The sequence below is a fragment of the Melospiza melodia genome, chromosome 1 (genome assembly GCF_035770615.1).
Source record: "Melospiza melodia melodia isolate bMelMel2 chromosome 1, bMelMel2.pri, whole genome shotgun sequence".
Classification (NCBI taxonomy): Eukaryota; Metazoa; Chordata; class Aves; order Passeriformes; family Passerellidae; genus Melospiza; species Melospiza melodia.
The window spans coordinates 84,331,441-84,908,156 of NC_086194.1; the positions used below are offsets into that span (position 1 = coordinate 84,331,441).

A 576,716-nucleotide genomic window follows, 5' to 3' on the forward strand; every position below is an offset into this window, starting at 1 on the left:
CCAAAAGCAGAAAGCCATTGTTGTTTCAAGGGCTGGGGTTTTTTCCTATTGTGAGCATGGTAAATTTTTATATACGGATCTCCCTTTCAAAAATGCCAGCCCTTTCCTAGCCCTGCACTTTGAGGTGATTGTTGCTATTTGTGAATGACTTGGGAATTAATTAATGTAAAGCCAACTGGCTTATAAATGGTTGGCATTGTGAACAGCCCCAGAATCATGGGGAGTTCAGTTTATGTGGTCAGAGCCACATTCAGTGCTGTATGTCAAGGGAGAAGATTTATTATCACAGTAGGTCCATTTTCCAAAAGTTTGCAAGGGCTGTTTCATAATGAAGGGGCACTGTTCACAGCAGAGTCAGCACCTATTTTTTTCTGGAGTGTATTATAAATCCCAGCTAGGAAAAAAAGGTGGGGGAAGGTTATTTAGCACTGAGGGCATGAAATCCTAGCATAGATAATATATTTACTATGGAAAGAAAGACAGAAAAAAAAAAACCCGGGAAAACATACCTTTTTAAAGAAAAATCCAAAAGAATACAAAGCAGTAAACTTATTTCTAATCTGATGACAAGAGTTAAACTCCCACATTATAGCTAATTAAACTAAATTAGTCTACCAAGCTGAATTAAAATGTATAAATATTTTTGGTCACTTGCCTCCCTCAGAAACCATCTCAGATATAAAAATATCACAGAAAAATAACAAACGGTTCCTAATAATTTAATAATTAGAATAATTATTAAATAACTTACTAATTACAAGTAGAAGGAATGAAAGGCATATGTACTTTCATACAGAAAGCCAGCTGAGTATTTTTAAGTAAAAGGCAATCCTGAATAGACTGAGGTAAAATGGACAGTAACAGCACCCAGCAGAAGCCTCCTCACTGATCGCCAAGGGAAGGGGCACAAGAAGCCCCTGCAGCTGTGATCAGCTTTACCATCTCTGCTCCCCCACAAAGAGGCTGGTGGCAAGGGGGAGCTCTCCTGTGTGCCACAAACCCACTGAAGCCAACACAGCTGGAACCCAAATTACCCCTTTTCCCAGTCATCTATTCCCTTCTCCAACCAGTGTTGCATCCTCCCTGCAACTGGGATGCTGTAAGGCCTATGGACATCTGTCATGGGGTTTTACCCTGGGATTATAATCTTGAGTGATACACGGATCAAACAGCTCTTGATGACTGGGTATGCACAAAGGTATTTATAAGAAACATTCTGTGATTTGTCTGACAAATATTAGAACAGGAAAATATCTATAATTCATTCTCCCAGCTAAACTGCACGTGTTATGACCTTCCCCATCTCCCTATTGTCATACTTTCTTGAAAAGACAATCAGAAACTATGATGACAGCAATAAAAAATTATGATGCTGCTTGTTCTCTTGCCTCTTACAGCAAAATTCCTAAAGCCATTTAATAATCACCCTGTATTTCTACATAGCTGGGAAGAAAATGAAAGGTAAAGTGAAAGAAGCCAGGGAAGTCCCATGAGGGAAACTTGAAAATTCATGCTTTTACCAAACCACAAGTGAGGAACCAGATAGCGTAATGTATATAAATGAGAGCAGCAGCTCTATTTCATGCTAGTTAGACCATCAGATGTAGAGACCATCATTGCCAAGAACTCCCATGTAGTTAGTTTTAAAAAGAAATCTCATATATGATGAAGTAATTTTCTGAAAAGATGTTTTTTGAATCACTTGTCTAGTGGGATTCCATAGAAGCCATCCCGTTCTCAGAGCAGCTTAAGAGTCATGTTAAGATCCTGACACCATTCATGATTGCCAGAAAATTCAGAAATTGAAGATACTGCTCGCTCCCTCGGTCACACCATGTGCTCATAGTTGTTTACATTCAAATACTATCTCTCTTTAAAGGAGAATTCTGACAAAAGCTTTCCACCTCTCTCTGATAATGATAAGAAAATAGAAGGGGAAAGGCATAAACACTGTAGAGCTGAGCAGCATGAAGGGCTTATCTCCTTCTTCAGACACTCTGAATTTTGTGAAATTTTCCTCACATTTCTAACAGGATTAGATGCAGCACTTAAAAAGAAGAAAAGCCAAACAAAAAACAAACAAACAAAAAATCCCACCACGCAAAACATAAAATCAAAACAACTAAACAAAACCCCAAAAGGTCCCTGCATTACTGCCATACATATTTGCTTTCATTGAGCTTTGTGACCAACTATAAAACTGCACATACAATGTCAATTATCTTTACCAGTGAAAGCCATGGGTGACTCTTCTCTCCATCAGTGCAGAAGAGAGGCAAAGGGGAGTGCAATGACAGCCTTCAAAAAACATCAGATCCTCTGCTGCAAAGTCACCTCACACTAGTGAGAGGAGATGAAATTTTAGCTTCAGTCTGCTCCTAAAGAGCAAGTTCAACCAGCTGCTCTCTTATTAAAAAAAAAAAAAAAAAAAGAAAGAAAAAAAAAGCAAGAAAGAGGGGTTTAACTGGAGTATTATCAGAGATTTAAAGTATTAAGAGCCTGTTCAGCTGTGTGCTTGCTAACAGGTGTCTCCAGCAGTGAAATGCAATTAATATGGAGAGGATTTCTGGGAACATGGGGATGGATAGGTCAGCCAAATAATCCCACATTAAAATTAGTGGGTTGTTTATAGCAAGTAGCACAAAAAAAATCATGATAAAAAATACAACACTCAGGTATCATTGGGCTTGCTGAAAGGTTTTATAAAAAATTATTAAGCCTTTCACACCATAGTGGTACTGACACCTCTGTAAAACCCTGGAAAGGTTCCAACAAAGCCAAAAATGCCCTGCTTCACAGCATTACATGCTAAAACCCTCTCTTTTCCTGCCTTATCCCCACTCTCCATCACCTTCCTGGGCATCCTGGTCTTTACCCTCTCTCATTTTCTTTGATGTAGTTCTCAAGAGAAGAACATCTGATCCCAGTAATCTCAAAAGAGCAACAACAGTGGGAGGCCTATTAAATCTCATTTTCAGCTTGTTCTGAGAAATTGAGAGGAGGGAGAGGACAAACAAGAGAATCCCAAGCATGGCAGTTGCTGTAAATAAGAGAAAACAGAGGGCACATCAAAAAGAGAAAAGGTTGTTGAAGGATCAGTGGTCCCAAACTAGAGATTATTAAAGGGGAAAGAGAGAGAGACACCCCAGCTGGTTTTCCACAAGCGGCAAATGTTTGTGGTGAGGGAAGCATGAAATAAAACACGGGGCAAAGTCGGCACTAATACGACATGAGGATTGCAAGTGTGAATGCAAAGGGGCCTTTGAGGGCCATCATTACACATCCTGTGCGTTAACACTGAAGTTGGACTAAAGCAGGAATTGGAAACCTGAGCCCTTTCAATTATATTCGGCTCTGGAGGCTCAGAGACACACCTCCATCCCAGGGGCTTGGATGCCCTTAGTTCTTAACAGAGAAGCTGCAGATTAAACACATTTCCACTTTGGATTCAAACATGAACAGATACAAGGGAATACCTTTGGCAAACTAGCTTTATTTTAAAACATTTTTTTGGGAAATAACCTTGCTGAGCTAACTAGGTGCATGGGAGACACTATATAAGATTCCTGGGAGTGGAAAGGAGGCTGAAGTAAATTAATCCCTTTATACTGCAGTACTGAATACACTTATTTACTGAATATCACAAAACCAAGCCATTGCTACCAAATTCAGTAAATTCTGCTCTTGAAGTGCTGATTTAGAGAAAGGGTTTTGTAGATTAGAAGGGACCACACAGATTACTTCTGATCTTCAAAGTAAGTTTGGAGCTTGGATGACCTACACATTTGTGGATGAGCAATCCTGGGAGGAACACGACCCCGTGCGCGGTCTTGGTGCGAGCTTGAAAAGCCGCACGCCTGGGACCCCATCAGCACTTCCTCTCCTCCCGGGGCTGTGGAGGCAGCTGATGAGGCTCAGCAACTTCTAGTAATTAAAGAAACAGGTGGAATAACATCACACTATCAACCAGGAACTTAGCACGCTTCTTTTTCTGTTGCACTCACACTCAGACGCTTTGCTTTTATTTCTCTCGTGTCCTCCCTCCAGCATCCATCATGAAAAGTTAATTTCCCTTTACTGGAGTTCACAGGCAGGAGGCGAAGTTAAAAATAAACAATTTACATGCATTCATTTGTACCAGGGAGAAAAAATCCAATAATTTCAGGCCTTAGTGCATCTGAAATTACGTAATCATGTCCACTAGTGGTGTGGAAACATTTTAGCTGGCAAACAGGGGGGCAGAGCAGGCATACCACTGGAAGCTTGAAATAGCAAGTGGCAGACACTCAAATAAAATAACCATAGTGAAATGTGTAAGATTAGAAGGGAAAAGGACACAAACCAGCTATGACTTGACCTTGGTTTCAGTTTACTCCAGATGAAATGACTGAGATACTTATAGCCCTAAGCCTCATCATTTACTCAGGAATTGCCTGTGATGAAAGCAGTTGGAGGGAAACATTTTTATACACATTTGTCTGCTTTAATTTTTCTCCAGCTGCTGCCTTTCCAAATTTGATCTCCAGACAAAGAGCATTAAGACAGGTGATTTAACAGACCAAGCTAAACTGAAGATATTCTGGCAGCTAGCACACAAAAATTATATCCAGCTACCTGGGATGAGGAGACCACTCTGTGTCAGAGAACCGGGAAGGGAGATGATCCTTGGTTCAGGAGACACCTTGGATGCTCTACATCAGTCAGAAACACCATGAGGTGTTTCCTCATGGAAAACCACGGTTTCTCTCTCAGCCTTAGCTGCTGCTCACCACCCACTCTGGTCCCCATGTCCACCTTGCAGATTTGGGGCCCCCAGGAAGTTCCCAAATGCCAGGATGCAGTGTTACAACCTGTCATGATTTATGTCCATCCCATGTAGACCTGCTGAAAAACAAGATGGTCCTGCACCCCCTTCTCCCTATTCCCTTCACCTGGTCTGCTTCTCTCCCCCATCACCTTCTCCTCATCACAGCTCCTTAGAGCGCCCTACAGACACTGTGTCAGGGAGCCCAGGGCATGGAAAACTGCCCCTACAAGGACAGAATAAGTGACTTGGCCAACACAGCCCCCTAAACAAAAGACACAGCAGGAGAGCTGCATAGCAATGGAGGTGGGAGGAGACAAAATCCCCCTCAGATTAAGGCATCTGCAGTGTTAAGCAGAGCCCTTAACTTTCCATAGGAGATGTCCTCTGTTTGCCATGCAGCCCTTGTGGTTAGTGCAGAGGCCATGGCAGGAATATGAACGCTGCTTTCATCTGCGAGTGTTTTCACCTTCATCTTTTTTGTATAAGTAAGTGCTGAATCTGAGCCAGAAAACAGACAAATCCCTGGCCTGAGATGTGAGAGCAAAGCCTACTCAGCCTGAGGGTTGCCAGGCTGGTGGTTCCCACTCAAGCGAGCCAACGGTGTTACACACACACACCAGACCATGAGCAGCCACAGAGGCTCTGGGCAGGAGCAAGGGGCAGCCTCCATTACTTTCTTAAACCCAGCATAAGCTCAGGTTTCCCTCCCTGTTCCTCCTGCCCCTCTGTAGCATCCCCTACTCTCCAGCAAAACTGTCTCCACACCTTGAAGCATTTGGGTAGAAGCAAAGCCATGCTGGCTGGCAAGCAAACCCTTCCCGTAGAGAGTCCCTTGGCTCTGGCAAAGGCACATTTCTGTTTTGCTGAAAGGTACAAGCCGTGCTGTTTATCCCACGCTTGGTGGGAGCATGTTTGCATTCTTAAGAGCAGTGGTGCAAGTCACTTTCCCTGGGTATTACCATAAAAAGCTAGGTTCCCCCCAATTGCTTTTCTGTGCTTCACAAGATTGCCACTTTGGGTTTTGTGCTAGGGCAGCAGGGGTGAGATTAGCTTCCCAAAGAGAATTAAATCCATAAAAGACGTAGAGGAGAGCCTGCTGATGCTATTCAGGGGCAGTGGGAAGATACACTCTTCTGCAGATGGAGCTTCAGAGCACAGCCCCTCTAACCTTTATTATTATTCTTTCACTGCCAGGGAATTTAATTGATCAAAGCAACCCAATTTTTGGCACAAGTGCTTGAAGCTGCAAATCTGTTCAGACCTTAAGCTTACAGCCAGAAACACCCTGAAGTTGCTAGAAGGTTTTGCACTCGGCTTCTTCAGGGAGCATGTCCCAGCAGTACAGTAAAGAGGTAGTGATAGAAAATGCTGAGAAAGAAGCAGGGGAAAGGGCTGATTAGACAAGCTCATAAGGATTTGATCTTAAATGGGCCTGCTAGGCTCAGAAAGTTTGGACAACTGGGATTTTCTCAGCCCTGCAAAGCAGGAAGCCAGAGATGGCATGGAGCACTGCTGTTTCCTCAGTGGCACGTCCTGCCTACTACCATCATTTTGTCACATTTGTTCCAGCACATGATGGATGAGTCCCCATCTGGGATACAAAGTCAGAACCACAAACATGGAGAGGATGGCTGCTTTGGCCTTTCACCTGCTTTGAAGACGCTTCTTGCAAACAACACAAAACCTTGGAAACAGGCACAAAATGAATAAACTGAGAAAAATAAATCCAATCTGGAGAAACACCGAGGACATAGGTCTGTACAGCAGCATTGCCAGGCAGGAAAACAGATCCCAGGCAGTGCAGCCACTACAAGGGTTTGATGTGGAGCACTGGCCACCAAACAGGGCTTGTTGCCAGTGGGGACAGATGGCAGCAGCAGCCACTGGTGGCTGGGGCACTGCCACCAACCCGCGCTTGTTTCTGTTTGTGTGTCACCAGCACCCACAGCCCTGCCAGGACATCCTGACTGGGCTGCTTTGATTGCTGCTTGGCTGTTGCTGGTATCTATAAAAACCACCCAAATTACAGCTCCCCTTAAAACACCAAGCTAGTTACTAAAACAGCCTGAGATCAAGAGCACAGACCTGGCACTGACCTAGAAGCAATTGGCAAGGGCAGGCTTTTAAAATTGTCTACCTAAATATGGATTCCTAAGAGAGAAACCAGAAATTAAAAGAGTCTAAACTGCTGTCATAAATATTTGAGTGAGAAGCAGCCTGGAACAAGAGTCTTTTGGTCTGTTAGCTGTAAAGATGCCTTTTACATTACCAAAACATCCTCTGTCACTCCCTTTCCCTGCCCGTTCATTGCTTCTGTGGCTTTTTCCAGCCTGACTTTATATAGAGTCGATGGCATCAGAAAGGAAAGCTGCCTGTGTTTTATGCTCTTCCTAATTTGCAAGAAAAACAAATGTAAATCGCAGCTCACATTTGCAGCACTGCAAAAGAAAATGTTAGATTTAAGGCTCTGATATGTACAACAGCAGAATCAGAAACTATAGTCAGAGTGATTGGATAGCAGACAAATTATTTTATATTTCTTTTAAGGTCTGCTAGGGAAAGAGAAAAGCTTGAATATGAAATAGCATTTCCCCTTGACTCACTTAGTATTGTTTTGCATTAAAAAGGGGAAAGCCGCATGGTACAAAGCATGCAGCAAGCTGTGTGAGCGGAGCATGCGTGTTGCAGCAACGCACTCAGCAACAGCGCTTATTTATTAAAATTCTGATACGAGGTGAAACTCAATTTAGTTGATGTCAGCAAGCCTCCTAATGAGGCCTCTTTTTATTTTTTTAATACTTTTATTATGAAAGGGCAGCTTTGTGCCTCCTCTAATCAGCTTGACAAAGGACATATAAAAATGCAAAGAGACATAAATATTACTGTAATTACCAGTGAGAAACACTACGGAAAAATGCAGGAAGTAGCTGCAGATCTGTCTGCAGATGTAATGGGTGAATTTTGTGGGTTACTTGTTCTGCTCTGGAAAGGAGGGGCATTTTGCAAACCATAAGCCACTTTGATCAAAATCTAAAACCAGCCCCAAATCTTCAGCTTTTTCCCCAGACTCAGACATATTCAGAAAGTACCTCTGACTAAGCATGATCTACTTTCGTGTTCACTAGTTTTGCAAACACTGATGTGTCTCAGTTTATGAGCTTTCTGCTAGGCCCACACAGGGGCTTTCTCCTGATGTAGCAGATGAGTAAAACTGCCCTTTGGTCCCAAGCCCAGAGCTCAAAGTGTCAACTCTACAAAGAGCTTAGAGGTGGCAGCAGCAACATCAAAGGTAGATGCAAGGGAAGGTATCACTGCAAACCTAGGGGTTGTTATGCAAATTAAATGATGCAATGTAAGGGTATGTTAATGCCTGCATTAAGCCTCTGAACATGCCCAGTGTGAACCGTTTCCAGGAGCCTAAGCAGATTCATTCTCAGCTGGAGGCTTGTATAATTAATAAAGGCACCGTGCCTTCTCTCCCTGACCCAAGTGGCTAGGTACCAAACCATTTATAGCTTTATAGGTTAACATCAACATCCAAAAACGTATTGGCAGCTTGTGCAGATCCTGGCACATTAGTGTGATGTGTTCCCAGCATGAAACACTCCTTAATAAGCGGGTCACTGCATTCTGCATTAGCTTCAGTTTCTGAGTGGGCTCAACGTTTTCTGAGTATAGCCCCATGTAGAGTGTACTATGGCAATCATATCTCAAAGGGACAAAGCTATGGATAACTGCAGCAAAGTCCATTTGAAAAAGAAGTAGTAACCCTGTTCTCAGGCATTTTGAAAAGGGCACTGTCACTATTCAGGCATTCTGGAGCATTCTTCAACCTAACACACTGAAGAACTTCATGTGTTAGAGGGAAAGGTGGTTGTCCTTCATGTAACAGAACACATATGGATTCAACCCACTCCTGCCATGGCCCCACTAGCCACAGTTCCAGTTTCACCCACATGAACGAGGAGCCCTGCTCCTCCTCCGTGCCAGTCCCAAAACAAGCTAGCCCGTAGGCTGCTTCTGCACTGGGATAAAGGATTTGTAAGAGTAGAAGTGATTTATGGCCCTGCTAGCCCTTCTTCCAACTGGAGATTGCTTACTGGACAAGAAAACTTTGTCTTGCATGAGCGTCCACAGTTGAGTGCAGAGTCAGCCCAGTTTTTTGTTAAGATGATCCAGTAGGAACCAAGCTGACTTTGCAGTGTGATGCATCAAAAAGCTCAAAGAATTAATTACTCAGCTAATTCTGTGCAGAAACCACTGCAGAATGTGCACAATATTCAATGCTCGTATTTATGCAGTGACACATTGGCAAATGGAAATGGTACTCACCAGCACAGCCCAGTGTGCTTGAGTTCCCTGGGCCAGATAAAGTCATAAAGTAAAGAAATGATCTATTGCACATGTAGTGCATTAGAACTCTTCATTAACAGAGGGACTAATCAATTTATGGAACTCATGAATCAGTAAAGCTATTACTTATAATGATTATTGGCAAATTAACATATCACAGTGTGCTGACCCCGATTCATCTCCAGTGCACGCCTACCCATCCACAGCCAGCGAAGGGCCCAGCACTGTTCCCTGCCTTCCACTGCACTCAGCCTGGCTGGGTCCACTCAACCCAGGAGATAAAAAACCACAGCAGGGTCAGCCTCCAAGGTTTCCACTTTGGTAAGCATACATGTGTATTGTGGTAAAGTAAATAAAATATTAAATGTATGGAAGAGAACAACCCTTAGCCTCTGGACACGAGTTCAAAATCCACTCAAGGGTTACGTACTAGAAGACCCAGTGTTGGAGTTCAACTCATGACAAAGAGGTTCCCTGCTAAATTCTGATGCTGATCTCATTGCCCATTTAATGCTTGCTCCTATTTTGCAGGTAACATAATCCAATACATTAATTTGGATTGAGATTTTGCCCAACAAGTATCCCAAACAGAGGAAGATCACAAAACTCACAGAGCCAGGCTGCCCGCACCCCTGTAGTCCAGCAGCCCTATAGACAAAATCAGCCAGAGTGGGACATATGGAAAACCTCAATGCAAGATGAAAGAAAAAGAGAGGGAAAGAATGGGAGAAATGGCATTATTCAACTTACACTCAGTCAGAGAGCTCAGTAGGCCACATGTGTGAAATGATCCTTTATTAGCGATCCTGTGGCTTTAAACAAGAGGAGACATGGGCTTTGAAATCCTACAGACAGGAGATCATTCCCTATTTAATTCTACTAGGCTTTTTCACAGAAGCTTTTTACAGTCTAAACTGACATTCTTCTCTCTATTCATTACTGCATTCCTGGCCTAAAAACTGTATGACAAGGGAAAGGAAGTGGAAAATTAGGTTACAGTGCAAACAAACATACTGAAAACATTGCACATTTGAAAATAAATTAAGTTTAACTATACTTCCCAAAGGTTAACTTCATAGGTTTTATTATTAGAAAATATCAAAACACTGTTCATTTACTGCAGGGCTCTTCTGCCTGCTGCTTTGTTTCTGGGTCACGCAAGTGTCACAAAGGGTCAGCTCCACATTACTTACAAGCCACGCTTGCTTAACAAAGTAATCCACAATCTTTCCAACACTCATCCACTGTTAAGCACTTGTGCACAGAGTGTCGTGGACATCAACAAAGCACTCGTAGGTTTACCAAAAGAAGGAAGCTCCTACCAGCTGAATCATTGGCTTTCTGAACATACAAAGGGCAGGACACTCCAGCCTGCCCTAAACCAACATTTCCTTGCTGAAGTCAAAGGAAGCATGCTGCTCTAGGTCACTGAAAAGTCCATCCTTGACATCGCTCATATTGCTGTTTGCTGAATTAAGGTTTAATCAGAGGTTATCATTGTCTTTGTTAATTCATTATGGCTTATTTTTGTTGTCAAAACAACAGCCTCACCAATACAAACAACCAAAACAACACGATATTAGTTCAGGGCTCTGTAGACTTTTCTGGTCTACAAAGGTGAGTTTGGGGTTTTGGCTATGCCCGGATGCACCCTCAAGCTCTGCACTGATGCTGCAGCACTGTGCAGGTGTAGCCATTCTCCCTTGCTCTTCTTCAGTTTCCATGAGAAAGGAGTACAGGAGCCAGCAACACTTGCATGATTCAGCCAGGTCCCCACTCAGGAAGGTCAGGAGATGACAAACTTATCTCCACAGGACATTTTAGAATCTTTCTGTCTCCACTTCCTACACATTAAATTTGCACACAAATACTTGAGACTGTGCGTGCCTTAATGTGATGTGGGAAAAGCCCATTTTAGCAGTCTGGTTTGAGGCAATGCACCAGACAAGATTACATAATTGGAAAAAAAAAGCTCAGTGTTTAGAGCTGTGCTGGGTCTTAATGGGTTTCATCTTTGTATGCGAGTTAATTGTCAGTCCCCTGTCCTGCTGCCATCACTCCACAGCTTCCTCTTGCTGAAAGCTGTCCAGTCCCTTGACTAGCACGACAAACAAGCACATCTTAATCATCACCATCTTAAATGGACTCTCCAGAGTAAAATGACAGAAGCACAGCTGCAATATTTACTTTTCTACAATGAAAGTCCCCTAGGGAAAAAAAAGGTGGGGATGGGGATGGGGAAGGGACACTTGCTTTCTTTCTTCTGAGCACTCAGTTTAATTACATTCCTAATGGTGAGTTTGTGATATCTTATCTTGTGCACAATGAATACTCTATGTGAGTCACCAGTTTTGATATGACACTAAAAAGAGTGGCACACAGTTCAGCAAAGCTGGAGAACTGGATGGCCAAGTTTTTGTTCTGTCGAGCACCAACGTTTCATCACCTTGAGGGCATTATTAAACTTGCCAACCCTTTTGCTCCTCTTAGTGATAAGACATTTCCTGGAGAACAGGAAAGGAGGAGGGGAAGAGGCACTAAAACACTTTCTAAAGGCTTGAAGGCATTTGTCCATTTTATGACTCTTATTTGTTCTTGCTCTGTCTGTTCTTCCCATTGTGCTTCTCCCCATTTAGATCTTGTTAACATCACTCCTTTGTTATCATCCTAAATTAGCTGTAATGAAGTCCTTTGAGTTACATGTGCACGCCTTGTTTCTTCAGTTTTTGCTTCTCTGAACTGTCCCTATTCACTTTCCTTCACACTAGAGCTTCCCTTTTCTCAGTCCACAACATGCTTTCTAATCTGCTTTTCATTTGCTTCTTTTCACCTTTAGTTTCCCACTGGCCAATAACCAGCGTGCTTTACAAAATAAATTACTTTATAACTGATTTTCACTGAAAAGTGATGGGCACATAGATGGATAAAGTTGAGCACCTAGAGCAGGAGACATTTGAAATTTCAGTGCCCCAAAACACAAGGACAAAGAGAGGAATCAAAAAGAGATACCACAAAGAAGCCCTGAAGGAGCACTTGTAATTTCTGGCATGTGCAAACAAGTCTAAGGGATGTTTGTAGCCATAAAACCTGGACTGCAGATCATGTAGCTGTACCATAGCAGCCTGTCTGGCCACCTGACCATTACCCAGCTAGAGTGGGAGCTGTTCTTATGTAGCCTCTTTCGTAATCATGGTATTTCACAGCACTTTACAGAATAATGAGTTGGCATACTACAGCTATTATGCACTTAGCAGTAGTGTACAGACAACCTTGCACATCTAGAATCAATTTTATTGAAAAGCTGATGGGCAGGGCAGACAGGTTATTCTCTCTCTTTTTGTTATAAGAAGTGTCATGGATCTTGAGCTAGCCTCTTGCAAGGCAGTATAAAAAATGGCCTTTTATATATATGTTGAGGGGTTTTTTCAAAGGAAAAAAGAAAAGGTGTTTTTACTGAGTGATAGCTTGCTTAAAGTGGGTTACAAGGACACTATATCCCAAGAACTGCCTTCTAGTCCCTATTAGGATGATAGGAATATTCTCATGATTAGCTACTATGCTAAACAACATGATTTTCATCATCCTGGATCTGCTTAAGAATTTTCTTCAAAAAGACACAAAGACAAAAAGTGGATTCAAGTGGAAGATGAAGATGGCAAGTCCCAGAGGCAACAGCAGTTCCCCACACAGTCCATGATTTGTCTCACCCTATTAGCCACCCTGATGAATATTTACATATCATTCTTTTATGCATGGATGCACAATTGCACCCACAGGTAATGGCACATTGTGTGGCATGCACTATGAGCTTGTGACACCGGACTCATCCCCCCTTCTCCACTCTATGCTCAGTGTAGGAGCAAAGCACACCACCATCCAGGATCCCTTTGCAAAGTGGCTTAGTGGTAAATCCCTCTCTTTTTCCCTTCCTACGCAAGGTACCCGACACACTGTCTTTGAGGATGGGCACAAATTCATCTCCTGAAATTGGTCTATCTCCACTATCTGAAAAATTAGATGAATCACCAGCAACTACACCTTCCTGGCCACTGTCCTGTCCTGGTAAATCTATGCAGGACCCAACCAGCTGAAACATTTGTTTTGGTTGAAAGTTAACTCACAAAAAACAAATTAAAACAGAAAACACAGCTTTCAGCATAGGCTCATAGTAGGACCCAGAACCTTTTTTTTTTCTGAAGTTCTTCAATGTCTTTCTTGCTTAAATGAAAGAGGAGATCAGTACTAACAGCATGCTACTTTTGAATTTATTTTTTTTTCCCCAAATGTAGGCTGTACTCAGAATTTTTCTTATCACACTGTTCCACAGTGGCTTTGTAATTCTCCTTGGTGTTTCCCAGGAGAGTCATAAATACCTTGCAAGACCCCAGCAATGTTTGTAACAGTGATTACTGGGAGGGGACCACAACTGCTAACATTAGATATCCTTTAATTTAGAAACAATAGACACAAGAAAGGCAACGTGGCCCAGCAAGAGGGAGTTTGAGGGACTTACTCCTGTGTCTGTCCCTCTTCCTCTCGCACTTTGTTTAGCTCATCCATTTAAATGCTGACCTCAACACAACAGTTGTCCTCTGTGTCTATGGAGACATAGAGGATGGAGCATGTGGGGGCCCTCCTACAAAACATCAGAAGCCTTTAGCCTGGTATGGTTGTGCAGCCAGATTGATGACAAATTTCCAGCCACACTGATTGTCCATTTTTAAAGGATGCATACTTCTTCCTATCTATCTTGGATTTCATGTGAGAAAGGTAACTCTCCAGCTTACACGCTTACAGTGAAACCTTCAAAACAAATCCAGCACAGGAAGATGTTGTGACAAGTTACCTACAAACCTGGAAGATAATAGCTCTCAGAGGTCAAACTACTCTGTTTACCCAAAAGAAGCATTAAATCTTACATCTGATAAGAATATCAATGTCACTATTCAATATGCGACACGTTCTCTTTGCAGAAGTACAAAGACAATCCGTTTATCCATTAGTGCAGGGTGTCACATCAATTACTGGGATAGATGCATCAGGGAAACTCAATTGCTCTCATAGATTTTTCCAAGCATTAAAGTTGTGCTTCCCTTAACTGCAAGGGAAGGAAGAGCATCCTTTTCTCATTATTTAAAATCTCCTACGCTGTACAAATTAGAAATCACAGCCAACTTTCACAACTCCACGTGTGCAAAATCCCTCAGTAATGCTAAGTATGTCCTTAAGGGACCTGCAATCCTTGATGCCCAACACTACAAATGTGAAGTCTTTCCACCACCCACCATGGTCAGATATTTTCAGAGCAGCACCCTCAAAGTCTGTGCTGTTCCCGCAGGTCTGCAGTCATTGCAAAAGCTGATCTCTCTTCAGGTCAGGTTGTTTCTCAGTCCATGCATGGAACTACTAGCCCAAGTGAGAGGTGCATACATAGAACAGTAAAATGTACTGGGGGCACTGGAGCTGCATTAACTGTTTCTAATCCTGTCAGCCCCATTTTAAGGTTTGGGAGTCATACTGAAACACCCCCAAGGGCCAAGGACTTTAACCAAACCTGCACTCCCCTACTGCCTCTTATGCAGCATCCTGGATCCATTAAATAAACATTCTTTATTAGCCTCTGGAGGCACAGATGATGGAATGCTGCAAGCAAGGCTAACACTGCTTTTCCAGGATTGGCAGACATCAGAAACACTTGAAATCTGGTGAGAAACTTCCATCTCATGACATTTCTTCAAACCTGGGAGCTCTGCATAACTTGTTCAACTTCTTCAAGCACCACTCAGCTTTCAGGCCCTGACCTTGTGTGGAAAAAGGTACCACAAAGGCAAATACAAGACGTAGAATTTGAGAAGCAGCCAAAATTTTTCAGAGTACGGAAATACTTTGCTCATTCTGAGTTTGCAGCTCGGGCCTATGTTTTGCTCTATTTAAAACAGTTCACTAAATAAGGGAGGTCATATTTTACGGAAATAATGCAAAATGACAGAAGGCAAGCTGGACATGTCAATCTTTTCCATCCTGTGTCCTCATAGGAGGACCACTCTCTGGAGAGCTTATTCCTATTTCAAAGGACAAGCTGTGATTGCTGGGCTGATTTCAGTCTGTATCATTTCGGTCCCAAGAGTGTTGGCACAGTTAACAAAAACACTCCCAGCAGCAGAGCAGCTCTGTTGCTAACACAGCACCGTGTGTATGTGAGGCATGCACATTAGTCACAGTGCTACACCCCACCCTGGGCCCTTGCGTGCTTTGCTGGTACCTGACAAACTCCTTTTGATTTTTGATGCTACTAAAATGATCTAAAAGATGCAGTTTCAGCTCACTTGTGAGCTCCTCTGCTCAAGGAACAGCTCCTGCCCCGTTCCCCACCCCACACACCCCCAACCTTCTTTTTGAGGATCAGGAGGGGTGGAAAACACATCAGAGACACTGGAATGATATCGTGCCTCTCATCCCACAGTCCAGTGACTCAAGCAATCTCTCAGGAGGCAGGAAGCCCACCTCCAGTTCCCTCCTCTGCCTCAGAGCTTGGACCACCTTAGATGATCCCATCCCAGAGTACTCAGTGAGGCAGTGGGTACTTGGGGATGCAGATTTGGTGTGAACCACTCAAATTAGTCCCCAGCTTTAGCAGGGCAGCTGAACAGGGAACAACCATACAAGGTTCTGCAGAGCCCTGCTACTTGTACGTCACCTCGTCAAATACATTCTCCTAACTCTGAACTTAATTTTACCACCCGTTTATTAATTACTGACTTCCTAATCAAGCGCCAGCAAACAAGGCATTAAATAAACTGAGCAGCAGTACCAAGGCATTTGATAAACTAGAAATAACACATCAAAGGCTACAGTCTCATGGTAATACAAGTTCTAGTTAAAGGCCTCCCCATGCATATATGCCTTGATCTGTTAAGGTTATTAAAACGGCAAGCACAGCTGTATTTTTATTAAAATAATTAGCTCCTTCAGTCTGTTTTGAGTGATGTCCCTCATTTTAGATTCAATTTAAGCTCCATCCTATCCAAAGCAGCATATGATTGCAAATTATCACTATCACAAATGAAAGTTACAGTGGTATTTAAAACCTAATTATTAACTCAATATTGTAATGGCTTGAGCCTGTAAGGCGCAGAGTTCTTGAAGGCCCCTGTAATTCACAGGCATCAAGGTGTCACACAACCTCCTACAAAAACCCACAACCACATCCCATTGCAGAAATGCTCCCAGAAAGTCCCTATTTGAAAGCGCTTGACACTTCCTATAGACAGCAGGCAGCCATCTAGCACAAGTTTGTGAACTTCTCTGCAGCAGGGTTAGTTTAAGTAATAATAATATTTATATTCTAAAGAACACTGTTTAAATACACCTCCCACACAATGAGATTTACTATTTTTAGATAGAAGACGTCTGTGTATCAGAAAAAAGATCAGAGCAGGGAGTTTGAAGTCAAACCTCCAATTTTATGATTTTACTGGGGCTCAAGAAGGGTATGTTAGATTATTTTTTTTTAGCCACCTCTATTTCTTAATGATCTTTTACACAGTCAGCAGAAATACTGAAACTCCAAGAAAACTTCCTGAGGTTTGCCACAAGCACTCACCACTGTTGGGCCTGGACTAAACTCTCTAAATACCACATACTGAAAATTAACCCATCTGTAATACACATACAACTCTTTGCATAATGGAAAGGGACCAAATTTAAGTTCCTCCCAGCCACAGTGCCTGAAGGGCAATGCTGCATCTTGCTCCCCCAACATGAGTGTGGTGCTACCCTTGGCTCCCCACTCTGCCCCATGCAGAGCTAGCAGGGCCTGGGCCATCACTACTTGGAAGCAGCTCCTGCCTCCTCCAGCCCTGCCATCCCACCTTTGGGGCAGGCCCTGTTCCCTCCGGTCAGTGCTGAAGCCATGGCCTTGCACAGCAGGGGCCAGATGGAGGAAGGAGGAGCACGGCTGTGAGAGCTTCATGCAGGAGAGCTTGTGGTGCTGCCCTGCCCAGAGGTACCTGCCCACGCCAGACCCCATCCTCCCTGCACTGGGAAATGCTATTTCTCACTGGTAGCACCATGCCCTGCTCTGGGCAAGCTGCCTCCCAGCCTACAGGGACTGGCCTTCATGCTGGGAGGGAGAAAAAGAACATTCTGGACGTCCTACTAAGCCCACTTTCTGAATCTGGGACAAGTCATTAGTTATTTTAAGATAATAATGCCTGAGCATCAAAGATGACTAAAAAGCCTGCTGAAATCAGAGGGGTTTATCACAGCAGCAAAATGGAGGGGTATTTAGGATGTAATTGCAGTTAGATGTCTTTGCTGCTCTTCTCCTTGATAGAGCTTTTTCCTGGCTTGTAGGTCACTGACCTTCCCTCATTCTTTGCAGGGACATATGGCCATCACTCTCATCTCTGTAATAAAACTCTGCACACGGGGCCTTAAACAAAAACAAACTTTCCACCTTGAGCACAGCAAGTAATCACTGCTGTTTGAGTACTTTTCACAACTGGCAATTTTTGCACTTTGGCAGTTTTACTCTGAGTCCAGAAGAAAGTCATATCTTGGCCTGGATAATATATTGAGAAGGGTAAGGTGATTATAAAAATTGCTAAAACAGAAAAAGTGGCAGATAATGGCATCAAAATGAAGGCACAAATTTTCTGCAGGTAGGACTTCAATAAAGAAAGGAAAATAGGCTTTGCAATGAATGTAAGCAATGAGAGAGACAAAGACGCAAAAAAAAGTACTCTTAAAAAATCTGAACCAGACTTCCAGAATTTCTGAGATACTGTTTATATTTACATGCTCATCTAAATTCACCTCAAAAGTGCTCTATACTGTGAGCAGCCTGCCAAGAAATAATAAAAGAATACATATATTTTTCTCTATTTACTCTTTTCTGCCAGTATTTCACATCAACAGACCATAGGAGGGGGAACAGGGGGGAAACACACACATGCACAAATAAAGTGCTTGAATACTCAGCAATCCTTTAAGGTTTTTGGCTTCAAGATTTTTTGTAGCTGCCAAAAAAAAAAAAAAGGCAAAATGTTTTCACTCAAGCAATCAAGCAGCACTTAAATCCTATTTAAACTGCAGTGACGGACTGCCAGTGAATGCTCTGTGCTAACACCAAAAGATAGAAGACACACATAGACCTTTTTATTACCCCACTAATCAGCAGTTTTACTCCACTGGTTAGTGTTTTCTCTTATCTGGTCGTTTCTCACAGTTCCCTATGCACCAAAGGAGGTTATATTGCTCCTTCACATGCTAACTGTGCTCAACTTTTACAGATTTCTGCACCCATGGAAACATGCACTGGCATTCAACTGCTTCCCTGTTAGTTATCCCAAGTGAGCCTGCACTGGAACTGATTTATTCCATCCCCTTTTATGCCATTTCCCTGCAGACAGGCTGCACACAGCCATGATGAGAACTCCCATTTTCCCTTGCACAACAGGTCATCAAAACAGCTTCTCAGTTTGTCAGTGGGCACCACACATGTATCATATGCAATGGACTGGACCTGTCAAATAAGGGAAAATGCAGAAAAGATCAGCTTTCCCTCTATAATACAGCCCTGTCATAGAAAACTATTGCTGTGATTAGCCTAGAAGCTTGAGACCATGACACATGGGTTCTCCTCTGTATTTAACCACTTGAATCTTGTTGTCGTTATTTTTTTTCATATCTCAACAAATGTAAATCTCCAGAAATGAAAAATACTAAGGGACTCATCCCTCTTAAGTTCATGAATGTTTCAGAAATAAAAAGACAACTCTGGTGTACAACTTCATCAGAAAAAAACACGCCTTCCTTTTGAAGGTTTCTGCATAGAACATGTTAGCAGAAGTACATTGAGGTAGGCAGGAAACATCACTTCTGTGATGTGAGACTTCAAAACAGAGAAATATAGTCTATTTTTGAAGTTCTGCTCTGTGTGTGTGTGTTTCCTCCCTCCTCCCAACTAAGCTGTTGCAGTTCAGTGCTGTCAGCTTTGTTTCATTCATGGGTCCTGGCCCAGCTCTAGAGAACAGGGCTCTTTCTGATAGCGCTGGATACTTTTTTAGGAGACATTAAAAAGCTCCATCAGGAACACAGTGGTCTAAAAGCTTGCCAAAAATCTGACTGACTTTATAAGCTCTATTAGTGGTCAGCCTCACTAGCAGAGTTTGTAAGCACTGCCAAACTGCTCTGGCTGCAGTTTGACATGCTGTGCTGGCTGCAGCTGATGCAGGCTAAAAAGTGAATCGCGATTACCCCCCTCCCCCCAGGCTCTCCCCTAGGTTGTAACTACCTTCCTATCAAAATTTACCCTGCCTCATATCTGACAGAGCAGCTGCACAGGCAATCAGCCTCTCGGCCAGCTGTGTTCATACAGGCCAGGTTGAGAAATACCATGGTCAGAAATGCTTCAGCTAACCAAGGTCATATGGCCAGGATGGGGCAAGAGCACCTGCAAAGCTGGCAGGCTGATGAGGCTGCAACCTGGAGCAAGCTGGGGATCAGGCAAGGTTTGGGAACAGCAAGGAGCTCATCAGTGTCCTGTTTCAGGAAGACCCAAAAGGAGAGGGCTTCTCCGCTTGCAGCTTTCCAGCAGCTCCATCCACCACAGCAAGTCTTCAACCTCTGCAAGGGACCCTGCTCTGCTGTTTCCAATCCAATGGCCAAAAACACACAGCCAAAAAGCTTCACACACAAAGGCAAAACCTCTTGTCATGTCCAGGCAATTTTGGACACTAGGAAGCCTGCATAAGTTTCTATTAATAGCAGTAACAGATTATCTAAAAGGAATGAAAGGCAGCTAATACTAAACTTGGTGCATGGGTCAGTCTGTAGACAAAACATGTTGCTTGCTTTGTGGTAACAGTTCTAGCATAAACACAAGATATTTAAAGAACAAACCCTAACTGTCAGTGCATTTGGGTGGGATTTTTTATTTCCCTTTCCCCCTCTAAACATGTAGAGCTTCTCCACAAATTTCAGTCCTGCTGCTTCCCGAGAAACACAATTTGAGAGGAGAGGCTCTATATCACCCCACTGGCATGGTCGCAGGTAGCACGTGTGCCCTGAGGCACACAGCGCAGACCCCACACCTCTGTTTCAACTACAGGATGCACTAAGAGTGACCAAAGTCATCCAAAGGCCCCAAGGACATGGATCTACCTCTGAGAGATGCCTTCTGTCCCATTCTTCCTGTAGGGATTGTTTTACAGATTTGGCTCTCATTCTTCACTGTGACGGTGTTTTAATGGAAAAATATTGCCCAGGTTGGCCATCTGTCTCAACTATTGGATCCTTAACACATTAAAAAAAAAACCCAACCAACCATAAAACACAAGGAAAACCCTAAATCTAGTAGAAGTTTTCTCCAGGATGTCTTCCAGTGCCTTCCTCAACACTTTAAAACTTAAAAATAATAAAAATCCAGCAATCTCTTGCCACTATGGCTCCCCAGAAGAGGGACTGATACCTGTCATTGTCAGAAAAAGGCAAAGCTATTTTACAGCAATAAAGATGACTGCTGCATGGAGAAACTCTTCCCCTGAAAGACCCCCCTGGGACCTGATCTGGCAGTGAGGCACAACCTGTTTCCATAGGACTTCTTACTGTAGAGCAGCAGCACCAGGTATCACTGGGCATGACGGCCCCAAGGGTACAGCACCCTACCAGCCAACCCACTCACTCTTCCAGGATCAGCAGCCTCCCTGATGGCCCAGTTTTGAGTGGAACACCTCTCCACAGCAGGGAGATCAACCAGCCATTAACCCCCCAGTTCTTCACCACCAGAACAAGGACAACACCTTCCTGGCACATAGAAGAAAGGAGGGAGGCATGTGATTTAAGGAGGTGAAACCATGGCAGTGCTGAGCCCTGTGGTGGCAGAAATCCCACAAATTTGTGGTTCTGGTGCTAGTGATGGTGCCCAGTGTTGGTATGGCATGTATCAGCACATCCAGCTGCGTCTGGGACACACTCAAAAACCAAACCTCCATGAGCTGTGAACTGCTGTCCTCATCTCAAGATGATTCACTCAGATGCTAGAACTTTAAATGTCACTGTTGTTAACTCACAGCTCAGCAGAACATGCAAGAAAGACTGGGCAGAGAAGGATTAAGAAAGTCTGCATGAGTCACAGCTCATTTTAGCACCACCAGCAAATAGGCCATGCACCCAGGACTTCATTGCCTTCAAGAATCTGAACCTCAAGGCAGACAGTCTGAACTCACCCACAAAGGACTTAGGCTTCAAAACAAAGCCAAACCAAAGGAGCCAAGCAGAGCTCATGGATCTATTCCAAGCCCACAGAAGGAGAGCTCAAAGTGCCTGAAAACACTTGCACAAGACAGTTTATCGTAAGAGAAACATATGATTTTCCAGCTGTAGCCATCTTCATGGAGGTTTAAGGAGCCCTTGTTCACAAAAGGCTTCACTTCTGCTCCCCTGCAAGTCAGATACTTTTTAGTCCTCTTTTTCCTGAGCTGATTTCTAACTGCAGTGTATACCCAGCTTCAGTCTTCCTTGAATCAAATTTGCATCCTACATGAAAAAAAGAAGGTACAAGCTCAATACCCTCAAAACTGGATGGAAGCTGAGTTGGCTAAGCTGACAGTGTGCCAGGCATGCATGGTTTTGCTGGGGAGCAGGCAACACAATGCCTGTTACTTTTTGTTGAGTGTGGGTGAAAATGCAGGGTGGAATCTCTATCAAGTACAATAGAAACTGAGATTTTGTGGCAATGAACAAGGAGATTATTGCTGCAGGCCAGAGAGCAAAAATTCATACCAGGCAGTGGATGCAGAGCAGAGCAAAGTGCATGGTTTGGAGAATATGAACAAAAGAAAAAATTTATGTTAACTGCAAGGCATGTCTTAGATGGGAGCACTTGGACAGGAAAAGTCCTTTTTCAATTCTAGGACTGCTGCAACAACAATACAATTTTGCTTAACGCCATAGCTATATTACCAGAGGGGCTGAGAACTTGGAAAGCTTAGAAGTAGCACAGCCATTCTCACATTTTGGAGGAGTCTTACCATGACCATAGGAGACAGTCAGTAAATAATTTGGAATGTTATCAGTAGGCATGTCAAGGATGGAAGAAAACGGGGCAGGAGACAAATGAATGCATTTACCTCTGATTTTGAATCTAAGTTATCAAGGGTTCCAAAGGGAAAAGAACCAGCTTTTCAACTTCCTCCCTATCTCTTTGTTCAGATGTCATGGCACTGTTGTTGGAAGTGCTCATGAAGGCATTTTATTTATAGACTGTATTTTCACAAGTCCAGAGGCAAATCAGTCTCATGTCCTTCCCAATGCTTCATTATCATTTGCTTTGGTTGCCTTTTATTCCAACTCCAGCTTCACAGCTAGAACATCTAGTCCATTCCACTTGCCCTGCAATGGTGTGCAGCATTCCTGAAATGCAACACAATGATGGGACTGAGTCTGCATGTCCGTGGAGACCTGAATCAGTCCAAGACAAGTTTATGGCATGCTGGTGCTCATCCCACTCATGCATTCCCCCTTGCTCCTTCACCAGTGCTGGGGGTTATCCACTTCAGAGCCAATCTGGCCTGCTACCAGCAGCAGCAAACTCTGCTCCCTGAAGCAGCCTACCCTGCAACTACAGAAGCAACAGTATGGATGCTAAGATGGAAGTTAGCTGGTCAATGCTTCAGCTGTGGTTCCAGAAGGAGGTGGCTCTGGAGTGGAGTCAACACTGTGTATAACTCCAAAAAGATACTTCCTAATGAAAAATAATTCTCATGTAATAAATTAATAAATGAACCAAAGCATCCACTCAGAAATATATTCCCCCAAAGCCTTTCCCCATCACTGAAGCATGATGTTCCGTATTGCCCTTTGCTTTTTGATATGCTGGGAAGAAAGAATAAGGAGAAGAACATTTCAAATCTGTTTCCTGTACAAAGTCATGCAAGCACTGTTGATATCTCTTGCAGATGTGCAAGTTATGTTTGGATACAGATTCCAGTGCCTCACAGCTTTCAGTCATAGAGGCATTGACAAAGCCAGAGTCAAAATAGCTCATTTTAGTTTCCCACAGCTCCGATGTCATTCACCCTAACACAGATGATCAGCATTTCTCTGATTCCCAGGCATCAGCAACACTCTCACAGAGCTGAACACTCTGTGCGACAACACAACTTGGGAAGAGAGGATTTCCCAAAATCCTGCATGACATTTGGGGGCTGCACAGTCTCCATGTGTACCTATCATCAATTTCTTTATCTTTAGGACAGCATAAACAATCAGCAAAAAGTTGCTGCTATCACTCTTTGCAAAGGGATGTCTTTTGTTGTCTGCTATGCAGAGCATCAGCATGAGAGAGCAAGCCCCTGAGCAGGTGTAGACCAATGTTCCTTGTAAAGAAGACACCACCATCCCCCAGCATCTCCAAAGTTTGTGCACACAATAAGGAGCTGCTGTGCATTGGTAGGGGGTGGGGAAAGACAGGAGGACATTTATTCTATGTTGTTAAGACCTATAAAGGCATTGGTTAGGTTTATCAGCAATGGATGGATTTGGGGTAAGCATCATCAGGATAGGAGGATTTAGAGAGTCCTTATTTCCAGTGTCCTTTCCCTTTTTTGTGGTGCCCTTTTCTTTTTTTTCTACAAGTAAATTAAAAATGTTGCTGCAGTATTTCTGACCTCTTTCACACAGGGCATCAAATCTCCAAAGAATCCCTTAAAGCCCAGTCCTTTCCCAGTGCAGTATCCTATTAGTGCATTGACCCTTTGTGCATCCAGCAGAGCTGCTAACCAAAAATGCCTTTGGAATCTAAAAGCTGTGGCACAAAGGCAGCCCTTAGGTTTGAATAGGGCAGAGTGGAGGATTTATTCCTCCTTGGAGTGAGCTCTTCATGGCATGGAGGTTACGGCAGGGTAAGCAAGGAGAGAGTGAGGGCTCTTCAGCTGACATAATTCTCTTATTAAAAAGGAAACAAATTAGAGTCCATACCAAGGACTTCCTAAAACAGAGCTCTTACCAGCTGACTTCAGTTGCATAAGCAGCCTCAGATGTAGCCAACTTCCCAAGCCTAGGTCACCATGGGAAAAAAACTCAGGGAAAGAAAAAAATCTGGGTTTGAATATGGATCAGAAGAACAGCAGTCCAGTTGTGTGTCACAGAAGGGCATCCCATTCAGAATTCAATAAAGGGAGTACTTGAAAAACAAAGTGCCTTTCAGGTATCAGAGCTGCAAAAGCTTTTCTGAAATATTCCTTGAACTTAAAAGATGGGAGCAAAGTGCCTAGCAGCTCCATCAAGCTAACTTTTTAATAAGTTGGTGTGAATTGATATAGAAAACAGCTCCTTCCTTCATGCCTCCAAAAGTTTTGTAAAGAAGGAGGAGATATCTACATGCAGAGGGCAAATAGATATGGTAAATTATTTGGGACAGTCTCAAAATATAGTGACTACTCTCATGAGCATAGCTGACTCTCAGGAAGAGAAGTCCAGGATGAAATAGCATCCCTCAGTAATGAATTTGGTCTCACACCCCATCACAAGTCAAAGGCCCTAAGCTGACTTATTTCCACTGTTACAGGGGAAGACTGACAAGACAGAGGCACTGAACACACTACCACATCCCAAATGCTTGTTTTTCTTTCCCTTCACCCACCCAACCAATGAATTCTTTGTGCAAGATTTTTTTTCTCAGGAAGAAATTTGGGATTGCCATATGGTCATGAACAAGGGATCACGAGAACACAGCTGTATTTAGCATTTCACTTGAAAGTTTTTGTATCTATAGTTTTGCCACAATTACTCTTCCCCTTTGATCCCCACCAACCATACTTTGTTCACAGATCATTTAAGACTTTTAATTTCTCTTATCCTTCAATTCAGATACTTAAGATAAAAAATAAAGACTTAAAGATTGGATGCACACACATATTACAACACCTTTCATAATCTGCCTTTCCCATTGTTATCATCACCTTCTTTCAGCAGGTAAGCTGAGAAACTCTGCCAAGTCTTCAGCCGAGTTACCAAGAGGCTTACAATGATACAGCCATCACTACCACTGGAGTCAAAACAGAAGCCTGTTTTTCTTCCTTTCTCCACCCCAACACTTATTTATGTATTTGACTGACCTACCTAGTTGACTGACTACTTGTGCCTCAGAAAACAGAGGTTTCTGTGTCTGGTCCCTTCCCTTGGTGAAGCCCAGAGGAACCCTGGCTCACCAAATTCCTGAATCACCTTAGGACAAATATCATGAAGCTAATACTAAAACACAGCACTCAGAAGGGCACTTGGGCACTTCAGGTACAGAGGCCTTGAATTTTCTGTAAAATATGTTTTAAATACTAAAAAAAAACCAAAGGAAAAATTAAAGAAAGGATTCTTTAATATTTAATCAATTTCAGCAACAGTGCTTCATCTTCAAAATAAAACTTAAACATGAATGTTTGTGGATATTTGCAGCTATTTGCTCCCATGTGTGCAGGGGAAATGAAGCAAAAATACATACTGTGGCCCCTATGTAATCTAAAAATTTTACTTATTATTGGAAAGTTAACTGCTTTAAGTGGAGACAGGAGAGGTATGGATAAAATAATATTGAAGGTAATAAAATGAAAATAATTGATGCTTTCCCTCCCTTCTAAGTATTTCTACTATCACCAAAAAGGGTAAACTTAAAAAACATACAGAAGGAGAATTAGATATGCCACTACTATTGCAAGCATAATATCTTCAGAAATCAACACAAAAATCTCTCCTTCCTGCTTACTTATTTATCTCAGCAGCAGACCTGCCTTTACAGGAAAGGCCTGTCTTATCCACAGCTCTGTGCTCAAGTAAACCTTCTCTTACACAGAAGGGCTGTGCTCCCTTAACTATTCTGGAGTGTTTCAAGCATCAAAAAGAAAGCATTTGGACATTAAGAGGAAGCAATGCATTTTCAGTCTCCCTTTCTTTTGGATTTCTATTGCCTACATTAGTCAGCCTACATGCAGCATGCAACATTTATATCATTAATAAAATAGTTTGCCCACATCCTTGGAGGCAGGAAAATAAACCTGGAGCATTGATTTCGAGCTTCAGCAGGAACAGGCACCCAACATCAACTGCACAAAATGAAAGATGAAAGTCAAAGCCTTTGGCAACATGCACACAGCAGTGTCTCTAGCAGACAGCTCCCACCTGGCTACGCTTGTAACCCCAGAACCACAGGACATCTCCTCTGCTCTGGATTTACAGCTCCAGTTCAACAAAATCAGTACCATATCCATAGCTGACTTTGCCTACAAGCAGTGGCCCATCCCTCCCTTCCAGCCTCCCTACTGCAAACAATACAACTTCACAACCACTCTGAGGGACCTAAAAGGCTGTAATCACATTCAGCTTGGAGCATAAACATAAGAACTACAGCTAACAAAATTCTCATGGATATGTTTCACCCAGGACCGGTACAGGTGGAATATAACCCTCAAAAGTAATTTTTCTTCCATTCTGTCTTCTTATTAGGCATTTAAATAATTGATGACCTAGACAAAATAAAGAGCAAGCCCATCTCAAATTTACCTGCTCCTGCACCCTCTTCTCTCTAGCAACTTTTCCACTGCAGCTCACCTGCTAGCAGTTAGGTATTTCCTCCATTGCTAGAAAACAGCATTTCTGTTGTCTCCAGGTAAGCAGTATCCTGGTACTTAACCTGATCTGAACACGAAAAGCAGAAAAGCAAAGTGAGGCCTTCACCAACATCCCCACTGGCCCTATCAGAGGGCTCCCACCTGACTGTATTTGTTACCCCAGAACCACAGGACCCCTTTTGCTTCATTTTCAGTGCAATCAGTTCATTTAGGTCAGCTGCAGAGAGGCAGCACTGACCTCAGGGTAAAACCAGAGAGCTTTGTTGTTGTTTTCACTGTATTGCAGGACAGGTCATATGCACTAGTTACCTTGGGATTTAACAGAAAAAAAAATATATATATATGTTCTATGTGTCCTGATTAAGAGCAAAGAGCCTACCTCAGAGCACTCTCTCCTTCCTAGGCTATAAAAAAAATAAAGGAAGGAAAAAAGCAGAAGCAGAAGCCATAGCAAGTCTGCGAGCAGAGCACCTCAGGGATCAATGCAAGTGAAAAGGATGAGGCAGTTTTCATCACCTCATGGCAGAGCTGGCTGCTGCAATCAGCAGAGCGCTCCTCCGCCCGGCACTGTGAGAGGCCTCGTCTTTGACCCCCTTCCTGCTAATTATCCCCTCAAACAGCTCACATCAAATGAGACTTATCAGGTGCTCCAGTTGCACTCAGTCACCATCCTGGTGTACACATCTTATGAATTCTTCTGAGGACAAGCAGGCAGAAGCCAAAAATAGCTTCCTCATCTTATTTACACAACAATCATGAACACTGTAATAAACAATTAAGCTCTGATGATGCTGCTTTATAAAATTACTTCAAATTTAAATATTTTATCTTCCACCAAGAAGGATAAGCAGAAGTGCTAGCACTAATCTTTAAAACAACAACCAAAAGAAAATCATAACTGCTCAATTTTTTTTATTTCTAATGCGTGTGTGAATTTTGACGATAATCAGAAGCATAGAAAAATAATTTTTTTTTAGCTTATCCCCCACCCCCCCCCCTTCCCCCTTCAGTTCACACTAAGAAGTCTCAATTTTTCATTCTTCCCCTGGCTGGCAAAACATATGCTTAAGTTCTACTGACATTACTAAAACCTTGGCAAACACTTGCTTTATCTTTTAATTGAGTGTTACCCTCAAATCAGCGTGCATAACCAAATGCAAAATTAAAGTGCAAAGAAGGCAAATTGCAACAGAAGTGTGATCCTGAGAGGGAAGGAGTTCACTCTTGAGGGATTTGCTTTCTGGTTTGTCCAGTAAGTCAGATCAATGAGCTAAAGGTCTGCAAGAGAGTGTATGCTGAAAAGCTTCAGTTTGGTTCCTCTGCTTGGTGCAACTCTATCAAGCTACCATTTCAAGAAGTTGATAGGCTTTATGACCAAGATTTTGGAAATAAGGGATAGAAGTTCTGAGCCACCTGTCTGTTCTCATGGGCACCCTGAATTCAGATGTCTGACTATGCATGGCAAAGATGACTGGCCTTACTCCATTGGCTAAATCTCTGCCGATGTTGATGTCTTTGGTACCACGACTGTGGTGAGCAAGTTTCTGTAAAAGACAGGGACATTCCTGTAGCTGGAGAAACCTCATGCTGCACAGACACAGTGGAAATATCACACCAGCTTGGAAGGAGTATCAATACCTGATTGTTTGCAAAAGGTGAGCAGTCATTAAAGCCATACAACCTCTAAAAGTAGCAGACAAACTTGTGGAAAGATCCTCATTTTATTTGTTCGTGGCACTATGAATGTCTTGGTGGCACCAACACTGAGGCCCTGACATACAGGAGAACAACCTGTTTCCTCTCCATGATGTACTCTAAAAATGCAAGTGGACTGGCAGGAGATTGTGGAGACTGTTTACAGCAGCTTTGAGCTTTATGGCAGGGGGCAGACATGAAAGACTTCTTTTGGTGGAGCTTGCATGGAAATCTTCTACGAGAATCAGGTCCTAACAGAGGACTTAAGTTTCACGAATCACAGAACCATTCATTTCCACTTCAAGTATTTCCTAAAATCTGAAAGACTCAGAAACTGAGCATTGCATTTGCACATTTCTGTGCCAGCACAACACAACATATGCTTGACACATCTAGAAACATTATGGTGCTGCTTCCATTTCCTGCCAACCACTACAACTCTCTTTTCTTTCCTGATTGTTGGTTTTGGGAATTGTTTCAATGAAGGAAGAGGAGGAATAGAAGAGCATTTCAATACCTGGGAAAAGGAAGTGTTTAGAGGAAAGAGGCAAAGCATGTATTCTCAGGATCAGTTGGAGGCAGAAAATACCACAGTGCGTGACACAAACTGAGAAAAGATTTTGTACTTGCTTTTCATTTGTTCCCACAACAGATGGGTGCTGGCCTGACTCAAATTCTCCATGAAGTAGCAGTCATTGCATATGCTTCCAGATCCGTGTCAGCCTAGCTGAAAGCAAACGCACCCCTAGCCAAGCACAAGTTGAAGAATCAGTGTAATGGCTACAGCCCTGATGGTTACATGTCCTCAGAACCCCAAAAGGTCTTCTCCCACTCTTAAAGGCTCAAATCGCTTTTGGTTGTCTCGCCTACAAGAAGCACTGGGGTTTAGGTACACAGCAGTGTTGATAAACACTTGGTATGCAGTTTTAGGAAGACCACAAATAGAGGATCCACCCTTCAAACATGTTCAGATTTGGGAGACAGTCAAACATCTGAGATTTGATCCTTATCTAGACAATTTGAAACATCTCAGCACCACCCAAGTCTGTACAAATGGACTGAAGCCCCCTAGGGAAAGCCCTTTCTCATGAAATTTTGAGTATTTCCAAGCCTGGCTTGGCAAGAAATTAACATGAAAGCAGATTCCCCTGTGGTATTTTGGTATTTCTGATTTCAAACACAGACAAAAAAGCAGAGCAAGAAAATTATGTTCATGTATCATCTGAATTTTGAGACATGTAACTTAATTCTTTTTCTGATGACAAACTCTCTAATACTCTTGAGCACAGGCCCCTTAATCTTGACCTATGTAATGGGTCAGCTTTACTATTGGCTTTAAAGCCTCACTTCTAGGCATTTGAGTTCTGGCTTATTTTAAAAATAAGGCCATCACATCACAAAGCAGCATCTCTTCCCTTCTCACAGAGTTAGCCCAGAACACTGGCAGACCGCTGCTCAGTGGGAGGTAACGCTAAGAATCTGCTACATTTTCACAAGACATCCTCTGCCTCTTGCCCTATTGGCAAAATAGATCTAGCAAGGGTTGGTGGAAAACCGTGTACTCTGGAAGGCCAAAGAGGGACTGTCATCCATAAATCTCAGAGCCAGTTTAAACAAAGTAATAAAGAGCATAGTGTCGCCTGCTGAGGAAGTAAAAACAGTGTGATATTTCTCCCCAAAATATAACAAAGGTGCAAGAAACACCAGAGATTACCACAGTACTGTTGACTGCCTATAAGGGAAAAGCCACATTTTGGAAAAGAATGAGGGAGGGTGTGTATTTATAACCAGCAGCTACAGGAAGAAAAAATGGTATTTTACCCAGAGTCTGATCCCTAAAGAGGCCCAAAGTGGCAAAAATAGGATAATTGTAAAATAATAGCTCACGGTGTTCTCACACTTTTTTTTTCCATGCTGCTAAAAGCAATTCACTCAATCAGCAGTTGGCTATCATCAAAATTCCCTCCTTCATCTCTGTATTCCACTTAGGGAGTAGCAAATATAGGGCACTCGGCTCATAACTTTTGTTTTTTTCAAGCAAGGAAATTCTTATAAAAATGAAATAAGCCTCTGGTTTAATGGCCATCGACTGAGCACAATAGCTATGCTGGGAACAAGAGATCTTGAAGAAATTCCCTCCATGACTATAGGGCTGATTCTCTCATATTAAATGATCATGGCGTGATTCCAGATGCAGAAAAGCCAACTCCTTCAGGATGGTTTGTTCTTGATTTTAGCTAATCTTCCCAGACTACAGAGTATTCTGTAATAAACCAATCAGCAAAGGGGCTCCTGGGGTGCAACACCCCACTTCTTAAAACTTGGATCTGTACCCAGTCACGCAAACTAGTCTAATCCTACACGAAGGCACACGTCTGTGCACCCACTGGTAATTTCCAGAAAGCCTTTACCAAGGATGTTCTGGGAAAGCAGTTATCTTCCATCTGCAGTTTCTTTTTTCAGCTGGTCTTCATAATCAGTTGGCTTTCCCTGTACCCCTGTTGATCACAGCCACTATTTCTGCACAGTATATAAGACTGCTTTAACCTGGCATGAGTCTGGACATTTTCTACTTTTTCCACAGACTCCTTGACAAAAGGTCATTCTTCCCAAAATATACTAGGGTGACCCAGCCTCAATATAATTCAGGACACAACCATCTCATTAAAAACAAACAAGACTAGTTAAAAATAGAATGAAAAAGTAATTTTTTTGTTGGTTTTTTTGGGGTTTTTTTTGTTATAAACACACCCAGAAGACACATCTGCTAAACTGAAGTTAGAGAGATTCAGTTTGGGTCTATACAGCAAAAAACTTCCTGCAATTACCAGACCAGGTCTGGTATAGAAGTAGCCATCTTTTCAGATACCCTATCAATAGGCAGTTTCACCTTTCTGAAGCTTTATTTTGTCTTAATGAAATAACTGTACTTCTACTATGTTCTCCTGCAGTTTCCATCGATCAGATATTCCTCCCCTCCTCTCAAAACATTCTGTGACTTTATTATGCACAATCAGCCTGTTGTGCTCCATCTCAGAGTTAGCTGAGGTCTTTGAGGATTAAGAAAAGGTGCAAGGTAAATGTTAGGTATGTTATTATTACTTTAATTTCATATCCATCTGCTAACAGCTCCTCACTGAAAGAATGAATTTAAAACTGGATCCTACCAACTTCCTGCTCCGAGCTACCCATCGCCTTCCAGGCATATGAGGAAATTAACTGAAGTCTGGGGAAATGGGGGACAGAGGAAGAATCTTTGACCACACAGCAAATACTAATGCAAGGAAGAAAGGACTCTTTCCAGAAGCAGCACCCTGGTTTTCTGGATCCCACACATTTCATCTCTTAATCTACTCCCTCATTCTTTAAAAGCCCCAACAGCTGAAACATGTCTGAAACAAGAGATTCCTGGAATCAAGTCACTCTTCCCCCAATAGCTCCAAATACTGCCAGCACAACACCAGAGCTGTCAACATTCTACCTTTTCTTTCCTATTCCCTCCATGACAGCCCACCAAAATAGAGCTGTTTCTGAAAAGCCACTGAAAAAGACCATGCCAATGGAGCAAAAGCCCTAACATGAGCACCAGCCAACAGTCTCAGAATTACCACCTGACCAAGCTGACGTGAATTTCATTTGAGCTAGCTAAGTTTACCCATAATTTGCAAACATTCTCAATTCATAAATCAGTAATGATTCAGAAGTGATTATTGCAGCATTACATCATTTTCTAAAAACAGCATCACCACGCAGCTGCTTGCTACATCTGTGATGTATTTTATGGATACTATCCACAAGTCAGGGAAAATATTTGCTGCCAGGACACACCAATTATTAACATGCTGAGAGAGTAAAGGTAAGCTAAACTGAGGTCTGCTTTACCCTTTACCTCTTATGAGTTACATTTCTCTCTTTTACAGCTCTGAGTGAAAGGAGCCTGGCACAACCTTTGAAACAGTTCATTTGAATTTCCATCCCCAAATCCATCCTTTCCAACTTGGCAGAGTGGGAAGAGTCTCTGTAGAGGTGCAATGCAAGTTGCTGCAAATCAGGACTCAGGTGCTTGGCAGGTATCTGCGTCCAAAGTTCAGATAACACCTGGCTGTATGGTCCTGCCTGTAGATAGAACAATTATTCTCTATCATAAGTTTAAGAGGAGAAAAATGCAGATACCTAGATAAGAAGCAAACAGCAGATTTACAGATGCCACTGGGTCTTGAAACCTTATAGGAGGAAGAGAAGCAAGAAAGTCTCATGGTGTGGTGAGGAGGCAATGAGCTAATGTAGCGTGCACTATCTCCCTTTTCTTGCTTTGGATAATTTGGTTTTCCTATCAAATTTCTTAGTAGTCTTTGCTGAATGAAACATATGAGGTTTTAAGGATTTTGCTCTAAACCATCATGTGATTTGTATGTCTTTTTGAGGTTTATCTATGTAATTCCCCTTGGCAATTTTTGAACGAAAATTTTTCTTTCTAATACTTCTGGAGACGATATAAAAATTATGCTTGTACTTATGATTACGTACAAAGCTGGCATTACACAACTGCAAGTCTGTAGCCAAGAGAATGGAAACTCCCTAAACCAGATGATTTTAAAAAGTAATTCCTTTCAATCACACAAGATCCACTGCATTTCAGGCTGCCATTTTCCCCCCTGGTCCTTCTGCTTTACATCTATTCCCTGTGGGCTGACACCCACTGTCCACTGCTTGATCCTTGTACCTCTGCCCATATATTTAGGTTGCCATTAACATCACGTAGGAGACTAGCTGGAAGAGACACACTCTGAGGAAAGCAGAGCCAGAGCATGCCCCTTCTCTGCAGCCAAGTGCACCATGCTGCCAGCACATCTGCTCCCCACCCAGCCAGAGAGCGTCAAGGTTATTTTGGGACCTGCACCGACATGAGATGGTGGCACAGAGCACCAGGAGTATGAAATGCAAGGAGGGCCATGTAGCTGAAATCTGCAACTCAGGGATCAGCTAGCACCAAGACAACTAACCCCTGCAGAAACAGAAAGCAGAATTGTAGTGAAGAACATGAGCCCCCATGAGATATTAGTCTCTGATACACTGAGGTGGATGGAGAAAGCAGGCACAAAAAAACACCATAAGAAGGATGAGGGGTGACACTACCAGGTCCTTCTGTCAATTTTTCCTGTGCCTTAATTGAGGCAAAGCTTCCAACAAGAAAATATGATTTGAAGGACTTCAGGCCATCGAAGACCAGCTATGGAGGGAGTTTGGGCTGCCAGGCTTTGTTCTTCTCCCCAGCAGAGAGGTTGCAGGCACCTTGAAAGTTGCCTTTTCCTTGGGAGAACAACAAAGCCTGCCACCAGGAGCTCATTTGACCCTCCATGAGGGGCCTGGAAAGGGGGAGAGGAGCATGTGATGCTGGGGATCAGCTAAAAGGCTTTGCACAAGGGGGGACAAGGAGAGTTCAGTACAGAGCAGCCCTCCCCCAGGTGTGGGAGGACATCCAGGCTGAGTCGATGTCTGTTGCCTTCTGGCAGGCAGAAGGCCTGCTTCAAAACACCCACACTTTTCTTTTGTTACTCTTTCTAACATTTATTTGCCATGGGGGTAGGGAAGGCTGTGGTCAGGCGCAGCTTTTGGGGAGGAGCCCATCCCTGGTGGGCACTCAGGGAATGATTTACACCCCGTGGTGAGGAGGGGCTGCTGACTGAGCCCCTGTGGCAGCAAGGACTGTGGGTCCCAGGCACACACACCCTTCTGCCACACTCCCAATTCCCCACCTGAGCACAGAGGTGTCTAGGGGTAGTAGATGGCCCCATGTTCTCAAGTGCCACAAACTCATCCCAGCATCACAGTACCTGGCAGGTACATTTTGAGCTCTGTCTGCCAGCAGGGTCACCACCTAGTAAAACAGAATGAAATATGCCTTTGGAGGTGGGAAGGGAATTGCAGGGAGACGTCAGAATACCATGTCTGACAACACTTAATCACCTCTCCAAAGAGAAAAATGGGAATTCCAGGGAAAGTTTAGACTGGCTTCTAGGGATTGCTTCACCAACAGGGTTATCAAGCACTGGAACAGGTTACCCAGAATGACCATCCCTGCAGGTATTTAAGAGATGTGTAGATGTGGTGGGTTAGGGACATGGTTCAGTGGTGGACACTGCTGGGTTAACATTTGGACTCAATGATCTTTGAAGTCTTTTCTGATCAACTGATTCTATGATTCTATGAGTTGTGGTAGCTAAAGCTGCAGGAGTCTTTGCCCTCTTCCTTCTAGAATTTTCTCTTTTCCATGCCCAGAGAAGTGCCCATGGTCTCCAGGGCACACCTGGATATCTGCACAGGGACATAACCTTCAGCTGCAAGAACACAGCACTCCCTTGATGGAAACCTTGCTCATTTATGGTCTAACATCCATCCCAGCAAAAATGCTATGACTAGAATTATTTATTTCATGGTGAAATCAGTAGAGACTACACTTAGGGAAACAAAAATAATGCAAACCCTGAAACATGAGTATCTTAAACTTTTACTAAAGTTCAAGTCTCAGGCCCTTCTGCAAAACTTCACCAGCACATCAAGACATATGACTACCAAGAAAAGTAAAAAGAGAAGATACCTAAGGAATAAAAATGCTCCTTTAGGATCCATCATCAACAGCTTTTCACATCCCTCAAATTTCCCTAAGGGCTACATCCCCAGCCAAGACCCTCTCTGCTGTGGGTGTCTGGAGTGAACAGTGGAGGCAGCACCTGGCCAGGACCCAACCTTTGGACAAGACTTGGGGCATGCCGGTCTCCAGCCACAGCCTGACTCCTCCAGGGAAAGCCCTGATTTTCTAGCAGGTGATATTTTAACAGCACATTGAAACTGTATGAAGAAAGCAAGTGTTCTGCTTGTTACTTACCCAGATACTGAAAACACAGGTTCCCATATGCCTCCCAAAAACACGTCAACAACAAAATAGTCCTGTGAAACCAACAAAACTAGCACTCCCCATGAAAACATGAACTGCTTTGGAAATTATTTAAAACTGTAGTTTATATAATTACATAATATTATTGGAGCCATTCTGTACATTAAGATCAGATCACAGTACCTATCTGCTGCTGGTAGTCTGTGATTTATAGGTTACTGTTCAGTGGGCACATAAAAATAAACACTAAGAAAATTACTCAAATTAGCTCTGGATTCTAGGTATTTAAAGTTTAGATGACAACCTAAATAAAACCTTGATCTACCATGGATTTATCTCCAGTCTATTGTCTGAATGGTCTTTCTGTTCATCATCGGAGCAGAAGTAGGGCTCACTTTTTTTTTGGAGGCACAGTCCAAAAACATACAAGTCACAGTTCTACCACTGCATCTTGGACAATAACAGTATATAACATAAAAGAGTTGCCAATTTTTTCCACTGGAGAAAGCATCCTTTCTTCTTTTTTTACAGTCTTCACACTCAGATATCAAGTGGCTTATATAAGCATTACAGGAGCTGATTGACTAAGAATTATATGCTAGTTTCCTAAAATATCCTGTCTCACTCAGTTGTCTACCACAGACTTACTTTTGTGGCAAGGAACACCTTTTATATCTGTTTAGAACCAAGACAAACTGAGGCTCAAGGTGGGTGGCTCCAGTAAGTGCTACTGCAATATGAACAGCTAACAGCATAAACCTCTACCAGCTGGTGTGTACAAAAAGCAGGTATGTCACATTAACAAGTGTCAACTAGGGTCTTCATCCAGGGAAGCATGCCAGCTATTCACTTTTTTATTAAAAAAAAAAAAAGTGTTTTATCAGAAAGTTATTTATTAAGAAAACCTCCAAATCTATGTTATCCAAGAAGTAACTGAAAGAGAAGCTTTGAGGAATGGTGCTTAATTCTCACAGAATAAGCCTGTAACAAAAAAAACAGTTAAACCCTGGAAAGTCTCCTAGTAAGGACAGGGGTACAGCAAAACCACTGCACTTGACACAAGAGGAAACAAGCAGACAAAATTACTAAGACTGCTCCTGCACTCAGCTCTGATGAACTGTCACAGGGGAGGTCAGGTCATCCTGTAGCCAACAGCGTGCCAATAATTTCAGTTAAATTCCGGTGGAAAAACTTAACATCCAGGCAAAAAACCCCAGTTTCCTTCAGCTATTGTTTCCTTTCCAAAGATCACTCCTTCAGCTAGGGAAGAGGAAAGAAAGGACTGAGTGAATAATGCTCCATGACTAATAGCCGTGATCTGACCAGTCTGAAACAGCTTCAAGCACCCATGACCTTTCGAAGAGCCACAAGTCAGATGCCAACAAAAACACATAACACAAACCCTCACACCCCCTTCCTTCTATCAAATGGGTGTTGGGCAGAATAAGCTGACAAAAACAACGTGGAAGTAATCTGCTGAGTAATTCCCCTAATATTCCACTGTGGGCTGGCTCTGAGAGTTGGAGGCACACAGCTATGAAGGCACTGTGCTGACTGTATTTCAGATGACAAATTCTCATTCATCACACACAAATACTACGCAGTGTTCCACAGCTTACACAAATGTTCTCCTGAAGCAGCACTCGAGTCATTAACAAATCACTGAGCCCTCCCATATATCTCATTACACAATCGCTCCAAGAGGACGTGAAGGCTCTCACCCAACTACTCCACGCATCCCACTCCCTGTTGTCATCCCATGGGACTTCACTCAGTGCATGCACTCCCCATGCCATTTAAAGGTCTTCAGGATAATTCTGATTTCAGGGGTTTGCACACCAGTTAACTGTTGAGGAACTGTTTTGTGTGTCTCTCCTGTTGAGCAACACAAATCCACCCCCAGCTGCAGCATCATTAGATCAAGCTTGGCAAAAGCAGAAAATTGCAATAACATCCAACCCTTAAGAGGGTATTTTAGCGCTTTTCATCAGCAGACTTAAAAGAAGGTCACCTAAACTGTACAGAGGGATGCAGTATCTTCTGTGGCTCTTCCCTTCAGATTCCCAGCCACATGGGAAGTCCTTCATTTCTTTTATATTGCTGTTCCATGGAGACATATTCCACTAAAGCAATACATTCCAGTTCTGTGTAAATGGAAATGTAATCATTCCAGTCAACATAATTTTTCAGTGAACAATAGACAAAAATCCATCATAAAATCATAATTGAAAAGGAAGAAATAATTCTTAGGAGAGATCTTGACTATTTTTCGACTCACAGAATATATAGCAATCCTAGTTACTATTCCAAGATTTAGTTTAGCATTTAAAGTTTCATCTGTTTTTATTCCAAAATCACATTTATGACATTGAGCTTGACCTATTAATACCTATATTAAATGATCACAATTACACAACACATTGCCTTATTTCTTGAGTTGACAAGTACACAATTCTTGTACAAATACTGAATTTCACCGAAACATTTCTTGAAACAATAAACATCAGAAAGCAATACAATGCATTCTATAAAGAAAAAACTACTATGCTGATTGCATTTTGAACACACACTTCCAAATTCTCAAATAACTGCACAATTAGGAAAATAATGCACACAATTAACTACAACTAGTTATCAAATGTAACTCAGTAAAACTTAGTAGAAATTGCCCAAAACTCCCACATATATAATTTGCTAGCTATAACAACTTACATATGAATAGATTCATGAATATTATTTAACCAGCACTGAAGTTGAGGACATGGTCTGTCTTGGAGAAAAGCAGCCTGGGCTAAAGCTAGAACTGTGATGTGATATGATTGCCACTCAAACCTTCCAGGAAAGTCTGGCAGTGTGTCCAAAGTTCACACCTAGCATGTACTTATGTAAGTCAGAATCTTATCATCTGGATGTAACAATTAAAACATAAGGAAAATTTAGATTTCAGGGCATCCCTATCTAGAGACAAACTTGTTTATAATTGTGAGCAAAACTCTTTATCCTAAAACGATGGAGAGGCTCTATGTGAAATTCATGCAGCTGCAGAACTGATTATAAAGCAACAAAGCAGATTTTGGAGATACAGCCTGAGCAGTGAATACCAGAAGCCAAGACCACTCCTGTCCTGGGGAAAGCTGAAGCAACAAGCCTACCTAAAATAACAGGATGGCAGCACACAAACTGTGGGGACCCTCTCAATTGCAAACTTATAAGAAGCCACAGATGAGAACAAAAGAGGGGCAATGAAATGAATGTCTTATGCACTGACAATTCTGAAGATGAGAGGTGACAGAGAAGATTTTGAAGAGAGAAGTAAACAGAGTGGAAGTCACAAACAGGAGAGCTGACAGCCAGAAACTGTTTGGATTTTAAATGAGCTCAGTGGACAGAGAAGGGGAAAGATCATTGAACTGTTACCCATGAATGACAAGGATGGAAGTGGAGCACTGTGAGGAAGAAGACATCCAGCATATTTGGCAGCAATAGCTTTAGGAGGGTCTTGGATGGGGACACAGTGGCAACTGATCCTGCTTAGTCTCTGACATGTATCAAAGAAGAGGGAGATGGGAATAAGTGGAAAATTGTCCATCCTAGCAGGAGAGTTGAAGAAGAAAGAAGCACCAGAAAATTCAGCAAAGAAAAGAGAGGAAAAACCCTTGGGCATGTGCAGAATTGCTGATGAGTTTACTGATGAGTGGTGAAAGAATCTCATCATGTCAGCTCAGTGAGCTGGGAAAAGCACCTCAAGACTGAAAAGGGGCCGAAACAGTCCCTAGCACAAAGGCAACAAAAATGAAAAAGGAGCTCAATGCATTCTTCAGACAGCATTTTTAGTACAGTATGGGGAAACTGGCTGAGGGGGGATGCTGCAGAGTCCATAGGGGATTCAGAACCAATTGCTTTTCTCCTGGTCAGCAAAAGATGTTTCCTTTGCCACCCAGACCAAAGATCACCTTCTAAATTTAAGATTAAGCCTCTGATCATTTTGGTAGGACATCAGGGATCTAAGGAATAAGAGAACCTAAGAAAACTTGTGCAGTGTGGCCAAAAGCCTTTCTAACTCCATGGGAAATGTCTTGGCAAACATCAGCTAACAAAAGCCAGCAATGGCCAGAAGCACAAGCAGTGCTCCAGCTGACCCACTACGCAGTGTTTGCTGAAGTAATTTTTTTCACACACATTTCTCAGATAACATTTGCCAACAGGTTTCACACTCCCTGTTTGTCCCCTCAGAGTAATTTCAAGGTGGTCCCCAGAGGATGGATCTCAAACAGGAGGGCTGACACCACTAGTCTCAACTTTCACCATAGGTACCCTGACATTTTGCAGAGGAAGATCCAGGAGGAGCCTCCTTCAGCTGCCACCACGTCATTAGCTACAGCATGACCACACCAACCCTTTGGATTTTTTGAAGTGCATAAAGACTGCCCTGCTCTGGTGCTGCTTATTCAGTAGAGAATGCTACTGCTACTGGAGTTTGTTAATTCTGAACCTTGCTTACCTTGGGTAGCACAGGAGGTTTTAGGCAGTCAGTGAGACAGGAAGGGTAGGGCTGGAAGGAAGAAAAGGGCTCTGGTTTCTCTAACAAGAATGCCTAGGTGTTAGCTGCTGCACGTGAAAACTTGGCTCACATCAGTTCACTGGGAGGGTCCAATGGCATCAAACAGGATAAGGCATCTGTAACCACAGCCATACTAAAAGGTCTGTGCTGAGGCACCTGAACGTGCCACACCAGCTGCACTGACCTGTTCCAGTTAAGTTTTCTTTTATTCTGACCAAGCCTCTCATGGCACCCTGTGTTCAGCATTGGGCAGGAGCCACCTCCACTGCAAGCCAGCAGACCCCACTCCTGAGCACCCCAGAGGGCTTGCCAGACACCGTGGCACACACAAGGTGCTCCATCCTCCTCCCCGTCTCAGGGGTTCCACACTTTGCTGAGCTAGGGAGAGCAGAACCTTGCCCATATATAATGAAGCCTCTCAGCCTTATATGCATTAGGGACCCCGTAAAAGGAGCACTGGAAAATGCAAGGTGGTATTGTATTGTATTAATGTCACTTAATGGTAACTGTCAATGATCGTGATGGAATAAATATGGAAAAGGAAATTACTGTAATTGATTGACAGTCTGGAAGCTTCCACATATGATCTAATGAGAGAGACCTGTGAGAAGCTGCTGCAGTAGAGGCTATTAATGCAAATCATATGCACCATGCCTGCTCTCTGAATTATGCAATGCCATGTGAATGTCTAATCCATTTCACCAGGCTTGTCTCTATCCAGAAGGAATATTCTACTGACATGCTGATTAGTATATTAGGGGAGGTTTAGAAGTTCAGTACTAGAGTGGGGCCATCACACTGCTATTAATTTAGTTCAGAACAAAACAAACAGGTCTGTAAAGCCATCAAAATCACTACATAGGTCTACAAGATAAGTTTGTCACGGCTGATGGGAATTTGCAGGAATTCTTTGCAATACATGGTAGGAATTAACAAATCAATAAGGAGAATATCACTTTTCTAGGAAACTACTGTTGAGAACGCAAGAGTTGAAGACAAGGCAAAAGGCTTAACATAACTTCATGATATTTTGCATCTGGATTTCAAGAAAGAACATTGTGATAACAGAAACTGGTGGGAAATTTGGAATAGGTAGTTGGCATATTCACATTGCATTAGAGCTGTAGACACACAAGCTGGCATGAAAACGTGTTTGAAGATGGAGTCTGTCCCCAGGTCTCTGGGCTAACGCCATTGTATTTTCCCTCTAAAAAGTATACTTATATCAAATGCCATTTAGATCAATTCTGGAAATTATTTTGATGGAGTCATCTTGGTCCCTGGGGGCCACTTGTCCTTCATGCAAAGCAATAACACAATTAGCACTATGGCGTCTATTAGAGGGAAGCACAGGTCTGGACCACCAGAGACTTCACACAGTTTCAGATTAAGCTTGGGGATGTGAAGAACGGTTGCACACAGCCTCCAATGTCTGTGTGGCTGTCTTTCTTGCATTTCTACCGAAGTAAAAATCATTCAACTTTAACAAGAAATTGAGAGAAGGCCCTGTGATCTGTATAGAATTCCTCACTACTTACTTTCTAAAAATAGCCATTTTACAAGACTGTAACCTAAATAATAGAGCCAAAAATTAGCCCTGAGTCATTTACTCTAGCTAAAATTCATTCTAGCATTCACTTAGAGCAACCATTTTGCAACAATATTCTTTGCATCAAGGATTCTAAAACAGAGGTGGAGAGCCCATAAATCCAGTGACAAAAGTTTAAAAAAAAAAAACAAAAAAACCAAAAAAAACTGAAGAACAACTTTGTCTGAAGACAAGTGTTGTTCTCTTATTATGCCAACAACGTCCTGACCCTGTGAGACACCTTGGCCCATAGTACCCACATAACACCCACCAGGAGACAGGAAGGATTCATTCAGGACAATTGCAAGGACAAGGAAGGCCCAGGACAAAGTCAGGCTTTCCAATGTTGAAGTCACTTGCCTCAACTCATGTACAGTCAAGAAGAGCCTGGTTATGAGAGGCCTCAAGTCACCTCTGAACTTCTTACATGAAAACAGGATAGACACCAGGCAAGTGATCCTCAGGATCCTCTACACCTCCTCAGAGGTCCATACTGGATCACTGGTTTCCACCAGTTTGCCTGCAAAGCACAATGACAATAAACCTCCTCTTTCATGTGAGCGCTAAGATTTCATGGAGTTATTACTTGTGCAGGGACATTACAAAACACTCTAATTACTGTCTAGGCATTATGGCACCTGGATATGCCTAGCTGAGAGCAAAGAGACCTCGAAAAAAAATAGAAGGAACAAGGCAGGGTTTCATCTTTGGCAAGTCAGCACTGGGGCAGCAGGGATCCATCCCTGGGTCACTGTAACTTTCCATACTCCTGTAGGGGAAAGCTGTCTGCAGCCCTCCTGGATCCAGACATTGCTACTTCATTAGTGTTTTTACAGTTCCACATGACAGCAAAGTCTCAGCCACATAAGCTGTGCAAGCACAGCAAAAGGCAAGCAAGACCTTGACCCAAAGACCTGCAAATACCCCAACAGCCCCTCAGCAGAGGACACTCATTTTCTGAGCTGGGTGCAGTGCTCAGCTCTGAGGATTGCATTTGGGCAATACTTTTGCAAGGAGATGAAAAGCTGCCTTCACCCACACATGGAGCCCACAGGCAAGGAAAGTTCAGAGCCAAACACCAAGTATTTGGGCTCAGCGAGGCCCTGGGAGTGGGGATCCCTGCTTGCAGCCTGGGACTCAGCAGCATCATGGGTGGCTTCACTCCCAACCCTAATGGACTGCAAGATGTGCCTTTGCAGGGAAATCTCAAATCTTCTCCCTTGGGATAAATGCATTTGGCAGCCAGTGGTTTAAAATCCCTTCACAGTGATTTCAGAGAAGAGATAATGTAAGTTTGTAAGCTCTCAAGAAATCACTGCAGTTTCCTGGCAGCTACACCACTCCCCAGGAGGATGCAGGCACCCTGGGACCTGCAGAGCCCCAGCTGGGACAGGAGCATCTACACTGGCACAAAGCATTTCCCTGGCTTTCCCCCTTTTTCCTTACTGCCTCACCTCATAGGTTGCTTTGATAAGGCAAAGATTAAGGACATTTTGATCAGACTTGCCTTACTAACAAAAAGGATTAACTGTCCATGACATTTTGAAGTTTTAAATTCACACCACAGAAATTTGTTAATTTCTCTTGGGAGGTTGAATTTGGCTGGGAGGGATGCACAAGGAAAGAATGGGGAGGGCATTTGCAGGAAACAGACGACTTCTCTAGTTTTGGGGGAATTATTTTGCCACCCAGGGGCCAGCACTCAGATTTGTGCAAAGATTTATATTTTCAACCTGTAGAAACACCTGAGAGAGAAATTGTCTGTGTGCATTTTCAGCATTTAGGATTTCACTATTTCACTAATTTACTTGCAGAACACACTGATCGTCTCTGAGCTCATTCAATGCAAAACGTTTGCTTTTGGGCAGGAAAGGCAAAACCTGTGTCCGGATTTCAATTGCTCCCAAAAGTGCAGGCACACGAGGTCTCAGACTGCTGTGCAGCAAGTAGCCAGCTGTGAATTAACACTTCTGACATTGCAGCATGCTAAGTTTCCATGGGAAAACCAATCCTATACCTTAAACCACGTGGCACACCACTGCACAGAGCCTGGTAATGAAGGAGGACGGTATTAACATTCCAATCAAAACATCCAGGAGGAGGAAAAGGAGAACTGGTACTTCCAGTGTCAACTCCAATTAGGAGGAAATAGAAGCCACAGATGAGAAATAGGAAGCATCTGTATGTGAAAACATATTTAGCTTTGAAGCTGGTGTGGGAATATTGGCTTAGTCCTTACTTTCCCCAAGTGTTATGTCATCTCATGTGTAATGTTGACACTTACAAGGATTACTTATTAAATAATTCCTTTACAAACAACAGGGAATAATTCTGGCCTTTGATATAGACAGATTATGATCTCAGATGCTACTATAAAGATCTTATATTCGTCTTAACAGGCTAAGCACATTAAGAATCTGGGAAGAAAATACGTGAATGCAAAATATGGAAAGCAAACCAAAGCACAGGAAAATCAGAAAAGCCATGCTGAGCCACAGGTTTTAGTACCTGAGAAAGGGAAATTATTAAGAGATTAAATCAGTTCACACCAGTCTTCAATTAAGTAAAAATAGTGTTCTATGCCAATCTGGGGAAAAGGCCTTTTTTTTTTTCTTTTCTATTAAACAGACCTCCATTTTGGGACTGCAAAGGAAAAAGCTTTAAGAACAGCCTGCAGATGTCTAATTAACCTGACTCTGCCCTCGGGTCAGGCACAGCCAGCTCCCAGTTACCTGCAGGTGCTCTGTCCAGGTTGTGCATGAAGTCTGGCAGGATGCAGAGACTCCCAGGCCAGCTCTGTAGGGGTGCAATGCTCCACGTACACTGCTATCCTGCCCCTCCCAGTCCTGGAGCACTCTACGCTGTTTCAAGCAGCACAGAGCCAGAGTTAATAAGCTTTTTTGGGCCTGAACTGGCTCTCTGAGAAGCTGGCCTGGATACTGCATAACCAGGAGCACCAGAGGAATACAGCACTGGGCACCCATCACAACCTCAGGCTCCCAAGTGCTGTGAGCAGATCAGGGGTCCAGACCAGTGATTTCCCCAGGGCTTTTTGTCCCAGGAGAGCTCCTTATCCAGGCAGAGGGATGGAGGAGCACAATCCCACCAGGCTCAGACCCCAACATCCCACCCAGGCTGCTGAGTCCACCTGCATGTTGCAGGGTGCTCAGTAACTTCCCCACCATCTGGGGCTTCCAAAACAGAAAACCAAGAGCTGGCCATTACCTGTGCCCTGAGTGCTGCAGTCTGTGTCACAATCAACTGAGTGCCACAAGTCAGATTGCCACTGAAAGAAAGTCTGAATTCCATGCTCAAATCAGGCCTGAAACAGAGCTGTATTTGCTATGTCAGGAGAATCTGGACCCAGTATCATGGTCTTTCTCTGGAAATCTTTCTGGCTGGTGCCCTGAATGGGCAGAATGAAGGGATCAAATGATCCTGTTAACAACACACCTTGGCTTCAGGGCAACTGTACTCAGAGTCACTTTGGCACCAACTGTTTCTTTTTTATTTTTTTAAACAAAAAAAGCCCAGAAAACAACCTAACCTTTCACTAGAACATTTTTTCAAGCTGTCCCCATTTGAGCATCTGCTGTAACATGCATGGGAGGACTGAATCCTTTATAAAAAAAGGTGAAATGAAAAAAAAAAAAAAGCACTAATTTAATTTGTTTTCTCAAATTGCAAATCCTTGTACTTGTATATGCTTGAAGCAAATGAGCCATTAAAGCTGTGAAAATGCATGCAGGCCCTTCAGTGGCACTTCCTTCTGAGGAATGAGAATAGGATTCATACTGTCCCATTGTCCCAGACAGCCCTAGGTGTTCAGCCTCAAGCTCCAACTAGCAGCATAGTGTGGGGTTACCCAGGGCAATGAACAACAAAAAATTTAAAACTTTTCCATAAATCTGAAAAACAAAGAGGCTTTTTATCTCTGCACTGAGAAGAGTAAAGGAGCAGAGCCTCCATCCCTAGAGCCCAGTGCACTGGTGTGATCAGAGCAATCAGGCTGATGGTGTGACAGCAGACCTGCTGCAGGCAGCCCTGTTCTTACAGCAGAGTAATCACTCAAGAAATCCTTCCCAGTCGCCTGCTACTAAAGGGGAGGCTCTTCCCTCTGAATCCCAGTATCCTTCCAGCTGGCAAAAGCATGCTGTTTCTTCTCCTGCTAGTCACACCTTGGAGAGGCACAGGTCCCTCAAACCCTAAAGATCACAGCAACATGACAAAGGCAGAAGAGGGCCCACTATTGGCCTCTTCCTGAGTGTTAAGGAGCAGCTCTTGCTCTATAATAAAAGAAATCAAGCCAAAATCACTTTTTAAAGCAGTTAGTGGAACAGCAAAGTAAGAACTTTTTTCAAACCTAGAGAGTGGCACAGAGGAGAGAATAGAGACTGAAATGACTGAAAGCCTGCAGAACATTTTATAAAACAGTTATTTTTCCCCCCAACAATAGTACTCTGTCCCTGACATGAATCAAAAATGTCACAAGGCAGTTTGGTGAGGCGGCATGTGAATGCTGGGTATTGAGCTGCAGCAGCTGCAGGCAGACTTTGTGGTTAACCCTGTGAGACTTTCACTGCTACAGCTGGCTCCCATTCTGTCACCGCATCCAGCGGCCGCTCCTTCCCACTGCTCTGCTGCTCACAATAATCACAGCCTTATCAGGAGCTGCATTTCATTCCACCACAGGCACCACAGGAGCAGCCCAATGGTGAAGATGTCAAATCAGGAGATATGTCTGTATATACATACTGCATAGAGGCCTTCTGTCTTTTAAAATCTTACATTTGGGCTGTTAGGTTTCTGAAATACACAAAGCATAAAGTGGCCTGAACTCAGACCTGTGCTTCCTCAGGAAGCATCAGTTCAGTCTACAAAATCTTCAAGAGGAGAATAAATAATCTTTGCCTAAGGAACACCTCTTCCTGTGCCACTGGGAAGCCTTCTTTCTGACACCAGTACTAAGAGATCTGTTGCCATTCCTTCACAATCCAAAGTGCTAAGATGGGCTACACACTAACATTTTATCCCCATGGTATCCAGCTCTACAATAGGACACCTTTCCTAAAACTTTCAGCATAAAAGATGAAAACTCTCTGCTAATGCCAACAGTAGAGACCAAACAATGCAATGCACTGAAGATCAGTAAGTGAAAACCAAATATTTTATGGCTTGAGTGTCATGGAAATTTCTACAATATTTTTCAAGTCTTTGTTAGAAGCCTAGATTATTTTCAGCTCACCTTATATAAATGTCTCTTCCTTATAACATGCCTTCCCTGCAGACAAACAGTAAGGAAAACAGAGTTGACAGGAGAGGTGCCATTATCAAGAAAGAGAAGCCTAATTGGTATTGAAAGTTTCAGTTCAAAAAGAAATAATCTTTTAAAAGGTTACTGTTTAGCAATCTGTAACCAGCTTCAATCACCAGAGCTTCCCCAAGAAATCAGTTTGAATAGGATTCAAATAGAGGATTCAAATAGGATTCAAATTTGAATAGAGGTCTTGACTAGTATCTTTAAATACATTCAGAATTGCTCTAATGACTCTGAAGTAAGCATCTCGTGATAAAAAACAAAATAGAGTTTTAATTGGTTTTAAAGTCTAATCAAAACAACTCAGCCTAATGCAGTAAGTTGCATGCACTTCTATGCACCAGTACAAGTCTCTGCATAGTGATTATAGTCACAGGCTACTGCAAAGGCAGTGTATTGGACCAGAGAATCCTGTATTTGATTGCTGTGGGGGGAAAAAATCTTGCATTTCATTGTGGATTTACATGCACACAGGGATTTACTCACTGGGTCAACCTTTATGCACTTGTCTCAGCAACAGCCCACAGCCAGTGCACACATCTTCCATTTAGTTAACCTACCACCAAAGTGTTTTAAAACAAAGGCCTTATAATCCCCAGACTGAGATGTTTGCAGGAAGTTCTGCTGCAGTCCTACTTTCTGGTTGTGTGAATTTTCCTTTATAGAGCAGGCTTGGCCTTCCATGGAAGGAAGGTTGCAGACCTAATAAATACTCAGTGGCTTTTTGCCACTGTATGCATCACAATCCTCTCCCAGCTCTATCAACCTGCTGACACCTCTCCTCCTACTAAACCCCCTAAAGCACATCCCTGTTCCCTGCAATCCAGCCCTTCAGCAAGAGCTCTTTCCAGTACAATCATGCAACAGATATCTTTAGGAGCAAGGCAATAGAAGGCACACATCAACTTAAAGCAGAAGGCCTCTCAGATATAGCCTCCCAAAAACCGCCAAGGCACAAGTAACAGCAGTCATCCCTACTGTCTCTCAGTGTGTCTAACAACAGAGGCAAGAAAAACCAAAAAGGCAAATTCCAATGCAATCAAACTGCTTGTAAGCACACCCTGTGTGTGCAGGATGGCAAGGCAGGCAGGAGAGACCCTGCTTCCCTCCATCACCTGCTGCTCCACCTGACAGTGCCTTAGCCTGGAGCATACCTAAGGGCCACAGCACAAACTGCCCACAAGGAAAACAGCAACATGAAACACTTCATTGCATCATTAGGTCACAATTTGTGCTAATCCCCCAGATTCTGTGGGCAAATGCAAGCACCTAGAAAATAGCCTGCTTTTGAAGAGGAGAAGTCATGGCTGAATATAGACTACCTGTCATCCTCTTCCTTTACTTAATCCCTACCCTATCCCTCAGCCCCATTTTCTTTACACTAGGAAAGAAAATTACAGCCATCTTTCCCTAATACTAATGCAAGCCCCCTGATAGCAAGCAGCATTGTTTTAATAACCCATGTCTATTTTTAATCACACAGTTTATCAATAAAAAGAGACAGAGAGAGGAAGAACAGGAGAAAAAGGTACTCAGGGCTGCACAAAAGCAATCAAGTGGAATACAGTGCCATTGTAAAATGTGGGGATCTGCCCATGCCAAAAACAACCTGTGGTGTCCACCAGGAGGTCCCAGGCTGGAGTGAATAAATAGAATGAAGAAGAGAGGGATGGGCAGAAGTTGCAGGTACAGGATGGAGCTCCCCAGCAGCTCACTGTCTCCCCTAAACCCTCACCCCTCCATCACCTGCCAGGCATGGACTATGCTTTCAGCTCAAGCTGTGAGCACTACCAGAGGGTTTATGGTGGATGTAAGTAACCCCTTCTTTTTCCCTTACTGATTTTGGCTTGGTGAACAATGCTTCACCATCCAGGAGTGGCGGTTTGTGCTGCAGGGGCCCTGCCTTTCATAGGAAAGGCAGAGCAGAGAGGTTGACTTTCTGTGGGCTGGAAGCCTCCCACAGCATGTGCTGAAGAGGAGGAAAGGTGTTTACCCTTTTGCCCTGGCCAAAATCTGCTCTGATTAATACTATCTAGCAGAATAAGCGCTCCTCCACAACTGCAGACAGGCCTCTACTCCCTGCCTTTAGCAGGAGATGCCACCCACCACTGCCTGGCCAGGGAACAGAGGTGACCAGCATCACCTCCCCAGCACCTTGGGTGTGCCCCAGAAGCAAAGAAAACATCCTGAATTGCCCAAAAGTTTTGTGGCTATTCTTGAAATTATCAATTCACCCACAAGTCATCAGGAAGGGAAGGGAAGGATCCCAAGAGTGAAAAGCAATTGGGTAACACCTGAACAGTACTGATGAAATAAAGTACCAGCATTCCCTGCAGCCTCCCCTTTCCTTAGGCACTGGCTCAGAGCCTTCTGCCTATATCTAAATTTTTCAATTCTGATTTACCCTGTGAAATCAATGAAGCCACTCGTGCAAGTGAGTGGCTAAGCATTCACAGGTCCACAAAAGTCAGCTGTGCAGTATCACTGGAGGAATGCAAGATAAGCATCATCTTTGCAGAAGTGTTTGTGCTCTGGGTTCACACCCTCCACAAGGGCAAGAGGTGCATATTGCATTAATTGACCACCAAGTTACCTTAGTAGATGCAGAGAGACTTATATGTTCTGTACAAAATTCTACAATTTTGTTCTCACCATGACATGCACATCAGGGATACTTCAAAACGCTATTAAATAGAAACTTACAAACATTTAATGTAGGTACAACTATTTATCAAATTGCACAGTCTCTGATTTTAAAATCAATTTTCTGCTGTAATGTAACATTTTACAAGAGCCCAAGCCTCATAAAGGTTCTCCCAAAATCTATCTTGTTCAACTGGACACTGCCCAAAATGAAAGCTACATCTCAGGGGAGAGAGGTTATCCCATGACAGAGCTGTGCCAAATCTCTGAAGAGTTAAGACTCTGCTTTTTGAAAAATCATTTTGACACACAAGATTTTAGTCACCACTACATTTTAACCCTTTTTGATTGTATAGATAATGAACAATCCTGGGGTTTTTTTCCAAATCTGTTCTGAAATTTCCCATATTTAGCATGCTCTGCACAAAAAATAAGTTATTGGACTCAGAAACAGTCTAGACCAATTATGTTCCAAAGGTTTCCTGCTAAAAGTTACAAGAAAAATACATTAGCCAGTCACACATAAGGACTGTGCCTGAGAAGCAAGAAGTTACTCAACTTCAAGTTGTGCAAGGGAAAAAAGAGGAAAAAGTAAGTTGTTCAAATTCACACCATTGCAAAGTTCTACTTAAGTTTCTTTATAGTAACAGGAATTACCCAAATCCATTCATGCAGCCCAGCAGTATCTGCAGAGATACCAATGCAAGTAAAGATGAACCCTTGGACCTACTTCAGTTTTTTTGACATACTTTTTGAGGAAAAGTTGCACAGCCCACATTCAGACCTCAACTGGTAAGCAGTGTTTCTCCTTGGCTATTAGTAAAAACACCCAACTGGGAAGTCTAAATGTGAATATCCATCAATGTATGCTCATTCTTTTGTCCTGTAGGTGCCAAGTGCCTGGCATCACAGAGTTATGTTGACAGCCAGGCCTCCTGGACATCACTGCAAGATGGGTAAGGAGCAATTAAGAAAGACCAGAAAGCCACAGAAATAAAGTTTTGCTATTGAATCAAAACAACAAAAGAAAAAAAGTAAAATCTCCATTTCAAAGGATTTGAGATTCCATAGGAAATATTTTCTTGAGACTTGCTATATTATTTCTCTTTCAATTAAGTTTACCAAACTCCAGAGACAGTATGACGAAGAAAAATACCCTCATACAATGAAAAACAACAAGGAACATTTTCCTTGTTTAAATAATGCTTGAAAGGCAGGAGAGGACAAGTAATCTTTTTGTTTCTTGCTACTTCAGATCAGAAGCAGCATACATTTGCTTTCTGGCAGTAGTCACACTCCTTGGACCCTCTTACAGTCAGTAAGGAAAACAGATCTCTGCATCTCTGCTCTGTTTCCTAAAGCATCACCCACATCAGCAACTGTAGGAAAAACAAGGAGGGGGGGGGAAAAAGGACTTATTTCTTTGCAGAGTTCTCACCCCACAGCCCCAGCTGCTCCCCTGGCACAAGCTCTGCCAGATCATCCTCAATCCTTCCCCATGGCTGATACCTCACCCACCCAAGAAGGTCTTTCCCAATTCTCAGCTTCTTACAGCCAAGAGGCCTCAGTAGTCCAGGTGCTCCCAAAGGATCATAGCTGGTTCTGTAGCTCCAGCACACTCTCCCACCTGGGACACCTTAATCAAGTATTTCTTATTGGAATTACCTGGTAACTGAATGAGCAAGAAAGCCAGAATGAAATCCCTAATCTGTTGCCACATCCTTCCTACTGCCTGGCCACTGTTGAGAGTGTTTGTTTCTCATTGGAACGAGCACATCCTGCCATCCACCCTCCAACCTGCCCTGCCCAGGGCTGACTGAAAGGCAGATGTGGGCAATGCCCAGCCTGCAATCCCACTGCTGCTCGTTTCCAAACTGCTCAGCCACAACTTTTCCCCAAAGACCACCGTGTTTATGGTGGCAGCCCAACCACCCAGTGTCCCTCTCTAACAGCCACCACACATCCTACTCATTGTCCCACTGCCATTGTCCCAGTTCTCCTTCCGCAGAACAGCCACAACAGCACTTTTCATCCCTGAAATGCACCGCACAAATGGGGAGCACAAGTCAAACAAAAGCTACAGCCGCTCTGTTTACTACCGAGAAAGATCAATGGCCTTCAATGAAAGGACAGGAAGCTGATGTTCTCACTGTAACTTGTTGGTAAAACAGTGAATAGTGCTATCGAGACTGACAAAGGCTCTTTTCTTCCTCCTCTTACTTTTTTTTTTTAAATGAAGAATCCAATGGAGAGTGTTATCGTGTAGTTATCAACAGGCTATGAAATGGGGAACATCAGCAAGTGTATTCAACTCCTTTGTTTGCTCTTTGAAAGCGTTAAACAGAAGCCTCAAAGTGCACACAGGAAAAAAATCAACCCACGATAGAAAAACACAAGAAAAATCACACAAGCAAAAAAGACAAACTGCTAATATTCTTATAATCCCCCCCCCAAAACCCACCAAACCACAAACGTGAACACAGATCGCAGGCGTTTGCAACCACATTTCCCTTGCTCAGGGTGTATAGAGCCCACCAGTGGATTAGCAAGGAAGAACATGGCTGACCTAAGGAAACATGCAACCTTTCCTTATATCCCTACAAGGCCACTGCTATGGCAAGCCAGCCCCTAGAGTTTACAGAAGCTCTACATCCAGTGTTGACACGATAGACCCTTCTTTCAGGTACATCTCAAGCACTCCTGGATGCTGCAAGCTCAGTCACCACCCAGATCTCAGCACTCACTGGATACCACTAGCTCCAAAGCCTAGTCATAAGTAAGGAGTGTTTTGTCCTTCTACAGATAAGGCCCCTCCTCTCTTACCAAGATTACTCCAGCACAGTGTAACAACATTCTGTAGCTACTCATAGGGGTATTCTTAAACCTCTGGATGATTTAAAAGGGAGTTAATATGACTGGCATCAAAAAGCACACTGCTGGAAGATGGGCAAATGTGTGTGCAAATACCATATTTCTCAGCACCTTTGAACTATGGGAATCTGTCATACAGCCTAGATGCTTTCTGCTTGGGCACTAAAAATGATACACCTGAATATTTGGTTACATCCCACACGCTGTGCCCATGACATACATCACACATGTGCATAAATCTGCTATTGAATACTGGTGAACAGTTAAAATGCTATCTATACAACTAATGACAAGTGTTTTGCAAATATTTTTTGGTCTCCCAGGACTCCCTCACATTATCCTAAATACAAAATTTCAGACTCCAAATTCAAAGCGAAGCTTTGCACAGGGGAAATTGTGATTTTCCTTGAAGGCTCAAAGGAAAATTTAGGATTATATGAAAGGCATGAGGTTAGTTATTAGCAATGCTGTTCTTCAAAGGACTATAGAAACTGAGAGGACTGATGTCATGGGAAAGCCAAGTAATTGGTGAAAATGTTTTCAAAGGTTAACCTTTTCTTTTACTCCTTCTGAAGATCTGTAAAGAGACTCGATAAGATTTTCTTCCCACTTGCTTTGTGCTAGAAGTATGATCCCCTGGACCTATTGCTTGCAGTGAACCTGTTTCCCTACCTAAAGGTTTTCATCTCCATTTTATACATGGATATAAAGCTGTCTGTCCAGCACCCTGAACACAGCAGCACATCAGCCAGAGCTGTCCTCCTCACTGAGCGCCCACTGTCTGTTGCAAAGCCTTCCAGTTCACACTAACCCAGGGGTCCTTAACAGCCAGGGCTACTGGCACGCATGGGGCATGGCCGCTCTTGTTCATGCCATGGGAGCCCTTCTTGCTGTCCTGAAGCTGGACTGAACCAGAAACATGTAGATCGTGTGCTGTGTGACCCTAACATGAAAAGCAGATGGGACAAGCGCTGGCCTGGCAAGCACTTTCCACCAGGCTATACCCTCTGATGCTGCTTGCAGCCCCTTTGTCTTGCACAAGACTTACACAGAGGAAGGGATGCAAAGGGAGGTGTCCACATTTGTCTTTGCCCAGCTCTGCTTCCTGTGTCAGACCAAAATGGAGCCAAAAGGAAAGGGAAACCATGCTGCTCCCTCAGAATTTGCAGCGTGTGTCCATGCAAATAGGTAGCCAGAACTTGGGCCTCTTTCCATTCCTTCTTCTAATGAAAATTGACAGACTGGTGGCACCATTACAGTGACTTGCATCAGGGATAGTGCATAGCAGAAACTCACTCTAAATAAAATATAATCATTTTATTTTACTTGATAAAAGCATTGCTTCTGCTAGCCTTAAATTTCAAATTCCTTAGTGTCATCCCAGTTACATATCATTTCAATTTTTTCACTAAATAATGACACAAATCCAAATATTATCTTCCACATATAGTTAAGATGCATTTTATATCCATACAGAGATAGAATCAAAAATAGCTATCCCTTAATGTCTCTGAATGTGAATACTCCTTCTAGAATAGGAGTTTACAAGATCTTCAGCAACATATATTACACTTGAAGTATATATCCTGTCTTAATCCAACAGAACTTTCGGCTTCCTAGTGGAGGCATAACAGTTGAATTGATTTGATACAGGGGGACAAATTTAATTTTCCGGCTCCAATTTGGATAAGAATGCCTATTCAGGACAACACTTCAGCCTCACAGAAGTGGCACTTGGTGCCATGATCTAGTTGAGGTGTTAGAACATGGGTTGGACTCGATGATCTTAAAGGTCTCTTCCAACCTAGAATTTCTGTGATTCTGTGAAGTCAATAGGACCTAAACACATGTTCACTATTAACCATTTGCTTAAGTGGTGGTCCAAACTGGGTGAAAAAATGTGAAGTCAGTAGGTCTCCTTGCGTAAGAAAGAATTACCAGTCTGGAAGAGAATTACAGAATTTGGCTATAAGAGGCTGGTGGATTAATAACAAACGTGTCATTCCTGTAAGTAATTTACTTAAACCAAAGTCATGGCAGAACTGTTTAAAGTATGCACTCAGATTAATCTGAGGGACAGACTTAAAACATAATTATCAACCAGGGACAGCTGTAAATTTGTAATAATATATGAGAATCACCAACCGATTTTCAAATGAAATCTACGGAACTGAACATCCTGCTCAGATTTAATGAGTTCCAGCCCATTCCAGAGCTAGGTTGTAACTTCATACAGAAAACTGAGTAAGTAGCAGTGCAGGCCAAAGTAGTAATTATGGCTCCAAAAAATGAAACCAAAGAGCATGTGTAAGAGTCTCCAAACCCTTCCAAAATTATTTTTGCAGTAGCAGTTTATGAGAAACATATGAGAAGCCATCAAGACATCTTAAGGTATTTAAGTTCCCAGGTCTCATTTACTGATAAGGCTCCTGTAGACTGTCAGACCTTTCTCTGGGTACACTTAAGATACTTAACAGTGAGGATAAATCCTTTTATTGACCATATTTTAAGAAAAATATTATGATTTCCAGGCAAACTTAACATGTACATCACTTACTCTCTTTCTTCCCAGGCTTTCTCAGTATTTCTGACACATGAATAGCTGGTGCATCCACATTTGATGAAGCTGACACACTCCTACATTACATTGGAGAGGAAAGGGAATCATCCCCAGATGTCACTCCAGTCCTGCCAAATCAATCATATTTTTAACAAGTAAGAATACCTGGACCAAATAACCCTTACTGGCATGGGGTTTGTTTGTTTTTAAATCAGTGTTCCTATTGCACTTTTAATGCATTACAGTCATAGCTGGCTATGGAATATGACTTTGCAAAGTAGACTGGTACCACTTTTGCAGTACCAGCAGCTAAAATCAACAACAAGAACTTGAAGAGCACACAATGAATGTAGCCCTCCATGGCAATGCAGGGCTTCAGCAGCTCCAGCTCAGCTCACTCCAGGGCAGCTGCATCCCACTGCCCCCATGCCAGAAGCCTGCAAGTCCTCACAGAACCCCAGGGCAGCAGTGAGAGCCAGTGCATCAGGGTATTTCCCTCCTCTTCATCTTCAAGAGCTGCAGAAACAACAGGCCAGGCATCTGTGCCAGCTTTCCCTTTGCAACAGATGACATTGGTCTGCTTGTGCTCACTCTAAGGCTTTGCAGGTAATAACCCAGCTCTGCAAGTTACCAATTAATTCACTACAGCTGCTCTGCCCTCTTCACTTACTAGTAACTAGGTCTGGTAAATGTGTGGGTTGTTGGGCTGAGTGCAAGACTCTGAGGTGTGAGGAGGGATATGCTATTTCCTCAATTTTTCCTCTACTCAGCTCAAGGTACAACTCGCCAGAGAGTCAGCACATAAAAAAATAAATATTCCTTCAGAAGCATGCCAAGAGCCTATTATATAAAGAACAACACACATGTGAGCAGGGATGACATTACTGCCACTGAAGTGATTTACATGTTCCAGAGCTCTGGTAGGGCTGCTGCTGCTGCATTCACCATGTCCCCGTGTCTCTGGCTTCCCTGGACAGCCTCCAGCACAGCCTCATGCCTGGGACCCTCTGGAACACACTGCTGTCTGCCTGCAGACCCTAGCATGAAAAGGGGCCTGCCCAGATGTCCTGGGCTCACAGGACAAGACCTCCAGTTCCTTTAAAAGGTTTTTACCCTGAGAATTTCAGATTTCAGTCTTACGTACAGGAGGGATTACCACTCGTCTCAGAAATACAAGAAAACTGAAGCAATTATTAGTCTTAGCTTTCAGCAGATCAAGAAATTCACCTATCTAAATAGCAACAATATACCAATACCTGGTTATGATCTGCATTCCTTCATGAGACTGAGATGCTTCTGAGGCATTGAAGATGTTTTTCCCACCACAGAAGTCCACCCTTCTGTTAAATGACTCAACATCATGCCCACCTCTGCAATCACTACATTCCCTTTCCTGAAAGGGGTCCTAAGGAGCCTTTTTAAAAACATTTCAGCTTGTGTTCCAGCTGACCCACATGATTGTCATTAATGGGTGATCAAAGCCTGAGGCACATTATCTGTTGCTTAATTACCAGCAGCTCAGTCTAGGAAAACAGGTCAGAACATCCCTTTGCCCCCAGCATGCTCTGCCCAGTGTGTGATCATGGAAATGTCATGACCATCACTGTGGGCTTTGGGACAGGTGCAGGAATTTCTCTGGCAGTTTGCAACAGAGTTTAGATCAGCACAGAGTCAAAAAGCAAAGACAGAAGGCAAAGAAGGCCTGTGCTCAACCCTGGCTTTGTAATCTGACATGGATATACCCAATTCAGTATCAACCTCTCCAGACAATTCCCCAGTTTGCCACACTACATTCAGGGCAAAACAGAAGCCTGCAAAGAAGGCTCTACATATACCCTCCCATTTTAGGGAGCCTTTGCTGTGCCAGGACTGGACAGAGAGCTGTGTATACCCCTCAGTTTAAGGGCTGATCCCTACATCAGGGTTGGTTCTCTCACTGGGCATGGGATGCAAGCATGCAGTAGGATGTGAGCATGGAGCAGGACTCTGCCCTGCACCAGCCCAACCTGCATGCTGCGACAGGCAGCTGTCACAGAGAAGCATACGCTCCAAAGCCTCTGGCTGCCTTTGGATACAGCAGATGTAACTGGTCAGCAGGCTGATCAGCAGTATTTGGCACATGGTTCCCCAAAGCTGGAGAGAAACCACAGAGCAATGCTGGGAATATATGAGTTGTCAGCACCGCAGCAGGAGAGAAAGAGACAGCGATGAATGGAGGCCTCTGAGCTGGTTAAGTCTGTGTCTGCAAGCACAACTCCTGCCAGAGGACAGACCAATATGGGCATGGAGAATGGGGCATGAGGGGCTGGGCAGCTCGGCCAAGGACATGCAGTGAGTTGGTGGCAGAGCTGGCCCAGGAATAACATGATGGAAGGCATGTAAATATCCTGGGTTCAAGTCCCATCTCCTTGTCCTCACAAAAAACAGTGCCTGTGGCCATAGCATGTCTTTTCTCAGTTTGCTTTCTCTGATCTTCATTGTAAGACAGGGCCCTGGCTTCCAAAATGCAATATCTCTGCTCAGCTGATCCCATGCCCTCGTTGCCTGCTGCCTCACAAAACTCCACGTGCCAGAACGCCGTGCTCGGCTCACCCTGCTGCCGCAGAAGTTGCTGCCGTCAGTGCTGTCTGTCACTCGGCATGAGAGCAAGCACTGGTAGGCCTGTGGCAAGCAAGGGAAGGGAAAACAAAGCAGGCTGAAGTGGCAGAGCAAGCCCCTCCTGGAAGAGGACTCTTTCTTTCATTGGGATCTGACATGTGGCACTGGCTGCAGCATGTTTTGGAAGAGCAAAGGCCGTGCCAACATTGGAGGGCCACTCATCACCCCAGAGTGGATTCTTGCAACTAATATTCTCATTATTCTTGCCTTTTCCCCCATTTTTCTTCATTTCTTTGGGGAAGCAGACATAATGACACATGGCATAAAGTGAGCCAAGTCACTCCTGGCATGACCTGACACCTCCTAGAGCTCTCCTGTCTGAGATGCTGTCACATCTTCTGAACAGAAATGCAGCCCATGGACTGTCCCACATTCTGCTCTTGTGTTATGTAACTCTTCCGTACCCAGAATCTATCTATAGGTTCTCCTGCAGGTACACAGTACCAAGATATTTTGTGTCTCCTTTGCCTACCCCACAGCATCATTTTAGATGCGTGGGTCCTTCTCCAGAAGATGATGAAGCACTAACACACATTGGACATTAATGCTGGAGCAGGGAAAGTCCTTGTCAGGGGATGCTGTGGGCACCAGGACCTGGAAGGGGTTCAAGAGGCAACCAGGGAAATCCATAGCCAAGACATGCATGGCAAGCTAAGAGTTATAATTGTGTTGGTCCTTGGTCAGAAACTCCTGCCACTGACTCCTGGTCAGTCCTTGAGTCACAAACTCCTGCCACTGAACTAAAGCTGTGCACAAGTGACACGATCTGCTGGCCAAGTCCTCCAGCTGCATCCGTGCAAGCCGTGCAGGTGGACTGTCTCTCAGTGAGGAAGAAGGGACTGGGGCCAGCATTTTTCCAGCCTCTTCTTGTTCCAGACAGGTGTCTTATCCTCTGGGGGCCCTGGGAAGCAGGGGAACTTTGTAGTGCTGCCAAGGGCCCAGTCTTGCCAGCACGAGACAGGGGAGAGCGTGCCCCTGCACACGTGTTCCTGCTGCACTGTGCATCCCGGGGCAGCCAGGGATGCAGCTCCTGCAGCCCACTGCCTGCTGGCAGGAGGATAATGTGGATGTGGAACACTAATGACTGGCTGGGGCAATTTATCAAAGCTCTTTTGAGGCAGCTCATGTCCTGTGAAGACAAAAGAGAGACTCAAGACATTAGATCACCAAAGCTAGGCCCTGGCCCAAATTTTGAAATTAGATTTCATCCAAGTGAGAAAAGTAAGGCAAAACACAACTCTGTGCATGCACACACATGTGTGATCCAGACAACCTCCCTTTGCTTCAAACCACCATCTCTCACAGGGCATCTTGCTGTTCAGCAGGGTTAGGCACATTTGGGAGCTTCAGGATTTGCCTCAGCCATTGGGATGTTTTATGAAGCAGAATCAGTCAAATTTAAGATGCAGCCCTGAGCTATTGGCCTGGTCCTTCCCCTGTTGACACAGGGGGCTGGCAGGCTGAGCAGAGAGGCCAGGGATGGAAAGGACCATGCAGAATGTACCTGCCAGACAGCTTTCTTCTGAGTCACTGCTGAGCACATTTAACATTGCAGCATTTAGAAAGAGCCCATGTGGCACATCCAGGCTGTTAAGAGAGGTATAGAGCAGTTTTCTGACCTAGTTGCAGGCACAATGCCAGTGCTTTATATAAAGTTAGTTAGTTAGTTAGTTAGTTAGTTAGTTAGTTAGTTAGTTAGTTAGTTAGTTAGTTAGTTAGTTAGTTAGTTAGTTAGTTAGTTAGTTAGGCTACTTACTTACTATCCTGTCACGCTTCTGAACAGGATCTTCTTCCAACTAGCCATTTGCAATAACCCTGAAAGTCAGGAAATGGCGTGTTCCCACGCTGCAGCCTGACCATGACATCACACCAACTGATAGGAAACACTCCTGCCCTACCAGCACACACACACCAGCCCACTCAGGCTCATCTGGACACCAAGGACCTTCCCGGGTCACACACTCACGGCAGCCCTGACCAAGGAGACCCGGCAGTGTTTTGTACAGATGTGCATTTCTATGCCATGGACAAAAGCAATCACAGGCTGCATGGCCTCAGCATCACCAGCAAAGGCTCCTGCTTCCCCTCCTGCCCCCAAGGGAAAAGACACAGAGGTAGAGAATTTCATTTATCGGTCAACTTGTGCTGAAAAATCCCATATCCTCCCTGGTGGGGGAGCAGGGGCAAAGACAGCACAAGATGAGGCAGAAACCAGTTAATTATGGGTGATGGAAATAGTCTGAAGAGCCTTTCACTGGTGAGCTTATTGTTCTGAAGCTGGACCTTATCAAGCATAGTCACCACATAGCACTTACTTCATGGCCACAAGTTGGTTGTTAGGTTTTTTAGGTAGCAGCTATTTGCACTATTAAAAATACCACTGGTAACCCAGGCCATCTTAGCAGAGACACCAAGGACTTAATTGGAAAGGGCACCATAAATTTTCTCCTTTTGTCAGCGTAGATGATCTGCCTCCACCAGGCCTAAGGCATATTGCTGGAAAAGCTGCAGCCACCCTACCCTGCACCTAAGAGTTGCTGGAGTGATGAAAGCAATGCATCAGTGATCAGTCTCAGGGAAGTATTTGTTCAAATGGTAAAGGATCCCCAGAAAATTATTAGCTAACATCTGCTGAACTGCTGGCAGTTTGATTTATCTCCCTGTTTAGAAAACTGTCTATTTAGAAAAGAAATGTATATTTTAAAAAATTAAATTAGGGCTGCTATGTCAAAATATTGGAACTGAGGGTTTTGAGCAGCAAATTCTTCCTAGCGCTTTTTTATAACTACAAATTATGGCCATTCTTTTCTACAGCTCCTTCCCTAGCAGACCTGGAAGACTACTCCTCAAAGAAGCCTTGCTCTGGTAACAGTGAGAGTTAATATGTTTTTTCACTAGAGATTCATGTGAAGCGAGCTTCAGACTCACATCACCTTATCTTTTGCAGTGTGCCTGAATCAGATGTCTGTCTGGTCTTCCAGCTCTGGGGCAAGCCTTCACCTTTGGAAAATAAACTGAAAATAGAGAATTGGGAGGTTAGTTTCGGAAGATTTTCTGAAGTTTTTGCCTCCCCTTCTTTCCTCACCTACCAGACAGAAACTTTCATATTAATCCCAAAATGGCAATATGCCTCTGAGTCTTGATCAAGTCTCAAGCCAATAAGGAAGTGGCTAGGATTTCATTTCAGCGAGTAAAGTTTTGAATTAATAAAATTTTCATACTTTATTGCCATAACAAGGGAGCCTGGACCTAAAAAGCACTCAGTGCTCTCTACTGTTTGACTTCAGAAGTCAAAATATGAACATAAATATCACACCTATAACAGACATTTTCCTCTACTAGAAGCTTCTCATCTTTACCCAGAATTTTAGAGAGTCATCCTGCAGTTCTGTCCCAGTTAATTATGCTTTCAGTACTTTTCCCCATATAAATATATTACAATCATATATATTTATATACATAATAATGAAGCAAATGTATGTACTCTGTCTATATCAGACCATGTATATATTTAGTACCTATATTCACATACTGTACATAAATATTGTTTTGTTTAGAAATGTAATATATAAATACACTACATTGCGTTGCTCTTTCAGTCATGAGTACACAGACTGCAGCTGTAGAAATAAGGGGAATAAAAGTCAATATTATGATGTGTCATCACTTTTTTTTTTTTTCCTGTTTATCCAATAACTCACAGTGTCAGAAAGGTTAGAAGGCATCCTCAGCTGGTAGCGTGAATTCACAGAGTTCCTGCTGTACACATAGACTTCACTTACACTTGTTCTTGCCTTGAGTTCTCAGAAATGTAGTGGTCAAGGATCTGAGCAAGATGGCTGGGAATTTTCTCTCTACAGAAGTAATCCAGGGCACTGCCTGGACCCAGGGCTTGCCTTAGAAATCAACGGAATTAGTAGAATCCTCACCTGGCACCCCTCATTTTCTGGCAAGGCTTCCCCAGCCACCTCAGCCCCCAGCCCTTGTCACCTACCTCTTCCACCAGCACCCATCAATCACCTCAGGACATCCCCCTGCTGCAAAGTACCTCCTGGGGCACCAGCACTACCACAATCCCTCCTTTTCAAGGCCAAAACTGGGGCAGACCCAGGGAAGTTGCATTGTTACCACACATGGCATGGGCAAGGGTCACTCTGGGCATCAGGTGCAGACCAGGGCCAGGGTGGAAAGCTTCCCCCTCTGGAACATTTGCGCCTTTAGCCCAAAGGCGCAGCCTGCATCCCACGTGTTTATCGTTGCTCTGCACAGTGATGGTGGAAAAGGATGTCTGTGAATATTGCTTCTGACTTAGACAGATCACTCCAGCTACGGAGGCTGTTTCTGGGCTGGTCTGCCTACGTGTGATGTGGAGAAGCTGAGCCTGGGTACATGTTCTGTGTTCCCCTGCTACAGGGGCAAGCCCCAAAGTAACGTTTAGAGAGCGTCTATCTCTGGCACTGAGTTGAGGCTAGTTATTAACCCTCAGTCCAGGCTTAGAGGTGTGTTGTACCTTGGGGCAATTAATGGGCTCAACACACCCTAAGGGAAGAAAACATTAAAGAAAAGGCCTCGATCTGACTGTAAAACTCAGCCAGACAAAGCCAACACTGTACTTCTGAAGGAGGAACACGCCCTTGTGGATGATATAACCATTGAGACAGCACTCTTAGGAAGATGACAACTTTGTGCCAATTCTATTTTTCTGGGTTCTTTTGGGTTTTTTTCCTTCAGTCACGTCTTGCCTCTCCAAATGCCAAGGACTGAGCTGAGCAGATCCCAGCAGTAATTAACACACAGCATTGAGCTCTGCTTTTGAGATGAAGGTGAGGAAACAGGCTGGCTATTATGCAGAGAGCACAGAGACAAGAGTCACACTAATGAAGACAGGGAGGATGAAGAGCTCAGAAAAGTGAATAAAAAGCATCAGGCTGAAACTCAGCAACAATTTTATTCTTGTTTATTCTGAAACCAAAATTGGGATTAAAACCATGTTTACAATGAATACCACCCCTGCTGCAGCCCAGCGGTGCTCATGTGGAGAACAGACAGCAGGGCTAGGATTAGTCACCAGCAAAATAAGAAGCTGCTATGGATGGTAGAGCCTCACAGACCCTGCTCAAAGCAAACCCTCTCAAGAAAGGGCAGAGGCATCAAGTCCCAAACTGAGAGCTCTCCTTGAGCCTTATCATCAATAAAATGTAAGAACAATGAAAGTCAGGACCGCAATTCATGTGTTCAGCTTTTCATTCTGGACAGCAATATCACAGTGGCCAGCAATCCCAGCCATAAAATACAACCCAAAAGGGAACTTTTTTCCTTTCTACTTTTTTCTCAGCTGAGACACCTACACAGAGAAATCACTTATCTCCCAAGCTCCCTCTGCTCCAGCGAGCAAGACCTGGCAATTTTTCTGTTAGGCATTGAGGTCCTGATCTTGCTCCCAGCAAAGTCAAAGGCAAAATTCTCATTGTAGAAAGGATCACAACTAATTTCCTGCAAGCTCAGTGAAGTTGTTCGAGTCAGTTCCCAAAACAAGCCAATGCATTTTTAAAACCACAGTTGGGGTTCTACTGTATTACAACGTGACCCCAGAGAGGGTAGAAATTGCTGCGAGGTGAGTGCTCACAGCTATTGTTTTAGGCTGCTGACTCAGGCACACAAGGCTGCTTTGTTTCGCATCTGAAAGGACTTTTTTATTTGTTTCAGGACCACACAGGCTAGCAATGGCTTGGAGTTGTTGGTTTGTGGGTGGAAGGAGGAGTGGGAGGTTTCCTCCATCAACACAAACAGTGATGAAAATCAGAGTACATGAGAAGTAGTTTTCCAGTGCCTCAGGAAGGTGGAAGGCCATCAGGGTGTATTGCCAGGGCTCCACATGGACAACAAGGCTGGAAACCAGGGTTCCAGGGTGGCAGGCACAGCTGGCAAACTGTCCCTAGGGCAGCTGGATAATGGGAGTGACCTTCTGGAGAAGGTGGGAGCCAGATCAGAGGGCACTGCACTGGAAAATGCTGGAGACAGCCAAGCTTGGAGAGGAAGCTGGGGCTGCAGTAGGTGTCGTGCAATTCCTCTGAGCCACTAATAAATGCCAAAGAGGAAGGGAGTTGAGTCAGGATGCTGATTAAGGGCCCCCCTGCTCCATGGAGGGAAGAGTACTAATGATGTACCCTTGGTCTGTGAGAGTCTAGAAAGCTGGTGGCTGGTGAGGTCAAAGCCATGGTGTCCCACTGGCACAGCCCGTGCCGTGCTTTCTCCAGGTCCCCTTGGCACATGGCCACCAGCAGTTCCCATGGAAGCAGGGAATGGTCAGTTTACTGCAGGCACAACTGCAAACATTGAGGGAGCTGCTGCCCCAGCCAGTATGACCCGCCCTGAATTAGCCCCCTCTTAAACACATGCAGAAATAAAATAAGCCTATCACTTTCCTATCAGCAATTTATGGAACATTAGAGTCTGGATTGGCAAAAGTCCCACGTTGCTGAGAGCAAGATCGGGCGCTCGCACGGCACTTTGTGTACAATTACTTTTAATTCGGCTCAGTTACCAGTGAACTATAATATCTGCGAGAATTTTTAAATTGATCATTTTGTCAGTTTTTCTCCTTACACTTGCTCTGCCTTAGACACTTGTCACCAATTTTATTTAATTAGCAGCACAATTGTATTAACACTACTTTTTTTTTTTTTTTTTAATTTAATTATGCTCCTGCAGTACCCCAGCTTGTTTTGTGCAATTAGCGCTCTACTTTCATACAAATTAATCTCCCTGGAGAACAGCATCGAAAATAGAGAAAAGAAGAGACCTCATTTAATGAAAATAACAACATCAACTGACTATATATATATATAGCCCTCCTATGTTGCCAAACACACAATTTGAGATTAGTACCTCCCATACACATGAAATGATCAAGCAGTTTTCTCTGCAGTGAATTGAGTAATTTAATTTTGTCAAGAGCTTTCTGTCCTGGTCATAGCACAGAGAGTTAACTCTGTCTTCTGCTCTATCAGACAATTTAATCTGAAGAGGACAAGAGGAAGACTGGTTCCTGTGTCTGGTAAACATTTGCTTTATCAGGGAATCTAAGAGTGTCTTGTTAGAGACAGCCCTTTCTCACTTTAACTTGCAGCCACAGAGAATTTGAGCCAAATTTAGGGTATTTAAAGTCACTGACTGCTCAGTCTCCATGATGGTCTTTCCATGCTGAGGTTTCTTTAGTGTTTTGACTGCCCTCCACATAAATGGGCATGAACCTGAACCACTAATTTGTATTCCATCTTGCTTATACAGGGAACAGCAAAACCGCTAATTCCTGAGGAGTGGAAGAAGTGAAACAGACCAGCTTCACTCATTATCTGTCTCTGTACCATGGTACCAGAAGTGAGCAAGAAATATGGCTCAGGAGACAGTGAGCCCAGCTATTTGCTTCAAACTTGTTAAATGACTTTTATATTCATTTGCCATTCCCTGCACTTGAAAGTGTTTCATGAGACAGAAAAACTTGTGGAAAGCCCATGTGAGAGAAGAGTACAGGGCCAAAGGGGTGTTCACACACATACACAGACAAGTGGGTGGAATGAGAATGGGATGGGATAATTTATCTGGACTACCACAGCTGAGAGACCAGCAGAGTTTGTGGGAACAGTCTGCAATGCCAGTGTAATGAAATGGCTAACATGATGGCATGGGGACCAGCCAGGTAGCACCCATTCAGCACAACTCAAAAGCTATTTCTGAGTTTTATGAAAAAAATCAGTGAAATTGGACCTAGGGTGAACACTTGAGACCATGACCAAAATCACCAGTAAAACCAAGATATGATGCATTTTTGCATGTTTTCACCAGCTGGGTTTCACAGGAGTTGATGCCCTTGCCACTGCCCTCAAGGACAGAGCACAGCAGCAAACCCTTCCAGCCCCCACAAATCTGGCAGGGTGGCAGAGTCACCTCATTTTCAGGCATCCCTCTTAGAGATGCCTATTCCTGGAGCTCCAGCTTGTTGCACGAGGGCCCATAGAGCAATCCAAGCAGGGTTTCTTGGCTGAAAGCTTTGTGGTGAAAAAGAGAGGGAGGAATTTGTGCCTGAAGCATGTTCCCCCACACACCTTTCAGCCCTGAAGCCATGGTGCTTTTGTGCCAGCCTTCAGATGAGTTTGAGGAATCCCATATTGAGTAGCTGTAAGAGGCTTCTTCTGCAAATGTTATCTGAAGTCACAGAGGAGTGGAAATAACTGCAGAGATGCGGACTTTGGGCTGCTCAGATATTATCCCAAAACCTTTTTGTCCTGTGGAATGGTACTAGAAATTTTGCACAGACATGTATATACCATTTGATCAGAAATACTACAAAAATACCCTTGCTATTATGGCTTTTTTGCTTGCTCAGGCTGTGATGGAGAACAGATACATTGAGAAAAAAAGGCACAAATGAAAAGCTGTTAAAAAATGGTGGGGATGAGTCAATCAGCTACACAGAACTGAGAAGAGATCAAAGACTGTATCAATGATTAACAGGAGTATATCAGGGGTTTTGGGTTTTCAAATCTTACTCTCAGCCAGCTTAAAGTGAAATGTGATGTGCTACAACCTTCTGTTGTCTTTTAGGCAAAAGAAGGTCCTGCTGAACATACATTAGCAAACTATAGGCTCAGTGTTTCTTTTCACATCTGCCCTCTTGTAACTTTACACTTTAGACAGTCAAACAGGCCATTTTGAGCATCTGATAAGCCTGCCCTAACCAAATCGAATTAACCGTCAAAGAAATGAAAGCCCAGGGCTTGCCTGGACATCTTCTGTGCTGTGAGACAGCTGGACATTAAAACTCTGCCAGAGTGACACTTCATTCCATTGCCACTAGCCTGTTTTTTGTTGGTTTGATATTTTTCGGTTTTAGGTATACAAGACAGAAGGAAATAGTTTACTTGGTGACAGAGGAGTTTTAAAAGGTAGGGGGACTTAGAGTCTTGTGGAAAAGGAACCAGAAGTTCAGCAAAAGTCTCCCTCACCATCCCACGATACTCACCGGAGGAGACAGAAGCTGTGAAGAGCTTGGAAAGAGCAAGCTTTGAGATATACCAGCACTGTTCGTGCATGGATGAGCTGTGGGCTCTCCAGCACAGTCCTTACGTGGAAGTTGCCTTGTGCCCGTGGTGGAGGCAGAGGCACTGTTGGCTGCCCACCTTGGGCAGAGACCTGCATTTCTGAGCTGTTCCTATGGGTTGCAGAAGCAGGACACATCTTGATGTGGGAAATCAGGAATGCTTTAAATCCACTTTTTCCTTTGTGTTCCTCACTGGCTATGCTGCAATTTGACCTTAAATCAGTCACCAGTCCTTCTGTCTCTGTGACATCCACAATATCTGACATGGGCAGCTTCTCCCCCTGTTTCACCTTCCTCTCCCAGCCTGCAGCAGGTTTGCCATCATGTGTGTGTTGAGAAGGTTTGTGCAGGGCTCTTCTGCTCCTGGCCAAGGTACAAACAAAGAACCCGTTTTGTGGGGCCAGTGTGAAATTCTTCCCGTGTTTCCTACTGCAGCAGTGTTGTCTTTCTAAACCTTGTTACCTGGTATGTGTGAGTGGTCCAGTGAAGGGCAGAATGTCTGCGTGATACTGGCAGAGCTGGCGTTCCTAGGAAAACCTGGCACCTTCAGAGGTTCCTCAGTAATGACTCTACACCTTCTCCTATTTATGCCCTCGAAAGGATGACTGGTGCCAGCGCTGCCCTCCCTCGGGATGCTTGGTGGAGGAGAGGTGGGATTTCATCCCTCTTCTCTGCTTTGCCAAGCTGAGGAGGAGCACATCACCCCTGCATTCCAGGCAGCTTGCTTCCCAGGCCTTCCTGAGGGCACCATGAGCACAAAAGGCTCTAGCTAAGCGTCATCGCAGTTAAACTGTAATTATTCCCATGGGACAATCCATAAGGGCCTCATCTATCCTGGCCATCTGCCTTGGTCACAGCCAGCAATGCTCTCAGCAGCAGTAGAGGACTTCAGCGCACAGACACAGCTGTGCCAGGGCACCATCCACACCTCGGTGGTTCCTCTGGCCAGGACAAGCTGTCAGGTTTGGAATCCCGTGTCAGGGATCCCGGTGTTTGTTACACGTTATCACAGCCCCTTCTTCCCCGACCCCAACCCTGGCAGGCATTTGTGCTTCTGATTTCTGGGGAAGATGTTTTGGATCAAAACTCTGTGAGCAGGAGGCTTCTGCCCCCCTCACAGGGCTGGCATTCCAGGCCTTGGGCACACGCCTGGGTGACACCTCCAGCTACAGCGTTCTCCTTAGCACATTAAAGCCCCACTGGCTAAAACCCCCTTGTTAGCACTTGCTGCACGGAGCAGTTGATCACTTCAGCAGCAGAACAAGTTACTTTGGAAATTAATGACACGCTCGTTCAGCTTCGTCCTTTCTATTTGTTAACTAGTTCCTTCTGCAAATAATAAATACAGAGGGGGGAGAAAAAACCCCAACTCTATTCTCCAGAACACCACTGTGAGGAGACAGGATTAGAATGACATCAAGTGGCTTTCAGCGTGACTTTGTGCAGTGTCAGGGTAGACATTCATGCTGCAACACAATTATTCAGTCAATCCCACTCCCTGTGAAGTCAATGGATACTGTGCCAGGGACTTCAAAGGAAGAAGGATCACGCCCTCCTGTGCATTTTAGGGCTTTAACAGAGGTTGCTAAAAGCAGTTTTTAAACAAAGTAATCCCATTTACTTTTCAGAGAAGCATACAGAAACACTAGACTTGATAGCTGCTAAGGGAATTCCATTTTTTTCCACTTAATTGTGCTCCTAAGCAAAACAAGAAAGAAAACTAAGATCTTTTTTTTAATCTTCTGCAAAAAGAAAATTTAAAAAACCGCAAAGCTCAGTTTGGATCAATGAAAACGTTGTTTTCCAGTAACATCAAAACATACTTTTTTGGTTTGGATATCTGCTTTGTGAGAGATTATGCTTTGTCACAGAGCATGAAAAATGAGAATTTCAGTGATATTTTAGTTAAATGGGGCACCAGAATGATTGCATCTGACAAGGTCTGTAAGGAATGTCAGGACCACATTGCAAACTTTTCATTCTGATGTGTTTTATTTGTAACTGAAATCCAGAATTAATTGTTTTTTCATTCCCTGATAGAGAAAAAAAAATTAATCTTTTGAGTAATTCTAACCATCATCTACAAACTCACAACTTGCCTTAAGGGAATGTTTATAAAGAACTAATAAATGACCAACAGATACTACAGGCTTGCTACAGATATGAATATTAGATATTATAAATGCTCATATGCACACAGGTGTTACAGAAATTGAGAGAAACCCATTGACCTCCTGTCCTCTATAGTAATTGATTAACCATATACCAGCCCATCTGTTTATTCTGTACTGAGCATGGGCCCAGCTCACTCTATTGATAAAACCTACCCCTCACATAAAGAGAGGCTATTTATATGAGAATTACTTTGCATCAGCACCCAGCGTGACATTTTAGATGTGCAGGCCAGCCTCCACAAAGGCTTTCATAGGATCACTGAAAGGTTTGGATCAGAAGGGACCTTAAAATCCATCTATTTCCAACACCCCACGGCCATGGGGCCATCCAGGGTAAAATGCCCTATGTGAGATGCCAAGTGCAGTGCCAGGAGGTGTTTGTACCCCTGCTCACCTCAGGCTGAGCATGGCGCTGGAGGAGATGACAAATGCAAAAGGGATGGGAGCAGTGGAGAGATTTATGCACCGCCAGGTCAGGAGGCTGGTAGTTCTCACATTGTCTAACTTAATGTACTGTTTAAAGGCCACTGCGTGAGCTTCATCTGTGAGATGCAGAGCTCTGATGAGAACCTGGGACATTGTAATTTATGTACTTCCAATACAAAGAGCCAGCTCCTCTCAAACCCCCTTTCAGATACTTCTCTCACAAAAATGGAAACAAAAGATGATTGCAAAGCCTGGGAAGCTGTCAGGGCTCCGCTGTTCAGAACAGTCATTTCCTACCCAGCAAGAAAAAGAGAGCCAGAGAGGGAGGGCAGCAGAGATAACACACAGCACAATTTACTGCCCCAAAACAACCTCCTTGACTAAAGGCACAACTGTAATCATTGGTGTGAAAATACACTCCCTGCTAACATGTGAGTGTGATTTACAGCATGGTTTCCTTCCCAGCAAAAGGGCTTTTGGCAGTCAGGAACGCTGGGCACGTCAGCTCCGGGCTGTGTGCAGGTTAGAGGGGCATCTCACACAAACAGGGGTGCCTTTCCTGTGCAGCCACAGCATTTCAAAAATGCATCCCAGTAAAACACAAAGGCAATTATGACAACAGCAATGATGGACAGTGTGCTGAAATAGTTTTCATATTTGAGATGTCCCAATGAATGCTTCTGATTTACAGAAATCTTAAGAAGCTTATTGTATTAGTTTTGTTTCCTCAGTTAAGCAAAATCAGCTTTAAATCACTCTTCCCCAAGAGAGGAAAATGGAAATCATAGGTGGTGTATATTAGAGAAATTCAGATTTTACCAAAATCAGTTTAAATTAACACTTAAATTTTACCAAAAATATCTGCTATCTGGTTTTAAATGGGGCACATATCAGTTTAAATTGAGCTCTCATAGAGGCTTCCTTCAGTTAGAACAAACTAGTCAAATAGGCTGCCATCTATTCTAACAATTGCTAATGTTATCATTACCTCCCAACAGAACAAGAGATGCCAGGCTCAGAGTTCGATCTGCTGCTGAAGATGTGAGATGTCTAATGTCATCTTGCAAATTTAAATACCAAAGGCATAAAGGTGAGTGTCTTAAGAAGGGATTGCAACACATGCAAAGCTTAAAAAAGAGTCCCTGGCCAGATCTAATTCTACCAGACTTTAGCTTTCCTAACCCCGTTTCTGGCTGCTTTGACAATTTCTCTGGAATACCTTTTTGCTGATTTTCAGGTGCTCTTCTGCTGAGCTGCGATCCCTCTCCAGGCTCTGTGCATCCATTGCTGGTGCTGGCATCACACTAGTAGAGATGGGATGGATTGAGGTTCCCCTACCCAAGAATTTAAAGCCCTCCTCACCAGCTTGGCAAGCCTGTGGCCAAAGTTGTCCCTCCCCTTCCCTGACAGATGGACCCCATCAGCCCCCTGGTCTAAGAGGCAAACCCCTGGCACCTTTCCTGTAAGCATTAGTTGTTTCAACAGATTCAGCTGGCCCTTTCAAACCCTTTACCCTTTGACTGCGAGGACCAGAGAAAAATCTATCTGTGCTTCAGAGTCCTTCATGTCTCAGTACCATGGGCTGTCAGAGCTCTTAATGACATTTCATAGGCAGGTGTCCATACTTTTGCAAAAGCAACATGGCTCAGGTCAGTAAAAACGAAGCCACTACTCATAGCTTCATTTAATGATACGTTGGTGTTTTAACAGAGCGAGGAAAAATTTGCACAGAATAAAACAGGAAGTAAAGGGCAAGGTGGAGCTCCATATCTTAATTCTCAGTAGTCCATACACAAGTCTGCATATATTCCCCTACAAAGATCTGTTGTATCCAAATCAGCCCCTACTCTGGCTAGTTGTCTAACTCAGATTTTCCTGCAAAATATTTCTCATTTTTTTGTGAAAGGGGAAACTGAAATTCAGAAAAACAAAGAAAGGGAAAAAGAGCCCTGCCCAAATTACAAGGTTGCACTCCAAAGAATAGATGGCATGCTTCCAAGTCCTAGTGGACACAAACCTTATAAAAATTATCCATACAAGCTATTTCAGAATTTTAATGACAGGCTGCTACTGTTATTATTAGTATGGAAACTATTTTAGTGCCACAGGTAAGTAACAGCAGTGGCCCTGAAGTGCAGCATTAAGAGGCATCAAGACAAATTTGCTAAGAGTGTGCAAGAAGTAGAGCCACAGGTCCATACCATACCAGATTCTGGTCCAGTGTTCCCCATTCAGCTTGTTGCCTCTCTCTAGCTGTTTCCTGCACAAATACAGTCATGTGTTATTTACCCTGAAAGTACTTTTCTTCTATTGATCCATTTATCATTTGTCTTTCTTCATGAAAATATAAGGTGATTTGGCAATTCACAACTACTATTATAAACAGGTAATCATACTGAATGAGCAAATTAATGGTTTACTTGATGTTAATAAATCATCTGCTACTTCCTCATAGATGTCATGGGAAAAGCTTCAGAGATGCCTAGAGGGTTAAAGTCCCTCATCAGTGACAAAGATCACAAAAAAGCTACTTATGTTGGAAGGTCTGGGATGTAGAGGAGGAAATGGTAAAGTTGGGTCACCATCCAGGGTCAGCTGCACTTAAAATGTGGAGAGCTCAGACAGATGCATGCCATGTTGGTTCTGCAGGAGCTGGCGGGTGAGGGAGGGAGAAGACACCTGTATGGCATGGCTGGGCTCCAAGAAGATCCTGGTGCTTTCCTGCATAATTGGGAAGGACCACAAGAATCAAAGAGCCAAACCCCAAAGTGAGCACATGTAGTAGGAGTCCCATAGTAAAATCTATGTACTGCATTAGTGGCCTTGCCCCAGTCCTAGTTATTCTAAATGAGCTACAGCTGTGAAGTCCTTAGTTGGGCAGCAGCTGTGGCTCGTGAAGGCTACTAGGATAAAAGGGGGTGGGTTGAGGGCCTGAGAGGAGCCCTGATGAAGCTACAAGGAATTGCACTGCTGAGAAGAGCCGCATGTGAGAAAACCAGCCAGAAGGTACGGACTCTGGAAATATAATAACAACAATATGATTACAATAGTATGGGACTCTAGAAATAATATAACAACAGTGTGATTGCAATAAGCACATGCTGACTAGAGGTTAACCGTGGCCATCAGGGATGAGTGCTTACATGGACATGCCTGTTTCAAATCAAAGAGGCATTTGTTAGCTTCTACAGTTCTTTAAAGAAAAGGTTGCAGAAAATGATGGAATTGCTTTAAAAAAAACCCAAAAAAAATCAAAGCAGTGTTTTGTCTTCTGAATGAGACCATGTAAAGCAGGGAAGAATAGGCAGATACCTGCTCATGAACAGGAAACTTTGCTGAAAGTCCCAATGGACTCAAGAAAAAAGTGCTGACAAGAGCCCACTGTTGTATAAAATGTGTGCTATTCAAGACACCCAGATTGCTCTTCTTTCAGAGAACATATAGCTCTTCTAAGGAGCCTAAGTGGAAAGCAGAAAAAAACACCCTGCTACCATGGCTCCTTAAAAGCATCCCTTGCATGATGCCAGCTAACTATGGTGGGCATGGCAGCAGTTGGAAACCATCTTAACCATGCTGATCTCCCATGCAGCCAGGGAAACCAAATCCTCCTGGTGCTGCTCACAGAAGGAACAGGGCCTCTTCTTCCTGCTCACCAGTAAATTGATGCCTGCTGTTGGGAAGGCAGTGGGTGACTTACTAGAGGGTGAACCAGTCGTTTACTCAATCCTGCTGTGCTGCATAGGAGAGCAATGCTTATGTGTTTATACAAATGAAAGCAGCACTGCCTTGGATTGCTGCCGAAAATGAGGAAGATATTTCCACTCAACCTTTTAGACTAACTTTCTTTTAATGTTTTAATTCTCTTTGATGACTTAGTCCAGCCTGCAATTTCGTGTTCCTGGAGGTACTGTAAAAGTATAAAATAAAAAGACAGGCCCTATCTCAAGGAGTTTACAGTCTAAACACAAGTCAAAATGAGAACAGATGAACAGACTAAGTAGGGAGCACGGCTGAGATTAACCAGGGATAAGATACAATAGAGGAAGAAGTGGGGATAAAAGACTCAGCCCGATGAAACCCATACATAAGTTGGAGGAAGATAAGAAGGTCCTCCAAAGGACGTGCTGAAGGAGATTAAAGAGGTAGGAGGAGAGGCAGGAAATGATAGCACCATGCAAGCCAAAGCAGAAGAAGTTTTCCAGAGGAGCAGCACTGACTGTCTTGACTGGGGCACAATTTTCAGTGAAAGTTCAGGGGTATCTTTTGCTGCAAGCCATCAACGGGAAAGGGATTGTTGGTTTTGGGGTTTGGTTTTATTTTACTTTAACAGGGATAGGGCTTGAGAGATTCCCTACAGCATATTCTCTTTATAATCCTTTTGGGATTAAATAACTCCAGACACATTTCCCCAAGGGCTGGATCCCCTTTCAGTTTGGCAGGCTGGATAGGCAGCTGCAACCTCTCCCTGAAGAGGGAGAGGATGTTAACTATCTCCCTGCCACAGATTCCATGGCATGCCTGACTTCCCTTAGCCTGGGATCAACCTGAATTTTACTTCTAGGCCATCTTTGTCATGCAGAACAGCAGAGGGGTGTGCCATCATCCTATGAGAGGACAAGGAGCCAGAGGACTTTGGCGTATCCAGGTAGGAAGTAGGGGGACAAATGGCCAATGGAACCTGATTTCCAAAAGGCCAAGCTGAATCCTGCAACCATGGCTGCTCCATAGAGAGTCGGGAAGGGAAAAGAGAGAAAGCAAAATATGTGCGTGGATGAACATTTCTGTCTGTAATACAGGTATATTTAGGACACTTAGACTGTACTAAATCTCTGGGAAAATGAGGCCTGTTTTCCTGGGATGTGGAAGAGAACAGAGGAATCTTCTCTCCTGCCCTGACAAGACAAAGCAATCATGAAAATGTAAAGCCTTACCATCTAATCAGATACAGAAGCTTATCAATTTGCCCCAAATTGCCAAGTGTCCTGTTTGGGATGCTCTGCCGCATGGCATGAGTGCAGTCCAATCCCATGAATTTCACAGTATAGCTCACGATGAGTCAGTCTGGAGGAAGTGCATTGAAAGCTGAACTTCCATAGCTCAGAGATCATCAGATTTATTTCTCTGTTAAAAAAGAAAGATTCTACCTGCTTCAGTGAAGAGAATTCCAGTCTAACCCAAGTTAAAATCTGCTCTGTATTATTTTAGTCTTTCTGTTTGCAGCTTTGTTTTAAGTCTCCTTTCAAGAAGCTCCATTCTTACAACAAGCCAGTTGTTGTTACTCAGTTTCACTATTAAGTGTGTAGCCAGCAATGTACCTGTCCAGTGCCTGCTAGGAGAAGGCAAACCTGACGAACCAGCAGTGGTGATACATTTCATTTTGCAGGGATGTGATGGGTAGTGGAGCAAGAAATCACCTACCAAGGCAGCAAGGAGGAATTAGAAAATGAGCCTTGTGCTCCCTCAACATGACACCTTGAGGGGAGTAGCTAGGATAATAATTTACACAAGTCACTAAACTAACTTCGTTAGTTGAAGAATAAGTAAGCACGGGTAGAATCTGACCAGACCCTGCTCTTTGTTGGTTTCACTGGGAGAGCTCAAAGTACTAAAAAACAATGGAGCAGAAGGCATGTTTTTCTGATCTGAACTGGAATGTCTCTACATGGGGACTCACATCTTTCTCCATTCTCAAGCCAAGCTCCCATGCAGTGTGTGTGGGAACTCAGCTATCGCTGCTTCCCCTTTACTGCCAAGATGGGGGGAACCATCTGCAAGTTTACAAAAAACTTAATTTAAGGAAATAAATGTTTCAGCAATACCATCCATGCTGCCTGAGGTGTCACGTGCACATGGCCCAGCACATCAGGCATTTGACTGATGTTCCCGTTATGGAATGCATGGAAAGTCAGCATGAGCCTCACGCATCTGAAGCCATGGGGCTGTAGCTTCCTCCTGGTCCAGCCATGCTGACCAAAAAGGCTGGGATTCCTTTCCAGGTTTTCACCAGCCCAGCTGATTCTGTCTGATGTGCATTTTGGGAGTCAGCACCCTGAGCCAAGAGGGGGAAAAGTTCTGCATGGGAGAAGGGACAGGCTGCACAGGGTGGTGCAGGTGGACAGTGCAGTCTCTGTGGCACCCGAAGAGGACAGGTTTGATGTGTCACCCCCAGCTCAGGACATCTGGTTTGATGTGTCACAGTGTGAGTGCTCAAGGCCACAGTGCAGCCTTACTGCAACAGGGCATGCTTGGCCCTGCTCCATGTTACTGAATCTCTGCAAATAGCACAGTCTTGATGGAAATGGCAGATAGATCTGTTTATCCTCTGTGGGCACAGAGTAAATCTAATTAAACCTGGAGGCTTCCAAAGTGCCATTAAGGCAAATTGGTGAAATATATTAAGTTACACTCCCCCCATTTTCCTGTGGTTTTGGCCTCCCCATCTGAGGGACAGGATTTTAGAGCACATAAACTGATGGAAAGTTCCTCAATCTCCAAGGAAAGATGGGAGAACGAGTGGTCTGTTCACATTTTCCCATAAGTATCACAGTAGCAGTCTGTGAGGAAAGAGTTTATTTTAGGAAGAGCTATTTTGAAAACTAAAGTGTCACATCCTGGCTGGCTCTTCTCATGGTGTTACTATAATCATCCAGTTATGACAAGCTTAATGCAGAAAAAGCAACCTTTTTTTTCTTTCTTTCTTTTTTTAGGGAAAAGAAACAATGTAGCTAGCATATTTTTGGACAAAAGCTGTCATTTTATTTCTTTTTTGGTACTCTCTTTCCTTTTCCCTGTCATCTAAACCTATTTATAAAGCACCAGACACTAGATCTAGGAACTCTCTGTCCTTTTTGATGCAGAAGTCCATGCTGGCAGCTCTGCTTAGCCCTGCACACTTGAGAGGATTTTCTGAGTCTAGCACAGCAAGAGCTTTTCTGGCTGGCACGTGCTCTCCTGAATTCCCCTGCTTTCACCCAGCTGTGGTTGGGAGTAGGAAACCACGGCTGATGAGAGCTCAACATCTCCACTGTACAAGTTAGCGTTTTTCAACGTTGAACGGATGCATCCAAAGATCAAAATCACCCCACAGGTAGCTGTCACCCTGCCCAGGGCAGTGCAGCTAGGTGGGAAGCTGTCTTGCTGTGCACTCTGAGCTGGAGGAGCCGCGTCTCGGCTTAGCAGGCACTGGAGCTGGGATGTGACCAGGCTGGATGCTCCTGCCAGTGCCACACATAGCAGCAGCAGCCAGGTCTTACACCTCCCTCCTCTGCTCTAGCTGAAGGCCAGAGCAGCTCAGAGCACAGCTTAAAGACTGAGTGCTTTCATAAAATAAAATTATTTTCGCAGCTGGAGTTGAAGCACAGTGGTTCATTCTGACATAAACTGTATTTTCTATGGAGCAGACAGACAAACAAGGCAAACACAGACCATGTCTCTTCTTGCACTTAAGTAGCCCCTGCTTTGAATTCAAAGGGCATAAGTAGGAAATTGATATACTTTCTAATTTATTGGAGAGAAGATAACTCTCGGAAAACCAAGGAGACTGCTCTCAATTTATGGGAAGCAGGTGCTTTTAAACACTGAATGAGAGAATGTTAAAAGAGTCCTGCCTATAGAGCTTCATGCATTTAATATTCAGAAGACTCACAGGAGATGCTAAAGTGCCCTCAGCTCAGAAAATTAATAAAATATTATCTCATGAGTGAACTTCAAAAGCTTTGGCAGTTCCATTCATTCCACTTCAGATAAGCAGCCAAAATATTGCAATATCCTGCTAACCTGATGTGAAACATCCAGCTTTCCTTGGCCTGTAACATTTATCTGGAAATGTGTGAACAATCTTTATTATTAAATATTTAGCTATTTCATCTGCTGTGTTTTGTCTCCCCATGCATGGATCCAGTAATTCCTGTTTCTCAAGGTGGATCTAGGGCCAGATACTCAGCAGGGCTTTGATGAAACAGCAGGAGTCTGAAGACACAGGATTTAAAGATTGCTTTTGTCAAAACTTGGGTCTCTGTATTTAAGAGGTGGCCTATCCAGAGATATATTTCTCTTGGGCCAGAGAACCACACTTGGCTGGTGGATAAAATGACCAATTCTGCAAAAGAGGTGGCAAGAGGACACTATCTGAGCAGAGGACACTTTGGAGAGAGCCTACACTCTGGTGGCTCTGTGTTCCCAGAAGCAGCTTGGACAGTCTTGAAGCTGGGCTCTCAGTTACTTTATTCTCCCTTTGCAGTTTTGGGTTGGTGGGTTTTTTTTGTTTGTTTGTTTTCCTCAGACTCCTCTTGCCATAATAAATTATGAGTGATGCTAGAATGTAAGTTATTGGTACAGGCTGAACCTTTTGATTTGAGCCATCAGATGCCCTCAGGCCAATACATGCCAACAAGTTGGGTTCTTGTTCCACAGCACTGAGGCCTGATGCTTGCTGAAGATGCAGGGAGGGGGGACTAACACTGAGATCCCAAATTCACCTGATGCCTGTGGGAGTCAAAATGTACTGAAGTTTCTCTCTTCCTTGCTGCAGAAGCAAGTCACTCAACCAGCAGTGGGATGACACATCTCAACAGCCTACATGAAGGGTGTGTAGCAAGAATAGTGTGGCCAGCAGGACCAGGGCAGTGATTGTACTCTGTACTCAGCACTGGTGAGGCCACACCTCAAATCCTGTGTTCAGTTTTGGGCCACTCCAAGAAAGCCACTGAGGTGCTGGAGTGGGTCCAGAGGATGGAAAGGGAGAAGGGTGAAGGGTCAGGAGCACAAGTCTGGTGAGGAATGGCTGAGGGAACTGGGGTTGTTCAGCCTGGAGAAAAGGAGGCTCAGGGGGGACATTATCACTCTCTACAACTGCCTGAAAGGAGGCTGTAGCCAGGTGGGGATAATCTCTTCTCCCAGGCAACCTGCGACAGGACAAGAGGACATGGCCTCATGCTGTGCCAGGGGAAGTTCAGGCTGGACATCAGGAGGACTTTCTTCATGGAAAGGGTAGCTAAACATTGGGAGGGACTGCCCAGGGAGGTGGTGGAGTCACCATCCCTGGAGGTGTTTAAAAAAACCTGTCGCTTAGTGGTCTATTTGGCAAGGCAGCAATCAAAGTTTGGTCTTGATGACCTCAGAGGTCTTTTCCAACATGATTCTACGATCCTGTCACCACCATTGAATGACAGTGTTACTCTGGTACCATAATCCTGGATAGAGAGAGCCTGTGTCCTTCACCTCCCCTATGGCCTGGATGCCACTGTCACAGACATATTTTATGAAAAATCCTTTTGCTCAGATCTTTTCTCCTGAGAAGCTGAGAGGCCTCAGAAACAAAATGTAAATAATAATTATCCACTGCTGTGGAGTGCATCATTGGTTGGTCTCATGTGGTGGATTTTAATTAATGGCCAATCACAGTCCAGCTGTCTCAGACTCTCTGGTCAGTCACAAGATTTTGTTATCATTCCATTCCTTTCTATTCTTTGCTAGCCTTCTGATGAAATCCTTTCTTCTATTCTTGTAGTATAGTTTTCGTATATAATTTTCTTTTAACATAATATATATCATAAAATAATAAATCAGCCTTCTGAAACATGGAGTCAAGATTCTCGTCTCTTCCCTCATCCTGGGACCCCTGTGAACACCACCACATGCCACTTCCCAGCAAACATAAGGGATGGCTACTTCCCTCCAATTTCTGCTGGAAAAGAATACAGGCTCAACAATGGTGAACACATTTACAGAAATTCCACTGTCCATGACTGGATGCTGCTTGGAAACAGAGATCCATTTCTACGCCACCAGTTCAACAAGAGGCAATAACAGCTGAGAACCAGCATAATCACAGGGCTGTCTGGTTATCCACATGGCATCAGTTGTCTCTGTTAGCCCAGATATTCACTTCACCTCAGCCCAGACTGACACTCTCATCATGTAGTCTACAGACAGAACAAAAATTTAATCCCTCCAGGATCTGACTCTGCTCTCATCTCTGCTGCCGGTCCCTCCACAGGAGGAAGGGAGCCCAGGGGAAGCTTTATTAGTCTGTCGATGAACTTAAAATGATAGCACTTGCAGTACTGTCAATCCAGCTCAAGTAATGAGTTAAATATATATAGATATATATATTTATATATATATTTATATTTAATTGCCAATTCATCAGTAATTCCTGACAGATGGAATTCTTGCATTTCAGGTCAACTTGACATCACCAGCACTCAAAGGTCCAAGTGAGCATTGCCAAATTTAATGAGCTGCAGTAACAATGTCTGCACATTATTGGACTAATTACTAGCTTCTGAAAAGAAAAGAAAAGAGGAGAGGGGGAGGAAGAAGAAGAAAATCCTCTAAACAGATGAAACTTTAATTAACAGCATTTTGAGACATTACTTATTATGGAGAAAATGCCACTTCAAAGTGAAAATAGCCTCTAGGTGGATAATAGATCTAATGAGAGGTACACTAGTCAATTTAGCACTAACTTGCTTCATATATACTTTGAGTCTTCAGAATAACCAGACTTCGTGGCAACAGCCAGTGCACACCGCTCCTCATGATGCAAAGTCTCCAAGTCTCTGTTTTCACCAACCATGGACCATCCAGATAGGTTTGGCATGAGGGCAGCCTGCTGCAGGTAGATCCCATCTATCAAATCCAACTGGAGCACATGGTCACTTCAGCTGGTGGCCAGTGAGGCACAGGCCTGGCAACTAGAGCAGTGTGTCTTGAATTTCCAATGCAAGATTGTTACAAAAAAAAAAAATTGTTTTCATTAAAAGTAGTGGCTACAGCCTTAGACTTCCAGGTTGAACGTACATGTTTCAATGAAGCCAGTGCAAAAGTTTCATGTTAAATTTGTGAAATAAATAACAGAATTCAGCTTCAAATGAAGGAAATGCAAAACTAATTTCTTCAAATCAACTTTCAGCTACTTCTGTTCCTCTCTCTCTCTCTCTCTCTCTCTCATACACACACACACACACACACACACACACACACACACACACACACTCACTCACTCATTCACTTATATAAACAGACATGGAAGAAAAACCTAAAAATCCCAGCCTTCAAACCAGTCAAAATATTTTTCCTGTGAACTGAGCAGGAAAAAAAAGGAAGAGGTTTATTGCTATTTCTATTTCCAAATGCTGAGCATTGCTCAGATCTGCTGTGATGAAGGGCCATGTCAAATTGGCTAGATCAGGTAACAACAGGCTGGAAAAACCTTTCCTTATTCCATAGAGACCTTAATGAATCTATTCATACCTTGCCCACTTCACTCGCCACGGTAACCCCCTTTATAAAGCCCACTGATAGGAACTGCAACCACAGCAGCTCAGGGCAGGCTGTCACCTCCCTGCCATAAATTCTGATGATTTGGGAAGTGTAAATCACACCGTTTTGTGCTGGGAGAGCTCAGCTGATGGAACCATATTTGCATGCATTTAGGTGCATTTCCCAGACCGGGACCTACAGAGTGGAATTCAGTGCTCGCTCGCTGCCATCCTGTGCAATCTTGCAGGATTCAACCAGCCTACTGCTGCCTCCCAGGCAGGAGGCAGGGGATGATAAAACTTGGCATTGTCTGCCTGTACAGAATGCAGGCTTGCTGCAAATTGAGCTTGAATATTGCTGGGAGGCAGGGAAGGGGGAAAGGGGGGGAGGAGAGGCATCAGATTTGTTTAGGCATAAGGACATATCTCAATTTACTCCTTGGTTTTCTTCCCACCCCTACCCTGGTAGGCCCATTATTTCCCACATCAGAATTAGCACATTTGCCAGCAGAACATAAAGGCAATGACTAAGGAAAGCTGCAGTCTCTGCCCTTGGAGCATTTTCTGCCCTTAGGAAGGGACCTTAGTTGAAGCCATTTGGAAACAAAGCAGCAAGTGCTCTGCTGACAGCATGTGGAAACACGGGGGGCTCTCTGAATCCATGTTTCCCAGGATGCTGCCAAGGCACAGGCTGGCAGGATGAGTGAGTTCCCCATCCCCAGACCGTGCTCTCCTGCTCACTTTCAGTGTTGCCTCTGGTAGCACTGCTCTTATTGCCTTAGAGTAGCTCTAGTCATGCATCACAAGCTCTTATCTTGTTTTTTTCCTTGCACAGACCTCTGTCCTTCCGAAACCACATGTATTGTGTCCCAGCAAGCACCAAATCAGCAAAATTTCTGCACTTTGGTAAAGAGCCAAGACCACACCTACAAAGAGGCTAGTCAGAATCCAGAAATTTAATAGCCTAATAAGAGACTTCACTTTCGCCTCTCCCACCTCCTCCCTCCAACCAAAACTTTTTAGAAAAAGAGGCAACAGCTAATAATGAGGCTGGTGGCTACATTTAGCTGGAGCAGGATTTGAGATTTTGAGGGAAAACCCCTGGCTGTGAAGCACTTGGCTGATGCAATCTGAGGAAGAAATAGGCTCCTACCTATCAGAAGAGGGATGCTGACATCAGTGGGTCTGCAGCAGCTTAGTTTCTGAGAGGAGGAGGATCACAGGACCCACAGACAAGGTGTACAGTAGGAGAATACACCACAAGGCCTGACTCTGTGGCAGGAGGTGCCTTGTTGAGCCTTGTTCATGGCTTCCATGCTACTGAGCTGCACTCACCTCACAAGGTACTGTGGCCCTCATGGTCATCCTCTGCCTCAGCCTCCAAAATAGTTATTGAGCAGGTCCTAGTCCTTAAGCTGTGATTTTCTATGTAACAACATAATGATGACAGCCACCATTTGGCGATGTGTGACTTGACTCCAGGCTCAGCCCAAGCCTCTCTCCCATGCCATGCCAGCCCAGAACTGACATATGAACCCCAGGTTTCCTTCGCTGCTGGACTGGAGGGTTTTGTGAGTGTTCTTGCCAGTGCTCTTGTGTACATGGGAGCTGGTTCCTCTTCCAGCCATGACAGCCTCTTCCAACACTCTCTACTTAATTTTGCCCATGACTTTTAGGACACCAGAATGGAAGCCTGCATGGCAACCAGTGGGGTCCAAGAAGCTGGCGGGTTTCCAGGCTTGCGGTTGCCATCCTGTGTTACTGGAAACACTCTAATTATTTAGTAATGCACTGCACTCATCTGACAACCACCTATCTTCAGGTCTATTGGCTTTTTCAAGGCTTTTTTTAAAAAAACCCACAGACTGCAGACTGCAAACACCTTTCCCAGTGCAGCACTCCTTGCTCTGCTCACAGCTGAGGGAAGTGCATGAAGATTCCACACAAGCAGTGGGTTTGAGTGCAGAGCAGGGCGCAGGGCTGGTATCTCCTACAGCTGCTCAACCAGGCCAGGCAGTTGTACCTACAGTGGCCACCACCTTTCCCTGACCAAGAGCTGCTAGGAAGTAGGGGACTCTGGATGGGGAGATCTGTGGGGTGTCCTGGCAGTCCCTCAAAACACCCGTGCAAAATCTCCACTACTGAGGCACCTCTTCTGCAAAGAGAGGAGGTCAGAACTCACCTGGGAGGAGGACTGAGCCAAGCAGGCAGATTATGTGTCTTAGCAGGTATAAGCAGAGGCACTGCCAAATAACCAGGCAGACTAATCCTGGGATAATTAATAGTCCTGTACTATTACCCTAACTTGCAGCTTTCTTGTACTTTTTTCTCCCCTGGCTACACTCAGATACAAACTTTTCACAGCACAGAAAAACAACACATGAACAGCCTTCTCTTATTCTCCCTCTTGATCCTTTAAAGCAAAACTAAAATTCAAATTACTCTCCCTCGCCAAAGAGTGAATGAGAGAGATCTCCTGGAGTACAAAGCTTTCTCCCAGTCCTCGGGTGTCTGTGAGGCACAGTCCTGCCACCGGGGTGTGAGGCTTAGCAGCTGTTTGCAAAGTTTCCCCCTGGACTAAGGTTCATATTTCAAGCACCTCTCAGAGACCACGGGTCTGAGACATGGTTTTGAGTCTCGCCTAGTTAGCTTTTAAGTCTGACTTGCTATGAAGAGGGGTGACAGAAAAGATGGATCAAACAGATGACCTTGACAAAGGAGGTGGCTGCTCCTTGGTTTACTTCAAATCCTTGAAAGACTGTTATTGAATGTTTAAAAACTGACAAAAAAACCCAAAAAAACCCAGTAATAAAAAGCAGCTAATGTATCCAATTTTTCTGGCCAAAAATTAAGGCACTGGAAGGCAGGCTTTTTAATGGCTATCATTCCTCCTGTGTTATTTGAAGATCCCCTTGTAAACGGGAATCCTGGGTCTGTTTTGCCATCTGTTCCCTCCACTCCTGCCTAGGAATCCTGAAAGGGTATTTATTGTATATGCAGGTTCAGTGAGGCCCACTTACTATAAACAAATACTGCATGAAATATGGTGGGGCCAGCTTTTTCTACAGTGCCTGTATTTATGAGGAAACAGTATAAAAACAAATATGTAATCTGGAAATAAACCTGTTAAATGAATAAAAAGTCCTATGGAGCAAAACATAATGATTAGCAGAGCCATTGAGGGAAAGACCCTGTTAAGGGAACACATCTGCTGTCATCCACTTTGCTTTTCCCCCCTGATAAAAATCCATTTAGAAGCCATCAGAAAATCATGGGGGAAGGGACAGCAAGAAGGAGGAGATGATCCAACCTAAAAGCTACAAAGCCAACCATGGCACTTTTGCTGGTTCTTGAAACGCCTCTTGAGTTCTGCACCCTGCTGTCCACCAAATATAATCTATGTTATTTACAGCATGTACTTGGTACAGATTACAGTCACTCAGCTGAAGGGGGAGAAAAAGGGAACTAGAAGTAATAATAAAATGGAAAAAAAAAGAGCAGGAAAGCAATTGAAGGCCAGCATGGTGTGCTGAACAAAGATTCAAATAAGGAACTTGCAGTGCAACACGTTTGTGCACACATGCATAGAAAATCGGATTTTGTTTTTGACCAATTGTACAGAGCAAAAATACGGAAGTTATGCAGAAGAGCAGTACAAAATAAACTTGCTATGGAAATGTAACTCAATCATGACCTCTGATTGCCAGCTTCTCCCTTGTGCAGCATTGCTGACTCAGAGGCAGGAAGTGCTATTCTAGCTACCTGTTCCTACCCACTCTGTATTTACAGACCTCAAATAAAATCACAACCTGCTCCACACCCACTTCACCCCACCCACATAGCCAAAGCCAGCTACAGATTGGCACCGACCCGCACTTGTTGTCACGCTCCCTCCCCATGGATCACATTTGCTCCAAGATGTTCTGGGTATTTCCCATCTCAGTTTCTGCTTTCCACTGTGGGTTGCCTCCCCCTGGAATGAGTTGTTAACACTCCAGTCTCTACGGACACCGCAAACAAAGCAGGTACGAGCTGATGCAACCCTGGGAAGTGGTGCAGCAAGCACTGATGCAACCCCTCGGAGAGCTGCGATTACTCCTCCGGAGCGTGTGGGATGAGGATGCCCTGCTTGCTCTCGTCTTGACTCTTGCTTTCACCTTTGCCTGCCAGTGCAAAACCTGGCGTCACTCTGTAGCTCACATCTTCCTCCCTAGTCTGTGGTTCTGGTTGTGCCCTCTCACCAAATGTTGCCAGGTAGAGTCGTTACTGACAATGTGCTTTTCCTTCATCACGCCTGTGACTTCACTGCCAAACTGAAGTGCCTCGCCTTGCTCCTATTTTTAGCATGGGGTCCTTTTGCCTCTCACCCATAGATCAAAGAAAAGCAATAAAACCTTCACTCTCGTAGCAAGGAAGACAATGCCCGAGCATTGACTAAAGAGATGAGTAGCAGATGATGGGCCTGTGGCTTCCCTTCCCCATCCAAAGCATGGAGTAAGGTGTCACATAATGGTGTAGCATAATTTGAGTACTAATTGGCAGAACAGGCATAATAATTTGCTTGAACATGCACTATGATGCTGATGTACTGTTTGCAAATTATTAACCAGCATTGACTTGCTGTCTTCAGTGTATGTGAGCTGTGCCTAAAAGCTTAATGCATTTATATCATACAGTTACTACCACTGCTCACTGACACACTTTAGTATTTTTATTGCTTTTTCATAGCTGACATGATTCTGATGGTATGTAATTAAATATTTTACAAAGATAGGGTCTGATCCGACAACCTTTATGCACATGAATAACCTCATTATATTCAGTGCCTCTACACATGTACCCAAAGCAGTCAAGGCTGGGTTCCTACTGCTACAAAAATAATTTTTCCCCTTCTGTATTCCTCTTCTAGGATTTTGATGGAATTAATAACTGTAAGGGGAAAAAGACCTTTAAAACTCCTTCACATTTATTTTGTGCATTGAAAGCTTCACCTAGGATTTAAAGAAACTACAAGAACACCATTGTGGCAGTTATGCTTGGCCAGGGATGGAAAGCAGTAAGAATTTTTGTTTTGTCAGAGACTGAAAGATATATTGCTTTTTTGCCAGCCTATATCTCAGTGGGGTTTCTTGAGAATGATTAGGAGTTTGTAGGGGAGTTTTTTTTTCAAGAATTCATGACTCGCTATAAAATGTGGTAGATTTCAGGCATGAGGGGGTTTGCCCAAATGTTTTATTCTTTATATTACCTGCAAAACATGTTACAGTCATATGCTCCCTTCAAATTGATACACATGTAAAATGCTGATGCGCCAATATCTTACAGGCTGGGAATGTCCTGTTCCCCACTGATACATTTACATGTTCACAGGGACATTTTGCTTGGCTCCAGCAAGAGGCAAATCTGACCCAAAGCTAGACTGAGAGCTGAAGACCTTACTTTGTTGTAAAACCAGCTTTTCAAGTTTGGAAGCAGATCTGCAGCCTACAGGCAGACTTGTCCCAGCTGCAATGTCATCCTGGCACCTGGTGCAACACATTGCTACTCATCCAGAACAGCCAAAACAGTCAGACAGGAGGAAAAAGGCAATGGTGGATCTTGGGATTTGAAGGCTTGGATTCATTTAAGAGAGACATAAATAAAATATTGCAGCCATAACCAAAGCACAAGGAAAAAGAGAATGCATCTGGGCCACTGTGAATCCTAGGTAAAACACAACCCTTAACAAAACTTGGCACTTTGCAATAACCTCTGCAGCTGAATGAAGGTATTTTTCTGGTTTTCCCACAGCAGGGAATGTGGGAAGGCTCTGAACTCAGCCAGCAAGATTCTCTGGTCATTTTATGCACACACCCTTACTTTACTACCTCATGGACCCCTGAAAAAGCCTCTCTCCCATCTTTGGGCAAAAACTAAACTAAGTACAAGTTTCTGAAAACAAACAGGCCCCTTAAATTAAAGTCTACAAAATTATTAGCCTTGTATGGAAGCCAATATCTTGCATAGTTACACCTATATGTAACTATGCAATATATTGGCTAGTCACCTAATCTGTGCCTGGGAAAGATTAACCCTGTCCACAGCCCAGCCCAGCCAGGACAAGCCAGCCAACCTGGCTTTTGGGGAGCTCTGGTGGATGGGTAACTTTGAGCATCACTGAAACGCAAGCCATGACAGGAGGCGAAACCTTTCTGGCACATGAACTCCAGGAGACTTTGGTGTCTGGACAGGAGTACAAAGGCCATTACTGGTCCTGTCCCACAGGGAACAGGGTCACACCACAGGCAAATTCCATCACCAGTCCAACCTAAAGTTAAACTCCACTCATGGCAACAATCACAAATGTGTTTTGAGACTAAAACTGAAAGGAAAAGAACAAAAAGTTGCTTATAAATGATCTGATGCAGCAGTTCCAGCCTGCCAGCTCTGCAGTAAGGGAGCATTTCCCTGCCAATCAGTTAAGCCCAGGAAGGTGATGCTCCTTTTGAAATTCCTCATCCTGGAAGAGTTGGGCTCTCTTCCTCCACCATCAACTGTTTTTCCAGGGTCTGTTTAGAAAAACCACTCCCCTTCCATCTTCCCCATCTCTATATTTTGCTTGGTGTGGGAAGACAAGGCTGTCAGACCTGCACCTCCTCTTCTTCTCTCCCTTCTGGATAGAGTGCAGGTTTGGGTTTCAAGTCTGCTTCTCTTGGACTGACATGCTCTGCCAAGTTGCCATCAGGGACAAAATCAAGCGCATTGAAATGGGAGGAAAAAGCTGATCCCACATGACACATGGGGGAAAGGCAGCACACATCAAGGGCTCTGGAAAACAGACTCCTTCCTGGCTTTCCAGCTATGTGCACATTTATGAGGTTTGAATAAAATTCAGCTGAAGCATGCAGGCCAACGACTGCTTGTCCAAAATGAACTCAATTGCTGGACTTTTGTCCATTTAAGAGTCACCTGATCCCTCTCTGTGCTGCCTAGGTTAAGCCTTGTCAGCATCTCTGAAATGCCTCAAGTAGCATTAACCCTTTTGATGGCACTGCAATGCTGGATGAACTTTTCAAAGAACTTTTTAAAGCCTGATAAAACACACAGATCAAGACAATCCAGTGACCTCAGCACATGGAAGGGTTACAGCCCTTTGACTAGTCAGGAATGGCACTTAAGAGAAACAGAAGTGGGCAGTTAATGAGACACAAGGTCTACTTGTCCATGTGCACCTATGAATATGAACATATGGATTTCTTTATGTCTTGACCCCAGAGAAGGGGCATGAGACTAGAAAGCTGCCACCTGGTTTCTGTGATTTCTCCATTTAGGGATTAAACAACATCCAAACCTCTGTGCACGTGTTTTTATGTTGCAAATAGGGAGCACAGACAGTTGCAAAGCAAAGAGAGGGGTGTGAGAAAGAGGATTTCTAGTGACCTAGGGGAAAAGAAATAAAGGGATGAGTTTGGGCCTGCCAAACAGCTGGTTAAATTTCAGAGCTCCATTTAAGACTGTTTTGAGGCTTTTCTACCCGCAGCAGAAAAAGCACTTTCTCCTCTGCCTGCCTTTGTTTTTGCACAGTTCCCCCAATACCACAGGCCATTTTGCTCCCAGCAGCAAAATCAAGACTTGTCTCCTCACCTGAGTGAAAAACCAATGTGTTTATAAACACTGGCTTTGGAGAGAGATACAGGCACCTGGTCAGACAAGTGCTCAAATGCTTTTAATGTGTTACCACTCCTTTTTTTCAGCTGCTGCTGGCTACTCCCATCGCCCTGGGCCTGTACACACTGCTAACCCATTGCGGTGCAACCTGCGGTGGGGTTGTTGAGCCCATCTTGGCACGGCGCCAACCCACCACTGCCTTCACCTTGGCTGCGATCCTGAGAAGAGGCTGCAGGACCTATTAATCATAAACCCTGTTGATTAAATCCATCTAGCTATTTCACTCAGCTACAAGCAGAGGCAAGGGCTGACCTGGAAGCAGCTTTGTCCTGCCATCCAGCTGCCTGGCCATGCACACTAAGTCAAGGAAAGAACTGGGTCTTCATCTCTGTTTAATTTGTTGCTGGTCATGGGATTTCCACCTGCATGTCGCTGTGGTATAACACTGCCACGTGTGGGATTTTTCAAAATGACAGAAGCTAAAAACTTCCACCAAGCCCTGAGCAAGCCTGTTAAAACCTCCACTGAACATAGGCAGGGATGAGTGAAGAAAGATGGACCCTGTTCCTGTGCTGAAGACACCCTGCTTCATGCCCTGGGAAAAGGGTATGTCAGGATCTCAAGCACAAGTCCAGAGCTGTTTAGAAAATGAAAACCAAAGCTCCCTTGAACATCTTTGTTTCTATTCTTAACCACAATTTCATTTGCATTGATGTTTCCTGACCAATTCTCTCCTCAAAATAATTGATGGGAAAAAGATCAAGAGGTGTAATTAAAAGAGAAACAAACAGAAAACAAAGGGAAGAGGGTAAATGGGCATGTGACTTTGGGTCAGGGAAGGAAGAGGAGCAGGTGGTAGAACTGATGAGGGAGATTTAATGAACTGCAATTGACTTCAAATAACAAAGGAGGAGGAACCTAATCCTACCAGTTGGATCTGTACACATATGGACTTATCATAACAAATGGTAATCAATCCATCAGCCTTAAATTAAAGATAAGGTGGGCAGGAAGGAAGGGATGGAATTTATTCTCTCCTTCCCATCCCTCCCCCCACCAAACTAAATCTGTTTGCATGTGTCCATGTCTTTGTTGGCAGAATTAGCATCTGTCACCTCTCCATTCTCAATGAAAGCAGTCACCTTCCCATGCTTCACTATACCACTGAGGACAGGCCCCTTTAGAAGCTTCCCCAGGAATTCAGGCTCCTGGTTACCCTGATTCTGCAGTGTGTTTCACTTGACACTGATCAAGGCTCAGCGGCCTCAGAAATGTGCTTGTAGGACTCTGCGTGTAAATGCTCGCTGAGCTTTAATCAAATGCACATCACAGAGAGTCCTGCGTGACAGAAAGCAGAGCCACCAGTGCTCAGACCTGCCAAGAAGAGCCTCATCTGCAATACATGCATTTTTCCTCTTTTGTATCATTTTGGCCCTGGCTTTCTCATTCTTGCACAAGCTGCAGAAATATTCTAGGGTTTATATGTTATCTCCTTGTTTCAAGCTGAAGACAAGTTCACTATGCTTTCTAAATATATACCCAGGTTTTATGAATCCTCATTAAGTTTTCAAGGATAAACTTTCTATTTTAAGGTCTGGATCATCCAAAGAGAGCTGCACAGTTGGACACCCCTTTCCTATATATTCAGGCAAGCATGTCTGTGTACATGTTTTCTTTTGCAGGATTTGCCCCACATTTGGCCTGGCAGGAAGTTTCTCCTGAATAAAATGTTTCTAACGTGGTGTTTCCATGGTCAGCAACTAGTACTTATTTCTCCTTGAGCCATAGCCAGCAAATGCATGAGCAATCCATGAAGGTCATCATTGACACATGTTTAAAACAGTGAAAATTTGTTATTTACAGAGTAATATCAGGAGCTAGGAAACATAATTTTCTGTTCTTGCTATAACCTTACTATGTAATTTCCCGGCATGTTTCCTACTTCAGTATATTCCAGTTATTCCAGAAGGACACTGCCAGTTGAGCTGAGAGGTGGCAGGAAGGAGGTGCTCAGACATGCAGAGTGGGACAAGGGCTGGATGCCCAGGAGACTCTGGAGCTGGTAGAAGGAACACGTGGAGCACTTCATTTCCAGCGGCCTTTACACCACAGCTACTATTTGAGCAAAGCGTTTGTCAATTCAAAAATTTCAATCACATCTCCCAAGGAAAAGAAGGGCAGTCACAGATGGACAAGCACTTAATGTTGAGCCCTGACAAATCAAATCAGGAAAGGGGGAAGAAGCAAGAAAACAAAAATTTGTTAAACAAACAGCCCCCAAACTTCAATTCTTCTCCCAATTTACAGCTCTGTCAGAGGAGTGGGAGGGACACAACTCAAGCACCACTTCAACTATCTTTCCCATTTCCCTGCTGGCTCAGGTCCTCTTGACCCATCCACTGATGCCCTGATGGTCCAGCTTCACAGCGGCTGAGGAGGTGTTGCCAGAGAGGAACATCCCTCACCCACTGCATGACAGCAAGCACTCAGCTCTCTCAGTGGGGACCTCCCAGCCTGAGCAGTCCCCATGCTGAGCTGTTCCTACCTGGCTATCAGGAGAGAGACTCGGCCTGTTGGGTGGGAGTCACAGGAATTTGGGATACTGCAGGCACATGCCAAGGAAGCACAGTCAAACACTCAGCACAACACACTTGTATCTGGATGACCTAGCTGTTGCAGGGCTGTCTGTCATTGTTTTTGTTGTCTCAGACTTGGGGACAGGGAACACCAGAGACAGAGAGCACTTGCCACCTTCACAGAATCAGCTGAGTTGGAAGGGACCCACAAGGATCATTGAGCTGAGCTCCCAGCCTTGCACAGCACCATCCCCAAGAATCACACCATGTGCCTGAGAATATTGTCCATAAATATTGAATAGTTAATAGTTAAATATTGAATATTTAACTCTATCAGGCATCTTGTCTTTGTGTTGGGAATAACCTGAGCATGTCACTGCCAAGCAGCAGGATCATCTGCCATCTTGTTTTTGTTTTAGCAGCCACGGGGGACTGAGTTGAACAACTTTTGCGTGTAAACCACCTTCTCTTTTTGTGTACTTCTGTTGCTAATATTGTTTCTGTGTGTTTCTTATTCTATTGCTGTTTGCTTTCATAAATTCATACCTCAACCCTGCCTTTGTCCCTCTCTTACCAGAGGGAGGCAGGAGGAAATGGGCAGTGATTGATTTGGGGTTTAATTCCCAGCTGTCATTTTAAACCACCACACGTGTCCTAAATGGCACTGCACCTGGAGCAGGGATTTGCACTGCATGGGTGTGTTCACTGCTCTTCAGGTACCCTGTGGGCTGATGGAGAGCTGATATGGCACACCCCATGACCCCCGCCAGCAGAGCATATCTGCCAGAGGGCTGTGTGCCTGTGCTGCAGCCTGCCATGTTCCAATCTCATTTTGCCTCCACCAGAGGGGATTGATCCCCTCAGCCCGCTGAAATGTGGCCACAGAGCATCCCAAGAAGTATCACTTATCACCAGCAGCTCTTAAGAAGACAGACATTTTCCAACAATGCCTCACTCCCCTGCTCCCACAGCAGCAAACACCAGGGTTCCTGGAGGAGCCATCAGACACATGTCCCCACACACACATTAGTAAGTCACCACCTCACCACCCTCTGCTTTCTTCTGTTGGCAACTACAATTTCACTCAGACTTTTTGCTAAAGGGCTTCTTCTCTTGCTTATTGTTCCTTGTGAGGCTGAAGCAAAGTGTGTCAATGGCAAAGGAGGAGGGAGGAGGCTGAAGTGAAGCTTGGTGGTACACAATTCCCCTCTCAGTCTGGCAGTTTTGGGATCTCTCTCGTCTTCTTTTCACCTACGAAAATCTGGCTGCTGGCCACAGCATAATATAGCAACGGGGGAAAGAGAGGAAGAAGGCTTAACTTTTATTTATTTTAGTGCAATCATTAGGATTATGTCAGGGGGAAAAAGCATTAATACATAATCTTTTCCCTGTGCTATACAACACTGGCTGCTTTTAATTTAGAATTAAATTGAAACACTCACTCAGAACAGCTTTGAACAGCAGCCAAAGCCTTCTCTTGTATTGTGTGAGCAGTTGGGTAGCCTTTCCACTCTCTTTTTTGGTCCATGGTGCCCTTTTTTGAGACCTGTGCTGAGGGTTGGTCACTGAAGATATTTGTCACCCTTCCTCAAGTGTCAAGGGTCCCCCCGGCTTGGGGGTGGCACCCCAGCCACAGGCAGAGGGGGAGGCCAAAAGCATGTGAGTGAAGGCCCCAGGAGACCAAACTTCAGCAAATAAAGCCGCACAGCTACAAGTATTTCACAAATTAAAGCAAGAAGGGACATATCAGAAAGAACACCAAGAAGCAGATTTTAAAAAAATGCTAACTAGCAGTGATTTATGTTTTTTTCTCAACGGCACACATTGTTTTGTATGCTTTGTCGCACACGATGGGGCAAGTTCACACAAGGAGGTTTGGAGGTATAAACAGGACAGACAAGGCTGGGTGGGGTAAAGCCAAATTTAGTTAAGTGAACTGGTCATCCTGTTTTGCTCGTACAATAAGCCTGCTCCAGAGGGTTCTCACCAAGCTGATGAGAAATGTGCCCTGGTTCATTCCCTGTTCATTTTAATCTATATAAATACAAGGTTTTGTCAGGCTAAAGAATCCAGTGCAGACTCAAGCGCTTTCCTTAATTATTGGTATTCACAGAAAGAAAGAGTAAGTTTAAAGGAGGGGGAGAAAAGAGATTGCCACCCTTTCAGTGCTGCTGTGAAGGGAGCTCTGCTTATCACAACAGGTGCAAAGGCCACTCACAAAAACAGAAGCAGTTCAACACTGAAAGGCTAAGAAATTACTTATTCTCTTTGTCAGCTGCTCATACAAGCAGGGTAAAGGCTACTTGGAAGGAAAGAAAGAGAGTAAAAAGAAGGGTTAATGTTTGTGAAAAAAACGAAAGAAAGAGAGAAAGGAAGAAAGAAAAAATATTAAGCACAGGAGCCCACAGGTTTTCAGGAGACTATGAAAGACATATTGACCTTAAAAAATATACATTAAAAAAAAAAAAGCAGAAAGAAAACTACATCCCCTGATAGAGTAGGAATGAGCAGCACCAGCAGGCTGGGGACAGGGAAATTTTAACAGTCTACCACTCCATCTGAATGGTGAGGGGAACAATGCCGGCTGAAAGCACAGCATTCCTGCCCTTGCACCCCTGCAGAAAGGGGCTGTGCAGGTCTTTCTGATGGCTCTCTCTAATTACACGTTCCTGTGTATAGCAATTCATGGCCAGTTCTGAGAACATCCTCATTCCTTGTCAGAAGGGTGATTAGTATACCACACCTAGAGAGTCAACATATTGGGGAAAAAGTTATGTTAAAAAAAAAAAAAAGGCAAGCAAGCTCCTCTGATGAGAAGCCCACAGTTTTTAGGGTTACTGTTATCCCTTGGGTTCTCAACTAGGTTTTATTTGTTCCACCCTTTCCCTTTCAAAATAAGGCATCAGACGCAAAGGAAACCGGGATTTCATTTTGTAACACCCCTCCATTAATCCCTAGATCTCTCTCAAGTGCTGCATAAATTTCATCCTGCCTTCCTGGAGCTCACAGAGGTTGTTCAACACCTGGTGCATCTTATTTTCCAAGAATGATTGTTGTGTTTATTTTAACCCAGCCTGGGATGGTGTGCAAACCAGCCACGACTATTAGATGCTGAGTGTTCCCAGAAACAGATGGTCAAGCCTTCCTCTTTTAAGACAGCTGACTCAAAACCATAAAAGAAAACACCAAAAATGAAAACAATCATCAATGACAACATCAAAAAAACACCCTGAAAATATTTCAATGCTGGCACTGTGAGACAGAAAGAAAGAGCAGAGTATGTGATTTTCAGACCCTGAAAGTTAAGCATGCAAAATAGAGAACTCACTCATCAGGAAGTTTCCACCAGTGGAAGGTAACAGGAGGAATTCCCTAGCTTAAATATGACAGATGTTCATACCTCTGCTACCCAGAAGCAGTAAAAACCCCCTGTGGCTATTCTGACTGCCCTGCTAAATGAATAGCAAGTTAAGAGTACTAATAAAGCACAGCAATGCAAGCTGCCACTGCCTGCACCTGCAGGTTCTCTGGCTTCACAATTTACAGCCCAATGCAAAGCACTTCATTTTAGCACCATGAAGAGTCACTTGCCCTCCTCGTGGTTCTCCTCTCCTTCCCAGGCCTCTTCCATTAACAACCAATCATCATTTAATTGGGCTGCTTGCTCTAAGCCACTGAGGGAACATTGCTGGCACACACTGCACCTCTTGCACAACCAAACTTGCCTGTGGCAGGTTTGAGGCAGTGCAGGACTTCTGTTCATAAAGCTGCTTCAGCCTAACTCAGCTGAGAAATTCTACATTGAATGTTAAATCAGTCCAACACCAGGTTTCAAGCAATCCTGTTTATATAAAGCCAACAGGTTTGTTCAAGTTTAATAGAATCAGTTCCTGCCCTCCTTGACTGGAAAAAAAATAAAAATCAATGTACATTTTCACACCACTGTAACTAAAATGAAAAATAATAATAATAAAAATAATCCACATCTGGTTATGGGCAGAAATAAACATGGCGACAAGATGCCATGAAACAGCTCATGAAATTCACACACGAAGGTGTAAATGTAGAGCACAGAGACTCATAGAATGTCAAGGAATTAGAAGGGACCTTAAAGATCATCTAGTCCCACTTCCTCTGCCATGGGCAGGAACACCTCCCACTTGACCAGGATGCTTCTTATCCAACCTGGCATTGAACACTGTCAGGGTTAAGGCATCCACAGCCTCCTGGGCAACCTGTTCCAGTGTCTCACCATCCTCACAGTAGGGAATTTCTGTCTAGCCTCTAACTTAAATTTCCCCTCTTTCAATTTGTACCCATTAGTCCTTGCCCTGTCACTACAGTTCCTGACAAAGGGTCCCTCTTCAGCTTCCCTGTAGACCCACTTCAAACACTGGAAGGTTGTTACAGGGCCTCCACAAAACCTTATCTTCTCCAGGCTGCACAGCCCCAACATCTCAGCCTCTCTCTGTAGGGCCATGGCTGGCATGCAGGCCTTCATCCTGGTAGACATGAAGTAGCTTTTCCTTCTTCCACTGTCTCTCACCTCTCCAGAGGAGAACAGACACACAAACCGCCTAAGGACTCTGAAAAACCAATCATTCCTTGTTAGCCATCATAAGAAACAGAGAGTCATGCAAAAATAAGAAATGCCTGTATGCTTTTCACCAACTACTTATCCTTAATTTTACTACTAAGATTCTGTAAGAAGCATGTGATCCTGACATGAAAAGACTTTGTGAGCATTTCAAAAAAGACAGAAAGCCCATTTCAAACATTACAAGGAGAGGGGGGCTTCAGCCTTTTCCAGAGTTTCTCATGCAATTTTCTACAGTTCTGAAAAATGGTAAAGTCACAGTTAAAGGATATGTGCTCTGTAAAATTATATAATCATTTAGGTTGGAAAAGACTTCTAAGATCAAATCCAACAATTAACCCAGAACTGCCAAGTCCACCAATAAACCATGTCCTTAAGAACAACATCAACGTGTCTTTTAAATTTCTCCAGGGATGGTGGCTCCACTACATCTCTGGACAGCCTGTTCTTCCACTCCTGTGTCTGGACTATTGCAAACTTAATCTAAACATACGACTAGATTTAACAGAAAAGATCACTTACAAGGCTGTTTGTACTTGAGCTAAAATCAGGGTTTGAACTGCAGGGTTTGAACTAAGTTAAACTGCCAAGACTAAAAGCACAACCAAGGCCTCAGTCCCTTATGGCACTAAGTTGTAGGAGACTTTCCAGTCACATCAAAGAGTAAGGCTGTTGAGACTCACTGCTGCTCACAGTTATGGAGCACTACAGGTAGGAAACCTGATTTCTGCACCTCCTTCTGCAAGTAAGCATTGACAGATGGTCACAGCAGAAATAAATAATTTCATACCCTCATGATGTATCTCAAGGTGCATCGTCATTTAAAAACAAGTCCCACAGTGCACATCAGGAAAATAACACAAAAAATTTAGTAGACCATGCTGCTGAAGATGTAATGTCTGCTCTGAACTGGGGATGTTCTTGAGGCTGGCAAATTCCCGTGGACCACAGGACTATAAGATTCTTACCACCTCAAGACACTGGCACAACGTAGATGTTTAATGCCACGTGCCTAGCGTGCACAGCACTCATTCACCAATGTCTCATATGCTGAAAAATATTTTCTGTGCTAATTCACAATGATGGCTGTTAATCCACCATCCTTTACAAACGTTAGCAAAATCCACTTAGCTTGGATTCAGGCATGTTTCAGAAAATATTTGTCCTCTGCATTGGGATTGAGAGAGACATACAAGGGAAGGGGTGACAGAAATACTGAAAGTCTAGCAGGGCTGGGGTAAAACCTCAGAAATCCTGTCAGGACGTGAAAGAAGCCACAAGCTTCTAAGGAGAGGACTGGTAATTAAAACCTTGATGCAGCAAGTCATTTGAGTTTATTTAAATAGGTACTTAAAGATAAACGCAAAGCATTTTGCTCAAACATTTTGAGGAATATGATCCTTAAGGAAGATTAACAAGTCTTTAATAACACTTGTGTTATGAAATGTCATTATAATCAAGCAGTAAATCAATAGTACAGTAGCACATGCTGCAGATCACAAGGGCTGTGTTTTGCAGAAAAAAAGAGAGGGCAACCTCCACATCTTCTGTGACAGTGGTACATGTTATATATACCTACACCTTTCAAACAGTGACATTTTTGGTACCCCTAGTCACCCATGAGGCCATCTGTCTACATGGGAAGGGGTAGCAATTTTTTGCTTTGAATTACACAACCTTCCAAGCAGGTTAAATGCAGGACTCATCTCTGCCAAAGGCTGCCTACACCAGTGCACTCTTGCTTCACATTCCAGCTCCCCTGGCCTCCTCCCCGTGCAGCAGCAGGACCAGACCTGGCTCAAGGCTGCCTGGAGTGCTCAGGGGGCAGATGAGTCACAGATGCTCCCCCAGCTCAGAGCTGCAAGGGGCCAGCTGTGCCCATGCCAAAGGGCCAGAGGGAGGATGCCCAGCCAGAACCAGGGGAGGGGGATGAGGGCAGAAATACAGGAGCAGAGATTTAGCCTAAACTGGAGCTGTCAGAGCTACATCCTGGTGAGTGAGATAATGCATGCATTTCCCCTGCCTGGCCCAGACTGAATTAGCACATCTGGGGCCCACATTTACTGTGGCTTTGGAGCACCTCTGCCATTAACACTAAAAACACATCCTGGAGGACATCAGGGCTTGAGATGAAGGAGGTGAGAGGGGAAATAAGACACCTTGCCTCCCCCTTCACCTTGTTCCTCCCTCCTCCCACATGGCTTCGAAACACTTTGCAACTTGAATGCTGTCAATCTCCGTATGGAAGAAATGTATTTATAGAAACCCCATTGCTGGGCTCAACACTTTTATGGGACCAGATGTTGAAGAACATGAAGTTGATAAAATAAAGCACAGACCAAGAAAAAGGGTCAAAATTATCTGCTGCTAGCAGTGAGAATTACTGCTTCTCCAACCTCCATGGAGCAGTGCCAGTTTACCTCAGTGAGAAGGGGGGCTGGCAAGCAGGTACAGATGTAAATAATTAGGCTGAGTAAGCTGTTCAACCAAGAAGACATCTGCCCTTCACAGGAGAGATTTTTCTAGAAAGGGTTAATGCTTTTTCCTTTGAAATACCACATGGCAGCTGCAGATGACATCAGATTTTCTGCCATACTGTTTTATATCAGCATACACGAAGCAACCAGAGAAGACTAAGCACTGCTTGAGACTGTAATCAGAGCAATGGTCAAATAATGATGTTATTTATTATTATCACAATAAATAACATAATAAATATGCAGATGGAGCAAAAGTACCAAGAGTTCAGACACCTTTCTGGTAATCAACCCACAAGCAACACACAGACCTTAGGTACACATGTGAAACCACCTGCCTTCAACTAAAGCCAGCAGCACATGAAGATGCCAGGGTATGTGCCCAAAGGATCCATATAGCTATATTTTGGCACCACACAGCAAAACTGAGGAGAAGTAGGTTAATTGAAATTTGTGTGTCATTTCCATTTCCTCTGCATGTCTACAAGACTGTTTATTCTCACCATCTGAAAGAGATTCTCACCATCTGAAAGAGATATTAATTGCTGCTCTTGGTTTGTGAGAATAAACACTACAAGAGATCAAGTTCCCTAGTGAAGCCTTCTCAGTTTTGCTTTTAAACCCCAATGTAACAGCTTGAATGGGCTGCTTTTATCTGCACAGCAATTGGCTTAGGATGCAAGCCAAGGGTGAAGTCCATTACCAGTTGTCCACCAAAATTTTGTTGACAAAGACTACATCAGCATTTGCTGCCCATTTCTATCAGTCACAGCTCAGTGTAGTAAGAAGATTTTGTCCACAGATTAGGCTTAGGCTATTTGCTTCAAATAATCCCCTTTCTTCACCACTTGCGCCAGCATTGTGGTAGCTGAAGTGATCAGGAGCAGGTAGGATCCCAAAACAAGATCTTGCACACAACCAGAAGAGACACAGAATGGAGAGAACGCATATGTTAGCTCATCAGTATTTCAGCATTAATGCAACATCAATGCTGACATAGGGCCTAACAGACTCTGCTGCTGCACAGCTCATGGTGCATCCGGGGGATTGCTTACCTCCTGCCAGGTTAACACCTTGTAGTAAGAGAGAGCACACAGTTTGGTGGCAATTTCCACCCCCGTGCCAGAGATCACTGGGTGGTGCAGCCAGTGCCAGCCCAAAGCTACCATAGCACGGTACCCATGACTGTTTTGACATCAGCATCACTTCCATTATGTCTGTAGGGGTGGTTTTTTAAGTCCTGGGTGCTTAGACTTGTAGAGCCTGACAGTATCTGTGATGTGAATGCTTCTCCTTTGCCAACATCGCTTCTTTCCGGGCCTTCAAAGCAACTATAGCAAAAAGCATTAACGTGTTTCAGCTGGATGGGCAATGTCAGTCCCTCAGCTCTGGGAACATGAGGCCAACAAAACTGGACAAAACACAAAACAAGGTGCAAGCTGCCCACTCTCAGACCCCAATCCACCTTACAATGATGCTGAAGTTCATTGGAGTCTGGATGGAAATGGTAGGGCTGGGGTATGGAATAATACACCCACAGATTTCACTGATCCTGGCAGAGGGCTGATCTGCAGCCCTGTGATATGCTACTGAAAAAAATACAATAGGAAAAATTAGTGTCCATGGCAAAGTGAGATGCTGTAGTGAAATACAACTCCTGTAAGTTTTAACCAGCCCAAGGAAGTACTGTGTGTGTGCTAACGAATCATACAGCAGACAGCAGCACAGAGAGGCCAAAAACGTTAGGTTACACTATTCATAGACCATTGCATTTCACTGAGATTTAACAAGGAACACCCATATTATGGAACGTGTAGCAGCAGGTGATGAGGGAGACTAGATAGTCCTTCAGCAACAGAATGCAGGTTAGACAAAAGAAACTGGACTGTGCTGCTCATGCAGGAGAGTAAGGAAGTGCCAGCATGTGTACATCTTCAACAGGTCTTTCACCTCCTAGAAGAGTTTTGGCAAGGCTGTAGATCAGGCTTATATTGTTTTCAAAAATGAAACATCACTATCAAATAGTTGGCCAAAGTGCATAAAAACCAAACAAAATATATTTTAAAAATTCCACTGACACTTGCCTGTGATTGTAAAAATTCAAAAGTTGGTTGTGCAGTACCTATTGTTGTGCAGTTAGCCATTTCAGTTACATGTGGTGTGGATGAAATGGATTTCAACTAAGCGTAAAGAAGAGGAAATACTGTGGTATACTTTCAGCCAAAATTTCTAGAAAAGTGACAAGGACTAAATAATGAATTTCTCAGAAAAGACAGTGTGAGAATACTTCTCAGTTAACGGTATTTCTTTTGTCTCTCAACCAGTTATTCACCTGAACACTTCAGTTCTCAAGAGACTTAGAGTGATGCAAAAAACCTACCTCTCTTGCAGCATCTGTTTACAAAATCTGTACCTGCTGCAGAGACATCACAACAAAACAAATTTGGCTTCAGTGCTAATTTGCTCACAGTAAGTGTCACTTGAGACAAAAGCTAGCTAGACCTGGAGTAATAGATGGCAATCTCCATAAATGTCTCCAAACAAAATACTTCAGCAACACTGAAAGGCTGTGAAAACTGATGAAAAAACACAGAAGTTAGGGTATCATCTTTTGGGCATTTCTGGGTGAGTCAAGGTATATTCAGGATCTTTTGTCTTCCTATTCTTTGGGGTACCTAGACTACATTGATTTTATGCACAGCCCAAATGTTAGACTGTCCTGCCTATTTTCTTGCATATATTGCCTTTCTACTACTGCAAAAATACTAGGCTGACTTGATGGGCACAAACAGCACTTTGTACCCACCTCTGACCCACAAGAAATGAACAAGATTTTTACCACTGACTTGAGACAGTGGGAAGACACTCTTACTGAGAAATAAAGACATACATTATATTTAGGCACATGTACCTACCTCTGGTACACTGGCAGCATAAATTGTTGCAAGTCTCCTGGGTCTATTTCTAATACAAACACCTAAGCCAGAACTATCAAGTGCAAACAATGACAATTTAAAAACCCTAATAAATCCTTAGGCTTTTGAGTAAAAGAGACACATCAGTGATTTGCCAATTAATGTATGGAGCCCCTAGTGAAATGCTAGGGTGTCTCCAGAAACTCATCATGTATAGTTCAATTTTCCCGAAAACATTTTGGCTATATGACACATTGAGAATACACAACATATTTATCCCTACACCTTACAACAGTGCAACTGCCATTATTGGCAGCACAGTAATCAGATACTAAATCCTATCCATCACTTTCGAAATGTCACTCTAACACCAGCACCACAGCTCCAATGCACAGCCTCCCCTGGAGATACTCTAGCCCTTGTACAAACAGGTATTTCGAAAACCCACTTCAGAAAATTCCACTTCACCTCAAGGCAAACTGGTGTTTATTTAATATTATCTTTTGAGTATTACAGATAGTAATAATTTTATCTTTTTTTTCTATTTTAACCATGACACCTTTGTGCCCTAGAAATTATCATGCTCAGAGTTATCCCAGTCCACAGAGAGGGTGGTCCCTGGAAGCCAAAAGAGACAGGATATTTCTAGAGTCCCTTCCCCTGAAATTCCTGGTTGATGAGCACAGTTACTTACAGGACTGCAAGGCATGCTGCAACAAAACATACTTTCCCCCTTGACCAGTGAAACACCTGGGCTTGTCCCCAGGTGTCTGTAGACACCAGTCCTACACCCATCAGAGCAATATTGTATGCATGGCAAAACTCCAACAAAAAGCACCAAGAACAAGGTTAAATATCAGTCAGGGAGGTGCAACACCGAATAAAAGGTGAGATCCAGTGGGAGGAGAAAGATTACAGCAGTGCAGGATCCTGGGGTGCTCCTGTTACACTCACATCCTGAGAGCTCGTCTGTGCTTTTGGTTTTAATTAGCATTTGTTAACATATGGAGATATTTACCCAGAAGGAAGGTCGGTGGAGCAGTTAGCAGAAACAGCCTCTCTCCCTTTCCCCCATCCCCTTCCCACTGGGGCACAGAGGCCAGCGCTCCAGCTGGTATAAATCTGTGGTACTCTGCTGATTTACACCAGCTGAGCATCTGGCATCAAGACATTTCCGATTGTTTATAAAAAGAAGAGCAATGTGGTGTGCTACTTATAAATCTCTCTCCTGAGCCAAGGTTGTGGTCCTCACCTGTGTCCTGCTTGGCCATGTTGCCCCATCCCATCACACCAACACAGCCAGGCCCGTTTCTAGCCACTGTCACCTGGAGAAAACAGGTACAGGATCCTATCTCACATCAAATCTGTACAAAATGGAGGTGGGAGAGAAGAGACGAAAAGCAGGAGTGATTGGTGTCAGCTTCTCAGCACTACATTTAACAGTCCACCAAAGGTTACTTTTAATTTCTCTAAATAACTGAACAAAAGGGACCAGGTGTCCAGCCTTCAGCTTGCAAGGGCAAGGCTTGGCCCCTGTGCTGCCATCCCCTATGGCGCAGGAGGCATCACCTAGGCAGGTGACAGCAAGAGGCAGCACAGCCCCAGCAGAGAACACCCACTTCCAGCTTAGCCCCATTGTACCCCACCTCACCCTGTGCTTGCTCAGCTTTCTGGCCCCTTATTTAATGCAGGGGGATGACTTTCCCCCTGAGCCCGGTGGGACTGGTGTGCACAGGGGAAGGAGCATTTGGGCTTGCTTTCCCCAGTCGTCACCACCTCCCATGGCTCAAGCCATGTTCCCACCACAGCAATTCCATTCTTTCCTACCTGTAGTTCTTGTTAGCATTTTCTCCAGGGACAAGTGGCAGGAAGGTGGGCCATCGCCCTTGCTTTCTTGCAGACCACATTTGTGCCTTTGCACTTAATGTTGTTCCCAATCTTTACCTTGTTTTATTGAAGAAAAAGTTATTCCCTTTATAGCAGCTAAGAAATGTTCTTCAAAATTGTCCAGCAGTCATATCTTCAGTCTAATTGGGCTTCTAAACTGATTTGAATTCCTTTTCCTGTCCATCTTTTATAAGGAAAATCTGAAATTTATACTATACATGTTTCATTTATATTTAAAACTGCATAAGTTTCAAATAAAATTTCAGCAGGAAGGAAATTAAAATAAAATTTGATACCATAGAAATATTTTTGCATTGTGAAAATATTTTGCTGATCCATCTGCACTCTTGTGACAAAAATTCCTAAGCCAGGATAACATAATATCACCCATGTGGCAGCTACTGCTGCCTCAGGAGACAAAAGAAGAGGAATTGTCTTAGGTGAGAGCAATGAAAGAACAATTTACTCAGCCACAGCAGAAATGGTCAGTCTGGATGGTGCCACAGCTGACCACGGGGCCAGGAGATAGTCCCTTTCACAGTGAGGGGCAGATCTTGCCATGGGTAACTCTGGGAAAGCATGAGAACCTGAACTGCAGCCACCCCATCTTCTCCAAGCCCACCAGAGCAACTTTGTGCAGCTCTCTTGTGGACAGAAATCCAAAGTATCACCTTCTCTCTGGATCCCACAATACTGGGGCAGCTACATTGCCAAAGGTGGCATCACAATGCTCACCACATCACTTTATCGGTCTTTCTTCCTCAGAGAGGCAGCAAGGTATTTTGCTTTAAAGCACATAACGGTGCAGCCTCAGCCCTGTGTCTCCTGATGTCCTTGGGAGTTTTGCTGCTGGCTTTAACAACCAGGCAGTCAGGGGGGTCACTTTGTGGTGCTTAAGCAGCCCCTCTGGAATCACAGCCCCAGACTTCAATTAGTGCCGATTTATTCTGGGTGACTACAGTTCAACACAGACCAGCACTGGTCTGGCTGCCACAACTCATCCTTGAGATTTGCCAGTAAAGGCAGCAATTCTTTTGATCTTCCTAATAGAGAAAATTGGAGAGCATACAATCAGCCTCTCTTTCTTCCCCACTGCCATTTGGATATGACTGTAAGCAGTCTGAGGGGAAGTCCTGCTTGGAGCAGTCTGCTCCTACAGTCCTGCTGGCCACAAAGTCAGAAGATTTAAATGCTCTCAACTCCACCCCTGAACATGTCAGACATGTAAGGAAAAAGATCTTGAAATAAAAATGAGTGTATTGCCTGGGGCAAGAAGGAGGGAGCGATAGAGAAACTCATAGAGAATAGAGAACTCATAGCAATAGAGAAACTTGTATCATTTGACTGTAAAGCAAATTGTTTTACATAGGTAACACAGCTGGGTCAAGCAGGAATCAAGGTGTGACCGAAATTATTGATCAGGCACACAGCAGGGCGAGCAAAGAGCCCAAATCTGTCTTTCCAGCTCCATTAACTAGGAGCTGCTTGTTGGCTGCTTCTCCAGTGCAGATCAGAGGGGGCCCTGGCTGGGCTGTACTGCACCAGCTCTGGGCAAACACAGCAGCAAGTACTCAGCAGGACACAAAGAACATTGTCTCCAGGAAAGCAGGGGTATGCAGGACATGTGTCCTGTAAAAAGGATCCACTGACATCGTGGTCATTTATTTAGGCTCTCCATTGTCCTTGTCCTTTGAGGTGTTTTCTGTGTGCCCCTAAGCACTCATTCAATCTGCAGACAAGATGTGACCACATGACCACAGTCGCTGTAATGACAACTCTTCTGGACTGACAGTGAGGGATCACAAGGCCCTTCTGAGGAGGGACAGGTGCAAAGAGAAGCCACCATGCCAAAGAGGGTTTGGGCAGTGAGGCTCGAACAGAAGCACAGCCACAGAAGCAGGGTGTGAGCAAACTCACAGCAAATCAGTCCTGTCCTCCCGCCCCCCAATATGGTCGTGATTATTGAAAAGCAGGGGAATACCAGCCATGACATCTGTACAAACACGCCACAGGAAACCAAATTGCAAAGACATCAGCAATCAAGACCAGATTCTTGGTTTGTTTGTGCAGATATCAATATCCACTAAAGACAGCCCTAATCACAGCTGTAATTGGCACAGCAGCAAAGGCTCCCAGGGCAGTAGGGAAGGTGAATAGGCCAAGGTGGGTAAAGAGCAAACCTGGTCCCTCTGGGATCCTCTACTGTTTCAAGAACAACTTGAGAACTGTTGTGCAACGGGGCATAATTAAATTAGTCTGGGGAAGAGAAGTGTCACACAAACATGTCCTGATCAGTGTCATTCACTGGCATTTTCACTTGACATTCATCCTGAAGTTCAAGCTGCCAGAGAAACCATTCAGCTACAAGCTCTTCTTTCTCCTCCTGAAAACATCAAATAACCAAAAAATCACTTGCAACCAGAACTGTGCCAGCTGTTCCTTGTGAGTCGTGCGAAGTATAATGTACACTTTTCCCACCAACAATGATAAAAGGTTATTATGTTTGTCCATTTGCCTCAACGTTTAAACATTTATCCTATAGGGGATTTCTTCTTTGGAGGTTAAAATAATGAAAGAGACCAGAATTTTTTTAACAGTTCACCTAACGTACATCAAATGCTCTGTTCTTGGATCTTGGATGGCAGTTAAATGTAATATTTACTATAAGACACCCAGTTATAATGCAAGCATTAGCATTTAGCACACATTTACTCAGAAAAAACAAGCCCACACAAACTACAATTATCTTCAAAAAATGCAGGAATCCTTTTTTAAAAACCTCCAGGAGGAGACTTCCTTTAATGCTCTGAGTGCCTTAAAGTCATTCACAAATTAACAAGCACATAGTATGAATAAACTGAGTAGCTTAAGAGGTGCATGTGGCTCACCCTCAGGGGGCAGGGGGGGAAGAACCCTGACTTTCTGCTTTAGAAGACTATGCCAAAAACCCCAAACAACAGCCAAAAGGCTGAAGCACACTTTCCTTCAGGGGTCTTCCACTTTACCAGAAGTCCTAAAAATAAGGGGAAAAATTCTGTTTTTTCTTTTTTCATCCACACAGAAGAAAATCCCTCTCTTCTGTATACGGTATGTCTCTATAATGCATCAAGAATTAGCACATACAGGCATGAAATACATGATAAGATTAATAATAACAATACATATTTGCTGCTAGAATGCATCCTTTTGCATCAAAACCTCAAGTAAGTTAATCTCTTCAGCAAATATTTAAGAACATCCTGGAAACAATGGAACTTGTGTGCTTTGCCTCACTGGGCCCTCAAGACGTAAATATGAGATTTTATTTTATTAGCTCCCAAAATCAAGAAAATAGTGAGCAAATGCAGAATTCACCAGATTTCACCAGATTCCACTACACTAGAAACAGGGGTAGTCATTGAAACCAGCAACTGTTTAAAACAGAGAAGAAAAACTAGGTTTTTTACACAGCAGGTAATGAATTTCTGGAATATGTCCCTGCCTTGTCTTCTTTCCTGCCTCTCACAGGATAGAAGCAGCACTGCTTATCTGTTAATCTTTCCCAAACCTCAGCTATCATCATTCACCAAAGTAAGGAAACTTGCACAGCCAGGGAATGAAATCTGCCTTCTGCAGAGAGAAATGTGGAAAGCTGAGTCACTTCAAGAACTAAATAAAAATAGTGAAAAATAGATACAATAATATTTCTCTCCTGTTTTGGATGCTGGGGAAGGAACCTAAAAATAACAACAACAACACCACCTAAAACCAGTTTGCTCTAGTTATGATAATCCAGGCATAACATTTATATGAGAACATAAAATACAGCACACAGCTGTAAGTAAAACAATATGTGTGTTCCTGAATAATGGGAAAATAGCTTGCCAATAAGGATATATTGTAAGCAAATGAAAGATGACCTGGAATTGACTCTAGAGTAACAACTTGATTACTTATAAAAATAGGAGGTAGGGGAAGAGAAAAAAGTAGAGGAAGCAGTGGTTGGGAAGAGCTTATGTTATGTGGTATTTGATGTATTTACTTTGAAAAGTTTCCTTTTGATGAATAATAAAAACAATGCTGTAACAGCCATCTTCATGCCAAAAAATAAGATTGGCTAGGAATTTTACAGATAATGTGGCTCTACTCACCCAGATTCTTCATGTCAGAAGGCCACATTTAAGCTCAGATGGTGAAACTGAAGCAAAAGAGACTGAATAAGGAATTCCTCTGGAGGTGAAGGGAGAGAAGAGCATGTGGCACAGTTCCTTGAGAGAGAGATTACTGGCTCTCCAGCCTGCAAATTGTTTCCATGCTGGTGTGCACAGCAACATACTAGTGTGCCTTGGAAGAAACCCAACACGCTTCCAGCTAATGCATTTTTTTTCTTTCAATATCCAAGGTGAGTGTAGTGTTCATAAAAGCAGAAGATTGCCAGGATTGTTGGCTGAAGCAAACCACCCGTGAGGCATTCACCCTTCAGGCTCTAGGTCCTGGAGGAGCTGCCGGATATGTGGAAGGGGAAGAGGGGGGACAGTGCAACCCCACACCAGGTTACTGCTGGGAAAGCTTGGTCTGTACACTTGCAAAACATGTGGGATGAGTGCTGTGGTGCAGGGCCCTGGAAAAAGTTGTAGGTGAATGGTAGCACATTCCTCTGTCTCTACCCAAGTGATTAATGGCAAGACTCCCCCTACCTTGTTTGAGTTCCTCAGCCCTCATCCCTAAGAGACTTCAGGGCTAAGAATGTCTTTGTGACTCCCTGGATTCTTGTCTTTCCACTGGTGCCAAATGCAATGGTAATTTCTGGAATAAAACTGGTATAAAGCAAGAGAAAAAAGTAGAATCAATGCACTTTACACTAGGTTTGAGCACTTTTAAATTTAAAGAAACCTTTTTGTTGGCTTCTTTCAAGCTGTACTTGCACATTGTGATTGTACCACTGTGAAATAAACACCACTCTTATTCTTGTCCCTCTTCTCCTTTCCCACATGTGTGACCTTTTCCATTTGCTGGTTCCCTCCACTTCTGGGTCTTTGCCCACATCTCTCTCTCTCTCTCTATCCTTCTGGAACATTTCCTAAAATTTAAATATCAACCTAAAAGTCTTCCTCTTTAGTTGCTGAAGAACACAGTGTTGAGGTCAAATATAATGTATTTCTGCCTAGCTCAAAAGCTGAGGGATTTTCTTGAAGAATACCACTCACAATTGCTTTCATGGCAATGAGGGAGAAAACTTCAGGTCTTGTCCTCATTTCCAGCTAATCTAAGCTTACATAAAAGCTCCTTGTGATGCATAAATAAATATTTACTATATGAATTTGAGCAACATTTCCTGCTATGCAAAAACAAAGTTAGTGTTTGAGCTGGGCTTTCTGTCTAGTAGGTTTCTGATATACAGTGCTTGTTATGGCATCCTGACAGGTTTCTTCTTCACCTTCTCAGCAGCACCTGTTCACAGGAAACAGGAGGACCCAGATTTATATGCTTAAAGCAGCATTTTATTGTTTTATGTGAGTAATTCAACAAGGGTCAAGCAGTGAGAAGCAAAGGATGTAAGAGCGAGTATAGAGGCAACACGAAGAAGTGAATCAGATTAATTTTTCCTGTGGAAACACTAGAGAGAGGATTGCTTTCCTTGGAGAACATGAGTTTGTTAACAGAGATGTTGCCATCATTACTGGTATGACTAAAATGTGGAGTGCAACTACTTCATCTTTTATACAGCTCTATGTCCACAGAGGGGAAAGCTTTTAGAAAGCAATAAGGCAGCTGAAAGTCATAGTTATTAATCTGAGGTATTTTATCTCTTTTCTCCAGCTACATCTATTAGCTGTGCATGCGAGTCTTTAAACAAAAGCCTTTCTTGTGTCCTCTTCTTATGCACCTCTCCTTTGTTCTTTTATTGGTTTAAGCTGAAACTTACGGGGTCAAGAAAATCATTCCCATTTTTACTACAAGTCTCTATAAATAATAAGTCATGCATATGTGAGGAGTAAGAACGAGAAGTAATTATTTGCCAAGGTCTGTCTTTCCTAGCAAAGAAAAAACAGCCATCAATTGTGTAGTTTTTTTAATAAAATGGGTATCATCAAGTGCACTGAGGAGACAAAGGCATCATCATAAAGAAAACAAATGGGAAGGAACCTGTTGATACCTTGGCTTTGGAAAAGCTGTATTTCAGGGGGTTTTTCACCAGTAATTACCGTGGTGTGGGGAAAAGGCTCCAAGTTCCACTTGTTCTCAAATCACCAAAGATCCCTTATCATTCCCCTTGACGTCAGGCTTTTTTGTTGTTTTATAGGAGGATATGGGATTTCCTCATAATTCATTCCAGAGTCTACTGCACTCCCCTTGAAGGAGGGTAGTTGATGAGAAAAAAAACCCTGAAAGAGAAATACAACTCACATTAAAACACAGATTTTCTTTCCAGTCCCTGCACACACAGGGAAGAGCTTGGTACCAGTAGCATTCACAAAAGAACTGTCCCTGGGGGCAGCGTGCATTGATCTCCTCAGTGGAGCCTGCTCTCTTTGCTGCTATCATCTTCCTTTTTCCCACCAACAAGACTGAAAGGGAACCACCCAGTTTCATGCACTACTCCAATCTTCAGGATCTCAGGTAGCACTCTTCCTTTCCTGAGTCGGAACATATTTAAGCCTTCTACTCTAATATGGTTCACCATTTAGCCTATGAGCTTTTCTCTTTATTCTGCCCATTGGCCACCTTGGGGGGGATGAGGACCAATGGGAACTGCAAAGTTATGTCAAAGCAGATCTTTGTCTTTCCAAATGTAAGTTTCTTTGGTCTCCTTCCAGCTGCCATTTCCTATGCTTCCATGGAATACACAGGTCAGAGAGTTTCTGTACAGAAACTCAGCATGTCTCTCCAGCATTGCACCATTGCCTTTTTATTTTTGATTTCTCTTTTTGTTAAATTTTACATCATTTTACAACACATACATTGCTGCTACGCTGCGGCAAGCTTTCAACTAGTAAGGAAGAAGCTTTTACAACTGTGTTTCTGAAAAGGCTCCAATTTATTCCTCATAAAGATCCTTGGGATAAAAAGCAGATTAACATTCAGAAGTAAGTTAAATGAAAAATTGAGGCTGCTCAGAGGGAGATATTAAAGGCTGATTGGCACAAAAGGGTACTTTCTGGCAAACTTCTTGAAGCACTAAAAGGAAAGGGTCAAGAGTCATCTGCTTAAGTAATGATCTCCAAGGCAAAAATATTGGCTGGCCCATCCCATAACTACAATGGACTATTATATGTATGTTCTATAGGCTGAATGCATCAATTATACTCATCATGTAGCTTCTTGAACATGCTTAACTTGCTATTTCCTTTTATTCAATGTGATAGCACATAAATTAATACAAAGGCATACATGATAGTATTTTATATCTTTTCTCCTCTGTTTTAAATTTTGAGAATCAGCGGTTCCATTATTAATAATTTAAAGGGAAGAACTGGGGGGGGGGGGGGGGGCGCTGGTAGGGCATGTCTGTGTCTGTGAGTTAAATTCTGTCCACTAACCACACTTATGCAGGATGGGAAACAGCTTTGCCAATCAATAGAGCATCATAATTCGCCTCATAACAGGAAATGAGGACTCTGCAATAATGCAGTTTTAATTTTAATGCAATTTAAAAGAAAAAAACACCCAGTACCAGATGCTCATCAGAAGACCATTAAATGTTATTACTCTATGCTATTTCCCTTAGGAACTCTCATGGTTAAAAATCAACAATAAGAAACAGCCTATATCCTTTTACAGTGAATCTCTTCGGCTGCAGTTCAGCTGAGAGCTCTGACAGGTCACAAGGTTCATCACAAGTTTGATATTTCTCAAAAGGTAAGATGAGATGAGGGTAATGGCTGTGTTTTTACAGATCTTCTCACCACAAAGCTACTCATGCTCTCCTTCCCTCAGCCTGATGAGAAGAGGCTCAGACACAGCTTTGTGTCCTCTCTGCTTTTTTCACTGTCCTTTCCTAGGTACATGTGCTGTTTCATTTCTCACCAAGGACCAAGCACTGGCCCATCCACAGACAGGTGTCTTCCTGCAGGAAAGCAACAGTATGCCTCAGAGGATGGATGGATGGATGGATGGATGGATGGATGGATGGATGGATGGATGGATGGATGGATGGATGGATGGATGGATGGATGGATGGATGGATGGATGGATGGATGGATGGATGGATCTCCAAGCAGGGCTCCTGCACCACAACCCTACTTAGTTGACACCACTCTCCTCCTTCTCCCTTAGATGACAGCAGGAGCATTCCCTTCCGTCACACACCACTCTGCTCTCCTGGCATGGAGTCAGTGCTGGAAAACTGGTTGTGTTGATGCTCTAAAATTTAATACAGCAATATACTCCTAGAGTTTCTTTCACTGGTAGTTCAATAGTTTTCTGGAAGAAGGAACCAAGGAGATAATTATGTGTGAAAAGTTGTTGCTAAGTAAAATAATGGGCAAATTTGGTGCTGGTTTCTCAGAGAGTTAAGTCAATGGTTTACCAAGAGTTAGGAACTTGAGAAATAAGGAAGGGTGGTAAGGACACAAAGCAGCCAAATCCTCAGAAGGTTCAGGTAACATTTCCTGCTCTACTGCAGCTGTTTAGGACCCATCACTCAACTGCAGCAATCCTAGGGACTAACAGTGTTTCATGAAAAAAGGACATAGGTACCTCTCCATGTCACAGGGATGTAAGGATGGATACACTAAATTTTGTGTGGAGTTCAAAACACAGTGATCTCCCAAAAAAATCCTTATACTGACATAAAATTATCAGTATATATTTTAGCTCCACATACTCAAGAAAAAGGCAATATGGAAGACCAACACCTCAACTCTGAGTTTAGAGAGATCCTTAATTCACAAATGCAGATCTTCTCAAGTTTCTGTAAGGTTTGGGGGACTTAAAAGCAATCATGAAAACAAAAACAAAAACACACAAGAAAACCAACAAAAAAAAAAAAACAAAAAACAAAAAAAAAAAAACCAAAAGACCCAAACAAACCAACAAAAAAACCCTCCCAATTTATTTTCTTCAGCCTTCAAATAAACATGAAACTCATGGACCCAACAGTCAGCCATAACTTTCTTCCCACAATTCCTGAGAAATGGAAGGGGAGTATACTGCAGGGAAAGGGAATGATGAAACCTCTCGATATGCAGGAAAAAAAAAAAAGGAGGCAGGATTCTTAGCATAAAGGCACAGATACACAGACAAGGACTCTCTTCTTAGGAACTGGCAGCAGCACAGTACACCCATCTCAGAAACTGGATAGACAGAATTGGTTTGCAGTGCTGAGGAATCATCTGGCACTGCTTTCTATGAGGAGGCTGATGTTCAAGTAGTAGCAGCTTCATTTTCACAGCAGACATCTTTAAGTAGTCAGGTAAGTAACCCCAGTGCTGCAGTAAGAATGCTGAGAATCTTCTAGGAAATTAGACCAAATAGCTACAGCACCTCTGCACTGAGGAGTAATTGAACACTTTGATATGATAATTGATTATAGTGCGTTGATTAAAGATGACAAGAAAGCATACATTCTCCAGATGACTTTCAAATTACAAAGCCACAAACTTCAAAGCTTATTTGGACTCACACAACAAAATAGATTTTGTTATTTACAATGTAAAAAAAAAGTACCCTCTTAAATGAGGCAAGAATTTTAAATCAGTAAATGGTGAAATGGCGCAACCTGAAATAAGGAAGTAATCAATGCTATCAAATGGTTTCAATCTGTCCTGAGAACTCTAATCATATCCAGATGATAGCATGGGACTGATTGGGTGTCTCTGGCAGCAATTCTTATCAAGGCCTGATTATAACGGCAATAGGAAAAAGGAAAAATTGGTTGTTAGAGGGTGGTTAAGAAGGCCTGAAGAAATGTGCAAACAGTTGCTTAGTTTGCTGTAAATCTTATGTGGTTTGGTAGATGCAAGTAAAGGCAGCAACCACTGTTGGTCATTTCCAGCCATGATGAGATGCTTTTCATAAATTCAGCTAAACACACACTGGAGGAGAGTTTTACTTCGTGGTAAAAGCAAACCAATTTGCAACCACTTGCAATTTCTACAAACTAGCAAATCATCAGCAAAGCATCTTGACTTGCTTCCTGGATTTAAAAGCTTTTTCAAGCTCTCCTTAATTGCACATTACTTTAATTGCCATGATTCTACCTCTAGAGCTGTAAGGGAATTGTGCAGTTGTTGCTATTGATTTATATTATTATTCCAGACAGGAATCAGCACCGTGTTTTCCTTGCCATAATAAAAAACTTTGCAAAGATATGACCCTGTACAGAGAGCTTTATCTAAATCTGCATGACCAGAGGCAACAGGTGGCTACAAGAAAGCAATGACAGCAGAAAAATGTTACAGTGCTTAAAGGAAAGCAGTGGGCTCAGTACAAAATTAAGGCTTCAGTAGTATCACTGATGCAGCACTACATTTCTGGGCTGAAACCTGATACCAGAGCATGCAGTTCACATCCAAAATTCAGAGACTACCCAGCATCCTCTGAAATTTCTTTAAGGTTAATCAAATTTTCCTAGGCAGACCCTGCTTTGCTCAGTAGTTTCACATTGTGTCTGAATAAGCAGTCCCTGCAACTGAGCTTTCATGCAACCAGGTGAGAACAGGTGTCTACAGAGAAGCTGGGATTAATTTGTACTGGAAAATCAAAACAAAGCTCAAGATACACAAAGTCATTCAATTCAAGTACAACTGAGAACCTGGAGTTATGCCAGTGCCAAAACTGCCCTTTTAATTTTTAACAAAAAGTTACTTTCAGGATGACCACAGAGGAGACCAGCCACAAACCATGGAACGCTGCTTAGCAAAGGTGCAAAACACCCATGTAGGAAGAAATGTGGGTGCAGACAACTGGACCCAACTCACCAAGCTGTCCTGGAGAGAGGGAGTGCAAGCATTGCTCTTTCCTTGGGGGAGAAAGTACAGATATTTTGCCACATGTTTACACCAACTGTGTGAGCTTCAGTTTCTTCACTACGTGGTGTGGGTGTGCTGCTTCTAAACTAGGTGATGGGTTAAAGGTTTGATTAGGGACAAGAGCTGAGACAAGAAGACAAAAAGACAAGTGTTTAGGAAAGGAAAGTCCCACTCATCCCACTGATAACAAACACTATCTCATCTAATGGGAGTGTACTAGCTGGTCTATCATGTCCCCAGCTGGTTACATTTTTGTTTCAGAGGTTTGACCTGTGGAGTGCCATTCCTCAGACAAGGACGCAGCGACCTTCACAATGTCTGATGAATCAGAGGTGTTTGGCTGTGAGGGGAAGCTTGTTCAAGATTAAAGGAAAAGTTGAAGCTCATAATCAAAAAAGACAATACAATTTTTAAATGCTTCCCACCACACATGTGTGAGAAAAACACCAGGACTTTATTTAAATTCACATTTCTGGCTTCATGGCTACAATTGCTGGAACTTACTTTATAAAATTACCTGATGTGAATGTTGTTGAAGAGAAAGAGACAGAGTAAGTGTTGACGCTGCATGGGGGCAGCACTGGCAGCTGAAATAGCAGGCAACAGAGCAGCCATGGGATAACAGAAGCTAACCACATCAGGTGGTATTCTCCACAGGCCTCAGCTCTCCACTGGAGTGCAGCAACATGAGGGTGAATCCATACTGGAACAATTTGTCCTCTTCAACTACAGAAAGAACACCTTTTGCAATGGAGACCTACTTCTAACTAATCCTTTTTCCCTTTATCCCTGTTTCAATCATACCTTGTGCAACCCAGACTGAAATATTAAGTCAGGAAAGATCTGCACATCAACAAAATACCTAAGAAGCAGCCAGACTGCCCATCAGTCACTGCCATTCTCCAGTCTCAGGGAAAGCATTGGTCTCTTCCCTGACATGAGTACAAGGATTTACATGGCATGATTATTGGCAGCTTTAAAGCTTATTGTAGCAATTAAAGGCATGACTCACAGAAAGGTTTCCACTTTGCTCACCAAGACCATAAAAGGCACATTGTAAGGAGGGAATCTGTCCCAGGTGCCTTAGGACAGATTTCTAATCCAGGTTAGTTACAAATATACCTGAGTTCCTCCTGTGACATCACCCAGGCCCCTCTCTGCCTCCTCATATAAATTGACTGCCAGATTCCCAGTGCAGGCGATGCTGCTGTGCATCCTCTTCCCTAGGAGTCCTATCAGGACTGCAAAGGAATCTAGTTGCCTCTCTCACCTCTGCTTTTACAGCCCCATCGTGCTGTGGGAGGACCTATGAAGGAATAAAGGGATGACCTGCCCACCCCCAGGGCCTGGTGAGCCAGTTTTGTTGCTGGGAAGAGAGGCAGAACTGCCTCCTCCTGTCCTGTGCCTCCCTGTGCCGAAAGGCCATTATGGCTATGAGGCTGTAAGTCTGTACTGCTTTGCAAGCTGAAGGGGAATTAATGCAGCTGGATTTGGAAGGACAAAGGAAACCAGTGTTGTACTATGATCGATGGTCATTGATCTGACACTAATTAGCAAAAAAACCCCCAACCTTTTAGAATATTGGAATTACATATAATCACTTGATTATTCATTCTAGTTGGTTTCTTGATGTATTTGGCTCCAACTACTAGAAAATATTTTTTACTAAGCACAATGAAAGGTAAGCAACTGAACAAAATTGCCACCTCCTTCTACCTTTGTTCAGCTTAGCACTGCACTTTGCATGAGGAGATGCTTTGCATGAGAAGCTTTGCATGAGCTTTGGGATTTAGATCCCTAATGTCATCTTGTCTAATGTAAACATATAAAACCCTCTAATCTTTTCTTTAATAAAGCTTCTTACAGACATCTCAGAACTCATTGTGTCTTGTGAAAGTGAGTCAGTTTCCTGTGTGAAACAAAATTTTAACAGGTAGCAATGCCCTGTTTTCTATTCTCTGAAAGTTTCTGTATGAATGAGTCGTTAAAATGCCTTCTTAACCTGGCCCCTGGTGTCCTTTCTTAGCTCTCTTTCTTAAACATTTCTTTTGTACCAGCCCCAACCTTTACAATTATCAATTGAAATGGATAGTTCTTGGAAATTATATACCTCAGGACAGGTGCCCAGTGGTATTCACAACCCTTTCAGGAAGCCAATGATCATTGTCACATGTAGTCACTGTCTCAGACAGGTATCAGGACCTGAATGATCCTAGTGTTCCCATTTTTAGTCCCAGCTCTCTTAGCTCCCCACTGCCCCACTCAAACCTCACAACTTCAAGATGAAAGAGTGAGATAGGAAAAGAGGTGAAACCAGCAACAAGGGTGCTCCAATAATTGGACCTGCCCCCATTTTCCACACTCCACTCAGGTAAAAGAAGCTTTGCAAGCTCTGTACCAGGCGTCTGCTCCAATTCTCGAGGGTCTGTAGGTTTTGAACTTCGGCAGGAACAGAATCTCTTATGATGGCCATCAACTGATAAGCTAGATTTCACTGAATATTCTCAGTAGGAAGGGACCCACAAGGATCACTGAGTCCAGCTCCTGAATGAATGGTTCATAGAGAAGTGACGCTGGTCACAGCACCACAGCTGTAACAACCATCTGAAATCAGACAAGGAAAATAGACTAAATTTCTCACAGGGTATAGAGTGGTTGGAAGGGGATGTTCTACAAAGGTGTAAATTCTGGAAAAAAGTGAAAGACGAAACTAAAAACAAACCTCAAAAAGCTTTCCTTTGAGCCAGAGTTGAACCAGCAACCTAAGGATTACTGGACAGAGACAGCCTACACTCCTCCACTCTACCAGCTGAGCAATGAAAGGAAGGTATAGGAGTGCCAAGAATGAGTCAAGACTGCATCAACAATAGCCTTAGGCTCTAATGGGTCTCCATATGTATTGCTTTTCACAACAGCAAAACAGTATCCAATAAAGGCACAAAGCTAACTCTCCTGCAAAATTGGATTTTGGTTACAAAACTGCCAGTTTCCTTTGCCAAATAGTTCACAGCTCTTGTGAGACTGTTGGTGGTGGTAGCATTAAGGTTGGAGTTCTTCTCATGACCCATATGAAATATGTCTACAGCTTGACAAAGAAATTTGCCCACTCTTTGGTGACCTTGCCACATTTCCTAAGTTGAACTAGGAATAGAGGGAGATTTCCCCTCCGCACTATTCTCCACAACAGTTCTCCAGCCAAATCAAATAATAAAATAGCAAATGAAACAGTTAACACCTCCCTGGCAGCCTCCATAGCGAATGCAGAGGAACAGAAAAGAAGGACAGAAAGGAATAATCACTGTGGTTTCAATTCAAATCCCACCAACTCCCTCAGTGCATCTAAGACCCCTCAAACGCAGATGAAGTTGCAATGTCTGGCATTGCAACCAGTGGCCTCCCCAGCCCCTGGGCCTGGAAGGCTGAACCCTCTGTGAATCATCTGAGTGCTGCAGCTCACAGCTGTGGCAATTGAAAGCAAACTAGACTCTTCTGAATTATAGTGATTCACCAGCATTTGTCTGTCTGAGCAGCAGGGTGGGGCACAAAGCTGTGAGCAGACACCCTGCTTGCCGAAACCATGCCATCCTACTTGTGATGGGAGTGTGTGCAGCAGTGTTACCTCAGTGCCCTACATGCTTACCTCCACCTCTTCCTCGTGACTCAGCCCCAAACACGGGGCTGTTGCAGAAAGCACATTGCCAGCAGGTTGAGAGAAGTGATTATTCCTACATATTCAGTGCTTATGAGCTTGAATTGGGAACACTGTGGCCCACTTGGCTCCTCAGTATGAAGCAGGCATGGACATCATGGAGTGAGTCCAGTGGAGGGGCACCAAGATGGTGAGGGGGCTGGAGCACAGGGTGGAGGAGGGAAGGCAGAGAGAGCTGGGCCCGTTCAGGCTGCAGAAGAGATGGGTGAAGGGAGATCATCTTGCAGCCTGCACCTCCCAAATGGGAGAGGGTGGGGAAGGCAGGGCCAGGCTCTGCTTGGAGGCGCACAGGGAGAGGTGATAGGCACAAGCTGCCACCAAAGAAATCTTGTTGAGATACAAAGGGAGAAAAATACCATGAAAGTAAAATTTTTTACCATTGCAAAGTCTTTGCAGAAGATGGAATTTCCAAAGCTTGACTGGCACAGCCTCAAGCAATGTGACCTAATTTTAAAGTCTACCCTGTCTGGAGCAAGAGGTCGGACCAGCTGCTCTTCAGAGGTCTTTAGCAAATGAACACAACAGTGATGTCCATGTCAGGAGGTTGATTCCACAGAGCAAAAACTATCACCGCATGCATCTCTGTTTGGAAAATACAGCTCTTTGTCCTAACAACCAAACACGCACACACATTGTATTTGTTTTCATACTAACAGACTTCTCAATGTTCCTCACTGCTAAAACCAACACACTTCTCAAAACAAATGCAGTAGGATGTCTTCCCCGTTTTGTTCCTGGGAATATAGGAAGGTCAGGAAATATTTGATTTATCTACAAGGTACTGTTGCAGTTTCTCAGAGGCCTGATCCTGGGACCTGTGATGTGTCATGACAGTCACTCACCCACCAGCAAAGTATCAGCTGATGCTGTAAAGAAAAGCATATGGCAGAGAGAAAGAGAAAAGAGAACTGCTCTTTGCCTGAAGGGGCAACATCTGCACACCCTGGGGTCAGATGGCCTAGGTGGAAAGAGGACCCCTATGCAAGAATGTGGGGTTAATCTTGCACTGGAGAAAGAATGGCACAACAGATAACAAGGACCCGAGCTCCTAAATCAGGGCAGATAGCATAGCCCCAGGGATCTAATCTTTTCCAGTTTGCAATCCCCACAGCATTTTCAAGAGGCACTTCGAGCTCCTTTAAAGCTAATTTAAATCCATTGTCATGAGTCTGCCTTATCTGAGTTACCTTTCACAGACCCCTTAAATATAATCCACTAGTTCTCACCCACATATTCAAGGACCCCAAAGCTGAAAATTAAAGCTCTACCCACTTTAAGTCTTTGGCATTGACATCAAATCCAAGGTAACAAACACAGACATTTTAGGGCTAGTATCCCCATCTCTTTGCTGTCAGAAGTTGTTACTGGTGAAGATAACCCTAAACAATTTGCACTCTCCTGTAAGAAATCAGTAGTGGTTAAAGTCAAGATAAAAATTCAAACTGATCAGATAAAAAGTAGATGCTGTTACTATCTATGCATGAACAAATGGGATGCAAAAACCACAGTGTTGCCTTGACAATAAAAAGCATCGGAGATGTCTTTTTGTGCAACTTGCTAGCAGTGATATATGGGTGATTTTTGAAAGATATTCTAAACTACAAATGTACCCTCCAGGGTAGCTTAGCTTTTCAAAGTAGATATTCCTAGGAAAAATTAATTAATTTTTTCTTGATTTTTTTTTAACTTGGTAAGCTTTGAATGCTTAACAGAATTAAAATTTGGCATGGAGTCCATGAAAGATCTCTGATTATTTCGATTCTTTTAACTGATTAAATGAGGATACCAAGCTTTGAGAGCCATGTGACTGGAGCCCTGAGCTATATAAAGGGAACAGCTCACCTGTTTCATGTGGTGTAGAATAAGATGAAAGGAAAGGATGTAGCTTGAAAGCAGGATGGAGAACAGCCAGAGGTAAAGCTACTAATAGCTGGACTGTATAATTACACTTGGTAATGCTATGTGTTTTGTTAAGCTCAGATTAGCATATGATGGTCTCCAGTGTTTTGTATACTTACAGAGTGACTTTCTAAGGTGGCCTTAAATGGTTTAAAGGTTTTTAGTTTGGTTTTAGTTTTTTTGGGTTTTTTTTTTCCCAGTGAAAAGATTTTTAAAATCTGATTTATTCTGAAGGACTTGCAGGAATTGTTTTCTTTTGAGGTGGAAATACACACATGCTCTGAATAGGAGCATAAGGCTGGACTCACAATAAATTTGTGAAATCTCTGCATTTACTTTATTCCTGTCTGGTGTGTGTTACATGCCACTGGTTGACTGCTGTGGTTTCCACAGCACCAGCTAGGGATGGTGTCAGGGTACCTCAATTTGGCAGCTTTGTGCTGTCACTCCTACAAGAGAAGAGGAGGTTTCCCTAAAGATTGCTTCACAGCAACTTGAATTTAGAGTCTGAAGCATCGGGGAAACAATCATCTCCCTCTGGTCTACCTGTTAAAATTCAAGATAGAAATCTCTTTGGGCCGGGGACTACCTTGGTACTTAAAGGCTGAATAGCAGCTGGCACAACAGACCAACCCCCTGTCTGATGCCCCCAGGCTCTGTTGTGATGTAAATAATATGTAGGACTTCTTGGGCCAGCTTCAGAGGGGACTCTAATAATGCCAGTGTGAATGAATGCCAAGGGGCAGGAAGGTGGGAATGAAGAAAGAGAAGAACTGGGACAGTACATGAAGGTTTTATAGAAAGGAAGTTTGATTGCATCCCCACAGTGTGAACTGCATTTCAGAAACGCAGAGTTTATAGGACTTGCTTACAGCTACCAGTTTTTGTTGTGCTCAGAGAATCCATTTAATACTTCTGATGCTGTTCTGTAACAGCAAGACATCCAGAGGGAAGTATCCTTTGGGTATTCAACACCTGAGCTGTGTATGCTGAATTTTGCTACCTAACAACCTTATAGGTCTGGGGTTGTTCTTAAGAAAAAGAAAATACTCTCTTATCAGACAGATTTTTAATTCCATTTTCTTCCTATGAATGGCCAGTTCTATAAGCAATTAACACACAAAAGTTGAAGTCCCAGGGCAGTCCCCAGATAACAGATCCAGATTGCACAACCCAGTAGGGATGATACAAGTGCCTGACAGCTCACCCCATCAGCAGAAGTACCCTCCATGTAGTTATCAAACTGCTCTTCAACACTAAATGTTCAGCCACATTAAGTCAAGTTACAAAATGCAGCGAGCAGCATTCCTGTCCTCTCTCCCACAAGGGGTTCCAAGTCTTGCTCTTCTCCTGGTGAAAGACAAGACTAATAATGAGCGAGCTTTTCTTTGATGATGATCAGCTCAGAAAGTTTTGATTTTTGGGTGGCAATTAACCACAGCTGGGACGCTGGGACATGACATTACACAGATGCAATGTACTAGCTCCTAGCTGCTCCAAATTGTAAACCAGAGAGCCTCACCCCTATGTAGGTTAGCTTAGTTTCCATCCAACAAGTACCACGGTGCCCTTTTTGTTTGCTTGTTTAAGCAGTTTTTCCCTCTGTGTGTCCTCACTGCTTTGCCCTAACAGTTGTAAAGGCTGTGGCCTCACCAGAAACTTCAGTGGCAGCAAAATCCTGCATCACCTGAGGGAGGGCAGTAGTGCAGAGTACGAAAGTAGCACTGTTTGGGACACAGCAGAGCTCCCCCACCTCCTGTGACTGCTTCCCTTCAGGTGGCAGCGCTTCCATCCAGGCACTTCCCTTCCCCTACTCATCAGGCCTCTCCAAGTATAAAAGCCCTAATGAAAATGAAACATGCCTGTCATACACAATGAGGAAAGGCTCAACTGCTGGCAAAAAAAATAGTGTGAAATTACAGTATCAGTGTGAGAGGGAGAGATATGAGCCCTCAGTCCCCAGGAGAGAATTTGAAAGTGCATAATTTTCTCCATTCATAAGTGGCATTTAAGGGGCAGATTTTGGAAGCTGAGAGGAAAACCCAGAAGAAAAAGAGCACTTACAAGTGGAGTGAATATTTCTGTCCTAAATATTTGGGTCCCTTTTTTGATACACAGGCTTGGTTTAGCACTAGGAGATGTCCATGCACAGCCCTGATGAACTGGTGTGGTTCCTAATGTGTTTTTCTACCCACAGCTAATGCTTTATCTAGCCTTTCTGAAGACTAGACACCAAATACTTTAGAGGTTACAAAAAGAACAAACCAAAACAAAAACAAGCAAAAAAGAAAAAGACTAGGATACAACTCTTTGGCTGGTTTTTCTCTTTATGGAAGAATTTAGCAGTTCTGGGTAAGGAGACTTGCTTGTGTCAGGTCTGGTTGTGGTAGGGAATATGTGCTTCTCACACTCATGAAAATTATTTTTAAAGAGCACTTTAATATAGCATAACAATATTACCACACATCTTGCTAAAGCAAAGAATTTTTCCAATCTATATTCAGTGCCAGACAGAGTGGCTATAAAATGAGTTACTGTACCTTAAATTTCTGGCTTGGCTATAGTGACAGGAAGTTAATTAGACAAACTCTGACCATGTCTTCTTGATCCAAATCCGCATTACTTGGACATATAAGAATTACCAGCTGCGTGAGAGCTCATGTTTCTGGAGGGAACTGGACTTAAAGGATTAACAACAGGTAAAGGAGAAAGATGGCCACTGTGGGGCCCAAACCAGTGAAGCAGCAGCATTTAAGCTCTTTTCCAGCTAAACTTTAACACCTCACAATGCAGCCAGAATATGTTAGATGCATTCTGAGGCATGATTGCTGGCTCAGACCACATGTAAAACTAAGCTCTAAACACAGTTTGACTTTTTCAAGTTATTCTTAATTTTGGAGAACAGCGAATTGTGGCTAACTGCACACACTGATCTGAGGGAGCAGACCACACAACTCATAGCCCATGAGGTTACTGACCTCCTTGACCCTGGCAAATTCTGCTGGGCCATAGCAGACCGGGACCGACTAGGATTCAGCAGTCCAGGCAGCAGCAATTTCAAACCTGGGCTTCACCTCAGCCATCAGAAGCAAAACCTTTAGTCAGTGTTTTCTGATGCCTCCTTTGCAAGGATCAGAGTTTCTGAGAAATTATTCTTGAGACCTACCATGATCTTAAAAAAAACAAATCTGTTGTGTTCCCACTTCCTTGTCAGGACTTGGGTTACAAACTATGCCCAGATAATATATGGTCTACTTTTCTGGTATTCCTACTTTTACATAGTCAGAGCCAAACATTCCAGATATCACTAAGCATCAAACAAGGAGTAGGGTTATTATCTAATTTAATTTCAAAGGATCAGAACATCCTTTCTGAAAGGGATGAGCAAACTTCAAAAAGTAAGAACAAACACCTAAAGCAATGGTTACATCCCTACAAGCTGTATAATCTTTCCCTTTTCTTAGGTTAGGCTTGGACACAGCACTGAGAAAGGCACTGGGCCAAGGGATCTTACTGCTACTACTTTGTGGATGTTTGTATTGCCACAGGACTCTGGGTCCCCAAATGGGGATGAGGGTCCCATTGAGTTAGGCACTATAAAAACAAATACCACATAGACAGTTCTCTGCCCCTGGGAGCTAATATTTGGCCATTTCTCTGCAGCATCTGGGGATAGAGCAGGGCACAAGGAAGTGTATTAGGGTATACAGCATGGACTGCAAGTAATCTTATTTCTGTAACCCTTGTCCTTTCTTACCCTACTGTCTCTCTTCTGTTTGTTAATCTGTCTTACCATCTTACTTTATATTTAATTTGTAAGCTTCTTGGGCAAAAGTCTTTGTGTCTTTTCATTTGTTATATTTATTGTGGGGTGTTTTTTTCCCTTTTGCATGGTCTTGAGACACAAGAATAATATATGTTATTGAAAACATGAAAGAGAACTTCCTTCCCTTCCTAAGAAAATAAATGGATATGATCTATTTAAATGTGCCTCTCTGAAGTGTTATGATTTTGAACCTCTACAGAGCCTAATGTAAGCCTGTGGAACAATGAGCAACACAACTGATATGGCAATACAAATAAAGAAATCTGGTCTACATGTATATACACACACCAAGTACTTATCCAGATGATATTCAGACAAAGGAGGTAGAGCAGCAAAATAATTCCTACTGGTTAAATACAAAAAAACCTGCTGATATACTGCACTGTAATTGATAAATTTGCAGGACCCCCCAAAGACAAAGCAATGTGACAGTCAAGGGAATTCAATCTCAGCATCTCCAGGACCTGGAATTAAATTTGGGCATTTTCCTACCTCTATGACCATTCCTTCCAAGCCAGCCTCATGCCTGCAGCATCTTCTTCCCCTGCCTACAGCCACAGCAGCTTCATTTGTACCAAGGGACTATTTCTTGGGAAAGGGATGCATTGGGACATTGTCAGTTTTTAACATTCCCTAAGGAAGAGATTGCCTGGCCAGTAGAGGCCGTGAGGCAATGGCTACAGCAGCGCAGTAGGCCCAACAGCTCTGCCACCATCCTTACATAACTCCTGCATGCCCTAGAACAGGACAAGAAAGAGGTGTTTGTTAAAGGCTTGTTTAAAAGGCTGTGCTGAAGACCTATAAACAATAAGGTGTGTTAGTTTACACAGGCAGAGTAAGGAAGAGGGTACAGACAGTTTAATGGTACAATTCACTCCTGCCTCCCCTCCAGGCCACACGTATCCCCCGACTGCCATCGCTAAACACACTTGGCTTGCAAACCTCAAATTTACTCTGTCCAAGGCAGCAGAGTGTGTGATAGAGTCTCCAAAGGGACAAAGGCTTCCCTCAGACTTCACTCTACTTCTTCTCACAAGCAGCAGAGAAAGCTTAGGAGCAGGGCACACCTTGTGAGCGCGGCCTGTCCCGGCCCGAGCCCCACACGGCAGCCGGCAAAGCAGGGGGTCAGGGGAGCCCCTTCACAGTTCCATAGACAAGGCCGGGAACTATTTGGATTAGATGAGGAATTTCAAGTGGAAACCATCAGAATGTGTGTGAGCGCCTGTGCAAAGCTGAGCTATGTTTAAGGAAAACAAATGGCTTCTTAGAGTACCTCTGCAAGGTCCCGTTCTAAAAGGGGGCAGAAGTAACTCTCAATTTTCCTGACACTGCAAACTTAAATGGGATTATGGGGCGGGAGGAGGTCCTGAAAGCAGAGAATCAGGAAAAACCCACAACAGCAACTGTATGAATAAATTGGCAAGATACGCTGTAAATAGCTCTGATGCTGAACAAAAATAAAACAAAAAAAAATCGTATTGCAGCCATTTTAAGATTTCTGCTTCCTTCTTCACCCCTGCCACTAAGCAGACTTCTCCAACATGTGACAAGAAGAATTCAGAGGGATGCTTGCCAAGTGTTTTCTGACCCAAATCCTAGAGGTATCCTCCATCTGCAGCAACAGACAGCTTGCTGTGGTCTGTCATTACCTTCTGTTTGGTTTTCAACACCAGCTACCCTAGTTAATGAAAGAAGATGCAACCACCAAAGAAATCGAACAGACAAACTTTAGCAGCATTTCTGGAAAGCTTAGAGGAAGACTTCTCTAATCTTGAATAGGCCAGAATGTGGGACAATAATGACTGAGACATGCATTTGTGAGTGCATTGCTAATAGCAAACTCACATATTAGGAAAACAAGCTACATAATGCCAGGTGAAAAGGATTTAAGGATAAGAAATGAAAGGCAGAGCCAACCATTCAATTTCTGTCACACCATCACACCTACCTAACTCGGCCTCTATCTGGAGGCAATAAATGTCATAGCTTGAAAGAGTCAGGCTGTCAGAAATATTTTTTCCTGCAAGACTGAGACCCAGCTACACATCCATAAAGTTCTTCTATGTAAATGTTTGCATGTGGCCCTTCACATCTAAGGTTTGTAGCAATGCATGGTATTTAGCAAAATGCCATTCCCCTAAAGGGCAGCATATTTTTATTCTTATAATTTTGCATGGAAATTAAAACGAACATATTTTAACATGGGAAAAGAAAACACTTTTCCCCCCAGCTAGGCACTGCTGCCTCACTGAAATGTGGCTGCTGATGGTGGCCTGATATTTTTCTCTGCATATTCAGAAACAATTCAAATGTAACAAACGCCCATTTACCTACCACATAAACACCAGGTACTTAAAATGCTTGTCTTTGATAAACCATTCTCCCCTTTGAGGATCCATTAGGCCCAACATGAATGAAGCCTAAAAAGGTACTTAAAGCTTTTGGAGAATTCTCTGGATTTTCAGCTTCACATTTCAGTTACTGCGATGTTTGCATTAAGATGCTTGTCTGAGTTCTGCCCTGCAGGATTCAGAGAAAGAAAAATGTACCATTTTTATTGAACACAACCGGTAGGTATTTAGCTATTTTTTGTGTATTATGACAGTACCATCTGGCATTCATCTGCTGTATACCTCAGGAGAATGTCCCCTTCCTACTTGCCTGTATGATGCTGGACAAAATGACAGAGTACACCAAAGGTTAACTTCCTGTAATGCAGTCTCATGGCTTATCTTGAGTAAGACAGTAGCTCCTTTATATTCCTAACTTTGCATTTCACATGTTCTCCTGCCTGCCTGGAAAACAGGGTCACAGGAGATTCTTATGGGTCAGACACCTCCTAATGTGAAGCCAGGGGTAATCCTAACAAACTTAGTAACAACAATCCATAAGGCCAGTTGGCGCTGCACACGCAGAAGGAAATGTGCAATTGAAATGGAAACTTGCCCAGTTAGGTTTGCTCTGTTCCACTGGAAAGCTTTGTACAGTGGGAGCACAAACAAACCACTGGTCTTAGAAGTCATGGTTCACCTGCTACTCAAACGCTCATGTCTGTCAGCCAGCATGAGAGAGGCCAAGGGGACTATCTGTTTGGGGTTCTCTTTTGGTCTCAGCCTAATTTATCTTGTCAGTTCCAAGATCTCTGTTCCTTTCTTATAAGGACTATAAAGGAAGTTTGGCTTTGCCCTGGCCTCCAGCTATTTGATTATTTTTAAGCAAACAAAGAAGAACTTCTCCTGGACCAGTTCAGATTGCCTAGTTCAGCTCCCGGGTAACTCTTAAAGCTATTTTCATCCTAGCCCCTTCCTCAAACGGCAGTTCCTTCATCCCTTTGAGGATATATACTTTAATACTCCCAACCTGCTTCTTGCAAACAGCCTTTTCAAGAGAAACAAGCCAGTCTTGAGCAATTAAGACCTATAGATCTCCCTTCACTTCCTTCAAAGCCATTGTGGAGGTGCAGCTGAAACCCATTAAATTCAATTGAGCCCAAATGGCCCATAAGTCATATGGAAACTTCCTCTGGGCTTTTAACAAAGAGCCTTGCTTTAAATTCCAAATTACAAACAAATTCAGTGTGTTCAGCCTTCACATAAAGCATAAAAATTAAAGAAAACATACAGAGGAAAAGTTGCATCAAATCACAGGGAGCATTATAAGAAAGCACAAGCAGCTATTCTTGTTCTGAAGTTACATTCTTCAATAAGAAATGTCATATTAATTAATGGCAATATTTTCTTTAGTCTGGACTGGGACCATGCTTACTCAGTGTGTGACTGAGAAAAACTGGTGGAATTCTTGACCCTATTCCCTCCTCTGACTTTTCCTAAGAATGGTTAAAAATAATATATGCTCACATCTATACACATAATTTGATGTGTATATATGTATAATTATACTTTATGGCATATAGCTACCAGACTAATCTCAGGTTCCTCTATAATAAGTAGATAATAAACATTTATAGACTATATATACTCAACATTAAGTATTGCTTTATTGTGGGTCAGTTTTTTATCAAGTTGACAAATTTATTAATGTGGCTTTATATTAGAACCTTCAATCTGTCCAAGACTAGGGATCAGTATATGTACTGCAGGATCATAAGTCAGCTAAACACTGAAAAGATACAGGCAGACACTAAAGTTGAAAATTATACAGCAAAATTGTTCCATAATACATCTTTATGCAGATCCCCCCATGGGACTGGCATGCTGTAAAAGCCTTAAAAGAGCCTCTACTTGAGGGTTAATTTCACCCTAAGGGCTCTAGGAATAACTGGAGGCCCAGATCTTTATGGCTTTGTATCAATTAATGTTTTTTACATTCTTTTTAACAAGAACTTGATGAAAAATATCCTGCTCTACCTATTCCATTTGGCACCCAAGTTACAAGTCATTAGAAGTATCTGAATCGGTTTTAAAAGTGCTGTTTTATAAGTGGAGTGATATTTTCTGAAGGTAATGGCTCTGAGAACACAGACACGCACATGTTCCCGAGGCACATGAAATTGAAACGAATGCTAATCAGGACCGTGCCAAGCACTGCTCCAAAATGTGAGGGCTTGGCTGCCGATTCCCTGCGGACCCAAGGCTTTGTCATGGTGGGGCAGCATCCCCACGGAGGTGCAGCAGGGCTCCACTGCCTGGTGAGGACTCTGCACCACCAAGGTAGGGGGGTCAGGGCACTGACACACAGGCTTGGCCTCCTCCCCATATCCCTGGGCAAATCCTTTCAGGCGGCTTTGCACAGACCCACTGGCAAGGGCAGGTAAGACTATGACAATTAAACAGCCAGTTCTGTTTCTCCCAGCCCTCCTCCTGCTCCTCTCCTTCCCCTCTAGCCCCCTCTCCCAACCTCGTCATGCCGCTCCCTCTGTGACAGCCCAGCACCACTTCAACTCACTGAGCTCAGCAAAAGCAAACACTTCAACAGAGCCTCCTACGACAAGCAAGAGGGATGACAGTGCAAGGAAGGTACGACTGAGAGGCCAGGAGAGGAGAAAGGAGAAGCAGGACTGAATTGTGGCAAAAATCTGCTTCACGGACCCACATCTGAAAGGCATCAAGTTTGTTAAATTAACAAGAGAAAAGGACAGCTGAAGTGTGTCAGCCTGCATCTAAGAAAAAAATGTAGAAAATAGGTCAGCATAGTATATTTTTATACATATAATGTACTATGTATAGTGTATTATATATATTTTATATGCATAACAGCTTTACTCTCACCCCACTCCTTTCTCAACATCCCCCAAAATTCATTGGTAGTTAAATCTCACTCCTGACACAGTGATAACAGAAACCACAGAACTTCTAAGATGGCTACTGAGGTCTGGGAATATTAAACAGACAACCCATTTCACAACAATGAATTAAGTAACACTTATTAGGAAAGTTTTAGGGGTGGCAGAAGGTGGGAAGGAGAGGAACGACCGAAAACCTAGAAAGGAAAAACAATGCTGAAAGCTGATACCTGCTTGAAAGAAGTATGTTTTCTGGTTTATGTTTTTTCAATTGTCCTGAATTGCACACTCCACAGGGACACTGTAAATCGGAAGAATTGTGGACAGGACATGTTGAATTTTGAGTAAGTGGGAGAAGGAGAGGGGATTCATTTACTCTCTGCTGATTCCCCCCTGCCAAGCAATAGCAAATTAGGACTGCCTGAGAAACCAAGTGTGCTGAAATCTCCTCTTCTGGTGGATAAAAGTTATCTGAGGGCAAATTCATCCCCATAGCTATAATGGGGTTACCCTAAGCTTCACAACCCTGAAAAAGGCAAAAATTAAAGTAATAATAAAATCCCCCCCAAAAATACAAGCCAATATTCTAGGCATGTGGAAGGAAACAGTCCAATCTGATTCAAGTGATGTTTGAGGGAAAAGACGGGAAATCTTGGGATGGGTCTGCAGCATTAAACAAACCAACAACACCAAATGCAGAGATGCCTCTAGAGCCAACACATCCCCATCTCAAGCCCAGCTCTGACCCAATTTGTCTTGGGCTGGCCCAAATACAGAAAAACACAGGCACTTGACAGTCACTGTCAGGATACTTTTGTTTACAAGCTAATTCATAAGTGCTTTCCAAAACAGTAAATTATATTTTTTCCTCTGAACAAAACCCATGACTTCTAATTTGAAAGGGGATTTTAAAATGGCTGTGATTCACGGGGATTTATGGATGTTTCCCAGGGAGTTTCAAAAGCCTGGACTTTCTTCCCACAACTCCCAGGAAATGCAGTTAAAAGTCTCCCATGGGTCGTTAGTTCAGCGTGTTTGGACTGGTAGTGCGGGACAATCACCTGGCAACCTCTATCCCAAGGAACAATCACCTGGCAGCCTCCATCCCAACACCTGCGTGGGGCAGAACCTTTACAGAGGCTCTGCAAGGCTGTGCCCAAAACTATTCCCCAGTGTGGTTGGGACCAGCATTAACTTGGACAACAGCTACATGTCATTTCCATTTCTGCATGTTGCTAATTTATAGAGAAACAGGATATGACTGGGGGCCAGTGGAACAAATTGGGAAAGGGCAGGGGGGATGCTCACTTAGGGAAATGAACCTTAGGAGATTTCTTAAGCCAAAAGCACTTTGAGGACACCATTCTTTGTAACCTAAGCACTATTTTGCATTAATCCCAATTTAGCCACTGAGATTTTCAGCTCCAACTGGTTACAGCAAATAATGCCCTGGAAAGCCCTGGGTGAGGCTTTCTCACCCACCCGCCTCACACAGGACTCACTTCCAAGGGATCTCTAAATGTCAGCCCTTGAGTGATGGGTTTCATACACCACAGCCTGTTGCCTTGCACAATTTGAAGGGAAACCTTCCGTGTTTTGCTTTCCAGCTTTTCTATTCACCCTGAACGTTGCCTTCAGTGATAAAGCTGAAAAACCCCACCCTTGCTTGTTATCCTGACAATATTTAATTCTGACAGCACATTCAGTATGCTTCATGAAATATGCAACCCTGTGACTAATGAGGTATTTGCACGTAAGGGCCATATACAGTAAATTGCAGGGCAATAAAAGTAAAGGAAAACCATGAACTGATCAGCCAGCTGTTAAAATGATGCAAAGTGTGCCTTATTAAAAGCGTTATGCTATACCCAGATGCTGACTAGAACTCAGCCCTGGCTCCCTCAGTAAAGCTTCACCTTAAAAAAACTATAGGTCTCCATTTCTATTACCACACATTAGCTTTCTGCTTTTCAAATACTGATGGAAGTTCACCTCTCTGCTGTCTCCTTCCTTTTGACTCATCATGTAAAGGAAGCACTATTTTGATTTTATGCATGAGATTGAGTCTACTCCAGTGCTAAGCATCCTATCAGCATATGACCAACTAGCAAAGCTGACATTTTTGCCATGATTATCCACGAAAAGTGTTTCCTACCTCTGATTTACAAGAGCCCTATTCATGAGAAACGATTAATAGCTCACTAGTGCTGCCAAAAAGCACATAAATCTAGACATCCTCTATGCTCCTGACATGCCACTCATCTTGTAGATATGTTCAGATCTCTCTCTTCCTCTCTCCCGCTTATCTGTGTCTGATCCCCAATGGGCACACGCTCATGCTGATTAGGCAATACAGTTGCTGACTGGCACAATTTTAGGCTTATATTACTGATGGCACCCAATTAGAGGGTGCAGAAAGTGGTGTCCTTCCTGGCTTGTACTAGACAACCATGATTAAGTGTTAAATGCCTTCTAAATTAACAGGCAGTATCACCCATGTGTCTGTTACAACTTATCAGGGTAAGAAACCAGCTCCACTGCCAAGTTTTCTCTGTTCTCAGATAAGTCTCCCGGGCTGTAGAGTAACAGAGCTGGGAAGAGGGCAAGCTGCACACAAGCATACACCTGACTCAGCTGATGCTTAACTTACTCAACAAGGTTTCACACTCTTGGCATGAAACACGCCTCCAAGCGCCCCACTCAGATGTGATAGATTTAAACAAGCACTGTCTGCACCAGGGCCCATGGTATCATTCTCCATCCCCTCACTACCCCACCCCCCTGGCCTAATAAAAGCTGTTTCACAGCTCTTGAGCATCCTTCTTCTGAAGATCCTAGAGTGTTTTGCAATAACTAAAAAACGTGCCTATCCATTTTATTCCATAATTTCAGCAGGGCTCCTAGCACAACAAGACACACACACACACACACAACACACACAGAAAGTAGCTCACTGTGCCTAGTGTATGAAGAGACTATCAAGGCTGCAGTGTCTTCCCTACGTGTATCCACTGTGACACAAGCCTTTAATTGTTCAATCATGTTCTACTTTACAAATAATACAGAGTACAGCATGCCTTTTCCTCACTGACTTTGGTGCAGGCAGGTTACAGCTTGCTGCTGGGTTTTATTTCTGTATTCACAATGTTCACTGTTGCTGCAACCCAGTGCATTTTTAATTGAAGATATTAGCATCACACCTCAGAATCATGCACAGCTCCCACTGACATCTATGGAAAACCCAGCTATGTTCCCAGCTGTAACAGTAATAAATATCAATGTTATTATTAAAAAATAATTATAAAATAGCACATTTCTTCCTAGGTGTGTTTAAATAGGATTACTGGCAGCCATGTTCTGCTCAGTTTTTTCCTTCTGAACTTCCTCATGTGTAATTTCTGGTCCAACCTTACAAGCAGATATCATCTTTTGAGTGCACCCACCCTGAATTTTGCTGGATCACACATTTTCAACAGATCCTCTTTGCAGTCATCAGGCTTTAGTACTGCAAAAACTACTTCTCAAGTGAATACCTGGAAAGAATTGCAGCAATGCAAAGGGATGTCTTGTTGAGTTGGGCAATCTTTACAAGTGTAAGTGCTGCTCCATTCTCCATACACCTGATCTCCAAGCTGTCTGGTCCTTTTCCTACATAACAAATGAACTTTCATCAAAGTTTCTCAACTGCTTCTTTAAAGAGAGAGGAGAGGCCTCTGTTATTTTCATACCTGTGCCAAGGATAATAAAGTTATTCGTGTTGCTTCTCTGGCCATTGCATCTCAAATCTTTCTAAAGCAGAAACAGAACATTTTGTCCCTCAAAATGATTTGCCATGACCTGGTGGCAGACCTGTATCCTGCTAGGCTGTTTGTGCAGCTCTAGCCACAGGCTACATCCCTGAGAAGGAAGCAGATGATGACATGAACAGGTGTTCATGACAGCTGTATTTTGTGTAATGCTGTTTGCAAAGTATATAACCACACAAAGTAACAACAAAAAACAAACAACAGCAGCCATTTTTGCTGATCAGCATGCCCAAGCCTCCCTGGCCAGTGAATTATAAGAGCCAAAGGGCCTTGACTCCCCCCTTGCTCCTAAGCCATGCTCACAGCTTCTTACCTGACATTTTTTCTGCTGCATTTGGAATGGTGTCTCAGACTGAGTAGCTGAATTCTGCTCAGCTTTTGCTTTGCTTTATTATTGCCTTCCTACAAGCAGCTAAAGACGTGTTTAAATATTCCTATCATTTAGCCTGAAGGAAAACTGTTTAGCACATTTAACATCTCTACCCAGAACTCAGACTTTCCATAGATGTAAGAACCATCTGATGGCAGCCACTAACACTTTAAAAAAATAATCTTCGAAAAGAACAGCTACATGTAAAGTAAATAGAGAATTTGTCTATACAACAACATAACTTGCTGCCCCAAGTGCAAAAGGAGATGTTTAAAACTGTAAGTTACAAATAGTGAAGATTATTTTTCACTCTCATTTCTGTGATGTGTACAAAGCAGAGCAGTAAGGACAAGGTGTTAATATTATCATCATCTTCCAAAAGGCACAATCAAGGCAAATGGAAACTGTGATGGAAAGCCCATCTACTGGGTATATACCCACCTCTCAGCTTTCCACATAGCACAAAACCTTTTTTCTTTACAACCTTTTTTATGAATAACCTAGAATTGAATATAACACACACAAACAGACTGATCCCAAAAGCTTTCCATGTGTTTTTTTTTATCTGTCCATATATTTTCTTGGCTATTTCACTGGGAGAGCAACACCAGCTTCTCTAAGGTAACACCCCTTGGTAGTGCACGTAGGAAATGTTCTCTGTTGGGGTTGGCTGCACTATCTAATTAAAGATCTCCCGACAGCTCATCTTCACTGAGTTTCATAATTATGTGAGTGAGCATCAGCGATCCTCACTCAGCAGTTCCATGGAAGCTTTCTCAGTAGACACCATTTATTCTATTTCTTTTACTGTCATCCTTATTTCACCATTTGCAGTACTCAGAATAGTTTCCAGATACGCTTTTTCCACAAAAGATGTTGTTTGTTGCTGTGGGGACTCATACTGAAAGCAGAGCAGAGAGGAATAAATGACACTTGGGGTTTTTCATTACAGCCATAGCCTCAAAGGGAGGAGGAAAAAAGGAGAGGTGTTTAAAATAACTTTGTTCCTCTCATTCACAAAAACATACTGACAAATTACATATTTGTATTCTGGCAGTAGACAACATATTTACAAGAGCTCTTCTGCCTGTCTCCTTTTGTATAATAAAATGCTCTTGCTCAAGGTTCAGGCTATTTCAAGGATTGTTCAATGCAGACTTATTCTATGGCCAACAAATGCATGATTTAACCAGGGAATGCCAGGAGTAAAGGTAGGAATCAACACTCAGCTTGATCTTATCCTTCTTTGGCAGGTGCTGTACTTTCATAGACACAAATACAGCTAGAACAACTCTCAGGGAAAGGAAAAAAAAAAGAGAAGAAAATTATTTTCATGGATCATTTACCCTAACTTTTCAAACTCATTTCCTATGCATTTATGAAAATAAGTATAACAGAGTATTTAAATTCAAATTAGTGACATAAAGAACCATGATATACTGAAGTTTCTTATGGCACTGTGCATGTTCTGGATGCTGTTTTGGTCCTTCTTAAATCAAAAGAGCAATCTGTCTAGCTGAAGTTCATGATGCCATTTTGTGAGTAAAGAAATTAATGGATATCAGCACCCAGTAAGACTTGAAGTGTAGGAAGCAACTTTCTCTACTGCTCATTTTTCAAGAGCATGTGTTTAAACATCAAACACTTAATGGGAGCAGTGAGTACTCTCATCTGCTTGGCACAGCGAAATGATACCAATAAATCGTGACATGTTTTGGGAGAATTTTATCACTAAATATTATGCACACACAGTCTTGATCCTTACACAGTTTGATGAAGAAAAGCTCAAATGGGTAACATGAAAGGGTTTTTTTTTCCCGAAGCTAAGAGAATCTTGCATGACCTAAGCTCCATTTTCTTTACTTAAATAAAGAAACTGAAAATCCAAATCATGATCTTTCTGAATAAATTAATGCTAATTAAGTAAGGAAAGTAGAAGTCGTGTGGTTCTAGCACCAGCAGAATCAAAGCACATCCCATTATTTAGCTAATACAAGCAATTTTGTTAAACAAACTATACCTTTGTTCTGTAAATACTGGAAGTTAGGCTTTGGACAGATGTTCCCTGCTGTATACAGACGTGCTGGGGAAAGGTTAGAGCCCCAGCTGTTGATCATCACTTCTTTGCAGAGGTTACTGCCCCCTCACATTTGTTGGCAGAGCTTGCTTACAGAAACGCTCCCGCAGCCACTTGAAGTTAAAGTGAGTGGCACTGCTATTTAGCTTGAGCTGACTAGCACGGCTGCTGAAAGAGTTCGTGCCTGACTGTACCTTTAAACTTCCAGTGTTCGCAAGACTGCAAGTTCTCACAACTTCTTGTCAGGGCAGAAGCTTTTCTCACCTTTTTGTGTAGCACCAGAGATCAAATCCCCAGCGCCACGCTTGTATATTTAACCTTAAGCGCCTCCTAATTAAACACTGACAATTGTGTTAAATGTGCTAGCCTGCTACAGTCCTGTTTCTCCTCCATCCTTTTGCTTTGATTAGCTTTCAAATCACTTTTGCAATTCTGTGCTCTTCCAAACAACAAGCAAAATCCGTGTTATTTCACTGTGCGAGAGCATGCTGCAGACCTGTTTGACACCTGTAAGGATACACCGCCTCAGGATACACAAAAGGCAGCTCTGATGCAGTGATATTGGGACCCACCAGGCTATGGGCAGAATTCAGTATGTTAGACACCTGCCTCACCTTTCTCCACTGCTTTTCTCACCTATAAAAGAGTGAAACTTTTGCAGTGTTCTTTGAAATTACTGAAAAGTGCTATGTGTTGGTGTATGATAACTGTTGTTAAGAATATAGATCCAATATTCTTTGGCTAGTTAAAAAAAGAAAATGCATCATTCAAGAATTTCATCAACAAAAAAATATTAATGTTATGTGAATAGTTATGATGTTAGTACAAAGCAAGGTTTATTTTCTCACTCTTATAAAAGTAATATGTATTTATGAGTAAATTCCAACATATCACCAATTAAGTGATGCATTGAATGTACAATTGGTTTTTGAGGGATTTTTTTCTGTTTTTTATTCCTGGCATGCTAGGATATTGATTAAGCTGCAGAAAGTATCATTCACAGCATGCTATTTATGTGATGGTGTCCCTATCCAAGTGAAATTGCTATGTTAGAATTTTTCCAAGAAAAAAAAAATATTTTGCAGACGAAACAGAAGTTACCCAAGGCTTTAAAAACAGAATTTTCTGATTCTTTCCTCAAGTGTGGAGTTACTTTATTTCATGCATTTTTCTACCTCCTCTACTGCTTGAGTCACAGATAATACCAAGTATGCCAATAATCATATTAAAAGAACATTACAGATACAAAGTCAATCACTCAAAACTTACAACCTTACAAGATTTCCCAGACAATTGCATTTCAGACCCCTTGGCGTACACATTACATACAGGACTATGGATGACATGACTATTTTTTCCCAAAGCCATTTCCGCATTCAGTGAACAGACTAGATGCTAATTATTACATACAAGAATGTTCAGGTTGTTGTGGGTTTTTTTGGGTTTTTTTATTCTTACTATTCTCCATTAAACACAAGAAATACAGATATTTACTGAGCTGTACTCAAGACTTGCTACGAAGGCAGACTTCTGAACATCTGTTGACTTTTCTGTCATGCACTACTCGAGTGTTTTGCAGCAAGAAATCACCCAAATATGATCCTGTGATGAGCTCCCCTTCATTTTCACAGGTGAAAAGATTTTATCATGACAACCTGGAAAACATATATGTATTAAGTAGTTTCCCTTAAATCTCCACAAGCGAAAAACTTTCCACACATCCCTTCTATGTTTTAACAGTTCTCAAATTCTTCTTGCATGTGCGCTAGGAGATTTGGAAAGCCAGGACCCTGACAACATTGAGACACATTGCTTCTACCTCCCAAGTACTGAATTCTTTCTCCAAATCATTGGTTATATGTTTATTTTTAAGAAAAGCAAAAAAGCAACACATTTCTCTTAAACTTGTTCTCAGGAAAAAAAAAACCATACATTTTTTGGAAACTTTAGATATTCCTCCAGGTGCAATCTCCAGTCTGTACATTTTCAGTCCAAATAATATACATTTGACAAATCTATAACCAACTGAAAACTGGGTCTTGTGATGAAAAATGTCAAGCAAGCTCAACTATAGGTGGCATTCACAGTTTCATCTATAATTGATATGTCCTAAAATGAGCCTTCTGGTAATCCAGATGAGGCCCAGCACAACAGCTCTCTGCATACCTACACAAAAGACTGAGGCTGTGCTAAAAGGTCTCATTCATTCCTCTGATGATCTGAAACAGGCATCAAATTATTTTTATCATGCAATCACTGTTCATACCCTCAGCAGAGTACCTGAATACAGCACAGAGGCACAAATGAGCATCTAAAGCAGAAATGAGTATCTAAACCCCCTTCTTGACATTCCTACATAGGAACCAGCAGGCTGGTGAGTTACTACCGCATAAGGAAGGCAGAAAGGAAAACTTCACTTCCAAAGAAACCACTTCTAGAAATAGGTGACTGTGATCCAGCCAGTTCTTACCCTGGTGAGTCATGGCTACATCTATCCTGATACAGCCAGCAGTCATTACCCAACGTGCCTTCTCGTGGTCGACACTATTCCATAAAGGAAAAGACAAGAATAAACCTGGCTCTATGTCATTGTAAGGAGCACCTTCAATGTGACTGACACCTGCATTCCCCTTTGCTAGTGTTTCTAGAGCCAGCTTTTCTCAAGCTCAGTTTTTATGTGTGTCTGCGGACTACAGGAGTAAATCATTGCTCTATCACAGCTCATTTACTCAACACACTACAACATATTGTAGTCCCATAAAGGGCGAAGAAATCCTTGATGATTTGAAACTCTGTAGTATACTACTCCACTTAGCAGAATCACTAAATAATAGTAAAATACAATCTGTCATTAACTGAATAATTGTTTTATTTCCCCCCCGTGGAAGCTGAAGGAAGCATATAAACAGTTCATGTCTTTTTATGGAAATTAAAACTAACACATTCAACTAACTAGGGGGTGGTTTCCCCCTTTTTTAAATCAGAAAAATATTTTTCAGCATGTATTTATGTTTTCAATATTGTCTTGACATCTGTTCTTAAAAAGCACAATGAAAGGCTTTTAACTACAAACACTGATAAAATATGGTAATGCTCTGTTTTTCCCTGCTGCAGAACTGCCAAGTAATAAGGATTTGCATGACTAAGCATCTATTATGCTGACATATGCAAAAGTGAGGAACAATCATTCTTTCTGGTTTGACAACATTTAGAAGGCAAACACTCCTTTTACTCTCCTCTAGGACATGTTGGGCCCCAGACAAGATGAACAGCATTATTCAACCAAATCAATTTTTAAATGGACATTTAAATGCTGAGTTCTCTTAAGCAGAGACACTTGGATAGCAACTTTATTATGTGAGCCAAAGGGCACTATGGGTTTGACTGACACTTGCAAACATACAGAATTTCATTTTACATGCCTCTACATATGTCTCTGCCACACCATCCAGAATCTGCTTCCTAGACCTAAAAGAAATGTTCAGTTAAGCTCCTTGAAACAGCTTTGCAAAACTCCTGAATCTGTATTCAATATATTGGAAAAAAAATCCAGCTAAAGGATAAAAATGTTAATAAACATTTCCAAACTAAGGTGTCTAAGGTTATTTTCACACCAGTAACTTTCATTGGCCAGCTTTCCTTTGGAAGCAGCCTCTGCAGATCCAATTGACTGAAGTGACTGTCAGGTGCTTGGTTGCCAAGAAGAATATGATTTATCAGTCTAATTTAAAAAGGTTGCCCTCTTTCAGAATTAAATTTCTCCCTATTTACTCACTACCTTCCATTGTACCGTACAGTATATCAAAACTTAGATTTCAACAAAAACCACAACAAATTGCAAATAAAATGTAATTCTGGGCTAAGGTACTCAGGGGTAATGAGGTACCATTTATTTTCTAGACACTTAATCCCTATTACAAATTTCAGCATACATCTCCTTGAATGGCAATGTATCAGTGTGTATCTCCAACCTACCTAGAGCATCTAGGTACCACATACAAAATAAGACATATCCTTACCATTTCTACTAAAAAAAGAGATGGTGTATTTCTGAAGATAAAACTGTCAGCTGCAGCATGTCCAGAAGCTGGCTGATGGAGTACAACTATGATGCCAATTCTTACTATCCCCAAGACAGGGTGAATAGCCTGTGGAAGCCTGAGAAAGAAGCATTTCCATGCTTCCATAGGATGCCCACATTTGTAAAGATGCAGAAAGAGAGTTAGGATTCAACACACATCAATCTCAGCCTCCTGCAAGGAATTCAGTGGATTTTGAATGGTCAGTCCAGCTTGGCCAGCAATTACAATTTTTAACAAATAGATACTGAAAATTATTAGAATTGCAATTAACTGGGGAAGTGGGAGGAAGAGATCACTGCCACAGATCCTGAATGCATCACTGTTGTCACTGCACCTTTCACATCTCATTGTTGTATTCTGGATAAAGTTTCATTAATGGTAATCACCAGCAGTCATCATCTTCAGCTTAGTTTTGTACATAACGAAGCTTAAATCATTGTGTTATCTGCCTCTTTCCATCTGTTTACCTCTTCCCACTCCCTCCCCTTCCCCCAGCCTCCCTCACAGAAAACTTCCTGAGCTGTTGGCCAATCCAAATCGGTGATTGCATTTTGTACACACCCACTGACAGCACTGATACTGTCAGAGCAGAACAGGTGGAAATGCCCTGATGAAAAGACACCATCTCCCAGTGACCTGCTGATGGTCACCTGGGACAAAAGAAAGATTGAGATGACTGACATGAGGAATAGAAAACAAATTTAATAATTATACAGTAAGGAAGTAAGCCTAAGTGTCTTTGTTACATAACTATACATGTATGTACATACAAAATCAGGATACTTTTCTGCTTACTGTTTTTTCAGCAACTCACCAAGTATTATCACATGCCAAGAATAATAATTTCCATTAAAACTTATCAGTAGGCAGCAAGTGTCCTGAAGAAGATGTACATTTCCTTCCTTTCCCTTTTTTCCCTTCCAGAACGATTCTCCTCAAGCAGGGAGTCTTTTTTGTTAGGATTTAAGCTGAGAAATGCCACACTGACAATCACAGGAAAATCAGATAAATAAGTATCTGGAATTAACACCTGATATAATTATTTGGAAATGCTGTCCTCTTGATTAATGCCTCCTTTGGATTATCTGATGAATGCTGCAGTTAACTAACTTTCTTTTGATCCTCCTACTGGGAAATATAGAAAGGATGAGATGGTGGGGGTGGATAATTATGCTCAAGAAGATGAGAGTATCTGATCCATACTAGGAATGCTAAACTCAAGTAGTTCCCTCTCAAGACTCCTACTACAAACTAGAGATGCCAGTGTGAAGCTGTTTAGCCAGTTTCAAATTGGTAAATGTTCTCATGTTCTTGCGACACCTGGCATATGGTGAATGCATTGAGACCTGTAAAAAAAAAAAAAAAAAACAACCCAGTGATTCATTGTTAATCATTCAGAAAACAGCCAGAGATTCATGGTAACCCTGTATTTCTGGAAAAGTGCAACTACACCCCAATTTTTAATCTGTTTTATGAGACAGAAACTGCAGGCGGGGTTGGGAACAGAATCTGAATCCTGATCTGTTTTACAGAATTTTGGGGAGTGGATTACGAGTGGTGAGCTGTACACATTCAAGGAGTGACCTCACAGTTGGGAGATTGGTATGAACTGTGCACTTTTCAGTGATGGGCTCAGCCTTGCACAGGCAGCTTCATTCATGGGTTGAGTCAGATCTCTTGTAAAGGCTGAATTCTAATCTGGTCTGACACAATTACTTTTCACAAAACATGCACACTCCACATGAGCCTACTCCAGGAAAATATTGATTTGTCTTTGCATAAGGAATATTTTAAGTAACTTTTTAATCAAAAACTTGCCATTTCACTCTCCTGCCTGTGATTTTCCATAGTTAAATCTCAGGGTCTGAATCCTCACTTTGATCTCCAACAGAAAGGCATGTTAATTACTTGTCTTCTTTAAAATCACTGCAGTTGCTGCCAAAGCTTAGCAGGAGAGATGTTCAGATTCAGCAGTGCGTCTTTCTTTCTTTCTTTCTTTCTTTCTTTCTTTCTTTCTTTCTTTCTTTCTTTCTTTCTTTCTTTCTTTCTTTCTTTCTTTCTTTCTTTCTTTCTTTCTTTCTTTCTTTCTTTCTTTCTTTCTTTCTTTCTTTCTTTCTTTCTTTCTTTCTTTCTTTCTTTCTTTCCTTTTCCTTTTCTTTTCTTTTCCTTTTCTTTTCCTTCCTTCCTTCCTTCCTTCCTTCCTTCCTTCCTTCCTTCCTTCCTTCCTTCCTTCCTTCCTTCCTTCCTTCCTTCCTTCCTTCCTTCCTTCCTTCCTTCCTTCCTTCCTTCCTTCCTTCCTTCCTTCCTCCGCTTAGCACCAGAAGCCATACAAAGTGAAGGCTGACCCTGTGGAAGAAGTGGACCACACAGAAGGGACAAGCACAGCAGTAGAGGACAGGTGGATTGAGGAGTTGAGCAGGTCTTTGCTTGGGACAGTTGGCAGAGAACGTGCAGAGGCCAGTATGGGGTGAAGAGCAAGGATGTAAAGCATGCACAGCTGTCTAGTAGGAGGCCAAAGTAGCTGAAGGATGAGCTGAAATGTCCATTCTTGGATCTCTGAAGCAGAAAACTTGCCCTGTGCTGAGTAACACAGAGCAGTCCTCCAGGCCCTGGGCTGTTCCCTCTGTCCTGCAAAAGCAGAACATTTCAGCATCCAATTACCAGTGCAGCCAAGGAACAGCTGCCAGGCTGCCCTTGGGAGCGAATGCAAGAGCACCTGGGACTCTCCTCACCAGGAGCTATCCCTGCCATGGGAACCAAATTAATTCCTGAGAGACTGAATGTCCATGTGTGGCAGATAGAAAGTGTACAGCCAAGCATTATAAAGTCTTGGATCAAGCTGGGTAAACTCTTGTGAATTCCGGGCAGGCTGTGGATTTGAAACCATACCTCACTGGGCCCAGACTCAGTTCTGCTGTAAATCAAAATTGGGGAAACATCACCAATGGATAAACAACATCATAAATCCTGTTGTTCAGCTCCTCTTTGCATTGCAGCACAAGGCATGTGGTGTCCCAGTCACTGAATAAAATGTACCCAAAAAAAGGGTAATAACCTTTAAAATTGTACTTCTCTCTGTTCATCAATTACATTAATAACACACTCAGTATGCCAGCAGACAGAGCTTTCTTGAAGTAGATAAGACCTAAGTCTGTTTTCAACAAATTAAACCATGCCAATAAATTAAGGTATCCTATTGGGGCCAGCTGTAAACTTCATCCAGGCCAGCAAAAGTGCTAGTAACCAGGGGAAAATTCAGCCTCTATGTGAGGAGCATTGCCTGCATTTTTTGTACTTTGTTAACTACGCAAAATATTGATTTTTTTTTATTTAAACATATTTTCCAAAGAATATGGGAACCAATGAAAAATCAATAGATAAATTATGTGATAGGGAAGAAGTTTACACTTAGATCTGTTAGTTACACTGCACCTCCAGATTCCCTGGAAAATGTAAAAAGCAGGCAAGTGAGTTCCATGAGGCAAGACAGCTAGGAGCAAATAAGCCTGTTCAAAAGTGCTTCCACAAAAGAAACAACTATATAGCTATCCAATCCAACTTTACATCTGCTTCCAATTTCCTAGTCTTCTGTGTCTTTGATGAAAACCCAATTTTTCCCAAAAGGAATTGCAGCACAGTTGAGTAAAGAAAGGCCTATTGATAAATCTAATGCATCTTTTACAGAGTGTGATGCTTCAGGGGTTTGGTGGTGGGGAGGAGAAGGGTTTTGTCTCATAATGTTTTGCTGCATCTCTAAAGCTCCCTTTACATGTCACCACCTTCTAACCTAAGAGGCAGTCTATTTCAAGCAAGACTGAACTACCTCCTTTTTTTATCAGGCTCCCTAGGCATCTTAGACGCTCGCCTCCATCTAAGCAGACAGTCTGAGATTATTTTTTAGCTCACATTTTTAAGCAATGTGCAGCAGCACAGTATCAAATCCACTTGACACTAGCTTGTCCTTCTGACACCCTCTCCAAAGAGAGGAGTAAAAAAAAAAAAAATAAAACATCAACAATAAATAATGCTTATTTTATTCTGTTTCTTTCATAGAAGCACAAGAAAATTATTTATCCTTCTAAGAGCACTGCTCAGATAGTTCTTACAGTAATGCTAGCCCTAGCTACGGGCTAGTTCACATTCCAGCTACTTATACTAAACTCTTGGCCCTTTCAAAATTAACAGAAATCAACAGGGACAAGACACATTGCTCATGTTTCAAGGCACACTAAAACTTTGGGGTCTTGTCTGTCATCAGCCCACTATTTTCTGCTCTGCAGCCTTGTTGTCAGAAACAATCCCCCGGCTACACAGGACACATAGCTTTTCAGGGGGACATGAAAGGTACTGTAAACTGCTATCCGACACAATTGAGCCTGAAATCTGACTTGTATAAGGATGCAAAATTCCACTGAAGTCAGGGAGCCTGTGCTTATTAATGTCAAGGCTTCATTTCACCCATTAAAAAGTGAACTGTCAGCTAAGCTATGCTCTGTGAACTCTTGTGGGATTTCCTGCCTTCTTAAGTTACGTGTTTCCAGTTGCTTGGAGTCCCGTTAAATGTACGAATTTAAAATAAATGCATTTCTGCGGACACAGGACAGCAGTCTGCCTACATTACATGAGGCTTCCAATGTAAAAAAAAACCAACCAACCAACCAACCAAAAAAAAAAAAAAAAAACACACACAGAAATATGATACATTTCGTGTAAAAGCACACCTATCTCCCTAACAAATGTGTTCCCGTGAAAGGTGGACTATTCCTACATGAGACAGGAAGGTCAGGTCAACTACAGGACAAAGGCAGAGTCAGTACCAGTTAACCTGATGCTTAAGACAGACCAAAAAAAACCCCCAAACACCCAAACCAAATAACCACCCCCCCCCCAAAAAAAAAAAACAACCAACCAAAAAAACCAACAAAAACAAGCAAACAACCCTCCCTCGCCAAAAAAAACCCAAACCAAACCGAAATAAACCAGCCCAATAACTTTTTCCTTTCTTACAGCTAAGATGCAATAGGAGTGCTAATTTACTTAACATCCTTTCTTAGTTCAGCACCTGTCTGGGGGTCTGTGGAAGCATTGGGACTGGCTAATCCACCGAATGATCTTTAATCAGACAGTAATATTAGGTGCTAATAGCTCTGATAAAGGGGCTGTTTAACCCAACTGTTAACACAAAGGCGTGCCTGCCACAACGACTATTTCAACAATGCATTTGCCATTCATATTAATTAAAACTAATTCCTTGCAGGCCACAGAACGCACAGACTAAACCCGCACGAAAAAATGTCTAGATTCTACCATGACAAATCACATTAAAGGAAAAAAAAAAAAAAAAGAAAATTATCCTAAGGCAATGAAATTTGTCTCAGGAAATATACTCACTTGGAAATACTCGAATTGTAAATTCATGGCAAAGCTGAAAAGGCCTTTAATAGAGTCTTCTGAATGTATAACTATACATCTTTGCCTCTGTCCTGTGACTTCATAGAAGTCATTAAAAGCTTCTTGTAACTCAAATACAAAGCACTGAGCCTTGCTAGAGGTCAGCAGGAGACATTTATGTGTCATTTAGACGACTGTCCAAGGCTAGAGTGGTTTAAGTGAAGCAGCAGAGTTGTCTCCTAGATAGGTTAACTGTATTTTATCTTTTTCTATTTTTAGAGAGCTAAAATAAATTTTAAGAATACATTTATCAGGCTGTGAAAGGGTAAATCCTACACCCTCTGCATACAAATTTCACACATAAAATTTATAACTACTTAATCTGGGAAATTTTAGGATTATATAAATGATGGCTTATTCTTTAGAAGTATTTAGTCTGCAGAAAAGTGTTTATCTCTCGAAAAGCCACACAATACTAACAGGAATACGCAATTCAAGGGCTTCAGAATTCAAATGAATACCCAAGGATATTTTGGTTAAGAGGTAAAATGCTTCCAAGTTAACTCCCCCACTCGTTTTCTTCTGCTGTCTGTGAGTGGAGAGACAATCAGTGAGCAAAATGAGAAGCTGTTATCAATGTGAATGTACAGCCCCGAAGCTGCACTCAGCTGTGATAACATCTGCCAGGACCTGTAGGAGCCAGAACCTGGGAGGACAGAAGAGTGTTATGAAAACCACACTCCAGAAACCTGTGCAATGCTCAAGCATCCTTTATTAAAATGGGAGCGGTGGACATAAGCCTCCAATATTGATGTGTTAAAGTTTTCTTGCTAGCAGATCAGTGCCAAGTTATGTGTATCTATCTCCGGGGCAAAGAAGATTAAAAGCCATCTGGACATAATCCTGGGCAATCTGCTCTAGATGACCCTTCCTGAACAGGTAGTTTAGACAAGATGACTATCAGAGACCACTTCCAGCCTCAATCTGCCAGTCATGAAACTAAAAGGAAAAAAAAAATCCATTAACACCTACTCAACTACCTCACTGAGAAGTTAACAGGAAAGGAGTGCTAGCTTTTTTTTAAAGATGATGCTGCAGTGTTTTTGGAACTGCCTTCACTTTCAGCAGTTAGTAAGGAATGTGAGAAAGCTTTCCTTTACAGGATTTTTGCAAGCCTTTAGCATTATCTTAATGCAGTTTTGTTAAGTGAATTATTTATTAACTTGACGCTCTCATTGATTCACATAGGGAACTCCCATAAAGCCAATCAATTTGGCTTCTGAATGCAAATCAATAGCAAGCATTTAAAGGGATATTCTTCCTTTGATGCACATAGGAAACTCCCATGAAACAATAAGAGGAGGTGTTCAAAGGCTTTTCTTGCTAAAAATTGTGCAAGATAAAGACAATTTCTGACTATGTCTGTTTTGGTGTTGCTTTGAGGTTATGTTTTTAACCTGATTTACATTATGCATTACTGAAAGTTAGCCTGGACTCTGTTTAAGCTTTCTCATAGAATATAATTTGTTCTCTGACTGGCATTACCAAGTTCTTCTCCAGTTTATTTGAAAGGACATTTATTCCGGAATCAGCCCTCGTTTCATAAAACTGGGAATCTGTTACAGGATTTAAACATAATCTATATTCCGAAATGAAACATCCGTACAAGACACTGTTTTGAAAAATAGTTTGGCCCATAATAGCTGTGTCGCCATTTGGATATGTTCTATGCTTAGCTGGGCAGAATTTTGAATTTGCAGAAACAGAAAGCCAGGCTTTATTGTTTTATTAAGGTTTACAAGCCAATCATTTCCTGGTTCTTAGTAAATTTACAGCCCAATATTCAACGGACTGTAAATTGCTAAATAGACTTATGTTAGCCAGGTACCGGGTTGAGCTATTTTATTGTTTGTGAGGCAAGTTCATTTTGCCCTAGAGTAGATTTCTTCCTCAAACAAAATGCATTAAAGCTATTGGAACTGAGAATTAAAAGAATCCTTGTATGTGTCAATAAGGCTGCGAAATGTTGATGCTTTATGCAAGTACCTTGTGTTAGAAATGCTGCTGTCGTATATTAAAAAGAAATAGTACCTTAGAAACTTAAAAAGCATCCAAATTTTCCAGAGTACTTTGACTCAAGAGACCTCAAATCACTTTGCACTTTTTCTTGATGCCACCACAATGCTGGTGAATCATGGCTACAATCATCATGTGACCACAAACAATTCTCTGTCCTGATAAAACACCTCAAATAACAAAGGACAGGCAGCTGCTAATCACCATGGCAGAAGCTTTTAGAAAAAGGGCATTTCTTTGACAATTATTTCAACTATAGCACTTAAACTGGTGCCCATTTTCTTTGTCACTTTATCCCTGACTTGAACAACATTCCACATCCTGCCCAGAATCTGTATGGAGCCCAGCAATACCTAGATCGAAAACAATAAACGAAAATCCACTTATTTTAATAGTGCTTTGTGTGTATGCTTTTTATCCTAGTCATTATTCTGTTAACATATCAGATCCACTTATTTTCTGCAATAGAGTGGCTTTGTGTGTAGGCTTTGTATCCAGTCATTATTTTCTCCCCTGTTTAGACAAGAATCTCACAGGTATCACCTCATTTTCCACAACTGTTGTCAATGAGTGAACTGCCATCCTTACATAGATATTGGCATCAGTAAATCTGATCGCAGATCACCTTTTCCAATACATATATCCATTCCACTGCCCCCACAAACAAACAACATTGAGGAGGGCCAAAAAGATGATGAGATGGTTGGGACACTTCCTATGAGGAAAGGCTAAGAGAGTTGGGATTGCTCAGGCAGAAGAAAAAGCTCCAGGGAAATATTATTGTGGTCTTTCAGTACCTAAAGGAGGCCTACAGAAAAGAATGGGAAAAAACTTTTTATCACAGCCTGTTGCAACAGGTCAATCTTGGGGATGATGTTTTTAAGCTGAAAGATTTACACTAGAAATAAAGAAAGATTTTTTTTGTTTTTCACTACATTCATTGTAGTGAAATGGTGGATGCCCCATCTCTGGAAACATGGGAAGCCAGGCTGATCCAGTTGAAGATGTCACTGCTTATTGCAGGAGGATTGGGCCAGGAGACCCTTGAAGGCCCCTTCCAAGCCAAACTACTATATGATCTCTTGGCCAATGAAAATGCAGACACACACAGAGAACTTGTTTAAGACAGCATTTGGGTTCTCTTGGGATCACCAGAGAATTAGCCCTCTCTTTAGACTAGAGTTGTAGGCTAGACTAGGTTGTAGGCACAACCCACAACCCCTTGTTCCTTCCTCCGTGGCACACAACAGCCTGCTCTCCAAGGCCATCTGGACAATTTTGCTGAACTTTGGCTAGTGAGAACCTTATTTATCACACTGACCTCCCTTGTTGCCTTATGCTTATGCTATGTACTATTGATCCTAAGTTTTCTTAAGGATTCTCAGAAATGACTTTTGCCCACATGGACAAAGTGTCAGAGGGCAGATTTTCTCTGTACCCTTCTGGAATAAATAGTGTACTTATAATCAACAACAGTTTGCAGAACCCAAACTGAAGGACTGACTCTTACCTTTTTCTGTCAGTATAAATATTTTCTGGGGATATCAACCATATCTCTTTGTTTTAATGGCATGTTTAAACATTGTGGTAGAGATAGAAGTACTCCTCTTTGGCAACTGGAAGTTACTTTGTTTAGAAAGATCTGTATTTGATTGTGTTTTACAGAGAAAAGCCACGATGTCATGGCAGAGTCCTCACTTTAATGGATGTTCTCTCTCACGGATTATTGACCACCGGTTAGAAAATTTTATCTGATAGTGAAGAAGGCAATGAGGGAAGATAGGAACACATTGGAGATTTCCTGCTTGTTACATGAGTCTCTGTACCACGACTTTCAGATTACAAACTGAAGAAGCTATTTGGGGAAAAGAGAGCTTCTTTAGAAGTGAACAAAAGTGATGCAAATTTCTCTTGCTAAGATTCTCCACATGCTTGTGCATACCACTCTATGGTATTACACCCCAGAAACTAATTGGAATCAAGGAAAAAGGTATACAACTTTTCACAAGCAAGTATATCCAGAAAATAAGGAGAAGGATGGAAATTTGACTGGTCAACTTACAGTCCTGTTTCTGGATTCTGCAAGCAGGAGCACTGACAGAAATATTCTAATAGAATGATTTCCCATCAAAACATTGTGGACAGAGACTAAGGATGACAGACTTCCTGGTTCTTCTGGCTTTACATTATCTTGCCAGGTGGGCAAATGGAGGCTGCATGTCATGTATGAAAATTATGAGGCATGCCAGGTGTGTAAATGGTTCCATTTTTAGGAGTTGCTGCATTACAGAATGTAACAATAAACAAAGATATTCCAGAGTGTGCTTCTCCCCAGCTCATATTGAAAACCTTTCTCGAAGTCAAGCTTTTCCTTCTTCTTTGTCACTACAGCATATGCTGATGCACAGTCCTCTCAAACGAAAAGTTTCATTGACTGCAACAATTGGAAATCACACCAGTTATTTCATGCTGTGAAAGGAAACATTTCCAATCCTGCTAAATTCCATTGTCTTTGTGACTTCCTGGGCTTTTATCCCTCTAGCTAAGGGAGTCCCAAAGGTTCAGGGGGAGACAAAGGCAAGGTGCTCACGGTCAAGCACTGCTTTTTGTGCTAACAACTCTAAGGTAACAAGTGAAGGCCTTATCTTAACTCATGGTTTCCTTGGGAGAGCTGACTATATAGGTGGCTCCTCTTCCAAGGAGGCATCAATCAACATATTCTAGAATTAACATACAAAATCTAGGAAAACACGAGGGGTTCTTACATTATTCCCACACTTCAGTAGATGATTCTACCATTTGTATTAAAAAACCCAGACTCCTGCAGTGTGAGTGACAGAGGTGGTGCCCTCACGATCTAAGCACACTCATGTACCCATGCCCCCTTTGATTTCCAAGATGTGATTTTCATACCTCTGTATACAAACGTGTGTGTAAATAGGTATTATAAACATATAAAGGTTGTGGTGAAAGCTGCCATACAGTTTTTATAAGAGTATATTATGAAAGCCATTGTTTTCTTTTTCACATCCTAGAAGAAAAAATATGCATACATATATGGGTCAACATCTTAGCACAATTCAGCTGCTCTATACCACTCCTTTTTTACTTGTTTCAATTAAAGATAAATTATGAGATCCTTGTATGTATTTTGAAAAAAAAAAGAACATAAATATTTGTCAGAAAATTTTGCCTACAATGATACTGAGTGGTAACTGGAGATTTTGATTCTGTAGTTCTCTACTTATTTCATACAGCAAGACATTTCTGTCAAATGTGTATCCCGACTGTGGCAGTAATTCTGAAATTTTTAGTAATTTGTTGATGAGAAAGAGTCTATTTGTAGCCTAATTTTGTATTCCTGCTGATGACAGTAGATATATTCTCCAAAATACACTGATAAACATTATAGCATCGTTTGTTTCATCAGAATATAAGTCCAAATGAAACATGTGGATAGTTTAGAGATAAATGTAATTATCCCTAAAGAAGGCTGATTTCTGTTTTAGCACTTTTCTGAGAGCTTGGCTTGTTGTAAGACTCCGCAAGATCTGGGTCTTTGCCTGCCTCTCCCTTTTCTTTTACGGTGTGACTGCCTTATACGAAGTGATATTCGTATGCCAGAAGGTAGTATGTGTGTGCAGCAGCTACCCTGACCTGACAAGTACTGTAGTGTATTTCTTCTGAAAATTGCCCAAGGTGGGGTTATTTCCCCTGCTTTGACAAATTCTAGGCGCACTATCCGCATTACGCTGTCACATCCACCTTAGGTTCATCTGCAGCTTATTACCGATGCTGCTGTTTTCAACTCTAAATACGTTACAGAGAAAGCAAGGAAGAGCACAAACAAACCTATCTTAGCAATCATTTTAAAAACAAAGCCTTAAGCAATGACACTGTGCAATAGCCTTGAGTGTTTTGGGTTTGGTTTTTTTTTTTTTTTTGGGGGGGGGGTTCGTTGGGTTTTTTTGTTGTTGTTTATTTTTAAATAGCTGTGTTCAAATTCTTCAGAGAACAGAAAGGGGAGCTTTGAAAAGGTGCTAATAGAGCATGAATTTGCAGCGGTGTAGTTCACAGCTAACCAAGCACACTCCCACTTCGAGCTCCGGCTGGAGAGAAAATGAGGGCAGCAAGAAGTGAATTAAAAATCACGCTAACAGCCCCAGCCACAAGCAGGGCAGCAGCAGCTTACAAGATCAGCCTCGTTTGGCAGGGTGCCCGTCCTACCATGACCTGAGAGGGCCAGGGCATCAGGATATCTCATACCTTGCAAAAAGAGGATGGAGTGGGCTGCCAGGGAGAGGGATGAGAGCAAAACAAACATCTTCTAGGCCTATGTTGAATTAACTTGTTTTACAGAACACTGACAGCAAACTTCCAGGCCTTTTCGCCGTGTTTGGGGAGTTCTTCTTTAATGTATTTTATACTGTAGACAAATATTCTCTCTGGATCAGCTGTCCTAGTGGGAGAGATTACCATCGCAATGCCCCTCCTCCTGCCTGGGGGTATTGTCCCCTCAAATCACCCGGAGATGCTCATGTGCCTTCTCCAAATGTGGCCGCGGTTCCATGGCACTCTAATCCGATGTAAGCTGCGGCTGCCACGGTCCCTCCTTCCCCAGCTGCTGCCCCTTCCTGTGCCAACAAGGATGCTTGTCTGCTCTAGCTCTGAACTGCTTCAGAGAGGACAGAACTAACTTCCAAAAAATGTCAGCACTGCCGTGTTAGCTCAGCTCCCCGAGGAGCCGGACCAGCAGCAGCGCTGGTGCAATACACGGGGTGGGGATCGGCATGGCTCAAAGCCGGGCACAGCCACTGCTCTGGTTTGGATCAGCTCACACCATCTCGGAACCACACCCCAGGAGGAGCCACCCAAGGCCTGAAACTGCTTGTGATGATCCAGTTCTCCCTGCCAGGCCCAAGGGTGTGAGTGGTCCTAAAAAGAGCTTCCTCATCAGATCACAAAGGGTGGGCAGCCTGCCCTTGCTATCAGCAGCCCTTTCTTTCCTCAGACACACCTGCTCACAGGGTTTTGTGTGATCCCTGAATCCCACGGGGCGTTCCTGCATTCCTGTGGCAGGACAGGCACTGATGAGCAGCCCTTGTGTTAGATCAGAAGCTCATGCCAGGGTCAAAGCCAGCCTCCCACGATCCCTCCAGCCAGGGCACTCTGGGCAGCTGCGATGAACCACCAGGATCCGTGCCTGATGTGACAGACGATTCGAATGTAGAGATGCCAAAGATAGATCGTAGAGACACACCAAAGTCTCTCTGGATTGGAAATTGATACAATTTCTTTTTTCTTTTTTCTCCCTTTCTGAAGTTTGCCATTTCTAAAATCAGATCCTGACTAATGAGGCAGTAAACAAAGTGGTTTCAAACTCCTGACTTTTTGCACACATAATTACATCTGATGTGTGCATACTGGAGAGGAACATGCAATAGCAAACAACAAACACATAATTAAGACAGTTTTACTATCTCCAAAGGTCACCTGCTTCTTTACAGTAGTAGCTGTAAAACAGTTGAGAGCCAAAACCCTGGAGGGCAAAATCAAGGGTACAAAAATTAGCCACCAGAGAGGGAGAACATCCCACAAGATATATTGTGTCTTTACTTGAAAGGTGAGTTTAATTGCCAACTCTTTCATGGTCTTCCCCCACCACCTTAGTTTGATGAATGTTTAGTTCTGCTGTACCCACATACATCTGTGAAGAGTACATTCTGTAAAACATTGTGGTGATAGACAATAGGAAATGAAGATGCTCAAACAGCAGAGGATGAGGACTATAAAGTCATCAAGAGAGAAAAATACCCTACCTTCCAGAAGTGAGAGAGGATGATCTGGGAAAAGACCATCAGCTTCTGAAGAAACAAAGGGAGGAAGCAGTTAAGTTAGAAGAAAACCCTGAAGGCACCTTTTAGATGCCAGACCTGATACTGGAAAGCATCTTTACCTCCAGCTTCCCAGCCTGTGACATTTTACTTGCAGCAGCGCATCTGAATGCGTGCTTGGGATGTAGCTTGGGAAAAGAGCAGGAGTAACATTGCTCAGACTTCAAATTGCATGATCCGGGAAAATATCTTAATAGTCTGAAACTACTGCAACACTTTCTGGGGGAAGATGGGTAGGGAAATGAATAGAAAACATACAGGGAAGGGAAAGAAGGCAGGTTCAGTAAAGCAAAAACTCTAACCTATATGGTTGCAGAACGGTGTACTGGTCTGAAGACACTAGAACTAAAATTTACTTTCTTCTTAAGTAGGTAAAACTGTTCAGCCTATTGTCAAATACCCACCTGTATATTGCCAACTGCTTGACTGTCAGATGCTAATTTACACCCTGAGTGTCTCTGGGTTGAGATTACTGCCCTGTTCCGGAGGTAATCCTGTGGCCAGCAGAGAACTATCCCTCAGGTGCAGTTCATTTGTAACACAATGGAGATTTGCATGCTCTGTCTTAAGAGAAGGACTCCAAACAGTGGCAACACTCAGCCAAGAATGTTATCTGTGCCCTCCCCCACAGCCTTCCCCTCGAAAAAAAAACTCCATGGATCGAGTTCTGCTTTTCCACTGATTCTCAGGAGAAGTATAAAGATCTTCTCTGCCAGTTGCAGATGTGTTCTATTTTTTTCCTACATCAGATTATGAATCACTCTAAACAATGAAGAAAGGCTATTCATCCCAAAAGGGGAAGATCTCATACACTATGTGATGATAAAGAATTTCACCCATTTGCGAAAAAAAGGAGAAAACACTACCCACAGAACTGCAACATCACATCCTCTGCACTTTGCTGAATGTTCACAGAACAACATTGGAAGTCATTGAAGTGTCAGATAGTGATTTCATCGTGTGTCAGGCCTCCCACTAATAAATGATTCATCTTTCTCAGTACTGACACCTCAAAGAAAGAAGAAAGAAATTAATAAACTTTAAAGTGAGAAGTAGTCTACTGATATTATACTTCCCAAGTAAACAGAAGCTTATACACATACAAAGAATGTGTACATCAATAGAATTTAACCTTCTATTTATCTGATGTGTACTTTTAAGTTTTAAAAGTGAATCTCTTGCAGAAAAAAAAAAAAAAAGATATCATGGAATTCTATGTATATTATACCACCACAATGCAAATTGAACAAAATTGTTCAATTTACAAATATGAGATTTCACAGAGCTGTGTACTGAAACTGGATTTGGGAAGAAATCTTCTAGTTTACATAGAAGCAATTAGTAGCACACTGGTGACAATAAAACAGCCCCAACATTTGAATTCTTTCACAGTTGTAAAAGAAATCAAATTCCTCTTGAAGGTGATGAGGAACTTACTTTTGACTCAAATGAAAATGAGACTGGGAAAAAATCTGTCATTTTAATAGGAATTTGCATAATGATTATTTGATGCTTCATAAAGCCAGAACATCTTCCATTGATGACAGTAGCTCTACTGGATGAGCAGGACTAACTAGAAAGCCAAACTTAGGTCTCCCAGAAGACATGAACTTAAATACAAACCCAAACTGGGCAATATACTTAACAAGATACTACCATTATTGCTTGGCTTGCTATGACACTGAAGTTTGGAAAGTCACACACTGAGTTTCCAGGCTTTTTTTTATTTTTCTCTATTTTAACAAAATGCAATAGATACCCAGAACACTCAAATTTCCACATTCTTTGTGAAAAATAAATAGTTAGGGGAAGAAAGCAATTCTAAAAGTATCATAGCTGGAAGGAAAAAAAAAGCTGTAACATGAATTTAAACCTTACGAAGCATTAAAGAATCCACATGGGAGAGAGACCTGACAAATGACCCCTCTGTAGGAAAAAAGAGACAATTGTAATTCACTATGAAACCACGAGGCACCAAACTAGAGAAAACCAGGCTTTGCTGGTTCTGCCACTAATAGAGCTCCTTTGACTGTAGGAGATTTTTTTTCCCCTCGTCAAAACAGCATCTATTATAAACAAAACACTTCAATCAGTAGACTCAAAGCTGGATAGCATACAGATACAGAATTTATCCCACTTGATTCCTCTCTCCTGGAGAGGGGAAAAGAATTAGAGGAAGATGACAAAGTTTGGACTTGGACTTGGAGACCCATTCTCAGCAGAAATAATTAGGCTGGTAGGAAAACTGCTGGGGACAGAAAAAAGCCACAGACCTCTAAGGTCTTACATCCTACCTAAGCAGGTACTTATTTCTTTGTCTCACTCTGAATATGTATACCAGAGTTAGCAATATGATGAATAGAGTTCTTAAAAGCTGTAATACAGAAAAGCAAATTATTCTTTGCTGTTACCTCACCTCTGTTCTGGTAGAATTAATCTGGGCATTCAGGGTAAACATGATGTCCAGTTTCTCCATCAGTTTGATTTAGCATGACCTCTTCACTGTCAGCAGAGGAATGTAAAAGATGGCAATGAACATTTGTAGGTAAGAAAATTTACATGGCTGTGGGGCAGGATGCCTGGATGATCAAAAAGCAAAGAAAATACTAAATACTTAAAACACTTTACCATGAAATCGTTTTCTTCCCTTTCCCCCACCCTCCCCCCCATGTTAAATCAGGTAGAAAAGTGTGATAATATTAAGGCTTAATCCAATTTAAATAAATTATTTTCTTGTAAATGTTAAAACAATCATTACATGCATCATTTACCCCCTCTTCTGCCCATAGTCTTAAATTATGCTCCATTATATTCAGATGGAAAAAATATGCAGAAAATGTTTCTTAAATATCGGAAATTTTGTTGTTGATTATACTCAGAGGTAAAAGTCATTAAGGAGTTCTAGTAAAAAAAAAAAAAAAGAAATCTTAAAAAGCATGATGGGATTTTGTGTAGCAAACTTAATTAAGAAATTTCTTTGCTAGGTAACCAACAATATTTTATTACAAGCTTAAGGTATAAGATCATTACAGCTCTCTGTCGTGCTTGGCAGCAAAGAAAGAACACATGCAAAGAACAATCTTGTTCCTACAATTAATTACAAATGTACAAATGAGTGATATATCAGGCCCTGTCTACACTGCACAGTCGTGCATTTATAACCATTTCACCATACACAGTTATTAAATTCATGCTTTGCATCTACAGTAGCTAGATACCACATCACAGCCACGGGTAATTATGTTTATTCATGCACAGCTACCACCAGCCAGAAGTGTATGTATGTGTCAGTCCATTTTAGCAAAATCTACATCAAATAACCAGTAGTGCAGGTCTCTTCAGCTTCCCCCTTTTTTCCTTTTGAAACAGGCAGCCTGGAAGCAAGACAGGAGAAGGCAAGCCAGAAAAGAATGGGTGGCAAAGAGCAGCTGGTGACATCCAGCAGGCTTCAGCCAGGGCCATTCTGGGTCAGTTGATATGGTGACAATCAGCCAACTCAGAGTCCCTTAGCAACCCATCCTGTCTATCTCACAAACCCTCACTGTCCCGAAAAGGGTCTGCCACGCAAGAGGTGAGAAATTCTCTCCCCACCAGCAGCATAAATGGCTGAGGAGGAAACATCCATGCACGGGGAAGCCCCTGGCTGCTGGTAGGGATCTCCACCGGTGCTCTGAGGATTGCCAGGGGAAGAGCCCTGCAGGAAGGCTTCTGCAGCACACGGGACAATGAGCAACGGGACACTGATGAATTCTCCTCAGTGGAGAAGCCCCTCCAAAACCCTGCCCTCAAAAATTCCAGTTGATGCAGCTGAGCTACTGGATCACCGTGGGATGCCAAGTCTGGGTGTCCAACAAGAGCAGAATACAGAGAGCTACAGAAGAAAACAGTTCCGTGTCCATTTAAAGACTGAGCCAAGTCACAAACCAAGCAGAAATCCCTGCTGTGACTACGAGGACACAGCACCTACACACACTTTAGACACAGACCTAACCACATTACACAAGGCTTTTAACACTGATCTCACAGGCAGGATTTAAAAATCACCACTCTTGCTATTCTCTTCCAAGGCCAGCAAAGGATATTTTGCTTTAACCTCAAGCCTTCAGTTCATGCTTCTCCCTAGGAACATTTGTTTCACTCGGCTTCCAAAGTCAGTCCCAGCCAGAAAACTGAATAACACCAGTCTCACTGAGAAGTGTGTCAACAAACCCAAACCACTGCAGCTCTGAGCACGTTAACTCACCAGACAGATCACTGGTTTATACAGGGAATTCCAGTCTTTGACTCACTGGTCCATAAGAGTGTTCCCACGCCATTCCCTCACATCCAGACAACTCCCTCATCCAGAATGGTTTGCTAAGAAAGCCTGAGATTATTTCTGTTGTGTTCCATGCAGAGAAACTACAACATACAAACATATTATTATACAGTGATGAGATGCTCCAGTTCCAAAAGCCATAAATTCTGAACAAGATTAGCTTGGGTTTAAAATTCATCTTCCTGGGTTCACAAGAGGAACCATCTCATATCCCAGATAGGCAAGCTGACATATTACAGTTTATGTAACCATATGTAAGGCACACACTTACTAGAAAGGGCTTCTAGGGCTGTTGCCTTTTTGTGACAGCTGCAGGTGCAATATTCTCCTGACAACTGATGAAAGAGTTATATAGGAACTCAATATGACAAACTTTGTTTGTTTTTTTTTTTTTTTTTAATTTACCATCAATTTCAAAACTTTTAATTAATGGACGGACACAACACACTGGGTACATGCGTGGTGCAAAGTTGGTTACACTGTCTTGGCTACTAGAGGCAGACTTGGCTTTCTGCACTAATTTACCATCTCAGGTTAATTTACCTTCCAAGGGCAAACAATCATACTTTTTAGTGGTATAAATGAGCACCCCAGACCCCTCTGCTTCATCAGCCAGACTGCCAGAGGCACTCGGATTGGCTTGTTCAAAGCTAGCTTTGGTACCCCTTCAATCTGCAGTACAGATCTAACCTCTGATTATCAGATTTGCCACAAGTGGAGCAACTCCCACATCCCTGTGGCCCCTGTAGAGATGCAGGGAGTGACGACTACAGCAGATCCATCAGAGTTCAAGGGGAAGAGGGAAGAACAAAGGTGCTGCCCACAAGGATCTGCAGAGCTGCCTGTGTACTTCTGATCCTGGGGAAGCAATAACCTGATAGAGCTCTCTCCTGCTCTCTTGGCAATACACAGGCTTCAAAAAACATGTTTCTATTGTTACCAGATATTCACTTTAATAAACAAACTTTAATAAAACAAACAATTTAAAAGAAAGGCCAATTCCTCTCACACAGCATTCCTCACAAGCCAATTATGGAGAACCACTCTCCTGGGCCAATGAGCAATCTCTTCCCAGGCCAGGCAGTGAGCAGGAATGGAGCCTGCTGCAGCTGCTAGGCAGGAAGGGCTGGGCCCACTGGGGCTTTGAAATAAAACAAACAGCTTGTTTGGCAGATAGCTATTTCTTCATGGGCTGGTCAGCAGGAGGGATCGTGGAAGCTGGCTGGCTGCTGGTGTGTTGCATCCGTGTCAGTGAAGAAGGCAAGTCTTCAGCTGTACCCAAATCCCTTGAGAATCACAGTGATGTGTGACTGACACTTGGTTGGGCTAGCCAGTCTCTATTGTTGTTGTTGCTGCTGCTGGTATTTCAAACCTAAGTCAGCTTTTACCATGACTCACTTGTACACAATACCCTTAATCTACAAACACTCAAGGATGATAATTCAGCTTTATTACCCACATTCCCTGAACCCACATTTCATAAAGCATAAGCACACTCAAGAAAGAATGATTCTTAAAATAGCCAGGCGTGTACATTTCTACCTTCTCTTCAGGAAAGCAGTTCAAAAACATAGGTCCTTGTAACACTTAAAATTGCTAACCTGAGCCTCTTGATAACAGCAGGCGATATCTTAAGAAACAGCTGGGGTTTTATTTTAGCCTCTCACACCAAGTTACTACATACCATCACCCCTGCTTACACAGGCACTGAACTGACAGAAGACATGGCATGAGCCAAACAGAGCACAAATTCCATCTCACATCAGCAGAAGACTGAAACTGCACATCCAAAGCCAGCACATATTACAAATTCAATAAAAAACAAAGACCACAACCGAAGTTAATAAACTGTCTATCACAAACAAGAAGTAAATATACCCCAGTTTTTGGGCAATAAAAGCCATTCCTAAGAACAAGCAAGCTGTTCTCACACTTTATTTCCTACACTCTGCTCTTTGCTTAATGACTACATGGTGTTGACACAGTGCATTGCAGGGGTACCTCAAAAACTGGTCAAAAATCAAAAGCAATTGAGAGCACTCAGCACTTTGTAGGATCAGGCCTTTTCTATACTGTTACTGAACATTGAATGGCCTGATAACCTTCCTTATGACTACAACAACTTGCTGCTTCTGCCTTTTCAGTAGGAGCCATCACTGTGTGTGTTACTTGATTAGTTACAAACATGGCCTTTTATTAAAAACACAGCTTCCACCAGGCTCAAAATTGATTCTACTTGGCTATAATACAAATGATGTTTCAAACATCTGGAATTTATGGTCAGTTACAAGGCAAAATGATGGCTAATTTTTGGCTAGTAAATTGGATGCCAGCAGCACAGACCCTGCCAGCACTGGAGCCAAACTCAATGCCTGATTCACCATTTTCCCATGCTATTCATTGGCTGGAATCAGCTCTGGGCAACCAAGCTGGGTGCTTTTCTGAACAAGAAAAGTGAGTGTGTCCTGTGCTTGGGAGGAGCATCAATACTGCCCATGCAGATGGGCTTCAGCATGCAGCATCTCATCTCAGAGCCCTGTGCACTCTCTCTTTGCAAATCAAGCCCTGGAAGACAGGCTCTGCCCAGACAGCTGATGTGCAAACAGGAAAAGCAGAATGTAAATGACAGATTTATGGAATCCTACTGGCTGAACTGGGAGTCCCTAGAGCCTCCAGTCCACCCTGGAGCACCAAAACCTGTGCTGCCTCTTCCCTTCCTCCCACAAAATCACCGGATTCAACTTCTACAGCAAAACCAGCCTTTGCCCCTTTCCATCTATTTACTCCCTGCCCTGTTCCCCATCCTCCGATCTCACAACCTACCTGCTTCTGCACTCCAGTCCCACCCTCCACTTCCTCCTCTCAATTCTTCCCCCATTCCCATGCCACTTTTCACCAGTGGAATACTGGCAAGGCAGCCATCTTTCCCTCCCCTGCTCCAGCACTGCCCCGCGTGTCTTTTGGCCGCAGAGAGGATCTCCCCTTGCCCATCAACATTGTTCTCTGGTCACAACTTTGAGAGTATTAGTCCCACAAGCCTGATCTTCCCCATGGCTCTTCAAAAGGCTGAGGGAGAGAAAGGAGGAGGAAAGAGAGATTTTCAAACAAGCAGAGAAGTAAGAAGAAGAGGAGGAAGAAGGATGGAGTGCTTCTCTCCACCCTCTCTTCCTTTCACTAAGACATTCCTGTTCCCCTTCTTCCTCATAGAGCTCTTATCTCCATGTAAAAGCCTCTTACTTCAATTTAAGGAAATGGTTTAAACTACTAACTCAACTAAAACAGTTCACATTCATGCAGGATTAGAGTTTATGCAGCAACTTGCACTGAAACAAAATCAGAAGTTCATATCAATTTGGCAATTTTTGTTGAAGCTTGTGCACTTCTGAGGATTTTGTTCAAGCTTCTGTGCCTCAGGGGTTACTGTCCCACAATCCTACATCTCAACAGATGCAGGGCAACTGAGCAAACTACAGTAAATGCTGAACAATGTGGCGAGGACAAGCAACCTTACATTGCTATCTGTAAAAAGGAGTGAAATAAAATTCAAAGAAAAGAAAAGCTGACAAAGTACTAAAGTACTAAATTCAACAGAGAAAAGGCAAAGAGCCAAATGAAGAGATTTGTGGTGCTTTTTCTGCAGTGCTTTCTCCAAGAACATCGTGGCAGTCCACAAGTGATATGTTGCCATCAGTTCTGTGTGCTAAAGGAATGTATTAATTCCATTTTACAGTCTGTAAACTGAGGCAGTCAGAAATGAAGATCTGAAGAGTCTCAAAATACCTAAAATCCAGGTCTTGCTAGCATTAAACACTGCCTATTCTGCATTCAAAAGACACAGCTTCCAGCAGCCTTTGGTGCAGATGCACAAGTGTAGTCCTAAGACAACCCATAAAATGAGGAACGATGCAAGAGCTACAACAGGAACACTTTAACAACTACAAACATAAATATTTCCCCATCTCCTCTTCTACATTTTCAAGTGGGAGAACAAAGTATCCTGCACACTAGGAGATTTGGATCCAAGAGCTGTGATAGTCACAAGCCACAACTCATCACCCACCTGACAACTGTAGCTATTTATGTACAAATTAGTAGTGCTGACCTGGCCACTATTAAAAGATTGATGTAAATGGTTTACCCAGCATCACACTTCTTGGCAGAGGATCAACTTCTCCAAAGCAACATTCAGCTGCCTTAACAATGAGATTATGTCTTCCCTCCTTACACTCACAGGAACACAGGAGGGTAAGAGTTCAACAGACAACACTCTCTCTCCTTCAGCATGTACTCTAATTCATCCCCAGAGCAGGCTCACTTAATGCACCAAATAAAACCCAATCATTCTATGGAGGTGGGGGGAAAGGTGTGTGATCTATTTTAAGATTATTACAAAGCAATATATAGATGTATGGATAGGATTAATACCGCACAAGCATTTCCCCAATTCTGCCATTTCGTAACTTTCAAGCACTTAACTTAGCCACTTTAATATCCTTTCACTCTGACCATCTGTGGAGTGTCTGCCTGCACATGCATGTATGGCTGCTTCAAGGATCCTGGGGATGCCAGGCATCATGTCTCAATTACCCAGAGGCCTTTAAATCATGTGCATAAATCCACAGTGCATGAATCCACCCTCTGTGCATGTGATGCAGAACCTACTACACATGTAGAGCCTAAGTGCATGCTGGAAGCTGCCTGCTGGGAAACCCTTAGACCCAGATGCAGAGGCAACACCTGGCATGTTCAGCAGCTTTCTGTGTTGCATGGTCATTATGCTTGCATTTTATGTAAATATTTAACAAACACCTACATTTATACATATATTTCACAAGTAAAAGAGGTTGGGGGGAAGTGGCCAAACTGATTACCAGTAACTGGCTACTCGTATCTCTATTTCCCCGTGGGAACAAATAAAAGAAAGTTCCACTTCCCTCTTCCCCAAGGGATTAATTCACTCCAGTAGCTGCTTTTCTCCTAAATAAGTACTGCAATGCTATTTTTAATATTCTACTCCAATATTATGCAATGTGTTACGGAGCTTTAAAGACCAAAGCTAAACAATAAGGCAGACTATGAATACAGGACAGCTGCGATATAAAGCATGATTGGAAGTGGAGGGGAACCCCAATCAGGAAATGTGGAAACCAGAATGCCAGGTCTAGGCATCAACTCCAGCCAGTGGCAAGGGATCTGTAGGCTGAGGTCTCTCTCTGATGGCCTCCACATCCTTCTGAGTTGCTAGAAGGAAGAGCTGTCTGCCTGTGGTAAAGTTCCATCTTGTCAAACATGAAACAAAATATGCTATACATAAATGCTGTCATTGCTTGTCACACAAAAAGCTACTCTGTAGGAAGGTGCGTTGATTTGACAGACCTGGGGGTCCACTTTTAAAGTCTCTTTACCTACTCCACCAAGCTTCCGAGAAGTCATTCAAACCTCAAAAAAACCCTGAGAATTCCCCACACATCTCTGCAGATGGCCAACCAGATTCCAGGGCTAGAAGCAAGTTCTGTAGCACAAAGCTACCAACCCTCTCTCACCCTCATACTTCTCAATGTAAAAAACATTTTGCTTTAATCAGCACAAGATATAAGGTCTCAGAATTCCAGGCTGCATCACTTTCTATTGTAGGAAATCTGTTTGACACTAGAGAATTTAATCTTGCCTTTTCTGTGGCATAATTCAGGTAAATAAGAGTTGAAGGAAAGGTATCCAGAAGTGATCTTTATGAACTGGTAAGCAGCCATCTGTCCACATAGAATCACAGCCTGCCCCCAGGACAAGGCTCTTTTGTGGCCCAACTTATCTGGCATCACGCCCTTTGTTTGCCCATTGGGGAATTGTGGCTCACATGAGTTCACCCCATGTTCTTTCTGCCTTCCCCATACTGCTTGTGCCTATTGTTTCATCTCTTTGACCAATAGGAAGAGAGAAGAACCAAAAAACTTTAAAAATTATATATTTTTCCTTATGAACTACATATTATTTTTTATTAATTTTGACCTGTTTTGGCTAGCACCCATAGCAGGACCTTCCACATTAACTTACTAAAACTCTTGCCCCAGAATTCTGAGGACACCACAAACTGATCTGCAAATATATCTGCCTTCCAAGTCCAAAAGTGCCAAGAGCAGTAGTCCCCAAATAAAATTTTTTAAAAAAAGAAAAATACAGTCATAGACAAGTCAGCCACGATGAATGCTCTTTTCCTATAACCTCAGATGGATTTTATCTTCATTGAGATGTGAACTAGGCACATATTATGTAAACTCTAGTAGCTGGAGAGGTATCACCAAGGTTCCTTTTGAATGAAGTTTCCTTTCACTTTTCACTGAATTGCATGCTGGAAAGTTATATTATACGCTAGAAAGTGACCAAATTTCACGTCTTGTTCAGAGGTAACTGCACCCAGGATGCTTAGTATGCACAAGTCCAAATGAACCATGTCTAAAATCCGTTATGCTCATGCAAAGAAATAATCCACAATATCCTCACCCCTCCCCCCAAAACCCTGATCCTAAACAAACTATGCAAACCAAGAAATCCCCCTTCCCACCCAAAACAAAAAACCCCAACAAACCCAAAGAAACAAAAAATCCCCGAAGTTTTTTATACAATAGTATTATATTCAGACCACTGAGGTTGTTGGAAAGGTTGACACTGGACAGTGACTAAAAACTAGTTGTAGAACACATAAATCCAGTTTGGGAGCTCCTTTGCAAATGTGTGTAATTCCTGTAAAAGTATTATTTACAACGAAGAAATTAGTAAGAAGGAAACAAAGAAAAAAAGGAACAAGGAATCTCTATCCTGCTAGCAGTAGTCACTTCTCAAACATCTTCAAGCAGAGTTACAGTTGGAAGTGACCATGATGAAAGTCACAATGAAACTAGAAAAAAAGAGTGATCAAATGTAATTGCAAACACTGACATCAATAGCAGTTAACCTAGTTATAACCTAACTAAGAGCTATTGTACCAGCATTTAATTAATTTTGCAAGCCAGTCCAGCGTCAGTATTTAAAAGGTCAGTCCCCAAAATGTACACAAGCTGGAGCTGAAAGGCAAGACCCACGGCGGATACACGATAGCCAGCATGTGCACAATACAATGCTCTGTGTAACAGAACACAAATGTAAATAGAGCCACGGATCTATGGGAAAGGTTTCTGCCACCCAGCCTCGAGAAGAAAATTCATTAGTTTGCACTGACAGTAAGCTCTTGTTCAACACACAGCACAAAAGCCAGCAGCAAACATAGCAACACCGAGACTTTTAAGATCACTCAGGAAGCAATCTCCAAAGTAAGGGGCGGGGGAATAGCTGGGTTTGCTACCTTATGCCATCTGAGAAAAGCCAGGTAGGTTTTCCATAAAAACTTTTTGCTCAGCTGTTGACTCAGAAATACATGAATGGCCATCTTTGTCTCTTCTGGCTTTCCAAAATGTGTCCTGGAGAAGCACAGGCTTATTGTTACTAATTGAAGAAAAGCCAAGACAAAAGCATTTTTTTCCAAGGATGTCCTAGACCTTCATGCTACATAAGCGCCTTAATAAAAACAAGTGAGGACAGGAAGTTAAACAGTCCCATGAGAAATGTACATATTTCCAATTTCAAGGAACGAAAACCTCACTTTAGACTTACTCTTAAGAAGGAATCTACATTTTCCCATAAGACACCTGATGGAAAGGCTTCAGAAGACTAACCTGATCACAAGTAATATTATCCTAAAAGCTTTGATACTGGATGAGGCCAAGCACAGACCATTTTATACCCCAATTTTTATTAAACAAGATTAGGAAAAGAGTCCTGAAATAATTAGCAATAAACACGAAGAAGTTAAGGGAAACTAGAGAAATTATGACATAACTTTATTTCCTCCATTCAGCGTCTTAAACATATTTGTATTGTATCTCTAAGGTAAAGGGAGAACACCACGGCCACTTATTCACATAAGCGAGGAAGGATGGTCTTGTTATGAACAAATTCACAAGTCAATACAATTAGAGTTGTTAGTGTTAATCTGAAACTGTAACAAGTTAATTGAGTTATTTAAATTGTTGTTAAATGTTAAACCTTTAAGTTACCCCCCCCCCCATTAATCCTCTTACCCTACCAGTAACTTTGTTGCATCTGTGGGGTACTGCCTCCTCCGCTTCCCAACGAGGCGTGGGGTAACATCCCCGGGAAAATATGCAAACTAAGAGACAGTCAAGAAAATCCAACGAAAGACCTGAAAAACAACGAGCTGGTCGAAGATTTAAGGAACTAAGCAATGGGTCCTACTAGCGAAAAGTTCCCCTACTGCACCAGCAAGGCTTTAGATGTCACTGTGAGCTGACTAGAACTGGGTCAGAATGAGGACCCTGGATGAGGAGCCAAAAACTGTTTTCCTAGGCACGCCTGAGAGGATGGAAGCCCCAGTTCTGCTGTGGAGCAAAACTGTGTGCCTCCGCCTCTGGCCCCCACCCAGAGCTGACCACTCAATAAAGGCATCCAAAATGGAGCTGGTCTCCTTGCCCCATTCATTTCAGTCTCACGGTGAAGACTCAAGACTAGGTACTAGTCACAGGTTCTGTGTCCTGCTCTCCTGACTTTGAACACTGCCACTCAAGAGTCTTGCACGAAAATTGTCATTCCTGTGGGGCAGATATAATACTCTCCAGAAGGGAACTGAACATGAAAACTGCATGTGGAAGACAGCGTAAAGCCCCTAAAGCATCACCCAGGAGTAGTCATTAGCGTAAGAGTACAGCAGCTCATAGTTCGTGGTGAAAAAGCAGAAAAGCACAAACACCAACTGGGTACGGTGATACCTCACACCAAGGGAGATCATTAATGACACTCTTTCCTCCCTGTCCCTAGAGGAGATATAATTACAGACTCATAGAATATTAGGGGTTGGAAGAAACCTTAAAGATCACCGAGTTACAGCTCCCGCTGTCCTGGGAAAGGACAATTCCCTCTAGATCAGGTTGCTCAAAGGCCTTCTCCAACCTGTCTTTGAACAATATGGAGTCTCCACAGAATACTTTCCTTTCCAGGCTGAACAGCCCCAAACATTCCCAGCCTGTCTCCCTAGGGAAGGTGCTTTAGTCCCCTCATCAACTTCGTGACCCTCCTTTCTGCTTGCTCCAACACCTTAACCCACCATTAAGGAACTGCTGGGCTTTTGCTTAAGAAAGACATTCCACTTCCATAACAAAAAGCTTTTTTTTTTTTTTTTTTTTTTTTTTGTTTTAATGAAAGAAAAAATACACTTGAAATTAATCGAGAATTGGAACTTCGGGATTTCGCACCAGGAGTTTCCAGGAGCCGCGGGCTGGGGCAGCAGGCGCCGACCAGCCCTGGGCGAGGACGGGCCGCTCTCCTGGGCAGCCGCCGGGCTCTAGGCGGCGTTTAAAAGCACATACAAATCCATCCATCCATCCATCCATCCATCCATCCATCCATCCATCCATCCATCCATCCATCCATCCATCCATCCATCCGCACAGGAAGGTTATTCCCGGGCGCTCCGGGCCACCGGCCCGGCTCCCGCGGGGCAGCCCCGGCGCGGCGGCGGCGGCGCAGGAGTCGCGACCTCGGCGCACCTTGGAGACACCGAGCGGGCCCCGCACGGCGCACCCCAGCCCGCAGCGCGTCCCGAGCTGACACCGCCCGCCCGCCCACCCAGCAGGCAGTCCGTCTGTCTGTCTGTCTGTCCGGCAGACCCAGACCGCCGCCTCCTCGGCGGGCGCAGCACGCAGACACGAAGTTTTCGGGCCGCCACTTCCCAGCCCAACCCAGACACATTAATCCCCGTGCTCTGCCTGCAGCCTCCCGCGGCGCCTGCCTGCCTCCCCACTCCCAGTCAGCGATTCCCAATAAACTTCCCCCTCGCCCTTCTCCTCCTCCCTCTCCGGTCGTGCCTCTCCCCCGCCCTCTGCCCCCCCCAGCCTCTACCACCGAGCGCCGCGGAGGGGGGGAAGTTGGGGGAGACAAGCGGGGGGGGAAATCAACGTGGGGGGGGTGGTGTTGGGGAAGGACGAGCGTGGCGAAGGGGGTTCCGTGCCCAGTAGCCAATCGGCCGCCGGCCGCGCGGCGCACGCCGGGAGGTGTAGTTCTCCGCCGTTCGCCATTTTGTGGCGAGGGAACTACAACTTTCCTCACGAGCAAGGACGATTATTGGGGCCTGCGCGGCCAAACGTGACTTTCAGGTGCTGCCCGCGCGGCGGGCCCCCCGTGCGTGCCGAAGCCGGGGGAGGCGCGGCGGGCGCAAGGACGGAGCGAAAGGACAGCCCTTGGCAGGCGGGAGGAGTGAGGAGGCTGCAGCGGGGCGGGGAGGGGGGCAGGGCACGGCGACAGAGCGTGCTGCGCTCTTGAGGGACCGTCTTCAAACTCCGGGCTCGGGTTTCGGCGTAGGGCTCGCGGCAACCTTGGCTGCCGGGTGGCCACGCTTAAATGCCGAAAGAAGGGAGGTGGGAAGAGGGGTGGGGGTTGGGAGAGGGAAGCGCATGACGCTTGACCCGCATGGAGTGTTCAGCGAGGCCTGTTGCATGCGCTGAGCGCGGCGAGGGGCCGGGCAGTGCGGCTGTCGCCCCGGTTGGGAATTAAGGGCGAGCCCTAGGCGGTGTATGCATGTGTGTGTGTGTGCCGTGTGTCCGTGTGTGTATATATATACACACGCATACATACATACATACATTATATATATATATATATACACACACACACAGACACACACGCGCGCGCGCACACGCACGCACGCAGACATATATATTAACAACAGAGGAGGGGAGGGAGGGAAAAAAAAAAAAAAAAGAGCCAGGTCCATTTAAAGTTGCTGGCGGAGAGCTGTTCTCATTGGTTAGGGGGGGAGCTGGAGGAGCGGAGACACACACGGTGCGTGCAGCCCTCGCTGCCGCCGCCGCCGCCGCTGCTGCCGCCGGAGCCGCCGCCGCCGCTGCTGGAGTTGTCCCTGCCGCTTTCCCTGCTGCAGCGGCACAAACGTGACTTCCAACGTCCCGATTATTTATCTTCTCCTCCCGGCCCCTTTCCTCCTCCAAGATGTAACTACAGCTCTGACACTAAGGACCTGCAGATCGCTTAGGCGGCTTGAAAAAGAGAAAAGGGGATATCAAGGGCGTCGTTTTTTGTGTTTAGGGGGAAATTTTCCATTATAATGCTTCACTAAAGTGATTTTTTTTTTTTGTTTCCTTCGTATTCGTCTTTTTTTTTTTTTTTTTCTTCCGTCCCCCATTTCTCGGATTTATTGCTAGGAGAATCACATTGTGAGGAAAGAAAGTCGGATTACAAGATACCACTACAAACAACCCCCTCCCCCCTGGATTTTTTCGGTATTTTTTAAAATTTTTTTTTTAATTGTCTCGGCTTTAATTCATGAAGCAATTGTCCCCTTTTGCAATCAGAATTTGGATACCAGAATGAGCAAAGAAAGACCCAAGAGGAATATAATTCAAAAGAAATACGTAAGTGGTCATAACATACATCGTTTGACTCTCAGTTTTAGGAAATGGCAGTGAATGTCAAGTTTATAGCCAATCTTGCAGCTCTAAGGCTTTGGGAACAAATGTGATGCTGAATTTGATTTTTCTGTGGTGTGGTGGGGGAGTTTCAGAGGCCCCTTTTAACAGGGAAGCCTGCTATCCAGTTCGGTTATAAAACCAGATTTGTGTAGCGATTCCTCCAGTGAATAAATGTATTGACCTCAAATGACACAATCATAATCTAGTTTTAGATGAAACGCGAGGAGCTCGGGGGGCTGCCCCGATGTGTCACCGAACTGCATTTTCAAGCGGTTTTCTTAATTCTGTGCTTTTGCATGCTAAAATAGGTTTGTTGTTGTTTTTTGGGGTTGGTGTTTTATTTTTGGGGGTTGTTTTTTTTTTTTCTTTTTTTTTTCTTTATTATGTACGTGTGTCTGTCCCCGTCTGGTGAAGCGGCGGCGGTGGTTGTTGGAAGCCCTTTAAGTTGAAGCCGAGTGTCTGGTTATGGCGAGCTGGTTTCTCGCAGTACCACATCCCCTTCTCCTGTGAGCGATCCTCGGCTGCTCTGCCTTGCGATAGACACCGGAGCAGCCGGGGATCGCCTTACGGGCAGCGCGTTCCTCGGGATTGACTGGAATAATGAGGAAAATGGCTCGGTGCTGTTTTAAAAATAATTCATTATGATGGCTCGAAAATTTTGGGCTAATCCAGCGCAGCCTGGGCTGTATTTCTGCCTCTCTTTATTCAGCCGCTTAACCAATCCCTCGTAATTGTCTAATCCTTTAAACATATAAATGTGGATGGGTAGTTGGATTTTTGTTCGTGCTCCAGTTACGTTTTGATTGGCACAGGACAGTTTTTCCTTACGTTTGGAAAAGCGGAGGGGATTATCCATATATGCAGTAGAGCGAAGAATGATTTTTATCTCCATGTTAAAAAAAAAAAATAACAAATTTTGGGGGGCGGATATGGGGGGAAATACATAGAAATCCTCGCTTTTGGGCGTGTTTGATGCGGGGCTTTAAAAGTTGTAGTTTATATCGCGTCTTGTCGCCTGCGCCGATTTCTTTCAGCGGAGGGGTGTCCCTTGGCAGGGAGGGTGACCTTCGGGACACTTTGCCTCGGTATTCTATAGATTTGGTAAAAACTGCAGTTGACTCCAGCTGACTGCCGCTATCGATTGCCCGCCCCGCTGCATCGCTGCCCGGGGGAGGCGGTGGAACGATGTGTCTGTGCTTTTGGGGATGAAGGGGAGGGGGGGGCCTGCGCGCTATGTCGAAGCTGCCCCCCTCCTCCTTTCCAGGCCCCCCCGCACCCCCCTAAATTTCTGAATTAAAATACATCCGCATTGCAGAGGAGAGGGGAGCCCGGGGCCGGCGAGTTTAAAGTATGGCATCGAAACGGGAACGGCGGGTGGAAAGTCTGGCGAAACACGCGAGGCGTCCACGTTTCCCAGGCAGGCAGACAAAAGCGGGGCGGGGGGGAAGGAAACCGCGGTGTTATTAATTAAAGGGGGAGGGGGGGGCAAAAGGAAGAGGGGGAGAGATCGCCCCAAAGCCCGGCTCCCCCCGGGCTCCCAGGGGCGAACAATGCGGCGCCGCTCCCGCACCGCCGGGCAGGGGCCGAGAGCGCGGCTCCCGGGGGAGGAGAGACGAGGGCGGACAATGTGCAGGGGTGCTCGCTCTCCCGCTCACAACTTCGCGGCGGCGCTTTTATTTAACCCTTCTCGCCCTTCTCCTCTTTCCCCCCCCAGCCCCTCCCCATTTTCGTTTTTTTGCAGGGGGCGGCGGTGCCGGCGGGGCGCGCTGGCGGCGGCGGCAGCAGCAACAGGTTGCCGGGGCTGTGACGGAGCCCGCGGGCCGCCGGCCACGCCGCCGCCCGGCCAGGTTCGCCCCGCTCCCGTGACGTCACAAAGGGACGGGCCTGCGCGCCGCGGAACCTTCGGCGCCCCCCCAGCACGCGCCCCCCCGCCCCTCCGTGACGTCAGCGGCGAGGCGGGGCGGGGGCGGGAGGAGCCCCCGGGGCAGCGCTCGGCGGCGCCGCGGGGGAGGGAGGGAGGGAGGGCGGCAGGCACGGAGCGAGGGGGCGGCCCGGGCCAGGTGAGCAGGTGCGGGGCCGCCCTGCCGCCGCCTTCGGGCTGGGAGGAGAGCGCCCGTCACGTCGCCCTGTGGCGACACGCGTGGTGGCACGTCTCCTGCCCGTGACCTTCGGGCGCTACGGCAGCCCGGCGGAGCGCGCCGCCGCCTCTTCCTCCTCCTCGCCGGTGCCAGCACAAGCTTCGCCTGCACCTGGAACAATGGTGCCGGTGTCGGGCTCTGCTGCCCACCCCGGTCCCTGGTGCCCCTAGGCCGCAGGTGATGCTCCGCCAGAGGAGCGAGGGCACAGCCGCCGCACGGGCACCAAGTGTGGTACTTCATGGCCCCGCTCCTCTCGTGTCACTGCCAGTTGTCACACAGTCGTGGAATCCCAGAACGGTTTGGGCTGGAAGGGGACCTTGGAGATCACCTAGTTCCACCCCCCCTGCCGTGGGCAGGGACACTCTCCGCTAGATCAGGTTGCTCAGCGCCCCATCCAGCCTCGGCTGAGACTGGCCTTGTGTCAGGAGCGGAGCCTGTTCAGGCTGCTGCTGCTGTTTTCTTTTCAGCATTTGCGAAATGAATTCTGAATACAAGAAGGTAGTGAGAACAATGGAGGAAAGCCTCCGTGTTGTGGGCTGCCCTCGCAGGGCTCCGCTCCCTGCTCCTTAAGTGCTTGCAATTGAAAGTTCCCTTAAACTTAGAGAGCATTACCTTTTGTGATTGGCAAACCAGGAATGAGGAAATCCGTGTATGCATCTTGTTTTCCCGTGGTTTAAAAACGCTATCACTTAATTTTTAAGAGATCCATGGCTGACTCATACAACTCTTTCTTCTCACTTTACCCTCCTCCTTCTCAAACATCTTTACATATCAAATATTGCCTTTTGGCTCCAGCCTCACAAAGCTGACAGCTTTGTAAAGCATCCACTGAGAAGCCAGACTGTGTTCAGTATGCGTTTGGAATTAATAGTTCTTGATTCAAAAGCTTTGATGTCTTGAACATAATTTCACAGGTGCATTTTTCTGTCCGTTTTTGTGATGCTTGAATAGCAAATCTTCTGTTCTTGCTAGCCTAGGTCTCAGAGTATCAGACCTGGATTACCGCCTTAAAATACCTGCACAGTTCTGCCACGGTAGCAGATGGTGAAGTATAATTAAGGAGTAATGTCACTACTGTCACCTCGTGTGATTTGTTTCCTTGTCCTTGCAGAAGTAAAAGTGCTGTAGTCTGCCATGAGGTGACACGCTTCGCCTACGGATGGCCTGGTAAGCCCCTCAGACAGAGGGCCAGCGAGGCCTGGCCAGGATTAGCGTGCTGCAGACATCTGAGAGCTCTGGTGCCTGCTGCAGCCTTTGAAACAATACTCTTTATTTGGGTGTGCTTGATGTGGGCTCAGGGAGTTTTGGGGGGGATGGTAACTCTGCAGCACCACCCCCTTCTTCTGCATCGGGGCATTTGTGCAGGAGCCTGACCCTGGGCACTCCAGGGCTTCAGCTGGAGCTGCCTGTCCTGCTGCTTTTCCTGTGAGCCGTTGCCATTTCTCTTCCCCATCCCCACAATTGATGACAGGCTCGAAGTTTGACCACGTCCTACAAGAAGTAATGTAAAGAGAGTGTTAGCAGCAGAGATAGTATTCAGTGTAAGCTGCATCTTCATTCACATCACCTTTGGGGGCTTTTTTCTGCTGGGTCTCTTTCACACTTGCTGTAACAATTCCAGCAGCATAGCTGCTCAAGTCTTTCTTTTCCTGTGTGAAAAACTTAAAGATGCTAGCTGCACTCGAGAGCTACTTTTGGGTTCCTCTTAACCTCCTTCTGGTCTCTTGAGACTACATCATTATGTTGTAAGTGGCTATAGGATAGTACATAAGTAGAAACTAATAATTAAATTACTTTTTTTCTTTAAATGAATATTTTGCTATCAACAGATGATTTGCCCAGAGATACTAATGGACTCCTGCTCACTCTGATGGTCTGCAAGCCAGGAGCAGTAAGATGCTGCCCAGAGTGAATTAGAGTGAATCAAGGCCCCTGTGAAGAGTTTCTAATGTTCATTAAGCACTTTCACCTTCCCTTGTGAGGCCTACAAAGCCAGTATTAAAAACATATTACCCCCTCCTTTTCTGTAGTAATAGCTAATGTTATGCATATGCTAAAATGTGGTATAAACGTCAGCTGATTCTGTAAGGCAGTAGCATTCCCTCAATTTTATTGTTTGATGAAAAAGAAATAAGTCTAAATTACTTGCCTGAAGCTACATGCTGTAACAGCGGCAGAGTTGGAACTAATCTGTATTTCTGCTGCCTTCTCCAATATTCTATCCTGTAGCTTACAGGCTGTTGCTACAAGGCATGGCATCTGCATTATAAGAGACTACTTTATGTAGTTCCAACTTTCTTCAAAAATTTTCCCCATCCTAGTTATGGTCTGGACTGTTAGATTAATGTTATATTCTTAACATAATAAAAAAGCATTTCAGTATGGATGCTTCTATTTTTTTAATAGATGATCATACCCTGCAGCTGATAGAGACCAGTTGATACTGTGATGACTCAGCTGTGGGAGTATTACATAAAGTAGGTCACCTTTTAAATCTTATAGTCTGAAACTCAAGAGAATCCACGTTAAAATTTATGTTTTGTTTATACACTTTACTGTTATTTCCTGGCTTGAACGTAAGTGAAAGCTCTTGAGGAGGTTGAACATGTTTTTGGGGGTTGATTTGGGGTTTGCTTTTGCCCATTTTTTTTGTATAGTGACTGAATTCAATCAGCTTGACGGAGGGGAAAGACCAGCTGCTTTCATTTCTAAAGTTTCCAGTTTGCAGCAGTCAAGTGAAAGGAAGGCTTTAAAGGCAATTTTAAAGTAGGGAAAGGAAAAGCAGAGACACGTTTATTATTTTTTATTACAAGCACCCAGCTTTTGTGTGATCTAGCAGATGTGGAATTTGCAGAGGAATACTCAATTCTTCAAAATCCGAATTTGCATTTAAAACACTGGTTTCTCCCCCTTAGTCCTTTGCATGGCTTGCTTCCCAACTATAAATGTAAACCAAGTGTAAATGATGCATTGTTTGCCTTAGTGGGCAGACAGTCTGAAAACAATAGTGCTGATGGATTTGACTGCCTCTGTGTAAGATTAACGGGACATTAAAATTCAAGTCTGTTAATGCAAATTTCAGTGTTGCCAAACCTGAACTTCCCTTAAGTGTTTCCTGGTGCTGATGGCCCTAAATGTCCGTACCTCACAGGCCAAAACTTCAGCTTGACAGGTTTTAACCTGTTGTTAGGACCTTAGAGAAAAGGGTAAAATGTACCTGGAGTTTAATGTCCAAATGAATGATGGGGCATGGTACACATAGACTTTTTGTACTTAACCACCATTTTTTATTTAAAGCATTTTTAAGTGGTAGGAACCCACCAGGAAACTTAAAATCTGCAAACCGCTTGTCAAATTCAGGTCTAGTATGTGAGGATTACTTGGCACTGAAATTCAGATACAGGAAAGAATATGATTGTCAAAATCTTATTTGGTGTTCTCTTAGATCTTTGATGAGTTGGTTGTTTTGCTGGCTTATTATTTCTGGGAATATTGGATGCAATCCTTCTTGGTTTGTAACAGGCAGGTTTTATTTGGGAGCTCTTGGTTTTCATTCGGAGGGGTGAGTTTATTTCAGTCAGTTGCAGAAACGTTTCCTCAATGAAGCAGTAGGTAGAAGGTTTAAAACCATTTGCTGTTTCACTTGCTCGGGTTTCACACTTTCCCTTGTGTAATGACATCTTGTTCTGAAGTTGTTCCTTCAGTAATCTGACAGAGGCCTGGTATTTCCAGTGTGGGCTGTGGGAAAGGAATAAACCCTTTAATTATAGCAGTGAGGTCTTGTTTGAAAATATGCTAGCTCTCCTCCCCTCTGCGTGTCCTGTCTTTTTGTCTGACTCTTTCCTACGCAGAAAAGGGATCTGAAGCTGCAGAATGCTGCTGTTGAAGTTGCTCTGCAAGGGTGGCCATGATGAGTGGCAAAGCTCAGCAGTGCCTGTGACCACAGCCATGCCAAACACCCCGTCTGCAGGCGTGGGATCACAGCTCCTTGGTCTGTGAGCAGACGGATGCTGGGAGTGCTCCCCATCTGCTCCCGTGCCAAGTTTATTGGCTTAATTTATGCTCCTGCAGGAAGCCATTCCCAGTGACCAGCCTGGCTGAGCACAGAAGCAGGGAAAGAGGCACAGGTGGAAATCATCATTTCACTGGTACACATCGGGAAGATGTGAAGCTGCTTCAGCATTCTGCAGGAAATGTCTCATCCTGGACTGATGCGTCACAAATGATATCCCTATTTTTATCTGAGGGACAAAATCCTCCTTTTATTGGGCTTTAATGGGATTGTGTGATTAAAAATCCACTGAAAACAATGTGAGAAAGCTAAACGGCAGTCTCTGTATGCTTTCTGCATCTAGGTCAGGCCTTTGGAGCTGGAGTAGTTTCTGGTCAGGTTCAGTTTAGTGCCTGTAGAACTGCTACAGTTGGAATTGGACATTTTGACACTGCTAAAATCAGTTCAGCAGAAATGTGATGAGGTCCCCAGAAGACTTCATAATTGCATCACTTGAGGGGCATGATTTAATCCTTTCTAAATGTCTCTCCTCTGTAATCTGCTTCGTCTTTTCTGCATGGCTTCTTGCCATCTTTTCTGCCAGGTTCTTGCCTTGATTTGCTCTGCAAAAAAGGCAGCCTTGGATCTGTGACTGAGAAGAAATGCAAATAATAGGAAGTTGAGAAACTGCGGCCCGCTGCTGTAGTCCAGGAGGGTTTGTGGTATTTGAGTCCCTGGTGCTCTGCTTTCAGTTCTTGCAGCTTGCCTTTCTGGTCTGACATCTTTTGGATGACGTGATAGTTGCAGGAGATTAGCGTATTTTGGCACACGCATGCTATGATGACTGGCTAACGATATTTACAGCGTTCAAAAATAAACCATGGGAGCTCATTCTGACATAATCTACTAATCTTAGTTTTGCACTTTGATACTGTGTTGTCTGAGCCAAGTTAGGATAACTATATATTGCAAGCAATTCATTTTTAGCTTTGCTTGCAGATGAGTGTTGAGGCAGTGCATGCTTTTCAATTAAAAATGATGGGAGTGAATTTGGAGAAATTATCAGCTCTTTCAACTATGTGCTTATTTTGTGCCTATTTTTGAAACAGTCTTATGTGAGTGGGTAGAGATACATGCTCCACGATATTTCTGGATATGTTGTGTACTGGCATTTTGATGAGGTTATTTTTTTCCTTCACTGCCCACAAGAATGGGATGGTCTTCTGTGCACTTTCCCACATTTGTATGTTATGGGAAGAACTTTCATTTCTCTTTGAGGATTGTACTTCATTATTTTTCTGGATAACAAAAAAAAAAAATCTATTACTGCCTTGGGTAAACTTTAGTCTTGTGCTAGGCATCTTGCTAGTTATGCTGCATTTGGGGGAGTCCAGGCAAGAGAGTAAGCTTTTGAGGCTCCCAGGTGGCAGAAATTCACTTTGCCCTGGACCTTGACAACTGCATTTAAACAGCTAAATAATAATTTTCTAGCCACATTTTTGAATGGCCTGCATGTTTAAGAATTGCAGTGAGGAACTTCGCGATGTAAAGCCTGTGAATCAAGTCAATGGCAATGTACAAATATTTTTTCAGGGTGCTACTATTGAAATGGACAGAAACCATGATTCTTGGACAGGAGTCTGTTTAGTCTCTCAGTCTTTAAGATGCTTATCATATTTTTATTAGCTGTTATATTTAGCATATAGTTTCCTGTTTTGGTCTTAAACTGGGAGTCTTTATGTTCACAAAGTTCATTGCAATTAGATTTTTAAGATGCTGCAGGCCACCACCTTATGTTTATAGCTTTTTTTTCTTTTTGTAAGGTACCCATTAGACAGACTGAGGGTGACTTAGCGAAGGGATATGTTTCCTTCTTTCTCACCTTTTTTATTTTATGGGTACTACTTTCAGCCGCTTTGTCCTACAGTTCTTTTTGGTACATGAAAGTTGTAAGCCAGATTTCTCAGCTGCAGCATGCATGTTAAAGCCCCCAAAACACAAATTTGCAACCCTGCACATGTGTCAGATGAATTAGCTTCTTAACTCAACTTGAGCTGAAAAAACCCCAAAAATCCAACCTACTTTTGTTTTGATTTGAGCCCTAGAAAACTAGATTCAGACTTTTGAGTTCATAAAACTCAAAGTCAGTTAAAAAGAAGGCTTTTTGTTACTGTTTTTTAAGGTGACTGGTAACTAAACTGGTGTTGTACGAGGTTCCTTTTTTGGTGGTGTTTCAGGTGACCAGCCTTCATTTGAATCTATTTCACATATGGATGACCTAGATGGAATGGACACCTGAGATGGGGTTTTCTCATTGATAATCACTTTTTTACCCCCTCCTAAAGTGTTGTGATGATGATGATAATTCTCATGGCCTGTTGCCACCTTGCAGGCTGGTAAAAGCTTTTCAAACTTAAGATTAAGGCTCCAGCAGCAGAAAGACTGCCTTCTTACAGTCTTGTTTGGGTATAGTAGAGCTTTTAATAAATTATTAGAAGAAGTGCTACTCCAACTAACTTCTGCTTTATATCTGCAACTGAAAGGGACGTTCTCTGGTCTCAGAAAGCCAGTGTTAATTCTTTTGTTGTAGTTATTCAGCTTATAATGGAGACATAGTAATATAGTTTTGTAAGACAGCCAACTTAATGTAACTTAAAAGCTGGGCTTAGGGCATGTTATAGTAACTATAACTTTTGAATTATTTATAATTTGGAAGAAATAATGATTATCCTAATGCCAAATAATTTTGAAGCAGCTTTTTTTTTTTTTTTTTTTCAATCTGTAATGCTGTGAACCAGTAAAAACAACAAAATCAGAAGTAGCTGTCAAGAGAAGCTGTCCTGTCATGTTCTACTCTCTTTTTCCTAATCTGTGTTTGAATGCCCTGTGTATGGCTTAAGCTTTTTGCCTTCAGTAACAGGGTTATGAATGTGGAGACCAGTGAGGTGCCTAGTGCTGTGATTCTGTGATTGCTCTAAGCCTGCACTGCACTGGAGGAAGTGGTTCAGCCTTCCCTCTGGCTGCTTCTTCCCCTTCTCTTCTGCAGGCTGATATGTGCCAGCGGATCACTCCCACCTCAGACTGGGGACTTTGCAGGTAAAAACTGAACTGACAAAATGTGGCTCATTTTTAATGTGGAGTCATTTAATATTGCAGTTTGTGATTTAGCTAGAAAGAAAAATTCTTGGTCTTGGGAAAGTGTTACAGGGACACCCAGTGAAGTGGCAAGGGAGGGGTAGGATTGCGTCTGTTAGCAATAGAGTGAGTTTAAATGGGCTGTGAAATTATGACTAAATAGGAGTCAAGATACATGTTTTATTTCATAGCAAGCAAAATTAGCTGTCCTTGTCTGTTTTAAGAGTTGTTCAGATTTAGATTTTGCTGTACTGCCTTACTGCTGGAAGCATGGTGAATATTAAACAGCGTTGAAATTAAGTTAGACCTCACAGGTGAAAATGGAGCTAAAGGTGTTTGTGCCCGTGGTGATGGCAGTGCCATAATCATTTCCAAAGTGCTAAAATCAGTTCTAATAGAATTAAAAATGTTCTACTGTTACATGTTACGCTTGCTTAGGTAGGATTTGAACAATTTTGTCCTTCAACGAGAGAAATAGAAAGAGGAAGAAAAGAAAATTAAGATACTGTGCTGCTGGAGGCTAAGTTCCACTGCTGAATGTGGTAGAAGAACTGCTGCTCTTTTCTAGTTCAGCAGCCACACACACCCATCCCATATGCAAGAGCTTCACTGTGGAATTGAAGCCAGTGTACTGTTCTATTTTCTACATCTTAGGATAAGAACCTGCTTACATAAGGGAATTCATCCAGAAATTTCCCATGGCTTTATTTGTTTTATTTTGTACCACTCATTATTAAGTTCAGATAGCTTCTCATGTTAAAACTACTCATGTCTATTGAATGTGCACATGAACTGAAGTGCTGATGTATTTTTGCCCTGGGTTCCCAAGTAGTGTGAGAAGGCCAAATCATGTCAAATCAAAAAGCTACAAAAACCAAGGCTTCCTTTAATTATAGGAGCAGCAGGATGTGGCATCACATGCTTTTTTCTCACCACTGAAGCCAGCAGTGGTGATCCTGTGAATCATTCCTTCATGGTACGGTGTTTTGGCCATATCAATACAGCCAAAGAGCTGCATGTGAAATAGGGTCACTGAAATTATGAGACTTAAAGAGTAGTTATGCCTAGGCTCTTTTTTCTTCCACCTTCTCATCTTTAAACGGTCTGGTTTCAGTGCAAGCCTGCAGGACTTTTTAGTGGCACAGTTAAGGGAGCAGCAAGGCACAAGGACCTCTTTGGCTTTGCTGTGGATTACAAAGACGTGGAATTGGCACCCTCAGTTTGGATCCAGCAAGGCACTGAAGCACGTGCCAGTCTCAAATGTATGAATACTCTTGCTGACGTCAATTGAAGTACTTGGAGCTTATGAGTTAAGCACATGCCCAAGTGCTTTTCAGGGCTTGAGATTTTGCTGTTCCTGTGTAAGAGTGTGTGCAAGTATTTTCAGGCAGGAATGTTAGCTTTCTACAAGGGTGATAGCCATTTACTGGTTTTAATAGCTTTACTAAATGTAATACTGCCTGTTTTGGTTTTTTTCCCTGAAATGTTTCAGGTGTTTTTTTTTTTCTTTTTCAGCCTCTTAATGTTTTATTTAAAGGTAATAACTGTTATTTTTCTTTACTTACTTTTCATTATAGTGTGCTTGTGTGCATAGTGCTGGCATTTTTACATTTCACTCTCCCCTGTGTTCTTGTCTTCCACTGCTGTGCTTTTCTCTCTCATTTCTGTGTATTTCTGACTAAGATCCTCTATCCACTTTGTCCTTGTCTAGGAAAATCAGCTCTTACAAAGCTCCTGCCATCTCTTTGCAAGAAAGCCAAATGGACTATTGGTGCAGTATTATTTTCTTTTCCTGGAGGCTGGACAGGGAGATGAGGCAAGGTTCATGCAGCTCATTTGGGAGGCCAGCTCCATAGGAAACACTTTGGAAGGGGAGGGATTGTACAGTTGAAGCCTGTGTGCAGAATTTGAGTGTTGTTTATAGAAATACTGGCTGTGTGTTTGTTTTGCAAGGCTCAGCAAACTGTTAGTGCACAAATACTGTGGAGGAAAATAGAATGTGGCCCCGCTCATTCCTTTTTACAGTCCTTTTATGAACTTTTGGGAAATCAAATCCTGCTGATGTGAGCATTCAGGGAAAGCTAATTTCGTATTTCGTGTACATTAAAGGCTTTTATTTATAAGGCGTTAACATTCATGCTCTTTCAGTCAAGAGCAGCATTTTGTGACACAACTGACCAATCATAACAGCCACTGCATGGCTTCCATTATTGAAAGGGGGTCTACAATCTTCATTTGAGTATGATCTTCCAAATTAACTAATGATGGTCAGATTTCTTGCAGCCTGGTGACAGACCAGGTATAATGATTTCTGGACCCTGTTGCTTTGGAGAGCAGGAATATGATTTTTACCAGAAATATGCTATGAAAAATAGAATCTCCTAAAGTCTTCTGGGTAATATAATTTCTTGATCCCATACTTAGTATTTAATTATCATACTACTTGAGCTGGCTCCAGTGAAAGCTGTTATCTATAGTGCAAAAGATGGAAATGTGTTTATCATGTAAGTAATTATGTGTGTACTTGTTGATTCCTTTTCCTTTCTTGGTGTAATTTTTACACCTTGCAGTTACTCTTGCAGTCAGGGATGCAGTGAGATTAATTCCCTGTAGACATTTTGGAAATTACTGGGTCTCTAATTTGGATGGAGGAAAGTGAACTATTATTTCCTTTTCTTTATGCTAGCTTTGCTCAGATTGTGCCAGTGGTGAGCCTGTCATTTTTCCCCCTGCAGACTGCCCATCTCCTAAGGCCTTATAACCACTGCTGTCCTCATGCCTGATGACTCAGGCCATTCCTGCTAGGCTCTGCCTCCTGGTCCAGATGGGACCAGAAGCTGCATTCCTGCACGCTGCCTGTCTGTGTGTGTCCTGCTTTCCTCTCTGCAGTAGCATCAACTTGACCACAGGGATTGCTTAGCAAAGTGGTCAGAGATGTGTATTGCTTTTTGGAACATTTTTTTCAGGATATGCCTTTATCTCTTACTTTTTTTTCCTCTCCTTTTCGTGTCCCTGTTCACCTTGCAGAACCACAAGTAGATGGTACTGACTGCCTGAAGGAACTTGCTTGTTATCAGCAATCTCAGAATCTGTCTGCTTCACTTGAGGCCATTTCAGAGGTGCTTCAAATCTCTGTCAGCTTATTGCTAGCACTCCACAAGCATGACTGCAGCTTCATCTCAGGCTTTCTGGGGAGCAGGAGTATATTCAGCTCTGGAGAGCTAACCTGCCCTCCAGCACAGTTTGTGAAACCAAGGTTAGTTAGCATAATGTCAGAAAAATGGCCAGGATATTTATCCATGGTTGGAGTCCTGCTCATGTGGAGGATGGCTTGCCCTGAGTTTCTGGTCCTGAGCTCCTACCACTGTCCCTGTCTTTAGCCATCATGGTGGTATTTTTGCTGCTTTTACTTGTGTGTTCTCCCACAGCATGGTATTGTGGTCATGTCTTCAGAAGGTCAACTACAGCTTGTCTCATGGACATGATAGCATAGGAGGGAAATGCTTCTCCATCTTTTACAATGGAAAAATAAATATGAGCACACTATGCTGTTGCCTTTGGAATAGGACTTTGAAGGTGTCTGTTCAGTCATGCTTTTGAAGGTGTTCTGAAATTACTCCCAACCATCCTCTATAGGTGTTTTATCACCATTCTTCTGTTCTCATGGAGCAGTAAATTGCATCTTGGCTGAAACATTATCCTTTCTTCTTAAAAGACTTCATGGTGCTGTACTGCTTCTTCCTTAATTTCATCCTCTCCAAATGTCCAAGTATTTTTTCCCAGTAAGAGAAGACCCAGTATTTTAATCAGGAACCCAAGTGCTATAGAGCTGAAGGGGTTAGATCATAAAAGCAAGGATCTGCAGGTAATCTGGGGGATTCAGTAGTTTAATTTCAACATATGTGAATAATGTTAAGCCTGTGCATAAACTAGTCTAGTTAAGGAGAACAAAATAATAGGTGATCTCTTGAGGCAATCCTTTGAAACAAGAAGTAATATCTTATAAATTTTTAAGTACATAGGAAGGAAGATTGAATAGCTGTCATTATTTGAGACAAAGACTGTAAGAACAATGCTAATACTGGCTGACTGATCTACCATTCAGCTTAGAAAGTAGGACAACATCTAGTAAGGGAAATCTTGGTTATAGTGGACTTCTTATCAGGGCTCCTAATCCTGTCATAGATAAGAGAATATAAAACTGTCAAAAACAGGGTTTTAAATCTGCATCTCCTAGGTTGCTTTAACTTGCATGGCTGCCTTTATTTTTTTTTCTTTCCCCTTTTTGTAAATTGGTTTGGTTGTTTGTTCATGCAGGAAGTCCCTAGAGAGAAAACAAGAGAATTTCTCCAGTGAGGTGGCCTTTAGGTTCTTGCAAGTGTCTGTTCTCAGAGAACAGCTCTATCTCAAAACTTTGTCTTCATTTCATGTTTGGTTCATGCTACAGAATGAGAAAGTTCTCTGGAGCAAAGTGTAATGCTATATAGCCTCATTTCATACATTTTTCCAGTGCCTGGCATGTCTTAATGCCCATGGAAGTAAACTTGCACAGTTATCGTGTTGGCAGGGTTGGTAATCTCACAGCTCTTGTTGTAGAAGATTCATGTGTCTGGCTCTTCTGGACTAGATTGTAGAGCTGCTTTATTGTCACTTCTGAAAAGTGGTTCTGCCCACGTTTTCTCAATACAGCAAGTCTCCTTTTTATTGTCAGTTTTTGATTTTCTGGTGTGGAAGACCAATGCAAATATTACCAGGGTTTAATAACAGCCTACCTCTGGATGAGTATTACTGTTGTGATAAAAATGATAGGAGGTTGGTTGCTCATTGATTTGTGCTTTTTGGCCATTTTCCAGGATGAAACTAACTTCATTACGCAAGAGTTTCAGAACACTGCGGAGTTGTTCATTTATTTCCTTTGACTGTTATCGAGCTGACAGCTTGCCTTTGGAGGGTCATATGTTCAAAAGCTGCCAATTGGATCTTGCTTCATTTTAGCCAAATGTGGCACAATCTGAAGTGCATTTCATCCCTGATATCCCCCCTCCCCTTTTTTTTTAATGCCCTTAACTTTTTTACCTTTTAATCTCTCTTCCTTTTCCCTCAGTTCCTCCTGCTAAAAATAAAAATTATCTGGAACAGAGGCAATGCCACAAATAAAAGGAATTAGGTTTTTTGTTGCTGCTGCCTGTAATTTTGGTTTCTCTTAATAAGACTTTAGTTTCTCTGGTTAGACAGTTCTGCACTGTGGAGAAATGCATGCGTTTCAAAAATGGTAAATGGAAGGTATTTTTCATCTTGCTGTTTTTGCTAACCATTTTGCAACCTCTAAGTTGGCTGCTTATTTCCAAATTGTTCCCTGTGACTTTTTTTTTCCTCCTCCTGCTTCATCAGTGCTCTTTTCTCTCTGGGTACCTTTCCTCAGTAAGCCTGTATGAAGTTGGCACTGCACTATGCACTCAGCTGAGTAATCCTCTAGATGAAGGAGAAATGGGGAGGGAGACAAACCACGTGTAATATCTGCCTATGTGCTACTTGAAATCAGAACGTGTATTTCTGTTGTGGGACCCAGAGACATGGTTTCCTCACTGAGCAGTTGTGAGGCCAGGCGAAACATTTTTTCATGTCAGTAGGGTAATATCTTGAATTCTTCCAAGTGTTTCATACAACTTAGCTTTGTTTTTTAATGTCTCTATGTGTACCTGAAAAACAGATGCTTTTGTGGTTCAGTCTTAAAGAAATGTTCTTAATAACTAAGTAAGATAAGTTGAATTATCTATTTTACAAAGTAGGCAACTTTTATTTTGATTTTTCTGGCCTCTTAAATATACGGTGTTAGATGCAATGGAAGAATAGAGTTTCAATTTTGAACAAATGTATTCTGTCTGTGAAAAATTTTTCCGTTAATTACTTTAAAAAATTTTCCCAGAGTAATTCTTGACTCTTTTTTTCATTACATATTTATGTCCTTGTAAAGTGGAAAAATGCTACCTAAGTATTACTATGCAGTGTATTAAGCTGCTTGCTTTAGTCTGAAAGAAGCTCTTAAGATTTCTCCTAGAGGAAAGCAAGCATATGTCCATTTCCTCTAAGATTTTGTCTCAAATTCCTTCTCATTTCAAGGCTCGTAATTTTCAGTTATTTTAAATTCACACGTATGTTTATACATTTATTTTATAAAAGTTTGTAGTGTATTTTATACTTTAATGTGGATTATTTCTTAATTTTGCCTTGTTTCCTGCCTAAGTAGTATTCTGTAATTACCTGATTCACTCTGGTTGTGGGTGAATGAAACTATGAAATTTGTTGTCAATTAGCAATCAATGTGGTATCCATATTTTTAAATGTTATAAATTGCCTATTAAAGCTAATTTTCCAGGGCATCTCTATCTCCATTCTTAATGTAATGCAGAATATTTTACAATAATGCCTAGGTTAACAATGATAGTCTTGCTGTATTGTGCAAAAAAGGCTTCTGTGCAGACCCAGCTGGGTTTCAGGCTTAATTCATTGCTCTATGGTGGGATCACCACAGCTGCTGTGGGGCCTTTACAAATGCAAAAAAGCTGTCAGTGTTTGTTTCATCAGATGCATAAATGATGAGGCCAAGTTGAGGAATCCATTCCAGCGCGCGCGGTGTGCATGCTGGAGGCATTATTGTTTATAGAATTAGTGTCTTAATGCTTTAAAATACATGGTGCGTGTTTTACCTTAGAGCAAAATATTTTAGGAGTAAGATGGTTTAAGGATCCTCTGCAATTTAGTCCCCGCTTCTATCAGCGTTTGCCCTGACTTGTGTAAATGTGCGTCTGAATTACTGCACTGTACCTGCCTTGGTCACGAGTAATTCAGTTCTCCTGTCTTGTGCATCTTTTTTGCTAGTACTTTGATTCTCATAAGGAGTCACAATTAAATAACTGCACAGCTTTAATGCAGATTTTTGCCCCCCCTTTAGCTGTCAGCCACAGGAGTTGTGCTGTCTCCTATGGTCACCAGAAGTCAGAGTACTTCTTTTGGCTGTCAAGGCTTGAGCGAGGTTCCTTCCAGCCAATTAACAAGTAACGATGATTGGTTTCAGAGAGGGCTGCTTAAGAATGCAAAGCATGCCTCTGTGCTGGGGCCGAGCACACAGTTCCTCTACCAATTCTCCTTTCCTTTGCTTGCGGCTCCAGGAATGTAACATGAAGTAGGGCTTTTACTTACATGATGCGAGACTGGCTTTTGGGAGGCAAGGGTCATGGGGTTCGGGTCTCTAATTGTTTTTCTCTGGGAGCACTCATGTGATCTTTCAGTCTTTGTTGCAGTCTGTGGGCTGCGTGCGTGAGGTTTCATTAGGGCACGCCACCCTTCCCATATCATGTAACTCCAGCGATAATAGGCATTGCAGGAATTTTAACTAACGCACCGTTTAAGCCGTTGTCGCTATGATTTTATTAAATGTGCTTGCAGTGTGGAATTTTGCTAATGCTGTAGAGTGATCTGTTATGCAAATTGAATGTAAGAATGGGCTAGTGGGAATTTGTTGTCTGTATGTTGGAGACCTGTCTTGTGCATTTGGAAATGAAATGAGCTAAATAGTGTCGATGCTGACTGCAGCTGAAATGTTCATGCAGCCTTTGCTTTCTTGCTTGGGGTGTGATATTGTCACCCCAGAGGCCAAATTGGGTTTGTAGGGAGGGGTGGTGCTGAAAGCATGCTTGCTGCTGGTACGTGCTGGCCATGTATGGGTGAGCTGAACAACCTGAGTGCAGGATACCTTAGGCACAGTCATATACACTTAGATTATGAGATCTATTCTGGCTGGTCGACATGGCGAGTCAAAGGTGTGTTCTTGCTTAAGCTCTTGTGCCATAATGCAGGCAGATTCCTCTGCTGGAGCAAATGATGTTTAGTTCAGTGCATGACTGGTGGTATCCATGTTCCTTGGCTAAATTGTTGGCCTGCAGGTAAAGCAGCACTTCTCCAGGTGTGGCAAGGATACTCTTGAGTCCTGCCAGGTGAAGTGGGAAGGCAGGGAGTTCAGCTTCTTTTCTGGATTTGCTGCTTCGCTGAGGCACATGAGTTGCTGTAACCCCGGCAGACGTGAGAGAAAGTCACCTCCTCCCCGCGCTGCTCTCATGGCCTCTATTATCTCTCGGCTCAGGCTCAAAAGGCAACCAGCCTTCTCGTGCTGTTCCAGGGAGCAGGTTGTTTGCAGCTTTCCCTCTGTCAGCACTTTGTAGCTGGAAAAGCAGCAGCAGCCGAAAGAAATCCCTACCTGGCAGGCGGTGCCCTAGGTCCCTCCCTTCCCTGCTCCTCGTTTACAGTCGCCGTAAGCGCTGCCATTTATTTCCCTTGGCGTCTCTGTTTTGTTATTTGCTGCTGCCTGGGGGACCGGCAGTGGTGTGGGAGGGCTGGGCTGCAGCGGCAGCAGGTGCTTGGGCAGGACCTGGAGGAGCTGTGCCAGCCGTGCTGGCTCCGTCCCTATGGCCCATAGATCAAGGGAAGAAAGGCAGTGGGCTCTGACTGCAGCTCGAGTATCCTCAGCGCCTGAGTGCTTTCTCGCAGCGGTGGTGGAAATGCACTGCATGTTTTTTTAAGGAGGCTGTTTTAGGCAAAAGCAAAACTTGCAAAGGTCTGTCCTTTTTTTAATGTGTAGGCCCTTAGGCCTTGCTTGGCCTCACGGTGCAGTAGTTTGGCCGTGAAATGTGGACAGAAATACAGTGAACGCATCATGGGGCATTTATATTTGGTGTGGTGGATGGGCAGCTACTCTAATCCCCCAGCAGTGGAATCCTGCCTTTGTGAGAGCCTGGGAGTCCTCTCAGGCAGAAAAAGGTGTTGCAGCACCAGGGGGGGAGGTTTGTACCCATGATGTGGCTGCTCCTGTGCCCCATCCCTGCACCAAGCAGACAGGGATGTCACACAGGGATGTGAATTCTGTGCTGTGGGTGACCCTAGTGAGAGGCTAGATTGTGTCCTGCATGCTGCAAGTACTCTGTGAAGAGATGGGAGTCCTGCAAATTTGTGTCCTAAGGTCTTCCTCCCATTTCCCTCTGATTCTTTGGTGTTTTATAGGCCATGTGGCAGAAAGAAGGAAATTCTTATTAAATTCAAAAGGGGGAAGGAGCAGAAAGGAAATGTGACTTTTTTCCCTTTTCCCAGGGCAGGCTTGTTAGCGGCCTGCACTGCTTGTTCCAGGAGCAGTTGCTGCTGCATCCCTGTCCACCACAGCATCCTTGCTTCAGCTCTGAGTCCCATCTGACCTTTGAGTTCAAGCTAAGAGATAGAGCTGCTTCAATGGAATATTTTAAAAGTTAAAACAAATTATGTACAGTATAATACTTATTTTCTTTTTAAAATGTTTTTTAAAAACAAGCATTGTTGTAGAACCAGACTTTAGGAAAACGCAAATTTTGAGCCAAATCATCTTTGTGGTTTCCTGTTGCCCTTTGGGTTGCTGGTAACATGCCAGGTCATGTTGGCAAAGAAAACACTTTAGTAGTTACATAAAAACTTGGATATATTTAGCTGTCCTGAAAAATGCAGTAGTGATGTTTTAGGTGTAATAAGCATGTTTATTATTCTTATTAAGTTTGCTCCTCCTACTCTTATGTGTTAAGCCACTAATGAGGAAGTAATGGAAACTGGGACTCCAGTTTTTTATTTTGACTCGTAAATGCATTGGCTTTGGAAATAGTCTTGCAGTGCTAATGGGAATGTTTGCTCTGCCAGTGTCAGGAATGTATTTCATGATAGGAGGCTGTGTTAAGCAATTGTCTCCTTGCTGGTGAATTGGCTCTTGATGGAGATTCAGAAGAGCTTATTTTAATTAGGCTTTGTTGGAAAACATGGCTCAATTTACTAACTGAGGTAGTGCTACTTACTTGCCCGTGGACTTTTTACAGTGTTAATGCAAAATTCCAGGATACTTGCTGTTTAGGCATGATTCTTCTAATACTGTTTGTATGAGGAAAAAGACAGTTGTATATATAGTAAGAGCATCATATTTTGTATTAGTAAGTGAAAAACCTCAAGGAGCACATGGTTAGAAGCAGTATTTCGGAACATTCTGTTGGGAAGTTGGATTTTGGATGAGGAATGTGGAGCTAACGTGCTGTTCCTAACAAAGCACCTAGGCTTTGGAGGCAGTACATTTGCCTTGGGAAAGCAGTGGTGAGTGCTGGAAAGCCTGCCACGCGCTCTGTGCGGAGACACGGCTTCTCTCCCTGTGCTGAGCCCTTCCTGTGGCAATTGTGAAGCCGGGGAGAGCTGCTGCTTTCGTGCTTCGCTTGGCACAAGGCATGTTAATATGTGGCCGCCCCGTCTGCTTTTCTTTTAAATAGATTAGCTGGCGTTCAAGGCTGAGGGAAGTGCAAAACAAACTCTGAAAATATTTCAGATGCTTTAATTAAAAGTGGTGGAAGTGGAGAATTAGAGCTGCTTCTGTGTTAGGACGGCTTATTCAAACATGCAGCTTAACCAGTTAGACTGCAAGGTGGAAAATGCTAGAGATTGTGTATCTGAATTAAGCAATTTTAATTTGGTCTTTCATCTCTGTCATTACCGAGGGATATCCTGCAGGCTGGTTTAATGAACTCAATCTAGAGGTGTGTAGAGGCACATCTCTTTGCTTGACAGCAGCAAGATGGCATGCTATGACTGGCAGACATATCTTCAGCTTGTGTAATTGTCTGCTCTTGTCATATGATGACAAATGGAGCGATGATCATATTAAACAACAAAAAAGTTCAAAGTAACACGAAGGCTCTGAATAAACTCTTGGAATCAAAGAGATTCTCACATGACAGCATGTCAGCATGGGTATTTTTAGCCTGAATTAATGCAGCTATAGGAAACTCCCCTCCCCCAGAAAGTATTACGATGTGAAGTTAAATGTCAGTCAGGATTTTTAGGTTAAATTCTCCACTTCCTACAGGTGTGGGTGCTTGTCTTGTTAGCGCTCAGTCTGTTGCACACACAGGCAAGGTGAAAAGTGTCTCAGGTCAGGAGCTTAACAAAATAAATAAAGTAGTAACTAGAGTTTGTCTATCACAGACTGACAAAGCTGAGTTTTTTTGAATGAGCGTCTTCCAAATCCAGATGCTATAAGGATGAGATCATGCAGAAAAAATTCATCAGGAACTGAGCATAGTTAGGAGTTCTTGCAATTATGTTAGAGGGTAATATAAATTCCCTTCTTCCTCTTGTATTTATCCAGTTTTTTTATCCTATCCTGGGTGAAAGTTAATGCATTTCTATGCATTATGGTACGAGGTTTTAGGTTTTGCAGAAGAAACTGTCTTTCTGATAAAGTGTGAAATCAAGTAACATTTTTCCTTTTGTGAATAAGAGGATTCTGCAGAAGGGCAATACCATTCTGAAAAACCAGGGAAGTTGATATAAAACAAAATGCAGTATTTGAGCATTAGGAAACAGGACCCAAGGGGACAGAAGGTTCTCTGTGTGGCCCCTTTCTTCTCCCCACCGCCCCCCCTTTTCCCATTAGAACTGGGACTGAATGTAGTTAGCCACAGTTGAAAATGAGTGATACAGATTTTCAATTTTATTCAATTAGTGGAGCTTATAGTTTTTCAGTTTGGTTGGTATCTCTGTCACAGTTTTAATTAAGCTTTCCTTTTTTTTTTTTCCCCTTCTTTTTTTTCCTTCCCCCCTAATTTATTTTTTTTTCCCGATAGGGAAAAAAAGAATTTCAGCATTTAAAAAAACGCATATGCTCCCACACATGGCCACATTAAAACTTCCCTCCTCTGAATGCTTTATTCATAAACATCCTAGAAAATTGCTTTACTTCTGGATTGCCATTTTTGTGTGGTATCCCAGCCCTATAAGCACATTTTAAAAGCTGTTTTCAAAAAGGGCTCTTTTAGCAGCTGCCCTGGAGCTGGGTTTTGTTGCCAGGGTGGATGTGGGGAAGTACAGAGTGCCCAGCCCAGAATTCAGCAGTACTTGTGTCAGAATGGGTCTGAAATACATCCCTTTTTTTATGTGTAAAAGTCTTTTTCACTTGCCAGTTGAATCAGTAAAATATCAGGAAAATGTTTTGTCTTTGTGATATCTGAAATATCCTTAGTTTAGTTTAGTTTTACTGTGGTGATCCTGTTGTGGTTTAATTGTAATGGGAATAGAGCTTTGCACAGGCCACCATTCTCAATTTCATCAATAAAGTAATCTTAGTCAAAAGAGTGCCTATATAAAAATAGCCCTGTAGAACTCAACAGTTAAACCTTGTGTGAAATATGTCATTTAACGAAATCTCTGTGTGTCAAGTCTATTAACTGCACTGACAGAGCTAATTTTTATTAGCTGTTTTATTCTTAACATCATGCAATTTCCACCTCCTGCAGAAACTACATGTAGCTACTGCTTTGGTACATGTATGAGTAAGGGCATATCTGTATCAAGAAAATGTGCAACGTTAGAAAGCTCAGGTGTAATTCTGTTCCTAGTTTTGGATGCATTTTCTTTTCCATTTATTAAAATGTGCCAGTAGAATATTTTCCCATACAGATGAGACAGAAAGGAGTAGTGTTCTTTTTTGACTAGTACTCATTTAAGCATTGAATAAGTGTGAATCTTAGAGTTGTTGCAGCAATACCAGTTGTACTTGCAGTCTGCAGAGCTGCACAAAAATAATTTTACTGTTTTTGTACTTGTATGTTTAGATGTAAGGAGCCATGGAGAGCTGTCAAACATGGACTCCGCATTGTTGCCAAAGCTTCCTTCTGAGTATAAACATACCTTAAGAAGAAATACTGCCTTAACCCTATTCTCCTTCTAGTAGAGATTAAAATTCAGGAGTAGAGTTGATGTAGCTTAAAAAAGGAATAAAGCTAATTGGGCCTATTTGCTTGTTTTATGGCTTGAAAAATAGGCAGTAGATTAATCAGAGGTGCGATTCAACATCTGGATTGTTCATGCAAAGATGACAGGGAAGATGGAGATAGATTGTAGAGGGCTTTAAAGTGTGAAACAGCAGAGAAAAGGGAATTAGTTGAGAAATGCAAAGATAGAAGTGACCGAGCCAGCACAGTAGTTATAAAAGTGATTTCTGTGAAATATTCTGATGGGATTCATCACTGCGGAGTAAAAGAATATTGCAGTAATGGGGAAAGAAAAGAGTGAGAGTCTTTCACAAAGCGTTTTGGCACTGAGGAAGATTTGTGTCTCTGTGACATTTTGCAGGAAGAATTGGCAAGATTTGTCCCTGATACGAGCACTAGTGCCTGCAGAGGGGTGTGAAACACTTGATAGCCATATTGTATTTTGAGTGACGGTTAGTCAGGCAGCAAGGAGCAGCCTTTTACAAAACTATTCATGCAGTTGTGTGCAGAAAGGTGGGGGCTGGTTCTGTTATGAGTCTCTCCAACAGTAAGGGGAAGAGATTGTCAACTCTTGAAACATCTGTCTTCATTTCGACTACAAAAAGTAAATGTTTGGAAGCGATAGAGGCAGCATCTTCAGGAGCACTAGAAAATAACCTGTTTGTTGTGGTAAATAGGCTCACATCTCAATCACCATTTCCATGTTGGTTTTAATCTGAGATTCCTTTATTTGCAAACTGATGGTTACATGTGGTGGATGCTATTGTTGACTGACTTGCCAGCACGCAGTCAAATGCTTGATTAGCACCAGTCACCAGCAAATTCTGTAATTGCCATGGGCTGAGTAAAATGATTACTTAGTATCTGTAGGTTGAGCAGAATAAATCTGGGCTTAGCTGTTCTGGAAGGGATGCGTATTCTCTGATCAGCCTCTCCTTTTCCCTCTTTCTGTTACTCGTTGTATGTGAATGGATCTCACTGATCCTGAAGCCATTTTTGTGGACCAGGGCGATGTCACTATTTGGTGGAGAATGCATTCTGTAGGCAGCATTGTTTAATCAGCATCTCAGTAGCTGCTGTGAAGTGGCAGAATTAGTCCTTGCTGTAGCCTACAGTGGAGAGGTTGAGTGCCTGGAGGATGTAAGCAGTACAGCCCAAATGCCTCTGCTACCTACGTCAGTGTCATTTATAGAATTTTGAACTGTATACTAAGGAAGAATAAAATGAATGTAAATGTATTATTACTCCTATTATAACACTTCAGTAGGATAAAAAGAGAGAGAAAAACTTCAATAGCTCTGATGATAGCCTGCCAGAATAAATGTTGGCTCAGAAGCAACTGTGGTAATGTAGCTTTTTTTCCTCAATCCATTTGAGTTAAATGAGAGAGGGGCCAAGCTGAGAAATGAGATTTTAAGTAGTGCTGGCTCTGCTGCTTCCAGGGCGCTCCAGATCTGCCATTTCCATGTCCTTTCCATTCCTCCCCTGGTCTTAGCAGAGCTGAGTGGGTCAGGTCAGGGCTCATCAGCAGCAACAGGGGTTTATGCTGTGCATGACACTGAAGGGAATAAGTGGTATCTGAGCAGGTGTGATTTTGCATTTAAATGTGAAGCTTACTGGTAGCATGGTAAAATAATTTTGATTTAAAAAATATATGGTGTGAAGAATGCAGATTGGCATGGGTGTCTGATTCTTTGGTATCTGACACTGGGTTTCCTTCTGAGTTCGTGGGCACAAGTTCAGCTTACATCTGGTCTTACAGCTATGACACTCTTCTGCTTTTAGACCTATATGAATAGAGGAGTTGTTTATAGGCAGCTTCTGAAATACTTGGGGAAAAGACCATTTTTAGAATTCTAAATTTGAAATGCATATAGATGTGACTTAAAATCTTAGCCATTTAGTCTCTCTTGGGATTAGAGGGAGAGAAACGCCTGTAATAAAGGCAAAGGGCTGACTTCAGACTGTGGAAAGATACTCTCACTGCTTGTGGCTGTGGTGATGGCTTTACCCTCACTGGGCTGGAAGTTTGCTGCTGCTTTTCAGTTCCTTTAAAATTACAGCCAAGGGAGTCTGGGCTAGTCTTAAAAAATGCTTAGTGCCAGTTTTCCTACATCGTAGGTATTGAGTAGGGGAGGGTGTAGTTGGATGAAGAAACTTTCCTCAAGAGGCTGTCAGATATGAAGGTAAATGTGAGACTGGTTTTGGGTTGAATATTGTGATTGTCTTAGCAAATGCTCCAGTTGCCTTTATTTGTACTTAGCAACCAAAAGACACCTTGGAAGTGAACCAGTTACAAACCCAAGCATCTGATTAGAAACAAAAATTTTAGTAAGCCCTTTAAGGGTAGACCCATGGCTTGACACAGTCCTGGCTAGAAATAAAATGCCAACAGAAATTCCAAAGATGACTTTGATCTTGCATCCATGTTTGAAAACAATGGCGGTCATTTCCTAATGTGCAAGCGTAGTAAAGCTGAAGAACCACAGATGTTGTACTCCTGTGCCATTGTAGTTTTGGTGCACCTTTCTATCTTAATCCCACTCAAACTTCACTTAATTGGGAGGTGAGATCTTCATCTGATAGAAACTGGCAATTAAATTTTAATAGATCTCTGCTGAGTACATTCCTCCCCATTAGATTCTTTGCTTCTAGTTCACCGTACCAGCTTATATATCCAATGCTGCAATATGATTTTGGAGGGAAAGGAGGAGAAGAATAAGAATGAATGGAAGGGGCAGCTGAGCGATGCATGTGCATTAAAAAATACCACTTATATTGTGGGATGTTTAAGTTGAACTATATGAAGTAAATATAGAAAATTAGATCACTTACCTTAGTATCATAGAATGTTGCTGTTTAAGATTTAGTTGTAGCAGAGATGATTTGTTGAGGCTGTGCTGTTGCGGCATTGCTTAATTTGTATATGCTCCTTCCTAATAAAATGTGTCAGTACCATTGTATGTTGGTTTGGTTTCCTGCCTCTCTCTTTCTCTTGACAGTATTCTAGTTGGAGACAGGATTATAGTCTTGGGAGCCTCTGTTTTGCACATGTCTGTGCACTGCTCACGAAGAAGCAATCGCTGTAACTCATAAATATGGACACTCATCCTCCAAAGACATATAAAACATGTTTGAGCTATAAGGCTATACAAACACGGAGCAATGCTGATGACGACATGCAAACCACAAGGGGGAAGCTTGACTGGCTCGATCTTTTTAGAACCTGGAAATGTTTGCATAGCCTTGTTGCTCGGCTGCGTTTCTTCCTTCATAGATAGATGGGTAGGTGGGTATCAAAGACTTGAGTGAAAGGCTTTCTTCAGCTGTGTGATGTGTTAAATCCTATTCTGTTGTCCAGCTTTTTAGCCTTAAGTCTGGTTTTCCAGTTTCTTTCCCTTTGTTGCTTATAGCTGCAAAAAAACCCCAATTGTAATGACCTGATGACCAGGACTCAGAATCTGATTTTTGGTCTGCAGCAGTTCTCCTGTTGGACAGTGTGCCAGAGGAGCTGTGTAGCCTGGAAGAGATGCCTCTGTATTATGTAGTGCAAGTCCCATGCAGCTTTAGAATCGGTGCATTCCTGCACCACAAGCAGTTTCAGGGAATGTTGGATCATGTGTGGAGTGAAGCTGGACATGATTATGGCCAGGAAATTATTGCTGTGCTGTAAGGAAGACATCAATGAGTTGCTTTAAAAAAAAAATTAAAATGTATTTTCTTTCCTTTTATGTAATTTACTTTCTCAGATTCAGTTTCTCAGGACGGAAGAGGAGAAAAGTTGTTTCTCGTGTATTTTATACCTTTTCTTTCTATTTTGCATGTTAAAACAATTTAGTAATACTTCAGCTGCAAACAGCTTTTTAAAAATGTATTTGTTTTTTTCTTCCCCTACCCTCTTCCATGACTGCAATAGAAATTTTACTTTGAAAGTGTTGCTTTCCCTACCTGGTGATTCTGGTCTTCTGGTGGTGATGGAAAAGTTGGTTTTTCATAGCCATGACTTCACACAAATCCAATACAGCAAGAAATATCACTTTAAAATTTTATAAATTTGGGATTGTGCATGTTGAGGCTGAGGGATATGGTGGAGCCAAGGACTAGACTGGTTTTTGGACAAAATATGGGTCATTGAGGCCAAATGTGATTTGACTGTGTTGTTTCTACGACCTGTCAGAAATGACATATATGTAGGTGCTAGTATGTTATCAATTAATGTATGATTGAATAGAGGGTTGGAGAGCATATGTTCGATTATGTGTGATTTCCTGTAGTGAGGATGCCAAAATTCATGTTGCTTACAATAGCCAGATGGAGTTCAGGTTGGTCCTGACTGTGTCTAAGGTATTAGCCCCTTTCTCAGAAAAATAACAACTGTGGATATTTCCAAACAGCTACTGGTGCCTGGCTCTGCAATGGGTAGAAAGAGAGGCTTTAAAAAGAATTCCACCATGTGCTGTACGATGAGGCATGACAAGTGTCATGGGTTGGCAAAAATTGTTTGCTTGGTTTTGTGACATGTAAAGGCAGGATGATTTTGCTTTCTGTGAGTTTGGAACAGCATTTGATCTGTTTGTCCTTTCTGAGCCTTGCAGGAAAGTGTGACTGCGTCTTTAATTTCCCCTGGGTGAGTGCCAGAAATTACTTGTGTAGCACTCCAGCACTGGAGCTGCCCCTCTAACCCACTTCCTTGCTCTGCCAGGCTGTATGGAGTGTTGTCTGTCGTGGCTTTCCAAAGGAGATGCTGTGGCGGTGACACCTGAACCACAGCTAACTTCACCTCTCTTCTCAGTGACCACCAGGCTTCTGGGGTCATGGACTGACCTAACTGGGCTGGGCTGCCAGATGTGCTGTTTCTCTTACAATGATATTTCATAGAGTATTTATTATATTGTTCTGTCCCACCTTGTATTTAGGAATGGAGGTGAAGCATTGCTTGCATGCTTCATTTGACAGACCTGTTGAGTGTCTTAAAATTGATTGCAGATTCATTTGGAAGTGGATTTGCTTCCTACCATGTGCATCATGAGCTGGTATGGGGTAAAGACAGCTCATTAATTTTTGCTGAGGATGTTATGTGACTTTTTATTTCTGTAAATGTTGAAAGGGAGAGCAGAGACAAAATAACACCAAAAATGCCAGAACTAGTCAACTGGAGTTGTGAGAAAAGTTACATTGACATTTGCTGTGTGCATTTAACTGTTTTGGTTGACTTTCTGTGGATGAAATTGAGCATTATGTGGGATGTTTCTTTCTGTGAGACCTGTACCATAACAAAACTTTTCTATTGGCACCTAGCACTGCTGAGTACTGGGTTCCGTCCCTGCCAGGCTTGTACCTGAAAATCTCAGAGCACGGCAGTTCATGCATGCAGCCTTTGTAAAATCAGGTTTGGCTAAAAAGCCACGTTACAATGGCTTTGCTAACACCTTACTTCAATTTAAAGACAAAAATGTTTAAAAGGAAAATATGCTTTATTGTAACAGCTGGATTTGAAAAAAAATTATTTTCATTGTTCATTTACATTTTGTTTCTCTTTATACTGTGAAATGTGGACTAAGTTTGGGTGCAAGTCTGTGTTGGGGAAAATTTTGCTTGCTGTCACATCCTGTAAATTTAGTCTAGAGAGTTTCTTAAGCAAATAATGGGTAGATTTAAGCAACTAAAACTCTGTGTGCTTTTGAACTGAGGCCTGTTGATTTTAAAATACAAAGAATTAATTCTGCAGTCTCTAAAAAGAAGTACAACATTTGCTCTTCTTTCCAACTTGGCAGCTAAATGAAGGTGGTGCAGTCAAAAGGAAGTGGCTACAAATAGATGAAGCATATTGGTTGTGAATCTGCCAAAGGTGGCCAGCTGTATTGCTATTTTCAGCTAATTCTATGCACTTAATCAGAGTTTTGGCGTAAATTAAAGACTAAAGGTATATTTAGTGATCATTAGGCCCTCCTCAGTAGAAGAGCTTGTTCTGTGGTTTAATAATGGGGATGGCAGAGAAACAGAAGGTAGCCAGCTAACCATTATTGCCTCTTTTTCTGTGCTAAAATATATCAGGCCTCTGCGATCCTTAAGAGGTTTTAATTTGTACTTTGATATAAATACCACTTTTGGTAGAGCCAAGTCATTGAGATTCTTGACTTTTTCACTTTGGTGGGATGATTTCAGAAAGAGTGAGCCATAGACAGCACTGTACAAAAGCTTCTCTGAAAACTCCTGCTACCACATGAGCTAAATTGAGCTAAATACCCTCTAAGCAAACCTTTCAGTCTGGGTTTTCCAACTCTGTCTGCAATGAAGGGTGCCTCAGGTCAAAAGGCTGCTGGTCATGCTCCTTGTTTCTCAAGGTTTTGGAAATACACTTTGCAAAACTATTACTGAGGGAAAAAATAAAATGGAAACCAAATATACAGGTTTCTCATCTATATGTACAATATTTTTAAGTTTCTCAGAGACTAAGAGGAATTAAAAAGGCAAGCAAAAAGTGCTGAATTTGTGTTTATAAGGGCTACCAGGAAAGTGTACACAGAGCATTTATATATTAAAAAATGTGAAGTCATTAAAAATAATTAGAATTAGTCAATAAATATTCCTACACTATTTCCTGTCTGTTTTGTTCTGTTTTGGTTTTTTTTCTCTTGTTTTGTGCCTTTATCTTCACCTTGTATTCCCTGAAGGGATACTTTTCTACTGTCCTGAGTCTGGAATGTACCCTTTAGATTTTGAGCCCTACAAACTTCTGGGCATTGTCAGACATAGCAGGGCACCTTGAAATGCTCTGAAAAAGGTTCATCTTATGTCATAAGCTAGCAAATTCCCTGTAAGTGTGAGTAAGGCAGCAACCACAGCATGTTGGCATCAGTGGGGGTGGTTTGGGGCGCCCTAACCTGGCACAATGAACTAACACCTTTTTGGCAGTGCCTTTGCATTGTTCCTGCTGCTCTGCAGTGCATGGGCTGTCCTTAGCACTGGGGTCTGCTTTTGACTTCATTCCTGCAAGGGCACGTAAAAAAAGGAAACTACCTCCCCAGTGCAGCAGCACAATAAATATCCCTGAAGGTCTCAGTCCATAAACCCTGTTATAATACCGCAATTTACGATTATGTTGTTATTTGTCAAGAAAACCACGAACAAATCTTTTGTAAAGGAATGCAAGGCACTAAATAGGGAAACTCAAAAGCGCCGATGCATTTCAGAGGGAATTTTTTAGGAGGTTCGTATCGATTGCCTTGCACCAGAAGTTGAAATGGGTGATCTGTGGTGTGCTGGAAGCGTGACTGAGAGCGTTTGCACTCTGCTGATTTATTCTGCAGAGGTGCATGTTTGGTTAGCATGGCCTCAGTGCTGCTACAAGCTGTTGTGGTGTGCCACCTTCTTAGTAAGAAGTCTGTAGTCCTCAAGATTGCTGCCTGGACTCAGTGGGGCTGGAGAGATGGCCCCTGTGTTGTGGGACAGGACTGTGGGAATTGTCTGACCTGTAAGTGTTTGTGCATTGATGCCCAGTGAGGCTGGCATCTACTAAACAAACACACATCTCTCACCCACATTTTCGATTACAGATAATGTCCCTTGAGGAAATATAGGCTTTCGACAGCCCTGCCAGGAGAATGAATGTTGTTGGGGTGGTATTGGGTAAACGTTTGCAGAACAGATGTGCTACTGTGTTAAGATGAACTACTTAAAATCAGTGAATAAACTGCATGTATATTCGTTTTAACTTATGATGTTATTGTGTCATAGTAGAATTGAGTGTTAGACAGTTTGGCATTCTCTAATAGTTGATTAGCAAAGTCTTTTCTTCCCATCTAAAATATTTTTTGAGTTGGATTGCCCTCTGTTTATTTGTTTGCTTTTGTTTTGATCTTGAAAGACAAAACAGCTGTTTGCACGCAGCAAAATAGCTGGATATGGTTTCTTGAAATGTCTGCTTAGAGGGTGGTGTATCTGTCTCCTGAAGTATTTCCTGAGGTTAAAGCATACTGATAACAATACTCTTGACCTGGGCACGGCAGAGTGTGTGGACAAACACGTGTGGAGCCGAGGAGGCTCAGGGACGAAAATCCTTGTGCACATCCCTCTGCGAGGCAGCGCTTGAAGCAAATGGCCGAATAGGAGAAGATGGGTTTTCTTCACTTGCTGCTGCAACTGGAACTGAAATTAATTTTAAACAGCTCCCTTGCCTTTCAGATCTATGATGTGTCCGCCTTTACTTGGAAGATCTGAGAAAGCAGGCTTTAGAAAACAAAAAGCATTGTTCCCTGTAACGAACCGTCAATTGGTCCGTCATGGTTTTCAGTTGTATTCGTGATTACGCTTGTGAAAGAGATTAAAATACTTCTCTTTTATTATCAGCAAAGTGAATTCCCCTGCTGCCCGTTGCTAACAAAGCGTGCCTGGCCCAGCTCTGCTCTGCCTTGGGCTTCCCTTCTATTCCCCACGTGCTTATTCCTGTTCAGACTGGTGTATATGTGACAAAATCTGCTCAAATTCAGGATCTTCGTGGTGGGTTTAAATTTGCAGATTTCTCACTTCTTAGACTCTCACTTCTGTAGACTCTCTATAATTGTATGAAGAGCTTAAGAATAATTCTGCTTTGGTATTTATGAATATTTTTGAGAATTCTTCACATTAGTTTCAGGCACAAAGCATATCAGTGAAACCACGTTCTGAAATGCATTTTACAAATTTGGAATTTTTTGTCTTTTTGCTTTGGTTGTTTTGTTGTTGTTAATGCATTTCATCTATCTACTCTATGAACACAGCTCTGGTCAGGAATGCTTGTTTCATATTTGGGTCTGTGTTTTGGTTGTCTGAAGAAGTTCTTTTTTGTGTTGTGGGACAGTAGGTGACTGGGTTTTATCATATACTTATTTCTCATCTACCACCTCTTTTTTATACCTGCAAAGCAATTTGAAGACGAAATACAGACCTGCTGTCACTTTTAGAATTATTTTGACATACTCACTGCTTACGGCGTAAGTTTATTCCCAAACTGCAGAACTGGTGTGCATAGATTATTGAAAACAAGGACTGTGCACATTTTGCATCACTGATTAATCTGTAATTGATCCAGGAATCCCGCATTTGAGCAACCTATTTTGGAGAGATGTTGGCTGCATTTCTCCTGCATAGAACCATAAACTCTCCCAATCAGGATACCCAGCATGATGCTGTCCTTAACTGTGTGCGGTCAGAAAAGTGATGACAGCATTTAAAATACAGATAGCTTGGTTTGACACTTTCCTATTTAAAGTTAGGGACAAAATTTATGAACCATACATGGGATGGAGGAGGCTGCCTGTCTCTGTCCCTGCTGGGGCTCAGAGGGATGGTGTTGGGCATGCAAGGTTCTCCCAGCTCCTGGTGGAGGTGCTACCTCTGCATGGTGTCAGCACCTGGGAGTCTGGCAGTGCCTCCTGTAATTAACAGCGCAAGGTCCACATTCTCCACTTGGGACAATTTTGAGGAAAGGTTAATGCTGCCCAGGCCTGTAAACTTATTGCTAATGAACTGTTTGCAGTAACACAACAAGCAGTTTAAGTGTGTGGGTTCAGCAAACAAAGTGCAGTGTAAAGTTTATGTAATTAGTGTTAATGTTTGGTACAAAACACCCCACTGACAGTGTCAGCTGACTTATCTCATTATGATCTATAGCTGTTTCATGAATCTAATAAAACATGAATTTTAAAGACAGGCTAGTGAGAGTAAGAGGAAGGCATGAAATTAGATTAGAGCCTGTAAACATAAACTCTGCTTTGGACAGGGGCAGGAGTTGTCTTTTACAGCAAGCATTGACTTTATATTTGAGCAGTAAGGGCCAGGATACTGTCATCCTGGGAAAGTCCTTTTATCAGTCTCTTACAGAGAGGAGTGTTTTTTTCAATTTCCTTTACTGAAATCTGGAGTTTCTGACTCAACTGTAGTGAAAGGTTTAACCGAGCTATTACTCGGTGTTATGAAATACTGAGAATCCTGCTCTGGAAGGATAAGGGCTGTTCCAATCTCCCCTGCTTCCGTACCGCGTTTCCGTGATCCGCGCTGTCACTGTGTGGCTGCCATCTCTGTCTTCTTCCTCTTGTATGGGAAGGCAAAAGGTCATCTGTGAAAGGAGAGGGGAAACAGTAAGTGCTGACTGCTGCAGCGGTAAGAACCAAACCTTGGTTTGCAGAAGGATGAGCAAAGTCCAGCAGTCCTGAATTGGGCTGCTCCTGGGCAGCTGTGGCTTTGGCAGCGTGAGGGATGGGCTGCAGCGTGAACCTGAGCTGCACGATGTCATTCAAGCTGGTGGTGAAAGGGGTGACTTCACTGTGGTGGCAGCCAGGCAGAACTGAGTTATGCGGAACACTTGTTAATTTCCTGACTCCAGGGAAATTTAAAATCCCCCTTCAAACAACACTTTTTAAAAAATGATGTTTTTTATTTAGAAAGTGGCTAAAACTTCAGGGAGATCAAGCATATTCCTGGAAGATATGGAGCAACTTCTTAAATCTGAAATGTGAAATAAAATCAATGTTGGGGCACAGGGTTGGTGAGCAGGAGAAATGGCTGGTTTCTGCACTCATCAGAGCCTTTAAACAAGGCAAGAATGAACACGCTGTAGAGTTATGGGATGTCTGAGGTTACCTGCTGTGAAAGAGCAGATTAGCATGCTGTGGTATTTTGTTTGAGGTTTCAAGAAATTATCATATCCGGATAGCAAATCCTTGTATAGAAATATACTGCTGTTTCTTCCTGAGATAGTTTCCTTTATCCTAAGGCATTTTATCCTCCCCAAGATGGAGTTTACCGAAACTGTCTTCATTCAGAAAGTAAAGAAATTTATGGTATGTTTTTTTTTTTTAAGCAGCCCCATAGTCTGTAGATATGTTTTCACAACAGGAGAATTGACAGATGACTAACAGAATTTTCCTTTTGCTTTTTACAACATTTCATAAATGCTGAATAATTTCCATAGTATGAATTGTTTTCATGCTGGTGAGTAGTTCAAGTGGAAAAATGCCAGGTATCAGTAACATACCCGATATGCACCGTGTCTCAAAGTATCTTCAGTTATATTTAATATAAATACTGTAGGCCATCATTATCTTTGTGGTCCTGGCTGTCCCTTCTGCCATGCAAATACCTACTAGCACTCTTCATTCCCTCAATCCCATGTGTCTTCAGTGTGGAACTGGAAGCACTAACCTCGTTTATCCTACCTTATTCCAAAGTGCTGTGAGAAGGACTTGCCCCTTCAAGCTCAGCATGACAGTGTACTTGAGCTGGGATTATGCCTTTAGCCCCCTACTTATAGTGAAATAAACATCTTTTGCTTATTTGGAAAAAAAATCAAGTTTTCTACATTTTTTGTAGAAATCTGTATGATATTTAGATTATTTTTTAATTTTGCTGAAGTTCTTTGTTATATTCTTCAACAGAACGATTCATTGTTTTATTCATGATATATTATCTATGCAGAAATGTCTTGATTGCATTTCATAGGCCCAGTAAATTGGCTGCACAATGGGAGAGTTAGTTTCTCCTCGTTAGTGATGCAGACCCTCACCAGCTGGGGCATTTTTGTTGTTGCGTCAGCAGCAGCATTGCAGTGGCATGGTCGTGCTCTGTGTTACATGTGGAGAACATGCAGAGAAATTTTCATTTTCTCCTCTGCCAGTACTTGGCTAGGGGGAATAACAGACAAAGTTTGTTTGCCACATTTTGCTAGTAGTTGCTAGCTACCTTTTGTGCTCAGTGCTTTTCTCCTGTGGGTGTAAGTAGTCCTGGGAGATGCTGACAGTCAAAAAAATGATGCTAGGATAGGATACCTATAGTAACTGAAGCTGGAAATTCAAACACAGGGCAGAGTTGCAGCTATTTGAGCATCATCCCTGCAGTGTTCTGCAGAGGTAAGGGAAGGATTGTACATGCATATATATTTGTTTGCTTTTTAACACTTGGGTTTTTTAAACCTGTTACAATGAGAAGATTAAATATGTTAAGTTTTGTGTTCGCTTTTAATTTTAATTTCAACAGCTTATGTAACTGAGTGAAAGTTAAATAAGTTACCATGTTTTGGAATATTTGGTAAGCATCATGTACTGTAGAGCCTCTCCAGGGTTTTAGGAATAAGCTACTTTCCAGGACCTCTGATGACATCCAGATAATACATGATATTGGCCAGAGGTAAAGCTGCTTCTTTTTAATAAACTGTTGCAAATTTCCACTACTTGCCTTGGAGAAAACATGTCTTTTGAGAAATGGAAATTTATTTGGGACAGATTCCAAGATAAGGTTATGTTCAAACCTTGAGTCTGGAATGAAACACAGACAAGAAAAATATAATTTTAATGACTACAAGATGCCTCCAAAGTGCTGCTCTGAGTTCATCAGTAAATGAACTATCCTGACCCCAAGAGCAGTATTTGGTGGTTTTTGGTCCATTGAAGGTCTGTGTGGGACCAGCAGGTTTTTTGATGGATAAATATGCTGAAGTGGCTGAGGGCATGAGCCAGGGAGGATGCACAGGCACAGGTGAGAGGGAGAGTTTGGCTGCTGCTGAGGAAGATGTGGTGATTTGATGTATTTTGCTGCTATGAAGATGGGTGGTGTAGGTCAGATTAATCAATTGCTTTGGTCCACAGAGATGTCTGTGAGACCAGAACCAGCAGAGGAGGAGAGGTGGGATGCGTGGCTTGACTCTGGGGCTCAGTGGAAGGGGAAGCAAAGAGAGCAGAAGGCTAAGAGGAAGCAGAGCAGTGAACTTCCCCATTTGGCAGCAGTGTTATGGCCTTGAGGAGCTTCATCTTAGGGCTTTGTCCAAGCCTCTGAAGTCTGTTTGCCTAGAAGGTCCCTCAGTTTGAGGGTGCTCACTGGGTTTGGTGGACAGCCCATGGTTGTGTCCTTGGATGCTAGCTCTTCCTGAAATCCCTGCTACATCCTGCAGCCTGAGGGGCAGGAGGGGAAAGAATGCCATGGGAACACTAGGCATTTCCAGTTGTTGATAGGAAAGGATAAGCAGATTGACGATGGGGAAAGTAAAGCAAATTTTTTGTTGTCGTCTGCTCGCATTAATGAGAAGGGTTGTGAGGTGCCTGTGTATGAGTTTAGATTTTGCTAAGCCAACTGATCTGTAAAAGCAGAGAGTAAATCTGTTTTCCCCCCACTACTTTAGTAATTGGCAGAAGGCAGAAAGTCATTGTTGTCTGAGAATAAACAGATTTCAGGCATTCCTAGACTGAGAAACCTGCTTAGCTTTCTAAAATCGGTCTCCCTGGTGCTCTGCTAAAAGCTTAATTGGCTGACATTTTGTATGTGAGAGATTTGCTCTGCTGGCCTAAATTGAGTTATTCTGTGTAAATGTTTTTGTGGGGTTTATAAAATACTCTCCTCAGAACATACGTGTGTATAAACTCTGGGCTGTTTCTTTTGAAAGAGTAATAATGAGTACTAGATGTTGTGGCTTTGGCATACAGGGGATAATTTAACATGGAATTCAGTTTACACTTCTAGTTAACCTTGTGAGGGATAAATATCTGCTTTTTCCCCCCTGCAAAACCAGCTGCTAAGATACAGTCTTCCTGTAATTACAAAAAATGATGGCTGTGCTGGTCATGCCAAATAGTGGGGATGGATAGCCACTCTTTTTAAGCATTCCTTTCTTAACTGTGTAAGTGCTGCAGCTTCATCATAACAGGTACAGCACAAAGCTCTGCAAGCACTTGAATCCTTTACAAGTTGCCAGGTCTCATTAGGAAGGAGTTAATGTTGTGGCAGGGCCACTCTTGCTGCATTTCTCTGGCTTCAGCGGTGACCAAACTGTCTCCTCCTCTCTTCCTTACAGTGCTCGAAAGTCATCTCGCACACTTCCTTGCTCTGTTTTTAGTACATTGTAATTAGTATTTTCATTCAAGCTTTAAAATTCCTTGGAGATTTGCCTAGGAGAGGGCTGTGCACTTTTAACCCAGCTGCAGAAAAGGGATCTGCATCGTATTAACCGTGAAATTTGCAGGTCAGCGTTGGAATTTCAATATTTGGTGTTTATAACTTGCTGCCTGGTTTGGTCTTTTTTATTTCGCATTAATTTCCACCTCTTGTGCTCCCAAATGTGACTGTGTTTCTCTCCTTTTTAATATTTTTTCCCCATTGGAATCAAGTGCTTACTCCATCCAAATATTTGATGAACTTTCTTGGCAGGGATCAGCAGAGCTGCAGAGTTGCTACTTGGGGCTTTCTTTGTTGGAGATCTGGAATGAGTTTAAACATTAAAGTTTGTTTAGTTTTGGATATGACAAAGGCTCCCCTTGAACCTTTTTTTTTGCATGCTGTTAGTACAGTAAATATGTGTAGTACAATAAACACCTCCACCCCCGATTTAGGTGTCCAGCAGTTCATGCTGGGGATGGATAAGCCTAATTTCTTAGGGAAACAGGGCATATACAGTAGCTTTGTTTCTGTTGTCTTGCTCTGAAAACTCGCCTTCTAATTCCTAAGCAGAAGAGGATTAGGAGTATTTTGAATCATTTGCTGATTGTATTTTTTTAACATGGAAGTGAGCTAGAGTGATTCCGAACTGGTGGCCCTGTGAGCAGAAAGGCAAGCAAAGCTCAGCACTTGTCTCTGTGTTGCAATGTGCCCGTGCCTCAGGCCCCGAGGCTGGGAGAGCTGGCAGGGATGGAGGAAATGTCATTGCTGCAGCCAGAGGAGCAGAAGATATTTGGGAGCAAAGGCCATGCAGCCAGGGAGGAACCCCGCTCTTCCTGTCCAGCAACCCCAGCCCAGTTCTCCCTTTCTATTCCCCTGCTATTAAACTTCCACTGGACTTTATTCAGATGTCCTGGTCAGAGGGATTGAAAACAAAAGGCATGGTTGCAATGCCAAAGGTGGAGACTATTTTAGGAAAATGCTAATGTATTGGAAATTGTCGAAGGTGCCAGCTGTGTGAAAGAGGGCTAGGGTTGAGTCAGAGAGGCTGGGCTGTGGTGCAGCCCCAGGGGAAGGAGGGTGGTGGGAGGAAAGGCTCTGGTGCATCATCCGTGAGGGGAAAGAAGAGCTTCAGCCAAAGGTTGTTTCACTGCATGTTGTGGTTGTGTGCGTATTAAGAAGGTGGCTACAACAGGCACTTCTAATAAACATTTAATGGGGGGGTATTCACTCCCTGTGTGTGTTGGTGTGTGCCCTAGCAGGGTGTGCTGGTCTCCCACGCCTTTAATTTCATCTCAGCCTTGGAGTGATACAGCCTGTCCTTGTGGCTCAGTTCTGTCAGGAAATGCTTTGGTGTTGCAATGTGCAGGAAAAAAGGAAACCCAAACACAGTCCTTCCTTGTCTGCCAGAGGAGCACCAAGAGAACCTCTGAGAATCTTTGTGGGACAGTGGGTTTCTTGTTTTGTTGTAGAACAGTCCTGTAGTCCTACCCTGCATGGCAGCCACTTCTGGAGTAGGCGCTCGTGAATGTTGTGACTTTGTGGATGCTGTCCCTTAGATCAGGAAATAACACATGTGCCTAAACCAGTTAATATTCTGGGGTGCATGCTGTACTATTCACTCCAAAAGGTTAGTAATTGGAAACACAGATTTTGAAGCTAAATGGTATGGTCTGAGCCAGACTGGCAGCTTGCTTCTGCATGAAGGGGTGAGTCGTGCTTCCTCCTCCTTCCTCACCAACTTCCAGTTGCTGCCTTCTGCTCTGCCCTTTGTATCATGTCAGCCTTTCATCTGTTTGCAGAGCAAACATGATCAATTTGCTGGTTTGTCAGACACCCAATCAAAAAAAAAAAAAGCGGTGAGGGAGGAGTGGGGATGGAGAGGAGGGTGACTGGCCGCCAAGGGCAGGAGCTTGCTCAATCACATTGTCTAACCACACCCTTGGACAAACACGGCCTCTCTGGCTGCCAGAAACCATCCCTTGGACTTTCACTGTAAAGGCAGCAGAGCCCTTCTGAGAAGCAATGGCCACATGGGCTGACTGGAAGCAGGGAATGCTTCCAAAGTGAAACTCTGCCTTGCTTTGACGCTGATGCATGGCTGTGCGCACAAATGTGATTTTACCCAGTTTTCCTTTCCAGAGTCTTGAAACGAGCTGTGGCTGTGTTGCAGCTTCAGGCATCAAACCCAACAACCTGGATGAACCAGAGGTGTGAAGGTGAAATCTGTCCCAAATTTGCCATTGCTCTGTAGGTGAGAAGTGAGAAGTATATAGTAGAGAACATTAACACGCTGATGCAGTAGAAAATGTAATTTATTCTAGAATTGATAGATATTTCCCATCAAAACTAGAGTGTTTTGTATTATGAAAATAATGCCAAAGTCTGAAGACTACGCTGTGTTCAACCTGTAAAAAATACATCATTTCGTGTTGTTTCCTAGAGGATATTTTGACAAGGGTTATGTGCAGTGACAGCAAATAGGAGTAGACAGGGTCATCCACTGAGCTGCTCAGTCACGAGCCTGAGAAAGTGCTGTTGAATCTTTGACAGCCTCTCCATGTCAGGAATTGGTTGACCTAAGTGCAGGCTAGGGAAGAGTCTAAGGGAAGGCTTCAGGACTGACCTAACTGGTTGTGAGTGTGGTGTTAGTGTAGTTGCTATAAGGGCTTCCTTTGTATCCAGAAAGTACAGCTTGTGTAGGTACGTTTTGATAACACGCTACTTAGGAAAATGAGTGAGCTGGGATTTTGCCAATATGAGCAGGCTTATTTTCTTGATAAGCTCCTAGAAACAGTAACTGCATAAAAAAGAGAAAAACAGGAAAAGTTAATAGCAGAAGAAAGTTTTTACTCCATTGACATATGTTGAAGAACTTCTAAAAACTTTATTCTACAATTTAATTTTTTTTTTTGTTGCTTACAAAGCTTGCCTCACATTGTGTTGCCTTTGAGACAAGTATAAACCCACTGTAAGTGCTCTGGTGCCCATGTTATGGGAGGCAAACCCATTAGCTGGACAGCCTGAGGCTGGCATTTGCAGCAGGGACATTGTTTATTGGGGAAGGATGGCAACAGTAGATGGAAATTGCAGGATAATTCAGGTTAGCTTAAGCGTGTGAGTTGAGGTGCCTGTACTTTGGTGCTGAGGGCCCAGCAGGAGCAGGCTTTTCCAGAGAAGATGTGTGGCAACAGCAATTTACTTGTCACCAGCTGTCTTGGAGGGCTTTTTGGTTGTGATGGTGGTGGTGTGTGGGAATGGTGGGTGCCAGGAACAGGCTCCCACCGCCACAGCAAATTGCCTGGCTTGCAGCCTGCTCCTAGCCCTTTACAAGAGATAACCCTGGGGCAAGGGAGCAGCCAGAAAAGTGGGAGATTGAGTTATTCTGGCAGCATGACTTTCCCTTGGCTGGCTGGTACTCCCAAGAGATCTGTGGGTGGGTGTGAACTTATTCTTGTACACATGTGTGTGCTGCAAGCAAAACTTCTGTGGTTTATGTGCCACTTCATGTGCTTCCAGCACATCCACATGCATAGGTTTGGTGGGGTGGGTGGGCATAGCGAGCTGGGTGGCTCCTCATCACCCAAGTAAGGTCTCATAGCCTGCTAGAGGGAGGACTCAGCAGGGATAAGGATTAGCTGGGGAGTTCTTGTTTGGTTTAGCGTTTTCAATGGAATGGTTCCTGCCAGCTCCTCCCTTCAAAGTGTTCAAAACTTTGTACTTAGGCAATGTCTGCCAGGAAAAGATCTTCAAGGGTTTTGCACACATTTACTTCCTTCTCCCACAAATGTCAGGCAGGAAGGAGAGAGACCATGTTTCTGTAAATAACTGCTCCTGGGTGCACAGCAGCTTGTTGGGAGCTGTATGCAAACAAGGCAAGAACTTTTCCTGGACCTGCTTCTTGGTCCTGGGTTTTTCATGCAGGACCTTCTCCTCCAATAGTCCCTCTTGGCTGGCCCACTTACGCCGAGCAAGCTGGCTGCGTATGCTGGCTTTTGAAATACAAGGTGTTCTCCTTCCGTGCACAGTGACAAGCCATGTTGCAAGTAGCAGACCTGTCATGGCAGTCTTGCTATCCCCACCCTGTTCAGCATGCACTGAGATGGAGGATGCTTGGAGGAAATACTTTCTGTTCACTCAGTGCTGTGTATTAATCATAAGTGGCGATGTCACAGTAGCTAACAAATTAGATGCATCCTCCTTCTACTTCCTCCATGGTTCCTGGAATAGCCTCTGAATGGTGTCTTGTCTCAAACTGCGGTAAATCAGCCCAGAACAAAGGCGTTATGAACAGGACTACCCACAGATGTCATGGGAAGAAACGAAAAATTGCAAGGCTTTACTTTTGTGCTATTGTCACAGAACTTCTTCTTTTTCCCTTTTCTTCGTAAATGATTCAAAGCTCTAAGGAGGGTAACATCCTCTCTTTAAAACCTGCTGTCAAAACAGAAAGGAAATGTACAATGCAAACAAAAAACCAAATTCTGTTTAGGTAACAATGACCTGTCTAAGTTGTCCTCGGTGTGTGGTCCAGAGAGCCAAAGTAGCTTCTGTTTAATTTATAATATGTACGTGCTCTGCAGAGTGTATCAGGAAAAGGGAAAAGGGAAAAAAAAAAAAGAAAAGAAAAAACACCCTTCTGGAAGAGGGGGGATTAGAAGCAAACTGACAGACTGTTTATTACGCAGCATATAACTTACCAAATGGCTTCATTTTTCTTAGTGGTCCAGACTTGTCACTTCCATTTGGCAAACTCCAACGCTGCAAATTCTGAAAGCAGCTATTATTGGCTTCTGCCCGAACTGTGCTCAGCTCATATAAATTTGGTGTCTGATCTTTTATATTGAGATTAATAAATATTTATTTAAGCAGACCAAATATCGCCAGGCCTTCCCTACAAAATGTAAATTTGAATGCAGTGCAAGATTTTCAGGTAGGCATTTGATTGCTTAAATATGTATAATTAAGCTTCACACATTTATACCTTCTTTTTCCTGCCTCAGTACCTCTCTGTTCTGCAGTGCTATATGTAAAATGTGTAGCCAAACATATAGGCAGGGACTGTGATTAGATAATCGTGTTAAGAATGTGCAAAACTGTGTGGTTTAACATGGAGGAGAACAGACAAAGTAACTCTTGTTCAGTACAACATGTGCTTTTCTTAGTTAGGACCAGTACTCTGGTATATTAGGTGTATTAAGAGTTTATATTGTCTTCTCTGTGTGCAACTTGGACAATCCTGCTGAACTGGTCTAATGGGCCTTCTTTTAATTCAAATTCATCCTCTCCTTTTGATTGTTTCTCTACATAGGCCAGCCATCACACAGCATGGTATTGTCATTTTACCAAGAAGCATGTGCAAAAAAGACTTTCAGGGTGCTCTTGGAGGGGCACTGTGGTTTTTTTGGTTGCTCTCATGCTCTGTCACTTCAATTCTCAGATTTAGAATTGGCTCCCATCATTTTATGTGTACAGAAGCATCTGAGAAGTAACTGGGGTACTACCTGACAGCCATCTGTGCAGCCAAGCATGGGGCTTTTTTTCCCAAGGGTATTTGGTGTGGCAGGGTGGTAAAATGGCTTGTGAGGGGCCTGCTGCCCCTGTGGTCAGTCAGTCCTATCTCCTGCAGCCCACCCCAGTGGCCTGTGCAGTCCTTTTCCTCAGCAGAGATGTCACCACTGCTTGGTTTAGAAAAAGGAAGGTATGTGTGAAAGAAATGTGTGTCAGAAGAGAAATGGAAAAATACTCTGGATCTTCAGAGGTCATTGAGTATTGAGCTGCATTTTGCTTACAGTTTTCTTCTGACTTCCAGGAGGTTGCAATTAACCCTCTGCCCTTTGCCATTAACCCTCCTGAGGCCATTCCACCTCATTCCCAGCTATGTCTTCCTGGTGCTTGTTCATTGAGTATTGGACAAATGCAGTGTTGGAGACGCTGTTCTTGGAAAGCCTGTGTGCTTCATTCTCTCTGTAGATCACCTCAGGTTGGAGCTTGGGAGTGGAGGATGGGAAGGGAGCACATGCATCATCCTACCTTTCCCAGGCTCCCGTCCAGGAGGTATTACACTTTGTCTTGATGGAGGTTTCAGCTGGTGGTGAATCACATCATTGCTTAATACCTTAGAACCTGAAATTTTCTGCTGCCAGTTTTCAGGCATCTGTCACCCTGGTTGATTGATTCATCTGTCCTGCATAATGACCGGAGACATTTATATGATATTTCCCCATGTTACTGTCAGAATTAGCAGGGAGATTCAGAGTGTACTGAGCAAATTAGTAATTTTCCATTCTTTTTTTATTTCTTGCTTTTAAGATACCTGTCCCATTGCCTGATAAGGGAATTTATCTGTAACACCAGTTCTCTCTGTATTCATAGTTCTTCTCTGCAGTTATCCCCTGTTGCTTGTGAATTTTCAAAGATTTTCCTTTCAAGTCCAGGAAAGCTTTTATTTTAAAAATGCTTTGAAGAGCTCAGAAAGTCTGGATCTTATGGTCCACATTCATAGGCTATTAAAACTTGTCCCTTATACCTGACGTAGAGAGATTTTATTTTGATCTTCTGCACACCATTCTCCCTTGTATCTGATGATAAGGGAGTCATATTTGGCTTTTTTCTTCAGTTTTTCCTAAGGGGGGGGGGGGGGGAAAGCTAATGAACAACAACAAAAAATAGTCCCCAAAGCATCAAGTCAAACAGATTTTTCATTGATTTTGCCTCAGAAGATTGTGGTAGGAACCTGAATGTGTATTGAAACCTCTCAAACATTTTACGATAGTGGGCGGGATACGGAGCCTTCAGTGAAGGCATTCATACTCCTACGCCTTCATCAGTCACCAGTGAAGGGGGAGAAAGAAGCAGGCAGCTGTAGATTAAACTCTTCTCTCCTAGTTCCTGCAGCTTTAGTCCCACAGGATAGGCTGCCCTGCTGCACTCTGTAGATCACCAGGAGCCTTTTAGGGAGAACGAGCCCTCACGTTTTGTGTGTACTTAAACACAAATCCGCTCTCCAAATTTTCTTGACAAGGTTTCTTTGTGTATTGCAGAGAAACAAAAGGCATAATTTAATTTTTCTGTAGATGCTGCCAATTTTCTTTTTCTATGCATGCTACCTTAAAGGCAGATTTAGAGGGAAGGCATTTTGGCATCAGTCGGTGTGAGTCAGCGAACCTTTCCATCGATTTACAAGTTCTGACAAAACCTGCTTTTCAGACACTGCTTTTGATGCACTCCAGGGCTCTGGTAAAGTGGATTTCATTCTGTCTGGCCATCTCTGTTATTAGAAGAACCTGTTGGGAGAAAGAGGTTTTTCTGTTGCTTCAGGACAAAATGCAAAACTGGTTTCTTTAATTTGTCCCTGTAGATAATGTGGAAGTTCAAACTGACCCAGGACATTTCTTCCATTTTTATTTCTTCAGTTCTGGGTAAACGTGGTGTCTTTGCAAAGCAGGATTTACATAACCTGGATATTAGGACAGATGTCAATTTTTTTAGACTATATCTTCAAAGAACAGGAATAACAGAATGTTCTTTCTTCTATTTAAGAGCTAAAAATATTTATTGCATCTTGGGTTTTTTTTTTTTTTTTTTTTTTTTTTTTTTAATCAGAATATTTAATCTTTTGGTTGGCAGTGCTCCTGGCATTACTGGAGACAATTTGATCAAATGCATGTTCGGTCTAGGTCAAGAAACTGTTTTGTGCAGCATAACAGCTGTTACCTGCCATTTATTCACCGAATTCAGGAGATTGATGTGCTTTATTGGGCCAGCACAGCTCTCAATTGCAATGTCCTTTAAGTTACTTTCCACAGAATTTGATTTAAAATATGCATAACTAATAAAAGAGCTCTTGGAACAGGGTATGTATTTAAAACCCCATAATAATTTATGTTTCTGGTTGGAATGAAAGCACCTGGCTTGTTTATTATGACCCGTTACTGGCTGCTCCTGTTAAAGACATTCCCTCAGCGGTGGGTAGGATGTGCAAGACCAGGGAAGCAACTATGGGAAGAATGGAAAAAGTTTTAAATTGTGTCCTCTGTGTCCTGATTTCTTTTGCTAATGCTTGTTGCAAAGGGAGGCTGCAGTGTGATTACAGAAGGTTGATTCTGTACAAGTATCTTCATGAGTTTCTGTATGATTTTGAATTTCTGTTAACCAGTGGGCTACTAATGGAGAAACTATCTCTTGCCATTCAGAGAAACTGTATGGACATTACCTTATTTTCTTGTGGTATGAGCAACAGAATTAGGACAGACTTTCCCCCCTTTTTTCCATCTATTTCAAGTTGTGCCAACTGGATCCATACTCCTTTTAAAATCCCTTTGCACTGGAAACATCCATGTTTTGCAACAATTCAAAAACAAATATGAATTTGTTCCTGCTGTAGCACTTCTGTGTCTTGGCAGTGATCCTTAGGGACCAGAACACGGTCTTCCACTGCTGTAGCTGGGGGCAGCATTGGTGTATGGAACTCCAGAGCTTTGGAGCATTGGCTGTTGCTTGGCTGTCTGGCTGCCCAGGCAGCTCACTCTTCATTCTACCACTCAAGCTGGAAAATAGTTATGTTCTGGGGAAACTACATCTCTGGCCATAACAGCAACTTGCAGCCCTGTCTCTGACATTTGCTCCCTGTGCAGGTCTGATGCCTGGGGTGGCAGTAGCTGCCCTGGGCAAGGCTGCTCTGCAGTTCTGGTGTCAATTAAAAGTTGTAGGTAACACACACAGGATGGAGGCAGGGCATGGTGTGCAGTGGCTGTGGAGGTAGTGGTGGGCAGAGCAGGAGTGCATTTTGTCATGGAGAGCTGTGTGGACCTTTTCACACTGGTTTCTTTTCACTGCATTGTGAATAAAATAAAAAAGAAAAAAGTAGCAATTCTCATACCAAGATGGTGTCATGATCATCCCAAGACAGAACTGTGCTTTCAGTTGCATTTAGGAAGTCTGGGCCCTTGCTGGTACAGGTGGATTTGAGGACGAAGTGTGGGTTTGAGAGCTGGATTTGGCTTAGTCTCAATCTTAAAACTTTCTATTTTAAATTTAAAATATTGACCCTCAATAATCAGCCTTTTAGGCATGTTTTCTTGAACTAATGGAAAGAATAAATTGTTAAAGCAAATTTAAAAGAAGATCAGGACCATGCACATTAGCCAGACACAGTGCTTGTTTCTGTGCTGACTGTAAAAGCAGTGCTTTCCTTTCCCATGGTAGAGCTGGATTTGTAGCAGTTGGCTCCAAGTTTCTATTGTATGCCTTTTAATTTTTAAGCAATTTGTTTTCACCACAAGTCTGTTTCTGGAGCAGCTTGCATGGCAGAGTGGGAGACTTTTTTTATGGAAAGGTATGAGCTGTCATTCCTTTCTACATGGTGTGAGGTGTGGAAATATAATTATTGGTGTTTACACAGGAGGAAGTGGAAGCACAGAGCCATTCTGTGTGAGGCTGGCCAGGAGAGCCAGCGCAGGCTTGGATGAGAAACATCAGCACCCGGTGCCCCTCTCAGGCCTTGGGAATGGCTTGGCCTGTCATGCTGGGCTGGCTGCCTTGGTGGGGAGATGGAGGCAGGGGGAATACAAAGGTGACTGGGACAGAGCACATTTGGTCAGAAAGTACTATTGTTCACAATCAGTGGCATCATTTCTTTAATGCATCATTTCAGTTCAGTCTGGGTCCCATTTCCTTTTGCAAAGGCACTGCAGAGGAAGTTTGTAGATGTGCGAGATTGCATCGCTGCTGCTTCAAAACAAATTTGCCCGAACCCAAAGGCGTCACCCCAATTTTAAAAATCTGTGTATGTAGGGTTTTTCATGTTCAAACAGTTACTAACTTTAATGCTGAGAAACCTCAGCCTGAAAGGAAACCTTTTTATAGTCACCATGTGAAGGAGTATAAATAGATCTGTAGATTGAAGGGCTCTTTCATCCCCTGTCTGGAGCAGCCAGGACAGTGGCTGCTTGTGCTGTAGAGCTGGTGGGTTTTCAGATTCCTTGGGATCTGCAGAAGCCAATTAAAGAAAAAGTAGTTGGTGCTTTCAAGTACAATGCAGTATATAAGTTTTCAGTTGCCTGCTTCCTTCTTCCCCAACACTTTTTTTTGTGGTGTGTTTAATGAACCAGTCCCACACTTTCAACAAATTCATCTCCATTGTCCTTTTTTTGTTTTGCCTTTTTTTTTTAGTGGAAACTGTGACTCATATAATATTTTAATCCCTGTGACTGAGCATCATTAAAATGAAGATTGTTCCCCAACAGTGTGTTTTAGATTTAAGAATTCTTCATGCTGTGAGTGCTCCCTGCATTGAAGAATGACATGTAATAAGTTGATGAAATTTGAAGTTTTATAAGACATAGTACTCATAACTTTTTCTTATGTAAAGTAACATACTTTGTGATTTTAAATTCTCTTTGCTTTTATACACACATTTTACTTGACAATATATGAAGCGCATTAAACTACTAGTTAAGGTAGAAAAGGGGATAAGAAAAACAAATTACATGTTTGAAAAGTAAGATTGTCTTTCAAAAAGTGTCCAGTGCTTGCAAGCAGATATGACTTGCAGGATGAGGAAAGTGTATTTCAGGAGGACCTTGGGGATGCTGTTTAGTCCCTCTGCCTAAGGTATTCTTGTTAAAAGGGGACAGATGAGCGTTGAGCTCTTATGTATGTTCCGTAGGTGTGGTGCAGGGGTCATGGCTGGGAGGGGTTGGCAGCTTTGGCATTTGGTGCCATGTCCCAGCCTTTGGCCAGAAGCCTGTGTTGGGCTGGCCCTGCCTTTGGGCACAGGTTTGTGCTCTTGCTTGTGGGATTCCCTGCCTTACAGGAGACAGCAAAGGGAGAGGAGTGCGGTGTGTGCATGGCTTGTTAACACCTGCATGCTGTATTTTGGGAAATTTCTTTCACTCTTTCTTCCAGGGGACTACTTAGCATTCTCCTTCCTTCCTTTCTTCCTTTACGGGTCATGTAATGTAACAGTGATAGGCTTAATAGTGGCCCTAAATTTTTAAATACAGGTCGTGAAAGAAAGAAAACAAAAACACAAAAAAAGGAGAGGGCGAAAGAAAGTGCAAATAAAACAGATGCGTGCAACATCCTGTGCTTTTACCCAGCACTTAATTTTTAAAGAGTTTTTTCTTTACCCACAAATGCCTCTTCCCTTAAAGAGAAATACTTTAGAAGCTGCATACTCACAAGTACTGGACACATCACATAAAATGCATAACAGCATAAATCCTTCAAGTTAGTAATTAAAAAATGGCAGGATTTTTTTTAACCTTTTCATGCACTACCATTTCACGTGCAGCAAGCTTAAGATGGAGTAATTTTTCTTAATTTCTTTTAAAATTGTCTGCATGGGACTCCTTGGCTCACCATGGCTATAAACTCATAAAGGGTAGAAGTTTCATTTAGAAACCATCCAATTTAAAAGGGAACTGGGCGGGAGGTAGGAAACAATGCTGAGTGGGATGCTTAAATTGCTCAGGATGTTGTAAATAGAGCTGCCGCCTTTTGATCTTGTGAAGGGCCGCAGAGATGCCTTTGCTTTGACCAAAGGATGTTGGAAGCAAGTGGCAAGAAATCACCCACCTTCCATCCTGTTTTCCACAGTTGTTACTTGGCTTATGACTGGTGTTATTAAGGAGGTGTAAGGAAGCAGCTCAGACAAGGCTTCCCTTTAGGGTCTTGTTGCGGCTGGAGAATTAGAGAGCGTGTTTGTTTCTGGTCTGTTCAGATGTTTTATGGCAGCCCCTTGTTGCTCGCTGCCTGCTCAGGCTGGCTACTGGCTCTCATTAGGTGTAACATCAGGCTGCTGCTTCGGAGGGAAAAAAAGAGATGAAAGCTCTTGCATAACTGGAGAGAGAGCTTGAATGAAAAGTTAATATTGGGAGATGGCCTGTATGTTATTCAGAGGAGAAAGTAACTTGCATGTAAAGACCTTGCGTAGCTGAAGTGGGGAATGCTTATGTGTATATATATATTAAACAGTAACAGAATATAATACATACACAGAGTTAATTTTTTAAAGAAATACGTACCACCACCCCCCCCACCCCCCCTTTTTTAAAATAACGATTTAGATGGAGGCAGTGTTTCAAGGATGTAAATTGGCTGAAGCCAGAGACACAGAGGCATCTCTGGCTTTTGGTGAAGAAATTTAGTGGTGAACAAAGAGGACCCTGTTTCAGCATGCTGCTGCCTGCTGTGCACTGGGGAGGCAGAAGTGGCTTTCTAATGTCACCCATACATACAGCCTTGTCCTGTGCAGAAACTGTGGCTTCCCCACTCTCATGGGCCAGTCCTTTCTTCGTCAGCCTCTTGTCCCACTGGAGGACAGCACCATCAATGAACAAAAGGACTTTTGCTGCTGCATGGTTACCTTGCCTTATGTCATAGCAGTTTGAAACCACAGCCTGTGCCTTTTCTGAGGAGCAAAGGCAGCCAATTTTGATTGAACCAGATTCAGCTGGGGACAAGTGGCTTCTCAAAATGCAGTGCTGCAATCATTCAAAGATGCTTTTAAATGTCATAAATTAGAATTGCTGTCTCTTGCCTTTTACAGCACGATGTCAGTGCTGGTAGATGGACAGTTAGCTGTTTGGATGTCTTTTTTATATACAAGACATTTCCTGCATTATTTAGACAACTGCATATGGGGGAATTAGTTTATTAAAATCCACCTCTTCCTGTAGAGATAATATCATGTCTTTACAGCACATATAGTAAACTGGTTTCTTAAACATTCCTGGTGATTTACAGAAGCAATCTTTCCACGTATCGGCTAGGTTGTAAACTAGAAGACCTGATGCTAACCTGAACTAAATTCCAGTGAGGTTGGGGACAGAAATATTTTCAAGCATTTACTAGAAAGATACATATTGTATGTGAATAATTACATTCTAATACTAATCATAGTTTTTGCAAGCTACTGTATTTTAACTTGTCTGGGGTCCATTATGGTGCGGTTCATAAACAAGATGAAACTATGTGGCTAATAACATGAAATGTTTCCTACTTTGATCTAATCAGATGCCTGTCTTGAGCTGGTGGTTTAGATCTTCATCAGAGGAGAGGAGAGGAGGATGTCGGAAATAAGTCCTCTGGAGTGTTTCTCTCTTGGCAGTTAGCCACAGGAGCTCCATTATTACTTTTTGCCTGGATCAAATGAGGTCAATGGCGTGAGCTTCCTGCATGAGATCTTTCTTAGAAGCAGCAGCAGATGGTAACTGTGAACATCTCCATCCTGCAGGTCTGTGTCCTGACAGCAGCCACAGGATGCAGTCTAGAACCTCAGAGGGAGGGGTGGAAAAAGCAGACAAATGACTGGGGGAGCCTCTGAGGAAAACAGCACTTTGACCGTATTGCTCTGCCTTAAGATAAATATTCACACCTTTCAGAAAGTTGTGCTGATGATGGTAAAAGAACAAGACTTGCATGGAAGGCCTGCTCACTTCAGGATTAAGATCACAGTGGCAGCCACCTGAAATTCAGCATAACTTTTGCTGTGCCATTTTAAGGAAAACTGCTTCAATGTTGACTAAAAAATGAATGCATTAAAAGCAATGCCTCCATGCTGGTATGCAAATTACAAATATAAGGTTTTTTTTCTTCTACCTCATGATGAATTTCCATTATGTTTATGAATCAAAAAAAATTATTTAGGTCTGTAATCTTAACGGTGAATTTGTGTGTAGAATATTCCCTTGAAGTGTCTGTAGGAGTTCCTCATGTCACTGAGACACTGTCATCTTCTGCAAATGAATTTGTTCAGTTTTAGTAGTAGTGTAATCCACTGACTTCCATCTCTCTAGAATAAACAGAAGAAATGAGAAAATTGTATATTTGATAATGAACTATTGATGGAGCATCTTTAACCCTGTGACCTATCATGCAGTTTCTGCTATGCAGTATAATTAAGTTGCCTTGTCAAGTGAGGAAACAGTCTTATTTAAAAATAATACTTAAATATGCAAATACTTTTTGTGATAGTAAACAGTGAACTTCATAAGTATGTCTACAAATAATTTGATTTGTTGAAGTTTGTCGAAGTGGGGGATTTTTTGGGTATTTTTGTAGAAGATCCTCATTGAACTTGAGTGAGTCCATCCATTGAGTCCTTCCATCCGAAATTTAAGTGCATTTAATGACAAAAGTGAGTTGAGTGGTTTAACTTCAAAAGCCAGAGATTTTTAGCTCTTTCTGGAGCTGGGACAACCTAACCAGAGTTCTCTCCTGACCCCATCACTGTTTTCACTAAAGGCAGCTGGAGACAGGCATTTGGATTTGTATTCCAGCATATCCTCTAAATTGGCACATTCCCATCCAGTTAGATTATGTAAATGGTTTTATTGGCCTTTATTCCTTCTCTTCCCTAAGAGAGATGTGCCCTGCTGCAGTGGCTCAGGAGTGGATCCTGGAGTTTCTCTTAAGCGCAACAGATGTGCCCTGGGATGCAGGAAAAGATAGCAAAGAAAACTAGGGTTTAACTGAGAGAATTCCTCAGACCTGGCACCCAACCTTGTAACCTTGGTATATCCTAACCAGGTTTTCCTGGGCAGAGGAAAAATTGCTTAGTGGGAATACAGTTTCAGCTATTTGCATGGTATTTGTTTGGATGTTTTTAGAATCTTCTTGATCAACTTGAAAACTATGCACCTGTGTGGTAAATCAGATTTCATTTTGAAATCAGTATTGCCTGATCATGTGGTGGTAGAGGAAAGTTTGGAAAATGTCAACTATGTGGCTGAACAAAATGGTGGAAAAAACAACACACACACACACACAGCAGAGCCCAGAATATTTTCATTTTTTGGTCTTTGTGAAATCTGGAGATACAGTATTAGTTTTTGAACCTTGTCCATAGTCAAGGAATCCTTTGCACAGGGTAACTGGTGTAATGAAATAACATTGAAAAAAGAAAGGCGGAGAAATTCGCCAGAGAAGAGAAATGTACAATAATATCTCAGTGAGGCAATAAAATGACTGCAGTCTTTCAGTACTCTGATGCTGGTGGCTAAAGATAATCTAACACTTGTTGCTGAGGAGTGTGGTTTTCTGATGAGCTGATTTTAAGAAATGAGGATATGAAATACTTAGAGGATATTGTCTTCTGTCTCTGAAACGAAAGATACCATCTCACTCATATAGGCTGGTTGAAATTTTAATTAAACTCGAGCCAAAAAGCATTGCTGAATAGACGAAAGCAAATTCATTTAGAGACTGAAGAGACTGAGGGTGAGGGATTTCTATGTGAGAAAGATAAGGAAACATTATTTAATATGTTTATGCCATGTCTATAGTGGAAATATTTCTATGCTAACATCTTTCAATAAAAGAACTGGGTTTCAGTTGGGATGTCCTTGTCAGGGATGTAGGATGCAAAAGAGTCGGAAGGCAGGGAAGGAACATGGTCACTTACAGGAAGGAAAATACTTGTGAAGGGAAGAAGAATAATTGTCTCTCCTCCTGTCATGCCTTGTTTTCTTCCTGCTCCTTCAGCTGACTGAGTTGGCAGACACGTACAAGCAAATGCTCTTTAATTTTTGTTTTGGTAATCCCTCCTCCCCACCCGCAGCTTTGTGTCGTAGCTGGCTCCTGCCCGTGATTGATGCTGCAAGGCAGGCCCTGGAGGGGAGCGCAGTGCCTGGCACTGGCCGGGCTCAGCGGAGCACAGGATGGAGCGCGGCGGCTGCGGAAGCGGCGCCTCCCAGATAGGCATTAGCGGGATAACTGACAGCATGCCTGCTCCAGCACAAAGAACAGCGTTTAGGCATGGTTGCGATGATGTGTTGAAGTAAACTATGTTATGATTATACTGCTACATTCTTGGCAGGCTTACCGTAAACCATAGTGTGCTTTTTGGTGTGTACGTGGCTTTTTTTTTCCCTTTCGTATGGGTAAGCAGATTAGTTAATGCCTGCCTTTCATGAGCCTAGGCTTTCATCCTTAATGCTGGGGTTAAACTGCATTCAAGCTGTCTGTAGCCTGTGAAGGTCACACTACCATTTTGATTTCCTCTCCCCGTGTTATGAGCCTCCTGCAGGAGTGGGTGCGGAAGGGTCACGCAGCCCCGGTGCAGAGACTGAGCCTGACCCCTCTCCTCCTGCTCTGCTTAAGGGATGCTCTTCTACTCTTAAGTGGTTTTTCAGAATAAGCAGGTTTGGTTTTTTTTGTTCTCAAAACCACTCTCATCCTTTTCGTTGTGCTGAACTGCATGTCATTAAATACTCGGCTCTAAAGGCACCAACTCAGAAGTAGGACATGCATTTCTCTCCTCACTTTAAGATCTTGTGGCTTGGCTTTAACAGGCAGGCAGCTCCCACCTTGGCGTGTCTGAGTGAAATCGATTGCCCTGACATAGGCTTCTGCTCCTAGGTTTTGTGCTCAGGAGGACACTGCTTCCTTCAGCCTATCCGTATTTACATATGCCCAGCCTGGACTGGGCTACCTTTCCTCTTCCCTCCCCTGTCACAGCATCGCTGCTGTCTCACCCACTGGCTGCCTGAACATCCGCCATCTGGTCCTAAGAACCAAATGAGAGCGGTGTGTTGTTTTAATTATTTTCTACTTGTGTGGTCAGGAGGTTATTTGGTCTGGTGAGCTCTACTTCAGGCAGGCCCTTGCTCTCATTAATACCACCTTGCATACATCCTGCACTAGTACAGGAATGGTTGAGTTATCCACTTGTGTGGCCGGCTCTTGATACAGCACAGTGGCCAGTATTTACAATTATAAGAGGAAGCTGTTAGATGTGGATTCTCCTGTATTTTTCTCCAATGATGGTAATTATCGACGTAAATTTCAATTTAATCCCAGGACTGAAGTCTCACTAAAAATTTACACATAAAAATTCCATTATCCAGAAGTAAATTTGGCTCATTTAGATTTTGAAACTGAACTTATTAAAGAGCCTCTTTTCTGATTTGGAGGAATCCTGCACAAGTCTTTGTAAAGCACAACAGACTTATCAAAAGGTGTAAAACTTGGTGGAAGAAGAGAGCAAAAGCTACAAATAAGAAAAATAGTTTTGTCAGCTTCTCAGACGAGGGATCATTTTTCACTTAAACAGACAAAGCAAACACTTGCAGCTGAACACTGAAGCTGGAAATGCCTGTACAAGATGTTCGTCATGACTTTTAAGTTTTATGCATCCTTGATGGAGTCCTGTGGTCAAGGCAACCCATCAGACAGTCACAGCAGGCAAACTCCTGCCTCCAAATCTAAGCAGATAAATGGCAGATTCAAAAGTACGTTCACGTTCTAATTATTGATACACACTTCACTGCAGCAGCTTGGTATAGTGCAGAAACAGGGCTGCAGAGAGTTTTGTTTCAGTCTGGTTCCCATTGTGTTTCTTGATTTCAGAAAAACAAACCCTAAGGGGATGTAGCTGGAGGAAAACAGTGGTAATTAGGGGCACTGTGCGCTGAATTTGGCTGGGACTGTTGAAGCTGGCTTTACTTCCAGCTGCTGCTGCAGCAGAGACAGCTCCTTTCGTTCATGCTGGGGATCATAAAGGACTTGTTGCACCTTGAGAGCAAGAATAGCTGCTCACTATGTCGCAAGATTAAGCTGACATGTCTCCAAGTCACTGCAGGGCTTCTGAGTCACTGTTTAGATGGTATGTTTAGTGAAGGCCCTTTCAAAAGGAATAAATCCTTTCAATGTGTCTATGAGAGTTCAGTATTGGCAAGTTACAATTTGAAATGGTGGAGATTTCTTTTATCTCTTGGGAAGCTAAATAGCTCAAATTCCTGGGGCTTCTTTAATGAAGAGACCCTACATTTTTATATTTACTTTCACTTTTTATTTAATAGCAGAGGTATTCTCAAATATGCTGTTCATATGTCCCATATTAAGAAATATGGGGGAGGAGGGGGGGAAGTGAAAAGAATGCAATGCCTTTATATGTAAAAAGGAGTGTTCTCCACGTCATCAGCATGTTACACAGCGCTTGGACATTTTGTGGTTGTGTGGTTGATGATAGGACACAAAGGAAATTCAGACTTCTGCATCTGAGTTAGGCAGCCTGGGTTTCACAGTGAGCTAATGCACAGCTACTCCTGTGAGAACTCTGTGAATGGTGTAATGCACAAATCTGTGTTACAAGGAAACTCCAAAACATGTTCTCAGTAAATTAACGAGGAGGTTTAGTGTAGGCTTCAGCATGCATTTCAGAAAAAAACCCCACCCATCCAAAAGTGTTTGTGGTTTCTGAGTTCTCTCACACCGCCTCTGCAGATCCCTGTGATGCAAACCAGGTTTTGGTGAATTAATCTTCCTTCTGTCCATGTGTTCGCCACCTCTCTCAGAAACAGGGCACAGCTGGGGAAGAGGGGCTGTGCCTGAAAGGAGTGATGAATGGGAGTCATGAATAATTGTTACTTCCCACAGAATAATTCAGGTGTGGTTTTGGATGAAAAGGGCATTTCATAGCAATTCTTGAGTTGGTATAAATCATGTATGTATTGTTATGTTCAGGGTCCTCATGTGTGTTTTGGTTGTTGGTTCGGTCTTTTTGTTTGGAGTTTGTTTTAGGGCATTTTTAGGTGGGTTTTCTTGTTTGTTAGTTTTAAAAACTGCAACTTGAATGCATGCTTCCTGTTGTGCAATTTGTCACTGAACTCAGCAGAAGCTACCTCCTGTCATTTCCCTTTGAAACCAATATAATTGACAAATCTTTCTCCAGTTTTCTCCCATCAGCTTAATTTTTAACTTTTCCTTTTTTCTGTGCAAGAGGCTGCAAGACATGTAGGTTATTTTAGAAAGCATAGGCTAATTTTAAAAGGCCTTGGATTGTCTCATTTTGAGAGAACGATTACAACTTGTTCATGACCTTATGTATTGGCTCCAGACCTCTGACTTCAATAGCCAGTACAAGTGTATACTGATTAAAAGGAGAAGAACTTGAAAGGAGTATTTTGAGTATTTCAGAAATATCCTTATGTAGGGTGCTAGATAAATGTTAAATGGGAAAATTTTGTGTCCTCAGTAAATTCCTCTTTTAAAATAAAAATATTTGATGCATCTGGCAATATAAATCCTGCATGTTGTTTTGTCCAAACAAGGCAAATGTTTCCACTTTTCAGGTATTTTAAAAGAAAACTATGAAAACAGCAAGATTTATCTCATCTCATTATATCAGAAGATATTTAGTATTTGTTGGAATAATCCTTCTTTGTTCTCTTGTATCTTTCCAGATGGAATAAAAATACAGTTTTGCCTTTTCAACAGTTTGCCACTGGCCGAGTAGTGTAGTATCAGTACAGCTGATCTGCAGGTTTAGCCGCCAACAAAAATCATTACATTTCAAAAGTCAACATTTTGCTAGCCTTAAACCTTAATTTTGAGGTCAGATTTCATCTCTGAAAATATTGTAGCAACCATAGTTAATTTAAATAGTGAAAATAGTGAAGACTTGGGCATTCAGAAAAGGTAGTAAGGATTATTAATTTCTTTTTTTTTTTTTTAATTGGGAAATATTTATTCCTTGCTACCCTGAAGCATCATTGCATGGATGCCCTGCGGTGTGAAATCGTGAACCATGTGCTTGACATGGAACATGGCCCTGAAAATACAAGTTTTATAAGGGGAATATTGGCAGAACACAAACTTTATTAATACTTGTGGTCAGTCTGCTCTAGTGTTTAAAATCCCTAGTTTCCATGTTACTTTGTAAATACAGCTTTGCTTAGCTTGCTTGAAAAGTGACCCTTTGTGACTCTTGGATTTGTGCATACTTCTACTTTCACTCAGCCTTTTTTCTCCTAAGGAAAACTTGGGGACATCGTTTAAGATTTGAGATGAGAAGTGCTGGTTTTGCCTTGTCCAAGGAGAATTTGGATGTATAGTAAGACAGCCCTAAAAGATATTTTTTTTAACCTCTTCAGTAAGTAGAGGCAGCATTTGCAAGTCACTCTTGGCAGGAGACAAGATGCTGAAACACCTGACACTCGAATTCATCTCTGTTGAGAAAGTATTACATATTTTGAAAGGTAAAGCCTGCCATTGAGGGGCTATGTTCTGGTTACAAATACTGTCTGGGGCATTCATAGGGAGATGGTTTGGCTGTGCTGGTCCCTGCTGAAGATCCTGCTCTGCTCCTGGCAGCTCCTGCATCACAAGGTGTGGAGGCATGGGTGGGCCAACTCACTCAAGAGCCAGAGGTTAGAGAGGGCTCATGCCCAGGGCATCTGAGGGGATGTCTTTCACTCTTTATTGGATATGAGTGAATTGACATGCCTGTATTTCTCTGTGCTATAAGTCTGCAAGTAAATTGAACCCATGGTGATACTAATCCCAGTTGATGGCACAATGTTGGGGATACTGTTGCCTTTGCTCTCACTCAAATATGGTGTTTTCTGTTCTGCCGGAGGATGCCTTCCGTGTAAGGTCAAGCCCACATTTTATCTCTTAAGTCCTCCATCCCTTCAGGGTATCATCAGGCATTCAACTTACAAATCCTCTAAGTCTTCTGAGGTGTTTTCCTATGTACATTTTAAAAACTACGTAATCTCAGTGAAGAGCTGCTTCTACTATACATTTTAAAAACTATGTAATCTCAGTGAAGAGCTGCTTCTACTACGTTGGCACACCTTATATTTGATTAAACCTTTGCTTTGTGCTTGAAGGACAGCTTGGCTCGCTTCACAAATCCGCTGGGTTTCCCTGTTGGAGACACAACAGTCACCTAGAGTGTTTTTTTCCCCCCCCCTCTAATTTATGGTTTGGGGGAAAAGGAATTGCCGGAGAGGGCAGGTCATGCCCTCTGTCTCCAGCTGATTGCAGAAAGTAATTTTGGCAGAGCATTTGGTAACATCTGCCATTTGACATGTCAGTGTTTCCTATTTTTCATTTTCTTTATTTTGCTTTGTTACTTAGCCAAACAGTTCATGCCTAGTAATCCTTACTATAGAAACCCAGGTCACTTTTGGTACGGTTTTACATCCTTGAAGCAATCCCTCCATCAGTTCATATCTCAGTATTTACTTGCAGGTACATTCCTTCTGACTGCTAAATGGTTTGGATTCTTTCTTCTGTCCCTCTCTCATGGACTCTGCAGGGGCTGCATCTCCCCAGCATGGTTTTTTCCCCCCCCCCATCTTTCTTATGACTTGGAGATTTGGCATTTGTCCCTAGTTGATTTACCAAGTCCTATTCAGGTTGCAGGTTTTGTGTTAGAGGTCTGGGCTTTTATGGGCTAATAAGTGGTGGTGTTTACTGCTCTGATCAGGAGGTGGCCAGGGGATGGTGCTTCCCTCCCTGACTGGCTGAAACCCCAGGCAGAAACTCTGGAGCTTCATTCCTATGAGTGCAGGAAGTCCATGTGAACAGTGAAGGCTTTGGGGTCAGTATCCAATTCCTACAGCTCAATCTCACTGAAATGTGGTTTATTTTATGTGGACTGCAATGCCACTCCATTTTGTTGTCCTTTTCCAAGGAGTCATCCCATGAAGTTTGTGCTGAAGTGCTGGTGGTTTGGCCCACCACTTCTTCCAGTTAGGCAGTGAAAGAGCTCCTGCATCTTGTCTTATGGTATTGCAAAAGTAAAACAACTCTGTTTGGCCCCTGCACTGTCTGGTGAAGCACTGGCCTAGAGGGACTGAAATCCAGGAAAATCTACATTTTTTGTATGTTCTGTGGTTTAGTATAGAGGAAGGTAATGGAAATACCATAGAACCAACATGTCTGCTTCTGTGCATTGACTTCATAATTGATTTTTGCAGTGATATCCTTTGAAATTCATATTAGAAATGATTTTTGGCCTCATCCATAAATTCACCTTTTGGAAACTAAAGTCTGACATGTATTTAGAAGGAATTTATTCACCACTGAATAGTTTTAAAAATGTGGGTTACATTTTTGATTCTCATGGCAAAGAACTCTGCTTGTTTTGTGTGTTCAGAGTTGGAAAAGTTCAAGTTTAAAATCTGAATAGATATTTTAATTTCTGCTATGCAGTTGATGAAAATGTTTATAGCAGGCTGTAGTTGTTATTTCCCCCATAATCTGAAAGAGAGCCTGTTGAGCAGATAACTGTATGGATATACAGGTGTTTGTAGAGAGATGTTTTCAGACAAATCTGCATATGCTTCTTCTTTGTCAGCTTTTTCTCAACATTTACGTGGTTCTCCAACCCATATTCAGCCTCCCAGATTTCTTCCTTTTGACAGGATGTCCCTGCAGGATGGGTCAGGTGGAAGAATGCTGCCTGCCCCACATACTCCAGCTCTGGATTTTCCCATGTGCTGCTTTCCCTGTGTGATTGCAGGTTATGAAAGCCTTGAAAAAATGCTGCTGCCTCTTTGGCAGTTTGGTACTGGGGAATTGACCTAGAAAACATCTGCCTGCTGCTGGAGGTAAAATAAGCAGAGGCAGCATGGAGGTGCTGTATGTGTTGTTTGGAATTTCATTTTGGTTGGGGCATGGATGGGGAAGCCAAAGGGAAGAGGTGCAAGGATTGTGGTGCAGGGTTTGATACATGCCGGCTTGAGATCTGCTTCTCCCCTCCTCGCTGGCACTTTGTCCTCCTTCCTGTGTTATAGCCAGCGTTTGGCTATAGATAAATGTAGGAATATTTCAGTGGAGAGCAGGAGTGCCCCTGTCACCAACAGCCTGCTTTTAGATCAGCTGAAGTGAAGCATGAAAGCATAACCGTAAGTTTTAGCATCCCTGGAAGCTTTCCTTCCAAAGGTGTTTATGTAAATGAATGAATTAATGGGGGAAAAAAAACCCCGAGCTGCAAGCAACAATTGTAAACAAGTGGATTTTAAGCTTGTTGGTTTCTGGAAGGCTGTTTGGTATTTTGTTCTGTTCATCAGTGGGGGTGGCTAGTTTGAACTGATAGAGAGGACTTGATAAGAGCTAAGGACACTCATTTAGAGAGGGGCAAACAATGCAGAAATATGCCACATCCTTCCTGATCCCTCTTAAATGTATCCATGAATATTTGGGAATTGGTATGTGCTCAGTGACAGGACCTAACTGGGCTAATGTTAATATAAGCCAAAGAACAAAGCTTGTGTGTTGGTGAAGTTCTTTAAAGATGGATTATTTGTATTCACATTGCAGCCAGGTGAGTGTTTTCTACTGATACACTTCAGTAATGTGAGGTTTGTGTTATCTAGAGGTCCAGACTGTAAAGAACGTAGGAGTTACAGGGGGTTTTATGTCTGAGCTGTAGGATGTTGTAGATCTCTTGTTTCTACATTTCACTGATAGCATTGGTGGCAAAGGAAGGGCTTTTTTGTATGTGCTGTATTTTTGGGGTTCCTCCTGCCCCCATTTTTTTTTTACTGATCTTGCAAATGGTGTTTCATCTAGCTCTTTAAATGATGGCATTTGGGAGTCAAACTTTATGCCTTGTTTTTCGTTTGTCCCTCCAATATTGAGCAGATGTTTCTAAGAGTTAATGTCGCTTCTCAGTTGTCTCTGACAGAAGTAGAGTCTGCTCTACATCTGAGAGTTTAGACTAATGCACATTGATCTTGGCAGGGAGAACACAGGCTCCTTGAGCTCACTAGGCAGTACAGGCCTGCAAATTGTTGTATTAACAAGCCAATTAATTAATAAGCAGGAAATTGATGTAAACCCCGAGGCAGTATGTACTGATACTATATTCTTAGGTTTTGAAAAATACATGTTTCTTTAATACAGAACATGAAGCACTCTCCATGCCGTTAAGGTCCAGGTGGGGAAAAGCTTTTCGTATTTCTTTACAAGCCAAACTCCCTTTGACAGTTGTCACTGCCAAAAGTTGCTCTCCCCGTGCTTTTCCTCCTCTCCCAACTCATGTTTTTCCAAGGAAGCAAGTGGAGGAGATAAGATCGTTTACCTGCTAAGTGGAGTGGTGTAATGGGCTATTTCTCTTCAGCTTAACTACTTGGCTGCCATTTAATAGACTTGTATAGGTTTAATTTTGCTGCTTTACAGATGCAGCACAGGCAGCTGCACAGAGGTTTCCAGGTGTGCTGGGGCTGAGTGCCTTTAGATCAGTTCCTCTTTGGGAAGCAAAGTCCATCCCATGCAATAGCTGGGGCGGGCAGAGGGTTTCTTTCTCTCTGGCTTGAGACATAACAATACTTGGGTGGAGGAGAGAGGAAAACACCAGATTTAGAGTTGAGTTCATTTATGTTTCTCATCAGTGACTTTGTAAACCCCAGGAATGTGTTGCATTGATCTAATCTGGTTTTCATTCAGTAGCTCAAAGCCTCCTCTGTGCTATTCATTTCTTGATAGGCACTGTGCAGCTGTAAGAAGTAAAACTCAAGTTGTGCTGCACCTTGAATTAAGACTCGTTCTCTGTAAACAGCTCATATGCCTTAGGAAAATTTGATCCTCAGCATTAAGGAAGCAAATACTCTTCAGAAATAAGTCACCTGAGTTTATAAATGAAGTTCATTTCTACAGTCTTGGTAACTAGGTTTGACAGTGTTATTCCAAGTTGTGACATTAGTTTTTAGACTGTATAGGTTGTTACATACCAGTCCAAAGGCAATTAAAATTTGTTTACAGTTGGCTGACTTTTTCAGTGTTTTAACCCGCTATCCCAAAATTTTGTATGCCAAATTTAGTCAGTTACTTTTCTAAGGAATAAGGTATATTTTTTTCTCAGAGAAAGTGATGTTCAGATGGATTACTTTAATATTTTTTCTCTTTGAAGCTGAACCAAAGTAACAAGGCAGGAGGAGAGGAGTAAGAGCACAAGCTTGTTGCAACTGTGGTTCTTCCATCACCTTGCCATCGACCAGTGTTTGCAAGATGGGTTCGAAGTTTCTTTTTTCTGGAAGGTTTAATGTGGAAAGCCGCACTCTTGGCACAGGCATCTCTCCAGGCTGACTCTGCCTTCAAAGCACTGCAGAAATGCCACATTCAAAAAGAGTTTTTTCTCCCCCTGTCAGGATATCACTTGCTGCGCTTCCTCCCTTTCTCTGTGGTTCTGATGGTAAATCACAACCCCTAAATTAAAGGCAGGTTTTGGTGCAAGGCAGTGCCCAATTGTGTGTGAGGGGCTTTGGTGTCTCCCCAAGGTTAGGTGGGTAGCCTCCATCTGTCCGTCCGTGTCCATCCGGCCAGCCCCATGTCTGCTGCTTCCCACTTGTGCCCACAAATGACTTCTTGGGCTGCTCTGTGGAACAGAGCATTGCGTTGGCCTGGCTTAAAAAGAAGCATTGCAAGGAAAAAAGCCCCTCAGAGCAAGAAGTGTTGGGGAGAGGAGGAGGAAAAAACCTCCTGACCTGGAGGTGTGTGGAGAGCCAGCTCCTCCAGCATTACAGTCTGAAGGTGGGCTGGGGTTTCCCAACCTCCCTTCCCAGGCTGTGCCTAAAGCAGTGAGATAGGGAAGAGTCATCCTAAATAACTGGGGTTTGAGACTGAAAGCCAGCAGTACATGTTGGACTACAGCACAAACATCTTAAATAGAAGGTGGCTTTAAGAATTAATTTTGGAGCCAGCCTAGATGAAAAAGAAGCCAAATTTCTTATTCTGCTGAAATGATGGGGAACCACCTTACAGTTAACACCGGTGATACATGTCAGACTGGTTTGTATTAAAAATGCTTAAATCTGATTTGGCCCCATTAATTTTTAAACTAGCAGAGGAGGTCATTAAATCACAAGTCCCTTTTTTGTTATAAATGTTTGCACCTCTGTGTTCCCTCTACTTCCACGGATTCTGCTTCTAATTAAAGTGGCAATGTGTTTCGTGGCTTGTCAAGCAGATTAATGTGCTTTTCAAATCTGGGTTTTTCTTTTTCTCCCCTTCCCCTATATTGCTTGTCTTCCTAATGTTTTTTTTTGGGGAGGAGTGTTGCTACTGCACCTGTATACAAAGCCTACAGAAAGGTTTTGGCTCTTACTGTGCGGGCTTGGGTGCAGCATGGAGGAGCCGGGGGTGGGGAGGCGAGGAGCTGGAGAGAAATCTGCTCATCACAGAATGACACATTCAGTCTCATTTTCCCTTGCATTTGAGTGACGTGCGTTCTTTTTCCGACGCCGTGGACGCGCCGCGTTCGGAGGTTCCGAAACCCACGGTCCCTCCTGGTTGCGTCCTCTCCTGGATGGGACCATCCGTGCTTGCCTTCTCGTGACTGAACTCGAAAGTGGCAGGATCTCATCCCATCAGTGATGCAGAATTTGCTGTACCAGGGGCTGAGCTGAACTGGCACCTCGCCAGCAGCCGGAGGGTTGCACTTAATTTGCATATAAATTTACATAGGAGTTTAATTGGAGATAAATGCACATGTTTTTTATTTATAGAGCTCTGCAAGTGTATACACAGGTTTACTTAAAAAAATTAACCAAAAAAACAACACACCAAGCTCACCTGCTTTAAAGCTGAGTGGGATTAGGGTTATAAATGGGGCTTGGACCCCATCACATCAACAAGCCCCTGACAGTTTGTGGCCCCTTTGGCCAGGGGCTCTTCATCTGTGAGGTTCCTGTCAGCCTGCAGCCCCATCTCTGCACTGTGCTTCCTCCATCCCTGCTTCCACCAGAAAGGTGTGGAGGGACCATAAAGCATGCTTGTTTCAGAGTGCTTTGGAGCACGCCCCACTCTTCTTATCTGCAGGCAGCCTGTGCTGTTGCTGGATTCTGTGGACATGCAGTTACAAGCTGTAGCCCAGAGACCAAATAAGTGTCTTCCTTCCTCTCCCTCCTGTGTGATATACAGCCCCGGTAGGCTCCGTGGGCAGCTTGCTAGAAGATAAAATTAATTTTTGAGTAATGCACGTTGGAAGGAATAATCTGAATGAGACATGCACGTTACTGGGTTATAAATTAACTGTAACTACTGAGGAAAAAAGATGCGGGCATCACCCAGCCTGGCTCTCGCAAACCTTTTCATGTTCTGTTACAGCGTGACGACAGTCAGGCAGAAATAAAATGAAATAAAATAGTGCAGAACAGAATGAAATACAATTATGAAACTTCTCTGTTGTTCTTGCAGAATTCGGTGGTCTGACGTCAGCTCTAAAAGTGTTTCATTTTGCTCATCTCAGAATACTGACGGAATGAAAAGCTGGCCGGAAATGAATCATACAATGAATAGAGGAATATAATTTTTTATTTTATTTTAATGTAGTTGGGGAGGTGGAATTGAAGCAATTGAGATGAAAAGGTAAAATGCTTGCGAAGTGTAGGCAGGTGGATTTAATGAAGGAATGCGTAAGCCACTTATGTATGGGTAGAAATTAAATGGCAGAAGTGTGCAACATAATAAGCAGTAGAGAAGTAAATGGAGCACTGCTGTCTTTAACCTTGCTGTGCAATAGGTCGTCCTGCTTCTCTCATGGCTCCAGCACGACTTCTGACATGATCCTTTAACCAGGGCAGGGGCAAATGCCACGCAGTGAGACATTTAAGTCAAATGAAAGGGCCGTGTTTGAAATGGTTAAAGGGAATTCTGTTTTCACAGTGAATAATTAAACTGGGAACTGATTGCCTTCTGTGCAGGAACATCCGTGTCTCTTTACAAATCAGCCTTCATCCTCTGCAATGCATTGTTCATTAAAATAGACAAACAAAAGCTCATAAGGCGTGTTAAGCCATTTTTTCTAAATCAGGTTCCCTGTTTCGTTGGGGTTTTGTGGGTGTTTTAAAGCTCTGATCTTGGATTTTGTGCTGTCTAAAATGGCTGTGATAACTCCGAGATCTTGTGCACTGAGCTGTTAATGGGCAGCAGAAGCTCTCACCGAGAAATTTAGTATGGCTGAGAGTGTGCTGAGGAAAACGAGGAAGATGAAAACATTGAGTCTGAAAATGAAGGTCTACTTAATGCTTAAATACACAGATTAGAATCTAAATAATATAAAGGCTTTGACAGTGCAATACGCTTTTAAATGTATTTTTTGAGTTTATGTTTATGGATTTATCAAGTAAATTGTCTTAATCTTCATCAGATCACTCTGAAAAATGTTCACTCTGACAATCCACATATGCGCTAGTAATAAGTGCATGCAAATCAGTGACAGTATGGACTCTTAGGCTAAACAGAATTTAATTTGCCAGATCAGAGGTAAAAAGAGAGAACAAAGCTGCAGCACAGGAACCGATTTAGACTGATCTTGCCACTCCTCTCAGGTTTCTGATGCAGGGCTGATGTGTCTGTGTGGATTAGAGCAATATATAATGTCTGATAGGCCAATATAGGGTAGAAACTGGAGAAATCTACTGAGCAAAAACTGAACAAAGCTTTGCCTTCAGGAGAATTTTTAAAAGTACAATAAAAGTTCCAGCAGCAGCTTTATGAAATATTTCTCTTTGTCATCACGGCCAGTTTGACTCATGTTTAGTTACAGATACCTCCCTCCCTTGCACTCTTACTTTTCTTTTAAAATCTCTGAAGTACTTTCCCCAACCCCTTTTTCTGTCAGCTTTGTAGGGGGAGCATGGGGGAAGGAGCAGGAAAATTTGTTCTTTCTAAAGCCACTGTGCTGTGTAACCCAATTTAGGAGCACAAACATTGGCTCTCTGTTGTGTAGCTGACCCCAGTGAGGAGGGACCAGAGTGTCATGGAGCTGCTCTGGCTCTCCTGATGCTCACAGGGAGACTGTGCTGCCCGCTGTCTCCAGATGTCAGCCTGGACACGCAGGCTGCCTGGGCAGTGCCGTGTACTCTGTGTGTGTGTGTTGTGCCATCCCATCTCAGCACAGGTGAGGGATGGCAAAACCCTTGGGAAAAAGGATGACCTGTGGTCCTTCTTTGGGAGAGAAGCAGAGCCAAACAATTCCTTTTGGCAAGCCATCTCTCCCTGTGTCTCAGTAGATGTCTTCTGTAGGCAGTCTGGGATGGCTGCCTGCCATTCGCCTGTTTGAATTACGATAGAACTGATTTCTTTTTGTTCTTTCCTTAAGATCCCGGATCATCTGAACGCGTCATGTGAGATGCTTTATGGTTTTGATTTTCAAAGGTGTTTCTTCTTTGGCTTGTGCAGTGCTGTGGTTTGCTGGCACTGTGAGATGCCCCCGTGCTGTCAGGAGTGGTTTTGTTCTGCTCTGTGAAATATTGACATTCCCGGTGCTGGCTTTTGCTGGTGTTAGCACGCATAGAAAAAATGCCTGATTAAAGGTTTGCCACATGTTGCTCATCTGCGTGAGTTTTCTTTGTTCTGTGAATTTGAGCAATCCTGTGTATCTGGCAGTACTTCTGCTGTGTGAGAACAGGGTCTGTCTGTCTTTCTTGATTCTCTTGGAAATGTGTGTGGTTTCTTTAATGTAGTAATTTTATTGAACAATTTTAAATGCAGTTCATACGTGTATATTATATATGTATACTTGTTAAAAAGAAAAAAAAAAAAAGTAGTAATTTGTTCCAGAAGGGTAGAGAAATAGGAAGGGCACATTCAAACTGAAATACTGTTTTCCCAAGGGATTTTCATAGCTGTTGAAGTAACTCTTTCTTTGTGTTTTCTCTCTGTGTAACATACATTGCCTTCTTTCTTTTAACTCCAAAATGTAAATTGCTGCCATTATGTTCTGTATTCCATAAGATTCTTGAAACATTTTTCTCAACTTAAATGTTAAGAGCCCCATAGCCTCTAAAGCCAAGCAGAAATTGTGACTACTTTCCCCAACTTTTTAGGCTTTATTTTCAGATGCTTTCATTTTTTGGCTTCATTTGATCTAAGTACATTTTAGCAACATTAACCACGTAGTGAATTTTCCATCACAGAATCTTACTGAGAATGGATAAACTTTATAATAATTTTTAAAAATACCCATGGCTGCTCCCTGTTACTTGGTGACTCTAGAAATTGCCTGATAAAGTTCTGCATTCTTTTAACCTCCTCAGGCAGAAATTTTGGTCTTGAAAATTTGTAAAATTCTGTGAAGTGCTATTCATCAATCAGTGTTTTGCAAGAAAGACATAAAGGATCATTCCTGGATCAAATCTGGTATTCTATATCTACTGGAAAAAAAAAATCCCAATCCCATGTGCTACAAAATAAATATTTCTAAGCTTTTCCAGACCTGAGCATCATGTTGCAGCTCTGAGGAAAGTACAGCTGGAGTGATAAGAGAAGCAGCTGTGCTGAAAGGAAAATGAAGTGGAAAGGTTTAGCTTCATTAATCAGGGAGAAAGGGTTTTTTTGGACTTGAAAGACACAGTTGACCACTTTCGGGTTGAGTGAAAAGTAGTCATCTACAAAGTATATCTCTTTGGGAATGGAAAAATAACCTCAAGTATATGTGTCACAGACAGATGCAATATTTGTGAATATTTGAAACAAATTTTCACAGAAAAAAATTTAAAAGTGAAAAATGTGTGGTCCTAAGGGGTCCCTTTCAGCTGGATATATTTTACAATTCTGTGATCCCCAAGGTTTTTCTAGTAATAAATTGATTATATTTGTCCTGCTTGTTTCATGGGCTGCTAAGTAAAACTAACCCTGTCAAAGAGGGTACGTACTGTGGTGCCCCAAATGAGTAACCTTTCTGGTTGGCTGGATCTGGCTGGGGGCTGTAAGCTGTGAATAATTAGATTGTAATTAAAATCTATTTATCACCTTTTCTCTTTCCAACTGATTTAGGCAGTGATGTTAGGTAGATTATTTTGTTCCTTCTGGTGTCAAAAATACAATGTGCCACTTGCAAATACTGCAGGCTTTTAAAATGCTCCCTCCATGCGATGATAAGAATTTTTTATATTTACCTATATATATATGTATATATACATATTTTTCTATATTTTCTGTTTCACAGATGAGTTATGAAAGTATTTGTAAAAATCAAAACCAGCCAGTCTTTTCAGAGGAAGCACATTCTCTACTGGGATTTTCCCCAGTACATGCTGTGATCTGGCTTGGGGGACAGTGACACATCAGTGTGAGAGTCCCAGCCTCCTGGAGTAGTGCCACTGCTTCTCAACCTGCCTGTTGGGATCTCTGATTACTGACCCCAAGGTTACTGGCCCCTGACTTGCCAACAGAAACATTTTGAGTGGGACTTCCCAGGGACCTTCTGGTGGCGTTATGCCATTGCACAAGACTGATGGAAGGTAAAGGCATTTGAGGATTGATTTGTGCTCTTTTTAATAAAGCAGTGTCTGGAGTTACTGAAGCCTTAGGGGAAATTCAGAATACTTCTGGAAGGACCAGACTGATTCCAGATGTCTTTCCTTTTAACCCGGATCTCTAGCTGACCATGCTTTTCTGGTTAATTCCTCATAATAAGCTACCTAATTTGGTGGATTTGTGAAGAAAGGCCTTGAGATGAAATGTATCCTTTTTAGAAATACATGTCTTTTTCCAGCAGATAGTCTGATGTAAAGGCTAGGCTTAAAAAAAAAAAAAAAAAAAAAAAAAAAGTAAGAAGAGTAAAGTTGTTGTAGAAATAAAGCAGGATTCTGGCACCAATTGTCTTTAGAAGTGTAGTGTTGGACAAAGTTTATAGGTAATGGCTTGTCAGACCTAAGAGTATCTCCTGTGGAACAGCTCAATGAGAGAATGAGGGGAAGGATACCATAAAGGGAAATTAGGCTTGAGAAGAAAATGCCAACACTTTTTTTTTTCCCCCCATGCAGACAGCAGTTCTGGATCAGTTAAACAAAGGGGGGAAAATATGCAAGGGACTCAGAAAAGCACTTTTCAAACTTCCAGGTCTGGTTTTAATCTTGTGCATCCTTCTGTGTTTCCTTGCCAACACCTAGAGGCCTCAGAAGTGCTAAAGCACACAGGATTTCCAGTGGCAGTAATCATATGTAACAAAGATCACTTGATGAAGTCACACTTGCCAAGGCAAAAAAAGCTTTAACAGCTTCTCCTGAGCTGAACTCCTCCATGCCTGTCCTGCTTTCCATGCAGACCTGGGGAAATGCTGCTCTGGGCTGTGAACACTGTACAGCCACATGATAGACATCCTCGGGGATCATTAAGGTGCAGTGTGTGGCAACCAATGTGCTGTCCTGGATAGGTGTGCAGATTCCCTGGAGCTGCCTGGCTGAGGAGAGAGCTGGCCAGGCTGCCTTCTGCAACAGCTTCTTCTGAATGCAGCATTTGTAACAGGCTGCTTCCTGCCACTTTGGTTACTGGGCAGATAAAATGCATTTGATATCCTCTTAATTCATTGCTGCTTTTAAAGTAATTTTTTTAAAGTCAGCTTTATTGCTTCTGAGTAGCAAGTGTATAGTAAGAGGAGTATAATTCTTTAACTTTCCTTGCATCTCTTCAGCCTGACTTCCTGCTGAACTACTTAACTATAACCACTGTATTTGCTTCTCCTGACTTCATGGCAATGTTATATATGCTTCTCAGTGAAATCCCTAACAGATGAAAATCTCTTTGACATCTGCCTTTGACTTCCAAAGAATCTATCATTTTATACTGTGCATTTTTTGGATGTATATGCCTTCAATTTTAGAAAAGCGAAAAACTTTTTCTCCCACCCCCAACCGTTAAGGTGATTCATGTGTACGTGGTGCTTGGTGTGTCTGTGAGTTCTTTTCATATTACACCATGTGTAAGGATTTGCAGATGAATTGAAGTGTAACAACACAAAATTAGTCCCACTTTATGGACTTCTGTTTTTTTCTGTCTGTTAGCAGTGCCAATGATCATTCAGCAGTAAGATAGTAGAGTAGACAGTAGACATGCAAAATCTCTAAACTGATTCTCAACTTCCCAGTCTCCTCCTTTGTTCTTAACCATGTTGTTTCCACAGTAAGAAGTCTCTTTTCATTGGTATTCACAGGAGCAGGAACATTAATCAGATTTGCAGATACATCTCTACCTCCATAATTTTTCTTGCTACTCCTGTGGCTCCAGCTCCTGTCTTGCATGCCCTTGGTGCATCTTGAGCATCTCTGTAGCCCATCTGGTTTTCTTTCACATGCTTGTGAGAAGCAGCCTTCATGCTGCAGCCATTGTGCCAGGGCTGGAGAGTTCCCAGTCTGCATGGGAACTGCAGGGACCACAGTTCCAAGCAAGCCCCGCATGGGATCATAAAAAGCGTTTTCCCAAACACGAGGTGGATTACAGGGACTGATTTACAGTTCTGTTTACATGAGGGGTTGGGCAGTTGTGCCTTCATTTCCAGACATGACTGTATTTATAATGATGTGTGTCTGTGTAGTAACAGGAAGGTGTGATTTCAGCTCCGGTGGGTGTTGCCCACTCTGGCTTCAGCCTACCAGCAGAGCTGTAAATATGTGAAAGAAAATAAAATTCATGAGGGTGCAGCAGCATGGGTGAGCAACTGGAATATGAGCCTTCTGGGTATGCCTAAAACATTTCATGCTGGTTTGGTAGCTAAAACTCAAGCCCATGCTGTAACATCCCTAATGCCACCTTTACTTAAATTTGTTGAAAACCTTTACAAAACCAGACAGAGTGAGGGTCTGTTTCAAAGGTTATTTTAGTTAGGAGCATGAGACACTAGTTAATGGCTCCTTACTGTAAGAGAATTTTCCCATACATCTGGGTCTAAAGGGAGCTCATGCTGTATCTTGAAGAGAAGTCGACTCCACTCTCAGCCCCTACATGGATGTAAGACTCAATCCTCAGGTTAGATTGGAATGATGATCTGCATTTTCTTACAACTCAAGTTCTTTCCCAAATGGAAGGAAAAAAAGGTTTGTCTTGAACTTCTCTGAGTTCTGTCAGGAGTAGCAGCATGAAATCAGTTTTACTACTTCCTCATTAAAAAAAAACAAAACAAACAACCAAATAAAAACCAAACAACTAAGCCCCCAAAGTTGCTGTTTGGGATCAGCTGAAGCAAAGGGCTGAGAACTGGAGACAGAAGGAAAGGAGATCTTGAAACAGGTTATATTTAACTTCTTCTTTCTGGCCTTGATAGATGTCCTAATTTCCCCAGATTTTTTACTTCTCTCTCCACTCACACTAACCAGTTGATTCCTGATCTTGTTATCCAGCTATTAATATTGCTCAAGGCTGTTAATGCCTAAGCCGTGCTGTTTACCTGTAATGCCTGTAATGCTGAATTGAGGGGGGTGGGGAAAGGCATTTTTTAGATGATTTGAATAATTTATTCCTGGTAAAAGGATTGGGAAGAAAAATCTGATTTACAGAATTAAAGCCTTACATTTGATCTAGACATAGCTATTCTTGATTTAAATTCTCCTGCAATAATTTAAAAAATCTTTTCCATATACTTAAGGTGTACCTTTGAAAACAGTAAGCTTTTACAGAATGAAAAAGACTTGTTTTTAGATAGCTGGCTGTTAGCTTGCTTGAGTTTTTAGTAAATAATTCCTGGTGAGTTTGCAGTGTTTGTTGTTGAATGTCAAATTGCTAGTATGACTGCTTGAGATGTGCCTCCCTACATTTCCAGTGTTGCGGAAATGAAATCTGTTTGGACCTGTCATAACTGAAAGATGAATCCTGGTTTTGTTACAAAGGCCTTCAGAATTTCCACAGTGCCTATGGGAAGTGAAAATGTATTGAATTGTGGTAGGTGCTGGAAAGCAGGTAATGAGCTCTGCACACCAATTCTGATGTCACTTGTCACTCTTCTGATCAGTGCACTGAAAGCAACCCCATGTATCCTCCCTTCTGGAGACCACAATTTGATAAAACCCATTTATTTAATATTTCCTTCTAGAAGGTTGTTTTCATCTGTGCTACACACACTTTGTTCATTTTTGTGTGAGTTGACTTTCTTGGATAATCCTGTTCAGAAACTGTCTTGTCATAATAGCTCTGAAACCTTTAAAAAAAATTTGAAAAGTAATAGGATTGTGACAGTTGTTACAAGACAGAATGGACATCAGTTCCCTTATGTATAGTGTTTATGAACTCCACCTTACAGATGTCCTGGTATTCTGATTTAATTTTCAACTTCATCCACATTGAAGAGTCTCCTCTCCATAACTGACCAGTTCCTTTGACCTCAACACTGTGATGCATTTTAAAATTGATATCATTGTTGTGGTGGATTTTTTTTTGGTGTGTTCAGTTTATTAAGGACTGTATAACCACATGCCCTTTTAGATGGACTAAGATGCCTCTAATACTTGTACATTGTCCTTAAAGGTGAGTCAAGTGATATGGAATATGCAGGAAACATTGGAAAAAGGAGCACTGGTTTTCAAGTACTTGATTTGTAGGATTAGGTCATCTTACTAATAAACTTAAGATAATATTTTAAATGTTGTATTCTCCCCTTCTGCTGAGAAGGAAAAGAAAGTTGGACTTTACACAAGCTGAAACGAAAGTAGCAATAGCCATAAATTGCATTTAGACAAGTATACACAAAAAAGAAGGTGAAGTAATTGGACATTTGTGGCGTCCATTCATAAAATTGTAAGATCTTTTACTTAGTTTGCAGATATTTGCAAGAGTATACAGTTGCAGGTATTGTTTGCAGTTGTGCCATTGGATTATTTTGGGCTGGACCGAGAGTCTGTTCCGTAGGGGCGAGATAATGCTGAGATCAGATGAGCTGATGTAGTTTTATTGGTTTTGTGAGCTTTCTAGCAATTGCATGCCTTTCCTCTCTTTGTTTCTTCCTCCTTCTGGAGGTGTAATGCTGGCAGATGCCTGCCAAGCCTTTGGAAGAAAATCTGGGAAAATACAACAAAGTGTAAGCTGCTTCACAGACATCTTGAATGTTGTTTTTAGTGGAGACTGGAAGTACATAAGCAGGAATTCAGTGTGCTCTGTTAGCAGGGAGGAAAGCTGGTGAAGGGCCTGAGGAGATGACGGCCAGCGTGAGGGTTTGGGCCGCGCTGCATGCATGGAGCAGCAAGGCAAGGGTTTCCATGAAGGGAGGAGGCCATTGTGTGTGGGGAGTAGGCCAGCATGCTGCCATCACCCTTTTCTGCCCTTCACCAGCCGGTTTGTAATCTATCGGCAGATGCCCAGGAAATTGCACAAAGGGGTAGGATTCACAAAGGTAACTCCTGCAAGTGGTGTAGCTGAACTGAGGAGCAGGAGGAAAGCTGGTGGCACCTTCTGGGGGCTGTGTGCTGGCCAGCAGCATGGATGGTGCTGGGGAAGCTGAGCGCAGGAGTCACATGCAGTCAGATCTCATTAATTCAGCTGCTCACAAAGCAACTTGTTTGAGTCACTCAGGTTTATGTCTGTGAACACAGATGAAGTTTTTACTTGTGTTCTACTTGGTGTGGCAGCTGGGGAAGCTTTTCTGAGACTGTCATCCTGCCTTTTCCCTGATAGTGAATGGGAGAGTGGCCATGCTTCCAGAGCAGCATCCAAACCTGATTCTGATATGAGTAATTAAGCAGCCCCACCTTTGTTTCTTAAAATGCAGCAGCCGGCCCCTGTAAGATGCTTGGCTGAAATGGAGAAGTGATGGTTTACTAATTGATTTTGCTTTTGAACTCCCTTTATTGCCTATGTGTGGCAATAGAGGTAAGAGGTGGAGTAGGGAAAACAAAGTAAAAATCAAGTGAAGCCATTTTGTCTCCTCCTTTCTGGGCTGGTTTCCCCTGTACCAGTTTGGACTTCTCTGCGAGGGGGCTCTTTTGTGCATAGGGCAGATTTTTGTGAGCTCCCCTCCCCAATACCACATGCCTCAGTGGGATGGGTGCCCTGCCTCTCCTTAACCCTCACAGCTGGGCTTGGGAGCGGAGCAGTGTTGGGCTTGGGCAGTGGGATTGGTTTTTAACACTCAGACACAGTGGCCTTTCAGACATGGTGGCCCTTGGTACCATGTGCTGCAGAGTTCTTGTGGAGGCTCACATTTGTTTGAGGGGATAAGCAAGTCTCTGTCCCTGAGAAGTGAAATTTCACTGCCCTGGTCCCAAGGTAGTTGGGCACCTTGAATTACTGCTCTAGCAGAAACATGTCTTTTTCTCTCTTTCATGTAAGAGAAATACCATATCATAAATTTGATGGAATTAACCCATTTGAGGTGTTTGAGATGCACTGTAGAGGAAAAAATGGTGAAAACATTTTCTACATGGGTCTCCTTCTTCTCAATATCCCTCTGTGTTTAATGTCACCACCCTTATCCAGGACCACTGCTGTGGCTACAGCCGTACCGTGTTCTGTACTCAGTACTGAAACCAGTTTGGTAGCCTTTTCTGTATTCCCATTTTGATGTCTGTCCTTCCTTCCTTCCTTGGCCGTGGCACTCTACAGTATGAACAAACATGTCACGCCGACTACCTCCAGCTGTGCCAGTGTCCATTATGAACTCATCCCACTGCTTGGGTGGCTGCTGATCCCCCCTGAGCTTGGCCCATTTGCCCCCACCCAGTGTGTAGGATTCTGTTGTGCAGGTGTCAACCCCCGCAGGCACGGCAGAACGGGTCTCTCTCCCTGAGCATCTTCTCCTCACAGTAATTAACGTGTGCAGGATCTTAAAACTGTTTCCTAAATTAAAATAAGATTTATTACGGAAATAGGTCATGGTGCCATCTGCATCGTAGATGGTGCTGTGTCCTTGAGTGCTGATCCTAGGCCAGCCATGTTTCTGGTTAGGCATATCTGCAGTGCAGAGAAAAGGACTAATTTCAGCACAAGCAGACGAGCATGCGTTACTTCCTGGAAATTCCACGTAAAAACAATTTATTTGTGGGTGAAATTGGACATGGTGTTCAGAGGTGGTGTGGTATATGCAACTTTGCAGTATTAAATGCTTAGAGGTCTGTGATGCTTCATTTTTTAGGCTTAGTTCTGCACACTCAGACATATGCTGGGGGTTTCCCAGCACCGCACTGGCCTTTCACCCAGCCTTGCTTTCCCGCTCTTCCCCTCTCCGTGGCTCTCCACTTACAGCACACTGTACACCAAAGGCTGGTTATTGCCCCGAGGTAAAAATTGTTCCTCAGGTTGGTGTCTTGCCTAAAGTGAAGACTCTGGTCAGCTTTCTCTCACTGCCAGTTTTTTTTGTCCTATTTCTCTTAACTATATTTTTTTAAGTTAGTATTTCATGGGTTTTACCTGACTGAGGCAAAATATATTATTTTTGTACAGTAATTTAACCTACTGCCCTTCTCAGTCCTTCTGGAGATGAGTTTTGAGGTTTTTGTTTTCCCTGTGCATTTTCCAAGTTCCAGTAGTTTTCAGCTCAGAATCTATTCTGCAATTGAATAAGAAGGATAATTATTATAGGAAGTGGGGGGGGGGGGGGGGGGGGGTGTGAGAATCCTACCAGATTGCCATTCCTGGCAAGTGTTACAGGCCAGAAACACAGAAAAAAAGTTCAAATGGAATGATTGCTTTTAAACTTTGTGATTTATGTCTTTTTTATCCTCCTTTTCATTGCCTTGGTCTTGTGTATATTTTTGGTCATGAATACGAATTTTTCCCCAATGAAGTTTGCCACAAATTGCACTAGATTGTTTAACTGTTAAATAACTTCAGCGGTATTTTCATTTGCTGCCTTTTTCATTTACATTTCAAAACATTTCCAATCTGTAAATATCTTTCTACCTCCTCATACTTTTGGCACCATACTTTTTTGGTGAGATAGTTGGAGCAAAAGGATCTCTAAACTGAGAAGTAAATATTTTCTCATTCCACATTTGAAATGTCCCAGCTTTATTCTTGCATGGCTAGGTTTTTTTCCCCCTGCTATCCAAGACTGGCTGTAGAAGGTAAACACTGGGGGAGCTAAATGAGATTACAGCATCACTTTGGTAGTGTTCCTTAGTGAATGGGCAGTTGATCTGTCCATAATGCAAAACACTTAATGTATTGAAGCATCTAAGAAAGCTACTACTTCACCACTCAGGTTCAATATCAGAATAATAACAGTTATTTGTAGGGAAAAAAGAGTTAGTTCTGTAGATAAAGCAGATATTGTCACTCAAAGCATGGTCTTTTTATTAACCTCAGATTTATATGGTTAAGTAATTGTTGTATTAGTAGCGTTTCTTGACTGGTAAGGTGGAAAAAAAAGACAGATGTCTGTGTGCCATGTGCTCCTTGTTTATTTATCTGTGGTGGGCTGGGGCAAGAGAATTGGCCCACTCTCAGGGGCTGTGAGCGACAGAGAGCTTCAGCTCTGCTGGTGAGGCTTGAGACACAGCAGCTCATGGGCAACACGTGTCATGTACTTCTTTGTGTGTACGTCTGTCTGTCCTTTCCTGTGCATAGCAAAAGGTAGGGTAAAGGCTTCTGTGAAAGTGACACATAATGAATTTTCGTTTTCTTGAATAAACCGGCTTACAAAAAACTGTTGCTTTCCACTGTTGGTTTATATATGCCTGTGACTTTCTGTGGAAGCAGATCATATTTCTCCAGAACAGAAATTCACATGTAATGGCTGAATGCATGGCTTGGTGGTAGTACATACAGAATGCTTGGAGGTACTTATTTTTTCTTAGTATGATACTGTTCAGATTTTGGAACTAAGGAAAATTCTTGTAATATATCTTTTTCTACTTTGTTCTTCCAATTTCCATAACATTTTAGATTAGAAATGTCATAACTTTGGTCTGAAACTAAAAGCTTGTTACTAAGAAAGACAGGAGAATATTCCTAAAAGGAAAAATATTTAACCTATCTTCTTCCTGGCCATTTTCTTAAACCTGTAGTAAACAAGGTGAAATTGAGTGAATTTCTGTTAAGCAGACTCCTCCGCTTTCAAGTCACATAGGGAACAGACAATTGATGGCATATTTCCAGCTGGCAGAGCTCTTGAAAGGTAGCATGCAACTTCAACTCCATTTTTTTCCCTTTTCAACATATGATTGTGCAAGTCTAGCTAAGATCATCAGAGAATAAATATTCCTTCAGTGTGTAAAATGAAGAATAAATTTGTGAGTTGGATTCAGTGAGTAAACAGATTATTATCATACTACAGGTTTTTCTTAAATATTGTGAATGCTTTAGACACTCAGGTTTTTCAAAGATGATGTGATGATCAACTTGATATCAACTGTCAGAGTTGATATGAAGTCCCATAAGTTTTCTTTTGCTTTTTAGGTTTTTTTGTAGGGAAGAAGGGGAGGGACAGGATAAGGAGTTTGCACAGTATTTCCTAAAGCTTGTGTGGAAAACCAGGCCGTTTAAATCTGTCATCTTTTTCAGAAATAGAAGAAAACCTCACCACATTTTGGTGGTGGCTGTTGTTTCCCCCACATGAGGTACTTTGGGACTAATAATGGTGTTTGCATTTGCTGTTGGTTGTGTGTTGATCATGTTTTGCCAACTGCTTGTCTGAGTGTTAGCAGCTTCTCATGGCCTCCCCTCTGGTAAAATAGTGGGAGGTGATAATCTGACCCGAACAACTGAGTGACAAACTCTGCTTGCCTCCACATGTGGCTGGTGGCTGAAATCCTGCTTCTCCCATTGGGTGTCCCTGGGACTGTTTAGGAGCCTGAGGACATTGTATCATCTGGGAGGGCCTTAGAGGGCTAAAGCGACTGCAGCAGTGCTGTGGGTGCAAGGTCAGTGGGCTCTAGCAGATTCCCAGGTTTTGAGCAGAGGCTCTGTGTTGGGAGTATATCTCTGTCAGAGTAGACAATGCTGGCTGCATCATATTTTAAGAGCAAGGTGCATTTGTGCAGTGCTTTCCCTGGAAGCATTGTTGCCTAGTGAAAACAGTTTACATCAACCCAAAACAAGCCATGTGACTGCCCATGGTTTAATTTGGTCACCAATAGAGACAGAAAATTATTGAATTGCTCTTTCCTGACAAGTACTCCTTCAGTGGAGTTGGTGTAAATTTAGTCAGTTCACTTTGTTGAGTATCGAGAGCAGTGTGATATGTAAATAAAGCTTTATCAGACGAGATAGATTTAAAATTCCACAGTTGGCGAGGAAGCGTTAGCAGTATAATATAATACAAATATTTACACAGTAACTTCTAAGTCTTCAATAAGTGCTTAATATTTGAAATATGTGTTGTGAAAACATTGACTGATTAAGCCGTACCATTGCTGCTACATCTGTATGCAGCGACTTGCAATGGCTAGGATGCAGGAGTCACGGGGAGGAATAGGTCACCCAGCGATGCAAAGGCATTTAAACAAGTTACACCTTTTTTTTTTTTTTTTTTTTAAATTGTGATTAGGATTCAGCAAGATCTGCTCTCCCAAGGTGCACATAGCTCCATCCCTGCGTCCTGTTGGAGCTGCTGCTCTCATTAGGGTGCTGCATTCACGTAATATGACTGGATGTGATCATGTGCCCAGTGCATCTGAGACTGCCCCTGTAGGAAAATCGAGCTACCAAATTTGGCTTGTCCACAACATGGAGTATTATCATCACTAGTCTGTTCCTCCTCCTTGTATCTGTCATGGCCTTTGATAAGGAATTGCAGTGGGCTGAAATTACAGGTGGTTAATCCTTTGCCTGCTCACAGTGTCAAAGGAATGGTGCTGGTCTGCCTGTTACAGGAGCAGAGGCTGGTAGCCAAGGAGGTTCCCTCTTTGGGTGGATATATCTGCTTTGCACAGTCCATAATTGCATTCAGCCTCCAGTTCCACCATTACTCTTGAATGAGCTAACAAAACAGTAGACTCAACAGACTGCAAATTAAAACAAATAGAAACACAGCTCCTAAACTTGCCTGGATGATTCTCTGTTGCCACCTCATTTGCCAAGAGACTGCAAGAGCTGATCCACGCCTAAAAGTGTAGGGCTGTTCTAATCCAGTCTTCTTTTTTTTCCTTCTCTCTTCTGGCTACCCTGATTTGCTGTCTGCAAGCACACAGCAAAGCTGAAAACCAAAGTGGTTTGTTGTGTGCTTAAAGTGTGAAGTTCAGGTTGAGTTTATTGTTGGTACTGTGGGTATGGGTTAAATCACAGACTCGATTGCAAATGGCCTTCGTAGCCGTCGCTGCGGTGTTGCTAGATACAATTGTCCCAGTTCCTGCAATGTTTTGGCAGAAACCTGGTTTGGATAAGCCCTGCTCTGTCTAGACCCCCGTGACAATTTCATTCCACTAAAACTATCCTTTTCCACAGAGAAGCAACAGACAGCTTCCATCAAGCCCACACTCTTTTCCCTTGGGAGGGTTGAAATGATGTGGCTGGTCATGCAGGAAATCCAGCCCACATAATGAAGTGCCCCCGCTTCTCCTACAGCAGGCTAATGCAAACAACCAGCACCTGATGCTGATGATGTGTGGGGAGATGTGTATCAGCCTGTGCTTCTGCCCACTCCCTGGGCAGCTGCAGTGGTGCCTGGCTCAGTGTTTGGGAGGGCTGGAGGTAGGCATTGCTACATGGGGCCCTACAGAGTTCTCCCAATATCTCAACTTTGCATTTACTCCTGCTCCAGTTGCTGAAGGTTTTCATGTCTGGGTCAGTTGTGGTGGTAACATGGAAAGGTAGATTATACGCGAGAAAGGTGATGTAGCAGGTGATTTCACCAGAGATGTTGCTCTGGATGGTTTAGCAGGCAGGTGATGTGTTGTGAAAATCACCTGCAAATGTCTTTTTTTGAGATAAGGCTGTAATACTTGCTCATCCCTTAGCATGGTGCAGATGAAGGGTTGGAGAGTTTGCTGAAAAATGATGCAATTCTTGTACTGCTTATGATGTTTTTGCAAGGCTAAGAGCAAATAATCTTGAAATGAGCTGGCAGGTTTATGATTGGGTTTTATGAGTTTTTACAATGTTTATAATCTGGCATTGAACTTGCAGTTTAAGAGGGGAAAGGTTTAAAGGAACACAGTAGCAAAGGTGTACTGCTGAATTTCTTCTGGGTGTAATTTTAACATACATCTTAGATGCTTCCCTGGTGTGGCAGCTTTGTTGAAGTATGGCCTGTACAGTTCATAGTGAGTGTGTCGCTGAGTAAAATGGACTCCATCCATGTCACATGTTCCACAGAGGGAAGAATTGAATGGAAAATGAGATTTTGCTTTTCTGTAAGGAAGGACATGGATTGGAGACAACTGCCTTGTGTGGTGTAAGGCCCTGAAATGCAGCCTTGCCATTTCCTTTTAAATCCCAGCCCCAGAAATACTGTACATTGTCCATGCCTGCTTCTTTTCTTTGTTGTTTTTCTGGTACCAGTAAAAATGTAAAGTCTCCTACAGTCTTTAAACTGGAATTCTTAAATTATGGCTTTCCTCCATGGTACTTTTGGAGAAAACGAATACTTTTCCCCCTACTCTTTTTCTTGTGATTCTGCATCCGCTTCTTTTGATGGATGTGTGCTTCAGAGGTCCTGCCTGCAGATGTTTGCATATGCACAGCACAAGCCTGTTCTTACTTAACTATCCATTTCTGTTTTCCTGTGTTATCTCACATTGCTCCACGGGGCTCGGTGAGCAGCAGGTTTGCTGCTGGCTAGCTTTTTGAGGTTTCTCTTATGCACAGTACTGTATTTGTCTCCTGGTTCTTTGATTTGTAATGTTTTGCCTTTGATTGCTGCAGAAGGTATAAACAAGCCTGTCAAAAGCCTTGTTTAGCGTGCAGATTCTGTGGGGGTGGCTGGCAGCCTCAGACCCTAAAATAGATCTAGCAATGAACTGAACGGCTTAAAACCCTGGGAATTTAATTTGATCTTTCTTGTTGCCTTAAATATTGGGACTGAATGAGAATTTCTCTAACAGAACAGAAGGTGAACATGTTGGTATGTGACAGTAATAGAAGAAGGGTCCAGACCTGCTGTCATTGAGATGCTCTTCTGTAATAAGAGGCTGGGCTTGGCCGTGGGTAGGGGCTTGTCTGCTGTAAGTCACCATAGCTGAGGAGGGGAGTGCTGTGTCCTCTGATGTTACAGCATCCATGGGGACAGTTGTTCTGAAATGCTTCTCTGGATCCTGTTGTAGGATAGTCGTTGCAGGAAAACCTTAAGCAGACCCTCATGGTTTTAGCATCTGTTTTATGCTGGGTTTGTGAAGGAAGAAAGAAGAAGCTGCAAAATCATGCAGGGGTTGCTTTTTTCCCCGCTTCTTTTTCATGTAGCACCATGCAGTTAGTAATATCATAGTTGGGGTTTTCAGTTGTGGTGGTGAGAAGGTAACAATGATTTGGCTTCAACATGCTGCAACAGCTGCAGAATTCATTGGAGCTTAGAAGCCTGTGAGTTATAGCTGTGATGCCATTTACAGCTTTTATGGAAGAGCTCTTAAATTTGTGAAATGTGTTACTTTTTGAAGTGCATTATATTTGTAATTTGAATTCTCTAAAATCCTCTCTGAGGGGGGGAAAAAAAAAGGGTTGAAAATCCTCCTCTACCCTCTAAAAACACAGGGAACTCTTACCAGGCGGGGTATCAAGTCTTTTAAATTGAGTGATAGAACACATAGATGGATTTGTAAGTGCTAAAATGTCAATTAGTGCACTTAAAAGCTTAATGGTTGTCTTTGATGTACTTCTAATATCTCCAGTAAAGTTTGACTGTTGCCATTGATCAGGGAGTGGAGGAGGGATGAGGGGATTGAATGCCAACCCAAACAGGTCTCATGGAGCTTGTGAGTGGCAGAGCAGCACTTTGGTGTTGCTCAGTCTGAAATTCGTGACTTGTTTGCTGGGTAATATTTTGGAAGCCAGATGTATTTAATACTGAAGAGTCAGCTTTGGAAAGCATTAGAGTGTAGGTGACCCCTGCTTATATAGCTTATCTTTGTGCAGAAAATTTACTGATGTAACTTCACTGACCTGAAAATATGTTTACAGTAGCTTTAGAGTCTCCTCATACATGTCCTTTAATTGGCTTAGAAACAAAGAGTGTAGGTTTAATTTACATCTCCCAGCTTCAATGGATACTTCCCTCCTAGCTTTAAAGGATATTCTTCCAGTTGGGAACATAAACAAGGACAAAATGATTCTAATATAAATCTCCCTTTTTGGGTAGTAGATCAAGTAAAATCAACGTGTTGCACTTTAAGTACAATATCGGTGTGTCCATCCCAGGAGCCTGTGTCAATTCAACTGATTTGGTTCCCCATCAGGCTCAGTAAATTTGATTCAGGCACCAGTATCCTGAGGCTTCCCAGCAGTAGGTTCAGCATATTTGACTGTCATTACCCCTCCCTGGGTTAAAAGATTGACCAGTTTGGGGTTTTTTTTCCCCTTTAAATCTATTTTTATACTTGATTGCCTGAAATACAGACATCCTGTAGACTGACAGGAAAGGGGAAGAAATCGAGTTAAACATTTCCAAGCTTAGACAAAAAGGACTCCTTGCATCACTCAGACCTGCTTTGGGTTACATTTATGCAAACTTGCAAGTCCATGACAGTGCAAGTTACTTGGTGGGTAGAGTTTGCCATGGCCCAGCTTTGGCAATGCCACACTCTTCGCTGCTGGCCGTGGCCCTCTTGCAAGGCTTTGGTGGTGGAGCTACTCATGTAGGCATGAGCTGCTAAGGTGCCTTCAAAGTGAGTCAGGAGAGCCAAAATTTCCTCTTTGGTTCTTTCAAACAAGAGAAACCCATTCATACTGGAAAAGTTTAAAAGGGTGTGAACAGTACAGGGTCATCCAGCAGGGATATGGTGTCCTTCCCAGGGGTTCTTCACTTGCAGCCTCAAGCCTAGAGGACATCAAGTTCCTGGTGGGCACAGCTACATTAAACAGTGTGTCTAAACTATTAGCCTTTGGGCTGGTGTACTTATTTCACTGAGGGAGCAGTCTGAGTATATATGTATGTATGTATTTTCCTGTGTCATAGACAAGGCTTCAGCATGCAGGTAACACAGTCCTATGAAAGATATTGTATAAATACTGACTTCCTGTTGCACGTCTGAGCATAAATGCTGAACACATCAACAGTTCTTTGGCTTCTCTAAAATGCTGATACCGTTGACCAACCTTTGAGATGCTGTGAGACCCCAAAAAATTCATCTCTTTAAATTCCCACCCAAATACTGAAGGCAAATTTGTAACACATCGATTTCATCTTTCTCTCTTCCCTACTACTTGTACGCTATTTTGGTATGCAAAAGTGGTTAGTATTTTTCAAATTGAGGATCAGGCTTTTTCTGGTTGAGGGTGGAAGAAATTCTTAATATAATTAGCAATATGCAGCAGGATTGGATTAGCCATAGACATCTATAGGTCTTATTAGTAGGCATTTAAACTGCAGAAAATGCTTTTTATTTGACTCTATTCATATGACTGCATTCTAGAGCTCAAACACCTTTATAAAATACTAACTGAATCAAAATGAAATTAATTAGAAAGAATATATTTGAATTTAATTATCTTGAGCTGCTGAATACTCTTTGCATACAGGGTTTTATGTGTCTATGTGAAGTGTACTTGGTGTGGAGAGTTTTAATTAGGACTGGAGACAGAGTAAAAATATTTGGAATGTGAAATTTATAAATGGCAGTGATTTTCAGCTAGGTGTGTAGACATTTTTTGAAGCTTGCTACCTTTCTTGCTTCTCTTTCCACCCTCTTTTAAAGCTACTTTTATGTTCAAATTAATACCAGATCATGAAAAAGAAGCAATCCTATTGTGGCTCTTGGTCCTCTGCAGCATGATCAGAGTTGTCAGATCTGCAGCTGCAAGAGATTTTTTTACCTTTGTGTGTTTAATGGCTCATAGTTCTCTGTTCTTTGACGGTCCCATTTCACTGTAAAAGCGCGGGGCTGTGGATGGCACGGGACATGTGGCTGCCTTGACTACTGTCTCAGATGTCCGACATGCCAAGACTCAAAGAGCTGATTTGGCAGCTGCCCAGCAGATTTTTATAAAGGCTCAGTTGGTGGCCAGAAACCCAGGCTGTCAGAGTTGTGTTATGCAATAAATTGTTTTTCAGCAGAAGTTTCTAATCCAATTTCAGCTGTATTTCTTTTTTTTTTTTTTTTTTGTACTATGTAATCAAAGATAAATATACATTATTTCATGGTGTTTCAGAGAAGTGGAGATGTGTGGTGTAAACATCACCCATCAGGTTGGTTTGTTAGGGTTTTTTTTTAAGAAAGATGTAGACCAGTTCACCAACACAGGAAATTATGCTTAAATTATTTTGGTTTCTGCCTGGGAGGGATGTATTTGTATACAGCATACCTTTTCAAAGATCATTCAATGTACATTTTAGGAGGTGTTCCCTTCATTTGAAGAGAGCGCCAGGTAAGAACCTATTTATCAAGTCATAGCTTTTGCTCAGGCATAAATTGTCTACAAATGATGGTCAGACAGAAAATTGTACCTTGTCAGGCTGTGACCTACCTGAATCATTACAGATCCTGCCCCAGTAACAGATGTCCTGCCACCCCTTTATATTTCTCTTTCACTTCTCTATAAGGTACATAATCCATTTTTTAAAAAGTGGGTAAGGTTCATTAGAACACAGTGAGATATTTAGGGCTCACAGTAGTTACATCACAACGAAGTTGCTTTCATTTCCTGAACACCACCTGTGATTCCCTCCCTTATCATGGCTGTCATGTTTCAGTGCCATGGTGGGCTTGCATCTCTCCAAGTGTGAGTTGCTGTGCAAAGGGACAATTACACTTTTTTCTCTGCCCCAGCAGTAGTCACCATTTGGTCATGTGGTTGAGAATAAGGAAGCTGTTCTGGACGAAGACAGTAATTTTTCTTCTCTTGGGGTGAGATTTTCACTCTTCTAATCAAACTGGTGAAATAGGCACTTAAGGGCTAATGCTGGCATTGGGTTTGGAGCGGGTGCGTGCAATGTGGTGCCAGGTGAGTTAAGCTGGTTATCAAAACCACTCCCTCAGTCTGAATAATTAGCTCACACCTCCATACCTCTTTCTATCAGCACACTGTCACCCTTGGTTCAGTCAGGTCCCAAAGCTCAGATTTTGGGAGCAAAATGATTGTTTAGATTCCTAATCTGGCCTAAGAAAGTCGTAGCTGTGGAGTCAGTGCTATCAGTGAGATGGTTTGAGTTGAAGTTGTACTGTAAGTTGATAAATTAAAAATTAAAAAACTTTAGACCTATCTTTACTCTGGATTTGTTTGGGCTTTCTTTTTCCTTTTTCTTTCTTTCTCTTTTTTTTTTTTTTTTTGGTGTTTGTCTTGGCAGACCAGTATGGGAAACAGTTGACAGCTTGTAAGCTTTCACTAGTTTCATACTGAGTAATAGTTTTCAAGAGGTGCAGTAACATCATCAAGGCCTCTTAAGTTTATGTAAAAGAAACAATTAACACACAAACCAACCGTTCTTAATTAATTCATTATTTGGCCTAAGATAAATTTAGGAACTATTTTTATGCCTCAGTTCTGGGAATGACTTGTATTTGGAGATTTTGACTGTAACTCTTCTACCATAATGTATTTTTGCAAGAGCAGGTTGAAGCTCACTGGGCTTAAAAGTGCCCAAGGCCTTTAGTGACCCAAAAACCAGAGCGTTTCTCTCCCGTGCTGCTCTTCAGAATTCATCTGAAAGAAGGAAATGCAGTCCCTGGTGCAGCAGAAGGCAGTGAAAGAGTGCAGACCAATAGGAGCTTGCAGGGGATGAAAGCTGTAGAAGTGCTAAGGCAGGAAGGAGAGAGATTTTTGTTTTCTTCCACTCTTTCTTTGCCATGATAGCATTGGTTTTTCAAGTCAGGAGCTGTGATGTAATGTAAGTTCTTTGGGGAAGTTTTCTGGAAGTACGAGGGGAAAAAGTAGCTATAATTACCAGATAAACTTAAATGCTAAAACAGAGCCATTAATTGAGGAAATTTCCCCTTTCTTCATGTTAGTTAGCACATTTTTAAAACATGACCTATTTTCCTAAACTAGACAGAACAGATTACATTTTCCAGAAGGCATGAGTCACTCCACTATAAAGTCTCCAAGCTGTATCAATCTTCATCAACTTAAGCCATTCATGAGTTTTTATTTTTTCTCACTGAATATAAGCAGTTTGTTTTAAATGAGAAGCTGCTACATCCTCTCTGGATAGTTAAACTTGATTAAAAGGTTAAATATTAAATAAGTGTGAACTTTATTCTGAGAGAAAGGAGGGGAGGGACCTTGATAGTAAGCGAAAGACTACAAGGATGTTATTGTGGCTATATATGAGTATAACTAGTTTGCACCATGCTCTGCTTGGATGTAAGAAGTCCAAGCAGCGTGATAACTGCCAGAAGGAGCCAAAAAATCTTTATTTATGGAGCTTCAGTTGAATATATTACAGTCTGGTTTCAAATTGTTCCCCTGGAAGTTCAAACTTTTGCTAGGAGTTTGTGCCAAGAGGAGCTTCCGCTGCCTGGGTCCTGCAGGTTCTCAGAGAGGGAGGTTACACCCACGGGCCAGCAGTGGGATTTCCCTCTGCAATGTGCACTTGGGGTGCTGATGGAACTTTGTGATGCCATGGAGCAGCAGGGGAAGTACGTGTGTTCATGCAGCAGTCAGAGTTGGCACTTCCTCACGGGGTTCTCTCTGTGCCATGCACATACCGAGAAATCAGGCGCTGTAAATGAGTAAGGTAATTGCTAGTAAGTGCTAATCACAGTTAGCAGCACTAACTTGCCCAGGACTGCGTGGAAGGATCTCTGTCAGCCTCTGAAGGTGAATCTGGGTTTTCCACCAATTCCTTTTTTTGGGCTGACTTTTAGAGAAAAACAGGCATTACTGTTTTCCATTGATAATGTACAGCCAAAAGGCAAAAATCACTCGCAAGTCTTAATCTAGTAAACAAACATTTCCATCTTGGTCCTTTAGCTGAAAAGTAATTTGTATGATCTATGAAAATGTGTTGTCTGTTTTTCATGCAAAAGGCACATTTTTTTAATGTTGCTATAAATGCAGTAAAAACTACCCTTTGAAATAGTTCTCCTTCAAAAATATCCTTGAGGAAAGGGTAGAAACTTGTGGTTTATTTTTCCCGTTGCTTCAAAATTACCTTCTTACATCTGCAGGAAAGACTCTCTGGGGGCTGTTGAACCATGAAAGCATATTCATTTAGGGAATTGGGTGCCGCAGTGATTTTAACCAAGTGTTGGATGCAGTGCTGGAAAAGGAAAAAAGAGGGAGCTTGTGTTTTTGTTGTTTTGCTTTTTTGCAACCTGGCATGAAGAATGAGGTCAGGAGATGCGTGCTTGGGAAAGACCCAAAGAGAGAGCTGGAAGGATGCCAGCCTCACTGAGTCATAACACACACATGCTTATAAGTATCTTTGTACCTTACTAAGTCCCGACTTTTCAAATAAAACAATCGCTGCTGTAAAAGTATTTACATAAAAATTAAAGCAAATAACATGGAGTGCTGCATGCATTCTCCCTTGTTCCAGCTTTGTTTTACCCTGTGAACTATGACTCCTGTTTGCTTAAGGCAAGGCTGGGCCAGGCTGAAGAATGCTGTATCTGCAATGAATGAAAGGAGAAGCTTGAGTCCTGCTTCTGCCCAAGGAGCTCAGCAGCTCTCATGATTTCAGGATGACGTTTCACCTGCCCAGGAGGTGGTGTTAAGCCTGCCTCTTGCTTCTGCTTTTTAAAAATTATTATTTGAGTATAATTTTGGAATTATAGGAATTTAGGAAGGCTCTGTGCAGGTGACATGTGCACACCAGGCAGCTGGACTGCAGGGAACAAGCACCTAAGGTGTAGGTGAATGGTGAAAGGTACAGGTGGTGCACATTTTGATTTCTTTGCAGATATATGCACATTATGTATTGATATATAAAAAAAATTGTGATGTATTGATTAAACATGTATTATGGTCACTGAAGTTCAGGCATAAATGTACAATGTGTGGTTCCCTGTAATGGCATAACCAAGAGGGTGGCATGTTTTTTTTATTTTAAATTAGAAATTTAAAGGAAATTATGCAGTTGTGTTTCTTAATTCTGCCCCAGGGTCTCCTTGGTTGTTTACATCAGTTAGTTTTACTCTGAATTTATAAGATAATCTTATTGTCATATTGGGAGGCAGAAATCATCTCAGCTAACCTGTAGTGAAGGTTGTGGGCTTGTGGTGATGAACCTGCAGTTTAAGATGTTATTCAGTCCTTTTTTGGGTCTGAGTCAATATTGGACAATCCATTAGTTCCCCATAAGTCATTTCAATGGCTAATTACTTGCACAGTTGCAGAAATTGTTCTTTAATTCTGTCTTACATTTTCCTGAATCAAGTTCCAGCTGTTGGACGATGTTATACCCCTCTCTGCCAGCCTTGAGAGCCATCTATTAACAAATGTCTACTCCCTGTGGAAATATGTAAAGGCAGCAATTGAGTCGGTTCCTTGGAGCTTGGATTGGGGGTGGGGGTGGCGGGGTGGTGTTGAGAAGTTACATAGATTAAATTTCTCAAGGCTTTCACTTGACCATATTTCTAAACAGTTTTGGGTGTGTGTATGTTTTGCTAAAGTGAGATAACTCTTGCGGTTGGTGGTGGTGTGAGTGCAGAGCGGGCACACAACTGCTTTCCCTGCACTGGTGTGACGAGGCAGAGGCAATGAGACCCGTGTGATTATGGTCAAATGTGTCAGGAGCTGGATGGAGCTGTGGCTCAGCTGGGCTCTGAGTCAGCTGCTCTCAGCACTCGGCTGCTTTTGTGCCACGGGCTCCAGGGAAGATGCACTTGGCGATTGTGAAACCTTTTTATTGCTCCTGCAGTATGTAGCCATGTGAATACAGGTGTTGGCAGCAGCTTAGCCCCTTATTCTGCTGAGCTTGGATAGCACACAGTGTTGGAAAACTTGAGGACTTTGTTTCAAGCTGGGTAGTGTGTGCAGGGGAAGCCCACAGCAGAGCGGTGCATGCAGGCCAGGGGCTGCAGCCAGGACACCTCTGGGCTGGTGGGGGGAGACTCTCCATGTGCATTTCTGGGGGCAGCACTGCTGCCCCATGGGGCAGATGGAGCCAGTATGGTTCATCTGGAGTTTTACAGCTCCAGGAATTAAGTGTGGTGGGAAGTTGCTTCAGTGGGTGCTAAGGTCTTAGTTTCCACCTTCTGGGCCCCATTTCTTGGCTGGTGGCACTAATGCTAAAATTTGGTATCCTTTTGTATCCAACATATTGCATGGGGAGACCCAACACATTGTCTGGGGGAGAGGGAGATGACTCCAGGCACTTCACAAGAGGGTGGCCTAGACCAGAGGCTGCTGGTGTGCAGTGGTGAGTGCCTTCCCTTCCGCAGGAGGGACTGTGGTGGCCTCCTTCTCTTCCTCAGGAGGGACTGCAGCCAGCTGGTGCCAGGGCACAGGTCCTGTGCTCAGCAGGTGCCAATTTAAAGACCAGTCCTATTGGCAGGTTTCACCCTGTCACTTTGAAGCAGTGAACGCTGCCATGTACTCCTTGCAGTGAGATGTTGTGGCAGAGTGGATTTAATTTCTTCTGATTTTATTTCTTGAATTTTATTTTTTAATTTTTTTTTCCTGGATTTTTACCAGGGTAAAAGGGCCAGTGAGGTCAGGAACTGCTGGGTATTTTTGTGCAGCTTCCAGTACAAATGCCAGTGAAGGGAGTGGTGTCCGCAGGCCTGTGTCCATAACATGGACAGGGGCTGGAGGTGCCCTATAACTGTTTCCTAACTGAGCCTGACTCCCTTAAGGCCTTAGGTAGTTCCTGTGAAGCAGAAATGCATGATGTCCCATTGGGTCTTTGTTGGTGGGAATGTAAATGAGGGCATCCTTGGACGAGCTTTGTTCAAATTGGGCTGCAGCCCTCTCTGTTTAGTGTTGCTTCTGGTTAGGGCTGAAGCTGTGTTGGCAGCAAAATGGTAAGCCAGAGTTGTTTGTGTAAACCTTTGTTGACAAAATAACTGGATGTACTACTCCTTTTAAAATGCTTGCCGAGAGATTTTTTTGTCTTTTTTTGATTGCTGTGGGTGTTGGGTTACAAAGTTTGATTTCTTGGCCCAGAGCTGCCTGTACTCTAAAACTCTCTGGGCATAGCTCAGTCTTCTTCAAAGTGTAGTAGCTTGTCCCTCCTGCGAAATGCACATCCTGCTGCCAAAATGCTGGCTGCTTTCACTGCACTCATTGTGTTGCTTTTTTTGTTGTTGTTTTTTTTTTTTTTTTTGGTTTTGTTTTGTTTTGTTTTTTAACCCCTGCCAAGTAATTTGTCCTAGAATTTTTTGGGGGGGAGGGTGAGGGGTGGAAATGTTTTTGATCACAATTCAGCTGCTGAATTCCAATATGTCATTAGAGGAGCAAAGAAAAAGCTATCTCTGGTCACCCTAAATTATGCTTATTTTTTTGGAAGTTGGCAGTGCCTGTCTTTTCTTTGGCACATGGATGGTCTTAAGCTCTCCTGCCTCCTGGTGGGGATTGCTGATGGGGCTTGTGGAGTTTTCAGTGAGAGGTGACAGTTTGCTGTGTGGTACACTTACCACTTAAGGTCTGCCTAGAAAGGTCAATCTTTTGCTTTGGCAATGATGTAGCCCCTGAGGAAAAGGGCAAGAATGCTCAACCAGAGATTTCCAAAGACCCCAAGAGACAATTACGGGGCTTATGAAAATATGATGACTTACCTATGTCGCTTATGTCTTTATATCAATTTGCTGACTTAATTTATTTGAATGCTAAAGGCTTTAGGGAAATACTTTTCCAGGGAGTTAATGTTTTAACTCAAGTGAGTTTACTAAATTTGACATAGACTAGTGTTCCTTTTGATAAATTAGCATTTGTCTCCTAAAAATAAAGTAGAAAACATATGCCCCATGAGCCAAATTCCACTTGGCTTTATGCTGAGATAAATTCAGAATAACTTCATCGTTATCAGCATACAGCTTCATTATAACACTGCAATTAATGCAAAACACGAAACCAGAAAGAAAAATAGCCTGAGCCAAGAGACACAAACGAAGGCCAAGATGGCAACAAGAGAAGTTGGTTCACCAAACTTGCCTCTTCAATTTCTGCAACATTCATTTTAGTGTTTTGTTGGGGTTTTTTTCCCCTCCTTTTAATTACCTGGGAGAACACTTCCTGGCTGTGATAAATTTCTCCATGACGGATTCATTATAAGGATTTTAACAATTAAGTTTTACCTCCTGCCTAACACCTGGTACATGCCTACTGCTTTTGCAGAATAAAGGATTAGAGGGGCTAATGCTCTGATTTAGTAATACTTATGTTTCTGTTCTCTGTTAGAGCTGATCGAGTTGCATTTTCTTACATAGTATTCTTCTTCAGTTTTTCTTTTTTTTTTTTCTTTTTTTTTTCTTTCACTGGGTTAAAAATAATCTGTGTAGCCTTAAGTTTTGGAGGTTTATTTGGTTTTGTTTAGATTTTTGTTTTGTTTCAGGCGCACACAACTAATGCCTCCTTTCTGTTTTCATCTCCTTTAGGATGACAGTGATGGGATTCCCTGGTCAGAGGAGAGGGTGGTGCGGAAGGTCCTTTATTTGTCACTGAAGGAGTTCAAGAATGCACAGAAGCGGCAGCACAGCGATGGCATTAGCGGGAGCCTCAAGGCAGTGAACGGTGAGACACCTGTGTGCTACTGCTGCAAGGCCTCAGTCCTTCTTCCATGCTCTAGCAGGGAGGCAGGCCAGTGTACCTTCTGGCATGTACACTGTGCCCTTTGCATCTGCACAGGGGAACTTGTTTCTGCAATGCTTGAAATGCTAGCCTTGAAGAATCTGTATGTTTTGGTTTCTGGCTAACTGATTTAGATGGGGATAAGGGTGGAGGGCAGGTGGGAGGACAGGGACAGGCTGCCAATCCAGAGAAAAGGAGTCCTTCTAGTCAGTCTGCTTGCTGATGTGCTAAATATGTCAGCTGATAAGGTAACCATTTAGAGGTGATTGGCTTCAGTTGCCTTGGGGAAGTACACTTGGACAGAATTTACATACTGTCACTTAGATACAAGAAAAACTGCCTTGCCAGCATCTATCTCTGGAGTGATCCAAGTCCACAGGTGAAGTAGCACAGGATCTACATACAGAGTTAAAGGGCTGAGAGGACACAATTGCTGTGACATTGGACTCCCCTGGTTTAGTAGCTCACAGAGCAGTTGTTTAAAGGTATTACAAGGAGATGCAGACAAGCTTAGATGACAGGAGCTTGAAAGGAACTGAATTTCATTTCTTCAGTGCTCTAGTCAGTTTTTATCTGTTGCTTCCCCTTCCCTTAAAGCTTGCTTTAAAAATCTGTGGTATCCTGAGAGGTGAATATAAAGTGTGTCTCTTTCAGATTCACTTAGACCCTTACTTAAAAAGGCTTTGTCATGCTAGCTTGAGCCTTGAAAGTGATGACTAGCAGGATTCAGATTTCTGGGCAGGCTTACAGTTTTCACTCACAAGAGCTTATTTGTTTCTTTATAGAGGTTTATGGCAGTTCCTTTTAGGCATGTGCATAACTATACATGTGCTAATGCATTAAAGCAGCAGCTGGGTGCTTGCTTGGTAGGTTATTCATATTTATATGTGGCTTGTGTTGTTGACATGGTGAGTCAGATTCCACTGAGTGTTACTGCAGACAAGGCAAAAAACTCGGGGAATGGCTGGATAACTACAGGCAGCATGATAAAGTCACCGTATTGCATAAGAAATTGCAAACTCCTTAATGTGATTAAAGAAGACCTCAGACTTCCCAGTTCAGTAGTAATATCAAATGCTGATCTGATGGAAAGGGGCATCTAGGTTTAAGAGCAAGCCATTTATAAGCTTGGAGGTGTACACAAAACAGCATTGGCTTTTTTCTTTCCAACACCTCTGCATCATTGATCTTCTGTCAAACACAATTTCTCTTGGAAAGTTTCTTATTCCATTGTGGGGGTTTTGTTTAGTGAAAGGAAAAAAGTCCAAAGGCATGAAGCACAGTAATTGTGTGTTAGGAGGCTTTGATAATGTGCCAGGTTACAGGATGACTGAGGTTTTCATGGTGTCTAGTTTCTCCAAAGGCAGCTTAGATAAAAAGTGAGTTGGCTGGGAATGCTGTGTCAATGCAGGTACCAGACATGGAGTATGCCACTGCCTTCCCCTGGCACCTGCAGAGCTCACATCTTCAGAGCTTTTCTCCTTCACAGAAATGGATGACCAGTTATTTGAGGGTTCGGGGTTTTTATTTGAGCCAGAATGAAATTCCATGTTGCTTTCTGTTTGCTGAATGATTTTTTAAAAGTCCTGTCTTGGCATTGCTCTGTTTCAACATCTCTGTCCAAAAGCATTTTTTTTAGCCATTGATATTTAGAAGAATGTTTCATTATGCAAAGAAAAATGAGGAAAAGGGAAGAGGATTGATATTGTGCAGTGACATCAAGAAAATCAATTTGAAAATGCAATTTGTTCATTACATTAAAAAAAAAAAGTAGCCATATTTTTTCAAATCCGTGAGCCTCTATGGACTGGGAAAAAACGGGTCATGCTGAGAAATTACTGAGCTATTTTGAATTCAGGGAAATGTGTAGTCTTTTAAGGATGAGTCCTAGATCTGAGATTTCATACTGTTGGGAAGAAAAAATGTTTCCTTGTATGTGTCCTTCGTTCACCTTTCAGGCCACATCCATTGTTTTTTGCATGCTGCTCCATGGGGTAGCATGTGGTTAAATATAGTTTTATGTGAGTGACCCATTTTTTTATTAATTCATTTATGTGACTGTTGAAAATGGAATAGGTCACCTTTCAGCACCTGGCAAATGTAACCATTTTCAAAAGTTGAAAGGAAAGGTGTGAGGGGGATTCAGGCTGTCTGAATTCCCTGCTCTGTGCAGGAATATGGATTGGTCTTGTGTGCTTGTAGTAGCTGAAGGGACTGCAGACAGCTGGGTAGCAGGATTTCATCTTTGTGCCACCATCTGTAACGCAGAGAGACTTTCTCTGGTCTAGTTTTAGAACAGCCATTTCTTACATTTACTTATTCATAGACTTGCACTTTGTTTTAGTAGAAAATATTTATTTGTAGCAACAGAAGAAGTTAAAAGGTACCCCAGCTCCTTGCAACTTGTGTCTTTAAGTAGTTTTTATGTATTTGGAGCAGCTGAAGTTTGATCAACATGCTAGAAAAGTTCCTTTGCCAGTGTTTGTGAAGCTGCAGCTAAACTTGGATGAAAATGATTGTCAATTGTATTTCATCTGGTGAGTTCAGTAGTATCATTAATGATTTGGTAGCTGGAATAATGGTGCCTCTTTGATTGATAGTGTGAAAAGCAAATTAATTTTAAATGTGGAAGATGAACCTATTAACAGAAGTCTTTTCTGTGTTAAAGTTTCTGCAAGCTCTGATGTGCTGGTGATGGCGCAGAGACAATTAACTTCTGTGCCTCTGAATAGTAAAAATTAAATTTAAAATAAATAAAAATTGAAATTACTTCTGGCAATTTTATATATGATAATACCTTAGCTGTCTCTGTCTCACTAGTAAATCTACTTGTTATCCTGAAAATAAGCCTACCATTTTCAGTTTGTGTCTGAAACCCTGTTACTTAAGTGGTTCTGATTAAAGAGAAAGGTGAGTGGGTATATTTTGGTTGCCATATCAGTGGTTATATTGCATGTGTGTTTATGTTGACTCTGGATATTTGCAGAGTATAGATCAACACCATACAGCATGTCTTCGTTTCCTACATGTTCCTCTTCAGCCCTTGGGAATTTAAAATTTGAAGGAGGTGCTTGTGCTGCTTGTCATGAAACTCTCTGCAGCCCTAAAAGGGATACTGGAACTCTGATTATGGAAACAAGGTCATGTGCTGGAAAATCCCACTGGGATTTCTTTAGTGATTTTGATTACTGCTGCTTGTCATTTGCCTTAGGATTTTAAGAATAGGGATTGGTGTTCGGAATAGTGATACCAATTTTCAGAGATCCTCATCTAAAAGGAGAACTAAATCCTTTGGGAAATTGTTTTCTTCTTGTGCAGCTTAAAATGTGAGATAGGGCTATAAAAAAGGCAATGAAAGATGTAATAATGGCTTGCATTCTGTTGATGAGAGTAAATCCAGTACCCTCAAAAGACTATATCATAAAACAAACTTTTATGACCTAAGACTTTAAGTTCTGTTTTTCAAGACTTGCAATAAAGTAATCTGTGATGCAGAAGTGCACTTCTTGAATGGAAAAAGTGACAAAGTTTCCTTATTTGTTTAAGATGGTTAGTTAATCTACAGAGATGACAAACCAGACGTTAGAATTATTCAAGCAGATAGTTTGTTTTCACCAGCTATACTTTGTCCTAGAAAGGTGTCATGGCAGTTTCCAAACATGTCATCTAGGTTAAGCTCACAGCAGGCATTATCTGTTTATGAAATCAGATGTATGTGAGGGAACGCTTTGGTTCAAAGCAGAAGTTGAAGTCCTTTTCGTTAAGTAAATAAAGGGATGAGTAAAAAATGGTAATTTTTCTATTCTGAGAGATTTCACCTTACATTTAAGGTTGTTAAAAGAACTTACTTATTTTGTGTGTGTACTTTAAATGGAGTGGGAACCGTGTCAGCACATGCATGGAGGTCGGGGTTGGACCATAAATTCTCTGGTGCCCCTTTCTCCCATCACAGAATCATCTTGGTTGGAAAAGACTTCCAGCCTTTGTCTGATCACTACCTTGTCAACTAGACCACAGGAGTAAGTACTACATCCAGTTGTTTCTTTAACATCTCCAGGGATGGGGGACTGCACCACTTTGTACTGGTCTGCTTCTGCCCTCAGCCATTCCCACATGAAGGTTCATGTGACTTTTGTTGGAGAGTTGTTTTTTCCCCATCTCCACACTGAGAGGCAGCAGTCTCTGAGACAGTTCTTGGTGGGACTGTGGTGCCAGACCCAGTGGCAGCACCAGCCTCTGATTCCTGGGTTCTTCCCATCCCTTGGCTTCCACACTGGTTGTTCAAGCCAGCTGAGGCAGGCAGCAGTGCATTCTGAAAATAGCTCTTTTTGTCATTGATGCATGCATTTTCAAATATTTTCTGCTCACTGCATGGGAGTTTCTGTCCATGCTCCCCAGTGAGTCATGTTGAAAGGAAGGTGCCCAGTGATAGGGTGGCATGGGACTGTCTATCTGACTTCAGCTTGTTGGGGAAACCTCTTTTCCCTGGCCCTGTAGATGGTACTCCAGGCATGGCATGAAAATCACAACAGATGTGGTAGAAATGCCTAAACACCATTAAGCTGGGTGCTCCAACTCAGTGCCATGCATTATCTGCCAAAAGCTAACTAAGAGAGGATGGCAGCAGCTGCCAGCTGGGCGACCATGCCTTCCCTTAGACCACATCTCTTCTGACTCCTGCAGATGAAAGCACAGCAGCCCTTAGGGGAAGTGCTGTTGTTTCAGCTGCGCCTCTGTGTGCCTAGAGCGCTGTGGGTCTCCTTCCCTGGCTGGGTGTCTACTCAGCCTTCAATTGTGAACAAGAAAACAGCCCTCTTCATTCACTGTGATGGTTCAGATATACTGATAACTTCATCTCTCTTATTTCTGAAGGCTGCAATTAAGTACTGCAAGAAGGTTTTATGCTAACGTTTGTCTAGGGAGCTTTTCACTCCATCAGTGATGTGAGATTGCATTTGTTGACAGTGGGTAATGTCTGTCTGTCTCCTAAGCTTAATAGAAGATTGTAACTGTGCCAAGGACCCTTGTCTTTAAATGGATTTTAAAAATGCATTTACAGAAACAGAAATACCTCTTTCAACTTTGCAATATTTTCCCTTTACGTTCAGAGTAAACAGTCTTTTTGGCTAGTTTAAAATGTGATTAAATATAGATGTTTTCAGCTAAAAGGTTCAGAAAATAAGCATTTGAGCAAATTTGTCATGGCACTCAACATCACTTTCACTTTGGTGCTAGCTGTCAAGTGAATTGAAAGATTAACAAATAAATAACTAGATGTTTGAGTTGGGCTTCATTAAAATTTTCTAAATCTCTTTTCCTTTCTTTGTTTTCTAGAATAGAATTAATTTTGAGCCTGCCAGGGACTTGCTTGTTCATTGGCTGACATGGGTTCTTCTTTGCCTTTTCCATCATCACCATTTATAAAAAAATTTGCAGGCCAAATTATGCCCTCAGTAATGTCAAACGAATTTGATTATGTCCATCCAAATTGTGCTCCTGTCTTAATAAAATTTCAGTGTTTAGCAAGACTGATAGAAAATTTTCTTTCACAGGACACCCATATCCCTTTCCCCCTCAAATGTAACAGGGATGGATATTTCTTTAACCTGTGAAACAGAGAAATTGTGAAATTGATTTTCTTAAAATTTATTTCACGACCATATAAAAAACGCTTCTGTTGCTCCTGAGTGCATTTCTAGGCAAACAAATTCTAAAAATAATCTTGCCTCCTTGTATATTGCTAATCATAGGTAATAGAAAATGAAAATGGCAATGAGGGATCTGCAGAAGCGTGTGCATTATCTGTAGCAGACTGAGTTATTGTAGGCCTAAAATAAATAAGTTGAGGAAAGGTGAGAAAGAGTTCAGCAGTAGCTGATGAATCTGGCCTCCCTCCTTTCACCTCGTGCCTTTTGCTGGCTCTGCCATTTTGCTGCCCATGCAGTTCAGCCAGTCCAGAGTACTAACATGGCAGAAAACTAGCCCAGAAAAAAAATATTAAAAAAAAGAAGTGTCTTCTAGTTCAATAAACTACACATGTTCATTAAGAGGTTAGGTGAGCACCATGTGCTCATTTGGTGGAAATGGGGGAGCAGAGTACCTTGACTGAAAGTTGGAGGAAGAGGGTATCAGACTCCTCATCCCTTTTGATAGTAGTGAGCTGTTTGACCTGGCACATTCATCTTGTCTAACCACAGCCTTAGGATTGGCGCAGTCATCTCGTCTAACCACAACCTCAGATGCTAGAAGGGACAACTGTTGCCAGGAATATGAACAAAAAAAGATTCAGCTTAAAAGTTCATTGAAAAGTGCTTCACAAGTGTAGGCGTGGTTCCTCTTAAAAACAAACAAAACAAAAATCAGCCCATTGCCAGCTGGTCTAGGGAAGTGATTGTCCCGTTCTGCGCTGCGGCAGCCTCAGCTCAAGTCCTGTGTGCAGCTTTGGATGCCACAATATAAGAAATATATAAAGTTGCTAAAGAGTCCAAAGGAAGACTCCAAAGATGGTGAAGGGCCTTGAGGGGAAGCCATAGGAGGAGCAGCTGAGGTCACTTGGTCTGTTCCACCTGGAAAAGGGGAGAGCTCATCACAGTCTGTGACTTCCTGTGAGGGGAGGAGCAGGAGCAGGCGCCGATCTCTTCCCTCTTGTGTCCAGTGACAGGATTCAAGGGAATGGCCTGAAGATGTGTCAGGGAAGGTTTAGGCTGAATACTTGAAAAGGGTTTTTGACCGAGAGGGTGGTTGGGCCCTGGAACAGGCTCCCAGGGAAGTGATGATAGCACCAAGCCTGACAGAGTTTGAGAAGTGTTTCGACAATGCTCCCAGAAATGGTGGGACTTTTGGGGATGGTGCTCTACAGGCTGAGAGTTGGACTTGATAATCCTTGTGATTATCAAGGATTACTCAGGATATTCTATGATTCTATCAACCATCTCTAACACCTCCAAAACCCCACAAATAAATGCACCAAGAAAGCCCCACCCAAAACAAAAAAAGGATAAACCCACCACTTACATAGTGGTGAAATTTGTTGCATTGACTCTCCATGGGACAAAGCTTGGCCTGAACATCAACAGAGAAAACAGTTTTGTTTTCCTTGACTCAGGGTGGTTTTGCAAAGCTGATGCCTTGGGTTTGTTTTCTGTATTAGCAGTCTGGAAAGCAGTCTTGAGTGTGGACAGACAAACTTTTATTCTCTCTTTATCAACTGTAAAATCTCCAGCCTAAATTTACACCATGGCATCTTTTTGGCTGGTATTTACAACCAAAATAATTGTGGTGGTTTTTTGTCATAGGATTGCCAGATCTGTCCAAAATTGTACCTTTTGTCAATCCTAGTTTGCCTGTTTTGGAAATGAGAATAAGACATACCCCTGCATCTGTCATTAAAATAGCATGCTCCATTTTATTAAGAAAGTAGGAGTGTAATGGGAAATAAAATGAGTATTACGAGTAAGTGCAGAGAGAAGTTTCACACATACACACAGTGTAATGCAGTTTACTGTAGTCAATCCTAGGGAACTGTATTTTCTGAAACTGTCTCTGCTTGGCTTTGAAGAAGGCTGTTGCTAATTATTTTTACACTGCAGTATTGAGCTTTTAGTGCAAGAATACACTTGAGTGCTTTCAGAGTATTAGAGAGAATAGTTTTCAGCCTTCAAGGGACTGTCTTGTGTCCTAGAACCTTCACAGCAGTTTGTATTTGATGTGGGGGCATTTTAGAAATGACTTTCTGTTTTAAATAGTTTGAGAACTATTTGCTCCAGCAGGACATTTCTGAGGCCATTAGGCTGTGTTTAATTGGAGCAGGTGTCATGTGTGCTGTAAGCCCTACTGTGTCAACCCTGGCAGTGAAGTGGTTTTAGAAGAAAGAGCAGAGATTCTGTAACTGCTGATGGGCACAGTAGCCAATTCAGCAAGTTGCCTGACACAGCTGCCAATGTACCATACTCTTCACCTCAAATGCCCTACAGTGTTCAGAAGCCTTGGCTTGTTAAGAGTATGGGATGACAGTCAGAGTGGGTTCAGGGATCCTTGTAGTGATGTGGAGTAAACTGAAAGCACCAGTAGACTGGCATCACGTTATTTTAGGTGTCATCGATCCACATCTGAATGTAGAATTTCTAATGTGAAAAGTAAGAAAATCAGTCCCCTTTTTAGAGCACTGAAACTCTTCAGGAATTAGTCACATTTGCTTTACGGCTCATAACAGCCTGGGAGATTGGTCTGTGCTCTGAGTGCATGCCTCCACATTTCAGTTTGGTTTCATTTGAATCTTTTTGGTTTAAAATCTGCAAGAAACCATTCTGAAATAACTGCTCTCTTTAAGTAACTGATGATGATGAGAGGTTCATCACATAGCAGATCCGTTCCAGAGCTTGTGGGTGAATGTCTTCCAAAAAATAAATATAGCCTGGTACATATACTGTTAAGTCATAGCAGATTGCTTTCCATAGTAATAAATGTGTCTGCATTTTTAAATCTTTGTGTGTATGTGTATGTCTGACTAGCATAGATTTATTACCAGCAGTTAAGGTGATGTTGTATTCAGAATTAGTTGAATACATGTTTTCAATAACATGCCTTTGATGCCCTTTGTTTCCCAGTTTAAATGAATTTAATACTGGGGGTGTTGTTCGTCAAGTCAAAGGTATGGAAGCCTTGGGCTTAGGGCAACAAGGGGTAACAGTGACAAGCTTAACTCATAAGTGTTTCTTCTGGTACCTCTGAAGGAATTTCCCTCTCTGAGTGCTAAAGACGGCTAAATTTCCGCCCTTATCCATCCTGTTTTCTCCCTGTATGAGACTGTTAGTGAGCATTGCAATCACAGTCAGGACCGTGTGATGTTTCAGATCTGTCCACTAAGAGGCTAACTCATTCCAGATAAGCCCTGTACAGGCAACATTCATTTTTTACTTTGCTCAGAATTTCCTGTGCTTTGTTCTGCATCTGTTTATGAAAGACTGCGTTATCTTTGAAAGCCTTCATCTTGTTTTCTTTATTCAAGCTATACGCTAAAATGGAAAAAAGGGAAGAGCTGGAAGGGGCCCAGCTGGAGCAATCTGCCAAAGATCCCACAGAGGGATGGAGCTGGCAGACTCCTGAAACCTCATCAGCTGACCTCTGATACAATTTGGGAAGCCAGGAGATAAGCCACTTTTCCTGCTAAAGGTTTGGCAGCCTCAGACAGCCATTCCGAGTAATGCCTATAAAGACCGCACCAGAATTTAATTGCATTTTTCTGCTTCTTCCTTCATCCCTCACTCAGCTTCAGTACTTCAGTAGTGGTTGACCTCAAAAATATTTCAATTCAGCCTCTTCTTAGTCTTTGTGTGTGTGTGCACGTGTGTAAACAGACAGAGCTAAATTGCATCTTGACTTGCTCTCTTCCAGACAGATTGTCTCAAAAGCAGGTTCTCCCTAAAATACCTCCCTCAGACAGTGGTTGATGTCTCTGGTGCTGTGAAAGGTGACAGTGTTCCATGGCTGACTGTTTTTAAAGATGCCCTGCAAGCACCCCAGTTTTTTAAAGTTACGCCTCCTGTGTATGTGGATAGATTGAAAGAAGCTTAAAAGTGATGAAAATGGCACAGAAGGAGTATAGTTTTTTTCCTTTCTTCGCAACATGGGAAATTTCTTTCTGTTCAGGGTGGAAATGTTAGCAAGAGGGTGCAATGATAGAAGTGTGTCCTTTCATATCTATGTATTTTCTCATTGAGAAAAGGCATCTGAGTTGTACTGCCACATGAACATACAGGTATATTGGATGGACGTGGCTGAAGAGGAATTTCATCCCCTTTTTTTTCCCTGACACCTGCACCCTTGCTGGGATGTTGAGATCTTGTTTCAGAGCCTCAGGCTCTCTCTCGGTCTGTGGCCCCATATGCCAGAAGGAAACTATAAGATTGCATCGAGCCACAAACCTGAGGCTTGGTACAGGAGTGGGCTGAGGCTGAGGAGAGGCATATTCCTGTTACACAGTCTGTATGCAGGACTTAATTTCTCTCCCCTCCTCTTGGTTCCTGTGGTCTATCTGTCTGCAAACATGCTGTTTCTCTTCCAAGGAGAAGACACCTAACTTTTTAATGTGACAATCTATTTGATGGGGCAGTAAGCAAATAAGTCTGTTTTGCCAAGATAATAAAATCTGATGCTTTCTAGAGTAGTTGTTCTGCCTCTGCATCCGGGGAGGTCAGCAGCAATTACCTTCAGGTGGAAGTCATGAATAAGGGATAGAAGTTACAGGAATGTGGCTTGAATTCCAAATCTTCTTGAAACGTGTTTTTTAGCTGCTCTTCTCCCCCTCCCCAAAATCAATTGAAGATGGCCTTTTGTGCAACAATGAGGTCTGTGGTTAGGGACTAGTTGTCAAGTTTTATTTAGATGGAAACCTGTCCCAGAAGCGTTACTTCATCTCATTGTCCTGCAGGGATGAACTTCAAATGACAGTTTACATTTGCCTGGAACTGACCTTCTCTAATTGAAATGAACAAGGCTGTCTTACCTAAGTAGATAAACACAGCTCATTTGCAATTGTAGATTTAAATGCACTCTTTCATAGATTACCTTGGAACAGTATGGCACTGTCCTTGAATATTTAAAGTCTCATTAACAAGAGACCAGAATTGAAGAGTAAATGTTCTTTGTGAAAAAGAGGTTTTTGAGCTGCAAACTGGTGTTGATCTCTGCTAGGCTAGGGGAAAACTGTTCGGTACAAAGTCCCCTTTATGCCAGCATGGAAGGCGCTCCAATAAAACTGGCATGCAAAGTCATGAAGGTTGATTAACATCCACAGCATTACACAGGGTTATATACAAATACTCTGCTCATAAAGTAGAATAAATGGGCCGTTGGTTAAGGCATTGCTTAGCACAGAAAACCACCTTTCTTTCTGTTGTGGATCTAGGCTTCTGTCATTAACAGCCTGGAAAGCAGACCTTTTAGAAAGAGTTGATTAGAAAAATGAGTTTAAAAACTTCCTGCAAACTTGAATATTGGGGTTCATGGGGAAAGTTTTGCAGACTGTCAGATTCTCTGGCATAACTGGATATCGAGATGATTCTGGATTGCCATCTGGCTGGATCAAAATTATAACTGCTCAGTTATTTTCTATTTAAAATAATTTTGGACTTGCTGGGGATAGTCTCATGAAAACTAGATTGCAGGAAAACTTAAAAAGGGACAGACTCTTGTGAGAAAGAGTCTGCTCTTTAGTCTATGCTTTCCTGCTTCCAGGAGAGGTTCTACCAGGACAAAGGGCTCAGAAATCTTACCAAGGTTTTAGGAAAACAACTTTCAGGTTTTTTTCTGTGGCTGATGTCCCTCCTGACCTTTGTTGACTAGGCAGTTCTTCAGGCAGCAGGAATGAGAATAGACTGAAGGAAGGTGGTGTTTTCCATGCTGTTTGTTTCCCTTTACTCAGGTTGAAAGCAATGGAAAAGTACTGGTTTGGTGTCCTCTGATGCTTTCCCTCATTTCCCTAAAGTACTAAGGACAATAGGAAGGATCTCACTGAACTTTTGGTGGTGTGTCTATTTGCTCTAAAGTTGAATTCTGTTCTGCAGCTCAAAGGAGGTGGTTCTCAGCCCCAAGGTTTGGGAGCAGGCAGTGGCAATTTCAGTAGGATTTGGCGAATTCCTGCACTATGAGGAGGGGGGAGATGCCCTCTATAAGGGGCAGATTTTGTCCTGATGTGGCCTTTTCAGCACAGAAGATTATCTGGAGGATAGCAGTACTTACATAGGTCCTGCTCTTAAGCCTCGTGGGGACATGCCAAATGAAAATATGACTTCAGCAGAATTAATTTGCTAAGGTGTAAGAAACTTCTGTTTCAAAAGGGCACACATTTCTCTCTGCTCCCTGCCACCCCTACTCCAGAGCTTGGAGCTCAACTGACCCATAGGTACTGTTGTGAGGAAAAACTGGGGTATGGCCCTTCTGATTGACCCCTCAACACAGAGCTCATCTGAGAACTTAAAGAAATATGCTCACTTAGTCAGAAAATACAGAGAAGAACAAAGGGAAAGCTGCTGGAACCTCATGGATTTTAAGAGCTTACCACATTTTGCCTCTCAAAATTCACTGAAGTGCTATCGATGTTTAACTCTACACTTAAGTTTAACTTGCAGTTTTGCTGTACTTACTAACAGCTTTGTGCAGCACATGTTGCTGGTTGCATTTGTGTCATCTCTAAAAGCAGAGCATCCACAACATGCGTAGGTCCCCGACACACTGATGCATGGCTTCCTTCAGAATCAGGAAGAAACTGTTCCTCGTCCAAATCTGGCAGCGTCTGCTGCCACTGCCTGTCGGGAGAGATACTCCTATTTATACCCCTTGCTCTCTGTGAAATGTAGGTCAGGATTTTTAGCTTATGATTGCCCATAGGACAAATAATTTTCAGATACTTCCATGTTATTACCGGACAATTAGGAGTACTTCCTGTCTGTTTATCCGAGCTCTTCATCTTCTGTTGACAACCTTTTTCCTCCTTTTTAACTGGAAGGAGGAAAAGGTGTTTTGCTGTTTCTCAGTGTACATTTCCTCTACAGCAACTTGTGTTTTTTATTCTGTCTTTGTCCTCTTATTTCTTGGGCTCCCTTTGAAGTGTGAGGACCTGTTCCCGTGCCATGCAGTGCCATGCCGTGCCGGCAACTCCAGGCTGCTTGCTGCAGGCTCAGTGTTACAGCCATGGAGATTTCTTTTTCCTTTCCCCCACCCCAACTCCTGGGCCATCCAGCCTAATGTGAGAACAGATTGGCCTTAGTATTTGGAGAAAAGATCTATAATAAGCACAGGGGACATGCTGGTAAAAAGCATCAGCATGGTATACCAGCTCTGTTGGAGTACTGACTGTACATTAATTCTCTAACTTATAATTAGCTATATTAAATTCCAATTTTCTGAAAGGAGCCATTATCAAATAACACTCTGTTTGAAATCTCAAAGAAACATAAGGAATGAAAGCTTAGTCCTCTTATGCTTTCATCTTTCAGAAGCAATCCCTATCTCAACATCTTGACCTACATTTTCTTTTTACCCTCTCCAAGAAACATTGTGTGGATTTAATGTCTCAGAAGGGAGGTAAGGTTTTTTTTTAATGCGTGTGTATGTGTTGACATATAAAGTTTGGGAAAAACAATGAGGCCTTCATGTCCCCAATGACTTTTTTTTCTTTTCCTTAAGGCTTGAAAGTATTTTCCATGGTATCTCTGAGGCAGATTTTCATTTCAAAACGCAATTAAATGTAGAAAGTCCAACCTATTATTTTATGGTCCACTTATACAAATCTTGCTTCTGCCACATTTCCTGATTATACATGGCAGTAGAAAAATAAATTGGCCTTTCATTCCTTCTTGCCTCCTCCTCTCCATTTGCATCTACTGGTACATTTTCTTTTTATGATTAAACAGAATGGTTTTTATGTTTGTTTGTTCTGTGGGAGACGGTATGTTTAAAATACTGGGTTTGTTCCCATTGGTTCTCACCCTTACTGTGTAGCTGTTAACAGTTTTACCTGTGAGTTAGGCTTTAACCTGGGTGTCCTGAGCATGCGCAGGAGCAAAGGCTGTCAGTACTGCTTTCCCATTAGATTGGTCCATCGTCCCCTGTTCAAAAGGTATTTCCAATACTCAGGTGTGCTTGATGCCATCTCTCTGCTTCATCCCACCATGTGCCTTAATGTCCTGTCTTCTCCAACTGTAGGATGAACATTGCCATGGCATTGCCCTATGTGGGAACAAGGAAAATTCTTCTGCCTTTTGTTCAGTGGGGTTTTTCTTGGTTTCGGAGGGGGCTGGTGGGGGTGTGTGTCTTACCACTCATAACACATAAAGTTGCTAAATGCTTGCTTAACACTAACACTATTTAGTAGTCCTTGCAGCTTGAAAAACATTCTAACTCTAGGAAGACTTTGTTTGAACTGTTTCAGTTTAATATGTCTGTGCAGCTTTTTATTCACAGGGTACTGTGAATGTACAGAGGGATTCCATTTGTCTTTTTTCCTCCTCCAGTATTGTCACATTGAAATAGATTTAGGCGGTGTTTTGACTATCAATAATGCACTTTTGGCCCTAGATCAGGGGATTTTTTTTGATTGTAGTAATACAATGGTGAACTTCAGCATACTCACAGCCTCTTGGGTATATTTTGAAAGCTCATTTACCTCTTTAACATATATTTCTATGCTGTTCCATTGCATGTACCTCCCACCCCCTCACTCCTATTTCTCTGATGCTGTACTTAAAACAAGAAATATGCTAATGGGTGTTAGCCTTCCATTACACCAATGCATGAAAGGAACATTCTATGTAATGGGTTCTTGGCTGGGGAGGAGGAAACAGTATTCTTAAAAAATTGCAAGATAGTACTTTATCTCCTTTGCTTATTTGGAAAGATGAAATCATTAAATGCACATCAGTGTATAGTCTTGACTGTATAAGTGTGTGTTGATGGCTGTTCCAAGATTTCTATTAAGTCAGGAAGCTGCTAATGCTGTTTCACTTCCTCTTCTGATGCCCTGAAACATGAGCAAAAAAAGCTGTTTAATAGCAGCAGAATGTTTCATGGTGGTGGAATTTAACTCCTCTGGGGGCTGGTTTGTCGGGAAGTCTCCTTAACATTTCAGAAGCCTTTTCTCCAGCATCAGGTTTTCAAGTGGCTGCCCCCCTACCCCAGCTCTCATCTCTTCCCCCTGTGGTTTGCCTGTAGAGCTCACAAAAGGGAGGTGAAAGTAAGGTTAAGCTGCTGGTCTCAAGAGCTGGAAATAGAGATGGAAATTGCTTGGCTTGTGAGGAGCCTTTCCTTAAAGGCTTTTACAGCACTGATTCCTGTGCGGAAGCTTCAGAGATCTGCAAAGATAATGCTGGCAGAAATCAGATGCTGTCCCCCCAATTAAAACAGGAGCAGTCTCCATGTACAGTGTGTCAGGTGGCCGAAGCTGGCGTTATCCAATGCCTTTTACGTTGTGTCGGCTTGCTTTGCCCTGTGCAGCATTCCTGCAGTGAGATCCTCGGAGCTCAGCTGATGGCTGAGCACAGGATCCTCCTGCTTTATCCCCTCACCTGCTCTCCAGTCGCTGCAGTGCTGGCTCTGGTCTGGGAGGGGAGGGATTGATTTCTCCTAAGTGTCTTCCAGCTACAGAATTATTTCCTGGCGTGTGCTTTTGCACTGCACGTTCCCAGCAGGTAGGCGGCCGCGGTGCATCAGAGAGATGTCCACCAACCTCTGCCACTGCTGTCAGCACTGCATAGGAATGGGCTGGGATCCCTACCTTGGGCAGGGTCTCCGTGCTCACACAGAGGTGGAATGTCATTGCTGATGTGCACACACATAGCAGAACAATTTGTTAATTTGTGTCAGGCTTTTGTATTGCACTTGTGCTTTTCAGTTTGCTGCAGTTGGTCTCAATGTTTTACTGTCACGAGCCTCCTCTCCTCTGACAATAACCCTGCAAACAGATTACAGGGGTCTGAGTGCAACAGCAGAGTAGTTCTTCATCCCAAGCACGGAGTGTACTCCTCTGACCTTTAATTTTAAAAAGTGAGGAAATTTTACTACTCACTTGCCTGCCCCTACAAGAAAAAAAAAAAAGGAAAAAAAACTCCCTTCCCCTGAGAAGATAAAAATACAGATATGCAACAGATTTCACAGTAAGATAGGTGGATTTTTTGATTTTTTTCTAAGCATTCTGCTTTTGCAAATATGGATGAAATAGTTTTACTTACTGTATGGTAAAAAAAATAAACTTTCTATGACTTCACTACTGTTTCATGTGTTAGAACCATGTCAAGTGTTTTAAATAATATATTTTTATAATCAATTTAGCAAGCTAGATGAGAAACCAGTGAGAAGGAGTAAGGCATCCTAAAAGATCAAAGGCTGAGTTTTGGGAGCTTTCCAGGTGGTTGAATTTTCATGTTGCTTTACAATATATTGTAGATACTTTCTGTGAAGGAAAGGAAATCAGTGCTGGGTTGATGGCACCAAGGGGAAGAGTTCTCTGCCTGGAAAAGCAACTCTGGTTTTTCCCTGAAGAGAGCTCCCTTTCCCTATTAGCAGCGAGGTGCTGAGCCTCAGGGATGACATTTAGGGTTACAGACAAAAGCCTTTGAAACCAACAGCTAAAAAGAAATGTTTGAGAATTGCTCAGGCAGCTTGCTCCCCTCCCTCTTTCTGGGATGTCACAGGGCCTTATGCTGGCCTGGTTGTCAAGTCTACGTTTAGGCTCTGAACAGACATGTGAGCACTGGGCTGGCAGGGAATTTGAGGTCTGGCTGCAGGCAGTGCCCACATCCCTGGCATTGCGGGAGGCAGCCTTCCTCCCTGCCTGCAGTCCAGCCAGACTGCCCTGGCCTCTGCACCAGGGGAGGGCTCTCTGGCACGGTGCTCAAGAGGCTAGGGTGATATGTTACAAGTGTCTGTGACCTAATTTTTTTTTAAGTCAGTGGATATTTAATTGCTGTAAACTTGGAGATCGTAATTCAAGTGCTTGGTAGAATGAGGTGACGTGCCAGAGGAAAAAAAAAATCCTTTGTCAGCAAAAGAGGTTGACAGGTTGACTCTTGGAGCTGACTGATGGATGGTCTGAGAGTTAGAGAAGGCACATTCACTAAAAAGTTATTGAAAATATGGAGCAAAAGTAATCAAAGTGGTTTAATTCAAATATCTGCTATATGTAACTTGAGTTCATGTACAATACGTAGAATTTAGCTCAATTAATTTTTCCCAGGACAGGATGAGGACTTTCCTTCTCCTTTTCTTTGACTGAAAGTTCAGAGTACCTCCAGTGAAGGGAGGGCTGAATCCAAGCTCATATCTGCTGGCTGCACGGGACAATCACTGTCACTCCATTGACAGGCTGTGCGTTCTTGCAGCAAGCAGGATCCCCATCGCTCATGTCACATTAGGGGGAAAAATTTTCTCTCTGTCTGGAGGGCTGCCCATGCTCCTGGCAAAAGTCATGGAAGGCAAATCCTCAATGACATGCATTAAAATATCAAATGGGACTATGCAATTAGAAGTATGTCATTCAACGTTTGCTTTTCACAGCTTTTGTCACAGAGGCACAGAATTAGAGACAATTAAGCAGAGGATAACCTCCCCAAAAGGGCTTTCTGGCAGTTCTCTTGTCTTTTCCCCATCCTTTTTCTTAGAGCACACTGCTGTGCTGGAGCCCTCCTACTCTTTCAGAATCTGCTGCCTTGTTTACTTTTGAGATGTGTGTAGAAGCCAAGCCATACATTTATGTCTCTGATAATTTTATTTAATTTGGTTTACTTGAGAAAGAAGTAACTCAGACTCTCTGTTCTTGCAAATGGAGGAGGGCCGTCCCAGTCCATCAGAGTGTTGATGTTACATAAGAGCCATGCTGCGTTCTTATCTCCTGCTGCCAGCTCTTCAGGCTTCTCCAAAGACTGCAGCAGAGGGCTGGCCTGGCCCCTGCCTGCTCCTGCTTTCACCAGGGGAGGTGCAGGGACCGAACACCAGTTCCAGAAATGGGCTTTTCTTCATCTCCATCAACCCAGAGCATATGCCCAGCCTGTTTGTGTGATCCCTTACCACAGATCACTGGGAACTGTGCTTTCTTAGAGGAAAAGCACGTAGGAAGTGTTCACCAAGACGCTGTTCGCTGTTGTTCCCAGTTTCATGCAGATATGCAGTTTTCAAATTACACAATCTGTAAGGGTTTCCTAGAAATCTTAACAAATACAGCCAAGCCTTGCTAAGCCTCTAGGTTTTAGTAGCACATTTCTTCCTTTTCAGGCTCACAAGAATTCATTGTTACTGAGACACTGCATGCCTTTTTATTTCCCTTGTTGTTTTATTTGCATATTCGTAAGTTGTATTTTCTTCCAATTAGCAGGCTCTTCCTTGCTTTACTGTGTTTGCCTTCACCTTCTTTCTTCCTCCTTCTGTTATACTCTGTGGAGACACAATTACTAATTTTTACTTTCCAGTGTAGAATAGCTGCTGTCTAGAGACATGCTCTTGGCACAGCTTTCTTTCTCATGTTACTTAAAATATCAGAATGTCTTTTTTAAATTTTCTTTTTCATCTTTACTAATCTGTCTAGTCCCTAGGTGCCAAGGTATGGATATTTTTGAAGTGTGGATTTATTGCTCCTTTGTCCATCCATACCTAGTGGAAACTTAACTCTTCAACAGGATGAGTCAAAAGGCATAGCCCTGTGGTGCTGGGCTAGGGGGAAATAACTTCACTGAAAAATGGGACTGCTGTGGCATATTGCAGTTAAGTTAGCTTTGTAAAAGTGCTTCAGGAAGGAGAGGAATTGCCCTCACCTATTGACATGAGTGTGACAAAGACCTGAAACAGCGATTAGCTTGTTTTACTTCATTCTAATTTAGCAGTGTCATCCATGTTCTTTCCCTCACATGGCAAGTATGTGGAGTGAAAGACAAGTAAAAATACTTAGGAAATAGTCAGTAACTTTTCTCCAGATAGCTCTCAAATTGATAAAACAAACAAACAAAAAAGTTGGAAAGAACAAAAGGAAGAACAAAACATTTTAAAAATGAAATTATTTCTTTCACAGATATATTGCAGTATTTCTTTACTCTCTCCCATGGGGTGTCACCCCACTGTTTTTCCATTCAGCTGTAAAATTCCCCAGGAAAGGCAGGGTAAACAAGACATAGTGGTTTTGCCATAAAAACCAAAGAAGAATTTATTTGTCCCTCACTGATAATTTTGTTAATACCTGACAACTTATACTTTTCTCTATCTCAGTGGTTATGCCGATATTTCAGTTGCTGATACTCTTGAACTAAATGGAGATAAATTATATTTTTTTGTGGACCTGCTTGTGTCTGGAATTTCTAATAAAATGCAGGTTTAACTCTGTTTCCAGGCTGCATATGAGAGAAGGTGTCTTATAGGACAGATGCAAATCTAAGGGCACTCTACTCCAGAAATAAAGCCACTCTATCCAACACCAAAATCTATGCAAAATCTCACACCACTGAGGGATGTGAATTACACCAGCCCTGTGTCTCGTGTCATGATTACTGTTTGTAGCCCTCCCTGTGTTTCACTGTGGAAGCTGGGCTCACCACCTTTATTTTACAGTTGGGTGAGCTGAGGTGCCTGGAGAGGAGGTGGCATCTCCAGGGGCACCTGCTTGGCAATGGCTGCATCTGGACAGAGTCCAGGTCCCTGCATCCTAACCAAGCTCTCTTCCTGGTGTTGGTGTTCCTGTTTTTCTGCTGAAGGCTTCATGCCTTTTCTGACTACATATCTGAACATCAAAGGTCTATGGCTCACATTTGGAGTCCTCTTGTTCCTTTGAAGCTTTCTGACTGCAGTCAGAGGAGGCTGTGGGACTGAGGTAGATTTGAGTTGTGTGCAGCAAATAGTGTGATTCCTTGTCAAAGAACAGGAAGAGTACATGGTGCTCGTTTCCCTGGTGCTAAAAGGGAGTGTTTATGGCATCATAAAATTGACTGTGTTTGTTTGTCAAAACTTAATGGTCTTTACACACCCTGGCACCAACTTACCAGAAATGCTACTGCTCTCCCCTTATCATACAGCTTACAGGGGCAATTGGTAGGAACTTGATAGCCCAATGGTACAATATAACACACAGTGAGCAGCTGGTAAGGTGGTGATCAAGTCTCTTTCCTCCTTTCTGTTCTGCTTCATTCAGGACAGCTCTGGCTTTTGGGTTTGGGGGACAATTGTTCCTTAGGTTTCCTTTCCCTCAGCCTCCTCTCCGTAAAATTAAGAAGAATATTGCAAAAAAATCCAAGAGTAGCCATTTGTGATTTTAAGCTATGACTTAGTTGTCTGCATTTGTAGGAAGGGGGTTGAAGAGAAATGAGTCTGTTCCCCCAGCTTTTTTTGGGTCAGCATTACTGCTGGTGTCTCCCTCACCTGTCAATGAACACCTAGCTGGCTGCTCAGCCTGTTTGTTACTCTTGATCCCTCCCTCATCCAGGCCACACCATCATGGAGCCCAGGCTATGGCCTCCATTCTGCCATTATAAAGCATAAAGTTCTAGAAGAGGTCATGTGTTTACTTGGAGGAATGAGAGGTTGAGAGTTTTCATTGTTTCCTTACAAGTGGAGAAATGTCTTTAATCGGAGAAGTGTGTCTCTTTGAATACTTAAAAAAAACCAGCCCAAACTTAAAATAACAGAAGTATGGACAAATATCAGGTGAGGTTTTTCTCTATTTATACAGTGCAGACATTGGGAGGCATTTTTGGGGTGCTTTATTAGTTTCTTTTGTTTTAAATTTCCTTCAGGTGCATTTTTCATAAATCAAACTGGGGCTTGAAGTATGTAATATGGCCTGGAGTAGTTTCCTGGCAGAATTAAATTAGGTTCATTTTTGACTGTTGTATTCCTGTTTCTATGAGTTAATAGCATCCCAACCTCAGTCCAAACTCCCCCAGATGAAAACAAAACACCATAGAAAGTGCTGTGTGGAAACAGAACCGTTAATTTCGATTAACACAGGTAATGGACTAAGATGCAGGACGCAGAGGCACAAAATGTCCTTGATTGCTTAATAGTGGTTTTGGATGGAGCTGTAATAGGAGTAAGGAGCTTCTTTCAACCTGTATTATTTAATCAGTTCTCTTTGGTGATCTGGTCTTCTGACGGGCTGACAAACCCATCTTTTGCTGTCATGTCGTTCATGCTTGGCTTCTGTGGTAATGATGTATATCTACATATAAAAGCACTCTTCTAGTCAGTTATGAAGACTGTACAAGCTATTTGCTAACAGTCTTTGGCATAGTGGTACTGCTTTATGCATATGCTCTGTTATGTACCACAATCAACTTAATGTCCAGTGGCTTGTCATCTGAAGAGCCCACGTGCTGTTAATTACCATCATGGTGGCAGCACAGAGCATCGTGTAGCATAAATGATGATGGTTTCATTCTGTGGCTTTTTTATTTAGAGGCAGAAAATTGTTGTGGTTTTGCATTACCAAATTAGATGAAAATAGCCTTATGACAACTATCTTAAAAAAAGTGGACAGGGAATTCATATCTTTTATCCCAGAGAAAAATGTGGTTTGTTTTGTTTTTAAATTATGTCACTATCATGAAAACCCCATTCTTTAGTCTCTGAGATAACCAGAGCATGAAAATAGGCCTTATTTTTGAAGCATGTTGTCTGTTTAATATGTAATGTGATACCTTGTCATGCTGTGACAATGTGACAGATGGCATTTGCACTATAAAACTAAATTATCTTTTGTGCATAGCTATACAACAGCTAAATACAGTGACTCAGTACAGTGTGCTGATTAATGCAGACTGCAGATGTTTTAGAGATACCCGTGTGTTTAAACTTAGCATCAAATGATTAATGTATTTATTTAACATGTCTGCCAAGATTTTGGTAGTGCTTCAGCACACAGTCTAGCGTGTAAAGGATGGTTTTGGTAGAAGTCAAATTTAGGATTACAGACAATGCAATATAGATTTTTATTACATGCAACTAGCTGGCTGTTACTTATAAAAAGTGGTGAAAACAGTTAATTAATTATAATATGCAAATAAACTTGTATATAAAGAGATAGCTTATAAGAAACTGTAGCACTCTGTAATTCAAAATTGTTTGGGTTGAAAATGACCTCTAAGATAATCACATTGAAGTGTCAACCCAGCACTAACCTGTGTTCCAAAGTGTAACATACATATACACATCTTTTAAATACCTTCAGGGATGCTGCCTCAACCACTTCCCTGGGCTCGACCAGTGCTTTTGAGCCCCTCTTCCATGAAGAAATTTTCCAGATATCCATCTAAACACCCCCTGGTGCAACTTGAGGCTATGTCCTTTTGTCGTATTGCTGGCTGTCTGGGAGAAGAGACCAACCCCAACCTGGCTACAGCCTCCTTTCAGGCAGTGGTAGAACACAATAAGGTCACCCCTGAAACCCGTTTTTTCCAGGCTCAACAGCACCCTCAGCTGCTTCTCAACAGATTTGTGCTCCAGACCCTTCCCAGCTCCATTTCCATTCTCTGGACACACTCCAGCCCCTCAATGTCTTTCTTGAGGCGAGGGGCCCAAAACTGAACACAGCACTCAAGGTGTGGCCTCACCAGTGCTGAGTACAGGGGGCAATCACTGCCCTGCTCCTGCTGGCCACTCTGTACACACACAGGTGTCATCCTGGCTGGTGCAGGCCAGCATGCTGTTGTTGGCCCTTTGATCACTGGGCACAGACTGGCTCTTGTTCAGCCAGGTGTCAAACAGTGCCGCTAGGTTCTTTTCTGCTGGGCAGCTCTCCTGCCTCTCCAGATCCCTCTGCAGAACCTTTCTACCCTCAGCAGGTAAATGCTCCTGCTCCTGCTGGTGTTGTGTGTGAAGTGACTGAGGGTGTCCTCAGTCCCCTTGCCCAGGTCTTGGATGAAGGTGTTAAACAGGGCTGGCCCCAACACTGAGCCCTGGGGAGCACCACGGGTGTCCAGCTGCCAACTGCATCTCACTCCATTCACCAGCACTCTCTGGGCCCAGCCATCCAGTTTTTAACCTAGCAAAGAGTGCACCCATCCAAGCTTGAGCAGCCTGCTTCTCCAGGAAAATGTGTGGGAAATGGTGTGAAAGACTATACTGAAGTCTAGGTAGGCAATATCTACAAGACTGAAGGAAAACAAGAGGTGTTTGTGAGACACCAGTCTATTGCTGGTTTTGATATGTGTATAGAATATGTGTGAAACATTCTGTACCTCTGTGAAATAGGTGGCCAGAGTAAATATTCAAAGAGATGAAAACTTATAGATTAAGATAATTCCTTCCTCCCCCCCCGCCTCCGCACTTTAGGCATAGAATTCATGTTGGTGATCTTCCATGGTGTGGTTATGCTCAAGAGTTTGTCTGTGTTCAGGTGGTGCTGAACTTCCAGACCATGGTGTGGAGTGGTTAACCTTCAGACTTTATAGCACTGCAGCCAAACCCTTTGTTTTCTAACTTTTGTGCCAGCTCTCCTAAATGGGATGTTAAAGAAAGAAAAAATCACTAATATTTTTAAACAAAATAACAAAAAACTTTCCTATACAACTCCCAAGACTGCACAGCTGAAATTTGGACAGGCATATTACTCCATAAGGGAACAGAGCTTTAGCTCCATGCCTATGTGTATACAATCTCTGCTATTTGTTACAGGCTCTCATAAGGATCATTGTCATGCTAGCATGGTGACAATGCTGTCTTGAGTAAATCCCTTTTTAAACTTACTGTAACTTGTGTTTGTTTTACTGCTTGCCCTGGAGACTGGACTTTTTTACCAGCCCAGAGTGGTTCAGCTTGCAGGGATTGGGGAGGAATGCAGGGAAGAGATGCCAGGAGGAAACCAACCCAGAATCTGTTGGCAGTGGGAAGAGAGTGTCCCTGTATAGTCAAGAAACACCCAGGAGCAGAGTTACACATTTCACATATTGTTGAGATCTGCAGGATGGCTCCTCTGGACTGTGGACCCTCTGATGTTATCTGATATAGAAAGCTGTGAATATAGTCATGTTGAAATTGTCTTTGTTTAGGTAATATAATGGTTTTGATATCTTCGGCTTGTGTTTGTGGGGTGTTGAATACTGATTTTCCTAGCATAATGGCTTTGTGGCTTGCCTCTGACTGTGGGAACTGACTGGAAATACAATTGAATGTATTTTTTTTCCCTAAGCTGCCTTAGGACTGTGAAACAGTGAGCTAAAATAGGTGTTGCTCTATTGTAAGAACATGGAAATGTTCATGCTGAGATGCCTTGTTGGCATTAGAGTAAGTGATGTGGAAATAGTGTTTTGGAAACATTGTAAAAGTCTTTTCATCCAACCACTTAGTTAACTAACCACATGATGCTGAAATTTGCTCAGATGCTCTCCTTTGGTTTCCTGATTATTCAGTAACTAATAATGAAGAACATACCAGTAATTGCAATCTCATCTATTTTTAAAATCAACTAACTCCAAACCCTCCCTTACATTTTTGCTGTCTTCTCTTATGTTGCTGCTTTCTGCTCCTCTCTTCCCCAACAATTTTCCTTCTGTTCATTTATAGTTAGCATCATTTTTATTGTAAAAACAGGCCTGCGTGTGTTCCCAGGTATTGGGATTTTGCATCACATCTTCAGATGCTCCCAAGACCTGTCCTGCAGGTGCTTGTCAGTCATCTCTCCAGATGACAACAGATGAGTTAGATCATGAGAAGAGTTTACAAGAATTGTAGATGGCTGCCAGAAGTGTGTGTGTATCACCAAAACCAGTAAGGTCAGCAAATGTGTACCAATGTAAATGAAGCCCTGCCTGTGCTGGAATAGTTATATCTTACTTGCTAGGCTCTTACGAGAAGCAATCCACTTGAGTCAGCACAAGCCCCTTGTAATAAGCTAATTTAAGGAGATTTAGCTATTCTTTACATACTGTTTTTGGTGAGCAGGACATTGCAGTTGCTGGAGTAGGCTCAGCAAGCCCTCTGCTCAGCTAACAACTACAAAGTTGGAGGAGCAAAGGGGGTGGTGGGCTGCCCTGGGAGCAGGAGGGAGTGTGCTGTGTGCAGGTTGTAAAGCCATAATATCCATATTCTGTGAGGGTCACCCGAGAGGGTTTGGCTCGGCTCTCATAGCAGAGCCCTTCTGCATGTGAAAAAACAAACTTGTAGCCACAGACAGATTGGAAAACATTCAGTGTGGAAGGCAAATAAATAGGAGGTGATAGAAGTCTCTGTAATAATGTCTAGTATGCAGAAAGGGCTTTTGTGCTTTCTCTGGCTTGTAACAGAATAGATGAAAAAGTGACATTTGCTGCTTTTTCTCAATACTGAGAAGTGGAAATTCTTTTTTTTTTTTTTTTTAAGCAGCCTGTATCTAAAACTGTGATTTGGTATTGCAGCGTTTGTGGAAGTTTAAAAACGAATTCAGCAAAACTGTGAAGTTGACATTTATGTGACTAAGATACATTTTAGAGGGGATGTTAAGATCTTCATGGTTTGATTTTAAGCTACCCTTTGTAATTATTAGGAATTAGTAATTGGCCTTTCTCTGAAGGCGTCTAGTCTTGATCAGTTAGAACCAGAACAGTGTATTTAAGGGATCATAGATGTCATTTGATACACGAGTTCCTGTATTGTGACTTAATTAAATAATTCATTATTACTGACTTAATTAAGGCAGTGTTTATTCAGCGACTTTGAACCGTTCATATTTCAGTTCTTTTTAAACTTTGGCAGCAAATATTCACTGCTTCTCTGTATATATAAATTATTATTTCATGTAAGTCATTTTAATATATGAAATCCTACACTGACTTATAATGCAAGTTGCTGTGCTTTCAGATTTAATTTTAATGAGGGTTTTTTTAAAAGTCTAATTTGACTTTTAAAACAAACATTTTTCTATTACAACAATATAGTCTTATTTTTATCGACCCCGATTTATTCTGCCAGTTATTCAGGTCTGGTGGTTGGTCATGAGTCCAGCTGCCAGGGGAGAAGACAGTGAGAACTGGGGCTGAGATGAGCCTAGTGGGCAAGGAACAGGCTCTGCCAGCTCTTCAGCAGCTGAGAATGTCATGGGCTTTGACAGGAGCCAGGGCTTGCTGGCATTGTGGTTTAGAGGTTGAAAGGCACAGCCATAGAAAAGCAGTAGAGGAACTATTTGTCCCTTTGATTTGAGGGCTTGCTGATTCCTTGACTGTTGCTGAGTGCTCTCAAGTAGCCACTCCTTGGAGTTGTTCAGCTTTCCAGACTATGCAAAAGAGTGTTTTCTCACTCAGCTGCTTTTCTCTCTTTTTATACATACACAACTGCAGTACTCAGCTTTTAAGAAATATGAATGCCTGCTGCTTCCTGTAGTGTGTTTGGTTGGTCTTGGAGAGTCAAACCCACATGGGTTGATGCTCCTTACATGCACCAAGCAGACCTGTATATCCTGTCCACTGCACTGAGGCCAACTCATCATTGGTGATAGGAGTGCCTGAGCATCACACGGCAAAGCTGTGAGGTCCCCATCCTGTCCTGAGGCCTCCAGACCTTTCATAGCTCCCAATTGATGCACAGCAGTAAAGAATATGGCTTATTGCAGTTAGAGATAACAGGAATGGCGTTTGAAGGAAAAGGTATCTGGGGGCAAGCTGAATGCATTTGATATAAAAATGATTGAGTGGCAATAAACTTTATAACAGCCTGCTTCAGCATGTACTTTCTCTCCAGTGCTTGAAAGGAGGCTTTGGGTTGTGCCTTTCATCACTTCAGAGTGGATTTTGCAATTATGCTGGCCCTGAAAAACCTGTAGAACATGATACCCATTGCCAGTATTTATCAGTATCTCTGGTTTGTAGTTTTATGCCTCTGTTTTAGGGCACTTGTTTTAGTTGGTTCCAGCGGACGGTAGCTAACATCAGTTATGGGCAATATTACTGCAGCCTGGAATGGTGCTGCTTATGATGAATAATAGCTGGCAAACTGATACTTTTTTCCTTGAGGAACACAAATCATGCTTGTCTCCCAAGTGAGCTGATGGTTTGGCAAGGTGAAGGGATGAATAAAAATTGCCTTCCAAGTGCATGCAAGTTGACAGCCTGAAAGGTGATTTTCTTGACTCATATACTTCAGGTTCCTGGGTTTTACATATGGCAAGTCTCCAGAACAAATATTACTTTTGGAAAACTTAATCAAATTCTGCCATAAGAGTTAAGTTACTGAGTGTCAGGCCTCAAATGATATGCTTGATTTAGGCTTCTCTGGAGTTCAAAAATTGTAAATTTTATCAGCAGTGGTTTCATGGAAAAATGCAAAGCAAAAGTTGAAACTTTTATAAGAATAAACTTAGGCACTAGGGCTTTTAGTGGGGGTGAGTTCAGCATAGAAAAATAATCTGTTGAGTGTTTTTTCAAAGTTTGCCTTCATTTCCTTGGGAATGCTTTGAAGGGGATGCTGTCACCCCACGTCATATTGTGTTTTTACACTACAAACCCTTTTGTAGTATCATGTGCTGATACTGAAATTTGTTTTATTTGGTGGGTCACAGTTTGAGATCCCTTTAATGAAAAGGAACTATCAAAAGGAATTCAACAAAAGGGGAGAATAAATGTAAATTGGGTCATTTTACTTCTCCCCGATAGTCTTATGCTGGCTAGAAGAGACAGTTTAATGCAAAAATTGGTGTGTAGTTTCAACTTGTGCTTTATGTATTAGGAAAAAAAAATTGAGCTACCAGTTCACTGACTCTTCTGCAGAAAAAAAACAGAACATGTTTTTACTTTGTAGGCGCAGTTTTTAAAAAAGTATATGCAAAATCTGCAGCATGTGGCCACCACATAGCCCAAGTCAAGAGAAATATAGTGTAGTTCAGAATTAATATAAGCAAACTTTGTTTGGGAAAAGAAGAGATAGATATGAAGCAGGCTTTGGATTAGGATTTAAAAATGGGCACTCAGAGTGATTAGTTTGGAATTGGGGAGGTTCAGAGCCCATTGGCAGTCAGTGTGTCCAAGCAAGCAGTGAATAAATGGCCTTGTGGGGAAGGAACATTTGGCTTCAGCTGTGGCCAAGCTTCCAGGACTTAGAGACAGCAGCTGACTGGGGGAGGTGTCTTTGCTCTTGTTCTGGTTATGCTTCGTTGTCTCTTTTGAGGTGAGCTTGGTTGAACGCTTAGTTATGCAATGAGTAAATGCACTGGTGTGCTGGATGGTGATTTTCCTGAAAACTGGGTTCTGAAATGGTGTGGCACTGATACAGTGCTGGTGGAAATTCTTAAACTGCAGTTCTTAGTAAGTGTTTTCGGTGCAGTACTCTGGCCTGGCTCATCTTGGAAGGGGCAGCACAGCCCCCCACTTCCCCCCCATCTTCCTCACCACATTTTCTTTTCTAAGGTGCAATTATAGAGACTGCAATGGCTAAGGAATTTCTCTAAGGAAATACAGCTGTGAAACAAAGCTTTGTTATGTCATATCTGAAACTATTTGGGTAGAGAGGTGAGAAAGCATTCTCCTCGATAAAATTGTAGCTCCTCTGGTAATAAGCTCTTATAACAATAGTGAGCTAATAAAATTGTTTCCTCCCTCTCATCCCAGAGCCTGCTGAAGAGTATGCTACTATTTTAATTCTTCTTTAAGTATGAGTGGTTTCACTGCCTATCTGCTGTTGTTTGTGACTCATGTTATATTGTAGTTACTTGGTGGCATAGAATACACAACATTTGTTAAATGGTATGCTTGCAAAGTTCCAATGCTGTTTTCCATCTGTGTGACTCTGCTTGCTGTATTATTGCTCTAGGAGAGAAAAAGCACAAAAGGGAGGGCAGCTGTGGCCTGTGTACCTTTGCTGCCCTTTGTACTTTTTCTGGCAGTCTGGAGTTTATCTGTAGATGAGTGACACTTGGCCAGAGGAATCAAAGTCAGGAAATGGACATTTGATGTTCACTTATTTGGGATTTAGGATTTTTTTCAAAGGATCAAAATTGCAGTAGTTGGAAGCACCGGAATGAAGAGCAAGATGATGTCAAATTGAACCAAATGGTAGCTTAATTTTATATCAATCCACAGATAAATGCAAAATGCTCTCATCTATGCTAGTCATAGGAATTCTGTAAAAAAGGATAAACTTGACTAAGCTGTGTCCCTTTTTTGAATGTGACAGGATTATAAACACTATTGCAAACACTCCTATTAGAGTTATTTTAGATTGGGGTGTTAGAGTTAACCAAATGAGAAACAGGCAGGCTGGCAATTTTTTTTTAAGTACCTGTATGCAAAATCAATGTTATCAGTCTATCTATTTGCAGTTGCTTTGGGCATCAGCTCTCTATTGTAAGTGTCACATGTGAGTTTTTATAAAATCAATGCAGGTTTTGAATATTGTGTACTCCTTTGTCATGTTTTGCAGGACTTCTCACTAATGGCCAGTCTAAAGGATTAGGACCAGGATCAGAACAGCTGGAGAATGAGAAGGACGATGCATCGCAAGTGTCCTCAACAAGCAACGATGTTAGTTCTTCAGATTTTGAAGAAGGGCCCTCAAGGAAAAGGTCAGTAGTGAATTATGATTAAAGTAGAGCCTTTCTTCTTTGTCCCTTTTGTCTTAGACTGTTTTTTATGTTATCAGAAGGGTATGATTGCACCTACTGCCCTACCAGAAATGAACTTTCCAGCATGGATTTTCTCTATGAACAGCAAAGATATAGCAAACTTTGCTTCACCCATTGGTAGAGATGGTTCTTGTTGCTGTTTTGGAAAGCATGGAAAAGCAGTTGTTATTTTACAGTGGATGAATGCTAATTTAAATCCCTGAAGACTTTCTCCTCTCCTGGCTTTTGCCTCTCAGGCCATGTCAATATGTATGTGTGTGCAATTTCAAGGAAAGCATCACTAAAGTAGTTACTGTTACTGTTGTTATTTTTACTTTTCAGTGAATTAAACCATGTAAAGTTAAAAAGATAGAAAAAGACAAAACATGCCTCTGAGAAGAGGAACGGCTTAATAATGTGGTGCAGTGGCTATTGGTTGCAAAGAACAGCTTTGAGATACTGCTGCAGTAAGCTGCCTTCTCTTTCCTAGAAGTCACTGAATGTGCAAAATGTGGGTTAAAATCATAGACCTCAAGCCAATCAATTACACAAAATATGCTGAGAATGCAGGCTGGGAGTTGTCCTCTCTGTGAAGTAAGAACGAAAACAGGCTGTCTAGAAAATGCCACTTAAAAGAGAGAATCAGAAATGCTTCCTCAACCTTTTTTCCTCTGCAGTTCTCACATCCTAGTTTCAAACAAAAATTAATTATATAGTAATAATAATAATAACACCAACAGTTATCTTTCAACCAAAAGAAATATTCCTGTTTTCTGTATGACCTTATAATTCCACTGAAAAGTGATGGAGTGAGGAGGAGGACACCTTTCTGTTCCTGTTCCAGTGTTTCCCATCCCTGGCTCCCACAATCTTTTCTGGAACAAACTCAGACTCTAACTAATTATGCCCACTTAGCTCATCAGGTGTATCAGAATATTAATTTATATTAATTTATATTATTTTATATATTTATATTTATCTATAAATATAAAATTTATGTTTTCCATACTGGTAGAAATTTTGCAGGGCTTATTGCACCTTGCTGCTGGTCAGGGCAGAGATATTTGTGTTCTGATTTTGGGCATTATGAGATACAACAGGGGATTGAAAATTGTTTCTGCTGAGCTGTTTAGGTGACATCTGCTGTTGGTGTGATCCTTGGAGACCGTGGCCATTATTTCATGGCCAGCCTGTTGCTTGCACATTGTCTTAAAGAACTTCTGCTTCCCTGTACACTTAGTTTGGCCCCTCATTCCTCAGCTGTGCTGGCATAATGGCTTGCAGGGTCGCACCATGAGTAGCTTCCAAAAGCTGGTTGGGATCAAAAATCATAGCAAGAAGATGAAATGAGGTTTTTTGACAGATTTCTGCATTTTAACCTGCATGAGACTTTAATCTCTTGTTCAGAGTATGGTTGTAGGAACAGCTGCTGGTGCAACAGGGAGACATCCTCTTCCTCTTTTGGGGCTGGCAAGGGGCAGGAGGGCTTGTCCCTTACACTGTACCTGCTCCTGGTGCCCTGCACAGTCCAGCTTCAGAAATGAGCAGGGTTGCTACATTATCAGTCTCCAGAAACTGCACCTGAGTACTCTGGGTGAAAAGTTTCTTGAAGAGTATTGGGTAGATTTGGGCTGAGTGAATTCAGACCCTCGAGAGGCAGCCTAGGTGGTTCAGGTATAAAAATAGGGAACTCAGTGCCTTTGATACTTTTCAGATTAAAATGAACAAAAAACCCCAGCCTCAACACAGACCCAAGAAAAAAACCTTTTCTGGCTTTGATGGAAGGCAAGGCACCATTTCACTACTTCTTCAAGCATCATGTACTGTTGAAATATTACAGTTGTTACTCTGTTGCTGTGAAGGAGTTTGTTCTTGTTTTCTTTCCATTTACACCCAGCACAGACTTAGGTCTATTTTTTCTTCCTCCCTGAGCTTCCTTTTTGCAGGCAGACCTTTTCAGGGCTCCTTCTCTTAAGCTGTAGGTGGAGCATGTTGAGTGTTTTATGTTATCTTCTTATTTCCTTTTAGGCTTTTTGTTTTGTTTAGCTGAATATGCTTGAGTGCTTCTTCAATTCAGGTTATTTTGCAATCCTAGAAAGAGTTGTGTCAGGATAATTGGGTAAACAAAAAACATGCAGGAAAGTGATGAGGGGGCAAATAGGACTAAAATGGAATCTGTGGGCTGACTGCCTCAGCTTACCAAGTTTTGACAAGTTATGTCCTCCTTGTCTTCCCCCAGGGTTTCTCAAAATCAAACTTTTCAGTTGTCCGTTCAGCTGTGTGTATAACTAGTGACAATCTTGTGATAAAATACACATTTAAAAACTGTAGCTTTAGCAATGTACTCTGAACTGACCATTATATGTAAATTATTACTTATTTCTTACAGCTTGCAGGGTTTTGTTGAGTTGGTTTGTGGGGTTTTTTTGTGATTTTTTGTGGGGGTTTTTTTTGTTTGTTTGTTTTCATTTGTTTGGGTTTTTTTGGGGGGGATTGTTGCTGTTGTTTGTTTTTTTGATGAGGGTATTTTTTTGGTGCATGGCAGGAATGGTTTTTCAGAAGCTTGAACCTGTTTTGACTTATTCTTCTAGAGGAATAAGTCACCTGTATTTCACACTCGTGATGGAAACAGCGCTAAGGAAATAAGCATAGTAAATACAGGAATCTGTTGTAAAGGGCTCCAGTTTCTTTAGTAGTTGAAGACTCTGGTTTGACCTTTCAGTTCTTCTGAAAGGTCAAACCAGTTCTTCAGTGAAATGGCAGGCTGGTACTGTGGAGGCAATCCTTTCCCAGTTTCTTCTTCCTGCCTCTTCTAGCTGCTGTGTCTAGGAGTCTTCTGGCTCCTGCCCATCAGTTCAGGCACTAACCTGGCAGCATTTTGTTCCCCTGCCTTGAGCAGGTCACCTTACAGAAAGGGCATAGGGATTCATGCATGTGTGCAGCATATGCGTGGTTTTAGATTGCATCCTCCAGTTTCAGCGATAGATTGCTCAAGAGCCTGGACGAACAGCAAGTGTAAATTCTTGTAGCAAACTGGGTAGAGGGAGAATTTCCTAGCAGTGAACATTGCCTTGTGGTCTCACTGTGCCAGTCATCCCTGTTGTAGATTTTCCTTGGGTCAAAAACTAGTGAGTGTATGCTCCCAATGAGTTCCTGGACTTAGCTGTAGATGTGTAGGTGCTGGCAGGTATCTGTGGGGGAGGTAAATCCCTACCAGCCTGGCTGTGGACTAGTGAAAACATCACTGACAAGCACTCCTTTTTTCACATAGATATGCCAAACAGAATAACACAACAGCAGAACCCCTAGCCAAGCACACCTTAAGGTTTATCAATCTATTTATTTTCCAGTTTCAACCCCTTTTCTAGTAACATAACTTGATTGAAGAGCCATAAAGAGTGCTGTGGTGGAAGGAAGGAGATGGCTGTTATGGTGAAAGCGTGCAGATTTAATATAATACTGCAGATTTTGTTTGGAAACTCACTTTGTTTGATGGAGCAGGGTTTTTGAATGCAGTAGCCTGACATTGTTAGGCTTCAAGTGGTTCCAGCTAGTCAGTCACTAATTGATACCGTTGCTCTCTGGGGACTGGAGGAAGCTTCTTACACAACCAGGTTTGAATCTGATGCAAAAATTCCCATCTCTATTTCTTTTTTAACATCTATAATTTTCTACTGTAACAGTATTTGTGGTGCTGCAGATTTCAGCTGGTGGTGGTGATAAAGAGGAGAAGGAGTACATGTACAGCTTTGCCCCTTAACAGCCTCCAGATTAGTCCAAAAACTGTAAGCCCTTCTTACAGTGCAAATGGAGTTTGGGGAGGATTAGTAGTGGCAGTAGTGGCAAGTTCAGTACTTTAAAAATACTTCTATTTGTTTGAGTTTGCACTCAAAAGGATGGAAAACACTTGCTTTGATCTGAGCTGTGTGTATTACTAGTGGCCAGGTCTGAGGGGAAGCAGCAGGGTAATCCTAAGTGGTAAATATTGCTTTCAGCCAGTAAAGGTGAAAAGTGCCAGCATTTTATTCTGACATCTGGCAAAAGCCAAGCATTTACATGTTGCACTGAATCTGTTGTGCAATGGATTGCTGTCTAGTTGCCATGTAAATGAGAGAAGTTGCTGGTTTGTTCAGTGCTTTGGGGAGAGATGAACAAAACTGTTGGTGCATGGGCTTGATAAACAACCAGATCAGGTGGTCTCACCATGTAAAGATCACACATTTTTCAAAACCTATTAACAAAAAGTTATTGCTGAAGGAGGTTATTAGCTTCCACGTAGCTGCATGTTTTTGTTGTGAATCTCCAGTTTCTAGCTATGATTCTCAGTTGAGAAAATCAATAAGTAACTGGCCAAAGGTGCTTGGTCTCTGTGCTGGATGCTCGTACATTTTTATGGGCAACTCTAAAGACTACAACCACTGGCAATTAATAACAGTGTGCAGAGACAGCTGTAGGTTTTTTAGGAATGAATTGCCCATCTTACTCAACATAGTGGTTTTGCTTTATTAATTTGAGATTTTGGGGAAGGGACATGCGGAGCAGACTTGATGTGACTGTATGTTGATCTTCGGTGGTAACAGGCTATTGCTTGCTTCCTCTTACTAATCAGGTGGCTGCTCATTTACATGGCCCCCTTCCCAGAAGCTCACACAGGGAATTGCCAAATGCACAAATGCATTTATCTTTTATTGTGAAATTGTGTTAGTAGAGGGCTGTACGGGGCGGGAAGAGGTTGACTGATTTTGGTAACTGTTAAAGTTCAAAGCAGGTTTTTTTTTTTTTTTTTTTAATTAAATGTTAGAATATTCTCTGTGTTAAGGGAGAAAAGATATTGGCTTAGTTAGGGAAAAAATTGGAGTTAGGGAAGTTTGCTCAACAGAGTGGATGGACATTGCCCGCTGGTCCAAGGGTGTGCAGGGCTCCTGGGAGAAGACACTTTGTCCAGTTCTTTTGCTGGGAAGGCTGTTGGCTGCAGGAGAAGGGAACAACCCACTGGGGAGCACTAGCATTTTAAGCTGTCACAGCTAGATTGGCCAGAAATTGCTTATTAGGAACCTTCTGAGGCCTTTAATTAATACAGCAGCTTTCTGCTAACGGTCTCAGGCATGTGACAGTCAGAAGTGTGATTGTGCACTGCAGCAAGGCCAGCCCATGGGATGCGCTCCTGCTCTTTGCCTTGCGCTGCCTCCCTGCTGCCTCCTCCTTTCTCCTTTTTTTTGAATTTTATTTTTAGATGGTGGTTTAACTCCCTGAACTGCTGGCTCACTGTGGAGCTACAGGAGGGTTAAGGTTTGTCAGATGAGAAGGTGGTGGGAGTATGTGTCCAAGGAGCGGGGGAGACAAGCATGCTGATCTCCCTTGGCTGGTGGCTGCACAGCTGCTAGGCTGGCAGAGCTGTTTTGCACCCTCAGCATAAAAAAAAAGCCAGTCAAGGGTAGGCAAGCTTTTGCATATTAGGAAAGCTGCTAATTTAAGGGGTTTCTTTTAGTGATACATCCTTTTCAACTTGATTTGCAAAAGACTTTCTTGCAGTAGAGCTGTCAAAAGGTTGAGGGGACTTAGGGATGGGGGGGTTTTCCCTCTTTTTTTTCTTTTCTTTTTCTTTTTGTCAAATTGTTTTTATAGTTAATAATGAACAGTCTCTTTAGCACTAGACTTAGCACCTTTCATGCAAGATGTAAAACAAGGTCAATCCTGTTCCCACATTTGTAAGTTTGTGAGGGATTTCTGCTTGGTATTGTAGGTGATGGAGAGAGCAGTGTATTATGACTCGGGTGTGAAAGCAGGAGACTGCTCGTAATATCAAAGTGTTTTTCCAGGACCTTTTTAGTGAATAGTCTTTTCACTAATTGGAGCACTATATAATGTATTTGTGTTCAGCTGTTGCCTGCTACAACACAATGTAAGCCCACTTACCAACCAGGTGCTTCTGTTATTTTTTTCTAATTTCAGTAGGCAGTGCAAATCTGCACTAGTTGTTTGTGTATGAAGAACTGCATTAATCCACAATAAAACCAAAATGGCAATGAGATTTATGTGTAATAATTTTTTTACCACTCCCCCCGCCCCCCTTCTGGGAATGCTGGTATGATTGGAATATATTTTCAGTGCTGCACATTTATATTTAAATAACAAGCCTTATAAACAAAGCAATAATAGTCCATTGGAGTGGATTTGCAGAGGAATAGTAAAAAGACAGATTACCTGCTTTATAATGCAAGTCAAGAAGATCATTGTATATAGTTTGAAAAGGAAGAAATGGGGTGATTAATGTTCTTTCAGTATTTTCATAAGGAACAAACAGTAGTTGTGACATGAATTCTTCTATCCAACATGCAAAGATATAACAAGGTACAATAACCTGGGAACACTTGAACTTTGTGGGTAGGCAGCTATGTAAACAACTTGTTTGAGTAGTGATTTAATAATTATGAAGATATGATTTGTAGCATCCTAACATGTGTTACGCCATGTCCAATTCCAACTTGCTTGTTGTCACCTGCCACCTTCTCAGAAGTCAGAGTTGCAGGGAAAGGTCTTCATGACCTTGAGTTTGGACTCATTGACTGAGGGATCAAGGAAGCTTCCAAACCAGATGGGATGGATGGAGTTGTTTCTTTCATTCTGTCTATGGCAAACACTCCTTCAGCTGCCTGCTAACCCATCCCATAACTGTGATTCACATAATTCATCTCTCACCAGGTGTATGGCAGGCCAGATGTTGGTTGCTTTAATACCAGGGAGAGGTTGCTCTAAAATGACATAGGAAATAGTTGAAAAAGACACTTTAAAAAGCAAATTTGTTTGCCAGTGTGAAAGAAATTTTTTTAATGCAAATACACCATTGTTGGTATAAAACTGTAGCCTGATGTTTGGGCTAACATAACTCTTTGCTACATCTGTTGTGGTCCCATGTTCTGTGCAAAGATAATGAATGATAGTAAAAAGGAGAGCCAGCATCATTCCAATATTTTAAAGCGGAAGTGTGTCCTAATATGCTGAGTTTTAAGAATATTGGTGGTGGACTGTTTTGTTTTGTTGCTGCTTTATTTTGGGTTTTGGGTTTGTTGGTTTGGTTGGCTTTTTTAAATTAGCATTTGAAGATTATATTCATACTGTATACTGGTTTGGCATACACTGAACTATAGTAAATCCTGTTCACCATTTATTCCAGAGCAGGAATATATGTGGCTGATGTGGACAATATGTAAATGATAGGAATATATTCTCCACATGTTCCTTGCAAATGGCAGCATAAATGTGGGCTACTGCTGATTCACTGAAACTGACAGCAGTGTGGATATTAATGTTTTTTATGGATCAGATCAAGATTCCAGGTAAGGGTGTGGGCCTTTGAGGCTCTCAGATGGATGACAGAGGCCTGGAGCTGTATGAATACTGCTCAGAAATAGGTCAGTCTTGTGTCACCAGCATCTCAGATTGGGATTGCAGGAGTTCTCTGAGTGTGGACTGAGTTTGAGAAGTATTAATCTCCATATGGTAAATATCTCCTTTAGAATCTTCTCAGGTCTCTTGTATTGGATAGAAAAATCACAGGAATTTTACACATATCCCCTAGCTTATGCTGGTATGGTGCTTTTCCTTTCTCTTCTTCATTGTTGCATCCAGTAGCACAGAATTTCCTGAGGGAAACTAATTGTTTTTTTCTTCTTAGCCTGAACATTTGTATATTTAGGTTTTTTAGCAGTATGTTTATTGTTTAATAATTTGTACAGTAATGGTCATGTCAGGATTATGTTTTGATTTTATGCTTTTTTTCTTTGCTCTTCTCTCTTGGTATTTGTTCTTGGCTCTGATTAAATAAACTAAAGCTTAAGGGACCTTTGACCATGTGGAAAATTATTTGGAAGTTTCTTATTTTTTTCCAGTTATATTACAGTCTATTTTCTCTGGTAGCATCCTTCTTTCAGCTTTCAGATGAGTTCTCCCCTGAGTTTCATAGTTATAGTTACTATGGAGATATCTGTCCATTCTCCCTTTTCTCGCCCCTTGCCCTTCTCCTTTGCTAGGAGCTCCTGCAGCTGTTATTTATCTTTTCAATAAAGTAAGTAGACTTTGTACAGACTTTGTTTGTAATATCTCTTCTGTTGCAACATGTAATTTGCCTGTAATGCTTTCATTTTCATGAAATCCTGTAGGTATTTGTTTATATGAATGAAAAATTTGGTATATGAGTAGGAAGTGAGGAGGTGCCTAGTTTAAAGGGTCACTTCTGGAGCTATTATCTGATTTGATCTTTCTTCACAGTTGAAGAGCTGTTCATTGAAGTCATAATTCTGTAAAATGAATCAACTGGTAACATTTGTGTGTATGTATGCTGAGTGTCAAGGACAGCTTTTAGAATTCATTTATTTTAAATGGCAGCTTTTGGAATTTAATATAAACATATTCTGGTGCAAGGAAAAATTTCTCGGGTGAAGAAATGAAAACTTGAGACAACACATCATTAGCCTTTTAAGTCAGAGAGACTTTTCTTTGCACCTCATCATAATTTGATAGCTCTTTATATACAGCTATATATATTCCAGTTAACAGAGAAACACGGATGTTTGGGTAGTCAGTTATTCTGCAACAGATACTTTCCTTTGCATGTGTACTTTTGTATTTCTAAACCCCTTCTTTGGGGGAGGCACTGTTTCATTTGGTGTCTGTGATTCGATATCACTGCTTTGCTGAATGAGTTAGATTTGAAATGGGCTCTCCAGCCAAGAAGTTTTACCATAACTGCCTGTCTGAGCAGACATCCCACCTGGAAAGCTGTGCTGCTCTTTTGATGGATGTGTTTCTTATGGTAGCTGTATCTTCAGAGGCTTTTCCCCTCTTTCTTTGGAGACATCTTGCCCTAGGGGGTGATTGTGATGTTACTGTTTTTCTTTGGCCTGCTGAGTGCTATGCCCTGTCACCTGTGGCTCTGCACAATCAGGAGCCTACTGAGAAGACCCTTTGTGTTACAACTGCATAAATAACCTACCTTGGGCTCTTGGTCAGATAATGCAAATCTCTTTGCCTCCCACTGAGAGTGGTGGGTTGAAACTGCAGCCTGAAAGCCCACAGGTGATACATAAAAAGGAAGCATGTCCTTCCCTTGATGCCGTTTGTGCTGGGTCTGGCATGGTTTGTCACCTGGCCCAAGCAAAGGTAGGTGGTTTTCTGCAGGGTCAGTGGAGCTGGTATTGGACAGATTCCCTGGGCACCACAGGGAGCACAGCAGAGGTGGCTTTGGGAAAAAAGATGGACAGGAGCAGCATCAGTCCCTCTAGGGGTGACTGGGTACCCTGATCAACTCAGCCCTCTGAGATAACAGTAGTCTCAATTTTGTTCTAAGCAAGCAAGCAATGTCATTTCCTTTGGCCTTTCCTATTCCTTGTGAGGCAAGAAAGAGACTCTGAAACCCTTTACTTTTGTCTGCTGTGCTCGTTTATTATGCTTTAGATTATTCCTGGCCTCCTCACAATTTGTTCTGCAAGTTGTCAAGCAAAATGTGCATTTTAAAATAAATTACTCTAAAATTTTAATCAACTCTTTTTTTTAGAAGGGAGTCTCATGTTTTTCTTTTGCATACGTCTAGTTCGCTGTTAAAGTAAGCAGCTGGGACTTTCTTGATTACTTCTATTTTTAGTGACATCTTCTTTACACCTGCACATTGAAAATCATGAGGTTCTCTAACAGAGATTGAGAAATCTTTCAGCCTCCCTGATTCTTAGGTCAGAAACCTGAAATCAACCTGGCCCTCTAATTGCAGTGTCTTGGTGTGGATGGAGTTCTTATGTTTGTCTTACACTAGAAAAATTGACCACTATTGATTTTCCTTGAAAGTTCATCCCACCTGGTTAATTTGTAACAGAACAAGAAGACAAACTAGGTATGGCACAATTTCTGAGACTCTCACTTTTATATCCCTAGGCCTGTGAAATCCTCTCATTACCTGAAAGTTAAAGTATTAAGTGATGTATAGGCAAATGTTACCATGCAATTTAAGTTTGATTTTTACCCATTTTATTTCATTTCTGTTACATAGAAATCCTGCTGTTAAATTCACTTTTGAAACATGTGCTATATGCCATCTCAGATTAAGAGTATTTAATTGCTTCCAGTTTCCAGGTAGACTACAAAATAAACTTTAAAGGTGAATCAGATGAGAAATGGAAAAAGAGGGGAAATAGCATTTGAGTAAAGGTCACACTCTCCTTATCAGACAAATCAATTGAAGTAATTCAGAAAAAAACCCCATGTCAAAAAAAAGTTTGGTTTTTCCTTGAAGCTTTTGGTTGCAGGAACCTCCTAAAACATAAATTCAAACATTTGTTCTTCTTTGGGCAGTACAACCCACAGTATCTGTATGCAGCCCAGGTACCAGGTCGCCTTGTGTTCAGGTTCTTGTGTGGCCTTGCACAGAACCTAATGGCTCTATGTCTCTTCCATCTTCAAGTATAATTGGCAGAGTTTTGAGCAGTGAAAGATTGGAGTAGGAGTTGTTTATTGTTTTCAAGGGCAAAGTATAAGTAAATTATATTATTTATATCTGTGTTGAATATGGGTCTACTTTAGGCTTTATTTATTGCTCTTACTTTTTCTGATCTTAAATTAACATATATATTCATAAATAAACAAAAAGTAAATTCTCTCCCCAAAGGAGGATTTTGAGAGTGCTTTGTCAGCACAACTGCATTCAAATCCATTTTTAAATAACAAGACTTAATTCCTGCATCCACTGCAAGTGCTTATTTATTATTGATTTCCGTGGATTGGACATTTTCCTAAGATGTCTGCAGTCTGAAGAAAGCTATAAATTAAGTGCCTGTGGTTTTGACTGTGCTTGGAGCAGCCCTTTAGAGAGTCTTGTTTATTTTCCTTTTCAATTATCATACTGTGTGTAAGGCCGCTGCAGTTTTACACCACAGAACGAGCCATCGGGAAGCGATGCCATGCACCCTCTGCCGTGTGTTTCCGCAGGCTCTTACCTGGCTTGGTCATCTTGCTGCCTCTGCTCAAGGCGGGCAGTGTGAAGTCTGAGAAATTGTTCATTGAGTGGATGTCTGCCAGCCTGGGTTTCACACTTGTTGGGTGCTTGGGTGTTTCAGTGGCAGAGGAAGGCATCCTCTCTCTTCACCCACAGGATTGCTCGTTTGAAGCCTTTTGCACAGAGTCTGCGTTGGAGGTCCTGCGTTGCATCGTTTGCCCCGAAGCTGCAGCTGTGCAGGGTTACAAATTCAGTAGGACTACAAAGAGAATATTCCATTCATAGTAAAAAATGGAATAACCTCTCTTTTACACTTTTCTTCCAGTGTTGTGGGGTAATTCACTGAAATTATCTCAATATTTTGTAACAAAACTACCCCTTGTATCCTAAGCCATCCTGTGTTCCTGTTATTTCAAGTCACAGAAACTTCTTAATATGGAACTTTACTCTCAATTATGGTCATTATTTTCAGCTTATTAGTTGCATCTTCTTGAACACTGGTTCCCAACTCCTTACTTTGAAACATCTTAGTTTCAGGAAACTTCAACTTTTGCTGTTTGGTGTGTGTGTGTGATTCCATGGTGTTACCTGGTGTCTGCAGTTCAAGACTTCAGATTGATTTGCTCCTCTATCAGTTTTTTATGTGCCATTCAAAGCCCTCTTGCCAGCCTGGGGATGCAGCTGTATGCTAATTTCCCAGTTTGAACAAAACACTCATAGGTCACTACCGAAGTACTTGGTCTTCTTGATACAGAGGGAGGAAGTTTCTGGGATGGAATGGGGAGAAAGGCTGGGTCTGGATCTGTTGCTGTTTCTTGTTTCTTCTCAGCTCTGGGAGATGAAGTTTCTTTTCCTGAGACTGAGCTCTGATGTTAGAAATGCAGCTCTGTCACATCATTATTTCTAATTTTTAACATAAAAAAGGCAAGTTGAAAGGGAATTTGTTACAGCTTCTTGTTACTATGTCTTCAAAAAGGAAGTGCGAATGTAATCTTCACATACCATATCTTCATATAACGATTTTTAAAGGCCCTTTAGTTTGACATGAGGACAGGCAGCAGTATTTCAGTATCTGGGCAGATTTCCACACCCTGATACCATGTGCTTGTTCTGACCTATCCTTTCCTCTGGATGTTCTTTTTCCCCAAGACCTCTCACTGCTCAGGAACATGTCTTTTACAACTTGCCATTCCCAGCTTAAAAAGCAGACTGACAAAAATTCCTTTAAGTTGAGGCTTGAGGACACACACACATTCAGGAATATTTTTTCCCAATTCAAGTAGAATATCCTGTTGAGTTGGACACCTTTCTTGGGGATGAGAGGGAAGGGCAAAATTATGGAGAGCATATTCTAGCAAGATGCTTCACGGAAGTAGATCAAGAAGGCAGGTGCTGAAGCTGTAGGGCAGTGTTATTCATGATTCCAAATAAAATATAGGAAAAAGAAAGTCTTCTCTTGCCTTCCGGGACACCCCAGCCCCTCCCACCCGAGTTACTAATAAAGGTTGCAGAATCCCTCTTTGCTTTTCTCACTCAGGTTCATTTTTTCTAACGTAGTGTGAACAATGTTTTGCTCTTCTGAGGTAACCTTTTCTGACAGTTTGCTGGTTTTTGTATGAAAAGCACAGAACCCTTAAGTCCTTAAAACAGAAATCCATTTTCTGTTTGTGTACCTCTCTGTACTTTACCGATCGTTAGTCAGTCCAGGATGCATGAATTAGTGGGTGACTTTTCTGCTTTGTTTTCTTCCTCCTTCTTTATTCTGCTGTTTCTCTGGACCATCCCAACCTTTTCTACTCAAGTGTTTTTCTGCTAGGTTTTATTCAACGTGGCTTCCCAATATGAGCCTTAATGAAAACAAATGCTTATGGCGTTTTCTGAGCATTAGGTGAGCTGCTATCTTTAATTACGAAAGGCTTGGAGACGGAGGAGGAAACCCACTTATTGGCAACAAAGGGCCCTAGGACTGTTTGTGCTTGGCTCATTCATCTCCCTCTGCTTTGCAGACAAGTGAGACTTTCTGAGCATTTGAATACAGTTTATTCTATCAATTAGAAAAGAACAAAACAAAACCTGTCTCTTACATTGCTTAAATACCTATTAAGCCCATGAACAGAATACTAATTTCAGTGGTTCTGTATAATGAGCTCTAAATTTCTGAGTCATGTCAGCCTTGGAACCTCTTAACAAGGACATGGAAAACCCCAGAAAAAAAAACCTCTAATGTCAGTCTCAGTTCCTTAATTATTTTGATGAGTATAAAAATGAAAAGCTCCAAAGCATTTTGTCCCAGTGGTTATTTTCCAGATTGAATATAACAGGGAGGATTTATGAAGATTTTCCGCTCTGTTACTGGGGTGGTTGGAGCACAGAGCAAGAAGGCGAGCACTGGCAATACTCAATGCCAGCAGCAGACCTCATCAGCTGACAAGCCCTTGAAAGTTCTTAAGTGGGATGAGATATTAGATTAGATGGAGTTTTGTGTTTCTTTTCTATTTGCCCTCCCCTGGTATGAATGCCAGCACATATAAATCATGGTGCTTAGCTGGTGCAGAAAGAGGGTGTTGCAGTGCAGAGCAATCTCTACCAGCTCCCTAGGAAGGCAGAGGTGATATCTGAGCTGCATGTGTGAGGGTCGTTTACCTCTGGATGGGTGTTGCCTTGAGTTCCTGTGGATTTCAATTAGGCAATGCAGTGATGCTGGGCACTACCTGCATTTCAAAACATAGATGTTACTTGAATGTCATTTATTCTTCCTTTTAATACACCTACAGGCGACTTGGTTCAGCTGCACAGTCCCCATAGAGGAGGCTGCTGAGTGCACAGTGACAGCTTGTATGCTCCCTGTGCATCACAGAGAATGCTCTGCTCATTCCTCTGGAAAATGTTGTTATATAATGCAGCACGGTGCTTTGCCATGTCTGCTTGGGGGATCACCCCTCTGTGAGGAGGGTTGCATTGTCAAGTTGGGTGTTTTAAGGGTAGAATTCAGCATTACTTAATGATTTGTGAAATGTAACTTAATGCATTTATCACTGCTTTAAATTTTCTGGCCTTGCACAATGAACATCCCACAGTGGGGGCTTCATATTCTCCTTAGACTGTATTATTGGTATTATTGGCAAATGTGCTCATTTATACTAGGGAGAGAAAAATAAAGGCAGGGAACCTTGAGAAATGCCAGTTAATAAAAAATAAGACAGTTGTGTTTTCTAATAAACAATGAACATAGTAAAACTGGTGATGCTACAGGCATCTTGTGTTATTGATGAAAACAAACTGCTTACTGACATCTGCAGCAACTAGTCATTGAGTGGTGGCATCCCAGAGCCCCTCAGTGCCATGTGTTAGGCAGAATTGCTGGAATTCACAGTGTGAGACTTTCAGGTTTTGAAGGGGTTTGATTTATTTGGTTTTCCCCCTCAGGCTTTTTTTTCTTGCTGATTTATATTTCTTATACAACTGGAAATATAAATAAGATAAATATAATAAATAATATAAATAAGAATAAGGGAATTGCTGCCCTTTACTTGGAAATGTTGTGAAAAGCCATAGGTATTTCTTTCAGACAGCTGATTACTTTAGCCTTCCAAAGTCCCCATTGTTAACAGTTACAATGCATCAGTACTGCTCAGGAATAGCATTTCACATGCTGTAGACTCTTCACTGCTTCTCCTGAAGAATTCCTTCTCTCTGCTGCATCCCACCACCTGAGACAGAAGCAACACATTTCTGCAGGTTGTGAACATCCTCTGCTTCATGAGCAAATTCACTTAAGTACCATGGCTTCTGCATCAAGTTTCCCTTAGCACAAGGAAACTTGGGTTCAGCATATGTAGCTGCTGTAACCCTGCTGTATTATGAGGCTGATTAATTAAGTTTTCCTATTTATACTGCTACTTGTACAGTATTTGTAGATTGATAGGTTCTTATGTCCATCCTTCATCCGTCTGTCATCCTGTTGTCTCGTCCCCCGCCACCCCGAGTTCTTTCTGAGATTCTGTAAGTTAAGGTTTTTATTCATATTTTTTGTCTAGAAGCATGTAAGTCAATGGAGGGGAGAGTACCACCTTGTTCTGTAGTAGAATTTAAATGATTCATTTAAATAATGATAAACTGTAACTTTTGACATATCTCACTTTTCATGGCATCTGTCTAGATTGGGGAGGTTGATGTTCTGGGTCAGCTGTAGCTGTTCCAAAGACAAATCCTTGAGCATGATTTTCCTCCATTGAATGGAATGTAGCACACGAAAAACTTGTCAAGAAATACTTTTAAAGAATTTTCTCTTATCTGCTGAGAGAGGGATGTAGAGGAAGAGCTACCTTGACGTTTTGCTTGTTCCCTATGACCCAGGGAACCTCATGGCCACTGTGGTGGGCAATGACACCACAGATCATCTCTGCTGCATTTGGCTTGTAGAAGATGATAAAGCTCACTATCCTTCTTTTCCTTTTTCCCCTGCCCCCTTTCTGGTTTTCCCCCTAAAACCTCCTTTCTTCAGGGAAATAATTGTATGTAATAATTGTCTGCTGAATCCTTCTAAAGGAGCTGCTCAGTAAAACTAAGCAGTCATTAATTTAACACTCCAGTGCTGAACGAATGTGTGAGCTACAACAGCTGCTTTGCTTTGCATCTCCACTTTAAGGGTGTTGACATTCCACTGGTTTCTTTTGGATTTAGAAAACCTTCCTTAAACCTGAAAAGGTCTGAAACTCTGCATTTTCTCAGAACCGTATTTTGTGGCTATTATGGTGTTTTGGATCACCAGTTGTGGTAGCATGGGTTCCTAAATCTGGACAAGTGTTTAGTTTTGATTATTGATTGGTTTTAAAGCTTTTCTTTCCCCTTGGGGAAGGGGAAAGGTATGTAAAATGCAGTTAATTATGACAGTTTATTATCTCATTAAATTATGAAATACCTTCTACTAAGCTTATTATAGTAATCTAAAAATCAGCTATTCATATTTCTGATGTTTGTCTCCAATCATGGCTTTTCACTGCAGATAACATGCATATGTATATGTGCATGTGTGTGTGCATGTATATGCATGTATAAAACACTGAATAAGTAAAACTTACCTATATAGTTTAATTTTATGTAGCTTAAAGCATTGTTAACCCCATCAGTCATGTCAGACTGTCTAAGGTCACTCAATGGCTGTGAAGAGGGATACTGTTAGTGACCCAGTTATTTCTAGTGTAGCTTCTGATCTTGCAGATTTATATAACAATGATGCATGGAAGTGCTGGAACGCATTTGGAGCTGCCTGGCTATAAGGAGTCCCTTGTGGGTAGGGAGAGAGCTCAGGTGAATGCACAAAAATGTAGATTAGCATGTTTGGCAAAATTCTTACTTAGATTTTGAACCCTGTATTAGACCAGGGATGTCTCTGTTTGGTGTGGTTTTAATACTGCCCGTATAGAAAATGTGAAGTTGGAGTCGATACCTTTTCCAAAGTATAGAATTGGAATATTTGGAGATGGAATTGCAGCTTAAATTTCTTCAAAAGGCAAAATCTCCCTCTGCCTACAGTAGGAAACCACCACAGAAAATAGCAAGTTGTGGGGTAGGTTGGCTGGAATCTGGTATAGGTTTAAAAGGGATTTTGGATTTCCTGATCCAGAATCATTCAAGTCTTAGTGGTGGTGCTTTGCTGAGATTTTTAGATGGCTTATGTTAAGATAAATTAAGATGCAGCTTTTAAATTAATGAAGTTAAACTAGCACAAGAGGCTGTATGGACAGGCTGTCTCTTTGATTTATCTGTCAACAAGGCACTGGTTTAACCTACTCTTAACCCATAACAATCCACATGGATTTGAACTGATTTAACAAAAATTAAATTGGGGCAGTCTTGTGTTGCCAGCAAGGCCTCAGGAGAAGCATCTCTAGTTCTGCCTTTTGGCATTGTCTTCCCTTGGTAATGGTGTGATAAAAGATGCATTTATTTTATTTGTTGACTTTGTTGACTTAATTCTCACCTTCAAGCTAGTAAGATTTCCTCAGTGCTAAGGGCAGTCACTCACGCCACCCGTTGTGGTTGCATTTGTTTGTTATTTTGAACAGTATCCCAAGCTACTGAGCCCATATTTAATATAATTTTAAACCAAGAAAATACTCAAGGGGTTTATGAAATCCTCCGCATATTTGCTTACCTGTGGCTCAGTGGTTGGCTGGGTATGAAAAGAATTGCATGTTTTGTCAGATTTCTGCAGTTTTCTAATGAGACATGTTGTGGCTGCATTGCCATTCTCTCCTTAGTCATCTGGTCCTCGCAGGATTTCCATTTTTTTTGGTCAACTTCCACTTTTCCTGAACATACCGACAGAATGTTTTTCTTTCTCAGTTGTTCCTGGCCTTACTGCTTGATTTCTCTTGCTGCACAAGCATTCTTTTCAATTTCACTTTTGTTCTTGATGTGGAGTTTTGCATGGCATTCTCACCAATTCCCTTGCAGGTGCCCAGCCCTTGACAACTACCTGAACTGGTGTTGGGTTTATCAAATGTTCACTGGTGGTTCCAGCTGAAGTAATTGCCAATTTCTTGCCACTCCTGTTGGGAGCACTCTTGCCACGATCTTTTGTATGGCCATGTGGCAATTTGACCTCAAGCCCTCATTTGATTCAAGCAGGTGTGGGTGTGCACATAATGTTTTTCATAGGATTTTTTTCCTTCTGCCTGCACTCTTTTAGTCAGTGTCTTAATTTCAGCTTGGAAAAGGGATAGAAAAGTTATTTGCCTGAGGACTGTCAGCTGATTAGTGACCAAATATTGGCTCAATGCAGTTGAGGAGGAAGAGAAGGTGCCGGGAAGCATCCCAGGATTTTGGGGGTTTTCAGAGAAATTTACTGTGCTTAGTTGTTGCTCTGGTGATTTATCACAGTCAGTGACCACACCTCAGGGACACTTCCAGGGGAGCACAGTGCCAGCCATGGACTTTGTCCATGGGGCACCTATAAAGTGCTCACTGCACTTTTATGCTGTGTTACTTTCAGTGTAGACAGCATCTGGTATGCCACCCTCTCCTTTCTATTTTCAATGTTTGTAAGCTGGGGCTTTGCTTGTGATGATACAGGGAAAAGTAGCGGGTGATCTGCTCATGGGGACAGAAGGGATGGAAATCAGACCTTTTCATTATTTAAAAAAACCCTCTTAAAAAACCCCCAAGGTTATCAAGTAAAAAAGCCCACCCAAATTTGTCTTCCTTACTTGTCTTGGTGGAAACTAGGCTCCTTGTTGCAGAAAGGTTGACAGTGAAAGGGACCACACTGGCATTGCTGCCAGGCACGTTTTCTGTTAAAATTTTACAGTTCAGTAGCTAATGTGTTTCTTAGTCAGCTTAGGGTGATCTTAATGTGAGCTGCTAGTGGAAAAGGGAGTCCTGTTCTTCCCTCTAGTGTGTTCGTGCCACCTCTTTTGTGCCAGCACCAGCACTTCTGTGCTTGTGGACCCCAACCTGAAAAAGGAAAAAGCCCAACCTATAAATTAATTTTCAGCTTGACAGACTTCCTCAGCCAGCTGATTCTAGGGTCTCAGGAGCTCAAGGGCTGGCATAAGCAGGAGTGTGTGTGGCTGGAGGTGAAGGCAAGAACATAGACCACTCCTTTTTTCTGAAGCAGCCTCTCAGACCAGTTTTAGCCAAACTGAAGGCACTCATTCAGGGGATAGGATGTAGGTGAGGCAGTGCAGCAGTTGCTGCTCCAGAAGGGTGCGGTCCCACTCCCTTTGTCCTCCCCCAGGCTGGGACTGTGCCCTCCCAGTACTTCCTGGACAGAGTGCACAATGGACGCAGAACCAGGAGGAACATGACTTTCTGCTGCCACTATGTGCAGGCTCGTAGTTTATCTGAGTTGCATCATCAAATATCAGGTGTCCTGCTGCTCAGCTACCACTGTGAATCCTAAAAGTAAAATTAAGGAGGATGTTAGGGAAGAAGCACTGATAAATCTCACTCTTCTGTGAACAAAGTCTTCTCAGAGGGACTGTATTTTTTCACTTCCTGGACAGATGTGTGGTGTGTACGCACAATTAGTGTGTGTCTGTGAGCGTTTTTTACTATGATTACCTGGTATTGAAATGAGCTCGATATGCACCATATCTTTTTACTGGAGTCTCCAGAGGCAGGGGAATGTGACACATGTGACAAGAAGCAAGAGAGTATTGAATACTTAGTACTGCAGGTAAAGAAAGAAAGTCTGCAGGGAAGGTAATAGATTGTGGTGGCACAGGAATTGTTACCATAGTTTCCATTCATATCATTAGTTCCCAACTACTTCTTCTGGCATTCAGGAGGAAGAGAAAGACAGCATGCTCTGGCAGTCCAGCCAGCCCCCTCTCATAGGATTTAGCATCTATGTAAAGAAGAGGTTTGAGGTGAATGGCCCCTTTCCTTTTCAGGCCAGTTTGACTGGTAGCAGGATGTGGCATGGCTTGAAAGAAGGCATGAACAGAGTTACTGGGACAATTGACTGCGTCTGCCTGATTGACTTGCAAGAATGGGCTGTTTGACTCCTGGGGAGAAAGCCTGGAGAGGGTCGTGGTTTGCTTCCAAGAAAAACTCAATACAAAAAATTAGAATGATGAAGGAAAGGAGACCAAAAAATAGAGACAGCATCTGCTAAAGTTTGTATTTTATCTTCAGAGTTATATAAGAATAGCATAGATTTAACATAATGGAATTCAGTATTATATAAGAATAGCATAGGATTAACATAATGGAATATACTGATTTTTATTTTATTTTCTTTCCCTATAGCTCTCTTGCACGATTCTGTTTAGTAATCCTTTTTGGCAAGACAGTGAATGTGACGGATGGGTGTTCTATGCAAAAGTGATCCCGTTGCTGCTTATCAGAATAAAGTCTGTGCAGTAGATATAGGATGTCTTGTGTCTTTTTTTTTTTCTCCTTGCTGTGTGTAGAAGTGTTGTAGTTTTTACAAGAGAAATGTTGAGTTCCTAGTAATAGCCAGATGGTAGAGGAGCCTTCTAAAGGCTTTCCCTGTGTGCAGATACATGGTTTCAGGTGTGGTTAAATTGCAAGCTGCAACCTCTGCAAGAGGTTAAAATGCCCACAACCTACTGACTTTTATCACTTCCTGCCAGTAGATGGAAAATTTTATTCAAATGTTAGGGATTAATGCAGGGCTTAATTGAACAGGAAGTTTCTCAGCCATTCAGATGATGGCTAGAATGATCCATACACTGTTATTTCTGACATTTCTGCCAGAAGTAATCGGTGGCTTTCTGGCTAGTGCAAGTTGCTTTTAGGGCAAAGGTGAACGATTGCTGAAGTTGAGGTACGCGTGTTTTTCTGAGATTGGAAAACAAGAATGAAATGGTCTGTAAAGCAATTTTTTTTTAAAGCACAATTGCAGAGAAAAGGCTGCTCAAAGTGAAAAAAGAATTTTCCTTCAGTCTTATGGCTTTGATCTTGCATCCTCTTGAGTTTTAGCAGCTGGTCGAATTACTAGGGAGGGAGCTGCTGCTATGTTTGGTATTATTTGGTTTATCATAGGGAACAAAGAGCAGCTCTGAATTGATCAGAGACCAGGGGTTTGGGTAGTGCTTAGGCATCTCATGAGCAAGGAAGTGGGAAGCTGTGTCATCTGAACCGTGCTGGTTTTGTTTAATGCCTCCTGCTTGGGAACTGGGAAGTGAACAGGTTTTGCAGATGTCCCTCAGATGTCTGAGGACACTGAAAATAATACTAGAATAATATTGAATCTGCACAGTGTGTTGTGCTAGAAGTAATTTTGACTTCTCTGTCATTAAATAGGGGGCAGTGCTCAAGTTTTCTCAAAATGAACAGTTTTAACATTCTACCGGCTGTCTTCCATAGGGTGGGAAATCTTTTTGTAGGGGTCAAAAACACTTTTGAAAAGAATCCAATCCATTTGGTTTTTACCACACCTGCATTGGTAATAAACAATAACAACTTTAACTAAGTTGCCCACAATTCCATGCAGACAGCAGCAGGGTGTTGCAGAGAATTGAAGTGGAAGGGGAGACCATTTTGTGCCCCTGGGCTTTCCCATACTGGTTTCACCTCAATGTCAGAAGACTTCTGAGGTTGCTTCATTCTTCCACCTTCAGCGAGTGCTGGCAGCAGGACCTTGACAGGTTCCTTGCCAGATCATGCAAGTGAACTAGAAATTCATCCTCCTTCCAGTGAGGAAGGTGTCTATTAGCATGGAGTTCAACCTTGTTTACTTCCAGCACAAGGGACAGGGTTTAATGTGAAAAAATAACTTTGTTCTTGTGGTTTTTTTCTTGAAAAGAAGTTTGTAGACATAGTACACGCTCAGACATCTGGTAGTGATTATTAAAAACCAAGCAAATGTAAATGAGTTCCTTAATTCTTTATTTTTTTGCTGCTGTGGTTTTGCATTGTAACTTTCTAGCATGTGGTGATGCTCTTCTCTGCAGCAGCGCAGCATAAAATGGCAGACCTTTACTCCTTAGTGATGTTCTTCTTGCTTTCTGGTATGGCATGGTGATTTTGGCTCGAGCTGCAAAGTATTGGAATCTTGGGTCACACTGCTAGAATAGAGGGGCAGCCCCCATTTCTGGATGCAGGAACTGGAAACCCTAGTCTCCATTTGCCAAGTACTTTTGTAGGTAGCTGTGCTCAGCTGTGCTTGGTAGGCAGCTTGCAGAGCACTCTGGTGAAGAGAACCAGGTAGCAGCCTGAGATGAGAATGCTGCAGAAGAGGAATGCCTCCAGAACATGGAGCTGAAGTAAGCTGTGCACAGGTGGGAGCGTGGGGAGGAGTCAGAAGTTATTGTAGCTTTTATGGTACTGCTGAAGTCAGTGCTCATCAGCTGGTGCTCGGTACTGCTTCACACGAGTGCAGTGACTCCCACCACAGCTTAGTCCCAAAGAGTCAAAGTATCATAAGCTGGGGTGCAATCTCTGCAGCATGCATAGCCCAAGGAGCAGCAGGGAAAAAGATGTATCCAGGACACAGGCCCCTCCAAAATGGACTTCTGGAATACATTCCTGTTCCTTCTGAATGAGGCTGGTTTTGCATTACTGTGCACCTTTGTAGCTTCTGCGGGCATATCTGAGATGGCTCAGCTGAATGCTGTTGGCTGTGGTGTTGAGGGTGTCAGCAATAACCAGGACTTTAGGAGGAGCACTTGTAGGACTCACAGTCTGCAGCATTGTTGTTAGATTGATTTCCATGTAGACTGATGAATTTGAAGGCTTTATGCAATGTGCAATATGGTACAGTGTAGACACAGCTGGAGTACAACTTGGAGCAGTCAAAGGTTGAAGTACCAGTGCTTATGCTCTTAGACTAGAAATGAAGCTACTCCAGAATGGGAATTTTTAAGAACTGTTGCAGGACAAAGGAAGGGTGGCACCACCTGTCTCCAGTATTCAGAAGGATCTCTTCTGCCATCTATTGCCATGTACAGCTCACCACATGTCTGTATGGAGAGGAAAACTTTTTGTCCAATCTCAGGTGTTATAACCTTGGAGAAAGTAGATTTAAAAGAGTAATTTTCTTGCTCTTTGTCCAGATCCCACACTTACTTATAGAGGAATAAGGCTTTCGCCCTGGATTTATGGAGAAGTCTGTAGGACAGTTGCTAAAGTGTGATCTGAAGGCTGTAAGAAAAGTGCTTCTTGGGAGCTTTATTTAGCTGCCATGTCCTCATTTGATCACACTCCCACTGCTGCTTCTCTCTGGACAGCAGCTAATAAAGCCTCCTGTACCTGCCACAGCGACTGGCACATGGGACAGGTGGAAGGATTTGAGTGTTTGATGGTCATTAATGTATTTCAATCTAAATCAGCCTTTATCCAGCTGCTAGAGTCTGAGCTTGAAGATGCCATTTTTGAGATATTTGAAGGTGCATGTATGGTTTTGTAATTGTGCCGTGCTGGAGTTGCACCTTGGTAAGTCAAAGTTAAGTTTTGGTTTATGCACGATAAGAGGTTGTGACCCTGCCTGCAGTGCTGCAGTGATGGAAATTGTGTGCAATAAGCATGGACTGTTCTTGCATCAAGTGCAGTTAAAACCAATTGCCGCAGTAAGGTGTCAGGGGACCCATTCTCCTGCAACTTTGACTAATTATGCTTTTGTTTTTTCTGGATAATTTCTTGTTTCTCTTTGCATCCCTGTATCCTGAAGTCCATGAAGGGCACTCAAGTTCACACTGGGAAATCCTACTGCTACTTAAAATAGTGTCAAAATTCCCTGAGCACTGTGGATGTTTCAGGGCAAAACCCCAGGGCATTGAGTGGCCAGTGTGCTTTAGCCCTCTCAAGGTTATCTAGACCACTGAAACACCTGCACTTACTGGATCCACAGGTGAAACCTGAACACAATGTTAGTTTTCTACAGCTTCTTCTATAAACGGTCCAGTATGGGCCTCAGCCTAGCAGGCAAGGTGTCCATACCTATGCCATTGTGACTGCTTATATAGGCAATGTGGAGTATGTACAAGGCTCATTTTTGGTGGCTGGAGTTGTCCAGTTCCTCCTAACACAGTTGAAGTGGTGGGGGATGGTAACAGTGCCCAGCAGCTTTTAAGGACTCCCACTTTGCCCAGTGCCATCTTTTGTGCTGTTGGAACAGCCAGCTGTTTCCCTTAGTAGGTATAAGTGTCTCTGCTAAATTGCATGACACGAGGAGGGTTTGGAGACTGCAAGTACCTTCTTGTAGTCAGTGAGCATTGCCAGGAAAAACAGGCGGTTCCAGAATTAATGATAACTGGAGCAGTTTTTAGGAAAAAAAGTTTGTGTCTAGCTGTACTTTGAAGTAGTCACGAAGCATATGGGTTAGCTCAATTATTGTTCATTAAATGCCATTCCCAAACACCTTTCTGTTGTTAACAGGAGAGGAGGTTCTTGGAAACCAACTGTTTCCCATTTAACAAAACACACACACACACAAAAAAAAAATCTCAAAGGAAAATGTGCATTCATTCATGGTGGCTAAAGTTGTAGAGCAAGAAGTGTTTTTTAAAGGAATGTGCCCTGTTAGGCTTCACAGTCAAGGACTGAATGGACTTAATATTGTGCTTTAATTGGATCGTTTGGAGATTTAAATCTGGTATAAAATTGTGTTGTTAATTTAGGCCCAATTTTGATTTACTGGCCCACAGAAAGTAAAGAAGATTGAGTGAATAAAGGTCTTAGTAAAAACCGCTTCTGAAAATTGTTGCATTCAACCTTTCTGCAATGTTTAATTTACTGAAAAGTAGCCCAGATTTTTTTAATCATATGATAGGGTTAAGAATTATGCTCTTACCTGGTAGTACAGGTCTAGGTTGTGTCTCAGGTTACATTATCTTGTGAATTATTTTGAAGGAGCCATATCTGAGAGTGATGCTGTGCTTTGCAATAGTTACCTGCACTTGATATCCCCATGGATGGGAGCAACCGGGTCTCTTAATTTCTAGTCCCTTCCTGGCACAAGCCTGTGTAGGGACGCAGATACTGACTGAGTCTCCATTTCCTCTACTGCAGATTTGCTGGCAGTAGCAATGGAGTCGTGTTATCAAATGGGCGACAGATACCACTGATATGGGCAGAAAATGCTATCCCAGTAGCTTTGGGGCATGTGGGAGAGGAAATGCAGTTCAAAGGACTCCTTCACACGCTGGGTTTCTTGCTCTTGGTGTGGTGCTTTGATTGATCTGACAGGGTAGCTTGGGACACAGTGGTGGCAGAGATGTGTGAGTACAAATAGAAACACTGCCTAGTGCCACCAGAGCCAACATGTGCACGCAGGTGTGCTCCAGGGACAGCCAACAAGATCTTGTGTTCTGAGGGGAATCTTTTCCCCACCTTATATTTTTGATTATCCAAATGTTAACCATCACAGTTTGGGGAAAAATATAATAGGTTTCATATATGTTTTGGCATTATTGTCATAGAAAACTTGTTGAAGTTTGGAGCCCTGTTCACATGAACTGGTGGTCTTCTAGAAGGTCACTGTTAGACTTACCTGGGGATTGAAAGGGTAAAATGTAGTTTAGCCATGCTTCCTGCTGGCACAAGATTTCTTTTTTGTCCCATGCAGAATGATACCTCCAGCAACAAGTTTTGCCTACTGATCTTGGGCTTGCCTAGAAGTGCCTGTAACATGGTCGACTTTGAGGTGGAAATTACACACTTGATAATCATCTGACTTCCAGCAGACACCTGGCTATTAAAGCCTAAATTACTTTTTTATTTTATTTTTAAATGAGGGCAGAACATTTCTGCAGCCTGTCACATTCAAGTTTACCTTACTGAACAAAGCTGCACACACCAAGTGAATTTTTCTGTCCGGACATGCTGTGTGCCAAGAGCGAGTGCCACGTTGTATGGTGCAGTTACACAATTGACATACTTGGTTTATCACCTCCAATGAGACCAAAAGATGGTGCACTTCAGACCTCATTGAGATCAGGGGCACAGAGCCAAGCAAACCTCAGAGATAAGTTTTTCACCATGCCAGCAAAATGTCACAGCAAGGAAGTGAATAACCCAGGTATTCAGCAGAGGGGAAGCTATAATGATGTTAGCGTGGACAAAATCTGTGAGGCAGAGTGCCTAGCCATGCCAGAGCCTTCCTTTAATTGTTCAGTGAAAAGCACATTGCAGTGAGAAGGAAAATGGGAATTAGTCACAAAACTGTACCGCTCAAGCAGCTGCTTCAGCTATGGTTCCTATAGTGTTTGGAAACCTAGCTTCCTGTCCTGCTGTTATCAAGAAAAGGTTATATCAGGCTACAGAAAAGCAGGAAAAGACAAAAGCAAAAGTGGAGTTTAAGTGAAAGGTAATGAGACCAAGCAGTAAGGACATATGGTGGCACACACTAAGCAGGAAGCTTGGTGGAAACCTGCAGATTGCTGGAGATTAGAGAACATTTGCAGAAGATTGTTTTGCAAATCTCTTCCTAGTTGCGATGCTTAGGCATGAGAACAGCCTCTCAAACCCAGAATTTTCTATAAATACATTAGTATGCATTCAAATATATTACAAATCTGTGTGTATTTGGTTTTGTGTGTGTTTTATCATATTTATGCTTTGTTTTCGCTTAGGAGTTATGGAGTAATAAAGTGAAAAGAGTAAGATTTTTGTATTCATGTACAACAAAATCTCACATACTGATAGTTTAATACTCGATTTGTGGCTAGCACAACATGCACTGTTATCTAGAATGTTAATGTTTACTAAATTTAACATAGACTGCTATTACTAGCCTGAACTTTGCTTTGTGAAGAAAAGACCGCCTTTGTGTACTAAGTCTTTTTTTCCTAAATGTGAATTTCTTTACAAGCTAAAGGAATGGTGCTAGGATATGCTTTTTTAAAAAGATGTTCTGAAGCACTTTTAGTTAACACAAACTGTAGTATTTTAATTACAAAGAATGCAATTTGCTTAAAATGTTCTACTAAAAATGAGTTCTACTCTAAAAAAGCTTCAAAAAGTATATTTTGTGTCGGGAGAGAAATGTTTTGTAGCCTAGCCTGACTTTTTGTAATCAGGATATTTTTGTTGTGGTGTTTTAGTCGCTGGCTGAAATTTACTTTCTTAGACCTAAACAGTCAGTTCAGTAGAAGAGAAGCATACCCAAAGGAGGTGAGACTTCCTCAGGCTGAGGCTTTTTTGAACTTTGCATCATAGGTATGTGTTTAAAGTCTCTCAAAAGAAGTAGAAGTAAAATAATCGCTACTGTTGAGTGAAAGTGGTTTACTGTTTATTTTTAAATGGTCTGGATATTTCTGGCTGCATGTTGGGTGTTCGCATGACGTTTAGATGTGGGATTATTTTAAGTTCTCTCCTCATCCTTTTCCGTCTTGTGAAGTTTTTTCTGTTTGCGTATTTATGAGCCTTACATAGTGTGTACCCTTTCAATGAGGACAAAGCGAGCAATTTATTTTGAGGACGGAAACAGGATTTTTTTTGTTCTTTCTACTGCTCATGCCAATCTGTCTGTTGTTGCCAAATGCACGCTAAATAGGTCATTCCAGCAGAAATCCTTGCATTAGGAAGCAAAGTGTTGGTGGTGTTAGGCATTTAAACAATCATGGATTCATTTATGTTGGAAAAGACCTTTAAAATCATTGACTCCAACCACTGACCCAGCACTGCCAAGTCTACCTGTGTCCTTAAGTGCCACATCCATGTGCCTTTTTAAATGCCTCCAGGGATGGTGACTCAATCACTTCTCTGGGCAGACTATTCCAATGCTTTGCAACCCTTTCTGTAAAGAAACTTTTCCTAATACTCAATCTAAATATCCACTGGCAAAACTTGAGACCTTTACCTCTGGTCCTGTCACTTTTTTTGTGGGAGAAGAGACTGACCCCCATTTGGCTACATGTTCCCTTCAGGTGGTTGTGGAGAGCAATGGGATTCCCCCTGAGCCTTCTTTTCTCCAGGCTAAACACCCCCAGCTCCCTCACTCAGTTCTTACAGGGCTTGTGCTTCTGACCCTTCACCAGCTCCATTTCCATCTCCACCACCTCAATGTATTTCTCATGGTGAGGGGCCCAAAACTGAACACAGCATTTGAGGTGTGGCCCCACCAGTGCTGAGTACAGGAGGACAGTCACTGTCTTGGTCCTGCTGGCTACACTGTTCCTTTATAAATTTTAGATAGGCACCATCGTACACACACAGTGTCTTTCTTAACACTTTTATCATTTCTGTTTTTCCTTGTTCAGAAGTGGTGTGTGAGTACGACCTGATATGCTTCCTCTACTGGAACTGTAGTGAAGAGGGAGGGTACAATCCTTCTTTGGCAGCAGCTTCACACCTAGACTGGATTAAGTGTAATGTGAAACCATACCTGAAATAATTGGTTTTATGCTGCTAGAGGTTTTCATGGGGACATACAAGTTTATTAAGGTGCAAACATGCCTTCACAAGGAAACAGTTTTAGTTGCTGCCAATGTTTTTTCTTTGCTGGCCCACCTTTGAAACTGGTCACGTTTACATAAATCTGAAGCAATGGCTACTTAAGAACGTGTCTTTTGCATCCTCATCGTGATTCCTCATCCCTGTGTGCTGTAGCTACAGAATAGTTTATTTCTTGCTCACAGCTCACTCTGTATGCACTCTCAGGCACTGAAGTAGAAGCCTATGGAGCACACACGTATCCAGGCAGGGAACAGTATCTCTCGCAGAAACCTAAAGGATGCTGCAGTCATAAGAGAGTTCTTTCATTTACTGGTGTTCATAAATTGAATCAGTGATATTTACACCCTGTAACTGCTTGTGGTTTTAATAAAAGATGGATATTTCATAAGGGGGCCTGGTTTTGTGTCACTGGTGAAGTCAACCTGAGCAGATGGAAGTAACAGCCGTCTTTCCTCTCTGGGAGGAGAGGAGAAGCATTTCAGGCACATCTGACCATATAGCAACAAGTCTCCACAGTCTCCCTGGGAAAAGCAGCAAAAGTTCATGGTTGTAAGTGGAAGGAATACCTGGAATTTTCTCTATCCTTGCTGAAATCAAAGGGCCCCCATGGGTATGAAGAGCCTGTGATGCTGCCAGGCCAGGCTCTGTGCCCCATGGGGACTTTTTTAGTCCCAGAAAAGAATGGTAGCAGACAGCATACTTTCAAAAAGAGAACCAAAAGTACTTTAGGTTCCCTAATTCATTTCTCATCTATGCCAAACTTGCAAGTCATTCTCTAATCCTGTTTCAGTGCTCTGGGGACTGATAATAGGGATACTGCAAACCAGCATGGCTGATTCTCTTGCTGCAAAGGGTTAATTTTGAATCATAAAACAGGCTTAATCTTTACTTTGTGGCATGGTGGGTGGTGGTACTCCTTGCTTATCACTGATCACATGAGATTTGAGCAGGTACACAGATGCATAGAGTGGGTGGGTTTATGTTTTTAACAGCCTGGCTGATGAAGCACATCAATGGGAAAAAATTGCTGTGCAGAAAGCCGGGATGCTCGCTAACCTTTATAGTCTGCTTTTTGCCGAGAGAGCATATGTTTTGTGCAGAACAGGAGCCAACACAAAGCGTTTTTCTCTGGCTGCATGTATGGTTTTGGTGATAGAAATGTAGTTGCTTGAAATTAAAATACCATTCATCCTGCACGGGAGTCCTCAGTCTGCTTGAAGAGATGGGGCTTTGCAAAGCAATCTGAGTAAATTTTTGGAGATACAGGCATATCTATACAAGACCTTTATCCTGGAAAGATAATTGTTCATAGATATGAGGAAATATATGTGCTAAATAGTCTTTTAGTTCCAGTTCACAAATTATAAGCACCATGATAAAAAAAATTGTAAACACCAGGTTATTTTTGCCATGGAGGAGATTGAAAAAAGCAGTAGGAATGACTGGTATGTTTTGTTGTTCAGGGCAGTGGGGGTTGGATAGTGAGGACAAGGGCAATTTTACGCGTAGTTTAGGGAGAAAACCGCTGAATGTTACTTTGGTTCTCTGTTGTCATTAGGGGATGTGTTTGTTGTAACAAAGCTCTTGTTACCCAAATATCTAAGGTTAATACCCGTGAAAAACAAGAGGTTTGCCAATTCTGTGTTACATCCCTCCCAAAAGATAACTGTACTTTCCTTAAGTCACAACAGTCGAGGCTGCCATGGAGTGACAAGACCTGGGCTTCCCTTCAGTGTTATTTAATATGTTTCACTTTGACATTATGTAAATACTCTGCTATTAGGGAATAAAATGACATAAAATTGCATCCTTTCGCAACAAGGTTTTAAGTTCTTTCTGTAGCTTCTCTCCTTTTTGAAGCTGTAATAAAGATCCTAATTACAATCCCAGTTGCTTAAGTGAGAAATTAACATGTTCTTATGTGGGGAACTGAGCCAGGCTCCCAGTGAGACCCCCTCTGGGTATCTGTCCTGCCCCAAAATGCTTTCCCTAATACCAATTTACGTTCTAGACATATTAAAGAAAATCATATTCATTGCTACATAGCAGTTAATCAGAGCCTTCAGATAGGCTTGAAATAATTTGCAGCCAAGTGCCAAAATCACCTGCAGCCGCTTATTTCCTGCAGCCGTATTCTGGCATGTTTTAAAACTAATCAGACAGTGTCAGTCTGTTGCCCACTACCAAGACTGAACAAATTCATTCCACACATGTCCTTCAATATTACAAATTTTTCCCAAATCCTGCTTAACCCCACTGGTGACCTCCTTGCTTACTGTCTTCTGGGCTGTGGCCAAACAAATAAAATCTAAAGGTTTTGACTTGATGTTTTCCCTGTCAAAAATATTTTCTGCTAGAGGTTTTATTTTTTAGAACTGGGCACAAATATATATATACCTTATCTATTTATATATTTTTCTATAAAAATAAGATTCTAGCAGATTGGAATAAATTAAAACCTTAATGGGGCTAAAATAAACCTAATTTGTAATTTAATTAAAAACAGAAAGCAATGAGCACTAACACTTAACAAAAAAAAAAAGGCATTTTCATGGTGCAAAATACAGATTTAATTTCCAAATAAGTGAATGGTAAACTGTAATTGTATCATGTGCAAGAAGACACTCAGAACATATGAAACAGTAGTCACAGATTTTGCAGTCAAGATGTTCCCTTTCTGGTTTTCCAAATTGTAGCAGAAGATACCAAAGGGTAAAACAAATACAATACTGTCTTCATTATTGACCCAGTTAGGGATTTGGTATTGGTGGGAGATGGATTCAGATCTCGATCTCTCTGTCTCTCTCTCTCTCTGTCCTGTATAGTGAATTTTTATGTTTTCACACATCCAGCGAGTTCTGCCTAACATGTTTGTGCTGTGCTCTTGTTTCCACAGGCCAAGGCTGCAAGCACAAAGGAAGTTTGCTCAGTCCCAGCCAAACAGTCCCAGCACAACTCCAATAAAGATAGTGGAGCCGTTGTTACCCCCTCCTGCCACTCAGATTTCTGACCTCTCCAAAAGGAAGCCCAAGACAGAAGATTTTCTCACTTTCCTCTGTCTTCGAGGTAGGTACCTGGCAGCAGTGCTGGGGCACAGTCTCATTCACAGAAGGAGCTGTAGCACTGCACACCAAGCAGCAGCCAGACAAATGTACTGGAGCTGCACTTGAAGGTATTGTGTGCATTTCAGCTCTCAGCAATTTGACTGTATCTGCAGCAGGAGCATTCGAGTTCATGGTTCTAAAGATCATAAAACGATGCTGGTAATAGTGCAAAAAGAAATTTCTTTTATGCTTGGCTCTCTGTTACCCTGAATGAGTTTTTGTCCTGCTCTCTTAAGTCCTCCCTATCCTCCTTTGTTTTGTCTGACTATAAACTGGAGAAGTGCTTAACTTGCCTGAGTACTTGTTCCTGCAAGAGGAGAAAATCTGCTTGGAAATTCCCCTTGTCTACCTACTCACTGTCCTTTATTGTTCAATCTGAGTGAGGCTTTTCATCTGACAGTGGGTGGAGGGGTTGCCATTGTTCTTGTCTGCCTCAGGAGCTGGATTGTTCCTGTGGTGATAATTAAAACAGGTGAGCTCCTCCTCTCAGCAATCCAAGTACAAAGGAGGCATCTGAAATTGTGGAGTGAAATACTTGAATTACTTCACAGTAACAGGTGCTCGAGCCTGGCTGGAGCTGTGTGATGTGTCAGGGATCCACGGGCTGTGTGTGTGCAAGCCTGCATGCCAGACTTGGGGGGCGTGAGCATGAGGTACTGTCTAGATTAAGCTAGAGAAGGAGATGTTACTCGAGTGGTCATTTTTCTTAAGACTTTCCATGGTCCTGTGTCCCAAGTAATGTGTTTAAGATAGCATCTTTCAGTTTAATCCCCCAGTTGTCATGTTATCTCTTGCTGTGTGTTTCTGGACAGGTGTATCCCCTGTCTCATTAGTGAGCCATAGCTGCATGCTCTGGGCTGGAATGCTGCCTCTTGCTGTTGGTTTGTCCCATTACCTGCTGAAAGGGTGTGCATTTGTTACAGGCAGGTAGAGCTTGTCTGAAAAAGTCTTACCCGGTGGGTTGAATCTTTCAGAGCTTGAGTTCCCCTTTCTTAGGTCTCTGTTGCATCTGTGGACAGCAGTGATCAGCACCACCTGTAGCTTCCTGCTGAGGCTTTCTCACCTTAATGCAGTGTGGTTTGATTTCTTTTTTTCTTCTGTAAGGCTAGTGGTGCCTTCAGACTGGTTGCTAATTTATCCATCTTATTTCACATCCAGTATGGAGCCTCCATCCCGTTGGGACCTCTGGTAAGGTGGGTGGGTGGAGGGGATAGCAGAGGGTGATTTGCTAGCTTTTGTGTTTATTTAAAGGATGGAGAGGAGCAGAATCTAATGGAGTTTAAAGTGGCATAACGGTCCTCTGAAATGTAATCTGTGGAAATGTATTTCTAATTTAGTGTGCCGTGAGGTTGATCAGTCTGTTGGCAGCGTGTCACTGCTGTGATCTGGGCCAACTGCCACAGTTGTTGGTGGGAAGAGTCAGATGGGGGTTCTGTGTGTCTGTGTGTCTGTGTGTGAGCACACATGGCTGCATTCACACACTTGTTTCCACTGCTTGCTAACTAAGCATGTGCTATTTATAGTTTTGAAGGCACTTGCACTTACAGAAAGGCAACCTGTGTGGGAGTGTCACTTATCTCCACTTTTATTTCCTACTCTCTTAGCATTCTCTCTGTGTTCTGGTTTAACAATGCAACTGGGAAGCATGGGTGCTTTAGTCCTATTGCAGTGCTTCATGTTGTTGGGCTTTTTTATTTTTTTTAAATTTTTTATTTAAATCAATGGGTGTTTAGCTCTTGCACCTGTAATTTTCTCCTTTGTTATTCATCTGTGGCATAATTGATGTTTTGTACTGTCAGTTAAGAACTTGCAATTCATTCCTAATTTCTTCAGTATGCAGGAGTACTCGAACATTTCTGACAACACATGCATTCAGACGGCAAGATCACAATTACAATTATGTTAAAAACCACGAGGGAGAGTCTGCTCTGAGTGCCACACATGGCATGTTCTTGGTCTGCTTAAACAGTCTGAAGAAAAACTGTGAAAGGGAAAGCTGTCAGCTTTGTGTTTCAGCACCCCCACAAGCTTATTACTGCATCACCCCTGTATAAGACATGAAAAGAGCCAGTTCAAGAGAGGCAGGAGAATCTTCTTGGACACCTGCTCCCTGGATGCTTCTCTGTGGATGAGCAGGAGAGTGCTGTGGCTTGGAGGGAGGAGTGGGTTTCAGACCTTTATTAGCGTGGTTCTGGCTTCTGTGCCTGCACTGCTGTGTCCTTCAAGAGGTCCTGGCTGCCTGAGGTTGTGTCCATTTGGCCTCTGGGAATGTTTAGCTCCAGGTGGTTTTCTCTTGATGTGTCTATTTCAAAACCAGGAGATGGAAGCTGGTTGTTTATATGCTGGTAGGGAGTTCATGTAGAGCGTGCTGGTACATCCAGCTCCAGAAAGGTCCCACAGGTGACTCTCCAGGGCACTGGCAGGCTTGGTTTGGTGCTGCTCTTCTGGTGCTGCCTAGTGAGCCTGGAGAGGGAAGAGCCAGCAGCATATTAAGATCCTGCACAGGGAAGGAAGACTTGGGATTTTTTGGAAGGAGTTATTTTGATTTGGAACCTCCATGCTATTATTTTTCTTGCAGTGTTGAGGGTTTCAGAATTGTTTGCATGGTGGGACCAAGTGGTTGTTCTGACTTCTGTCCAGCTGTATGTGCTCACCTTGGCTCTTTGTGCTTTCACCATGAAATGCAACATGCAATTGCATGGAAATAAGAGCACACTGACAGAGTTGAAGATCAGCAATTCAAAAATCTTAAGTGTAGTAGTGATAAAATCCAGGACAGTAAATCCCTATGTTTGTTTAACTTTTTTTTTTTTTTTTTTAAACTGTCCCTCAAAATGATCTGGTGATATAATCCCTAGATTCATGATGAAAGCCTTTTTTGGAGAAAGCAGTCTTTCCCAGGATTGGTGGGAATGCAGCTCAGTGGTCTTCTCTGCCCTTGTCCCACCACACCCAGCAGTGGTGTCAGAAGCACAGTGCAAATTTGTCACATCATAAAATCATGAGTCACTAGGGGTGGAAACCACCTTCAAGATCACCAAGTCCAACCTTAGACTCAATTCCAGCACGAATTCACATGTCAGGGTGTACTTTTATTTTCTGTTTTTAAACAGAGAAATTTAAGCATCCTGTCATCAATATGGCTCACTCTTCATTGTTCTTGTGGGGTTTATTTTGAGTGGGAGCAGCTGAATACTGTCACACACAATGCTACAGTATGGAAGAAAGTCCCTTGTCATAAGATCCCATAGTTAGGAGAACAAGTCCCATTTACCTGTCCTGCTGTGTGTAAGAAAATCTAATGATTCAAATAATTTTAACTCCCCCCCACTCCATTAGCACCCTGTAATTTCAAAGGGAAATAATTTAACCAAGATGACCTGCTTGGTTTCATTATCCCGAACACAAAGGCTTTAGACGTATTTTAATTAGTTTGTTTTTCAAACTCTTGATTTGATAATACAGTGTACTAATTACTTCTTAAAAGGTAAGTGGAGCACAATGAAAAAGCTGTAACAGTTGATGAATATCTGAGACCTGGAATACATTCCTAGACTGACCAAACTTGGCAAGGCTCCTCTGCTTTCTATTATTTTAAAATCCTCCTTTTAAAAAGATTGGTGATTTTAAAAACTTTTATTAAATTGTGACCTAGAATTTTCAACACAAGGAGGGAAATAGTACAGATATCTCTGAAGTGTTTGTCTGCAGTTTTCTTATCTTTAAATAGCTTCTTTGAAGGAGCCTGTATGCCCTTTGCCAGAGGCATAATTAGTGTCTTTCAGCAGCATGTAGATACAAGTGTGTCATCTCCGTGTAGTTGTACAGCAGCTCTCACTTTTACTGTGTTTTCTGCTTTTGATCATATTTTTCTTAATAGCTTCTGTTACAGTGCATTCAAGTTACCTCTGCTCTCTGTAATTATTTACAGGTTAAAATATTGTGAGTCAAATATCAGACTAAAGGAGGAAGGAAAAACAACTCCCTGTGAGCAATAGATCTTTGGCAAAAGGTGATAACAGGGAGGCTGGGATTAGGAGAGTACATTTTAAGAAGTTTTCCCATGATCAATTTTCTAATTAAGCTGAGCCTCTGGGAGTTACATGCTAGAGAATTTCAGGGATTCCTAAATAAAAATGGTTTAATTGAGATCTCACAAATTGAGTTTTCAGGCTCTTCTATTCTGCAAAATGTGTGATTGTTCTTTTTCTTTAAATGCTGTGCTGACTTAATATTTTGATGATTTATTACAATTGGGTAAAATCAAAACAGAAAATTTCACTATGTGAAATGTTTGTCTAAAAATGTGCACGTTTGTCTTAAGTTCAGTAATTTCTAACTTGTAGTGCAGTGTGCTCTTAAACAGGCTTTTTATTCTTTGAAGCACCTGTATTTGGGTGGTAAAAAGGGTCAGGGGCCTTTGATCCAAGTCTTCTTTTTTGGAGAAATTGTGTCAGTTCATACCTGAGGAGATTTCCGATTACAATGGGAGAGCCCCCAGAACTGAAACTTGGGAGTTCCTAATCTTGGGCATGTTACAAAACAGCTGTTAATTTGCCTATCTCTTCAGCAAGGCAAAAGGTATGTGTGCCTGTTAGTTTGGTGTCAGCAGGCTCTGTAGTCAGTGTGTGCTGCTGTCCTTGGGGAGCTGCTGCCTTGCACGGGTCACTCTTGAAGCACCAGCCGTTGGCACCATGGACACTCGATCACCACATCAGAGTAGGCAGATTGAATAGCACTGCAACTTGATTGGGCTGGAAGCAAAGCAATGAAATGCTGACACTGCCCAAAAGTTTGAGCTTCTTTGCAGTCTGGGTTCATTTTTATAATTCCAAAATAATATTAAAACATGTAGACATACAATGATTTGTTTCAAATACTGGAAGAAAAAAAATATTTATTTTATTATATCATTTAGTATTTGAAACTAAAATTTTAGGATGGATTGAAAATTCAAGAATAAACTTTAGGTTGAATTTTAAATGCACAAACCATTTAATAAAAATAAGTTTGCATTTAGTAATTGTAACCTCAAAATTTTTAAGTTCTGTTTTAAAGTTAGGAGTAACATTACAGTGTAGAATATAAGCTGTTTCTCATACATGCAACCATTTAGGCCATCTATGGAATATGAGCTACTAAGCAACTCTTATGGTGGTTTAGGACAAGAGTAATTTAATCAGTATTGGCAGAGACAAGTGGTTACACAGTCTCAGAGTGAACAACACTTGTGTGAAGAACAGAGAGAGAAGAGACCCTGGTGACCACCACCATGGATTATTCCTTCCCAGGGGAACAGAGTGCTGCTGGAGTGCCAAAGCTCCAGACATCCAGTGGAAGGTACAATTTCATGTTGCCTGCTGGGAGATTTAAGAGATTGGAAGAGGTGCTGAAGTAAAATAGAGTAATCTGTGGGTAGTACTACAGCTGGAGGAAAGCTTTTTCTTGCTTTTCCAGTTTTTGGGCCCTTGCTGATGTTAATGATTCCAGTATCTACCCCTGCAAAAAGCCACAGGATGCAGTTAACTGATTGAAATGGGAGACTAATCTTGAGGTTTAGCTTTTGTATTTGCCACAGATTCAGTCCTAGTCCCTCAGAAAGCTGCTTAGTATTTTGTAAAATGAGGATAAATATTTAACTCTTTATATAGGTCTCAGCATAGCTGGGTGTTGGTTATGGATGAGGTACTGGCATAGAATCTGAGCGCTGTGATGGCAGCAGCAATTCAAAGCCTCACTGCCCAGGGGGCAATGTAAAGTATTCTGGCAAAGGCAGTTCCTGCCCTTCATCCCAGCCAAAAACCTCTGAGCCTGCTTCTCTAACCCGTGAATATGCTGTAGCTTCAGTGTTATCCAAATGGCTGATTTTATGCTAGGGATAAACCTAGCTGAATCTCTTGGATATGAAACACAGCCTGGTAGCTTGTTGGGAATGTCATCATGGTGGTTTAAAACTTCCATACTAGTTTTGTTCTTGGTGGAAGGGAACATAAAGGTGAAGTGCACATGGAAAGCGTTGGTTTTGAGGTTCACTGTAAAATCCAGTCAGGCTGGTGGAGTTAAATTGCTTTGAGAATGTCAGATAAGAATTGTAGATGTAAGAAGAACTCTGTTGGTTTTTTTTTGTTTTGTTTGTTTTTTTTTTGGTTTTTTTTTTTTTTTGGTTTTTTTTTTTTGTTTTTTTTTTTTTAATTTTGGGCACTCTGTTGCTCTGGAGTGTTTTGCTAAGTTTGGAAAGTAGACCTTCTGTTTTTTTCCTGCAGACTCATGCATTTCCCCACCCTTGCTCCATTTCTCTAGAAAAGGAAAAATTTTCTTCAAGCTTTTATGTTTAAGCTCTACTAATTTGAAGAACAGACTGAGAAGAAAATGAGAGTTATGTTGCTACACTAGTCGATAAATTCAATGTAACACCAGGCACATTGTGATTGGAGCAATGCCAGCAGAGAGAGGAGTTGGAGCCCAGTTTTATTTCTGTATTTGAGATGGCCTTTTCCTCCCTCTTGCTCAGGCATTGGGGAGCTCCCTCTGAGACCATTCCTGCAGGTGGACTCAGACAAGTGAAGTACAGTTGCTCTTTCCTATAGAATTTATGCAGTTTGTGCTCCTTTAGCCTGGCTTGGTAAAACAGCCATAAGGTGCAGGCATAAATTACATATATTTGCACTTCAGGGATTTGGCATTGTCCTGCCAAAACAAAATAAGTGGGGCATATAATAAATGAGAAGCAGGCCCTAAAAGTTAAGCATTGAGATGCCAGCACATCAGAAGCATTTGAGAGGCAAGGTTTTTCCACCTGCTTACAGCCACAAAATGGGGCTGTGTGTCAGAGGAGAAGCCAAAGCTCTGGACGTGGCTCACTGTGGGGCTTGGCAAGCCGTGTGCTTTTTTGGGGCAGGCTGAAGTCCCACATACCTTGACCTGCCCTGTGTGTAAATCATTCTAGTGTTTTAAATTGTTTTAAGATTTTTCCAAAGCACATCTGGGTTGTGTTTAATTGTTAGAAGGCAAAAAAAAAAGAGGAGCTAGAGGGGGAGTTGGTGTAAATAATTCATGGAGAAGAATCCTCCAGTTTTGCAGAAACCACAGCCCAAATTACAGAGAAGGCTTTTGGACTGAGATGATTTTTGTTGTGGTTGTAACATACCAGGGTTTGAATCCCGTCCAGATGAAAACATTTGGTTTGTACTTCAGTAAATACTGCAGAAGCACTGCCAGCTAATTCTGAAGAGTAATGAAATAGTATTTTTGGCAAAGCACATGCACTTTCCATACTTCTGATTCCACTCTTCAGATCCAAATTCAGAGGGTTTTTTTAACATGTTTAGCTAGTCCAAGACAAAAGTTAATGTAATTTAATGAGAAACAAAACATAACTGTAATTTAGGAGAGAGAACTACACATTTGTCAAAAAGAAAAAAAAGTAATAACCTCATTAGTCAAATAAAATGGCTGAAAAAGAGTATAGTTTATTCTATTAATCAGGCACTTGCTGCTGAGGTCAACACATCTGTGTGTAGAGGCTGCAAAAGCATCAATTCTGCCCACTGTTAGTAGTGAGCCTGAATTTTGCACATGCAAAGGGTGACATCTTTCCTAGAAAATTGCTAAAAGCATCACCATGACTTAAACCCCCTATATTTTACTTTGTACTTATTGTTGTATAAGCACCAAATTATTGTAAAAGAGGGCATGAAATACATTTGTCATTCTTTCATATGCATTAGGCCACACTTAGTGTGTAGTTGTGGTAATCATTTTTTCCTATATATTTAGGCTTTCTTTTGTGTTGCTCTCACAATAGGAGGGAAGACAAAATACTCGAGAGAATTTCAATAACGAAACTGAAGATACTGATGGAAGCAGTTGCCAAACATACTTCAAATAGAATTTTTTTAAAGAGCTGACTGTCCTCCCTTTCTGTAATAATTCATAGCGATTTAAAAAAAAATAACTCATCATTAATGATTTTCTCAAAATTTACTACATGCAGTAGTGTCTGATCCTAGGAGCTCTTGTACTGGTGAGGAGGGGATACCTGGGTTTGTGTCAGCTGTCTGAACTTTCTGTGTGGTTTGCAATCCCTTAGTCCAACATGGAAATTTTTTAGACTTTCAAAGTCTCACTCTGAGGTCCAGCTTTGGTGATTTGGCCTTTCCCCATGTGTTTTGGAGGAGGGGGAGAGGGCTGGGAAGTTCCCTCCAGGTTGGTGCCTGACTTTGGCCATGGCTTTTCTGCTCTCAGCTGTGACAGTTGTTAAGCTGGAAAAGGTGAGTGGCACCTGTCTGGACCAGGGCAGCAGGTTTGACTGCACTGTCAGATGGATGCCTTGCATTGAGCCAGCCTTAGCTGCAATGTCCTGTACACTTCACTATATTTGTTACCATTTCATGTCAGTAATCCCTTCAATATCTCCCTTCCCCCATTGCTTCCTCAGCTTGTGTCCATCTGCTAGCTTACCTCTCACCACTCACCTTTCTCCAGCACCAGCACATCTGGGTTCCTCTCTTCTGCTCTGCTGCACTTCACAGCCTTTCTTAGAGCTTACTCCTTCTGCCATGGCTTCTCCTTCCTTCCCAATATGTTGCAATTGCCCCATCCAGATCTTTGGTGACAGTGTATGCTTTTATGCAAATATTTCTGCAAAACAAATCAGCTGTCTTGGTAGGGAGGGGAGGGAAAGCATTTAGGAGTTGTGTGCTTAGGCATCATCAGGACACAATATAAAATGTGCAGCTCCTACATGAGATTGGAAACATACTTCATTTAATGTTTTGTTTAATAACATAAGGTGATATATTCCACTACACATTCAGTAAGAAAAAGAGTGCATAGAAATTTTCCAAATCTTTTCTTGAGAGCTTGTAACATTACATTACAGTTACAGTATTTATTAAGGGACTTTAATTTCCTTAGTCTGGGATTTTAATCTGAATCAGTTCTCTGATCCGATTCACCACATGGCCCCACAAAAAAAATTACACTGCCAGTTGAGGAGGTGGCACAGGTATAATAAGAAGAGGCCAGGTGGGAGTAGATGTTCTGTAGGCCATTTTTGATGCCAAGAAAAATGTCAGCCACCAATAGTCTAGATGGTTCCCTTTTCCTTGCATTAAATGCCTTCTAAATGAGTGGTAAGGAGTCAAATTTAATTTCTAGGCTGCCATCAGATTTGCTGAGTGAGCAGGCTTTTCAGGCACCTGCTAATGGGGTGGTGGCAGGGTATGTTTCTTGGGGTGGAGGGCTTCTTGTGTGCTTTCCCCAGGCTCTGGAAGGCTGCTCCCTGCTCTCCCCCTTCATCTGTTCCAGTGCCCATGGTAGCAGCTGCCTGCATGGTGTGGGGGCTCCCAGCACAGAAGGAGACTTGTAAAATTCAATACAGCCACAGGCTCTCGTAACTCTCTCTCACTCACTCGCTCACTCTCTCTCTCCCTTTCAGATTTTTCTGCTGTGTTCTTGGGGATGGAAAGTGAGGAAGTGGGAATTGTATACCTAGAGTGCTGAGACCTGGCAGGCACCACCTCCCAGGCACAGATGCTGCCCTTCATTCGTGGCATTGCCGCTCTTCTTTTTTGCTGTTGGTTATTATTTCCAGAGTCACTCTTCATACTACCCTTGGTAGGCTTTGAGAATCACACTTTGGTGCTGGGGAGGGCAAGAGGAAGAGGAGGGATGGTTGCTCATCTTTATTTACTCTTACTGCCTGGCTGGGAAATATGTGCAAGAGGGAACCAGCATAGCTGCTGCCCCATGGGTTTCTGTTGCTGAGTGTGTCCATGAAGAGATAAATGTGTAGAATAGTGATATGTGAATTTTACATATCAAGAAAGCCCCTACAATGCTGTGTTCTGTGAGTGTGTGTGTACAGATGTGTTTGCTGAACCTGCAGTTTTCCTTATTCTCTTGCCATTTTGGAGGAGTTTTATGATCTGGCTGTCATACATCATTTTCATGGTAAATATCTGTTACACATGGAGTAACCTGAGAGCAACAACTCTCAACAAAGTCTGTCTGTAAGGAAAACCACCATGGTCTTACCTTGCAGTGAAGACCAGACATATTTTTGAGGAAGGATAATATATTTTATTTGACCAATTGCTACAGCTGGGAAAAAACCAATCATCTCTTGAGCACACATTCTTCTTCAGATTTCCAATGGTCTAGAACATTTATAGCTACAGTAACACTTCTTAATATTATTTATATAAATCAGTAGCTTTGAGTAACAAATGGGGCATCACATACACATCCCTATCTGATCTCAGAGAGAATGAGGGATATTTAGGACAGGAATCATTATTACACAATATTGAAGAAGATGAGTGATTACATAGCTTCCACTCTTCAGAGTTCAGTTTCATTCATATGAGTTTTGTTGTTTCATCAGTTGTGAGAAGTCTTGAGTGTTATTTCCATAAGAGGAGTCTTAGGGGGAGTTGCCCAGCTCTTTCCTTGGTGTAAACCAGCAGTGCACATAAACCATCACATGTTAGGTGTTGTTTAATAAGCATAATTGTCATCATTTCAGCTTGAATGAAATCACAGTGTACTTACAGGCATGTCTTTCATTCAGTTTGCTCATAAAGGGAATTTGCAGCGTCTTGAGCTTGGCCAGCATGTTTCAATATTTTAAACCAGTGTTTTCTTAGCCTTTTGGACATGTTTAGCTACATAGGCTTAAAGTGAAAGTGGTTTTACCAGTTCAACACATATTTGTGAACAAATTATTTGAGGCTATTCCAGAACTGAACTAGTATTATAAAAGATGAGGATAAAAGTAGTTCCAATACAAAAATTAAGCAAGAAAATTCAGAGCTTTTAAATGTCTTTCAGTCTTCCATCCACAACAATGCTTACATAGAACAAAGATGTGCAAGTCCAGACTTTTTTTCCTTTCTTTCTGTTTGGCAAGTCAAATTTAATAAATATGTAGGAAAAGCTGGTGGGAAGGAGGGGAGGAGACCCAGACTTGAACGCCAGCTTTTTTCTCCAAGGTCTCATATTGCAGAGCACTTAGATCAGTAAAGTGAGCGTTAGCAGGACTCTCCTGTGTTATTGGATGTTGCTAGTCTAATTTCTCTGGAAATGTACTTCCCAAACAGTCCCAGCTGTCCCAGGAATGCAGTTTAACCATTGTTGTTCGTAGTTCTCGATTGGAAAGAATTAAAAACTGTCATTCTGACAGGAGATTTATGCCCTGAGATTACAGAGATTGAATACCAGGAGTTAGGTGAAGTTTGTGCCTGCTCTCGAACTTGGGTAAGACTCTCCCTACTTTCTAAACAGTCTGACATAGTGTTTTATTCTCTGCTTTAAGAAGAAAGAGAAAAAAGATTGCTATTGTAATAACGACATTTGCATTGCAGATGATACATTTTTGTTGGTTGCTGTTTAAAGCAGCTGCCAAAAAATCTCAGAGATGTGGAATTCCAAGGAAGATGAAGCTGAGAGAACAGACATTATATCTAGACTCCTATTTTAGTGTCTCAGAAGAATAACTTTTCTGACTATTTCTTTAATTATAATAGGGGGATTTCAGTCTGTGTTTGAATCTAATTTTGAGGGAACCTTACCAAACAGTAAGGTTCTTTTATGCCACCATTTGTTAATGCACAGTGGTGTCAGATGGTGTCAGACTTCAGATTCTTACAAGAACTGATGCACTTGCCTACAGTTTCTGAATCCATACTACACATTCGGGCGCCTAGATGGAAGAAAAAAACAGTTTATTTTTCAGGCAGCACTGTCTTAGGAGTAACTATTTTAGAGTCTTCTAGTTAGTTGCGGATCAGACTTAAAACTCCCCTACGAGCAGAAGAATTAATGTGCCTCTCAGCACCTCTTACCTACTATGTTTGATTGCTTAGACTGTGCCAGAAAGTTCTGGGCTTGCATAAGAAATGTGAAGGTTTTTTGTTTCTGTAAATTGCTGCAGCTTCCATGCTGTGAAATATGTCAGCAGTCATAATTTGGTCATTAGTCTATACAAACAGGAGAGCTGTGTCATCCAAAAGCCCTTTCCCCTAGGATAACTGTATGTGTCCACACATTCCTGGCTAGGTTGGGTGGAAAAATGCACAATTTTAGGGGGAAGAATCATCATGCCCTCAATGCTGCTGTAATGTTTATCCTGGCTGTCCCAGGGTTTCCACTGACACACAGCACGGGATGCTGATGAGGAGTTTCTGTCTGCTTCTCCCCAAGGCAGCCACAGTTCCAAAGGGGCTGTTAGAGAGGCCAAAAGCCTCTCTAACATCTTTACAGGTGGGGGCTAAGCCTTCAGTGGGATGAAGGAGAGAATTGGAAGGGTCAGTTTTCAGTAAGAAAACTCATGGATTGAGATAAAAGCAGTTTATTAGGCAAAGCAAACATCCTAGCAAAGCAAAACAAGGAGTTCATTTGCTACTCACTTTTGGCAGGCAGGTGTTTAACCATCCCCAGGATGAGGGGCTCCATTACATAAAATGCTTACCTGGGAATACAAATGGTGTAACACTGGATGGATGTCCCCACTTTCCTTCTTCTTCCCCCAGCTCTTATTGCTGAGAATAGTCCTATGGTCTGGAATATCCCTTTGGCCAGTTATCCTGTCTGTGTCCCCTCTAGCTCCTTGTGCACCCCAGCCTGCTTGCTGGTAGAGCAGCATGAAAAACAGGGTCAAAAAATGCCTTGATACCATGCAAGCACTGCTCAGCAATGGCTGAAACATCCCAGTGTTATGAACTCTGCTTCCAGCACAAATCCAAAACATAGCCCTGTTCCAGCTACTATGAAGAAAATTAACTCCATCCCAATCAAAACCAGTATATTTAGGAATGGATGATTCATTGCAGAAACAGCCTATCCCTGGTTTTCTGTCATATTTAGATAATTCATTAATTAAAAAGTGATTTTTACAGTTATGAGTATTTTGTACAACCCTGGTCGAAGCAGAAATATGCAATCAAAAATAAGCTATAGTTAGTTGTTGGCAGTGGCAACACCAACAGCTCAAAAGCAAACCAAACACAGAATTGGATTTCTGAAGAGCTTGAAGCCAGAAGTGCTTCCTAAGGAAGCACCAGTCAAATAGCCACTACCTTGTGTTGGTCTCTAGCCCAGTTCTCTTTGTCCTTTTGTTTTATTTAGCAGCAGGAAAGTAAATGAAGTTGCTGTTATCCAAGTGTGTGACTATACTTTTTCCTTTCTTTTAAAATAATTTTTAATTTGGTAATAGCTAGAAGGCTCCCTGGACACCTCTGGGGGATGGACAGGGGGCTCATGTTGAAGTAGAAAGTGAAATTGAGCTCATGAGAAGGTGCCCATTATTTGTCAGCAGTATTTGTACATTTAAAAGTCATGGGACCATCATGGGAAAAGTAGTCAAGAGATGAGAAGCAGCATCCTCAAGAGGAGCACACAGGGAATCAGAAGACCTTTCCTCGCTTTTTGCCTTTGCCAGGAATCCTCCATGCAAATAAACTTCTCAATGTCTTCGCTTTTCTCTTTGTTTTTTTCTGCAGAATTCTGCAAAATATTGTGTGCAATATTGTAGAGGTCTGCAAAGTATTGTGAAATTTAAATGCTTTATTGTGATGATAACTTAGAAATATCACTGAGGTGTAGACTGCTTTTTTGCTCTTTTTTTCTTCTGTTTGGAAAAGCTGTAAGCTTCTAGTTGTGAGTTAAGATTTCAGCAAGGCACTTGAGCACACATTTGAAATTAAGCACATGCATTAGTCCTTTTCTGAATACACAGAGTTATTAATTAGGGCTTATAGCAAGACTGATCGTCTGAAGTATGACTAGAATGTGCTTGAGGGGGGGAGAACCCTGCTTTTCAAGACCATGCATATCCTGTTGGTTAAAACTAATAAATAAAAACCCTCTAGTTAATCATGCACTGGTCTGACCTCCCAGCTCTGAGTCCCACTCTCCCCTTGCTGTGGAGGACACTCAAATAGGTTGTGATCAGTATGGCTAGTGCAGTAAGCAAATGTGATGATGCTAATGAGCCATTTCTTTATAATGATCAGGTTCTCCAGCCCTGCCCAGCAACATGGTATATTTTGGAAGCTCTCAGGATGATGAGGATGAAGAAGAGGAGGAGGAGGAGACAGAGGACACAAAAACAGCCACAAACAATGCTTCATCATCATGCCAGTCAACCCCTAGGAAAGGAAAAACGCATAAACACGTAACAAATGGGCAAGGTAGGTCCTAAGTAGTGCTGTTCTCCTGCACCCCCCAGTAAAGAAATTTATGAGCTGAATGTGCTCAGTCCTTTTCTGTCCTTCTGGGTCTGATTGAAAAAGTGGTGGAATAAGATGCAGTTTTAGCATCTTGTGCTTTAACCTCTTTCTTCTGACAGTCTGAACTGTGTGGTAGAACTACTGCAGGGCTGGAATTACACACACACACACACATATATGTACATACTGACATGGGGGTCAGTCTCTTCTCCATGTAACAAGCAATAGGACCAGGGGAAAAGGCCTCAAGTCACCAGGAAAGGTTTAGATTGGGCATTAAGAAGAATTTCTTCACTGAAAGGTTTGTCAGGTCTGCCCAGGGAAGTGGTTGAGTCACCATCCCTGAAGGTACTTAAAAGTCATGTAGATGTGGCACTGAGGGACATGTTTTAGTGGTGGACTTGGCTGTGTTAGGTTTGTGGTTAGATTCAATGATCTTAAAGATCTTTTCCAACCTAAAAAATCCTGTCATTCTGTGGGATGTATTTATATAGGTACACACAGACACGCTCTCTGGCTTTTGTGAGACTGATGTTTAATTTAGAATGACTTTATTTGATCAAAGTTAAATATAAGCATTCATAAGTGTTATCAAAATGCGTGCCGGGGCAACACTTAATTTTTCTTATGCAGTATTGAGACCACACTTGCAGTAGGTTGATACCACATTCATATTGTTGATTGAAAAATTTTATGGCAGAAACTTTTTCAAGTCAGTTATTTCTCTGCAAATCAGCAAAAGCTGCATTAATTGCACAGTAATTGTGTCACGATGTCCTCGTGCCGTATCTTGAAAAATGGATCCACACATATCGCAACATTGCCTACTGTATAATGGAAGATTTAAAGCTGTGCTGAAAATTTCTTGAGCCTGCTGTAATGCTCCCCTGCCAGCCTCCTGTGTGATGTGGTTTTTGCTCCAGCAGGAGCTCTTGTTTCGTAACTGTGCTATCTCTCTCTGACATAGTTTCAAAATGTAGCCTATGCTCTCTGTTCCCTTCCTCACTATTAGTTTTCCATGAGAATCTTTCTTTCTGGTGACTGCCCCTTCAGCTCTTCTCCTTTTAGTAGGAGGACTGAGAGGAAGGTCTCTTCACAGTGCACTTTTTCAGAGGTGATCTGTGCCTGCTCTGTTTGTTCTTTCATGCTACCTTGCTCCAAAGAAGAGATTAGTAAATCCCAATTACTTCACTGATGCTGATCCTCATCTCTGTCTTTCAAAAGGGAGTTTGCTATAAAAGGTGCCTTTGTAACATATGCCAAATTTTTTTTTCATGACTGCATCTGAATCTGTTTTTAATGCATACTCAAGCTCAAAAACTCACTTTTTGTGAATGATTTGTGGATAATTGCAAGGGGATGTTGTGCCTAATAGCATTTCAGCTGTCAGCTGTGACCAGGAGCTTTAATGCTTTACCAGTCATAGATCAAAATTTGGCACTTAGGATAGATTTCTAAGTAACCGCCCCAAAATAAGAGGCACAAAACTCTGCATATGGAAAAGGAGGCTGCACGTAATAGAACTGTTCCTTTAGAGTTTTAAATGTGATATATCACTGCAAAAGGAGCTGATGGTGTTCTATGAGAATGTCCCTGATGGCAGCCACTTTGAAATTAGCTCAAAACCAGAGACACCTGAAATCTTAATTGGGGGTAAGTAAAGGCAAACATAATGAGCCATATAATGGCTTCATAATCTTTATCAATATAGATCAGAGAGAGTGTAAATGAAGCTGCTGCTTTAATAGAGCTGCAAAAGACCTTTATAAAATACATAGGAGACAATGTGAGATGTTTTGACAAAGGTGAAGAAACAGGAATTCCCAGAGAAGGCAGCTGCTTCTCCTTCGTCATTGTAATTTCTTTTTTTCTTCTTCTCTCTCTCTTTTTTTTTTTTTTAATTAAAATTTCCTTACCCAGGGGTATTCCCATTCTTCAGTGTCTGTTATGTTGGTTGACAGCCAATAGTATTTTTGTTTCATGTGAATGAAGTAGGTTCTGGTTCCTGTGTGTCTGTTTTAAATGAGACCACACACAAAGGCAGACCAGGGACGGGTGCAGCAAATGAACTTAATCTAGCGTGAGAGTCTATTTTTAATGAATTAAAGTCTTTTGTTTTTAATATACAATGTCTACTCAAGCACTTTGGACCTGAAAATGCTAAGCATTTGCTATGACACACAACAACAAAAGTTCAGAGCTTGATTAATGTCATTAGACAGTGTCAAATGATTGCTTTCTGCTCAGTGGGGGCCAACAATTTTTCTGGGCAAAGTCATTTGTCAATATCCTCTTCTGACGCCAATATGGGGTATTATAAGGTTGCACACCAAACTATTTGTTATAACTGAGCCTGTTGAGCCACCTTTTGGAGAGCTAACTCAATCTAGAGTGCCTGAGTGGGAATGGGAAGCACGTATAGCGCGTGGCATAGCTTGCGGCACAAGATGAAATAATTGGCTCAACTGACTTGTTGCCTTCCAGCCTTACTGCTTACACAGATACATTTAAAGCATCAAATTGTTACCTTTTCACCCTCCTTTCCTAGTGCTGCTGATGTGCTGCACACACATCCAGCTGTAAAAGAGCAAAGTGAAATGCTTGGCGGGAGAAGTGTTTATCTCCTGCATTCATGGGAGTGTGTAAAAGGGAGTGTGCAAGTCTTTCCAGGGTGATATTGGTTCTAAATTGCATCTCTCCACTGCTCAGAGGAAATTCCAAGTGGTAGGTAAGAGGGTAGACTTAGGTCTTTGTTCCTTTAAACCTAATTCTTTGAATTCCTCGCAGCTAAATAAATTCTAGTTTGATTTCATTCTGTGGCACAATGGCAAGTTTTCTCTGCAGGCTCCTGAAGAAGAATGTTTGCAGGTGCCAAGTGTTTTGCTAGGCAGGCTGTGATAGAGAGCTGGAAGGTGGAGCTGGGAAGTTGTTGGGTTATCGGTCCCATCTCAGGAGCAAAGGAGGATAGGCATCACTCTACTTGAAAGGGCTTGTGGGCTGGAAAAGTGCCTCAGGAGGAGCAGCATACGCAGATACAGCTGTGTAGCAACTTAGACATTGCATGCAGCAGGCTGCAGTTCCTCTAATAATGGTTGGCTAATTTTCTTAGGAAGAGTGATTGGGGAATTAGATATCTCTCACACTAGCACAGCAGCTCAAGGGCAGAGAGGAGTGCGCTAGGCCAGCATACCTGGAATGTCCTGTTGTCTCTGGATGCCAGAGACAGACAATTAAGTTCTAATTTACTTTTAGGAAAACAGAATTAACCATCATTATTTGTAACCAAACTTTTTCATGAAGGGCGGGTCTGGTGTCCTTAGTGGGGGTAAACCCAGTTTCAGTGTGTCAGCAAAACCTACATGGTCAGAAATGGTTGCTGGATTATGCTGTGTTTTGTTAACATGACGAGATACAAACTGCTCTGCATGCCTTTTGCCTGAAATGGGCAGGGGAGAAAATTACAGAGATGCTTCTTTTTTTTTTTTTTTTCCTCGCTTGGGGCTCAAATTTCAAAACAGACCTGGCAGTAGTGCATAGTAAGCAAGCATTGCTAGAAACACTATACTCTGCTTCAGTGCTGTCCTACTCACTTACCAGAAACACAGAACGTTTCACTTCTCAATTTGCAATGGATAATTTAGCAGAGTAATTTCCTTACATGTGTAGTAGTATGAAGATGAGGCAGGAAAAGATTGTAGATAGCTTTTTTTCTTATTTCAGGGTATAGTTCAATGCAGCATTTCTGCATCTTGGGCTTGAATGGCACATCTTTTATATACATTACTGTTTGAGTGTGCTGTGAGAAAATTCTGGTTTATGGTTGGAGTTCTTTATTTAGTTTTGGTTTTAACTAAATTTGGTATTTGTGGGTGGGTACATGAGACAGAGCCTTAGGCTTGTACATAATTTTTAGTGAAACTAATCCTGAAGAGGTAAACATCTAGAAGAAAAATATATTTTAAAGAATGAGAAAATTTCAGGCAGGGTGCTGCAATAGTTAATGGGTAGGCAATTATTTTGATGATTTACAGCCTTTTGTTGAAAGACCATGGAACCAGTAATTGTTGCAATAAACATTTTTGCACATTTAATTTTTCTGCAAAAATATGTAACACGAAAATTACCCGGTTTGCAGTAATTTGCATACTTAAATATGCAAATAAGGCACAACACATTTGGGGATTTGCGGTTTTTCAGTAGCGAGATGTATGACCTGTGGAGAAGAATAGGGGAGCTGGAAGTTGCTCAAAAAAAAAAAAATTGAATTGTTATCCTGGTGCAAGACTTGTGATAACAGACAGACACTTCTTGTATGGACTTGCTGCCTAGTGAGTGACCCTTTTGATGTTGTTTGTGTCGTAATGGTTAGGTGAGAGTAATGAATTTGTGCTGAGACGAGACACTTGGTATTGAATTTTTGCAAGCGGTGGCGCGGTGTCTCATACCAATAACGCTTCTCCCGGTGGCCCAATATATTCCTGTGCGTGCAGAGCTTGAGCTGTGTTATTGATGGTGTCAAAAAACAAATTCAGTGTTACCCCGCTGCCATGGCTCTCCTGTTTGACTCCTGCTAGCGTGCAGCTATGGAAATTTTCGTGCGGTGTTGTCCACTGAGAAATTGAGTGGTGTTGCATTAGGGCTTGGGAAGTGCAGAAAGAGCAATACCGCATGTTTTCATATGATGTGGTGCTGGCCTTTTCTTCTGAAGTACACCTTTGCTCCTGACTCTGAGTAGGCAGAGCATGTTGGGGGGCTCCAGAAGACAGCTTCTATCCCTGGAAATGATTTATGGAAGTCAGAACATACCCAACATTTAAGGAAAACAATTGGCAGTATTAAAATACTGTGTTTTGTGGAAGTATAAGGTTGTTTTGGTTCCTCTGGGAAGGGAAAAGAATTATTGCCTGGGTCCTTTAACACGGTTTGAGAGCCACGTAAATGTTTTCACAGTGACTTAGAACTGAATTAAAGCCAGAGCAAGAATGTTTTTGTACAGTAACAGATACTCTGTGCCAAAAAGTTGATTAATACTACATCTCTTCCCAAACATGATGTATGTAACAACATGAGGCTTGCACTGGAATAGCTGGCTCGGGTTCACAATATTGGCAAGGCTCCCTTTTCTCCTTCTAAAAACAAAACTTCTCCCTTTCACTTCTATCTCCCCTCTGTTTTCTGGATGGTTTTATGAATGTGCAATCACTTGCTTTATGCAGTGCAAGCTCTGCAACATGCAGCACATGTGTACGTGTATGGTCCATGCCTTCATCTCCCAGCCACTGGCACGCAGCAAAAGGGTTCTGTACTCTGCAGTCCATACTAAACATCCCCAGTTATCCCAAGTATAAAGCATATCAGGTGCAGGAATAACCTTCAGGAGAGCTTGGGAAACAAAGCTTTGTCCACGGAGTCAATAGCTGACTGAACCCAATCCAGTAATTCTGCTGCCTGCACAGTGAAAGCCTGATTATTGTGCATATTATAAATTAGCTTCTGAATGGTTGGCTGGCTGGATCCTGTGAAGTGTTTGTGTGCAAATTAATTTGTAGGAATACTTCCGAAAATTGCTGAAAACACATTATGTTTATCGCCCACTACCGTGTCAATTCCTGTAGTAAATGCTTAGTTAATCTGTAGTAATTGAGCACATCTGTGGCTTTACTTGACCAAAAATTTTTTTTAGACATTAGCTGCACCTAATACAGGCACAATTTGCACAGTTTGCATTGGTTTGTGCAGGGATTCTTTATCACAGTTTCAAATGAGATACCCCAAAGTCCCAGTATGGGATCCTGGGTGAATATTGGTGCCCGGGGTCTGGTTCCCCCGATGCAGGGAGCACTGTGATGCATCCATGGGGATCATGCCTGCCATAAGGTTTTACTCTGCTGCTGTAAATTATATCAGTGGTTTTAAAACCCCCAGTGCTTGTGAGTTTTGAATGTAGTGGTTCAGTTTCTTTGCATTTGATCACCCCTGCTAACCAAAAGACCCGCAAGTATTTCACTGTGGGACTCTTATTGTTTCAGTTTAATAGTAATAATAGCTTTGGAGGACGCAGCATTTTGAGAATAAGCATTCAAATGGATACAAGTATAATGATACCCATTTATTCTATCTGGAGTGTCTGAACACTAATAATTTACTTACACTCTTAATTACTTGTTAGTAGTGCTTCTTACCTTTAACTAAAAGCTGTTCTGGAAATACAGAGTAAGGCAGCTGCTGTATATAAAATATATATGTAAAATATAAACAAATATATAAAATAGTCATAATTCAAGACTACACATCATTTCTGCTTCAGGAATGCAAGTTCCACCACTAGTGTAGGTTGGACTTCTTTTTTTGTCTTTCTGTCTTTTAGTGAAATTATTGCTTCAAGGGTGGAACCTTTATTGACTGCTCTTTAGTAAGGATCTAAAGTGAATGGGAACAGAACATTGGATATTGGCATGTCAGACTTATTTCTAACATGGGAGATTTTCCTGGAACACACCTCTCAAGGGTTCATAAAGCACAGCATACACCTTTCCTGATTTTCTGAGTGCTTCAGAAATATTTAGGAGTTGGCAGATGTGAAGGAGAATGCCATTTGCTGCATAAGAAGGCACAAAAGAATTGGTAATAATTTCACTGTTAAAACAAATTTGGTCTCAGTAATATTTATTGCAGAGGTTTTTGGGGTTATTGTTTTCTCTCCTTTAAAAAGTGGGTGTTGCTGGCTTATTATCAGTTGCACTTACACAACAAGATTTTTTTGAGGGGGATTGGTCTTTTTTTTGTGATACATTTTTTCTCTTAACTGTCATACTAGCTGTTGGGGCCAGAGTTTAACTATGTATTGTACTAAATAAATTTATTGTGTAAATAACTTGCTTCAATATTTTTAGTGAGACAGGAGGAAAATCATAGTATTGGGGATTTTTTCCACCCCATAATGCTTGGCTTGCAATAGCATTTTGTAATTAATCAAGTCAGCATTTAGATAGTTGCTCACATGATGTGAATGATGTGTATGTTTGTGAATTTTTCAGAACTTACTATTGCAGAAAGGTTTTATAGCTGAATATAAAGTAGCTGGATATAACAGTAATCTAGGTGTTGCAAGAAACAAATACTGATTTTTATAGAAACTGATACCATCTGATACCGTCTACTGTTTAACTGGAAGACAGTGTGGCAAAAACTGTTTTGCATCTACATCTCCCTTTGTTGTGTTTTCAGACACTAGCTTTTTAAGCTTTTCCTGTGAGACTGAACATTTTTTTCCTCCTATATTTCTCTTCCCCCTTTCAAGAATCTTACAAATTAAGACAAAAGATAATTACTCAGAGGGTAAAACTGGCAGGGTTCCCACGACACTTAAATTTAATGAGCTGTTGCATATAAAATATACCTTGTCTCATGTTTCCCCCTTCTTTTTTTCTTACTTTTTTTTTTTTTTTTTTTTTTTTTTGTGAACCTGAGAAGTGCACAATTTGGTTTTTTGGCTGTGTTTTCTGTTTTTGTAATCTTCGATTTTTAAAGTGGCAACTGATTACAGAAAATTAATCTCTCTGACTTGAATGTTTCTGTAGGAGCAGATCAGTATATACGATTTGTTCCCTTCCAAGGAAGATATCACTCTAAATGATAAAATACATATTAACAAAGCTGCCATTGGTTGTTTGTTCTATTAAAAATAAATAGTCATGCTTTGTGCATCTGTAGTGCCTTCCATCTGATGTGAGAATTCCTTCCAAAGGAGGATGAATGTATTGTCATGTACTTCCCGAGAGGGGTTGGCAATTATTATCAGCTCCGTCACTGGAAATGAGACACAAAGGGTTACGTGATTTTTGCAGATATCACTGAGAAATCCTTGGCTGGCTGGGGCAGCACCAGTTGCTCCTGAGCTCAGGAGTGACAGAACCATGGAGAAATTTGTGGTGACTCCACTGCTGACAGCTTTTCTCTCATTCTTACTCCGTTTCTGCAAGTGGGAAGGAAGAGAGGAGGAAAAGCAATCATAGATCTTTCTTTTTTAAGTAATCAGCTTCAACACTTATGACTGACTGAATATGATAAGGGAACTGAAAATATGATAAGTGACCTGAAAATTAAATTTGTCAACAGTTTGCTGGGGCTCTGGCTGTGGGAAGCTGGATAGCTGCTTGGGAAGGTTTGGAGGTGTAGGGTGGGCTCAAAAGCAGCTCAGCTGCCCCTCTTCTGTCCAGCAGGATTGTGATTTTTATTACTACTCTTACTGCTGCTCCTACTGTTAATACTCTACATCTGTAGAGATAGCTAAGCTTCACAACTTAGATAGGGTGTGTGTTGTAGGAATATCACCTTTAGTGACAAAAGAAGGCTTTCATTTCACAAGAAAAGAGTAACTTTGTGCATTTAGTTACTATTCCCAAACAGATGGTGTATGTTGTGTGTAATAAATAAAATGTTCACATAGTTGTGCTATTAAGTATTTATGAAGTTTCTTGTTTGCATCCTTTCCTAAACTGTCAAAGAAAGACAGGGGTAGAAATCAAGAGCAAAAGGCAGGAAGGCATTTGCCATTGTGGATGTTGGATTACAAGTCTTGGGGACCTCTGTCAAGTGCTCCACTGAAGAGGGTGCATCACTGACATGAATTCAGCACATTTCTGATTAACAAACAGAGAAATGTGATGTGATTTTTTTTTTTTTTAGCTTCAGCTTTCCATGTTCCCTGACAACAGAAGAGCATTGACTCTTCTTAAATAAATTCAGCAGAGAGACAGGAACAAAACTTGTTTGTATATATTCACATAATATTTATTGTACCAAAAAGAAGGCGTCTGTTCCACACTTTCTTATCCCTTTATTATAAGGTTATGGAGCTCAGCATAGGTCCTGGTGTTACTTCATGTCACATGTTCCAAAATGGTTTTAGTATTTTCCTTTCTTTGCAGAAGTACCTTTTTCTATTTGCAGCTTGTTTGCTATAGGCAAACTGCTGTCAGTTTGATTCAGCAGTTCGGGTACTGATGAAAACAAAACATGCTTTTTCATGGAACGTCTCCTTTCTTTTACATTGGTATAAAAATAAGCCTTTTTTCTGTTTAGGTTATGTTTAGAATTCCCTCACTGCAAGAGCAAAAAAATATAATTAAAACTGTCATAAGTAAAAATCAAACTCATAATTCTAAATCTAGGTCAGTCAAAACAGTAATATACCTTGTATGTTTTAATTTGGATATTGAAGATAATGTGTGCTAACAAGCAGAGGAAATACTGTAGTAAATCTGTTCATCTAAAGAAATATGCAAAGTAGTGCTATTTCTATATTGATTTAACTTTAGATGTACAAAGGCATTCACTAAATATCCAACACTGAGAGCAGAGAAAATTGCGATTTTTTGAATGAAGTGTTTGGTCTTGCAAACTTTTTCTTTTCTTTTTTTCCCCCTTAATAACCTGATTTTCTCTCTTCTCAGTTTTCAATGGGTCCAGCAAATCATCGAAGGAGAAAGAACCTGCTCAGAAACACAAAAGCAAAGAGGCCACCCCAGGGAAGGAGAGGAACAGCGAACATAAGGCTGAGAGTCGAAAAGACCAGGCTGCTGCTAATCACCACGCTACTACAAACACTGGCTCCTCTACGAAAGGGCTCACGGCTAACAACCACCACACTCTTCACAGATCGGCTCAGGACTTAAGGAAACAGGTAATAAGTTGTTCTCTGCTGTGGACACGTGGGAAAAAAAGGCTTTTAAGGTTCTAAGCTCCTTTTTTCACTGCTTGGTGTAGATCGAACGTGGTGATCCTTGAAAGAAGCCTCTGGAGCAGCAGGGAGTTAATTTTCAGTGATTAAAAGAAGGAAAAAATAAAAATTGATACATGGGAAGTCCATATAGAGCATGCTTTACAATCCTTTTTATTAACTGGTATTTTCATATGAAAGAGTAAAGTTTACATTGCTGCTTATGAAACCTTTCTGAGTGGCACTCTGTGCTGACACTGCCAAGGCTGGCAGCACATGGAAGAAGGAGCTGATCTGTGTGGCTTATCTCACTGGTGCTGTGGAGAACCTGACATTGCACTCAGGTGTCTTGGTTTGCACATGGGCAGCACAAACCTCAGAGCCTGGGAAAAATGTTTTGTCTGATGCATAAACAAGGTGCTCCAAAATATTCCCTCCTTCACAATGAAGGTACCTGGTGGGAGATGTTTTTAGAGTTCCATGTTACTTGGTTAAAAGTTAGCAAAAATATTCAGCAAGAGATTTGTTTCAACCTAACTTGAATTCGGGTGTGGAAGTTTAGCAGACCAGTGTTCCAGTGTTTGTGACTGTCCTTATCCAGGCTGGGGCTGGGTTAGCAGAGTACCTGCACCTGGGCAGTGCAGTACAGAAAGCTTGCTGCACTTCAGCCCTTTGGGGTGTTTTGAGGGGAGGTGGGGAGCAAGGGATGTTGATTTGATTGGTGGTAGGTGGGGTTTTTTGTTGGTTTGTTTGGGGGGTTTTTTGGAGGGATTTTGTTCTTAGTTTTGCTGCTGTCGTTTTTGTTTGGTTTGTTCTGGTTTGGTTTTTATTTTTGGTTGGTTAGTTGTTTGGCAGTGAGGAATTCTCAATGCACTGATTGGAAACAGTCTTCACCTGCTGACACCTCAAGATTTTTCTTCTAAGTGGTCTAACCTGGTCTTCAGGGGAGCTGGAATTGCCATCTTGTAGAGGGCTGTCAAGGCCTTTAAATGACACCTCTGAGTCAGGCTTGCAAATTAAAAATGGCAAAAAGCAAAGCAGTGATGCTCTTGCTGAAGAAATCTTTAATGCTGTGTGTTTCAGTGGTGGTTTAAGTTCACCTGAAATGCCTCCACCAAATTTGTATTACCTTCTAAATCAGATTTGAGATCCAGAAGGCTATTCACAGTGTGTCTGTACCTCTCTAAAACGTCAGTTCTTTATTCCACCATGGCAATTTGCCCTTATCTAAGCATCAGTGTGAATGTCTGCCTTCTTTTGCATCCTTTTGAATTTCTTTTTTGTGATTACCAGCATCTTATGGTCCTTGCTGTGACATCCTCTGTCATGAGCTCATGGCTTTGAACGAGTTCCCAAAACATAAGACTGCAGTTCTTAATTCTTTTAACCTACTGGAACACTGGTGTGAAATGCTTTAAAACTGTATCATCAGAGATTGGTTGGCTGAAACTTTTGTGAAAGTCAACTGCTGCCTCTTCTGAAGGTAGTTCTGAAAGGAAAAAGACAAGTGTAGAACAGTTTTGTCCACAATCCAAGTGGTTTTGCTTCAGAGTATTAAATGTTTTTGATTGTGTGGCACACAATGGAGAAAAATATAAAGTGATGCCGTACAAGCAGCAGTCACACCACATGGACACATCAGCAAGGGTGGTCCCCAGGGTTCAGAAAATAAGGAGAGGTTTAAGTTAAGATGATGTGGGTTTTCTTTTTTTTTCTTCCTAAGAAATGATTAGACCTAAATTTTCTTCTGCAACCCACAGTAGCATAAGTACTTTCTTAAAAATTTTAATGAAAATATGACTCTAGCTAATTAAAGGTGGGTTATATGTTTTGCCTGACAGAAAGCCTTAGTTTTGTACACAACTTACCAGTTATGGGACATTGCTAAATTTCTCTCTGTTGTCCTGAGTCTTTGACTTTTTTCAGTATTTTCCAAAAGGAGATTTTTCTCCCAGGGTGCCAGCCACATGTTCTTCCTTCTTCCACTATATTTTTGCTCCTTGATCACTGCATTTGCATAGTTTATTTTTGTGTGTTTTTGTTTTGTGAAGTCTTACAGAAAATAAAGGCAGAATACTAGAAATTGCCAGAGATGTTCTTTTTTCCTCATTTTCTGTTTTGATGTCTTTCTTCTTCTGGTGTGCCCTTGCACTTGTCACAGGTTCCTTATCTCTTTTGCTTTCTCCTTTGCCATCTTTCAAAGTCTTCCTACTTTAAAGGGTTGTGAGCAAAGGAAATGTAGTTCAATGGGGCCCTCTCTTGGCCTTAAATGGTAATTTACCTCTGCACTACTCATAAGCACAGAACTGTTTTTATGAATGAATTCAAATCAGTTGCATAACTTGGATTTGTTTGGTACCAAAAGTGTTCTCAGTGTTGCTAATGTTGCTCTTATCACTGTGGTTGCCATCTAGCACGTTGTTTATTTTTTTGTGTATGGTTTTGGAGGCCGAATCCTAGATGCTGTGCAAGGTGTGTACGTAGACCAGTTCAAATATAAGAAACCAATTGCTGCAAGACAGCGCTGGTCCTGTTTTTTAATAAAGATAAGAAAAATTTGAAATCTAACATAACATGTTTTACTCCAGGGCAAGTGTTCTGTGAAGAAGAGAAAAGAGTGGTCTGAATATGTCAGCAAAACTAGGAAGATAGCTGAAAAGCAAATATGAGATTATTCATATCCTTAGTTTCACCTTTTGGCTCAAGACTTTGCATCATGTACAGCTAATATCAGTCACTTTATTCCTACCAGGGGACACACCTAGATGATGAATGAAAGACTGTGGATGTTGTCCCCTGGACTTCAGTGAAGCCTTTGACACCATTTCCCACACATTTTCCTGGAGAAGCAGGCTGCTCAAGCTTGGATGGGTGCACTCTTTGCTAGGTTAAAAACTGGATGGCTGGGCCCAGAGAGTGCTGGTGAATGGAGTGAGATGCAGTTGGCAGCTGGACACCCGTGGTGCTCCCCAGGGCTCAGTGTTGGGGCCAGCCCTGTTTAACACCTTCATCCAAGACCTGGGCAAGGGGACTGAGGACACCCTCAGTCACTTCACACACAACACCAGCAGGAGCAGGAGCATTTACCTGCTGAGGGTAGAAAGGCTCTGCAGAGGGATCTGGAGAGGCAGGAGAGCTGCCCAGCAGAAAAGAACCTAGGGGCACTGTTTGACACCTGGCTGAACAAGAGCCAGTCTGTGCCCAGTGATCAAAGGGCCAACAACAGCATGCTGGCCTGCACCAGCCAGGATGACACCTGTGTGTGTACAGAGTGGCCAGCAGGAGCAGGGCAGTGATTGCCCCCTGTACTCAGCACTGGTGAGGCCACACCTTGAGTGCTGTGTTCAGTTTTGGGCCCCTCGCCTCAAGAAAGACATTGAGGGGCTGGAGTGTGTCCAGAGAATGGAAATGGAGCTGGGAAGGGTCTGGAGCACAAGCCTGTTCAAGGAGCAGCTGAGGCTGTTGAGCCTGGAGAAAATGGGTTTCAGGGGTGACCTTATTGTGTTCTACCACTGCCTGAAAGGAGGCTGTAGCCAGGTGGGGTCAACTCCTTCCTCTTGATGACAAGAGATAGGACCAGAGAAAATGGCCTCAAGTTGCACCAGGGTAGGTTTAGACTGGGTATTAGGATAAATTTCTTTGCAGAAAATGGGGGGGCAGATATTACAATGGCCTGCCCAGAGAAGTGATTGAGTCACCATCCCTGGAGGTATTTAAGAGACTGTTGGTATGGCACTTACAGGCATGATTTATTGGTGGATTTGGCAATGCTGGGTTAATGGTTGGACTCCATGATAACTTTGAATAAAAATTCAAAATATTGTGCTTACCATCTAAGATTGGAGGTTCTGTCCTAAAGCTGATGGTGCTCATGACATGTTTTGCTTTGAATAGAAGCTGTGAGGGTATTTGCCATTTTCCATCAGCGCTTTACTGTGTTCTGTTCTCAGCCCCTGTGTCACAAGCCCTTGCTGCAGGAGTGCCCCAGGTGGCCCTTCAGACTTCTGGTCACAACTTCCTCAGAAAAAATCATCAGCAGGCTGGAATGACAAGGTGCCTCCATGCAGCCTGACTGCTCACACTGAGGTTTTGTCTTGATTATACCTGACAGCACAGTAATACAGCTATAGCCTCCTGAAACCTTCTGAAAGCCTCCTGTAGAGGAGGCTCCACCATGTCCATTAACAGCTTCTTCCAATGTTTTCCTTTTCTACTAATGAGCAAGTTTTCCTAGTTGTGCCTCAGATCATTTTAGACATTTAATGAGATTTTTTTTCTTCCTGCTTTTCCCAGTGAACATAGAGCATTTACTGTCTCTTTTCAGAGGAGCTCCTTCTGCATCCGAAGACTGTTACAGAGTTGTCCCATAGTGATCTCTTTCTGAGTAAGACCAACTCCCTCGGCTTTTCAGCAACAATCTTATTTTCCAAATTTTTGAACACTTTGTGTTCTTTTAGACTTGCTCCTCTATCTAAATCTTTCCCTCAGTATGGCCCCAGTGCTGGGTCCAGCTCTCCTTAGGAAAAGCCTCCTACCCTTTCCTTTCAACATCCTTAATAATAGTTCTCAGAAAGTGATTTGTGTGCTTTGTATTGCCATTGCATTTTGCAGCTCACTGCAGTCCCCAAATGTTATTCTTCCCCTACATGTATATGATTTGTGTCTCCTAAATATAGCACTTCCTCTTACTGTAGAAACGTTCTGAAATAGGTTCTTCAAGATTTTGATCTTGTCCTGTGAGTGATTACAGCCTCTTCCTTCCAGGTGTGTTTCACTATTTTACAATAATGAAAATACTTGCTAGAACCAAGGGAAAGCCAAGTCCCTGCAGAAAGATATGTGAAGTGCCTTCCTAGGACAACAGTAAACTATAGCAATGAAAACTTTTCTTGAGGATGACTTTATTTAGTCCCTCATGTTGCCACTTTAGAGTAATTATGTCTGGGATGTGTCTGAGGAGTTTGATGGAATGGTCTGTTGGAAGATGATTAAATTTGATAGATTTGCTATTTGACAAAAACCTGGATAGATTTTGTTGGTTTATTTTTAACATTATTTTGTAATCATTTGTGTGTTTGTAAATTAACTTTGATGATTTGTTCCAAAATTATTTTAGGATTGGAAATTAGGTAGACTCTCTGTCTACCCCAGCTTATTTCCAGGAACCATGCCCTAAGTCATTAATGTACCTTCCACCTTACTGGGGTTGCTATCCTATCCTTTTTGATGAAATGGATTATGTTCTGTACCTGATAAATATTCAGTCAGTGGCACTTCTGGTGAAGGTTAATGCAAAAGAAGCAGGAACACTTTAGTCAGGCTATTTGTTTTCCTTCCTTGTGTGGTGCTTTATCTCTTCCATTGTTTGTTATCTTGTATTTTTAAGGCATTTATATATTGTTTTCTCTTTGAGTTTCTTGCTAACTGAAGTTTCTTTAGGTCCTTGGCCTTTTTGATTTTAATATGTGTTTTTTCTTTTTCTATATAGTTGCCCTTAGTCCCATAATTGTGTTACCACTTTCTACTGTGATCATTTTCTAATTTTCCAGTTGTTAGAGAACTTTGTCAACAGCCATACTGGGCTGTGCTTTTTACCTTTCCTCTAAGTGGAAATTGCTTTGGTTTGGATTTTTTCAGGTGAATTTTTCTTTTCTTTTGTTTTGCTTCTGGGGGCTTTTTGTTCCTTTTTTCATTTTTTTTAAAGTCTGTTGTCCTTTCTCTACTGTTGTCACATTTTAGAAATGAAAACCCATTTCATGATCACTGTCACCCAGATTACCTTCCAGTTATCAATCAATTCTTCTTTATTAGTCTAGGTAAAATCGTTAATCATTGTTCCTAGCTATTTATAAACCCAGGGATGTTCAATGCTTGTTGTGACTGCTGCAGGCAAGAGGCAGTGTCTCAGCAGCTCTCTACCCATGTCTGTTCTGCAGCATCAAGAAGTGCTGTACAAGTTCAATCTGGGCCTGCATTTCAAATACAGAGTACTGCTTAAATTTGAAGGGAAATGGGTAAATGCATTTCTGTTTGCAAGTGTTTGCTTTCCAGATGATACCTCATGCATCTTTGAAAAGCTCAAGGTAAAACCTCATGTCATCAGTTAACTGGATTTTCCTTAAGTGTTTCTGCCTCTCAAGCACAGGAAGGACAAGAATATGGATGGCTTTTAAAAGATCATTACTCCTGCTCCAGTTTCTGCAGTACAAAGGAGGAAATGTGCATGAACACACTCACAGACACACACGTGTATGTGTGTGTATGCAGAATCTTCAGGTTCCAGTTCCCCTCCCACAACTCACTGCATGCAAGACCACAGCACAGTATTTTCAGCCTCTATTTAATCCCTATTAGATAGTATCATTATTATATAAGTGACTGCTGTTGTTGCATTTATTTGAGAGAAGCTGCCATGCTTACAGATTTGGCAAGGATTTCAGAATCGCCCAGGAGAAAGTATTACAACTCTGCAGGAAGTGGTTTTACTCACCTGAGTGCTGATAAGGGGTGATTGTACCGTATGCTTTTACTTTGAGCACTTTTATCAATGCTTCTGACTTTTGGGTGTGTTTTTCTGTGCTCACAATCATTTAAGGAGGCAAGGAGTCAATGTTTAAAGTTGTGTAAATGCTGAAATTTGAGTTTTGTACTTCATTTTTAGTAGTGGGGTTTAGCTTTGGCAGTGCTGAGCAATCTCAATTCATTTTGTAGATGGGGATTGGTTTTGGTCCTTAACACATCTTGTAGGTAAAATACAAATTCTAGTCTCATAACTCGATTTAAATGTCTAACAGAAAGCAGCAGAGTCCAGCAATTCTAATTCCATTGATGCAATATGATCTAATAGAATGTGTGTCAGCAACATTGCCCAGATACCAAACTTGAAAAAAAAATACATTGTACTACTGTATACATTTTTTTTTATTTCAAATTATCAACTTCAGCAACAACATGCTGCCCAAGATTTAATATGTATGACAGACTGGATCCTTCATGACCATGCTGATCTGTTGGGTGCATAATGTGTTCCACATATCTTTTTATATGAATGCATGGATGGAAGGTAAATTGATTTGAATCTCGATGTGTTTTTTGCAAAAGTGCAGATGCCAGTTAGAGTAGATAATATATGCTGCCTATTTTGTCTGCTGAGAAGTAGTGAAATGTGTATCCACGTAAAGTTGGATGGGAGAGAGATAAAGTGTCTTGGGGGCCAGAAAAAGAGGTAGTGAAGGTATTAGTTTGTAAATCAGACTATCTGTTGTTCCTAATCCCATAACAGCTTTCTGGTAAACAAGGACAGGGGCAATGCAAGCAAAGGACCTCACCCTTCCTAATGTCAGAGGGTTTGTACCCTGTGAAAGCAAGACTAGGGTCTTTCTGGTAAATTAAAAAAAAAAAAAAACAACCTTTTTTTTTTTTTTAATTTGATTATTATAAATGCCTAGTCCCCTCTCTTACCTGTGTGCAAACCATTATGTGAAGATTGTGTGATGGGGCCAGGAGTCAGGACTGCAGAATATGGTTGTCCAGCAAATGGGAGACTGGGCCTGAGTGGTCATATTATTAATTTACTTTTCTGTTTTGTGTTTCCTTCCTTCTGCTCCTCCTACAACTCTTCTGACAATTCAGGTTTCTAAAGTCAACGGGGTCACTCGAATGTCATCTCCGAGTGCAAATGCAGCCAGTGCCAAAAAGATGAGAGAAGTCAGACCTTCACCGTCCAAAACTGTGAAGTACACTGCAACAGTGACAAAGGGAACTGTCACATACACCAAAGCCAAGAAAGAACTGGTCAAGGAAACCAAACTAAATCACCACAAACCCAGTTCACCTGTCAACCACACAATCTCAGGGAAAATAGAAAGTAGCAATGCAAAAACCCGCAAACAGGTGCTATCCCTTGGAGCATCCAAGTCTAACAATACCGCTGTTAATGGTGTAAAAGTCAATGGCAAGTTGAACCAAAAGACATGCACTAAGGAGGTGGGGAGACAGTTGAGGGAGGGGCTGCGCAACTCGAAGAGGAGGCTGGAAGAGACGAATCACATGGACAAAATACAGTCGCCCACCAAGAGAATGAAAGGGGCCGTCAACTTGGCAGAAGCTGCCAGCAAAAAGGCAGCAGTAGAAAAGCCTTTGCTCAATGGACACCTTAGAAAGGAAGTGCCAGAGAAGAGTTTGGAAAGAAATAGGCCGAAAAGAGCCACTGCTGGAAAGAGTACGCCAGGGAAACAAGCACATGGCAAAACTGAAAATGCCTCCTGTGAAAATCGTTCTACCTCTCAAGCGGAGTCCTTGCACAAGCCACAAGACTCAATGGGAAAGCACGAAAAGGGCAGTAGTAAGTCTGGGTGGGGGATGCTGGGGGAGATTCCCATCCTTAGGCCCTCCACCAAGGAATTTCATGACCCACTGATATACATTGAGTCAGTCCGAGCTCAGGTAGAGAAGTATGGGATGTGCAGGGTGATTCCTCCTCCAGACTGGAGACCTGAGTGCAAGCTAAACGATGAAATGCGGTTTGTGACACAGATTCAGCACATACACAAGCTAGGCAGGCGCTGGGGACCCAACGTGCAGCGGCTGGCCTGCATCAAGAAGCACCTCAAATCTCAGGGCATTACCATGGATGAACTCCCACTCATAGGTAAGGGCTGTGATTCCTTGGCCTTTTGCCGCTGCTTCTAAGTGTCTGTATGGACTTTATGCTCTGTTTGCCTTTGTGCTTAACCATGCCCCTGCTCAGGTAACACTGCAGAGCTCTGAATCTCTCTCTTTTTCCACTGGCCAGGCACTATGCAGGTAGGTTGTCAGAGAGCTTCCAGGGTGACTTTACATCGCCATTTTCCTCCCTGTTTGACCCAGGGGAAAAAGAAATCGCTCCATGGGACCTTGGTCTGCAGATTTCAGAATCTTCTTCTTTCTCTGCTGTTTATTTATGTGGTTGTATGACTATGTATATTGATAGCCCTGTTTTAAAGGTTGTTTCAGAATGTCTTTTGAACATTTCCAAAGATGTTTTCCTAACAGGTTGCAATGCTGCCAGGCTTTAATGCATTTTTCTCCCCGCCTCTTCCTTTAAAAACATTTAACCAAAGGGGAAAGAAAATATCTCAGAACTGACTTGTGTTTGGGTACTCAGACACTTAAAATCACAAATTCGCAGTGACCTGCTGACATTTAACAACCATTAAGTGTCAAGAATAGGCAGTAAAATGTAGTTGATTGCAAAATGGAGGTTTCATTATTTCTCCCAGCAGGTGTCTGCCAGGGCTAATGCCTGAGTGAGAATCACTTATTTAACAGAATTCTTGGTTTATGGTCTGCTGTCAGATATGACACGTGACAAAAATGTGACAATAGTTTGTAAAAACATGACAACAGCAGCATACAAATGAACTATTGGATGAGCTACTTCCATCTCTACTGCCTTTGCAGACACCACATAGTAAGAAACCCGTGTTTTTATTTTTTCTAAGTTCTTACCTTTGTTTTTGAGGTGTTTTGAGTCGCAAGCTCTCCCAACCTGCATGCTGCAACTCAAGGCTAGAGTTATGCCTTTGAGGCATGATCCGACCCAAGGCAGGCTTTCGGCTGGTTGGATTAAAGGAGACGCTTTTCTGTTTAAACGATTCACAACACTTCCCTCCCCCGCCTCCTCCTTCTTAAACTTTGTTTTATATCACATATGGTAAGTGAGGGAAAATGCATAAAAGCACACAAAATTATTGCAGACTTTATGGTAAACTGATGCAGGGCACAGCAGAGAAATAACAAAGTTTCAAGAAGGAGGAACGATAGCCGTGCAAAAACGTTCAAGGAAATCTGAAAATTAAAATCACTCAAGCAGCAATAAATGAACATTTTGTATGCCTAATGTATGCAATGGTTGTATGCTAATGGAAAAAAATAATGAATTACATTTACATTGGCAAGAGAGAGAAGAAAATGTGCAAGACAGCTCGATTAACGCTCCTGGAACAATGTTAACTTTTTAATGAAATACCTTATCTTGGCATTAAGATGGCATTACTGTTAATTATTTGTATTATTTAAGCACCTAAGAGCCTAATGAGTAGTCAAGGATTCTATTCTGCTGGGTGCCATATAACCAGAGCAAACAGTGGTCTCTTAAAAATCTGCATCCTATGTATCCTTTCTGTGGTTAATTTCCTACCTATCCTCTGTTTAAAATCAAAAACAAAATGGAGAAAAGAAGCTGGAGATCATCAGTGCACAACGAGGAAGAATTTGTTGGTTCTGTCAGGAAACATATAAAATAATCTGTTGCTATAAATGCACAATTATTTAAGTAGACATGCATACATAGCCCTTCTCTCCAGGCCAAATCACTTTTCCATTGAAGTAAGTGGGACTTTTGCCAATGGCTTGTGTAGTGCCAGCTTTTGGTATTAAATGCCTACCTGAAGATTTAAAATTTTCTTTTTTAAAATGAGCTTGCTCACTAAACAATTTAAAAGTATTCCTAACTTAGGAAAATTAAGGCAATTAAAAAAAAAAAGTTAAACACTGCTACTGCATAATGTGCCAGATCTCCTATTTAAGTCATTTTGCTATAGGTGCTTTCAAAGAACTCCTTTTTATGTTGTTGTTGGGTTCCCCCCCCCCCCCCCTTTTTTTTTTTTTTAATCTTTCAAGGAAAGTTTTAAGCAGCAATCTTAGGTCGATCCTGGAAAACATCAGTCTGAGATATAAATGCTTCCAAAAGTTATGACTGTGTGAAATGGAATTATAATTGAGAGCATTTTGCAAACCTTAGCTGTAGACTCTGGTTGAATGAAGTGCTACTCGAGCTCTAATACTGCAGAGTGATTATGAGTGATCATTCCATGATGCAGGAGAAAATTGAATTTTCAACAGTGCTGAAACTAGGACCTTAAACTGAGTGTGTGCTGGAGAAAACATATAATGGTAAATTTGGGCCACGCTTCTTTCCAAGTTTGGGAGTATGTTACCCAACTTTATGTAGATTGCTGAATCTGTTGGCGTGGAAAGCCATCTCTTGAGTTCCACCTTCAGCTTATTTGTGGCTTGCATGTAGAAACCACCGACCAACAAACTAAGAGAATCCATCTTGAAAGTTACATTTATATTATATTATGTATGGAAGATTAAAGAGGAAAGATAGAAAACTTTCCGAACTCATTTTGTTTTTTCTCCCCGCGGTATTTACTTTTTCTCAGCTTCAAGACCTTTTTATAACCTCCCTCACCCTATTCTCAAATGTACTAAATAGGATAAATTTGCTACCTCGTGGTCCTGCCTCCACCCTTAGATTCTACTCAAAGCCTTATGCTTGGTTTTGTCTGCAGCCAGACACCTTTGCCTTGTGCTGTGTGGGCAGTATAAATACAGCACAGGGTAGTTTGAAAAAAGCAATATGGCAGGATGATTTAAGATGATGTAACTGTGCATCCTACTGTAAATATTTACAATAATGTTGCTTCTTGCCCTTCTCTGTTGCAGTAGCATTTCTGAGTGCTCTGAAATGGCTGTGGCATGATGATTCTTTACTTTTCTCAAAGGCAAAGGGTAGACAGTGTGGCGGCAGAGATGTTGACGCTGGTTTTGTATTTATTCTCTCTTTCCCTTGAACAGCACCCTGTTGAATTGTAGGTGGTCTTCAGGCTGTTTCTTCACTCTTTCCACTGATGATTTATTTCTGTGCTTTCAGAGTATTTATGATGTTTCTTTTATTGTTCCTCATCCATTTGGCTGCTTTTTATGCTGCAGTTTGTGTAATTTTTTTTTTTTTTTGACTGGAGTGTGAAATGTGCTAGTCATCTTAAAACATACAAAACCAGAATGGAGTATAAAATATGGATGGCCTCAGACTGGAAGAATAATGTGTCTGGAACTTTTTATGCGGTTGCAGGCTCCAACCCCAAACAACCCTTACCTCCCTTTGTTTTTTATATGTAATTTATTACCTGTAGTGAAATTAATAATGTGCTCCTTTTAAATACTAACTTCATTCAAGGTGTTGTGCAGATATTAGATAATTGTTATTTCACCTGCAGAAAGGATAGGTATTTGTCTTTCTGATGGCCAGTACTCCAGCTTGGCACTGGTTTTGTTTATTCCTGGTATGACCCAGACGCGGACTGGTGGTGGGCGAGGGTGTGTGGGCTTTTACAGAGATGGGCAACCCTCATCTGCCCAGCCACTGGGTAATGACCAGGGCACAGATGCATGTTGAGGAGATAGCTTGGGGTGGTCTGAGAAAAGAAGGGCATGAAACTCAAGGAGGAGAGCAAACAGAATCACAGGGAAGGCTGTTGCAAGTAGCAGAATATAGCCTGTGAGTGAATTAAGCTGACAAAACAGTGCTGTGTGCCTCTCTTTAGCAGGAGGCATGTAAGAGAGGGACAATCCTGCTCTGGTGCCCAGGTGCCTGGAGCTGTCACATCTCCCATGTGCCCAGCCTGGTAGCACATTTGGCATGAACTGCCCACAGGTAATCTAATCCTAATCTCCTCCTGTGTTTCCCTTTCCCTTCCTCTGCTGCCTGGCATGTGTGCACCCCAGGAGGCTGCGAGCTCGACCTGGCCTGCTTCGTCCAGCTGATCAACGAGATGGGGGGGATGCAGCAAGTGACTGACCTCAAGAAATGGAACAAGCTGGCAGACATGCTGCGCATCCCCAAAACTGCACAGGACAGGCTGGCCAAGCTACAAGAAGCCTACTGCCAGTACTTGCTCTCCTATGACTCCCTCTCCCCTGAGGAGCACAAGAAACTGGAGAAGGAGGTCTTGCTGGAAAAGGAAATCCTGGAGAAGAGGAAAGGACCTTTGGAGGGACATTCAGAGAATGCCTACAAGTTCCATTCCTTGCCCCGGTTTGAGCCCAAAAATGGACTCATCAATGGCGTGGTTCACAAAAATGGCTTCCGCAACAAGTTAAAAGAGGTCGATGTCCCACTGAAGACGGGCAGGCGGCGGCTCTTTGCTCAGGAAAAGGAGACCACGAAGGAGGACGAGGAGGAGGAGGAGGAGGGAGTGCTTAGCGACTTACACAAGTGTATATACAAGGTAATGAGGCTGGCCTGTTCTGTGGAGCCGGTGGTGCTGGTGTGTGGGTGGTGTCTGGGTGCACGCCCAGCTGCCTGAGGGGAGCTGTGATGGGTTCCAGTGGCATCCCTGAGGCAGCAGGTATCATGGTTCTCATGGCCATGCAGTCTGGTGGCTTTACCCTGATGTGCCTGGCTCTTGCAGGATGTCTGGAAAAGCTGGGAGGCATTATTGTCATAACAAGATGCACTGGGCTCTGCCCCCCTTCATCTCCTTGTGAGAGGCTCCCTGAATACCTCTGCCCAATTATCCTTGCAGACACAGATTTTATTTTCATTTTCTAGTGACATTTAAAGTAATGTTCTGCTTTCTCATTCCTGCTTCTTGCAAATCTCTTGTTGAGTGAAGTAGTGCTGCACATCAAAACGAACATCACTGGAAATACTACTACATTTAGAAAGGGCAAATTGAAATGCAAACATTATTTTCATCCACGATGCCAGACTTTGCTCAGCACTAGCAGTCACATGGCTGCTCAGTCCTCCATATACCAAGTACATCCATTTGCAAAGGAATGCTGACTCTCTCACTGTATTTTATTTGGCAGTCTCCTGCTCTGGAGCAGGACTTGGCACTGCAACTCACAGTGCAATTTGGAGTTGAGTTGAATGGTGTAGCTGCGCTCTGAGAGAAATATAGCATTGAGTGTCCGTGCCCAGTAAAAGAATATGCTGTTCTTCCCCTTCCAATCTCACTTCCATCACCAGGAAATGAAGCCAGATAGCCCAAAATGACTTATTGTTAAGCTATTTAGGGACTGCATGAGCTCAGGACTTGGGCTTTAAAAGCCTGCTTCAGTTTTCTTTTGCAGTCTGTTATGATTTGTCAGCCCAAAAATTCTTTTTACTGGGGACTCTGGCCTCAATCCCACCTTTGAAAAGCAATCTCTTTGCCATGCTGCCCTTGAAGAGAAGCTTATCTAATGACTTTGTGAATAGTGAAGTGGCATTTCTGTGCTTAATATCCTCTGCTTAATGATGGTTAAATGAAAAACTTGATAAACCTTACCCTGACTGCTGCATGAACAACCTCAAACTTAGTGAGGGAATGCCTTTTTTTTCTTTTCCAGTGCAAGTCCCATTCAAAGTTCAGTAGATACAAAGCCACTCAAAAAGCAAGTAAGCAAGTTTGGGATTTGTGAGAAGTATCCCAATTAGATTTAGGAAGTAAAAAAAAAAAAGCAAGCAAGTAAAGTGTAGCTGGTATAACTAGTCTGAGTCTGCTGAGGACCAGGCCTTTACCCCAAAAGGCAGAGAGCTCCCAGAATTTCTGCTTGGTGACCAAAAAATGCTCTGGCAGTAGGGGCAGCATCAGAGCCTGTCTGAGTCTGACAATACCAGGTAGAAATACTTCTGTCCTGAGCATGGGAACACTGGGAAGTGTCTGTTTTGATCCCATCCCACGTTCTTTGTAGTGCAGAGACTGGGAGCTGCTGTCACAGGTGATGGACTGAGGGGAAGGCAGGGGGAAGCAAATCTCTGGTGGATTTCTGGAGAGATCCCTGCTGTGAAGCACCCTGTGAGACACGTGGTCAGCCTGAGTGCAGAGAGAGGAGTGAAGCTTCATTTCCACAGCACTCAGGGTAAAGCCCTGTAGGAGGACTGATGCATTAATACTGGTTATGTCACTTAGAGAAAGCCTCAAGACACAGAAATTACGCATTAAGCTTGATGCACCAGGGTAGCCCACAAGATGTAAAATTGATGTAGTTCATCACTAGGCTTTAAAAGACTGAGGGAATGTGGTGCTGGCATCAGTTGTAAGCAGAGAGTGCATCATGGCATTTAATGGAACAAGCCTTTTAAACCTGTGTGTGTGAATGGGGGAGTGTTCTTTGCCTAATAACATCTTCCTGAGAATATTTGAAATTCATTAACAGAACCTGCCCTCATATTAGTTTCCAGTTTCCACATATGATGGGATTGTAATGGTTCCTTTTTAAAGCACATTGCTAATTCTAATTAAAAATGAAAAACACACATAAAACAAAACAAAAATTAAACCACAATAAACCCATGTATGTGAAAAATGCCCAGGTCAATATCTTGAGGGCTGGAGGGAGCACATCATAATCATATGGCTCTAGTCCAGTTTAGGCCATAAAGTCTGTTCTTCACACTATGAAGAGGCCATACATTTAGGATTTCTCACAGCAATTTCTGCCGTCAGCACATGCTTGAGCTGTTTTTAGCAAGAGACATGCAGTCTTCCAGGAGCAGTTACCACCATATCACATGTCAAGGTTAGAGTCAATCTCCTTTGTGTTAGGCTGACTTTCTGCCAGGACTCCCAAATTATTTTCAGTGTCTCTCCTTCCCAGGCTGTGAGGCTTGCTGTGCTTTTAGATGTGTGCTGCAGGCTGCTGTGCTTGCTTGCTTTACTCCCCAATAAGTGGTTTTTCTACCTGACGATTAAAATGTTGTCATTTCTAAGTGTGTGAGGTAAACTGCTGACATCAAAGCAGCATCTGATGCAAGATTTTCACACTTTTTTCTCCAGTTTTAGCTCTGAAAATATTTTAAAAATCTTTACTGGTGCTGACTGAAAGCAGCAGTTGTTTCCATACAGAACAAACTGAAGGCATATTAGCAGACTCATTATAGAGGGATGCGCAGAAGAAATCACAATGCAGGTTTTGCCAGCCCTCCCATAAACAGTCATGGAAATCCTGTGCTGAGCTCTCTTCACCCAGAGACTTGGCATTTTCATACTCCACTTAATAGGAGACCCTCCTTTCCACCTGTGGCTATTGTGAAATCTCTGGTTTCAGCTCATATTTATGTTTGCTTTAATGTCTTTACCATTCATAGCTTTGCAGTGTCCTTCTCTCTGCCTTCCCTCCAGGCTTGGTGGTGGTGGTGATGCTCCCCTTGCGTGGGCTCTCATGGCCCCTGCATCAGACCTGAGAAAAATCAGGGGAGGAAATAGAAATTTCTTTTCTTAAGCCTTCCTCTCTTCTTGTCATAGAAATAGAGACTTTACTTTGTAGCTTGAAGCTCCTAGGACAGTTGTTGAACTGCTGAGATACTTTCCAGGGTGTTTGAAAGGTTATTTTGCTCCCCTGCAATTCATTTTGTGTTCTGGTTAGAATGCTCCATTAAAACATATAAAATTATTTTCTGTGTTGTCATCAGAAAATGTTACAAGATTCCTCAGATTTAAGAAAAAGACCAAACAGCACAAACAGGCAACTCTCAGCCATTTAATTTGTTTTACAGTTTTTAGGAGACTAAAAAGATACCAAATTCTTGGCAGAGGAAGAAATGGGAATATGCAATTTTAAAGGGTTAAAGTGTTCCACTTTTCCACTTTCTTTTTTCTTGCTCGCTTTATACTTCTATTTTCTTTCTTGTCTTGTCTATCTGAGAAATGGAAAGACGGGGCTAATCTTGGAAGATGAGGCGTTAATTTTGTTTTTCTGCATAAGACCAGAGGAGGAGGCAGGGCCTGGGAGACGGCAGCTGCTGCAGTGCTGGTTTGCTGCCGGTGGCGGCAGAGCCTTGGTGCGGGCCCTGCCTTTACGAGAGGTTTTGTTGTAAAAGGCTGCCACAATAAACCCTTCACAAGGGCATTAAAAGATGAAGGAAATTGCTTATTGGATCACAGAGAATCCAGCTCTGAAGTTTATGGGAAGCAGAGTGCCCCAGGCCCTGGGCATTTCACAAAGTTTTCTTTTGCTAAAGCTAATTATGCAGCATTCAATTTAAAAAGTGACAACGTTACAGCCATATGAGCAGAGTGATAGACTTGGCCTGTGGGGGAAAGCTGCTTTTATAGTTCTTTCTAGTTTACTCTCGGACATAGTTATTAAACAAATTAAACACAAGAAAAGGCTGAAGTGGTTTGGCAGATCTGCTTCATAATTGAAAAACTAGCTAGAAAGGTAACAGTCCAAATAATAAAACCCATTTATGCAGAGTTTTTAAGCCTGTGCTTGCTCAGAGGAGCAGTCAGGGGGCACAGTGGGAAGGAGCAGTGGATCTGGTGAGGGGGCACAGACATTTTGCACTCGCTGTTTGCAGAGGGCGCTGTCTCTGCCTGCAGCAGTGCCCTCAGCCCCTGTGTGGTGCCTGCCAGCTCTCCTGGCATGCTGCTTCCCAGCGTCCTCCTCCTGCCCTGGAGCACAGGAGCCAACAGAGGTGTTCCTGTCTGGGCACACCATGATGTCAGGGCTGAAAGGAGCAGGGGGGTTCCCGTGCTCTTGCCTCCAAAGCCATTGGATGGCGCTTCCCAGGGCTTCTGGAGGTGTAGGTGTGCAGGAAAGCAGGTGCCTGGAAACTCGGGGCTAGCTCAAGCAGAAAACCAAGTCAGAGCCTCTTCTTGTACAGCTCCTGCAGCAGTGCCAAGAATGAAAGCACTTATTCAGCAATTTTACTGTGTTTTCCTTTCTCTAACTTTGTAATAACAGGTCTTGGTTCCTTGGCATTTTTACTGCTTTTATTGAATTGAGCAAAACTAGTTTTTGAAAGCAAGTGATTACAGTAATCCTGGCAAACTCTGCTTTTTGTGACGCTCTTCCACCACATACAACATTTGATGCTGAGCATTTCCGTGAATTTTCTAGGTCTTTTTATACCTGCTCCTTGTACATGAAGAGCATGGCCACATAGTCCCTGGATAATGTACTGGATAATGTAAATTGCTGTACATTACTGGATAAAGTAAATTTTGACTGGCTGCATACTGGGTTTGTTGCAACCTGTCATAGGGAGCTGGGCCATGTCCATCCTCTGTATTCATCAAACACCAAGTGTTGTGCTGGACAAAGCAATGTTCCTTCTGGGAACATTCAATTGGCCTTTTTAATGGTGGGTTTGGGAAGTTGATGTGATTGAATTTCTGTATCTTCTGAGGTATTTTCTCTCAGCAACAAAATGAGCTTTAGACCCATACTTCTGGAGACTTCATCCTCTTTCCCTCTGTTGTCATCTGGGATCGAGCCTGTAAGGATAAGAGTGAGGGCATGGGGAAAAGTAGGCTTGTTTTTTTATTTTCACTTTTTAATTTTATTTTATTTTTCCACAGGGTAGGTCTGTTTCTTTAACAACCTTCTACCGAACAGCAAGAAACATCATGAACATGTGCTTCACAAAGGAGCCTACAGTAGCTGAAGTAGAGGTGAGGCCAGCACAAGGAGTGGTAAAGGTTTTTGTTTCAGGGCACTGAGATTCAGGATAGTTGATTTTCAAGCATTTCTCTAATCAATTTAAGGCTGTCTAGTTTAGAATTTTAAAAAGAAATTTAAATAGACATGGTGCTGATTTTTCTTTTTTAAAATATTTGAACGTTTTTAATAAAGGTATTGATGAGCTGAGGAGGAGAAAGAATTCTTAATCTGACATGTGCTGAAACACAGAAAGCAAGAGGATCTAAATTTTGCCTGCCTTATTGTGACTTCCAGTTATTTATATGCTTATTTTTAAGCCATAGTTTATGTTGAATTACACTGAGGTCATGAAAGCCTTGTAAATTTCTGGGGTTTATATTTTAATGAGAGATACCTTGTTCAGCAAATTTAAAATGCATTACTGCTTTCTCTTACCACAGCAAGAATACTGGCGGATAGTGGAACAGAAAGATTGCCATGTAGCAGTGCATTGTGGAAAAGTAGATACCAACACCCATGGGAGTGGTTTTCCTGTGGGAAAATCTGAACCATTTTCAAGGTAAGATCCCCAAATCCATCCTCTTTATTGCCTCACTCACTCCTGAGCAGAGCCCAGCAGAGCAGCTTGGCACTGGGAGTGTTGGCATTGGGAATGTGCACTGACTGTGTCCCTCTGTGTCACCCTCAAACAGGCATGGGTGGAACCTCACAGTCCTTCCTAATAATACAGGATCCATCCTGCGACATCTTGGTGCTGTGCCTGGTAAGCAAGTCCCTTCTCTGCTCGTGTCGGTGTCCTCTGAGTGTGGTGCTGTGGGCACCAAGTGCCTCTCCCTCTTCCTGCCCCCCTGTTCCCCAGCTGAGTGAGCAGACATGCACTTGTACGTAGGAGGTGTTGTTTAAAGGGGAGAAAGCAGCCATGCAGATAAAGGATTAATGAGCAGTTGAGACCCTGTTCCTGGGAGAAACTTGTATCTGCTGTATCCCTTGCTGTTCTTGCCAGGCTGTCAGTGTTCTTGTGTGTCAGGACAGAGCTGTGCTACTTCCACACTTGCAAAATGTAGTCTGTAGCACTGGGAAAAGCAGCACACACATTTTCTAAATTAATTGACAGATTCTCCAGCTGCCTATACACCATTTTAGTTTACTGATAAGAAACATTGGAAGCACAGTGGAATCTCCTGTTGAGATGAGGTGTTGAGCCTGAACAAACCAGCTGGGAAACAAGAGGGTACCTGTTGAAAGGCTTGACATGAAGCAACCTCCTCTGATCAATGGCAGTGAGCTTTAATTATGGGTATTTGTGAATTCTCCTAAGAATAAAAGTTTTATACAGCTATTAGAAGACAAACATGTTCAAGGATACTGCAGTTGGCTGCTAGATATTTTCTTAGTGGAAAATGCTGGATTTGTTTAATTACTCCCTGTAAATTATTCACTCTGATAGGAAGATTTATAACTTCAAGGGTCAGCTAACAGGGAGAATAAGATTTTTGATTTAAATGCCCTCTCAAACTATCTTTTACTGAGCAAACTGAAGTTACTCATAACTCATTTTTCAATCTCTTTGTTTTAGGAGTGACAATTCCTTGGCTAAATATTGGCATGGTCTTTTCTACCTCATGCTGGTCTCGAGACCAAAATCACCTTCCATACATTGACTACTTACACACTGGTGCTGATTGCATTTGGTAGGTATTCCCGTGGCTTTTCTTCACATTCCCTGCAGTGGCTGCCTGTAGGCTGGTGTTAGTAGCAGCTTGTGTAGTACTTTTGTCTGAGGGAATCTCACCTAGAGGGTCCAGTGTGTGTCTGTGTGTGTGTTGTTGGGGTTTCCAGTCTTAATGAGAAAATGTGGTACAAACTTAAGAGATGAAAACCCCTTTCCTGGAAGAAAAGTTTCACTTGGTATTCCATGGTCTATTCTGGTGTCTTGATGTCCCCACGGTGGCAGTGGCATCATGGACTGCTCTTTATGCATATGCAAAGTGTGTTCTCACACATTTCTCAGATGCTGCTGATGTCAGGGGTGCTGGTCCAGCTGTCACTGGAAAACCACATGGCCCAACGAAAAGGATTTGAAATCTGGAGAAAACCATGAAAGCAGGATCTCCCCTCTCTCTCTAGATGTGTTAAGTTGAAGAGATGTTCTGTAGGTGGTCCTTTCAAGGGGTGAAGGTGTAACTTTTGGATTATGCTGCAGACCTGGGAGTTTGTCACTTTCTGTCATGGGCATTTCATGGCTCTTTTCCCTGTTCTGTGAATCAGGAATGTGTAATCTTTTATAATAGTATACTGTCAGGACAGATCACTGAGCAAACTACATTGTCCTCAACCTTAGGTGAGTCTGTTTCTCTCTAAAACATTAAATTAGTCTTAAATGACAGTAAATTCCAAACAGAAGCTGTTCAAGAATCCCCTAATTAAGTTCTGAGGCCTCTCTTCATGCTGTGTGTCAAAACATGTGACTCTTGGGATTGAACAGGCTTGCATGCAGAGAGCTCAAATTTTAGGAAAGACTAGTGTTCTGTTTTTTGAATCCAAGAAGAATAAAAAGCCATTTGCTTTATCTTGATGGACTTATACAGATGAGTACATAGCTTAAGGCCTCTTTGTGGTGATAGCCTTGATGAAACAGGCATAGTAGGCAGGAATAGCTCATAAGAAGGAAGTGAAACTCCTTCGTCTGTTGAAGCTATTCTTCAGCAAGGCTGCCAGCCTGAAGTGTCAGGCTAGTATTCATTAGCTCATTACAACTTTTAATAGTGCAATAAAGCACCCAGCTGTGTTAGGAGAAGATGAATTTAATATCTCCAGGTCTGCTGCGGAGCAGCTCTGACAGCCTTGCCTTCAGTCACTGCTTTGGGGAGAACAAAGTGGCCACTGGGCTCCAAACATCTCCTCTGTCTTGCCAAGTCCCTCTACCACCCAGAAATCTTCTTTCCAAGGACAGATCCCTAGGCTACTCAAACCACTTTGCTTATCTGCAGATCGCTCAGCTCACTCTCTAATTTCTCAGGTTTTACCTCTTGGAGATTAACCAGGGGAGAACTCAATTTGCATGCAGGGCAGAGGTCAGTGACCTAACCTTTTTATTCTGGAGGGATCCTCAGTGCCCATTAAAAGAGAGAAGGAAATCTTGTTCTGCCAAGATATTCAGAAGTCTACACTGGCTGCTCACTTCCCATTTTTATAGGTACATCAGGAATTGCAGATGAGTGCAATTGCAGCATGCACCAGTTGCAAAGGATCTCATTCCCCTTTATGCCCCAGGTATTCAGTTCCATGCACTTCTGTGCTGCCTCTCCTCTTCACACAACCTTCCCAAGCATTTTCCTGCGCCTGTCTTGTGAGGGACTGTGTGCTTGAATCAGCCATATTTTCTGACTCTAAAAGAGAAGAGTGGGTTCAAATTTAAAATACTTTCATCCCTGTAACTGGAGTGATACACCACACCTGGGGAGCTGTACTGAAGCTGTCAAAGTATTTGAGACACAGCATACATTTTTTTACTGTTCCAAGATAAAGTTGTTCTTCTACTTCACCTCTCTATAACCCTGGGAGTTCTTAGCAAGGTCCTGACCATTGTCAATATATCTGTAAGGAGCTCTTAATAAATAAACTCTTACAGTGGCTGCAGTTATCCACAGCAGATAATGTCATGTCTTCTGCCTCTTGGCTTGAGGTTTAACAAACACAAATCAAAGTCATCATCAGTAGAGTGAACAGTGAGGAGGTGTTCAGATCATAGGAAGTGCAGCCTCCTACAGACTCTTCAGTCAGGATAACCCTGTGTGATGCACATGGAGTTAGTGCATGTTATGGGCAAGTACCCTGACAAGGTGTGTAAGGCCAGCAGAACCCTTCATGAAGTTGCTGGAGAGATCAGATGAATGGCAGGAAGACTCTACCAGTTCCCCAAACGTCATTCCAGCCTCATTCTCTTGTTCCAAGTTTGGAAAAACAGCTCTGTGTGTGTTACTGGTGTGGGGGCAGATGGACTCCAGGTTGAGGTCTCATTGCCTAAAGAGTAAGGGTAACTCATGGGGGAAGGTGGAGATGCTTCTGACTTGCCTGAGCACCATCCCTCAGACAGGCTGCAGGCAAGAGCAGTGACCAGTTGTCACCATATCGCCTCCCTGCATCCAGGAAAACAGCAGATTTCTGGATGTGTGGCTCTAAGAGACTCCTGTGTTACTTCTTGTCATTCTGCTGAAGGAGCAGTGCTGGCAGGGAGCACAAGAGGACAGCTGCTTCCTTGGCTTCTAAGCAGAGGAGGATGTGCAACTTGGCGGATTCCCTGCAGAGTTTGAAACCTTTCCTGCCACTTTGGCTGCTCTTAGTCAGGTCTTGTGTTGGAAGGGAGAGGAGGGATGTGGGATTTGTTCAGTAAGCAAGGCAAGAAGGTCTTAGGCAACTTAATGCACTAACAGTAGAGGGAAATTGTGATTTCTTGACTGTTACAAACAGAAAGTGTTACTAAATGTGAAGATCCTTTGGTTGGTAATAAATACAGTCTTTTATGGTAAAGATAACAACGTATATTGGTGCTCACAAGATGCAAACTTCTGTCCATAATTAGCTGGTTTGGTGCTATTAAAATGACCATCAGTCTGTTGCTGGTTTCTCTCCTCTGACTCTACAGAGGACTGAGTTTTCTTTCACATTTCTGGTTTGGGGATTTTGTGTCTTCTGATACTTGCTGAACACAATCAGACTGAGTCTGAATAAACAGCTTCCCTTCAATCCTCAGTGTTTTACCAAAAGAGCTGTGTGTGATACCCTGTGTTGAATTTCTTTCTTCTAATCAATGTGCTGCTCTGAATTGTCTGTTACTGTGTAGCTGTGGACTGTTATTTACTCCACAGTAAATCTTTCTCTTTTCCTCTGACAAAACAACAGGTATTGCATTCCTGCTGCGGAGGAGAACAAACTTGATGATGTGGTACATACCCTGCTGCAAGCCAATGGCACTCCAGGGCTGGAAATGCTTGAAAGTAATGTAATGGTAGGTTAACACTGGGAGAGCTGTTCCCATTTGAGAACCCCATGCTATTCAGGAGGCTGGTTGGTTGGGGATTTATTTTGGTTTTGTCTTACACTGCAGCAATGCAGAGGGGGCTACTTTCTGTTTGCAGTGTTTACCTATGTGGTATTTTTCCAACAAGGCTGTTATTATGTATTAATATAAAAACAAACATGTAAGTGTAATAAATGTCCATTTTATAATACTATCTATAATGTATTTAGCCTCGCAAAGGGAGTAGGATTTAATCAATTCATCTGCCATGACTGATATCTTATGATGCCAGCATGGATAGGAGAAATCTAATACTTTAGTATTTTTGCTTCCTTTGTTTATCTTTTTGATAGCAATTTATTTTTAGTGCATTTAAATACAAATTGGGGAGCCCATAACAAAAAACCCTGCCTTGGTTACCCATGTTAACATCTCACAGAAGTGCAGCAGCACAATGGATTTAGTGCCAAGTCGGAAAAGATCAGATGGAAAGCTGAATGATCTGCATTGCTCCCTGTAGGAGCAGACAGTGTTCTGTCCTTGGGCATGGGGGAGTTTAAGGTGTTGGTTTGAGGAGAGAGAAGCATTTCTGCAGTAGTCACTGCAGACCCTGAGTTTGGCACGTGCGGAATGGGAGAGGGAAAGCAGCTGGAGCAGAGCTGTTCCCAGAGCACAGCTTTGCTCCATGAGCTGCAGCATGGCGGCACACAGCCAGGAAGGAAGTTCCCATTGATTTCTTTTCTCTCTCTTTTTTTTTCCCTGTGTCTTTCCAGATCTCCCCAGAGGTCTTGTGCAAGGAGGGGATCAGGGTGCACCGTACTGTACAGCAGAGCGGGCAGTTTGTTGTCTGTTTTCCTGGATCCTTTGTGTCCAAAGTATGTTGTGGCTATAGTGTTTCCGAATCGGTGCACTTTGCTACCACCCAGTGGACAAGTATGGGCTTTAAAACAGCCAAGGTAAGTTGAGAAAAGGAGTTAAAATGGATTCACGGCCCTGCCATCTAAAAGGACAGCAGACATTCCAGGATTTGGTAGCATTATGACAGTAGTGCTACAACGTCTGTTTTTCTGGACTACTAAATAAACAAAAAAAAATAAGGAAAAAAATTCTGCAAGGCATAAGGCGATCCAGTGTTGTCAGAAAAGTGACTGAGTTGTTAACTGTCAGATAAAGACCTGTGTATATATAAAAAAAATCAGAAGATTGTTGTGCCTGCAGACCAGTTTGCAAGGAAGTGTTTCAAAAACCCCTTCAGAGCTAATGATTATACATTGTATTATGCTTACTAATCTTTTTTTTTTAAGTGATGTTTTCTAGAACCATTAGAATCTCAGGTGCAAATATCTGAATAACTGTGCTTGTTAGCTCCTATGGTAGGCAGAGTCAGTTAATACTCACAGATGTATTGCTTGTTTTTCTCTGCCCCTTCATTCAGGAAAAGCTGTTGATCAGGGCAATTTCAATTTAATAGACTTGAAAATCCTTAGGTTCACTGACCAGCCCATCCAATACCAGATGTAAATAAATAACCCTCCCATTCCCTTCTCACACCAAGGCAGGTTGCCTGCAGAAACAGGTGATTTGTCCAATCATCATGATCCTGGCTACATTTCTGTGTTCTTGGACAAAGCATTTACGTCACTAATTGCGTTCCCAACCTTCTGAAATACACTCTGGGTTACAGATACTATTTTGGTAGTGTTTTATAGCTAAGCCACTAGTAAATTATCCTTTACAGCTTCAGACCAAGTTACTAAGTAATTAACTGTAATATGTCCACAGTTAGAGATTGCTTCTTTAGGGTAAATGGAATTCTTCCAGCCTGGTTATACTAACTGTATATTAACTTAGTTTGAAATAAAAGGTTATTTTATTATATATTTATTTTGGGGGAAGGTGGGAATTGTGTATATCTATAGGTAAGGCATAAGAATCCTGAGCTAACCTTTCCTGTCTGAACGTACATGATTATATTAACTCCATGTGCTGTATTTATCTCTCTACTGAACACTTGTTTGATATCGTGAAAATGCTACTCCTGTAAGAGACAGAAATCACTATGCAGCAATTAAACAGCTCTTGGTGCCTCAAATTTTGAAGAACAGTTTCTTTTGATTAATTTTTAAGAGCTTTGCACTGGGTAAATATAAGATGGCTGAAATCCCACAGATTACAGTCTATGATAACCTACCTTGGAAATTCAAGTCACAGCTCTCACAAACTTTACAAGAACTACAGATAACATGTTTGTATCTAAACAACTTATGAAACATCTACTGCATTGTTCTTTTACTTCTCTTTTTTTTTTCTTTTTCCCTTTCTGTCCTCAAACTGTCTTATGTTCTGAATTCCCTTTAATTTTGGAGATTATTCTTTGATTCCTCCACTTTGACAAGGCACTTTGCCATCTTTGCCACAATGCTGGCCAGGATTGTGCTTCCCAGAGGTGGTGAGATGTTGTGTGTAATGGGCAAGATTCCCCTTTTGGACTGTGAAATGAACTCTGATAAACAACTGTACGTGCTGTCTGTTCGTTCTCCACAGCAATACTGACAGTTTTTAGCGTTTGATAAATTAACTTTGTTTTCATCCTGTGATACTGTGACCTGATTTTTTTATAGTGACTCTCTTTATATTACTAAAATGATGTTGTTTCACTTCTGTATTGAATGACTGCTCAATCTCCTTTAATACATGAAAAAATGAAATTCTGCATCTGAAATTGCATTGATTTCAGTCTTATAAGCACTCTCATCTGTTGGAATAAAAGAGTTTATATAAACACCTGTGTAAGGCGACAGTCAGGTTTAAACTAGACCATATTTGGAACAAGGTTGCTGGTTTTCAAAAGCACCCTAAGAGCTCTTGAAATGTTAAGGTAAGGATAAGAAGAAGATTTAGACTTGTGGTGGAAGAGTGTATGTTTGGAGTGGCAAAGGGATAACTCCATAGCTTCAAATAAGGCATTGGGCAAAGTCAGTGAAACTCATTTAGGAAACTGAAGTACAGAATGTTGGACTAAATGAAGGCACTCTGGGTTAGGGGTTTGGAAATAAGAGGGAATGTGTGGTTTTACAGGAGGGCTTTGGTGCTCTTAAGGCCTACCAGAAACTGGGTGGCTCAGCTGGTATTGTAATACAAGAGGAAGAAGTACATAGGAAAGATGGAGTTAGTCTTGCAGCTGGAGCAGCACTGCTGCACACTCGGGAGAGCCCACAGTCCATAAGCCAGGTTTAACTCTGTTACCAGTGACACAATCCCTGTGCACTGATCTCCCAAATAGGAAAGTTGTATTAGTGCTGTACTCCCTGGCCATCCATGGAAGATGCTGGCAGGGGCTGGACAATTATTTCCCTGCCTCCAGTTTTAGTTGGGGTGAGGAACATGCCTTTAGAACATCACAAGTTTCCCACTCCTTGGCTCCTGTCACAGGGCCGTCCCACCCTGAGCACATGGGGCTCCTTCAGATGAAACCAAAGGGAACGTGGTCCTACAGGAGTGTACCTGATGTCCTCACTAGAAAAGAACTGTACTGTGGGGGAGAGCAGAGATTAGGAACCTTGGAAGAGCAGTAAAATGCTAAATAACCACTGCTGTGGAAGTAAATGTGCAAAAAAATAAGAACAGTGAACCACCGTGGTGGCTTTTGCAGCAAGATCATGGCCTCCAGCCCTTGAAACTTTTGAAAGTAGGTAAGGACAAGAGTTGCAGCTGAGAGAGTCTGTGAGCATTTTTGGGAGAAAAAGCTTATAAATAAATAGAGAGGTGAAGTTCACACACCAAAAAAAAAAAAACTGATTTAAAGAAAAGCAGAGGATGGGTCAGTTTTTATCATTAAGGGAGGAGGTCTCTTTCTGCATTCTTCAGGAGTTTGTTCTAGCACAGTTTAATGTATCCATAAATAATCTAGGAAGGGAAGTTAATGGCAAAGATAATCCTTTATGCTGAGGATATTAACAGTAATGACAGCAAAAATTAAAGCTATGAAGTGTTACAGAAAGATCTCATGATACCGAGTGATGCAAGTGAGAAAATGGTAGATGAAGTACAGTGTTGATAAATATTAAATTTAAAAACATAATCCTAATGTGACAGATACAGAGATGGGCTCTGAATGATGGACTCTTGCTACTGAGAAAAGAGGTCTTTAGATTCCTATGGAGCTGTCAGTCAAGTGCTCTGGAGTGGCATAACAAAAATACATCGAGTGTTAAGAATTAGAAGGAGAGAATAGATAACAAAGCAGAAGCTGCTCTGCACTGTGTAGTCTTGGAGGCTTGTGTAATTCAGAGCCCCTAATTACAGAAGGAATGTAGAGGAACTAGAAAAGCACAGCAGAGATCAATGGTTAAAATTATTAATTAGCCTCTGCATTAAATACAAGAGTACTACTCAGCCTGGAAAATGAATGACCAAGAGATGTCTGAGAGCAAGAGAGTTCACAAGTGTCAGGCTGATGACAATTATAATGTGAATGTTCACTGACTTCTGTGACAATGAAAAATGTGTCACTAAAAGAAATAATCAGGCAGCAGTACAAGTCTGTTGTAAAATACTTACCTGTGTATTTCACTACTGTATGGAAGAGAAAAAAGTACCTAGTTTCAGAAATTCAGATAAAGGCAGAGATGCAGCAAGTTGTGCTAAACCCTGCTCGAGCTCAGGGTGTCCCTGAACTGTCACCCAGCTGGAGCTGACCTTGCTTTCTTGTCCAGCCACCCACTGTGGCCTTTACTCTGGCTCTGTGTGTTGCCTATGCAGAATTTTTCCCTGGATGAGAGTCTGTTCTTGGGTACGCAGCCTCAGACTAAGCGAAACTAACATGGAAAAATCTTCCCATACCACTCCTAACAGTGCACCTGTTCCAACCCCACGGAGGGTCTAGCAGAGCAAATGGCTTCTGAAAAATACTTTTTTTACTCTGAACCTCTTTTGAACCCTTTTTGGTCAGCAAAGGCTGCTATTCCATTTTAATGTGATAGTAATCACTTGAATGCATGCAGTGGGTGCTATTAAAAATGATTAATTTTATGATACATTGGTTGTGAAAAAAGAAATACCCAGAGCATGTAATTAAAAAAAAATTAAAGTAAAAAATTTTAAAATCTTCAGGGCTGTGTGTGCTGTTTTTGGCACGTTTAACCACTAACAAGAAATGTCACCCTCACATTACAGTCCAGTGATAGCTCATTTGAGCTCTCTTGACTCTACATAAGCCAAAACAGACCTCTGTAGCTACTGGGAAAATGCTGCACTTTTCCCACCTGCACATTAAATCAAGAAATTTGCCTACCTAAGGATTATCAAAAGGGTTTCAGGTACCGAAATAATTTGGTTTGTATTGAGTGTAAAATATAACTTTAAAAGCTTTCAGAGAGGAACCAGTAACAGGCAGAACTGAATCCCCCTCTTTGCCTGTTGTCTCTTTTCCCTGGCATCTGCCTGTTCTGCTAGGTTTTTTATGTTTTAAAAGATATGAAGTAACACCTGTCCTGGGTTTCAAGCAGGTCATATGTATAGATCTTACACTATTTGTATTCTGAGCCATCCAGTGTTACTGAGTGATGGTGTTGCTCCTCTTGCCCTCCACAGGAAGAATTTTTAGGGAGAGAATTTTGAGGTGCTTGGAACATAAACACTTTGTTTAACTGATTATGAAAAGATTTTACTTGTGGTTGTTTTAAAAGGCTACTTTTTGCTTCAGTTTATTAGTATCAAAAATTTAATTCATTAACTTTGAATTCATTCTTGGTAACATTTTATTTTCAAATTTTTCCGAGAACTAATGTGGCAATTTCGTCCTGTCCCAGGAAATGAAGCGACGCCGCATAGCCAAACCATTTTCAATGGAAAAGTTGCTTTATCAGATTGCAACAGCAGAAGCAAAAAAAGAAAACGGACCGACTCTGAGTACAATATCATCGCTCCTGGGAGAGCTCAGGTAATGAACTGGGGACCTGCTTACCTCTTTTGTTTTCATTGACAGACTCCAGAGATGGACGGCGTGGCGTAAGTAATCCTTTCAGACACACCTTGTCCCTCCTTATCCAAGCCAAAGCCCAGCAGATGAACCTGAGGACAGGCACACATGGAAGAAGCAGCTTCCTTGGTTGCAACTGATGTGACAGTGCCCATGGTTAGGATGTCTTAACTCTAAGAATTCCCTAATGTAGACATCTTAAAAAACCTGAAACTGCAGTTTGCACCAGGTTTTTATTAATTTTTGGTGTTGAGAGTTGAGATTTCCTGATGCATTATGTGAACTATGTGGTGCCAAGAGCTTAAACACCTTCCTTGAGTTTTTCAATCTTTTGCCATCAGTAGTCACTGCCAATCCATGTCTTTAGTGGGTTTTGCACCAGAAACCCTTGTCTTCAGTATCAAGACTGTTATACCACAGGTGCAAAAAGTCCTTTGTATACACAAAGTTGTCTTGGTTTTAAATAGTGAGTAAGAGAGCAGTTGTGCATGCATGGTAACGCATCTGGCATTAGAACCTCCAGCGTTTTAAAGAGTAAAAGCTTCACACTCCTTTTTCTCTTCAGTATTAAGGACACTTGTTCAGGGTTTCTCTTAAGATAGGTGAGAAAAGAAAATATAATGTTGCCTGGCTTCCTGTGTAATGATCTTCTCTTTTGTTCCCTACCATGTAGTTGCTACCTATCTTTCAAGTTTGTGACAACTGATACTCGAGATGTCAAGAAAGTTTTGATGAATGGAGTCTACAAACTGTATTTAACTAACTAGCATGTTCATTTGGAAAATTTCCAGTGACATATTGAAGGGGAAAACAGCCCATGTGTTGTTTAGTGTTCAGAAAGAAATGCAAAGAGGTGTGCTGACTGCTTTACCTGCAGGTGGCTCCCCTGCGGAAATAACCACTTTCAAGTGCCTTTTTTTTCCCCTTGAAGAGGAAGTCTGCAAGTACAAAAGGCGAAACAAGTGTTGGTGTTTGCTCTTAGACCATCACATCGACCTTTATCAGAGTGGTTCTCAAACTTGTTCCTATGCATAGGTTGGAATTCACTGGAGGATGTGGATCCTTCCTGTGGCTGGTTATAGGAAACAAAAGCCCAGACAAAAATAATCTTAAAAAAAGGCAAAAAAAAAAGCCATCTGAAGTGGAACATTGTGGAACATATTTTTTATCCTTTGTTTTGTTTTGTTTGTTTGTTGTGTCTCTTGCTGCTTCTTCTCCTGATATGCCTTGGTTGCTCAGTTTGCCCGTGCCATTTGCTTAGCTTGGCTCTTCACTCATCTTCAGCTGTGTCTGGTGGTGCACTTTTTTATCCTCCCCTTCCATATGCTCGGCTCACTCCACACTTGCTGTCTTCCACTCAGCTCCAACCCAACCTGCTCTCCTAAAGCTGTAGAGTTCAGCACAGGAGGTATTGTCCGCCTTAGAGATGCCGTGGGTGAAGGGCAGCCGGAGGGCTTGGTGGTTGTCCTTTACTGACATCTCCTTCTTTTTCCCTGGGTGTACAGCAAGATCTTCATCTTTTGGCATAGTCACTTGCCCTGCTCCCCCTCTCCTGCCTGAAACACCTTATGGCAGCAGGTCCTTGGTTCATCTCTGCCTCCTGATGAAGGGGCTGTTGCTCCTGACAGCCACGGCTCCTCATCTTCAAGGTGGCTTTTGGCAACTTCAGGAATGACAGTCATGTTAACCACAGCTCCTGACTCTCCACATGGCTCGAGCAACCATCGACCTCCAGGAAGTCCTCGGCAGTCCCCACTTCTCTGTGGAGCAGTTTGAGAACCATTGGCTTGATACAGTGGTCGCTGTTAAAATCCGGAGATAGCGTTTGCTGTTAGGCAGCGTTTCCCGGGCGCTGGCTGTGTGTCTGCCATGCCTAGGGAATGGCACCAACCTCCGACACCACTCAGGGCTTTGCTGTGTGGAGCTCAGGTTTCAGTGCTGAGCGGGGTGAAGGGGTGACTGTGTGTGGCTCTGTGGTGGCTGGAGGCAGTGCCAGTGTGTGACTGTGCCCCCGTTCACAGGGACACGGAGCTGAGGCAGCGGCGGCAGCTGTACGAGGCCGGTCTCCACTCCTCGGCGCGCTACGGCAGCCACGACAGCAGCAGCGCCGGCGTGGATGGCAAGAAAAAGCCTCGAAAGTGGCTACAGTTGGAGACGTCAGAGAGGAGGTGTCAGATTTGTCAGCACCTGTGCTATCTTTCCATGGTGGGTACAGTCCTTTGCCACTCCTGGGGAACTGTCCCCCTGCTCTAGCATTCCAGGGATCTGTAGGCATTTGTGGCCACTGAACCATGTCTTACACTCCACACAAGACACAGAGGTGATGATGTGGCATTTACTGCCTTGGCCAGTGGTGACAGAAGACAGCAGTGACAGCTGGCTTCTCACCCTGCCAGAAGGGATGAAGCAGTGCCCTCAGACACCTAAGAGATGTTTGCACTGCACTAGGAGGGCTAACAAAGACACCTGCAGGTTGCCAGCAGCAGTAGGTTGTGACGGAGCAGGTCTCAGGATGAGCCACAGCTCAGACACGTGCCGTGAGCCTCAGGCACGCAGCCAGAGCCCGGCTGAGACAATGTCCCTGCAAGCCAAATTGCAGGGGAGATGTATCCCATCCATCAAGCTGTTTGCCAGCCTGTCCAAAAATAGCCCAAAAATAGACTTCCCTCTTCTAAGAGGAAAATGCCTACTGGCTTTTGAAGGTGTGCTGACCACTGTGGTGACAATTCCAGGCTTAGAGCTGTATACAGAACACCTACAAGCACAGCAATGTCATTAAAAATACCAAAAGCCCCTCCCACAACCTTATATACCATTTTAATCCTAAGAACAGGTATTCAAATAAACATAATGCAGTGCATGTGAGTCCATATTTAGTCCTTTGGGTCTGGGAGGTTTTTTCCTCTGTCATCTTTTGGGAATTGTTTTGGTTATAGATGTTTGGTTTTTAATGGAAATGAAATGTTTCTGTATATAATCAGATGTAGCTGTTCCCTGCCCTAGGATAAAATATGCTGAGTTTATACATGTTTTTAGACCACTTTTTAAGCAGCATTAGTTTGAAGTAACTTTAAAATGAGTTTATTTGAAAAAAACCCAAAATGCTAACCAGAACTTCTTAATGGACCTTCTGGTGCATTTACTCTGGAGTAAGTTTAATAATAGGAAGGATTTTTCCATGTCACTCTTTAGCAGTAGTTCTGGATAAAAAACTCCCAACTTGGTTGTTAAATTCCAAGTTGAGCGTGCAGGCCTGGCAGGCAGCCAGCTGAGCAAATGTCACCATTGCTGAACAAGACAGTAGTTGAGGAATCCTGTGGCTAAGCTGATTATATCCTTGTTCAAGGCAGCATTTTAAGCAATGGGAAACTACTCCTTTCAGGAGATCTTTAGGACTGCATAGGATATGCTAATAAATGCATATACTGTTTGGATTTAGCCCTCATTAATATCGGTGGAGGGTTTTATAAAATTATAGATATATTTGCCAACATTAGCACTGTAAAAGAGATAGATTCTTTCTAGCTATTGCACATCCTGAATGATTTCACAGTGTGCTTTACACCTCCTTCCACAACCTTGCAGTAAAATCCAGGTGTAGTACTTCAGGCCATAACTGAATACTGTGTGGAGAACACAGGTACAGTTTGGAGTGTAACTGCACTTCTTCCCCCCACCTCTGCTCTTTGATGTAGGTGGTACAGGAGAATGAAAATGTTGTCTTCTGCTTGGAGTGTGCCCTGCGGCACGTGGAGAAGCAAAAGTCGTGCCGGGGGCTGAAGATGATGTACCGCTACGATGAGGTGAGCTGACACTGCTCTGGGTGCCCAGCACTGGGGAGGACACTTCACTCTGCCTTTGTCCTGCTGAGGCCTCAGGAAAATGGTCTTGGGTTTGGGTGTTTGTCTTGGTTTTGTTTTTGATGGGGGAAGAAGGTGCTTTATTATGAGTTAGTAAAAAAAAACAAAACCAAAAAGGGAACATGATGATACAGATGAAACCTGAAGTATAAATTCCATGAATATGTGCCACAGAACATAAAAAGCCGCTTGATGCTTTGGGATGGGACATGAGGCTTTGTTTTCACTGTGGTAACTTCTGTACTTTGGAATACCTTCCCTCTGCTGGTAACTGGAAGTTCAGTGGACTTTATTCCAGTCCAGCATGATCGTCCTTCGGGGCAGACTTGGAGAGCACGTGCAGACGAGAGGTGCAGTAATGGCTCCAAGCAAATGTGATGATGAATAATCCCAGAACTCAAGATGGGGACTTAGGACTGTGTCTGGGTTCTGGGCTGAGGCTCCATGTCTTTAGCTGTGAGCTCTTTACCTTGGCCCCAAAGGTAAAGAGCAGAGCAGTGGGAGAAACGACACATCAGCTCTTGGAGAGCAGCACTGGGTACAAGCAGCTTTTTAAGATGGGCGTCCCAGCATTTCTAAGCACTCCATTGCACTCCTGTTTAAGTGACTCTGGAGGAAAAGCAGATAGTAATTTGTGTTTTGTTTTTCCCACTTCCTGAACAGGAACAAATAATCAGTCTTGTCAATCAAATCTGTGGAAAAGTATCTGGTAAAAATGGCAGCATTGAGAACTGTATAAGCAAGCCTACACCAAAAAGAGGACCTCGTAAGAGAGCGACAGTGGACGTGCCATCATCTAGGCTTTCATCCTCCAGTTCATCCAAAAGTGCTTCAAGTTAATCCTGAAGATGCCAACACTCTCATTTTGTCAATTTATATATATTTTTTGTAATTATTATACCATAGTTTGGAGTACTTGCTGTAGAATACAAGCTGTCTTTGCACTAGCTCTAAAGAAGATTTTCTTCTGGTTTTAGAGAACTAATTTTGTTTTAGCATTAAACTGTTGAAATTTTTTTTTTGTACTTAGAATAGATAGATACAGCAGTCTGATTTTTTTAAACTGCCGTATGTTCACTGTTTTAAAACCGGCAAGGGGCTGATAAAATATGAATTTGTATTGTCCCTATGGCTGAAAAAAATAAAAAGCCTTTTTGGTAACTGTGAAAAAAGGCTTTTAACCCATTTTTTGAATAGGTTAAAGTTTGATGTGTTTTATAATTTGTTCTCCGGTCATGTGAGCAGATTTTTCTAGAGAGAAAAGGGATAGGAGACAAAAACTTGAAAGAAATTGCTTTACTTTGGCTGTCTTTTATTCTGTCACAGCAAGATGAGTTTTGTAATTTTTTAAATTGGAGAATACACACTTTCTTTGGGAGGTTATGGCAGCTGAAGATGGACTTTGTTTCCTAACTGTAGGCAAAAGGAGGAGATTTGGAGTATGTTCTCTTTTACCAGCACATCACTATGCATCTGTTTTGAGGGGGAAAATAAAAAAAAAATAAAATAAAAAAAAATTAAAAATTAAAAAAAATTAAAAAAAGGAGGAAAAAAGACTGCCTGCCTTGAGGAGTTATGTGAGGGAAAACTGTGCCTGATTTCATTAGGAAATCCATTCTGTTATTTTTTGGTGCTGTTGGCTACTTTATCAAAAACCCTTCAATAGCATCCTTTAAAAAAAAAAAAGATAAAAAAAGAAAAAAGTGATTGAAGCCATAAGTGCTTCTTTTGTCATAGACGTGCAATCTTTCTAACGTTCCATTTCCATTCCACTGCTGTTTTTCACACCTTTACACAGTCAAGCATTAATTTTGTTTTGAATTTTTTTCATTATATGATCACATTTAGAGCCACTAGCAAGTCTGCGTATTTCTTTTGAATGTGAAAATGCATTTGCTTTCATCTTGTCTATTTTTTCTCTTCATGTTGTAACAAAAAAAAAAATCACACCTTTTGTACATATGCCTGTAAATTTTTTTAAATACTTGAGCCTTTTCTTGGGGTGGGGGGAGGGATGGCAGAGAGACAAGATGAAGAAAAGCCTTACGTTTCACTTTCTTCATCGGTTGGATTGGATGCTTACAGGGTTTTTCTTGTAACATTTATAAGTGCTGCTTACATCACTGAACAACAACAAAAAATAATAATGGAGTAGCTGTTGCCCTTTTCTGGTTGTGTGTACAGTATGTGTGGAATAAAAAAGGGAAAATGTTTTCACAAACTGTTTTGTTTCGTAATTGAATTCAACAATACCGTAGCTACCCATATTGCACTGAGCTTGCCAGTGGTGACTGTCAGGAAAGTCCTATAATACAATTTGTTGATTGTTGTTGCAGAAGACTGAACTGTTTTGGAATATTTAACAATAACATAAACAGAGTCAAGTGTTTTCAAATGTGGTTGTCTGGTTTTTATGGCCTTGCTGTGTACTTTTCCCTCTTGACAGTAAACTTCTGACTATGGCTTACAGTTTGACATTTAATTTATTAGCGCTGCTCTGCTCTCTTTCCTTGTAAGGAAAGACTTCATGTTGTTTATTGCCAGTTTTTTGTTTACTTTCCAGGTTTGTACTACGAGGTTTAATAAAAAAAACAAAACTTTTTTTGACATTTTGTCTGTCTTCTGGAAAGCGAGAGAGTAAAGGAAGCTCCTTCAAGATAAATTTCTTTCAACATCTGCCTTGTTGAATAGTAAATCTCTTAATTGTAGGTAGGGAGCTTCCAACCTTCATTTCCCAGGCAGGGATCAGGAAACACTTTGTCAGCTACTAGGAGAATCCTTAAGGAAACTGGCCACTGCCCAGCTGGCAGGCAGGAAGGAGATACCCCCCTTCCCAGCCATTGGCTTTGTCAGGGCAGGCCTTTGGAAGGGATCTACATCACAGCTCATCCTTTTACTTACACTGTTTCTGATTATATTCCTTCCCTCTGTGCAGGAAGAGCAGGAGCCAGGAGCCTTCGCAAAGGAGAGCAGATCCCTGAAAATAGAGCATGAGACTTGACAAGCAACAGGTGTTAGACATGGTCAGACCTCAACTTCAGAGAGAAAAATGACTGCAGAAAAAACGGGAATGAGATGATGCCTATAGGTCTTGAGGTTCTAAAATACACACACTTAATTAACAATTAACTCAGGTTTATCTCCCTAGTGTAGTCAAACAGATGTTGCCATGGAAAAGCACATTACATTGGTGCTCCTAATAACCATTTTTTATCCTGAGTTAGGCTCCTCTGTTCACTTGTCATGGATAAAATACCTGTGTAATCAAGTAAAAGACATGGTTGGGATAGAAATTCTTTATTTTATCTTGAAAGAGGAGTAAGTACACAATGCTAAGATACCTGCTCCACAAGGAGTGCAACATTTCCATATGCATCTCTCCTCCTTCTTGGATTCTTATTTTTTCCTTAACACCTATAACTAAGTTGGTCCTGAATAAGAAGTGTGAGAACAGTAGACACTGCTGCATTAGTAGACAAAGGCAGGAGGCAGACAGTAGGTAGTAAAGAGTAGAAAATAACTTTTCATTTTGGTTTGGATCCTAAATCTTCAGTTGCAGCAGCTGAAAACATGCAAGGAACAATTTGGGTTCAGTTTTACACATCAACTCTTAAGTACTTCCAATCAGCCATTTAAAGGTTAGTGGTCAAAGTAACTTCTACCTTTCCCCTTAAATTCTCTTATACATAGTATATACAACAGTTTTACTGCTCCCCTGAGCCCCAAGACTACTGTTAAAGTGTGTGTGCTTTAGGCATAATTTTTTCTTTAAAAACCAACCTCCACATGACTGGCAATTTTGTAAAAAGGCAGTATTACTAAGTAAAAAGATCTGGCTGTTACGCTTGGTTAGCAAATCGTTACACAGGCAAGCTCTTCATTCACTTGTTCATTCATTCAGAAGTCATTCTCAAAGGATATGGTTTTAAGATTCAAATAGTCTGAGAGTCACTTTCATCACTGCCATCTGAAGCACCCTTTCTCTCAGTTACAGCAGCAAGGGCAGTGTCCACTTGAACCTCCTCTTCGTCCGACTGGACCACGGGGGACTCTCCCTCGCTGGCGTCCTGGCTGGCCGAGTCGGTGCAGGTGGAGGACAGGGAACAGAGCTTCTGCCGTAACTCCGACTGGCTCGGCACCTGCAGGCTGATCTCGCTCACACAGCTGTTGGAGTCGGGCCCTGAGAGGCGGGAAAACAACAACAGCAACAGTCAAGCTCTGGCTCAGCAAGGGGACTGAGAAATCAGCACATCAACATCAGCTCAGCGCTGCTTAAGGAGTCACTTTCAGGCTGTTTTCATTCTTTCCCAAGTCACCAAGAGGGAAACCCCCCAATAAACTCAGTGTAACAGAACTACACAAATGGAAATGAAACAAACAAACAACTGGGAAGCAGGCAATAACATCCATCACCAGTTTTGACTAAAAATGAAGACGCAAAAGCAAATCAAATTTAATTCAGCACGAAAGCAATCATTTGGTAGAGCTATACCACAGCTCAAGTGCACAGGAGTGGCAGACTCTCTGTTTTAAGACTCTGCTTCCTCCATATCCTGTGCAAAAAAGACTTGTGACACAGTGCAACAGTGTTTGCTTGCAGTTTAAGAGTTCAGGTATCAAAATTAGATTATCTTTCCTGGACAGTTCTGGAAAGCAAAAAAGTAAAAATGAGGAAACATATAAACACTTTCTATGTGATCTGCCAGAGAAAGCCCTTTTTTCCTTCTCTCCTATACCTAACAAATGTTTCTCCATAGTCAGAGCACCCAGCTTCAGCTGATGAGTAACTTTAGTGAGAAAATTCTCTTAAAAATTTGATTCAGAAGTTTTTTAGAAGGATCAGATGGATATGAGCTACACCTTACCTCTGCTCAAACAGTTTGCACAGCAGTTCAAACCACACTGTCTCTACCCGCTCTTCAACTACTGGAGTTATATTTTAACACTAGAAATTTTAGAGAACCTGCCTTGTGTGGTATACACCAGCATGCATTAAATCAATTCAGACAACACAGTGAGAAGGAGTTTTCAGGAGTGACAGAGCTCACTCAATTCTGCAGTTTAACTTACTGTCATGAAATGTTGTGAAGGCAATGTCCATAAGCTGGCAATGTTTATAGCAAGGCAGATTTGAAAACATTTCAATGTCTTGAGCTGATTCTCATTTTTACCAGTTATTTTAGTAACTTACCTGTATTTTGTGGTGTTCAGGGCAATTGTCAAACAAACCTTGCACTGACAACTCAATTCTCCGCTGACAGCAAAATAAAGAGTTAACAATCTCATTTTTCTGAGAATGAAGACTATTGCATATTTGGTTTGATACTGGGGTTTTAGGTTCTTAAACAAGCACAAAAATCCCTTAATCAGAGGGAAATGAAATGTCTGGAACCACAAGAGTGAGATTTACGAGACTTACACTGCAGTAAGGTCTCAGTGTTGGAACATTATTACAGCACAGGTACATTATATTGCAATGTATGTCCATGTATAGACACTATAATTATATGCTGTGATATTCAGATTACAGCATAAAATACAGAATATTTTTTTTTCAAAAGCTAATGCATTTATCTACTTAGTTAAAAAAGTAGTTTCGGCCCTTCCTTAGATAATCCAGCTGAGACTGTTTGCTGTTAAGACCTGAAGCTTCTTGGTCCAATATCTGCCAAACAGCCAGCAAGGGGAAAACAGTCCTAGATTCTACAATTACTGGCAAGCTCAAATGATGATCAGCTTTAATAATGCATGAAGTGGATGCCTATCCAAAACCACCCATCTCAATTCAGTTTTTGCAATGAAGCACAAAACCCTAAACCTTTAGCAGTCAAGTGTGCCTTGACCATTTACCACAAGCTTTTCATGTTCACAGCAGGTGTTAACCACCTTTACATAGGGAGTACTGTAAGCACTTCCATAAAGATATTTCAATCTGTATTTTCAGAAGGTACCAAAAGAACCTTTAAAGGAGCCTCATCTCCTCTCCCACAAGAAAAATCATTTCGGCTCTTTTGAGGAAAGGCATTTTAGGACTTAAGCTTTTAACTAGGAAAACACTTCCATGGTAGGTAAAAGATCCAGTTTTGAGACACTGATTATCAGTGTATATGTAAACTGCCGGGTTGAATCTTGTCTCTCAGTATCTCTCACAGAAGATCTTGCATTACACAACTGGTCCATGTTTGACAAGCAACGTTCTGGACAAACTCTAAGAAATTAGAGTTAGACCAAGTATTGAAAGCCTAATTACTGCAAGCTTTCTGTTGATGTTTGTCAAAATGTCCTCTATTAACTCTATATTGGGAAAAATGCCCCTCAAGCCAGTACCTAACACATCACCTATCCAGACTGTGATGAATACAACAGGGAGCTGCATTAAGAAAAATGAGATTATCTGGAAATATCACATGGTTTTGCAGCAACTCCCTTGTACAGCAACTAAATGTTAATGTTTTGATAAGCACTAATGAAGAACAGTCAATCTGCATCAAGTGTGATGTTTGATGAGGTAACATCACCCATCACAAAAGGGAGCAGTTCTGGTGGTTTATCACAGTCTCTAAGCAGGCTGTCACTACAGGTACCATACCCAGCATGGGAGACAGCACATTATTGTCTTCGCTTCCTGAGTTCAAAAAGACGTCGAGTGCTTCCTGGTCAGACATGTCCATCAGGTCCATCTGCTCCAGCATGTCCACGTTCACCTCCATGGAAGACATACTTCCAATGGGTTCTGCAGGAGAAACAGCACAGTGAGTGAACTGACCATCAGCTACACGAGGTTATTACCTACCAAGGCTCCAGAGGCTGCTACAATTGTCTGCAGCAGCAATAATTAAACTCAGGAATGGAAGGAGCCCGCCCACAGGAGCTGCTCAGCAGCAACCTCAGCCCAAATCCAAGCACATTCTGTGCAATCTTTGTTGTGAAACTAACATCCATTACTGCTTCTGTAAACCAAAACATTTTTAGCAGCAGTATTTATAGCAATAACCTTCTCAGAAATAAGCTGAGATGGGACTCAGGCACAAGGATTGAAACTTTCCATTCTGGAACACTCCTTTTCAATTTTCTCAACCAGAAGTCTTTTTAGAGAAAAGCAAACACATTTAAGCACACAGTCACTAAATGTCAATATACAAGAGACATAGAAATTCAGAAACCAGGATTAATGTTAACAGAGAGCAGTTCTTCTCTCAGATAGTCTGAGAAATTACAGTAGTCTGTAAAACCCAGGCTCAAGCCCAGTATTTTCTCTCAGCATGGGTATCTCACATTACTAATTACTCGAGCAAATTACTTATTACTGTCAGTACAGTACTGACAATTTGTAAGGGAAGTAAATACTTGGATGAGCATCTTCTTCCTTGAACAGCTAAACATGCAAAGAGGAAACAAGTAAGTTCAGGGCCATTCAGACTTAAGTCCATCTGCTGCATTGTATAAAATTATTTAAATGAACAGTTTACTTGTTTATCTAAAAGTAACAATTACATTACTGAAAGCCTTCATAGGTGAACTGAGAATAAATTCTGTCATTTGATTGGGGGATTTTTTTTTCAAATATGCTACAGCTCTGCAGTTTTACATGTACTGCAGGTCCAAGTCTTTCATTGAAACAGTTTCTTTGATACACCCGGGCTCCACATTATCCTAAAAAGCTGACGTTCCAAATGTTAGGCAGCCTAACACTCAAACAGAGCTGTGTGTCCAGTACCAGCCCATGACATGTGCACTTTTAGTCTAAGAGGCAACCTATTACAGAAAGCAGAGGACTCAAACTCAGTTCCTCCCCTCACCATGAATTTAGATTTACATATCCCACCTCTCCTTAGCCACCCATGCAGAGCATCTTGCAGATGAGTATTTATAGCAGTCATGAAAAGAAATAGAAACCTTGGATTGTTCTCCCCACTCTGACATTACAAATGACAGCAGAGCTGCTCTTGGAGCAGGGACAGAATATCTACATTTTTCCTGCCACATGAATACCTAATTTCCCACCAGCTTCCTTACCAGTCCAACAATCCCTGCATTTTGGCCTAACAGATGGAAACCTCCCACACAGAATTCCCTGTAATCTCTGGCATTCTTGTGCTTTAACCAGTCCAGAGATGCCAGACTTGTGTCATTTCATAATAAGGAAAGCACTTAATGTGACCTCCCGTGTCCTAATCACACCCACTGGGAATAGCTGTCACCTGGGAACTGCTTGGAAATGCTACACTGAACTTTTCCCTGCACTTTGCAAAATTTTCTGAGGCATCTCCTTGCCAAATGACAATTCCAGGCTTTGGAACTCCAGTGAACAAAGCAGTTGCCTCCATCCATATTTTTACATAGATGCACTCTTCAGCTGCAGAGAAAAACACTGTTCCAGATGCAGTTCTGTGCTCTGCATGTCCTCAGACAAGGAGCAGAGCCTGACTAATCTTCTAAGGTATCCAGTACCCCTGGGACACAAAGTATGTTCAAAAGGTTTATCTGAAGTTCCAGTTCTACCGAGGAAGAATTTGGACATTTTTGCTGTGCTTCCTCTGTAAGCACTGCTGGCTCTGCCTGCTCAACAATGATCGCCAAGCTGGGGGTTTGTACAAAAGGTTTTTACAACTTACCTCTCCTCTCTGCTATCTGCAAGTATCCTGTGGAAAGGTATTGCTCCATGTCCTGCTGGAAGGCTTCTTCAAAGAACTTCTGGCGCTCCTTCAGCTTCATCTGCTGGGTGTGCTCCATGTCCAAAACCTTCTGTGCATGTTCAGCATCGAGTTCAGCTGAGCATAAAACAAACGGACAAATCAAATATTGCAGGTGTATCCCCTGACTATCAGAATTTAAAACCTACAGAACCAGTTCAATAAATTCTGACAGACTGTTACTGCAATAAAAGGAGCTCTCTGTGCTTTGCAACTGAATTTTAAACCAGGATGGGAATCCCATATTAGGCAGCATAACCTTCACATTAAAGTGATGTCAGAACCATTTATCTCAAGGCAAGATGCAAATTTCCAGAGCTGTATAAACAGGAACACCTGAGAGCAGTGTCCATCAACAACTGGGATTTCAGAACCCTGCCAAAAAAACCTGAGGCAATGATGCTTCTGCAGTCATATGCACCTAATGCACACAAAAGCAACACTTTTCATTTGAACATTGCTGCACATTTCCACCACAATGCAGGTGGCAAGATACATATATGTACATACATATAAATACACATACATAACATATGTGTGTATGTGCATGTATGCCTGAGATTCTGGCTTTGCCAGCCTCCAGACAGAATGGAAAAATTCCATGAAGAATCCTATATGTACGAGCACCAAAGGAAATATTACACAGAATTAGGATATATTAGATAGAATATCATCAAAGGAATTCCTTCCCCTCTGTTTTGCTCCACATTGGACAGAGGGGAAAAAAATTGTGCTGTTTATTGCAGAATAACATCTTCTAGAATAAAAATATGTAATTGCTATTCAAGCACTGACTGCAGCCACACTGTTAGAACAGGCTTCAGAAAAATTGGTAATATATAACCTGGAACCCTTTTCCCAGAGCTCTCCGTTCACTTTTCTGGCGTCATGAGTGCTCTGCTTACAACAGAAAAGGAATTTTCCAGCTGAGCTACTGATGGAAGGGACGGGGTGGCGAGAAGAGCTGCTGGTCTGTTCCGTTCTGCCCATTAGGGAAAGCTCCAACAAACACCACTGGGTGAAAAATATCCAAGCTTTCACATGTCAGACAGACACAGCTGGAATATGGCATCCACATGGATAAATGCTGAGGGCACGAGGTTTTCTAGGACAAGCATTGTGTCAGTCTTCCAGGAAAGATGTTATGTTAATGATATTCTACACCACAGACATTCATTAAAAGCATTTACTGTTATGGAGATTATTGCCCAAATGCAGAACATGTTTTATTAAACCAGGCAAAACATCAGAGAGCAGTTAATTCACTCTGTTGCCTGCATCAAGGTCACAGTTCATACACAGAAGCAACTGAACTGTGGCTGATGCCAAAAGAAGCCAGGAAACTGGACTGACACACCAGATATTCACTAAAACATCAGTAAATAAGCAGAAATCTCTTTCTTAAAGGAGATTTCAGAAGCAAAAACATCAGTGTATAAAAGGAATGCATCTTCCCTGAAGGCAACATGTCTTTATTATCAATTACACTGTGGTGTACAAGGACTCTGTGTCCCCTGGAGCAACTCCTTTACTGCAGTCCTGGATGATGAGCAATTATTAATAACATTGTCTATGATGCAGAAATGCTATTCAATTGTAATAATAAAAGCCAGAGGCTCTCACAGACAATGGGAATTTTCTGTCTCTCTCATAATATAGTCTGACAGTTTTGCACTCTAGATTGGTAATTCAGGGTATTTTTAAACCCAAAACAGAGATGCCATCTCAGTGAAACTTGATACAATCTCTTTGTTGACATTGAGCTCTTTGTTTTTAAATTTTGCCTAAAATGTCCTGTAAACTGTTGAAATTGTCACTGGCCAGAGCTGAATGGCAACAGCTGCCTGCTGTGCTGGCATGTTCCACAGGAAACTGTAAACACACGAGCTGCAGGGCTGTCACAGACTTGCTCTCCATAGTCAGATAGAGTCAACATCTAGAACCTTGCTGCACCATTTCACGCCCTGCCAGGTGCAGTAAGAGGTGCTTGGCTAAGCAAAACCAAACTGCTGCATTTGGGTTTCTGTTTGTTGTCAGAAATGCTAAGGATGAGAGGTGAAGCCAACCATCAAACATGAAACCAAAGAAAACAGGTGCATTGTTTCTCTCACAGAGCTACTCAGAATTATGTTTTCCCTAAGCCAAGTGTAGTTTATAAAACACTGAAAAGAGACAGAACCAAAGGAGCTCCAAAAAAGACAAAAGTATCATCCATATGCCATCATACACTGCTCATATGAATTCCTCCCAGGATGCAAACTGAGACTTGGCACACTTAAAACATTATTGTATTTTTCCCTTCACCCTAAAAGACTACGGAAAAGGCTAATGCACAATTAGATGCAGACATACAGGAGCTGCCACAATAACCCAAATAAAAGATGACTAATTCCCCACCAGCTATGACTTTTAAGAGAACAGACAGTGAAAGTAGGCATTTTTTTTCCTAAAACAGCGAACATTTGAGTACTGAGGCACAGCCTTCTGCACCACACCCAGGAACAGCCCCACAGCTCACTCTGCTTGCCTCAGGGTACAGCCCACAGCCTGACTCCCCTGCCCCACATCTTCAGTGTTTGAACCAGACACCAGGAGAATCCAAACTCCAAAGGAACACATGACAATAGCTTGTAGCCATACACCTGAAGTGTAGAGGACACCATTTCCTGGTATCACTTCTAGGCCTGGCTGACACTTTCTACAAATTGAAATTCTGCTGCAGTACCGGAAGTATCTATGTAACCAACAAAATGATCATTTAATATTTTGATCTAAAACATTTTCCAGCTATGCACAACAGATTTCCCAAATAAGCTGGAAGAATGACTAAAAAAATAATTAAAATTTTAAAAAATCAGCAACTGACAACACTGGATGTTTACATGGCTAGCACATCCCTTAGACCAACATGAAAGATGTCAAGTTGTCCAAATGGATAGCTTTTTAGTGCTTTCATACACAACCAGTTTACTTCCCTTCAATCAATTTATTATGTAACTTTACCTCTCATGTGATGTAGAACCCATAAATGCATCTGGTCTAAAGAGAGAAAGACACAGAAAAAAATGCCCATTTTTCTTCCCTCTACAGTTCATTTGCTTTTTGCAGACTCATCCAACCAGACCATAAAATGCATGCACACATTCTTTGTGGGGTTTTTTTGCTTTTGCTACAGCTATCAAACCTTCAGTGAAGCAGCCCTTCACTGAACTCACTGCTGTTTTTGATGTTCCTCCTATGCTAGGAGAGCCTGAAACTGGCCATGGCATGGAGACACGCTGGGTGGAGGATAATCCCTTCCCTTGAACTCCTGGCTCCGTTCCCGTTCGCACGGTGCTGTGTCCCTCCCTGCTGCCAGATGTGCTGCAGGCGGGCACCCGGCTCGCTGCCCATGGAACCCCCAGGAGCCAGGATCATCTCTGTGTCCAGTGCCAGAGCCTTCCATCTCCTCCTCTGGGATAGAGCTCTGGCTTCTGGTCCCACGCCCAGGTAGGGAATGACCCCCAAATCACCAGGCTCCCACCCAGCCGGTCACTTGTCCACCCTGCTGTGCGTCCATCCAGGCTGGAACATCATCACTCGAACGCGGGATTGTCACAGCCCATCAGCAGGCTGGCCACTCACTGAACAACCAAAATCCTTCAAAAATCAGAACAGTAAAATCATGAAAGCAGACAATGGAAGGCAGACAGCCAAGCAGCTTTCTGAGCGCATTATGACTTAGCAACCTCTACTGCAAACTGCCTCGTTACAGACCCCTTCAACTAAAAATATCAAAGGAAGACAAGACACCAGGGAATGCTTCAAAGGATGTAGTTTCCCTCAAAAATGTTTAAATTATTCTTGACAGAATTTAGAATACATGTTGATGCTGTAAGGGAGGATGTGCAGAGCACTCTTGCAATATAATCTGCTGACAGGCGGGGAGAGCTGGCAAAATTTGGGGAAAAAAAAGTAGAATAAGAGATCTAGGTGCACAGTCTTTCTTCCACAGAAGAGTGAAAGGAAAACAAGTGAAAACTACAAGTTCTAGGTGTTTTTAAACTCTTATTTAACAGTCTCTTTACAAGAAATTTGGCTTTACCAAAGATATAGTCAAATAATTACAATTTAAAAAATTAAGTCCTGATTCACTAGAATGTGAAGTCGGGATTTCACTCAATGACAGAAAGATCATCTGTGTTTGAAAAAAACCCACTGTTCCAAATGAGATTTACTGTCTGCCAACTATCAAAAGCCAGCACATTCATGAAGAAATGTTTTACTAAAATTAGCCAAAAAAATCAGTCATTAAAAATGACTGTATATACTGCTTGATAATACCTAACTAGGGTTTTTACAGATTGCATCAGAATATGAAAACTCTAGTCAAGAAGAAAAGCAGAGGTTTAACCAGTGCAGAGAGATCATCTTTAACATTTCCCAGCAAGCAGTTTCAACAAGTTGGCTTACCTGAAAAATTCTCTTTAAGCGAAAGAAAAAAAAAAAAAAAAAAAAAAAGCTTGCTTGAAATCCTTGGTATCTAAAGGACAGGCCTAAATATATATCAGAACAAACCACAGAAAATAGGTGCTTGTGTACAGCAGGATTCCAGTTACTAATGCAGCACCTGGAGGAAGAGGCAGCTTCCAACCAATGTGACAGGAAACAGCTTGGGAAAAGGTTTTCACAGAACTCCAACCTTTATCTGGCTACCAGGAAATCATCATAGTTAAGAGACACTAAAAATATGCTCCACCGAAGAGCAAATGCACAAACTGAGTCCTAAAAATGTAAATTCATCTAGGATTAAAAAAAAAAAAAAATTAAATCACATTTGTGATTAAAAATACGCCAGGCTGAGGGGACTGCTCTGCAAGGTGACCCACTCCATAATGGAGTCTCATTTTAGAACTAGATTTGCTGTGGTTCGTAAATTTTTGCTCAGTTCATTTGTCATTAAAAACATCCCAAAACTTGAGTGCATTTGCCTATTTCTTAATTTAAGAAAAAATAGGAGCAGGCAATTTTTTTATGCCTGCAAATGTGGTAAGCCAGAATGACTTCAGAAAAGTTTTAATTGGTTTTAACTATAGTCAAAATTACCATGGACATACAGTTCTTCAGCAGATTAAGGGTGGGGCATTTCCACACTTGCTTAATGTCATGCAAAGCATGGAAATGTTACAGCAAAAGCTTTAGAGGGGGATTCTCTCCTTCAGGCACATGCCTGACGGCTCCTGGGTTAACAAATCTGCAATCCACCATCTCCCACTTTTCTGGTACGATGTTCTTTATGGTCATGGGTGTTCAATGACAACATGTGTCTCTCCTGAAGACAGAATTGAGCAATGTGATGTCAGTGGGATGTGAGTACTTGAGAGCTTTCCTCAGCTTACACCAGGACAGGCTCTCTTAGCAAGCATGTCTTCTCCCTCCCTCATTTATCCTTTAGTCAGATTCCTACCCAAGTGAAAGAGAATAAAAACTGCAAGGGAACGAGGGAAGGATAACATTAACTGAACCATTATGCAGAAAGTACCAAAAAAAAAAGCAAAGAAAAAAAAAAGCATCAAGCATCTGAGTTCACACCCTTTTTTCCTGCCTCCCTATAAACCCACCTAAGTATGCAAGAAAAAGAATTCAGTTAGTGAGCTGCAAAGTATGCATTTCTTCTATAAATAAACCTGACAATGTCACATGTACCTTCAGTACATTTAAGTTTATTTGTGAAGATGATCTGGCTTTAAAATTTTGCCACACACTGATGAAAAATCCCACTACTACAGAAATTGTACCTGAAAACAGCACAAATGATTCAGCACAATTCTACTGTCATGAAATGCAGTATTTTATGCATATGGTCTCCAATTACTGTTTTTTCAGCCTTACCTCAAAAATACTAATTTTCAAGAGGAAAAAACTAATCGATAGCAAATCTAAACCCAAAGTACTTAAAATATACAAACCACGGCACTGCAGCATTCTATTCATGTTTCCAAAGGTCCATGAAACTGTCCCAAATAAGATTAATAACATCCCATTGTCTGAGTACAAATTGATCTATTGAACAATTTAATGACTATTTTCCATTCCAAAAAGATAATCAGTCTTGCTTTGCAATTAGAAGGCTTTCAAAGACAGGCAAGTAGCTTCTGCTGCTACAAGAATAATACCAGTCTTAACCTTTGCACAGCTGTGAGCTATTTGCCTTCTAGACCAAATGATGTGCATGTGCAGCCACGTAAATTAATGATGAGATACTGTTGTGCTGTCACAACACATTGTGCACAGGTTGAAAACACGGGTTCCACAACATGGCAAACCAGTTGGCAGGTATCAGCTTTTACTTGTCCCCAAGAACAACACCCAGCTCCAAACTCCTGACGCAGTGGAACTACCCTTCACCCAAACTCTGCCCATTTCAGACAAGCAGAACAACACCACCGAGCGCTGAACTAAGTCTTGCCTCAAAAAGTGAAGGCAAAACAATGTTTGCCTTCTTTCCCAATAACTAAAAATAAGGGTTTCACTCCATAAACTGCTTTCATAATAACCACTTTTCTGACTGAACGTGCAATTTCTACCCCTCTCTTCAGAGGGAGGGGTAGATCCTGTCCAACAGTCCTAGAGGCCTTCAGAGCCAAAAGGAATGAGCTGCAGATTTACAGTCTCAATACAGTTCAGTCTAACCTCATTTACTTTACATTGATAGTGAATTATTTTAGACATGAAGAGGGATTTTGGTTTTTTGGAAGACATATTTTAATATAAGTCTTAGGTTAACATGATCAATAACTGCTAAATCAGAATAGGGGAGGAAAAAAAAAAAAGAAAGAAACCTCCTTTTTACAGAACAATCACATATCTGTAACTCGTTGAAAGAGAATTTGATTTTTTCACATGCTTGTTAAAGCATTCCGTATTTATAATGTAGACTATATTTGGTAACAGATCATAGAAACACATCACAGAATCATAGAATGAATTCTAGATAAAATAATTGAGCTGGAAGGGACCTCAGGCATCATTTAGTTCCAACCCTCTGCCCTGACCTTCCACTAGACCAGGTTACTCAGAGCTCCATCCAACCTGGATGGACACTTCCAAGGAATAGGCATTTGCAGCTTCCCTGGGGAACCTGTTCCAGTGTCTCACCACCCTTGCAGTAAAGAATTTGTCCTTAATATCAAATCCAAACCTACTCTCTTTCCATTTGGATCCCCTGCTCCTAGTCCTGTCACCACATGCTCTTGTAAAAAGTCACTCATCTTTCTTGCCTTGTTTTTCCTGTAGGCTCCCTCCAGGTACTGGAAGGCCACAATTAGGTCACCCCAAAAGCCTTCTCTTTTCAAACTGTACAATCCCAATTCTATCCATCTTTCCTAGTAGGGGAGGTGCTCCATCCCTCTAATTTTGGTGGGCGCTTCTGGACTGGCAATTTCTTTCCTTCTTTCTATTTTAAACTAATTCACAGGTGAGAATCTGTACAAATTAAACTAAATATTCACATAGTCAAAACTGCAGGATCATCAGTGAAATAACACTCCCACAGGAAAAAGAAGCCTTATTTGTTTATGTCAAAATTTCATATGTAAAAATATTTTAAAAAGACCATAAGCCAATCATTATATCAGTAGCGCACACAACATGCTTGAAATATTTATTTTTTCTTGACAACTCAGTCTATTTCCCATTCAATTTCTGTCAAAACAATTTCTCCAATGCAAGCAAAAAAATTTGCTATTCATTCATGCAATTAATGCTGAGCTTATTTCTTAGAAAAAGAACCATTAGATTACAAATCTAGTCCAGTTCAACACTGTTTGATTAACATCCCAAATGAATCACACTACAGATTTTCTTTAGAAATCCTAGTGATGAGCAAACAATTTTGTCTGATATCATTAGTGAAACAATATCTGAAATAGCATTCCCTCTAACAAACCCACATCCAGGAGCATCCAAACACGAGGGGATTCATTTGCTAACAGACAGCTATTAGAGATGTGTTACCAGCTGAGGAATTTTAAATTACATGCAGTCTTCCATATTCATTACACACGGAGTATGAGTTATGACAGACCAGATTATTTTAAAAAATCCATATTTATTCTCAAATGCAAAGCAAAGATGCCATCATTCTTTTTAAAAAAGGAACATATACCAGTGTTATTTGCGAGTAAAGCCAATTTGCAACATTAGCAATGGCATGTCTTTTCCATACTTATTTTAACACTGTAAGACAGATCTCTTCAAGCTACATTATAATAGTCTCTTATAAAAGTGTTTTTCAATCAATGGGTTGCTTTTAAATTCAGCCAATTGGACTGAATTAACAATTATATAGGCACAATAACTGAAGTAACAATTATATAGGCACAATAAAAGGAAGACAACCAAAACAAAAATTGTACTACATTTCAAACAGAACAATCTGGCTGCACACAAAGTCATATTTTCAGAATCTATGACTACATTTTCACAGTTAAAATTCCTCATTTTCTGCTATGGAAAGGGATTATATAGCAGAAAACAGGGCATCTGACATTAAGTGCAGAAATATACACAGTGTGCTTTCTCCACACAACATTTTTATCTTTAAAATTAAAATGTGAAAAACAGTTTAGTTAGCACTTGGGCTGTGATTCAGAGGTAAGGCAATATTCAGTGTGTCAGTTCTAAGGAAAGGACATTGAGTTTTAAATTTTTAATGAAACCTTTTAAGCTTTCTCCTATGCATCTAGTTTTCATATACTCACAGCCAATTCCACTTGCTTCTTCATTTTTACAGAATATTAAATGGTCTATAGCTGAGAAATAACAGACCATAACAAAAAAACAGCCCTGACAGAACTTTCAACTTGCAAAATATTAGCTGTCATTAAATAGATGAATTAAAAGAATAAATTTCTTTTGATAAACTTGAAAAATATTTGAGATAAAACTTTTGAAGGAGAAAAAAATAAATCCTTGAAAGATGATCGGCTCCCACTGGCTTGCTGACTTGTGTGCCATCTTCCAAAGTGTTCAAACTTGCAACTCTGAAGGTAGACTAAAGGTCATCTTTATCTACAGCCAAAGCCCTTCCATATTTTTACTGCCAATTCAGAACAGTTTCTCTAACTTTGACATGTCTGTTTGCTTCCTAAAGGATTTAAGGGCAAACCTTGAGGAACAAACCATACAGCGTGGGGCACACAGGAAAAAAACCAAAACCCTTCCTTTCGTCACAGTTTGTAAACCACAACAGGAAAGTGCACGGCTGCCTTCACCTTCTTCTTTTGTTCAACGCTGAGGAATGATCTAGATCTCCCAGGATTCCATGTGCTAGCCAACATTTGATGCTAATAAGAGGGGAAGCTACCAGGTCTCAACATACCAGTAGCTTTCAGATTTTTTTCCTCTCATACAAGTTTTTACTGCAACCACGTTCATTCAAAACTATTTCTGCTGTTTAGTCATGAATTCATCAATGGCAGCACTAGGCACAAATCAACAGTGTAATTTTAAACTTGTGCTTATTCTGGTTTAGCTTGCAGTAACAGATAAATTGATTACAAAATTTGCTATTCAAATCAAACTGATTTAAAGAAGCACATCATTAATATTTCAAGTACTGGAGTAGGCTGGTTTAAAGGTAGTGCAAAAAACTAGCAGATCTTTTGTCACGTGTGCCTTATCTAAGATCATAAAATCATTAGGTTAAGAGATTATTTTAAATAAATAATACATAGACGTTAACGGACTAATGGAAATAATCAGAGTAATTTATTAGCATTAAATACATCTAGACAAGCTGTCCACTGGTTAACATCACTAACCAGGTCACCTGAACCCTCAAAGGAAGAGCACAATTAATAGCTAAGACTTTTGTCTTATTTGATGTTCAGTTTTTCACCTGCTTTTCATTGGGAGGAATTGTTACCACTAAAACAGGACAAAAATTCCTAGGTCTCTCAATTGCTTGACCCAACACCTCAATGAATACATGCAATGAAAAGAGAGACACCCATGCAGCAAGGCAGAGGGTGGAGCAGGTGGATGATGTTACTGATGCTTCAGTGGAGCATTAAACACAAGAAATATGAAAGGAAAGGAGATACAAAGGAAGAGAAATGACAATGGGGCAGAGGGAGAGGAGAAGGGCAACTGACAGATTGTTCAAAAGAGATAACAAATGAGATATGATCCTTCATCTTGGATTTCTTCAGCCTGCTAGAGATTAAACAAGTTGTGGGGAGAAAAAAAAAACAATACTAACTGGGAGGAAGACATTTAAAAGAGGCAAAGAAGGCTTTGCCTCTTTTAAACAAAAAAACCACCACAAACAAAAAGCCAGTACAATAAAAATGACCCTACTGAAGCTACTCTGACAGAAAAAAATCCCAAGAGGCTGCAGGAACAATTGGGTTTGAGTGAGGAAGCACATCCTGCTTTGTGACCATCAGTGACTAAACCCTATGCCTACAGTGAAAACGACCTGACAGATGACACCTAAGATACAGTATCTTATTTGAGCAAACAAAGAAAATCCACCTAAAGGATGCACAGACATCAAAGTGACAGAGAGGAGTGAATAAAAAGCAGAAATTCAGGAAGCTGATAAAAGCACTTACAAGGGGGAAGGGAAAAAAGAAGGGGGATGACTGAAGAGGGAAGTCAGTGTAATTAGGACTGTGAAACCTGTAAAATACACTTCCTGTGAGAGGATTCTTTTCAATACACACAGCTGCATGAAATCTCTCTCTCAGCTTTTCCTCCCCCCACCTTCTTTCCTTCCAGCACAGGGATGCCACACAATGTCTCCTGCCACACCTTGGGACAGCAAGCCCTGACTTGTGCCCATGCTGCAGCACAGTATAAAATGAGGAATTAATTTCCCCAACATCTGTATCAATCAACTTCTGCCATTTGAAAGCACCTTAAGAACATTCACCTTCAGGCCTGCTAAAAATACAGAACACTTAATTTATAATATTTTCCTTAACTGAATATGTATAAGGCCTTGCTAACCTAATTTTTGATCTTGTTCTTCAGAGTAATTTAGCACTAATTAGTCACAAGTACCATAAACCTCACAAAATGCATGCACATTTTCTCCACAGGGCAAACATGCAGCTGATCTCTGAAAAAGTTAAACTTCCTAACTCGCACTCTCTTTCTCTAAACAGCACCTCTCTGCTAGGTATCATTATCTATAGCAACAAAAAATCACACATTCAATCTCTACAACAGATATAGCCACCCATACCTGGGCAAATTCAAAGAGCCCCTACTGCATAGTGATTCCAATATGGGAAGCAGAAATGATAATTTCTGAAGCATTAGGATAAACTATAAGCAGAAGTGTACTGATCCTACTCAGTGTCCAATTTTGTCTCTTTCACATCTAAACTGGAATAACATGCTGCTTGAAATCTGAACACCAACTAATTTGAGAGGTGGGTATCATTAGAACACAATATGACCTTTATTAAATATGAATTATTTGTTCACAACACATTTGGCATGACAGTGAGAAAAAACCACTGCCTTCAGGCCACCATTATATCTGCCCTGTTTCCTTCTCTTTCCTCCTGTCATCCTACATCTGCTTTGTCAGCCCCAACAGTGTCCAACTTCCATGGCAAAAGAGATTTGCTGCCTCCTTTTAAAGCAACCAAAAGTATTTTTATTTGTTACTAACACATAAATAAAATCACAAATTTTATGACCTAAGCTTTCAACTGCTTTAGGCAGAATATTTCTCATCTCTTCACTGCTGCTGTAGATTACAACAGATGACACCACGTTTGATTTCACAGGCTTCATGCAGGGAAAATTTCATTCACGCTCACAAAGACCAAAATTTAGTTTTTAAGTAAAAGATAAAGCTTAACAGAAGTGGGTTACAAACAATGTCAGAGGGTCTGAACATTTAATGCCCAGAGACTTTGTAATGCCTTTTAAAACACAAATGAGATGGACAAAGTGGAATAAGTGAAGAGAATTTAAAGAAAAAACTCCTCACAAGAATAACACTGAAACCATCTAGTCTGTCCTGGGGCTTGGGTAACAACAAAACCAGTGGAATATGGCAAACAAAGACTGTGAGGTCTTTCAAGACAGGGACAAACACACCAGGAACAGCATCTGGCAAATCACCTCAACATCAGCTCCTAAACATACCTGAAATTATAAACAAAGCTTGAGATGGGGGTGGGGATGAACCAAGAACATTCCTGTTCTGTTGGAACACATTTTCTTTCTGGGATGGAATGAATGCTATACCAAGGTGGTCAGCAAGCACTGAACTTCAACCTATATTTGTTCTCTTATAAACTATTAAATCTGTTTCTAACAGTGACTATCCAAGGCTAATGAGAACTGAAGCATGCATAAGGAATCAAAGTAACATCATTATTATAATTTCATGCTCTATAAAACTGTAGACATTTGGTTAAAAAGCCTCCCATTTTGAAACATCCTTGCTGATATTATTCATTCTAAACTATTTTTCATCTCTGCCTTATCTATTAAGCAAGATCCCTTGGCAATACTTGTGTTTCTATATACATCAAACAGTGGCTGCATCAGAGGCAGATCTAACCACAACAAGCCTAAAATCTTGGTCAAGAAGGAAGAAAATAAAGCACTGATACCTGATAATACATCAATACTGTATTTTTGAAATAAGACTAATAAATACAGCATCATAGAATTGTTAAGTTTGGAAAAGACCTCAAAGATCCTTGAGTCCAACCATCAACCCAGCACCCCTACCATGCTCACCACTAAACCAAGCCCTGAAGTGCCATATCCATGTTTTTGAGTGCTCCCAAGGATGCATTCACAAACATGTGGAAGATGACTCAACCACTTCCCTGGGCAGCCTGTTTCAATGTCTGAAGACCCTTTCCATAAAGAAACTTTTCCTAACATCCAATTTAAACCTCCCCTGGTACAACTTGAGGCCATTTCCTTTTCTCTTGTCACTTGTTACCAGGCAGTAGAAACTGACTCCCACCTCACCACAACCTCCTTTCAGGCAGTTGTGGGGAGCAATAAGGTCCCCCCAAGCCTCTTTTTCTCCAGGCTAAATACAAATTTACCATTGTACCCAATACAATACAAATAATTTAATATATATGAACATATGAAGTATTAAAGGGCTAAAATAAACTGCATTTTGATGAAGAAGTTTGCAAGGAGCAGTTTCCATTTACTATTCAAAATAGCTCAGACATTATTTACTTGCATACTGCTATTATAATCCATTTTTAAAAGTGAAAACAGTAATCACATCAGCAGCTATTAAAGTCTGATGGCCTGCTTTTTCTAACACCTGCCTAATGCTTTCTAAATAGCAAACTGAATGAGGATACTCAGCCTAGGGAAAAAAACATAATAAAAAAGACTGAAAGAGATTTTATTTTATAAGCATGTATATAGAAAATAAAACAAGAAGTGTTATTCTCAAACCTGCAAGTTAAAATGAAGACCATAAATTTACACTAAGGTAGCCTATAATAATATAGGTCACATATGATGATTTTCTATTTGGAAAGACCCCATTTCAAAGTCTCATTAACAAAACACGTTAACTTCTTTTTTAAGTATTCTTTAAAAGTTCTAAATAGTTGACCATATTTCACCCTTCACTTTTATTAACCCATAGGAACAGACCTGACAGGTTTGAGAGCAAGGCAGCAGCCAACTAGTTAAATCAGCAGTACTGGAAGCATAATGTGCACCCACTGAGTCACCAAGGTTATATAAACTGACACAGCAAATTAATACCACTGCTTCCCTGCCTCCCAAAATACAAACCACTCAGCTACCCAGCCATTACAAATGATATCTGTGTTTCAGTGCTAGCAGAACAACTGTCAGAGGCCAGAAACTGAGCTACCTACTCATTCAAGGAGAGATCTGGAGGTCAGATCCAAGGTGTGTTGAGCACAAGGATGTGCCATTGGCACCTGCACTGCCCCTGCTTCACCCACCTGAGGATGAATGAGGAAATCAAGACTTTGCAGATCACTCCACTTATTTGTGGAGTGATGAAAGTCCTATAGGAAATCAGTTCTCAGGTGCTTCACAGACTGGATTGCATCTACCCAAGAGGTAACAGGGCAGAAGAACACTCTGAAGTAGCTCAAATATAAAATATGAAGAGCTGTGATCAGAAGTACTCTGAAAAATACTTCTCTAGGTACACATACTTTTTGACTCGCAGAATTTAACAGTGTCTGTATGAACTTGGAGCCTCCAGAAGTGTGAGACTCTTAAGAGAAACAAAATACTTGCCCAATATAGCCTTAAAAAAGTCATAGCACAAAGAATTCTTAAAATAGAAGCTTGCAAAGCGCATTATATTGTCAGAGCAAATCTGTCTCCATCCCGCCAGAGATGCTGGCGCGGTGATCCGCGTGTAACTCCACCTATCTTTAAAGGCAAAAACTGTCCTAGTACCACTGCTTGTGGGTTTTAATGCAAAGTTCTGGCAATCATCCAGGGCTCCAGAAGGGAGGGAATGCAGCTTTTCAAATTTACTTTTTAGGTCATGACATAAGAGATCACACTGATGGCCACTAATGCTCCATTTACAAATGCAGAGGGGAGTCAGCAACTTGTACTTAAAGAAAAAAGGAAAGCACTTCTAAAAAAATGCTACGTTGTACAGTAACTCCATTCTTTCACAAATTATCTAATACTTTCCCCAGAGCTCAGTAAAACATAAGCCAGAAAATATCATGTACTAAATGGAATTGAAAAACAAGGGGGGAACCAGTGTATCTTTGTCCACAGCAAATAGGCAATCCTAACAGTGATGTTTTTAAACTGAAGTTTCAAGAAAAATTAAGAAAAGCCCAAACATTTTAATAAAATTTAACCTGTCCCTTATGCTTAGAACATGAAAAGGCATGCATGTTCGTCACTGAAATGACCAGACCAAATCTGAGATCAGCTCACTTTTAATGTTAGTTAGTGGTATCTGGAGCTTCTGTCTTCTGTGAAGAAATCCCAATTGTATGTGGTTAAGTCTTCAGGCAATGATAAAATCAAAAACCTTCTCCACTCTTTATTCAGACTTGCCCTTTTAAGCAAAGTTAATGGTTCCATACAATTTTTTGGCTTTATACAGAATTCTTTACAGGAGCCTTTGCCAGCAAGACAGATGCCACGTTGCCTTCTATATCAAAATAGCAACTAAGAATGATAAGTGAGGACATCACTGGAACATGGATCCAATTAGCAGAATATGGCAAAATTGACATTTATATAACAAAGTTTCAGGTTAGTCATCGATGGCTAAATTTATACCACAGAGCTATTAATTCTCACCCTCTGAAGAGAATTACAAAAATCAGAAAACCAACAGATTTTTTTTCCCCAACAGACTTCAGTAGAATCACAGAATGGTTGTGGTTGGAAGGGACCTCTGGAAATCATACAGTCCAATCCCTTGCCAAGGCAGGGTGACCTAGAGCAGGTGACACAGGAACACATCCAGGTGGTTTTGAAAGTCTCCAGAGAGGGAGACTCCACCACCTCCCTGGGGAGCCTGTTCCAGTGCTCTGCCACCCTCAGTGTGAAAAGGTTCTTCCTCATGTTGAGGTGGAACTGCCTGTGTTTCAGTTTATGGCCATTGCTCCTCATCCTGTCACTGGGCACCACTGAAAAGAATCTGGCACCATCCTCTTGGCACCTGTCTCTGAGATATTTATATGCTTTAATGAGATCCCCTCTCAGTCGTGTTTTCTCCAGACTAAACAGGCCCAGCTCCCTCAGTCTCTCCTCATAAGAGAGATGCTCCAGACCTCTAATTACCTTTGGGACCATCCACTGGAGCCTCTCCAGGAGCTGCTGGTCTCTCTTGTACTGAGGAGCCCAGACTGGACACAGCACTCCAAATGTGTCAGTCGAAGCTCCTGTGTTCATCTTTCCCAGGAACTTGGCAACTATGGTAGGGCAGAAAGCAGCTGATGCCAAAATAAAAAACTGAGCAGCATCACAACATAGGCAGACAGTATTTTCATGCCTATTGGATTTAAGAAAGCCTCTTTGCTAAATTAATATTACAGCAGTTTACACAATTAACAATTAGCTGGAGGCATAGTAATTACTGCAAAACAACCTCCCCTGCTCCCCCCAGTCCAATACACCCTGGCCTTTCAGGAATTTTTCTTTTTCCTGATGCTAACTCCTTCAATATGTTTACATGTAGGAGTCTCCATGTCCCCTGTTCTGTCAAGCAAGCCAAGCTCTCTCTCCTAGCATCTTGTGAAATAAGCTCTCTTCTTATAACTCAACTGTTTCTCTAACACCTCATTTGCAGCTGTCCACTGGAAACCTCATAATTGTCCATCCCTGAATGTTATTTACCCTGTTCACAGTTGAATTAATCCTAATAGTTCATTTCTCAAAAGAAACTTCATACCTGAGATTGTTTTCCTCCTAAATCATTTTCAATCAATAACCTGTCATTTGCCAAACATTTGGTTTGCTATTTATTGTTTTTGCCTGTGCTAGATAAAATCTTTTCTGTTTTCTCTTCTATTCTAGAGTTAGTCCACAACTCCTTCAAATACCAAATTTAGTTTTCACTCCGTGGGTTTTATTAGACTGAATAATCACTAGTATGCAGGAGAAAACTTCATTGGTAGAAAAGCACCCTGAACTCTAGACAGGGACAGAGCACACATGAGGAAGAGAGACTGAAGTATCCCTTCCAGACTTCCACCCACCCTAATGGACATTTTCACACCCATTATGGCTTCCCAAACGTGCTGAAAATCAAGGACTTCGCTTTCTATCCTGTCAGCTTTCCTAGAGCTCTGCATCAGAAACATGCTCAATTGTAAGAAGAACCAGACACTAATTGACTGGCAGCACAACTCTCTAAATACGTATCAACAAGCAAAAAGGGAAAAAATATATATATCACCCAAACCCATAATGTGGATAGATTTCTATCAGCCACACAGTTTTGTGGAGACAGAAGCTAAAGCCACAGGCCCTCCTTGAGGATCCTTGCTCTCCATCAAGGGACAGAAACCACCCTGGCACCTGAGAGTAAACACATGGACAATGGTGCTCTTTAAAATAAAGGTAAATCTTTATAAAAGGTAAATAAAGGCTTAGGACATTGTGTCAGCAAAATGGCAATTCTCACATCACTGGTGACCTGCAAACCCTGAGCCTATCAAGTACCATCAGTTTCATTTCCTACCCTTGTGAACACACAAGGGAACTGAAAATAAATTGTGTAGTGTTCAGTGTGTCTTCTTCTCCTCGAGGCATGGGCTTCCAGTTTAATGCTCAATAACCAGAGAGAATAAATCTATAAGGATTTAAGATTATGATCAAGGGAAAACCCTCCTGAGCCAATGGAAATGCTGGTGTGCAAGGTCTGGAGTGATTACATAATCATCTAATTAAGACAGAAACTTATTCCTATAAATGGCACCATTCCCGTTTGATTTAAAATGAGACACAGCCAACTACGTTTTGATCAAGTCTCATTTATGCACCATCAAAATAGCACTAGCTGCCTTCTACGTAAAAGGAAAAAAGAGCTGAGTGACATCTCCACAAGATTCTTATTTCACCCTAATCCACAGAGTAACCCAAGTGATTAAAAATGAAACATTGTGTAAGTCAAAACTGCCTCTTAACCTCTTTTGGCTTTAATTCACACACTCTATTAGAAATACGCAATATAGAAATATTATGTACATATAAAAATGTGTTGCTGATTTTTAAAAATAGCTCACATTTTAAATACCTATTTTTATTACACAATCTTTCACCCACAAAAGCAGATACACCCAAGAAAAGGACATCACACAAGCCACGATACCAAAGACTTATGTTTGTACAGTTTCAGCTCCACTGCCTTGATACAATTTCACATGACATACCTAACACTCAAATAAAATGGGCTATACCATATGAGTTTACCAAAATATCCATATTTTTGTTCCATTTACTGAAAGGAGTAGAGAAGCATTCAGAATTCCTACATGCTCACATGCACACCTCAGCCATCCACACACATCATTAGAACCTGAGCAGAACAAGTAGTTTAATGACACACTGCTGGGAAAGGCGGGGCTCAGATTTATGTAAGAACATGCTATAAGGAAGGAATAAATTATTTCTACTGCAGCTTTTAAAACAATTCTACTCTTTTTGAACACTGTAACAACCAGAATAGCATCATATTTAGAGTACCACTACAGAAATAAATGGCATCATGTGGAGAAACATAAAAAGTGTATACTCTATTGCTGTACATTTCTTTAGTTACAAATCAAACTGATGAAATGTCTGCATTTACAGTTACATTTCTAACACAAAATAGAAGCAGCATGCCAAAAGAAAGAATACTGTCATTATAAATGTGTCCAAAAATTCATTTGCACCCTGATAAAGTCACAGGCAGCAAGAGCCTACAGCATTTGGTCTTTCAGCATCCCAAAAAATACTACAGCTGGTCTTGGCAGTAAGTTTAAAAGTAGGTATATAAGTATTTTTTAACCTGTCATTAACCGCAGTCTACATTGGTGGTGAGCAAAGAGATTATCAAAAAACATGTCTTGCATTACCTTTTTTTCTGTCACAAAGCTAGAGATGAAAATGTGATTAAAAAAATTAGAATAATCCTGGTTACCATAGAGGTGTTAACCTTTCCAATGTTAATGTTCATACTAAGGCTTCTACTTTCTACTGCCTCTTCCCAGAAGTACCTGGAGTAATACTGCTAAGGCTTACATTTCAAATTATTCTCCAGTCTCATATTCTAGTCTTTATATAATTCCAAGGTTGGCCCCCACCCCACAGATAAAAAAAGCTGTTCTCTTGTCCAAGATAAGGAAAAAAATAAATACTTCAGCTGTGCCCCTCTGTGCCCTTACTTTCACTGCAAGAACAAAGAACAAGTAAACGAGAACAAGTAAAGAGGGATAAGTTTTGCCAATATGCACCAAGCAGTTAAGAATACAAAATGGATTATGCCAGCAGTGTATGTATATAGATACAGATATATACATTGCTTGCAAGACTATACAATTTTGAGTGCACAGTGGTCACACCACATTTAGCAGAACAGAGGGTAAATTTTGCTATCTTTAAGTAAGCAATCAACTGATCTGACTAGACTAATGGAAAGCAAGTACATTTACAAATTAAGTATTTGTAATCAGCACAAATGTAAAGTTCTTCCATATCAGATGAATTGCTTAAAACATAATTTTCAACTTTAAATAATTATTCAATGCAAATATCAACTTTAGTGGTAAAAATTACAACTCATAGGTAGAGCCTTGATAAAGGCATGCTCCAACAGGTTATTAAAATAGCAAATAGTTCCTTTTATATTTTGGCTCTGGATATCTACAGAACAAAAATCCACGTGAATGGTAACAGAAAAAAAAACTCTTCCAGTGGTTATGTAAAAGAATATAAAAAGAATCAGAGTAGAAATCTACATTTTATTTCTACTTCAATTAGTGTACAGTTCTAAACACCATTACTTACAAATTAACAGCATAAAAATGTTATTGGTTGCATGATTAGGAACATTGTTTCATATGATAAAGGGGGCTTTGTATCGATGTAAATAGCATTAGCTGCTTCACTTAAAATACACCTTTAACATTTGTTTTATTTATCTAAAGGAAATTAGCGAGAATATCTATGCTAACATTCACTGCTCTATTTTTTTATTCTTGGTTTTTTCTTCAGATAATAATTCTGTGTCCTCTCATCATCTGGTGTCACCCCACCCTTAGACACGCCTGCTTGAATTTTAGTTAACAAGATATCTGCGTATTTGCATTCTTTTACTAATTCTGATTAATATTACCCTGACAATAATGCAAAGCGACAGACAAAAGCAAAGCAATAAACAAAAGCCCTGAAAAAATAGACATTAAGTCACCATTTCTTTCCAATTTGCTAAATCAAGTTGATAATTAACCTGTCATTTACAGCACACCCTTTGCAAATCAGGCAATGGTGGTAACTGAGGAAATTAATTAAGCTAACTTTAATTTCATTTTGCATTTTACATTAGCTTGGCAAGTTAAGGTGAGAAATAACAAAGATGATAATAAAGTTCCACCTACGTGAATTCTTCTGAGTATTCTCAGTGCCTCCCGGAGATGACATGGCAGTAAGAAATAAGCAAGTGAAAAGAAACCCAGCACTGGTCAAGTGAAAGCTCCAGTTACCAAGCAGCCCCGGCGATGTGCATCTTCAGTGATGCAGAACAAAGCCCTTTGCCAGAAGGCTGCTGTTGCAAAGCAGGGGTACCGCGACGGGCAGGTTCCGATGGGCCACTGGCACGCAGATGCAGCTGCACACACATGGATACTTCAAGGCAGCGCCTCCCCAGAACCTGAGCACAGGCTCCCAGCAGCTGGGCTCCACCAGAAATGCAGGCATGTATTTGGGAAGATACCACACGCTGCTGAACCAAGGGGTGCTGCGGAGACTGAAATCTTCCCAGCGGGATCTAATCCGATGACACGCAGCCACAGCATGTGTTTACTTGGCAGAGAGCTGGGAGCGGCCGCACATGATGCGGGAGCAAGGGGAAAGGCACAGAAGGGCTCTGAATTCTTTTTTAATTAGGCACTGTTCACAAGGCTCACCCCTTAAAGTGCCTGTCCTTAACATGGCTTAGCTCAGATACCCCACAAACCAGATTACATACTATTCTTACTTCACACATAAAATATTAAAAGCCTTGCATGTGATTTTTAAATAAATTAGAACAGTATTCTCCACTGAAAACTGAATTTTCTGTATTATATATCCAGGCTACATTTTCATCAAAAACTGAAAAAAAAAAATACAGCAACAGCATATGACTGAGAATCTCTGGCTGTGCTGATGCTGCAGTTACACAACAGTGCATTTTATGTTCAAAAACTGTAAGGCATTCCTCAGAATTGGGAACCCTGGCACACGTTGCCTTTTCAGTTTAGGAGGGTGCACAGTGATGCCAGAAACCAGGACAGCCATAGCAATTCCTTTCCTTTTCTTAAAAAGATCACAGTTAGCAAACCTTCTCTGTGACAATTATCAAAATACAGAGTAGGGACAAAAAGCTATTATATTACAAACACTTCTCCAATCGACATCATTAAAAGTAAAAACACCCAGAATGTTTGGCCTACACAACTTGGGTTTAACTGGTGAAAATAACACCAAAAATATCTATGAGAAAGATTAAAAGAATAATAATAATCATGAGATAATCCCGCTTCAGTCTGGACTTCAGTAATTAAAGGATGAATTCAAGTTAGAGCTGCAGACAGAACTGACTTCTATTTTTTTCCACATCAGTCATTTAAGCATTAGAGACAATTAAAATATTACACCTTAAAGTATTTTCTGTTCTACATAAACTGAGTATGACAGGACTTACGTTCCCATGAAATTGTTTCCTATTATCTACACAGTTTGCTATTCACCCTGGCAATGGTTGAAGAAAATCCTTGTTGCTACCCTGGCCTCCTCCACTCCTCACAAAACCAGGATTCTGCAAGGCTGATTCCAGCACAGAGTAAACTTTCGCCACAGCCAACAGGACCTGCACCTGCACACCCATGAGGCATCTTGTCTTAAGCTGCAGTGATGCCAAATTTGTTGTGATACATCTGACCTCTGAAAGGGCTTTTGACTCAGTGCAGTACTAGATTACAAAGAGATAGGAATCAGGGGAAAAAAGAGAGAACTACGTAAAATGCGTAATTATTAAAATTTGTTGGGAGGATAAACCAGCCCCCTCAAAATGCAGTGCAAAGACAAGATGAGAGAGCATATGAGTGTCTCACGAAATAAAACCCACAAGATTCTCTAAAAATACATGTAGATGAAGCAGAATTTAATAGAAAGGAAGGTTCCTGCTCTGCACTCTTACCCAGTCAGAATTAGCATTAAAAAACCCCTGATAAACACAAGGTTTCAGAAGTATCAGCAACGTCAGCACTCTCTGGGTTATGCTAATTCATTGTCTGCACAGTACTTTCAGGTGACAGCCATCACGCAAAATCCTGAAATCTAGTTGAGCATGGAGGCTACAAACTGCACTATTGAATCTGCAATGTAAAAAGTTACATTACAGCCAAACACACAACAAACAAACAAACAAACAAACAAACAAAGGCATTTAAAGCATTAAACTAGAAGTGGTTTAGGGTAGAAGGGACAAAACCAAAACTTATCCTTGATCGGCCAAGTTACAACAGCACACGCTGTTTATTCCAAGAAAATCTGACTATCTAGTTTGCCCATAAATAATCTGGTCTCTCTATTGGAGCTTTTTGAAACTTCCTTTAGAAACCCTACTCCCTATTTACAGCTTTGAAAATTCAGGCCTTTTTCCAATATATAACCACCTTAGTAATGAATGCCATTCTATCACAACAATCCACCTAAGGCTGTATTGACACTAACAAAAATAGCCCTGTTTTTACCTCACCAGTTGAAAACTAATAAAAAATGAACAAAAGGAAATAATTCCTCATCATATCAAATTATTAAGAGCTGAGGTTTTTCAGTCTGGAGAAAAGATTACTTCAGAGAGACCTCACTGTGGGGGCTTATGAAAAGGAAGGAGAGGGACTTTCTAAATGGGCCGATAGTGACAGGACAAGGGGCAATGGATTTGAAATGAAAGACTGCAGGTTTAGATTAGATGTCAGGAAGAAATTCTTTACTCAGTTGGTGGTGAGGCACTGGCACAGGCTGGCCAGAGAGGCTGTGGATGCCTCGTCCCTGGAAGTGTTCAAGGCCGGGTGGGACAGGGCTCCGAGCAACCCGGGCTAGTGAGTGGCACCCCAGCCATGGCAGAGGGGTTGGAAACAGAGGATCTTTAAGGTCCCTTTAAGCCCAAACCATTATATATTGAGTTAGTTGACAATGCAGCCTCCTTTGGGCAAAGCACAAATGGAAATGGGCTTTCTGATGTAGTAATCAAAGGTAGAATTGTAGATAATTTTGTTTCTACAGTTGAAATATGCCAATTGAAATGTACAATTTCAATTACAATGAAATGTAAATTCTATTTCTTGTATAGAAAATATTATCTGTCCTGAAGATTTGACGCTTATTAACATATTAGATAAATTTCTTTCCAGTCATCTGCAAAATAAATGCATACACAAGATATTATCCATTGTAGTTTGCTTCACTCCCAGTCTTAATACTTATTCCAGCAAATGTTTTTCTGCCTTGGCAAAGGCAGCTAATACATTTTCAATTACACCCCATGCTCAATTTATGTTGCCAACTGAGAACAAAGTCATGTTCAGAGGGTCAGCAAGAGGCAAGCAATTGCTTTTGTGCATTATCCCAGAAAACTGAAAACTTTCACCGTTCCTGGGTATGTATTCATAGACAGGACAAGTTCTCAAAGTATGCCATTAAGTTTGAAAACGCAGCCAAACAAAATCAGATGCACACAACTCATCACCATCCACCTGTGGGCTACAGAAATGTATATTTGAAAGCTCAACACTCAACATTTCAGTGTTGGTAATATCTGTCCAGATGTATAAAGATTCAATTATTTCCTGGGAAGGACTGAAAACAGTGAATGACCAAGACTGAACCCTTAAATTCCTTAAATTCCTCTGTTTAAAAGGATTTTAAACCAAAAACACTGTTTTTTAAAAGGTTTGATTTTAAGGCCATACCATTTCAAGGAGAGCAAAAAAGGAGCAAAAATAGAAGACACAAAAAGATAGATACAGACCTAGAAACTGTAAACAGATGCAAGAGTCTGCAAGCCTGAAAACATAAAAAGTAAAATCAAAAGCAAGGTAGCTATAAGGACAATTCAGAATCTTGTTTCCTCCTCCATCTGTTTCATCCTATTACACTAAAATGGAGGACTTAAGTAATTAACCTTTCACTCAAGGTTTGACCAGAAGTGCCCAATCTTTCTGTTCCCTAGAGAATGGTTATCATATGTAAGAGTCTTGGTCAGTTCTTGCCACAAACAACACAGAGCATCCAAAGTTGCAAGGCCCTCCTTCCTTCCATAACCCAGATGGGAAAGAAGCCAGTAAAACACAGTACTAACTAGAAATCTATCAGGGTATTCTCAGCTCATAGCAAAATTATGAGGAAAACCCCTCATATCAGAATATAAATCTGAAATTTTAATTCCACTTTAGCTTTATTACAAATGAATTAAGAAATTATTTCCTAACTGTTCTCTGGTATGATAAAACAAGAGTTGTCTGTGCTACAAGGTTTAAATATTTGGACCACAGAAATGTTAAAGTAATTGAACTCCATGTGGCTGGAATTAGTTTCTACCACAATGTCACCTTACTCTTGCTCAAAAGAAACATACAGGATTATGTGCTCAAAATGACAGCTCAACTTCAAGAGCAGCTACGTCACTGAATTTATGAGCTTTGTCAACCACGAGCTGTAAAGACCTCCACTGCATATTACTCATGCATCTGGAAGGCAATATGAAGAGCAGGAAAAAGGAGTTTTATTTTGACAGCCATCAGAACACAGCACGATAAAGAGGATCCATAGACTGGTTGAAAAAAAAAAATCAGTTTGACATATTATTTGTTAAAGTGAGTAGATTTCAAAAAAATGGCAAACAAAGAGATGGAGTCAACAGACTGCTCCAAATATTGTGTGCTCTTAGAAAGAGGGAACAGTGAAAGTCCAGAAATTTAAGTTTGGATATAAACATATTTAAGCTCCTGATAAAAGGACTGGAAAACTGCAATTTCAACAGCAGCATATTGGATGCATGAATAGGGATGCCAAAAAAATCTGCATATCAAATCTGACCTAATGACTTAACCTTGAAGGCAAAAGCAAGAAAAACACCTCTTTACTTCACAGGTCAGCTTCTCAGGGAATATTTTGATAAAGCTGTTAAAACTTAAAAGGCCTTGTTTGGGAGAGACCTCCGACTCAAAACACTGAAAACATATTTTGTTGTACTGTAAACAAAAGTGCTGAAAATGGTCATATGACCTGTTTCCCTGAGCTTGAATCAAACTAATCCTGCTAAAGCTTAGAAATATGCATGACTCAGTAGCCAAAGCCACATGCGTATTTGCCCTTGCAAAGTTGCTGCCACCTTTCATTGTCCAAAAGTGCTGTGTTGCTGATCTCCAAACAGCCTCTAGTGCTTTAGTTCTCTTTCCAGAAAAGAACTCAAAACATTGCATCCTGAATCTTCTATTAAAATGGATTTTTACAAACAATTTTGAAATCTATTATGTATATAGCTCCTATTTGGATAAACTAGAAGTACACTCAACAACATATGTTACTATGACTGTGCAATTCCACTACTTTCAAAACTTTTAGTTTTTCCCTACTCTCTCACTGCTGATTACCTACCCCATTATCTACTCCACTCTTCCATCTTCTAATGAGATTAATAGTATTCTGTAACTATTTACTACACAATCCTGGCTGCTCTGGAACGAAAGGAATATTAACTCTAAAAAGAAAAAAAATAAATTAAAAAATGGTACCATGTGCCTAGAAGGATGATGGAATGATTTGAAATCTCAGAGCAGGCTTAAATGCACTAGGTTTCAAGTATCAGAAGCAAATAACCACATATGTGCTATCCAATTTCCAGCCTCTCAGCTGTAAAATGAAAATGATACCTTCCTAAATGATGCAAGAGCACAACCCGTCAAATACTAAAATCAAAACCACACATAAATATCAAGTAAACTAAACTCTACTATTACAAGAAATTGCCAAGATTCATAACAGAACACTTTTTTTTAGCATCTTTATGAGTGTCAGCCAAGACAGGACAGCACAGAGCATGAGCCAGTTCCTACAAGCAGTTTTCCCAAGACTGAAATTGGTGCAAGCTAGAAAGAAACTTGCAGGCTACTCCATATGGCACACCAATGTTTTCCAATTCATAACCACCATCTTTTATAGCAAAGACCTCTAAGATAAAGTACTAAAAAAAGATAAGGAACTGGACAACCTTTGAGATGTTCTGTCCCCATACTTCACATACACAAATGCCAATGCTTGCAGCAGCGTCGACAAAGACATCACACACTCATTCCCTGCCTACTTCAGAGAGAGATGTTTAACACCCAAAATAAAAGGAGAAAAGCTTCTAACCTTCACTTTCTCAGCACCACAGATTATTAAATAATAATCAATTTCAATTACTCTGTAATAGAAAACCCTTGTGGTTGAAAGAAGAGAGACTGGAAAGGTTTGTCCTGCGCCTGCACACTGTGGGCGCAGCAAACAACAAAGGAGAATGTCTAGCCCTGTAAAAATAAGTCTTAAAACAAAAGGAAGAACAGCAAAATCTATTCCTTACCATGAAATAGAGTACAATCTCCAATACCAACATGAAAATGGCAGAAACAAATTCTAAAACATTGACAGGAACAAAAGTAATTCATAATTTCTCAAAGTAGTATTACATTCCTATTTATTCTTATGCTCCTTAAATGTACTAACATCAATGAGCAAGAGAGTCAGTGGATTCTAAACACTTTTCAATGCTGCAAACTGGCATATATACATTCCTTGTAAGGGCCTCTTCTGGGTGACCCCTGGTATCTTCAAAAAATATACTTAAAAGATAAATGAATTACCACTTTGCACCTTGGCACACACAGTGGGAAGTTGTAAATAAAACCAGGAATGATTCCATTTCCTGGTTGTGTAGATTTTGCTTTGATATTAAAATAAATAAATACTAGGTGTATATATAAGGGCACTTTAAATGTTTTTAAGGTTACAGACATTGGAAGATTTCACAAATTTACTACAGACTACCTGTATACCTATTTGTATTTACACATCCACAAAACTCCAGGGAAGTAAAGTTTTAAAACAGATCTGAGGTCTCTGAAGCCACTCAGCAGCCTTGTGAGTCACACCTGCACTCTCAGGGTCAGTGCCAATATAAAATTTGCATTTCTTTCTGTATTCACTGTGCAATTGATGGCATGCATCACAGCATTCAAGTTTCTAGGGCTGAGCTAATTTGAATCTCAGACTAGACCATTCAGTTTCTTAACTCCAGCAAAACTTACTTTCTATCCTGAGCAAGGCATAAGAACTCATCACTGGTGAACATGAGAGCTGCATCTGGACACTGAAAAAAGTGCATACAACTCTCTTTTAACCCTTCTAGCAAACATATTGAAGGAATTTTTTGGTGGCACTTTAATTCCTGCATATTCAGATAAAGTGATCTTGTATCTTTATGGAAGATATTTTTATGCAAGACATTTACCATCCTTATATCCTGGAAGCTATTACTTTTTAGCATATGGTATTCAAATTCACAAATAACAAGTTACTATTATAAAAAAAACGGCATTTCGGGTTTTGCCATTGGAACAGATTTCAATGTACAATGATTTCAAGTGCAAATGCACTAAAAAATGCAAGTGTACAGGAAGATATTTTAAACAGTTGTTCTTTATAGACCCTGCACTTGGTATTTCATGAACAGAATGCTGAGGAAGACATTTCACTCTAGACAGTTATGCAAAGATAAATTAGTTGAAGATGTAGCCTATACTTGCAATATTAAAATGTAAAGAACCATCTACTCAACTACTTCACATGTTTCAGTTGGAACCAACTTTTCCTGGTTTCTTTTGCTTTTTAAATAACAGTTTTAGGCTGTTAACTTAAGACACACTGCTTGCCCTTGCTGCTGCCTTTTCCTTTCTCTGTGACAGGATTCCTATGGACATCCACAGAGTTATCTCAGTGTGCTTCATCAACTGGAACTAAAGCCAACCAAGTGACAGATCATTTTTGCCAAAATCTAGTAAGCCCTGGAAGCAGCTCAAAACAGAAAACTCAAGTAGGAGCCCCGAGTAAAACTGGGCAAAGCTGTCCTAGAACCAAAACATCTGCCATTATGTAAAAATCCTCCACGACTAGGAATCTCCTACTCTCCCTATTTCCAGCTGATAAAAGATATGCCAGATAATAACGTAAGATCCAAAGGGCCAGAAAAAGACTGACTGAAGCCAATATAATGAATATCTCTACTTCATAATCTGGGTTGACAACAAAAAATTCCAAGATCTGAGAACTTAGTGAGTCAGAAACCCCAGAATATTCCCTCCAAGTATGTACTTTCAATCAATTGTACACCTGGATATTTAGTAGTTTAATCCAAATTTCCTGGAAAGTGTCAGGCAAAACAGTGAAAACTGTTGCCAAAATCAAAACACTGAATCTATTGTTTGTTTTAAACCTTCTTGTTGTCATCTTCTAGAAAGGAATTAGACTTGCTTCACAAGACCATTCTTGAAATTTTCCTAGCTATTACTCCCCTTCTCTTCTGTCAGGTACAAGCTTGTCCGCCAGTTCACTGTACAAAAAACCCACACAAATTAGGCTGACAGATGTTTAATATACATTTTCCACGATGCATCCCTCTATGCTTATCTAGCCTGCTCTTGGCTACCAAGACCAGTCTTTCAAAACCAATACTGGAAATCCATCTGCCTCTGTATCCATTGCTTATTTTGGTATAAATTTCAAGGTCAACACACAGCTAGCACGTTCCTCTTACTTACTGTCAAATAGCATTAAAGTCTCTATTAAAACAAGAAGGGGCCTAGGGAAAAATTACTTTGGAAACCACTCTTCTGGCTTCCAGAAACTCACTTAAAATACTTGATCAATACAGACAAAAAACCAGGATTCACTGTTCTCACAAGCACCAGGTACTGCAAAGCAGCTGCCTTGCTTTGGATCAGAAGGAGCCTGGCATTACCTTCTGTTTTATTTGAGCTACTCTATGTTGAAAGCTGTCAAATCAATCAACAAAAGGGTTGGTTTGGTAAGTTACAGAAAAAGTGACGTTTTACATAATCTCTGTTGCTTATCTATTACTCTGTTATTTTCCTTTTGTAGCACTACAAAGATGAGATAGTAATGAACTGAAAAGGCAAAGGAATGCAGCTGATAGAAATTTCCATCCCTCCTTTCAATTTCAAGAGACAATTGATTGACATAAGTCAATGCACCCAACTTCATTCTCATAAATACTAGTCACAAAGCCACAGTCACATCCTATCCAAAGGAAGAGAAAATAGCAATTCTCAAGCTGATCAAACATTAATGTCAGTAGGTAGAGTAAGCCCCAGTTTAGGATTTACTGAAAATGGGACTGTGTTCCATCTATGTACCAAAGATAAAGCAATAGCACATGACAGAGTTGCCAGCCATTACATCATATATTGGACAAATATATTGGACAAATTGACTGTCTCCAACAAGTTGAGCTACAAAAAGTAAATTTGCATAATATTGCAAAAATTCCCAGGAAACAGCCAGACAAGAACCTAACATGTAACAGCCTGCAACATGTGCCAAAAATATATCTGTGCTGAAAGAGACATCAACTAGCTGAAGAAAAAGCCCTTAAATACAAAAATTGAACTCCAAGGGAAAGGCTTGAGTTAGATAAGGGAATCTCTGAAACCTAGATAAGACAACAAAATATCTGTGTTCTCCCTACACTTGGGACTCTATAAAAAAAAAAAAAACAAACCCGTAGCAAGAACAGGTAAAATGAAAAATACACAGCCTGCTGGGTCAACACAAAATTAACACTGTCAAATGTAGAAGGGCAAAAGTTCCTTCCTAGTTTCACTTAATACACAAATTACCATAACTCTTACAAACATTTAAGTAGAAAATAAAAATAGAATTTACCTTTAAATGTCTCCAGTTCCTTCCTGTTGGAGAAGAGCAAAATTAAAAAAATAATTAGAAATACCACATGTAGAGCTACAGGATTTATTTTACATGCTTTAAGACTCACTAAAAGACAAAAATCAAAGAATTTGACTGTCACCATATATATCAGTACTAGTACTACATGTGTTTACCTAGAGCAAACAAGATCAATCTGTTTTAAATTAGGCCACCACTTCTTTATAAACATGTACAATTATACAAATTCTGCACACTTATATCTAGCTACATAATTTCCAGATACACTGCTCCAAAAATAACCAAGACTTCCTAAGGCATTAGTTACTAAAGCATCCTTTACTTAGCAGAGATTTTCCAATTTACAGCACAGTGAATAACAATTTTTGTTCCATTTTTATCAATGCTACTCAAAAACATCTTTGCAACAGTGAAGGAGAAAAATTTGACAATATCGCTCAAAGAGAAAGACAGGCAAAGAGACATACAGTGACATTCCTCAGAGGAGAGGATTTTCAAGTATGGAATATGACACATAACCCACAGTACCCATGTACCAGAAAGCTTAAGAAAGGAAGAAAAAGATAAGAATATCTCTTTTGCCTTCGTACCAGGCCACTTTCTACTTTTAGTGGTTATGAAATTGTGAATGCAGAAGCTATAAAATGAACAGAAATATCTTCTCTGTTTTAAAGAAATTGCAAAATGCTCCAACTGCCATTACTACAATGCAGTGATTCATCATGAATTTTAAGGCCAAAGAAGAATCAATGTAATAATTGAGATAAGGCAGAATGCTGGCCTTACAAAACACTCATTTAAATCAAACATTTTTTCAGTCTGCACCTCAGAGAATGCCTAGTTAAATTCTGAATTCAGAAGCAAAAGTGACTGTAAGAAAAATAAAGACTGAATTCACAGTTGACCAGATAAAGTATTCTATTCTCTATCCACTGACTAAAGCACTCTTCAGTCACCTACCAGAGACACTGTTTCACAACGCAGATGCTATACCTTAATAACTCCTTCTATCCCTTAACACATGATGCAATTCAGCATTTATTCTTGCATCAAGAACAGACAAAACTCACTCAAAGCTGAAATAGTTTATTCTCTAAGCAGGCTAAAATATTATAAAAGAAGCAAGAGAATGCATTTACCTCCACATTTTCAGAGAACATCCCACTTTTGTCACCAAGTGTTAAATAGAGGTTTTTGAAAGAAAGGGTGCTTTACCAGGAAATAAGCTAGAGTGTGATTCACAGTAAAGAATTCTAATAGTTGCAACTTCCTGTGAGTATCTGTTTCCTTTCCTGCTTTTCCTCCATCCCTTTCCCAAGGTAGTTTCTCCCTGTTATATCAGAGAAAAAAGCCACTTTACAATACCTGTGATTTGCAAGTTCATACCCCAAAAATTTTTTCCTAGCCTGTATACTCTGAATAGAGTTACAAAATTCTTAAACACTCTCACAAGTCGCCATCCTTTTTTTAAAATAATGGAAGAGTAGTTGAGGAAACAACAATCACAGGAAATGGTTGTTTTCCATGGACTGAAACAAAACCATAGCAGAAGAAACATCTTGTGAAAGTAAGAGGGGAAAACTACATTACTTGCACCAAAAATCAGGAGATTTTATGACACATGTCTACAAAAGGAAAGACGAAACAATTACTGCCATTGTGTCGTAAGAGATTAGTAAACAAGATGGTAATACAGTAGCCAAGTGACAAATCACTCATTTCGTCTAAACACCCAGAATTTTCCTTTTCAAAATCCATCAATATTTTTAGGTTTGAGATGCACTAAGATGTTGTTCCTATATCCATATACATAATTACCATTTATTAAGAAAGTTGGAAATTAATATTTGACAAAAACTTCTTTCCCACTGAAAAATTAAAAGTATCTATGATTAGTATACAGTAAAAATACAGACTTGAAATTTAAGGATCTGTACTTCCTAGTATCCTCACACCAATTCAGATCCAAAGACTGAAGATTTTATATTTTACACAGCATGAATTAATCATATCTTGTGGTTTCTCACATGACTTTCAATAAAACTTTTATTTAGAAATACATAATGAAGTACATGCTTACTGAAACCACATTCAGCATCAGCAACATGAAAGATTTTTTTTTCTTCATTAAGTCAAATTATCCAAATAAAAACTTGGAAGTTTAAAAATTTTAATCCTTAATCTCATTTATCAGCAGCTTTGGTAAGAACATGACACTAAACTGAGAGGCGGAAAGGAAACTGACTTGTGATGACATTGGGAAAACAAATGGCTTAAGAGTATATCAGTACATTTTCTAGTTGGGTAATTAAGACCTGGCACACAGATGTACAGAGGAAAACATATAACAGAGTATTACACTTCTCCCCTTTACAAGTAAATAAATGTCTTTGTATTTGCTGATAAACTGCCAGAAGGAAGATACCTCCTTTGTCTTCTCTAAGAGTCTAGTGACAAAAGGTCATCTGCAGAATACACTGACCTCACATTAAGAACTGAACTTCATATTTGGAACACAGACAAAGTAAAGAAACAGCAATTTGGGAGAGTAATTAAAATTAAAAGGATTAAATTGAAAGCAGTTTTAGAAAAGTGGCCTTCAAAGCAAGGTTAAAAGACAAGCAGAAGGAGATATATACGGCAATTGAAAGCATTCCACAGGGAAATGCCCCTGGATCTTAAAGAGTTTTCATCCAAAAGAACATTCATGCACTTCACAGATGGATGAGATAATCCTTTCCACTACTATTAGAAGGAAAACACACACCTGCCTTGCCTCTGGCCTCTCTGCACATGAAGGCACTTGTGGGCTGCTCAGCATCTGTCCAGGATTAAAGGAACTCCCATGCTGAGTCTGACCACTGAGCAATACAACTACCTGGCATCTGACTACATGCTCTTCAGCTACTCAATTTTAGGCTACTGACAGAAAAACCTGACTAGTTACTCATATAAGAATACATTTTACCTTTGCATAGTTAACAGTAAGCTTTCAGAAGAAAGGACTAAAATAGGAGGCACATTATAATATGAATAGCTCTTTTCAATGAAAGAGAAAGTTCAGCACCTCTGAGCAAGAAAAAAAGGCTAAAATAACAAGCTAAAGTCGAACATAATCAGACTATAAAGGCATGGAGACACTTCAAAAGTAATCTCGTTCTGTATGCAGAGCAATTTACAAATCCCAGATTCCTTCCTAAGAGGCAAGAGGCTGTACAGGCTCCACTGGCACTGAAGTTATGTCCATGAAAACTATCTGGCCACACATACAGGCAATAGTGTTAATCACTGCCTTTCCAGTTGCTTGTTTTCATAAAATAGATGGGGGGAGGGGCACTGAATTACTCTGTGAAATTCTGTACACATCAAACTCAGTTACCAGTTTTTAAGATACCTGGAATGTTCTGATGATGATGCTGTCAGTGGTCTCAACTTCTTCATTTACAGAAAAGTTAAGATTCAGGATATGGGGTAAGAACATATAATTGTGGAGACAACAGGTGAAACAAATAGTCTACAACATATGACTTGTCCCACAGGGTATCTGACGTGACCAATTAGAGTTACAATCTAGTTAGAAGGCAGATACAAATTCCCAAGGACCTTCCCATTCCCCTCCGGCTTTTTATTGCACTGTCGAATTAACCCTGCTCCAGCCACTGAGCAGATGAGATGGACACTAGGAAGACTGTACTGGTATCACTGACAAACAAAAATAAACCTAGGAATCAGAATATGGGAGGACCAGAAGGCTTAACTATCCTGCTTTAAGTTACTGAGATCAAAGGGAATTTAATTTGTTCAGCAACAGTAAGAAAAAAAAATCTCAGGTTCTACTGTATCTTGCAAAGGGCTGTAACACTAAGATCAATTTCCTAAGTGTAACTAAAGATCAAGGAATCCAGTTAAATACCTAGGAGACTATAGAAACACCACATTCCTTACAAAGATGCCACCAGCCAGAATTGACAGAATTTCTTACTTGATCTTCAAGAAGAAAACAGGCAGATAAGAAAGCAACAGAGTCCTAAATTAATGTCAGGAACAATTTTACAACACGGGCTCTGGAAGTAACAGTCAATAAACTCCAACTACTAGACTCATATATAACAAAAGACAATATCGAGACAGAATATAAATGCTAAAAATTGAGGATTGAATTTGAAAGATTTTACAATTATATGTGTTAATAAGTGTTGAGTCTTAAATACTATTTACAAAAAATATATTTGAAGAAAGGATAGATGCTTATCAGCAAATTAATATAAAAATAGTTATGGCACCTAACACTATCCAACCCAGAAACTGAGAAATGCTGCATTTCCTCTACTATGTCTGGTACAGTTAAGTCTTCAAAATTATGTATTAAAAAAAAAAAAACTCTTCCATAGCCTGACTCATGCTTTAGTAAGCTAAAAAGCCGTGAGATCTCTCCTCTGGGACTTTCCTCTGGATGTCATCAGAAGTAAAAGCCAAAATACGGAGAACTCAAAACCTATGTCACTTGTAGGGTGCACAGAAATAATTTAAGTACTTTTGTTTTGTAGTTAGGATTAGCACTTTTGTGAATCCTGACATAAAATTGTTTTCCCCATCCCTGAGATTGGTTGAGCACCCCTTGGAGACACTTAGGCCAATTACTACTTTGAAATACACTTGAGACTGAAGCAATAAAAAGCCTTTAAGTATTGAAAAATCAGTAGAAACCAACACTATTACTCAACTACTGCTGGAATTGAACTGCAGGCAAGGGTTTCTATTCATCTGACAAAATACTGAAGACAGGTCAGGATTTTCCATCACCAAAAGTGACATTTTATCCACTAAAAGAGAAAAGCAGAGAACTAAGGCATTTCAATAATATTGCAATGGAGATTTTTTTGCTTCCATACTCATGCAGATACAGAAGTAGCTGAAGTCTGTTTTCCAGCACAACTTCTATGTTAACTTCAATCCTGAAGATGGAACTGATCAGCAAATTTTTCCATTAGAAGCTACCAATACTAACTAGTAATCAAATTAATAAATACATCCAAAACTAGGCATTCCCCTATCATACTCAGCAATTCCAGGATACAGTGAAAGCATTTCTGTTTCAATGTTTCAAAAAAACCCCAACAAATCTTAAGAACATGGGGAGCCAATTTTCAGGCACTATCATTCAAAAGAACTGTAAAAAATAAGGAAGATGGACTTAAAATCATAAGAAAATGGTAGAAGTCAAATCATTACAGGCAGTTTTGTCCTCTGCTAAGGGACAGACACAAGCCATTTACCTTTAGAACCATTCCAAACTGGAATCTGCAATGCGGAGAAAATGCTTAGCTTCCGCCAAAAGCTCATGCCTTCAGATGTAGGATTTTGCACAGGACACAGTTTTTAATGCTTTTGCTTTCATCCTGTTATCCAAAAAACTCAACAGTTTTTACATTTAAAAAAAAATAATTACCTTAGTATGCAACCTCTTTGGATCACTAAAACATATATGTATCAACAGTTTGTTTTTATCATACAACCAAAATTTTAGGAACCAAAGTTTAAAGCTGAAATTTGAGAAGAGAATATAAAGAGAATCTACAATTTGGGAAATTACAGAGAATGTAAGAGAAGGTGAAGTTTCAGAGAAGGTGCAAACAATCCACCAAAGGCCAACTCCACCATCAACTCCACCATTTTTTTCTAGAAAGAAAAAGAGTTCCTGCAAGCCACACAAGAAACTGCAGATCTTCTTTTAACCTGGACATCAATTTCCACATAAGCATTAAAAAGAAGAAAACTGACAGTATTAAAAAACTGGCCAACATTATTCAGTAAGCAACATATGGTACAACCCTAATTTACAGAAACAAGTTAAAGGAGCTTGTGACTCCATGCGCAATCTTCACCTAAAATGCTGAATGTGGTTCCACACAGCATGAATGCAATTGTGCCAGAGAGAAGTTACAACTTGTATCTCTTGAGGCATTCTCAACGCATCCCTTTGACGCAGGAATGTAAAATCTCCCTCACAGAAGCACTGTCAATGTGAACGCATTTCATACATTTCTTTTAAACTACTTTTAATTGAACTGGTTTTCAATGTAAGTGGAAAGGAGTTATTAAAGATCTCAGGAAATAATCCATAGCGAAGAAACACAGAATTTATCAGGAGGCACAGCACAGAGAATAAATTTTAGTGTAGTAATGACAAGCATCTCAGCCCTGTTCTTCTGCCACTAGCCACAATGAATTAATTACACATACAAATAATGCATTTTTGAGGAGAGGGAGGGTACAAAATTATGATTAAGGCAGTCTTAAACCATCTGTTCCTATTATTGGTACAGTAAGTCTGGACAAAGAATGCCTGGTATTAACAGCTTGACAGGATTTGCAGATTATGCCCACTAACAAGCACCACATAAAGGTAGAGATAAATTATGCAGGATTCACATAATGTTTTAACATATGTTAAAACATTATGTAACACATAATGTTTTATTTTCTGGACAACGTTATTAAAAGGTGCTGTAGGGTACAGAGGATCCAACACAAACATTCAGTCTTTAACCACAGGTCACAAAAGCTAAAGAAAAAGGTCTTTTATTTGCCTATATGAAAGAAAACAAGACTATAAGGAGAAGGTAAGCAGCAAATCTCTTTGTAACAATGTCATTGTCTCTCTGTATCGAGCAAAGATCACCAGAGAAAGGGCAAAATTAAATCAACTTAAAAGTGATATAAATTATACCGTACATTGACACTTTGCAAATAAGAGAAAAAACTGCCAAAACCCCTGCAATCTTCAAATCCGCTGTGTGTTCAGTCTTGACCAATGTTTCCAAATACTGGGAGCACTGATGGGAGTAAAATTCACTAATAACGAAGCAGCATGCTTCTTTTGGCTTGGCATACGCAGAATACTGTAATCCAAGAGTTCTTGCCAAAAAAAGAAAGTTTAGAGCCTTCAAACTACAAAAAAAGGAAGCAAAATTATCCATTAAACTCTTCCAAAGCTTGTGCAAGTCTCTTCAGGATCAACAGGAATTCTCATTGCACATGTCTGCCAAAGAAGTGCAACAACTAATGGCCATAAAATTAATTCCAGCCAGTTATCATCATGAAAACACTTGCTGTATTCTGATTATATTATATACAATATTGCTGATTATGCTGTATTCAAACTCATGAAACAGGACAGAAAACATCTTTGCAATGTGAGTACAGAAACTCATACAATGCCTAATGAAAACTCAAAGCCAGTCATCCACTGCACATCTGTCAGTAAAACTCCTGAAGATAACAAAAGTTCTGCATTCAATCTTGCAAAAATGTTTATTTAGATACCCACTTACACAGAGGTATGGCAGCTCCAAATCTACACCACCAGAAGACTGATCAAAAAGAGTATAGCATGAAAATTTACACTAATGGAAACTTTGATGAGAACTATCAAACATGTAGCTCAGGTCTCAGAAATAATTCACAATGCACTTAACGTTGGAAAGAAAAATATACTTGCTTGAAACTTCTGCAGCAAAGGAGCATATACACTTTTTTTACATATAAAAAGTAAATTTTATAAATTACATGCAAAGCTTGAAAGGGTTGTGGAGATAAAATTTAAATGTATCCCTGCCAGGTGGGAAGGAATCACCACTGAGGACGCTGTACAGTACAGAGTACTGTCCCAGCCTATTGCTTGAGGAATGCTATGGGCTCTAACCATGAGCTACAGATACGGAAATTTTTCTGTATGTACTTCTCAAATGTTTATGTTGTTGAGACCTCAGATAAGGCACTGTACCTACATCAACAACCCTTACTGTTCCTTTTGTTCCCAAAGCAATTAAAAAGAGGGATAAAGTTTGCAGAAGAAAACAACAATAACTAAGACTTAGTTTTCTCAAACACATCTCTAATCTACAGAATGCAACTGCCATAAATTTTATACTCTTCTGAATAAAGTAAAGTTTGATTTACTTCTGAGAAAGTAAATCAAACATTCTTGTACCCCAGAAGCACTAAAGCACCATCATGGCATGGCAATGCATCCAACAAAAATTATTGGACAGTCTGTCCAATTCTTCACCTAGTGCATCAATTATGAAAGCATGGGATTACATTAAAAAAAAACAAACCTCTACAATTAAAAAATTATGAATACACATAAATTTAAAGAACATATTTTTTCTTAAAGCAAAGCATTTGCTTAAATAACATCAAAAAGGAAAAAAACAGTAGTCTCACTAAGGTTTGTATTTTAGATTTTTACATTTATTTTCCTTCTATGTCAGTTCTCAAAGCTGACAAATACTGAAAAACAGAGCAGGTTCTTAAAAAAGACATCCTAAAAAATTATCGTTCAGACAATTATATTTTCAGTCAAATAACATACAGTAAACGCTATTCACTCAATTCCAGTGACAAAGACCCTGCTATTCCCAATGTATTCCTACAAAATGCTGCATTTGGGCAGCTCCTTTTAATTGACGCAACAATCCGGAATTGCTATTTTTCAAAATGTGGTGATCTCTCTGAAATGGATACAAACGAGCTTCATGGCCAAGTACAGCTTCAGGTCAGAAACATTTCATCTCACACCACAAGGCTGCCATTCAGGGCACATTAAGAGATGACACAGAAGTGAGCTCCTGACAGCGATTCCTAAAGGACACTGCGCCCTTGGGAAAGCAAAAATTGCCACATGAGACTAAGGAGACACAAAGTTTCCTGCAATCAGAATATCCTCAGTAGGAGAATGAAGGAAAGGGAAGAAGAATTGTGCTTGATTGAAAAAAAGACAGGAAACAAAATTACATGGTTTAATGCTAAGATTGATGCAAACGACTGCAGGGAGACTAACCAGAGAAAAGAAGGGTGGAATTTAGACTTCATACAACAGTACTGGTACCCTGATCAATGGATTTAAACACAAAAAAGAGAATATTAAAATTCCAGAACTAAGCTCACAAAAAGCCCCCAAAACCAATCCCCCAAACACCAGGCTTTTAAATAGCCTGGAAAAGATGCAGATTGATGAATCTACTTCGAAATTAGTACTCAACACAATGACAAAAGGAAAAAAATTGATCTGTTTGAACTGAAATGAAGTTGCTTTATTTAATAGGGACACCTATTTCTTAAAATAAGTTCCCATAGTTACCATAAGCTGTGTTTCATAGGTTTGATGTTGACCTAAGGCACCTTCTTCTGTCTTTCAAATAGGATTTTTTCAAAAGGTTTGAAATACATGAGCTTCTAGCTTAAGCTCTACAGTGACTTTATAATGAAATTACATTTTGTTACATGCTTAAAATAATCAGAGTTTCTAGAGCTCAGATTCATCTCAGTTTTCATCCCTATATTGTCAAAATGCATGAAATTATTTTTTTTTTCCAAACACAAAACCACTTACTCCCTGAAAATAATTTCTGTGCTAAAGAGAGAGCATAGACTCCTGAGCCCTTCCCCACTCCTTGATTCCTTCAGCTGGTATCACAGTAAAAACCCCAAGCACTGAGGAGAGAAAGACAGGGTACAAGTCCCAAAGATGCACCACAAATCACACTCACGTCAAGTTAACCGGCTGCTCGCTCTTCAAGCACCTACACTGGCAAGGGTCCTTCCTGGAATGAGCTAGCAGTTAATTTCTTACCTAAATAAACACAGTGGTAATGATCAACCAGAAATTACCTGCATTTTTCCTGTTTTGTCTAGGTCTGACCAAATGTAATCAGCTTACAATTACACTAAGTAGCTTGCTTAGCAATCTATTTATAAAACTGATTAGATGCTGCTAAGCAGAGCAGGCAATGTTTTAACACTTTATTTTGACGTTGAAAGCAGTGGCTAGGAGAAAGGGAGCAAGGATGGCAGAGAACCAAAAATCATTCAGAAAACTGTAGAAAGATAATTATATGGGATCAGTTCTGTTGCTTCATATGCATTTTTAAATTACGTTACTTGGGTAAATAGTACATATTTAGAATTTTGGATTCATTACTCTTAGATATTTAGATAACTGAAGTAGGTCTGAACAAGTGAATATTCAGCCATACTGACTGCTGTTGATTCTTCTTGGAGAGAGAATATGGAATTGCCCTGAACTGGGAAAGAAGCAATCCAGGCTGCAGGAAAATTACAGACCATTGCTGAGGCCCTGGCCTGAAGTTAAGACAACTGAACAGGATGTGAAAAATTAAAGGGTCATGACATGAGAAATTGCCAGATGTGACAGATAAAGTAATAAGATACTCACAAAAGCCACAGATAGGACCATGAGGGATGACTGGATTTCACAAATGTTTAAAGGTGAGTTAGATAAGAAACAGCCAAATTTCACAGAAAACTGAAGGGTATTGGAGACATTTTAGAAAGTAGAACCTGCAACATCAGTACTCCTTCAATAACTGGACCTGTAACACCACAGAAGCCTAAGATTCCCCACATAGTAACTGAGAACCACTAGTGAAAAAATAATCAGGGGTGAATAGATCCTTTGGGAAGAGACTTGGATTTAAAAAAAAACATTCAAATAAAAAGAGCTACAAGAATGGCAAGGAGGGTGAACACAGATAAGCTAAGGAAAATGTGTCCAGTGCTGTCTGGCACAGTCCACCTTCAGTCACCACATCCTCATCAGAACTGTGAGAACCACTTGTTCTGATCTTACCACATCTATCAAACTTGCTTCCACAATCAAGGAGGCAAGGAGAGTGCCAGGCTGCTTTCCCTGGCTAGCAGCAGGACTCCTGCCTGGACAGATCAAGTACCCTGGTTATCCCCATGTCAATTCAACATCCACATCCACCCACCCCTCCCTAATAGGCTGTCAGACACTGTCTTTGACAAACTGCTTCAATTCAACTCCTCATTTCCTAATTTATATAATGAATGTAATACTGCTCTTCTTATCTCCTTTTATTAGGTTATTTTTGGCACTGGCGGTAACAAAAATCAAGGAAGTCAACAGTTATTTAAGGGCTTCATATTTTTCTCTTGCTACTGTATCTTTTAGGCTAACCTGAAGCTCACAAGTTCAGAGTTCTGAATTTTCATACATACTGCTGTAAGTTGAACTCTGATTCCAAGAATTAATGCTCTGCTTTTACAAGTAAGAGAATGGCAGGACATTAATACCTTTCATACAGAATAAAAGGTACTTATAGGATTGGATACTGAAAGGAAAATAGAGAAAAATTTAGTTCCTAACCTGACAGGTACTTGGGAAAAAAAAAAAGGAATCCATAAACCAGGGCAAGGGATTAAAAGAAACAACAGTTTATCTGTGCTTATTAACAACAGCCCTTATTCCAATTCTTTGTGGAGAATAATAAACATGACTTAATCTTAACAACAATGTTGTGATAATTTTCCAAACACATGTACTCTTTGTTCATCACTAAGACATTCAATGAATCTACTATAAATAAGCAATATCCTGTCAAAGACTATTGTTTCTTTAGAAGATTAAAATAAAAGGGATAATATTATATATGGGGGGGATAATAACAAAAGGCTTATATTGTATGCTAATTTATATTTATAACAAGTGTTTTATTTACCTTTTTGTTTTCTTGTAGTTTTCCAGCTGTAATGTCTGCATACATTTGTACCTTTCCAATTCACACTGTTCACATAGTTCCTCAAGACACAACAGATGATTCTCCATTTCCTCAAAGTTTGCCTCTAGCTGGGCTGTAAGAAAGACTTGTATGAATATCTAACTGCATCAATGGACAGACAACTCACCTGAACAGAAACAGGATTTCATAAAGGTAAATAATTAACATGGTGATAATTACACACATATAAATGGCTCCAAAAGACAAACAAATCTCATCACAAATCCCATAGTGAAGAGTGGCAGCAGAGCCACGTTAAAGGGAGATCTATCTGAGGTTCCCTTGTAGTAAGGTGCTGAACCATCCTATTTGTCCCAGCATCGTAGTGACATAGGATCCTGGCCTGTTTTTGAGGAAGAGAAGCACTCAGAACTCATACTTTTCTTTCTTGAGCAGGCTGCCAGTTTAGCACCTCCTACACAGTACCAATCCAAGGAATAAATCTGTGCTGGCCAAAGCCAGGTCAAATATTCATTTTTTCAAATGAAACAAAAATAAAGCATACAGGGAGAATTTTAACTTTCACATGATGCCATGGTAATATAAAACAACAGATATTTATGTCTCTGAAGAGAGACCCTTTACTGATAAGCTAAATATAGAGACGTACCTATTTTACATACACATGTAAATTTTACAATTAAATCCACCTATTTTACATACACATCCCCTAATATTTTCTTTAAACATAATTGCTCAGTCTCAACTTCAAATAGATCTTGTCTATGACATGTCCTGAGAAAACTGATCTCATAGCTCACATTGCTTTGAGTAGAAATTTGGACTAGAATATTCCTGAGGTCCTTTCTCATCTGAACTAACCCATGTGAACCCGGTATCAAAGAATCACTTTCCCTGACGGTGATTAATGCTAAATTTCATGTCTCTCCTCAGGATCTCACAGTGGAGAATATATTTTCCCAAACCCTAACCAGCTGGTCACTCTGGGATGAAACTGTGTGAACTACAGGAATATTATTCATCTTTTTGCCAGGCCTTCTCCTACACCACTGGGAAGGTAAATTCAGGAGCAAGATAATTCACATTTTTACAAACAAATAGCAGCCAGAGTTAATGTAATTCAGATACTCAAAAAAAGGAAACAGGAAGCTGAAGGCATCAGCCAAATCCTCCATTCTGGCTTGGCCATTCTACTTGAAGCCTATCTTGGACAATAAATAATTTCAACTTCCTTAGCCATTGCTTCATTATAAATAGCCATCCTTGTGGTTCCTCTAAAAAAGGAGAGGTTAAGACTTCATAAGCAAATTTCCTAGGATGCATATTCATATGTTCAGCTTCACTTAACACCATTTTTTAGCCCCTAACAAAGAAGATCCACAACAGGAAAGGGAAACATGAATAATATAATCAGTAAAAATTTCCCTAAATTATTTTTCTGTATACAGATCACTGAGGGGAAGTGGGAGGGATTGGCAAAAGACAACAAAAAATAAAGAAAGGCAATTGACAATTAATGCAAAAACAAGTTTGAGGGGAAAAAATGTTTTCATTCTACATATTGTGATGTGGAGCATTCATCACTTACAACATACTCAATTTTCTCTCACAAAATCCAGATGTATTCAAAGCGTAATATCATGATTACAATTATGATTGGTAGGCCCTTTTTCTTTAGGAAATAGACTTCTCTGAGTGCATTAAAATCCAAATACCTGTATTGTGCTAACTTGCTTTTCAGAATAATTGCTCCCTTATTAATCTGCAAAATTCTCAAACACAGCAGGACTGAAAATAATTTACTAAGGTACCTATCAACCACTGTTTTTTCCACTTAAAAATGCCCACCACCTGCTTTGCTGTATTTGCTGTTGAAATAATATTAAAAGACAACAACAAAGAATAGGAAAATAAAGAGGATGAAAGAAAGTGAATTCTAGAGAGCAACTGATTTCTAGCACTTGCATTTGAGCAGCCTCTAGCGGGAACTGCAGAAAACACTGTGCTCCTGAAGAAGAGAAATGGACACCAGAGATCTCTCCAGGAGGCAACAATCCTGCTTTACTGCAACAGAGGTTTCAGAAGTTTTTTTCCTATCTGAAGTGAAAGAAAAATTGCTTTTCACAAAAAAATTGAACACAAGCTCCGTTGCAGCAGCTACAGCTGAGAATTTAACATCTCTCTTACCCAAAAGAGAATATATGCACTGTGCATACAAAGGCAGTGCCAAACAAAACTACAGATTTAATTAATTTGAAACTTAGGCTGTGAAAAATGCATCTCCTCTAAATCTTTTTCAGATTTTAAAAAACATATTTACCTTTAGTTTAAGACTTTTCATATACAGCAATATGCCACACTTGGTAGCAATAGTATTTTTTTATTAGCTAAAAAAACCAAAAAACTTCTTCTTTGTGTCACATCATTCCAATTACAACAGTTTGGGCTATATTTCTTACATTACCACAAGCATAACAACAGTATTTGAAACTTTAATGCTTAGTTTTAATTCTTTTGAAGTATGCTTAAAGTTTGGTCAGGTGACATTACACTGTATTATCTTCTATCAGCATACACTGTTTTCCATGGTTTACCAGCTATCAGATATTAAAGTATTTATCTAGAACTCAATAACCACGAGTTTTTTTTATCCAGGAAACACCTTCTTTCTAAACTGTACCTAATTTAAATGTACCACGTAACTTTTCTAACTGAAACCTATGTTATCTGTAGTTCTGTATGAGTACAAAATTTGTTAGAATAGCTAAATCACAGCTGTATGTCAGAAAATAGGTTTCCACTAACTTTAGGTGTAGCTTTCCTGCACTGTCCCAGCCATTCAAACAACAGAAACCATGCAGGAGTATTAAAGACATTTATACAAAGCCCATTTATTTTCTATCTGAAAGGGAAAAAGCAAAAAGGATGGAAGCAATTATATCAAAGATGGTCTCTATACTGCTAGGCCACACAGAGATTACAAGGGCAAGGATTACTAAAAGGTTAAAATGAGCAGTGAAAGACATATAAGACCAGGAAGAGCTCAATTCAGCTGCAAAATAAAAAAAAAAAAAAAAAAAAAAAGGAAAAACTTTATATAATTACAGTTCTACTAGTGCACAATTTTTATCTGTTTTCATAGAAAGGATCTTAAACCCAGCTATTATTATACCACTTATATGAAGTTAGAGCAGCTTCTTTGTGAAACTACATAGCAGGTACACTAGGATCCTTTTCCTTATGTACTCAATCCTCAGGGACTTCCAAGTTTACAGCACCAAACTGTATGCCTTTTACACATATATATCCCTACCTAATACAACAACCCCCTCTGCTGAAGTGTTGTGCCCTGGAGCCTATGGAGAAAAATTCCCTGTTGAACATAGATGTCTTTATACAATATTATTAAAATTCTCTGGTTTTACATAAATCTTCCCAACATCTTACCAGATTTTTTCAGTAAAAGATAAATGCAAATTCTGAAAAAATTAGATGAATTTTGCAAAGCTAGAGAATGGCAACTTTCATACTTGACAAACAATCTGTAATAAAAAAAGACTGACCTTTCGCTCAAGATATAAACAAGGATGCTTCTCCTAAGCAGTGCAAAATGTTCTGTTTCCCCAACAAATTTTCACACCCATCTAGTCCTTACTTAAAATAAACCCTAAAGACACTAAGAGGCAAAGGCTTTTATCTCTGTGACTACATGCCCAGCCTTATTTTCTTTGCAGTCCCACAAGGAAAACATTTTCAACCTATGTTGGATCTGTCACCTATATACAAGAGCAGTCTTTCTGAAACCAGCATCAAGTTGATCTTTAAATGAAAAAAAAAAAAAGGAAGGGAGGAAAAAAGGATTTGGATTAATGTTTGTGTGTATGGATTTGCTGAAACCAAAACCACTGTTTGAGCAAAATGACACTGCTCAAACATGAAAACACATTTCATACTAAGTATGCTGATATCAGCGAGGAGATATTTTCTACAACATCTCAACCAAAAACTGGCTTAAGTGATGATTCCAATTCTGCACTTTGAAAGGGCAATAACTGTCCTTTCCACCTTTACATGAGAGTAACTATTTTCTTCAAAATTCTCAGTAGCAGCTACAAGACATTACATAATACAATAAATTTATCAAATGAAGCCACAGATTTTCTACTTCAAGTGAGGGATGACTGATAATGTGAATACCTAAGCTAAAGAACTTTATAAAATTGCTAATGAAAACGTGTCCTGTAATACATAGCAAAAGCTGAAGAATCTGTACATGAGTCATACCAATTTTAAGTAGGTCACTAAAAAGGTTCATTTCCATTATCTGAAATTTCTTTCACCGAAAGCAGCCAGGGTCCCCTACTTACTTTCAAAATGGAAGCATTAATACATTTATTAGAAGCATAACATATCAGAAGAACCAACTATTTTGTTGAAATGATGAAGGTTAGCCAAATTACATCCTGAGTGCATAACTCAGCATTTTGTGATTCTATTTTCATTTTTTTTACAGAATATTTTACTCATATTCAAAATTTACAGTCAGAGAAATAGTCATCTCTTGAAAAGCTGAATACAGTTTATATTTATATGAAGCAATTATTTCAGACTTATAAAAACTAAAAACAATGAGCAGAATATTGCAGTAAAGTTCTGTTAAATCACCTTCAGAAGATTAGATGTTGAATTTGGTACAAATTACATCTATCTCTTCAAATAGACTCCATAAAAATTATTAGAAGAAAAAATAAAACCCAAAACACAGTTGTTAGGAGAAACTAATAAGAAATTTTAGATAAATTACTTAAAATCCAACACAAAAGGTAAAGCTTGGTTTGGTTCAGTTCAAGGTTTGGTCCAAATCCCAGAATCTTAGCAGTATATGTCAAAATTCATTACCTTCCCTGAGCTGGCTGCTGAATGCTTCCTTAAATCCTACTTTTGCAGTATCAAAAAAATATCTAGAGACTTACCTATCCAATAAATTCTACAATCGGAGTGAGATTAATTCTAGTTCATAAAACTGTATTAGGAATCAGAAAGCAGCCCAAATTCATCAGGATTTTACAGCATTTGCAGCATTATGAACTATAAAGGCAATTTCATTAGCTTTCTATTACTTTGTTTATCTTTGGGCTACCAGTGGACTGCACAGTAATATTAAACCCAGTATTTTAATAAATCATTATTTGAACTTTTATTTCCTTAGAAATATTTTTTTTCAAACAGCCAATATTAAATGGTTAGCACAGATGATAAAGCCTTATTAAACAAGATCGTATAAGAAATCTGTAATAAAAAGTAGAATATATTCCCTGCTTCAGGAATAAATAGCAAAGTTATTACCAGCCCATCTAGGAACAAAAGCTGATTTCTGCATGACCACTGACCATGGCAGAATGAGAAATTAGCCCTTGAAGACAGAAAAGAACCCTCCTTTTCTTCACATTGCGTCAGCACAAAAATCCAGCCCACCCCACAAAAAAACAGAGGAATTTCTGGTTTTGCAATCACATGAGGAATTTCTGCATTACTTCCCAGCAGCTGTAAGAAAGGGAAGTGCAGGCACAGTCCCTGAGGAACTTAGCTACCTAAAATCTATGTGCAGACAGAAGTTTTTTGAAGCTTTAACTTGATGTATGCCGTATGGATTTTCATGGAAGCATCAAGAGACATACTGTGGACAGACAGGGCTGCTGCTTGCCAAACGCTGCCTGCCCATTTCAAGGCTCAGCAACAGCAGAGACTTTCAGAGACTAAGAGTTCTCAACATTTTTTCCTAATTTAATTTTCAACAGCTTTGTATGAGAGGTTCCAGAAATAGTCCACCAAAGCATTTATCTTTTTAACAAAATGAATGGATTAACCTTTGGTAAAGTTTTAAAAATTGCAACCCACCTAACAAATGTGAGGTGTTTGCTAATAGGCAGCATTAATATTCACCTGTAGAAAAGCTCAGTATCACTTCAGATATCAAAAAATCTTAACAATTTAATAAGACTTCAAGAATAGCATTTTTCACCCGTTCAAACATTTATCAATTTTTTTTTCATATACCAACACATACAAAATTTCAACTGCTGGGAGAGCAACCACTGCTACTTGTCGATTAAAAAAAAACCCAGTTTGTTTAAGAACTACAGTTTTACCACAGAAAGCAAAATTAAATTTTGTAATCACAACATTCACAACAGTTGAACTTCAGTCTAATCCTTTGTACTGATCTGAATGTTTGTTATGTCCATAAGAACTTACCTAGGCTTGCTGTGAGGCATTCCAGATCTGCTAAGAACCCTGGTATTTGTTGAAGCTGATCCTGCAGTTCCACCAGACTGCTCCTTTTCTTCTCCCAGTGTGCAGAAAGCATCACAACTTCACTGTCAACCAGCTGCAACAAGCAGGTGTTTAATTGCAAACTTCTGTACCTGTTCATGAGCGTCTTGACTAATTTTTTATAATTAATACATTTGGAAGCATAAGGTCAGCACAACAACCCTACAGCACTGCCACTTGTGTACTCCTCAAGTAAATAAATAAGATGCTCAAAAAAATCCCCTGTAGTATGAAATACTTATTTCAAAATGCACTGAACAAAAATATGACAAAAAGGTTTTTCTCAATATACTAATCAATGCAGGAAGTATTTAATGGATGTTATTAACTGTAAGCAAGATGTACCTGCAATTTTGGCAGCAGTGTTGCATTGATGCACAATAACAACATCGCAGTGCTGCCATTTGTGCATATTTATATCAATAGTTTAATGTTGCCAGTCATACTAATTTCATCTTAACAATAAAAATAAAAATCCTGCACATGCAAAGTAGTCTAGAAAATAAAGTAAAAGGAATGATATTTTAAAAAAAGTTGCCTTTATAACATTACTGCTCTTCTGCTTTTGTGACAAACTGCAGGAGTGCCAAGTGTTTATGAACACATTTCTACATTATTTAAATTCTTGTTGTTTCATTCTTCTTAACTTTTATTATATAATAAGCTAAGAAAAGGATACACTGCTTCAAAGTCTCACTTATATTTTCTATATTTTCTATGAAAAACATCAGAATCAAGAGATCCTAGGTAACACACGTTTCCATTATATATAATTCAGATGATTCAATTATTGTTTCCCTGCTCCTAATTCCATTACCCATTCTTCCTCTTGCACACAACTACAGCCTGTACCTGCATTCTGAATTCCTCAATTTCTATAGTCTTTATAGGCAGAACTCAGACTTTTTCAAGTCCGAGCAATGGGCAAAGGAGCTCTCAAATGTACAATTCTACCCACTTTATATAAATTCTTTTAAAAGAACAACTATCTTTTGCAAATTCCTCCAGCTACCTATCCCTGTTTAGAAAACATCTTGTTTCACCAGACACATTTTGAAAACTTATTCCAAAGCCCAGTGAGAAATGGAACACTTTATAAGACCAAACAGTCTTACTTAAAAAAGCCAGGTCTATTTCTGAGATTGGGATATGGTATTTATATCAGTTAAACAGTAAAGCAAACAAAAAAAAAAAACCAAAACAAGCCACCATGAGATGGGGACAAACACCACAAACATTTCAGCCCTGAGATAAATGAATGCAGGTGAAATGATAATCATCTAAAAGGAAAATTGTGTGCATGGCACTGGTAGTTAACATCTACCATTTAACATGGTAAGACTGTAAGCTGCAATTGAAGCCTGAAATTTTCACTTTACTCAACATTTATAAATAAGACAGCACAAGTAAGCAGAAATTTGATACTGGACAAGTGGACCTTTAGGTCTTCTACAGCACAGTCAATCTTCTGTGCTTACATAGTTTTTATTCTCCCCTTATAAAAAAAGTAAAAAACAAAATTCAACAAGCAATGCATACACTGAGTTGTGTGTAAAGTAAACATCTGATTTTAAAGGAAAATGTAAGTCTCTCTGGAAGTTTTTCATTCTCATTTTCCATAACAGCCATAACATGTGAGATTAGGTTATATTAGTTTAATATATATGAAACCTCACATTGTTTCCAAAATTGCAATTTTTAAAGCAAACTATAGCAAATATTATAAAATTGTGACAACATCATTTATGAGATTTTCTAGGAAAAAAAGAGCATTATGAGCAGTAAAACATGCCAAACTGGCAAGGAGAACTCTATCTCCCATGCCTGAAGGTTTCCACTAGAATGCAGGGAAAAGCAGGGTCATACCATTAGGCAGGAGAAAGAAAAACATAAGAGACTTTCTTTCTTACTGTAAATACACAGTGAGTGATTTATCCATTATAAAAAGATACAGAGAAGTCTCTAAGTGAAGAGAAGAGCCAGGAGGGATGCACTCAGCCAAAGAGAAGGTTTCAGACAGCTCAGTCCTGCTCTGCATTGTGGCCACCCAGATTACACTGTCTGCCCCTAAACATGGCTTGAAACTGAAAGTCTGGTGCTGATAAATGCACTGGTAACACTTACTGAAAATTTCCTTCCCCTTCATTCCACAGATAAACCACATAACTTGTCACTTTGCTTCCAGGGCAGGAACAGTGAATGAAATTAGGAGAAAACACAAACACTTCCCAAATATCTTCTGTTGGTCAAGGCAATCTTGCTGTCTCCTGTGCACTAGGAGTGAGCAGCAGTGTAAATGCCACAGCCCTGCCCTGATACAAACCACTAAGGTGCCTCAACCCCAAATACATTCTGCACTTTCCCAGCCACTCCCCACTGCATTTAAAGATCTAGAGCAGTAACATATAACATCATCTTTGCAACTGTTTACATTGCATCGAGTTTTTTTGTTATTTCACGTTTGCATTACGTTGTTGTTTACATTACTGTGAGAGTGAAGAAAGCCGTGTGGATGTTCACCTGGGGGCCAAGGTTAACCTTGTAGGTGGGTAGTAAAAGTTTTAGTTTAAAATTATTTACACATTTTAAAATATTTCATGCATGACATTGTTATTTTTTCTTACCTCTCCAGCTTTTGCACAATCTTTGGCTCCTTTATGAAGGGCAGCCCAAGCATCTTCGTATCTGAAGAAGAGACAAATTACTTTTTTGTACTGTGCTCTCCTTACAAAGGAATTCATGGATGTCACTGTGCTTATATTTGCAGGTACTACCAGAAATTACAGCTTAAAAAGCTGTGTAATTCTTTCCAGTACTTACTGTTCTGCCAAGACAAACATACAGTGAGAAATAACGTGTTTTAAAGAAAAAGCAATTCATGTTTTTTAACCTGCTAACTGACATTAAAAGCTAAATGGACCAAACAATACTTACAAGACAACTCACCACCTTAAACATCACTTGGAACTCAACTTTTAATTAAGAATATTTTTAAAAATAACAAGATTGTAATCATACACGTACCACATCCAATTAATAAAAAAAGGAAATTGTATCAAATATGTCTAAGTTATGAAATCACAGACTAGGACTCAGTGCTGGCCTCCTTCACCTCTCCGCATTAGTCATCTTTTAAATGCAACTTTTCCTCCAGAACTTCAGTTTCATTAACATGACAACACTTCAGGATTGGGCAAGCTTTAAACACATTTATCATTTGGTAACCACTTCCACACTACTAACTGCAAAACAACAAAAAAAATAGTGGCAACACTTTGATTTTCCTCTCTAATATCTTTCTTAAGAAATTAGATTTTTTAAATCTATTGTAGGAAGCAAACACTAATAAAGAAAAGGAAGGTCATACCTGCTTAGTAATTCCAGTCCAGCAGAAAACTCTGGCAAACACTGAACAGTTCTATAAAACAAATTGCAAATGTACAACATTGTTAAAGAAAAGAAGGCTGTTATAAAATATGTGTGCACACACATCTGACAGATATGCTGAGCACAGAAATGTTTCCTCCTGCTCCTACTTTCACAAACACTTTGCCAATTTTGGTTTAAAATGCATTACACAGTGTATCTTACAAGAATATTCCAAAGCTAGGATTGCTTGATTGCTTTTTTCCCTTGTTGTTTTATGATAGCCTATTCTTACTTCTTTTCAACCATGTCCATTAAAAACAAGTTCTGTTGAATAATTTTGAAGTACAGTTAACAAAGATATAGGATGAACATAATTTTAACCTAAAAAAGGGCACAGAAACATTCTGAAAAAAAAAAGACTACTACACAAGTTCATGTCCTTCAAGACAGATATTCCACTTAATATATCCTACACCAAAAATAAATACTAAGCTAAGGAACCTTTGCAAGTTTAATGCTCTAATGATTTTCTATTTGATGCATACACTTCCATTAATAACAGCTTCAAGTATAAAGACATCTTACTATAAGTTATAGAAAATTAACAATACAGTACTTCTAAGGATGTGAAGATTTTAATGTCATCCAAAATCTGTCTCTTGGAAGATCACCCCAATAGACTGTTTTGCATTATCATTCAAACAATTTGAATGGGGAAAAAAACAAAAAAACTAAACCCAAAACAAACTACCATAAATTAAAGCTTCTTGTCCTTAAGCAAGGGAAAAGTGACAGAATCAGTGAGGTGGAAAGGGACCTCAGGAAGTTCCTACTGCACTCCCCTGTTGAAACCAGCTATGAGATCAAAGCAGCTTTCTCAGGAAGCATTTCTCAGCTTTTCCTGTCTGATCTTCTCTTGTTCCATCGTATTTCTATCACCTCTTGAGTTCCCAGCACACACCAGTTTCCTCATTAACCAGTTCACATGCAATGGCAGGCTGCTGCTAGGTCTCCCAGAAGTCACCTAGGCTGAAGAGCTGCCCATCTCTGCTCTTCCTCATACACAGAGCTCCTGCCCCAGCCATTCTGGTGGCCCTCCACTAAACTGCTCCAGAATATTAACACCTTTCTCAAACTGGGGACCAAACTGGACAGGGCAGTTAGTGCTCTGAGGCGTGCTGAATGCAGGGGACAATCACATTCCTCAATCCCACTGTCGGGGTGCTGTTTGCAACCCCATTAAACTGTGGGACTTCCCTGCTGCAAGGCATGTCCCCTGGCTCTCATTCAGCCTGCTGTCTGCCAAGAACTCCAAGGTCTTTTTAGCAAAGTTACTTCCCAGATAGTCTGTCAGCCCCAGCCTGCATTGTTGCAGGGGATACTTTCTTCCCAGAGAAACATGGAATTTGTACCTCTTGATTTTCATGAGATACCTCTGGGCACATATGGTCCTATGGGCTTTTATGGATTGAACATCTTCAGTCACTACTGGTCAGGCTCCTCGACCCCTTTCACATTTCAGATGTTTTATTTTTAGCACTTGTCTTCTTTTTAAACTAATTTGTGTCTACTTAGTATGTAGACACAAACAGTATTTGTGTCTTACAGATACTATTTGTAAGAACATGCTTTACACTAAAGCATATCTGATTTTAAGAAGTAACTCTCACAGATGTCATTTACAGCCAACAAGTAGTCTTTCACTGCAGCTTACACAGGTTGAACAAATGAGAACTAAAATGCAGAGGACTAAAAAAAAAAAAAAAAACCCAAATCAATTAAAGAAAGAAAACCAAATCAGCACAATTATCAAAGGTTCTTGAAAGAGAAAACTGAAGTATTTCATTACACACATATCTTCCACAATAAAAAAGCTCCTATTTCTGTTTTTACCCAAAAAAAAACTCCCCTGAGTTACAATTTTAGGACAAGAGATTCGCAGAGATTGTGAACAATTACATTTCAGTGTACTGCAACCTGAATCTTCTATGAGGTACTACAAAAACACTGCATATTCATTTAATTTAAATAGTAATTTATAAACTGATTGACACCCATTAGAAATTATTTAGGCCTATCAATGAAGGCTATATTAAGCAAAGCATTTGCTTTCGTTAAGCTTCTCTGTTGACAAAATAGTATTTTGTAAAATCATATGCAAATGTTCTTGCAATTGACTCATATATATGAGCCACTTCAAATTTTTTCTTAACAAGAATATCTTCTATTAATGCTATATATTAAGACATTCAAAAGTACCTTTGCCTACTTTTCTTTGCATCTCTTGATTTGTCGCTCAAAGTCTTCAACCTACAAATCAAAACAGAAATCCATCAGACATTTACAACATCAAAACCAGAGAATGAATTGCTTGAGCACATAATGTCTTAATTCCAGTCTATTACAATTAATTTTGTTTCAGCTTGTTTCACAAATAAATCAAATTTCCCTTAGTTTTGTGGAGACCCTCATATGAATTTATTTCCAGTGACACTGCTGCTAAATCTTGAAATTTTTTGTAGAAGTGCATCAGACAATTCAGTATGACAAGTTTAATGGGAATTGTGTATATAAGTCATCTACTTGTTGATACAATTTCCTTAGCAGGCAGGAACTAAAGACATGCCTAGCAATAACCAATCCAGCCCTGAGGAATACCATTTACAGGAAGGTTCTCATGGCAAGGAAAAGCATGACAGTCACACACACACGTATAGCCCACCTGCCATAAGCCTGCCAACACAAAACCAGCAGAAGCACAACTTTTCTTCTGCCAGCTTTCAGAACCTCCAGCAGCATCACCACAGTGCACTGCTACTGAGCAGATCTGAGGCTTCTTTCACACACAGTGCATTTCAAACTGACTGCTATTTTGCTCCTCAAAAGCAAAAAAAGACCCTCCAAACCAAGCAAACAACCCTCCCTCCCCAACTCTTTCCACTCTTTAGCAGTCAAGATATATGCATATATAAAAATATACATATTTTATATACATGCATATATGTTTAATATATATATGCATATATTTAATATATATATGCATATATACACACACACACACACACACACACACACTAGTCAAGTTGACACAGTACAGTAAGAACCAAGCCTGCTGGCTATTCCCTGATCACCCAGGCAATGGCTATGCTCAATTTCTAGGCCCTTTGTGGTCACAAAAAACTTTTATTGCTCAGGACAGTAAGAAATAAATGACAGAGACACAAGCAAGATGGAAATGAACTATGAGAGCCAAAGATATCCTCCACATATGACAGAGAGATCTGTAATCCTGAGTGACCCAGGGACTGAGAAAGCACCTAATATACTGACAGATATTCAGGCTGCTTTGAGGAGTAGTCAAATCACTCCCCCAGTCTTGATCACTGTTTTCCAGGAACTCAAAGAAACATCAAAGCTCTACAGCACACCAGGTGATTTACAATTTAAGAAAAGACATGCTAAGGCAGGTCTCCACTCCCTCTCAGAGAGCTGCTTACAACAGCCAAGCCAGGTAGCAACAACCACAGCACACTGAGGAAGAGCCCACTGCTGAAGGAAGCTGTGCAATTTGCCCTTCTCCACTGCATCCATTCTAGTTGTTTTTCCTCTGCCTGCAAAAACTTGCTGTTAGGTGAATGGGTCAAAATTCAGACACCTTGCTTACAGGACACGTAGAATTAGACAGCAGACACAACTGAGCAAGGAAGGAGGCCACAGAAATGGCTGATAACTCTAAACTGCTCTCTTTAAACCACACAACCCAGATTTAAACTTTTTCAGCATACATCATGTTCCCATACTCCTCGGGAAGTGGTAATATTGTCTTAGAAGCCCTGGAAAACCTTTCCCCTTGCAATTTCATGAAATTCAACTTGTTCTACTTTGCAAGCATTTATGTGTAGTTAACAAGTTGGCCACAAAAAATACTCTCTTTGGGTTTTGAGAAATATACAATTTTAAGCTGAAGTCTCAACATCACAAAATGACTTCTTTTACCACTTTGTGGGGTGCAGAACAGAGTAATCCAGAACACCAAGAAATTAGGTTGCACGGTCTAGGAAGGAAGAGGGGGCAAACCAGGTCAACTTGTGTTCTGGATATATGGGAACACTAAAGGAAAAAAAAAGATACCTTCCACAGCCTCTGCCACTGTGGTTCTGAGAAACAGGTTCCCAATGGCCAAAAAAAAAAAAAAAAAAAAAAAAGAGTTTACACCACACATGAAAATACCACTTAAAGACCGGACACTGGAAAAAGGGCACATAAATGGCATTGCCAAAATACAAAGATGGACATTATGAAATCAGGGACTGTTCTCAGAACAAAACATTGCAACACCAGGAAGGAGGCAAAATACATGGAAGTATACAGACTCCACTGCAGCAAATATGAAAAACACAAATACAGAACCACAGAATTAAATGACCATCAGATCTGGCGTGTTATGACCTTTCTGTTGTTCTCTTTCACCATGTGAAAAACACCCTTTTCAAAAGAGCCTTACACTGTACTGAGATATCAACTCCTCTGAGGAGCAAAAGAGAAAATCAGACAGAAATAAAGCAATATTTTTGTCTGTATTTTTAAGGCAGTTTAATATTCAGTTGCTGTTTGCTAAGAGGAGAGAGATAACATGTAAGCAATTTATCTGTTTGACTGGCAGCCTCTTCTGTCAGTTTCTCTTGACCATCATACAACGGTATACAAGCAAGTAATGACAAACTTATATTTTCAGTTATTTCAGATATTTTCAGTTTCTAGGGTACAAAGACATTCTTCACTATATATAAATATTTACCATAGGGCTAATATAAAGTAGCCTTAACGCTGCCAAAGACTACACAGTTTTTAAAAGCAATTGATTACAACACAATACTCCCCTGTGGCTCATCATGAGCCACCAGCTCTGCAGCACAGGCATGACCTTGTCCTGCGGCCACTCGCTGGCTTCCAGCGACACTCACTTGGGCCACCTGCTTGTTCTAAAAACAGCATCGACACGGGGCCTAGCCGAATAAACCTCGGGAGACAACGCAGGAAGAATATCTTTCTACTTTTTAGTGCAAGCGTGGGGCTGTTCCATCCGCTTATCCTGCGCTCCTTTTCCCCAAGTGACAGTAACTCATCTTCCAAGGCAAAGCGAGTTCCTCCGCACACCAAGCGGCGCCCAGAAATGCTCTTTAAGGGATTAGGCTGATCCATGAAACCTTGAAGGTCGGTAACTTCATTAAAAATTCAAGCGCGTTAATTGACCTCATTCACATCTTCTTTCACAACTGCGGTCTGTCTGACTGTCCGTCCCTTTCTCTCTCTCTCTCTCCTTCCCCTGACCGCAGCTGCTCCCCGGGCACCGCGGCTGCCCAGCGGTGCCCGCGGCCCCGCAGGCTCTCCAGCCCGCCATCAGCCCAGCCCAGGCGGGAGCACGGCGGGACTCGGCACCCTGGAGCCGCCTTTCCAGCCCGTCCCCGCACCCAGGGGGGCACCCCGGGTGACAGACCGGCCCCGGCAGCGCCTCCCGGCTGCGCAATCTCCTCCTCTTCCTCCCTCCCTGTGCCAGTCCACGCCTCCCCGGCCCCCGGTCACCTGCTTTCCCCCCCTGCCCGGCCGGGCTGCGGGACGCGGGCCCCTCTCCCGGTGCCCCCGCCAGCCCCGCGGTGCCGCAGGCCGTACCCACCCGGCGCTCAGGTCCTGCTGGACGCTCAGCAGCCGCTCTCGCAGCGTCTCCAGCATCTTCCCGGCCCTTCCCGGCTGCGAAGGCCAGCGCCGGAGGGCGGGGCGCGGGCGGGGCTCGGCTGAGATCCGGCCCCGGTGCCGCCTCCCCTCAGCCCGCCCCGTCCCTTCCGCCCCGCCCGGCTCCCGGTGCGTCCTGGCGGGGCTGGGAGCGGGGGGTTTGCCTGGGAGAGCCGGGCCTCTCGTTCTGCGTGTCCCGTGGTGCGAGCGCACCACCAAGGACAGGTTCTTGAGCAGCGTGCCAATCCCTGAAGTTGCAGCTCTTTATAGGTTATTTTAAAGGAAAGCATATTTACAGATTATATTTACAGGAAAGCACCTTGGCAGGTTGGGACCTTCGCCAGAATGATTTTGACTTCAGCGATGGTAGCGCAGTAGTGACCTCCTTAGCGATACAAAGTTGATCAAGGGACTGGAGCATCTCTTTTACGAGGAAAGGCTCAGGGGGCCGCGCCTGTTCAGCCTTGAGAAGAGGCAGCTAAGGGGAGACCATGAAAGTGTCCCATATAAATGTCTGTAAGCGCCGAAGGGAGGCTGCCAAGAGGATGTAAGCAGGCTCTTGGTAGTGCTCAGCGATAGGACAAGAGTCAACAGGTGGAAACTGATGCCCAGGAAGTTCCACCAGAATACGAGGAAGACCTTGACGGTGTGGGTGACCAAGCCCTGGAACAGGTTGCCCAGAGAGGTTGCAGTTTCCCTGCTTGGAGATTTTCAGGATCCATCTGGATGCAATCCTGTGCCCTGTGCTCTGGGATGACCCTGCTTGAGCAGGGAGGTTGCACCAGGTGACCCACTGTGGTCTATTCCAAGCTGGCCTGTCCTGTGAACTCAGGGAATCAGGTTCTGTCATAAAATCTTAAAAGTATGGAAAGCAAAACCACTGGGTGTCCCTAGGGTGTCCCTAGGGTTGCCAGGTTCTTGGAGTAAGGGATAGATGATAACCTTTCCAAGGCCTTGCAAAGCTGATCATTGAATTGTTTGTCTATGTGTCCCTCCACTATTTTCTTTGGAGACAGCTTTATAGGTGCTAGTGATTCTTACAAGCAATGACCTAAAAGAAAAAAGGTTGTTCTTACAAATAGTAAATAATTCAGTGAAAAGTTTAAATTAAATTTCTAGGTACTGTCTGCTCAAATAATAACTGTTAGGCGTCATTCAGCAAATCTCCAGACAGTTTAAGTGGAATCAAGACCTTTTCAGAACAGTTGGCCAAGCTTTCTGGATGGCTATAATTACAATTACAGTAACAGGAAGACAGTCTCACACCCTGTGTGTTTTCAGTTAATGTTTGAATGACATGGATGTAGGATTTAGGTGGATCCACGAAATCTTAGACTTCCCTTTAATTGAGAGTTCAACTTTTAGAAAAAACTGAGATTTCAAATTCTAACCATTTTCTTTTCTAACTAATTCAATTTTGGTTGAAAATTCTAAAAATATGAGGAGAAGAGCCCTGAAATAATTTCTTACAAGGAGAATGTATGCAAAGGGCCACTGCTGGATGTGTCATTTGATACTGCAGAAATATATTCAGGAGTGGTTGGAGGTACTTTGGATCAACTAGAAAATTGACACCATAATCCCAACACAGCTTGTGCGCTTTCAGAAGAGTATATCACCTATAAATTGTTTCTACTTTGGCTTATGGAAAAAAAAGTATTGCTCTGTGGCAGAAATTCAAATTAAAACTGAAATGCCTGCTAAAAGAAAAATGGTTGGGTTGATATTCCAAACATTGAAATTGATGCAGCTTGCCTTATCTTGAGGTCAGAAAGACAGCTTTCATGGCAGACTGCATATAATGTTCTGTAAAAAAAAAAAAAGTATGACATTTAGAAGGTAGTTTTTTCATGCTTGACCTAACAACAATATCTGAAAATAGAGACTTCCCACTTGCCTGCACAGTTACTTCTTCACAAGGAGGGGAAGGCCTTGAATCAATGGCCTTTCTGATGTATTCACAGACACACATTGCAAATGCTGACAAAAGCTGTGCAATCTGGCCTTATGTAATATATGATATTACAGGAATTAAAGTGTTCAGAAGACAAGGGAGGGGTTTTAACCTTTAATTTTCAGCTTTCCTTTGCAAAATCATATTAATTTCTTCAGTGTTACATATTTTCAATTTTCTTGTGGATGGTTTTTGTCAGTGGTGGCCCTGCTAATTCACAGTGAATAAGCACTTTTAGACTCCATTGCTACTTTTACAGTTAGAAAAACTATTCATAAACTGTTGTACAGTTTTGTTTCACATGTCTGTGTAGGATTTGGGAGAAGAAATGTGTTGAGATAGTATTAACAGTCACTAATTCTAGAAGTACAAGACTGGAAGAAACTTCTAAAAGCACATCCCCTGCTCAAGGGCTGTGATGAATTATAAATACACTGTGTAAACTTTGTTTAACTGGTTCTTGGGAATTTAAAATTAAGGAGATTCTGCAAGCTCCTTATCAGCTCACATGTTTAGCTTGATCTTTTTTGTTTCTAGAGTGAATAGGCCTGGTTTCTTTTTTTTCCCTTGTAATCACTTTCCAAACTTCTTTATGTGTTGGTCTGATCTGGAGAGTCCCCTGTTTGTCCAGAAAGTGCAGAGCTATAGCATTTCCATCACTAAAGCTGAATTATGTGGCTTCATTTTGAACACAAGTTACATATTTATACTAATTTATTAATATTTATGTACATTAGGAATTAATTTTACAAACAGCTCCAAGACAGATCCTTCAGGTGTTAATTCAGCACAGTGCCACCTAAAATTCTGCCAGGGGCTTTGGGTCAATTTTTCTAGAGATAAAATTAATGCTAAATAAATTTTTAGTATCAATGACCTATTCTGCTCATTTAGTTATTAAGTAGTTCAGGTCGGGTTATTTGATGTTAATTCTGACCTGAATTTGAGCTAGTACTTCCCAGTTTATTCTTCTGCTTCTCTGATAAAAACACATCTAGTATCTTCTGCAAATTTGCTGTGACTGGCTATACTGGTCTGTACAAAAAATGCATAGGCATTCTGTGCTTTGCACATCTATAAAGAACATCTATAAAGTGATATGAGTCAGTAGCAACAAATTTTTAGAGCAAAACACGGAAATGTATTTGACTGTATAACCCTTGTGTCAAATGAAGATTTCTTTTCTTTTCTAGATCAGCCTCCCTTAGAGGCATAAATTATGCTACATTTCTGTAATAGATTTTGCAGCACAAAGTCATCCCCAGTCATGCCTTTCCCCAATTCCACCTTTTCCTAGGCTTTAGTGACCTCCATTTAGATTGACTTTAGATTAGGACTGTTCTGAAAGAGCGATACTGTAGACAACAGGCTCATGCCTGTTAAGCTTTTGGGCGAAAAATGATTTAAAATACTTTCCGATTATGCTGATATTAAGTGAAATTTGTTTAGGTATCTATCTGGTTTATGTCTTGATCTCTTCTTTTGAGTGCAGTTAGCTTGATAGCCTCCAAAATTACATTCTCAAACTGACTAGAAATAGCAAATAAAACTCTCAGCCCTTTCAGAATCTCTCAGGTTTGTAGAAGTAATTTTTGTCCTCCTTAAGTCTTGCTGATAGATGGTTTAACGATCTTTATATTTTGGGTGCAAATTTAAGACTTTTTGGTTTTAATAATCTGTAGAATATGATTAAAACTTGACTAGTATATATTATAGCTTTGCAATTCTATTCATATTTTGTTTACCTAGCTGGATCTGTACTGATATAAAGCTTAAATATTGTTAGAAATACCTGAGACAAATTTTAATTCTAAAAATCTGCTACTACCATTGTAATTGATAAAGACTTTAATGAAAGTGTATAAAGATCTGATTCAACATTTCTTGCAGGAATTCCATTGCATGCTGAAAAGAAAGGTTGGCATCTAAAAAAAGTTTTATATGCCCAAAACTTCAGAAGGATACAATCAGTGGAAACTAAATTTAAGCATTACATCCTAAGAACTATCTGTCATAGTCTCACTTATCCTGAGGCCTCATCACCATTTCTAGCAGCTTCTAAGAGCTTCCTTTTCCAAATTAACCTTTATAGCTTTCTAATAAGAGTTAATTTCTGCTCTTACCTGTACTTACTCTTGAGGTTTAGCTATATCATGGTCTCTGCAGCTGACACAAAGGTTTTTGTTATATGAATAGAGAATTTTTTTTTAATCTCAATAAAGGAAGTGAGGGAGGGGTGGGGGTTTTTTTGTTAGTGTGGTTGATATTTTAATTTTTTTCCCCCATGTAACTAGCAGAAGAAGAAATGGACAATAATCATTCTCAATCCTAAAGAGAACTGTAAGAATAATTTCTGTATACCAAGTAAAAATATTCTTAATTCAGTTCACACGAGAACAGGTATGGGACTTAATCTCCAGGTTAATATAGGTTCAAAGTCCCAGTTTAGATGTTAACTTTTTAATGCACTATCTTTTTTACAGCATGAAAGTGAATTATAATTCTCAAATAATAATCAAATCATGTCTTGCTTCAGTTTCACTGTTTCTATGAAAAAGACTAGAGGGAGAGGCACATCGTAGCAATAGATAAAAATAATGGTGATATTCCTTGATCCTCCCCTCCCACCCTCCTTACATGGTATCTAGTGAATGAAGACATGATGAATTCCCACCTTTCTGAACTGTTGGGAAAAACAGGGGATGGAGGGAATCAGTGGCTAAGCAGAGTTATGAAGCTAAACAGACATTAGGATCCTCCTTCTGGTGGACCTTAATTGCTGTTGAGGGGAGGACAAGAGCACATCTCTTGGGACAGACAGACAGACTCCAAGGGCAGCCAACAGTTATACCTGACTGGATGAGGTGGTAAAACATGTCCTGATGTGATGGCAGGGACCATCTCAACGTGGCTGCTGTAACTCTCCTGTTTCAGTGGGACAGCTTTGTGTTTTCTTAATCTTCAGTCACAGCTCTCTGCAGTCATGAAGATGTTGATAAAAATTTTGCTGTCACCACTGAAGCTGGCAGAGCCTGAAAACCAGAAAGCAGGATATGGGCTCCTGTTATCTTTCTCCTCATCTTCTTTTCTGCCTTCACTTTATTACTAGTATTTAGTATTTTTACTGCATGAGGTTGCAAGCTCTGGGTGTTTCTCCACCAGCAAGCTTGCAAGTGGAAGTTGGGTCTGAATCTGTAATTTCTACTGTTACTGAAATTTTCTCTCATTTTTGTGTGCTTTTGCTTTGGTAGTATTGGATGGGTCAGCAGTGGTGTCAGATTACTTCAGTTCCTTTTGTCTCTTCCTGAATTAGTTGACTTGACTTTGACATTGTGTAAAAGACCACAAAGCAGGATTTTCTTCTATCAAAAGAACAACTAATAGGAAGGCTGCCTCAAAAGCGAGGACTTTATTTAAAACTTTATAATTTAGTTTCTCTCAGTATCTGTATGACTAAGTTATTTAAATTTAATAATAACAGCAGCTTCCAAAAAGAAAGTGAGGATCATAACTCCTGCTGATGAATGTAGTTCAGAGTTCAGATTTTGAGAAAAGGAAAAAACACTCAGCAAACAAGCCAGTTCCACTAGAGGGCATGGCTGTGCATAGAAAAGCAAAATAGAGATGTGATAGTATTTATTTCTCTGCAAGGGCATGTATCTCAGATGGGCAAAATTTTACCGATGATGTATTAAGTACAGCTCATGGCTTATTTCATCTCACAAGGACACCTTGGAAGCCACCACTGGTTTGAGTGGCATCAAGCGTGTAGTGTCCAGCTGGCATTTGGCATAGTCACAGGGTGGTTTACATATGCTCCTTTCTCCTGGCTAAGCTGGGTGGGGAGATCTGTGTCACACTGTTTCACTTGGTATTTTTAGGGCCATGTAGACAATCCTCATGAACAGAAGCAGAGGCCAGTGTTGTGTCCTTGCCTCCAAGGAGAATAGTAGTTTCTGCCATTTCCAGTGACTCTCACACTGGCACTTCTGTGGAAATGGTTTGAGGGGCTGCACTTGGTAGCAACTGGCTGAAGAAAACATACTTGTGTAGACTGCATAGTTCGTGTAGCTAACCTTGACCCTGATGTCAAGGAAATTAAAAAGATGTATTGAGCATGAATGAATGCCCTACAATGGAATTTGGAGTAGTATTAAGTAGTTACATTGTGTCTGCTATTTCTATTGCACTTGTGAGTAATTTTGCTGGAGTAGGCTTTGTATCCTATGATTAGATGTTCCCCGTGGCTATAAAGCATAATTGGTTGGTTTGAGGAGAAAGTCATGTGTTTTCTGTGTCATTGCAGTGCCAGAAAATGCTGGTGTGGCTTTAGGAGCAGGCTTACAGGGATGCTGGGGTGGGAAGGAACCTTAGCAGGACCCGAGTGTTTTGGAGGTGTTCTGGGAGGGACTCCCCCCTTCCACTGCTGTATTCCCAGTCTGCACTAAGAGGCTCTGCTGGAGTCTCTGCTGGTGTAAGGAAAGCACAGAGATGCTGATGGCAGAGAAGGGACTGCAAACGTGTAGGAAACTGCTGTGAGTGGGTGGGATGTGCCATGAAGCACAAGGGGTTTTTAGTCCAATAAAATACACATTTCCCCAGTCCTTACTGCTCTGTTTAAGTTCTTCCGTGTTATGTCCAATTTTCTATGAACGTGACCAACTTCTGTTCCCCTGGATGTCAGAAGCAGGGTTTGAGGAAAGTGCAATGATACCCAGACTGAGATTCTTGAAGGACAAGCATATTATGTGTCAGTTTTATTGATCAGAAGCAATTAGCTCAACCAAACCCAATTAGGACACAGTTTTAGTTTTAGGCACACAGACATTAATCACTCATTATCCAAGTGAACTCTAAAGGGAATTACAACAGACTAACAGAATAAAATGGCAGTCCCTTTGCTGTTAATGGAGGAGTTTTCTAGATTTTTATTTGGTAATATACTGCTTGTTTTGCTGACTTCCTCTTACATTAAATCTGCTTTTGTTTTTTGCACTTTTTTCCATCAACAAGATCTTAATCATCTGTCATTCTGGCCTTTCTCGTGACAAATATCATCCCATGAGTGATTTTAATGGATTTTTCCCCCTTTTATTTTTTTCCCTGTTAACTCCTCCCCTTGGTTGCTGCTCTTGCTTAAGGCAATTTTTGTTGAAGCCTTCTGGCTGACTGCCTAGCATTTGGCTAATAACTCTGTGCAATTGTCAACTTCATACTGTTTCAGCGTTTGAAATCAAATTCTCTTTCCTCATTTTATATGGGTCTGCTGTTTACTAGTTCATTATGCACAGAATCTAATCCACTTATGCTGTAAGTAGCCTGGAGACAGAGATGCAGTTTTTCTATCTTCATGTTGTATTTTATTTATTGAGCATAATTCAGTTTGAATTAAATAAAATGAAATAGTTAGAATGGCTCTTGTACTTCTGCAGAACTTTCTTATCACAGTACATTTTGTCAGTTTGATTTATTTTATCTGTCTATTTACCATTGTTGTGACAACCCAGTGGTGCTTTACTAGCTACAGTAAAAGTATCTCATCCTCCTGGAAAGTACTTCATATTTCAAATTACATAGCTTCAGGCTGGACCTGAGAATTGCACAGGCGAGTTTTGATTTAAAGTGTTGTCTGCTGGCTCTCTCTCAGTTTTCTTTTGCTTTTTTTTTAGGTATGCTTTTTGCTCGGAAAGTAGCTATCATTACTGAATATCAAGGTCCATTAGATGTAGACAAATATTGTTCATATGAAAAACACTGAGACAAAAATGCCAAATTCTCATATTTAGGTGCCTGATTTATGACATAGGCTTTTGAGATCATTAGAGGTGGGATGTGCCCATTTTTATTCTGAAAATAAAAACATTTCAGTACCAAATTTAAGCCATTTTGCTTTGTCATTCTGACCTGTATAACCCAGCACACAAAATGGAAAAACTGGATTGGACCTGTCTATTGATGCTATACTGCTGTGAGATATACTATTGGCTTTCTGTAGAAAGTCTTCATTGTAGGGACTTTCCAGGAATGAGAGAGTGTGAGGTTAGTGTTGTTCAGACCAAGGCTCTGACATGGAATGCATGGGAGGCTTAAAGAGCCTTCAGCAAAATATGTGTACTAAAATGAGAATGAGGAAATACACTGCTTTGAGAGATGCATCTGAAACCTTGCCTTTTCCCAGCAGCAGAGTAAGGGAACTATGTAACATATGAGAATATTATTTTTATTCTCAGAAGAGTTATAAATGTTATTCATAAGCAGGAAGCTTTCCTAGTATATATACTTTTAAGATAGTCAGAGGCCTTTAAATGTATCATACATCCTTTGTACTGGGAAATGACAATAAAAATAAACCTAGAGTATTTCCAGCATGGCCTTGCAACAAGGAATTGTACTTCTTTCAGAAATTATTTAGGTTCTTTCAGTACAGTGTATCAAACATTGTTTCAGTAATTCATGTACTTGACTTTTGACTTTTTAATATTAATATTGCTGTATTATTGTTTACATAGCAATAATATTCATGTCTAGTAGCCAAACATCCAGTTGTTCTCACAGAGCAATTCTGTGCCATTCAGCATGGTTTTATTGTATACATTCATTGTGTACTCAAGCAGTATGACAGGAAGGTACAAGAAATCTGAACTGCTCTCAGTTTTAAACTAAAAACTGTTTTACTCCAAAGATATGGTTTGAAGATCTTTAATTCTAGCTTGGAGCTCTTTGCTTTTCCGTCTCTGAATCTCTCTTAGCTTCATAAAATATCAAGTTTGTATTTATTCTTTCCCTAGCTATATCCTGCATCCCACAGCTTCCACTAGGAAATTGTTTTTACTGAGTAAGCAGTAAACAGATGCATCTAAGTGCTGCAGTTCATAATGGCACTGTCTGTACATATTAAAGACTTTGCTCATATCTGCCTTGATGTTGCAAAATCACCCTATTTTGAACAGGAAGAAAATAAATTTTACGAACATAACCGCATGTGGTAGGTCCTGAGCCAAGGATGTGCCCTTGTGGCAAAGCAGGTTAATGGAACCCTGTACTGCACTAGGAGGTTGCGCTGGGTATAGTCAGAGCAGGTCTAAGGAGGTGATCTGTCCCCTCTTTTCAGCAGTGGTGAGGCCACTCCCGGAGTGCTGTGTCCAGTTCTGGGCTCCCCAGTACAAGGGAGACATGGCCATAGGGGAGAGAGTCCCGTGAACGGCTACAGAGATGATCGGGGAACTGGGGAATCCTCCCAGTGGAGAAAGGCTGAGGGAGCTGGGGCGCTTTCACCTGGAAACGATAAGGTTCATGGAAGATGTTTTCAGGATCTTATCAGGTATCAAATACCTGAAGGGGGACTGAGAAGAGCCAGGCTCTTTTCATTGGTGCCCAGTGACAGGAACAAAGGCAGCAGGCACAGACTGAAACACAGGAGGTTCCTTCTGAGCATCAGGAAACACTTCTTCACTGCAAGAGTGACCAAACACCGGCAAAGGTTGCCCAGAGAGGCATTGGACTCTCCCTCCTTGGAGATAATCAAAAGTCATCTGGAGCTGGTCCTGGGCAACTGGCTCTAGGTGACCCTGCTTGGGTAGGAGGGCTTGGGCCAGGTGGACTCCAGAGGTCCCTGCCAAAACCAACACTTCTGTGATCCTCTGATCTCTGTAAAATCTTGTTTTCTAGGAACACCATACTAAGTTTTCAGTTTATGACTGTTTATTGATTCATTGGTACTTCCTTTTTACTCATACATACAACTTTTGGAAGAAACCTGGACACTGAAGACACAGATCTTTGAAAACAGAGGTTTCCTTAAATTTTATGGGGAAGGCTGAGCTAAAATGGTGATTATCTGATACTTGCTGTAATGATTTTACTGTATTGCTTTAATTAGCCAGTGGTATGTTTTTTCTTCCAATTAATCATCAATATCTAGGAGTGATTCAGTAATTTCAAATTAGCTCATTTGATACTGAGAGTTCTGAAGGTGCTTTCTGAGTACCAGTAAATGAAGATTCAAATATATACAAACATACAAGATTTAAATATTCAGCAGTTACTTATGGAATTGTTGTATAATTAGAAATCAGGTCGCATCAAAATTCTTAGCCTTATATATTTGTGTTAGTCCAGCAACTCATTTCAGCATGAGGTTCCCTCCACTTTTTTTTACTACAACAAGTCTAAATATGACTAGGAAAAAGAGATGTAATATACATAATGTTTTATGTATATAGGTATACATGTGCATTTATAACTTCATGTAATGGCTGTAATACTTCCATTTTTGCAGTAACAGAGGAAAATATTAGATATCTAAGTTGTATCAGACAATTTTATTTTTAAAAATAGTTACTTTATTTTAAATAGACCATTCAGCGTCTTCAAATTACCAACTGGGCTGAAGAACAGACATTGAAAAATGAAAAGCAATCCAGCTTTTTTTAACTAAAATTTAATGATTCTATTGAGTTCATATGATTTGAGTTTACATACAGGTATTGGTGATTCCATTAGTCCATTCTATCATTACCAGAATAAGAATGCATCATCTTCACTCTCCTGTTGGAAAATCCTTTTGAACAGCTCTCACTTTACATTTCCTTCGCACTATGAAAGAGAACAACCTGGTTTTCATGCTGTTCACAAATGAAACATAGGCTCTCATAAAATACATCTTATTATAAATATATCATCACTTCAAGAAATACAGACTAAAAGGCAGAATCCATAAGTCTTTCCCATAAGAGATTCACACATTCCTTTATTCAAGGAAAAATCTGCAGTTTTAAGATACCAGAGTTAAGCTGTGAGCAGCGGAACTAATGAAGTTTTTAAAAACTATTTTTGTCTCCCACATCCCATAGTCCTTCCCATTCTCAGTGCTCAAGTACTTCTTCCAGCTCCTTCTCATGTCTTTTGCCAGTTTGGCTGAGAACGTGGCAGCATATGCCGCTGCTGAAATAAGCGTGTGCCGATTGCCTGTTCATTATATCCATGGTGATTGGCCAACTGGCTGATCTGCAACTGGCTTTTCCTTAGTGGGAGCACTCATTTCGATCCATCTCCAGCAATCAGTTTTCATAAAATGTATGGGAATTTGCTGTCTTTGAGAGCTGTGTATCTCTCTGAAGTTTGAAATGCTCAGTGGAGCCCCAGGTTTAGGAAGGGGAGGCCTTGCAGTACAGTGCCTTGTGATCTTCCTTCTTCACTTCCTTGGGAAAACAGGTCCAAAGTTACTGTCCCATAATACTTGCATCTCAGAAAAAAAAAAGAATCTCAAAGTTCATCAAAGTTAATAAAATTATCAGAATTGTTAGGTCTAGCAAAAATTACTCAAGGCAACAGAATGTCTTTTAATTTTGTAGTGTCATTAGAGGGAGTACCATTTGCGGGAGGCTACATGAGAGTAACTTAATGGAATATTTTAAATTTTTAAAAGTTTTTAAATACTATTATGCTGTCTCTTCCAGAACAAGTGAAAGATGAATCCTGATGCAGGAAAGCAAAATGCTCAGATTATAAAATGACATCTCTACCTCTAAAAGGACTTTTGCAGTCTCATGAGGTTAAAAACACAGGTGGTGGATGATCAGATCCACTAACCTACAGGCACAAGGCAGACTCTCCCATTTTTCTGAACAGAACTCTTTTCTTTAAGGGTGCAAAGACCTGAAATTTCAAAGCAGTCCACATTTTTGTCTCAGGCCAGCTTGCATCTAGAGAGTCTTTATATCTGTGAGGCAGGATTATTATTTTAACAGTACAGCATCTGTGTTAAATGATTTCAAGGCACTACATTCCAGACATTGCAGAAGGATTTCTCACTGCCTCAGTGACCTGGAAGTCCAAAGATCACAGACTTCAGACATGGAAGTCCTCCTCATCTTCCCTGGAGCATGGGAGCTTTCTAACAGAAATTCATCAGCCTACAGAGTCTGACAGGTGAACAAGGTTCCTGCTGAGCAATTTCAGTGAGTAGATGCATTCTTCCATCAATTATCTTCTGTCAAATTGGCATTTATCATTTGAAACCTGTTTTTCAAGAATTTTTCAAGCCAGCTCTTGCAAAGAGGAAGAGTGGAGTTGAATATTAATACTCCTTAATTTGCTTATTTGTCATGCTGCCTTCTTTTAAGAAATGAATTTTTCATTTTCTCCTCTTCATACAGCTTACAGTTCATTCCATTTATCAACTGTTAAAAGTTATTTGATATAAGAAACAGTATTCTCAATTGAATAAATTTACTTTATTGCCTATAAACTGTAGCAGTGATCTGTGGCATACTGAAACAGGACTCCCTGTTGATAGTGGGAAAATTATGCTTTGTCTTGCCTAAAGACTGCTTTCATCAAAGCAATATTAAGGTGCAGTAACTATTACAAAAGCTTTTCAGAAACACATTGGAGCTGAAGTAACAGATTCCTGCTGATTTTGGGGATTAAAGAGGTTTAATCATGTGTTGCTGTGGTGGGTTAATTGTAGATAAGGACCGAATTTCTACCCAGCTTCTCTCTTGCTCCTAACTCCTCAGTGTGACCAAGGGAGAAAATAAGAACAACAACTGGCACAGGAAAGTTCATGGGTCAAGATAAAGACAGGAAGATTACTTATCATCTTCTGTTATAGGCAAAATACACTTGGTGAAAATTAATTTCATTTATTCCCAATTAAAATATATTTGGCTAGTGAGAAAGAAATGTTATTACACCTTTCCTCCCCATTTCCCATGCTGAGCTTCACTCCCTTATACCAAACTCCTCTGCCCTGTCCTGGAGGGGCATAGGTAAGGATGGATGCATGCATTACAGCCAGCATACACTTATTTCTCCTTGCCATTCATCAAATCATAGAATTATAGAGTAGTTTGGGTTAGAAAGGACCTTTAGAGGTCATCTAGTCCAGTTCCCATGCAATGAGCAGGGACATCTTCAAATTGCTCAGAGCCCCATCCAACCTGGCCTTGAATATATCCATTTGCCACCTCTCTGGACAACCTCTTCCAGTGTCTCACCACCCTCACAATACAGAATTTCTTTAGTGTACCTAATCTTAAGTTCTATTTTAGTTTAAAATCCTTACCTTTTTTTACTATCCCAACAGGCCCTGCTAAAAACTTTACACCAAATACGGTTTCTTATTCTCTTCCTTCCTCTAACACTAAAATACTGGTAATTGGACAGTATGTAAGAATGGTAACTTTATCAGAATAATCTCAGTGTTACACAGGATATTGCCAAGACTCAGTTTTTAACATTACAGGTTGACATAAAGAGGATTCCTAGTTCCTGGTCTCTCCTTCTCTGTGGAGAACTTAGTGTGAGATTCCTTTTAAAAGATGAAACCCAACCACAAGCTGTGGTCTGTTCTCTGCTCTACCAGTTTATGTCTTTAGCAAGTTTAAAACCAACTGATTAGTCACTATGTAAGTGATCCCTTTCCCTCCCACAGACTCAAAGAATTCTTTGAGGAGTTCAGGAAGATTGTACTCTCACAGTTACAGACATGGCGGTCTTCAAGGAGAACTGTGATAGTGAAAACCCACCAGACCAGTGCCTGCTTCTCAGGGATTTGATAAACTGGACTTGTTCCCCCAACCCACTTTGCTGTTTGACACTGGTCATATCCTGGTTTTGTACATGCAGAGGGAGCTTATGTGCTTCCAAACTTCCCAGCTTACTCCAGGTTGCAGGAAAAGGCTGTGGGCCTTCTGGGCAGACATGAACTGTTCAGTGTGCCATTGCAGTAGTGGCACCTAAAAAGCCACATGCTCTGGCCATCCAGGCCACCTCATGTCATAATTGACATCCTGACTGTCATGCTTAACACAAAAAAGAACAGCTGAAAAGGCCAGATAGGTAGTTATTAACTAAACCTAAACTTTCTGTCTAAATGAGGAAACAATCTCACTCGCATACAAAACTAAATTATTCCCTCTTCTTTTGAAAAACATGCAATTTGTAATGCCTATTTTTCATGAAATTCATCTTTGTTAATAAGATCTATAATTATAAAGCAGGAAGGCATAACGAGATTGGCTGATTATAATGCAGGGAGCATAGATGAGTATTTCTAATTCCCCAGAGGATGAATCTCTTGTGATGGTGCTAGCATTCTTAGAACAGCTAAACTGCTGTTTCTAAACAAAATCTTTATTTTGAAAGAATTGTGTTTCAAGAGATGAAATTAGTTTGGAATCCTCAGCAGCTTTTATTGTAGCTGCCATTTGCTTTCTTTTTGTCTTAATTTCTGTCTCTAACAGAAGTACCACAATCTAGTAACAGAGACTCTTGGTGGAATATCTGTGGTACAGCTCCACTCCTATGGCTGTGATCTGTGGACCAAATCCAGCACTTATTTAATGCTGTCACTATTATATTTGTTTTAATGTGGTGGTTTATTTGAATAAGAAAGGCATCGCTGGGTGACCTGAAGCAAATTTTTCATTTCTCTCTGTCTTAATATGTGTGAAATTGAAATTATGTTACAGATCTTCAGTCTCTTTCACTAAGGATTCCCAGAATGTATCCCAGGTGCTTTGAGCTGAAGATTGGGATAAAGAGCAGCATCTTGTATGTTGGATGTTGTCCTCAGCTCTGAACTGACATCCAGCTGATGGGAAGGTGGAAACCTGCTTCTCTCACCCTGCTCCTTGAGGTAGGTACCCCTTGCAAATTCTCTTCCTTGCCCATCTCCTTAGCAACGTGCTAACATTCAAATGAGAATGTAGCATCTATAACTTATCTAAGGGTTGCTGTCTTTCCTATTCTAAGCACTGCCTAATTTATTCTCCCTTCCTCCTTATTGCTGCATGGAGGTCTTTGCATTTTAATGTTAGAAAAAGTTGTCCATGAAGTTTTGAAGGGCTGACTGGTACGATGAGGAGCTAAAACAGATGGCTGTACTTGCTGAGTGGAAGATGCCAAGTACACAGCATGCTAAACTCCACCATCAGTGGACTTCTCAGTAAGCAGAATTTGGAAAGACTGTCAGCCCCAGGTTGGGGAGAGGTTAATGCTATCAGACCCCACAGGGTAGGGTTGTGTCTCAGGGTAGCAGATAAAGAAATCAGAAATATAATGTAATTCCATGTTTTATCTGTCACCACCTGCTAAAGACCGTTCAGGTAGCTTCAAGAAAGCAGCCTCAAAGCATGCAAACTCAGGAACTGCTGCAAAAGGAAAGAGAATACCTGGGACATTGCCTCTCTCCATTCTAAAGGCATAGGGTAAAGTGCTTCCCTATCCCAAGTGGGTTATCAATATGTCTGTTGATTCCTCTGGGCTTAGCAGATATACAGTGAAAGATCAATTAGTTCAGAGCAGGGCCTGAGCTATCAGACATTGTACAAAGGTGACAGTTTCCCTTTGAATTTTACCCACATGATTGTTAAAGGGATCTATTTTTACATAATAAGAGAGGCAATGATTAGCCTTTCAATATGGAGCTTATTCCGTCTCATGATTTAAGTTAATTTTCCCAACTCCCAATAATCAGTAGGCTTTTTAGCTGATGATCTCACACTTGAAAGAGAAAACAAAAAGAAAGGATGGGAAGGAAGTAGTACATTTACTACAAGCCAAGGTGTGGCTGCAGGTGATGTGGCAGCTTTACAATATGAAGAGAATTTTTCAATTAAACATCCAGGTTGGATTATCCTAGGAGGATTGTAAAAAGGAAGATATGAGTGAAGAGAGAGAACAAGATTAGGAAGTGGGGGAAAAATATAAAATGCGTGAATTAAGGATATTAAAAAGAAAGGATCTTCTTCAAACCATTCAGCAGTATACAGGAATATCCTTACTGCAACATCTCTTGAGGGTGTTTCCTATTTCCATCTGAGGAGAAACTTTTACAGCTAAGTGTGAGAGAGGATAGGATCAGAAAAGAGAACATGATCATAATCCAGGTATTAATGCCTTCATAAAACAGAACAAAAGGAATGCTTCAGTCCCATAAACAATTAGAGGAATAAGAAGGAATATAATATAAAACATACTTTCTGTTTCAGGTAAAATTAACAGAGAGATAAAGAGTTCACAAGATTATTATAGTGGTTTTCTGTTAGTCCCATGCAGAGACAAAGGCTGCAGTGCGATTGCTTCTCTGACCAGACACATAGAATTACAAAGTCAGAGAATCCTGCAGTATTCTGAGTTGGAAGGGACTCACAAGGATCATCGAAGTCCAGCTCCTGGATTAGAAACTTGAAAATACACAGACATGGAGTAAATAATAGACACAGACAAAATAAACACTATTAAACTCAGAGAAGACCTAAAAAAGAAATTTATCTGAGGATTGGAAGAACATCTAAATAAATGTTTATTTTTTCTTTGTATGATACATCCTTTCTAAACTCATGAATTAGCATGATTTAAATGCAGGTGTAGCAGTATTTCAAAATCTTGGCCATTATATTGACAGAGTAAGCTTCATAGAGAGTTTGCCAACTTGAAATTTAGGCAGTGCAAGAACATGTGAAGGTTTGGCTAGTACACTTCTCTTCACAGGTCATTGTAAATAGTGCTCTTTAGAATCCTGTATTCCATATCAGGTGTTTTTTTTCTCCTTGTTTTGTTGGAGTTATAGTGAGAGAGCAACTACCACGGGTAAATAGAAAATAGCACTCCAAATTCCCTAAAATTAAGTGTCCTAGAGGCTGTGAACATTTCATTTTTAATTTTACCCACATGATTGTTCAAAGGATCTGTTTTTACATGAATAAGGGAGGCAATGATTAACCTTTTAATATGGAGTTTATTCTATCTCATGTTTTTGGTCAATTTTCCCAACTCCCAATAGTCAATAATGTTTTTTCAAGTTTCTGTGGAGACATGGATACCATCCATTTGTTTAATCTAGGCTACTAATGTTTTTCCTTACCCTAGAGCAATTGTAAAGCAAAATAGTTTTAGAAGCCTGTTGTAAATTGGACATTATCATTTAATAGCAATGGAAAAAAGCAACAAAAATTTAAAATATCTGAAATTACTGCAATTTTAGCAGTTTTAAAAGACAGCTGGGTATATTCTAACTTGCAAGTGTGGGAGTCATCAGGTCTCTTTCTCTTGAAAGATTTCACTGTCCTTTACAGATTTCTTTTGAAAAAGGAACAGGAATCAAGTTCATGGAAATACTTCAGTGTTTGTGGTGTTTCACTGGTTATGTGAGCTGCAATGCAGAATTCCAAGCTGTGTAGGCTTACATGGCAAAGAGACAATAGAGTCGAGCTGAAAATAATTCCTTGGATCTTTTAGCCTTGCAAAACAGAAGAACTAGAAATGTTACAACCTGCTGAACTCTTTGACAAAGAGGTTAGAAATACAATGTCCTGCTGAATTCTCTTGCAAACTGTGACAGTAACAATCAGGAAGAAGAGCTTTAAACAGAACTCTGAAATAGTGAAACACCTTTCCTGCTCAGCACAGCATGAGGCCAAAGTGCCTGGCCAGGCTCTGAGCAGCTGCTGTGTTCTCCCAGAGTATAGGCAGAGAACAACAATCCAGGAATATTCCTGGAGTGCATTGGCCTCTCTGGCACTGGGCATTCAGGAGACTCTAATGTGGCCACTTTCACCTCTAAGTTGATTATCTCTCTATGCCATAACAACACATTGTGTGCACACAATTCCCAAGGAAAGCAGTTTTTCTACGCTGTAATTTCTGCTGGGGGAAATAGTAAGAACATGTGCAATCAAGTTGATTTTACTTCAAGTGTTTGCCAAGTCAATGTTTGTGTTTCGATTTAATTGTTAAGTTGCATTGGAGGAAGCTAAAATAGTGAGGACAAAGGCTTGTTCTAGGGGAAAAAATATCTTTTTATCATTCTACTAAAATCACACATGGTATTTCTAGAAGTTTGTAGAATTTAATACTTACAGAGTTACTCTCCTCTCTGCAAAGTTCAGAAGTTTCAGGGTTGCTTTATATATTTAGGAATATTTTGAGCTAGTTTGGGTTTTTGCTTTTCTGCAATCCGTACACCAAAGAAACTACTTTTGGTTGGCTTCACACCAGTGGACTGTTTGTGACATAAAGCAGTATTATAGCTGCTTTGGAGAAGATGATACTGCTTTTGACAGTGTATTAGGGATTCCTTTCTTTTGTTTTATCTACCTCTTCTTCCCTACCTCACTCCTCCAGGGTTTTTTTTCACTTACTGTGTCCTGGTTTTAATTAATTACTTTCTAGAAGATGCATTCATTTATCAAGGTTTCATTGCTAAAAGCAGTTGTCAAACTGATATTGAAGCCTTTAACACCAAAGATTCTTTGTGTTTTCAAAACTGCAAGATGTGTGATAAAAGGAGAAAGGGATAATAGCACATCTTTTAGAGAGGAGTAAATATGAAGAAGTATGCCCATGGTAGAGTCAGTCTGGGAACTGGTGTTGGACTGTTCTGGTACATCTAAGTCTCCAATTTCATGTCTACTTCACCAACCTTTCTATCAACTCCTAGAGTTGGGGGAAGTATAGGCAAAGTTCTTGAAACAAACACAGCAACACTGGAAAAAATGGTTCAAATCTCCTAAAAGGATTCTTTAGACAAAAAAAATTTCTGTTGGTGGAAGCTCATGAATGCACACAGTGATCTTGAAAGAATAGCAGCTCCACTGATTGAGGTAAATCATGTTATGTTAATATCCATGTTACTAGGGATGGAGTACTACATCCAAAGCCTGAAAGTGTTCACTGATAACTGATTATTCTCCCTTTTACAAGAGAAATACACTTCTTTTGTAATGAGGTACAAATCCTGATTTCCATGGGTTTATTCCCTCTTTTATTTTATTACAGTTTACAAAACTGTCCAGAGTTTTTTATAGATTAAAATTCCATGCATCATTTTCTGCATAAGCTGATTCTACTCAGCTGGCTTTGACTCTGTGTCAAAATTTTCTGACAAAATATTACATGTCAAGGAGCTTTGGAAAGTCAGGAGACTAAAGATGTTTTGTAATCTCTTAATGTGTGTAAAATGTATTTGATTAAATCAAATAGAGCTACTTTTAAAAATTCTTTCTAGCTGAAGTAAAAGTTTCACCATCTGCTACAGCTTCACAAAATTCTCATAAAATATCCATGATAACAAATTACTTCATATACACAATGGACTTGTGATTTCTTTCATTGAAGTTGTCTTTTTGGAGCTTCTAAATTAATTACAAAGCTTGCTACAAAATAAAATGGTAGTGAAATGTAAATTCAAAAAACCCAGTTAAGTGTACCTTTTCATGAGTGACATTAGTCTTTAAAATTAAATGCAGTGAGCACTACAATTTTTTAAATTACTTCCCCTCTGTAGGGGCTCATTAACTAATTATATATTAATATTAGCAGGATGATCAAGTTTTGTGTAGTTTTCTAACTTCCTGAAGATACATTTGATTGACATAATTGGGCTTTTGGTTACAGAACAGCATCTGCTTCCCATCTCAATTATATCACTGTAAATCCAGAGAAATGTATGTTTTTTCAGTTTAGACACTTGCCTGTGAAAATGTTCCATAATCTAGAAACACTTTAATGATTTACTTTACTCTAGAACAAGTAAGAGCTTTTACTACTACTACTACCACCACTATTATTATTATTGTTATTATTATTATTTATTATGTGAAAGGTGCTTCTTGTTAAAAGGTAATAGGCAAGCAAAGAGAGAAATGGAGAAAAATGTCATTGGCTTTTGAGAGGTGTAAAATACTGTAGCAATTATTATATAGGAGTAGAATGGTGATGAAGGTATGGGGTAAAACACAGCTGTATATTTCTTTTTCAAAGTTCTTTTATCAGGATGTGTACACTGAAGCAGTGTTTTACTGTAATGCTACCTTTCTTTTCCCTCCCTGCAGCTCATAATTTTAACAATGAGGTCAGTCTGTCAAGAATGCATATTTACCATGAAGCAAAAAAATGGAGATAGAATAAAATGCAATATTGAGATTGGCAATTTCGTTGGCTGACTTCCTATATTAGTCCTTAGAGAACACCTTTACAAGAATTACTCCTATGTCCGGATGTTGTTGCACTTGAATTCTGTTTAGCACACCAATTCAAATGCCTTTTAACAACCCTTTAGCAAATACTGTATTCATAATGCAGCTTGCTCTCTTTGAGGTTTTCTCTACATATAATAATTTGATACATTGGCTAAAAGCTGCATTTATTTCAGGAACTAAAAAATGGCTGCAGTCTTCAATTTATTTTTGGAAAAGTACTTGTTTGATGATTTCATAAAAGGCTTTTCTCCTGTCTTCTTGCCAGAGGCGGGCAAAGTTTATGCAAATGGTAATTTGAATGCTGGCTGTGATTTAATAACAGGGGGATGGTCTCAACTTAGAGTGAAATAACTGGAAGGCATTAGTAATATAACAATTTACAAAAAAGAAATGCCAGTTATTGCTATGTTCTTGCCTGAAGGAATTAAATGTGGTTAATATTTTATAGATAGAATTACTCTTTATTCTGCCTATCATAATTAGAAAACGAACAAATCTCAGCAATCTAACAATTGTAGTTTTAAATAAATAACATGGCTTTGGCTTTGGGTTCTAGAAAATGCTTTCCACCTTGTGGAAAGGTGTACAATCATCTTCTGACACTGTATGTCTGTCTGTCTGTCTGTCTGTCTGTCTCAGACGGTCCTTCTGAGTCTCCAAAAAATGAAGGAAAAGCCAACTGTCACCATACAAGTCTTTACCAAAGTGCCTGCTAGGGCAGCTTTTTCCAAGTTTGGCTTTGTGCTGCAGGGGAAGATATGGATGTGTTTTCTCCACAACTGTGGAATTGTATTAATGACACAGTTCTGAAGTTCTCTTTAGGTGTCTATGACGAGAGCAAAATTCTGCCCTGAAACTAAACAAGATCTTCCTTACTTTGTCAAGCATCAAAAGTTGGATGTTAAAATGCAGATAGCTGGACTGCCAGAATAACCAGAAATTACTTATCTATGCTAGAAAACTTATTTTAAAGTCTTTCTAATGTTTTTTGCTCTCTTTCCTTAAAATCAGCACAAAATAAAGTTTTTGCAAATACCCACTCTGTTTAACTACAGGGTCAAGGCAAGAATTAATTAAGAATAATTAGGCCAACTCAAGGCATAGTAGACACACATGTTCACTAATTAGGAAATGAAGTTTTTAGTCAGGCATTGGGTATCTGCTTGCTGGCAGGAAGAGAGAGATCTCATAAATGCATAAGTGATTATCTCTGTAGCATCACAAAGTATCACCATGTAACTGTGATCAAGCATCACATGGCTGTATGAATTCCTGAAGGATATTGGTTATATATTTTTATGAACTAAGAGACACAATATAGTATTACAGCTCCTTCCAGAGAGAAAAGTGCATTAAAGTGCACTGCTTTATTGAGAGGTAATTACTCAGTAGTTGTTGTTTGTTTCTGGTTCTGGTTTGAATGCTCCATTTGGTTAGATAATTTTCTGGCCTTATCAACAAAGGAGCAAAACTACAAAACTTTCCCACACTGGCTGGGATTAATGGAGATGAAACCCAAATCCTGTCTATCCTGGATCAAATCTGAGGTTGTACATAATGACTGCAAGTTATTCCAGCCACAGTGAGAATTGGCCTTTGGAAGCAGGTCACAGATAAACCAGATGCAGATACTGCAGGGGGTCAGGTTTCAGCACCCACCACTTGGCTGTTTAAATCTGCTCCTGCTGCACCTCACTGTTTGCTAATGTGTCACATTTTGGCCTCTTCATACCAGATTAATGAAGAAAAGGGGCTCATAGGCAGCAGTGTAGTGGTAAAACTGCAGCCATGTGTTGTAAGGTGGGCAGTGTAATAACAGCTTCCCAGAATTACATTGCCAGTGGAACTGATCAAAAAGTATCAGCTGGCTGAAGGGAATCCAAAGTGGGACTGCATTTTTTTCCCTAGTTTGCTCCATTTGTTCCTAGATGCTGTTTTTTGTGAATTACAGCATGGATTGTTTTGTCCAGATGCAGGTTCTTCTATTATTTTCTGTGATCAAGCAGTTCATTGAACTCTTGTCAAGGTGACAGATGGTGTTGTGAAGTTCTTTTAGGGTAATATCACAATCATCTTGCCATATGACCTCCCTCTGATGCTGTGCTTGCTTCTATCCTAAATGCCCAGACATAATAGCCTTTTCCTGCTGGCTGTAATAATAAGAAACTCCTTTGTTATGAGATATTGCACTTTGTTTTTTCACGCCATCAGCTTTACTCCCCTTTCCACACACCCAGCATAAAATACTGTGTTTACTTTTTTAAAGTATGTGTCTGTAGAATTCTCTGGTTTTTTCCCCCAGAGACTAAGGTCTGCAGCAGTGAAATTTCCAGGATCTTGTGGATCTTATCTTCTGTGTAATTTGTTTGCCCTGTAACCTAAATAGTGTTCCTGATATGCTTGCAGGAATCTGAGCATGCATTTCTGTGTTCATTTTAGGGGAGCCAAGAGCATAGCTCCAAGGTTTAAATATAGTTTAGATTCAGGTTTTATGTGACTGATTTTTCTTTCAACTGAGGTACTTCTAATTTCACAGAGCAGAGAATCAGGCCTCAAAGCTAGGGACTGCCTCCAAATACAACTGCTTCATGTTGTAGAAACCATAGAAGATATATAGTCAATACTGCACCAAAGTGCTGAAGTTTTAGGATAGAGCTGCAATGAAGAATAATTCTTTCTATATGTTTTTTACCTTACTTCTTCTACTTTTTGTTTGTGATAGAACAATTGTTGCATTTCTTGACAAAAATGTGCACTGCTCTTCTTAATTGTGTAGACACTATCTGTGGCCTGTCTCTCTTGCATAAGCAAATTACATAGTAGTGAGTTATCTTTTATTTATGTCAACTTATACCACTCTGACAGAGTTAGGGGTCTAAGATAGTTTAAACAATTATGTGAATATTTGAGTGTTCAAATTCTGGTCTGTGCAGTTGTAGTAACTCTTATGCATATAAATTAGCTGGTATTATTAGTAATATACTTTGTTGATGTCCTCACCATGACCTCTTAAATGAGGCCTTACATGTCTTCTGATAAAGAGCTTGTTTTGTTTTGTTCTTAAAAGAAAGGAACAAGGGTCTATTCTCTAACTGCTGTTTTGATTCTTTGATAGCACTGTTTCTCTAAATCAGGTTTTTCATAATCTAGCACATGAACTTTCTGCTGCTGATAAGAATGCATTGGGACTGCACTGGCCATTTCACAGTTGGGTGATTATTTATCACTGTCAAGAAGTTTGGGAGAAATGGCATCTTGTTTAGAAAAGAGTATCCCATCTCCATTACTTGATACACAGGAATGTATTTCAGAAATTCTTACATATTATTTCTCAGTAATATGGGATGGTCTTTAAGACTCGTGTGCTTGCATGTTGTGAATGTACCAGTGTCCATTGGTAAGGTTGCCAGTGGTTACCCATGGCAGATTTTGGCTGACACCTCAGTCAGAGCTTGAGCTATGTCCTCTCATACCTCCTCTTTGCAGTGCCCTGTATCTGTCCTGTCAGTGGAGGCTACCCCAGGCACCTTCCCATCCTCCCTGCTCAGAACAGGGATCACCTGGCTTCTATCCCTTGGTCATTCCCAATATTTTTCCTTATGCATCACCCTTTATAAGCCTATTTCCCTATCTGTTTTCTCTGACCCTTCTAAACCATGAAACAAACCATGTTCACATCCCTGCAGTCAATGCAGTTTCCCAAGGGTAAGACCTATTTCATCCTTATGACTTCAGCAAGTGTATTTCAAAGTGCTTTCCAAGGAACTTTTTAAGTCTGGCTTGAAGTTTGTCTCATATAATGAATTATCTCAGGCATCCTCCTATCCTACACAGAGTAGGATAGTGTGTAGGAGTGTGTGTGTGTGTGTGTGTTGTAGCAGAAATATTCTCCTGCAGTGGCTTCCAGGAATTAGTTGTCACACATGAAGTTGTCCAGCACTCAGCATCTGTTTCCTGTATGTCAAAAGATTTAATGGGCAGTTATCAGCAGCTTGTTACTGTCAGTGACAAGCTTCTGTTAAACAACAAGAAGTTTGTTGTGGTGAAAGCATCCTCTAGGAATTTGTATTTGTCTGGTGACTGGTACTTAGCCAAACCAGTCACATCTGTTATTGTTCATTGCAATGCTAGGTGTCTTTGTAGAGCAACATAATTTAAGATGAAATGTAGTAATCTAATGAAACTCCAGCAGTATTTGTTTTTCAACAAATTCTTGCACATTAGGATTAGAAGTAACATGTGTCAAAATATATATGTAAGGTTCTGAAAGCACATCATCAATTTATTGATAAAGCCAATGATTCACATGTGCTCTACTGTAATGGCAGTACACATGGGAACTGAAATAATTTAGAATTTGGAAATCTTGTATATGGCACTGTCATAATAAAGAGTCTTCTGGTGTGAGTGAACATCACCAGGGGGGACAAAGCTAGTACCAGCCTTTCCTGGTGAGAGATAAATACAGAATCACAGAATGGTTTAGATCAGGGAAATCTGGTCCAGCATCCCCACCCCAAAAGGACAACTTAGAGCCATTTGCACAGAACCATATCCTTGTGCCTTTTGAATATCTCCAAGGAGGGAGTGCCCACACCTTCCCTGGCAGCCTGTTCCAGTTTCTAGCACATGGTGGAGACTATCACAACAGGGGTATGATGCAAGGAAAAGAGTCTTTTAAATACTTACAAAAACCCCCTCAGCTCTGTGGAAGCAGTCCCAATTGCTTGCTTGAAACACAGGAGAAAATGTCTCTTTTTAAAGTAATGATTTTTCTAAATTTGACTTGTACCTTTTAGCAGTGTGGAGATGCTACCAAATTAAACAACAGTCCTATCAAATGAGCTCTATTGCTGCAAAACCATTGCTTGTCATTGATGGGGAAGTATTTTATTCTAGCTGCAATGTGTTTCCAATTTTCCTACCTGTGGAAATGCCTTTCGTGCCTTTTGAAGATTTCTGTATAACCTCGCAGTGAATATTCTTTGGGCAAACCTGTTAAACTTAACAGTAATCCTATCAATAGGAAAACTGCAACAACTGCACTGGGACAAAAATAATTGTTTTATAAAGAAAGAAAAATGAATATTTTTTAGGTATAATATGAATCTTTATTCAGCAAATCAGTCTATAATATTTGTGGTTCTTCCCAGTACATCAAGACTCCCTTTCTTTCCTCTTCCTAGGTAACTACAGGAAAATAGACACCTCTATGAAACAGGCCAAATGCACATCCCTGTAGTTGGTGTAGTTTCCTAAGGGTAAAACCCATTTCATCCTAATGACTTCAGAAAGTGATTTCTGCTAAACAACTGGAAAATGTTCTTTCCTCTCAACTAGCAGAACAGAATGACTCTTTCTGATATCTATAATTCCAGCTGCTCTCATCACCAATCCACTTAGAAAAGGAGTCCTGAATGTGTGATGGGGGATTAAATTCTTTTGTCTGTGCCATGACTTTGAGGAGGGTTTGTGCTCCCAAATAATCTGAAGTGCAGTTAAAAATGCCACGCCACTCAGACAACTCTGCTGTTCCTAAACAGCCTTATTTGCCATTTTGGTTTTGGAGTGAAACACAGTAAATCACAGCAGCTGCTATAGAGTGAATACAGATTACTGACAAAATAATTACCAGATATTTGAAAGGCATTTTTTTCCCCAGAAGATGTGAAAAACTTGGGGAATTTTTATTATTTATTTACCACAGAGTATGTTTCAGCACTGGCTTGACAAAGTGTGTCAGGCATACCTGTATATGTGGGCTTCTGCCCCTGGTTTACTTGTGAAATAAATCATATCATCTTATTTCTGTGTCTCAATTTTTCAGCTCTGTGTGGATCATTTACATAATGCTATGGTGTTTGACATGAATAGCAGTTTTCCTTCTCCTGTTAAATTGAGGTTAACAGTACTGCCATTTATGCTGTAAATTATAGTCCATTATGTAGCATTTTTGTGTGCCTGGAACAGATGGGAGTTTGCTTTCAAAACTCTTACAAATTGTTTGTTTACATTATGTTTCCTTCCCTTTATCTCAGTAATAGTAGTACTTCCAGAATTTCATTTTTGTGCTTCAGACTGTTCCCACCCCTCCTCTCTGTTTCTGAGAAACTATTAGGCTGAGATGAATAGTCTGAAGGTATGTGCTAGAAAGATGGGATACTGTGCCTTTTGGAAGAGTATTAAAGGTTCTTCAGGATGTTCTCCAGTGTCTAGGAACATGGGATTGTAGAACATGGATAGATACATGCACTTGGTATAATCCACTGCTACAGGAATAAGATTGTGGTATTCTTATTTCTCCTTACTCTTCTTTCACCTATTTCTTCCCTCGTTCCATGAGGAGTGTGGTTTAATGCACCCATCCATTTTGCATTCACTTGTTCCCATGACCCAAGTACAAATAGTTAGAAATAGTGAAGTAGAAAATTCTCAGCCAGTATAAGATCAGAGGAAGTGCAATGACTTTTCAAAAGTACCTTCTGGTCTAAATATTATGAGATTGTTTGTATTTTTAATTTTTGACTTCCTGATTGTGTCAATGGGAGTTTATTTGGAGGATCAAGGGCAGATGTCCCCTAGCATGTTTTGTCTTTCTGTGTGGAATATCCCTACCATCTTTGTTCACATGTTTGCTTTCCTATTCTTCTCTCCTGTTTTAGTCCCTGCCATAAGGAGGTGGAGAGGAAACTTGCATTTCACTTGCCATTCACAACACGGAAACCAGATGAAGAGAGTACTTGCAGTAAGTAGTCAATAACAACACCTTTCCCTAAGCTAAAATATATTTTGAACCATTCTGAAGGATGGAAGAAATGTAAAAGAAAAGTGTCTCACCATTTGCCAGCCTCTCTGGCCATTGGATTTTTGTAAATTCCAAAAGCTGGGAAAGTCTAAAATATATAGCTGTCTGCCAGCAGGAAATTCAACAATCACTTAATTGTTTGTCTTCTGAAAACCAAGCATGAAAAACAAGTGCCTTTCTGAAGAGTTCCAGCTCTCTTCAAGAACATGTATTTCATCCAAATAAATCAAAATAGCCTGAAATGCCTTCTGGCATATGATGTATTGTGTTATAATATGATAGATTTGCAAGCAGAAGAAAAACACATGATGGTGTGAATGATAAAAAGTGATCCTGCTAGGTCTTCAGTAGAGATTTCCCTGCATAGTGGAATGGCTGTCTCTCTGTTGAGCACTTCCAGACACCAAGCAGTCTGTATTTGTCAGTGCCCATGGGGCCATGTTGATCAATACTCTCTGTGAGCCACAGCTCTCCCAGCAGGCATGTGGAATCATGTATCTCTGGGAGCGAGGGTGGGAGTAGATGGGAGAATAGAACTGAAATGGCAAGCAAAAATTGATTATTTTGAGCTCACCTATTTCAAATTGTGTCCCTGGAAATGGTAATTGATGCCAGTGAATTAAGAGAACTTTAAACTAAAACCAAACGCGAGCACTAGAAACACAGAGTGTGGGCATTTTGCAAGTGCTAACAGAGAGCCCTCATCTAGAAGACTTATTCTGAACTAAATTATGTATGCAAACATGCACAGATCCTTGTTAAACCTTGTTAAATCAGTCTCTTAGTCTTTCTTCCATAAAATAAAAGACTACAGGGTAAAGATACTTCCAGTGGATACACATAATTCCTATAAAAATAAAAAATGAAAGTGAAATAACATGGTTTAAGTTCTATGTATATTTCTGATATGGGCTCTGTGGCAAAACTCCATAACTTTGCCTCAAAGTTTCTGTGGCATCTCAGAAAAACCTAGTCTACAAATGTGAATTCTCTTTGCTATTCAAATCTGTATTAAATTACAAACTCAGTTTTGTATACTGAGCATTAATTGCACATATTACAGCTTCACCTTTACGGATGTAGGCTGGGAATGCCAGGATAAATTTATATGCTCTGCAGAAGCCCATCAGTGAGTCTGTTGAGCCTTGAAGATTAATTATTCAAATGAGAGTAGATAAAATATGGGCTATTGCTACAGGGAAAACACTTTTTGAAGTCTGTATTTTACATGGCCAAGAATCATCATGAAAGAAAGCTGTGAGAAAGGGTCAGGGATGCTACCTGATTTAAGGGTGGAAAATGTATGATTGAAAGGGCGTTTTGGAAGAGGAATTGGATCCTGAGGAATAACTGCTTGGGAAGGCAATGGAGACACAGGGGATTTCACCTTCTGCAGAACAGAGTTTCCCCACTTTCCCCACTCTTTCCTCAAGCTCCCAAGGACAGGGAACTGCTTTCTGATGCTGTGCGAGCATACCCTTCTCCCTCCTTCCTCAAGCCTTGTTCACTTGCAGATTGTAGAAATATAACTCTTCTGTGTTTCTATGACAGTAAATATTGTCTTGAGAAGAAAATGAGCAAAACAAGTTAAGACAAGTTTTTGTCAGTTGCCAAATAGACTTTTCCCACAGTCATGGGCACTTTCTGTCAGCCCACAGGTGCAGGTGGTTTGCCTGTACCCAGTCCTGTGTGTGCTTTGAGCTACATGGTATGAAACTGCTAAACGAACAGTTATTTTCTACCTGAAAAGAACACAGCTTGAAAAGACAAACTTTATGTGATGGTAATGTGTGTTACATATTTGGTAGAATCTCAAACATTGTTTGTACTGCTGAGCAACCTCTTGGAGTGGAAGTTGTCCCTTCCCATAGCAGGGGACTTGGAACGAGGATGGGCTTTAAGGTCTCTTCCAACCTTGCCCATTTTATGAGTCTGAGACTCCATTATCAAACTGGGGAGCAAATGATTTCTAAAGTTCTTTTAAAATTTTTATATTCTAAGAAAGGCATAATTGTCATCCAACAGAGAGAACAGAGGTGTGTGGGAATGGGGAATGTATTCATAAAATAGGGCCTCTCACATCTTCAGGTTATTGACCAGAAGTTAGTAGAGTAGCTGTTTGTTGCCACAGACTCACATCATCCATGTGTTAACCGCAGCCATATCACAGGATGATATGGCAAATTCAGACTAGAAGAAAAATAAATACATGCATCTCTTTTGTCTAAAGCATTTCTAAAAATCTTGTCTAAAAGCATTATCACAGCTATCTCATTTATCAAAAGCAAGGTGAGTAGGGATTATTTGCTTTCATTTTGAGAAACATTTACAGTAGTCTTCAGGACCTGTTAGGTTTTCTTCTCTTACCTATCATTTCTCCACACTGCACATACACTGATGTCTGGTTTTCCTTTTCCCTGCTTTTTGCTCGGCTGTCTGACCTTATTGTCTCTATTAAGTATGCTGTGGCCTGGTTTCTTCTTTTTCCTGCTTTGATTTTCTTATCTTCCCTCTCTCGCTTCCTTCTCTGAGAATGTATTCCTGAAAGATTACTGCCAGGGAGTATGACCTAGAATAGTGCTACTTAGTTTATCAGTTACTATGCTACAGGCATGATTAAATCCGGTAAAATAAAAATGCAGTTATCCAGAATTTTTGTAATTCTTAAGCTTTCAATGAAAAAATTAAATTGGATTAATTAATTCAGAAACTCGTGAGTAAAATTCTATTCCCATGTCAATTTGAGTGTGGGCAAAAGCAGTGTGTACACTTTTTCTGGGATGGTACTTTCACAGTCTGTGCAATTTACTGACGTATTGGGCTTGGCTATGAATTTGTCAGTGTGCAGCAGGTACCAGTAGCTCCCTAAGGGATACATCTGATCTTTTCCATCTTAAGCTTTGGATTGTCATTTGCTTTTTGTCCTTTGATTCTCTGCAAAGACACCACTTGTGAGGCTGTCAGGTGTTCAGGAATTGGAGTTGCACCTACAGTAAATTTACCAGTAGCTCATGAAATTAAGCAGAGAGCCCTTATAATAACTTCACAAGTCTTACTCATTTAACTTGGTAAAAATATCTTGCTTTTACATGAAATGAGTTCTACCCTTCCCATGATCCAAATACTTGAAAGAAGACATTAATTTGGTGTGCTTTAAAGCAGTTGATTCATTGATTCTATTGTACACTCATGATACGCAGTCTTTCTTTTCAGCTCATAACTTTGTTATAGGTAAGACTGATTTATTGGCAGACCACAGGATTACTATTGTGCTCTGTTTACAGAAAATGTCATAAATAATACAGCCTGAAATGTCCCTCACACATACAGAGGACTATAAATTACAGAAAGTCTTTGTGTAAGGGCATTCTAGTGAGCTAATTAAGGCATTCAGGCATGAAGCTGATAACACAATGAAAAAAAATTAAAAGATACAGCATAGTGAGAAAATCTATGCTTTTGATTGAGATTTCAAAAGAGAGAATGAATTGATGAAGCAGAGAGAAAGAGGCAATCTGTTTCAGATGGCAGGTTACAGATGAGAAGGTGTTTACAGCAAGCGCAGTAAGTGTGAAGGAACAGAAAGAAGCCTGGCTCTAAACTGCAAAAGGAACAGAAGAGGGAAAAGAAGTGTGGTGAACTAGAGAAAATCCATGGGTTTGGAAAGTAAGAACAAGAGAAGGCATCTGTCTGGATCATGTACTGCATGGAAAGCTGAGCTGAGCCAGACTTGAAGAATCAAAGTAGTAGTGAAGAAAAGAGTTAGGGTAAGTCTGCAAAGGGGCTATTGCAAAAGAGTGATATTCAAAGGTGTGCTTGTGGGGCAATGATATGCAGGTTTGTGTACTGGAAATTAAATTCTGTCACATGTCGTGCTATTGCACATCCACAGCAAAAGGCTGCCCAGACTATCCTTTCAAATATCTTTCTAACCACATAGGCAACTGAGTGGAATATTCTCTTATTGCTCAGGAACATCCTGGCTGGGGAGACTGACCAGCACAGAACTTACTCACTGTATGTAAGGTGTGGTTGTCAGTAATAACCAGGCTGTAGGTAGAGAGGTAGACAGCCCTGCTCTGCCACTGTTCCCTTCCTTCCTCACACTGGATGCTGCACTTGTAGCATGCTGTGGAACACCTCTCCTCTGCTGGTGTCTGCATAAGTGTCTGGATGGGTGCAGTGATGTCTTTTCCATCTCTTAGACTGTCTCCCAGGAAAGGGTTAAGAGATGGGATACCTGGAAGAGGGAGGCAGTAGGTTGCAAGATTCGGGATTTTCACTAAGGGAGTGAAAGTTCTCCCCAACAGATCAGCAGGGTAGTTGCACACCAAAGCAAGGCATGTCATGATCACAGAATCATAGAATAGAGTTGGAAGGGACTTCAGAGACCATCTAATTCCAACTCCCCTGCCATGGGCTGGGACACCTCTCACTAGATCAGGTTGCTCAAAGTCCCGTCCAGCCTGACCCTGAGTACTTCCAGGAATGAGGCATTTCCAACTTCTCTGGGCAACCTCTTCCAGGGCTTCACCACCCTCATAGTATACAGTTTCTTCCTTGTGTCTAATTCAAACCCGCTCTCCTTCAGTTTGAAGCCTTGCACCTCTCTGTACCTGCTCTTGTAAGTAATCTCTCTCCATCTATCTCATAGACTCCCTTCAGGCATTGGAAGGCCGCAATTCTCTTTTCCAGGCTGAACAATCCCAATTCTCTCAGCCTTCCCTTGTAGGACAGATGCTTCACCCCTCTAAAGAACAAGGTAGCCTCCTCTGGACTCACTCCAACAGGTCCAAGTCTTTCCTCTGCTGGGGACCCCAGAGCTGGATGCAGGAGTGCAGTGGGGTCTCACCAGAGCAGAGCAGAGGGGCAGAATCCCCTCCCTCACCCTGCTGCCCACACTGTTATTGATGCAGCCCAGGACACAATTGGCTTCATGGCTGGAAGTGCACACTGCTGACTCATGCCCAGCCTCTCATCCACCACTGTATTTTTAGGCAATATGTTTGCAGAGGTTGGTTCCTACAGGGCAATAAAGGAATTAGCATTGTCTGAAAATATTCTATCTTTATGTTTATGAAGATTTAGCAAAGAAAGTTGTGATCCTTTTCAAGAAGAATGACTTAATCTGTGTTAAAAAAAGAAAAAAGAAAAAAAGAAAAAGAAAAATGCAAACTGAAAGTTCCTGCTAGCATAGCCACATGGACTGGAACAGATTTGCATAGAAGTGTGTTATTTCTGGATGTGAGTACTGTGTCTTTGAATAAAATGTTGAAAAACAGTATGGGTATGCTACTTATGCACGTTTCCAGAAAGATAAAGCTGGTAACAAACAAATTAGCTCAAATAATAAGTAGTTAAAAATTTTAATGGAATAAGAGAGGCCCAGCAGAACCAGTCAGTCAGGCAATTACAAATAAATGAAAGTAGACACATAAGAAGTCATTTATGTCATGTCCTCTCTGGAAGTCAAAACCCCTTTATTCATAATGGAATAAGGCTCTACATGAGCACAGCTCCTACTCTGATCCCAGTTTGGCTGTTTTCCCCCTAAAGATATAATTTGCAGCACATTTTTCAATATTTTTTTCAACAATTATTTAAATTTTAAAATCAGAAAATTTTTATTACTGGATGTCTCAGTGTTGTTTTCCTAAACTGCAGTGAACACGTAAAAAAAGAGAAGAGATATTGTAACACAGATTAATTAGAATATTTTTCAGTGGTGGTCTTACTTGTTCCAATGAAAGAAGATTGCTGTGCAAAAGTCAGAAGAATAGAAATGTACCATTGACACCTGTTCTTTCTGACAACAGCAGGTTTCTCCTACACTAGGGACTCATGGCAATAAGGGAGGTAGAAAAACAACTTCCATTTGCAAACTTTTCACAACTCCTAAAAGCAAACATTCCTGTAAATCAAATCTGTATCATATTTCCTGCAACAGCCAGCAGTCTCTGTTTGCCTATAAACCAGTAAATGGAGCAGTAGGAGAATAGTTCTCTCAAGTACTGCCACCTTACTAGATGGTAAAAGCACTTCTTGGTTCAGGTTTCCATAATAAATATTCATGCTTTTATGGGTTCTTGTATCTGAAAAACCTGGTGAAGTATGCAGTCAGACTTTTTTATTTATTTCATTTTCTTAGGAAAAATGTTTTGGAGATTGGCAGGTGAGTAATTGTGGCCTCTATCAGCCTGACACCTTTGTGAAGCTGGTGGCTAAAGAATAGGTCCATAAAGCTATCACCCTGCACATTGGAGCTTTTTAGTGAACTTGGCTGTCAGATGGCTCATTCACTTAACTTAAAGAGAGGTTTTCTTCAGGTACATCTACCATTATGAGTCTTTTTCGTACATCACAGTTCTGATCCATGAGATCAGTGGAAGCCTTTGCATTGAAATCCTGCATAAATTTTGGGAGAGGCAGAGTCAATTAACATTTATATATATAGAAAACTTCAAAGACTAATGTATGATGGGGAATATGTCTCTGGAAAACAAAGATGATACGGTTGGATGGAGGCTAGAAACAGTATGCTCCTTAGCAGTGAATGTGCTGTGGGATTTCAGCACTTAAGAGGTCTATAACAGGCACAAAATTTAACTGCTCACTGATTATATGGTGCACTTGGAACAGCAAACAAACATTAGAATGGGAATAATATGTGTTGTAATAGGCAATAGTAACTTTCTCACTGAGGCTGCTTCTGTGTAGCAGAAGGAAAGAAAAGCTAAGCTTTCATTTTAATAACTATTTGAAGATTTGGTTTAAATGGATGAAGTTTCCTGCTGAGCAGCTCATATTATTTTTCTTTTCATCCTTGTTTGCCTGACAGATGAATTTGGAGCCAAACAAGAGCTGAAGAAAGAAACCTGAAATATTGCAATCTGACTGGCAGGGTCAATTACACTGTCTTGATCTGAAGAACTGAGAAAGTTCCGTGGAAAAAAGTTGTGGGTCTGAGAAGGTGGCCATGATAAGGATCCCATCCTTTCTGTGTACTGCCATAAATTGCTTCCCTCCATGTGAATCTTTGCATGGATGCACTAACATTTCCAGGAAATCTCTCTAACTTGTTCTTTCAGGTAGAAGTGACACATATTTGGGCAAGATACTGCATTACTAGTGCCAGTGGCAATATCAGCCATCCTGTGGGAGATTGACAGCACTGCAGGAGATAAAAAGACCTGTGCAGCTGAAAGCACAGCCCAGTTCAGACTGTTCATGCACACAGCTTTGCATGATATATGCCTCTGGGATGAGAAAAGATAGAGTCATGGAAGTTGTACTGTCCTCAGGCACCCCAGGAATTCAGCTGGATAGGCAAGATTTACATGGGAAGCCAAACCTGCTGCAGTAGTTTGTCATCTAATCTTTAACTGGGGTTTACTCTGTGTACATGCAATTTTGTGGCATCTATTTTGAGGAACAGAACTTGTTTGCTGGCTCTCCTTTATCTTCCTCTCTTGGCAGGCTGAGTGCTTCCATAGCATTAGCCTGGTGCAGTGACCAGTGTATCTTTGTCACAGACATCTTTTGTGAAAAATCCTTTCTTTGGGATTTTTCTTCTGGGAAGCTGAGGCCCCAGAAAAAGAATGTAAACAATGGTTATCTGCTGCTGTGGAGTGCAACAGGTGCAGCTGTGATTGGCCCATGTTGGATGTGTACAATTAAGGGCCAAACAAAGGCTAAGCTCTCTCTGGGACAGAATCAGAGACAGCTCCTTTGTTATTCATTCCTTTTCTATTCTTAGCTTAGCAAGCTTGAGATTTTTTTCTCTCTATTCCTATTAGTATAGTCATAATGTAATATATATAATAAAATAATAAATCCAGCCTTCTGAACATGAGGTCAAGATTCTCATCTCTCTCTCACCCTGAAAAACCCTTGCAAGCCCGGCAACATATCTTCTCCATTCTCTTCTGCAGGGAGGAAGATTTTGGTGTGTGCTATCCATGTACATGTTTGGGTGTCTGGCTGTAAAGGGAAAGAACACCAAATATCTGCATGCTTATAAAAAGGGATTTTTTAATTCTCTTGTTCTTCAGCTCCCTGAGGTGAGTCTCTTATGCAATACTGGCAGTGCCACTTCTCTGCCAGGGTGGTGCCACACCTGGCCCATGCTGGATTGCTGCTGATCATTCAGGCAGCATTGGTGTCTTTGTGTTGTGATGGACTGTCTTGTCAATATGCAGATCTTTTTCTCTGGGCTTTTTCTGTTGTGTTGTATTACCTCATTTCACAGCAGTTTTATATTTACTAGGAGATGGTTCTCAGAAAAAGGGAGGATGTCGAAGGGACAGCAACTCTGACAAGAGGTAAAGCACTGCAGTGAGTGCTCATTAATAAGACACAACTTGCAAAGTCATAATGATAATAGAAATGGCTGTGACAATGTCCTGGGTCAGTGCTTTATGTGCATATGTTTCAAATTCATGCAAGGAATCCTATTAGAGCTTGAAAATAATTTGCTTTGCCTCAGCAAGTTTTTGTGCTCATTTAAACCCTTGGTTTATCATTATGAAGTGTATTAACATTCCCATGTTCGGTGCTTATTTCTATCCTGAGAGAAATAAACAAATAATACTGTGCAAATGGGTTTCTTGGGAAAGGAGGATAAGCAGCAGCAGGGTATCATTTGCACTCGGAGCTGATTGCTTTAAAAAGCTTCTCGAGAGTTCAAAAGGTTAAAAAACAGACTTGGTGAACATGTGCATTTTACTTATATTTTCCTTTTTTTGCTCAGAATGGATTTACAAGCAGTCTTTTGACAGGCATGAGGCAGTGCCAGTTACTCAAGTCTTGGATGAAAGAGGAGAAAGCACTAAGTTGTATTTGCACAGTAATTCTGAGAGACTGCTAGCCTCAAGTGTAGGCTGCTCCCTGCTGCTGCTGCTATATATACCCCGTGAAAGACTGGTTTAAAGCATAATGAAACCACAGTGGGAAAAGATGTGTTCCTTTCCCACAAGTATTTGGAAACAAATAAGCATATTTTGAAACAGTAATATCTCCCCTAGCAAAAGGTAGGCATGCAAAGGTTCCTGTAAGACCATTTAGAAATGGGTATTAGAGGAGTGAATGGAGCTCAGAGGGTGCTGATGGAGTGGAAAGGTATGTGGAAGTAATGGAAGAGGAAAGTGGGGATTTCTTGGGAGTGTCATCCTGAACAAAGAACGTTGTGCCTTGGAATGGCAAAAAGAGATGTTGTCTCTTGCTGTGCAATGGTGTACTCAGGAAACAGAACTTTGTCAATACGGAGGAACGCACCAGGGATATTTCATTCCAGCCCTGATTTATTCTTCTGAAGTAACCAATATCTAATATGGAAATGCTTTTCATTTTCAATGAACAGGGAGATTCAGAAATTATTTCATGCTTTCCTCCTGGACATTTACTGCCCCTGGATACAGTTAGAGTTCAGACTTCATTTCTCCTAATCACCTACTGTCAATTGCAATTCTTTTTGGAAAAGTAAATATTGATTTTTATAATGTAGGGACAGACAGTTGAGGACTTAGACAAAGACTAGCATGTTTCACGTGATGTAATCTGCTTTTCAAGTGGAAAGACTAGTATATAATTTGGCAGTGTTTTAATACTGAAATTAACTGAATATGAAAATGTTGAAAACTGCTCAGTCAAACTAGTACTTAATATCTTGGAGCCTGTTTCTTGGGATTTAAATAGAAGTGGCTTGGCTTTTCAAACAGCTCAATACTTGCATCACCCCTTGGCTTAATAAGCACATCTTCTGTGACACGATCACAGCACAACTCATTTATAAATCTGTCATGATAACATCCATGGAATTTGCTTGTTATAGAAATGTGTTGTGGCAGCAGGTGATGGAAAGTTTATAAAAAAATGTATTATAGCTAGAGATTTGAATCACTGTCAGGTTTTATACTAAAACTGCCTTGTAGGAGTTACAACAATTCTGAACAAAGACTGTGCAATTTATAAATGGAAACTTTTACACTACACCACTTTCTCCATGCATGGTTAGGCTTCTTTAGAAGAAAAAAAGAAAAAAAGAATGATGCAATGCTAACACTTATGAGTAATGCATGATTGATGATCTCCTAAAGGCAGTGAGAGAGAAAATTACCTCCTTCTCTCATTTAAGGACATTATTAGAAGACTCAATGAGTTCAAAGCTCAGGAAATTATGTTAAGAGGACTGAATCAGGCTTTAAAAAAATCAGGATAAGTTATTTTCTCAGCAGTTCCAGGCTAGAATTTCTTTTAATGCACTGTAAAGAAGAACATTTTGACACACTCTTACATGGTTCTCTTAAAAAGTACCTGTCACCACATATGTGATTTACTTCCATGGGTACAATTCTCTTCATGTACTAAATATGCTGCAATCTGCAGCCCCTCAAATTAATGCATTTTAAATGCTATGTATGTCCTAGTACCTCAGAGCAGGAAGTAAAGGGATTCTTCTTTTGGCTGGGTAGGTAACAGAGGAAAGAACAGAAGGAGATGACACCATTCAAAACACCAGGAGTGTTTTCTCCTGCAGGGTTTGAGAGTGGGATTGAGTGTCAGCTAGCAATGTACACTTCCACTGCTAGAGGCAGGGAAAAGGCGAATGGTGCTAAGAAGATTTAAGGATACTACTTTTTTCTATTTTCTTTCTTTTTTTTTTTTTTTTTTTTTTTTTTTTTTTTTTTTTTTCATTTTTTGCCTTGCACCTTCTGTAATTAACCATCTCATGGCATTGCTGTAGTGTCTGTCAGGAGCCAGTGAGAGATGTGCTGCAGCTGATCAGAGGAACATGAAACTGGTCTGCCCTGTCAGAATCCTACTGGGGCATAGCAGCTCCTTTTTAGCTGGTTTCAGAAGATAACAAGATTTACAGTGTCCTTCTCTGTGTCTGTCTGCTCTGAGCCTACTGACTTTAGCAGAAGCTGTCTGAATGATTAAAAATTTGCAAGAGGTAGTTGTCTCAAATGCTTTATGCTCAACACAGTTTCCAGGAGGGAGAGAAGAGGCAGCTTGAGCAGCCTTGCGAAAGGAGTGCCCACTGTAACAGGAGTTCCACCCTCGTGAGCCCAGGGGAGTCTGTGTGAGACAGTCTGCGTGTTGCAGGCACCTCACATGGGAAGCCTATCAGCTGAAACTGACTGTGCAGTCACAAGAGATTCACAGCCTTACAAAGTCAAGTTTCGTAGTTCTGGTTTATTACCGCGCCTGAGTGGGTCATAGCTGGTGATAGAGAGACGGTGAATCTTGTATCTTGATCAGAAGGCTTGATTTATTAAGATATTATATATAATACATTATGACTATACTAATAGATTATAGAGAGAGGTTTGCAGAGCAGCTAGGCTAGCTAAGAATAGATAGAAAGAATCTAAAACAAAGTTGTGGCCAAGGACTCAGTTCCCTGGCTTGCACTGGTGATTGGCCCTTAATTATAAACATAGGAAATGAGCCAATCAAGGTGTCCCTGTTGCATTCCCCAGCAGCTGATAATAATTGTTTACCTTGTCTTCTGAAGCCTCTGGCCTCCAGAAGACGCAGAAATCTGAAAGAAAGGATTTCTGTGGAGAAATGTCTGCGACACTGGTCACTTTTGAGTTTTGTAAAAACACAACAATCTGTCCATCAGATGGACAAAACGCAAGATCCTGATTCCAAACGTGGCATGTTTTAACACAGCCTTTAAATAAGGGGGACTTTACCTACAAAATGCAAAATACATTTTGTGTGAGGTTCTAACCAAAATCCCCTATTGGAGTGGCCTCCAATAATGACACTTAATTTGTATCAGCTTTCATAAATGTTGTGCTGCAAAAACCTGTTTGTTCATAGCATAAATACCTTTTTAATTTAAAGTGGATCGCAGTGAAACATGCCTCTGTCCTATCATAATGTCTTAATGTGGGTTTTTTAATGTATTTCTTGGAGTATGGGAACAATTTTGTGACTTTTGCTATCGAGTAAGAGAGAAAAATTATTTCTGACCCATCTGAAGACAGGAAGGTGAATTTGCAATTTTCCTATTGCAGAACGTTTATTTGCTGTAATACAGAAATATAACACTAAAATTCCACATCATCACCTTAATACAGGAGTTCATTGCAAATAAGCACAAATGGTGTATTCATATTTTCTGCCAGGCTAAAAGAGCTGAGGTTGTTCAGCCCAGAGAAGAGAAGGCTCTGGAGAAACCACATTGTGGCCTTTCCGTATTTAAGGGTGCCTTACACAAAATAGGGAGAGTGGCTTTTTAGGCAGGCAGGCAGTGTTAGGACAAGGGGGGGTGGTTTTAAACTAAAAGAGGAGAGATTTAGATTAGATATCAGGGACAAGTTATTTAATGTGAGGGTGGTGAGGCACCAGAACAGGTTGCACAGAGAAGTTATGGATGCTCCATCCCTGGAAGTGTTCAAGGCCAGGCTGGATGGGACTCTGAGCAGTTCAGTCTGGTGGAAGGTGTTCCTGTCCAGGGCAGGGGGGTTGGAACTAGATATCTTTAAGGTTCCTTCCAATCCAAGCCATTCTATGATTCCATGATTCTCTGATTAATGGTAGACCATCTAATTTACTTCTATCTGTACCAGCTTTAAGGGGCTAAAAGCAACACTTGAAAGGCAAGGGAAGTAAATAAATTAACATTATCTTTTTGTTGCCTTTTGAGCAACTTAATACTTATCCCCTCATTTGGCTTAACATCTTCCCTTTGAGCTCTTGAGATTACTTCACCAACTCAGACAAATTATCTGCATTTTAATAGTCACTTAGAAATGACATGGGAATCAATTCTCTGCAGTCTTGGCCAAGACTAATGCTTTCCTAACACCACAGCATTGTAAAATATTATGAATTGCAATGAGTTTCTTGAATCTACCAGCCAGGGTTAACATTCCTGTTTTCCCTTTGCTATATGGAGATAGACAGGTTTTTCTAAACACAAAAAGTATCCACTCTTTTTCAGACTGTCAATATCAAGATATATAAAAGTGATAAATTAAAAAATCATAACAGTAATGTATCCGTGTTAGAATTGCTCTCTTATTTCATTGCATCCATTGCTCTCATAAAATAGCAGTTGCCTCACAGATACCATCACAGAAGGACAGAAACGACCCTTCATTGCAAGTGCAGCAGACAGGAAAATGGCATTAGCTGTGTCTAGATTAACTGAGCCAGAGGCAGTTCTCAGCTCTTTTGTATTAAGCTGCTAGACATTTTATGACACATGTCCATGAGAGACCCAGACACATTTCCTGTCCTCCTTCAGATTTGTGCTTTATTTGTGAAGGAAGCAGGGGTGTAGGTGTGAAGGGTCACATTTGCTGCTTGAATGAAGCCTGCTGGTGGGACAGTCCAGGAGCATGTGTTTGATAAACAACTTAAATTTAACCAGTATCTACATACCTTCACATAGCTGAACATGTCGGTGAAAGCATTATGCTTCCACATGAACAGGCTTACTAAAAATTTGGTTTAAAAAGATGAACACAAACCATTAAAGTGCTGGCTTCATCATCATTAAAAGCTAATCAGGCCCATCACTGCTGAAACATCAACTTCTCTTGTTTGTATACACAGTACATCATTAATTTATTTAAATGTCAGCAACAGACTTCATCAAGGTTCTCTTCACTTCATACTACACAATGTGAAGTTATTGCTGCCAACCATCTCAGTTGGTTCAGCACAGTGTAATTCAGACATGGTCTTGGTCACATCCTTTAAAGTCTTTGATGCTCAAGTGTCACAGACTGTTCACTGGTGGCTTAACACTTTTATACCAGGAGTGTTTTTTCAGGATATTTACAGGAGTTTTCTCTTTACTTTTTTCCCTCTGTGACATAAAAAGCATCCTGTAAAGGCCAGGATTATGGCCAGGTGTGTATGCATGTGGCTGGGAGAGAAAGAGAATAATTGCATCCATGTCTAAAGTGAAAAAGCAGTTTTCTTCCAAGAGTGAATGCATGCAATTCAGCAGGTAACTCTCATTTGCTTAGTTTGCTGCCCCCTGGGCCTGAGAATAGCATCCTCTCCTGTGTTGCCACAACTTACTGCCCTTGCTTCCTAGATCATCTGAAATTTCATGAATGCCTGATGGTTGTTTTGTTGAAAAGAACTTTTTGACACAAACTACATTTTAGATAAAATATGCAGATCATACAATTAGCATGAGAACTAAAAAGGTCCCTGAAAGCATCCTTAAATATGTAGGAAATTGAGTGTGTTAGCGTTAACTTCTGCATAACGAGATGTGCTTGATGTGTGGAGTTAATGCATTAGCCTTTCACCCTAGAAACCTGTGTTCAAAACCAGAATCAAGCAGAAATTAATTTGTTAACCTGATACAATTCTCTTTTGAACATTAATTCACGTTACACAAGACACAGCATAGTCTGATCTGCCCAGATGCTAAAGAGCAGGCAACCAAAACAGCATGGAACACAGCCAGCTCTCTTCTGAGCACCTGCAGGGCAGTCAGGCCCTGTTGCTCCCATACTTTCCCTTCAGTAAAGTTGTTGCTGCTGTAGGTTTTCCCATTGTTCAGCTGACTTCTGTGCAGCCAACATATATGAGTTGAAAATATGCCCCTGTGGTTTTGCAATGCAGAAGTAATAGTTTGTTACTTAGGTTTCATTTAATTAAGACACAAAGAAAAGTCATATTGGCTAATTATTTTGAGATTACATGCTCTGAAAGAAAGAGAGAGATAGAGAAGCACACTGCTTCAGTGGCCAAAAATAAATAAGCTGTGAAAAGAGGAGCCTTATTAGGGTTGCTGTTTTTCATCACTGTGCTCCATTACATTATGTCAAAATCAAATTGCATTAGGCTAGCAGAGCACCAGCTGACGTGCACATTCTATCGGGGCTTTCTAAAGCACGCTCCCATTTTATTATGTGCATTGTAGGCAGTACTTAAATATTAACTGAGCACAAATTCCACTTAGAAGCATTTTAAAAATAACCCTTGATGCATTCTTTTTCACGCTTTTAACAGCCTGAGGCTTTGGGTAAGGAGAGGAGACAGCTACCCAAAGTGCTCAATTTCTCAACTATGCTGAACAAGTAAGAATCAGTAAGAATTCAGTTCAAAATCCTTATTGCTCAAGTTCTTAAAGTTTATAGACATTGAGACAGTTAAATGTAAGCAGCTAATTCAGGTTTAGAGCTTCAGACACAAGTATAATTTTTTTTAAAATCCCAAACACAGATATTTTAGTTTGCATGATAGCAGTGTACATTTATGTGTTTGTGAACTAAAGATGAACAGTCCTTCTCCTTTTCATATATAATTTCTCTGAAAATATGTCTGCATACTTGTGCAATTGTACAAGTTGTAAGAGATATTCCTGGATTTGATTGATATTTGCCAGCCTGACTGTCAGAGCAGCACTTGTCTTGGATCTGCTGTAAACTGGAGCCATGGAAGTATGAGCTTGTTTTTCTTTTGATGAATCTCTTGAGTTATGTTTTGTTCTTACCCACTGAGGTGCATTGTCTCTCTCCAGGTGGGGCTGGGAGTAAAAAACTCCCAAACACACAGTGTGTTTCTGTTGTATTTGGTGTGCTTGTGGCACTCTGGCATCCATCCTTGTATCACAAAACAGAGATCCATATTCTTCCCTCCCAACTTGTTGTGGGGGACCCTTCCTGCAATGTCAGACTCCCTCTTGATAGCTGGCAGTTTAGGCAGCTCAGTGGCACAGCTCTAACATGGGAAGTGAAAAGTGCTCCACAACACTTACACAATGCAGACATTTACTGTGGAGTTGAAGGAAATATGGTTGAGATCCTGGCACTGAAGGAGAGCTACACAGCAGAGCTCTCATTTCCTGAGCAAGGTCAAGGACTTATGGGCAATCAGCTATGGAGACATTGTACCAACTATGAGACAAGTGAGTTTTGTGAGTACTTAACCTAAGAAGAGGGATGAAGTACTTAAACGTAGAGCTCTAAGACCGACACCTGACCTGGAGAGAATGAGAGTCCACATGCAACTCAAAAAGTGCATCCTCTGATGCCTCACCTTTTCCCTCCAGCGTGCTGCAGTTGTGTTCCCAAATTTAGTAGTACCTCTGGTATTCTTCTGTGTATCAACTTCAGTCTTAAGATATCCCTCCCATAAAAAAGCCACAAACCTTTGTCTCATCTACAAGTGGCCCAAGTCATCTCTATAAACAATAACCCACCTCTTGCAGCAGGGTAATGCAATGTTGAAGCTGTAACCCAGCAGCAAGCACATCATAGCCCTTTCAGCAAATTTTTCTCATCATGTCTCTGTGTGGGAAGCTGTGGTGCAGCAGTGTGGAATGTCATGCAGATATGACGTGCTCCCTATCCTGCCTTCCAAACTGCTTTGTTTTTGGTCTTTCATTCTTAAAAAGGGGTGTTGGGGCTGCCGCCTGAAGTGATGGCTGTGGTCAAAGAGCAATCATTAGTTCATGTCAGTGTAATGCCAGACACTGCTAGGAGTTAAAATCCAGCCTTGCTCTAATGTCAGTTTACTCTGAAGTGAACATCTGTACATCTGTAATAAGGAAACATTTTCCCATGAAACATTTTCCTATGAATCCTGGCATTTCACTTCTTTACACTTCAATCATTCTTGACTAAGAAATGCAACAGGAGGATTCCAAAATCTACCCAGTGGAATAAACAGCAGCCTTTATAAATGCAAAGACGATAAGTAGGCAGCTTGATAAGAGCTGGGTATCTGTCAATTTAAATGGCATTCAGCAAGTGAACTTTTAATTGAGACGAAACGTCGTGGCACAATGTATTCCATTTATTACTTTTCATTAACTTTCATGTGACCTATTTCTCTATCTCTTGACAGGTTCATCCTTCTGAGAACTTCACAGACAAAATGATATTTTCCTTTTCTGTCTGCTCAACTGTAATCTCAGTTTGAAGCATTGCTTAGCATTCACTGCTAAAAGAAATAATGCCAAAGGCATTAAACAGTGCCTCATACTCCCCCTCCTGCTGTTTAATTTTCCTCCTGGTTTTTAACCTTACTTGTCTTATAGTCTGGAAAAAAGTATTTGACAAACAATCTTCATGTTTTTCTTTTTTGCCCGATTAAAATGAGACAAATGTTTTGCAGTTTTTATTCTCATGAAATAACAGGAAACAAGAAATGTTAGAAACTATGGTCAACCTTAGTCCTTGTACAAATTACAGGCATATGTTAAAGAAGTGATTTGTAATTATGAATCATAGTCAGCAACTTTTGCATTCATAGGAATATTTTTATCTTCAGTTTCTCTCAGTGTTTACTTGATTCCTACTAGAAAGGCAGCAAGAATTTAATTTCAGTGGTTTTGAGTGTAAATACAGATTTGTCATAGATCTTATTATGTCCTTGCTGAATTTCATTTTCCTGAAGTGGGTGGGGATTCTGATATGAATTCTGCCTGGCGAAAATCCCTTCCAGTTTCATCTAAACAGTGGTTACTCTGTACCTGCATTTTAAAAATTCTAAATTATTTCAAGTCCTGCTTAGAAAACTAGTGATACAGTAACAGAGTTTATGAGCATGTTAGTTCCTGGAGACACTGGCATCCAGATACAATGAGTTGAGACAACTAAAATCCAACTAGGCAGCATCAGGGAAAGGATCTATACCTCCATGATGAAAGGGAGAAAACAAGGGTCTTTTCTTTCTAACCCATGTACCAAAGTCCCATATTGAAGGTGCTTATAATCAGCATCATTTTAAGAGCTAGTTTTGAAGAAGTGAGGACTAAATATTTTCAGATGTTCATACTAGTTTACAGAATTTCTAGGAGTTACTATTATAATTTAACTTTATTCAAGTTACATTCACATAAGGTATGTTTCTTGTATAAAATAAGTATCTGTTAAGAAAAAACATAATTAGAAAGTACTAAAAATATTGCAAAAAATTTGAAACATGCAAAATTAAAATGGTAATTTATGTGTAGGAATATAGTAATTATTTACTGTTGAGACTGATACCTGGAAAGTATAAATGCAGATTTGGCTAAGCATGAAAATAATTTCTGCTGTATGATCAATTGGAAAAATTATCTGATTGCGTTCAACTTGCTTAAATAATTTTATAACTTGCTGAAAACATTTGTTTAGTTTAATTCAGTAAAACTTATTTAGATCTGCTTCAGTGTCCCATCCAGAAAATAGCACACCTACTTTAGGCAGCATCCCCTCTACATAAACCTGAGATTGCTGCAAATTGTTGTCCAGATGCTCTTTAAGAGACAAGCAGGCTATTTGCCTTGGGTTGGAAAGTTCCCAAGAGCTAACATGAGGATTAGCACTGGTATGTCAAATACTGGAGAGTGAATTCCCAGCCTCCAACATGCTCTGCATGAAAGACTATCTGTATCCTCTGTATCCTTTTAATCTGCAGCCCAGGAAGTCATCAATTTAAATTCCTGTATTGAAATAAGCCAACAAATAGTGGCATTTGCTTGCTATCTGATTTATGCTTATGTTTACTTAGCTTTTGTTTCCTGAAAATCCCCTCTTCTTTCCCCAGTCACACAATATATCAGCTCTTGAGAGCAAAAAATCACATGCAATTTTCTTGCTCCAACAACTTTGCTTGGTCTTGTTGCAGCATTACTTTTTTCATCCTGAGCTGCAAAGGGAATAAGGCTGAATGCTAACATTTTGATTTCTTGAGGAGAGGGCCAGAGCCTAATGGGTTAGTTCCTGTCTCCACACTTGAGCACATGGTGTAGGCAAGGTTTTATTGGAACAAACACCAAACATGGGACCTTCATTTCTCATAAGAGGTTAGAAGTGCTGGGGGACCTTTGAATGCCCAAGAAGTATGTTCTTCTTGCCCCTGAGCTGCTGTGGAGCAAATGGGAGCTTGATTTGCTGTATTGTCAAGGCTGAGAGCCTGGTATTAACAATGATCCTGTGGGAAGAAGCTGGTAGTCCATTTAAACAAATTATTAATTTTTCAGGAAAACATAGACTCAAGTTAAATGATTTCTCATGGACATTTCTGCTCCTCTGAGGCCTGTAATCCTTGCCCTGAAAAGGCAACATCCAAAACATCCTATTAGATCATGCCTAGATCTAAATATTATTCAGAAAATTAAAGAGAAAGCATGGACTGTGATGTGTGTTTTGGGGCTGCTTGCTTGACAGATACTAGAATACAGGAGGGAGATAATTGGGGCTGTGGCTAAAAGAGGTGATGGTGGAAGCACTGCTGAAGGCGACTGCATTATACCAACAATTCTTTTTCTAGTTTGCTGCCTAAAGACTTTGCTAAATGCCACTGGTCTCAAACAAGAAAGCAGAAGCTACTGCTTTATCAAGGTTGTTGCTTAATCCTTTCTAAATGGCAAAAAAGATCACAGCCTTTTCTTCTAGAATAAAAGTCTGAGCAGTCATTTATGCAAGTTTTGTTACTGAGTTTCTTATTTAATAATTTGTTAACTCCAAGGCAAACAAAACTGAAGTGGGATCATAGAGGCATACAACCCCAAATGTTACTGCACAGTGATATATACATTGAGTTATTGCATGCATTGATAGGTGTTACACATTAATTGTTTCCCTCTGTTTGGCTTGTGTTCTATGCAGATTAGAATATGATTTCTCAGACAATTCAAGTTCCTAATTATTGTGCTCCTCATTTCAATATATTTAGCTGTGCTTAAACATCTACTGAAATTGTGAAGTAAAGTATGAGACAAATTGAAATTTACTGCAAATTAATTTTTAAGACAAGAGAACTACCTAACAATCTCAAAGTAAACCCTTGTAGTAGAGCAGTAGCAATCTGATTAAATAACTAGTGAGTTCCCTTTTGCTATTATTAACATATTTGTAATTAAAGAACAAAATTTCAACTCCCGCACTCTCCAATTGACTTACAGGGTTGAATGCTCCTGGCTTGAAAGCACTTTTGAAAATCAGATCTTCACCACAAGAGTCTTACAAATGCTTGTATTTTGCCGCTACCTCTCACACATTTCCTACTCCAGGTACCATCTGTAGCTATCACACTATGTCAACAATGCCTACTTTCTCACCAGGTGTGAAAAGCATTACTATTCATATTCTTTATCTTCTTAATTACATCTTGCCCTTCTCCTTCTCCTCAGGTATCTTAAGTATTGATCACTTCACAGCCACTTGTGCCAATGTGAGGTTGGCTGTCCACTTACCTCACTATCATCAACAAACAAAAATGCACTGATTACATATTTTATAGCAGACTATCTTGCTGGCTTTTCACTATGACACTGTTTTTTTCAAATGTCTGCAAACCAATCTCAAGCTTATGTTCTTTTCCTCTCCTCAGGCATCTTTTGCTGTATTAACTTGTCCAGTAGGTATATTATTTATAAACTGACTTGTAATCTCTCTGGAACAGCCTTTTATTTAATCTCCGGACTCATTTTATCTCATTAAACTTGTATCACATTTCTTCTTTTGGAAATAACCGTAATTCCCTCTTTTATTCACTGAAATATTGCCAGGAAGCCTTCAGTTTGTACTCGTTTGCCATAGCAGAGCGATTCCAAGATGGTTAAATTTAGGAAAAAAGCAGAAAGAGACTTTTCTGAGCTACCTAAGCTGTTGCAGTTGGGTGACAGCATTAGAAGTAGGCAGAGGTGACAGCATGACTCATTTCATTATGCTGAGTACTGATGCAGCACTGGAGAGATGAGATCTACCTATTAAACTGAATTGCCTGCAATCTGCTCTTAGGGTAGGAGTGTGGGTTTCTTATCTTTACTGCCCCCAGGAGGCTTGAGATTATTCAGAGCAGATAGAGTGTTAACCTGGCAGTTCTCACACAAGCATGCCGATCCTTGGCAGAAAATGACCTGGGGATGCAGGTCGGCAGGTGGCTGAAGAAGAGCCAGCATGTGCCACACGTCCAATAAATCCAATGGCATCCTGGCCTGTGCCAGCAATAGCATGGCCAGCAGGAGCAGGGCAGTGATTGTCCCTCTGTACTCAGCACTGGTGAGGCCACACCTCAAGTGCTGTGTTCAGTTTTGGGCCCCTCACTACAAAAAAAAACATTGAGGGGCTGGAGAGTGTCCAGAGAGGGGGATCAGAGCTGGGGAAGGGTCTGGAGCACAAGTCTGATGAGGAGCAGCTGAGGGAGCTGGGGGTGTTTATCCTGGGGAAAAGGAGGCTCAGGGGGGACCTTATCAATCTCTACAGTCACCCGAAAGGAGGCTGTAGTGAGCTGGGGGTCTCTTCTCCAAGGTAACAAGTGACAGAGGGGAAATGACCTCAAGTGTGCAAGGGCATGTTTAAATTAGATATCAGGAAAAATTTCATCGTGGGAGGGGTGGTCAAGCGTAGGAACAAGATGCCCAGGGAAATGGTGGAGTCACCATCCCTGGAGGTATGTAAAGAATGTGTAGATCTGGCACTTGGGGACACTGGACAAGTCCAGTGGTGGACTTGGCAGTGCTGGGTTAATGGTTGAACTCAATGATCCTAGAGAGATTTTACAACCTTAAAAATTTTATGATTCTATACCTCTATTACTATGTTAACATTAGTACACAGTAATTTAGGCATTGCTAAGGACTATCATTTCTCTAGCTTTTCTTTTGCTGTTCAACTTTTAACAGAATGTGTTTTATCAGCTTTCTGGAAACCTTCTATCCCTGACAGTATGCTGCAATATTCCTGCTAGGTCAAGAAGAGAGTATTGCACTTCAAGGAAAAAATGAACACTTACAAGTCTGTTGGGGGATGGCAATGAGAATAAGCACAAGTCTACAACACATGACCTTCAAAGAAAGACCAAGTGAATTGGTATGTCTGAGAGCAAGCAACAGAAGACTGAACACACTTGAATTAACAGTCCTCAAGAGCATAAAAGGCTGCTTCAGAAAGAAAAAGGATGATCTGTTCTCTGTCCATGGTGATTAAGTAAAGGAATACTGAGCTAAAGCTGCAGCAAGAAGATTTGCTCTAAGTCCTAGTGTGAACTTGGCATACATAAGAAATCAATTATCACCTGCTCTCTATTGGCTCAGCCATTCTAGCCAGGTTCTTTAGGGTCTGTAGGCTGGTTCTGTGAAACACATTACTAAAGCAGTTATTTTTTATTATTTCAATTCTGAAAATTCTTTGGCCTTTTAATCCAGTTATGGCCCTGTTTTATTAGGTGTCCTATAAACACAAAAGTAGTTCCTGCCCTGAGGGGACAACTCAGAGTGTTAAAAACCACTATCTTTGATGTTTTGCTTTGTGGTAGGACTTAAAAGACACCAGGCATAACTGAAGCCCCTCTGTGCAAGACAGTGTGTCCAGACTTGACCAGCAGAGCTATCCAAGGATATTACAGCTAGAAGGGCTCTGCTCTGTAATGCTGTGGAACAAGGTCTCTTCAGGTTCTCACACAACCATTGCTCATCATGGGGCCGTATAATTGCAATAGTTGGTGATCCTATTTTAGGCTTTATTTTACATAAAGTGTTAAGTTAAGTCATCTTTTACTTTGGAAGGCCCTGTGAAAAATAGATTGTTTACAACATAATCCATGCAACAAGAATAAGTCTCCACTCTGTTGCCACTCAGAATGGAAAAGATGCAAAATTTAAAACTAAACAAACCCACTCATAACTTTGGTGGCTTCTTCAGATGTTTCTCACCATTTCTTGACATCTGCTTGGTTATATTTCTGCAAAGTGTTGAAGACCCATAGTGAAAATTGTTTGTTTTTGTTTCGAGGGAGAAAATTTAATCTGGATAAGTTTTATTTTTGTAAATAAGGAATTTTACTATATAGTTGATTGGAGAGGGTTACCAAATGCTTCAGCTAAGAAATTTAGTGAAGAATAGTATTAAGTCATCATTGTTGAGATATTAAAACAAAAATTATTGTCATCATGCTTTCCACTTATGCAGCATCTCTCATTTAAATCTTGTAATGCTGAAAAAAAATTCTAGAAGTCCTTCAAGAGTACAGAGGCACCAAATATATTCTTACAATATATTCTTACTTGAAGAGAACTTGCAAAGACAGAACAGACAGAAATTCTTACTGATGTTCTTAAGAGTGAGGAACACAAGATCCAGTAAGAAGGTTTTTTGCTTGTATTCCTAAACTCCCAATTTCTGACTTTTCTTTCAGAACGATGGTTGCTGTTCTGCTACTTTACGAAAATCTATCTAAAACAAGTTTCTATCCAACTTGGTGGAGAGGATTTGTAGTTTCCTGTGTAAGTGTAGAGAAATAAAATAATTTATTTCCAAAGTCAAGTGTATTTACCATGCAGAGAAGAACTACTTCCTTAAAGTTTAGTATTAGAAAAGATAGAAAAGTCTTTGAACTATGGACTAAAATTTCTTCCCCATTGCAGGCTCTTATTATCTAATCCACTCCCAAATGATCCCTGTGCCAGAGCAATCTATATCTGGAAAATAAGTTTTAAGGATACTTTTACAAAATATGGATGCATTTAAATTCTGCAGACCTGAAAGTCATGGGTTATATTTACAATACATATGTTGTATGCAGAACATTGAGTGAGGAAATAACAAGCTTTCTGCTTCATTTATTCTGAGAAAGCAACTAATTTCTGCTGTAAATATGCTTTTGCCTGACTGATGGTTACATTGACTAGTGCTCAAAGAGAAATACATATCATTTGCTCCTGATATTAACTCAGTTTGACTTTAGAATGAAGTGAATGCTTGATTTTTAGCTGCAACAAACAAGAGCTTAACAAGCAAAAGAATGAAAAAAACTGTTTCTAGATTTCAAGTTTGAGCTGGTTTGACTGCAATTGCTAAGAATATGGTGACTCAACTTTGAAGATTTTTAGTTTGTCTTTGCACTTATAAGGTGTCCATATTGATGTAGATGATTTTGTCATGGGCCTTTACACTAGGATAGAAACTGCATTTATTCTATTTGCAGATAACACAGTGCCAAGAGAGACCACAAAGAGCTAAGAGGGAAGATGAGAATTTGGAGAAGTCGTGACAAAAACACTGAGTGACATGAAAGTGTGGGATGTGTTTGAGTAAGGATGAGTAAAGGTTCTGTTCTTACACAGGAAGAATCAGCTACACAAGCACAGGATAGATTTCAACATTAGTAACAGCTCTTCAGAAAAGGACTTGGCAGATGTTGTAGATCACAAGCTGAGCATGAGGCAACAGTTGCAAAAAAAGGAAAATGCTCTAGTACAGTGTACAAGGAGCCTGCCTGGGAAGGCACATCAGCTGCTCTTTCTGCTCTACTCCACACTCAGGGCCTGGGAGGTGGAATAGAACCTCTACTGAAGTTGCTTTTGGTTATTTTCTGTGATTCAGGACATTATTGTACCTGAATGGTCCTATGGGTTCTTCATTACAGTGGTAATGTATATTATGGCCAGCATTTTCAAATGTCGGTATTTAATCAGAGGCATGTATGTAACAATGTTCTCATCAGCCACGTGCATGGTTTAATTTCCACAGCTTGTTTTTAAGTTTTGCACATGCTATGGGTAGAGAAGAACAGAAATGCCAACATGACTTCAGTTCCCTGACTGCAGCAGATGCTCCAATACCGATTCCTGAGACCCTAAATTAAGCAGTGATAGGATAATCTGCTACTAATACCTAGTACTAAGATTGGCTTAAAATCTGAAGCATGCAGTTAAGTGTTTCTTCCAGCTTCTGTATTAATAGCAATAATTTAAATTCCAGATGGTATTGTTATCCTTTTAGATGTTTAGTCACTTCTTGTGTCATTTTCTGAACTGTAGCCACAGTTTTCACAGTTCAATTGCATGTGGTGTGAAAAGTAATTCTGTATTATCTTTTTGGAAGTGTCCAGAAGAACTAGAGAATACTTTTGCAGTGGTTGTTAACATTGACAATCTTAACAAAACCATCCAGCTGTCATGAAAATCTCTCAGGTGCAGACTGAATTTTCTGGAAACAAGCAGCTCCACCTCACAGCAGCCAGTAAGCCAGAGGCTAACATGGTCATCTAAATTAACACTGAATGAAAACCTAGGTTTCGTACTTCTCAGGTGTATTTTGGAATTGCTGGCAGTCCATTTAAACACCAACAGCAGATGTTCCACAGTGCATTGCATATTCACTGTGGTAGAGATGGCTTCTACATCATGGCATTTGAGTAACTGGGTTGGAGTATGTGAGGTGAAGGCTTAGGACTCTGCTGCAAACCACATGCTAAAAATGAATTTTCTGTTTGATAGGCGAGCACCTGAGCATTCAATATCTTAGATAGCTTTCTCTGTTAAGTGTTGACTTCTTTTTTCTCTCAGAGGAATTATGAAACAGGAACTCATGTAAGAAATTGTTTTTGCCTTTTGCAACAAAAAACCTGTTTTTTAAATCAATAAATGCAATTTTTTTGCCTGTCAGTGCCTGGATATGGTACACTACTCCGGATAATGTTGCAAACTTTATGTTACATTTCTGTACCATTGTTCACTCCCTATTCCCGTTTATCTGTCTTTTTTTTCCCCTTTTTTCCCCTCTTCTCTAGCCTTTCCTTGTATAAACATGGGGAGCCATCACCCTCCATGCAACCTGCCAGCAAGTCCCATTCTCAAAGGCTTGAGTTGACTGGTGCCAGCAGGGTAAGCAGTTCACATCCCCCACCCTCTCATATATATTATTCTGCACTTAGCAGAAGTGGAGCTCATTTCCCACCTTGCCATCTATTAGAAGGGCCAGGGCTGGAGTATTTTTCCCTTTTGCTTCCATCCTGTGTTGGTACAAGGATGCCACTACAAGCAGCTATTGAAGAGACGTTGTGGCTTCCCCCTCACCCTCAACTCCCTTCTCACATAAGCACACAAGCAGGTTTTAAGAGATAAATGTAATTCATTTTTTCTCTTGAGAGGCTGGGAAAAGCACTCCTGTGATCTGTTGAGCAGCTGAGATATAAAGGTGCCATACAGCTGGAGGGAGTGGGGTGAGTGTTCTCGTCACCTGACCTGCATTTTACAATTCTCAGCACCCAACATATGCCTAACACATTGAGCTCTGCTGACAGGCTGTCTGCCTTTCAAATGGAAAAATATGACCCCCACTAGTGAGCACTGCTCTCTGAAATTCCAGCCCAAGAGCAATGAAATCCCTCTTGTTCTCCTCTAGGTCTTGTCTCAAAGGGATATAAAAACCTCTGTGCTAAAACAGTTTTGGAAAGGTTAGTTCTGCTTTCAGAATGCCATACTTTTTCTCCTGTGCCTGACTACTTCCATTAAAGAGTCAGACAGGTTGGGAAAAGCCACTTGTGCAGTCAGAAGAGGGGTGAGTCTCAGCTAAATGGTTTGGTCTGGCTCAAGCTTATGACAGATGCTGTAGCAACGCTCATAAATCTGATGTTATTGGCTGTCCTTTGCTAGAATTATGTGGTTCATACCATCATCCCTTGTTCCTGGAGAGTTCAGAAGAATGCTTTATCATTTTGTAAAACATTAACATAAGCCTATTAAAATGCAAAAGCATCACATTAATATGGGGGTAAATCACCTAGTCTGGAGCCTTTAAGGCATGCTGTGAATTATTCAATACCATGATAGATTTAGCCAGCGCAACATAGCAAGCCTTTGATTAGCCCCAGGATAAATTTTGAGAGGTCATTAAGATCAATATATTCCTTTAAATCTGCCTTCTGTGTGTGAGTGTATGTGAAAGTGAAAAAAACAAGAAAAATAAAAGGAAAACTGAAGTCTTGCAAAGGACAATCAGAGATCTCAATCTTACAGGTTGTAATAAAACATGGCTGATACCAGACCCAGCTGACACAGCCTCGAGGCAAAACCACCTCTTCTGTTGTCTTGCTTACAGCAACAATTAGGAGAAGGGAGTTTCCAGTGAGAAACATGGGCATGAACCCCTGATAGCTGGGTGTCAGAGACAGTTTGTCAAATACCAGGTAAATAAACAAACCTGATTCCAGTAGAGCTGCTTCAAACAAAATGGAAAGCAAACACACTTTCAGCAATATCCAACCACGTGCATAAATCTCATGCACATAAATCTGTTCAGTATTTGTAGAGGAAGAAAACCCATGCAAACAAAATAAACCTGGGTAGGGTATTTGTACGTTCACTTGATTGGTTTTTATCTTCTTTAATCACAGATTATTGAAGCGCTGTCTTTCAGTCTCTAATTAGAAATATCACCAGCTAGGGTGAGCCTTTACCCCTGTTAATCTGACCAGGAGGTGCATTATGAATAATTTTGTCTGTATCTAGCCTGTCCTGCTTGCTTCTAGCACAGAAAGGAATGCTGTACCCACAAGTGTGTTTGATCAGGGACAGGACCTTCTTGCTTCTGCAAGTGTAATCAGCTTCTGCTGTTAATGTTCCTCTGGGAGCTGGTAAATGAGTAGCATGTGTAATTTCTTCATTAGCATCCCTGTTTACTCCCAGCTGTGCTTTGGAGTAGATTGGGGCAGGCTTCCCACCCAGCAAATGCAGTTCCTAGACTGGAACCACCACAGTGGTAAGTACCAACCTTATGAAACTTAGGTAACCCATAGTTGTTTATATATATTTTGGCCTCAGTCCAGCATCAAAGAGGAATATATAGACTCTCTTTTAGAGGATTCAAGAGCATGCTCCTAGTGTGCTTTGGAGGTTATCACATGCAGGTCCACTGCACAGTGCTCAAATTCCCTTTAGGGTGGTATCTGTGCATTGCTGGGTTCAGTGCACAGAGGGGAGATCATTGCCACAGCTCCTTTCCTGCCCTCCCACATGTAAAGTGTAGCATATTGGTAAGGTATATATTGATTTTTAAATTGCCAGAGGACTGAATGCATGTAATACTTTTACACAGATTTCCTGAGGCAGCTTTAAAGTCCAAGTATAGTGAAAGGTCACAATGAATAGAGTATATATGTTAAAGAAATGCTGTTCTTTGGCTCTGACCCACGCCTCTGGCACTTCTTTCCAAAAGAATTAGGGAAGACAGTGGACCTGCTAAGCTGCCTGGCAAATTTTAATACTTACCATTTTGAAATGGGTTTCACATGGACACCTATTTTCTCATGTTTTCTTCTTCTCATTCTGCTCACTTTCAGAGCTTTATGGCAAAGCACATTTCTCAAAAGAGCTCCTCCTCCAAAACACTTGTATCTTTTTTGTGTGTTGTTCCTCCAAATTTTCTAGTAGCCACAAAGCTCTCTGTGATGCTTTTCCTTGAAAAGGCTTTACCTTCACTGACGCTGTCTGCATCTGTTGCAGTGCCATCAGACTTGTAAGAATGCAGCCCTGCAAGATTTTCAGATAGTTTCTAACTGTGCTCCTGAGACATTGGAACAACATGACTGGGTTTTTATGGTGTAAATTACAGAACTGACATGAAAACAGATGAGTTTATTAAAACAGAGTGAATCACTGATGACATTTAAGTCTAATTAAGTCAAGCTACCCAGCTTAATGATTTTGTTCCCGAGGAGGTAACTGTTTGGGAATTCATAATGTTTAACACAGATCTTCTGAAATAGGGTATTGTACCTAGGGGTGCCATTATCAGGGTCTGTAATAGCAAATGGTTTCACTTAGAATGCTGTGCCAAGGAAAATCACAGCAAAATTTATCCCAGTTATTTGATAATCCAATCCCAAAATGTAGTCATGGTTGAATAAAAAACAGGGGGTGAGAGCAGGGGCAAAGGGGGTTAAGATGGCTAAAGCAAAAGAGGTAGTTGTCATCCTCACCTATGAGAGTGCCCGGTAGTTTTATGTTCAAAAAATACAGAAGTGAATCATTTATTTTGGTCTCAGTACCAAAAATAACTCAAATTAGGGGAAATCTGTTAAATGCTGACCCTCACAGTGGTGTTCTCCACAGATTTCAAAATAAAAGTTCTTCTTAAATGCTCATGAGTGCCCTAGTTGACTTTTCTTATTTCTCTACTGGGCTGCAGCATTTCTGTCTCTATGCAGCCAAGACATACTTGTAATTAATTTTGATTTGCAGTCTGTGCCTGCAGCTTAACAGTTCAAGGATATTTTGTTGTGTAAACTAGATACTGTTCCTCTGACATAACTGCTGTTGTACAGAAAACCTTCCTGGAAATTAAGCCCTAAACTCCTTCCTTCAGCACCAGGATGATTGTCTGCTTGCTCTTGAAGCACTTGAATAGAAAATTATGCTTTTTTTCTCAGCAGAGTGTGTTTAAACAGCCCTGTTATCACTGATGGCACACAAAGCTCAAAGGGGCCAGTACAACCCTGTATGTTGTATCAGCACCTTCTGGGACTTGCAAAAGTCACATCTTCATCTGCATATGGGAGGGATAGATTGCATATAGAGCTTTTTTCCCCTGATACTCTGCAGTCAGGACAAAGTCACAACTTGATGATAACAAGGACCTTGACCCAAGTTCCCTGGAGGTAGCTATCTACTTTGGGGGTTTGGTTTCTAATTTTTGGGTGGGTTTTGCTGATGACAGTATATGTGGCAGAGAGCAGAACTACAGATCTTGGCACTTTCAATGGTTTTTGATGATTGCACAGAGCAAGAACTATATCTGTAATGTGCCTCTCATCAAAAGGTACCCTTTGCAAGTCTTCGGCTTACTGAAGTTCTTCATTGAGTCCTCTTGGCAAACATATAGCAAGGTGTTATGAGGGCTCTGAAATGCTCTCTGGTAATGCTGTCTTCTAACCACAGATTTCTGTGTAGGGTGATAGGGCATTTTTATGTTACTCAGTTCTGTCACAAGGACTGCAAAGAGTTACATTTCAGAGTTACAATTACATGGATGAAACACATATGCACTTTTGCATACCATTTTATTTGCAAGATTATCCTCTTTCTTATTTTAATTTGAACAGCATCACTGACTCAATTTACTCCTTATTTCTGCAGCTGTGTGGCAAGAAGCAATAAGCACTGGACTCCAAAACATCAAGTGATGTGCTCAGTACTTTACAAATATTGAGTTCTTATTAGGCAATAGTGACCCATGTACAAAGCCAAACCAAAACAAAAAAGAACCCCAACCCAAAATCTGAGAAACAGACAAAACAACCCCACATGCAGATATATAAATAAGTAATAAACCTAGATTCATTTCAGTGCATCTGCAGTACGTGAATAGAGCTATCACATTTCTTGCTTCGTGGAGAGTTGTCATCTGTTGTGTCCTTACTTCACTGTAAAGTTGTACTGGATCTGCCAAAGCATATATGCAATATTAAACACCACATGCAATGGATCCGTGCACAGCAAATGTTATGTAAACTGTTGAGATAATTTTAAGTCCTAATTTATGTCACTGCACAAATCTCCTCTGTTTGTTTCTCCAGCTAACTTAACCACTCACACAGTTCATTTATTGTTTCAACTGGGAACTTAAGAACTACAGACCCTTTCTAAAGTCAGCAGGGCCTTGTTCAGAAGAATGGACATTTATTTAATTGCAGTGCATATCATTTCAGTATTAAACTGCCTGTAAATGCTGTTCCACTGCTAGATTTTGTCCCACACAGAGAAACATAAAATAAAGAGTAATCTGGCTTGATAGGCCTGGAGAGAGGTATAACCATGAGTGGCTAATATAGAAATAGCAAAGATGTTTACACAGAGAGCTATTTTGGCCAGCTGCCAGGAGCCCAAGCACTACACTTGATTTATATAGATATTTGCACAGCCTTGCAATCTAGAATAAATGTTGTTGATATTACCAAATTTATTGTGAGTGGAAATAAAAATATGAATACCACTGCAATAAAAAGCTGCATACTATTTGTTTTCCTTTCCTTGTAGATACAGCAGCTGTTTGCTGTTTCATTGGGAGTCCTTAGTCTCACATTTCCCTTAACATCTAGCAGGCTGGGTGCCTTGGACACTCCTTGTCTGCATGGCTCTGAAGGGTGTATAAGATACTGTGATCTAGCTTCTTCCTTTCTTTTTCATGAAAGTTCTGTTAAAGTGTTCTCATTTTCTAAAAACAATTTTAAGAAAGAAGTTGTAGCACTCTTCAGGATTCATCATGCTGCAGGGACTAGCCTGGTAGTCATGTTCAGAAAAATCATGTGATAAAACAGGATGTCTCCAGTCCAACATCCTGCTCAAAGCAGGGCCAGCTGAGGGATCAGGACAGATTGCTCAGGGATTTAACAAGCTGAATGTTGGAAAACTCCAAGGCTGAAGACTGCAAAACCTTTGTGAGCAGCATGTTAGCCATTGTTCCTTTGGGGAAAATAGATTTTCATTATAGCCAGTCTGGAACTCTCTTGTTTGCATTTATGGCTGTTTCCTTTTGTAATCCTCATTTTCTACTGTTAGTTTTTCCTCTTGAACACTTTCTCCTAAACAGTGAAGCCTGGGAAATCTTGTTTGAGAGGACTGAGGCAAAGAAGACATTGATTAGTTCAGCCATGTTTGGGCTTGCTGTCGCATACTCCATGAAACAAAGTTCCCAACAGTTTCCCTGTTTAGTTTTTTATACTAAGGGTTCTTGTCACCCTTGATACCCCTTACTGGTGTCAACTTTAAGGAAGCTTTAGCTTTGCTAGTGTTGTCCTTGCATGTCCAGAAAATATTTCTAAATTCATTCTTCATAGCCTGTCCCTGCTTCCACCTCCTTCCACTGCCATTTCATATTGAAGCTTCATCTCAAGCTCCCTGCTTAGCAAAAGTCTCATGAAGAATCTGCTTCTCCTCCTGAATTTCAGGGGAGATCGTTTGTGTGTTCAAAGGATGCTGTCCTTGAGGTTTACTGAGTTCACAGAGATCCTTGACCCTTGAGAACTGCCTCCCTCCAGAACCCACCAGGGCCCCCTGAATAAACTGAAGTCTGCTCACCTGAGTCCTCTGCTGCTGTCCTCCCTCACACTTATCAGGATTTTGAACTTCACTGTTCCATGGCCACCACTGCCAAAGCTATTCCTGATTACCATATCTCCAGCCCATTCCTCCTTGTTAGTGACAGGCAGATCCAACTTGTGTCACCTTTGGTTAGCCCATGCTACATCAGTATCAAAAAGGTGCCTTTGGTGGAACAGGCTCGTTTTGTTGTGAGACTGCATCAAACTGTTTTGTTGCTTGCAATCAACTTACAGGCAACTGAAGCACTCAGGTTTACTGGAATGGATTTTTGCTTTTCTTTCTTTGTTTTCTGAGAGACTTTTTAGAGTTATAGTGCTCTGATGAAATTTTGCTGTAGTTGGGTAGATGTTTAGTACTCAGATCAGTACAGCTGTGCACTAGTGAATCCTGCCAGGCCTAACCCACATCTGTAAACAGCTGTACACAGCAGTTTCCTCTCTTTGGATGCCTTACTGAGCACCTTAGTCCCAGGACACAGGTGCAGCCCCCATGCTGCCAATAGTCATGCTGGTTAAATTCCAAGGGTGGAAACTGGAGGCTTGGAGGAGTTTTATGAGGTTTTTCCAACTCTGAAAATGGCAGTATGATTGTCATCCAGAGAGACTATGCTCTGACTCTCTGCCATTTTTCAAAGATCCCATCCTTTGCTGTTGCTTGCAGTGTCCTCTCATGCTCTGAGTAACTCCTGAAGTGAAGGACAGAAGAGAGCTCTCTTAAAAATTCTTGGCATTATCTGTGGAAGATGGTGGGCCTCTTAAATATAGGCAAAGAGTTTTAGAACCTTCTATACCCACCAACAGACTACCCTGACTTTCCAATGGCTTATGCACCTTTACCTACAAGAAATTAAATGTGGCATTTTCATTCTCTTTAATTGGGAAAAGCATAAATAAATTACTACAGAATGTTGCTTGAAAACTGTTTTTTTGTATAACAAAGATATAATGGAGATGTCATCTTTTATATAAATTCAAAAGAAATTCCCTTTACTTCTATGAAAATAGGGGGAAAAGGTGATACTATTTGAAGTCATACTTGGAGCAACTTATGTGCATTTCATAAGTATGACACCCTTCTTTCCTTTAATGTTCATTCATGAACTTGATCTTGCCTCTCATATATTTCCTTTAAACATTCCTTAGTAGCCTTCAGGTCAAATGTGCAGATTCAGAGGGCTCTCCATGATTAAAGCATATATAACTTTCTTGTACAGTCCAGTGTCTGTTGTTAGGCATTTGGGGAAATCACTCATTTTTTTTTAAGAGTGTACAGCAAATGCATGTTCTTCAGTAAAGCTTATATACCTGTATTTTCCTGTGTCCTATTGCCCCTATTTTAAGAAGAAAGAACAATGAGTCTATGCTCAAAACTGACTTAAGTGTAATGTATAAAGTGAGAATGTTATCTGTGGAAAGAAAACAGGGAAATTGCATAGCATAATAAAAAGATCTAACTCTTAATCTTGAAATGCACATTAATTTTTTCAGGCCACTTGCCAGTATTTTTTTTCTCCTTGTCTAACTACTCTGAGGAAAAACAGTATTTATCCTTTTCTGATAATCAGAGAAGCAAGTGGTTTTGCCCAGGGACAAAAAGAGTGTATTTCTCTTGTGTTTTGAAGGCAAGTGCATGCTCACTTTGCTCACACTGCAACAACCTAGCAGTTGTACAGATTCAGTCGTGGGACACTGAACTCAGGGTGTGTCCTGCTGAGAAACTAATGACTTCTGCTTGGCTTGGAGCAGGAAGAATGAACTTCTATTTGCTTGCAGAATGCCATGTAGAAATTAACACTCAAGTGAAAGCTGTGGGGTTTATTATGATCCTCAGACTACTTGTGGGGTTGATCTGAAGTGTATCCTCTGATGTGGAAAAAAAATCAAATGTTCTCTGCAAACGTTCTCTCTCTGAACTTCTTATTAAGCAAAATAATAATTTGAGAATAAAGGAAGGAGTAGAACACTTGCTGGTATGGTTAATACAACCTTCTACTTTTCTGAAAGCAAATCGCAGTGTCCTGTCTCAGTTCTTTCTCTGTCAGAATTAATCTTGGAGCTGCTGTAGTGAGAGAATTCTATAAAGGACTAAGATAAGTGCTGATAAAAGTGCTGGCAGTTTTGGAGAGAAAAAGGAGCAATTGCCCATTATTTTGGGGAGTAAAGTATAAATACTTTCTTTATTCTCCACTGTGATAGTCTCATTAAAATTGAGTCACTTGACTACATGCAAGTACTGCATGTGGTCTATTTCTAGAATAATGGAGAGCTCAGATATCCATCTCATTCTTAGGATCTTATATACAGATTAATCTATCTTTTAACAAATGCTTTCTAAATAGTATGGGATGCCTCTGGGGGAGGAAGGGAGAGAAAGAAAATCTTCCTAAAACTCAAGAAGAGAGGAAGCTATTGCATGCTAAATTACACTTATGTAATATTTCTCTATGTCAACCACATGATCTGGGGAGAGAAGGAACTGAAATCTACTATGCAGAGGGACATTTCCTTGTAATTTACATATTCCTTAAAATTTCTCACAGAAGATACATATCCTGTACAACAAATCTGAACCTACTGATTCTTGGTTTTACAGACTCCTTAGAAGTAATCCATGTATCCTCAGGAACCACAGGTTGAAGTATCTGAGACTATAATTACCAGATTCCTCAGTTGTTGATTTCAGCCAAAGTGGCATCTGCTAGGTACTGCCCTATGGATTCCTTCAAAGAAGCTTTTTACATCATCAAATATGGAGTAAATCTAACAAGTGCATGAACTTGTCATTTGATTGCATCTAATACTGATACTTATTTCCTTTGAGCAATGCTGACTCTTGTCAAAGTCTGTGAAATGGAAAGGAAGAGATGAACCACGCAGCCTCTCAGCTATGATGCCAGAAAACAATATATTTAGTCTTATCTCTGGTAAATACAGCTTTGTAGGCTGCCTTATTTTTGACAACTTTCCCCTTTCTCTGTTTTAAATTCATAGTTGCATCCACATGGCATCTTCTTTACCAAGAAGATAGAATATGTTTGAACATCAGAGCTGTCATCCTTTGCTAATTGTGTCTTAGCTGACAGTTCATTATCCAAATTTTCAGTGGTCACCAGCCACTGCTCTTTCAGGGCTTCCTGTCTGTTCTCCTTTATTTGTCTATTCAGATACACCCTATAAGTTATGGATATGTCTAGCGTCCCTGCAGCTCCTGGTCTCCTTCTCCTCTGCTCCTTCTTTTGCTTTCAGAAGTGCTCAATCACTTATTTAGGTTCCACTTTGTAATTTTCTCCTTTGTACTTGAATGATGTACATGCAGCCACAGGTTGCATCTTGCTTCTGCTTCTTCCTCCACAGAATGAAAGGGCATTCAGGAGCCAGAAGGACTATCTGTACTAAATTATTTCCATGAGACTTTTCAAATCTTTCTCAAACAGAAGTCCCACTGCTCCCACCAAGTCCCCCTCTGAGACTTTAATTTCTTTCCCTAAGCTGCCTTGTTGTCGTTCTTCCTTCAAATGTTACTGACTCCAAGAATAAGATGGAAAGGCTCTCACAAGCTTTTCTCATCAACTTACCTTATTTTCTCCTAATAGCTTTTGCTCCTGTTTTTTTCCTTGTTTTTTTTTCCTTCCCCAGTGCTGTGTGACAGCATGACTGAACTACTCCCTTTCCTTCCTTCATCCATCTGGTGGCTCCTTCTATTCATGTCCTAAACACATTTTAATGTTCTATGCCCTTAAACTTTTATAAGTCTTGCCACTATGATCCTACTCTCTTTCATCTTGAGTGTCATGCATTTGATGATAGCCTCTAACCTTTTCCCACCTTCTACACCCGCTCATTATTCCCTACTGCTGTGTCAGAAATGCAGCTCCTGCAACAACCTTCTGCCTGGCAATCAAAGCATGTTTTTACTTCATTGAATCTTCTGACTCTCCCTTCCAAGAAGAAATGCTTCATCCCAACACCTCATCAAGCCAAATCTCTGTCTTTGGTTCCTTTAGTGTAGTCCTCAGTGCCAACCCCATTGCTCTGTTCACTTTCCTTCACTCCTGGTGGCTGCTGTAATCTCCGAGCATGTGGGTACCTCCTTCTTCTCATTCAAATGCTTCCTCAAAGCACATTTTATCAGAGCTGTTGTCACTAGCCTGTCCTCAGCATTCTAGTATGATTTACAGGCCCTTTAATGATAAGAGAAAAAGCGAAAAGCAAAACTAAACTCAACATGAACATTGTAAGTCGTCACTTTCTCTGCACCTTCAAAAGAGTCTTTTTGACATCTGTTGTTCTTCAGGATAAAGTAGGACGGTGTTTGTCTTGTAGAGCACCACAAACACCACTGGTGCCTAACAAATGTTGTTAATAACTGTAACTGGTCCTTTCTTCTGAGCAGCCACTTGGAATTGTCTACGTACAGGGGTTGTATAATCAGGCTGCTGTCTCAAGGGGCCTGCTGCCAGCATCTCCATGTCCCCCATGAGCAGCAGGGCATGACTATGTTTTAATAATGAGCTATGAGATGCTTGAGGTTTTCATCTCCTTCCTAGCGAGAAAAAGCCAAAGTAAATGTATGTAAGAGATCCTTGTCTGAAGCGAAGACAAGATGACATTTTTGTGCAGTTCTAAAATTCTCTTTAGACTCTTTGTTTGCATTGTGTAAGAAGCTGCTGTGACAATACACAGTCAATGTGGATGAGAAACAAAGGGGACACTTATGTGGGACATGAATCCTATTTCCTGAGGTACTCTTATTACACAGTTATTTGCTGGCTGAAGAAGTGGGAGTCTGCTACCAACTTCAGCAGAAGGGCAGTTTGGTCTGCAGCTTCCCATTTCAAAAGCAGCTCAAGAAAAATATTAAGACCTTCAAAAAACGTGGCTCTGCTGCTGAACAAAATAGATTACAGAGAGTAGCCAAAGAACTAAGTGGCTTTCATAAATGTGTGTTCAGCTGCAGGAGAGACCAGATCATTCAGTGGTTTCCCTCTCTCAGCATAAGCCGGGAATTTGGTGGATGGCTTATATGAAGACTTACATCCTTGTTTTGCATCTGAATTCCATGGCAGAAAAATGTTTGCCCATGCTTGAACTCAATGTGGATTTTTAAGAGACTTGCAAATAGCTTTTCCCACATCGGACTGTAGCATGTAAGAGCAGCAGCTCCCAGGTGCAGTTCAGAACAGGAGTGTAATAGCAACGTAACAGCCTATTACAGTGGAATATGGACACAACAGGATCAAATTAACTCCCAGCAAGAAGGGAACACTTACAAAGTGCCTCTGAAAGTCCACTTGAGGTACACTAAGATCTTTGTTCTTTAGTAAGAATACTGTTAAATTACAAAACTCCCTTCATCTCAGACAAGGAGTTCTCTCTCTGGCTGCTGGGTTGTTTTTTTGGTTTCTTTTTGTTTTGTTTTTGTTTTGCTTTTTTGTTGATGGGGTTTTTGTTTGGTTTTTTTTCCAAGAGAGGGGGATGAGTGAGAGGAGTGGTTGGTTGAAGTTTCTTTTTCCCCTGAGTACTGTTACCAGCTATTCACACACTTGAGTTTATAAAAAAGGCTCATTTTTCCACAGTCTGCACTCTCTTTCCCAAAGATTTAAAACAGAGCAGTGCCAGAAACATTAGAAGCCTCCTTTCTGTGAGACTGCACTTTCTGTTTAGCAAAACAGACTTCTGAACAGATTAGGAGTGCATTTACTGGGGTTTTAAAAGCAGAGAATCTCGTCTGAACGTGACTCTGCCACATTGTTGTTGTGGTCACTTGTAGCAAAGGAAAATACTCAGTTTTAGTGGCACTTCTTGACCTGTTCCATACAAATCTGAACAGCCATACACAGTTTGGGGAAGCTCTTAGCATTCAGCTTGTTGATGCTGTCTGGAGTTGATGTTGGCAGGATTCCCAGGAGAGGTTATCACTGCTTTGATCATATATGCAATATCTCATTTCAAAGTGAGGGACAACCCCAAATTTCTATGTAACTTCTAATGGTGAAGACTACTCCGCTATCAAATGGAGAAAATAATTTCTTTTTGGCAGTGATTTTTTACTTTGTAAAGCAAGTGATAGACTGCTACTTAGGTCTGCAAGTGAGTTTTCCTGTCTGTTGCACATGAAACCTCTTGAGACATTGAACATGAGCCTTTGCCAATAGGTATTAGCATGCTTTTCTTCCCTCTCTTAGGCAACTCTTTCCATTAGATCTTAATACTTTAGGCAAGAGAGAGAAAGCAAGAGAGACAGTGAGAGAGAGCAAATTCGTCTTGAATAACACAGCTTGTTTACAAACCTTCCACAGCCTGAACTAAGCCAATGGGAGGTCTCTAAATTACCTATTGGAAAAGCATTTCAGGAGGGTTTGTGTGCTGGAATGGAATTGATAATAAAAGTTGCTTGTCTGTACCCTGTGAGCTGATTAGCTCAGGAAGAGTACACACAGTGTTACAATTAGCATTCAAAGCCTATTCATCTGTACACTGGCACAGAGAACAGTCTCTGTGGGAGGCTTAACTGGGAGAATTATTCCTTCTTCTATGCTGTTTATAGTTAGTTGAGCTTTAAAGGATCCAAAGCCTTTAAAGACACTTGGTCTTCAGGAAATCATTGAAGATGCTAGAAGCTGAGGTGCTTACGAATTGTCAGGTCTCAGAGGAGCTGCTGTATTGCTCTCTATCAAGCCTGGCATTTTGCACTACAAAAACATTGCTTAATCAGTAACACATCTAAAATAATGTCAGTAGTCAGGATTCAGTAGCCAAGACAATTGAACGTGTTATATGAGACAATTCTTTCTGCAATGTTGCAGTTGCTAGTGCAGATGTGGAAAACCACAAGAAATTGAATAAATTAGTGGTCCTATAGCACTATAGATATGCCTGTTTTTCCAGGTATAATAATAGGCCCTGCATTTAAAGAAGACATTACAATTTAAATAAATGGGGCTGAAATACCATGGAGCACCACAAGTGTGTGATTTCCTAACATGGGGCATTGCATTAACAGTGCTCTTGCATGCAGGTTTATCCAAACAAGAGTTTGAGCTTCCTTCTCACCCTTCTGTAACTGTCAATACCAGGGAAGATTGACAGAAACCCACAGGATACTTACACTGCTCCCACTCAACCAAATGCTACATTGGGAATCCCAGACTGCCCTATCCCTGACTAATGTGCACAAAACAAGCTCCCTTCAGTCCTCAGCTGTGGGCAGGCGTGGGGGACTGCCAGTCCCGCTGCATGCAATTTTCCATTTTTGTCCATGTGTCCTAGGAGCCAAGGTTTTCAAGGACAGCATCTCCATGTGAGAATGGCTGTGGGCCATGTCAGTGCTTTACAAGCTTCCCCTCAACAAAAGGAAAGAAGAAAAGCCTTCATGCTCTGGGGGGAAGTTGACCTCAAAACTCTCATGAGTTCCCCAAGTCAATTTGGATTTTGTTGTCTTTTGACTTCCAAAAGGTCTTTGTGTCTACTTTGTTACCACAGAGGTTATTTGCTCTCCAGCTACTACTTTCCTGTCACGTTGCAGGAGCCTGAGTGCTGTGAGCACCTGTCCCAAGGGTTGAGAATCCATTCAGGCTGTTCCTGACACCAGACAGATGTGGGAGCTGGAAAGGCTGCTTGTGCAGCCAGCTTGTCTTTCTACTCTTTGCAAGATTGCACCCTGCCTGCATTTCTTCCCACTAATGCCTCACTGAAAACATCTTTGTGTATTAGCAGGATGGTAGCCTCTTTGATAGTCTTTTGGGCTACAAGTGCTTTTAGCATTCAGAAATGCAGTCTGAGCTCAGTCCCAGCCCCTCCCTCGTTATCCTGCTTCTGCGTCTCAGCATCTGCTGAGATCGAGCAATTCCCTTCCTTCATTTATATTTATATTTTGAAGGTATTTATAGATTCAAGCTATGGCCCCACGAGTTTTCTTTTCTCTGGGTGTTATTTATAGATCTTTGATAAGCATCCCCTAGTATTTTGTTCTTATCTTCCAATGCTTATGTGCTGATTGTAAGCAGTTGCTTTGCTGCCTCCCCTCCCTCGCCCCACCATGATTTTGCTCTGCTTTATTCCAAATGTAGTGATACTAGGTCTCATTTTAATGTAACTATATTAATTGAAAATGAGGCAGCCCCAGTAGATATAATACATAATCCTTCAACAATCCAGCCCCTGCAAAATAATCTTAAATGGTTTCTATTTTCTTACCTTTTAGAAGCTTGCTGCTGTTTCTTCTACTGCCTGGGACAGGGCCTGTCTCTAGCTGTCCTTACAGCACTCAGCACAGTGAATTTCCTCTTGCCTCTGGGTTCCTTCTCTTGTTCTGTAATGTGAGATAATTAGAAACAAAGGCAGCAATGACTGAAGAGTGAAGAATCACGTGTAAAGCCAGAATCTCACCAGCTCTGCTTTTGTAAAACACTTAATTTTCACACTGAACATTCCCAAACTGCTGTAACTGTAAGAGAGTTAGAATTGAAGGTGATAATGATATGGACTGGTGCAGATTTCCCTGAACAACACACAAAATCAGCAATCTAGGCTCATAAATTAAGTTCAATAGCTGTGAAAGTGCCTTGAATTATTTAGCTTACTTGTCCAATGAGAACTGAAAATTATTAAACTCTTGACAACTGATGTATGTACAATTTTTTTTCACAGCACATTTTTCCTTGTGTACAGTTGGCATATTTTTAGAAAAACATGGTCCGTCATTCTTCTGCCCTCTGACTCATTTGGAATCTTTTTTATAGATTTTTCTTCCATTTCCCCCAAATAACTTCGCTCTAATTTTGCCTCCAAGTTTCAGACAGTTCTTTGATTGTATCTTCATGAGCATTCTGACCTTAAAATATCTTGACTTAAGAATTTGTTGGTGTGATATTGCAAGCTAGATTCAAGAAAGAAGAATATGATTTTCCTCTTAGTTTGCAGGTTTTTTTTAACTTCTTGGAACAAGTGAAAACTTAACTTGTTCCGAAACAACTGGGGATTTAGTTTACATCTGCCTGGGCTTTCCTCTGGTGAGAAGGCATTTTCTTAAACAAGTAATATTGAAAAGCAGACACTGCTGCAATTTCAAATAGTGGTAGATAACAGGAACTTTGTTATGCAGTCTTGCTGGTTTTAGGAATGCCTTTCTCTCGTTATCACTTAGTGGCTCCTGGTATTTGTTGAAAAAGTTGATATTTACATGGGCCTTACAGAATCAGGAGATATGTGGCATATTAGAAGCATTCTGTTTTCTTGAGCATGTTTTTCAAAGGTTACTTTAGTCTAGAGCAACAAAGCTTAATACGTGCTTGTTGAAAGGTTTGATTGGTTTTCTTTTCTATAACCTCAAAAAGTTTAACCTTTTAAGTGAGTAAATGCATATATTCAGCATGAATAAATTTCATGGATTTATCCAGAATATTTCAGGGAACAGAGTAAGATCATTTGTCACAGCAGAGGAGAGGATGGCAGAGTGATTCTATCAGTGTGCTGCTGAGCCTGGACATCCTGTGCTGCTTTCACTTTTTGTGCTGCCTTGTGTCTCTGAGTGAGGGTTTAGGTTAGAAAGCCATAAAAGTCCAACAGGGTGGAATAAGCTGAAAGCTTGGAAACTCAAAACCTGCAATTTCAGTGACTAGTACACCTAGTACTAGTCACTGAAATTGTAAGATTAAGTTACACTGTATAGGGGAACATTTCTCTGACAGACTCTTTACACATTTTACATGTATATTTTATAGTAGGGTGAGCAGTTTCCCAACAGCATCATCTAAGGCTGCATTTTAAAAGAGTCACCTCTTACGTGTGCAAGAACATAATGGCCATCATGCACAATTTGCAAACAGGTCATTGCTGGAAAACCTGAAGGATGTTTGAGGCATTTTAATTCTGCTAGTAGGAGCAATAACCTAATGACGGTAAATAAGATCATTCCTAGATGAGGAAATGAGGGATTACTTGCCTAATAAGCCATTTGTATAAGGAAATGCTTATTCAAGGCTGAAAATGTTTCCAAACTTCAGCAAAAATCTTGTAATAAAAGCCTCCAATCTGCTGTCACTTTATCTTCACAAATCTAAGATGCTGCTGTACAGTTAAGGTGTGGAGATGCTGTGAGCCTGTCTGCAGCTAAAAAAAACCAAAGTCCCTTTTCCCCCCTATTAGTTGTTGAGAAGTGGTAACCTAAATGTAGAAGAAATTAAGTGTGCTATCACTAAAGGATTTCCAAATGAGCATTATACTAGTGACTGTAAAAGCCACACATGGCATAGTGAGAAAACACATAAATCCCCTTGTTTTATGCTGTTACAGCTTTGACAGGGCCCCTCTTGGGATGGTTGGTCCCAAGATGCATTAATTATAGCACTTAAGTTCAAATGTTCATTGGAATAGAGGCATGAACTGACCTTTCCAGAAGGAAAAGGTTAATGTTGAAAAACACTGATTTCAGCAATCCATCTTCTCAAGGTAACCCCAGAGTTTATGGTTTGCTTAACTACACAGTGTTGCTGTTCCCTTGAAAAATAACTTTCTCTCTGAAGTGATCTATGTAGCCAAACCAGTGTTCCCACTTATAAACTGAATTTTAATTGCCTGCTGTGTCTCTCATATGTCTTTGTCACCTGAGAGCGTGGAGCAGATGTTTAAATGCATCTGCATCCTAGGTGCTGCTGAGGTGGCAGCCAGAGAGATGTTCTCATAAAATCTTCATGGTAGTTCTTGCCTACAGTCATTCTGGGAGGGGCCTGACAACAGTGCAATGCTTCAAGAGATGACTGTAAGTGGGATAATGGGATGTCCTTATCCACTTGGCATCAGTTTTTTAAGTTACTCCAATTACATAACAATGATGGTAATCAGACAACCATGTCACATCAAGAATGTTAATCGGGTGTTGAGTAGTAAATCTGAGCAAAGGAGAACTTGGGATCAGTATTAGGATCAATTCTTTACAGGGAATCTTTGGAGTAGACCAACTATGGAGAAACCATGGAAACTTCGCTTCAGTCACCTGAAGCAACTAGACAGTGCTCTGGAGCAACGTAGAAATTTATTTTCTATTGACAATTCAGAAGCATCAGATGTATTATCTTACCTAGCAGCTGGTGTCTCTGCTTGATATCCTCTGATTCCTTTCCCAGGAAAGGAATCCACCTGTGGGGGAAGAAGACTTTGTGACTGCCAAACCCTTGGAAGTGCCTCTCATGGCTGCTCTGTTGTTCTGCATACAGCAAGACCTGCATTTGCAGTTCCTCCTGCTCTGGCTTCAGGTAACCCAGCCTGCTCCTTTCCAAATGGGAGTACAATGGGCATGTGTGGTATGGATGAAGTACAGACCACTACACCAGTTCCAAAAGTTCAACCGAAATGCCAATACAAGGGTATTTCATCAAGTTGTGGTGCTCTATGGCAAGAAAGAACATTTCTCCATTCATTGCTTTGCCTTATCTTGCTCTAAATGAATGGGACTAATGGTGCTTCCAGCTCCTTCTACCAGGAGGTTCTTTTGCAGTTTAATAGAGTGCCAGGACATCCCTCCTGATACTGTCTGACTTACATTTTTCATTGCTCAACTTCATCCAATTAATTTTACTTTAAAAATAAATCCTTTATGGCTTTGTGTTTTTACAAGCTCTGAATATTTTTAGATTGTTCTTGTAGTCCCCAAGTAGCCATTACTGGGAAATATTTTGTTCTTTTTTTTTGGAAACTACATGCTGCATTTAATTGTAAGCTTGTGATTACTATGATGATACTAAAAAGTCATTTAAATTAGAACTGATTGGAAATTATAGTCATGGGACAGGAAGCCAACAGGAGCAGTAGGTCAAATCCAGTAAAGTTTTTAGGTTTTCATTAGTTTTCAATGAAACAACTGTTGGCATTGGTGTGAGGCTGGAACTCTATGAGAGAACTAAAACCCTGCATTAGGAGACAGGATCCCAAATGCTTTGCTGGACACAAGACTTTGTATTTCCATATATTGAAAGTATTTTTATTTTATGAAAGTATGTGAGAGCAGGAAGCAGCATACATGGGGACAGACATTTTCACTATGGGCTCTGGGGGATCACAGCTACTCATCATTGGCTGTAGGCTGTTGCTGTATCTATTTTCTCATCTGTAGGTCAATGACCTTACAGAATGTTTGAAAAAGCTTTGGCAACAGATGAAGGCAAAAGAGTGCCTTGATCTGCCCAGGCCTACAGCAGTTCAGGGAAGGAGGACTGTTACAGAAGACAGCCTTCAACAAAAAGTAACATTAATTAGCCCAGTGTTTTATTTCTTACATGTGTGTAGTGGCATTGTGACAGTAGACATGTCTACACCACTACTTCTGTTAAAAGACTTTATTATATGACTAGGAAATTGAGGTGAAAATCTCCTTTTTGAAGCTGCTAAAAGGCAAATTGCCAGCCTGAACAGAAAACAAGTGGCAACCTGGCTTGCAAACCAAGAGGCCTACAGCTTACAAAAAGTGCCAGGAAAGCTTTTCAAAAGGAACAAAGTGGTATGGCACCACACAATGGCGGGATGGCTTGGTGGTGTGCAAGAGATTTCCAAACACTATGACAGTGTGAAGTACATCCTAGCACAGATGGACAAATTATCCAAGCCTGACTGAGCCATTGGTCTAGAAGTCAAAAGGGGTTCTGAAATAACCAGAGCCTTCAAAGCAGTTTGTAGGAGGTGGTGCATGCCTCAAAAATTACAGACTTTAAACCACTTTAAACCAGCCTTTTAAAAAGCTGGAAAAACACTATAGTGTTCACAATTGTGTTATCTGCAATGGTAATTTTCATACCCAATGCTCCTATATTACCATTCCTACACAGGCAGGATCCATCATCCCTTGTACGACATGCAAAACACCTAACTATCTAAACAATATGGCAAGATTGCCTTGTGTGACTGTTCCTGCATCTGCAGGAACAGTTTATACTGACATCTTGTCTATCACTTTTGTCTGTTTCGCAGCAGAAATGACACAAAGGATTTATGTATGGTCAGGTCCTCCACCACCAGGTCCTCCTCCACCACCTGTGATGCCAATCAACACAGCAATACACACAGATTTTGCCTTTGGATGGATCTTCAAATCAGGAGATCCCATGGAAAATCTTCAGGACTGTTTGAAATCCCATCTGTAGAGCTCTGGTGTTGAGTAGTCAAATGCTTGCTTGTGCTGCTGTCCAGAAGTTCAGACCTGGTCAGCCTTCAGTTGACACAGTGTTAGTTGGCTGTCTCTCCGTTCCAGAGAGACTGGGGAGTTCCTGTCCCAGCCTGCCTGACTAGCTGCTCTTTCAGAGCCAGGCAGCTGAGGGATGATGCTGCCTGGCTGGTGGTGCTGGGGCTGATCAGCTCTGCCATACACTGGAAGGTGCAAAGAGAGACAGCTGGAAGGTGTAAAGAGACACAGCAAGGTCAGCAGCACAGTCACACACCCCTGGGCCGAAAGAGACCAGAGCGCTGCCCCATTCCTCCCAGGGCAGAGCAGCTCTAGCCAGGGGGATCCAGGGAGAACCAGGTTTCCTCTCACCAGTGCCCAGGCCAGCACAGCCATCACACCCATATGTGGCTGCTCCAAGTGAAGCAATGTTGGTGCATGCCTTTGGAAACACGGGAGGAGCAGAGGAGCACGTGTCATGGTCTGGGAAAGCAAATAGTTTGGTGGCCATATCACCCAGGGCAGGCAAAAGGGAAGCTTCCCAGCAGGGGAAGCTGTCAAGGACAAAGTTGCCCAAGTGCAGGGTGCAGAGTCCTTGGCAGAGGTCCCTGAGCTGACCCCAGCTGTGTGCCAAGAGACCTTGCTCCCAGAGCCACCAGTGCGGTGAAGAGCCTGGGCATAATCCCAGGGGCATCCTCCAGTGCATGGAGGAACATGTGACCAGTGCTGACAGAAACATCTTTTCCGTCTCCCTCTCTGCAAGGTCTTCAGAAATCTGGCCAGACCAGAACTAAAACAAAATTAGGGCTCTTGAGGGCTTTTGAGTACAATTTCACAGTTTATTGGCATTATTTGTGTTACTTCTGGAGATCAATCGTAGGGAGAGTCTTCTGTTCAACTGTCCTGTGTAATTTCTTGTAGGCCAAACTGAATTCTTAAAATTGGATGACATTTCAAGAATTGCTATTTAAAATAGATCTTTTTCCTTTTTTTTAAGATTCCTGCTTTTCAAAACCCTTTTTCATTTGACATTTTCTCAAAAAATAAAATTTTCATGAGAAATGTTCATTTTCAGTTAGCCTGGTCAGATGACACAAGCTTTCCATCAAATGCAGTAATTTTAAGATGAGATGGAGAAATGTGGAGAAAAACAACATGTGAAGATTAGAAAAAATAAATTAGAAAAACACAAAATATTTTGTTCTCAAGACCAGGCAAATATTTTTAAAGAAGTCTATGCTTGGTTTGTTCCTTTTATTTTAATGAACATGTGACGTTGTTTTTATGTCACATGTTCATTAAAAATGAAATATGTTTTTATCCTCTTTTCAGGTTCTCTGATAAGCAGGATTGGCAGGGTACTGGAAAGGGTATGCTCCTGCTGCTTGGATTTCCTCCTGTCTGGCATTTCATGCCCTAAAACACAATAATTTAGATACCTGCTTTCCATTGTCACTGCTGCACTGCCTCTAATTTCAACCATGGTTTTAAGTGCTTTAGTGGCTCTCTTGGTGCTGTTACAAATTCCTGGAGACTCAAACTTACTAGAAGCTTGTCCGTAAAGGAAAAGGTGCCTGGTTTGACTCTTTCCAACAAGAGAACATTTTTTATTAGAAACCTCAAGAAAATTATGATGTGGCACTTCAGGTCATGCAAAAGATACCAAACAATGTCTGGTTTAGTACCCTGTGTAGCGTAGGCACTGAGATTCAGAAAATAGCATGCTGCTGCATTGAGTGTTGTGCTTTGATCCCCTTTGCTGTCTCTACTTTAACATTTTAATTTCTTACTGTTATTACATCAGGTTCTTCACCCAAACCAGAATTTCTCACAACGTAAGCCATACAGAAATGATTACCATGCCAAGTGCTGGCAGTGTCCCAAGGTTTTCTGCTATGTCAGGACATCAGCCCTCTTCTTGAAAAGACCTAAAATTAAATGCATTTCCTCATTATTAGTTCTTTGAGAGCTGGCAACACTGACCAGAGTGGTCTTTCTGTATTAGACCTTTCAACATTTTTGTGATCTTTTCATTGGGTTCTGCAAGGTGCATTTTGCTTTGCTCAGATTCTTGTGCTTAAAACCTGTTTCTGTAATTGAGTGTATATGAAACATTTTTCCTTCTTTCATTTTCTGTGGTCTGCCAGTAAACAAGCAGGTGCTTTGTGTCATTGGATAAACTTAAATAGCATTTTATAGTCAGAAGTTAAATGGGAATGCCCAAAACATGAAAAGAAACAAGCATTTTACTTTATCAGCAGAATTAGAATTACTATAACAAATTGCATCCTTCTGCATTAATGGTATTTAACACAGGTATGATTAGTCGAATCATAATGCAGAATGGAAATCCTGTATAATGGTGCAAGTTCCTTGGAACAATTTCTTTGCTGGGCCTTTGCATTTCTTTTAGCTGGTTGTTCTAATGGAAAACACACCCTTTCTACTTACATAAGTATCTTCTCAACAGGCACTTTCTTGCTTCAATGGCAATAATGACTTCTTTCTATTCCAGTCTCTGGAACTCTTAAGGGTATTATTTTCCCACAAGATCAGCGAGTTAAATTGCCTGCCATGACACAACTGAAAATTATTCCATTCCCAAAGAGCAAGAGTGAAGCACTTCTCATAAAAGTAGCAATCCTTTAAGGGTACTTGAAGTTGCATCTTTTGGACCACTACTTATGGAAAAATCATTCCAGGGATTTTTGCCATTTAATTTTGAGTATTTTTTAGTTAGTTTTTAGTTAGTTTTCATTTCATTTTTTCTTGCATCTTTGGATAAATTGCTGCCATTTCTCCAAGCTTGACCAGTACTATATTGAAGATGATATGCAGCCAGCCTTTTTATTAAAACTTAAAATATGACCATCAGGAGGTCAGACCCTGAAGAATTGTATTTCTCTTAGCTTTTCTCATTAATTACATAATGGACAGATTGAATGACTAAACTGTCTGAGGTGGCTGTTATGCATTTTCCTGGGGTTTCTTTTAGGAATGGAAGAGAAAAATTATGTAATTGCAGAAAATAAATAGGTGGGAAAAAAAAATTTGAAGCACTTGAATTCAGATGTATAAGTTGTTTCACCAGAAGTAATAGTGATTCATACTTTCATTTCTTTTACAGGGGATAAATCGGAGGTGTTTTGGCTGAGGAACAACTCTTCCCTGGGGGGAAAAAAGGCCAAAAGCCAATTCACAGAAAGACAGGTTGAACACTAGAACTCAAGATGACAATCTGACAGCCACTTGGCATCTGCTCTCAGATGGCAGCCAGCTGGCTTCTCACAACAGTGTATGCACCAGCAACATTGTTAGGAAGAGCTTGCTGAGAAAGGCAAGGCAGTCCCTGCTTCGGCGCGACACCTCCTGTGAGGCTCCTCCTGTGCAGAGCCCGGCGCGTTGGTGCGTCACAGCGGGGCTGCTCTGGCACTGCTGCCTTTCCCCACATCTGCACCCCCTGGCATCCCTAAGGAATCACCAAATTACTGATGGGGGCTAATCAGCATCAACCACCTGATTTTCTGGGCTTCATCCTGCTAATACACAAGAGTTTATAGCTTTATGCAAGGCAGGGCCAGCCATTTGACTCAAAGGACAACGTGACTGTCGGGTGAAGGCTTCAGAATGTTGGCTCTGTGGACTTGGAATTGCTCTTGTTTGCATAGTACCTTGCAGAAGATGAACCCACCTATCATTTTGATTCATAGTGGCAGTATGGCTTTGATTAGATATTTTGCTGGGAGGCAGCAAAATTTACCATTCTTGTTCAGCTCTAGAACAGGTTGAAAAACAGTTGCCCTACAAAGCTGCCAAGCTCTGCTCTGCCATGGGAACACCTTGCAACCCTCTTATCAGGCCCCACTGACTACAGTGCTGAAAATGTGCCAGTGCTGGTGGTGGGTACTTCACTTGATGTGTAAGCCATTGTTCCCAGCACAGCAGGAACAAATACAAGGGCAGGGAGAAATGCCTGCATCTACAAACAAGGACAGTACTGCATCGAGAATGGACCTGAGGAGTCTAAACAGCTGCCAAATGTGTATCAGCTTCAGGTCTTTTTCTCTGTCCTGTCTGCACCAGCTTTTTCAAGTGCTCTTGTTTTTGCTCTGAGAGTTCCTGATCTATCTCTGGTTTACTGATAGCTGTCACAGACACACAATCCACCATCTTAAGTATTTGTGTCATCATGAATTCAATGCAGAACACTGAGAGCTTTCCACTTCTGGCAATTAACTTGAGATAAATAAAAGTGGTAAGAGGAGGCATTAAGTTACCCACCTGCAGAAAACTGGCTCTCTGCTGAGTGCTCTTGACAGATGAGTGCGCCTGAGGAAGTGCTAATTGCAATATACTCCTTAATGGTTTTTATGTTGATGCACAAAAGATTGAGAAAATGGGAAGAAAATGAAAATGCCTCTGTCTTTTGAGTCACAGTGGAAGATATACAGGAATTGGACTCTCACATAAAGAATATGCTAAGAACAGGGGAACAAGCAGAGGGTTGATGCCATGAATAGAAATCTCCGTCTGTGCTCTGGCCATGGTCCAGACTGTATGACATAGTGTACCTGATACAGTGCCCATTTGGATCATTTATATAACATCATAGGTGCTATGAGTAATGCAGGAAGATGCTCTGTGTGACCCAAGAGTCTCATGTTGAGAGTGAAACAGACACAATACAAAGGTTCATTTTTGATGCATGCACAGGAAAAAGCAGCACTGGATCAGATGAGGAACAAAGCTCAGGTAAAAAAGCAAGTGCTGATCTTGGCCATAAAAATGGCATGAGAAAAGACAAAGGATTGCTAGGTGGGCACAAAGTGCTGTGAAGTAATGGAGCCAAGGGTGAAGACTGAGAGTGCAACAGAAGGAATGGTGAGATTAGACAGAGCTATGTGTCTCTAGGAAATGAAGTTACAAAGACTGTGGACTTGGAAGAAAAAAGGAAACTGGGTTATAGGGGCGGTGGACTATAATATACGTGTATAATATGCAGCTGGTTAAGCAGAAAATCTGACTTAATATGCAGTATTTTTGAAGGCATGGGCAAAAAACAAGTGCAAAAGTGTCTGGAGTAGATGCAACCAGTGCAGTGAATGCCTGACATGATGGGAGCCATGTGAGCTGGTGGCACTGCTAACCCACTTGGGGTGAGTCACCTTGGGATGAAGCAGAGTTCATCAAGTACGAGGGAAATGCAATGTGCTGGCATCCCCATGGCCATTGCTGAATGCAGTTGTGAGAAATCCATAGCCCCACACTTATCCTGCACCCTCCTTCCCCAAAAACTGCACCAGGTGCACCTCTTGTCTGTAAGGCTATAAAGACCTCAAAAGTGAGTGCAACAACACCAGATTGGAAATATATCTGAATTTAACTGCAACAGAGCTGCATTTAACCCACTAAACCAAATGATTCCCTGAAGGACAGTATCACAGTTGTGCAATTTCCCACCCTTAAAAGGGAAAATGCATGCTGTATGATCCGGAAGGCACAACAGGGAGAGTAGATGTGATGTGCTGGAGACAATTGCTGTAAACCTGCACTATCTCTACTCCATGTTATATTGCAGTGATTATTTTTTCCTCCACAGAGAAATGATAAAAAAGTCAAAGAACAACCAAAGGTTTTTTGCCAAAGATAGAGCAGATCCTTTGGCTCTTCAAATGCTACCCCTTTGGAGAAGGGAGAAATGCAGCCAGGATTGCATGTGGCATCTCAGGAATATCTGGGGAAACAGCACAAATGTTCACAACAACCTCTGACCTGCTGCACAGAATCTGCCCCATGCAGACCAGGAATGATGATTACAACACAGACCTGGCGTCAGCCAAAGAGCACAGCGTGTTCGAAAGTCTCATTTACAGCTTGATTCGGGTCACTGGAAACCAGGAAGGAAACGGTTACGTGGATGTTTCTTCACTGTATTGTTTACAGGATACACAGGGAAATTTTTTGCTTCATATTTGGGTAGTTCAAAAGGCAGAGCCAGCATAGTTGAGAAGAAGAATTGGCAGCACTGAATTTGGCCATAGCAAAGGCAGATTTCAGTGCTGACTGCCAGAGATTACGTCTTTGTTCATCCTTTTAGCGGCAGTTCTGACAGGCTCCCACATCAAATCACTCCAGCTCAGGCCAGAGAGCTATTCTGGCAGGGTTTATCCACTTAGATAAGTAGGGAAAAGATGAGATGCGACCTTGACTGGCATAACCACGTTGGGAGCAGCCTCCAGTTCTGAAGCAGTTTTCTTGGCAGAACCATGCAGTTACCTGGATGACCTGGTTTGTTTTGTGAGGCTTCTAATACCTCTGTTTTGCACTGTGGCTGTACTGTAGGCTGCCTGCACAGACCTGCCTGTGGCTCTCGAGTCTGGATTTAGTGGCCATTTTAGCCTGACTGGAGTTTCCTGGAGTGGGACAGCACAAAATATTGTTTCTCTATTGCATGTATTTATATGGTGGCAATGGAAAATATTACAGAGTGTCAGATGGATAAAATTTTCTGTTACAAAGAGCAGAGATATTGCAGTAACCCATATCACTGTCCTGTTGTTATACAATGCACTTTGACAGAAAGTTCAAAACATCTTTTAGACTAGGATTGATGAAGGAAGGGCCAGCATCATTCAAACAATATTGGATTTAGATTTTCAAAAATCAGGATAAACTATTCTTCCAGTGGTCTAATCCTATTTGCTTCATTAAAGGCCAGCTGCATTGCAGGGAGCTGCAATTCAGGGGAGAAAATTCTTCAAACAGAAGAAAATGGCTTTAGCCTTTTGTGTGTGAGAAAGAGGGCAAAGAAAAGATTATGGAAGACAAACTATGACACATTTGTTTTGAACCATTTAAACAGCTCTAGGCATGGGCTGTATTTTTCAGTATTTTCAAACATATTTTTTTATGTACTACAATAGAACTAGTAAGGAACTGATATCATTTGATGCTTCTATTTCTGAACAATGATAGTTTACTAATTGTTTATTCCATGTTTTTAACATAAATTCATGGATCAGTAAAATAACAAATTGAGCACAAGCCTGAAGAGTTCTAGGTTATTCTCCTGACTTCTACTCCCTCCTTTGTTTCCCACCTAATCAGACTTGGAGAAGTAGACAGTAGAGAAAAGATGGAATGCCAGCTGGAAAGAACTGCTAATGGCCTCTTGCCTGGGAACGGTCATTTGTTAAGCTCTCTCCTGGGATGGGTGCTGATTAGTCACAGTCCTTGTGAACTGAGCCTGGTCTGTTCTTGATCGAGATATGTGAATTTAAATCAGAATTTGAGGATCTCCAGAACAGAGAGTTGGGAATTTGCTTCATCAGTCCAGTTAGACTAACTCTAGCCTATGGTTATCATCCACAGCTATGAATCCCAAGTTGATTATGAGGAAAATACAACAATCAAAATTCTACTTAATCTGATATACCTGAAGTTAGATCAAGTTCCTTTGATGCCTCTCAGTAGAAGAAGACCAGAGCACTTCCCAGTGTTGCACTTTGACTGTAAGACTTTCATAATTATTTGTCAGTCATGGCCAGCATTGAAGCCATACAAGATCCTTTATAATCACAAAACATTTCAACTTATTCACTACCTCTGTGTCTTTCAACCACAACTTGCCACCATTGGGCTCTGAGATCCAAGCAGTTGCAATGACTACAGATGCACTGAATGTTGCCAGGGAAAGCAGGAGGAGGAATTGAGCCTCAGCACAGATTTATTTTTAAAATTAAATCCATGAAAGAATGAAAAGTGACCTCATATCTTTTTTCTTGGCCCATTCTTTTCCTCTGAGATGAATAAATAAAACAGAGGTTGTGCAAGAACTATTGTATTTTCCCGCTTAACTTCTATTTTAGGTTATTCAGGGAGGCAGATGCATGTAGTCTGACAGGAGGCATTAAGCTCAGTGAACATTTTTCAGTTCAAAAGATTAACCCCCCCTTTAAGCAAAATATTTCAAAAAGAGGAGAGTGAGCAATTACCTGTTGCAGCAAACTTAGCAAACATTTTTTGATACTCATGGCACCATTTTTCCTGCACATCAAAGAAAAATATCACTCTTCATTAAATATATCAATTAACTTATCACAGGATCTAATTGATATTTCTATTCCAGCAAATAACATGCTTTTTTTTGTTCTCCAGCTGCATAATATCTGACAGCTCACTGAGCAGTCAATGTTGTGGAGAAATCATGATCAGTTTTGTAAAGTCTGTCAATCATTCAAATATTCAAGTTCTCTTTAGACAGAAAAAGTTTCTGAATTATATTAGATATTGTGAGTTTCAGTCTCAAGCAAAGCCAGAAATACATGAGAAAAATAAACACTTGAACAAAAAGTTTCTAACTGATTTATATGCATTTTGAGCTCTGAAAAAGATAATTCAATTGATTGATTCATTTTTAGAGATGGTTATCCCTTTTTTAGCAGGAGCTTCAGGATTTTGATGTGAGCAGAGGCAAGATCTTGTTCCTGTGTTTGTGCTTCAAGTGGGAGTTCAGCCTGGAATAGTCAAGGCTGAAGGACACAGTTTGTTTTTTAAAGGGTGGGAGAGGAAGAAACTGAAACAGATTAGATCTTATTCCAGAACTTTGAGTTTACACATTAATTGCCCTGTGACAAAAAGGGTGGCAACCACTGTGGAAAATGGCCTGACATTTGCTTCATTTTCTGTAATTCAATGTGATTTCTGTGCAGGCCTGGTGCTGGGGTCTCTGCCAAAGTAAAGGAAGAAATCTCACCTAGATGAAAGGTAACCTTCTGACAAAGTATTTGATTGAGGCTTAAGAGATTTGGACTCATTTCCAGGGCTTTCACCTGTACACATTCCTCCCAAACTCACATTCTTAACTTTGCTATGGGGAAATAGCATGACTGGATGATATGTGATAGAGTTAATGTTTGTGTGGTGACAGGTCTTTAAAAATACAGAACAGCAAAACAGCACCACCTCCAGAATCTAAAATTAATCTAACTATGTCATAGAAAGGCTGCATAAATAGCAGGGGTTTTTTCTAGGTTTGCATATTTTCTATTAAATAAAGACTGAATTTTTTTCCATTCATTTACACCTGAGTTATCCCAGTTTGAACTGCACTAAGAAATGTCGTTGCCACAGGTCAAATTAATGTTCCCCTGGATAGATGGCTGAGTCCCTAACAGAAGGCACAGTGCTGATTCTACTGTGAGAGTCATTGCTCTTGAAATGTGGTGGATGGTGAAGACGAGGCAGGGAAATATACTTGCATTTGGACTTCAGACAACAGCTCACATTTTGCAAGAGAAGTTTTTAGAACATATTGTTGTATTTATTCTGTTCTCTGTGGAAAATGTTGTAAGGAAAAAAATGTAACTTGTCTCCCTATGTGATTTCAGGTCTTGATTCTGATCTTTTCTCTTGTTTTTTCTTAAAGTCTAGAAGGATTAACTTTAAGGGTTTAATTTTAGTCTAAAGTCTTTTAAATCAACTTGTAAGTCTGTGAAATGGCAACCACTGTTTTTTTAAAATTTTCTTTCCCCTTTGTCAGAATACGTTTTTTCTCATATTCTTCTCTTCAGTGTATACACCATTAATGTAGTTAAATCATCTCACTGGCTTCAAAGATTCCCTCACTGTCTCCATGGTCCTACTAAACTTTAAGAATCACAGGTCCCAGCTGAAAAGAGTATCCAACATTTGTTCTTGTGCCTTTCTTTGTCCTATTTCTGTCCTTTGTTTTCTCCCCAGAAAGCTCCAGGCTTGATTAAGTTGCCATTTTCAGAACTGCTAGAATTGATGAAATATGATAATAAAAACAGTGGGTTGCTAGTGCAGAGAAGCTCCTTATGTTTGACATCATGCAACAGTGGAAGGCCCTCACCTACGTTCAGCTTTGCATTCCACCTCCCAAACCACTTCTCCTTTGCAGAGAAGGGCCACATTATTCTGCTCTAGTGCTTTCCACCAAAACTGGGTATCTCATTCTGATGTTGTTCATTCTGTGTCCTCCTCTCCCCCTCTTTGCGTTGCCTTTGGTCAATGGCCTGCTGCTACTGCCTGTGTCCTTCAGGCTGAAGGCTGGTGTCCCTCAGACCCAGTGCTTGGGACCTTGCCATGCCTCAGAACGCTTCACTCCACATCAGTGGGTGGTAGTGGTCCAGGTTTTTGGCAGAAACTCAGGTTTTTGGAGATCCAAAGCCAATGATGAAGATGCCATCTATAGTTAAAATGTTGGGTGGTAACTGGAGCTGGTGAGCAGGCTGGACTGCATTCAGCCTGTGAAACATGGCTGATGAGAGTCATGGACATAGGCTGGGATCCCTGATTGCAGTAGGGTCCAGGGGAGCAACAAAGTTGAGAACAGGGACTTGGAAGCAGCCACAATATTCAATATCTGCAAAGGCCCTGGTGCCAGGGCTGGGGGAAGCCCTAAGCAGTCCTTCCGAGCTGCCTTTGTCAACTGGATGCTCATCCTGAGACCTACTTAATAAGGCTAAGCCAGGAATTGTTTTGACTGAGTGTCTGAGCTGGATCTTTGAATAAAATTTTTGTTTTTCTCTGCAGCCTCTTAGAAGCTTGATTATTCCACTAGAGACATTTTGAGACCAATCCCATGAACATATTTTGAGCTTATTAAAAGCCTGTCTTTAAACTGGCGCATACAAGCAGCAATCAATGAAAACTTGGCACTGCTACACTGAACCACATTGTGCTGGCCATAATATTGATGTTTGCTGAATATTTACAGCATTAAAGCAACCGTTCATTTAAAAGAAACAAGTTGGAAAGAGCTTACACTGAAAGCAGTAAGTAAATTATATCAAATACCATATGAGTTTTGATGCAGCATAAGTAAATCATTAAAGCTAGCTAGGGCTGTTATGATAAAAGATTTGTCTGAGAAGTTCTGCATAGAAGATAGTGGATTAATGTAGATTTTGGTAGCATAACTTTTTTTTTCCCCTTCCCAAAGAAGTGTTTTCCAGAAGGTAAAGTGATTCAGAATTGTGTTGAACAAATGTGCATGAGAGGGTAATTTGGTTTTGTTACGTGAGTGCTATGCTTCACCTCATGGATGGATTCATGTCTGTGTCTCGAATGTCATTTGACTGCTGTGTGTCATAAAACACAAATGTTTTCTGGCAAGAAAAATAAATTTGTGCTCAAGAAATGATGGCTTTTCCTGATTGGCAAAGGCTCAATGTGTTTTCAGGAATGGAGTGCAGAGAAAACCTTTTCCCCAGCTCTGATAACAGTGATAAATTGTAGCATAACTTGAAAAATGTAAATTTTTTCATTTGTTTTGTAAAAAAATAAACCTACAATATTTCTGCAACATTTTTATTACTTTACATATATTTCTAGCTAGGCAAGAAAAACATCCTATTAAAGTCCTGTTTTATTTTAGTCTTGAAAGGAAACTCACCTGAAATTGAAAACATTGAAACTGTTACAGACAGCACTGAAAACTTCTGTTTCAACATGCTTTTTTTATGCACATGTCAAGTGCACTATAATCAGCAAGTAACTGAGCTCTATGTATGTACCTAGGATAAAGCATCAGCTTTCCCAGATGGAGAAATGAAAGGCATAGAGCAAATGAACAACTTTCTCAGGATCATACAGTCAGTCAGTCTGGCTTTCAGAATGTTCAAGCCCTTGTTTCAACCATTTCACAGGGATTCAGTCTAAGGCTAACATTTTTTTTTTCAGAAGTCACATTGGAAAAGACTTTCTCCTGAGTTTATCTGATGCCTACCTGCTATGTATGATGTACAAAAATATAGTCAGAGCGTAATTTATAAAGAACTTCAAGGCACAGACAACAGGAAATGTCCCACCATGGCAAGTGCCTTGGTGTACAAGCTTGTGCAGTGATCTCACTAAATCCATGCTCCAGTCTCCAAAAGTATCAGGTTGAGTTGATAATTTTTCTCAGTCTCAGGAGTTCCATGTAATTTGCACTAAAATCTTATTGGAACACTTAGGCATTTATGTAGTCTGTAGTATGTAACTTTTTCATATTGTTTCTTCTGGACTCCATTTTAAGTGACCTGGAGAGATGGGAAGAAAATCCCTGCCTGTGAAGCAGTGAGGTTGAGTTCACTCACTCCTGGGTGAAATATTCCCCTGCTTATGCCTTGGCAGATGGGAAGAACCAGCCTACGGAATACCAGACTGAGCATGGGGAGCTGAGGAAGAAGAAGCTGTGTTCATTTCACTCACTAATCAAGAATAATCACAGAAGTTCAAAATTACTACAGTAGTCAGTGCCACGACAGCGTAACAAACATGCATTGTAAGGTAGCTAAATAAAATATTTAAGGGAATGCACCTGGCAGTGGCATTTGGTCCTGCAAGGATGGGTAAGTTGGAAATGCAAAGATAAATGGATTCCTCCAGCCTTTGTTCAAGGATTCAAAGTAATAACAGCAATAGCTGACAGTGGTTTTTCTTCACAGCAGGAGGTATCCATTTGGTTCTTACAGCTACTGACAATTCTTCAGTGATTTTAGTTGTTATATTTTTTCTAATCCTATTTGAGTACCTGTTTTTTATGAGATTAATGGCTCACAGTCTGTGAGACACTTATTTAAGATGCAGGAAGAAGGATGTGTCTGCTAGACACATCTGTGCTCTGCAGTCTAAAATTGCCTCCTGTCGTGAGAGAGAGAGAGGGATAGAAAGAAGTGACTAGAGTACACTTGAGCTGCTAACAAGCTTCTCTGTAATCTTGCCCCTGGAATTTACTAGTTGCCATTTTAAAAAGCAACTTTTACCAAGCTGTTGTTGGGTTGAATTGGGATATTTTCTTTTCTAAGTGGGGCTGTCAAGAGCTATATGGTTTAAGAACTCTTGTTTTCTCTTAAATGATGCTGCACCTGCAATGAAATAATTCTGTTAATTCATTGAGGTCTGTTACAACTGCATTAGAAACCTTTCTAATGGCAAACTCTTTTCCAGGGAAGCTAATTAATATTTGAATTTATTTCCCCTAGAAGTAAGACACTGACAGCAGTGACTGAAAACAAGCGTTCCATCAGGCATGCGTGATGGGCTTGCTCTCTTTCAGTCACACATCGTGTGTCTTTATGGAAGGCACAAAGCCATGGAGGTGGTTTTCACCTAATGCTGCCCTCTGATTTCTTGAGTAGCTGTGATCTGCATTTTGAAGAACTGGTTCTGACAGCTTGCAGGGTCTCCTGGAACTCCATGTTCCTAAAGCAAACTCAGTGTTATGAAAGAACTCTGTAGCAGACAAATGTACAGTAAAGTCCAGCTGCACAATGCCTAATTCCTGATGAAATCTGTAGTGGATGTAGGAACTAAATGTTCCTACAGAGCTGGGCCCAGATGGCAGAGAATGAATCATAGGATCATAGGATCAAGGTTGGAAGAAACTTTTAAGATGATGAAGTCCAACTGTTCACCCAGTGCCACCACTGTAACCTCTAAACCACTAAGCCATCCCCCAGTGCCACATCCAGATGCCTCTTAAACACTTCCAGGGATGGTGACTCCACCACCCCCCTGGGCAACATATTCCAATACCTGTTATGCATCCTAACAGTATTTTTGTTTTAAATATCTAATCTGAATCTCCCCTGTCTTAGTTCCAGGCCATTTCCCCTGGTCCTCTCACTGCAGGAGCAGTAGATGGACTGGCCTCCACCTCACTACAACCTCCTTTCAAGTGGTTGCAATGAGCAATGAGGTCTCTTCAGCCTCTTTTTCTCCAGGCCAAACAAACACAGCTCCTCAGCCATTCTTCATAAGGCATGTTCTCTTGTCCTTTCACAAAACTTGTTGCCCTTCTCTGGACTCACTCCAGCACCTCAATGTCCTTTTTAAAGTGAGGGGTCCAGAACTGAAACAGTATTAAATGTGTGGTCTCATTGGTGCCAAGTACAGGGGGGTGATCACCAGCTCTGGTCCTGCTGGACACACTATTCCTGATACAGACCAGGATGCCATTGACCTTCTCTGCCACCTGGGCACACGCTGGATCATATTGGGCCAGCTGTCAACCAGCACCCCCAAGTCTCTTTCTGCTGAACAGATCTTCAGCCACTCATCCCCCAGCCTGTGTCATTGCATGGGATTGTGTGTCCCAGTGCAGGACCTGGCACTTTGCCTTGATGAACCTCCTGCAGCTGTCCTCAGTCCATTGACCAAGTCCATCCAGGTCTCTCTGTAGTGCCTTTCTATCCTTGAGCAGATCAACACTTACACCCAAATTAGTGCTGTCTGCAAATTTACTGAGGGTGCACTCGCTCCCCAAATCCAGATCATCAGTAAAGATGTTAAACAGGACCAACCCCAGAGATGAGTCTTGGGGAACACCACTGGTGACCAGCTGCCAGCAGGATGTAAGTCCATTCACCACCACTCTCTGGCCCCAGACACCCAGCCAGTTTTTTACTCATCAAGAAAAGAGGAAACAGGCTGGGTATGGGAGAGCTGCTCTATCTGTGCTTGTTCATTAGCTCCCAGTCCATGTTTTTCAGACTGCAAGCCACAAAAAATAAAGCAAAATCTTTATCATACCAATTTCACCATATTCTGCAGCTGCAAAGGGCTGTGAAACAAGAGGATTGGGGGATTTTTGTGTTTTCCAGCTCATTTCAGACTGAAGTCTGAAGTTGCTGCTGTGTTGTGGTGCAAGGCAGGGTTGCCTTGGCTGTCTCAGAGAGCAGCAGCTGTCCAGCCTCCGTGGTATGGCACCATGGCTGCAGTAGAAGCCTACACAAAATACATGTGATCCTCTTGATGAATGCTTGTTTTCATCATCTACCAGAACCACTGGCAGCAGATTATCAGGATATCAGTCCCATCTGCAGTGATGCACAGGGTTTGCAGAGAGCTTTTCCAGCTACCATACTGACTTATAGATGTATTCTGATGAATGGGCCCATCTGTTCCTTTCCAGAAAACAGGCACAGATTATTAAGACTGCATCATACCCACAGATTTCAGAACAAAAGGAGCCAACTCAAACTTATGATACTAGGCCACAGCTTAGAAGATTTGAATAACTTAAAATCAAGGATGTTCTCCTGAACATCCTGGGATATACACTTTCTTTTATTACAGTCATAGTTTCACAGCCCTCTGTATGAAGCAATTTCGTTTACTCCCTGAAATCAGTATGAATATGACACATCTGATACTTCATGCTATTCTCAACATGCATCTTAAAATGCACCAGTGGTGCCCTCTGATAACGTTTTCTGGGTGTCACAGTGGGAGTGCCAAAGTATTTCCAGAGCACACTGATCAAAGTTCAGTAGTCCAGCATAGTAGGCCTGGATATATGACTGTATTTGAAAGAGAATAGCAAAATAGGTGCAGATGTATTTATTTTTAATGGTGTTTAATTTGACGTGGTCACAGGCATGTCCAGTCAATACACATAACCAAAACAGGATCCAAGTTACCAAATACTCCAGATTAGCAAAGAAAAGAAAACATGTTAACAAGGAGAGAGAAAGTATAAATATTGTTAAAGAGAAAAACAGAGCTTTACATTGACGTCTGCTAGCAGATGACCTTCCCCATAAAGTGCTAGAGACCCCTGTGAGAGCTGATGGTGGCAGTGATTAATTGAATACCAGCCCAACAGCAGAGGAGGTAGTTCTCTTGGTCAGGCAGAATATCCTAACCTGGCATGAGCAACCTCATGAGCAGAGCCTTAGCAGTTTATTTTTCACTGCAGTGTTTTCAGAATTCATATGCTGACCAGCTGTTCATGTTGCATAGTCTCCCAGGCATCTGAGGATGCTGGTCAGGTCAGAAGAGTAAGGGCAGCACAGTGATATTCAAATACTGAAAAAAAAGTTTCTGGAGTGGGTAACTTGGACCCTATCTTCTCTCCCCACTTCTAACATTTTTTAGTTAATATTCCAAGGAACATTTTTCCCCCGAAGAGACCATATTTTATTATAGTTGACTTATACCTGGCAAATGTTTCGCCCTTTCCAAGCAGTGTTTTTCCAATTGTTCTTTTGTTGATTGCAAAAGCACCAGCAAGATATGGCAGTTTACTGAGTGGATGAATACAGCCTGATAAGCTCCAACATTTTGATTATGTGGGATGAAGAAGGGTTTAAGAGGTAGCTGACTAATCTGCAAGGAACAAACCTTCCAAGTTTTCTGAGCACAAAAGCCCTGTTGTAGTCTGAAGGAGACCAAATGCTTCCAGGGTAGGTTCCAAGTGGGATGGAAGGGGAAGAGTGGGAAACTTTCCTTTTTGGGATACATACAATTTCCTCTTTTACATTCGTAATACAATTGGGGTAATTGAACTGGATGGGTGCTCTGTTTTCCTTCATAATGATCCCATTCCTACTCTGAGATAAACTACAGGCTTTAGGTCTCATAGTTAGTCCCCTTGGAAACCAGATTATTTCCTTTTAAAATAGAGCACACCAATTATCCTCTAAATAGTTTCGATTATTGTTCTTACCCACATAGCAACAAAAGATGTATTATCCACTCCATCATGTACAGTTGAGCTTCACCCTCAAAGGATACTGGCAGATGTGTGTGAAGGACTCATGCAACAGCCTCCTTCAGCCACATATTTGAGCAGCACAGAAACAGTGATGAGTGGTGTGTTTGGTATATCAGCAGTGGTTACACATAACTGGATTTTCTGTTTATGTATCCACTCAGAGCTGCTGGTGGAGAAACAATTCCTCCTGATATTGATAGTTGATATATTAAAAAATTGCTTTGTTTGGTGTTAGCTCCCATGTTGTGGGGCATCTCAGAAGCATCTCAGGAGTTACTAATTATTTAATTTGTGAAGGCATTCATTACTCCAGTCACTATAGATATACATAGAAAATACAGCCCTACCCCAGAGACTGACAGTCTAATGCCTAAACATTTCTGTCTTGTGTGCTTTTCAGGGCAGTAACACGAATGCAAGGATCAAACACACCGAATTTTATCCTTCATGGGAAGCCTTTCAGCCTTCCATATAAAATGCACCCTTTTAAAAGGTGTTCCGTCTTCCTCTGGAAGACTCTTTGGCGATCAAGCAACACAGCAGAGATGGAATCAGGTTACAAGAGTTTTCCTGTCTTTTCTTCTCTCATTACCTGCTTCAATGTGTTTAGTCTGCATTGCAATGGCTAAGATAACACTGAATTACTAAGAAAAGATACAGTGGGTCTGTGTTAAGCTGCACCTTGGCCAACAGACAGTGAAGTCTGAGCTTCAATTTGGCAGTGCTGTCTCTTCCCTCTTTGTTTAAGTCATAGAATCATGGAATGGTTTGTGTTGGAAGGGACCTTAAAGATCGTTATTCAAGCCCTGCTGCCAAGGGCAGGGGCACCTTCAAGCACTATGAGCTTCATAAAACAGTTGTGAGTTCAGTGATGCTGTTGCTGAGCCAATCTTTTGCCATTGAAGTTGTGGTGCGAATAATTGGTGCTGGGAGGTGGGGAAAAAGGAGTTCCTCACTTGCTAAAAACAGAGTCCTGAAAGCTTCCTGCAGAGCTTGTGAAAAAAGACATTGAGGGTTCATCTCCAGCAATAACCATATGTAACAAATTTCTCTCTCTCTGGGCTACTTATTTCTAGTAAGACATAATTACCAGTTCTGACTGCTGTCAGTGCAGTGAGTGTCTTCACCCTCACCCCCAGTCCTTTACTGTTCTCTTTCTGTGGTGGACAAGCTGGATGGAACTCGATCACTTACTCACACAAAAGGGCTTTATTTGCACAGAGTAGACTGTTTCCCTGCACTGTCATTTTCATATTCAGCAGATGATTAACTTGTCTGGCTGCTTTTCTGACCCGCTGGCCCTCCTCTCCTCCAGGTGAACTGCCGCAGCTGCCACGTGAAAGCAGCCTGCTAATCTCCATCAAAAGAGCTCAATTAGGGAAATGTGGTTAAAATGGCAAATGCAGAAGTGAGAGAGAACGTGTTTGTGTGTGAATATGACATTATACATCAGAGGCCTACAAAAGACTGAGGCGATAATTGCCTGTCTAAAAACCTGGCAAATATTTTAATGCAGCCTGTGCCCTCACGTGGCTCTGTCTGCCTCGCTTGGTGACAAGCATTGCTCCTTGATTCCTTTCAGCCGTGTTCCCTTGGCTCCTTCCTCACCGTCATTTGAAACCTAGCTAACACGAGAATGAAGGGGCAGATCATTCCAGTAACCATTAATTACCTGACAGGAATACCTGGGTATTCTGTTAGCCAAATTTGGGGCGCTCCCTTTAGCCTTGCACACTTCCTAAGAGCAGTTAGAGGTGTTTTTAAAACGCTAATGACTTTATTCTCCCTGAGATGTGTTGATTTTTCTTACAGTCCCCTCTACTGTTTTTCAAGGTACTGTAAATGTCCCCAGGGTAATTGTGAACTGACCAGAAGTGCTTGATATTGAGCTCTTTCCCTTTAATTACCGTTGAAAATCCCAGCCTGCATTCTGAAACTGTTTTCCTCTATACACATGTGGCAACCTGCATTTTTGCCCAATAGACAGATTCAGAGGAGCATCTCACCTCTTTGGAGCATATCAAATGGCATTCAGTCCAAACATGTATCTTAAGACATAAAAAGTTGTCTGGGTTAAATTAAATTTTCATTTTAAAATGAGAAAGGGAAAATGGTTTTAAGAAGGGTGGTGAAAATACAGTGACTCCTAGGGAGAATACTTATTTTCTAATTAATTAAGCAAACTATTCTGCTTTTGAACTCTTCACGTTGGAAAGCACTGTTTGGGATAGGATTCTGTAGTATAAATAATTTTACTCCAGAAAGGATAATTCAGGTGTTTGGTTATAGACTTTTCAGTGGCTGCTGCTCAGAAGATATTGTTCTAAGACAACACTTGTCCTGGATCCCATAGTTGTTTGTTCTTCTTTCAGCAGAAAGCATACTGTCAGCTTGTGTCACATGGACCTTATTATCCAAATTTGCTCCTCTATCAGTAGTCATAAGACTTTTCAAGGTCTTGAATCCTTTATCTTTTTCCCTCTCAGAGAGAATGGATGAACTGGGTATTTCTTAGATAGCATAGGTCATGAAAGACATCCTTGGTAGTGCAGAGGGAGATTACATTTTGTCTGCTTAGGATGGAAATCTTTTAAGTGGATGCATGTCTTGCAGTCTAAAATCACTCATGACATTCCCTGAGCACACTGCAGTGGGAAAAGAGCAAGGCAAAGATGGATGTGAAATTTTCTCGTGCTTGTTGGTCAGAAGTCTGTTAGCAGGGCCATGAGATGGGCAAATTCCATTTGGATGTTAGGATGGCACTATGGTGCAGGTAAGCAGATGCACATGGATAACTATGGGGCTTTCTTAGTTAGATACACTGAAAATGCTGGTGGGCACTGAGCAAAGTTATATTAACTTAGAATTTAACTACCAGACATTTAGATCTATCTAATTTATATGCACAAATTACCAATAAAGTCAAATTGGTTTAGCAAGACCCTCCTCTCATTAAAATTAATTTTTTCAAGACATATATTTGTGTTTCAAAATAATGTTTCACTTAGATGTGTACAATGTGGAGTAAAAACCACCATAAAAGAAGAAAATATAAAATTAAAGAGAAATTAGAAAATATAAAATTAAAAAGTCTTTAAGTACAAAACATTTTTCTGGGGAATGAAAAAAAGGGGGACAAAACCTTTTCAGATCTACTTAGAATTCGGTTATATTCAACCTTTCCTGTTCAACTACAATAGAATTTTCTGTAGTGAAAGAGCTGAACTAAGAAACCTGTGCTAGTGCTGTGTGAAAAGGTTTGAGGAAGATTGAAATAGTTTCTCTTAAATACTGAAAGTGGTCTAATCATGTCAGAATGGGAGGATATTCTGGCTAATTTACATTGCTTTCTTTTATCTAGCTTGACTCAAGTTAGTTAGGTGCTCCTCTGTTGGTCAGGTGCAAATTGCTTTGGATCAATTGATTTAAAGATCAAAAAAAAAAAAGTTTGCTCCTATTCTTTTTTTAGGCAATGAAACAACTTCTTCCTTTCTCTTGCATGAATTTGATCCAGCAGTTTCTTTTTTCCTACTAAGACTAATTCTAATTAATTCTCCTTTTCATCTTAGCCTGTCAGCTCAGTAGTCTGAGCACAGAGAGAGAGCTCTTTATGAAATGTCTAACACATTTAGCATCTTAAATCTGAATATTTCTTGAAGAACTACAAAAAGAAAAGCTTTTCATACCAAGTATTTTGTTTTACCCCCAGGTGAGCTATTTCACAGATCCCACATATCTAATAGGCCCTTCATATCTTTCACTCCATTTACTCTCCTGGTGGTCTGATATATGTACAAATGGTTAAATAAAGCAGGAGCAGTTTTTACACTTCAAGTAGAATAATGTGGGAACAGAACAAGACAAGAGATTGATGAATGAGGTAATACAAGCTGCTCCTGAAATCTCAAATACAGCTGAAGCCAGAGAAAACAGCACAACTTTGTAAATGATGTCCATTACTTTCAGTGTTCTGAGGCATATTTCTAAAACTTACCTGAGCATCTCAGTTATGTAGCATGAGAAAAGTTGCTTTCTAGAAGAGTAATTTATATGGAGAGATACTATTATTAATTTTGAATATTTGTTTTGGTCTGCAATATCCCTTTGTTTTCTATGAGGTTCAACTTGGCTATTTATTTTCAATTTAAATAATTTCTACCTTCAGACAAGTTGTGACTCACACTGTCATGTTTTGCAGCTAAGAAAGTAGTCGACAAACTGTGTAAAAACCTCTCCAATATTATTTACAGTGACAGAAATCATGCGTGAGGAGAAAAAAAAGCACACTGCAAGGTTTTGAGTCTCATCTCTGTGGTGCAAGTGAAGCCTGACACTGGGCAAACCACTCTGCCAGGGTAAACATCATCCCTCCTCCATCTTCTCTGAAGTGTCTCTGAAGTCTTGGAATTGTTCTGGTGCATGATAGAGTTTTCCTGACCCCGTGCAAATGAAGCAGAGTTAAAGGGACTTCAAGAAGAAGGCTGGTCTTGAGTCATCACAAGATAATCTCATCTATATTTACATATACTTAGGTCACTAACTTCATCTAGGACTTCAACACCCCCAGCAAAGACAATCCCAAGAGCAATCAAAGGGAAGCTACTTCTGTGCTTCAGTGTGTTGCTGCTATAAAGTTCATTTTACTAGTGCCTGACCTGATTCTTCCTTCCATTTAAACACATTATGTCTTGTCCCATCTGACAAGTAAATAAAGAAAAGCTGCTTCTTTTGCAGCTGTCTTTCATGTACTTTGAAATTATGACGTTCCCTTTTCATCTTTTCATGTCAAGGATGAAAAGCCCCAAGATAACCTTTTCCTTTTTGCCCCGAGTACTGAACTGTCTTCATTCACTGAAGCCTTCTTCCAGTTGCCACGTGCTTGTTGAAGTTCTCACATTTGTGGCTGCAAATTCACATAAACGTGACAGAGACTTCAGACAGAATAAGCCTCACCTGAAAAACACTGTCAGCTGAACGCAGACTTTTGAGACGCTCCAGTCTGAGACTTCTGTTCTATTTCTCTCTGGATATCATCTGTACTTCAAGAGTTTACTGAAGTGTTGATTTCTTCCAGCAGGTACCCTATCTCAGACAACAGTAGCTCAGATATTCAAAAAGAGAGCTCTTGTACTGTGAGGCACTCTAGTGTCCTTCAGCTCTAACAACGTGATCCCTTCTCATCACAGAAATTTCAGGAAAATGCCAGAGATTTTGATTTTTTAATCCCAAAAGGGCACTACTACATAAAATGTCTTTGGGAGAACAGGGAATAAATCTCATTTTTGAAAGTTTAAGATGTAAGTGGTTGACCCCTGGGAAATAAGTGTACTGCTTCGCTTGCTGCTTTAATGAAGGTCTTCTGCCTGAGAACACGAAGTTCTTTTATGGAGTTTGCTTTGTAATATTGACTTACTCACCTGGGCTGGCAAGGAGCTCATATCTCTCCCTCAAAGTCACATTAACTGCTTCACTGCTGCCCAGTGTGAGGTGATGCTGATGCTGTAATTTGCAGCAGTAAGACAGATAGGGGGTTGGCCAGGCTACTGTCTCTCCTTGCTGCTAGCCAGGAAACTCAAAGACCTGCTACTGTCCTGCCTGCTTGATCCCACCTTCCTGGGCTGCACAACTTGTCCTTAGTTACAGATTCTGGCTGTCAGATCAATTCCTATGAACGGGTGTTATCCCCAAAACACAGCTACTGCAAATGAAAAATATACAGACCAGATTGAGCACCTATTACACTTCTGCTCAATACTGTGTAACAAGATTGATGACTCCTTCAGCTCCCAGTCCTGCTCCTATAGAAGTCAATACATTCATTGCCAGTATGAACAAGAGCAGCTCCCCATTTTGATAATGCATCTCCTTCTATTCCTTGCCCCCAAAGAGGGTCTCAATGCCCTTGCAGGCTGTCACATTTCCCTAAGTAAGCATGAACTTTATGCCCACTGCAAGGAGGAAAATGCACTAGTGCAGAACCACAGGCAATAGCACGTTGCCAAAGTGTTCAGGCTGGGCTGCAGACTGGAACAGAGTGCTTTGCTGAGCCTGTTTGTGCATGCACTGAGCTCGCCTAAGTTATCTGTTAATTGCTTTGACCTGCTTGTTTACTTCCTGCTTGGGAGTCTCAGAATTTGCTGCATTCAAAATGACTTCTGGATTGCAGCACTGAGCAAACATTGACTTAACCTTTCCTGCTACTCTGTGTCAATATTTCCAGTCTATTCATATGCATGTGCTATTGCACTGGATAAACCAGGATTGTGTTCAAAACTAATGCTCTTTCATTTATCTGGAGGTATCGTATTGTGCAGGTACACAAAGCACCCACGTGAATGTCTTTAATAAAAAGCTTAACCCTTATCAAACAAAGAACATGTACCCATGGAGCACCAGGCCAGAGCAACTCCAGCTTAGAAAACTTTTCCGGTCCTTGTCAGAGCTCTCCTCACAACCAGAGCACCAGGTACAGGCAGTGCTGATCCCGTTTCCCAGCAGCAGCAAGCCAGAAAACAGGAAGACACTTTCAGTGAGTTCTGTTTGGGACACGACCTTCACCCTCGGGTTGCACAATTAGCTGACAGTCCAAAGGACATCCTAAAATTGACCACTAAGCATTCTAGGAACATGAACACCAGCAGTGAGCAGTGCCACCACAACTATTAAGATCAATAGACTGTTCAGGCCCTTACGACAGCATTTCTTGGGTGTTACGTGATCAGGGAGCAGAATGGAAAATGAAATTCAGCTAGAAATATTTAATTTTTTATTTGAGATGACAAAACCAATTATTTTGTTGCTGATACCCAGTATTGCTCTTTATTCTGCTTAACTCTGCATACCTAACTTATTACTTAAGAGATGTGTTTCTCAAAGGGCCATTTTATGAAGTACTTTAGGGACTCTTACATCTAAAGGGAACTTCGTAAAAACAAACTTTGATCCAACTTGTTTGATCTAAAAGCCAACCAAGCTAGGTAAAAGATGAAGAGCTGTTTGTGCACTGGCTGCTTTTTTGAATAACTCTTTTCTTAAGTAGTGACAGGTTCAACACAGTTCAAACTAATCATAGCATTTCTTTTTCATGGGTGATAATTAGAAATTTTCTTATTTGTAAGTTACATGCTTTTCTCCTACACTTGTCAGATTAGCCTTTAAATCAAGCTTTAAACTCTGCCATTTTGTAACTATGTGGAGTTTTTTATTTGGATATGGAGGAGGTTTTTGTTTTTATGAGCTGGTATTAACTGTTGTTTTATTTCTCTTAACTTCTACAGCCAAGCAGGCATATTCCACTACCCAAAGCCAAGGTTGGCAATAGGAGTGCATGCTTAAGAGATGCAAAGAGAAAAATCACCATAAAACCCCTTATTTTCAGGCTCTCAAATACACTGTGGGGAAACCACTGGAAGGGTGAGGGCTTGGGGATGATTTTCCATAGAACAAGTCTTGTTTTACCAAAAGTACCTGTTGGACTAGGAGAGAATCCCCACTTTATCTTTTGCTTCTCCACCAAAAAACTGAAGTGCCTGGGCACATAGGCAGAAGCTGAATTTTCTCCAGTGATCAGACAGAATATATCTAGACAGATGACAACAAGCAGTACTTGTGACATGATTCATGTCCACCCACCTGCAAATTAAATAGGCCTAGCACCTAAATTCAGTGAAAATATTTTATTTTATTAGCTAGTGCAGAAATTTATCATCATTGTCTTTTCTTGTTAGCTCCCAGAAAAAGTGTGCAACTGCTCTCTTAAGAATTTATTTTTTCATTTTATTACACATTGTGCAAAATATTTTATTCTGTATGGTCATTCTCAGTATTGAAACAAAAAGGGTTTAGGTCTGGAAAAAATGAGTTAGGACCTGCTTTGAGGGGAGATTTTATTTCAGTTTTTGAGTTTTTGGATGTAGGATGGACAAACTGAGCAGCATCTAAAAGTATTTTTGCAGTCTCTGTGACTGAACAAGAAGCATATTTCACCAGTCTAAACCTAGTTCTTGTACAGTCTTATTCAGCCAAAGAAGCATTTGGGGCCCTAAAGTAGGACAGCTTTTTGGTAGGACTGTTGCAAGTTGGAAATTGGAAGCTGAAATCAGACACAAAATGTTTGTCTTTGCTCAGACATCCAATTGAGGAAGTTTAAATGCAGCTTCCCTTTGTTTAAAAAGTAAAACACATGAATCAAGCCTTTTACTTAAATCTTCCAGCTTTCTCTGAGAAACGATATCCCTTTCAACGAGCCTCAGGCATTCCCACTTGACTCAGGTTAATGCGTTTGGTCTCTATAGAAACAGCAGCAGATCCCACATGTAACTTGGAAAGGTCACCTCACTTTTGTACAAAAGCTCACATTGTCTCTTCCTTCTGTTTCACAAAACAGCAGTAAAAGGAAGCAAAAGGCAATGCACAGTACTCATCCAGAGTCTCAGGGCTCTTCTGCTCTTGCAGACGCTGATGAAAGACCAGGCCCTTCAGTGCTTGTGCTTGCTGACCATCCTGGGTCAAAAGGAAACACGAGCTTTTAAATACAAACTAAATAATACCATTGAGTTGGCAGGAAATTCAAACTGTCCTGAACTGTCTGGGAGCCAGCAAAGCTAATGAGCTGTACCATTTCCAAATGGGCTGTTGGTAACACCATCTGAGAGCTTGTGTACATACAGAGTTGTGCAGGTTTGCCTCAAAGCATAATTCAAAATGGATTTAATTAAACAAGAGAAAAAATAATATGGAAACTTAAATAGATATCAAGCAAGCTTATGTCAATTTGATTAAGGAAGCAGTTTCAACTGAAGCACAATAATCCTCTGTTAAATAGAGAAGAGCTGTCTTTTATCAAGGGTTTTCTAGTGCTTTAGCTGCTCTTGGTTTAAAAAGCAATTGACGTTAAAGGCAAATTAAAGTCTGCAAGTCAGTTCCCTACCTCACCATGTCTGTTAGTATAAATGGTGAAAATTCTGGGACATGGTGATCAGTGAGACACAGAAGAGAATGTTTGGAGGTATCAAAGAAACCTACCTGTAAAGAGAGAGAGCCTTTTCATATGAAAATGGAGTACTGGAAAGAAAAAAACCTCCCTGAATTTCATATGGTTTGAGAGCACTTTTTTTTAGTGCTCCAGTATTCAGTTACACAACCTGTAGTGCAAGTAGTATTGTTCTTTGGAGGGAGAAATGTAGGTGAAAGAGCTCTGCTTTATGTTCAGAGACATTTCACAAGCAAGTCCTGTGCAAGCAAAGTGGTGATTAGTCAGGAGGGTAACTCCAGGCCACAGCCAGACAGTCCTGGGCCGTCCCAGCCAGCCCACCGCTCCCATTCAGGTTTCTCTCTGTGGCTTGTGGGTTACAGGATTCATGCAAACACTATCCATGCTCTTTCACTCTGCCTTCCTTAGGCAGCTGCTTTCTGTGCTCTGGTATTCAGGGCAAAAGTGAAGCTTTGCTGCTCCTGTGTGCATTTATTGAGTGCACTGTCTGTGTGGCTGAGAGTGACTGCGCTCCCCTTACAGCAGTCACATAAAAGAGGATGTGTGCTTTATGCATAAAAGGCTAATCACGAGATCAGCTCTGTATCTGGTAACAACTCAGAACTTTTGTGTGCAAAGTTTTAATGGCTGTGTACTGCCATCAAGTCACTGGCTTTTATCACCTGCCCAGAGGAAGGAGCAGTTGCATGGAGACACAACCACTCTTGGGAGCTGGGCACACAGCAAGTGATTCTGGCTGATGCACATCTTCAGCTCCTATTATGTTATTTGCTGGCTTTGTAGGTTGTGCAACACTAGTCTTACTTTGCATTTCAACCCAATCTTCTTGCAAAAGGATGCTGCTGGAGTCTGGCCAGACAAGGCCCTTCAAAAGAAATTTGCTTAGAAGTCTATAGTTATAATGTAAATTCATCTTCAATTTCTCTCAAACCCATTAACGTCTTAACAAAGTATTGTTTATATGAAAGCAGAGAATACCACAGGGCATCTTCCAATTTTCTGGCTCCCTCCCTGCTGCCCAGGGAGGGCGATGAATTGAGCTGTGACTCCACAGCGACTGCCTGCAGTCACAAATGTGAATGGTACCCAGCTCAGAAGCCTCCTAAGTGCAGGTGAGACCTTCAGATGCCACTCTAACACTCACTGTTGTAAATCAAAGCAACAAGAAGTGCTTCAGAAGCACAGTTCATAAGGGGCTATGCTCTAAAGCCAAATTTAATGTACTCTTTCCATTAGTTTTCACAAGAACATACATCTCTGAGGGCCAAATTTGGAACTAAATGGAAGTTCCCTGTATTTTTCAATGCAGATACCACAGTGCATGATTTGGTAGCATCTTGATAAAGCTATGCTGATAGTAGCATGTACCATCTTAATCTAGTGTTTCTCAAGTTAGAGCTGAGGGGCGTCATGCACCCATAAGACACGTTTGTCTAATCCTGAAGTGGAGTCAACTTGATTAATTTCAAAAAGTGCTCTACTAAAAGAAGCATCAGATATACCTAGGGAGATATGACACTGCTTCTCAGTTATCCTCACCATCAATAAAACTCCGGTCTTTATACTGAATTTTTCCTTATATTCATATTAATTGCACCTCCTTCTTGTTGAACACTCTCCACCATTTTTTCCTAACTTAAAAAAGTGCTTTTTTGCTGTAACTCCAGCTCAGCCTGTGCCCAGATAAATAAATGCCTTGTGTGCATCTGCAGACATCTCCAGGTTGTCAGTTCTTTTTCCACTCACCTGAAGCTAATGCCCTGGAAGACACATATTCTTTGCCCCAGATATTTCTAAGATGGGAATAATCAGACATTGTGTAACAGGAATTCAACTCTGCTCCAAGCAGTATGTTCCAAGTTAGATTTTATTTCTCTTCAAGGAGCTCTGCTTGCACAATGTAAAGTAAATAGCTGTTCTCATCTGTGGAAGATTTAGCAGGAGAGGGGAAAGGATCAATGCCAGCTCTGTCTGTAAGGCATTAGTGTACTTGGAGTGCCTGCAATAAATTTTTAACCTTTTCCAGCTTCCCTGGGGATGGGCAAGTATTCAAAACTATCAGCACTCTTATCCTAAAGCTTCACTTTGCAAACCAAAATGAATGAGATGTTTAGCAAACCACTGATAGATAAATCATAACGTTCTCTTTTACTAGACAAATAACATATTTTATTAGACAAACAGTAGAGAGATTACCACTTTCTGTGTGAGTGAGTGTTTAATGTGAAGGACTGATTTTATCAAGAGCTGAAATTTCCCATTAATTCCATTTTTATTTAAAATTAATACCCATGGAAGTCTGTGATGTCTGAGGCAGGTTTTAATCAAGCATATTTTGAACACGGAGTAGCTTGTGAGCCCAGCAGCAGCACTGGCCCAGAGTTGTCAGTCTGTATTCTCCTCATTTCTTGAGAAGGTCTGTGTCCCTGTCAGGACACAGTGCCATAGTGAGTGCCCAGATCAGCTCTGAAGTGAACTGGCTCAGGCCCTGGGCATGGTGTCACACTGCTGGGTGTTGCTCACAGACAGAACAGACACTGCCACAGAGCACAGGGAATGTGGGAGCAGGTCACGTTGTGTAACAGCCTACGAGAGGCTGTGTGGGCTTGGATGTCCTGCAGTGAACTTCAGCTCTTTTAGCACAAAAGCTACTTCTTCATTTGCCTATGGTACTACCTACACCCAGTTTGGCATGTGTGTGACATGAGAGCTAAAGGGGCAGCTAGAGATTTTGCTTGTAGTAAAAGCTTATAGAGAAAGGCAGAAAATGCAGGATGAGAGAAGTCACTGCTGCAGGCTGTTAGCGGTGCCCAAGAAGAGACATTAGAAACTTAGATCAGCTCAAACTAGGACTGACAGTCGCAGGTTGGAGGAGGGAAGGACAGAGAATGTTAGCAATCTGCCTAACTATAACCTAACCATGGCACATTACCAATCCCTCTGCTCTGGAAATGGCCCCATAAAACCTAATGTAGACGCTTCTAAGTAAGTGTCTGACCAGCAGGAATCCTTCAGCAATGGTGCCTGAATCTTGACTATTTTTTGCACTAATCTCCCTTACTGTCTTCTTGCATGTGAATTTTAGATCACTTGTAAATAACAAGTCCTTTTGAATGCTTTCAGGGTGAAAGATAGTATACAACGTCTTTCCAAAGATAAATTGAGTATACAGTAGAGCTTAAAAAATTTAGAATTTAGAAGTTACATCCATCCATCTATCTATCTATCTATCTATCTATCTATCTATCTATCTATCTATCTATCTATCTATCTATCTATCTATCTATCTATCTATCTATCTATCATCTTTCTCAGGCTCAGTGGGGACCTTAAATCTCTCTGTAACTACTATAAGGAATGTTGTAGTTAAGTAGGGCTCAGTCTCCTCTCCTAGGTATTAAGTGACAGGACCAGAAGAAATGGCCTGAAGTTGTGCCAGGGGAGGTGTAAATTAGATATGAGGAAAAAATTCTTCACAGAAAGGATGGTCAGGCTTTGGAATAGGCTGCCCATAGAAGTGATGGAATCACCATCCTTGGAAGGGTTCAGAAGAAGGCACGTGGATGTGGCACTTGGGAACTTGCTTTGTTGGTGAGCAGGGTGGTGCAGGGTTAATGGTGGGACTCTTATGGGTATTTTTGAGCCTTAATGATTGTATGGTTATATATATGTATGTATTTATTCATTTATTTTTCTATTTATCTATTTATTTATTTATATTAGGAATTACAAAATCTAAATTGCTGTATAAGTTATTGCTACTTTATTAACATACAACACAAGCAAATCTCAAAGAACTCCAACAGTGTTTTTAAGGCCCTGGTTTATCAAATTAAATCTTCAAGCAAGATCTGTGGATAAACACATGCTTAGCAAGCATGTATCCAGCCGAGTCTGGGCCTGACCTGCTGTGCCACGCTAATTATTGCCAAATGGGCAGGGTGTGCTGGTGTTTGCCACTGCAAGAAACTTTCTCTCCAAAAGCTGTCACTGCCTCCAGCAAGGGAAAACCAGTCTTTCAGTTCCCCAAGCACCAACTCCACATCTCTGTGTGGCAGTGTTTGCAACCAGAAGGGATAAAGAGGGAGGGAACAGCTGCCTGAGATAAAATAGTAATGCAAGGTACACCTGGCCCAAAGTGATCTGCCGAGATCTGGCTTACAGGAAATCAGAAGCAGGGAACTGCGGTGCAAAATTGGCACTGATGACATTGGGGTATATTTATAATAAATTATACTGAAACATGTGTACTATAAAATTAAGTATGTGTGTAACTCCACCCTCAGTTTCTGTCTTAACAATGTTTTGTGCTCTGTCTCACTGTCAAGGGAGGCCAGCTGCACTTGCAAATTAGTGTTAATTTTGAAATGCAGCTGTCATATGCAGTGGGTCAGAGTAATGAAAAGGGTTTTAATAGAAATTGAAATTAGTTAAATCAGAGTCTCACAAGCAATTTTTCCACAAGAGGAACAAATTACTAATACCTCCTTTGTATTTCTCCATTACTTCAACATTCCAATATCATGTCAGTCACCTTATTTGCATTTTGGCATATTTTGTGGATTATTCAGTATTCAATTGTGGATCCTTCAGAGTCAGTGCAGTGTATCCTCTGAATGCATATTACTGATAGCTCCACGATCAGTATTCTGCATTCATAACGTGGAAGGAATTAACTGATTTTATGTGCTTATGACATTCAGAGTAAAATATCTGAAAGATATTAGAGTAGATAACATCACTGTATGCATGCATAATAGCATGTATCCAAACAATTAAAGTTATAGGGAAAATACACATTGCCAGATTCAGAGTACTTCCCCGCCAGTAACAAACTAACCAAACTTTAATAACATTTGTGGGTTTTTTTAATAGAGTCTCATTATGGAATATTTTTTTCAACAGCCTTTTGTGTCTCACTCCCTAGGCAGCAATCCTGCTGAATATCATATTCTTTGATATATTCTTGACTTTCACTATCCATGTAATCCCAGAGGAGTCAGTGGGACTACTCAAAGACTTAAACAGAAAGAGATGAAGGATAGAAGACTTAGACTGTCTCTCTGAAAAGAGCTCATCATGACCCTTTGAAATGGCCTAAATCTATGGAGCATAACAGAAATGTGCTCTTGAGAAAGGAAAAGCTATGACGCTCAATTTGGTCCTGATACATGCAAGCCCTTTGGAAATGAATGGCAAAATTGACGTTGACCAAAGAAGAGGGGGTCTCTCTCCCTGACTCTGGGGGTAGCCCCAGGGGCTACCACTTTATGTCACTTAGGGGAACATACATTTTTGTCAGTTGTCTTTGTGAGTGTAAATTCAAAATAAAAAAGTTATTATCTAATCAATTTGCTTAGTTGAGATTAATTTCAGATCTAATCTGTTGGGTTTCTATGTTGTGGAACTCCATGGATGTTTCCTGGGTTTGTCCCTCTGTAATCATATTATTATTTGAAGTTCTATCCATCATCATTGATTTGCTCTGCAATGCATTCAATTGGTGTGATATGTAATCTCCTAACATCTGATGCTTCTTTCCACAGTGCTGCCTCAGTCACTAAGCAGTGCCTTGATGTGAAGGTGTTAGACAAAGTAACATGTGATATATTTGCTAGTTGTAGGCAAATAAGGAGAGAAACCTAAAATAGGAATTGACAAATACAATGTAGGTTTATTAAGGCCAGAAGCATTGCCAGAGTCTGTCAAACTACACTTTTGGACCTTTGAATCTCCTTGCCCTGTGCCTCCAGAAACCTGTTATCTATTCAAAAGGTACTATCTTTTAGCATTTCAGGGGTTTTAGCATTCATTATCAGACACTGATTGATCTTTTTATATTGATAGTCTGCTGGAAAAGATGCAAAACACAAAAAATCCCCAACCCTGCATCATGTGAATTGTGTCAGACAGGAAACCAATTGCTGGACCTTAAATTTCCTGTTTGAATAATAATTTTGTGCCCTGTCCTGATGGTAGTCAGATTGACTGAAATAGCCACATAATGAATCATGAAACAACATCAAGCAATGAAGGTGTGCATGCCTTCACTCAATTGTGTTTTAAGTTTTATGAGTTTCATTCCAGCTAGAGTGGAACAGAGTAGTGAACTTGAGCAGAAGTACCTACTAATTTTTACAGCCGGTTTGACTATCGTGCTATAAACCATATTTTCTTGTGCTCAATATTGGTAAAATAAGAAATATCCCCTTTCATACTTGTTGAATCGGAAAAGCAGAAGAATCGAGCTACTTCATTGAGATAACAAAGGGTCTGCATTGCATTTTTATGAGACTCATAATACTGATCAACAGAAGCAGGGTTGTGTTGGAGGGTGCAGGATGGAGAGTCTATTTCATTTTAAGGCCTGTATTAAAGGAAATAGAAGGGTTAATATAACACTCAGATTTCTCATTTGCAGTAGCAGAGGAGAGATTCTTGCAGGATAATGGTTGTAAAGCAATAAGTCCTAGGAGATGTCGTGTTTTTCTGTGGAAACAGACACTTTAATTTGTTGACATAAAATAGTGTGGAAGCCAAGAATTTAGTAGGAGTAAAAACTGAACAGAGGCACATCTTACACAAACAACAACTGGTGCCATTAATCATGGTAGTGAATCAAGTTTTGATCTTCCATCTTCAGCCTCTGAAGCTGAATTTTCAAGTTGAAATGGAAGAAGGGAAAGTATTTAATAATTTTCTGCAACAACCAGTCCTGTCTACAGTGAGAGGCAGCTATAGATGGAGCTGGACCTGCTGTGAAAAATTACTCTAATAATTTTTCATCTTTTATAAGTCATGTCATTTTACTGACCCACTGTTCTATTTATAGTTTTAAAAGAGGCTAAATTCAGAATATTAAGAAATGGGTATTACAAGATCACATCTAAAGATGCAGATTTTTGTGCAGCAATCTCTGGGCTCAGCTTTGGAAATTTCTTGACTTTCCTGCAACAAGACCCAAGATCATCAGGAAATGCTTGGGAACTTTTGAAGAAATTTAAGGGAATTGCTGCTACCAGGCAAGGACAAGGTAAGAAAGCTGCTCTAGCCACTTCAATGAGCATGATCAGCTGCTTTTGTTAGCTGCCCCCAGCTGGAGAGGGCCAAGCAGCCTTTTTAGCTGATGCTCAAGTAAGAAATATATAGGAGTGCAGCTCCCAGAGCACAGCTAGAGCACTTTATAAAAAAAGGGTCAAAGAATAGCGACTCAGGTCAATTTTTTCTGCTGCAAAAGTCTCAGACATGGTGTTAATACACCACAGAGTGGTTTCCCTGGCAAGCTGTCCCTGCCAAGGTAGAGGCTTTGACACAAAGTTGCAAATGATGGAAGCAGACTCTGCAGTCCTAGGTCCTAGGCTTCAGGGAATGCTTGGAGTCTCTTTCTGAGACCAGGGGATATGTCCCTCTGTCCTGCAGGAGCTGTGGTGCCAAGTGGAGGAGTTACAGGAGAACAGCACCAGAGAATAGGAAAGCGAGGCAGAGAGGATCTCTGAAATGAACAGTTTGAAGAGCAGAATCCCATCTGCAACAGGGGGCAGGTGCTGTTCTCCCCTGGCACCAAGGTAAGTACAGCCTCTGGAGAAGGTGAAGGTAACCTGCAAAACAGGTTTACAGCCCTCAAATCTTGAAGAGGGTCATAAGGATGTTGTCTGCACAACTAATGGCATGTGTGATGGATGACATGCATGTTACCTCTGTTAGAGGTATCCAGAAGCACTAACCTTTCAAAAGAGGCGAGTAGCTTTCTCTGTTAGAGCCTGCTTTATGCTAGAGCACAAAGCTGGGACAGCTGAATCTCTCTTGCTGGCTTTTCTCTTGCTCTCTTATGCCATGGGCTAGAATGGAACAAAGCTGTAAATTATGGAAATACCACTTTTCACTCAATTGCTCTGGATGGAATTTCTCTGAGCTCTGCCAGTTACCATTGGAACAACTTAGCATATCCTTCAAAATCAGCATTGCAAAAAAAGTCTTCCTGGAACTACAAAGCATCCTCACTTCAAGTGTGAAGTATTTGGACAATGTAACAGTGATATTCTTTGCTTTGTATAGCAGGGCAAGAGTGTCAGTACATGTTTTGTTGTTCAGGATTTTTACCCCTAAGCTGAGGTTTCTCCTGTTTATTTGCTTTAAAGGTGCTTTGTGAATTGGCAAAAGATCTTACAAATGTTCTACATATTTTTATTTTTGTTTTAAATGCCTCCAATTCTCTTTCCGCATTCAAGGCAGTGTACAGTTCAAGTGATTTCATTCATGCTGAAAAAAATCCCATTCACTGTTTACAAGAAACATTTACTTAGATGAGTAGTTTGAAGTTTTTATTGGTAAACATGAGTTTAATGGATAAATCTACCTATTCCCCCAGGATAAATACTTGCAGTATGAGGCTACTGCTACAACATATTTTAAATGTTCAGTGTCAGTCATGAGTACAAAAAGGGCCATGTGCTTTCTCCCTTTACACAACCTGCATTTCCTTAGGAAATACTGACATTAGGACATGTCCTGTCATCAGTGGCCAGTGTCAACCACCCTGACTGACCTTTGTGCTTACATCTCTTCTTTCAATCTCTGAGATATATTGAAATATAACTTGAAATCTAATGGCTTAACTGTGCTCAGAACATGTGATGTAAATGGAGATTCTCCTAGGAGTACATCAAAGGAATATTTCACTAGAGTGTCCTTCAGATCACCAGAAGTTCCTTAATTGAAGTGTGTTCTGCAGACAAAAGCTAAAGATGTGGGACACTAAAGGAAAAAGCAAAATCTATGGGAAGTGATACATATTGGATAATTGGTTTTGGTTTTGGTTTTCTTATTGTACACATGATTTTCCTTTTATATCTTTGATTTGCTGGGAAATGATATGTCTCTTTTCTTGGGATTTGAAATTTTTTTCCCTCTGATGATTTGTAATTTCCACTGCTGTCTGTATTTCAATATTAAAAATAATTTAAGTACCCTGCACTCTTCCTAACAAATCACTTCCTTACCTGCTACACAATATCAAGCACTACATGCCCTCAAAGAGGTCACATTTAGACATTTTTTTGTTTAGGATTCTGGGGTGCAATGAATTGTGGGACTGTGCTTCTTGCTTATCCATCTTTAAAAGGCTTTTAATAGCAGTATGAAACTTTCATTCAATAGTATGTAATTAATATAATTTCTTGTTAAGAATATCTGCTTGAGAAATTTCACCACCTTGTTCAAGGATACCATCTGCTTTGGGTAGAACTATGTAGTGTCAAAACTGTAAAAGAAATGTTGTCAAAGCAGTGTATTCTTACTACTTGTATGCTCTGTTCATGGGCTTCCCAGTTGCTTTTTCAGCAGAAATCCTGTGCTATTACAGTTCAGCTGTAGAAATTCTTTTGTTCAGCTCTGTCACTTAATATACTACTAACGCATCTTGAATTGGCAAACCAGATGAGTAATGCAGAAACCCCTATCCAGCTCTATCTGTTCTTTCAATTCACAGACTCAAGTATTTCTAAAAGCTCATCTTTTCTCCCCAACATAGATATTCCCAAGCATCACCTGATTTCTTCATAATGACAACAGTTGTCTCTAATTTCTGATCAATTTGTTTATTCCTATCATGATTGCCCAAAACATTGTTTCCAAAAATGAAGGAGAACGAATATTTTAAGAATATTCAGTGGAAGTTTAACAACTGTAAGGACCCACAGCATCACTTAAATCAAAAATTAAATTACTGGTTTTATGAAGTTGTAAATTTTGTAAACAACCTGCTTGGGGATGACAAATGTCTCTTCTTCACATATTAGTCATATGACACACTGCTGAGTCTGGGTTGTTAAGCTAAAGAAGAAATGAAAAGGTCTGATTCTTCATCTGTTGAAGTCCCATGGGTGTAAGTTCAATAAGAACAGTACTACCCTCTTTGGTTCCTTAGATATTGTTAATCTATATTTAAAACCTGTGTTTTAATTAAACTTGAAATTTAATTTACTTTAACGTCTGTGTAAAACAGATTAAAATTAATAAAGTCTGACCCCCTTATGGGTTACCATGAATGAATAATTACACTTCAGCAGCACAGGACAGATTGTACTGGACTTTCTGGCACAAGTTAACAGTAAGAAGTCAAAGGAAGTCCAAGAAATACCAGAAATCTTGAACTGCATTAGAAGTTTACGTTTTCAGTTTCTCTTTATGTAAATTGAAAAAGCATGTGCTAGATTTTGTCACAGATAATAATTATGGAAAATTACCTGCATAAATTGAATATAAGAATATTCTAATTTGGATCTTGAAGCTGACTGCCAAAAAATTAGTTAAGGATGGTGCTCGTCAATAATAATGCTAATTCAGGTATCACCACCTGGTCTAAATTCAAACTGAAGAAATTCCTTTCAGTGCCTTTAGGAAGCTACCACTGTTGGCTACAACTGTTTATTGCGTTCCAAGTGTATTCAAAGGCTGAAGTCTCATTTATTCTCAGCTGAAAAAGGAACCACCTACAAAGAGACACATGGTGGTATTTTGGCTGCAGATACTGGCAGTGTAATTAACTGAATGCACCTCAAAGGAAAATCCTGCAGTAAAATAGCTTCTTTTTTTTTGACTGGGGAAATAAAATTCATGTAGACTTATAGGTTCATGAAGAACCTATAGTTCTTCAAAGAATGGTACTCACATTGATCTTCAATGCTAATGAATTTCCTTGTACAGGTGTTTTCCAGAATGTGGATTTCTACCAGGTGAAGGTGAAGGCCGGATGTTTGAGGCATCCCTGCCTAACTCAGTGCTGCCCTGCATGGAAGGGACCTTACTGTTTCAGGAGAGGGGCATGTGACAAGTCCTAAAGCTGGCAGCATCCCAACCTGAAACAGCACCTGAGTGTTCCCCTGGAGCAGGGCCAGCCACCCATCCCTCCTGCTCCAGGGCAGGGCATGCAGGGGTGCCAAGCCATGGCCAGGGGCCGTGGTGTGCCTGGGCCTCCCTGTGCGCCATGGTGGCTGTGGCCTGCTGGGCTTGAGTGAGGCCTAACTATGGCATCCCTGGCAGCAGGGCAGCCCTGTGGGCACAGGAGGGTGTCAGTAGCTCATCACAGCAGCTGGAGTGCTGGAGAATGAGATCTCTCTCTGCTGGGCTTGAGCAAGGCCTAACTATGGCAGCCCTGCCAGCAGGGCAGCCCTGTGGGCACAGAGTGGTGTCAATAGCTCATGACAGCAGCTGAGGTGCTGGAGAACTGAGATCTCTCTCTGCAGCAGGTGCTGCTACTTGATCCTTCAGTTTTTTTCCTGCCCACACACTGACCCTGACTAAAACTTAGCAGATTGTGTAGTTCAATGAGGCTGTAATGAAATGTAGTGGGATTGCAGATAGGCTGCTTTCTGCTACAGAAGCGCTGTTTAATGGGCTCAGATTTGTCATTATCCTTGGCTGGCACAGCTCTAATTGGCAAAGCCCATGGCCATTTGCTAAAAGGAGGGGTGATATGGAGGTGCTTTTGCTTCTTTATGGCACTCATTTCTCCAGATGCAGTATTACTTCATGTTTAACCTGTGCAAATAGTCTGTCTCAACACCCCTTACATTCTGGGGAGGGGAGCAGAACGGTGAGGGAATGGATTCCTTCAATGCTAGAAGCTGCTGGATAGATTTACCCAGAAAATAGGATTTGTTTGGCATAAGGAAGGGAAGGTATGGAGGAGGATTCATTGCTATGTACCTCTACCTCACATGAGGGCACAGAGGAGGCCGAGTCAGACCTGGTTGATCCATGTGGGTCTCTCCCAACTCAGCTTATTCTGTGATTCTCTTGAAGGTGCACAGGGATAGCAGAGGCAGCAGACACAAGTCAAGGGGAATGGATGTCAGACATGCATTTCCCTCTGAGGGTGATCCCATGCTGGCATGGATGCCCATGGAGGTACAGCCTCTGTTGAATGCATTGGAGGACTCAGCGCTGTACAACCTGACCTCACTCAGCTGGTTTCTCCCAGCCTAAATTGCTCTGTGCAGTCTTCAGTTTGATGCTGCTAAATGGATATCTGGCTGTTTCTTGTGTTCAGTAACACACCTTTTGTTATTCCACCTGGCAGAGCCCAAATTTCCCCTGTTTGTATTTTCACTTAGAGCAGTGGAGGAATGAAGCACTGTGAAACAGGCTTCTCTGAAGTTTCTAGTAATGCAGGATGTCAGTCTATTTATAGCAACATCTGTAGCTTGGGAGACCTTTGATTACTTCATTTCAGAGTATATATATCTCTTCATCTGATCTGTCTCTCATACTCAGTGTAATGATCCCTGTCGCACTGCATTTAGTCAGCATGTAATGCCTATTTTTCAGAAACAAGCAAGAGCATAAATTCATTTATCACAACTGGTGTGATTAAATAAATGCAAAACCAGATGTTGAAGGTTATTCAGGGATAACCTGTTTCAAAGGAGGGAGAAAGCAAGTGCTGAGCCTGGCCCCAGTGTGTCAGACAGCACACCATGACTGAATAAGCCTGACCTGGCAGGATCTGCTTCTCTGGTCAAAATCAAAAGGTCAATGTGGAGGGAGACTGTGTGGCTCACATGGGGTGTAACACCCAGCAGCCTCAGCACTGGTCTTGGTGTGACACTGAATTTTGCTGCCTTATACTGAAACTTCTCTTATTTGTATTTTCTCCCATCCTAAAGCTACTTGAAACTTTTTTTTTTCTGCCAAAACAGATATGTATTATACATGACACACAGCACAAAGCATTTTCTTTTTAATTTTCAAGGAGTCTGTTAGTGCCAAAACATAAAATGCTTAAGAAGGAGGAGGAAAACTGGGATAAGTGATATTTGGCAGGATCCACATGTTCCATTTGTTTGTGCAACAATCTCTGTGCTGACTTACAGCTTCAGAGGCAGCTGTGTAAATACAGAGCTGTGATGGCTGAGGGAGCCAAGAGACAAGCTGTGGAAAAAAACCTGATAAAACCAGACGTGTTCTGGATGCCACAGGGTAAGGCAGAGCTGAGCTTTGCCACAGACATCTTACTCTGATGCTAAATACCTTCAGTATCCTTTTTTGGAACACCTTCCCTGTTGCTGCTGGGGTGTGTGTTGTGGTTTGGTTTCTTGCTTGCCTTTTTTTTTTTTTTAAAGGACTTGAAATTAAAGTGTCATTATGAAAGAGACTCAAACCATTCCTGAAAACATAAGGAAGACTTTCTGATGCAGTCTGCCAAGCCCTGCTCTGCCAATTGACCTTTGTGCTCCTGAGCACGAGAGCCAGGAAGCCTTGAAGGTATCAGCTTGTGGTGTTTGCTGGCTTCTTATAAGTTGGATTTACTCATTTGTTTTGTGAAGCAGTCCTAGGAACTGAAAACTTATGCCTTTAATAAGTGCTGGAGCTGTTGCCACCCAGTCCCTGTGGGAGCTGACCTTCCCCAGATAAGGGCAGCACAAGCATTTTCTTACAAGGCTGATGCTAATGCCTGCAGCCTGCTGAGCAAGTTAAGCCTTGGCAGGCTCTCTAATTTCTTTTTGCTTCTGATAAAGCAGAAAAAAGATCATGGGCATAAAGAGGCAGGCTGGATTAGAAAATGTTATCTATTGGATTTTTAAATTGCAAATATTCATCTGTAAAGCTTATTAATTTCTGCATAAGTTTTCCAGAATTAAGAAATTTTATGAAGCAACACTATTCAGCAGTGCTGTGAGACTGTGAGATCATTTACAGGCAAATGATCACCCAAGCAATTCATCTAACTCTAAGTTTTCAAAACACTGTCTTTGTCTTTTTTGATCAGGGTATTACCATTGTCTTTCTAAAAGACATTCTTGTGACTTCTCTGCATTGATTTTTAGCTTATAATAGAACATAAAACTTCCCCTTGTCCACCACATCAGATAATGCCTCTGCTGATTACACTTTTAAATTATTCTATAACAATGTATATGATATTATTTCATCCTAGGGTTCTCAGTTCTTCCATGTCTGCTACACTTCATAAAATCCGTCTCCATCCTAGCTCTCCCTAAACCACTGGTCAAATGGGCAGATGCAGAGGCATTTAACTTGGTGCTGTAGTTGTAAAGCTCAGCATGCATATCTTAAATATGCTGCAAACTATAGGAACATTCAGTTTCTCTTTTGATGCTTGCAAATTTCACCCTTTTTTCCTAATTTTGGAATAAAATTGATCTAAATATATCTAGAAATCCCTAATTGAACTGGTTTTGTCTTGTTTTGGGGAGAAAGACAAAATTGTGCTCATCATAGGGAAAAGTAAAGGCAGTTCTCTTAATAATTTGAACTGTTTACCATCAAAAATTTAAGGAAAACCCCTTCAGAAAAAAGGTGTTGCTACCTTATGTAGTAAAGGGAAGTTTGTCTGCCCAGCTGCCTTTGCAAGGCACATTGTCTTTTAGCAGCACGACTGTAATTTCTTCATTCCTATGTTGTACAAAAAGTTTGATTAATTTTTTTCCACACTTGGTGCAATTTTATTTTTTCTCAAATCAACTATCATGAATCATAAAATACAGTGAGAAAAAATTTTATGTTAATCAGCTGATGGAGTTGAGCAAATATATATGTCCTCTGACTTCTTCCCCTCAGGTCAGGATTGCATTTGGTTTATAGGAGCAGCTCCTCATTCCCTTTCCAAGGATCTCTCTGCTCACACTGCAGAGGTGAGCTTATGCTTCAATTGACTCTCCCTGTAGAGTTCAGGAAAAATTTGAGTCAGAGGCAGAAATGGGTTTCTAACTAGAAAGAAATAAAATGAATTATGTTTTCTATTTCTCTTCCAGGAGGACAATATTTTCTCGTGACATTCCTCTGGAACTGTGTGAATTGAGACGGGACAGGACATTTCTCTATATTAAATCAAATAACTGTTTGCCTGAGCAAATCAATCTATGAAGCATCTCCAAAGCAGTTTACTAGGCTCTGATCCTGTACTGTTGATTGATTTCAGTGAAAGATGTGAACCTCAAGGACATGCTTCTATGTGGAGCTACTTTAAGGAAGAAATAAATCTGTTGAATTGTTGGACAACTCAAAATGCAGACCTACAGGACAAAGCTTTTGATGGTTTGGATCCAAACAGCTAAATAGAAGTGTTGATAGCAGGTTTCCTGGTGGATGCAATAAAAACTATTTGCCCAGTCACAACCTTCTGTTTTGAATTTGGAGAGAGGACAGGTCCAAATACAAGGTAATAGCCTGTGAAATGGGCATAGTTTATCGTCCCACAGAGCCATTGATAGGTAAACATCCAGCATTTCAAAAATATTTTGCTTTTAGATTTAAAAGTGGTTTTCACTCCCATTTTATAGTTGAGGAAACTGAGGTGTGTTGAATTTTAGTAACTGGTTGATATCAGAAACCTGGAAAAGGACAGATTCAAAAATAACAGCTGAGTCTGGAGAGCAGTAACCTAATCACTGAATAATGTTGTCTTAGAGCTAAAAGCCTGGAGGAAAAAGCTGAAATGTCTTTCTTCTCAACTCTGTCTCTACCCATGTCTGCATATCAGAGTCACTGAGCTGGAAAAATATGAATGTTGCAGTACAGCATGAATGAACTAAGTTGTCTCCTGAGCAGTGAGTGCATTTCCCAGCTGGGCAGGACATTGCAAAGCTTTCAGGAGTTTCCAGCACCATTTCACTCAAACAAGATCCTCTTGAGAATGCCCCGGTTGAATGTTGCTTTTATTTTTCTTTTTCTGTGTCTGAGGGACATAACAATCTCCTGTTTCTAGCACAGCCTTTGCCAGAGCCTGTGTCAGGATGCATAAACAGAAGCCTCTGGTGCAACAGGAGGTGTTTGCAGAGCTTCAAGAGCTCTGACTGCAAGTGGGAAGGGTATTCAACAGCTTACATGGTTATGTCTTTATTAGCTGAACAGGAACATTTGCTAAAACCAAGAGGAAGACAAAATTACCACAAAGGGCAGATAAAATCAACATCAGTTTGGTGAAACTGCTGCTGTTTTCACATCATATTGGTCCTTGCTTTGCTACTTTAAAAAATAAAAAAAAAAGACACCAAAACTGAAACAGAACCACTCATCACACTAAACCCACCCCCAATCCCTCTGCAGCCTGACATTTCAAACTAACTCAACTTTGCCCGAAGTAATCAGAGTTTACCTCCTGCCCCAAGGCTTCAGAGGAGGATACTGTGAACCTTGCTCTGCTTTGAGATGGCTCCCAGCTTCTTCTTCAGCTGCATTTTGACATGAAATGGAGATGGTCAGATTGCCTTCTGGTGCCTGTCTGGGCCAATAACCACTGCTGGTGGCTGGTTTCTCTGGCAATATGCAGAGGTGATGTGCAAAGGGAAAGGAGTTAACTGTTTGACAAGGGACAGCTTTATTTACAGACTGCTGCCAGGCTAAAATCAGTTGAACTGCATGAAATGATGTGCACTGGTTTGTAAAAAGGGTTGGAAAGCCGTGACACTGATTGGCAGTGAAAAGCCTATAAAGCAGCACACATCAATGGAGTAATTGGCTGCTTCCCTCACATAAATGATTTTTCTCCTTGCCATACTCTTTGTGCACTTGAGCAAGCTGTGCTTCATACTGGTGGAACAGCACTGAAACCATACTGATAGTTTGTTATGATGGAACATAGCAAACTTCAATAATTTTCTGAAAGCTGTGTAAGACCGAGCTTGGGTGAGAGGGTCTTTTGAGATATTATTTGTAATGCTAATAATAATATAGTGAAAAAGACACTGTCTTTAAAACTGTACAAGGACAAAGACTTCCCTTACAGGAATTCAATCAAGCAAGAGGGCAGGACAGTGCTGACTTTGCAGATCTAAGGCACCCATCTCCTTGTATCCATCTGCTTGCTCCAGTCCCAGAGCTGCTGGATAGCTTGCTCAGCATCACTTCCTTGAGTGTTGTTCAGTTGTTTCCAGGGATCTGGCATTTGAATTTTGGGGAGGTGAAAATTCTTTTGTTGAGCTCCTGCTGACCTTGGTTGTTAATAATGATTTCTCCAGTGAGTGTTGGCTTTGCTCCCCTTATAGGGAGGATCAGGTTTTCTTAAAAACCCAGCAGGAGTCTGTGCAACTTTTATATCTGAAGCAAGAATACATGCAGGGCACCTGCTGTGCAGCTGGGGCACTCCCCTCCAGTCAGGCAGAATTAACCTGCACTGCAAAATTAAAGGATAACCTCGAGCTTGGCCAGGACCTCAGAAAAGCAGAAGTCTTCTCTCAAAACAACACTCTGCAATAAGCAAAGATAAGTCTGAGCCACAGCACCAGGTCTGGAGCCAAGCTGTTGTGAAGTTTGGCCTGCTCAGAGGTAAGGTTTCTTCATAAACCTCTCCATGACAGAAAACTTTGAGGTTTATCATTCACTCTTCTGGATTCATAATCCCAGGCATTCTGTTGTTGAGTGTGTTCGCCTTATGGTTTTTCCTTGGTCTGTTGCAAGCTAAGGACCAGTGTGGGGTTTGGATATTTTTTGTTCAGCATTGCTTTAATCTTCAATGCTACCTTCATATGCTATTCTTATGGGCTTACACAAAACTTTGTGAGCTCCTGTCATCACACATTTTAAGGAGGCTGTTGCATACCAGCTATGCAGCTGCACTGTGGGATCAAAAAAAAGGAGCCTGGTCCCTGTGAAATGTGTGGGAATTAAGCCTTGCTTAAGTGAAAATATCTTAGAATGCTTTCCTGGATTCTTTCCATAACCACCATTGGGTTGTACAAAGCAAGGAGGTGGAAGTGCTCTCCCTTTGGAAACTTTTCCAGGCAGGGACAGGAAGAAGGCAAAGAGTAGGTGGTGCAAGTGTCCTGCTGGACGCTTCCCTCTGCTCCCTGTCTCTTGTTTTCTGCTCTTCAGTGGGACACAGGACTCACAGCTGGCAGATGAAAAAAAAAAAACCGCATCAAGGACAAGCTGCCAAAGCTGACTGCTGGTGTCTGGCACTTCAGTGGGGCATGTGACAGCTGAAGGTGTCTCTCCTCTGTGTCCAAAGGGCTGAAGAGGATGTAACAGATCCATTTGCTCAGTATGGAGACAGGAGTTCAATGACATGTCTCGAGGGATCACACTAAATTGATACTGCTGAAGATAATTAAATTGTGTGGCAGTTTATCACAGGAGATGCCTGGACAATCAGGATTTCAAAGGTCTTTAAATCATGGTTTGTGGCCTGGTTGTATTATGAACTGTAAGGAACTCCTGTGGATTTTGCTTGGCTGTTAGATTCCATGGAGGAGCAGTCAGTTTCTGTCTAGTTCCATGACCCCACCTCATTAGAAATGATGAAGTACTGACCTGGATGCAGGTAGCAGGCTCTCTTGCTTTCAAATCCCCATCTGAAATTTCACAGAGGGTTAAAACCATCAAGTGTTTAAGTGAGTGCCTTGATGTATCTCTTCCATTCACAACTTCTCCTTTCCTTTGTCAATTATTCCCTCTACATTTTCTTCTCCTTAAGCAAATCAAGAAACATTGTCTTAATTTCCTGTATGATTCCCTCCCATGTTATGCTGCTTTCTGCAAGTGGAAAAACAGAGCAGCAAAACCTTTTTTTCCAGAAGAGGGAAAGGACTTCTAAGTGGGGCTCCTGTTTGCAGGGGACAAGACCAGATTTCCTGGGAAACTCTAAGCAAAAAGTCATGGGTAGTGCTTAGCATGCTTTTCAAATCAACCTTTCCTAGCTAGATCCCAGGATGCAACACCATGGGTGACACCAAATCTCTGAGACACACCTGATTTTGTTGCCATTAAATGATGTTGTTTTTCATTCTTTCTGTCAGCAAATTGACTCAAATCCCTCAGCCACAAGTTAGGACTCAAAAGGATTTTTAGTAAATTAATCCATGCAGTCAATAAAGCACCTCCAATATATCCTAGGTGTTATAGTAAATCTACTTGGATGCTTCCTGCACCAGCATATTACTCTTTCTTTTCTCTGTGTCATCTTCTTGGTATTATTTTAATTCCTGCCCTAGTCATGCACAGATGCAAATTTCTACCTTAGGCTTCCAGACCTGCATTAGCATATGTCAAATTTGTCACGGTGACCTGGACCCTGTGAGCCCAGAGCATCGCAGCCTGAGAGAGCTGAGACTGTGTTTGTCTGGAACATTGATCCAGGATCTCAGAATTCTTTCCTCAGGATGACTGTTTCCCTAATTAATGGCTGTAGATGACAAGGTGTGCATAGCCATATATGAAGAGAATGGCAAACACAAACGTTTGTGCAGTTAGCAGCTGCTGTCACACAAGTGTATTTAGCATGTGCAGCTTGGAGGTCTCCCTCCTGCTTACAGACCTGTCATTCCCACTGGGCTCATATATTTTAACATTGATTAACTACAGGTACCTTATGTGACTTTGTCTTCAGTCAATTATCTCCCAGTTCCTGAATTAAGAGATGATATATTTACAACTATCATATTTTTCCTGTAAGAACAAGGAATACTGGAGAAAAAATTGCACAAAAATTTTTTTTTACTCTTTTGGTATCCATAAGCCAGTCTGTTGAAATGAATGAACCCCTGTCTGTTAAATTCTGTAAAGATGTAAGGCATTTATAGTGTTATTTGAAATCCATAAAATAAATAAGTTCTCAAACTCAGGACCCAGCTGCATCAACACAAAAAAGCTGTTGTACTTCATATGCCTTGCTATCATTTAGGCTTTTCTATAAGTGGATTCAGTAATTGTTTCCTGCCTTCAAATAACATGGTTGAACTGTGAATTTAAAATAGGCCAAATTTAGCAATTCACTAATAAGACAATGCCAAGAATTCTGTATTTCAAATTCTCAGTTGCAGGAATGAAGCTGCAGTCAGAAATGCTTTGCACACTTTCATAGTCCTGCAGCTCCCATCTGTGTATGTGTAAAGCTCAGATTTGCAAAACACACTGTTAAAAGCATGGTTTCTGAGGTTCAAGCATCAAACACATATAAGGGAAGAAATGGCAGAATTAAGGCAGTCTTGTGTAGGTATGATTTGCTATCCACACCTTTCTTGCTGATGTATGTTCTTGTACAGTCTTTAAAGACACCACCTATTCCTTTTTTGCCTAAGCTTTCTCTGGGAGTTAATTAGGGTTGTATAGTGAAGGAGGATAATAAAAAAAAAAAAAAAAAACAAAAAAAAAACAAACAGGGGCCCTGCCTAAAAAAGTTGAAGATGTGGAAATCCATAGAAAAATATTTTCTTGAACCACAGAACCAATAAAAAACCCTGCTTTCCATGGTTTCCAGCCACTCATTCCTTAAACTCCTTCCCCTACTTCTGTAACTTCCCTACTTGCCTAAGCACATGTCTGCATGTTGTGTCTGAGCCCATTCCAGGTCCCCATCTCTACCCAAGTGTGACAAATCTGCACAGTATTAATTGTCTTTGACATCACTGACCTTCTGTGAAACTGGGTTGAAACTGCCCATCAGGTTCATATGTTGTTAAGGCAGAGAGGCAGGTGGGTGGGGGGGTGGGTGGATGGATGGATGGATGGATGGATGGATGGATGGATGGATGGATGGATGGATGGATGGATGGAGTCTTTGACTGACCTCAATTTTATTAGCCATTTCAATTATCTGTAAAGGATAAATATTGTCCCAAATAACACAGTTTTGCTTATACAATAGATTTGCTTATATAAAAGATTCCTGTGAGGTAAGAAATTTGAGTCAAGTGGCATATTTGTACTCTTGATTTTTCTGAGTGCCTTGTTTAAGGAAACTGGCATATGGAAGTGTTACAGCATTTTATTTGCAATCAATGGGACAGCGTAATGTTAAGCAGTCACAAAACATCAGACCTATAAAATCTGAAATTAAGCCAGAACATGCTGATGATTCATCAAGGTACTGTAGGGATGACTGCCAGGAACAACCCCTGAGTTAATTTATAATGTTCCTTATAGTAGGGCTTGGCTGGTGATCTTGAGAGCTTGGAGCTTTATCCTAAGCAATAATAAAGCAGTCTATTGAATAGCTGCTTACTCATTCACTTCTGTCTGGACATGTTCCAGATGAGGTATGTTCCTATAAGTAAAATAATTTGTCATTGTAGCTGAAGATAGCACCATTTTGAACACAAGGCAATTATTTCCCACAGGCATGGTATGAATGGAAGAAGGGAGAAGCAAGAGGCTGGACAGTCTTAATTCAATATTCAAATTCAAAGTATTTCATTTGCAACTGAAACAAAAGTTCTTAATCAACAGACGTTGTTCTTACATATTTAAGAACAAATATAAAGTGAATATTTTTCAAAAGCTTGTTTCTTGTGGCTCCTATTATTAAAGACTTCCAGCAAGTGATTTATATATAGCTTCCAAACAGAGCAAATTTTGAAAGGCAGCTGTCATAAACCCCCAGAGCTGGGGAGAAAGGAGAACCATGATCTTGTAAGTCATTTTTGTCCACCAAAACCCAGATCTGTACTGACCAAAAAACAAAACAAAACAAAAAACCAACAAAACAAACAAACAAAAAAAACCCCCCAAAAACAAAAGTAAAAAAAAAAAGTCCCAACAGAAACTCCAAAACAACAAATTCCAAAAGACTTCATCATGTTACAAAAATGGGCATTTTTTCATATCTCATGACCCAGACCATACCAGAAGCATTTTCATCCTTGAAAGTTTGGTTCTACTCTAGTTTGTCTCTTTTTCACTGTGGCACCGAGGCTGGCCAGAATACTGACTTTTTTGTTGGTTTTTTTTTGTTATTTTTTAAATACAATATGTGCCAGCAGGTCCCAAGATGACAAAATAAAAAACCATTTTCAAATTAGGGTTCTGTCCTCCAGAACTGAAAAATACATTTAAGAGACAAATAGACAAATCTTAGTTTTAAAATGAGGCCTTTTTTTCATGCTGACAAGCTCATTAACAAAGAAAAAAAGGTGTTGTTTGCAGTCTAACTGACCATGGCACCCAATAGAAAGAAAAAATTAATGCCACCTGTAAACTTCAGACCAGCACATTCAGAGATAACTAAAAGAGTGATACTTCCTAACTGTTTCAATTACTGTAGGACTAATGTTGAAGATTTACACATCAATTGAGTCTCAGTTTCTCCTATGACAGCATCAAAAACCACTGATTCTCTTCTCTGCATCCTTTGTGGTACAAATGATGACAAGGATTATATGGATATCTAACAACTTCTGTAAGATTTGACATAGTTTAGTGATCTACCTACACAAAGAAACTGGTCTGTCCCTTTCCCAATGTATTTGTGAGGCAGGAGAATGAACGAATTCCCTTTAAAAAGAGCAAGTTGAAACAGCTAATTTGCAAATTTCCTCTTAGCAAGCCACGAGTACATGCCTATGGTCATGTGAGTCATTTCCAGCAAACCTGGAACAGCTGGAAAAAGAAAACAGAAACAGGGATCATATGACTCACCCTTATGTCAACTCAGAAGAAAAAAAACAGAGGTAAAGTTCACAAGCTCTAAAAAGTAAGGAAATTGAAAGAATTGTATTCGTAAGCCTGTTCTTTGCTCTCTTGGTGGCAGAAATAATGGGGACTGAGAAAGATTGATTGAAAGATTAGGATTTTATAAACTTTATTACTGGTGTTGATAGTGTCAAAAAGTAACTGACAAAAAAAATTTCAGTATAGATTTTAGAAGGAGAAAATAGCAGCAGTATGCAGAGCCAAATAAAACAAGTCATCCATCAAACTGCAAAAATCCTGCGTCCCCATCCTTTACCCTTTAAACAATGTTTTCTTCCTTTGCTGATTTATTTTGCTTTTGCAGAGTGACTTCTGTACTCTGCTGTGGAATTTTACTCTTCCCCTAGAAAAAGACAGCAATGATCTAGCAGGCATCAGGGTCCAGGATGACCCTACAGATGTACAAGCATGTGCTGTGTGTGACAGAGGAACCTTTAACCTGGTACTGCTGACAGTGTGTGCTACACCTCCTCGTGTTTATAAGCAGAGGTGAAAACAATGGGATTCATCTGGTCCTTACTCCTTCAGATTTCAGGTCTGGTGCTGTTGGAGGGAGCAAGAAAATGGGCATAGAGGGTTAACCATGAACTCTACATTGATGACATCGAGATCTGCTGCAGCTTTAAGGTAAATAATTTCCTTTCTTGCTCCCATACCGGTTTGTATCTGCGCAAGCAGTTGTTGTCTTCATGTGGGAGCAAATGAGGAACCCTTGGTGCATCAGCCTGTCTTGCATTGCTGCTCCTCTGAGCTGGCAGTGATGAACAGCAGAGTTCAAAGTGCAGCTCTTTGGGAGGTCAGTGGCTTGAACCAGATGTTGGCCTAGCCAGTTTTTCATATTGACACTCTTCGAGATAAGAGAGAAGATGCCCCTGAACTTTGAAGTCTGGTGGAAGACACGTGCCAGGCAGTGGATTATACAAGGAAACATTCATGTCAGTTGTTTTGGATTCTGGGATGAGATAGCCAGGCTGTAGTCAAAACAAGATAAGACCCCTTTCTGAAAGATTAGCTTATCAATATGGTTAGCAAGTTATTTTGCCTGCAAGTAATTAATGTAATTCCAGCTGAATATTTCGTTTACAGTTTTCTGTTTTGCAGAGAGCAGTCCTTATCCATAGTAGTAAGGCAGAGTTCAGTCACAATTGCAGGTGCAGTGATTTGGTTTATGGATAGGGTACTACATCACGAGACAGTTTAGGTCCTTGTCTGAGGGCTGGATCAGAGGCTGTAAGAGTCTGTATTTACTACATCCAAAAGTATCATGACCTGTCTTTAGCTGTAAGAGTGATGCTGGCTTTGTCCCGCTTGTTGCATGGAAAGGGCACTGAAGAGCACTGATTTTATGGAAAGCATGTATAAAACAGGATCTAGGACCAAAGTCAGAGAAAGTCATCAGATCTAATAGTTTCTGCAATTGATTCAATACTCCCTGAATATTGGCCCCCTAAAAAAGGAGTTTTCATTGTGGACTATGACACATGTTGAAAGTGAGTCCTACCCAAAATCATTTTATCCAGCCTCATCTAAAGAATGCTTGACAAGGCAATCCAAAGAGTAATTTGGCAGATTCAGTCTCAGACCAGCATCTGTTGATTTGGAGCCACACAGGAAAAAACCCTTTCATATAACATGTTGCTTGTAGGATGAATCAAGAAGAAGAAATGTGATTATTAAGGAATATGGCAAAACCTGGAGAAATAAACTGCTCAGTGCTGGACAAATGGATGGAGAGTACACAAAGATACCTAGCAGCATTTCTTGGACACACAAGGTAAGATTACCAAGACAAAATGAAGATAACATTCGGGTAAAATATTTTGTGTTTTTCCTTCAGTTTCTTAAGTCTTGGAGATCCATAATGATGCACAGGAATGTACCTTAGTAACTCTCTAGTTTGCAAAAGGATTTTATTGGGTTTTGCTTGTTCCCAGTACTTTAATGGCCATGTACATTCAGCTATAATGAACATGAATTTTCCCCTTTAAAGATTATCTGCTTTAAGAGAAACGCTGGGGTCACTTTGAAGGAGCAAGGCATATTGACTATTATCTTCCACATCCACACTCGCTCTTCCACCTGTACATGGGAAACATTCAGGCCAGGCATTTCCCAAGGCATCCTGGAGGCCACCTTGGACTGCCACCAGGACAGTTTGCTGCCATGAAATTGCACCATTAAAACCATTAAACAACTACACTGCTACACTGTGATAACAGTAGTCTAATGGATGTCAGCAAGTGTCTGGTTTCCTGCTTTGTTCACAGACAGTGGCAACCTGGAGATGCTCAGTTTCATAATCTGCTACATTTGGAACTACTAGCTTTAAATTAGCTTCATACTGATGATCAACAAGAAAAATCTTTCAGCTTCCCCAGCATTTGTTCTTAGTAGCAGAAATCACAATGAGAATATGGATTTTGTCATTGTACATAAATCCTAAGGATATCTGAGAGTCTCTGGCCTGGGATATATTTTTTTGCCAGGTGTTGAGGAATGGGTTGAGAGTCTGTACCATGAAAAGCAAAGTTTTGAGAATAAATCTTTCTTCTGAAGTGTTAGTCAGTGGTCCTCTGACAAGAAGCAAGGAGTTTAAAAGACATTTCAATGACCAAGTGTTTTCAACCTGTCACAGGCTCTAAAGAGAGAGGCAAATCAAGTACTTGTGATGCTGTTCAATACCAAGGCACACACAGCCACTAAGGACATGAATATTCAGGGAATGTGATCTTGCTGGCCCTGAGTTCATGCAGGGTCTCAGTGAGACCCATGCTTTGTATTTAATTCCTAATGCTTTATATTTCAAGCTGAATATTAACTTCAAGAATCAGAAGAGAGTGAAGAGAAGTTCACAGAAGAATAATGAAATAGTTTTGAATAAAGCAACTTCATAGGATTTTTTAAGTGAAAATCATATTTGGTTGGTATGACATTTTGAGCTGGTTTTACCCACACTTTACAAATAAAAAAAAAAAAATTTGCAAGTACAGCATTGTCTGTGTCTTTATATATTATATGGGTGTGCATATACTCATGTCACCGTGTCACTGAAGAATCTGAATATCCAGTATATGTTCGAGTGTTTCAAGGATACAAACTACACAACATAATAGTTATACATAAGCAGGGACAATTTCACTTGTTCTGTCATTTGTGCTGAACAATTGTTGATAGATGCACTAATACAGTGTCTACAGTTGAGATACAAAATTTTTGCTTATTGTTTTCCATTTCATTTTTACATTACCCTAGCAAATAATTGACTCTGTTTCTCAAACCCAGAGCAGTAGTGCACAAGAGCTGCTACTCTAATGGTCCTTATTTTACTATCCTAGGTAGTTCTTCAAAATTAAGTTTTCAGATCATTTGTACAAGTAAACTGAGATAACATGCAGACACACTTTATAGTAGGCAAAAGGTGATGATGTGCATCAAGCCAAGCAGATGCAGAACTGTTCTGGCTACAGAAAGGGATACCTCGGGTTTCCTTGGGAAAACACCCTGTCATTCCTCCATGCTGACAGCTTTAAACGAATTGCTGACAAAGGCGGGGTTGCTGCAATTAGCACAATCATTATGAGGTGACATTTATGAAGTGTCACCTCCTGAGAAGGAGCTCTGGTACCAGGCAGGGATGAGCTTTCAAAATTTTCATGAAGTGCACTTGGCAATGTGTGAACTGGACTGTCTACAGTGTATTCCACTTGCTGTGTTTGGCAGGGTGGTGAAGATGGAAGGGGAGCTTTGATAATGATTTGAGCTTAGCAGTCTCCCGGGGTGAGCAGTAGAACCTACACAGAAAACAAATGGTTTCTGAAGTATCAGAATTGCTCTGTGGGTGACTTGACTCTATGAGTTCAAAGGACATGAAAAAATTCTTCACATACACCCATAAATGCAAATAAGGACAATCTGTGCCTAAATGCGATGTTTTTCCCACCCCAACCCCCCACCCCTGCCCAGTATTTTTTCAGGAAGAATATACAAAAAAGCCCTGACATATGGCAACTGTCATGTCTGCGCTTGAATTTTTGTTCCCTTTTGTACTTTGAAAGGTTTAAACCAGGTCTGCACATTTTTCACTAACAAATGACTCCTACAACCCTGCTGTTCTGCCACAATCCATCGGTTTCGTGGGGTGCTGCACAAATACATGCATTTGTTCTTGTCATAAACCCACTGCCGTTTGCCTTCTTTCTGTGATGTTCTCCAGGAGACCTGTACACTCCCAGAATGTGATCTACAAGCACAACAGAGCTTTGAGGGCCTGCTGGACCCACACCACTGTTTAATTGCACGATTGTTGATCCATGTTTTTCTACCATATGCCTCTCTCTTTTCCCCCAAGCAAGTGTAAGTAATCATCAACACACCTGTAAGCAGTGTTTCCTAGAAGAGCTACCACGTGTTTCTTCTGCAATAAAGGAGCCAGGCTGACTGATGATATGCATTATGGTGTCACCTCCAGCATAAATATTATGGGAGAAGTGAGCACAAAGAGCTACGGAAGGGAAGGGAAGGGAAGGGAAGGGAAGGGAAGGGAAGGGAAGGGAAGGGAAGGGAAGGGAAGGGAAGGGAAGGGAAGGGAAGGGAAGGGAAGGGAAGGGAAGGGAAGGGAAGGGAAGGGAAGGGAAGGGAAGGGAAGGGAAATGAAGGGAAATGAAATGTAGAAAAACCTTGGGAAATACCTGGCAGAGAAACAGCATGGCAGAAGACAAGGTAAGAACGTTACAGGTGATGTCAGCAATGTGATGCCAAACCCAGGAAATGGCATGTAAATGTCATGAAAAAACACATGGAGATAATTACCATGCTCCACTCCTTCTGTAGAGGCCTCTGGAGGCTGGAGGTGTGTGCTGGTTTAGGTGTGTGCCAGCTTAGGTCACCATGTTCTGAGGAGGCTGTGAGGGAGAGCAGCAGAAACCAGAGTTTCAGAAAATAGGAACTATGAATAGAGGTTCAAACAACTGGCTGGTTTTAGTCCTATTCAAGAAAATTCAAGTGAGATGTATTTTTTCTAATATAAAAAGGGCTGTAGATAATGGATCAATAAAACTGTTGCTGTGTAAATGTCACTCTGATAAGGAAAATGGCAAAATGAAATCAGTTAATTTGCAACAAAAGAGAAAGCTAAATAACCAACTTTTGGGTGTGGTTTAGAAAGGATATTGATTTAGGCTGAAAATTAGAAGACTATGCCTTATAGTAAGAGCAATGAAGTCCTTCAATAACCTTCTAGTAGGAATAATGGTAGTAAAATGACTAAGCTTACTATTTGCAAGATGTACTTTAAATCCATTCTTTTTCCCCCACCCTGCTACATGCCCTTTACAAAAAAGCAAAGAAGAAGTGTTATTTAATTCTTCCAAAAAGAAAAAGACATAACAGAGCAGACACAACTTAAAGTGCTCTATCAAATCTGAGTGCTGGTCTTGCATAATTGTTTATCTTTATATTTAGATATGTATATGAATAAAGTCTCTTCTAACTGTACATACATAGGCCACATAAATCTATGGGCAGGGTTTTTCCCACATACAACAGGTAGAATATTATGCCTTTTTCTGTGGTGTCAAGTATTCCTATGGAATTGCATATTCTACAATTCTGTTTTATGCAAACTGGAAGTTGACATTAGAACAGAAAACATTTTTTCTAATGCAGCCTTAGAGTTTCATCCCTTATGAAGCCGTTGGCTGATTGATAAAGATTTACCACATTTCATCTCACAGCCACACAGTATTAAGACTTATTAAGACAGTATTAAGAGTTATAAAATTTTCCTTCCATCTCTCCTTTGCCCCTTTGGCTGTTACCATGTATTGCTGGCCCACAGTGCTTCAGTCCAATGTAACATTTTGTATAGGGAGTCACATTCCCAGGTCATTTATAGCACAATCCAGGATTTATACCACATATGTAGTCTTTAGGAACCAAAGTCCGGCTGGAAAGCTGGGAAGTATCTCCAAAAATTAAACAAGGACGTTGTCGTCCACTGAATGTCTAACCTACCTGCTAGCAGCTGTGTTTAAAGAGCTGTCTCTGGCTGGCCCACACTGAATATTTAAAGGCAATAGCAGCACGTACAGTTCAAGGTTGAGGCATGGCACATGAGCTTTGCATGCCACAGATTAAGAGCCTGGAGGAAGGTAAAGGACTTTGCTGGTTTCTGCCATCTGTCCCTGGAAGGTGTCCAGCCAGGAAGGACACTCCTGTGCTGGTGCTCCAAATTCCACAAAATGAGGAGGTATCACAAAAGACTAGGCATGAGAGTGATTGCATGATTATTTTGAGATCATTTAAGTAATAGTTGCTGCTGAAAGAGATGGTTACTACCCACCCCTCTTCTCCTTGATGTGCTTGGCTCAGGACTCCTTGCATTCCCACTCTCATTCAAGTATTCTCATGCAAATGAGATCAGGGGGCTGCTCTGCCAGAAACTCCAGAAAAACCCCCATAGTTTCCAGCCAGATTACTTTCTGCTCTCTCTCACACATTAATGCAATGCCAGTGCAAAGCTGGGAGCAGCAACATCTCCTGTGGTGCCAGGGGAGTGTGAGATCACACATTTCAGCTGCCGTCTGCATCTAGACTGGCTGAAAATGCCATGAAAATGCAGCCTAGTCTGTCTGCTGGTATGCCTCAGGTTATTTGGATGAACATGGCAGACACACTTAAGGAAGCTTGAGCTGCTTCTGGCTTATCTGCAATAAGAAAAGTAATCTTGTCTCCTTTAGAGAACAAGTGTAGGCAGCACTTCTGTGGAGCACCACAAGGCTGCAGGGCCAGGAAAACTCACTGATGTCCCAGAACACAGGTCTAGTGGGTACCATCATGTGCTTGAGATGGGCACATAGTTTATGAAATATGTAATACATATAGAAATGTGTATGCATAAAGATTGAAGCTAAAATATATTTCTGTGATTTGCCTTCCTAATTAATTCATTCTGCTTTACTGTATAAATTAATAATATGATTTCTACTTTCAGAGGAAAGGAATTTCTAGAGGCGAAAGGTTCTCTCTGATTCATTATTTCTGTCTTTGTTATCACATTTTGATGATAGAAAAGGGAAGAAAGGAAATTACAAACTGAATGGCCTCATGAAATTATAAACTGTAAATGAGGAATATGAAGTATGTGATAGGACACCTTGCCAAGTTCCTCTCCCAATCTTTTACTATTTCTCTTGGATATTGTGTGCAGTTTTGGTCACCACAGTACAAGAAGAACAGCAAGCTGCTAGAGAGTGTCCAAAGGAGGACAATGAGGATGGTGAAGGGCTTTGAGGAGAAGCTGTGTAAGGAGCAGCTGAGGTCACTTGGTCTGTTCAGCCTGGAGGAGACTGAGGGGAAGTCTCACTGCAGTTACAACTTCCATGTGATGGGAAGAGAAGGGGCAGGCACTGATCTGTTTTCTGTGGTGACCAGTCACAGGACATGAGGGGATGGACACAAATTTTTCCTGAATTTGTGTCAGGAAAAGTTGAGGTAGGATATTAAGAAAAAGGTTCTTCCCAGAGTGAATCACATGGTGTGACTCGTAGGAATGATGCTGTGCAGGGTTAAGAGTTGGAATCAATGATCCTTGTGGGTCCCTTCTAAACCAGCACATTCTGTGGTTGTATAAAGTGCATCTCCTTCCCTAGACAAGAAACCAGAAGTAACACTACTTTCATTTTATGAAATGACTGAGTACCTTTTTAGTTCCAGTGGAACATTAGGTAGTGTGACAGGTGAATTCCTAATTCTGTTGTACATATTCTCTCCCTTTTTTTGTCTCCTTAAGTTGTGCAGGAGGCATTTAAACCACCATGAGTATTAAGGAATTTTCTAAAGAAAATTGCTCTTGACATGCTCTTCTTTGTAAATAGGTGTGGTATTCTGCTTAGTCTGGCATGGATATTTGCTTTTTGGTGTTGCTACAGTCTGTTATGCTCAGAGGTGAGCAGCCTGCTGTAAACTCAGCTCTGTCCTCCAGGCAACTCCACAGATTTCTACATGGCTCGTTCCTTCCCTGTGTTTCTATTACAGTAACATGGAGTGAGACTTCTTCCGCTTGACTGCAAGAAAAATAAGTCAGCCTCCAGTCTTCCTCCCTTCCCCAAATCAAAGCTTCTGCAAGTAACTGAAAATGGATACTTGTTTTCAAAGGCATGACTTCAAGATGAAGACAGGTTGCGTGCTTGGGCTTTGAGAATTATCATACTACTCTTGATGAGGGGGTAGAAACTTCTATTTTATAGAAGTGTACAGATCTCTAAATATAGATCTAAATATGTAAAATATATAAATATATAAAATATATAAATATCTCTAAATGTATCTCTAGCAGAGCTGATTTTGAAATTCCCATTTAAATAAGCAAAAGGCGAATGCCATTTACAAACAACAAAACAAATCTATTTCTCCAGTACCTACCCCACTTGCACAGTGGTAGATACTATGGTTGAAACTGAGTGTAATGAGAAGTATCTATGTAATGCATCTATCTGGAAACCACACTTTTTATTTTAAGAGTGAAATACCAGTCTGTTCTATGGACTCAGGTGCTGCCCCTCAGATTTCAGTTATCTGGATTTTTGAGGTTTTTGTATGCATGCACAAAATCCAAATACAATTCAGCTTAAGGTACTGAGTGTTGTCTCTTTGGGGATTACACAAATGACACATCTTTTCAGTCAATAACAAAATACCTATTTAAAATTTCTTTTGGGCTTGGAAAACACCAGTCAAGGTAAGCACAAAGTGTTCATTCTTTCCTGTCAGTTCTGCTTCTCCCATCTCCAGTCTCGTACATAAAATGTGAAGGTTAAAATCCTGTAAACCCGGGATTTCCAAAAGCACAAGATGACGTAAATGAGCCCACAGGAAATTTATATGTGGCTTCATTGTGTTCCAGAAACGCCAGTTGAAGGCACCTCTGGAAATCCCCTCAAAACAGAATTACTGCCAGCCATGGCCTTGCCTGGCCAAAATCCTAAAGCCTCCAAGGACAGAGGTTTCACCATGTCTCTGTATTTCCCCTAATACTCCCTAACCCAAACTGACTTGGAAGTTTCCTCTTCCAACATTGTCCATAACTACCAAGAAGAGTTTAGCTCCATCATCTTTGTAACTGACCATTAGCTGGTTGTAGGCTGCTGTTCCTCTTGTTGTTTTAAAAATCTCTCTGTAGCTCCTGTGGAGAGCTATGAATCTCTTTTATCTGCACTAGAGCTGTGTTATTTTGCTGTGCTAGTCAGCACCTAACACAACCGCAATTTCTGTATGCTGGTAAATTAAATGCTACCCGGGCATGGAATAACTTGGCACAGAGTGGGGCACTGCCTCTATTCAGGAGGTTTGGGACTGGTTGTTTGTACACCTTCCACAGCATGCTAACTACTAAAGAAACAAACACAGACATATAATTCCCTATCTTAAGTACTCACTAATTTGGAAACAGATTCTGGTTTGTTTTGACAAATGACCAAATGTGAATGGTACTGGAAGATTTTCTTGCACCCTAATTGCAAAATTTGAGCTTGTTAGCTCTACATGAGAGTATGATCCAGCTTTTACAAAATTATTTTAAGCAGAAAATCTGGGTCCTTGACTCAGTTAATTTGACTCTACCCCAGATACCTGAGCTTAGTGTTTAGAAGTTCGGCAGATTCTTTTCACAAGCACCTGAGTGGGCCTTAGACTCAGAGAAAAACGTTGATTTTTTTAGAGAGTAGTCCAATAACTTAATATTGGGGGTTTTGAAAACTTTTGGGAGACTCTGATAATATTCAAATCTTAAAAAAAAAAATGATTTGGCATCACCCCAGAGGTAGAAATCACCTGTTACAGCAAATAGGTAGTATACAAAAAGAATGCCATTGGACACAGGAGGGTGTAATATGGCAAAATAGTAAATTGGACACATTACATGACACAGTTTGTTTAGAACTGTATTTTCAGAAAAATATTTTTCCATCTGCCTTGCAACCACTTTTCTATGAGGACAGATTTGGTGCTGTAGGTTTGAGGTCTGTGCGCTGTGGGTTGTTTTCACTTTGATAACCTTTAGCTCTATTCAAATATAGGAGTTTATGAAAAAAAAAATCTGGATGAATAAGAAGGTCTACACATTTGACAGTTCAAGCCCCGAATCTACAGAATCTAAACATCATTTATTGCAGGATCAATGCCTCAAGCACGACCTCACTGGAGCTCTGGGTTTCAATGTAAGAGTTTTGAGCAGATTTCATTGTCACCACAAAGCTCTAATCCTCTTGCATTTTATTTTATGAAAAATCAGTTGTGATTTCCTTTTAAAAAATCTGACAGATTGTTTTTTATAGCTAGAGAAGCAGACTGTCTTCTTTGCCTTGAGGTTGTGAAGACAGAATAATTTTACACTATCTAGATTACAAAAGAAAAATGAAAATTGCTTCTTCTAGCTCTTCTCTTTGTAAACCCATCCAAAGAAATATTTTCTTTTCATTCTCAGTCACATTCACACACACATATATTTATATGTACAGTTAAAAGTTAAAATCATCTTACCCTGTCAGGTTTCTTTGTTCAGCTTTCATACCTTTCATATTACCAACAAACCTTTATCCGCCTTCACAGTGCTTTGTTATCATAGGTTTGGGGTTTTTTTAACAAGCTGTGGCCCTATAAGCTTCAGGGAATGTTGCTTATTATGACTATGCTTTGTTCTTTATTTTGTTTAGAAATTCACCTACACTCTATGCAACAGAAATTTTCTTTGCAAACAAATAAAAATGTTCAATACAATACAAATTTACATCTATATAAGAAATGACACCTTGCTTCTGTCTGGCTTTTGTAATCATTAGAGTAGCAAAACGTGGCTGATTCAGACATAAAAATTAAACATGTCCCCAAATTCATATTCGGAGTTTTCACATTTGTATTGGAATATATTTATTATAAGACCTATACTCATTTCACTAAAATAAGCCTAATTTCCTGATCAAGGAATTATTCTCAATGTATAGCCCCTCAAATCATATTTCTGTTCATTTGCAATGGCAATTGTAGGATTGAACTTCCAAGCAACTGTATCATTGAATGTTTATTAATAGAGAATATAATTAAGTAATCTATAAGCAAAAATCAGGAAAATAAAAGAGTCATAATATGACAGGGAAAAAAAAGAGCAGTAATTCCATCTTCTCTCCTTTTTTTAGATTAGATTTGTGCTCATAAGGATCCTGTGCTGCTTCTTATAAAAACAGGGTTTTATTTTACTGGCCAAATTCCAACTGCATTTTGCCTAATTGCTTCTTGTGTTCTTAATTGGAAAAAGCATTCCTGAGTTTCCAGCCTTGCCTGATTTATTTTTATAGTGTCCTTAATTCAGTATAAACCTGGGACAGCCTTCACCAGGAGGTGATTGATCTCTGAGGGCGGGAGATGGCACACTTAGCTATGCTGAGCATGTCACATATCAGCTACAATGTAATATCAGTTATTGCTTCTCAATATCCAGCAAAGCAACACTCCCCTCCTATCACTAGATTTGATCAGTTCTGTGGAACACATCTGAAAATCCTCCTTTCTGTGCCTCAGACATGCATGCAAATGAGAGATGAGTGAATCCTTTTATTTCTGGATCAGGAGCAGCAGTGAATTACCAGGGCTGGCTGGGTTGCCCAGAGCCCTCCCATCTCTTTGTCCAGCCCAGCAGAACTTGGATGTTCTGAGGAGGAGAGACAGATGGCATCCGAGTGCTCGGTACTGCAGAGTAAGCTTTCTTGTGTCCTCTTCATCAGCAGTGCAGCCAGCTCTGTCTGTGTATCCTGTACCTCTTCCTCTTCCCCTTTCAGTCTTTCCAAGAGCCAGGCATGGAAATTAATAGAATCTGCATATGTTGGGCTTAGCAGCTTGCTGACCCCAAAATGAAATGCTTTATGGTTTGTTAAATGCAACCAATCTGCTTGGAAGTTGATGCTGTTACTCCTGTAGCTCTCTTTTCTCTACTTATTAGGTTCAATACTCCTGTGTGTAGTGTCAGCAGACATTATGTTTGAGTTCTGTAGTGTGAGAGTCCAACACAAAAATACAATTTTAAAAATTGCAGGTATCTATTTTGAAATGTGACTTTAAAAGTTCCTATTTAGGCAGCTAGTCATGGGAAAGGTGTGATGGGAGAGAGGAATGGAGAGCCCTGACTGGCTGCTGCTGCACAGCAGCTGCTGCCACTGCTGCCCTTTGGCCAATTCAGGGGAACTCTAAGGAAATATAGACTTTTAGAGGTCATTTAAAAGGTAGATGGGAAGGATACACAGCTGAAAATGTATGTGGGTTTTAATGAAAGCTTAGCCCCTGATTTATTTGTATTTTGAGTTCAGGAAAGGCAGTTGATTTATCTGTGCCTCAGTTCTTTTTCAATTAAATTGTAAAAATCCAATTCATTTTTCAAAAAGACACTGAGAGTTAGTGTATAACACTTTTTGGCTGTATTTCCATGGCAGCCAATCAGACATGAGGTCTTTTTTCCAGACTTGCTGCTTGCAGAGGAAGCCTGTGCAGTACCAAGGGCAGCACTGAGGCTGTGGCATGGAAATGTCAAAGTTTTCAAGTCCCTGAAATGAGAGATGCTGCAAAACTAAGCAGTGTGAATTTCTCAGGTGAATCACCCTCCCTCCTCTTCATGCACTGCTGCTTTATGAATCACATGCTACTGCAAGACAGTACTGTTGTATCCTTCCCTCCTTCCTTCCTTGCAATTCCCCCCCTTCCCCCTCTGCTTTGGTGCCCCCACTTTACCATGTTTTATTGTCCCTGTGGAGAGAGTAACACTGACCTTTTCTATTCTGCTCTGCATTCTTTGTCTCCTCCTCAGTTCATTTACTTCAGCAATAAAATTATATGACTCTAGACAAGAGTTATTTACATCTGTTTGCAGGCAGTTTGAAAAGGCTTGGGTAAATAGAGATCTGGCAAAGTACTCCAAACAGATTCAAAGGGATTGCTTCACAGGCTTCCAAATCGGACCCATTCTTTCAAAACTGGATGTTTTCCATAGGGTAATTGGGTCCAACTGTCAGAAAGAATCAAAAGTGTTTCCATTTTGACCTATTGCTGGAGGTTATTCCATGTCAGATGTGATGAATCTATGGTACATTGTATTCTCTGTCATATGTTGCATAACAGAATCTGCATTTATTTAGCACCATGTTCAAATAAATACTGTATTAATACAGTGCTAATTTTGAAAAATTAGTAGGGCCATGATACATCTGTGGTCTTTTCTTCTGAACACACTTTTTTCTTCCTTGAGTGTCCCATCCAAGTGGATTTTTGGTAAATGCAACTTGTCTCTGGATTTCTTTCTATCTGCAACAAGCAAGATTTTGTAGGTAAGGCACTGAAATCAGGAGGGAGCCCTGTTTGTGCTGCTAGCCATGGGAGTATGGACAGAAAGGAGAAGGACAGCAGGAACAGCAGCTGGCTGACAGCAGCTGGAGGAGACTGCATGGATGTGACAAAGACAGAAGGCTCCCAGGGAAGCTGGGCCTGAGGCAGAGGTGTGAGACATCCAGCAAATGGAGACCTCCAAGGCTGGAGGAGCTCTCAGCAAAAAGGAGGTGGGCTGGTGTGGGGAGTGAGGGGCTGCAGAACGAGTTTGTGAGGAAGGCAGGAAAGGAGGAGGTTTTCAGGTTTTCAGTAACAGGCTGGGGTGCGCAGGCTTGGGGCAAAAGAGTGAGGACTTGGGAGAAGGAAAGGAGAAGGGAATGGGGACGTGATGGGAGGAGTGGAGTGCACAGTCAAAAGTCCTTGAGGTCACTTCAGGGCAGTCTTTGTCCTTCCCACCTTGTACAGCAGGCACAGGCATGGAAGCACAGACATGAACAGTATTTCTCTCCACTCACCCCTTTAGGTTTGCTACGGAGACATTCCCCTCTCTCCCTGCTCCACTTTTTTAGCTTTTGGAAATGAGATAACTCAAAATAAACACCTTAAATCTAGGTAATCCAAAACACTGGGGTAAATGATTTGTATCCTAGTATTATCTGACATATCCTGTATATTTAATGTGAAAAGTCAATACTCAAAAGTTTACTTGCAACAAGCATAGTATTTTATTTGATATATGTTGGAACTTCCCTTCCTCTCATTAATGCATTGCATCTATTTTTCACCCTAATGAAAAACAAGCACAGATATAGCAACCTTCCAGTACTTAAAGAGGGTCTGTAGCAAGGATGGGAGGACTCTTTGTCAGGGAGTGTAGTGATAGGATGAGGTGGAACTGTTTTAAACTGCAAGAGGGTAGGTTCAGTAATTAGTAAGAAATTCTTTACTGTGAGGGTGGTGAGGCACTGGATCAGGTTGCCCAGAGAAGCTGTAGCTGCCCCATCCCTGGAAGTGTTCAAGGCCAGGTTGGATGGGGCTCTGAGCAGCTTGATCTAGTGAAAGGTGTCCTTGCTCACACTGGGGGACTGGAATGAGATGATCTTTAAGGTCCATTTGAACCTAAACAATTCCATGATTCTGTGACTACACAAATATCTTTGTAATGTATTCTAGCAAACTTTTCCTGTATGAAAAATTGCTACATTGTAAATTCATTGCTGGAGTGCATGTAAAGTACTATGAGTCAGATGTTTATCTCAGTAATAGCACTGTATCTCATCAGCAATGCTCCATAAGCACATTGTTGTAACTGAAATTACAATTTAGTTCAAAACAAGAATAGAAACATTTTATACATGAAAGACTGGGAAAAGGCCTTAATATAAGTTCTTAATCCTCTTGTGCTCAACTCTAAATACTTAGGTGATCTAGCTTTGGTATTTACTTTCTTGAATTTACAGAAAGGGGGAGAAATAAAACAATAGAACTATATTTCTTTAAAGAAACCTGAATAAAACTTAAATGCTCTGGGTCAGCTTTGCAGCTTGTGAAAAATCAATGTTGCTTCAATTACTCCGTTGACTTCAGTGGACTGGTGTTGATTTACAGTACTGGGGAGCTACACAATGATTAATAACAAATGTACCTTGGACTTTCATAGCAATTGCTATCTGAGATTCCTAATTGCTTGTCAGACTCTCTCTTTGCCTTACAGTTTGTGAAGATGAAATGTTGTATTCAGGAGTTCATAAACACTTTCTGTTGAAGACAATTACAGATTTATTCAGATGAATGTCTTATTAAGAAGTCTTATTTAATTTTCTCATTTCTATGTACATTATTTAAACAAGATAAATGCCTGGAGGCAGTTGAAATTGTTGTTAGGGAACAGTCTTTTCAAGAGGTGTAAAACCTTTTTGAAAACTCAAGCACAGCTTTCAGTCCTGCTGTCATATTGCAGACAAGTTAAGTAAATGTCTTAAATCGAAAATCTTGGGAAGATACCATAAAAACTATCATCCCTTGAGGTGATCCCGGTTATGTACTACTGCTCACTCTGTGTGCCCTTCAGTTTGCTACATAATCCACAGATGTGGTCCAGCCATTTCTTTCCTCAAGGAGATTTTTTTTTCTTGTCCCCATCAAGCTTTTCTTAGGTTTATTTTTGCAGGACTTGATATCACTTTATTCATTCTCCAGTGATTTTTGAAATGAATATAATGCATTAGAGACTCTAGTTAACTTTTCATGGCAATTTAAGGGAAGATGGTGCAAGGATGATCCTCTGTAGTACCTGTGTAGTAGGGATCATAGATAATTACAGTTGTCATGATTGATGCACAAAATCCTCCTGCTAGTAGCATTAAAGTTCCCAAAGGATGCCATATGGAAAACAGGGGCTGGCAAAGATGTCTGTCTGGTAATCTCCTGCAACTAAACAGCGCAGTCTGTCCTTGCTACTGGTTGCTCCTGGAGGCAGGGAGTTGCAGCATGCCAGATTCAGGATATTTTCCTCTACTATGTAACTTCCTTGGTTCCTGTATTCTTTTTACTTAATTCTGCTTTACTTAATCCTGGTGAAGGGATGAAAAGCCCTTTGGCCCATAAATACCACTGAAGATAAAATGTTTATTTATCCTTCAGATCTCCTTTCTCGTTATCGGCTCTCTGTCCTTTCACCTTGAGGTGTATTCACCTCCAGACTTGGCCCATACTGAGATTATCTAGAGCCATGATAGCAAAAAATCCGGATGAATCTGCTGCATAACAAAGAGCAACAACCCATGTTATATCAACAGCATTGAAGAACTTGGAATCTGTTTCAAGCGTCTGTAAAGCACTTTGTACTCTCCAGGAGCAGAAACAGTGATAAGCTTTACTAAAAGCTTCATCAAATTCCCAGATATTGGACTTTACTACTGTGTTGTACATACTTGTAGGTACCCATGATTCAAGAACAAATTTCTGGTTTTAATGGATGATTTAAATGGATAGGTTAGTGCTACCCATTTAAAATACCTCCTGTTTTCAGACTGATGTCAACCCATTTCAATACATGATTAAAGCAATATCATAGAATACTTAATCATACCTATTGCACAAATTTGAGAAATAGAACCTGGATCTCCCATCTGTTGAAGCACCTAAAGCATTAGGACTCTGATTCATGCTGAAGATGACTAAATATTTTAGTACTTTAAATAACAAAGAACAATAGTATCAGGTACTTTTAAATCTGTAGATTGTACTGCATGTCAAATTCCTAACAAGTTATTCAAATTTGAAAAGCATAAAAGATTCACTGACATATTAACTAAAATTGTTTAAAAGAA

The 576,716-nt window shown here is 41.2% G+C and overlaps 2 protein-coding genes and 2 long non-coding RNA genes across 6 annotated transcripts; 3 read left to right on the top strand and 1 right to left on the bottom strand.

Moving 5' to 3' along the window:
• The first annotated feature begins 167,181 nt into the window (after positions 1–167,181).
• JARID2 (jumonji and AT-rich interaction domain containing 2) lies at positions 167,182–377,599 on the top strand. The gene is made up of 18 exons (XM_063160161.1): positions 167,182–167,748; positions 257,801–257,936; positions 286,845–286,986; positions 317,772–317,941; positions 331,995–332,171; positions 341,666–341,895; positions 349,564–350,581; positions 354,484–354,986; positions 360,051–360,143; positions 360,573–360,691; positions 360,825–360,895; positions 361,709–361,823; positions 365,035–365,140; positions 365,926–366,108; positions 370,963–371,093; positions 373,154–373,337; positions 374,828–374,935; positions 375,656–377,599. The coding sequence occupies exons 1-18, from the start codon at positions 167,704–167,706 to the stop codon at positions 375,830–375,832; spliced, it is 3,708 nt and encodes a 1,235-aa protein (XP_063016231.1). The 5' UTR covers positions 167,182–167,703; the 3' UTR covers positions 375,833–377,599.
• Positions 377,600–378,273: 674 nt separating this feature from the next.
• On the bottom strand, positions 378,274–440,448 carry DTNBP1 (dystrobrevin binding protein 1). 3 transcript variants are annotated; one of them, XM_063160172.1, is made up of 11 exons: positions 440,349–440,423; positions 438,810–438,835; positions 436,938–436,988; positions 434,677–434,727; positions 433,934–433,994; positions 431,232–431,364; positions 424,956–425,088; positions 413,389–413,411; positions 383,608–383,763; positions 381,582–381,725; positions 378,274–379,172 (listed from the first exon to the last, which is right to left on the bottom strand). In XM_063160172.1, exons 1-11 carry the CDS (start codon positions 440,406–440,408, stop codon positions 378,925–378,927), a joined length of 1,086 nt encoding a protein of 361 aa, XP_063016242.1. In that variant the 5' UTR covers positions 440,409–440,423; the 3' UTR covers positions 378,274–378,924. The 3 variants fall into 3 exon arrangements, with proteins under 3 accessions (XP_063016242.1, XP_063016252.1, XP_063016262.1); XM_063160182.1 differs by lacking the exon at positions 438,810–438,835 and having other exon boundaries at positions 440,353–440,448; XM_063160192.1 differs by lacking the exon at positions 438,810–438,835 and having other exon boundaries at positions 440,349–440,425.
• On the top strand, positions 439,688–474,027 carry LOC134420240 (uncharacterized). Its single transcript, XR_010028289.1, has 4 exons — positions 439,688–439,892; positions 454,839–455,005; positions 467,012–467,094; positions 473,993–474,027. It is a non-coding gene; the product is annotated as an uncharacterized LOC134420240 (long non-coding RNA).
• A 20,529-nt stretch (positions 474,028–494,556) lies between these two features.
• LOC134420246 (uncharacterized) lies at positions 494,557–523,202 on the top strand. Its single transcript, XR_010028290.1, has 3 exons — positions 494,557–494,609; positions 510,072–510,200; positions 515,226–523,202. It is a non-coding gene; the product is annotated as an uncharacterized LOC134420246 (long non-coding RNA).
• Positions 523,203–576,716: the final 53,514 nt, after the last annotated feature.

What these genes read in the sequence shown, in the direction of transcription:
- JARID2 (XM_063160161.1), top strand. Translation starts at nt 167,704, where the DNA reads ATGAGCAAAGAAAGACCCAAGAGGAATATAATTCAAAAGAAATAC. An exon ending in ACACGTAACAAATGGGCAAG is followed by an intron (nt 332,172 to 341,665) that starts GTAGGTCCTAAG and finishes CTCTCTTCTCAG; the next exon opens with TTTTCAATGGGTCCAGCAAA. An exon ending in AAATCTGAACCATTTTCAAG is followed by an intron (nt 360,692 to 360,824) that starts GTAAGATCCCCA and finishes ACCCTCAAACAG; the next exon opens with GCATGGGTGGAACCTCACAG.
- DTNBP1 (XM_063160172.1), bottom strand. Translation starts at nt 440,408, where the DNA reads ATGCTGGAGACGCTGCGAGAGCGGCTGCTGAGCGTCCAGCAGGACCTG. An exon ending in AGTGGCAGAGGCTGTGGAAG is followed by an intron (nt 436,989 to 438,809) that starts GTATCTTTTTTT and finishes TTTGATTTGTAG; the next exon opens with GTTGAAGACTTTGAGCGACA. An exon ending in TGTGCTGTCTCCCATGCTGG is followed by an intron (nt 379,173 to 381,581) that starts GTATGGTACCTG and finishes CCCGCCTCTCAG; the next exon opens with GGCCCGACTCCAACAGCTGT.